Source organism: Chiloscyllium plagiosum, unplaced genomic scaffold, assembly GCF_037043375.1.
Source record: "Chiloscyllium plagiosum isolate Xiang-an unplaced genomic scaffold, Cpla_swu_hap1 HiC_scaffold_9, whole genome shotgun sequence".
In the NCBI taxonomy this organism is placed as follows: Eukaryota; Metazoa; Chordata; class Chondrichthyes; order Orectolobiformes; family Hemiscylliidae; genus Chiloscyllium; species Chiloscyllium plagiosum.
This window is the reverse complement of record NW_028270147.1, coordinates 46,617,398-47,112,627: the sequence shown is the minus strand read 5'-3', so window position 1 is coordinate 47,112,627 and position 495,230 is coordinate 46,617,398. Positions and strand designations below refer to the sequence as shown.

The 495,230-nt window shown below is 40.9% G+C and overlaps 5 protein-coding genes and 1 long non-coding RNA gene across 11 annotated transcripts in view; 3 read left to right on the top strand and 3 right to left on the bottom strand.

Moving 5' to 3' along the window:
- The first annotated feature begins 25,851 nt into the window (after positions 1-25,851).
- Positions 25,852-72,034, top strand: rnf11b (ring finger protein 11b). Its single transcript, XM_043699218.2, has 3 exons — positions 25,852-26,445; positions 64,638-64,807; positions 67,608-72,034. The coding sequence occupies exons 1-3, from the start codon at positions 26,326-26,328 to the stop codon at positions 67,777-67,779; spliced, it is 462 nt and encodes a 153-aa protein (XP_043555153.2). The 5' UTR covers positions 25,852-26,325; the 3' UTR covers positions 67,780-72,034.
- Positions 72,035-72,187: 153 nt separating this feature from the next.
- LOC148149141 (uncharacterized) lies at positions 72,188-206,321 on the top strand. 2 transcript variants are annotated; one of them, XR_015758151.1, is made up of 4 exons: positions 72,188-72,214; positions 139,381-139,506; positions 201,300-201,482; positions 206,171-206,321. It is a non-coding gene; the product is annotated as an uncharacterized LOC148149141 (long non-coding RNA). The 2 variants fall into 2 exon arrangements; XR_015758150.1 differs by lacking the exon at positions 72,188-72,214 and having other exon boundaries at positions 138,748-139,506.
- ttc39a (tetratricopeptide repeat domain 39A) lies at positions 94,381-195,939 on the bottom strand. The gene is made up of 18 exons (XM_043699215.2): positions 195,654-195,939; positions 185,874-185,978; positions 161,502-161,633; positions 156,481-156,557; positions 150,762-150,829; positions 143,752-143,816; positions 141,328-141,427; positions 140,686-140,751; positions 138,215-138,323; positions 132,707-132,774; positions 132,549-132,608; positions 130,175-130,336; positions 127,784-127,875; positions 117,627-117,747; positions 114,866-114,977; positions 113,893-114,007; positions 112,580-112,696; positions 94,381-97,871 (listed from the first exon to the last, which is right to left on the bottom strand). Exons 1-18 carry the CDS (start codon positions 195,710-195,712, stop codon positions 97,754-97,756), a joined length of 1,746 nt encoding a protein of 581 aa, XP_043555150.2. The 5' UTR covers positions 195,713-195,939; the 3' UTR covers positions 94,381-97,753.
- Positions 206,322-217,197: 10,876 nt separating the features above from the next.
- eps15 (epidermal growth factor receptor pathway substrate 15) lies at positions 217,198-400,971 on the bottom strand. 4 transcript variants are annotated; one of them, XM_087990607.1, is made up of 25 exons: positions 400,861-400,971; positions 365,281-365,322; positions 363,025-363,114; positions 361,291-361,338; positions 361,043-361,138; positions 360,616-360,681; positions 360,030-360,155; positions 354,880-354,939; positions 348,573-348,773; positions 346,442-346,596; positions 339,257-339,407; positions 329,781-329,866; positions 291,967-292,039; positions 270,473-270,634; positions 269,147-269,344; positions 266,167-266,373; positions 265,104-265,193; positions 259,684-259,780; positions 250,280-250,324; positions 245,505-245,650; positions 244,008-244,077; positions 227,395-227,471; positions 223,310-223,472; positions 222,636-222,808; positions 217,198-218,034 (listed from the first exon to the last, which is right to left on the bottom strand). In XM_087990607.1, the coding sequence occupies exons 1-25, from the start codon at positions 400,954-400,956 to the stop codon at positions 217,888-217,890; spliced, it is 2,865 nt and encodes a 954-aa protein (XP_087846733.1). In that variant the 5' UTR covers positions 400,957-400,971; the 3' UTR covers positions 217,198-217,887. The 4 variants fall into 4 exon arrangements, with proteins under 4 accessions (XP_087846733.1, XP_087846735.1, XP_043555146.2 ...); XM_087990609.1 differs by having other exon boundaries at positions 222,636-222,733; XM_043699211.2 differs by lacking the exon at positions 400,861-400,971 and adding an exon at positions 399,442-399,475.
- A 1,329-nt stretch (positions 400,972-402,300) lies between these two features.
- LOC122554723 (calreticulin) lies at positions 402,301-465,857 on the bottom strand. Its single transcript, XM_087990272.1, has 9 exons — positions 465,767-465,857; positions 456,263-456,364; positions 454,324-454,527; positions 453,166-453,260; positions 438,138-438,347; positions 437,100-437,213; positions 406,574-406,717; positions 406,388-406,480; positions 402,301-402,552 (listed from the first exon to the last, which is right to left on the bottom strand). Exons 1-9 carry the CDS (start codon positions 465,855-465,857, stop codon positions 402,415-402,417), a joined length of 1,191 nt encoding a protein of 396 aa, XP_087846398.1. The 3' UTR covers positions 402,301-402,414.
- An 8,794-nt stretch (positions 465,858-474,651) lies between these two features.
- osbpl9 (oxysterol binding protein-like 9) overlaps positions 474,652-495,230 on the top strand; it is a 291,494-nt gene continuing 270,915 nt past the window's right edge. Inside the window, exon 1 of one of the 2 annotated variants that reach the window (XM_087990606.1) lies at positions 474,652-474,805. In XM_087990606.1, coding sequence (XP_087846732.1) covers positions 474,695-474,805 — 111 coding nt within the window. In that variant the 5' untranslated portion in view covers positions 474,652-474,694. The remainder of the gene's footprint in view (positions 474,806-495,230) is intronic. The other variant, XM_087990605.1, reaches the window with a different exon arrangement.

Below are 495,230 nucleotides of genomic sequence, written 5' to 3'. Positions count from 1 at the left end.
AAGTTCCTTGAGCAATGAGCTGTAGTCCTAGCTTCAGACACAGTGATGCACCAGGGATGGGAAGCGTTACCTAGACACTATGACATTGTAGCTATTACAGAGACTTAGTTACGAGAGGAACGAGACTGGCAGCTTAATGTTCCAGGATTTAGATGTTTCAGGTGATATAGAGAGGGATATAAAAGAAATAGAGGAGTTGTGCTACTGATTAGGGAAGATAAGAGTAATCCTCGGGTGAAAGTACTAAATTGAGACAGACTAATGACTAAGAATTTAAACAGGTGTTAGGAAGGCTAAAAGGAGACAAGAAATAGCCTTGACAAATAGGATTAAGGAAAATCCCAGGTTATGTATAATGGTGAGTCTAGAGAGAGATATGCTGATATTATAGGGCATGTCAATATAAAAAAGGGTGGGTGTTTTGAACAGCATTAAGATAGACAAACCCCTAGGACCTGATGGAATCTATCCCAGAATATCAAAGGAGGTGAGGGTGGGGCCTCATACAAAATCTTCATATCCCCTTTAGGTGAGGTCCCACAAGACTGGAGAATAGCCAGTGCTGTTCCTTTGTTTAAGAAGAGCAACAGAAATAATCCGGGAAATTATAGACCAGCGAGCCTAACGTCAGTGGCGGGGAAATTATTGGAGAAGATTCTTAGGGGCAAGGTTTATCCACACTGGTAATGACAGGCATCATGGCTTTGTGTAGGTAAGGTTGTGTCTCACAAACTTGATTTGAGTTTTCTGAGAAGGTGACAAAGATGATTGATGAGGACAGGGCGGTGAATATTGTCTACATGGACTTCCTTGACAAGGTTGACATAGAAAGCTGATATGGAAGGTGATGTGATATGGGATCTGTGGTAAGCTGGTAAGATGGATACAGACCTGGCTTGGTCAGAGAAGACAGAATATCAGCAGAAGGATGATTTTCTGACTGGAGATTTATGGCCAGTCATGTTCCAAAGGGATCAGCACTGGAATCCTTGTTGTGTGTAACATATGTAAATTGGTTGAAGGAGAATGTAGGTGGGCTGCCCAATAAGTTTGAGGTTGGTACAAGTTTGGGGAATCTATGGATCGTGAGGAGGATTGCCAAACCATAAAGTGGGATATAGATAGACTGGAGACTTGGTCAAAGAAATAGCAGATGAAATTTAATCCACAAATGTGAGGTGATGCACTTTGGAAAGTCTAATGCAGGAGAGAAGTATACAATAAATGACCTTAGCATTGACATAGAGAGAGATTTCGTCATACAGGTCCACAGTTCTGAAAATAGCAACATAAATGGATAAGTTGGTAATGGCATATAGCATGCTTGCCTTAATCAGGGGGAGCGTCGAGTATAAAAATTGGCAAGTCCTGTTGAAGCTGTATTGAACTTTAGTAAGTTTACATTTGGAATCTTGTGAACAGTTCAGATTGCCATTCTACCACTCTACATGACTGAGACTTACTATGTCTGCTTTGGTCAGTAGTCAAGGAGATGAGTAAGGCAGATAGAGAGTTGCAGGAGGTAGCAATTCAAGAGCCTGAGCCCCTGTCCTTGTCAAAAAGGTTCAAGATTCTTGTTCCTTGTATGCACAAGAGTGAGATCTTTAGGGAGGGAGGATGAGCAAACTGTCCATAGCCCCATGTTATAGGGAGCCAATTGAGTTGGGGAGAAAAGAGAAATATAGCCATAATCAGGAACAGTTCTGTTAGGGGAATAGACACTGTACTCGATATCCAAGATTGGGAGTCCCAAAGGCTGTATTGTGAACCTAGTGACAAGGCTAAGGACATCTCACCTGGACTGCAGAGGAACTGCAGAGAGGGGAAAGATCCAGTTGTCATGACCCATGAAAGTACCAATAATGTAGGTAAAATTAAGTAAGAGGTTCGACGGTCAGAACATGAGTAACAAGGTGCTAAATTAAAAGGCAGAATCACAAACGTAATCATCTCTGGATTACTACCTGAGCCAAGGGCTAATTGATATAGGATCAATTAGATTGATAAATGGCTCAAAGATTGGTGTGGGGGAAATGGGTTTGAATTCTTGTAAAACACTAAATAAAAAAAAAATAACTGAAGGTGGTGGAATAGAAACAAAATCCCCAAAATGGCTGGAAAATCTCAGCGAATCAGGCGGCATCTATGGAGAGAAAGCAGAGTTCTGAAGAAAGGCCACTGTATCCAAAACATTAACTCTGCTATCTCTCCAAGATGCTGCCTGATGTGCTGAGTTTTTCCAGCAAGATCTGATTTTGTTTTTGAATTCTTGTAAAATTGGCAGCAGTACTGGGCAAGAAAGAGTTTTTCCTTTTGAACAGGCTCCACTTGAATGATGCTGGGCCAGAGTCTTGGTGAATCACAGAACCAGGTATGTTGATAGGGCTTTAAACTAAATAGTGATGGAAGAGAAGATATCTCCTATTATATGTTCTCCCACTAACACTTGGTCCAGTTGGCCCACTTCATTTACAAGAACCAGGTCCAACAAAACATCTTTTCCTGAACTGGACAGATACCGCTGTAGGAAACTCTCCTGAACACAATTTAGGAATGCTTGCCACTAACCTTGGTTAGCAAGGTTAGATCACTTGGAATACAGGGCGAACTAACCATTTGGATACAGAACTGGTTCGAAGGTAAAAGAGGATGGTGGTGGAGGTTTGTTTTTCAGACTGGCTGCCTGACTAGCAGTGTGCCTCAAGAATCAGTGCTGGGTCTATTGCTTTTTGTCATTTATGTAAATAATTTGGATGTGAACATAGGACTTGTGATTAGAAAGTTTGCAGATGACACCAAAATTGGCAGTGTAGTGGACAGCAAAGAAGTTTGCCTCAGACTACAATGCGATTTTGATCAAATGAGTCACTGGACCGAGGAGTGGCAGATGGAGTTAAATTTAGATAAATGTAACATGCTCCATTTTGGTAAGGCTAATTAGGGCAGAACTTATACACTTAATAGTAAGGTCCTGGAGAGTGTTGCCGAACAAAGAGACCTTTGAGTGCAGTTCATAGTTCCTTGAAAGTGAAGTCATAGATAGTTAGGCTAGTGAAGAAGGTATTTGGTATGCTTGCCTTTATTGGTCGGTACATTGAGTATAGGAGTTGGGAGGTCATGTTATAGGTACACAGAAAATTGGTTAGGCTACTTTTGGAATACTGTGTACAATTCAGGGATCTCTGCTGTAGGAAAGATGTTGTGAAATTTGAAAGGGTTCAGAAAATACTTACAAGGATGTTGCCAGGGTTTGGGGGATTTGAACTACAGGGAGACGCTGAATAGGCTAGGGCTATTTCCCCTGACCTCTCAGCCTCAGCTGACCTTACAGAGGTTTACAAAATCATGAGGGGCATGGATAGGGTGAATAGCAAAGGTCTTTTCCCCAGCATAGGGGTGTCCAAAACTAGAGGGCATAGTTTTAAGGTGAGAGATGAAAGATTTGAAAGAGATCAAAGGGGCAATTTTTTCACACTGAGGGTGGTGCATCTATGGAACAAGGTGCCAGAGGAAGTGGTGGAGGCTGGTACAATTACAACATTTAAAAGGCATATGAATAGGAAGGATTTAGAGGGATATGGGCCAAATGCTGGCAAATAGGTCTTGGTTATTTTAGGATATCTGGTTGGCATGGACAAGTTGGATCAAAGAGTTTGTTTCTGTGCTGTACATCACTGGGATTCTATGTCTCTAAGTAAGGAGATTTTGCTAAAATAATGCAAGATACCAATCAGATCACAGCTGGAATATTGCAAATAGTTTTGGGCCTCTTATCTAAGTAAAGCATTGGAGACAGTTCAGAGAATATTCATTGGGTTGATACTGGGTATGGATGGACTGTCATATGAGGTTGCGTAGCTTGGCTCTGTACTCAGTGGAATTTATAAGAATGAGACATGACCTTACTGAAACATACCAGATTCTTAAGGAACTTGACAGGGTAGATGCAGAAAGGTTGCTTCCACTTGCAGTAGAATCTAGGACAAGAGGACAGAATTTTTAAGAACATTTCAGACCAAGATGAGAATTTTATTTTCTGAGATTGTGAGTCAGTGGTATTCTTTGCTGCAAAGGGCTGTCAAAGCTGGGCCATTCAGTATATTCAAGGCTGAGATGGACAGTGCAGTTGAGGATGATCAGATTTATCATGGTCTCACTGAATGGCAAAGTAGACTCCATGGGCAGAATGGCCTCCTTCTGCTCCAGTGTGTCATGTTCCTATGTAACTGGATTTGTCTATAAACACATATCATGTTAAAAAACTGATACAGGAATTACATGAAAAGTTTCTCTCTCCAATTTCTTCACCTCTCAATGGACAGACTTTGGCAAAAGGCATTGATAAACATTGGACATTAACACTAAAAATACTCAGTAATCTTTTTCTATTTAAGATCCTGTCTTCAGACCAGTGTGATGCGCTCTGTCAAATTGTCAATACAGTCAAAATTGTTTTCCATATTTTTGTGCTGTAGTGGTGAAGTATTGGAACATCTCAACAACCTTTTTGAGTTCAACGAGGGAAACAGACGTGTGATGAGGAGGAATGATTGACCTCTAAGCTCTTTGTGCAGCAGCAGCTTCTGCAAGCAGTAGCCAGTGAATTGTCATGCCAAGTTGTACACACAGAGTCTCTTAGCGGCTGAGCAAAGGTTGGTCATTGTGCTCCTTGGTTGAGGAACATAGTGCATCTATGATTGTCTTCACCGTCACTTTAGAATGATTATCTATAATATCAATATGGCACATAAGCATGTGCCAAAAGGCAGAATGACCCCACACACTCACAGACACAGTCTGTGATGTCACCTGGCTGCAAGAAGCCACAGCAGTCACCTGCACATAGACCAATGACGTCACCTTGTTCAGATATATCTGACCATGCGCTGCTGAGATCTCTACATTCTGGCGTCAGTATGAGTGCATGTGCACATGTCCTACTGATGTCTTCGCATGTGTGCATGGACTGCTGATTTCACCTCCGAGACTAGGGCCAGGTGGAAGTGGAATATGTATCTCTACACAGGGAGAGTACTTTTGTCAAACCAGGAAGCTATACCCAGGGACCAAGGCTGCTGCTGCCTGCCTTAAACTTTTACACAGTGGTGGCAAGGGAGAAACAGCAGTTTCTGGGAGGTGGGGTTCAATTAGATGCAGCAGCAGCTCCCCAGGCACAGCCCCACAGCTAAGGAAAGGATCTCTCCCCAGATTGCGAAGAGGAGTCCGCATTCAAAACAGCAACAGCAACAAGATACTGCTGATTATGGGAAACTCCACTCTGATAACTGCAAATTGTGTTTCCTTTGAATGTCTGCACAACACAATCCACATAAAACATTAAAATAAGACTTTTTTTTCCCTGGTAGTATAGGAGGCTCTTTTGTTCATTGTGCATTCCGGCAATACTGCAAATTAAAAATGTAATTGAAATGTGACCACTTAGAAGTTTCAGGATTCAAACTGGGAGAAAGTGAGGACTGCAGATGCTGGAGATCAGAGCTGAAAAATGTGTTGCTGGAAATGCGCAGCAGGTCAGGCAGCATCCAAGGAGCAGGAGAATCGATGTTTCGGGCCCGAAATGTCGATTCTCCTGCTCCTTGGATGCTGCCTGACCTGCTGCGCTTTTCCAGCAACACATTTTTCGGCTCAGGATTCAAACTGTCTACAGAACGATTTGGAGATGCCGGTGTTGGACTGGGGTGTACAAAGTTAAAAATCACACAACACCAGGTTATAGTCCAACAGGTTTAATTGGAAGCACACTAGCTTTCGGAGCGACGCTCCTTCATCAGGTGTCTAGAGAACAACAGGGATTTTAGCATCCCGTGTAAAGTGGCAGCAACAATGGAGTGATTATCTCTGTCCTCCTTAGGCCAAGATAACACTCCAACTAAAAGTACTTCTCGAAAGCTGCTGCTTTCAGTGGCTTAGATGTGAAGGTGTTGGACTGGGGTGGACCAAGTTAAAAATCCCACAACACCAGGTTTATTTGGAAGACTCGCTTTCGGAGTGCTCTCCTTCATCAGGTGAAGTGCTCCAAAAGCTAGTGCTTCCAAATAAACCTGTTGGACTATAACCTGGTGTTGTGTGATTTTTAACTTCAGTGATTTAAGAATAGCTTGGAGTGCTTCATGTGTGTGCAATCTGTACGCCACCTAGTGGTAGTATTTGCAGCATACATAGTCTTTTAACTTGTACATAAATATGTGCAGATTTTGTGACTTGTAGATTTGTGCTGTGGTGTGGTCTACCTCAACAGCAGTTGGTTGGCCTGCACAAGCATTCACATTTCTCTCTCTCTTTCAAAGGTTACAGGGAGAAAGCGGGAAAATGGGGTTGGAAAACGTATCTGCCATGATGAATGGAGGAGCAGACTCGAGTAGAGCCTAATTTATGCTCCTATGTGTTATGGTTTTAGGGGATTAGCTAATCCAGAGTTATCACTCTGGAACATCGGCTCATTCAGGGCATCCTTCTCCTGTAAGAACAGTTGACAACTTTGCCACAGCTACATTTTTATGTTAACAGAATTTGATTATTGGCAATTTCACTGTATTCTCATAGAAGAATCCCTACCATGTGGAAACAGGCCATTTGGCCAGACAAATCCACACCAACCCTCCAAAGAGTAACCCACACAGACCCATTCCCCTATCCTATTACTCTACATTTACCCTGACTAATGCACCTAGTTACACATTCACTTAACTTACTCATCTTTGGATTGTGGGAAGAAACAGGAGCACCCGGAGGAAACCCACGTAGACAGAATATGCAAATTCCCCACAGACAGTCGCCCAATGCTAGAATTGAACCCGGATCTCTGGGATAAACCGTGTTTCAATGAGCCAGTTACTTAAATTAATATGTTAGAACTTTGATAATCATGTAAATCTTTACATTTTATTAGTTAAGGAGAGAAACTGTCCAAGATCTCTACTGCTTCATTGATTTTGCTGCATTATTATCAATTTGCATTTCCAGCAATTTGCAGCCCAAAATTGATTGGAACTGAAGGGTAATTGAAAATTCAATTCACAACATCCTTCACAAAATGTCTCATTGTAACAAAAATTATTGGACAATATTTTACCCACAGTTTCTCTTTCTTACTTTATTATAAACCTATGATTTATTCTCAACTGGCAAGGAAACCCAGGATCTACCTGATAGAAACTGGACATTTGCTTATTGTTTGCCACAAAGCAATTGTAGTTTTGCAACTGGTCCAAAAACAGAAGAGGTCCTTGAGGTTATGTTAAAAATTCCCTTTGTGGGATCTCAACCAGGTCCACAATGAAGTGGCAGCCTCCACTTTCCTTTGAATATATGGATCTTCCCATCACAAATTAGCACAATAGAGCAAACCATTTATTTTGACATAAACTGGACTTTGGTTTACTAACCAAGGATTTTTTTTTTCATTTAGAAAGCAGCAATTCTTACTTCGAGTTACTATTTTGGCAAAGGCCATGTAATTAAACAGGATATTACAATGAACAGTTGAGATATTGTTCTTATTTCATCTGCATGAAAGGTTGCACTTCTGTATTAGTTTCAGTCAAAACTGAGCAATTGTTCATTATGGTCTTTAATGTATATGTGACGGTGCTGCAATGAAGTTTTTCACTGCAATAAATTTCAAATAATGAACAGGAAATGATGGCTATAATTGTGTTTGTGAAAATATTTATTTTTAGTGTGACTATCATGGGACATTTTTACATATGTGCAATCTAAGTTGGACATCAAAAATATTACTGTACAAGGTATTGTGGTGATTCAGTATATGAAAGCACTAATGTGTGAATTTAACTGAATTTGTGGCTGAACTTTATCTTTCAAGTCAGCGATCTCATGTTACGTGTAAAGTGGGGTCTCAAACATGCCCAGCAGTTTTGAACTTGCTCAGTTTCACTAGCAGCAGCTCTTGAATGAACACCCCATCGTGTTAGCTGTTCTATGCAGAATGACTGCCCACTCCCTGAAACTGGTGTTGCAGGGGACCAGGAGCTCAACAGTGCCATCGGGAATGCTAACCAGGGCCCTGGACCCTAGAGAAGGTAGACTGATTTTTTTGGAACTTGAAAACAATATTACTGGATGGAAACACCTCTGACCAAACCACTGTGGACACGGGTGGGCGGATGGGGCTGGGGGTGGGCGTGTTCTCCTTCTGCAGTCTTCTCTTTGAATGAAGAAATAATCTACCCCCACTCCATGAGTAATGAGTAAAAATGGAAAAATGTGTAAAAACCCAACAAACTTTCAAATTATGCTATTGATCTGAACTGGCGCTCCATATTAAATGATAAAAGATGAGTTCAGGTTTTTACAAGTTTTATTGTTTTTTTCCTCTCCACAAGCCACCACTTGAGGCTCCCTGCATTCATGTGATTGCTTTCCCATCAAGCAAGTTATCAATGCAGCTGACAGCCTGTTTTAAAGTGGCCACTAATGTTTACATTTGCTTCCTGCCTCCTTATGTTAAGAAACCAGAATTAATTTTAGTAAAATGCCCGCAGTAGTGAAACTGCATCAGAGAGCTGGTTCCACTATAATGTCCTTAATTTTACCAGTTGCCGTGCCGTGATTCCTCCTGGGAACCATTAAATTTCCTCCTTCTAGCACATATACACACACACAGCTATATTTTACACTCCTCATACTGGGCTTCAAAATGCAAGCAAGGGTTTGTAAATATCGCCCTGTGGCCCATCACTGTTTACCCATGCCTCTTGAAATATTTACAGGGGAAAATTGATGTGTAAGTTGTTTGACCTGCCCTGGGTCTATTGAGTCCTAAAATGGCCACTTAAAGACTTCATCCCATCCTGGTGCTATTTTACTCATAACAACAGGAGTCTGTGTTGAACAAGGGTCGAGGGTACCCTGTACCCATTTATGGTAGCTCTCCCACATGACATTATACTTCCCCATTTACCTTTCTCAAAATCTTTAAAACCCAGCCCAAAAACCCTGTCACAGAGAGCCTGCCAATCTGAACCTGATGAAAAACTCCAATTTACCTTGGTCTCTCCCTCCAACAATGATCTCCACTGGGTGTTGCCTTCAGTACCAGCTATGATCAATCTTGCCTGTTGCTACTGGGACGTCAGAGTTGCCAGTCATTTATTTGATCATCCTGGTCCTTAGGGCTAAAAATTCTGCGCTCAATCTATTAATTACAAATTGACCAGGACAACCATTATTCACTTGGGGAGCTCCTTGCTTGCTTTTAGCTGGTGTGGTGGGGACTAAAATCCAGCCATTCACAGAGTTGGAACAGGATTAATCTTTCATGCTCTTCCTTACTTCCTTGTGCTAGAGAGTAAACCTGCCAAACGCCCCATCAGTTCGAAGAAAGTTCATTTCAAAGAATTGTCGAAAATATCTCATTGAGATGTTCTAACTCCAGCTGAAACAACTTGAAAGCAGAAATGACATAATATATGTTGTGTCAAGGGTCAAGGATTGTACTTTGTCAAAAACACAAATATCACAAATTAGAATAATTGCAATATCATTTAGGTGCATATTGTTTGGATTTATGAATGTATTTAAAATTGTTAATCTGTTAACATGTTTGTCTACTGTTTTCAATGGCCAAGGATGTCACATATTCTTTGCACTCCAAATTAATAATTCTTCCCTCCTAATCTTCACCTAATAAGGGAGTTTTAGATGCCTCGGTATAATGACTTTGAATTGAATAATATTATATTAGCAAGTCATCAACCAAAACAGCCCAGTTGGGAGAGCATTAATATGAAGTTCTAAAGTCCCTAATTCAATTCTAGTTTTCAGCAATGGCTGTTATCCGTCTAGATATGATGGGCCAATAGGATTCTTTGGACACTGGAGGCATGTGTAGTGAATCAGCATCACTGTGAGTCAGCATCACTGAAGTCGACTGGTAGGTACATGCAGTGAGTCAGCATCATTATGAGTTGGCCTGTGAGATATGTGCCATGAGTTAGTATCATTGTGATGTGGACTAAGCAAAACAAAGGAAGATTCTGTGCTCTTGAAGCAATGTGAGTGTGCAGGGACAGCAGCTTGAAAAAGAGTGTGCGAAAACAGAGGCAGCAGCTTCATAAAGAACAAAAGGGTGTGGAGTTAGTAGATTCTCAAACAACATGAGAGAGCAGGGCATCAGCTTCATAAAGAGTACACCTGTGTGAGAAAAGCAGTGATGGTGGAAGATAAAAACTCTTGGCAGAGAGCTCCTTCAACTTATTTCTTTTAGAAAGAGCTAAAGTGTGACATCACAGGAAAACTAGTAGGTGATTGGTGGATATTTATTCCATATCTTTCATTTGATCAATTGGCTTAAATCGTGAGATGTATTATAACTGAAGAGTACAATTGAGAATCATAGAATCCCTACAGTGTGGAAACAGGTCCTTTGGCCCAATATGTCCACACTGGCCTTCTGAAAAGTAACCCACCCAGACCCATTCCCCTACCCTATTATCCTATTTTTACCCCTGACTAACGCACATAACCTACACATCCCTGAACACTATGGGCAATTTCACATGGTCAATTCACCTAACCTGCATATCTTTGGATTGTGGGAGGAAGCTGGAGCATCCAGATGAAACCAACATAGACACAGGCAGAATATGCAAACTCTACACAGATAATTGCCCAAGGCTAGAATCGTACCTGGGTCCCAGGCACTGAGAGGTAGCAGGGCTAACCACTGAGCCACTTGCCACCCAAATTTACCTTTAAGTTATTTAACATCCAAGTTGATTGAATAGATTAGTGATGGAGGTGATATTTTGCAGCTGTACTATTTGGGCATTGGCAGATGCTGGTGCAGTCCATGGTAGGTACACCCACAGCAGCGTTGGCTGTTTAAAGCATTTCAGCTTCGGAGTTGACAATCTGGAGTCTGCGCTGTGGACTCTGTAACATATCAGGAAGAGGTACCTGGACACTTTGTTTCAGGAGGCAGTTACGTCAAACTCAGCATGTGGTCAAGATCAAAGTCAGGAGAGTGTGACTGCGAGTGAAGCAGGTGTGGGGATCCAGAATTTAGACTTGGAGGTACTTCAGCCAGCATCCTTGTCCAATAGGTACGACATTCTTGTTGCCAGTGTGGACTGAGGGCATAGTCTGCAAAAACAATGAATAATCTCACCACAGCACCATCGTCCAGAACACCGTTCAAGTGGGGGTGTAAAGGGAAATGTGACCATAAAAGGGGATAGCATTTCTGGGGGAATAAATACTAGTCTCTGCAGTGAAGACACAGAGTCAGAGACATCTTCTGACTGAAGAGGAAGTCAGAATGGCAGGGGAAAGATCCAGTCATCATGGTCCACATAGGTACCAGTGACATTGTTAGTTCTAGGAAAGGAAGCTCTGTTGAGATAGTATGAGTAGCTCAAAATGAAATAACAAGGCAGTATCACAAAGGTAACAATCTCCAATTACTATCTGAGCACCATGTGCAAATTTGCCATCATAAATAAGGTTGGAAAGGATTATAGATTGTTATGGGTGAAATAGGTTCTGATTCATGGGGAAGTGGCACCAATACTGAGGAAAGAGAAAGATGTTCCATTGGGACAGGCTTCATTTGAACCATGCTGAGACCAGAGTCCTGGCAAATCATATAACTAGGGTTGTAGGTAGGACTTCAAATTAATTAATGGGGGTGGGAATAGTATGAGGATATCAACAGAAGGAAATTTTAAAAATTGAAAAAGGAACAAGAGAGCAGAGATACAACTTAGTGAAGTGAAAACAATAATCAAAGTCTGATGGAAGGAAAAGAATATATACGCAAAGGAGTGCAGCAGAAATTGGAACCAGAGAGAATAATAATGGTAAAAGGTCAAAGCTTAAGGCTCATTATCTAAATGCACATAGCATTTGTAACAAGATAGATGAGTTGACAGTACAAATATAAATAAAATGAATAGGACTCAATAGCTATTACAGACACATGATCACAATGGGACCAAGATTTACATTCAGAAAAATAGACAAGAAGGAAAAGAAGGTGGTGTAACTTTATGAATAAAGGAAAATATTGGTGCAGTGGTGAGTAGTGATGTAAGTAAGAGAAAAAGGTCACAGGTGGGAGTCATCCATCGGCCCCAAAGAGTTGCCTCACTTTAGGACAAAATTGGGAGACAATGAAGGTTTGTAAGAAAGGCACAACAATACAAGTCTCATGGATGATTGTAATCTGCATTTTGACTGAACAAATCAGATGGGTAAACGTGACTTAAAAGATGAATTTATAGACTGCATCAAGGAGTGCAGACCTATCCAAGAACAGGCTGTTAGATCTAGTAATATATCATGAAGTAGGGTTAATATAATATCTCATAAAGTATTCTCTAAAGTAACAATCACAATATAGTTGAATTTGAAATTGAGCCTGAGGGCAAGAAACTCCAATTTCAAGCCAGTGACTCCAATTTAAATAAGAGCAATTACAGAGATTTGGAGAAAGTGTTGTCGAAAGTGAGCTGTGAAAATGGAACATGACAGTGGATGAGCAATGGCAGACATTTAAACTGATATTTCAAAATGATCAGCAAAAATTTATTCTGGTCAAAAAGAAGGACTCGATGGGTGGCACGGTGGTTCAGTGGTTAGCACTGCTGCGTCACAGCGCCAGGGTCCCAGGCTCGATTCCAGCCTCGAGCAACTATCTGTGTGGAGTTTGCATATTCTCCCGTGTCTGCGTGGGTTTCCTCCAGGTGCTCCGGTTTCCTCCCACAGGCCAGGTGAATTGGCAATGCTAAATTGCCCATAGTGTTAGGTGCATTAGTCAGAGGGAAATGGGTCTGATGGGTTAATCTTCGGAGGGTCAGTGTGGACTGGTTGGGCCCGAATCTAATCTAATCTAAAAATAGCAAGCCACCTATGGTTAACAAAGGTTGTCAAGGAGAATATTCAATTAAATACTAAGTCATACAAAGTAGTGAAAATTTGTGGCAGGGCAGAGGATGGGAATTTTTTTTTTAGAATCCAGCAATGGATGACTAAAAATTTAATAAAGAAAGAGAAAATTGATTACGAATGTAAATTGACAAAAAATATTAAAACAGCAAGAGCTACATGGGTATACCAGAAGAGAGAGTAGTTAAAGTGGGTATGGAGGGAAAGGGGAAGTGGCAGATAATTCAACCCAATATTTGACTTGAAACATTAACTCTGCTTCTCTTTTCCACAGATGCTACCAGATCTAAGGGTTATTTCAGCATCTTTTGTTTTGATTTTAAATAATCAATATCATATTTCAAACATTTTACAGATTTCTCCCTCCAAATTTCTGCAAAGTCCTCCAGTCTTTCACCCTTCCCTCACGCTTGAAATTTCCATTCCTCGATTGCACCCCTACAGCTTTTCCGTATCATTATCTATGCCTCTTACTTTCCAGTACACAGCTTAGAATTTCTTCTCTCGACACCTCTAGTTCTCCTGCTTTTAAAATCCAGTTTCTGAACTAAATGTTTTGTCATTGCTTCTTTGATTTGTAATCATCTTATCTGGTAATTCCACTGTGAATTTTGACCATTTATCTCTATTGTGGCTGTAGTGCCATTGTTAGTTGTTGTTGTGGTGCATCATTTAAAGCTTCAGAATTTCTCACTCTCGATAGTCATAATTTCCATCGATGTAAGTTACATAAATAAGTCATAACGTTAGTGATTGTAATGAGGTCAGCCAGGTAGACCTCATAGAATATGAGTTCCCTGATCAGGGCAGTTAATCTAGTCCAATCAGTGAGCCCTGGCTGACAGATATAAGCAGGAGTGTCAGAGGTTCTGTCCACTCTGCGAGTTGACTCTGAGGAAGCTGGATCAGTGTCAATTACTTTGCACATTTAAACAAAGGATAACTTGGCAATGGGATACCAGCCTTTGTGGAGTTATTTCAGTGGTGGCAAGTTAAAAAAGTGCTCCGTAAGAAATTTGCATGTAACAGTCATCTTTGAGTTGGAGTAAGCATTCCCAGTATCATATTGATATTTAGGAAGCTTGACTCATTTGATTCTGCCATTGAAGACTGGGCCCAGTATGTGGAAAAAATGTTACCTTTTTCCGACAAATTACATTGGGACAGATGAAAAGCAATGAGTACAGCTTTTGATGGCTTGTGAACCCTACAGCTTTTTCAGTTATTAGAGCCTAACATTCCCTGAGTCGCCAGATACTAAAACCTTTCAAAAGTTTATGTTTTTAGTTAAGGAATATTACGACACCAAGCCAGCTCTAATTCTGAGACACTCTCAGTTTTACTCGATAGTTCGAGAACCAGGGGAATCCATGTTGGGATTTTTGACAAGGTTAAGATGATTGGCAGAGGCATGTGACTTTAGTTTAATGCTGAATGCAATACAGAGAGACGGTTTGGTATTCTAGGGCGACTCAAAGGACAAGATCATGCTGCTCACCTCTGCAGATGTAATTGAGTGGTGGCTCCCATTCTAAGTGCATTCAGTTAAAATCAAAACACCATCCGGGTGGTCAAGTAACAAATGCAGATGCCTTGAGCTGTTTCCCACCGGCAGATATGCCACTGGTGATGCCGCCACTGGAAGTATCCATTTTGGTTTTAAACTTTCTGGACACCCTTCTAGTCACCACTGACAATATCAGAGTGTAGACAGACATAACCACGTGGGTGGGACAGTGCCCCGAGTGCCAACAAGAACAAACATAACCACTAGCAAATCCACCACATTCATGGGAATGACCCGGCCTTGGTTACACATTGACTATGCCAAGTCATTTCATGGGCTCAATGTTCTTAGTCATTGTGATGCCCATTCAAAGTGGTTAGATGTGTTTAGGATTTATTCATCAAACATGGGAATGACGGTAGAAAAGCTGCAAGCATCGTTTGCAATATACGGGATCTTGGAAGTGTTGGTCACAGACAAAGGGTCATCATTTCCCAGCAGGGAATTCAAGTGCTTCCCAAAGTCAAATGGTTTGACATATGAGGACAGCTCCATATCATCCATCAGCCAATGGTCTGGTGGAGGAATAGTCCAAACTTTTGAAGACAGGCTTAAAGAAACAGCCTACAGCTTCACATGAACCAAACTGTCCTGGTTACCATTTGATTATTGGATCACCCCTCATGTAACTTCAGGGATAACTAGAAGGCCCATATCCCTCCAAACCCTTCCTATTCATATACCCATCCAAATGCTTCTTAAATGTTGCAATTGTACCAGCCTCCACCACATCCTCTGGCAGCTCATTCCATACATGTACCACCCTCTGCGTGAAAAAGTTGCTCCTTAGGTCTCTTTTATGTCTTTCCCCTCTCACCCTAAACCTATGCCTTCTAGTTCTGGACTCCCCGACCCCAGGGAAAAGACTTTGTCTATTTATCCTATCCATGCCCCTCATAATTTTGCAAACCTCTATAAGGTCACTCCTCAGCCTCCGACGCTCCAGGTAAAACAGCCCCAGCCTGTTCAGCCTCTCCCTATAGCTCAAATCCTCCAAGCCTGGCAACATCCTTGTAAATCTTTTCTGAACCTTTTCAAGTTTCACAACATCTTTCCGATAGGAAGGAGTCCAGAACTGCATGCAATTGGACCACATGAAAGCTGCAAATTTGCAAACAGGGCAGGAGCAAAACATATCCAATTCTTCAGAACAGCCAAAAGGCTATTGGAACCCATGAATTCACCCCCTCTGACTAGCATCAAAGAAACCTCGGGATCTGAGATGAACACGGCGGATATTGCAGTTTCAATGTCTTTTCAGCCTGAATAATTTCTTCCAAGATCCTCCAGGTGCAAGAGGCAGGCTAAGACCAGTACACGCCACCTGTTTCTGAGGCTGAGTCGGAGGAACCAGACCCAGGAGAGGCATTGAGGAAAAGATCAGGCCTACATCCCTAATCTTGGAGGCGAGGGTGGGAGGTTGGGATGTAGTTATTAGAATAAGGTGAGCCAAGTAGACTTCATAGAATATGAGTTCCCTGATTGGAGGATTGGTCCAATCAGGGAGTCCTGGCTGACAGATATATATGGGAGGTCAGACAGCCTGCTAACTCTGACAGCTGGCTCTGAGGAAACCGGCTCAATGGTAAGTACTATACATCTGTCAATTAAGGGTGACTTGGTGATGGGATACCGGCCTCTGTGAAGTTATTTCAATAAGCTTCTTGTGGCGTCCCCTATTCAGTGGGAATTGTGCATTTAAAGTTTCTTGCAGCATGGAAAATTTTGTCTGTTTCCCAGTTTTGCTGACATGATTCAGATTTTTTGGTTTTTCTTTGGAAACTCCTTCACTGGCACATTTTAGATTCCCATAAGCATCACACACCACTTTGCATCATGCATTATCAGACAGCAATGTATATTTCCTTATTGGAACTTCCTGGTTTTGTGCATTAGTGGAGAAGGAGGAAACAAATAGAAAAAAAAATTTAACAATGAAGCCAATCGACAAATACTACCAAACTGCATGTCTCTGTAAAAGTACAAAATTCTCAATTTATATTACAGATATTTTCAAGCTGCATATAACCATTTATACAACAGCTGAGGAGCCATCAAGGCCCACATATGCTAGGTCACTGAAGGCATCTTTAGGAGAGTTTGCAATGACGCCTAAGCAGAAGAATTAATGAACTATTCATTTCAATCATGAATCTGGATTTCCAAAGGAATCAGGCTGGTAAACCTTTGTTGCACACCCTCCATAGCCAGAACATCCTTCCTAGATAAAGAGACCAGAACTGCACACAATACTTCAGGATGTAGTCTCTAAAATTGCAGCAAGGCATCCCTGCTCCTGTACTCAAATCATACCATTTGCCTTTTTCACTGCCTGCTGCACCTTACTTTTAGTGACTCATGTACAATGACATTCAGGTCCCATTGCACCGTTGAAATTATTAGAAAAAGATTTAAGGGACAGAATTAATCTTCATTTGGAGAGACAAGGATTAATCAAGGATAATTAGCATGACTTTGTCAGGAGAGAGCATGTCTGCAGGTCTGAATATTTTGAAGAGGTGACCAGATGTGTGGATGAGAATAGTGCAGTGGATATGTTGTACATATACTTCTGCCACACCTTTGATGATCTATTTTATGGGTGACTGGTTGACAAGCTAAGAGCTCGGACAATTTTGTAAATTGGATCCAAAATTGGCTTAATCATAGGAGACAAAAGGTGATGGTTGCAGATTGTTTTTATGAAAGGAAGCTGTGTTCAGTGGCATACTACAGGGTTCAGTGTTGGCTCTCTTGCTATTTGTAATGTACACTATTGATCTTGGTGTGAATATAAGAGGTTTGATCAGTAAGTTCACAGTCAACATGAAACCTGGTGATGTATAAAAGAGTGAAGCAGAAAGCTTAGACCACAGGATAATAAAGGTAGACTGATCAGAGAGGCAGAACAATGACAAATTCTGAAAAGTGTGAGGTGATGCATTTTGAGGAACTAACAGGATAAGGGAATACATGATGAATCATAGGAAGTGCAGAGGATCAGAGGGATCTTGATATGTATGTGCACAGATCCTTGAAGACAACACGACAGGTCGGTAAGGTGGTTAAAAAGGCATGTAGAATATTTGCCTTGATTAGTAGAGGTGATGAGGGATGTAATGATGTAGCTGTGTAAGATGTTAGTCTACAGTTGGAATATTTTGTGCATGCTATAGGAAAGATGTGATTGTGTAGAGAGAGTGAAGAATAGATTCACCAGGATTTTGTCTGGGTTAGAGCATTTAAGCAATGAAGAGATATTAGATACACTGGAGTTGTTTTGCTTTGAACAGAGGGGACTCCCAATTGAAGCGTAACAGTTTATAGTTTCAACATTCTTATCTTATAGATGAGTCTTTTATGCGGAACCTTATTGAATGACTTCTGGAAATCCAAGTATACAACATCCACCTGTTCTCCTCCATCTGCTGCACTTGTTACATCCTCAAAGAATTCCAGTAAGTTTGTCAAACATGACCTTCCTTTCCTGTGTCTGCCTGATGGAACCCTTTCCATCCAGATGTCTCACTATTTCTTCTTTAATGATAGCCTCCAGTATTTTCCCAACTACAGATGTTAAGCTAACTGGCCTATAGTTATCTACCTTTTGCCTACACCCTTTTTTAAACAGCGACGTGACATTCGCTGTCTTTCAGTTCGCCAGGACCTGCCCAGAGTCCAGTGAATTTTTGTAAATAAACACTAATGCATCTATTATAACTTCTACCATTTCTTTCAGCACTCTGTGATGCATTCCATCAGGACCCGGGGACTTATCTCCTTTAGATCCTCAAGTTTGCTCAACAATACCCTTTAGTGATAACAGTTGAACTGAGTTCCTCACCTCCCATTGTATCCTTAACATCATTCTTTGGCACATCTTCCACTGTGAATACTGACACAAAATAGTTATCCAAGGCCTTGGCCGTTTCAGCATTACGCAATATTAATTCCCATTTCTCATCCTGCAAGAGACCCACATCCACTTAAGCCACCCTTTTCCATTTTATATATTTATAAAAACTTCTCCGAGCTGTATTTTTATATTCTGTGCTAGTTTGCATTCATAATTTATCTTTCCTTTCTTTATTGCTTGCTTTGTGGTTCTTTGTTGCTTTTTAACATTTTCACAATCTTCCTGTTTCTTGGCTACTTTGTAAGCCTGAGCTTTTAATTGGATGCCTTCTTTATTTCATTGATTATCCAAGGCTGGCTCTTCCTACCTTTGCTATCCTTGTTTTTGACCAGAATTTACTTACCTTGAGTACTGTGAAAATCTCTTTGAAACTTCTCCACTGTTCCTCAACTGTACCACCATATAAGTTGCGTTCCCAGTCTAATTTAATCAACTCCTTCCTCATCCCATTAAGATCTCCCTTGTTTAAGCATAACACTCTGGTTTAATTAGGGCATAGATATGAAGAAATATTTTCCCCTTAGTAACCAGAGGGTTAACCATAGAGTTTACCATAGATTTAAGGTAAAGGGCAGAAGCTTTAGAGGGGATTCAACGAAAACTTATTTTCACCCAGAGGGTGGTTCGTTTCTGGAACTCACTTCCTGAAAGATGGGATCCCATTACAATATTTAAGTATTTAAATGACCATTAGAAGTATCATAGCACACAAGTGCTGGAAAATGGGGCTGGAGAGCAGACAGGTGCTCAATGACTGACATAGACAACACACCATGCTGTAAAACTCCATGACTATCCGTTGGAAATATTTTCTTGGAAAGAAGACGAAGAAAATACTTGACAGAATTTTTTTAAATAACTTGGAGGCTAGAGGGAGTAAATAGGGAGAAACTGTTCCTGCTTATAAAAGGATCAAAAATGAGTGGGCATAGACAAAAGATTATTTGCAAAAGAAGCAAATGTGAGGCAATTTCTTTTCACACAGCAAATAGATGGGGCCGAGAACACAATGCCTGAAAGTGTGGTAGAGGTGAGTTCAATTAAGGTTCTCAAACTGGCATTAGATGATTACTTAAATGGAAACAGTGTTCAGGGTTATGGGGCAAGGGTAGGAAAATGATATTAAGTCATAATGCCAATTCAAAGAGAGCTGGTGTGGGCTGAATGGCTTCATTTTACACCTTAACAATTCGGTCATGATTTGGAGGTACCCTGTTGGACTAGGATGTACAAAGTTAAAAATCACACAACACCAGGTTATAGTCCAAAAGGTTTATTTGGAAGCACTAGCTTTTGGAGCACTGCTCCTTCATCACGTGGTTGTCCTTTTCAGTGACTCCTCACTATTGGTCCAGAGGAAGAAAATGTTGTCAATATATCTGGTGTATAGTATTGGTTGGAGGTGATGTGCAGAAAAGAGGTCTTGCTCAAACCTGTGCATAAAAATGTTGGCACATTGGGGTGCAAGTTTGGTCCCCATAGCTGTTCGGTGTGTCTGGATGAAAAACTGGTTAGCGAAGGGGAAAATGTTGTGAATGAATGAATGAAATAATTGAATTTATTGTCACGTACCAAGGCACAGTAAAAGGCTTTGTCTTGCAAGCAATACAGGCAGATCACATAGTTAAGTAGCATAGGTAGTAAATAATAGGTAAATAGTGACAAAAACAAAAACAGGTGAATGTTAAGAGTTTGTGAGTCCATTCAGTATTCTAACAACAGTAGCTTTGAAACTGTTACAAAACTGGCTGCTGTGTGTGTTCAGACTGCTGTACCTTCTCCCCGAAGGTAGAGGTTGTAGAAAAACATTGCCAGGTTGGGATGGATCTTTAAGAATGCTGGCGGCCTTTCCTTGACAGTGAGCCTTGTAGATGAATTCTATAGTTGAGAGGTTGGCCTCTGTGATTGTCCGGGCCAAGTTCACCATTCTTTCTAACCATTTCTGATCTTGAATGGTACAGTTGCCATACAGACAGAATGCTCTCGATGGCTCACCTATAAACATTGGCAATGGTATTCACCATCATGCCAACTTTCCTCAGCTGCCTGAGGAAGAAGAGATGTTATTGGGCCTTTGTAACCAGCCGAGGATAAAATGGATGAGTTGTAGGATGGTGCTCGGAGATTGGCAAGTTGTTCGTGTTGATTACTGAGGCTGTTGCCGTGGTGCCATCATTGTGGGGGATGCTGGTGTAGAGCCCATTGTGACAAGGAATGTTCCTGGGTTGACTGGTCTGTGGGTGCTAAGTTTCTGTAAGAAATCTTTAGTGTCGTGACAGAAGCTGGGGGGTCCCCTGTACAATAGGTTTCAAGAGCCCTTCAACATAGCTGGAGAGGTTCTCACACAGGGTAGATTGAGTGATTCAGTGATTGAGTGGGGTTCATTTTAAATATGCTGTCCCCGACCCCCACCACCAGCATTGCCTCTAGTGTAGGTAAATTAATATTCTCCAAGTTAACTTAAGTTCTGAAATCTAATTCCTCTCACCCATTGCTTATTGATTTTCACTAACACTGAAGTCAGCTATGGATGGACAATGCCTAATTTGCAAAGTTATTGCTCACTGGATGTCATGAATACTATAAATATGAGTCAGAAGACAAACTCCGACAGCCAAATAGATTGTATTAGGAGTCACGGGTGCTCAGATAATGTCACATTAAGTTAAAATATTCGATATGTATGCGAAATGTAATGGGTCAGGAGGGGAAAGATGTTCAACCTCTGCACAGAATCCCTCTCGATGAGTTCAGCTCAGATTCCGGAACTTCGGTAATGCTGGGGATTGGGGCTGTTCCAATTCGTGGCGAGCAGCAGTATCCTCTCCAACCACAGAATTTCCTCCTGCTTGCTGGCCAGTTTGATACTTCACTTGCTAAAAACTGAAGGCAGACTTTGGCTGAAAGTGACTGGGTTTTACTGTTTCCGTGATATCCAACTGTCCCACCCTCGTGTGCCAATCGAACTAAAATCGACTGGTGCACCCTTGCTGATTTTCACGCTTTGAGTACTGCAGACGAAACTCACGCCCCAAAGGAGTCGCTTAGATAAACTTTACCGGACTTTATAGGCTCGGCGGGATACCGCAGCATGTTCCTGCGTGTATTTCTCATGTCATGGTATGCGGTTCAAACTTAGACGGATCGAAACTGAGGGCAAGAGTTTGGCTCCGAACCCGAGGAAGCCGCGGCTGATCCGCAAAACCATCAATAATCAGTTCAGCGTTCAAAAGGAAATATTTCACGAAACATTCTGTTTGGATTTTTCACAGCTTTCTTGACAATATAAACGCCAAACAGCGGAAACAAAAACATTTACATAACTCCTAACCGTCAAATCAAAGTGCGACATCGTAACTGTTTTATGCTTCATAATTGGGAGATGTTTAAAAATTGTAATAAAGCAACATTGCCCAACATGTTCCGCACTCTCCATGTGCGACAGTTCGGTTAGGTGCATCTGACAAATGGATAGTGTTAATTTTTGAAAGCACGCAGCACTGAGCTGTATTATAAATGTGACAAGGGACTGGGTATGGCTGGCTGGACTGTTAGAAACATGGACTGTTATTTTGTCGTCTGTCGGTAATTGAGCAACAAAGAACCCAACAACTTGTGGAGAGCTTTCGTGGTGTAATGGAAGTATTACTTTTTGAGCTAGAAAGCCCGGGTTTATATCCTATTTTCACCAGAGATGTGTCGTAACATACCAGAGCAGGTTCGATTTAAAAATATGTTCACTAACTTTCTGAGGAAGGATCACTGGACCCGAAATATTATCTCTGATTTCTCTGCACAGATTCTGGCAGACCTGCTGAGCTTTTCCAGCAATTTCTATTTGTTCACAAACTCACTGTTGGATAGGAGTCACATATCTATGAGAGCAGGATTATTTTTACAGATTATAGTTTAGCTGTCGTGTACTTAATGATCTGGAAGTTGGCTTATTGAAACAAAAGTACTCAGCCGGTTGTTTCCTTCCGTGTCCTCTTAATGTTGATGCATTTAAATGTTCCGTGTCCTGTTAAATACTTTGACAACAGACTTCCCTTCAAAGGACAATGGCCCGATTTCTTTAAATTTTAGGGGGAGGGAGGAGTTTAGTGACACAGGATGTCACCTAAAGAGCTAGATTTTGTTGAGCGAATGGTTGGTGGTTTTTGGCAGGGCCGTTGGAGTGCAGGGGTGACGGACAGAGCTCTAATTTTGGTAAACTGTGACGGTTCAGCCTTCATTTTAATAAGGTTGTTGAATGAAGTGAACCAAAGAACCAATGGTACTGCGGGCGGAAAAGGAGATTGCAGAACGGCCTTGTATCCAGGCACTGTTTGGAAACGGGAGAAAGTGAGGGCTGCAAATGCTGGAGATCAGGTTCGAGAGGGTGGTGCTGGAAAAGCGCAGCAGGTCAGGCAGCATCCGAGAAGCAGGAGAATCGATGTTTCGGGCATAAGCCCTTCATCAGGAATCCTCCCTTCCTCCTTATGCCCGAAACGCCGACTCTTCTGCTCCTCGAATGCTGCCTGACCTGCTGTGCTTTTCCAGTACCATCCTCTCGGCACTGTTTGGAAATGGCCGGTAACAAGACACCAGTCAGAATACAGAAGCCATTACATCGATATTTGTCAATTCTTTGTCCTGGGTCTTGAGTCTCTTAACACGCCAATTCTGAGAAAATAGAACCATTTCACCCCTGAAGAAATGTTTCTTTTGAAATAAACTGCAAGTACAATGTCAGAACCAGAACAATTTAGTTACAGATTATCATCACCCTTCTAGAGTGCATTACAACTGTTTTGCTTTGGGGAGTGGTTGGATTGCAAAACCGTTTTGAAGTTTTTATTATGGCTCTGGCAATTAGTGTGTTGTTTTTGTTTTTGAAGATTTAAACCTCAAATCTGATTTCAAAATATAGTTAATCTGTTTTATCAAAATTTCCTAGCGTTTCTAATAGGGAGCGAACCTTTGGAAAGGAAGGAAATCCTATTGGGGAGAAAGTGAGGTCTGCAGATGCTGGAGATCAAAGTTGAAACTTTATTGCTGGAACAGCACAGCAGGTCAGGCAGCATCCAGGGAACAGGAGATTCGACGTTTCGGGCACAGGCCCTTCTTCAGGAATGAGCAGAGAGTGTTCAGCAGGAGAAGATAAAAGGTAGGGAGGAGGGACTTGGAGGAGGGGCGTTGGAAATGTGATAGGTGGAAAGAGGTCAAGGTGAGGGTGATAGGTCGGAGTAGGATGGAGGCGGAGAGGTCAAGAAGAAGACTGCAGGTCAGGAAGGCGGTGCCGGGCTGGAGGGATTCGGCTGAGACAAGGTGGGGGGAGGGGGGATGAAGAAACTGGTGAAGTCCAAGTTCATCCCCTGCGGTTGGAGGGTTCCCAGTCGGAAGATAAGACGCTCCTCCTCTGACCGTCGCGTTGTTGTGGTTTGGCGGTGGATGAGTCCAATGACCTGCATATCCTCGGTGGAGTGGGAGGGGGAGTTGAAATGCTGTGCTACAGGGTGGTTGGGTTGGTTCGTCCGGGTGGCCCAGAGGTGCTCTCTGAATCGCTCCGCAAGTAGGCGGCCTGTCTCCCCAATATAGAGGAGATCCAGGAAATCCTATTGGCCAACACTTTAAAATGAAAAGCTAAATGCATATGATCAAGATGGCTTGATGGTATTTGAATTTTAACAGATTTACGAAACTACTCCAAAGTATCCTCAACAGTCACTATCCCAAACGTGCTCAGGTTAACACTGACACTGAGCCATACAATATCGAACTACACAGAGTCACTTTCCTCCAACTGAACACTTCTTTCTGGTACTCTTTCCCCTTCAGTGGCCTTACATACATCATTCACACTAACATCATTCCTTCATAGTCAGTAAAATATCTTAATATTTATGATTAGTTATTATACTCAATAGGTAAGTAACTTGAGTTTAGGAGTTTGGATGTTATGTTACTGTTGTACATGACATTGGTGAGGCCACTTTCCCAATACTGTGCACAGTTCTGGTCATCCTATAGGAAGGATATTTTTAAACTTGAGATGGTACAGAAAAGACTTACAAGGATGTTGCTGGGACTGTAAGGTTTCAGTTATACAGTAGGGAGAGGCTGAATAGGATGGGCTCGGGCTCTTTTTCCCTGGAGTATCTGCGGCTGAGGGGTGACCTTGTGGAGGGGCGTGGATAGAGTGAATAGCTAAGATCTTTTCACTGGAGTGGGAAAGTCCAAAACCAGAGGGCATATTTTTAAGGTGAGAGGGGAAAGCCAAGATCTTTTCACTGGAGTGGGAAAGTCCAAAACCAGAGGGCATATTTTTAAGGTGAGAGGGGAAAGCTTTAAAAAAGGATCCTAGCGGTAACTTATTGCCGCAGAGGGTGTTGCATGTCTGGATCCAGTTGGTGCACGCGGGTACAAGACCACATTTAAAAGGCATCTAGACGGGTATATGAAGAGGAAAGGTTTAGAGGGATGTGGGCCAAATGCTGACAAGTGGGACTAGGTCAGATTGAGATGTCTGATCGGTGCAGACGAGATGGACCAAAGGGTCTGTTTCCCTGCTGTATGACTCTATGACTCTAGTGCATATGATCAAGATGGCTTTTCTACTTTGAGATCCAATTCTGGGATCAGGATTCGCAGTTCAGTTCTGTACATTCAGGTGCAGGACTTGTTTTTCATTTCGTTCACGGCTTGTTGAAGTAATATTGACAATGCTAGCATTCATATACCATCCTTAATTGCCTAATGTGAAATTGGTGCTTACAGCACTGCAGTCCATCTTAAGAGCTTTAAATACAATTGTATGGTTATTCATGGTCAGTTCAGATGGCAGTTAACAGTCAACCACAAAGCTTACAGCACTGCAGTCCATCTTAAGAGCTTTAAATACAATTGTATGGTTATTCATGGTCAGTTCAGATGGCAGTTAACAGTCAACCACAAAGCTGTGAAACAGAAGACAAATATGAGCCAGACGAGACAATGATGGCCGATTTCTTTCCGTAACATAAATCGGTTGAATTGTTATGATGGTACTTTAGTTAATTCACTGAACATACATTTCTAACTGCTGAGGTGGAATTTGAATTCCCATTTCTCGACTTCTTCTCACCCTAAAGAACCCTGCTAATGTTTTGTCTGGTTTTGCGGCATCTGACATGTTGCCTTCGCCAGGGTGTGGGAAATAAAATTGACAGAAAAGGAAGCTAGATCAGACACACCATCCATTTAAACGGGAGAAGAGGAGTGCATTGCGCTTTTCAAACCACGGAACCACGCATGGTTCAATGTAATGGGAAAATCGCTGAGTGCTCGTCCTGCACGCTGTGTGCATTTTTGTTTCCAGGGAGAGCAACAATCTGCGCCCATGGCAGGCCGCGCGCGCTGGTTGGTGACGTAATACGCCCGCGCTCACGCACACGGGCCCTGCTCGAGGCGCTGGGGGAAGAAGAGAAGGGTCAAAGCCGCGAAGGGGAAAGGTACAGCTGTGCGCCAGTTCTGGCCTGGAGGGAGGCAGGGCTGGCTGTCGGCTTAAACCGGTCTCTCCCTTCAGTCGGTGAATGATCAACAAAGAGCATATTTTGCCGTGTTAATGAAAAGTTGGGAGTGAGCCAGCAGTCTGTGTTTCTTCTTCCAGTCACCCCCACCCCCACACACCCTGAATTACAGGGTGGCTTGTTTTTGTTTTGCTTTCGGTGACAGGCAGAAATAAGAGGAACGGGCGGCCTAGTTTTCTGACAGGAAAGAAGATCTTCTGTTTTTGGTGGTAGAGAGGGAGGAAGCGACGTTTCCCATAAAGAAGCGAGCGTTGATTTTTTAAAACACACCCGTTTTCCGTCAGTTTTTAAGCTTTCTCCTCGCTTTCCCCACGCCGTATCTTGCAGTGATGGTAAATACGGTGTAATATTCAAGGAAAAATATGGGAAATTGTTTGAAATCTCCTACGTCAGATGATATTTCTTTGCTTCATGAGTCTTCTGACCGGGCGAGTTACGGAGACGGCACCGAAATAGACCAGGAGCCGCCGCCGCCATATCAGGTTCGTCTTTGTTTGGACAAGTTTTCTTTTTGTCTCCAGTCTGGTATCCTTCAACCGATTGATGCTGTATTTATCCACCTGCCTAAGAAAACCACACGCTACGATGTTGAAGTGTATAATGTTTTATATTTGGCCACTATTTTAGGATTTTTAGCTTTAATTGTGTCTAAAGAGCTCCTTTATTTACTACTTGCCTGTTTGAATTAAAAGCACACACCACTAATCCTCACTTAAACTAACACAATAAAAAATCCTAGGTATCTCGGACTGAAGAACCTTGAAAAGGTAAGGCTAGATAGTTGAACGGATGTTTTCACACAGCTAATTTAACCTTATTGACTTGTGTTGAGAGATTTTTAATTTCAACTATTCTAACAAAACATGTAGAATTTGAAGCCACTGGCTTATCGTTACCTAAAATTGAAAACATGCCACTAAGCTTTCTTATGGACACATGTCAATTCGTAAATGATATGAAGCATCGTTGATTAAGGTGCTTATTAAATGCACTTATTTATTTGTTCCAGGAGCCAACTTGTGCAATTTGTCTCACCATTGTTATATATTTCACTTCGTGTAGTAGACTTAATGTAGTCAAGAGGAAAAAACAAGCTTTGTGGAGTTAGTGCCTATTGTATTTATAGTGGATGGGAAAACTCCTGTTTTCTCTGCACAGTGGACGATTCTGCTTTGTCTTGTACAAATGAATCACTCATATGTGGCACGTTTGGCACTGACAGTGAATTTCAGTACTTCACATTTCAATAACATTTTTTTATAATAATGTGCAATATAGGCTGTTACTGGCTTCAAGCATTGGTTCAACATTTACCAAAAATGCCAACCATTTGGGTCCAAACACTCTGTACTGATAGAACAGTTTCTCATTTCTTGTCTGAGCTTCCCACATCCTATTGCTTTGTATATTGTCCAACATTCTTTTATGGAATAATGCTGATCTGTAGTGGTGTCCTCAATTAAAATTGTGGAAGTTTGTTGCATTTTGGCATTCTCTCATCCTAGATTTAATGGCTACTGAATTTGAGTGATTTGAGCCCTATATGTCTATTTACTTACAGAATTGACTTTCTTGAGGTTATAGGATAATTGCTTTATTCATGTTGAGCTAGAGGGCAACTTGATTATTAATTATTTGCTTTATTGTGTCAGTTTTGTTTATGTTGAAAATGGCTTGTGCTGGAGCAAGAAACCAGGGGAAATAATTTATTAAAAATGCTAATGAAAAGCCTGCTTAACTGTCTTATCTTGCTTTCAAACAGAAAATTCTAAAAATCTGACCAGATGCATAGTTCTGTCACTTGTGCATGATGTCATTATGACACAACTGGCACGTTCTACCCATGTCAGAAATTTTGTTGAGGACTTGCCTGTGATGCTGCTGACACTTTTGTAGGTTTAATTATTACTAACTATTAATAATATTGTTTGAAAATTGTGGCATGTTTTTAAAGCTAACTTATATTGATAAATTCTGAAGTTCTCATATCTACACTAATTCATCAACTTATTAACTTGTAACTCATACCGCAAATTTCTTTTGGCACCACTGAATTTCAGATACTACTTTTTAGGATCAAGTTTGCAATAGACTTATTCAAGTTCCTATTTGGTAATAATCCTATGGTAACAAAACACCAGTGATTTACAGGGCCAGGGTTGTTTTGGTCTTTTATTTTCCGCCATCCCCAGTCTTTCAATGTAAAGATACTTGACAGCAATTTTAACATATTTTATAGTGATTGTTAATAAAATAACTCCACAGTGAGAAGTGGATTTGGGGTTTTGAATGAAGATGTAGTTAGAGATTGGCTTTCTCGAGACCTTTAAAGGTGGGCATGAGAATGTCAATGTAGGATGTGGTCCAGAGGGTGCAAGGTGCAAGGAGATGGGTGGGATTTTTGTGATCAAGAATTTTTAAAATACATTAGTAACTAGATGACCTTTAAAGTCATTTAATGCTGGATAAAGAAGACCACAGTACAAGATAGGATGTGACTGAATAAGTGAAATTTAAATAATACAATTCAGTAAGTGTATTTAAACATTCGATCTTGAGCTAATAAACTATGGATAAAGATTGAAGCTGAAAATGTGTTGCTGGAAAAGCGCAGCAGGTCAGGCAGCATCCAGGGAACAGGAGAATCAACGTTTCGGGCATAAGCCCTTCTTCACGAAGGGCTTATGCCCGAAACGTTGATTCTCCTGTTCCCTGGATGCTGCCTGACCTGCTGCGCTTTTCCAGCAACACATTTTCAGCTCTGATCTCCAGCATCTGCAGACCTCACTTTCTCCTATGGATAAGGATTTCAATGTTAGAAGGATGAAAATTGGGCATGTTTGGGGAGGGGGAGCATGCTTTTACAGTAATTAAGGTATGGGTTTGGAATTTACTTAAACATTGAATAGGATAATTTGAATCCCAGTTTAACCTTTTGCATGCAGCCCTAGAATTGGGTACTTGTATTCCTGTGTAATGATTCCATCATACGTTATTACCAGATAAGTCAGATCCCTGTCAGGAACTGGGCTTGATAGGGTCATATTCTATCTTGATTTTACTGCAGAGGTCTCTTGCTGAACCATGAGCGCAAAGTGCTGGAGATTTTGCTTTAATATCAAAATGGAAGATTTCTACAAAGGTAATCCAGATAAAATAGAATAATCTAAACTCTCTACACAAATTCAGACATTTTAAATACAGCGAAAAGAAAATTGTTAGTCTCAAAACTCTCTTTTATTAGTTGAAAAGAAAAAGTTTTTGTCATGCCCAAAACTCCCCTGTTAAGTTCTCAAAGCACCACTTGTCTTGCTACTGTACCTAAAACACCAGTTTTACACTTTGGTAGGTTTAAGTGAATTGTTTTTCAAGCTAGAACTTTGACACCTTCTTCCTGGAACTCGCATACACTTAAGCTTTGCTGCACTTAGCTTAAATTACCACATCTGGATTTTATCTGGTTTGAAACCAACACTAACGCTTCACTCGAAGGACTTGATTCACTGTAGCCTTCTTTTAAGAGCACTGCACTTTACAGACATCCTCTTTCTAGGTCTTCCCAAGACTAAACCACTACCCAAAATTAAGTCAAACCAGAAGTTTCTCTTAGCCCAGGGTGTTTCCACCAAGATTAAAGATTCCAGACTAACAAAACTAAATAAAATGGCCCCATTATGTACTATGTTGAGTTATCAACAATCTAAGCTCATTCCTGATGAAAGGCTAGATTCTCCTGCTCCTCGGATGCTGCCTGACCGAATGTGCTTTTTCCAGCACCACACTCTCGGCTATCTACTCTACAATCAGGCTTCAAAAATTCTTTTTTAAAGGAAACTGCCATGGTCATAAAAATACTTAGAAATTGTTTATTAAATTCAGACTGCTAGAAAAACCAACCAATTACTAGCTCAATCCCAGAAATCCAAGCTTGCAGTAACTAGCATGAAAAATAATGCAGATATGTCTCTCAATCTGCATCACACTGAGAATTCACGAGAATTAAAATTTTCAATGGTATGAACCAAATCATTTGACTTTAATTACCTCTGTTAAGTCCTGGATTGTTTTGGCATATCTATGACTTGATGTCACTTAACAGTTTACTCGTCCATGAATAATTACGGTGGACCAGGAGAGCTAAATAATGTAAAACAAAGATAAAACCAAGAACTGCGAATGTTGAAGATCTGAATCAAAAATAAAAATTGCTGGTGAAACTCAGCAGGTCTGATAACATCTGTGGGAAGAAAGTAGTTAACATTTCTAATGCGGTGATTCTTCTTCAGAGCTGTCAGCAGGTAGGGAAATGTGGTGCTTGTGCTGAAGCTGAAATGGTAGAGGACCATGTGGGGAAGGGGAAAAGTGAATAGAAAAGTGGAGATGGAGCGTAATGAGTGAGAGAGAGAGAGAGAGAGAGATAGATATATAAAAGGTCTAGATACACATGGAGATTATTCATAGCATGTCAGGACAGAAGAAAAGCTGAACAAGTGATAATAAGAGCTAAGTAGGAGAAAATAAATGTGCTGTACAAAATGAAATCTGTATATTGTGATAATAGGCCTAGGAATGCATTAGAATGGGTGACTGTGCTAAAAGCAGCCCATGTCATAACAGGACCAGGTATGGGCAGATTTAAAAAAAAAGACATGGAAGGATGGAGTTGAGCTCTAAGGTTTATTGAGTCTGAGACTGTAGTTGAAAGTGAGATGTTCTTTGAATTCACATTGAGGCTTGCTTGAACAGTGCAGCAGGCCTGCAATAGAAATGTTGGCCAGGGAAGATGGTGGTGTGTTCCAGTGACAGGCAACTAGAAGCTTAGGGTCATTTTTGCAGATAGAAAATAGATGTCTGACATGCTTTTGTGTCCATGAGTCTGACCAACCTCATCTCATCTGGTTATCTCCCTGCTACAGCCTCCCAGCGTTTGGTGCTTCCCCCTGCCCTGCCCTGCCCTCAAAATCCACTGACAGTACTCATTGTTTCTGCCTATTCTTGCTCCAATCAACTTATTTCTTAGTGTGAGTTAGTTTGCGACCAGCAGCTGCCATGTCTTCAGTATGGAAGTGCAGTCCCTCACACATCCATCCCTATCAGGATGGTCTCAGGGCCCTCCACTTCTTCCTGGAAAGGAGGCCTGAACTCTCCCCATCCACCACAACCCTCTGCCTGGCTCAGCTCATCCTCGCATTGAACAACTTCAACTCTTCTGTCTCTATCTTCCAATCAAAGGTGTGCCCATAGGTGTCTGCATGGGCACTAGTTATGCCTTTTTTTTGGAGTGTGTGGATCATTCCTTGTTCCAGTCCTACTCTGGCCTCTATCCACAACTGTTTCTCCAATAGATTGGTAACATCTTTACTGCTTTCCTTTCATGTTCAGAACTTGAAAAATGTATTAATTTCCCTTCCAATTGCCACCTTGCTCTCACCTTCATCTGGTCCACCTCTGAATCCTCCCTTCCCTTCCCTTCCTTGACATCTTCCATTTCTGGGGATAGGCTGGCCACTAATATGCGCTACAAACAGTTACTTGCACTATCCATCATCATGCCTGCTTCCTCCTAGGATTCCATTCCATTCTCCCAGTTTTCCTAACTCTGTTGTAACTGTTTTGATAATGCTGCCTTTTTCAGGGGTGGCCTCAAATGTCTAGCTAAATTGTCAACTGAGATTCCATGCTGCCATGGTCGACAGGCCCCTTAGCCGTGTTTGATCCATCTTCCTCACTTCTGCCATCACCCATTTCTTTCCCTCCCACAACAATAATAGGGTCCTCCCTTACCACTCCACCAACCTCTGCATCAAAAGGATTGTTAGCCATCATTTCTGTTGCCTCCAACAGGGTGCCACGATCAAAAACACATTCCCCTCACTTCCCTTGTCAGCATTCAGCAGGCACTGTGCCCTCCAGGCATTCTGGTCCACTCCTCCTCCAGTGTTCCAGACCGTCTTAGCGCAGGCTTGAAGAACATCATCTTGGAGAGCCGGAGCTTCTGGGATTCAACATTAAGTTCAATAGCTTCACAGCCTGATTATATTGTTCCATTGTTTTTATATGCCCTGTGCCTGGTTCTGTAATGATATGGGTTGCTTTCAGCACAGTCACTCATTCTCATGTAGGCCTATTATCATGTAATGTATTCAGTAGGGGTCACCCATTTCGTCCTACTCTTAGCTGAGCAAATGATAATAAAAGCTTTTGTTCTGGCTTGGAGCTGTTTTTTTTTACCTAAGCCTTTCACAGCCCCCTTTACCCACCCACCTACCCCACTGTCCCTCCCTCTTCTTGTTCTTTCTGTCTCACTCTGGTGAGTGGCTTGAGGGGTGCTTACAAGTGTTAGTGTTCCCATGTATCTGCTGCCATTGTCGTCTTAGACAGTATAGGTTGTGGGTTTGAAAGGAGCTGTCTCGGGATCTTTTGGTGAAATTTTGCAGTGCTTCTTGTCGGTAGTGCACTTCTGCTCCTGAGTCAGTGGTGGAGAATGTGGATGTGGTGCCAATCAAGCACACTGATTTGTCATGGATAATGTCAAGCTTCTTGGGTGGTGTTGGAACTGCACATTAGGAGTATTCCATCACACACTTCACTTGTGCCTTGTAGAAGGTGGACATATTTTGGAGAGTCAGGAGATGAATTACTTGCTGCAGGATTCCTTGTCTCCGATCTGCTTTGTAGCCATTGTTTATGTGATGGGTCCAGTTGTTTCTGGTCAATGGTAATCCCTAGGATGTTGATAGTGGGGGATTCAGTCATATTGACATCATTGAATGTCAAGGGGCAATGATTAATAATCCAATAAGAGACATTGCCTAGCATTTGTGTGTAGTAAATGTTACTTGTCACCCCATTCTTGCCTATTGTCCAGATCTTGCTACATTTGGACATGTAGTGCTTTATTTCTGAGAAGTTGTGACTGGTGCTGCATGTTGCACAATCATCAGTGAAAATCACCATTTGTGACCAAATGATGATGGAAGGTTATTGAAGCAACTGAAGATGGTTGGGGCCTAGGACACTACCCTGAAAAATTACTGCAGGGATATCCTGGAGCTAAGATGCTGACCTTCAACGACAATCACAGCTGTCTTCCTATGTGGCAAGATGTGGATCTGGATATTCATAAGTTTTCTTCTATCAGTTTAATTCATTGTATATGGTAGGACTACAGAGTTTGGAACTGATCAATTAGTTGTGGAATCATAGCTCTGCATGCTGTTTCCGCTGTTTTGCATTTAAATGCTGTGTGCTGTAGTTTCACGGGATTTTTGTCTTTTAGTTTTGCCTTGTGTTGTCCTAGTTTGTGCTCTTGCACTGTTCTTGAACCAGCGTCCCTTCTTCCAGCTTGAAGGGAATGGTCAAGCAAGGGATGTACTGGCACATGAAATCATGTTGTGGTTTGATATAATTTTGTTAATGGCCTCCAGTACATCATGTATCCCTAGTTGTGATTTGCAAGACCTATTCTAATTTAACACAGTTGTAGCACCTCACAACAATGAGGGTTTGTATTTTGTCTCTACAAGGAGACAGTAACTCATAACTACTGTTTGTGTCCGATCGGTAAGGACTTGCATTACCTTGACATTTCTAGACACAGTTTTTGGTTTCTACTTGTCTTACTACCATCTGCTTTTTTTTGTCTCGCAGCATCACCCCTCATGTCATTTAATCTGCCTACAATTCAAATGCAGATCTTGTTTTTGGACTTGGCTCCATCCTTTCTCCTCTTCTGTTTTCTTCAGGCAAGGTTATCCCTTAAACTCCCTGTTCAACATAATGGTTTCTTGAAAGTTGCAACCTCTGATCAGAACTCTCTTGGTTCTAATTTTCTTTGGCTATTGAGTTTTGTACCTAGAGCTAAGCTGAGTGTACAAGCTTTATCAGAAATTAATCTCATCCAGTGAATGAGTTTTTCACTCTTAGTCAACTCCCAGAATTTAAAGTACATTTTTTCTGCAAAATATTATTTCCTTCAACTTGTTATAAACTGTTTAAATGGCGAATGATCTCCCATTGTAACTAACTTGTTGAGTTCTTTCCCTCTCTTGCTGTTCCTGACAACCTGGTCCCATGATCATTTTTTTTGAAACCTGGTTATTGTTTTATGTCAGTAAAGAAACCACCAGATCAGTCAGAATATTTTTCCCTCAAAGGCACATGGACCATTACATCAAAAAAGAAGGCAAACAAAAGGGCCTGTATTGCTTCAGAAGCAACAGATTTTCATTGAACACTGACTCCACTCCCTTCCTCAATGTGGGAACAAGTTAAGCCATTTGATAACCTGACATGATGTCGCTAAAATCTGCTTACAAATGTACAAGATTTTTAAAAAAATACTTTAATTGTGAGTTTTCTCTAAAATTTTATTATTTAATCAACTTAACATTTGTGTTTAGAAAGAGCTTGGAAATCCACATTGTTACTTTTTTTCTTTGCTAAACTGCTCCAAGTTAAATCAAAGTAAATTTGTTTGAAATCATGACAACAGAATCTTAGTACAAAATTTAAATGTATACAGTTTTTAATTTTCAGATTAGAATAAAACTATGCAGTACAAAAATTTAAGTTATTTGGCTTATCGTGCCTTTGGTTCTAGTTTTTCACTGCATTTACCTGGTCTACCTGTTCTTTCCCAATTTAATGTTCAAAAGGATATTGGGAAAAATATTTTACGATACAATATTGCTTCAAAGCAAATAGCAAAGGAACAAAAGAACAAGAGTTGGCCATTCAAACTGTTGGGCCTGCCCTACCATTTAATATGGTAATTGCTGATCAAACACTTCATTTCCCCATGCTATCTCCATAAAGTTTATGCCAGAATTTACTGCTTGTGCCTATTTGCCTTGTGAGAAGCTGAGGAAGCTCCTTCTTGAAATGCTGCAGTCAATGATACATCCGCAATGCCTTTAGGTAGGGAATGCCTGGATTTTTGACCCATTGATGTTTGATCCAAGTCAGGATGGTGAGTAGTTTGGAGAAGAACTTTCAGGTGGTGGTGTTTCCATTTTTCTGTTCCACTTCTCCAAATAGATGGAAGTGATTGTGGAATTGGTGCTGTTGAAGGATCTTTGGCAATTTCTGTAGTGGATATTGTAGATAGCATACACTGGTGCTAATGAACATTGGTGAGGGAAGATGGGGGATGCTTGTGGATATGGTGCCAATCATGCAAACTGGATGATTTGCTGCTGCTTGAGTATTGTTAGAACTGTACTCATCCAGGCAAGTGGCGAGGATTCCATCACACTGCTGCCTTTGTCCTTGGAGATTGTGGACATGCTTTGGGGAGTCAGGACGTGAGGTGTGCTGCAGAATTCCTAGCCTCTGACCTGCTCTTTAGCTACTCTATTTATATACTGAGTCTAGTTGAGTTTTTGTTTAAAGGTAACTATAGGATGTTGATTAATTGGAGGGTTCAGCAATGGCAAATCCATTAAATGTCAAAGAGCAGTGGTTAGATTGTCTCTTATTGGAGATTTACATTGCCTGGCAGTCTTGTGGCATGAGAGACAGTGAGGACTGCAGATGCTGGAGATCAGAATTGAAAAGTGTGGTGCTAGGAAAGCACAGCAGGTCAGGTACCATCCGAGGAGCAGGAGAGTCAACATTTCGGGCATAAGCCCTTCATCAGGAATGCTTCTTGCTGCTTATCAACCCAAACCTGGATATTGTCAAAGTCCTGTTGCATTTGAACATAGAGTACAATGATGCTGATCATTATGCCAATCATCAGCAAACATTCCCACTTCTCCTGTCAATCAGAAAAGGTAAGGTCAGTGACTGAACAAATGAAGGGCCAAGGAGGAACCACTACAGTGTTGTCCTGGAGCAGGGGTGACTTCCTGGAGCAACCACAACCATCTTATGTGCGAAATATGACTCTAATCAGCAAAGAGTTAGCCCCCGATTTCCACTGATTCCAGTTTCACTTAGATTCCTCGAAGTCAAGCTCAGTCAAATGCTGCCTTGATGTTAAGGGTTGTCACTCACCTCTGGAATTCAGCTGTTTTGTCCATGTTTGAACAAAGGCTTTAATGAGGTCAGGAGCTGAGTGGCTCTGGCAGAATCTAAATTGTGCATGAGTGAGCAGGTTGCTGACGAAACAACTGATGAATCTGTTGTCCTTCTCCACACCACTTGGAGGAAGCACTGTAGATGATAAGGATTCAGAAGGTTGCATGTTCTATACTTCCGGACTCTTGACTCATAATGCCACCTTGTCTGTTTCTTTCCTTCACTACCTCGTTAAGCTATGGGCTTTGTAACATTCTTGGCTGCCTTCTCTTTTCTGCTATATCTTTTCCTCATTGAATAAAATTTCTCTCCCACTATGGATATTGAAACCAGCCTGTCTGAATTCTTAAACTGTTGACAATCAGCAATTCTTTTACACTCAATGCCACAGTTATGTTTTCATCTGCTTTCAGATGTCCTTACTGAGACATCTGAATTATTGCACTGAATGCCTTTTTTTAAAAAAAAAACTTATCATTTAACTTTATTTGCACGCTCACTATTATTCTTTGGTTAATGGCACTAATGTAAAGTATTTTGTTGAAGCAGCTCAGTTGCTTTTTTTTAGAAACAGAATCATTTCCCTTGGTCTTGATACTTTGTGCTCTGGCTTCTGAAAGACATTTAGATTGTGCGATGCTCAGTTATTGCACTAAACAAAAGCCAATTTTTTTGGAATATTGTATCATTTTACTCCATCTTTCACCCTTTCCAGCTGCCCCCACCGACTACCATAATCCATCTTGTATGATCCCTCAAGTTGTATTTAACTGCCAGAGCAGAGATGTACTGAGGCAGTATAATAGAGTCATAGAGATGTACAGCATGGAAACAGACCCTTCGGTCCAACCTGTCCATGCCAACCAGATATCCCAACCCAATCTAGTCCCACCTGCCAGCACTCGGCCCATATCCCTCCAAACCCTTCCTATTCATATACCCATCCAAATGCCTCTTAAATGTTGCAATTTTACCAGCCTCCACCACATCCTCTGGCAGCTCATTCCGTACACGTACCACCCTCTGCATGAAAACGTTGCCCCTTAAGTCTCTTTTGTATCTTTTCCCCTCTCACCCTAAACCTATGCCCTCTTGTTCTGGACTTCCTGACCCCAAGGAAAAGACTTTGTCTATTTATCCTATCCATGCCCCTCATAATTTTGTAAACCTCGATAAGGTCACCCCTCAGCCTCCGCTCCAGGGAAAACAGCCCCAGCCTGTTCAGGCTCTCCCTGTAGCTCAGATCCTCCCACCCTGGCAACATCGTTGTAAATCTTTTCTGAACCCTTTCAAGTTTCACAACATCATCTTTCCGATCGGAAGGAGACCAGAAATGCACGCAATATTTCAACAATGGCCTAACCAATGTCCTGTACAGCCGCAACATGACCTCCCAATTCCTGTAATCAATACTCTGACCAATAAAGGAAAGCATACCAAATGCCTTCTTTACTATCCTATCTACCTGCGACTCCACTTTCAAGGAGCTATGAACCTGCACTCCAAGGTCTCTTACTTCAGCAACAACCTTACCATTAAGTGTATAAGTCCTGCTAAGATTTGCTTTCCCAAAATGCAGCACCTTGCATTTATCTGAATTAAACTCCATCTGCCACTTCTCAGCCCATTGGCCCATCTGGTCCAGATCCTGTTGTAATCTGAGGTAACCCTCTTTGCTGAAGAGGAGAAAGTGAGGACTGCAGATGCTGGAGATCAGAGCTGAAAATGTGTTGCTGGAAAAGCACAGCAGGTCAGGCAGCATCCAAGGAGACCTAAGGGGCTGCGCTTTTCCAGCAACACATTTTCGGCTCTGATCTCCAGCATCTGCAGTCCTCATTTTCTCCTCTAAGATTTTAACCTACTGCGAATCCTCTTACAAGGATGCCTTCCTTGAAGAAGCTCTCAGAAGGGCTTATGCCTGAAACGTCGATTCTCCTGTTCCTTGGATGCTGTCTGACCTGCTGCGCTTTTCCAGCAACACATTTTCAGCTCTAACCCTCTTTGCTGTCCACTACACCTCAAATTTTGGTGTCATCTGCAAACTTATTAACTGTACCTCTTATGCTCGCATCCAAATCATTTATGTAAATGACAAAAAGTAGAGGGCCCAGCACCGATTCTTGTGGCACTCCACTGGTCACAGGCCTCCAGTCTGAAAAACAACCCTCCACCACCACCCTCTGTCTTCAACCTTTGAGCCAGTTCTGTATCCAAATGGCTAGTTCTCCCTGTATTCCATGAGATCTAACCTTGCTAATCAGTCTTCCATAGAGAACCTTGTCGAATGCACATTACTGCTCTGCCCTCATCAATCTTCTTTGTTACTACTTCAAAAACTCAATCAAGTATGTTCTGGTCAGACCACATTGGGAACATTGTGAGCAGTTTTGGGCCTTGTATCTAAGGAAGGATGTGCTGACCTTGGAGACGGTCCAGAGGAAGTTTACAAGAGTAATCGTGAGGTTGAAGGGCTCGTCATACGAGGAGCGGTTGCGGACTCTGTACTTTATGGAATTTAGGAGGATGACTGGATCTGATTGAAACTTGCAGAATACTGAGGAGGCCTGGATTGAATGGATGTGGGGAACATGTTTGTGCTAGTAGAAGAGACTAGGACCTCAGAATGAAGCAACATCCTTTTAGAACTGAGATGAGGAGGAATTTCTTCAGCCAGGGGTGGTGGTTCTATGGAACGTTTTGCCACAGATGGTTATGGCAGCCGAGTGATTGAATGTAGTTTTAGACAGAGGCTATTGATGGGTAAGTGGATCAAAGATAACAAGAAGGTGGCAGGAGCTGAGAAACCTATCAGTCACGATTGAATGATAGAGCACACTCGATAGGCTGAATAGCCTATGCTCCTGTATCTGGTGTTATTAGGCTGGGGTTCTGGATTACTAACTAGACCCAGTAATGTTACCACTATGACACCTCTCTCTCTCCTGTTGCTTTGCAGTTTGTTTCAGTTTGGGAAGCCACTGATATTTTACAAAAATGTATTTTTGAGACCTTCTTTTGACAACTGTAACGGGGTGAATAAGTTATAAATTAGCTTGCTGATGCAAAGTGACACTCAATCTATGTTGCCTAATTCTGGTTTGATGTACTTAAAAGCTTCACAGTTTAAATTCTACTTTAAAACCATTTATGACTATGTTTTCAAATTCACTGCTCCTAAACTCCCTGAATCATCTATGTGCATCATAAAGATGCCTGAAAGCTGCCCCTGACTGGAAACATAGCTGGTCTGCTTTTCATTTGGAGGCTTAATAAGGTGGATCTTTACTGGGAAATATCAAACTCTAGAATCATTATTTAGACTGTACATACCTTTTGTTTAACGTCAAGTGTACCAATTGTGTTTGATATCTATTGAAGAATTGCTTCCCTTTTAAGATGACCTCCCTGCAGAAATGCAGCTTTATTATCCACGGATCTGCATTCTCAAATATTTGATGCTAATAAAGCCAAGAAAATTATCACAATACCTTTTCTTGTCATCGGTGAATCCATTGTATTCTAATATCCTCTCCTCCCTTGTTAGGTTATTTTTCTTGAGATTCTTACACACTTTATGAAACTGCAATATGCCAACTTCTGTGAACAGCCAAATTTATTAAGCAAGTACAAGCTTTGGAGTATCACTTAACAGTCTTCGCAAAGTTTGTAAAGCGTGTCAAAGAAACTCTCTGAATAAAGGAACCAGTTATAGAAGATCTTTTATAGAAGATCTCACATCGCAGACAGTAATGCCCACAAGACAACCCTCAGCTACTCCCCCACAGTCATGTGCCACTCAAGACATAATGCAGTGACCTGATTATTTCCAGAAATAATGTAATTTAGATAATTTTCATAATGGGAAGATCTGGTGTAAATCATTTTTAACTGCAGGTAGTAGTCAGAATTTTAACTGAAATGTTCTTATTCTGAATAGGGCATGATATTGTAAATTTACTCTGAATAATAGGAGATGGTAATGTAAAGTTTTTAAGTTGTACCTGCAAATAGAGGAACATATCATCTTAGCCTCGGGACATCCAATTTCTTGAAGGTCAGCGGAGCAAATAAACCCCTTAACATCCCTCCCTCCTTCCTCCTCCCTGTGTTAAAACCCTTGTGCCTCCAGTCTTGTTTTACCCTTAAGCCCCATTAGCAGACCCTTTTCCATTTATTTCCATTGTGATGGGCTGATTGTTCCCTGTCTGGCAACTGTGTACATGTCAATTACCTCCAGCTTTGTAATTCTTGCTGTTTGGCAGCTTTTAATAATTTTTTTCTAATTTTATTGTAAGCATTACAAATTCCCAAATGTATGGGCTTCTGCTCCTGTTGGCTCCATCATCTGCTATATTCCTTGACATGAAGGTACACCCTCTCTCTTGCCTTTTATCTCTTTCTGAACTATTACTGTTTGACCTTACTCTTCCCCTCCTTTTAATAGGATATTTTTCCAACAAGTTGTGATCTCTTCCATGGAGCCTGATTGCTTGCAGATTACTAAGATTATACTGTATTTTTGCACCTTTGGTTGTAATTTCTTTTAGGATCTGCAAATTTGTCATCCATACCTTGAGGTATGCACCTAAAAGATCTAGTTATCACATGTAATTTTTTTCTGTCTTTACCATTGACCTTTTCTGGACCTCTTACCTTGTTAAGCACCCACTTTTTAAAAAAAGTACAGTAAACCTTCTTTCCCTGCATAAAAATTTAAAGTTGTTTATTTGGAAGGGAGAACAAAAGAACAGCCTGGTTTAAAAATTGAAAACCGCAGAAACCTGCAAAAAAAAAGGGACTTGGGGATACTTGAAACTAGCAGGAGGTGACCAGGAAGGCTAATGGAATGTTGGTCCTTATTTTAAGGAGTTTGAAGTATGAATAGGGGAGTCTTGCTGCATCCGAACAAGATGATAGTGAGATCACATCTGGAGCACTGAGAGCAATTTTGGCCCCTTTATTTAAGAAGTGATATCATTTCACTGGAGGATGTGCAGAGAAGGTTCACGATGATGATTCCCAATATGATGAGCATAGGTTAAATAGATTAGGATTCTACTCACTGGATTTAAGAAGAAAGAGAAGTGATCCTGTGGAAGCAGAGTCTCTTGAGGGCTTGACAGGGTAAATGGTGAGAGGATATTTTCCCTCATGGGGCCAGAGGGCATAGTCTCAGAATAAAGAAGTCACCAATTTAAAATTGAGATGAAAGGAAATTTCTTCACTCAAGGCTGAATGTCTTTGGATCTCCTTCCTATAGAGAGCTGTGAGGGCAGAAGCCTTGTGTAAAGATAGATTTTTGATCTATTGGATCTGGCTGATTAGCAGTGATCCTATTGACTGGCAGTACAGGCTTAAGGGTCCAAACAACTACACCTGTTATTTCTTATGGTCTTACAGTTATATCTTTAAGAACCACTGAATCCTTTCTGAGACCTCTGTTTTAATGGAAACCTTTTTGCCAGCTTGCAGTGTACTCAAACAGTACGATATAATAGAACTAATTATAGTGCGTTCTTAAGCTGGAGACCGATTACTTAGTGTTGTTGGAATTTTAGGATTCTGCCACAAACTAATTAACATGGACTATAGCCTCTGACCATCTGCAGTGAATTCTTAAAATGTGTAACTCATGCTGCTGCAGACAATTTAAAGTTTGGCTGATTTGGCAAAAGTTTTATGAACCAGTTCAACTATTTTCACATGGTTCTTTTGTCATCACACCATCGCTTCAAGGGCTTTTGCTGCTGTATTCTTAACTGTTCAAATTTGCATGCATGCATCTGAGTTCACTGTCAGCAAATTCTCCTCCATTTTAGTGAGAGATTGTACAAATCCAATCCCTAACCACTCTTCCATTACCTTTTATCCCACAACTATTTTGTTAATTGTTCCGTAGATCATTGCTTAAATCTGGTCACCAAATTTACAAAACATGAAATTAATTTTTTTTCAATATTTATCTCTGCCTTTAAATCCAGAACCATTAGCTTATTGAAATCCCTTGCTAAACACAGACTTGTAAGTTCTGTATTATAATTTTAACTTCAAAGCCAAGATGAATTTGTTCATTTCAGGCTTTAAACCAAAATAGCAACAGAAGACAGACTCAGGAAGCTTGTATTATACTTAACAAAGCATGGCAATGATTCTGCAGGCATTCTACACTCTTACTTTCTGGTTCATCTTGGCGCATGGGAATAGTACTCTGTTCTTAGTCTCTCTACAATGCCTCTGGTCTCCTACTTCTGATTAGACAACTAAATAACTTTGGTTTCAAATTTGATACATGCCTTTGCCGGAAGTAGCTGAGCATTAACTCTTTACAAGCCACAACCCACAGCATTTTCAATTAGTAATTTGTTTTGCCGAGGTGAGGCCTGAAGCTAATTTGTTTAAGGGAAGCATGATCAATTTCTAATTGGCTCATAAGGGCGATGACTGATGTCACCTCTGCCTGTCTCCTGACTAGTTCCTTAAGTTGTCAGTTATCTGTGGGCCCACCCTCTTCAATAATTTCTGTTCTGGTCATTTGTTATAACTGCTTGCCAAGATAATAGTTTAACATGTTCTTTATCCATTTCTTTTTGGAAAGGGAAAGCTATGCTGTTAGGACCTGATTGATTTTGATTGATTATTCTTGAGGTTGTCTCAATTTTTGAATGCTTATCTCTCACCATTTGTAGGCAAGCAGGAGGCTGGAAGAACGCAGCAAGCCAGGTAGCATCAGAAGGTGAAAAAGTCAACGTTTCAGGTTGACTTCTGAATATTGTACAAACCTTGATCTTGTTACCTTATCCAAAACCTTTTCTGCCTGTATCCTAGACTGTACTAATTATCAGAGACAAGACACGAAGCTCAGCAGGTAATAGCAATCAGTGCTTTTGTAGTTTTCTTTTTTAAAACCTGATTAACTTTGCAGCTTTTTTCTGGTCCTGACTCTGAAGAAGGGTTATATATCCGAAACATTGACTTCTCCACCTCGTGATGCTACCTGGCTTGCTGCAATCTTCCAGCCTCCTGCTTGCCTACTTTGGATTCCAGCTTCTACAGTTTTTTTTACATCTATTACTGACCATTTGTTTGTTCTTGAAGGTTTTTTGCTTGTAGCGTTAGACTGCCTGGAAAGTCTTCTCATTACCTTCAAAGGCAAATGATATAGTGCATGTTGAAAAATAAAATTATTTGTAACCTCAAAACTATATAAAATCATAAAAGATCACCAAAGTGCTAGTCTAAACTACTTGTTACCCAGAGTAAATAGTCTAATTGTTTAATGTTGTACATTCACCCAATGCATCATCTTAATTGCTGAACAGGTTTAATTGGAAGCACACTAGCTTTTGGAGCGACGCTCCTTCATCAGGTGATAGTGGAGGGCTCGATCGTAACACAGAATTTATAGTAAAACTTTACAGTGTGATGTAACTGAAATTATACATTGAAAAATTGATTCTGTTAAGCCTTTCATCTGTTAGAATACAGTGATAGTTTCACTTCTTTCATGTGTAAATCACAAAACCTTTTTTTTAAAGTTGCATTCTCGGGTTAGCTGTTAACAATGGTGATAGCTAGACAATATGTTGAACACCTTCAACATATTGTCTAGCTATCACCATTGTTAATAGCTAACCGGAGAATGCAACTTTTTAAATAAAAAGGTTTTGTGATTTACACATGAAAGAAGTGAAACTATCACTGTATTCTAACAGATGAAAGGCTTAACAGAATCAATTTTTCAATGTTTAATTCAGTTACATCACACTGTAAAGTTTTGCTATAAATTATGTGTTACGATCGAGCCCTCCACTATCACCTGATGAAGGAGCGTCGCTCCGAAAGCTAGTGTGCTTCCAATTAAACCTGTTGGACTATAACCTGGTGTTGTGAGATTTTCAAGAATGCTTATGGCATGCTTGGAGCCTTCAGTTGAGGCATAGAATATAAAAATTGGCAAGTCATATTGCAACTGTATGGAACATTAATTAAACTACATTTGGAATATTGCCACACTGCTAGAAGGATTTGGAGACTTTTGAGAGGCTACGAATGTCCTTCAAGGAAGGAAATCTGCCAGTCCTCACTTGGTCTGATTGAAATAATTCCAGACCCACAACAATATAGTTGACTCTCAATTGCCCTCTGAAATGGCCTAGCAAGCCACTCAGTTGTATCAGTTGTTACAAAGTCTCCTAAATGAAACCGGACATGGACCTAGGTACTGGAAAAGACAAAGGCAGAAACCGACCTGTTGATCCTGCAAAGTCCTCCTTTCTTACATCTGGGAACTAATACCAAAATTGGGAAAGCTGTCTCTCCTTGTAGTCACGACACAGCTTGACATTGTCTGTAATGATTCTATGAGTATGACTGTGTCCTCGACACCATCGTCCACATCCCTGGGTATGTCCTGTCTCACTAGCAGGACAGATTCAGCAGAGGTAGTGGTGCAGTGGTATATGCTCAGGAGGGAGTTGTCTTGGGAATTGTCAATATTGACTCTGGATACCATAAAGTCTCATGGCTTCAGATTAAATATCGGCAAGGAAACCTCCTGTTAATTTCCATGTACCATCCTCCCTTGGCTGATGAATTGAGGGTTGCAATGGCACAAAATGTACTCTGGGTGGGGGATTTCAATTCCACCACCAAGACTGTCTTGGCAGCAGCACTACTGGTTGAGTCCTCAAGGCCATAGCTGCCAAACTGGATCTGCAGCAGGTGGTGAGGGAAAAACCTGCTTGACTGCATCCTTGCCAAACAGGTAGCTGCAGATACATCTGTCCCATGACGCTTGTACTAAGAGTAAGTGCACAGTTTTTGTGGAGATGAAGTCCCACCTTCACATCGAGAATTATCGTCATTAGCTTGTGTGGCACCATCACCATACTGAATGGGCCATCAACAGCAGCAAATTGTACTCCAGGACAACCTGCAGCCTCATGGCCTGAGATATCCCCCACTCAACCATTACTATCAAGCGAGAGGATCAACCCTGGCTTAATGGAGAGTATAGTCGGACATGCTAGAAGCAGCATCAGGCATACCTGAAGATGAGGTGGCAACCTGATGAAGCTACCAAACAGGACTACTTGTGTGCCAAACCAGTACCAACAGCAGGTGAGCCCACAATCAATGGATCAGATCAAAGTTCTGCAATCCTCTTACTCCAGTTGTAGGTAGTGATGGACTGTTAAACAACTCATTAACTCTCCACAAATATCTCCATCCTCAATGATGGAAGAGCCCAATACATCAGTGCAAAAGATGAGGCTGAAACATTTGCAGAAATTTTCATGCAGAAATGCAGAGTGGATGATCCATTACGGCCTATCCCAGTGATCCCCAGCATCACATACTGGTCTTCAGTACAGAATACTGCAAAGGCTTTGGGCCCTGACAGACTTTCAGCAATAATAGTGAAGATTTGTGCTCCTCTTCAAGCTCTTCCAGTGTAGTTACAACAATGGTATCGGATGTAGGAAATTGACTAAATATGACCTATACATGAAAAACAGGACGAATCCAACTCTGCCAGTTACTGCCCATCAGTATACTCTACATCATTAGTGAAGTGATGGAAGGTGTCATCAACAGTACTATCAAGGAACACCTGCTCAGTGACACATAGTTTGGGTTCCACCAGGGTACTCACCTCCTGACTTCATTACAGCCTTGGTTGAAACATGGACAAAAAGAGCTTAATTCCATAGGTGAGGTGAGAGTGACACCCTTGACATCAAGACTGCATTCAATCAAGTGTGGCATCAAGAAGCCCGAGCAAAACTGGCATGAATGGATATTGGGGCCAACTCTCCACTCGGAGTCATACCTGGCACATCAGAATATGGTCATGGTTGTTGGAGGTCAGTCATCTCAGCTTCAGGACATCTCAGCAGGAGTTCCTCAAAGTAGTGTTCGAGGCCCAGCCATCTTCAGCTGCTTCATCAATGACCTTCCCTCTATCATAAAGTAAGAAGTGGGGATGTTTAATGTGTAATGTTCAGCAACATTCGTGACTCCTCAGATACTGAAGCAACCCTGGGCTGACAGTAACAAGCAATGTTCATACCAATTAAAATGCCAGGCAATGATTATCTCCATGAAGAGGCCATGTATTTAATGCCCTTGACGATCAATGGTAGTACCACCACTGAATCCCCCATTATCAAAATTCAGGGGGGTTATCATGGATTGGAAACTCAGCTGGACCCACAATGTAAACACGGTGGCAACAAGAGCAGGTCGGAGGCTGGGAATACAATAGCAAATAACTCTTCTCCTTGTTCAGTTTTTTTTTCCTGAGGTTCTTACACACTTGATGCAACTGTAACACACCAATTGAAAACAAGCAACCAAATTTATTAAACACTGAACAGTACAAGCTTTGGAGAAATCCTGAACACTCCTCACCATGCTTGAGAGGCGTGTTCAGGGAAACTCTCTGAACAAGGAAAACAGTCTTTCCTTTGTACAAAATCTTTACACCACAGTTAGTAATGCTCACAAGCCAACCCCCAGTCATTCCCTCCCAGTCACATGCCAGTCAAGATACAATGCAGTGACCACCTCACCTCCAGAAACTCTGTAATGCAAATCGTCCCCTAATGGTGAGACCTGTTGCAAATCGATTTAATATATAACTGTAGAGGAGTAGTCAAATTCCAACTGTAATGTTCTTATTGATTTCTGAATAGGGGATGAAAAATGTAAATCATCCCTGAATGTCAAGGAAATGGCCATGTAAACCTCCCACATTCCACCTATAAGACAAAGACACATCACCTTGCCCCCCAAGGCATTCAATTTCTTGCAGGACAGTAGAGCAAATGAACTCTTGACTATCTCATCCTCACTCCCCAAAGCCTGTCCATCATCTACAAGTTACAAGTCAGGAGTGTGATGGAATATTCCTGAAGAAGGGCTTATGCCCGAAACGTCGATTCTCCTGTTCCTTGGATGCTGCCTGACCTGCGCTTTTCCAGCAACACATTTTCAGCTGTGATCTCCAGCATCTGCATTCCTCACTTATTCCTCCCCACTTGCCTGGATAGGTGCAGCCCCAACAACAAGGAGCTTGATACCATTTCAAGACAAAGCAGCCTGCTTGATTGGCACCCCATCAGCAAGCATTCATTCCCTCTACCATTAGTGCTCAGTAGCAGCAGTGTGTACTATCTACAATGTGCACTACAGAAATTGACCCAAGATTCTCAGCACCACAACCACTTCCATCTTGAAGGCCAAGGGCAGCTAATACGTGGAACTGTTGCTACCTGCACGTTCCCCTACAACCTCTTGACTTGGAATATATCCTTCACTGTTGCTGGGTCAAAATCCTGAAATTCCCTCCCTAAAGCCATTGTGGATCAACCTCCAGCATATGGACTGGAGCAGTTCAAGAAGGCAGCTCAGTACCACCACCACCTCAAACAACAAGGAGCAGGCAATAAATGCTGGCCAGCCAGCCATGCCCACAAATGAATTTAAAAGATGTTTACTAGGATGTGCCTAGTTTGGAGGGTATTAGCTGTGAAGAGATTGAAACAAGCCAAGTTTGTCCAAACTTGAATGTGGGAGACTGAGGGGTGACTTGAGAGAATGGATTGACAGAGTCTTTTTCCCAGGGTAGAAATGCCAGTTACTAGGGGATATAGGTTTAAGGTAAAAGGGGAAAGTTTAAAAGGAGATGTGAGCAGTATTGTTTTACTTAGAGGATGGTAAGTGACTAGAATGTGCTTCCAAAGAAATCTCACAGCACTGAAACCGACCCTTCAGCCCAACCTAACCAAGTTTTTCAAACTAAACTAATCACATTTGCCTGTGTTTGGTCCATATCCCTCTAAATCTTTCCTATTCTTGTACCAGTCCATACGTCTTTAAAATATTGTGACTATACCTGCAATTACAACTTCCTCTGGCAGTTCATTCCACATATGAACCTATGAAAAAGTTGCCCTTGAGGTCTGTCTTAAAATCTTTCTTCCCTTACCTTTAAAGATGTGTCCTCTAGTTTGGAACTCTCCTACCTTTGCCATTCACTTTACATATGCCCTGCATGATTTTATAATTGTCCATAAGGTTGCCCCATAACCTCCTATGCTCCAGTGAAAAATGTCCCAACCAATCTCTAGAACTGAAACTCTCCAGTCCTAGTAATATCCTTTGTGAATCTCTTATGTACCCTCTCCAGTTTAATAATACCCTTCTGATAGCAGGGTAACTAGAATTGTATACATTACTCCAGAAGATGCCCTGCCAATGTTTGTATAGCTGCAACACAACATCCAAACTCCTCTACTCAAAGGTCTGAGCAATGAAGTCAAGCTGCCTTTACCACCCTGTCTACCTGTGACACAATTTCCAAAGAATTATGTACCTGAACCCCTAGGTCTCAACTGTGTAAATCCTACCCTTGATCGTATTACTAAAATGTAACACCTGATTTATCTAAATTAAACTCCCAATTGCCATTCCTCAGTCCATTGGCCCAATTGATCAAGATTGCTTTGTAAACTTAGACGAGGTGGGAGATGCAATTCAAAAGCAAAGTTTAAACGGAATCCTAAAGACCAGACAGGCACGCAGGGACGAGAGGAGTATGGGTCATGTACAGGTAAAAGTTTTTTACTTTAGAAAGGTGTCATATGTTGTCATGGTAGGCTGAAGGGCCTGGTTCTGTGCTGTGTTTGTAACAAAGGTTACCTTTAGTCAGAAGTTTAAGTTCAATTGCATATATAATTGCTTTACTTCTAAAACTAGTTTCAAACAAACAGCAAATCTTTGACCGCAATTTTTCCGTAATATCCTTCTGCTTCTTGGTTGCTGACAGAGTTCATGATCTGAAATATGTTAACGTTTCACTCTCGAGGCAGGAAGCATGTTTCCGCTGATGGGTGAGTCCCGAACCAGAGGACACAGTTTAAAAATAAGGGATAGGCCACTTTGAACAGAGTTGAGGAGAAACATCTTCACCCAGAGAGTGGTAGGTATATGGAATGCTCTGAAGAAGGTTACCTCCGAGTACAACGGGATCTTGATCAAATGTGCCATTGGACCAAGGAGTGGCAGATGGAGTTTAATTTAGATAAATGTGAGGTGCTGTATTTTGGAAAAGCAAATCAGAGTAGGATTTATACATTTAGTGGTAGGGTCCTGGGGAGTGTTGCAGAACAGAGAGGCCTTGGAGTGCAGGTTCATAGCTCCTTGAAAGTGGAGTTGCAACTACGCTTTCCTTTATTGGTCAGACCATTGAGTACAGGAGTTGGGAGGTAATGTTGCAGCTGTACAGGACATTGGTTAGGCCACTTTTGGAATGTTGCGTGCAATTCTGGTCTCCTTCCTATTGGAAGGATGTTAAGAAACTTGAAAGGGTTAAAAAAAGATATACAAGGATGTTGCCAGGATTGGAGGATTTGATCTACAGGGAGACGCTGAATAGGCTGCAGCTGTTTTCCCTGGAGCGTCGGAGGCTGAGGGGTGACCTTAGAGGTTTATACAATCATGAGGGGCATGGATATGATAAATAGGCAAGGTATTTTCCCTGGGTTGTGGGAGTCAGACTAGAGGGCATAGGTTTAGGATGAGAGGTGAAAGATTTAAAAGGGACCTAAGGGGCAGCCTTTTCACACAAAGGGTGGTGCATGTATGGAATGAGCGGCCGGAGGAAGTGGTGTAGGTTGATACAATTGCAACATTTAAAAGGTGCTAGGAGAGTATATGAATAAGAAGGGTTTAGAGGGATTTGGGCCAAGTGCTGGCCAATGGGACTAGATTAATTTAAGATAGCTGGTCGGCTTGGATGAGTTGGACCGAAGGGTCTGTTTCCATGCTGTACACTTCCTCTATGACAGAAACAGAAAGTTTCTCATGATCTTGAAGTTTGCATGTTCTCAATCAAAATGTGGAAATGAGCTGAACAGGTACTCGTCGACCTTGTCCTGTATCTCTATAACATTATGTTCTATTCAATTTCATCTATTCAAAATTCTGTGGTGTATTTCTTTGTCAAGTAAGAACATAAAGCATGGGAGCAGAATTAAGCTATTCAGTCTATCATATCTGCTCTGCGATGGAGGTGATGGCTGATCTGATTACCCTCCACTTCACTTGCCTGCCTTTTTCCTATAATTGTTGATGCCCCTTCTGATTTTAAGAATGTCTATCTCACCCTTGAATATGTTTAACCCAGTCTTAACAGTCGTGTGATAGAGTTCCACAGATTCAATACATTCTAAGAAGAAATTCCTCCTCATCTATGTCGTAGTGAGATTAATCAGAGTCACATGATATTGAAGCACTAAAATCTAAATCTATTCCAGTTGAGTGGAATAATACGGCATTACGTTAAGCAATGAGCATTCTGTGATTTAGTTCAGTTAGAGATACACAACCATGAATGTTGATTTCCCTACTAGCTCTACGAACTTGGTTTAGATCATGATGGAATCTTTCAGTATTTCTTACAACTCTCGCATACTATCATTTTGTCTTTTACCAAAGATTTTTTTAAACCTTTTTGGCGATCAGGTGGACATATTGCTTATGTAATTTTAACGCAATTAACTCTCTAACTTTTAAATTTCTGTCCCCAAATGCTGGTAACCCTTTATTCCTTTTAATAGAACATGGCCTCTCCACCAATTGTTCCAATTGTGAAAATTCCAAAGATAGTAGCTCTGTTGTTTCATCTGTGCTTTCTTCGTAGGCTATTTGATAACCATATGATATCACTGGATTCTATACTTATGCTGATAAATGATTGATTCCAGTTATTTTCCAAGGAATGACTACTGTTCAGAAAAGGTTTAGTGTTTCTTTAAAATATTTTTATTGAAGAAAGGAAATTTTTTTTTCTTTTGAATATTACAACAAACACAAAGCCAATCGATTCAGACCAATGTTATAAAAACGAATCCACTAATTACATAAGATTTTCCTTTTTTAGCTTGGTTATTATTTATTTAACTACAATCATCATAATAACCATAACATAGCTCAGCGAAACAAAGCAATAACCCTCAATCATTGAGCGCATAAACTTATGCATATTCATACGTTTATAGTTTCTTCTCTCTGGATACCATTAATCGAATTGATATGGCTACATAAAGGCTCTTATTAGTATGGTGGACCAATCTGTACCCAAGTAATCCAAAAAGAGCCGCCATGTCTTACAGGAATTCTCAGTTTTATGTTGCACCATATATGTAAGAAAGTCCAAGGGGATGTACTCCATGACCAGCTTTCACCAGCCCGCCAGCCCTGGGGGATTTTCCGACACCCACCCCAATAGAATGTTCTTTCTTGCACAAAATGTGAGGATACTGAAAAGCCATTTTTTTTTGTATGCAAGTGAATTAACAAAGCCCAGAAGAAGAGCTGCCAGGTCCATTTCCATCTCTGTCACTACGGCCTTCTCTATTTCGCTTACCACAGTGCTCCAGCATGCCCACAGTCTGTGGCAGGACCAAAGGCAATGAGTGAGCATGCCCATGCTCATTTTACATTTAAGACACATTGGAGATGTTCCTGCTTTAAATTTAGCGAGGCGGTCTGGGGCCTAATGGACCCTGCAGAGAATCTTCAATTGCAAGGTACGGGTCCTGTTGCAAATCGAGTGCCTTGCATTTTCCCAGATATCCTCCCATATTTCAGAAGAGATCTCAACGTCCAGCTCCCTCTCCCATATCTTAGAGCCTTTTGGTCTTGTCTGAGGGATCCCCTCCCAATAGATAAGTGTTACTTACAGATAACGTACCCTGAGCACTCAACACTCTCTTCTCCATGTTGGACCTAATAAGAATTAGTTAGAAGTGTGGTCTGTTTTTGTATAAAGTTTCTAATTTGAAAGAAACGAAAGAGGTCCCTACTGTGCAATTCATTATTTCCAAGCCAACTGGTTAAAGGACATCAATATTTTTCAAATAAATAACCTAGGCAAGACATGCCCCTGGCTGCACGTAGTTTAAACCCTGAGTTCTTCATCCCTGGCTGAAAGCCTGGCATACCAACTGTGGGTATCAACAATGATGTTTTGGCAATTTTGCCCTAATCCTGATGCATTGCCCTCCATGCCTTGACAGTATTGATGTTTATTGGGCTATGGCAATATTCCTTGATCGTTCTCATTTTGCCTAAGAACAGCAGGCTAATAAGGGGGCACCTTGCCTGAGATGCTTTGATGTCCAACCAAAGCGACTGAGGGTCTCCCTGGGACCTAATCATTCACATAAGATAGCAACAAGCTTGATAGTTTTTGATTTCTGGGAGGCCCACTCCTCCCAGACTGGAAGGTAACTTTGCAATTTAGTCAATTCAATTAGGAGTTGCTTGCGATCGTAGATAAAAGAACTGACCCAGCCGTTCAGTCTTCTAAATATTTGCTTCGTAAAAAGTAGAGGAAGCATTTGCAAAGGATACAACAGGCTGCATAGAATGTTCATTTTAATGTGGGCAATCCGAAGTAACCAAGAGATCAGAAGCGCCTCCCACCTACGAAGGTCCTGATTGATTCTGTAGAATAAATGAGCAAAATTGGCTTTAAATAGCCGATCAAAACTGGGAGTAATAAATATACCGAAGTAGAGGGAGCCCTCCTGCGACCATCTAAAGGGAAATCTAGATCCGCCCTCAGGACCAGGCAGTCTCGGGAGACCACCCATGGGTATCGCCTCTATTTTGCAAAATTGATGTTATAACTCGAAGTCATAAATAAATTGATGCATTGTATCAGGTGTGGCAGTGAGACTGTTGGGCTTGATAAGAAGACAAGAATGTCATCTGCATACAATGTGATCTTACGTGACTTTATCCCCACTTCTGGAGCGGTTATATTGGGATCCCTATATATTGCCTCTGCCAGCAGTTCAATCACCAATGTGAAAAGCGGTGGTGACAAGGGACAACCCTGTCAACTGTCCCTACAAATATTAAAATTACTTGACTGTATACCATTGGTGAGGACCGTGGCAAGAGGATCACTACACAAAACCTCTACCTGCCTGATGAAGGTCTAGCCCAGGTCAAACCACTTTAAAGTATGAAAAAGATATGGCCATTCGACCCTGTCAAATGCCTTTTCCGCATCTAAGGAGCTCATCAATCCCTTTACCGGTCGATGTTGACATACGTGGATCATGACACTATCCATTGATCTACGACCTTTTATGAACCCTCTCTGGTCGTCCTCAATATGGAGGGCAGTACTGTTTTGAGCCTTAATGCCAGAGTCTTAAGGTTTTGAAGTCGATATTCAGGAGTGAAATGGGCCTCAAGGAAGCAAAGTCCTCTGGGACTTTCCCTTTTTTAAGAATGAGAGCGAGATGTTCATCTCTCTTGGAGATAGTAGGAGGAGGCCACGTCTATGTGAGTCATTAAACAAACTAAGCTTCGGCCCTGACAACATACTTATAAATTCCTTATAGAACTCAATGGGGAGCCCGTTGGGACTCGGTACGTTTCAGTTCTGGAACTGCCTCATAGCCTCCTGCACCTGTTGCTCTGACAACGCGGCATTGAGGAGATACTCATGTTCAGGAGTCGCTCCCAGAAGGTCCAAATTCTTAAAAAAAAACTCCGCCCACTCCCACAGCTTTCAGATTGGTATAGTTGAAAGTAAAATTTCTGAAATGCTGCATTAATCCTTTAAAGGCCGTAGGTTAAATTTCTCTGATCAAGGTAATGGTTGGGGGACACTCCTTTTCCTAGCAATGTACACTAGATACTTGCCTGGCTTATCCCCATGCTTTAAAAAAAACCCTTTGACTTCCAAATGCAAGCTCCCTCTTGGCTGTCCGTGTGAGCATAGAATTCAGCATAGACTGAAGCATTGTGATCCTCTGCAGTTTAACCAGCAAGGGCCTGTCAAAGTATGCCTTTTCAGCTACTTTCAGACACTTCTCAAGCAAGCATTGTTGCTCACTCATCTGCCACTTCTTACTGGCTGAATAGGAAATAACCAACCCCCTAGCATAGGTTTTAGCTGTTTCCCAAAGAATAGATGGGCTACTGGCCAAGCTTGAATTTAATATCTAAAAAAGCCTTGAACTCAGTTGAAAAGAATTCAGTAAACTTGCTCTCCTTAAGGATGCCAGTACCTCGAATCTACCACCATATCCTTAATCTTAGCCATTAAATACACTGGGGTGTGATCGGAAATAGCGATATTGCCAATTGTACATGATTCCACCAAGCCCAGATGTGCTGCAGGGGTGAGAAAAAGACCATTCCTGGTATGGCATTTATGTGGGTTCAAAAAGTATGTGAAGTCCCTGCCAGTAGGGTAAAGATGCCGCCAAACATCTATCAACCCCAATTCAGCGCACAAATCCCTTAACTGTTTTGATTGCAAAGAAGATATCGACAGGCCTTTTGGCAATCTGTCTACTGTAGGGTCTATTAGACAATTGAAAACCCCTCCTACGATAATATTTTGAGATGCAAGGTTAACCAGTCAAAAGTGCATCTGTCAAGCATTTAAGGTGTGGGCCGGGAACAGTAAGTATTTACGATCCTATATTCTTCCCCATGTATCAAAGCATTGAGGATTGCAAATCTCCCGTGTGTGTCTTTAATACACTCTAATAACTTAAATGGGAGATTCTTTCTAACTAAAATGCCCGCCCCTCTCCTCATATTGAAAGATGAAAAATAAATCCGGTCATACCCATTCTGTTGTAGCTTCAAATGCTCTGCATCATCCAAGTGTGTTTCTTGTAATAAGGCAACATCCACCCTCTCCCTTTTTAAGGCTGGAAAGTACCTTCTTCCTCTTGACAGATGAACGACTCCCCTTAATATTCCAGGTGCACCACTTAAGCACAACCTTCGCCATAACCCTCTATAACACCATTTAGACTCCAGGGAGGAAGAACCTGAACTACAGATCACCGAGCTTTATTGCAAAAGAATCCACAAATCCCAAAACCTACACAGACTAAAACAGCCAACGAATCTACAAAATTTACAAAAACTATGTATAGCAAAAACAGAGAAACAAAAAATTGCCAAAGGCTCTGATTCGAGGAATTTACTGGCCTCCAGTCTGAAAAACAACCCTCCACCACCACCCTCTGTCTTCTACCTTTGAGCCAGTTCTGTATCCAAATGGCTAGTTCTCCCTTTATTCCATGAGATTTAACCTTGCTAATCAGTCTCCCATGAAGAACTTTGTCAAACGCCTTACTGAAGTCTATATAGATCACATCTACTGCTCTGCCCTTATCAATCTTCTTTGTTACTTCAAAAAACTCAATCAGATTTGTGAGACATGATTTCCCATGCACAAAGCCATGTTGACTATCCCTAATTAGTCCTTGCCTTTCCAAATACATGTACATCCTGTCCCTCAGGATTCCCTCCAACAACTTACCCACCACTGAGGTCAGGCTCACCGGTCTATAGTTCCCTGGCTTGTCTTTACCACCCTTCTTAAACAGTGGCACCATGTTTGCCAACCTCCAGTCTTCCGGCACCTCACCTGTGACTATCGATGATACAAATACCTCAGCAAGAGGCCCAGCAACCACTTCTCTAGCTTCCCACAGAGTTCTCGGGTACCCCTGATCAGGTAATTGGGATTTATCTACTTTTAACCGCTTCAAGACATCCAGCACTTCCTCCTCTATAATCTGAACATTTTGCAAGATATCACCATCTATTTCCCTACAGTCTATATCTTCCATGTCCTTTTCCACAGTAAATACTGATGCAAAATATTCATTTAGTATCTCTCCCATTTTCTGTGGCTCCACACAAAGGCCACCTTGCTGATCTTTGAGGGGCCCTATTCTATCCCTAGTTACCCTTTTGTCCTTAATATATTTGTAAAAACCCTTTGGATTTTCCTTAATTCTATTTGCCAAAGCTATCTCATGTCCCCGTGTTGCCCTCCTGATTTCCCTCTTAAGTATACTCCTAGTTTCTTTATACTCTTCTAAGGATTCACTCGATCTATCCTGTCTATACCTGACATCTGCTTCCTTCTTTTTCTTAACCAAACCCTCATTTTCTTTAGTCATCCAGCATTCCCTATACCTACCAGCCTTCCTTTTCGCTCTGACAGGAATATACTTTCTCTGGATTCTTGTTATCTCATTTCTGAAGGCTTCCCATTTTCCAGCCGCCCCTTTACCTGCAAACATCTGCCTCCAATCAGCTTTCGAAAGTTCTTGCCTAATACTGTCAAAATTGGCCTTTCTCCAATTTAGAACTTCAACTTTTAGATCTGGCCTATCCTTTTCCATCACTATTTTAAAACGAATAGAATTATGGTCGCTGGCCCCAAAGTGCTTCCCCACTGACGCCTCAGTCACCTGCCCTTAGCAGGAAAAAAAAACACCAAGAGCAAGGTTAGTACTATGGACAAGTAAACAGCAAATAAATGTTGCCTGTCCTTTAACATAATTTAGAGATTAAAGATAAATACTCTATCCATCCTGAACATCATTTCACTCAACATACTCCCAGAAAGGAGACTCCACCAAGTCCTATTTCAAGAAGAACAAAAGCGAACAGCTCTCTCCTCCAAGCGTATTCAATCGTTTGACCTAAGTCAACGTGTTTACAAAGTGCTTCGCTTTCTCTGGCGAGCCAAACAAATGTACGGATCCGTTATGATTGATCCGAAGCACCGCTGAATATCTTAGAATACTGGGTTCCAAGCTTTCTCAATCTCCTCTTGGCGCCATTGTAGGACTTTCTTTTCTGAACCACTGCCACCAAGAAGTCTTGGAAAAACATGACCCTGGAGCCACCACATACCAAAGCCCTCTGGTCCCTTCCTAGCTCAAGAGTCTTCCAGAACCCTCTGCTTGTCTTGATTATAATGGAACCTTCCCAGGACAGGGCACGGGCGTTGATCCGCACCTGGCTTTCATGCCGTGATCCACTGGTTTACCTCTGTTGTTATCCTTCCCTTCTCAGCCTCCAAACCAAGGAATTCCAGGAACCACTTCTCAAAGAACTCCACCAGTCACTCATCTTCCGTCCCCTCCATATGCCAACAACACTCGGGTTCTTTTTTCTGCCCCTGTTTTCGAGATTGTCTACTAGATCCAACAGACCACAGACCTGTGTTTCCAGGCTGCTCTCTCACTCACACACTGATCATAAAGTTTGCTTTCAGAAAGAAAGTTATTATACTCGCACCCTTTACATTTAAATGCACCTATCTTGCTGAAGTTTTCATACAGTCACAGTTAAACAGCATGGAAACAGACCTTTAGATCCAAATCTTCAGCTCTGACCATATGAAATAGTCCCATTGACCAGCATTTGACTCATATCCCTCTAGTCCCTTCCATCCAGATGCTTTTTTAAATCTTGTAATTGTACTGACCTCCACCATTTCTAGTTGCATCACATTCCGTACATGCACAGCTCTCTGCACAAACAAGGTGTCCTTCAGGTCCGTGGTAATCCTCTACCTCTCACCTTAAACCTATGCTTTCTGGTTTTGGACTCCCTTACCTTGGGGAAAAAGACTGTGGCCATTCATCCTATCCATGCCCCTCATGATCTTCTAGACATCTGTGAGGCCACCCATCAGCTACCGTTGCTCCAGCAAAAATAGCCCCGCTCTGTTCAGCCTCTCCCTGTAGCTGAAACCCTCCAACCCTGGCAACATCCTTGTCAATCTTTTCTGAACCCTTTCAAGTTTCTCAACATCTTTCCGAAAGTAGGGAGACCAGAATTGCATGCAGTATTCCAATTGTTAGGTCACGAATGTTCTGTGCAGCTGCACAGGGTGACACCCCTACTATTATAAAACAAATTACTGCGGATGCTGGAATCTGAAACCAAAAGAGAAAATGCTGGAAAATCTCAGCAGGTCTGGCAGCATCTGTAAGAAGAGAAAAGAGCTGACGTTTCGAGTCTAACTGACCCTTTGTCAAAGCTTTGACAAAGGGTCAGTTAGACTTGAAATGTCAGCTCTTTTCTCGACCCCTAATATTATACTCTGACCAATGAAAGCAAGCATGACAAAAGCCGCCTTCACCACCCTTTCTACCTGCAACTCCACTTTCAAGGAAATATGCACCTACACCTCCAGGTGTTCCTGTTCGACAGTACTCCAAAGGGCCTTGCCATTAATTGTTTAAGTCCTGTTCTGGTTTGCCGTACCAAAATGTAACACCTCACATTTGTTGAAATCAACTCCATATGCCACTCATCAGCCTATCTCATCAAGGTCCCATTGTACTCTGAGATGATCTTCTTCACTGTCCATAATACCACCAATTTTGGTGTCATTTGCAAACCTACTAACCATCACTCCTTGAATGTCAAACTGCAAATCATTCTCTGCTGCCAATGTTAAATCCTGGTTAGATACATTTTCAGACAAATACTTTTATCTGTGAATTTTTAAAAAAAAAATCAACTTTTAACAGGCATGTTATGGAACAACTCTGTAGCAGAAAGAATTTGAACTTGAATCTCCTATTTTCTCGCCCAAGTTTTATTTCTATAAATTCCAAGACACTGATTACTACTTTCCCATATATGCATATCCAGTTCTTGCAAATTACCCCTCCATTAGCATACAGCCATTTCCTCTTTCCTGATTCTGTTTTTGTTTAAGCATTCTGTGAGATTCTACAAGATAACATGTGGCACATGGTTTTGTTCTATAAATAGATTGAATTGTAAAATTCACATTAACTGAGTTTTTTTTTCTTCTTTTCTTTTGCTGGATATAGGCATTAGTTTTTGTCATAATTGTTCTGGAACTGAATGGCTTTTTGAGCTATTTTAGAACAAAGTTAAGAATTCACCCCATTGCTGTAGATATGGAGTCACATAGACTAAAAAGACTAGAAGGTTTTTCACCAATCAGTTCCTGACATTGGATTCATATTTCAGATTTACTAATTGAATTTAAATTCTACAACTGGACCTGTTCCCAGAGCCTTGGCCACTGGATTGATAGTCCAGTGACATTGCTGTCATTGCCATTGTCTCTTTCTATCTTTGAAGTAAGCCAACTATGTTTTCACATTGAATTCCTCACTCTGGAGCTTTGTGCAAGTGAGAAACTAATCTACTTCAATTCACTTAAGATTTGATACAGCAAGTTAGAGTATGCTGTAACTTGAAAAGCAACCAGTCAATGGAACATGTCCAGTTTGCTCTTTTCACACCCAATTAATAGTTGACCTGTCAATCTAATTAGTTAATCGATAGCTGACAAACAGCCCCAGTTGACAGAGTCAAGAGTGTGGTGCTAGAAAAGCACAGCAAGTCCGGCAGCATCCGAGGAGCAGGAGAGTTGATGTTTTGGGCCAAGGCCTTTCATCAGGAATGAACCTCATTCCTGATGAAGGGTTTTTGCCCAAAATATCAACACTCCTGCTCCTCGGATGCTACCTGAGTTGCTGTTCTTTTCCAGCACCATACTCTTTCGACTCTGATGTCGAGCATCTGCAGTCCTCACTTTGACTGTCAACTGGGGCTAAATCAGGCATGAAGTAAGTTGTAATATAGGAGGAAGGTATTCATTCAGACATACCATCCAAAGGCTGAACAAGATTTTCAAAATCACAGAATTGCCAAGTTGGAAGTTGCTGATCACTGTCAAAGTAAGTGGAATGCCAAAGTGTCTTAGCAAACCATTTTTCTTCACGCAGTCCTCCATGCATCAGTTATGCAGTTCTTTTGAGCATCGTCCTTCTGTATTTTTCATGAATATGGATGACGATGCCTCTCTGAAATTTCTCATTGGAGAGGCAATATTGCCATTGACTTTAATTTTGTGCTGTCCATATCAAGGCGTTTTGTGACCGTCTTTGAGGACCTTTTCAAAATGAGTATTTCATCCACGTTTTAATGCAGGCCAATTGGTGTACATTCTTATGTTGAATATGGTGGAATTTGATTTTTATCATCCATTTCAGGTAAAACTAGTTTCTGATTACTAAAATATGCCCTTTCATGATTTGTATGAGATGCAGCACTGGCTTTGTATCCTGGAATGCCAATTTCCTACCTCCTGAAGACCATTTTCTTGGTCGTTAAACCATTCTCTCATTTTTCTTCTCTTTCCTCCTTCCCTCTCCACAAACAGGTCTGAGGAAGGGTAACTGGACCCAAAACATTGATTTCTCTTCTCAGATGCTGCCAGACCTTCTGAGCTTTTCCAGCAACTTCTGTTTTTTATTTCTGATTTACAACATCCGCAGTTATTTTGTTTTTGTTCAAATATATGGTGCTTGTTGATTAATAGGGAAATTATAAAGTTCCTGCATGTGCCTTTGAATTAATGAATAGTTGTAATTACCAATAAGTAGCGAAACGGAATTTGGATTAATCCCTGGGAAAAATGGGTTAACTTTATTGTACAAAGTATATGAAAATTTTATGTTTTTTGGGGCCAGAAGTCACAATTGGCTTCTTTATAAGTACACATGGTGATTCATTGTTTCCTTGTCAGTTTTTAAAATTATTTTTGTGTCACAAAACTTTATTTTTGGTGGGAATTATGTGTCTGGACACGTGTACTTTTTGAAAAGAAAAACATGGTTTAAGATTGAGAAACCAGTGGATTGACTGATATCCTTTGTTTATGCCACTTTTGGATAAGTATTTGATTTTTTTTTTAATCCAGAAGTTGAATGAGATCTAATTACATTGACAATTATTGCATATGATGAGTCTATATTTTTTTAAAACCGGAGGGCAAACTGCATTAACCTCCAAAACAGCATTTAGGCTCTTGAGAGAAGAGTAATCCAGCATTTTGAAACCAAGTCAAAGGATGTTCTGGGTGTTTACTAAAACTTGGTTTTTGAAAGTGAGCCTAATGAATGAAGGAAAGTTGGAGGAGATTCTATTACTAGATGCCAAAATGACTGAAGGATGAAGGGAATGAGGGATGCGTAAGAGGACAGTGTCAAATGAAACTTTTGACAGTGATAAGGCTGGCGAAGTTTCATGGATGGGATGAGTCCAGAAACAAATTGAACGGTGCAGTTTTTGAAATGAAATAGATTTAGGTTGGGTGAAAGGGAGATGGCATTGAGCAGTGGAGTGGAAGCCAGTTGAGACAACTGAAACATTAAGTGAGACAAGTTTGGTTTAGATTGAGATGCAGTCATCAGAATTGGATAACTGAAGTTTATGGAGGGTGGAAGGTGGGAAGCCATGTCTGATGAAAGTGTGGCTGAGAGCTTTGGCACCAGTTTAGGTGAGGCATTCGCTGAATAAGTGATGGTGAGGATACCGATTAGTAAGCACTGGATGTAGGTTTGCTCACTGAGTTGGAAGGTTTGTTTTTAGATGTTTCGTCACCATACTAGGTAATATCAGTGAGCCTCCAGATGATGCACTGGTGGTATGGCCTTATTTCTATTTGTGTTTAGGTTTCTTTGGGTCGGTGATGTCATTTCCTGTGGTGATGTCATTTCCGGTTCCTTTTCTTAGAGGGTGGTAGATGGGGTCTAACTCAATATGTTTGTTGATAGAGTTCCGGTTGGAATACCATGCTTCTAGGAATTCTTGTGCATATCTCTGTTTGACTTGTCCTAGGATGGATATGTTGTCCCAGTCGAAGTGGTGTCCTTCCTCCTCTGTATGTAAGGACACGAGTGAGAGTGGGTGATGTCTTTTTATGGCTAGTTGATCATGTATCAGGTCCAATACTTGGACAAACAGGCAGTAAAGTAGCCACCAGGATTCATGAACATCAACTAACCATCAAATGAGGAAACTGGTGAAATCCGAGTTCATCCCTTGTGGTTGGAGGGTTCCTAGCCGCAATTTCCCCCCCGACGTGGTCGACGATGCCCTCCACCGCATCTCTTCCACTTCCCGATCCTCCGCCCTTGAACCCCGCCCCTCCAACCGCCACCAGGACAGAACCCCACTGGTCCTCACCTACCACCCCACTAACCTCCATGTACAGCGCATCATCCGCCGCCATTTCCGCCACCTCCAAACGGACTCCACCACCAAGGATATATTTCCCTCCCCTCCCCTATCAGCATTCCGTAAAGACCACTCCCTCCGTGACTCCCTCGTCAGATCCACACCCCCCACAAACCCAACCTCCACTCCCGGCACCTTCCCCTGCAACCGCAGGAGGTGCAAGACTTGCGCCCACACCTCCCCCCTCACCTCCCTCCAAGGCCCCAAAGGAATCTTCCAAATCCGCCACAGATTCACCTGTACCTCCACACATATCATCTATTGCATCCTTTGCACCCGATGTGGCCTCCTCTATATTGGGGAGACGGGCCGCCTACTTGCGGAGCGTTTCAGGGAACACCTCTGGGACACCCGGACCAACCAACCCAACCCACCCTGTAGCTCAACATTTCAATTCCCCCTCCCACTCCACCAAGGATATGCAGGTCTTTGGACTCCTCCATCGTCAGACCACAGCGAAACGACGGTTGGAGGAAGAACGCCTCATCTTCCGGCTAGGAACCCTCCAACCACAAGGGATGAACACTGATTTCACCAGTTTCCTCATTTCCCCTCCCCCCAGCCTGTCTCAGTCAAATCCATCAAATTCAGCACCGCCTTCCTAACCTGCAATCTTCTTCCCGACCTCTCCGCCCCCACCCCAGTCTGACCTATCACCCTCACCTTGACCTCTTTCCACCTATCACATTTCCGACGCCCCTCCCCCAAGTCCCTCCTCCCTATCTTTTATCTTAGCCTGCTGGACCAACTTTCCTCATTCCTGAAGAAGGGCTAATGCCCGAAACGTCGATTCTCCTGTTCCCTAGATGCTGCCTGACCTGCTGCGCTTTTCCAGCAACACATTTCCATCTCTGTGGTAATATACTCTATTCAATGAATTTAATACAATGGCATAATTTCACCTTGATGTAAGTACTGCTACTTTCCGTATGCCCTTAAAAATGAGCACAAATGTCCATTTTCTCCATCACTGCTTTTAGACTAGGTTTTTATTTGTAGGCCACCTGTCTATGCAGACTACATAGCTTTTTAATCATGCTTGTTCAGAGACTAAAATACTGAGATTTGATTTCCTGACTTTTCTGAAAATCAGGACTGGTGCTGTGTGGATTGCTTTTTACAGCTTGGATGCCATGACTTATTTGTTTCAAGTTTTAATCTGTTTCAGCTGATGGTGCCCATCCCATCTGCTGAGCTTGATTCTTGTGGTTTGTGGTTGGAAAAAATTCATTTTTTTTCATTGAATCCTCCGGTCCATCGGATTCCCATCGATCCACTAAAGAACATCTCACTCAATCTCTAACCCTGCATTTCCCATGGCTAATGCAACTAACCTGCGCATCCCTGAACAGTGGGCAATTTAGCTTGGCTAATCAACCTCGCCTCCCACAGTCAAAAATGCGTAGGAAACTGGAGTACCCAGAAGAAACCCACGCAGCCATAAGAAGAACTTGCAAACTCCACATAGAGAGTTACCCGAGGGTGGAATCTAATGTAAGTCCCTGGTGCTGTGAGGCAGCAGTACTAACCACTGAGCACCCTTCCTTCCTAGTTTGAAGGATCCAGTCTCTTTCTGGGTACTCAGTTTTTTTCTTTCTTTGCTGAGCTAACGCTGATTTGTTATTTCAGGTTTCCAGCATCCAAAGCATGTTGCTTCTGACTTGTCTTCCTCTGCATTTTTCTCCATTTACAATTGAATAACTTTTATTCTGCCTGTTTTCCACAGTTTCTTGACTCCATTCGTCCTTCGTAACAACAATTTTGAGAAGGGGACAAAAGTTGCAGGTGATGTAATACCTGTAACTTTGTCTCCTATTGCCTCATTGTCCAAGGGCCCACCACTCCTAAATACAAACAAATCACTGTTTCACTATCTTAGAATAAATTAAAATCATCTACCCTCAATGCAGTCTCCTTTATAAACAGAATTGATAACTTGGTCAGGAAGTATGACTCCAAGCTCCAAGTTGTGCAATTTTAATTTGCATGTTGCACTGTCATTCACATTTCTGCCCTTGGCCTGCTGTAGAGTTCCTGTGAAGCTTAATTCCAGTTTGAAGAACACCATCTTCAGTTTAGACACTTAACCACTTCTGAACACAACACTGATTTCAATTTCAAATCATTCTTAATAAACAGTTCATTAAAACCCAATGTCAGACGTCTTAATATGAATGATTTTTAAAGTTGAACGGTTATTATTTCAGGCAAGTTTGCTATTTTGCTACATGATCTTTCTTTTAACTTTCTATTCTAAATTACAATACTATGAACCCAGAAGGCTGTTCAGCCCCTCAAGTTTGCTCCACCATTCATGGCTGATTTGACATGCCTCCTATCCAGTTTCCTTCATTTTTCCTGTAATCCTTGATTCTCTGACTGATCAAGAATCTATGTATCTCAGCCTTAAACATTCACAAGAACTAATTTCCAAAAATACTTGGAAAATCGCAACAGCTTGTGAATCTATGGTTTCATTGATTCATTGCTAAACTGCTATCTTGGGTAACTGACAATTTTACTGTTATTGGATAATGGAAATGTGTCTCTCATGCCAACTTTGCTTTTACTTGGCTCCTATTCTATTATGTAAAAAATATGCTACAATGATACTGGTAATATAAACATGATTTTATATACAGTATTTTGATTTGCTATTGTACCTTAAGCATTATTAATCACATTATTCCTATGTTTTATTTCTCCTCATTCTAACTATTCTTAGGAACAAGCTCAGGTTCCTGTCTACCATCCTACTCCAAGTCAAACCCGGCTGGCCACTCAACTTACTGAAGAAGAACAGATCAGAATAGCGCAAAGAATAGGTCTCATTCAACACCTACCCAAAGGGGTCTATGACCCAGGAAGAGATGGATCAGAAAAGAAAATTAGAGAGTGAGTTTTGAAGATCAGAAATAGGTCACTTAATCTCAGCCCAAAATCTTATCTCAACAATCCAGTAGAAGTGCACTACAGTTAACCTAGTATTTTGGAGCAAAACCATTTTTAAAGGGGCTTTAAATGATTACTAAAATTGATTGAACAAACCTTCCCTCTTTTTTTTGTTTCCCTGTCAGTAAATATTGGTAGTGTACTTGTTCTGTTTAACATTTACCAGAGATTTGATTCAGATTAGCCTGTTGATGTTGATTTTTTTTTTCAATCCTTGCAGGGTCAAATCTGCATTACCTTCTCCTGTTCTTTTTCTTAAGTCACCGTATAACATATTATGTCATAACATATAACATTATGTTATATAGGCTTACTTTTTCCACCAAGACTCCCACCCACCTCCCAAGGACCCCTTCTTCCACCTCCCACCTCCAACACCCCCCATCCATTTGGACACCCCATACCGGTCTGTCACCTGCACTCAATCTCTTTGGTTCCAAATGCTGCCATGGCATTGACCACCTCAACCTATCTGCTCCCCCCCCCACCCACTCCAACCTCTCTGCCTCGCAACGTGAAGCCCTCCGCTCCAACCCCAACCTCACCATCAAACCAGTGGGCAAGGGGGGAGTGCAGTGGTAGTGTGGCACACTGATACATCGCTGAAGCCAGGCGCCAACTCGAAGACACCCCCCTTGACCACGATCTCCCCTCCCATCACCAAACCATCATCTCCCACATCGTACACAACCTCATCACCTCAAGGGATCTCCCACCCACGGCTTCCAACCTCATAGTTCAGGAACCCCGCAGTGCCTGATTCTCCCTCCTACCCAAGATCCACGAACCTAACCACCCTGGCCAATGCATCGTCTCAGCCTGCAAACTCACCTCCATGTACCTTGATACTATCCTATCCCCCCCCCAGTCCAGGAGCTCCCCACATATGTTTGGGACACTATTCATGTCATAGAGTCATAGAGATGTACAGCAAAGTAAACAGACCATTCAGTTCAACTTGTCCATGCTGACCAGATATCCCAACCCAATCTAGTTCCACCTGCCAGTACCTGGCCCATATCCCTCCAAACCCTTCCTATTCATATACCCATCCAAATACCTTTTAAATGTTGCAAATTTAGCCTCCACCACTTCCTCTGGCAGCTCATTCCATACACGTATCATCCTCTGCATGAAAAAGTTGCCCCTTGGGTTGCTTTTATATCTTTCCCCTCTCACCCTAAACCTATGCCCTCTATTTCTGGATTCTCTTCACTCCAGTGAAAAGACTTTGTCTATTTATCCTATCCATGCCCCTCATTTTCCTCCACTCCTCCAAGACTTTGGTTTCCCTAGCCCCCAATGCCACCTCTTCACCATGGACATCCAGTCCCTGTACACCTCCATCCACCATGACGAGAGCTTCCAAGCCCTCCGTTTCTTCCTCTACCCACCAGTCCCCACCAGTACCCTTGTACTGGCATTCTCATTTGTTTGGCTGAACTGGTCCTCACCCTCAATTTCTCTTTTTGAATTCTCCCACTTCCTCCAGACGAAAGGGGTAGCCATGGGCACCTGTATGGACTCCTATGCCTGTCTCTTTGTCAGTTATGTGGAACAGTCCATCTTCCATAGTTACACTGGCACCAATCCCCACCCTTTATTTCTCTACTACATTGATGATTGTATCAGCGCTACCTCATGCTCCCCAGGGAAGGTTGAACAGTCCAACAACTTGACCAACACATGCCACCCCGACCTTAATTTCCCCTGGACCATCTCGGACACCTCCCTTCCCTTCCTGGACCCCTCCATCTCCATCAACGGTGATCAACTCAACACTGACATCTTCCACAAACCCACCCACTCCCATAGCTACCTGGACTACACCTCCTACTCTGTCTCCTGTAAAAATGCTATCCCTTATTCCCAATTCCTCCACCTCCGCTGCATCTGCTCCCAGGACCAGTTCCACCACATAACACAGCAGATGGCCTCCTCCTTTTAAAGACTGCAATTTCCCCTCCCACATGGTTGATGATGCCCTTCCACATCCATCAAGGTTTTACCTGCACTTCCACACGTCATTTATTGTATCCGTTGCTCCTGGTGTGGTCTCCTCTACATTGGGGAGATAGGACACCTACTCGCAAATGGCTTCAGAGAACATCTCCGGGACACCTGCACCAATCAACCCCACCGCCCTGTGGCAGAGCACTTCAACTCCCTCTCCCATTCACCAAGGACATTCAGGTCCTGGGCATCCTCCATCACCACTCCCTTACCACCCAGCGCCCAGAAGAACGGGCGTCTCCTCTTCTGCCTCTGGATCCTCCAAGCCCACGACATCAATGTGGATTTCACCAGTTTCCTCATTTACCCCCCCCCCCACTATCCCAGTTCCAACCTTCCAACTCGACACCACCTTCATGACCTGTCCTACCTGTCCATCTTCCTTCCCACCTATCTGACCCACCCTCCTCCCTAACCTTTCACCATAACCCCCACCTCCATCTACTTATCACACTGTTGGCCACCTTCCCCACCCCCCTCCCATTCATCTCACCCACCCCCTGCGGCGCTCAGCCTCATTCATGACAATTTTGCATGAATTGATTTATTATCTTCTGGCAGCCACAAAATGTTAAACATAATCTTCATCTTGAAATTATATTTCTTTTCTTGTATCTTAAATGTTCGCAAAGCGTTATTTTAAAGAGGATTGGCTAAAGTTATACAGTAATGGTTTTGTCTGCCAATAAACTAGTTTTTGTACTTTAAGCAGTGTATTTTGCCATTTCAGGTGTGTTATATGTATGATGGACTTCGTTTATGGTGATCCAATTAGGTTTCTTCCATGCATGCATATTTATCACCTGGACTGTATAGATGACTGGCTGATGCGATCCTTTACCTGCCCTTCATGTATGGAACCCGTGGATGCTGCATTGCTTTCTTCGTATGAGACCAATTGAGAAGACTTTGTCTTCTATATCTAGATACCGTGGATAAAACAAAAATCCTGATCTCTACCTTTTGAGCCAAAGAGTCAGAGATTTGGAAAACCCTGATTGTATGCGATCATGTACTAAGTACAACACTGACGATAACTCATGACTGCAGTGGTTTAAAAACTTGTATATAATACTTAAATGCTGTTATTAAAAAAAAAAGTAACTTACAAAGCCCTGACCACACGTGAACCTTAAAGATGGGCTAATACATGTGAAATAATCATTAATTTGTCACATAGCACAAAACCATGATTATGGTGCAGCATGCATTTCAAACGTTTTTTTGTAAGACATAACTCGCATGTTAAAGGAACAGTATCTTCTATTTGACATCTTACTACGGCCATTTATAATTGTTTTATTTTTAATGCATGGAGTATCATTTTCACACAGATCGATGGTTCCAAAAGTATCCCATGCAGCAGAACTCTCAGGAACAATGGGTGCTTACTTTCTTTTGGTATAATAATTATTTGGTTTGGGGGGGGGGAGTATAAAGAGCATTTCTAAACTCATTTTTGAGACATTCTTAAACTTTACATCTGAAGCCTAATATACTTAAGAACATACGTGTGTGTGTGTGTATGTATGTGGGGGAAAAAAAGCAAGCGAATGAGTATCTGCTTGTAGATTTTTATAAATAGTTAACATTTATGGTGTCTCAATTGCCAGATTCTTCAACACCCCTCTAGCCAGAAGAACCTCTGCAAAGACTGGCACATTAGTTGATTTTATTAAAGAATACAGCAGTACTATTGTCACTTAAGTGTTCCGCTACACCACAATTTATGATTTGCAGGCACATGACGGAAGAGATACTAAATTTCATAATTTGGCCTATTTTAAAGGATACTGTTTCTATACTGCAGTATGTTATGTTTAGTATTGTGTGTTTTGGTTTGTTTTTTCAACAATGATTTGGTGGGATACTAACATTTTTGGTCAGGGCTTTGGTCAAGGAAAACTCGAGGTGCCAGTACAGCAAATAACCTGTGAAGAAGATTGAAATGTTTATTTGCTGCCTTTGGTTTTGAAGGATCATTTGACTTCAGTTCAAATATGTAGTGGTACTTAAATGCATGCTGAAAGTTGACTTGATAATATCTCCCACCATCCATCAAGTAATGTCAATACTGATTAAAAGAGAAAATGCAAATGCTGAGCCTGTGGACTATTGTCCTGCGAGAAAAATGCCTTTGTGTGCAAAAACCGGGATAATACACTGCGAATGAATTGTGAACAAATCAGATTATTTGACAAAATTTTGATACAAAGATTGAACTCTATTGAAATTATAATTTTACAGTCTGAACAGGCACTTGATCCTGTATTTGTTTGGCAATTTGTCCATAAAACATTGAGATCACAATTCCAATGACAATGCTTTTGTATTAAGATAAATTGGCAGAACATACAGCACAATTTACCTACATTGGCTTGGTAATGAGTCTCCACCATCTCAACTGAAGTAATGGCACAATTAAAATCTATCTAATCTAGCTGACATTAGTTGCAAGGGAGAAAGAACAGTGAAGCTTTAGAATATTAGTGAATAAACATTAAATATATTTAATCAGAAATACCAGTTGCATTTGCAATTTTTAAAAAAATGAAATAGAATAATATACTTGTTTGAGGAAGTGTTCTTCATGAAAATGTACTTGTCAAGCACAGTGAGGGAAGGTGATGCTATGAGCCATCTTTATGATGTGCTAGTGATTTGAAGCGACTTTTTAAATGCAATTTGTTGCTGTCATAAAGTTTGCAGATACTTTTTCATGAAAATCGTGCCTCTTTTAATAAGTTGAAAAAAATCAAGTTGTGAAATCAAGAAAATACTTTGTCGGACCTGGAGTTTTCCTTTTTCTTAAAAAAAACTTTAACACTGGCACAAAGAAGTAGGAATTTAAGCTTTTTTGCACAATTATTTTCCATTACAAATGGAACTCATGGCCTTAGGTCTTTTGAAGTGATGTCTTGTTACAAGCCAGATTAGCGTGGTGCTCAAAAATTTGATTTGGGAGACATCTCTGATCATATATGCTTAAAAAACGTTAGATACTGCATTTGGGAAATGAGCAGGTCCACTGATGTGCAAAGGTTCTTGTAAAACCAGAGGTGAATGTTTTTAAAAATATTCACTCAAAGTTCTCTAATTTTTTTGAGCACTGATAGCTGACTTGCAGGTCTTCCAAACAAATGGAAACTGTGCTCACATAAATTGATAATTTAACGGGAGGTTTGTTTGTTCAAATCAGCTTAAAGGCTTTGGTTTGCAGAATAAGAGATTTTAAATTCATACATTTTCCCATGTAACTTGAGGGACACAAGTTGCAATAGCTGTCACTGTATAGTTAAGAGCTGTTGGTCTTGAATCAGTGAAAAGGAAGACCTGTATTTGTGCAATATTTTCAATTGAGATACCATAGTATTTACAGCTGTTACTTTTATGATCATTCCATAAACTTTTTAGTAACTGTACACTTACTGTAATTATGTTTAAATTTCAAAGTTTGTGTGCACATTGAAGTGCACAAATGTGGGAGTAATCAAAAAGCATTGTGTGAAGCTGACAAGTTTTGAGTGTTCCATTTTATTTACAAGTGGCATATTTACACAATTGATGCAACAATGGTGAATTGGATAGCCGTTTTAGTGGTGGTATATTTCTAGGCACTTTGTGTTAACAGCTCTCACACTGATTTTTGTTTTGATACTATTTTAAAAGACTCTGAATTTTCCAACCTTATAAGAATTGGCCTGCCCTCGTGAGTGTCTTGGCAGCATGGTTTTTAAATAAAGCAACCTTTTTCCCTTGTAAATGTTTCACTGTCCACTTCCATGTCAGCCTACTTGACAATTAATTGGTTGTGGACCTCACTACAATTCTTGCCGAAGCACCAAACAAGTAATTTGTTCATTGGCAACTTGGTCATGTTTCCACTCCCCAAAAACACATATTATTGACTTGCCCTTACCAATAAAATCTCCCATTCTGAACATTTTTTTTTCTCAACCTAATGTTAAGGAGGCATTAGGTTTGAGTATTGAGCTACCATGAGATTATGTTCTGCCTTCTTTGTTCTCCCTTCACCGCCAGCAAAATGACCATAACCATTTTATTCTAGTTTATTGACTTCCACATACTGCCATATGATTTTCAAATGGCTGCATAAAAGCACATATGTTTTTTGTACAGCTAAATACATTCATTAATCTATAATTTTTTTAGTTTGCTTAAGACCAAAGCTTACTGAAAATAAATGGAATTAAAAGACCATGTTTTCTTTTTGGTCTATTTTTGGACCATTGCCACCTTTTTAACTGCAGTTGCTTGATGAGCTCAGTTGAGGCTTTTAAATAAGTCGGGGGTGGAGAAAAAAATCTGCTTACATTGCAGCTTGAGGGAAGATTTTAATCTTCAATTGTGTTAATATTTTAGTTCCCCAATGTTTGTCAAGCGGATTATATTTGCCTTCTACTGTAATAACTGTAATGAGTAATGAGCTTAATCAAGACCACCTTTTAGACGTGTTAACGAAACGACTTCTCTCAGTTTGAGAATCTTTGCAAATGTGACTATAATTTCTTGGATATTAGACTTGATTTTGCTGAAATTTTCAATATTCAAAAGCAAAAATTAAATTTTCTGGCTATGTGTTATGAGATATTTCTATGCACATTGTAGGCCATTTTATTTCATTATCTACTCCAACTTGCTGAAAAATAGAACATTGGTTATACAACTTGTAAAGAATTTAACAATGTGTTAAATTTGTTCTTGTTTTATTTATTGGTAATCAATTGTCTTAATAAATATTCTGCTTTCTCAATGTTTAGGTTGTTGACATTTTGAAATACTGGTTTTTAAGTAATGGGAGCATTTTGTTTAAGTATCTTTTTGGTTATGTACCTACTTTTTTTTTTAAAGAAAAGTAAAGAACCTTTCAGTGCGTCTGTTCTGTGATGAGAATATTGATGAAGTGCTGCACAAGACATTCCACTTTTAGCAGTGGCTGTAACCATTGGATCTTGGAGGAGGGGAAAAAGCATACTTTTACTTCAGTTTAACTTTTTACTGTCTGATTGTGAATTAGTAATTCAAGTTCTATTTATATATAAAGCATTGCACATTCCAATAAGCAGCGATTCATGTATAATTATTTATGGGCTTGTTTAAGAAAGGAGGTATTAAAAGCTGCAATACTAAACATGATTTTTGTCATTTTTTTTAAAGTGCCTCTCAACTGCACTGTTATTTAGAAAAGCTCTTATTACTATTGATTATACTATTTATGGTTGTAACAATCTGCATCTAATTAGATTGGAGCACCTTTTCTGGAGACAAAAAGGAATAGCAAGCACCACTTTAACATGTTGTCACCTTGGAGCCAAGGTAAGTGTTTGTATTTGATTTTATTCACATTAATTCACAGAAACATAAATCAGTTGACCAAAGCTAGTATAAACTTAGCGAATAATTAAGCTGGTCAAAAGTTTGTTATTAATTGAGTTTCTGGATTTTGTTTGTTGGTGGCAGTCATGTCTGAGACCATGTATGGGAAGCTGTTCATGAAGTAGAATTCTACATCCTCCTTCAGGATGAGGATTTCTATCAATGCGTTGAGAGTAGGCTTAAGAACTGTTATCTGGGCACCATCGTAACCTTAAATATAAGAATGTTATAAGGTAGTGTTTAGTTTTGCAGATTGGTGGGGATCTTGCATGCATGACTCTTGAATTATCTTCTGACTTTGAGATGTTGTGATTTTCTCACTGGTCATTAGATGATTGTATGCATATACAAATCCATAGTGTATGTTGTCGATGAAACAGAAGATCATCTTTTACTCAAATGTAATTTGCAATATGCAAAGGTAGGTATTATATCAGTTGACCCTTGAAGTTATTGGAATGAAAGCCTACATTTTTTAGAAGTAATTTTGAAGTTAATATTGCAAATTATTTTCAGAACAGTTGTGTGTCTTTCATCCTTGTGTACCTTTTGATTTGAGTTGTTCCTTTTTTCCAATTCACAATAAGTAACTTGCTTATGTGTGTCTGAACTTTAGCTTTTCACCAAACTCACTGTAAATTGTGACAGCTTGGCTTTCTTGAGGTGGGAGGTTGAGAAAGAAGCCATCATTTCTTAACAAACCAATTTTGTCACAATGACTTTATGGTTTTTGTTAATCCAGAGCAATGATTTAAAAGCATGTTTCAGCTTTGCTGTTTTTCAACCACTGTGCTTTCACTGAAAGCTATTATTAAAATTTGTAACGGAGAGCTTGCAATCCAACAAGTCGTCGTGTCATAGAACCGATACAATATAAAATTACAGAACACCAGGTTATAGTCCAACAGGTTTATTTGGAAGTACTAGCTTTCTGAGCGATGCTCCTTCATCAAACCTTTGCTATGAACTCTGTGTCCTGCAACTCCACAACCACCTGATGAAGGAGCAGCGCTCCAAAAGCTAGTGGTTCCAAATAAACCAGTTGGACTATTACCTGGAATTGTGATTTTTAACTTTGTACACCCCCGTCCAACACCGGCACCTCCACAATATAAAAGTAACAGTTTTAACCTGAATTCTGTGCTGCCTGCCTGCAAGAGCAACTCAGCTAGTCCCCCGCCCTGCTTTTTTCCCTGAAACCCTGCAGCATCTTTCTCTCAAATGTTTATTCAATTTCCTTTTAAAAGCTATGATAGTGCATAGCAGTAGCAGGTTCAATCAACCTGTGCCAGATCTAACCATTCACTGCATAAATATTTTTTATTCTCCACTTTAAGAACCAATGAGAACAAGTGTACCCCCCCTGTTTTTATCTGTCATGATTTTGAACTCCTCATGTCCTCTTATCTTCAAGAATGAAACCGTCTTAGAGAAGACTAAGATTCCTGATGAAGGGCTTATGCCCGAAACGTCGATTCTCCTGCTCCTCTGATTCTGCTTGACCTGCTCTGCTTTTCCAGCACCCCACACTCCTCTGCTTCTAAGAAACCTTAAGTAAATTTCAAATCTTGGGGCTGAACAAAGGTTGAAACTGATCACTGATAAGATTGCAAACACAAGAGCATGAGCTTAAAGTAATTTGGCAAAAGAACCAAGAACAGCGCAAAAGTCTTTCATGCAGAGAATACTTAAGGCTGGGAATGTATTGCCTTGTGTATGAAGGCAAATTCATTGAAGCATTCTAATTGTCATCTACGAAAGAAGAATGTGAGGTTACAGAGCAAAGACAGGAATGACACTGGATGAATTGCTCATTTGGAAAACTGGTGTGGATATGATAGGTGGAGAATGGCCATTTTGACTGTTGCAGCAATACTGTGATTGAAATCCCAAATGTTTCAATAAAACCATGGTAGGAATTCTGCCCTTACCTTGTCTAACTTTTATGTAACTCCAGACTCTCAATACTGATAATTGTTTTCAAGTGTCTTGCAAGCTGCTTGTTTGTATTCAAGACAACAGCTCACTACTATCTTCCCTAGGACAGTTGAGGATGGGCAATGAAATGCCTACATCCCATAACTGACAATGAAATGACTGAGGGTGGGACCATTTTTTTAAATGAAAAGAAGCTAATAAAATAAGATTTATCTAGAGTTCTGATTATTGATCTGAAAGATTAATTCTGTTTCTCTCTTCACAAATGCTGCTTAATCAGAGTATTGCCAGTATTTTGTCTATCTATTTCAACTTGAGGCATTGTCAGTATATTGTCTGGTTGTAGATTCCAACCATCAACTGCCAAACCCCCCCTGGGTTTTGGGTGCAGATTGATGATAAGGATAGGAAGCACATTAGTGATGAGATTGAAAAATGAAGTGTTTGCAAAGTCCAAATAAACAAGTAAAATTGAAAGTATTAATTCTGAATCCCTTTGCAAATGATCTCAGTCCATTAACTATTGTTGGAAGGTGATATTAAAATCTATCTCTACCATTTCATAGCATAAAAGGAAAATGAACTGGCGCTGATTGGATTTTGGGCAGGAGACCATTTTGCTTCAGAAGCTGTCAGGCTGGGAAGTTGTTTTTGGTTTTGTTTTGCTCTCTCTAAATATACTCCAGTTAAAGGTAAAATTGCCATAAATCCAGAGGACCATAGAGCTGCTATCTCATTAGAGAGAGATGCCTGGTGGTGGCTTAACCTCAGAGCCACTCTGCTTCAGGTGAGGGGAGAGATTGAGTAGGTGGAACATGCATGATTACCTCAGCTGGTGTTGGAATTGAATCCACACTGTTGGTGTCATTCTGCATTAGAAACCAGCTGTCTGACTAACTGAGCTAACCAGCTCTCCTCCCCACACTCCCCCATCCAAACTGTTGCTATCATTGAATGAATGAAATACCATTTTCAAACACCTTTTTTAAAAAATAAAGATATTTTTACGTATTCTCATTCAATTTTTTTAAAAGCAGTTACTTTTTCCCTGCTAGTATTTGGATAATTCAAACAAATTACATTCTTGACAAAGCATCAGCAACATATTAGTCAGTTCTGATATAGTGCAATAGTTCTGTTCCAGTGCAACCCCGCATTATAAGAAAACCAGTGAAATAGCAGCACAATTTGAACTGAAGGGTTAGGAATTGCGTTGAATGCCAGTGCAGGTGTGGAAAGTTTGCATTCTACAAATGATGCTCTAAATTCTTCAATTGTGTTAAAGCCAATTTGTGTTGAAGAAACTGACATTTATAGCAGAACTAATTACACGTTGAGGGGAAAAAGTAAAGTCTTTAACTGATCAGGCTGATATAGTAAACTCCATTGACGCAGCCTGGTATTTCGGTTTTGAGTTTTTACACAGCGTCTAAAAGGTTCTGGTAATTATATATCAGTGTTTCTCTGTAGCCATGATGGACTTTTGCCTCAAATGTTTAAAAAAATAATAGCAATTCCAGGGATTACACTACCTCTGTAAGTATCTTGATGTTGATTTTTAGCTTTTGAGTAGAATCCCACTAGCTTCTCCAAGCCCAACAATAACTTGTAGCTTGCACCAACCACTGAGACGTAGCATTGATTGATACCTTCAAGGGTTTAGTGAAGTTTAAGAGGATCCAACATTGGTTCCTTGATCAAAATGGTTTTCAGTGGCTCAAAGCTTTTCTGCTATTGATTTCATAGGACCTTGTGCCTCATGTTCATAAAGTATTTGAAAAGGTCTGAAACGATTGTTAGGTGGCAAGTTAAAGCAATTCCAGCCCTTAGTATTGATCATGATATTCTTGACAATAAAGAATATGCTAATCATTGATTAAAGATTTTGTTAAGGAGGGAAAAGGCGTGCGAGTGTACATTTGCAAGGATCATAGACACTCAGAATTTCTATAGCCAGGTTATGGAAATATGCAGTAACAGGGTTGTCATAGTGGATGATTTTAACTTCCCCAATATGGACTGGGACTCTACTACAGCAAGAGGGCTTAGATGGTACAGAGCTTATGTGCATCCAAAAGGGTTTCTTGAAACCGTATGTGGATAGTCCAACCATAGGAGGGACTACTCTGGATCTTGTGTTGTCTAAAATCAGAGTCCACTGGCATGTTCCAGTAAGGAGGAAGGACAAGGATGGCATGTTAAGGAACCCTTGGATCACGAAGGTTGTGGATTTAGTCAAAAGGAAAAAAGCGTATGTAAGGTTTAGGAAGCTAGAATCAGACGTGGCCCATGAGGAATATAAAGAAAGTAGGAAAGAACTCAAGCAGGGAATTAGGAGACAAAGAAAAGGCCTCGGCAAATAGGGTTAGAAAGAATCCCAAGGCATTCTATGCATATATTAAAAACAAGAGGATAACTCGGAAGAAGGTAAGACCATTCAAGGATAAAGGAGGGAACTTGTGCTTGGAGGCAGTGGATTCAGGCGAGATCCTAAATGAATATTTTGCTACGGTATTCAACCAGAAGAAGGATATGTAGGATAGTGAGATTAGTGTGGTGCATGCTAATATGCTAGGGCATTTTTGGAATCAAGAAAGAAGTGGTATTGGGTCTCTTGAAGAGCATTAAGGTGGATAAGTCCCCAGCGCCTGATGGTGTCTATCCCTGATTGTTGAGAGAGTCAAGAGAGATTACTGGGGCCTTGACCAAGATCTTTGTATTCTCACTAGCCACTGGAGAGGTGTTGGAGGACTGGCATGTAACTAATATTGTTCCTCTGCCCATGAAGGGAAATAGGGATAATCCAGTAAACTACAGACTGGTGATTGGGAAACTATTGGAAAGAATTCTTGAGGATAGGATTCGCACACATTTGGAAATGCCTGGCCTACCTTGGGACAGTCAGCATTACTTTGTGTGGGGAGGGTCATGCTTTTGAACTTGACTGAATTTTTCGAGAAGTTGATCGATGAGGATAGTGCAGTAGACATTGTCAATGTGGATTTTAGTAAAGCTTTTGACAAGGTCCCTCATGGTAGGCTTATCCAGAAGATTCAAATGCATGGTGACTTGGCTGCTTGGATTCCAAATTGGTATGCCTATTGAAGGCAGAGGGTAGCAGTAGGAGGGTTTTTTTTTCTGGCTGGAGATCCGTGACTAGTGGTGTTCCACAGAGATCTGTATTGAGATCTCTGTTGTTTGTGTTATATGTAAATGATTTGGATGAAAATGTAGATGTGTGGGTTAGTAAATTTGCAGACAATACAAACATTGGAGTTGTGGAGAGTGTAGAAGATTGTTAAAGGATACAGCAGGATATTGATCAGTTGCAGAAATGGCAGAGTTTAATTTGGATAAGTGAGGTGCTGCACTTTGGGAGATCAAATATTAAGGAAAAGTAGATAGTTAATGGCAGGACTTTGAACAGCATGGATGTACAGAAGAATCTTGGGGTTCAAGTCCACAGCTTACTGAAAGCTGCCATACAAGTAGCTGGTGTGGTAAAGAAGTTGTATGGCATGCTTGCATGGAATTGGTCAGGGAATTGAGTCCACGAGTCAGGATGTCTTGTTGCAACTTTCATAAGGTTTTGGTTAGGCCACATGTAAAGTATTTTGTTCCATCCTGATCGTCACGTTACACGAAGGATGCAGAGGCTTTGGAGAGGGTGCAGAAGATATTTGCCAGGATGCTGCCTGGATTAAAGGCTATGGAGAGGCTAGAAGAAGTTTGGTTATTTTGTCTGGAGCAGTGGAGGCTGAGGGGAGACTTAATGGAAATCTGTAAAATTTGAAATGCGTAGATAGGTTTGACAGAATCTTTTTCCCCCAGAGTTGCAATGTCCAATAATAGGGGGTATGCATTTAAGGTTAGAGGGGGAAAGTTCAAAGGAGATGGTGAGGGACAAGTTTTTTTTAACACAGTGGTAAGAGTCTGGAATGCAATGCCAGGTGTGCTAGTGGAGGCAGATCACTTTTAAGGGATTTTTAGATAAGCACATGAATATGCAAGGAATGGAGAGATATGGACTGAGGGCAGGCAGAAGTTTAATTTGGTGTCCTGTTCAGCACAACATCATGGGCTGAAGGGCCCGTTCCTGTGCTGTACTGTTTTAAATATGTAAAAAGGAAATGGTTTTTAGTGACAATAAATATTAGTCTGAAAAAGTAATAACCGAGAACAGTGAAATACAAGAGCAATTGAACAACTGTTTTAGTTTTATCTTCTCAGAAGACTGGAAGCTTTCCATAGTCAGGAAGGCAAGATCCTATCCAGAGTTTGACACAGCCCAAGTGAGTATATAGTTTGGGGAATTTGGTGCAAAGGGGTACTTTTTACTGGCTTAGTTTGTAGGGTGTTTTTAACATAGAACAATACAGCACAGAACAGGCCCTTCGGCCCATGATGTTGTGCCAAACATTTGTCCTAGCTTAAGCACCCATCCATGTACCTATCCAATTGCCACTTAAAGTTCGCCAATGATTCTGACTTTGCCACTCCCACAGGCAGCGCATTCCATGCCCCCACCACTCTCTGGGTAAAGAACCTACCCCTGACATCTCCCCTATACCTTCCACCCTTCACCTTAAATTTATGTCCCCTTGTAACACTCTGTTGTACCCGGGGAAAAAGTTTCTGATTGTCTACTCTATCTATTCCCCTGATCATCTTATACACCTCTATCCAGTCACCCCTCCTCCTTCTCCGTTCCAATGAGAAAAGGCCTAGCATGCTCAACCTATCCTCGTACGACCTGTTCTCCATTCCAGGCAACATCCTGGTAAATCTTCTCTGCACCCTCTCCAAAGCTTCCACATCTTTCCTAAAGTGAGGCGACCAGAACTGCACACAGTACTCCAAATGTGGCCTAACCAAAGTCCTGTACAGATGTAACATCACTTCACGACTCTTGAATTCAATCCCTCTGCTAATGAACGCGAATACACCATAGGCCTTCTTACAAGCTCTATCCACCTGAGTGGCAACTTTCAAAGATCTATGAACATAGACCCCAAGATCCCTCTGTTCCTGCACCTTACTAAGAACCCTACTGTTAACCCTGTATTCCGCATTCTTATTTGTCCTTCCAAAATGGACAACCTCACACTTGGCAGGGTTGAACTCCATCTACCACTCCTCAGCCCAGCTCTGCATCATATCTAAGTCCCTTTGCAGCCGACAACAGCCCTCCTCACTATCCACAACTCCACCAATCTTCGTATCATCTGCAAATTTACTGACCCACCCTTCGACTCCCTCTTCCGAGTCATTAATAAAAATTACAAACAGCAGAGGACCCAGAACTGATCCCTGCGGAACTCCATTTGTAACTGGGCTCCAGGCTGAATATTTACCATCTACCACCACTCTCTGACTTCGACCGGTTAGCCAGTTTTCTATCCACTGGCCAAATTTCCCTCTATCCCATGCCTCCTGACTTTCCGCATAAGCCTACCATGGGAAACCTTATCAAATGCCTTACTAAAATCCATGTATACTACATCCACTGCTCTACCCTCATCCACATGCTTGGTCACCTCCTCAAAGAATTCGATAAGACTTGTAAGGCAAGACCTACCCTTCACAAATCCGTGCTGGCTGTCCCTAATCAAGCAGTGTCTTTCCAGATACTCATAAATCCTATCCCTCAGTACCCTTTCCATTACTTTGCCTACCACCGAAGTAAGACTAACTGGCCTGTAATTCCTGGGGTTATCCCTATTTCCTTTTTTGAACAGGGGCACAACATTCGCCACTCTCCAGTCCCCTGGTACCACTCCTGTTGACAGTGAAGACGAAAAGATCATTGCCAACGGCTCTGCAATTTCCTCTCTTGCTTCCCACATAATCCTAGGATATATCCGGTCAGGCCCGGGGGACTTGTCTATCCTCAAGTTATTCAAAATGTCCAACACATCTTCCTTCCTAACTAAGTATCTCCTCTAGCTTACCAGTCCATTTCACACTCTCCTCTTCAACAATACGGTCCCTCTCATTTGTAAATACTGAAGAAAAGTACTCATTCAAGACCTCACTTATCTCTTCCGACTCAATACACAGTCTCCCACTACTGTCCCTGATCGGACCTACCCTCGTTCTCGTCATTCTCATGTTTCTCACACACGCATAAAATGTCTTGGGGTTATCCTTGATCCAATCCGCCAAAGACTTTTCATGCCCTCTCTCAGCTCTCCTAATCCCTTTCTTCAGCTCCCTTCTGGCAATCCTGTATCCCTCCAATGCTCTGTCTGAACCTTGTTACCTCAACCTTATGTAAGCCCCCTTCTTCCTCTTTACAAGACATTCAACCTCCCTCGTCAACCAAGGTTCCCTCACACGACCATCTCTTTCCTGCCTGACAGGTACATACATATCAAGGACACGTCGTATCTGTTCCTTGAAAAAGTTCCACATTTCAACGACATCCTTCCCTGACAGCCTATGCTCCCAACTTATGCTCCTCAGATCCTGTCTTACAGCATTGTATTTACCCTTCCCCCAATTGTAAAACCTACCCTGTTGCACGCACCTATCTCTCTCCATAACCAAGGTGAAAGTCACAGGATTGTGGTCACCATCACCAAAATGTTCACCCACTAACAAGCCCATCACTTGTCCCGGTTCGTTACCAAGTACCAAATCCAATATGGCCTCCCCTCTAGTCGGGCAATCTACATACTGCGTTAGAAAAGCTTCCTGTACACACTGCACAAAACCGCCCCATCCAATCTACTTGATCTAAAGAGCTTCCAGTCAATGTTTGGGAAGTTGAAATCACCCATGACTACTACCCTGTGGCTTCTGCACCTTTCCAAAATCTGTTTCCCAATCTGTTTCTCCACATCTCTGCTGCTATTGGGGGGCCTATAGTAAACACCCAACAAGGTGACTGCACCTTTCCTATTTCTGACTTCAGCCCATACTACCTCCAAAGGCAGATCCCCCTCGAACTGCCTTTCAGCAGCCGTTATACCATTTCTAATTAGCAACGCCACCCCCCCTCCTTTTTTACTACCCTCCCTAATCCTACTGAAACATCTGTAACCAGGAACCTCCAACAACCATTCCAGTCCGTCTTCTATCCACGTTTCCGTGATGGCCACAACATCGTAGTCCCAGGTACCGATCCACGCCTTAAGTTCACCCACCTTATTTCTGATACTCCTTGCATTGAAGTATACACACTTGAGCCCATCTCTGTGTCTGCAAGTACTCCCTGTCAGTGCTACCTTCTCCACAGCCTCCCTACATTCTTGGACATCCTGACAAACAGCTAGCCTACTTGCTGGACTACAAGTCCGGATCCCATCCCCCTGCCAAATTAGTTTAAACCCCCCCCGAAGAGTGCTAGCAAACCTACCTCCCAGGATATTGGTGCCCTTCTGGTTCAGGTGCAACCCGTCCTGCTTGTACAGGTCCCACCTTCCCCAGAATGCAGTCCAATTGTCCAAATACCTGAAGCCCTCCCTCCTACACCATCCTTGCAGCCACGTGTTCAACTGCACTCTCTCCCTATTCCTTGCCTCACTGTCACGTGGCACCGGCAACAACCCAGAGATGACGACTCTGTCCGTCCTAGCTTTTAGCTTCCAGCCTAACTCCCTGAGCTCCTGAATGACCTCCCCACCCCTCTTCCTACCTATGTCGTTGGTGCCAACGTGCACCACGACTTCTGGCTGCACACCCTCCCCCTTAAGGATTCTGAAGACACGGTCCGAGACGTCTCGGACCCTGGCACCCGGGAGGCAACAAACCATCCGAGAGTCTCGCCCATGTCCACAGAACCGCCTGTCCGTCCCTCTAACCCCTATAACTAGCACTCTCCTCCTCTCCCCCTTTCCCTTCTGAGCCTCAGAGCCGGACCTCGTGCCAGAGACCCGGTCACTGCAGCTTACCCCTGCTTGTCCGTCCCCCCCAACAGTATCCAAAGCGGTATACTTATTGTTGAGGGGAACGACCACAGGGGATCCCTACACTGCCTGCTTCCTCCCCTTCCCACCTCTAACTGTTACCCAGCTACCTCTGTTCTCTGGCGTAACTATGTCCCTGTAGCTTCTATCTATCACCGTCTCAGCCTCGAATAATCCTCAGTTCATCCAACTCCAGTTCCAGTTCCCTAACTCGTTCTGTGAGGAGCAGGATCTGACTGCATTTCCTGCAGGTGAAGTCGGCAGGAGTATCGGTGGTCACCCCTACCTCAAACATCCTGCAGGAGGAACATTCCACTGCCTGCGCTGCCATTACTCTACACTTCGTCTCCAAAACAAGAACACTGAGCGGTTACCTGTGGACTTTAAAGTTAGGTTAGAGGAGGAGGATGGGAGGGAGGCCCTACTATGTAGGGCCTGGGGTCTCGAACACACCCACTCAAATATCAATCACTTACCTTCCCGACTAGCTCTGCGCTCCAACTTCACTTCCGCCCAGCTTGCGCCACTCTCTGCTGTGAAAAGACCGTTGGCGTCGAGGTAAGTTCTTAAATATCAATCACTTACCTTCCCAACTAGCTCTGCGCTCCAACTTCGCTTCCGCCCAGCTCGCGCTGCTCTCTGCTGTCAAACAAGATAACTTGAAACCCAGAACCAGGATCCTAGCTCAAGAGTCAAGTCACATGTCAACTGTGAGCTCATTGGTGATAACTATTAATTTAACTATCTCTGTAGGTTACTTTCAGATTGCAGGGTAAATATTTACAGGCTACCAAAAAAAGCCAAAATGAAACTTTTAAAAATCAAATTAACAACTAAGTTATTTAAATAGGGGTGCCAGTCCAAGTGATGTGTTGTGACTGCATGATGTGGGAGTTGGTGGACCCAATGTGAGCTTAGTGACCACATCTGTACTTGGTTGCTTGAGGAGCTCTGGTTCAGTTGCTGAGCTGGAATCTGAGCTTTGTACACTGAGATACATCAGAGATACCTCATGCGCCTCAAAGTCACAACCTCAAATTCATTCGTAGACAGGAGGGTGAGACTACAAATGAGCAGGTAAAGGGATCCAAAAGGTAGTGCTGAAGGAACATCAGCCCTTGAGTTTGTCTAACAGATTTGAGATTCTTGCTACCTGTGTGGATTATAGCAGGGGCTGTAGGGATGAGCAAACTGGGCATTGCACCTTGGAACAGAGATCTGCTCAAGAAAGGGAGTGAAGAGAAATGTAGTTGTAATCATGGGTGTTACGATCCGGTGTTCGCTGTGGCCAGGATCCAGAGTCCTGAAGGGTGTGTTGCCTGCCCGGTGCCTGGGTTCAGAATACATATGAGCTATAGAGGAACTTGGATGTGAGAGGAGAAAGATCCTATTGTCATGGTGCAAGTTGGTACCAATGATATATGTGGGAGGAGGAAAGCTGTTCTACTGAGGGTTTGAGAGCAGTTAGGGCTCAATTAAAAAGCAGAACCAAAAAGGTGATGGTCTGTGATCATGACCTGAGCCACAAGCTAATTGGCACAGGGTCAACAAGATTAAAGAGATAAACATGTATGGGAGACACTGGTTTGAATTTATAGGGCATTGGTACCAGTACTGAGGAAGAAGAGAGCTGTTCAGTGGGATGGGTTCCATCTAAACCCAGCGGGGACCAGAGACCTGGCAAACCGCATAACCAGGACTGTGAACAGGGTTTGAAACTAAGTGGGAGTGGTGTTCAGTTGCATGTAAAATGATAGGTAAAATTAAAGAGGGAATGTTCTGGAAACGTTTTAATAACCTCTCCTGAGCAATAATAGGACAGAGTATGGAAAGAGGTCAGGAATCTAACTTCAGACACCAGCAGATGATGACTATGAGAAGGAGGGTAGACCATGCGAGACTGAGGGTGTTTCAATTGAATGAAGGCAGTACACGAAACAAGGTAAATGTGTTTGTAGTGCAGATTTAAATTGGCAGGTATGATATTGTGGGTATCACAGAGACATGGTTGCAAGGGGGTCAGGGCTGGGAACTAAATATCCAAGGATGTGTATCTTATCAAAGGACAGATAGGTGGGCAGAGGGGTAGGTTTGCCTTGATAGTAAGAAATGAAATGAAATCAACAGCACAAAATGATAGCTGGAAGGCATAGCATTTGCGTGTGTAGAGTTGAGGAACTGCAAAAGAAAAAGAACTCTGGGAGTTGTATACAGACCTCCAAGAAGTAATCAGGATGTGAGGAAGAAAATAGAAAAGGCATGTAAAGCAGAACCAGAAAGGTGGTGGTTTCAGATCATGACCTGAGCCACAACCCACTTGGCACAGGGTCAGCAAGATTAAATAGGTAAATGTGTATGGGCGAAACTGGTTTTAATTCATGGGGCATTGGTGCCAGTACTGAGGAAGGAGGAACCTGTTCCAGTGGAATGGGCTCCATCTAAATCTTCATCTACAATAATCATGGAAACTTCAATATGCCAGTGGACTGGGAAGATGAAGTTGGTAGCTGATCTCAAGCCAAGGAGTTTGCGGAATGTCTACAAGATGGTTTGTTTGCAGTAGCTTGTCATAGACCCTGCTAGGGAACAGGGAATTCTGGATTTAGTAATGTGTAATGGAGTAGACCTAATTAGGGAGTTTAAGGTGAAGGAACCTCTTGGGGACAGTGACCCTATGATGGAATGCATCCTGCAGTTTGGGAGGGATAAGCTGGTATCAGATGTAAAAATAATACAGTTGAATAAAGGTAACTACAAAACACGAGGCAGGAGCTGGCCACAGTTGATTGGGGGGATCAGGGGGTGGATGGGAGCAAGGAAGTCAGTGAAGCAGCAAAGACAGGGATTTCTGGGGGGGGTTATTTGGGAGGCCCAGCAGAAATTCATCCCAGGGAAGAAGCATACAAAGAGAAGGAAGGATGAGGCAACCATGGCAAAAAGAGAATCGGAGACAGCACAAAATCAAAAGCGAAAACATACAATGTGGTGAAGGTTAGTGAGAAGCCAGAGGATTGGGAAGCCTCTTGAAAGCTAGCAGAGGATTTTTTTATTTTAGAAGTCATGGGGAGAAATTAAATATAGGAGTAAGCTATCTAGTAATATAAAACAACATTGCAAAATGTTTTTAGATATCTAAAAGTAAGAGAGGTAGTGTGGATGTTGGACCGCTGGGAAGAGAGGCTTGAGTAGTAGTACTGGGGAACAAAGAAATGGTGGAGGAACTGAAGAGGTACTTTGCATCAGTGTTGACAGTGGAAGACACTAGAACTTCAACGGGTCAGAGGTGAGTGTAGTGGCCATCTTTAAGAAGAAAGTGCTGGGAAGCTGAAAGGTGGATTTAAAAAAAAAAACACGGAGCGGATAGATACTCCTCAGGGTTCTAAAGGAGATAACTAGGCAAATTGTGGAGGTGCTGGTGGTGATCTTTCAGGTATCACTGGAGTCAGCGAGGGTTTCACAGAACTGAAAAATGGCTAATGTAATATCTCTGTTTAAGAAGGGAGGGAGGCAGAAGACTGAAAGCTATAGGTCAGTTAGCCTGACTAGAGTCATTGGTAAGACTTTTAGAGTCTATTATTGAGAATGAGACTTGGAAGTGCATGGTAAAATAGGGCTGAAAAATGTGTTGCTGGAAAAGCGCAGCAAGTCAGGCAGCATCCAAGGAGCAGGAGAATCGACATTTGGGGCATAAGCCCTTGTTCCTGAAGAAGGGCTTATGCCCGAAACGTCGATTCTCCTGCTCCTTGGATGCTGCCTGACCTGCGCTTTTCCAGCAACACATTTTTCAGCTCTGATCTCCATTATCTGCAGTCCTCACTTTCTCCATGGTAAAATAGGGCTGAGTGAGCACAACTTCATCAAAGGGAGGTGAAACCTGACAAATCTGTTAGTATTGTTTGAGGAGGTAACAAGCAAGTTAGACAAAGAAGAACCGGTGGATGTAATCTGTTTGGATTTCCAGAAGACCTTTGACAAGTTGCTGCACAGGGACCTGCTATATAAGTTAAGAGCCTGTGGTACTGGCATGATAGAGGATTGTCTGATTAGCAGAAAGAGAATAGAGATACAGAGGCCTTTTCAGGATGGCAACTGGTGACTAGTGTAATTCTACAAGGGTTCTCTTGGCACCATGACTATTTACATTATATTGATGATCTGGATGAAGGAACTGAGAGAATAGTTGCTAAGTTTGCAGCTGACGTGTGGATCGGTTGAAGGATAGGCAATGTTGAGGCAGTGTGGCTGCAGAAGTACTTGAATAGGCTAGGAGGGTGGGTAGAGAAGTAGCAGATGGAGTACAATGCAGTAAAATGTGGGGATATATATTTTGAGAGGCAGAATAGAGGCATAGACTATTTTCGAAGTGGGGAAAGGCTTTGAAAATCTGAAGTGCAAAAGGACTTGGGAGTCCTAGTTCAGGATTCTCTTAAGGTTAGCATGCTTGAAAGTTAGGCAGACAAATGCAATGTTGGCATTCGTTTCATGAGGGCTATAATACAAGAGCAGAGATGTACTGCTAAGTCAGCATAAGGCTCTGGTCAGACAGCGTTTGGAATATTGTGAGCAGTTTTGGGCCCCTCACCTGAGGAAGGACGTGCTGGCATTGGAGTGAGTCAAGAGATTTACAAGACTGATCCCGGGGATGAAAGGCTTGTCAAACGAAGAGAGGTTGTGGACTCTGGGTTTGTACTTGGAGATTAGAAGGATGAGAGCGGGGATCTGATTGAAACTTACAGACTTCTAAGAGGCCTGAATAGAGCGGATGTAGAGAATATGTTCTCACCAATTGGAGAGAGTAGGACCTGAGGACATACTTTCGGAGTGAAAGGATGATCCTTTAGAACTGAGATGAGAAGTCATTTCTTCAAAAAGAGAGTGTTCAGTAGAATTCATTGTCACAGAAAGCTGTGGAGGCCAAGTCCTTGAGTGTGTTTAAAACAGAGATAGATGAGTTCTTAATTGGTAAGAGGATCAAAGGTTATGGGGAGAAGGCAGGAGAATTGGGTTAAGAAACATCAGCCAAGATTGAATGGTGGAGCAGACTCAACGAACCAAATGGCCTAATTCTGCTCCTATGTCCTGTGGTCTTATCGTCTTAAGACACAAATAACTTCGTAGAAATGATAGGGCAGCAGGGTCTTTTGCAAAGGAGGAATTGAAATTCATACTTTTTCTTAAAAAAAAGTATGGACTTGTCAAAAATAAAATCATGTTTGACAAATGTACTAGAGGTTTTGCGAGCATAACTATTAGAATTGATAAAGAAGACCATATGGATGTGGTGTATTTGCATTTTCGGAAGTGTTTTGATGTCTCAAATTAGCATTTATTGTACATTTATTATGGATTTATGGTAATATAATGGCATGAACTGAAAATTAGGAAATGGAGAGTAGGAATAAATGATTGTTGTTTTCAGTGGAAGGTGGTGACTGGACTGCTGCAGGGATCAGTGCTTTGATAATGTTGCAAATAGTTGTGTTCCATGATTTAGATGAGAATTAAACCATATTTTCAAAGTGGCTGCCTATACAAAGCAATGAGAAATTGAATGGCAAGGTGGTAAGTATATGGCAGATAGTATCATGTGAATATGTCTGAAGTTATCCACTTCAATAGGAAATACAGAAAGAAAGAGTATTCAAATGGTAGTTAATTAGAAACTTAATGTATAAAAGGTTCAGTGCTCTTATACACAAAGAAGTTAGGAAGAAAAGTTGTAAATTGGCCGTCTTTGCAAGGATATTTGAGTACATAGGCAAAAACATGTGAAACCGTACTTGGGTGGTGGAACCAAAAGTGCACATAATATCCAAGAGAAGACCCGTTTCATCAGAGATTTTACCAAATGTTCAGCAGGCTGAATCCTGGTTTGGTAGATTTATCATACAGAGATTGGGTCAACTGAAATTTAGAAGAATGAGAGGGATCTAATTGAGAAGTCTAAAATTCCAAAAGGGCTGAACAGACTGTTGGATGATGCTACTTTCTGGTGAACCACTATGCACCTCCTCGCTAAAATTCCATTTTCCATGTAATAGCAGTTGCAACTAACTGATGCTTTGCATTGTTTTGAGATAATTGTGATACTTCAGTCAGGAGTGCTTTGGTTTGCCGAATTTCAATCAGATCTATTAAGTATTTACTTTCAATAATCCAAGTATCCCAAGCAGGTATCCAGCATGGCTGCCAATTTGATCACCTGCAAGAGTACTCATTTAGTTTTTTCTCAGGTCACTATAAAAGAAAAAAATCTTCAGTCACGATTGTGTCACTTTGACCTAACTTAGCCCTTCCATGACTACTAGAGAATCTACAAATACTGTTTCTGCCAAAACATTCCCTAGAAATACCTAAATGCTGTCTACAGATAAACTATGGATAGCCCTTACAGTTACCATTCCAGACATTCGAACACACTTCAGGTACAGCCAGTATAAAGGTAAAGGTGTATGCTTCCTGCCAGTACCATTTACTAAAATCTTGGAATCCAGTGATGGAGTCATTATGCAATTCCCAGCAAAACACTTTGGTGATTTATAAGTTTATGTATTATTTGAGGAATGAAGATTAACTTTTCCTTTTGACAAGAATTTGTTATAACTGTATCAAATTTGTGGGTAGCATGATGGCTCAGTAGTTAGCACTGCTGGCTCTGTGCCAGGAACTTGGGTTCGATTCCAGCCTCCGGCAATTGTGTAGAGTTTGCATATTCTCCCTGTGTCTGCGTAGGTTTCCTCCCACAGTCCAAAGATGTACAGGTTAGGTAGATTGGCCATGCTAAATTGCCCATAATGTCGAGGGATGTGTATGTTAGGTGAAGTATCTTGGGAAATGCAGGGTTACAGGGATATGATGGGTCTGGATGAGATGCTCTTTGGAGGGTCGATGTGGACTCAATGGGCCAAATGGTCTGCTTGTGCACTGTATGGATTCTACAATATGAAGTCTTGTTTACCACCTCGTACTCTCAGCAGTTATTGTACTTGACTTCTCAGCTGTAGTTAAATGCTACAGCTTGGTCTGTTGTATGGTGTCAGGGCTTAATTTCTTTGCAACAACTTTGTATATCCTAATCCAGTCCCATGAATTTATCCTGTAGCTTTCACAAACCTACGTAAACATGTCCCATTTTGTGACAACTGAAACACTTAGGCCTTTTAATATTATTTCCACCTTCAAATATCATTTTCTCAGCTGCCTGTTCTTCAGGTGCAGCTTTCTGGTTTTCTATGGAAGTCCTTACTCCTGAAGGAGTGAACTTTTAAATTCTTCCAAAAGAATTCTTTCATTAATGGTTTCACATGTAATCTCCACCTTTTTTGATTTTCACATCCAGTGGACAAATTATTTTTTCTATAAAAGTCTGCTTCTGGATATTCCAATATTTTTGCCTGTAAGCTTTGAGGACAATTCACTTGGGCGAGTGAGAAAAAAAAACATTCGATAGGGTGGTTGTGAAAAAGCTGTTCTCTTGGGAGAGAATTTAAAACCAGAGGTCATGATTTAAAAAGGGGGTCACTGATTTAAACAGGTTTTTTTTTTAGCGTTGAGTCTCTTAGGAATGCTCTACCTCAAAAAAGTGCCATAAGCAGAGTCCTTGACCATTTTTAAAGCTGAGGTAAATAATCCTTAACGAAGGATATTCTGGCCGACAGGATATTCCGAATAAGTATGTGGTATAATCAGATCAGCTATAATCTGATTGAATGGCAGAGCAGGGTGCAGGGCTGAGTGACCCATTTCTGCTCTTAATGCATATGTTCTATGTTCTATGTACCAAAACCTGGACAACATTTAGGCTTGGGCTTGTATGTAGGAAGTAACATTTATGTCACAGTGCCAGTAACCATGTCGTGATGTAATGAAACAAAAGCTTTTCTTTTGCCTTTTTAAATGATACTGCCACAATTTTTAGAATTTAAAAATGCGTATTGATATGCTACTTATTTGCTATCACTTGGTTCTATGTTTTAAGGTAGATTAGTTTGTCGAGGCACACTCGACAGCATTGTTTATCTCCATAAATATGTAAGGGGCTTGTACTGATGTTCTGGCAAAGAAACTTGGCTGCTGAGGCACCCTGTTGTCCTGAACCTGTTTCTCGAGGACTGCTCTTGCTATAGTAGTTCAAAGCCTGCCATTTGACAGATGGGATTTGTCACAAGAAACTTGTTGCTCATCCTTGTTTCACATTCCTTGATCCGAAGAATGCTGATAAATCTTGCTCAGTAAAGTCACTCTAGAGCGCACCAGGCTGGGAAGGTGCATATTTGGTGGATTGAGCAAGTTATTATGGAGCATGTTGAGGTACGGAACGAATGGTTCGTCTGACTGTGGATTTTTATCAGTTGGTGGATGTGTGGACTAATGTTTGCAAGGAATCAAAGGGAAGAGTGTTGAGACCGGCTCCTAGTTTTGATGTGTATATTGTTGTATTGAGTTGTCAACAAGATGTGTGTTTATGATGACCTTTTCCCGATAGGTGCACAGTACTCGGAATCACCCATTCTCAACGTGCTGGGTAGAAGAAAACTGCTCCCTGCCACATTTCCAAAGTCAGTTAGGGGTGGGCTACAAATGTTGACTTAACCACATCCTGCCCACATCCCACCAAAATAACTTTGAAAACTTTTTCATTCTCTTCACACTTCTTGTCATCTTTTAGTGTAATTTACTTCAGTGGAAACGTTTATCCAAAATCATTGCATTTGACAGAGTACTGGGTATTTGTTATACACAATTTGTCACAACTTACCAAACAGTGTTTTTAATCTGCACACTCTCTCATGGACTACTAAGTCGTTTAGAATACAAAGTCATTAGGGAGTGGGACTTGAGTACAAGAAATAATTTGCAATGCTACATAGCATCGGGCTTTGCAAGGGAAGTTAGGTGATCAGTAGGTTAGTAGGAGTGGAAGTACCGGAGTGGTTGACATTAACCAGTCTGTTCATGTAAATCATTCTTACTGTAATTGTATTCATATCCATTTTCTTTGGCTGAGGGAACAAAAAGAGGTCATAACAGTACAAAAGACTACTAATCCAAGATGGTGACAGAATAGGAGGGGCTGTGTCCTGGCTCATGCCTGGGCATCATCCGTTCCTGTCTGTTTTCTTTGTTTTTACTTTGACTTTTGGTGGGTTGGTCAGCACGGCAGCAAGCTCAGGCTGTGTGGGGAATGACAGCAGCTTCCTGGTGGTTGGAGGAGGCACCTCCTGACAATTGGAGGCAGCAGCAAGGATGTCTTGAGTTTGGGACTAGCGACCACAAAGCTCTTTCAGCATTCAGAGGCAGTGATGGAAACTCAACATATTGGAGGAGAGTAGCTGGAGCGAGACTATTAGTGCAATGGCCTGGCAGCAGAGCCAGGGACTCTTGATTTTGGTGAGGCTGTGGCAGCATGGTATGCCCAGGGCAGGGACTCCTGGTGGAGGGGTGAGTGCGCGTTCACCATTGGACTTAGTGTTCTCGAGGTGGGCCAATGGCAAAGAGAGGTGATGGCACAAGTGTTGCTGGTGAGTCAACTCAGGACTCGTGTAGGCATTGGAAAGAAGCTTGACTCTTTCAAGTTTTTTTGAAACGCTTAATTTGGTGCCAATTTGATTGGTTGGTTTATGGTGACAATTAAAGCTATTCACTATAAAGTGCAAGTGACAAATCAATCATTCAAATTCAGAAGACAATAAAATGTACGTGAGGCAGTGGGGGATGAAAAGAGCATCCATGATGGAGGTTGAACAGTGAAGGAGCTGCATCTCTGGGATTGGAGGGCCAAAGGCTATGCAGTTTGAAAATGTGTTAAAATAACAAGGTTTAGAAAGTTTATTTTCAAACTTTTTAAGGTGAAATTAAAGGGGTCATGTAACCTGTCTGAAGTCTGCCTAATGATTGGCCTGAGTGGCATGGCTACTAAAGATTAAAAGGAAGCCTTAGCAGCAACCTCTGTTTACAGTGGTTTTAGACTGCAAGTCTCTATCCCAGAAGATGTTGAGGATGTTTTACAAACAGTTTATGCTTTAAACTGTTACTTCCATGAAAAATAACTTTGTCTACAGAATAGTCTACAGAACCAAAAAAAACCACAAATTCGACTGGGACAACACATCTACCCTGGGACAGGCTAAACAAAGACATGCCTGAGAATTCCTAGAGGCCTGGCACTCCAACCACAACGCCATAAACAAACACACAGATCTCGATACCATCTACCAACCCCTCAGAAAATGAACAGGAAATGACATCACCACAAACCCCAGGAACCCTATCCAGGACAAACGTGCTCTCTGGTCTAGAAAGATAAATAGAAAGCAGGAGACAACAGCTTCGCTTCACTTGGAGGTCACCACTGATGATGTTACCTAGCCAGGTAATGAAACGTCTGGATATCGAGCCTACAGCTCAGCGAGCAAAGCTACACCCCAGAACCAGAATTTTTACCTGGTGCCAGGTTCTTGCAATTAATGTTGCCATGCAGGTGAGCTTTGAGAAGGAAAAGGTTTTGAAGGTATTCATGCAATTCTGATATAGGAAGGATACTAGAATCTGAGAGACGGAGAGCAGCATTGAGTAACTAGTCTCCATGGAGAAATGTGTTTGTCAACTGTGCTTTGCACACTCTAGAGTTTAAAGCAATCAATCTTCTCTCTACGAATTTGATAATGAATGTGAATTTAAGTGGATTGAAAAGAGCAATTTCTTCTGTCTGCTCAGGAGGGCAGAATGCAATGGAATTTGAAGATCGTGAGGATAATTGGAATTTACAGACCAGAAATATGCCTTTTGACCTAGTTTGATGCTGGTGCTTCTGTTCAACCCAAATCCCCTCCCACCCTATTTCATCTATCCCTATTAGCACCTTTGTCAGCACATTTTAAAATCATGATAAAGAGAGAGTGTTCTTAGTTATATTCAAGACTATGCTATTCATGTGGCTTCTTTATTTTCAAAGTTGATGGTGACCATGACATGCAGTTGTATGAACAACGGATAAGCTGTTTGCACACATGAGTGCATGTTTTACATTTTGAGGATGAGAAGTTGCAGTATGCAAAGAGAAAGGTATGAATTAGAATAGAAGTAGATTATTCAATCCCATTGAGCCATTTCTTTTGCCAGTGAGACTGTCAGTTGCTACCTTAAGTCGATTCAACTTCCATGGCACCTTCTGCTTGGCAGGCAAACACTGAACAATTTCAGATTCAAAATGAATAGTATCTAATGCTTTCATCTAACTTGATATGAAATTTGACAAAGAACCCTAAATATTGTATTTTTGCCTCATCTGATGTATTGTACTCTTATGTTTGTATGTCTTGTCCTTTGTTTCTGAATTCACCCTTGCTAGTTAAAAGGATGGATCAAAAATGGCTTCTTTCTACTAACTCTGATCTTATACGTCCTCAGCAAATCATTTTCTTCATCCTACCTGTGCCCTTTGTACCTGTGTGAACCATGATAACTGGGTCATCTCCTAGGCAAAGTTCTCTTCTCTTCGGTCCCAGATGTCCTAACCCTAGACAGTCAACACAGCTTTCGGGGTGCATGATCTTCTGGCAGCAAACATATCCATTTCTGTAACTACTTTGCTCCCCACAACTTGAATAGCCACATTGTTGTCCACCAGCTCCTACATGCTGCAACTCAAACATGTGGCCTCCCCTTACACCACTATTATAATGTGTTTAAATAACTTTGCAAGAGGACACTTTGGGATTTGAGGTAGGGTACTATTCATGATAGCATGTGACTGGCTGTAGAATTACCATTCCATAAAAAGCAAAGTTACCCATGTCCAGTTTTGGGATCGTGAGACCAGCATTGCATTTATGCTGTTCAGTGATAAACAGTGTAGATGCAGAGGGGCTTGTCGATTTTAATTTGTCCATATAAAAGGAGCTCCATAATGCCCACTTGCAGGGAGTGATCTCCCTCAGGCAAGATATGATGACAACTTTGCCCTAAGTCGACTTGTGGAAATGTTCGTGTTTTCATGGCTTCCAGACTCCCTTATTCTAGTGCTCTCTGGTCTAGAGAGATGATCCAAATTTGCTGCCTGTTTTCTTTACCAATGCCTATTCACCCATCATCATTGTTATTGCTAAGTTACATTGGATGCTGGTCCACCACCTGAGTTCTAAAAATGTGCCATTCCTTTGGATAATTTTGCCCTAATTAAAGGTGTTATAATATAAATATTTGTAGCAAAAACTGACAAATAATGACTTAAAAGAAAAATCAGGAAAAACATAGCTATACATCTAATTCTTAAACATTTTATCATTAAACAATATGAAAACAGTCTTCATTTACTTAGTTCTGAATCCAGCAGAACATCAGCATCAGAATTCAAATAAACATGTTACAGCAAAACACAATGATTATTTCTGAGATGAACTCAAATTTCAGACTTAAATGCTTTTGTGTTCTAAATTAGCTGTACAAATTAGAGGATAAGATTAAAAAAAATAAATATAATGAACTGCAAAAATATTACACAGAAGAACAGGAAAATGTGACCAATTGAAAATTGAGACAATAAATGGATTATTTCAATTGATATTGTTAACTGTTTTCTCATTGCAGCAATGCTTAGCTATTGTTACCTTTGACCAGATTACAAAAGCAAGCATTTATTTCATAAAATCTTAACATAAATCTTTGTAAATGATTTTCATTTACATTTTTGTAAATTAAAAGCCCCTTGAGGCTATGTATCATGCAGTTAATAGCAGTCATCATTTAACAGTGTAAAGCCAACTGGCCTTGTCTTTGAAATCAGGGTATTACCAATAATGCAACTAAAAATTTAAACAGTTGCCAATCCCATCCCACAAAGGTCCGACAGTTCTTAGGGACACTTCTGTAAGGAATGCAGCAAAAAACTTTAATTAGGCTTTCTTTGATTCTTAAATTTGTAAACATTCTTGTACAAATATTGGTAATGGGGCAACTGGAATTGTGTGTTATATGATGTTTTCTTTTTTTGTGTGGGATGTGGCCATTGCTGGTAAGGTCAGTATTTCCTGCGCATGCCTAATTGCCTTTGAACGGAGTGACTTGCTAGACCATTTCAGAGGACAATTTAAGAGTTACATCTGTCACATAAGCCAGACCAAATAGCAGTGTCAGATTTCCTTCCTTAATGGGAGTAATTTCTTCATAATAATTGGTGATAGTTGTCATTGTCATCATTTTACGTGAATTTACTGTGGTGGGATTTAAACCGCTTCCCCAGAGTTTTGGCCTGGTCCTCTAAAATACTAGACCCCACTGGCTAAGATCACCATTAAATTGCTACTTTCTCAATCTCACCCTTTGCTTCAGGTATAGTGACCCTCAGGTGAAACTCGCCACCAGTTGTTTCTCTTGGAGAGCAATGTTGAACTATGGTGATTACTACTACTACTAGTCCAGTAATATTGCACAATGCAACAAGTCTTCCTTCACTTATTATGTAATCGTTAAGAATATAACTCAACCAGTCTTTTCCACATCAGGGGTTTGTGGGATCAACAAACTCTCAATAAAGTGACAGTCTCATTCAGAGAACATGGAATATGGAGTACAAGAATTGAGGGAAGAAAAAGTTATCTGTTGTGACAGACATTTCTCACTTTGATAAATGCAAAATTGCATACTCCAATTGTATTAATTATCAACTGTTCCCTATAGATATGTTCCCATTTTGAAACGAGAATGAGCCTTAGAACTTTCTGTATGCACACCCAATTCTTCAGGATCACTTGCATTCGAGCAGCATAGGCTTATGAGAATTAGATATTGAAATGACAAGGCTGGATTGTATGTGATGCTTCATAGATTATTTAAGTCTGAGAACTTGGAGAAAAGGAGTAGCATGCATTTAAGTTGCACAGAAGTAGGATTAGGCTGGATATTAAACATCAGTTCTTTTCCCACAGACTGTTGTATCTTTGGTCAATTATGTCAGCTGGTACAGTGTGCACTGATGCTCATGTAACTAATGAGAGGTAACTGTCCAGTTCATGACTGGGGTAGAGTTCAATCATATAAAAATAGATTCACAATTTATGTAAGATTACTGGAATTTTCTAAAATTTTGTAATTTTCTACGTCTCATGGCATATAATCTATTGTAGATTTTGAAAATGAGAAAACGTAACTTATTCCTTAGATAATTGGTAACATAAATATTTACTTAACTGCAAAACTTCATATAAGTATTTTAAGACATGGAGAAAAGTAACATTTTACTGCAATGCCATCACTCATTCACAGTACTGCTATGAAAGCATTTGATGTAGAAATTTTTAGTGCTTTACTATCCCCTATTTTAATATCCCCTATTTGAAGAGCATGTAATTCTGAGTATGAAAATGATTGATAGGGACTTTGATAATCACTGCTGAACATCTTGATCATGCTTCCACCAAATGAACAGGAGTATTACCTTTCTGAATCCAATTTCCTCCAGTTAGTGGCCACATTGATACTAACTTGATTTACCTGCTGTAAGTGTTGGATGGTTTAGTATGTTTACATTGATCATGCAGAATAGAAGTAATTTGTGAATTCATTATAAATTGTGATAAAGTGAACTTATGACAAAAATATGAAAAACTAAATGCAAAACACTGCAGATGCTGGAAATCTGAACAGCACAATGTTGGAGAAACTCAACAGGTCTGGTATTTAAAAGTATCCTTTTAGCAAATTATTATTTTTAAGGAAAACTGAACCTATGTATGTATTTATGTTCACAACTTCAAATGCCTTAAGTACAATTTAAAGGGGATTAAGTTATAATAGGTAATTGTATTATAAACTAGACATGAACTACTTTTAACACTTACTTCTGTGGTGAAACAGGCTTCCTGTGTTGCAACCAATATCTTTGTGATTGATAATAATGGAACTGTTTTGCCCTGTTTTCCCAATTTAAGTACTAAATTAGTTTTAAATAAACTAAAGAAAGAAATGGATGCTGGAAATTTGAAAGGAAAACTAAGTGCTGAAGAAATTATCTCCCTACAGATCAAACAGTTAACATTTCAAGTGCAAACTTACTCTAGAACGGAATCTTTTTCCTCTTTGAATTGTATTAATGAGTAGCTTTGTTAAGAAGTTTTGTAGACTTTAGTGTTAATTGATACACAAATTTGGAGAGATGGAGTATTAAAATGTATCTGTGATTGTGGCTTCCATGGATCCATGTTTTGTGCAAATGTAATTCCAAAAATGAATTCTACATTTACATTTTTATACAGGTAAGTATTTATATGATTGTGATGTAGATCACCAAAACAATAATTACATGTCCTTGAGAGAAAGCGAGCGTAATGCCCAGTGGTGCACGTAACCCTGATTATAGTGACTCTGTACTATAGTAAGTTGCAACAGATTACCATTAGAAATACATAGCCGGTCTGGCAGCAACTGTGGAGAGAAGAGTAGAGTAAATGCTTCAAGTCAAATATGACTCTTCAGAACTGGAGTTTTTCCAGTACTTTGTTTTATTTCAGATTTCTGGAATCTGTTGTGTTTTGCTCCTATTTTAGATTTATCAGTGGATGTAGCTTTTATGTACAAAGAGGGAAACATTTTGCTTGTCCTTTGTACTTCTCCTGTATCAATAATTTTAGCAGTTTTAAGGTGTAGAAGGTAATGATTGCTTTCCATTGTGTGTACGAGATTTTGCTTTGAGAAGAGCAGCCTGAATTCGAAAATGCGTTCTTGACTCCATTGAATAATTCTTGTAGTTTTGCCTGGAAAAGAAAATTTCAGAACAATTCACTACAGCTTGTTCTGCTATAATGCAAATTCACTGTAACATTATAATTACATCACCAACATTTTAAGCACTGTTTCTAAAGCGTGATTTTTCTATGAATGTGGGGCTGCCCAAGAATGCAACCATTGCATTATAGAAGGACTATCTGTATTTGAAAATATTTATCCAGAGGTTAACAATTTAAAACAGTGTGGCAAATATGCAGAAATCATATTATGACTTGATACACTTTGGAAAGATAAAATGTTTCTTTACACTGCCTCCACTTTACTCACTTCTTTGGAACATCACTTCTCATTGCTCTATATTATGCTTTTAAACCATGAAAATAACCAAGATTCTGAGATTGGCAGTGTTAGCTGAATAGATCTGACTGCACTATCAACCAATTGGTGGTAACTGATCAAACTTATAACATTTCTGTTGCTTTCTCTACGGCAACTTCTCAACAAATCGAGGCAACTTGCAAACCAATCACCCTATTTTTCCTGTTTTAAAATGATTTTAGAAATTTGACATTCTTAGTTATCTTGATGAGTACAAGATGAAAAGCTTTGGCAGTATGTCTCTTTTTAGTAATAAATTGGATTACCTTTGTATGGTTCTACTATTCACCAGTAAGGTATAACACGATGAAATTCAACTCCTTCCAACAAACTAAGATCTTTTTAAATTGAAATGGTGGCAGATGAGTTAATTCCAACTTCAGAAAATTTCAACTGACTATAACCAGTTGACGATCTTTTTTTCTTGTGCAGATATCTATACATGTTTACTAATCACACCAAGTCCTTTGTAATATATATTACATAAGGTTATGCCTATAGGGCGAGAAGAGACTTGCATAAATTTTTATTCATTTCATGGAGAAATGTCTATCCTAAATTTATATTAACATGAATTCCCCTGTCATTTTCCATTGAATTTAAAGAACTTTGCATTGAAGCATATTTTAATACTCTCATGAGACACAGACTATGCTACCTCTCCAACATTTATTGCCCATTGCTACTTCATCTTAAGAAAGAGGCTGCTGAGCTGCTTTCTTGAATCACTACATTCCGTATGCTGTAGGTAGACAGACAATATTGTTAGTGAGAGAGTTCTTGGAATTTGAGCAAGTGACAGTGAAGGAATGGGGATATATTTTCAAATCAGAATTGAAAGTGGCTTAGAGGGGAACTTCCAGGTGGTATTGTTCCTAAATATCTACTGCCCTTGTCCTTCTAGATGGAAGTGGTATCGGTTTGGAAGGTGCTAACTACCTTCTCCCCAGCAACCCACCCATTTATCTGTCCACCCTGGAGGCTCCCTGCCTTCATTCCTGATGAAGGGCTTTTGCCTGAAATGTAGATTTTCCTGCTCCTCGGATGCTGCCTGACCTGCTGTGCTTTTCCAGCATCACTCTGATCTAAACTCTGGTTTCCAGCATCTGCATCCTCACTTTTGCCCACATGGGACTATGATGTTATTTATGGTCATTGCATAGACTTAGTTGAGAGAGGGATGGGACTGGCTGCTCAAAGTTGCAGGGTTTTGTTATTTTAGATAAGATAGAGAGGAAGATAAGAATTGGAGGAGTTGCATTATTAATCAGGGAGAATGTTACATCTGCACTTAGAGAGGATTTGCTGAAGGGCTCATCTACTGAGTCAATATAAGTGGAGCTCAAAAATAAGTTGGATGCAGAAATGTTGATAGGATTATACTATAGACCCCCCCCCCCCAATCAGCTACCAAGACATTTATAAACAAATATCGAGGTGATCATGGAAAGTTGCAATACAAACAGTGTTACCTTCCCCAGTATTGACCCTTACAGCAAGAAACCTTAGGGCGGAATTTAAGTGCATCCAAGGGGGTTTCTTGAAATAGTATGCCGATAGTCCAACAAGAGGAGGAACCAGACTGGACCTTGTAAGAGCTAATGAACTTTGGCCAGGTAACTGACCTTTCGGTGGGAGAGCATTTTGGAAACAGTGATCATAACCCCTTAAGTTTTAAGATGGCTATGAACAAGGATAAGTCAGGACCTTGTGGGAGGTTCTAAACTGGGGAAAACAAACCACCTCAGTATTTGGGAGGAGCTGTTATCAGGCAAGTCCACATTTGACATGTAGGAACTGTTTAAAATTAGCATGCTCCCATAAGGGTGAAAGACAAGGACGGCAAGTTATGGAACCTTGGATAATGAGGGAAGTTTTGAATTTGGTCAAAACTTAAAAAATAAGCATATGTAAAGTTTGGAAAGCTAAAATCAGATAGGGCTCGTGAAGAATAAAAGGAAAACAGGAAAGTACTCAAGCAGAGAATTAAGAGCAAAAAGGGCTCCTAAAATGACCTTGGCAAGTAGAGTTCAAGAGAATCCCAAGGCATTCTATAGATACATTTTAAGAACAAGAATGATAAATGGGAAAAAGGTAGGACCACTCAAGGATAAAGGAGAGAACTTGAGCTTGGAGGCAGAGAATGTGGGTGAGATCCTAAAGGAGTACTTTGCATTGGTATTCACCCAGGAAAAGGATAGGGAGGATTGAGAAATTAGTGTGGAGCATGCTAATGTGCTAAGACATTTTGAGATCAAGAAAGAAGTGGTGTTGCATCTCTTCAAGATCATTTAAGGTGGATAAGACCCCAGGGTTGATGGTATCTACCTCAGGTTACTGAGAGACGCAAGAGGGGAGATTGCTTGTGCCTTGACCAAGATCTATGTGCCCTCACAAGCCAATGGAGAGATTCTGGAGAACTGATGAGTAGCTAATGTTGCTCCCCTGTTCAAGAGGGGAAACAGGGAGAATCCAAGAAACTACAGACTGGTGAGTCTCTCATTAGTTGGGAAGCTATTGGAGAGAATTCTTAGAGATAGGATTCTCACACATTTGGCGAAGCATGGCCTAATTAGGGACAGTCAGCATGGCTTTGTGCAGGGCCGGTTATTTCTTACTAACTTGATTTAAGTTTTTGAAATAACAACAAAGGTGATTGAGGGTAGAGTAGTGGATATTGTCTATATGGATTTTAGTAAGGCTTTTGACAAAGTCCCTCATGATAGGCTCATCCAGAAGATTCAGAAGTATGGTGACTTGGCCATGTGGATTCAGAATTGGCTTGCCCATAGAAGGCAGAATAGTGGTGGAGGGGTACTTTGCAGGCTGGAGTTCCATGACCAGCTGTGTTCTGCAGAGATCTGTATTGGGACCTCATAAATGACTGAGATGAAAACGTAGATGGGTGTGTTGGTAAGTAAGTTTGCAGACAATACAAAGATCAGTGAAGTTGTGGATAGTGTAGAAGGTTGTCAAAGGATACAGCGGGATATAGATCAGTTGCAGATATGGGTGGAGCACTAACAAATGGAATTAATCCAGAAAAGTGAGAGGTGCTGCACTTTGGGAGATCAAACGATAAAGAAAAGTACATAGTTCATGGCAGGATTCTGAATAACATTGATGAAAGAAGGATCTTGAAAGTGGCCATGTAAGTAAACAGAATGGTAAAGGAGGTGTATGGCATGCTTTCCTTTATTGGTTGAAGAATTGAGTACAAGAGTCAGGATGTCATGTTACAGCTTTGTAGGACTTTAGTTAGGCCACACGTGGAGTATTGTGTTCAATTCAATTTTGAGGTATTTTAGCTGTTGGAGGTGACTTCCTCAAATTCCAGGAGCAGCAATTACTGTTTTATATGCTGTTGTATTGTTTTGGAACTTTGGGGGAAAAAAAAAGTCAAAACAACAGCAGTTTAAAAGGGTGAAGAGCAGACAAAGGAAGCACATGGTGAGGATAGTGCAGGAGAGAGAGAGAGAACGAACGAACAAACGAGAACCTGCACAGTTGCTGCCTTTGCTGTTTGAATTCATGTATTGCTGGACATCGGAGTGCATCTGGGAATATTAACAAAGTGAAATTCACAACTAATATTGAAGGATCTGTTGGGCGAAGTTCACAGCACAGAAGTTAATTGTTGTTTTAAGTCTGTCCAAGAGAAAGGCTGCAGTAGTGATTATAGTGGATTCTTTCTTGATTATATGTTTTTTGGAGATAAGTCTCTTGATTAAACTTAAAATATAAGCCATAGCTATTAATTTAACCTGGGGCAGTGTTTGTAGAGGAATAAGGTGGTGTTATTTTCTGGGTCTGTAGATTGTGAAGGAGCAAAAGTGGCCTTTGCAATGATATGTACTACTTGTCAGATGTGGGAGTTTAAAGAGAATTTAAGGGTTACTGCGGATTATATCTGCCATAAATGCTGTTGGATGCAAACCGTATCAGATTGAGTGGATCAGTTGGAGAGACAGATAGAAGCGATGAGGAATTTGCAACAGCAACCGTATGTGATGGATGGCAGTTATAGGAAGGCGGGGGGCGGGGGGGCCGGGGGGGGAGGGTTAACTCTAGGAAGGGTGAAAGAGGTCAGCACCTAGGGCAGGAGTCTTTTGTGGATATACCCATTTCAAACAGGTATGCTGTTTTGGAAAATGTAGGGGGTGATGGATTCTCAGGGGAACATAGCACGAACAGCCAAGTTTCTGGTATTGAGACTGGCTCTAATACAACTAGGGGTACGTCGGCTTCCAAGAGATCAATTGTGTTAGGGGATTCTGTAGTCAGAGGTACAGACAGACATTTCTGTGGCCAGCAGAGAAAAAGCAGGATGGTGTGTTGTTTCCCTGGTGCCAGGATCAAGGATGTCTGAGAGGGTGCAGAATGTTCTCCCAGGGGAGAGGGGCCAGCAGGAGGTCATTGTCCCCATTGGAACCAACGACATTGGAAGGGAAACGGTTGAGACTCTGAAGGGAGATTACAGAGAGTTAGGCAGAAATTTAAAAAGGAGGTCCTCAAAGGTAGTAATATCTGGATTACTCCCAGTGCTACGAGCTAGTGAGGGCAGGAATAGGAGGATAGAGCAGATGAATGCATGGCTGAGGAGCTGGTGTATGGGAGAAGGATTCACGTTTTTGGATCATTGGAATCTCTTTTGGGATAGAAGTGACCTGTACAAGAAGGACGGATTGTACCTAAATTGGAAGGGGACTAATATACTCGCAGGGAAACTTGCAAGAACTGCTTGGGAGGATTTATACTAGTAAGGTGTGGGGGGTGGGACCCAAGGAGATAGTGAGGAAAGAGACTGAGATGGGTACAGCTGAGAACAGAAGTGAGTGAAACAGTCAGGGCAGGCAGGGACAAGGTAGGACTAATAAATTAAACTGCATTTATTTCAATGCAAGGGGCCTAACAGGGAAGGCAGATGAACTCCGGTCATGGTTAAGAACATGGGACTGGGATATCATAGCAATTACGGAAACATGGCTCAGGGATGGGCAGGACTGGCAGCTTAATGTTCCAGGATACAAATGCTACAGGAAGGATAGAAAGGGAGGCAAGAGAGAAGCGGGCATGGCCTTTTTGATAAGGGATAGCATTACAGCTGTGCTGAGGGAGGATATTCCTGGAAATACATCCAGGGAAGTTATTTGGGTGGAACTGAGAAATAAGAAAGGGATGATCACCTTATTGGGATTGTATTATAGACCCCCCCCCCCAATAGTCAGAGGGAAATTGAGAAACAAACTTGTAAGGAGATCTCAGCTATCTGTAAGAATAATAGGATAGTTATGGTAGGGGATTTTAACTTTCCAAACATCAACTGGGACTGCCATAGTGTTAAAAGTTTAGATGGAGAGGAATTTCTTAAGTGTGTACAAGATAATTTTCTGATTCAATATGTGGATGTACCTACAATAGAAGGTGTAAAACTTGACCTACTCTTGGGAAATAAGGCAGAGCAGGTGACTGAGGTGTCAGTGGGGGAGCACTTTGGGGCCAGCGACCATAATTCTATTCGTTTTAAAATAGTGATGGAAAAGGATAGACCAGATCTAAAAGTTGAAGTTCTAAATTGGAGAAAGGCCAATTTTGACGGTATTAGGCAAGAACTTTCGAAAGCTGATTGGAGGCAGATGTTCACAGGTAAAGGAAAATGGGAAGCCTTCAGAAATGAGATAACAAGAATCCAGAGAAAGTATATTCCTGTCATGGTGAAAGGGAAGGCTGGTAGGTATAGGGAATGCTGGATGACTAAAGAAATTGAGGGTTTGGTTAAGAGAAAGAAGGGAGCATATGTCAGGTATAGACATGATAGATTGAGTGAATCCTTAGAATAGTATAAAAAAAACTAGGAGTATACTTAAGAGGGAACCCAGGAGGGCAAAACGGGGCCATGAGATAGCTTTGGCAAATAGAATTAAGGAGAATCCAAAGGGTTTTTACAAATATATTAAGGACAAAAGGGTAACTAGGGAGAGAATAGGGCCTCTCAAAGATCAGCAAGGCGGCCTTTGTGTGGAACCACAGAAAATGGGAGAGATACTAAATGAATATTTTGCATCAGTATTTACTGTGGAAAAGGATATGGAAGATATAGACTGTAGGGAAATAGATGGTGACATCTTGCAAAATGTCCAGATTACAGAGGAGGAAGTGCTGGATGTCTTGAAGCGGTTAAAAGTGGATAAATACCAGGACCTGATCAGGTGTACCCGAGAACTCTGTGGGAAGCTAGAGAAGTGATTGCTGGGCCTCTTGCTGAGATATTTGTATCATCGATAGTCACAGGTGAGGTGCCGGAAGACTGGTGGTTGGCAAACGTGGTGTCACCGTTTAAGAAGGGTGGTAAAGACAAGCCAGGGAACTATAGACCGGTGAGCCTGACCTCGGTGGTGGGCAAGTTGTTGGAGGGAATCCTGAGGGAAAGGATGTACATGTATTTGGAAAGGCAAGGACTGATTCGGGATAGTCAACATGGCTTTGTGCGTGGGAAATCATGTCTCACAAACTTGATTGAGTTTTTTGAAGAAGTAACAAAGAGATTTGATGCGGTAGATGTGATCTATATGGACTTCAGTAAGGCGGTTGACAAAGTTCCTCATGGGAGACTGATTAGCAAGGTTAGATCTCATGGAATACAGAGAGAACTAGCCATTTGGATACAGAACTGGCTGAAAGGTAAAAGATGGAGGGTGGTGGTGGAGGATTGCTTTTCAGACTGGAGGCCTGTGACCAGTGGAGTGCCACAAGGATTGGTACTGGGCCCTCTCCATTTTTTTTGTCATTTACATAAATGATTTGGATGTGAGCATAAGAGATGGACCAAGTATTGGACCAAGGGGTCTGTTTCCATGCTGTACATCTCTATGATTCTACATTACAGGAATGATGTAGAAGCTTTTGAGAGGTTAACCAGGATGCTGGCTGGATTAGAGGGAATGAGATATAAGTTAGTAAGTTTGCAGATGATACCAAAATTGGAGGTGTAGTGGACAGCGAAGAAGGTTACCTCAGATTACAACAGGATCTGGACCAGATGGGCCAATGGGCTGAGAAGTGGCAGATGCAGTTTAATTCCGATAAATGTGAGGTGCTGCATTTTGGGAAAGCAACTCTTAGCAGGACTTATACACTTAATGGTAAGGTCCAAGGGAGTGTTGCTGAACAAAGAGACCTTGGAGTGCAGGTTCATAGCTCCTTGAAAGTGGAGTTGCAGGTAGATAGGATAATGAAGAAGGCATTTGGATTGCTTTCCTTTATTGGTCAGGGTATTGAGTACAGGAGTTGGGAGGTCATGTTGCGGCTGTACAGGACATTGGTTAGGCCACTGTTGGAATATTGTGTGCAATTCCGGTCTCCTTCCTATCGGAAAGGCGATGTGAAACTTGAAAAGGTTCAGACAAAATTTACAAGGATGTTGCCAGGGTTGGAAGATCTGAGCTACAGGGAGAGGCTGAACAGGCTGGGGCTGTTTTCCCTGGCGTGTCAGAGACTGAGGGCTGTCCTTATAGAGGCTTACAAAATTGAGGGGCATGGATAGGATAAATAGGCAGTCTTTTCCCTGGGGTCGGGGAGTCCAGAACTAGAGGGCATAGGTTTAAGGTGAGAGGGGAAAGATATATGAGAGACATAAGAGGCAACTTTTTCACACAGAGGGTGGTACATGTATGGAATGAGCTGCCAGAGGATGTGGTGGAGGTTGGTACAATTGCAACATTTAAGAGGCATTTGGATGGGTATATGAATAGGAAGGGTTTGGAGGGAGATGGGCTGGGTGCTGGCAGGTGGGACTAGATTGGGTTGGGATATCTTGTCAGCATGGACGGTTTGGACCAAGGGGTCTGTTTCCATGCTGTACATCTCTATGATTCTACATTACAGGAATGATGTAGAAGCTTTTGAGAGGTTTACCAGGATGCTGGCTGGATTAGAGGGAATGAGATATAAGGACAGGCTGGAAAAGCTTGAGTTATTTTCTCTTGAGTGGCAAAGGCTGAGGAGAGACTTGATAGAAGTCAATAAAATTAAGAGATACGTAGATAGGGTTAACATTTGGAATATTTTTACCCAGAGTTCAAATGTCTGATGCTCAGGAGGAAAAGGAAGCACTTAAGGTTAGAGGGGCAGTTCAAAGGACATGTGGGGGGCAGGTTTTGTTTTATAACACAGCAGTAGGAGTGTAAATGCTCTGCTGGGGGGTGTGTGGGGGGTGCAGTGGTGATAGAGGATACAATAAAGCCATTTAAGGGACTTTTAACTAAACACTGTGGTGTGCTAATGAAGGCTGGATCAATTACCATACAGCAGCCTAGTTAGGCAGGCATTTGGGGTTGGGGTTGGGGGAGAAGAAGGTCAGTGATTTGCCATTCGAGCTTACAGATCTGCTGCCATTAGCTCAGTGTTGGACTTTGGCTGGTCTAGTTCAAGTTCCACGCTAACCATGCTTTGGTCACGGGCTAAGGGTACAGGGTAGGCAATTTAGGACCAAAGTGAGGAGAGATTTCTTCGGCCAGAGTGGCAAGTCTGTGAAATTCTCTGCCACGGAGCGGTTAGGGTCAAAAATATTGAATGCATTCAAGAAGGAGTTACATACAGTTCTTGGGGTTAAAGGAATCAAAGGATATGGGGAAAGACCAGGAACAGGGTACAGAGTTGGATGCTCAGCCATGATCATATTGGATGGCAGAGCAAGCTCAAAGGGCTGAATGGCGGGTAAGAAATTTAACAGCTTTCCAATTGAGCATCTGATTTTTTTCCCCTTACTCCAACCCAAGATACAAAACTAAACTTTCATAATGATGATTTCAAATGCAGCCAGCCTTTATTTGACTCATTCAATTTATAGCAATCCAGATGCTGTAGGGAGATCCACAATATTGTTGGGAGTTCCAGGATTCTGACCCATTGACAGCCATTTCATATACCCAAGCCAGAAGGGGGAATGGTGCTCAAGGGGTTTTGCTGATAGTCATGTTCCCACATTATCTGCTGCCCTTGTCTTTCTGGATAGCTGCAATGTATCTTGTAGATAGCAGCAATAGTGTGTATTGAATGTTGATCATTGAAGAAAAGAGTGGATGCTTGTGGATCTGGTGCCACTCAAACAGGTTGCTTTGTCCTGGATGACGTCAAGCTTCTTGAGTGCTTTTGGAGCTGCAAAAAGTGGAGAGTATTCCAACACACTCCCAATTTGGGCCATTTAGATGGTCAACAGGCTTTGGGAAGTCAGGAGATACAGTATTCCTTGCCTAACCTGCTCTTGTAGCCACTGTATTTATTTGGTGAGCCCAGTTCAGTTTCTGGTTAATGGTGGTCAAAAATCCTACAGCTCCCTTCCTCACAGCATTGGGCTGTAGTTATTCAAGAAGGTATCTAAAATTACCTTCAAGGCCATTTGAGATGGCAAATGGTGGACAGAGATGCCCAAACGCTATGAATGAGTAGAAAAGACAATGGCCCAATATATTACCAAATTGTTTCTTTTTTTTTGAAGTGAGTGAATTTTTTTTTTGTTCATGGCACGTGAACATCACTAGGCCAGCATATATTGCAGGGTCTAGATTAGAATGGTGTTGGAAAAGCACAACAGGTCAGGCAGCATCCGAGGAGCAGGAAAATCAACATTTCGGGCAAAAGCCCTTCATCAGGCAAAGAGGGCTTTTGGCCGAAACGTTGATTTTCCTGCTTCTTGGATGCTGCCTGATCTGCTTTGCTTTTCCAGCACCACTCTAATCTAGGCTCTGGTTTCCAGCATCTGCAGTCCTTGTTTTTACCCAGCATATATTGCACCAGAGAAGGCGATGGCAATAATCCATTTGCAATTATTTTGGTGCCAGGCAAATCTTTTGGGGATATCTGTAAAGTCTAAGCAGGTAGGGATGTGAAACAGTCTTCACTGCTGGTACCAAGTGTTCCCTTTACAGCAATATATATCAACATTTGCTTACTGCCTCCAGACCAGATATCGCTGAATTCCTGGGCTTACGATGCTTATCTGTTCCGTTAAAACTATACAGTAGCTTTTTACCAGTGAGTTTGTGAACACAAGTTCCGTTTAGTACATTATAGTATCTTCTGTATGTGGTCACACAAGTCAGCAGTGTTATTGTTCACACTGTTTACCCAAACTTGATATTTCTGGAGTCAAAACAGATCAAGTTCCTTGAACATACTTTTGACATTTGAGGTTCACTGCTTATAATCTGTATTATAACAATTTGTGGTCCCCTCTGCTGGGTGTAAGATTTAAACAACAACCATTAAGACCATAAGACATGTGAGCAAAAGTTAGGCCATTCATCCCATCCAGTCTGCTCCACCATTTAATCATGGCTGATAAATTTCTCTAGGAGTAAGTGAGGACTGCAGATCAGAGCTGAAAATGTGTTGCTGGAAAAGCACAGCAGGTCAGGCAGCATCCAAGGAACAGGAGAATCGACGTTTTGGACATGAGCCCTTCCTGATTCCTGAAGAAGGGCTCATGCCCAAAACGTCGATTCTCCTGTTCCTTGGATGCTGCCTGACCTGCTGTGCTTTTCCAGCAACACATTTTCAGCTCTGATAAGTTTCTCTACCCCATCCTCTCACTCTCTTCCCGTAACCCTTGATCCCTTTGACAATCAAGAATCTATCTATCTCTGTCTTAAATATGCTCAATGACCTGGCCTCCATTGATGGTGAATTCCATAGATTCACCAACTTCTGGCTGAAGAAAGGTTCTCCTTATCTCTGTTCTAAAAGGTCTTCCTTTTACTCTAAGGCTGTGCCCTTGAATTCTAGTCTCTCCTACCAATGGAAACATCTTCCCACCATCCACTCTGTCCAGGCCATTTAGTATTCTGTAAGTTTCAATTAGATCTGTCCTCATCCTTCTAAACTCCATCGAGCATAGACCCAGAATCCTCAAATATTCCTCATAAAGCTTTTCATTCCTGGGACCATTCTCGTGAATCTCCTCTGAACACACACCAGGGCTAGTACATCTTTCCTGAAATATGGGGCTCAAAACTGCACACAATACTCAGAAGTACATCCCTGCTTTTATATTCCAGTCCTATCAAAATAAATGCCATCAATGCATTTGCCACCTTAACTACTAATACAACCTGTAAGGTTATGTACGAGAATCCTGAACTAGAACTCCCAAGTCTCTTTGCACTTCAGACTTCTGAATTTTCTCCCCATTTAGAAAATGGCCCATGCCTCTACTCTTACCTCCAAAATACATGACCTCACATTTTCCCCACATTGTATTCTATCTGTCACTTCTTTGCCCACTCTCCTAACCTGTCCAAATCCTTCTGCAGCCTCCCTGCCACCTCAATGCTGCCTGTCCCTCTATCTATCTTTGTATAATCTGCAAACTTAGCCAGAATGCTCTCAGTTCTTTCATCTAGATTGTTAATGTATAAAGTGAAAAGTTGTGGTCCCAACACAGACTTGTGGAACACCACTTGTCACTGCCTACGACCCTGAAGGACCCTTTTTATCCCCACTCTCTGCTTCCTGCCAGACAGCCAAGCTTCTATGCATTCTAACACCATTGGCCCTTACTCAGTAGTCTCCTGTGTGGCACCTTGTCAAAGGCCTTCTTGAAGTGCAGGTAGATGACATCCATTGGCTCTCCTTGGTCTAACTTGTTATTCCCTCGAAGAATTCTAGCAGATTTGTCAGGCATGACCTACCCTTGATGTAACCATGCTGACTCTGCCCTATTTTACCATACACTTCCAAGTATTCAGAAATGTCATCCTTCACGATGGATTAGAGGATCCTACCCACGACCGAGGTTAGGGTTATGGGTCTATAATTTTCCACCTTCTGCTTTACACTCTTTTTAAAAAGGGTTGTTACATCAGTGATTTTCTAGTCCTCTGGGACCCTTCCGGATTCTAGTGATTCCTAAAAGATCACTATCTCTTCCGCTATCTCCCTTAACTCTGGGGTGTAGTCCATCTGGTCCAGGTGATTTATCCACCTTAAGGCCATTCAGTTTTTTATAGCACCACCTTCTTGGTGGTGGCCACCATACTCAGCTCTGCCCCCTCTTGAATTTTTGGGAAATTTCTCGTCTTCCACTGTGAAGACTGACATTAAGTCATTTAGCCATTGCTTTGTTCCCCAAATCTTCCAGCAGCCCAATGTCCATTTTTGCCTCTTTTGCCCTGTAGATCTCGAAAGAAACTCTTACAATCTTCCTTTATATTACTGGCGAGCCTACCCTCCTGTTTAATCTTTGGGTTCATTCCTCAAAGCAATATCATGACCAATTTCAGTCAACCTGCTTCAACAAAGCTGGGCAGTTAACTGCCAGTCATAATCTAACTGCTGCATTCTCTGTAGCTACTCTTCCACTCCTCCACTTTCAAAACCATCAGCGCCCTGATCAGTATAAAATGTTAGTACTTTTTCCTAAACGTCTCACCTTTTATGACACTATTTTCAACAATACTCAGAAAATATATATGAGCTGCCAGAGGAAGTGGTGGAGGCTGGTACAATTGCAACATTTAAGAGGCATTTGGATGGGTGTGTATATATACACCCATCCAAATGCCTCTTAAATGTTGCAATTGTACCAGCCTCCACCACTTCCTCTGGCAGCTCATTCCATACATATACCACCCTCTGTGTGAAAAGGTTGCACCTTAGGTCTCTCTTATATCTTTCCCCTCTCACCCTAAACCTATGCCCTCTAGTTCTGGACTCCCCAACCGCAGGGAAAAGACTTTGTCTATTTATCCTATCCATGCTTCTCATAATTTTGTAAAACTCTAAGGTCACCCCTCAGCCTCCGACACTCCAGGGAAAACAGCCCCAGCCTGTTAAGCCTTTCTCTACAGCTCAAATCCTCCAATCCTGGCAACATCCTTGTAAATCTTTTCTGAACCCTTTCAAGTTTTACAACATCGTTCCGATAGGAAGGAGACCAGAATTGCACGCAATATTTCAACAGTGGCCTAACCAATGTCCTGTACAGCTGTAACATGACCTCCCAACTCCTGTACTCAATACTCTGACCAATAAAGGAAAGCATACCAAACGCTGCCTTCACAATCCTATTGACCTGCGACTCCACTTTCAAGGAGCTATGAACCTGCACTCCAAGGTCTCTTTGTTCAGCAACACTCCCTAGGACCTTACCATTAAGTGTATACGTCCTGCTAAGAGTTGCTTTCCCAAAATGCAGCACCTCGCATTTATCTGAATTAAACTCCATCTGCCACTTCTCAGCCCATCTGGTCCAGATCTTGTTATAATCTGAGGTAACCGTCTTCTCTATCCACTACACCTCCAATTTTGGTGTCATCTGCAAACTTACTAACTGTACCTCTTATGCTCGCATCCAAATCATTTATGTAAATGACAAAAAGTAGAGAACCCAGCACCAATCCTTGTGGCACTCCACTGGTCACAGGCCTCCAGTCTGAAAAACAACCCTCCACCAACACCCTCTATCTTCTACCTTTGAGCCAGTTCTGTATCCAAATGGCTAGTTCTCCCTGTATTCCATGAGATCTAACCTTGCTAATCAATCTCCCAAGGGGAACCTTGTCGACCGCCTTACTGAAGTCCATATAGATCACATCTACTGCTCTGCCCTCATCAATCCTTTTTGTTACTTCCTCAAAAAACTCAATCAAGTTTGAGAGACATGATTTCCCATGCACAAAGCCATGTTGAATATCCCTAATCAGTCCTTGCCTTTCCAAATACATGTACATCCCGTCCACAATTTGCCCATCACCCATGTCAGGGCCACTGGTCTGTAGTTCCCTGGCTTGTCCTTACCGCCCTTCTTAAGCAGTGGCACCATGTTAGCCAACCTCCAGTCTTCCAGCACCTCGCCTGTGAGTATCGATGATACAAATATCTCAATAAGAGGCCGAGCAATCCCTTCTCTAGCTTCCCACAAAGTTCTCGAGTACACCTGATCAGGTTCTGGGGATTTATCCAGCTTTACCCGTTTCAAGACATCCAGCATTTCCTCCACTGTAATCTGGACATTTTGCCAGATGTCATCATCTATTTCCCGACAATCTGTATCTTCCATATCCTTTTCCACAGTAAATACTGATGCAAAATACTCATTTGTATCTCCCCCATTTTCTGCGGCTCCATACAAAGTCTGCCTTGCTCAGCTCCCTTTTAAATACAAACTCCGTTGTCACCAGTTGTAGAGTGGCATAGTGAAAGGTATCAACCCTTTCTAATTTGTTTGTAACAAATATTCATTTACTTTCCGTAGGCTGTACTACTTTACCCACTCAACATATTTTAGAAGTATGGCTGGCCTTTCGGCAATAATGTCTCAACAAAGGTCAAGAGATTTTTAATTCTTAAATTTTCTTACTTTGCACTTTCCAGAATTTTTATTGCCTCGTCATTTCTTCCTGTCTGCATGCAAATGAGACCACGTTCAAGTAATGCATTTGGAATCAAGTAATGATCATATTTGATCATCTGCTCTCTGAAACAAAAGGACAACAAAGATCAGTTAACTTAATTTTAAATAAGCAAACATATTTAAGATCAACTATAACTATAATCAACTAGCTAAACTCCATACAAATTCATCACCCTCAACAATCCTCTTTGTTACCTCATCAAAACATTCATTCATGTTAATCAGTTATAATCTTCTCTTAACAAATATGTTAAATATGGCTTTGATTATCCCATTTTAAGGGATCAAGTATTTTTCCTTTTTGTGTCTTTCAGCTGTAATGGAAATTGGACTTCTATACCAACACTTTACTGACAAAACTCTATCATCATTGTTGAAATCGAAAGGAATTTTGAGAGATAATTTAACTCACCTTTGAGTTTATGGATTGCTTGGAATTTTGCTTTCTCTATCTACACTATTTTGTCTGTCTTAATAGTGAATGAGTGTATGTAGTTTGGGGTTGCAAAAGGGGTATTTAAGTTGCATAGCAGTGGATTTTAATTCCTCTTTTTTTCTGCCATTTGTTCAAGTTAATTGATAAAATAAATAGCATTTTGGGATAAGTACATTTTGCGTTGGCTTGTTGAATTATTGGGACAACCTTCTCAGTTAAGTTGTGACACCATGCTTTCTGAATGAAAATTTATCATGTCCCTCAGAATTTCTTCCAACAGTTTTCCTGTGGCTAATGTTAGGCTCACTCGGCTAAAATTACTGTCTACTCTTTTCTAGAAAATGGCACAATGATAACTTTCCTCCCGTACGATGTTTGAGGCCAGAGAGGATTAGAAAACTGCTATTTCTTTTCCCTTAATGTCAGATACATTTCATTCAGGACTTTCAGTCAAATATGTCAAATGTGACTTTTAATTTCAGCTAATATTTCACATTCTTCCTCCGTTGCAATGTCTGAATGGTCATTTTCTTCTATTAAAACAAATACAAAAAATATCCATTAAGAATTATACCTCATTTGCTGAAGATACCTTCTTGCTCATTAAAAGGCCCAACTCGTCCATTTATCTATTTATAAAATATCTTAAGATTTTTCTTGTCAATACATTTCATACCTTCTCTTTGCTTTCCTAATTTTGTCTTATATTTCACCTCTTCACTTTATATACTAAGTTTTTTTTAAACTGTATTGTGTCTTAGGTTTCCCCAATGAATTTGGAGAAAATACGCAGACTCTAAATTAGACTGTCAGTTTTACTTACTTTGTGTGAATCCAATGGAAATATTGCTCTGCTTCTGAAAGTTTATCCAAGTGCTTCAGACAAAGACCTTTGAGTAGCTTCACCAAACACCGGTCATCTATGAGAAACTCCGTTACTGCAAATGAAAAGTTGTTTTTAAAACCTATTTAATCCTCTTACCTTTTGTGAAATACATGCAAATTGTTTCATTTTTATTCTGATAATTTATTAATATTAAATAAAGAGAATGTTATGTTGCATAGAAAGTAGTGCTTCACCCTTGTATCCTAAAGACACTGTTTATTTACATAGGACATTTAGCATCCTTACAATGCTCTTTAGTACTTCATAGCTGATGAAGTCCAGTTGCTGTTGAAGTGAGGAAAAATTTGGGATCCAGTTTGTGCATGAAAAGGCCTGCGAGTAATTCTGTACTGTATTTTTGAGGGTATGTTGCTTCAACTACCCCTGTATCTTCCAATCAGAAGATCTGGGCCAACATTCCTGAAGTCAGATCAGATGAGGGAAAGATTTTTTGTTTTGAGAGTTTATAACTATATGATAATTTTCTACTCACCTTTGTTGTTGTGATCTGGTTTATTTAAGAATTTAAATCTAGCTTTTAAAAATTCTTAAACTACCATGTGGGATTTGAACTTGCATTATTAGTCTAACCCTCTGGTTAGTCCAGTAGTATAACTATTATAGTAGTGGAAAATGAAATTCCACAACCTGAGCAGATTTCATATCACTCCCAAAGTTGAAAGCTGTGTGCCAGTCTCTGAAGAACAAAATTTTCTTTCACCATTGTGCATTATTAAAACCAATAGAATCTCAAGATGTCGAGAATATATATTTGCTCATGGAATATCTGAAATCTTCAGACTTAAAAGTCATAATGACAGTTCCCTCCTACTTTTCCATAATTATACAGGATTCTTACTGCTTTAATATAAGTTTAATTGGAGTTTCAGATTCTTCAGTTTGAACTTACCTGGGCCATTTTCAAGTGTTCTCTCGGCTTCATCAAGTGTCTCAAGCATACCTTCAGTCAGATCTTGATGTTTCCCAATCACTGTATAGCCATTCCAAATATACATCATTTCCTGAAATTATATTAACCAAATTACCTTTTGCATATTTTTACACACTAAATGCAGGTGATTCTTATAAAGTACTTTAACCAGAAATACATTTCTCGTGGTTATCAAATTAGTTGCTGATCATTTGCATCTGTCATAGGGGGAATGATAAAAGCTATTACTAAATAAGTTACAGCAAGGCACTTAACCTTGAATTTATCTATCAGGTGGAGTCAAGCTTGGTTTGTGAAAAAAAGTTTGACCGATCCATTGGATTTCTTTGAGGAAGTAATATGCTTTGAATAAAGGATATATTGTACTTGGATTTCCAGAAGGCATTTGATAAAGTGCCACAAAGATTATTGTGGAAAGTAAAAGCTGATGGTGATGAAGTTTATATATTATCATTGATCAAAGATCGACTGGTTAACTGAAAGCAGAGTGTAGACCGAAATGGGTCTTTGCAGGTTGGCAAAAATGTAACAAATGGTCCAACAAGTAATGATCCCAGCTGCTGAAACTACTGGACAAGTCAGATCACAATTAAATCTATCTTTGCAGATTTTATTTTTATTTAACTTTTGTTGATTTGTGGCCAGTTACTGAAACAATCACATAAGGCTGCAGAATAAAAACAAACATTTTGAAACCTTTTAAAACATATAGCACAACAAAATAATCATATTACCAAAAGAGAAAATGCTGGAAAATCTCAGCTTTGACAAAGGGTCAGTTAGTCTCGAAACGTCAGCTCTTTTCTCTCCTTACAGATGCTGCCAGACCTGCTGAGATTTTCCAGCATTTTCTCTTTTGGTTTCAGATTCCAGCATCCGCAGTAATTTGCTTTTAAATAATCCTATTTCTTGTCACTGTTACAGAGCTCATCCAGAGAAATTACCTATGTATCAGATTGTTCATTTAAACCGATTTTCCCCAGTTCTTCTTGTGAACTATGAATTCTGCTGACGTGAATACTTTAAAAAAAACTGACAGCTTAGATTTTCTCAGCTTTTAACAACCTGCGGATTTCCAACCAAACTGCATTTTCTCTGAACTATCCCATCTGCCTTTCTAGGACGTTATTTGTTTTCAACCCTCGTGAGGACCCTCTGAACTACCCAAAGCTTTCCAATCCCTAGATTTCCTAAGCAACTGCTATATGACAAGCCTTATAAGGTCCTTAGAAAGACGACCCAACCATGATTTTGTTTTTTTGATAAACTCTTCACAAAAGTAATCCAACCCCGTATGCCACAATTTTAAAATTCAAACTCTAAAAATGATCATTTTGATTTATAAATCAACCTATCTTATTGCAATATGAATGACTTGGATAAAGGTATGGTTGCCAAATGTGCTGATGACACACGTACGATATCAAATTGTGAAGTGGCACAAGGTTGCTGCAGAAGGATACCAATAGGTTAACTGAACATCATTCGCCAGATCTTTGTCCCCTCAATGCTGGAAAATGTGATATTTTGGCAAGGGAAAAAATGTAGAATTTTGATTTACAGAGGGACCTGGCTATTTTATATCATGAATCTCAAAAGGTTAGTGTGCAGGCATGTCAAGAAATTAGGAAAGCTATTAAAAATGTTATCATTTACTGCGAGGGGGATCGAATATAAAAGTGGGGACACTGATGGGATCACATTATTGGCCACATTATTTATGTAAATGTGTTGAAGTGGTTAAGAGAAGGTTTATCAGAGTAATACCTGGAATGAGTGGGATGTCTTACAAGGAAAGGTTGGACAAGCTAGCCTAATACCTGCTGGAGTAGTAGGAGATGAATTTGATGGAGATATATTTGATCCTGAGGGGGTCTTGAGCCAAGGTGGACGTGGAGAGGATGTTTCCTCTTATGGAACTAAGCATTCTTGTTTAAAAATGAGGGCTTTCCCATTTGAAAAAGGAGATTATTTTTTTCCTTTTTAACTTTATACTTTATTATATTGATCACTGTAGAGTACAAGCAACATGAACTGGATTGGAGAAAATTTACAAATAGGAGATTGAAATCCCTGAAACCGTATCCTAGTTTGGTTCCTATGATAAATGAATACTTTTTATCCTTGTGGGCGGCACGGTGGCACAGTGGTTAGCACTGCTGCCTCACTGCGCCTGAGACCCGGGTTCAATTCCCCCCTCAGGCGACTGACTGTGTGGAGTTTGCACGTTCTCCCCGTGTCTGCGTGGGTTTCCTCTGGGTGCTCCGGTTTCCTCCCACAGTCCAAAGATGTGCAGGGTCAGGTGAATTGGCCATGCTAAATTGCCTGTAGTGTTAGGTAAGGGGTAAATGTAGGGGTATGGGTGGGTTGCGCTTCAGCGGGTCAGTGTGGACTTGTTGGGCCGAAGGGCCTGTTTCCACACTGTAATGTAATCTAATCTAAAGTGAGGGAAAGAACAGGAAAGAAAGAGAACAATGGACCTCAGTGCAGCAACTCCAAGGCAATAAAGGATGTGCGACAAATGCTCTCCTTGTCCATGACACTAATACCCGATTAAATATTACAGAAACAAAAGGAGGGGAGGAAGGGAGAGAATCAATTACAACAGATTTACACAATAATGAGAGTAGTTTTGTTCACAAAATTAATAAGAGGTGAAGTAAACAATAAATAGGCAAATTTCCTGAAGCAAAGGTATATTGTTGTATAATGTACTCACCAAAGCAGGTACTGGGAGTTTTACGGGATTCTGTGAAAGGTACCGTCGAGCCTTTCTGATTGCAAATTTTTCAGTTGGCAGAGACTTGCCAGCGATTTTCTGTTTCATGCTTGGCACTTTTCTGATGACAAAAATCATGTCAGGTATTGATGTATTACAATATTCTCCAATATTTTCCAGCATAGAGTTTATGCACTTGTTGTGTGAATACTCTAAGTTCGAAAAACAGAATAGCACATGATACCACTCTAATATTCCATTACAGTAGTTCAATACAAGGATAAAAAGTATTCATTTATCATAGTAACCAAACTAGGATACGGTTTCAGGGATTTCAATCTCCTATAAGCAAACCTAGTTTTACCGCTGCTGTATGCTTTACTTTTCACCTTCCAAATCTAACTTGGCTGACCAGAAGAATAGTAAACCCATTGGGCACAAACACACATTCCATGGCCAGATCCTCTAAGCTTACAGAACTATTTTCTCTCTTTAACAAAGAGGTTTAGAATCTTTAAAGCACAGAATATGCAGCTACTGCTGGAAACGTGTGGCATGGTTTGGTACCTATATGCTATACTGTACTGGAAGGGGCTACCTATTCAGGTAACCTGTGATTCTGAAGAGTAACTTATATAGTTGGTGCAAGAGTTATGCACCTTTTACTTTATCCTTATGAATTGCTGTGATAATTGTGTATTTCATTTGATTGACACTACTTCAGAATCGAATATATTATGGAGTCATAGAGATGTACAGCATGGAAACAGACCCTTCGGTCCAACTTATCCATGCTGACCAGATATCCCAATCCAATCTGGTCCCACCTGTCAGCATGCAGCCCATATCCCTCCAAACCCTTCCTATTCATATGCCTATCCAGATGCCTTTTAAATGTTGCAATTGTATAAGCTTCCACCACTTCCTCCGGCAGCTCATTCTATACACGTATCACTGTCTGTGTGAAAAAGTTGCCCCTTAGGTCTCCCAAAATCTTTCCCCTCTCAGAAACCCCAAGCTCTGGAGATGGGCAAGTCAAAAGGAATGAGTGGTAATCTGTGATTTTCTCTACTCTGAAAAGTTGGCTCTTTGTTTTTCTAACATTATTAGGGAAATTCCTAATAACAGGTGTCTTCCAGGTTGGCTGCTCCCCCATTTCATTTAAATGATACACACACTGGAAAATATACCAAGGCTCAGCAGTAATACATGGGATGTGAATGCCATTGATATAGTCAACCTTAAACACAAATCCTAGCTGCCCAAGGACACTTTAAGAGTCAAGGCCAAATGAGATAAGGACGGCAGATTTTCTTCCCTAAAGGACATCCATGAACCAGATGTGTTTGTACCATAATCAACCAACAGTGTTTGTTTGCCATTTGGCTAGATTTTAATTCCAGATTGTACTGAACTCAAGTTTCACCATTTCCTATGATTGAATTTAAATCCATGTTTAGGGTGTAGGTTTGCTCACTGAGCTGTAGGTTTGATATCCAGACGTTTATTACCTGGCTAGGTAACATCATCAGTGGCGACCTCCAAGTGAAGCGAAGCTGTTGTCTCCTGCTTTCTATTTATATGTTTGTCCTGGATGGGATTCCTGGGGTTTGTGGTGATGTCATTTCCTGTTTGTTTTCTGAGGGGTTGATAGATGGTATTTAAATCTGTGTGTTTGTTTATGGCGTTGTGGTTGGAGTGCCAGGCCTCTAGGAATTCTCTGGCATGTCTTTGCTTCGCCTGTCCCAGGATAGATGTGTTGTCCCAGTTGAAATGGTGTTTTTTTTTCAATCTGTGTGTAGGGCTACGAGGGAGAGAGGGTCGTGTCTTTTTGTGGCTAGCTGGTGTTCGTGTATCCTGGTGGCTAACTTTCTTCCGGTTTGTCCTACGTAGTGTTTGTCGCAGTCCTTGCATGGAATTTTGTAGATGACGTTGGTTTTGTCCATGGGTTGTACGGGTCTTTTAAGTTTGTTAGTTTTTGTTTGAGAGTATTGGTGGGTTTGTGTGCTACTAGGATTCCGAGGGGTCTTAGTAGTCTGGCTGTCATTTCTGGAACTTCTTTGATGTATGGTAAGGTGGTTAGGGTTTCTGGCTGTGTTTGGTTTGCTTGTCTTGGTTTGTTCCTGAGGAATCTGCAGACTGTATTTTTTTGAGTATCCGTTCTTCTTGAATACGTTGTATAGGTGGTTCTCCTCTGTTTTCCGACATTCGTCTGTGCTGCAGTGTGTGGTGCCTCGTTGGAATAGTGTTCTGATACAGGTTCGTTTGTGTGTGTTGGGATGGTTGCTGGTGTAGTTAAGTATTTGTACTTAAGTACAAAGACATGTTTGAGAATTCCTAGAGGCCTGACACTCCAACCACAACACCATAAACAAACATATAGATCTAGACACCATCTGTCAACCCCTCAGCAAACAAACAGGAAATGACATCAGCACAAACATATAAATAGAAAGCAGGAGAGAACAGCTTTGTTTCACTTTGAGGTCGCCACTGATGATGCTACCTCGCCAGGTAATGGAACGTCTGGATATCAAACCTACACCCGAAACCTCAACCTGAGCTACAATCCTTCACAAACCTTGCTTAAATCCAAGTGTCTTGAACATTAGGCTGGCATCCTGGATTACTACTACACAACTGCCTCCCAGTCTGAGAAAAATATGGGCTTAAATTTATAAATTAGCTGAAATATTAGTTGATTAAAACAAGACTCTTTTAAGTTGAAGATTGGATAATTTATTTAACTTTTTGTTGGGCTCGTCTTGATATTCCTTTTACTTTGAGGAGAAAGTGAGGTCTGCAGATGCTGGAGATCAGAGCTGGAAATGTGTTGCTGGAAAAGCGCAGCAGGTCAGGCAGCATCCAGGGAACAGGAGAATCGACGTTTCGGGCATAAGCCCTTCTTCAGGAATGGGGAAAGTTTGTCCAGCAGGCTAAGATAAAAGGTAGGGAGGAGGGACTTGGGGGAGGGGCGTCGGAAATGTGATAGGTGGAAAGAGGTCAAGGTGAGGGTGATAGGTCAGACTGGGGTGGGGACGGAGAGGTCGGGAAGAAGATCTCAGGTTAGGAAGGCGGTGCTGAATTTGATGGATTTGACTGAGACGGTGGGGGGAGGGGAAATTAGGAAACTGGTGAAATCCGAGTTCATCCCTTGTGGTTGGAGGGTTCCTAGCCGGAAGATGAAGCGTTCTTCCTCCAACCGTCGTTTTGTTGTGGTCTGACGATGGAGGAGTCCAAAGACCTGCATATCCTTGGTGGAGTGGGAGGGGGAATTGAAATGTTGAGGGTGGTTGGGTTGGTTGGTCCGGGTGTCCCAGAGGTGTTCTCTGAAACGCTCCGCAAGTAGCCGGCCTGTCTCCCCAATATAGAGGAGGCCACATCGGGTGCAGAGGATGCAATAGATGATATGTGTGGAGGTGCAGGTGAATCTGTGGTAGATATGGAAGTTTCCTTTGGGGCCTTGGAGGGAGGTGAGGGGGAAGGTGCCGGGAGTGGAGGTTGGGTTGGTGGGGGGTGTGGATCTGACGAGGGAGTCACGGAGGGAGTGGTCTTTACGGAATGCTGATAGGGGAGGGGAGGGAAATATATCCTTGGTGGTGGGGTCCGTTTGGAGGTAGCGCAAATGACGGCGGATGATGTGCTGTACATGGAGATTGGTGGGGTGGTAGGTGAGGACCAGTGGGGTTCTGTCCTGGTGGCGGTTAGAGGGGCGGGGTTCAAGGGCGGAGGAGCAGGAAGTGGAAGAGATGCGGTGGAGGGCAAGGTCGACCACGTCGGGGGGGAAATTGCGGTCCTTGAAGAAGGAGACCATCTGGGTTGTGCGTTTTTGGAACTGGTCCTCCTGGGAGCAGATGCGGCGGAGTCGAAGGAATTGGGAGAATGGGATGGCGTTTTTACAGGGGGCAGGATGGGAGGAGGTGTAGTCCAGGTAGCTGTGGGAGTCGGTCGGTTTGTAGTAGATGTCCGTGTTGATTCGGTCGCCTGACATGGAAATAGAAAGGTCGAGGAAGGGGAGGGAGGAATCTGAGACTGTCCAGGTGAATTTGAGGTCGGGGTGGAAGGTGTTGGTGAAGTGGATGAACTGTTCAACTTCCTCGTGGGAGCACGAGGAAGTTGAACAGTTCATCCACTTCACCAACACCTTCCACCCCGACCTCAAATTCACCTGGACAGTCTCAGATTCCTCCCTCCCCTTCCTCGACCTTTCTATTTCCATCTCAGGCGACCGAATCAACACGGACATCTACTACAAACCGACCGACTCCCACAGCTACCTGGACTACACCTCCTCCCATCCTGCCCCCTGTAAAAACGCCATCCCATTCTCCCAATTCCTTCGACTCCGCCGCATCTGCTCCCAGGAGGACCAGTTCCAAAAACGCACAACCCAGATGGTCTCCTTCTTCAAGGACCTGGGAGCACGAGGCAGCGCTGATACAGTCATCGATGTAGCGGAGGAAAAGGTGGGGGGTGGGGCCAGTGTAGTTGCGGAAGATGGATTGTTCCACATATCCTACGAAGAGGCAGGCATAGCTGGGGCCCATGCGGGTGCCCATGGCTACTCCTTTCATTTGGAGGAAGTGGGAGGATTGGAAGGAGAAGTTGTTCAGGGTGAGGACCAGTTCAGTCAGTCGAAGGAGGGTGTCAGTGGAAGAGTACTGGTCGGTACGGCGGGAACTTTGCCCTATTATTGAAGGAATTATCCAAACTCCTTTGATGTGCTAAAGTCCAAAGGGCTGCCACTAGGGGGAAGCACTCTACTGGAGGACTGTTACTCCTCAGTTTATAGCATAATTCTATTGAAACATGCAGAATTGATTCTGTTATCTAATTCAACACACCACCGTGTACACCTTCCAGTATTTCTGTTGCAGTCCTGCTAGTGTTCCAGCAAATTTCAGAACATGCTCGAAGAACATCTCATTTTCTCCCTCAGTCCCTGCAGTCTCTAAGACTCAAATCGATTTCAATAACATTAGAGCCTGATTCAATCCTTCCTTTTTTTTAAATCCATCCCACACCCAGTGTTGTTACAATATGGATTGCTTTTAGCACAGTTACCCTTTGTAACATACTTCTAGGCACATTATCACATTATATGGGTTACATTCAGTACAGCTCACCCAACCTCTCCCTTTCCCATCTTCCCTCTCACAAATTCACCTTCAGCATAAATACTTTTTTCCTAGCTGCTAACAGTGCTTAAGAGGAGTCACTGGACTCAAAGTGTTAACTCTGCTTTCTTCTCACAGATGTTACCAGAGCTGCTGAGTTTCCCCTTCAATTTCTGTGTTTCTTATAATCTTTATGGATTTGCTTGCTAGAACCTGACTTTTGTTTGAAATCAACAGCATTTAAAACTGAAAGTTGGCTGGAAGTTTTAAAATAAGACACAGCTACAGAAGAATAGGAAAAACTGAGGTAAGGATCTTTGTAACACAATGGATCACATCTGGCATGGTGGTTCAATATTGGCAGTGGGCATACTGAAAGACTAAACCTGGACTAACCCTCTTAGGACAAAGTTAAAAATCACACAACACCAGGTTATAGTCCAACAGGTTTAATTGGAAGCACACTAGCTTTCGGAGCGACGCTCCTTCATCAGGTGATTGTGGAGGGCTTGATCGTAACACAGAATTTATAGCAAAAATTTGCAGTGTGATGTAACTGAAATTATACATTGAAGAATTGATTGTCTGTTAAGCCTTTCATCTGTTAGAATACAGTGATCGTTTCACTTCTTTCATGTGTAAATCACAAAACCCTTTTTTTTTTTTTACAGTTGCATTCTCGGGTTAACATGTCCTTTTAGGACATGCATCCTCACCACAAAACAGGCTAAAGCCTCAAGGACAGATTCTTTGCAACTGTTGAATGATTTGAACCTTGCTGAGTCAGTTGAGAAAATACAGTGCGATCAACAGAAATTAGACTAGATTAGATTAGATTATTTACAGTGTGGAAACAGACCCTTCGGCCCAACAAGTCCACACCGACCCGCTGAAACGCAACCCACCCATTTCCCTACATTTACCCCTTTACCTAACACTACGGGCAATTTAGCATAGCCAATTCACCTGACCTGCACATCTTTGGACTGTCGGAGGAAACCCACGCAGACACGGGGAGAATGTGCGGGGAGATTCTTGATGTTCAGATGGAAAATTGTGATTCTCTAACCAAGTGGTGAACAGAGATGAGAATCTTGCTAGTGAGCAGCCTAATTGCATCCATTGTACGCCATTATTATATAATCTTGACTCATTGATATTAGCTTCCTATTCTCCCATACACTGGATAGAAACTAATTGGCAAAAATTTCCAAAATGAAAGTCAGAATAGTTACTGGCAACTCCAGCTCACTCTTGTTCCCCTGTGTCTCCTTCTTGGATAGCAGTCCCAATATCTGAGGCCACACTCTATGGGCCTTGTCTGCTCACAATTCCTGTCCATAGATATTGGCATCATCATACCCTCATGGCACATCATTGATCCGTTTATAATACAGCCTGACATTTCAATGCTGCACTTTGGAGCAAACTAACACCTTTCATTGAAATATCGCCACTAGGACATGGGGACAGGCAAGCAACTCATCGATTGGATGAAGGAATATCTCAGCAATCGTCAATTGTGCTCTTGATACTCACTTTGTGCTTACTTTGATGCTCAGAGGATATAAACCTTGCTGTGCCTATTTGCACTTTGCTTCTCTCTTGCCTTGCACAGAACAAAAGCTAAGTAGCTTGTCATAGTCATCAGCAATCATTAGTCAAAGGCTTTCTGTAAGGCACTGTGCTCTGTCAATTTCATACCACTGTCATGTGCCAGAAGCTTATACAGCAAGCACATTACATATGACTCAACTAAATGGCCATTTCTCAAAGTCTAGTCTTCAGTCAAAGGAGACACCCTTCAGCCAGGGCTTCCTGGGAATGTAAGTCAAGGGCAGCCACTTGTTTAAGGATTTGAACACGGTCATGGGTTCAGCATCATTAAATCCAAAGAGTTGCAGCAAGTCAGTCAGTCAGTCAGGGAGCTGCACAGAAATCAGACAAGGGCCAAAACACTCACCAGTTGGTACTGCCCTTCCAAATTGGTTAAGGGGGTGGCCATTGTCCGTTTTGGGGTTCTGTCCAATGGGGATTATAAGGGGTCACTGCTGTGGCAAGCTAGAATCTCAATTTAGGGATTGAAGGCTGCATGCTGGAATGTAAAGGATGTAATAGTTGTGAAGGGGGACAACTTAACATAGTTGTTACTTAATTCAACAAGGGGCAGTGGAGATAATAGAGCATGGAGAGAAATAGGATAACATGGAAAGTTGGTGGGAGGCATGTAATCAGCAGTTAGTATTGCCCAGGATTCAATGGGGAAGGTTGGAGGGCAGATGAACAGTTAAAATAAATGGATTAGTTGGGGATGCAGAGTAGATTTGGGAGTGACCTAGCCTGCAACTCATTCCAGCACGACTGCTGTTTCAGTCCATCATGATGTAAATAACAAGTGCACAATGGGTATGGGAGAGCTCTTTACTATTGCTACCACAGGTACATTTTCCTATTGTATGTGCACCAACTGGCTTGAGTAACAGACACCTGAATCAGGGCAATGACACGTAAAGTCACTCCAGAAGCATCCCACTGACCTCCTTGTTCGGTACCTCCATGTTACAATACATGGGGGATACTGTTTTAATGCAATTACGTGTTTGCTGCGATTGCTGAATGATCCCATTACCATCCTGTTTATTGCTTAGTTTCTGATGTCGTTCATTGAAACTATCCCCAATATGGATCTAGGCACAGCAGCTGTTGTGGTCCCCGTGGCCACTGCAATAAAAGCTGCAACACAAATGGATGAGGAAGATATGCATCCACAAGGACCTACAGCTGATGTGAAGCCACTGCTACTAAGGAGCTTGTAGTCATAGATGCCATCATGACATGGCAAAGATGCAGGCAAACCACAGTCACTCATCTTCCATACAATGCCGCACAGTTGAAAGAGGGGCAATGGCACTGTACCCTGTCCAGGATGCAGGTCAAAAGCCCAGGTCATGCTATCTCACATTTCTGCAATGAACCATCTCCTTCCCCTGGGCCATCAAGGGACATGGGATGGCTCCTCAACTTCAGGTTTCCATGCAGATCACGTTAATGTGGCTTAATAGTGGCACTGTCCAGGCTAAGGACATGACATGAACCTCTGTTCCAAAAAACTAGGGGGCATATCGACACTGAGATAAACAACTGGGATCTGAGACAGCTGGACCACTGCAACAAGAACATTCTTTAAACGACATAACGTCTTCAGCATCCTACAGTGTCAGCCAAAGGAACACAGACAGGACTCCATTGAACAACATTTACAATGTATCAGAATTGCAGAAGTCATTTTTATACTGACTGCAAATATGCTGTTACTGAGGTCTGCATCCCCTGTGTAATCCAAACTGCAAGTGTAGTTTAAAGCTGCTTGCCTTGGGATTTGGACAGGCAACCCCAAGTGTGTTTGGGATTTGAGGGTCAAGACTTGCTAAGGGGGTTCTACACAGAAGCAGATTCACCCACCACACCTTGAAGTCCCTCAGGCTCAAAAGTGGCAGGTATAGTGGAGTTGGGGTTGCCTGTCCAAATCCCAAGGTATAGTGGAGGTGGAATGCCTAGTCACTTCTGGAGTATCCTTAAGAGAGACTTCTTGGGGGCCTGCATGTGGTTTGTCCTCCGAGTGGGTACATACTGGCTCTGGCCTGTCTCCTTGCGGAGAAGGGGAAACCTCGGAGGCCAAGGTCCCCTCATCCTACTGTTGCCTCACCATTTATTGTTGAGCAATGAGATTCAGACTTCTGGACTCAACTCTCCACAGCAGCCACCTACCTGTCCATGTAAGCAGTCAGATACTTGTAGCAAGATGCAAATACAAAGTTGGTGGAGTTATTGAACTTTTGAGTCATTTTGTTTAGTACCTCTAACAAACCTAACATTGCTCCTGTATTTACTTGTGCATTTGTATGAAGTTGTTAATTGCTGACACCATGAGGTCCTCTCTTGCCTGAAGCCAGGTAGATTCCTGGTCTCTGACAGTCGCCTGAGTGCCAGTGGCCTGGGACACTTCTTCCTCAACCATCTGTGGAGATGTGGCAATAATGTGCTCAATGGCAGGTACTCCCACCAAGGAGTCGTCAGTATCTGAGCTAGTGGAGGGTGCAGGAGCTAGGCTTGCCAGTGCATCCTCTGAGCGATCTGCAGCTTTTTCCTCAGAGGTACAGGAGCAGTGTCTTGTAGGGTCATTTCTCTGTGGGACAGAGACTGTGCACATTCTGTGGGAATGGCAAAAGTTCATTATAAAAAGAAAATATCCTTCTGGAACTGACGTTTTCAAATAAATATTAATGGATTTCAATTCCCCTGAACAGACACTGGTGTTGTCTGTTTCCCAAATTTATTTGTTAATTAGGAACACTGTATAACAATTCAGAAAGTTCCTAAAGATGTACAGACATGTTGAATATGATTACCTACAATTACATCTAGAAATCATTTGAATCAGTGTATATATGCTGCAGGTAGTTTGCAGAAAGCCTAGGCTGGGCAAGTCCAAAACTAGAGGGTATAGTTTTATGGTGAGAGGGATAGATTTAAAAAGAACCGGAGGGGGTAACATTTTCATGCAGATGGTAGTACATGTATGGAATGAACTTCCAGAGGAAGTGAAAACATTTAAAAGGCATCTGGATGGGTACATGAATTGGAAGAGTTTCGAGGGATATGGGCCAAATGCTGGCAAATGGGACTGATTGGTCAAATTGGGATGTCTGGTCGGCATGGATGAGTTGGGTTGAAGGGTCTGTTTCTGTGCTGTATGACTCTATAAACCATTCAGCAGATGGAGCAGCTCATTGTAACATGCAAGACTATAGTATTTCTGTTCTGCTATAGGTTCCCTTTCCTTTCCAACATGGTTGCTTTTTTAAAAAGTATATGCACTGAAACACGAAATTCAATCCGAAGCTTGATTGATCTAACATCTGGTAATACAGATCAAGAAACTAAAAGCATAAAATGTCAATATTTTGATTCTTGAAAAATATACTTTTATTAAATTTCAAATAAATGAAGACAAGAATATTAACTCATTAAACAACTGACCTGAATAGTTCAATTTCATCATCCCCAAAAGGTTTGTAGTCCTCATCCCCAAGCATACTGAGATAGGCTGCTTTCATGTACATATATGTTGACTGTTAAAGGGGGAAGGAAAATATTACAGTAACTTACCATTTACTCAATTTTTTCTTCACATAACTATGACATATTATTTCTAGTAAGAGGAATTACCAACTTTATCAGAATTATCAGAGAACATAAACAAATAGATAATTCATAACATTAATAATACAGATTGAAAGTAGTTTCCAACACAATAAACATTTTCCAGTCAAAACAGGGAGAATTTCATCCCATCTGTCCAAAAATTACGTTCAAATCTAACTATAGGAAACAAAAACATATTTTCACTGTAATCTCACCTTGTCTTTGAAATCATTAAATGCCAAATAAGGACATACAGATTGAACTGATGTTGCAGGTTCTGATCATCTTTAGATCAAGGCATTGACCATCCTGGTGGGTTTTTTTTTAAAAAGCCTGTAATTACTGGGTTCTCTTTTGATAGATTCTATTTACCATGTTGGTAACTTGGAAGCTACAAATTTTTTTTAATCTTCCCTGTCTCTTTCTTCTGTTGTTCAGTTACTAAACGCGAGAATTACATTTGCTTCTGGTTCATTTTCAAAGGGAAGGCAGCTTATTTAAAACTATTCTTCCCACCCCTAACACCAACCAAACTACGAGTGCATCATTTTTAGCTGAAGATCAGAGACTTCTGGCTAGCTGTTGAGGGCGATATTAATCTGAAGAATGCCGCAGACATATTCAATACTCCAAGGAACAGGTGACCCAGTTTGCATGAAGTACTCAGACCAATTTTCAGGAATCTAGACCCAAACATCTTTTATCTCTACTTTAGTCTTGTTGTCAGGATTATAATGCTCCACAATTGGGCATATTACCAATAAATTTCACTCAGAATACAAACAGATGATAGAAGACAAAACAGCGATCTGCTGATTAATATAGAACAAACATTTTTTCAAGTGTGAGTAAAAGATCTTAAAATGAACTAGCTGCACAGTTACATTGAGTTAATTCATTAAGCACTTATCTACAAGGATGGTTTAAGATCAGCAGATGCACTGGGGTTAACAGTATCTTTACTCCTCCCCCCTTTCCACTTCACATCAGGAGTCACTAAAAAGATTACATCAATAAATCCTTAGTTCAATGACAAAGAAACAAAATGTGCTCAGTACAAACCACAGAAAATATGGCTGGAGGCCATCTGACTTTGTTTTTTATTTCTAGCAGATATTTTTGTTACTTCCCAATAGATGCCAACACAGTGGGTTCAATTCCTGCACTAGCTGAGGTCACCATCAAGAGTTTTCCTTCTCAACCTTCCCCCTTGCTTGAGGCACAATAAGCCTCAGGTTAAACGACGATCACTCATCCCTCTTGAGCAGAGCAGTCCTAGGATGTGGGAGTAGGTAAAAACAATGACTGCAAATGCTGGAAACCAGATTTTGGATTAATGGTGCTGGAAGAGCACAGCAGATCAGGCAGCATCCTCGGAGCAGCAAAATCGACGTTTCGGGCAAAAGCCCTTCATCAGGAATAAAGCTAGAGAGCCTGAAGCGTGGAGTCAGGCTCTCTACCTTTATTCCTGATGCAGGGCTTTTGCCCGAAACGTCGATTTTGCTGCTCCGAGGATGTGGGAGGACTATGGAGACTTTACCTTTTTTTGTACTTACATAATTCATTGTAATTAGGTATTTAGTTTTTATTATCATTGTGTATGTAGAATACATACAAACAATTGCAATAACTAAGGACATCTTTATTCTATGAAGCATACATGCAGTTACCAGAATTGCACAATTTTTAAAAATACACAATTCAGGAAATGTGACCTTGTCTGGCAAAGTACTTCTACATTTATCTCATGATTCAGTAAATATCAGCAAACTGCATTAAATAGTACTCCCATATATCTCTAGCATCACACCTCAACTCCACTGCTATTCTTAATGATGCCAAAGTGGCCAATCCAGCATCACTACTGCCAGTTTTGCACATATTTTGAGAGCTCAAGGACATTGGGATTTCCACTGACTGCCTGAGTGGATTAAATTGAAAATAATATTCTTACAATTGCTTTATTGAAAGGTTTCCTATATGCAATATGCTATCCAACTAGGTAATGCTTTAAAAAAAGGTTTTTGTTATTGAACAATCATAGGAGTCAAAGAATCTTTACTTTAGTTGAACAATGTTTGAAGCCATATCGCAGACAAGAGAAAAATATGCTGCAAACCTTATTCCAGCATTTCTTAATGGAGGTGAGACCTAAGAAACAGCTGGTAAAGGGAGAAGATTATCTGTTTTTCTCAGACCAAGTATCACAAGCAGAATTACTCTCACCTTAGACCACGAGTTCTCTTTACACAATAGATCTGCATAGAAATATGCCATTTTCCACTGACGTTTGAAAGTAAAACACCACATTAGCTCCCAGTAGCACATATGATGAAACTGTTTCCAGTGTTGCTGGGCCTCACAGCACTCCTCAAAGCGTAAAATAGCCTAGAGTATTGTTGAACAGAAGTGTATATGAAATTATCAAAATAAAGGTTCACTTGAAGGTCAGCATGGAATTCTTACATTTTTTGATCAAAAATTCATAGTTGCTCTTTCAAGAATATAGATATTAAGTACTTGTATTTTTTTTTAAATTATTAAGCAAATTCAAATCCTTGAAACCAAGCTATAAGCTCTTCATTTGTTGAGTTTAAAGTGATTAGTCCACACTTGGTCTGTAGAGGGGACCTCCTCAGCAATGTAAAGCATCGTGTCTCTCTGCAATTGCATAAAGGGGTTGTACAGAAGCCCCAATAGTGGAGCTCATTAGCAAATGTAGATAAAAATATTTTTCTTACAGTCATTGAATCTGGAATGCACGACCCAAGAATGTGGTCAAGGCAAATTTGAGTAGGTCTCTAAAATGAAATTGAGTAATTATCCAAAGTGGAAAGATTTGCAGGGATATGGAGTAGTGGGGGGTCAGTGAGTTGATCTTGTAAATAATTAGCAGAAATATGATGAGCTGAATAGCCTGCTTGTATGTTGTAACCATTCTACAATTCTATTTAAAGATACTATTTTAACATCCCTCCCTTACCCACTAGACTTATTGGGATAAGGCAGTTAAACTGGCTGGGGTGGGGTGAGAATAGAATGCAAGATGTCCATCACACATGTTTGTTTCCTTGTTATTTTAATTTATTTATTTTCATTAGGTCCCACAGCCAGAGGAACATGGCCTAATAAATGAAAATTACCCCCCAAAATTATGCTTTCAAAAAAAAAAAGATATTTCCTGAAATAATTCCAGACGCCTTTATCCTGCCACCAAGTCATCTTTTCTTTGCATGTGGAGAGTCCCTGACACTGATGCAGCTCCCTTAGAGCCAAATCTCAGAGCAAACAGGAGGTCTGACACTCCTATTTTGTCAGCCAGGGATCTCTGATTAACAGCCCCAGTTAGGGAACTTAGAAAATTCTATTAAGTCCACCAGGCTGACCTTATTACAATTACGACAATTCCCTTTATTCTTTCATGTGTACATCACTTGGTGGGCCAGTATTTATTACCCACCCCTAGTTGACATTGAGATGATGATGGGATGCTGCCTTCTTGAACCATGGCAGACAACATGCTGTAGGTTTACCCACAATTCCATTAGGGAGGGAGTTCCAGGATTTTGACCCAATGACACTAAAAAAAAGTTCAATTTCTGGTCATGGGCAAGCCCAGGTAAGCGATGGATTCAGCAATGGTAACGCCATCACTGATGGTAATGTCAACAATGATGGTTAAATTCTCTCTTGTTGTAAACAGTCATGCCTGGCACGTGTGTGTGTGTGTGTGTGTGTGGGGGGGGGGGGGGGGGGGGGGGGAATGGGGGGTAAGTAACATTTGTCACTTTTCAGCTCAAGCCTTTATATTGTTCAGGTCTTGCTGCAGTTGGACATCGACTGCTTCAGTATTTGAGTCATGAATAGTGCTGAACATCGTGTAATCATCAGTGAGCATCCCCACCTTACAACAGAGGAAAGGTCTTTGATGAAACAGTTGAAGATGGTTGAGCTTAGGACACTACTCTGAGGAAAAGTGCTCTTGTGGCACAGTGGTCATGTCTGAGCCAGGAGACCCACATTCATTTTCCACCTGCTCCAGAGATGTGTAATAACATTTCTGAACAGTGAATAGGTTGATTAAATAATATCTACCTAACAACATCTGCAAATATATTCTGGTGCCGAAATGATTGATCCCCAACAATCATAACCACATTCCTTTGAGGAAGGTATGACTCCAATTAGCAGTGGTTTCCACACCCCCACCCCCCCCACCCCCAATTAAAAAATGCCAGAATTACACTTGTGGTGCTGTGGACAGAATACTAATGAAAAGGTTGCAAACTTGAAATTTATCCCAGTTTTTATGATAACACAGTTGAATTTTACAAATTGGTCAGATAAAGATTATTGCACTAAAATTGTACTGTTGAGACCATTACAATTCAATTTATCAAAAAGCAGTATTCTCTATGATCAAAGACAGACTAATGACAGTTACGCTTCTCTGGAACAATTAGGAGTAAAATCTGTTGATTGTTTCAGTGTTATGGAAATGAAACAGTTCTGTAGCACACAGACAAACTGTGTTCTGCCAGATTATCATCCATGTAATCAAAATGAAATACTGCTCATTTCATGCCCAAACTCTACTTACTGCATCTATGTTTCCTCTGATTTCTTCAATTCTTCCTGCAAAAAACAAGAAGATGGCACCCTGCAGGAACAGGGAGATATAACTTTAAATAGTAACAAATAGATTTTGATAGGATTACAATGTTTTAAAATGAAACATTTATATCTCCCACAGAATACCTTTGGATACCGTTTGAGAAAGGGTAGTAGTAATCGCTCTGCATCATCAACATCACCTTCGCCTGTCCCTGTTCAGAATTGCAAATTCAAGTCAGGATTTTAATATTGCAGAAGCTGTAACAATGGCAATATTTGTTAAAATGCACCAATTTTTAAAATTTGATATCTCAGCAGCACTAAAACACCACAGGTTAAACATGTCATTGTTTCAGTTGTTAGTTTTTTTAATTTTGAGACCTCCCATTCTCTCCTACTATCTATCCACAATTCTTTAACTTTATTTTAACCATTAAGGGTTCCTGTGGAGGTCTAACTACTAAAATTGAAAATGCAACAAATTTGTCCTCAGAAAATATTATGCATAAGGTAAAACATTTTTGCACAACTTACTAATTAATATTTTGTAAAAACAGTAGAATTCATTACATATCCACAATGTGAAAACTGGGCTGTATAGCTGCATAGAATTCACTCCCTTAGGTGTCTACAGCCAGTGCGAGACAAGTAGAAGCTGAAATAGCATGTAGGCTGAGCCCTGACTGCTAGAGTGCTAGCATGGGCTATGCTGTGTGTGCACTAGAAGCATGCATTTTGGGTTAACTGTAATGCTAACCAGAATTTAAAAAAGTGTGGTGCTGGAAAAGCAAAGCGATCAGGCAGCATCTGAGGAGCAGGAGAATCAATGTTTTGGGCATAAGCCCTAATATCAGGAAGGGCTTATACATGAAATGTTGATTCTCCTGTTCCTTGGACCTGCTGTGCTTTTTGGCTCTGACTCTCCAACATCTGCAGTCCTCACTTTCTCCTGTAATGCTAATCAGTCTTACTGGCAGAATATGCATCAAATGAGCCAATGTGGACCACATAGGTTGTTAACCCATTCTTAACGACTCTGTTTGGCTGCATTATGGATGCATCTTCCTTGGCCTTCAAGTTTTGGAGTGAGACTTGACCCAGAACTGCTTTCGGAGGACGAGATTCTACCACTGTATCAAAAGACCTAGTCAAACTTATGCATACTTAAACATGCCAAACTTAAAATTTACCCAAGATAAAAGATGAATTTATCTCTTAACATTTATTTAACCCACTGCCCTCACTTAGGGAAATTAAGACAATGATCATAAGCACCAACCAATTACCCGTTATTCTATAATTTCAATTTGTGGTTGCTTCTGCATTGGAGAAACAGTGACTTGGTGATCACTTTGCAACACCTACATTCTTTCTGCAAAAATGAACCTAAGCTTCCAACTGCCTGCCACGTCAACACACCGTGCTCCCAAGTTAACATGTCTGTTGCAGGTCTGCTGATTCCTGATGCAGGGCTTATGCCCGAAACGTCGATTCTCCTGCTCTTCAGATGCTGCCTGACCTGCTGTGATTTTCCAGCATCACACATTCGACGCTGTTAAAGGACTGCTTCAGTGCTCCAGCAAGTACATCTTATTTTCTACTTGGGGACCCTGCAACCTCTATGACTCAACACCAAGTTCAATAATTTTAGAGCCAGATTCCCTCCTTTCATTATTGTTTTATTTTACCCATTCCACGCCCAGTGCTGTTATGACATGAGGTGCTTTTTGTACAGACACCCATTCCCACATACTCCTAGGCCCATTATCATATTATATGGGTTGCTTTCAGTACAGCTTACCCATTTTCTCACCTACTCTTCGCTCTTATCATCACATTCAGCTTTCCTTCTGTCCTGGCCTGCTAACCATAATCTCCTTGTTTATCCACCCCATACATCTCATCTGGGCGCCATCTCCATCTATTCAACTCTCTCATCCACCTCCATCCTCATCTTCAGCACAAACACCACATTTTCCTGGCTGCTAACAATTCTGATGAAGAGTCACTGGATGTAAAATGTTTGCTCTGCTTTCTTCCCACAGATGCTGCCAGACTTGCTCAATTTCTCCAGCAATAGCTGTTTTTGCTCCATATTGTAGTTTTCACTAGGTCCCCACCTCCTGCCCTATTTATTGCAGCTGCCACTCAGGCCAATATTCCACTCATCTTCTAATCATCAGTTCTGTGAAACAGTCGCTCGACCCAAAACATTAACTTGGATTTCTCTCCACAGATGTTGCCAGACATGCTGAGCTTTTCTAACAATTTCTGTTTTTTGTTTCTGATTTCCAGCATCTGCAGTTCTTTCGATTTTTATTTTCTAATGTGATACTATTTTATACTTCTGGAGCAGGTGGTACTTGAAATCGAACATCCTCGCTCAGAGGTGGGACACTACCTCTACACCACAAGTGGCCTCGCGTCCATATTTCATAAAACCCTTTTTCACATATCTTGTAGGTGCCTTTCATTATCTCTGCCACTTCATAGACTGCCACCTCAGTGGCTGCAGCATATCTGACACTTCCAGCCAAGGACACTGCAGACACCGAATAAGGTACCCCAAGTTACTCTAGTGTGAGGGGTGATGGATGTTTGTCAGATAGTGCTTCCCCAGAGTGCTCCATGAACTCTCAACCTGTCATGGCTGCACAGTCCTTTAGAATCTAAAAGCATAAGGGAAAGTTGGTGAGGGAAGGGGGATATGAATGGAAAGCATGATTTCCATGGTCACAGGATCTACATTTTCGCCTCATGATTCCAATAAAGAATCAGCTGCCTCAAGACTTGTTAGCTAGCTGAAATGGCTATTAGTTACTCACACTGCTTGGCTGCCTTTTGAACATGTATTCAGCCCAAGTGTTTTGTGCTGGGTTACACATTAACTGAAAAATATTACTCAGAGTCAGAGTCATATGGCATGAACCAGTCCCATTTGTCTGTGTTTGACCCAAATCCTTCTAAACCTTTCCAATTTCTGTACCTGTTCGAAGATCTTTTAAATGTTGCAACTGTACCTGCCTCTATCAGTTCATCTGGCAGCTCATTCCATACAAGTGAGGAGGGACCATGAAGCTTGCCTGTTACCTGTCTAAATGGGGCCAGACATTGTCTAATTGCATCTTGTACCATCAAGTCCAGAAGCAGGAGATATCATGTGGTTTTTTTTTCCCTAATCTATTTATATAAGCATCTTTAACTGAAAAAAAAAGTCCAGGGGCTTCACATCATTTTTTTCCAAAGTGGACATTAAGCCAATCAGGACAAATTAGGAAAAATTGGTCAATGAGATGAGCTTTAAGAACACTTGCAAAGGAGGGAACGTTCAGACAATAGGATTCAAAATAGTAAAGGATCTGCCGAATGAAATGCTCAGGTTTGAAGTTTGAAGGAGAAATAGGACTGAAGAAGAGTCCAAGGATATGGTTGAAATAGACCATGAAAAAGAATTAAAGACAAGGACAATGACTTAAAATTTACAGGAGAAAGGATACCATTCTCAAATAGTCATCATCAACATTAACTTCATTAGACAATGAGAATAAGATGGGCCACGCCATACATTTCAAAGTTCTGGGAAGGTCAGAACCAAAGAAGGATAGGATATTAGACCATTAAGGAGATGAAAGTAGCTGGGTTTCGAGGAAGTTAAACAATGTCTAAGTTTCAGTGACTAAGGGACTAAGATATTGTCAAAGATGGACAACACTGCACAGGTGGAAATAAGTTTCCTTTGTACACTGTGAACTAATTCACAACCAAATAAAAAAAAAGCCTCCAAAAATTATGGATCCTACTGATATTTTGCAATTTCTATTCTCTAATAGTTCTAGCATAGTCAGAAAATATATTTGAAGCAAAAGCATTATGAAAGAGACCACTGTGTTTGTGTTCATTTCATTATTTTGTTAGGATCATTGGAAACTCATTCCTCTGAGACTGAAGTTACATTTGATATAATTTCAAGATAACTCCAATCTTTCCTTTGAAAGCACAGGGATCAGATTATGAATGACCAAATGTAGTATCTCCGCTGTCAATATCCCCACTGTATGATTCACAGTAACTTTATCCCACAGTATTTTCAAGTTGGAGTATCAGAATTCTGTATGAAACATTTGGGGAAGCAGTCTCATTTTCTTTCTCCATAAACTGCTGCACTTCAGTCCGAAAAAGTCCAAATGAATTGAGAAAAATTGCAGCCAGGTAGTTGCAGCTCAGTGGTAGATTGCTTGCGTGAAGGTTGTTTAACTCCTGCTTCAGGGCATTGCAACACTAAAGACTGACATTACAACCCTAAGGAAGTACTTCACTGTCAAAAGGTATTGTGTCTCAGAGAAGATATTAAACTGATATTTTGTAGGTCTTCTCAGATGGATGTAAAAGATCCATTTTAAAAGATGTAAAATGAAAAACAAAAGAGTAGAGGGAACAGCAGCACATTTGTTCATCAATAATTACAGAAACAGCTCAGTGGTGATTATCATATTGCTATTTGAAGGTTGTGTGCAAATTGGTTGTATCCAACACTTCAAACATACCCAACTGTCTATGAAGTACTTCATAACCTGCAATGGCCATGAAAATATTACACAAACACAAATTTTTCACGTCTCTTATTTGCAAGGGTGGAGAAGTTAACTGATTTCGCATCAACATTGTACTTTATCAATTCCTTTGGACACTTAATCAAGTGGTGATCACTGCCCACCATCACCCATCGTAAAAGTATAACAGTTGTAAGGCCACCCTTCTGCCAACTGAAGCCCTTAAATGGGCAATTAATGCCTAGTTAATGGCCTCATGCTCCCACCACTGATATTGAATGGTGGAACAGGCAATGGTGACTTGCATTTGTGTCCAGGCTCCTGAGTTTGTGTGCATGCACGTGTGGTGGTGGTGGTGGTGGGGGAGGGGGCACCCTGGTTATAGGCAAAAGTGAGGACTGCAGATGCTGGAGATCAGAGTCGAGATTAGAGTGGTGCTGGAAAAGCACAGCAGATTAGGCAGCATCCAGGGAGCAGGAAAATCGATGTTTCGGGCAAAAGCCTTTCATCAGGAAAATCGACATTTCAGGCAAAATGATGAAGGGCTTTTGCCTGAAACATCGATTTTCCTGCTCCTCGGATGCTGCCTGACCTGCTGTGCTTTTCCAGCACCACTCTAATCTAGCACCCTGGTTATAAGCCACTTAGTCCCTGATGAGAGTCTTTGTATCAAGAAGTGACAGAACAGCTGTCAAAAGCAATACCCCTCCCCCCTCTACCAATATTCTCCTTCCTTGGAGACCTCCCCAACCACCACTACTATTCATTTGTGCTCAAATCCTTCCTGGATCTAAGGCCTTAGATGGGTGTAGTAGGAAGCAGTCTCCCCAGTTGCCGTGCTGATTACATAAGAGCTGCCAGCATTGAATTAAATGGCAGCTCTCAACAGGTACGACTTCAGCCCCATGGGAGGATTTTGATCCTAGGACAGGGCTTGCTTGCCCAGGCAACACAGGAATTTCATCAGCTTTCCAGATAACAGCCAACAACTCCATCACCTCCACAAGGTTCCATTCCATCATTAATAAAATTGAAAACTTGTATTAATTTTTGAAAACCAGCCCAAGACTGAGGAGTGTATACAGGTTTCAACAGTACTCACCTAATACAAAACTCATAAATGTGTGATAACAAAGCAGCAACATGGTACACAGGAGAGCACGGAAGTTTTCTGTGGATGCTCCTTCCTGTAATTGTTCTAGACCATATTCCTAAAGACAAAGATTCATATCAAAAGAAGAGATTGCATTTTCAGCACATGATTATGTTTTTAGAATGTCAAAAAAATTCTTAATAGTATTTCCTGATAAAAATATTTCTTATACATTTTGCAGAATTTAATACTTATCATGTAATATCCTTGAACTGAACAGGTATGCAACAACAACTATACTTGAAATGCAATTCATTGATTGTAAACCATTTTGAGATGTCCGGGTGTCATTATAGGTAGCATTAAAATGTTACGCCTATTCTTGCTTGTTCAACAAACAAACAAACATTAATTGTCAAATACAAATATCAAATACGGATAATCTGAAAATTGAGTAGCCCTAAAATTGACTTTTGAAAGGAATTTGACTGATACAAGGAGATGTGCTCTATTTGCAGCTTAAATCTCATGGTCTCTTTTACTCAAAAAGCATCTTTAGCAAGTTTAACAATCAAATATTACAAGAAAAACCCTCCAATGAACACTGGTTGAAGTTAATTTGCAAACTGATACCCTTTCAATTTTCTCATAATACATGTTACAATGAATCTTTAGAATTAACAGGATAGAACTGTAGAACAATAGTTAGAAGATTAGATCAGAAGACATCAGAAAAAAAAAAAATCAATGAAGCAGCTGACTACAAATAAACTGAAGGGACTCCATTTATGTGCCTTCTATTGAAGTTATTTTGAGCTAAGCAAAGCCTAGGGTTGAATCTTACATTTGTTTGGCAATGTCCAAGTCACGTTGAGTTTTTTGGAGGGATTTTTGCTGCAAGGCCTATGACTTCTCTCACCATTTCTTCCCAAACACCGCTCATCAATTATTTATCACATCCCAAAGCAAGTGCCACATCTAATTTCCATCCAATCTTAACACACTATTCCTGAAACAATTCATCATTTGGAGGATATCATGGAAGCCTTGCACCATCTTTAAAAACCCATTTTATACCCAGCCAATCACTGTCAATCTGGAGCTGCATTACATGGTTGTTGATATTTATCCTGGACATGAAAATTGGGAATATTGATACCTTGCTTTGTGTGCAGAGCCCTGGAATCCCTGCTGGATGAGTGGTGCTGACACAGGATATCCTTCTGCCTCAGGGATCAGCCGTGGAGGACACAACCAGACGATGCCATCACTAGGTCAATGTCCTTTTCCAATTCTCCAGGGTAAGTTTCACCATCTTCTCTTCAATGCCAACCAAGGGTCAAGCTCTACTACTCTCACTGTGTCTTGTAACATCTTTCCTACATGGTCTAATCCATTGCAACCCTCAACACCTCTAACCTGTGCTACCAACTCAATTGCTTGGACACTTGAATCTCTTATGTAATGTAACACACCTATGTGAATTCTATATATTGGTATGAAAACACTTAATTTTAAACTCATCCTTGTTTAATCAACACACAACAATTGTTATCTAGGGGTGTACAAGATTACTTGCACGAGTTGCTTTATGTTTCAGGGTAGTTAGGAGTTGTTTTGAGATTGTCTAAACAATTATTCTCTCTCAGATCACCTTTCTATTCAACTAATCCGAACTACTAAACAAAAGTTGACCAAGTATTTTCATGCTAATGATAGCTTACAGATTTCAGTTGTAAGTTATAAACAAACATTTCATTTTCTGGCACAAAGTATCAGAATTGGAAGACCAAATGGTGAGAATCAGCAAGTGTAAGGACACTAATGTGGTATTTTGAAATATGTGATCAAAAGGTTAATAAGTGAGATTCTAAAATGACAGACAAGTAGGGTTGATCACAAATAAAAAGTATTTGGTTCTTGAACTGAGTTGCTTATACCTGTCTCTAAAAATTTGTATCTTTTTAACTTTATATTTGAACTTCCATGTAAAGGGTCCAAATATTTCAGCGGTAGCTGGAAAAGGAACTCCAGTGGCAAGTGAAGTATTTTGTTATACTTCACTGCCGGTATTGTGTCATTACTCCTGCAATTCATAGCAACATATTAAAACTTGAATTAAGCATCAAAAAGTTTAACGATGATTGCCTAATCATAAACTCACAGTGGAATAGCAGCTTGACATCTATGAACATGTAGACATGGATTTTGAGTGCCAGTCTTATTAAATCTACAGATATATGTGCCATTGGCTTAGCCCAAAAACAAGTAGTGGATTTTTTTATTAAATCTACAGATATATGTGCCATTGGCTTAGCCCAAAAACAAGTAGTGGATTTTTTTTTAAGCACTCTGCCTAATGAACTACAATATTCAATCACTAGATCAGTTACGAGAAATCAATCAAGAAAAACAAGATTAACCTACAAGGTGAAAACAAAATTCTTCCCTGAGATTAACTTTTGAGTATTTATTCTTACCTTGTTTCCAGAAAATCCGACAAATTCTAAAAGTCGGAGAATCCTTGTTGGCAACAGGGATATAGTCTAAGAAAATGAAGGAAAGAAAAAGAAAAAAAAAATTAAAAATATTCAACCTTCACCAATACCCACATCCCATGTACGAACAGAAAAAAATGACATGTTCTGATTGTTTTAAGTCAAATAATTTCATGATTCAGATTTTGACAGAGTGACCATTGTTATCAGCTTAAAACACAGCAAAATCTATTATCTCAGCCAGATCTGATTAGGATTTAAGTACATCTATAAAGGGTATTAGGAAAAAACTCTGCAAATTTGTGGAATTGGTATTTTTACCACTACCACAAAATAATCACAAAAAGAAATTTAGGTTTTGTGGTAGACTGCCCATTCAACGCCAGTCCATTTTACACTTTTGAAGTAGACCAGTTTTGGCCATAGCCACCTCCAGCTGGTCTTTAATTTTACACAGTTGTTCCTCACAATCACATGATTAATAAAAGGTTGTCTTTGCTTTAATGGAGAATAACTCATGACATGCAATAATGGAGAAGAGAGCTAAAGTGACTGTATGACTTGTTTGAAGCAAAGAGATTGTAAAGTTTAAAAGTAAGTCATAAAACATATATTTTTACTCACCAGATTAAAAGCCCCAATTCCAAGTTGAACACCTCCTTCAAGATGGCTGTAATTCTCTCCTTTTGTGTAATTGGATGACTGCACAATGTTAAGAAGTTCCCTTTCAGTAATAAATAAAAAAGGATTAGAGCACAATAATTAACTACTTTCCACAGTTAAATACTTAAAATTTATATCTGACTTTTTTCAGATTTAATGTTGTAATTATATGCATTTAGGGTTTATCATTCGAGTCTCATCATCATTTATTTCATGGATCTGTTTTTGAGTTGATTATTTTGAGATGATGTCAGCCTTCATATTCTCTTCAAATCCCTCTCAACAGATGATGTTTTCTTGTTTAATAGAGACTGTTGCACCTAGTCCTACCGGTGTAAACTTTTAAAATCTCTCAAGCTATCTGATAATGTTTATTAAATCTATAACTGCAGTAATCAATGAAGAAATAAATAGAACTGCATATAATGGACAGCAATCAATTTCCCAAAAATGGAGGGGGATTAAGCATATTTTATAGTGGCTTGAGCTAATCAATTGAGCAATTTCATACTTTTTTTAGAAAATTGTTACGAAGCAAAGTTGAAATGCCAAAGTACCCTGTTTCCTAAACTGGTAAGATGGTAAATAGAAAGTTATGTGTAGGTTTGATTCTCCACAGAATTTTTTCCTTCCTGGACCATTGTGAGTTGCACTAGTTGAAGACTAAATAATTCCCCACAAGAAAAGGGAGAAAGGATACATCAGCATTGGGACACTGAACATGATCACGCAACTGAATCATTTATTATCATATGCATTCAACATAAACACAGAGAAGTGTGTACCATCATCATGAACAGGCACCATTCACATCAACTTAAAAAATAAAGAAAGAGAACTTACAGCAATATTATTAGAAGCAGCAAATCAGAATATTCAGTACACCCATCAGACTTAAAGGGATGCCTGGGCTTACTGGGCTGTCATCATCTCCAATACAAGTTGCTTAAATTTTTAAGTCTGCAGGACTCTACTAAAGGACTCTAACTATGGCTAATGACATAGGAACTGGAATAGTTCATTCAGGTGATCAAGCATACTCCAATGTTTAATGTCATTGCTGATCTGTACCTCAACTGCATTTTCTGCTATAGCTCTGTGTCCCTTATTCCCTAACAAAAATCTATTGACAGTCTTGAACTGAACGAAAGTAAGTACTGCAGATGCTGGAGATTAGAGCCAAGAGTGTGGTGCTGGAAAAGCACAGCAGGTCAGGCATCATCTGAGGAGCAGGAAAATCGACGTTTCGAGCCAAAGCTTTGGGGTTTTTGCCAGAAACATCAATTTTCCTGCTCCTTGGATGCTGCCTGATGTGCTGTGCTTTTCCAGCACCACACTCTTGGCCACACACTTGAACTGACCCCACCTTCACAGCCTTGAAGGAAAAACAATTCAGATTTCCACTACTCAGTCATAAAGTCTTTCCGACTACAATCTTAAATAGTTTGGATCCAAACTTTGAGATCTTAAAGAACAACAATAGAAAATGCTAAAGAAACACAATTTGGCTGGCTGCATCCGTGGAGAGAGAGAAACAAAGTTAACATATCGAGTCCAATATAATGCTTCTTTGGAATTGAGAAGGACAGAAAGCAATGTTATGCTGTAGTCAAAGGGAAGAGGGGGAGGAGTTGACAGTGAAACAGGTGGTGAGTGCCCAAAGCAAGGAGGAGAGTGCAAAATTGCTGCTAAGGATAGAGTTACATGAAAAATAGGTGAGAATGGCAGTTATGAATGGTTGAAAATAGGTCAGCTTTGCTGAGAGCAAACCCATGCAAACAAGAGGCAGGGACTAGGAAGGGGTGAGGAAGATATTTTGAGGAAGGTTCACTAAACCCTAAACATCAGCTACGATTTCTTTCCACAGGTGCTGCCATACCTGCTGAGCTTTTCCAGCATTTTGTTTTCGTTTGTGAGCAAGTTGTAGTGGCTGATGGCATACTGCTGGAGGTGGTGGAAATGGAAGCAGGATAATCCCATGATTGTGGAAGTTGATAGAATGAAACGTGAGGACAAGGGGAACCCTATTGTTATCCTGGGAGGAAGGGAGGGGCAGTGGTGATGACAGTAGTGCAGGGAATGGGTTGGATCTGGCCGAGGGCCCTGTTAAGGTCAGGAGGGGGAATACTTGGTTAAGAAAGAAGAGGACAGAGATGATGTTGGAGGCACCAGTTAGGAAAATGGCTTTGACTGGCGAGTTTATCCCTTATTCTTAATGCCTGTGCTCTTATATTTGATTCAAAATAACTACGCAAGTCAAAAGATGTGGAGTAATGTACAAAACATAATCTTATAGGTAAGCGTTCTATTAGTTACCTTACAAAGTGACAAAGCCTAAAGACCAGATGCAGTATAGCCACTATATCAACTTACATCCCAACTTACTTGTAAGTCTGGTAACTATTTCTTATTTTGATGCTGCCTTTGATAAAACTAATCATGTTCTCATCCTGTAATAAAAATGTTAAAGTGAATTTGAAGTAATCTACATGAATTGGACAATATTAAAAAATGCCAAAAAGATAATTCAATGTGCCAGAATTTATTCTTCAAATATACTAACTCTCCCCCGACAGCATCCAACTGCATTTGAACATTCCTAAATATCTATTACACCAGCAGGAAACTTATTCCAGATAGTTAGTGCATGACAATTGTTTGATATCTATTCAAAGTACCCTGCAGTAATTTTTGAAACTGGTTTATACTTACAGCCACAAACTAGATTGTCTAGCTTTATTTTGAAATAATACTGAACTTATCTTATCCAAGCCATTGATACTTAATAGAAATGATCAAGGTTTGTCAGCTATATTTTACCTAAGTTGTGGAGATAGCTTTTTCACTTTTTCTTGTAGTTGGTCTAATTTACAATTGTGCTTTGCTGTACTCTCTCTCCAATGTCCATACACCTCCTTTGAGATGTTAATTTTTTTTTAAAAGGGTGAGACAGGATGCAGACAGAAAACAGTTACAGGCACTTCTATAATAATTTATTTGGCAGCAATAAAAATAACAGAAATTGGGCTAACCACTACAGTTTTATTTGGCCTAAGTGATCTATTCCATAAACCAAGTACATAAAAAGACACTTGCCCAAAATGAGGTGTACTAATAAATTAGACAAAATTCGAGATATTTTCTGAATACAATTAATTCAGTCAATTTCAAGCAGCCCAATTTTTTTTTGGTTCAGCCCCACTGATAGGAAATCTTCACACTGCAATGCACAAATGCTTGCATAGCTAACACAAGTTAACTTCTCTTTTTCACAATGTTTTACAGTTCATGGTGCTAGGCAATTTCGTAGGAGTAATTATCACCAATGATCTATTCTGGTCCAACCAGGTTGACACTACAGCCAAGAAAGCCTCAGAAGGCTAAAAGTTTGCAAGTCTGTGACGACTCTTACCATTTTTTATAGATGTACCATAGAAAACATTCTATCCAAATGCATCATAGCTTGGTTTGGCCATTGCTGTGCCCAAAAAACTACAGAAAGTTGCGAATGCAGTCCAGTCCATCACGAAAACCAGCCTTCCTTCCCTTGAGTCTGTATAACTTACTGTTACCTCAGGAGAGCAGCCAACATAATCAAAGACACCTTCCACTCCTGTTATACTCTCTTCCCCACCCTCTTCCATCAGGCAAAGATACAAATGTTTAAAAACCCATACCAACAGATTTAAGAACAGCTTCTTTCCCACAGTTATCAAACTTATGAATAGACCACTCAATATGTTAGAGTTGATTCACTGTCAATGGGGGTGGTACCAGGGGACTGGAGAGTGGCGAATGTGGTGCCCCTGTTCAAAAAAGGGAATAGGGATAACCCCGGGAATTACAGGCCAGTTAGTCTTACTTTGGTGGTAGGTAAAGTAATGGAAAGGGTACTGAGGGATAGGATTTATGAGTATCTGGAAAGGCACTGCTTGATTAGGGACAGCCAGCATGGATTTGTGAAGGGTAGGTCTTGCCTTACAAGTCTGATTGAATTCTTTGAGGTGACCAAGCATGTGGATGAGTGTAGCGCAGTGGATGTAGTATACATGGATTTTAGTAAGGCATTTGATAAGGTTCCCCATGGTAGGCTTATGCGGAAAGTCAGGAGGCATGGGATAGAAGGAAATTTGGCCAATTGGATAGAAAACTAGCTAACCGGTCGAAGTCAGAGAGTGGTGGTAGATGGTAAATATTCAGCCTGGAGCCCAGTTACAAATGGAGTTCCGCAGGGATCAGTTCTGGGTCCTCTGCTGTTCGTAATTTTTATTAATGACTTGGATGATGGAGTCGAAGGGTGGGTCAGTAAATTTGCCGATGATACGAAGATTGGTGGAGTTGTGGATAGTGAGGAGGGCTCTTGTCGGCTGCAAAGGGACTTGGATATGATGCAGAGCTGGGCTGAGGAGTGGCAGATGGAGTTCAACCCTGCCAAGTGTGAGGTTGTCCATTTTGGAAAGACAAATAAGAATGCGGAATACAGGGTTAACGGTAGGGTTCTTAGTGAGGCGGAGGAACAGAGGGATCTTGGGGTCTATGTTCATAGGTCTTTGAAAGTTGCCACTCAGGTGGATAGAGCTTGTAAGAAGGCCTATGGTGTATTAGCGTTCATTAGCAGAGGGATTGAATTCAAGAGTTGTGAAGTGATGTTGCAACTGTACAGGACTTTGGTTAGGCCACATTTGGAGTACTGTGTGCAGTTCTGGTCGCCTCACTTTAGGAAAGATGTGGAAGCTTTGGAGAGGGTGCAGAGAAGATTTACCAGGATGTTGCCTGGAATGGAGAATAGGTCGTACGAGGATAAGTTGAGAGTGCTAGGCCTTTTCTCATTGGAACGGCGAAGGATGAGGGGTGACTTGGTAGAGGTTTATAAGATGATCAGAGGAATAGATAGAGTAGACAGTCAGAAACTTTTTCCCTGGGTACAACAGAGTGTTACAAGGGGACATAAATTTAAGGTGAAGGGTGGAAGGTATAGGGGAGATGTCAGGGGTGGGTTCTTTACCCAGAGAGTGGTGGGGGCATGGAATGCGCTGCCTGTGGGAATGGTAGAGTCAGAATCTTTGGTGACCTTTAAGCGGCAATTGGATAGGTACATGGATGGGTGCTTAAGCTAGGACAAATGTTCGGCACAACATCGTGGGCCGAAGGGCCTGTTCTGTGCTGTATTGTTCTATGTTCTATGATCGTTCTCTGCACCTTCTTCGTAGCTGTAACACTCTACATTCTGTTCTGTTACCCTGATGTACTTAGGTAAGTTATGATTTGTCTGGTTAGCATACAAAATAATACTTTTCATTGTATCACCATACATATGACAATAATAAATCAAATTAATAAGCTCATGGTTAATTTTATTTTTAACCTCAACTCCACATTCCTGTCTACCCCAATTATCTTTCAGCCTTTTATTTTTTATCAAGAATCTATCTATCTATCTATCCCTGCCTTAAGACTGTTCAGATTTTACTTGTACCACTTTGAGGAAGAGTTCCAAAGACACTGGTCACAGGCCTCCAGAAAAAACAACTCTCCACCAGCACTCTGTCTTCTACCTTTGATCCAGTACTGTATCCAAATAGCTTGTTCTTCTCTTATTCCATGTGATCTAACCTTGATGATGAATTGAATTTTTTGTCTTGTATGAGCATAAATAACTGTTCAGTTCTTTGAACCTGTTTATTAACCATTCAAGAATGATTTCCAACTTTTCCTACCATTCTGCAGAGTCTGGTGTTATTGACCTAAAGAAAAGCTTAATATCATCATTATGCCTAATTTCTCTTCTGTCAACAACTTATTGAAGCAAATTTAAAACAAAGCCACATCGAGAAATTAGGATAGGTGACAAAATGCTTGTTCAGAGAGGGATTTTAAGGAATGGCATAATGGAGGGAGGGAGGGGAAATGAAGCTTGGGGTAAGTTCCAGAAGTAATCATGTCTCTGACAAAAAAAACTTAACAATATGTTTGTTTAAATCTATATTTTCTTTTCTAAGAATGTTATCATTGGGAAAGACTTCAGGATGTATTAGAAAGGAGGTGATGCTGGACGTCTTAGAGTCACAGAGATGTACAGCATGGAAACAGACCCTTCGGTCCAACCCGTCCATGCTGACCAGATATCCCAACCCAATCTAGTCCCACCTGCCAGCACCCGGCCCATTTCCTCCAAACCCTCCCTATTCATATACCCATCCAAATGCCTCTTAAATGTTGCAATTTTACCAGCCTCTACTGTTTCTTCTGGCAGCTCATTCCATACATGCACTACCCACTGCGTGAAAGAGTTGCCCCGTAGGTCTCTTTTATATCTTTCCCCTCTCACCCTAAACCTATGCCCTCTAGTTCTGGACTCCCTGACTTCAGGGAAAAGACTTAGTCTATTTATCCTATCCATGCCCCTCATAATTTTGTAAACATCTATAAAGGTCACCCCTCAGCCTCTGACGCTCCAGGGAAAACAGCCCCAGCCTGTTCAGCCTCTCCCTGTAGCTCAAATCCTCCAACCCTGGCAACATCCTTGTAAATCTTTTCTGAACCCTTTCAATTTCATAACATCTTTCCGATAGGAAGGAGACCAGAATTGCCCGCAATATTCCAACAATGGCCTAACAAATGTCCTGTACAGCCGCAACATGACCTCCCAACTCCTGTACTCAATACTCTGATCAATAAAAGAAAGCTTACCAAACGCCTTCTTCACCATCCTATCTACCTGCGACTCCAATTTCAAGGAGCTATGAACTGCACTCCAAGGTCTCTTTGTTCAGCAACACTCCCTAGGACCTTACCATTAAGTGTACAAGTCCTGCTAAGATTTGCTTTCCCAAAATGCAGCTCCTCACATTTATCTGAATTAAACTCCATCTACCACTTCTCAGCCCATTGGCCCATCTGGTCAAGATCCTGTTGTAATCTGAGGTAACCTTTTTTGCTGTCCACTACACCTCCAATTTTGGTGTCATCTGCAAACTTACTAACTGTACCTCTTATGCTCGCATCCAAATCATTTATGTAAATGACAAAAAGTAAAGGACCCAGCACCGATCCTTGTGGCACTCCACTGATCACAGGCCTCCAGTCTGAAAACCAACCCTCCACTACCACCCTCTGTCTTCTACCTTTGAGCCGGTTCTGTATCCAAATGGCTAGTTCTCCCTGTATTCCATGAGATCTAACCTTGCTAATCAGTCTCCCATGGGGAACCTTGTCGAAAGCCTTACTGAAGTCCATACAGATCACATTTACTACTCTGACCTCATCAATCCTCTGTTACTTCTTCAAAAACCTCAATCAAGTTTATGAGACATGATTTCCCACGCACAAAGCCATGTTGAATATCCTAATCAATCCTTGCCTTTCCAAATACATGTACATCCTGTCTCTCAGGATTCCCTCCAAAGTCTTAAAACGCATAAAGGTGGATTATTAATGGGTATTCTAGAACTTTGTCGGAAGCTAGGGAAGTGATTGCTGGGCCCTTTGCTGAGATATTTGTATCATCAGTAGCCACAGATGAGGTGTCGAAGACTGGAGGGTGACTAATGTGGTGCCACTATTTAAGGAAGGTCGCAAGGAAAAGCCAGGGAATTATAGACCAGCGAGCCTGTCATTGGTGGTGGGCAAATTGTTGGAGGGGGTCCTGAGGCAAGGACTGATTATGGATAGTCAACATGGCTATGTGTGTGAGGAATAATGTCTCATGAACATGATTGAGCTTTTTGAAAAAGTAACAAAGAGGATTAATGAGAGCAGGGCGGTGGATATGATTTGTATGGACTTCAATACGGCATTTGACGAGCTTCCTCATGGTAGATTGGTTAGCAAGGTTAGATCACATGGAACACAGGGAGAACTAGCCACTTAGATACAGAACTGGCTCAAAAGGTAGGAGACAAAGGGTGGTGGTGGATGGTTGCTTTTCAGATTGGAAGCCTGTGACCAGCAGTGTGCCACAAGAATTGGTGCTGAGTCCACTGCTTTTTGACATTAATATAAATGATTTGGATGTGAATATTGCAGGTATGGCTAATAAGTTTGTGGATGACACGAAAATTAGTGGTGTAGTGGACAGCAAAGAAGGTTACCTCAGAGTACAAGATCTTGATCAGATGGGCCGGTGTGCGGAGGAGTGGCAGATGGAGTTTACCTTAGATAAATGTGAGGTGCTGCATTTTGGAAAAGCAAATCAGGGCAGTACTTATACACTTAATGGTAAGGTCCTGGGGAGTGTTGCTGAATAAAGAGACCTTGCAATGCAGGTTCATATTCTTTTAAAGTAGAGCCGCAGGTAGACAGGATAGCGAAGAAGGTGATATGCTTTCCTTTATTGGTCAGAGCACTGAGTACAGGTGTTGGGAGGTCATGTTGTGGCTGTACAGGACAGTGGTTAAGCCACTTATGGAATACGGTGTGCAATTCTGGTCTCCCTCCTACAAGGGGGGATGTTGTGAAACTTGACAGGGTTCAGAAAAGGATGCTGTCAGGTTTGGAGAATTTGAGCTATAGGGAGAGGCTGAACAGGATGGGGCTATTTTCCCTGGAGTGTTGGAGGCCAAGGGGTGATATTATAGAAGTTCATAAAATCATGAGGGGCATAAATATAGTAAATAGCCAAGATCTTTTCTCCAGAGTAGCTGAAGGGCAGAGGTTTAAGGTGAGAGAGGAAAGATTTAAAAGGAATCTAAGGGGCAATTTTTTCACACACAAGTTGTTGCATATATGGCATGAGCTGCCAGAGAAAAAGGTGTAGGCTGGTACAATTACAACATTTCAAAGGCATTTGGATGGGTATATGAATAGGAAGGATTTAGAGGGATATGGGCCAAGTGCAGGCCAACGGGACTAGATTGGGTTAGGATATCTGGTCAGCATAGATGGGTTGGACCGAAATATCAGTTTCTGTGCTGTACAATTCTATGACTGGGTTATTCTTAAGGATTTTTAAAATGGAATCTAAAGAGGAGGGGATTGATGATTCTCTGAGTTTAAATGTTTAGTTAGCTCATTCTGTGCTAACACCTCCACTTGTAGCAGATTTGATAATCACTGGGGACAGAAAAGGAATTTCAATTTTTCTGGAATTGTTGCAGCTTCTTCCTCTTCTTTTTGCATCACTACTGGAATAGTTGTTCAGCACGCAAGCTTACACAGCGTTCTGAAGCACACAAACCTGCTAGCCCAAATTATATTTCCTTACCCTTCATTTTGTATAATCAGTTGTGCTCTAAATTGAGAAATACTTTAAATGTCAGTTTAATTGTCGAGAATGGCTCAGTAAAGAAAACAAAATTGCTTTCAACTGAAAGTCATAACTTCAAAGTTAACCCGAGATGATTTGCTTGTCGCAGTTGCAATTTTTCATTCCCCTTTCCCAGACCAAATACTGTTACCTGTAAGAAAGTGAGAGCAGCCCTCTGTAACAAACACTCAGCGTAGCAGACCTCAGCATGCATCTCCTCTGTGTGCAGATCAAACATTGCAAATAAGCTATTGTTATCAAAATACTGCAATAAAACACCATCCTTAGCATATCTTAAAGAGTGCTCAATCCTTAATAACAGGCATATTAATATATTCAGACATTAGTCAAGGCTCATTTAATAAATTCTGATAAAACAAACCCAAATATTTAAGAATTGGCACTCACTGACTTGAAATTCTTTTAAAAGAGTTCAAAGCAAAAAAAAACTGACAGTAATGACTTCATGGGTAAGATGTTAAAGTTGAGTTTAGTTGATCTGAAACTTCACACTTCCCAGTGTGGATCAGTATAATAAAAGATGTAATTCATTATGAAATTCTGTGTGTATACATGAAAGGGAAATCATAGACACACCATTTGTTCCAGAGGAAAACACCTGCAACAAATTGTGTCACAGGCTGCACAAGTTTGAGCTCTAGGTTTCAGAACTTGTGCACCAGCTAAAATCACTATTTTGCATTTTTAGGGAAGTGATCACGAAGCAGACTAGAGGCATACAAACAGTGAGAGAATGAGGGACTGCCAGGCAGTCTAACAGAACCAAGTGCAAAAGCTCTTCCCACCCCCCCCCCCACCTGAGTCTTACCAATTAGTAACCCAGTTTGGATACTGGCGAGAGTGACGGTTCCTCAGGAAAGCACACGCATAAGTACACCCTTGTTGCTGACACCATGGACAGCTCACATACATACTTTATGTTTGGTGGTGGTTGGGGTAGTTGTGGGGTGTTAGTAGTAGAGGATTCCATAATCAGATTATCAGACAGGCACTGATGCAGCTGTCAACTTCACAACAAGATGATGTGTTACTTAGGTAAATACAAGGACTGCAGATGCTGGAAACCAGAGTTTAGATTAGAATGGTGCTGGAAAAGCACAGCAGATCAGGCAGCATCCGAGGAGCAGGAAAATCGACATTTCGGGCAAAAGCCCTTCATCAGGAATGTGTTACTTTCCTGGTGCCAAGTGAAGGATGTTAGAGTGGCTCCAAGGCATTCTTGAGGAGTATAGTAATCCACCAAGGATTGTGATACAAGGATTGTCAATAGAAATGATGACAAGGTCCTGAAATAAGATGTCTGAGAGTTAGGTAGGTGATTGAAAGGCAGAATGTCTAAAGCAGTAGTTTCATGATTCTTCCTAGTTGAATGTACGAGGGAGCACAGGATTTGGAAAATGGAGTGATTGATCATGTGGCTAGAAAGCTGGTGCAGGTGGAACAGCATCAATGTTCTGTGCAACAGAACCAGTTCTGGGGAGTACAAAGTTAAAAATCACAACACCAGGTTATAATCCAACAGGTTGATCTGGAAGCACTAGCTTTCAGAGCGCTGCTCCTTCATCAGGCTTTTTTCAGAATAGCGCTGTAAAAGCTAGTGCTTCCAAATAAACCTGTTGGACTATAAACTGGTGTTGTCTGATTTTTAACATCGTAATCCCAGTCCATCACCGGCACCTCCAAATCAGTTCTGGGGAAGGTGGGACTTGCATAGGCAGGTCTACAACTAAACAAGACCAGGGCAAATATCCTTGGTGGAGATTTGCTAGTGCTGTGGAGGAGGGTTGGACATCAAGACGTAGGAACACATCATAACTGATCTGATACTCAACGTGATGGCCTAGTGGCATTATCACTAGACTATTAATCCAGAGAGCACACTGCATCCACCTGGACACCCCGCGCTGGCCTATTACCTGCCCTCGACCTCTTCATTTCCAACTGCCGCCGGGACATTAACCGCCTCAACCTGTCGAACCCCCTCCCCCACTCCAACCTCTCACCCTCACAACGCGCAGCCCTCCAATCCCTCTGCTCCAATCCTGACCTCACCATCAAGCCAGCGGACAAAGGGGGCGCAGTGGTAGTCTGGCGCACTGACCTCTACATCGCTGAAGCCAAACGCCAACTCGAGGACACGTCTTCCTACCGCCCCCTTGACCATGACCCCACCCCCCATCACCAAACCATCATCTCCCAGACCATACAGAACCTCATCACCTCAGGAGATCTCCCACCCACAGCTTCCAACCTCATAGTCCGGGAACCCCGCACTGCCCGGTTCTACCTCCTTCCCAAGATCCACAAGCCTGACCACCCTGGCTGACCCATTGTCTCAGCATGCTCCTGCCCCACTGAACTCATCTCTACCTACCACGACACTGTCCTATCCCCCCTAGTCCAGGAACTCCCCACATACGTTCGAGACACCACCCACGCCCTCCACCTCCTCCAAGACTTCCGTTTCCCCGGCCCCCAACACCTCATCTTCACCATGGATATCCAATCCCTCTACACCTCCATCCGCCATGACCAGGGCCTCCAAGCCCTCCGTTTTTTCCTCTCCAGACGTTCCCAACAGTACCCCTCCACCGACACTCTCATTCGTTTGGCCGAACTGGTCCTCACCCTTAACAATTTCTCCTTTGAATCCTCCCACTTCCTCCAGACCAAAGGGGTAGCCATGGGCACACGTATGGGCCCCAGCTATGCCTGTCTCTTTGTTGGCTACGTAGAGCAGTTGATCTTCCGTAATTACACCGGCACCACTCCCCACCTCTTCCTCCGCTACATTGATGACTGCATTGGCGCCACCTCGTGCTCCCGCGAGGAGGTTGAGCAATTCATCAACTTCACCAACACATTCCACCCTGACCTTAAATTTACCTGGACCATCTCTGACACCTCCCTCCCCTTCCTGGACCTCTCCATCTCCATCAGTGACGACCGACTTGACACTGACATCTTCTACAAACCCACCGACTCCCACAGCTACCTGGATTACACCTCTTCCCACCCTACCTCTTGCAAAAATGCCATCCCGTATTCCCAATTCCTCCGCCTCCACCGTATCTGCTCCCAGGAGGAGCGGTTCCACCATAGAACACACCAGATGGCCTCCTTCTTTAGAGACCGCAATTTCCCTTCCCACGTGGTTAAAGATGCCCTCCAACGCATCTCATCCACATCCCGCACCTCCGCCCTCAGACCCAACCCCTCCAACCGCAACAAGGACAGAACGCCCCTGGTGCTCACCTTCCACCCTACCAACCTTCGCATAAACCAAATCATCCGCCGACATTTCCGCCACCTCCAAACAGACCCCACCACCAGGGATATATTTCCCTCCCCACCCCTCTCCGCCTTCCGCAAAGACCGTTCCCTCCGTGACTACCTGGTCAGGTCCACGCCCCCCTACGACCCACCCTCCCATCCTGGCACTTTCCCCTGCCACCGCAGGAACTGTAAAACCTGCGCCCACACCACCTCCCTCACCTCTATCCAAGGCCCCAAAGGAGCTTTCCACATCCATCAAAGTTTTACCTGCACATCCACTAATATCATCTATTCTATCCGTTGCTCCCGATGCGGTCTCCTCTACATTGGGGAGACTGGGCGCTTCCTAGCAGAGCGCTTTAGGGAACATCTCCGAGACACCCGCACCAATCTACCAAATCGCCCAGTGGCTCAACATTTCAACTCCCCCTCCCACTCTGCCGAGGATATGGAGGTGCTGGGCCTCCTCCACCGCCGCTCCCTCACCACCAGACGCCTGGAGGAAGAATGCCTCATCTTCCGCCTCGGAACACTTCAACCCCAGGGCATCAATGTGGATTTCAACAGTTTCCTCATTTCCCCTTCCCCCACCTCATCCTAGCTTCTAACCTCCAGAAACTCGATCCCCTGACCTGTCCGGACTTGTCCGACCTGCCCAGCTCCTTTTCCACCTATCCACTCCACCCTCTCCTCCCTGACCTATCACCTTCATCTCCTTCCCCACTGACCTATTGTACTCTATGCCACTCTCTCCCCACCCCCACCCTCCTCTAGCTTAGCTCTCCACGCTTCAGGCTCTCTGCCTTTATTCCTGATGGGCTTTTGCCCGAAACGTCGATTTTGCCTGTCCTCGGATGCTGCCTGAATTGCTGTGCTCTTCCAGCACCACTGATCCAGAATCTGGTTTCCAGCATCTGCAGTCATTGTTTTTACCTTATTAATCCAGAGACTCAGCTAATGATCTACTGATAACTAATGAAACTATTAGTGATTGTTGGAAAAACCTATCTGGCTCACTAATGGCCTTCAAGGAAGAAAATCTGCCATCCTCACTTGGTCCAACCTACATGTGACTCCAGATCTACAGTAATGTGGTTGATTCTCAAATGCCCTCTAAAATGGCCTAACAAGCCATTTGGTTCAAGGGCAGCTAGAGATGGGTAAATTATTGCAGTGTTCTATTGAACATTCCACTAGCAATTTTTTTTAACAACAATTTTTCTCCCTTATCCCCATAACCTATATCTATTAAAAATCTGTTGATCTCAGCTTGAATATACTTAACAACTGAGTTTTTACTGCAGAGGGCTGTCAAAAATTCCAGAGATACACTGTATCACAGTCCTCTTTCTTCCCTCTTACTTGGATGATAACTGTTTTGTGCCCTATGCACTCAGAACCCCAACCCCTCTGAGCTGCAGCTTTCTGTGCTACTCCCCCATTTAAATAATATTCAACTCTTCTATTCTTCCTGCCAAACTACGTAAACTCATATTTTCCCACATTATATTACACTTGTCAGGTTTTTTGCCCTTTACTTCTCCTAAATCCCTCAGACACTCCAGGTCATCCTTACTACTTGCTTTCCAATCTATTTAACAGACAATAACAATAGTACATTCACTTGTCATCCAAGTGAGCAAAATATATTGTAAATAATAGTGGTCTGAGCATTGATCGTTATGTCACTCCACTAGTTACACAATGTCATCCTGAGAATGTCTCCTTTATCTTAACTCTTGTATTAGTTAACCAAACCTCCACCATGTTAATGCACTACTCCCAAATCCATGGGCTCTAATCTTAAGAGGAAAGACTCAAACACAGCACGATTAGAACTGACATGAGAAAAGAATGAAGGGTGATCAACCAGCATTGTGGTGACACCAAGTAAAATGAGCTGAAAAATGTGTTGCTGGAAAAGCGCAGCAGGTCAGGCAGCATCCAAGGAGCAGGAGAATCGCCGTTTCGAGCATAAGGGCTTATGCCCGAAACGGCGATTCTCCTGCTCCTTGGATGCTGCCTGACCTGCTGCGCTTTTCCAGCAACACATTTTTCAGCTCTGATCTCCAGCATCTGCAGTCCTCACTTTCTCCAAGTAAAATGAGACAAGTCAAAAGAAAAGGTTCAATAGAACACTGCAATAATTTAGACATGAGTTATTTGCTGTTTAACAAGAGGAAACTTTACTTTCAAAAACCTTACAAAACCAAAATATTTAAATTCCTTGATAGCTTAGGAAGTCGAGTAGATATTGCACCATTTTAATAATAATTATACTTGGAATAAGGAAAATTTGGTGACCTGGAAGGATTTGGGTGTTCCAAGTTCAAGTCAGTAAAAGCAGCACCTTGAGTTGCTATAGCCATACAAAAACTGACAGCCTGCAGTATTCACCATTCAGACTCACTCATTAATAATGGGTGGGTTTTATGTCAGACAAGATCAGCAGATATGAGCAAGGGAAGATTTACAAAAATCTATCATGTATCATCAGTTATAAGTTTTTAAAAGTGGCATTAAAGGCATGTTTTCAGAACTAGTGGAGGGAAATTATAATACATTATACTAACCTTCAGTAAACTTTTCTGCAGCATGCCTATTCATTAAACTGTTGATTGAGTTTGTAACAGTCGTCTTTTTCCGAAACCTAAAAAAGAAAAACAAAGCCAGGTTATTACCCTATGGATATGACAAGGAAGGTGACAATGTTCTTTTCATACTCTGTTTATGCTGAAAATACAAGTTTGTGCTATGATAACATTTTCACCAAGCCCATAGAACTAAGCATCAAAAGCAAGCAAAAAAAGTATATGTTCAAGAGGGCAAAGCTTTAAATAGCAGCAGCTTTATTATAGAGGTGTTTGCTCTAAAAGAAGCAAGATTTGACAGCAAAGTTTCCTGCCCAAAATGGACAAGGATGCCACAATTACAGCAGGTGACAGGCCCTTAAAGTGACAGTCCACTATACTTTTACAATTACACAACAGTATATCTATACTCAATCTGACATATTGCAATTATTTGTTTGCTTAATTTATTGACCTTAGTTATTTCTGCCATACCACCTGAAGTTCGAGCGATGTGCTTGTTGAAGAACTTAACGTTGCATCTTGATCCTGATACATTAATTTTTTTTGAGTTATACTCTTGCAATTTAATAGGTGAACACTAAGAGTTTGAACTGTTATTTATGATATGCTGATAATAGATCTTTTAAAAATTAAAAATTAAAAATTAATTTCAGTGTGGACTATAGCTCAGACTGGAAAAAAAAGATACGACCGATGAATATATTTAACAATCAAAGAACACACTGAACGAAAAGGTTTCAGTCATTATTCTGGTACAACAGCTGTGCTGTCTGACATTTGAAAGGGTTAAAACAAATCTTCTTTCAGTGAAGTATTTTTAAATCAGATTGTGGACATAGCAGGTTTATGGGCTAAAAATTGAATTGCACCATTATTTGAGAACAGAGGTCACCATTCATAACCAGCCGACACCATTTCTGAGGTAACTAGAAAGGAAATCTGATGCTGCTACCTTATCTTCATGATTATTGGCTGAAACATTAGTCATGCTGACTGCCTTCACACTTGGCAGAGAGCCAAGTAGCGCTTGCTGATGGCATCAGGTGCTCTTAAAGGCAGTACATTCTTCTCAAAGAGAAGTTGCAATGAATTACTGGAAGTTTTCATTGCAATAGATTAGATTAGATTCCCTACAGTGTGGAAACAGGCTATTCGGCCCAACTATCCACACCAAACCTCCAAAGAGTAACCCATCCAGACCCATTCCCCTACATTTATCCCTAAGTAGTGCATCTAACACTATGGGCAATTTAGCATGGCCAATTCACCTGAACAGCTTTGGATTGTGGGAGGAAATGGGAGCACCTGAAGGAAACCCACACAGACACGGGGACAGAGTGCAAACTCCACACAGTCGCCCGAGGCTGGAATTGAACCCGGGGTCCCTAGTGCTAAGGCAGCAGTGCTAACCACTGAGCCAATACCATAGAAAGAAAATGGAAAAGCAAAGCAGAGATTTGAATCAGCTAAGTTATAAATTAACTAGCAGGAAAAATGGTGTTATATGGCTCTGCAGGGGCCAGGAGGCCCTCCAAAGATAACCCACAGAGGAGACTAGGAGCAGGTGGACGGGGAGGTCAATTTCTGTTCAGAACAGTGCCACAGGGCAACTAATCTCACTTGGGTAGTTGAGATTAAGAAATGTATTTTCATATGCTATTTCATATCCATCATTCCTTAAACCTCTTATGCAGATCGATGCACTACACCCTTAGCACATATTCTGCATCATATCTGGTAGTCAGGCCTAATATCTAATATATTCAGTGGAATTTTAATCATGGTCTTGATGGCAAGCAGGATGTGGGCACCACTTCCACTCTTTTTGTCAGTTCCCACATGATTCATCACAAACACAACTTTCTTCTCCATCTCTATTACCAATAATATAAAACTCAGTGAGCAGTGTAAAGCCCGTCTTAATAGTTTTCAAATTTAAATTTCACTTGTAAATATTTCAACTTACAATGATTTCACCTTATTCATGTGGTATATCATTTTCTGTTGAGATTAGTTTAGTCGGAAGCTAAACCCTTGATGTTTAGCACATATTGGCAAATACTAATGCTTATGTCTCAACTGTTCCAACCTTCTATGTACTGCAAAGGACATTCCCCCACATCTCACACTCAACAGGAATTGCTGAAATGGAGGTCAACACAAAGCCCTGTTAAGAACTCTGTCAACCAACACCGTGAGATTGACCCATATGTGGGGCATTTTAAGCTCCTCAATTTCTTACACTGACTGACTGTTCTCACTGCCCGGACCATATTCAATGCTAGATCCTTCCCTCTTCAATCATTCAATTATCATGTCCTGAACAGCTGGAAGCCCGTTCCATGCATCTATGTCCCCGATCCCACTGCACAACAGGCTCTCTTGCTCATCTTGAGCTATTCAAGCTGTCATGAGGTTCTCATGCACCAATTTTATTATGAAGGTAATATGAAATTGTAGGGTTTTTTAACGCTTATGCCCGAAACGTCGATTCTCCTGTTCCTTTTTTTGCTGCCTAACCTACTGCGCTTTTCCAGCAACACATTTTCAGCTCTGATCTCCAGCATCTGCAGTCCTCACTTTCTCCTCCTACTACAAATGAAAACCCGCCATGGGAGGGTGTTAGCCCTGATTTGCCACAAACAGAACACTAAGTTAATCTCTAAATAGGAAGCTAGAAACAGAAACCTGTGCTCTCACCTTAGTCGTCTGCTAGCCATATATTTAGTCTTGTAGGCTCCAAAAACCAGCCCAATCTCCCAATATTGCAATGACGCCTAGTATCATGGACAACATTAAGGATACTTTGGGAATAGTCAAACAACAGAAACAGGACCTTTGGTCCAATTCTTCCGCATCAACCGGACATCCCAATCTGACCTAGTCCCATTTACCAGCATTAGGCCTATATCCCTCGAGATCATCCTGTTCATATACTTACCTAGATGCCTTTTAAATGTTGTAATTTTACCCATCGTTACCAATTCCTCTGGCAGCTCATTTTGCATATGCACCACCCTCAGTGAAAACATTAGCCCTCTGGTCTATCCCTTATCTTAAACATATGCTCTGTAGTTTTGGACCATCCTAGGGAAAACATGTTGGCTATGCACCCTATTCATGCCACTCATCATTTTATAAAGATCATCCTCAGCCTCAGATGATCCAAGGAAAAACACCCCAGTCTATTCAGCCTCTCCTTGTTATTCAAACCCACCAGGCCTGCAACATGCTTGTAAGTCTTTTTTGCACCTTCTCAAATTTAACAATCCTTCCTTTAGAAGGGACAATGGCTATAAACCTGCCATAAGCCCTTTCCCAACTTCTAGTTCACCTTCACCCTGTTATCTGCCATTGATTTGCAAACTGCTAATAGGGAGACTATGAACATCTTGTTTTCCCTGTTTTCTCTCATCTCAACCTTTCCCTTATTGATTTCCTACACTTAGTTAACGAAGAAATGTTGCCTTCCCAGCCACAGCACATTATGGAAGAGGAACAGCAACACCTTTGCAATCAAAGTGGCCTTCTCATTTGACCGGATACTCATAGCCACCAGCTCAGATACTGCCAATGCAATAGCTTCGAAGGATACATTTGCAGCCAGGCCAGGGGAAGAGGATAAACTTTGCACTAGCTCGGTGTAGGATGAGGTCCAAGATGAATTCTGCAATAAGATACTTCAATTATGATATAAATTGGGTGGAAGTACAGGAGAATGCTGATAATGATGCAAATAAAGATGCTGAATGCATCACCTGGCCTGCCAGGCAGCCTCCAGTCCCACTAAGAAGCACACAGCAGTCCAGCTCCAAGTTGCCATAGGATACCATGCACAGCATTGCTCCTCCATAATCTCTGCTCTATCTCCTGTCCACCCAGATGCACTGCTATTGTAGTCCTCATATCAGTTGTGTAGGCAGGACACTTTCACCTCTACTGTTCCTACAAGGATGTCACAGCAGTCAGTCAAAAACAGGAACTCACTGTTACAACTCCAAACTATTTTATTGACTCTCATGCAATTTGAGTGCTTGGTTTATTAAACAATATTAGTGTTCGGACTCTCTTATTGCTTAACATGATAATCTTTGTTCAGTGATATGCAAATTTACTGAATGGATATATATGGTCCAGATTTGGTAAATAGCATAATTCCAGTGGAACATTGGAATGTGGAGTTAAAGTTTCTTGTTGTGGTCACAGTGTATGCTAGAGGGAGTGACCTTCTCAGGTTAGTTTATTCCAAGGCCTATGCTGGAAGTGGACAGTGGTGCAATGCATCCCTAGGAGAAAACTAGATTTCACTAGGCTGAAAATGATTAGAAAATACAATGGAGGTTGGAAGATGTAATTATGTACTCAATGTTATTATAACATGGATGGTTTATCATAAATTGTTGTTGAGGCACAGATAATAAAATATAATTTAAAAGAAAACCTGTCATATTTGACATAGGGTGGATAAAATGTGGCACTGGAAAACACTCAACTCTGACTCTCCAGTCCTCACATTCCCATATTTGACATAGAAGCACTATTAACACGATGCATCAAAGGCAAGGAAATAGGATTTGAGAGAATGGCTCCAGCTGAAGTGCAAATCCACCATGTAACCCTCATGTCAACTTCACCCAAAGATAATATAGCTTCCCTCTGCTCCTGAGACTATTGTTTCCACAGCTGGAGCCTTAGTCTGCACTGCTCTGTAATACAACTGGATTTTTTTTTTACTGTAATGCCATTTTACAACTTCTACAAAACACATTTTATCCACAAAGATTTATAAATATACATGTATAATTTTCATTAAAATGATTTAAAAGTTCTCCTTTGCTATATCTATCTTGACTATGAAACAAACTAATAAATGTGAATCCTCTATTTTGGTATTTGGAGTCAAAATAATCACAAGCATTCAATTAAATCAATTTTATTTTCTCCTACATTTTCATAAATAACAACTAATATTCCTAAAATTAAAAAGAAAGACAACTTGCTTTTGGCAGATTATCTGGGCATCTTTCATTGTGTTCCCTGCAACAGTAATATCTTCAGGTTCAAAGGTCATCATAGCTTGCATTTCCAATATTGTGGCATAAGTCAGAGAATGGTACATGCTGTCTTTGGCTCTGTAAAATATTAGAAAATGGTACAAGTAAATGGATACAGTCTACTCCAATTAGGCCAAAGTCATTTTTGCTACAAAACTAGAGAAAAACAAATGCAAAAGTTTGCATTAAGTAATGTACTTCTGATAAAACATTTTGTCACATAAAAATAATAGTTTGGCATAATTGAGAAATTCAATTTACAGAAGACTTTTTATTACTGAAAATAAAAACACTCAATATGGGATTCAAAAAGTTTCAATGCCTAAACACATCAATTTAGATATTTTCTTGCAGTATTGACAGCAACCCATAATTATAAAATTGATAGCATCAGATGTCTAATTCTCCAAAAACCTTGAATTAATTTCCTGTTTACTGGTTTCTGCATAAATGATGTACAAAAAAACTACGTAATGACATCACTCACAGCATAAGTCATCTTGCTTTTGAAGAAATGTCCACACATTGATAAAGAGCCATGTGAAGATTTCTGCTTTGTCATGCACTTGCCCATAAATGTCACCAGTTTATATTTTATCCTCATACTTGGATTATGGGAGGAAGCCGGAGCATCCAGAAGAAACCCACGCAGACACGGGGAGAATGTGCAAACTCCACACAGACAGTCCCCCAAAGTTGGAATTGAACCTGGCTTCCTGGAGCTGCGAGGCAGCAGTGCTAACCACTGAGCCACCGTGCCACCCCATATCTAATGACCATGAATCCATTGCAGATTGTTGGAAAACCCCATCTGGTTCACTAATGCCCTTCAGGGAGAGAAACCGCCATCCCAACCCGGTCTGGCCTACATGTGACTCCAGACTCACAGGAATGTGGTTGACTCATAACTGTGCTATGGGCAATTAGCGATGGGCAATAAATAGTGGCCTAGCCAGTGATGCCCTCATCCGGTGAATGAATAAAGAAAAAGTGCTCCCATTGATGGAAGGATCAAAAACAAAAATACATACATTTAAAGATAATTGCCAAAACAAAAGACACTGGTGATATAAAAGAACAACTTTTTCACACAGTAAGTTATTAGGAACTGGAATGCTCTGCCAGTGAGAGTGTGGTGGAGGCAGGCACAGGCAGGCAGGCTCAGGAGACCAAACAGCTACTCCCACTCCTTTTTCCTGTGTTTCTATTAAAGCCATTTTCTATGCTGAGATTCTATGAAAAGGAAGTACAATATTCAAAGCACAACACTGTACTCGTGGACAGTTGTCAATGTTTAATTCAAAATTTGTTGAAGTTTCTATTTATTTTTAACGATTATGAAGTCAGAAAAATGTTCATGACAGAATTTTAAGCAAGCTGGGAAACAATTAGCTGCAAGATCTTATTCACAAATCACCCACTGAAAGTACTTCTGACATGTCTGATTTCATTGAGGAGAAAGTGAGGTCTGCAGATGCTGGAGATCAGAGATTGAAATGTGTTGCTGGAAAAGCGCAGCAGGTCAGGCAGCATCTAGGGAACAGGAGAATCGACGTTTCGGGCATAAGCCCTTCTTCCTGAAGAAGGGCTAATGCCCGAAACGTCGATTCTCCTGTTCCTTGGATGCTGCCTGACCTGCTGCGCTTTTCCAGCAACACATTTCCATGTCTGATTTCATACCTGGTAAAGAAACAGGCTTTAACCTGTGAATTATAAAGAACACACGTTTGTACATCACCATTCATAAGCATGAGACATCACAAACATTTCAGACTGGTACAGTCAGTCCCATGTGAACAATGTGATGAACAACCAGCAAATGTCTCTTGTCTGAAGGGAGAATATTGATCATGACATGAGAATTCCTCACTCTCCTTCAAATGAGATCTTTTACATTGTTACGACCATGATAGGAGCAATCAAGTTCCACCATTAGTGTAAATGAGTGGATTCAATTATCAAAAATGGTCAATGGCTTCTTTTGAGTACTATTAAAACGCCAGTCTTCTTTAGTGAACACAAAATAATTAGTTTATGAATAAACATATTCTTAAAGCAAGCACCAACTGCTGATTAACATCTAAACGATAATCCAGAATTAAAACTATATTCACCTAATCCTTCTCACAGATGCAATCACACAACAAACGCAAGTCACTGCAGAGATAGTGGCTGAAAAGAAAACAACCCCATGGATCAAGCATCTGGCAACAAAGGAGAATAATGTGGTAACTTCTTATGGCTACAGAAAATTCCTGTTAACAAAGCTGAATTGGCAACAGCTAGAGATTGATTACAAATGTCCAGTTCTGATTCCAATCAAGTTGTTGACAAATGGTCATAGTGAACTACTTCAGCTTGACCAGGTGACATAAATGTTAACATTCGGAAATACAATTCCCAGAGACATCTAAGGGTGCAAAAGATTCTTCAGGAAACATTGCAACTTCTTCAATGACTTCTCTAGGCACAGAATTCTATCTGGAAGAAATTAAAGATTAGGCAGTATTTCAAAGCAACCATTAGTTAGCATAATCCCCCAGTCAGAAAGTCATACAGCATGGAAACAGACCCCCTCGATCCAACATGTTCATACTGACCTAGTTTCTTAAACTAAACTAGTCCCACTTGCCTGCATTTGGCCCATATCCCACTAAACCTTTCCTAATCATGTACCTGTTTAAATGCCTTTTAAGTGTAACTGTACTTGCATCTACCACTTCCTCTGGCAGTTCATTCTGCATATGAACCACACTCTTTGTGAAAGGTTGTTCCTCAGGCCCCTTTTAAACCTTTGTCTTCTCACCTTAAAAGTACATCCCCTAGTTTTGAACTTCCCTACTCTTGGGGAAAGACTTTTGTTATTTACCTTATCTATACCCCTCATGAGTTTATAAACTCCATAAGGTCACCCCTCAACATCCAACACTCCAGTGAAAAATATCCCAGCCTATTTAGCCTCTCCTTAAAAGTCAAACCCTCCAGTTTGGCAACATCCAGGTAAATCTTTTCTGAACCCTCTCCAATTCAATAATATTCTTCCTATTGCAGGATGACCAGAACTGTACACAGTACTCCAAAAGGTGGCCTCACCAATGTTCTTATTCCTATACTCAATGGTGAGAGCAATAGAGTCCTATAATTAAACAGCATCGAAACGGACTCTTCAGTCCAACTCGTCTGCACCAACCAGATACCCGAATACATGGATCTAATCCCATGTGTCAGCATTTTGCCTGTATCCTGCTAAACCTTCCTATACAACAGAAAAGATTGAGAGGGTTACAGAAATAGGGCAGAGGAGTCCTCTAGAAGCTCAGGTTTGTATTCCCCTTGTACTTACAGCAACTAGTCCCCCCTCATCTTGAAAACCATACTTATCTGCTTCTCTAAAGTCATTTGATTTCCAGAAAAAACAGATGGCTTCCAGCACACATTAACCTTTTGACTTCAGTAATTAACAGGTAGATCACAATTTGAGCTGAACACAATTCCTTTCAACCCAGATGTCCAAATAACTATAATTTTTAAATACAAGCCTGTATTCCCAAAAATATTCACTTACTCAAGGTCTCAAACTCCAAAAGTTAAGTTTCCATGAATGTTTTCACTTATTTCTATAAAGGAAGGATACATGTTTTTCAGAAGAGCAGTCATATTCTTATTCTCGACTGGAGCCAGCCATTCTCTGGATTACGTAGACGTTCTACCTATAACACTATCTCATTGCTATATCTCTTGCAGCTAATTGAAAACTGCAACAAACACATTCATCTTCAATCTCTGTGCAATGTAAACATATTCCTCAAATAATAGAGGACAAGGCCTACAACACAGTAAGAAATACAACGATCTTGCTCATATTTAAAAGTAATATCTCTTAGGTTGATACTGACTAGATTAGATCTGATTATTAATCTGACGATGCACTGAACTGTACATAACATACAGTAAAAATAGGCCATTCAGCTTGATGCTTGCTAGAATTTATATTCCATGTAAAGTCTCATTCCACTCCTCTATCTAATCCTATTAGCAATTGCATTATGCCCCTTTCTCCTTCATATACTTATCCATTTTGTTTATTAAATGCACGTCAATAATTTCTAGTATTTGGTGGCTGTTCAAATTCATTTGCCAGGCTATTTTCCAGACTTTTACCAGGCATAATTCAGGTTTCAGTCTTCCAGTCCAGAAGCTAAATGAATGGAAGCCATTTCTTCCAGTTATACAGTTACTGAAGCATTTTATATGAATTCATTCATGAGATTTATGATGAGGCCAGCATTTGTTGCACCTCTATAATGCTCAAAAGGATGCTGTGCAGCCATCTGCAGCTCTTGCAGTCTGTGCAAGGGTACATCAGAGAACTATTAATGAGGGAGCTCCAGGATTGGGATCCAATAACAACAAAATAACAATGATACAGTTCCACAACAAGATAGTGTAATTTGAAAGGGAACCTACAGGTGCAGCTGTTTGCCATGCTTGGCTGTGTTTATCATTCTAAATCATTGTTAAAGATCACACAACACCAGGTTATAAGTCTTTCCCCCTCACCCTAAACCTATGCCCTCTTGTTCTGAACTTCCTCATCCAGGGAAAAGACTTTGTCTATTGATCCTATCTACGTCCCTCATGATTTTATAAACATCTATCAGGTCACCCCTCAGCCTCCGACATTCCAAACCATCATCTCCCAGACTATACAGAACCTCATCACCCCAGGAGATCTCCCACACACAACTTCCAACCTCATAGTCCAGGAACCCCGCACTGCCCGGTTCTACCTCCTTCCCAAGATCCACAAGCCTGACCACCCTGGCTGACCCATTGTCTCAGCATGCTCCTGCCCCACTGAACTCATCTCTACCTACCTCGACACTGTCCTATCCCCCCTAGTCCAGGAACTCCCCATATATGTTCGAGACACCACCCACGTCCTCCACCTCCTCCAAGACTTCCGTTTCCCCAGCCCCCAATGCCTTATCTTCACCATGGATATCCAATCCCTCTACACCTCCATCCGTCACGACCAGGGCCTCCAAGCCCTCCGTTTTTTCCTCTCCCGACGTCCCCAACAGTACCCTTCCACTGATACTCTCATTTGTTTGGCCAAACTGCTCCTCACCCTTAACAATTTCTCCTTCAAATCCTCCCACTTCCTCCAGACCAAAGGGGTAGCCATGGGCACACGTATGGGCCCCAGCTATGCCTGTCTCTTCGTTGGCTACGTAGAACAGTCGATCTTCCGTAATTACACCGGCACCACTCCCCACAAATTCCTCCGCTACATTGATGACTGCATTGGTGCCACCTCGTGCTCCTGCGAGGAGGTTGAACAATTCATCAACTTCACCAACACATTCCACCCTGACCTTAAATTTACCTGGACCATCTCTGACACCTCCCTCCCCTTCCTGGACCTCTCCATCTCCATCAGTGACGACCGACTTGACACTGACATCTTCTACAAACCCACCGACTCCCACAGCTACCTGGATTACACCTCTTCCCACCCTACCTCTTGCAAAAATGCCATCCCGTATTCCCAATTCCTCCGCCTCCACCGTATCTGCTCCCAGGAGGAGCGGTTCCACCATAGAACACACCAGATGGCCTCCTTTTTTAGAGACCGCAATTTCCCTTCCCACGTGGTTAAAGATGCCCTCCAATGCATCTTGTCCACATCCCACACCTCCACCCTCAGACCCCACCCCTCCAACCGTAACAAAGACAGAACATCCCTGATGCTCACCTTCCACCCTACCAACCTTTGCATAAACCAAATCATCCACCGACATTTCCACCAACAGGGATATATTTCCCTCCCCACCCCTTTCCGCCTTCCGCAAAGACTGTTCCCTCCGTGACTACCTGGTCAGGTCCACGCCCCCCTACAACCCACCCTCCCGTCCTGGCACCTTCCCCTGCCACCGCAGGAATTGCAAAACCTGCGCCCACACCTCCTCTCTCACCTCCATCCAAGGCCCTAAAGGAGCCTTCCACATCCAAAGTTTTACCTGCATATCCACCAATATCATTTATTGTATCTGTTACTCCCGATGCGGTCTCCTCTACATTGGGGAGACTGGATGCCTCCTCGCAGAGTGCTTTAGGAAACATCTCAGAGACACCCGCACTGTGGCCCAACCGCACTGCCCTGTGGCCCAACATTGCAACTCCCCCTCCCAATCTGCTGAGGACATGGAGGTCCTGGGCCTCCTTCACCGCTGCTCCCTCACCACCAGACGCCTGGAGGAAGAATGCCTCATCTTCTGCCTCGGAACACTTGAACCCCAGGGCATCAATGTGGACTGCAACAGTTTCCTCATTTCCCCTTCCCCCACCTCACCCCAGTTCCAAACTTCCAGTTCAGCACTGTCCCCATGACTTGTCCTACCTGCTTATCTCCTTTTCCACCTACCCACTCCACCCTCTCCTCCCTGACCTATCACCTTCATCCCCTCCCCCACTCACCTATTGTACTCTATGCTACTTCCTCCCCACCCTCCTCTAGCTTATCTCTCCACCCTTCAGGCTCTCTGCCTTTATTCCTGATGAAGGGCTTTTGCCTGAAACGTCGATTTTACTGCTTCTCGGATGCTGCCTGAACTGCTGTTCTCTCCCAGCACCACTCATCCAGAATCTGGTTTCCAGCATCTGCAGTCATTGTTTTTACCAATCCAAGAAAAACAGCCTACTCAGTCTTTCCCTATAGCTCAAATCCTCCAATCCTGGCAACATCCTTGTAAACTTTTTCTGAACCCTTTCAAGTTTCACAAATTCTTTCCAATATGAAGGAGATCACAACTGCACACAATATTCCATTTGTGGTCTAACCAATGTCCTGTACAGTCACAACATGACCTCCCAAATCCCATACTTAATGCTCTGACCAATAAAGGAAAGCATACCAAATACCTTCATCACTATCCTATCTACCTGAGACTCCACTTTCAAGGAGCTATGAAGCTATACTCCAAGGTCTCTTTGTTCAACACTCCCCAGGACCTTGCCATTAAATGTATAAGTCCTACCCTGATTTGTCTTTCCAAAATACAGCACCCCACATTTATTAAAATTGAACTCCATCTGTCACTCCTCGATCCATTGGACCATCTGATCAAGATCTCGTTGTACTCTGAAATAATCTCCTTCATTGTCCACAACACCATCAATTTTGGTGTAATCTGCAAACTTATCTCCTATGTTCACATCCAAATCCCCTTTCCAAATCTCAAATACTCCTTTCTTTTCATTTCATATTTTAATGTACTTGCAATTTTTTAATATTTTGCTTGAGAAGAAATGGAACAATCCATAGCAGGTGTTCGACAAGGTACCTGACCAAAGGTTATTAGAGGTTGTGTATTGGAATGGACAGAGAATTAGCTGATGGGTAGGAAACAGCAAGTGGGGATAAGGGGTTATTTTTCAGGTTGGCAGGTCCCGTGACCAGTGGGGTTCCACAGGATCAGTGATGAGACCATAACCGTTTAATATATATTGTAAAGACTGGGAGGCAGTAAGTGTGTACTGTCGTCAAAATTGACCATATTAAAATAGGTGGAAAGGCAAGTTGTGAGGGGGATACAAACAGTTCACAGAGAGGTATCATTTGGCTAAAGTAAGTGGGCAAAAAGTTGGCAAATAGAGTAAAATGTGGGAAAATGTAAAGTTGCTCATTTTGTAAGGGAGAACAAAAGAACAGAGAATTACTTAAATGGACAGAAACTCCCAAAAGCTGCAACACAAAAAGGGACTTGACTTGGGAATACTTATGCATGAAACTCAAAGCTAGCACACAGGGTGCAGTAGGTAATCAGGAAGGCTAACGGAATGCTGGTCCTTAATTCAAGGGGGTTGGAATACAAGAATAGGGAAGCATTACTGCAACTGTATAAGGTGCTGGTGAGAACATCAGCTGCAGTAGAGTGAGCAGTTATTTAAAGGAAATCTATCATTTAATTTGAGGTAGTTCAGAGAAGGTTCACTAGGAGGATCCCTGGTGAGGAAAGATTATTTTATTAGCACAGATTAAACAGGTTGGGACTGTACTCATTGGAGTTCAGAAAAACGAGAGGTGATCTCATCAAAACATATAGGATTCTTAAGGGGCTTGACAGGATAAGTGTTGAGAGGATGCTTCCCATGGGACAGTCTGGAGGGCATTGTCTCATAATAAAGAGAAGCCAATTTCAGACGGAGATAAGGAGGAATTTCTTCGGAGGGCTGAATGCCTTGGGAACTCCTTGCCACCGGCTGCTGAGAGGAAAGATATTTAGGGCTGAGCTATAAATTCTTGATCAGTTGGTGAATCAGCGTTACAGGGAAAGGGCACAAAACTGATCAGCCATAATCCTATTGCATGGCTGAGCAGACTTGAGGTGCCAAATGGCCTACTCCTGTTCCTATTTCTTATGATCTATGTGGCACGTCTCTGATCCACCGGATGCTTCTGCAGTTTCAATATTGCACCTTGGCTACATTGGCAACTATCAATATAATGCTGCAACAAGGACACAGTGAGCTCAGGGTAATACACTCAGCTCATCAGCTGAGTGAGGCTGCATCTCCTGGCTCTTTGCTCGCTGTGATAACTGTCATTCACTCAAAGCCTACTGAATGCCAGTGCAACCCCTGCTTTCCATTGCCTTGCATTTTTGTGCTTTGACCTCTCAGACAGATACAGTCTTAAGTAACTGTTGCGCTGCCATGCTGTTTAACACCAAACACAAAGCCAGGAAGTTATAATAGTTATGAGCAAGCCTCATTCGAGACAAGGGAATAGCCATCACTCAGAGTTCCCAGCACAGCTAATAAAGGCAACCGCCAAAACCAGTCCAGGGCCTGCTCAGGCTAGTCAAAATCAGGATTCCCTCCTCAAAAGGCTGAGCAGCTGATAGACAGATAGCATCCCACGCTACCCTATTATAGGCTGTTTTCTTCCAGGAATGAACGACAGGCAAGTATTACTGGAGATGAAAATAGGTGACATTGTTGTTTCTTTTTGTGCAGGTTAGGTGGTGTCCCATGAGAGTAGGCATCGCTGACAGCATGCAGGGTTAGTGATGTCAAGGGCTGGTATCTGAGAGAGCAAGCAAGGGAATATGTTGTTGGCAAATTGTAAAATTGATAGAGGTTGGAGATGAGTACAAAAGCAGGGATAGAGTGGGCAGGAGGTATTAGATGATGGTTTTAGATGTAGGTTTGCTTGCTGAGCTGGAAGGTTCATTTCCAGACGTTTCATTACCCTACTAGGTAACAGCTTCAGGCGAAGCAATGCTGAAAATTCCTGCTTTCTATTTATATGTTTGGGCTTCTTTGGGTTGGTGATGTCATTTCCTGTAGTGAAGTCACTTCCTGTTTCTTTTCTCAGGGGATGGCAGATGGGGGTCTAACTCGATGTGTTTGTTGATGGCATTCCAATGGAACTCTATGATTGTAGCAATTCTCGTTCGTGTCTTTGTTTGGCTTCTCCTAGTATGGACGTGTTGTCCCAGTCAAAGTGGTCTCCTTCCTCGTCCGTATGTGAGGATACTAATGAGAGATGGTCATATCTTTTTGTGGCTAGTTGGTGTTCATGTATCCTGGTGGCTAGTTTTCTGCCTGTTTGTCACAATTCTTGCACGGTATTTTGTAAATGACATAAGTTTTGCTTGTTGTCTGTATAGAGTGTTTCAAGTTCATTAGCTGCTGTTTTAGTGTGTTGGTGGGTTTGTGGGTTCCTTGCAAAACTCTATACAGACAACAAGCAAAACTAATGTCATTTACAAAATATGATGCAGCCTCCACTGCTGGTCCTGGGATAGGAGAAGTCCACACCGGCATCAGCTCATCCAGCAGGAGCTTCAGAACACTGCCTGAAAAGTGGTGTGCCAATTTTCCCTTTATCTACTATGTCCAAGGCAAGTATTAGGAACTGTGTTGCGCAGCTCATATCTGACAGGGCGTGTCCAATTACGTAGTGGCCTTTTGAAGATGGCAGCAGCACCAGGAATCCAGGATCTCTCAGGATATCCTGGCAGACACAGGCAGTTCCAACTGCAGCAGCCAGAGGTTGTGGCCCATATTGGTACTGACAATATATGCAGGAAGAGAGATGAGGTAGGAAGTTGAAAAGCATGACCACCTGTAATCTTGGGGTTACTTCCTGTTCAGAGTTCAGGACCAGCATGTTCTTGAGAAAACGAGGGATAAGGATGGCAAAATTCAGGACTTCGGATGACAAGAGAAATCGAGAGCTTAATCAAAAAGAAAGGCAGGCAAGATTTAGGAAACTGAAGACAGACAGAGTCCTTGAAGGATACAAAGACAGCAGGAAAGAATTCAAAAAAGGAATTAGGACTGCTAAAAATGGCCAGGAAAGGTCTTTGGCAAACAGGATTAAGGATTAAGGGGAGGGCGGCACAATGGTTCAGTAATTAGTGTGGCTGCTTCTCAGCGCCAGGGACCTGAATTTGATTCCAGCCTTGGGTGACTGTCTTTGCAGGGTTTACAAGCTCTCGTGTCTGAGAGAACTTCCACCAGGTGCTCCAGTTTCCTCCCACAGTCCAAAGATATGCTGGTTAGATGGACTAGCCCTGCTAAATTGTCTGTAGTGTCCACGGATGTGCAGGTTAGGTGGATTAGCTGTGGTATATGCAGCAGTATAGGTCTAGTGTAGGGAGCTGGGTTTAGGGCAGATGCTCTTTGGAGGGTCAATGCAGACTCAATAGACTGCATGGCCTCTTCTTGCACACTAAGATTCTGTGATACTATGAAAATCCCAAAGCATTATATACATACATATACAAGGAACAAGAGGGGAGCTAGGGAAAGAATAGGTTCACTCAAGGCCAAAAGAGGGAAAATATGCATGGAGTCATAGAAAGTGAGTTAGGTCCTTGACAAATACTTTGCATTAGTATTCAGAAAGGAGGCCATTGTGGATTGAGAGTTTTGTTAATATTCTAGGGCATGTCAATATTAGAAAAGAAAAAAGGCATTGGGTGTTTTGAAGAGCACTAAAAAGTAGCTAAGTCCCAAGGTCCTGTTGAGAGTTATCCCAGAATGCTGAGAGAAGCAGGTGAGGAAATTACTGAAGCCTTTTAGGAAATCTTTATATCCTCTTTAGGCACAGGAGAGATCCCAGTGGATTGTAGAATAGTCACCACTGTTCCTTTGTTTAAGGAGGGAAACAGAGATAATCCACAAAATTACAGGATGGTGAGCCTTTTGTCAGTGGTAGAGAAATTAATCGGAGAAGATTCTAGCGGATAGGACTTACTCACATTTGAAAAAATGTAAGCTTATTAGCAACAGGCAGCATGGCTTTGTGCGGGAGATCATGTCTTACAAACTTGATCACATTTTTCTTTGAGAAAATGAAAAAGGTGACTGATGAGGGCAGGACAGTGGATGTTGGCTCTATGATCCCGCATAGAAGGCTGAGACAAAAAGGTGAATGGGAACTGTGGTGAGCTCATAGATGAATACAGAACTGGCTTGGTCAAAGTAGACAGAGTAATGGTGGAACAGTGTTTATCTGACTGGGAATCTGCGACCATTGATGTTCCACAGGGATAAGTGCTGGGATCCCTGTTGTTTGTAATTATATATATACACACATGTGATTTAGAGGAGAATAGATAGACAGGAGGATTGTGGAGGTCATGGCATGATATAGATAGGCTGAAGCCTTGGGCAGAGAAATGGTAAATGGAGTTTAATCCAGACAAATGTGAGGTAATGCATTTTGGAAGGTCTAACTTGGCAGTAAATGGCAGAACCCTTACCAGTATTAACTACAGACGGACTTAGGCATACAATCCACAGTTCTCTGAAAGTAGCAACACAAGTGGATCAGGTGGTCAAGGCGGCACATGCCTGATTGTTCCAATCAAAAAATAAGAAAATTGCCAAGTCATGTTGCAGCTGCACAGAACTTGAGTTAGGTCACGTTTGGAATATTGTGTGCAGTGCGGGTGGCCATACTATCAGAAGGATGTGGAGGCTTTGGAGCAGGTGCAGAAATAGTTGTTTGGTTTAGAGGGGACTAGCTATGAAGAGAGATCGGGCAAACTTGGCTTGTTTTCACTTCAATGTCAAAGAATCAGGGGTGACCTGATAGAAGTTTTCAAAATTATGAGAGACATGGATAGAACAGATAGATGGACCCTTTTTGCAGGGTAGAAAATGTCAATTACTACTGGGTATTGATTGCTTGATTTATTTATTTATTTATTGTTTTCACATGCACTGAGACACAGTGAAAGTGTTTTACATGCCATAACAGGTACATTGTACATATAAACTGTATCAGAGTAGCAGACAGAGTGCAGAATATGGTGCTGCAGCCACAGAAAAGGTGCAGAGAGAGAGAGAGAAAAAAACAGAATTAATATTGGAGAGGTCTGTTCAAAAGTTGTGTGATTTTTAACTTTGTCCGCCCCAGTCCAACATTGGCACCTCCACATAAAAAGTCTGATAACAAGTTGTTCTTGAATTTTTTTATACGTTTATTCAAAAAACTTTTGTATCTTCTGCCCAACTAGGGTGGGAGGGGTCTTTGATTATGTTGGTTGTTTTTCGGAGGCAATGGCAAGTATAGATTGAGTCAATGGATAGTCTAGGTTGTGTTCAGGACAGTAGTTTCTTGCAGGCAAAAGTGGGTATTGCAGATGCTGGAGATTAGAGTCAAGATTAGAATAGTGCTGGAAAAGCACAGCAGGTCAGGCAGCATCCATGGTGCAGGAAAATCAATGTTTTGGGCAAAAGCCCTTCTTCCAGTCTTGGAAAGAGCAGTTGGCTATACCACACTATGATGCTCTCTATGTTCAATCTATATAGATTGGGTTTACGTTTAAAAGGAGTTGTGATGGAAGTTTTTTAAAAAAATTACACAAAGGGTGTTAAATGCCTGAGATGCGCTGCCAGAAGTTGTCATGGATGCAGTACAATAGCAACATTTAAGAGGCATCCTGATAGATAGATGAATAGGCAGGGAATAGAGGGACATGGACCGCGTAGAGGCAAAAGGCTTTTAGCTTAGAAAGATGTCATGTGTTGTGCAGGCATGGTGGCCAAAGGACCCATTCCTGTCCTGTACTGTTCTTTGTTCAGGATTTGACACATGCATTAATACAATTTGGTGAAGACTTTCAGAGAGAACCGACAAGAATCCAATACCCTCAAATTCACATGTTTATTCAGATGTTGGGTTAAGCTCTGATGCAAGGTCACTAACTGGAAATACTATCCATCAATTTCTCTCCACTGAATGCTGACCTGTTGAGCATTTTCAGTATTTTCTGTTATGTTTCTGATTTCCAGCATTCTGCCTTTAACATTTACACGTGTTATAGGTACAAATTAGATTCATTGGTTACCAAGAATCTGAAAGAAGAAATAGCATGTGGTTGTGAGGTACTGTATTATAGGCTATCATTCACCAGCTCACTATATTTATTAATGCTACGTTCCCATTCATTCGTTCATTTTTAACTCTTTACAAACCTGCTATTTACTATACACCATTTCACTCATCCACAAAACTTTATTTTGTAATATATTTACTATTACAATATAGGTTACAGTTAAAACATCCCTTTCAACCCATTCACCTTTAACCCTTATCCGGTCTATTTCTACATCAATATCACAAACAGTACCATTCCTATCAAGTCTCCACAAAATGTTTTAATATTAAATCGGCCCTTAACAACTGTGTATCATACTTGAACAGATTACAGAACACCAAACTACTTCCCCAATACCTTTTTAAACAGGGCTACTATCCCCTTAACTGATAAAACAGCACTTCCATGAAATTGTATGAATGAAATGAAACTCACACTGGCAAATAGTAAACAAATTTGAGAAACCTAGCTGCATTAAAATCAGTTTAATATTCTTTTATGAAGAACAGGTATACATTTCTAACTTATTTAGAACATATAGGCCTAGTATTTTTACTAACATTTACTAACTTAAAAGGACTAACACCTCTTAATTATGTGACAGACCTCTTAATGAATCCTATTAGGAGTAATACTTCGCAAATGTTTAGGCCATGTCTTGTTTTAGCGAGTTTTGAGAAGATTTGTAGCTCAGGTTGAGGTCTGGATGTAGATTTGCTCACTGAGCTGAAAGGTTTCTTGTTTCCCCAAACCTTGTGTATTATAGATAAAACAATGTAACACCTTAGTGATGGAATTTTAATATATGTAAGAACTGTATTTTGGGATTCTATTACCACTGTCCTACAGTGGTTGCTGAATAAAGAGGTTGTTTTTGCCACTTAGCGATTTCGGTCGTTATTTGCAGCTTTCTGCCTTTAACATTTACTCTATTCTCGATAAAAGTTAGATTCCTTTATTGCCCAAGAATCTGAAAGAAGAAACAGCTTGCAGCAGACTTGTTTAAACATATCACCAGTGGTAATTTGGATGCAGCACATGCCAAATGCTCACAAGAATATTAAACAGAACCAAACAGATACCCACGAAGCCAAGCATTTACACACTGGGCCTTTTTGTTAAAGAATCTCTTTGAAAAGGCAAAAATATTAATTGCCCACATGCGTGTAAGTTGAAGGCCTTGGATTCTCAACTGCTCTCAGTCTGGAGGAGATATAGGACAGTCTTAATATATTTTAGATTGCCAGCCAATAAAACATAATTCAAATCTTACACTGCATGACAGGATACGGAAATTGACACTGCCTTTACTGACTTATTAAGAAACCTCACTAATTATTGCAATTCAGGATAATATATGTTGGTTCATCAAATAGGAACAGCCAAATATTGCATAAGCTAACACTTTACTTACCAAGGGCAGTCTTTATTTTAAAAATTAAAATGAACAAACAACCATAAAGCATGGTAACAACACATCGTACGGAACGGAGCAAATGAACATTTCTACTTTAAGATTACTATTTAAAACTATATAAAACAAAAAAAAAAGTTTTCACAATACCATTATTAAAAGTGTTCTTTTTCATTTTGTTCAAGTATCTTCCTTGCAAAACATCAACAATCTTAAGAAAGTTATTGCTTAAGCTATATGTTCTGCAATCATAAAACTCACATCATACAAGGCAATCATTTCAGGTATTGCTCTTATTTTTAATCAGAGTTCTCAACTGTAATCATAGCTATAAACTTACAGCATAGCATCATTTCAATGAACTCCTATCATGTACAAGTTTCTTTTTCACAATGGAATGCCAATTCTGTATTCTATGTGCCAATTTCAGCTTAACCAAAATGTTTATACCAAATCACCACTTTATTTTATTCATCTCCTTTCATGTAAAATCCAGAAAATCACTAATGCTGTTACACGCTCTCTTCTTCATTCCAATCTTTAAAAGATATATAATTACGGATTTAGTCCCTGAGAAAAAAAAATTGTCAAAATGCCTCGATAAAATGTGTCTTTTTTTCAAGCAACATTTGGATTTGGAAACCCCAATTTTGAAATGCCTCCATTACCATTGTTTTCTCTGTTCACTATTCTTCTTTATAAATTGTACTATTTCAAATTTCTCTACATCGCCTGCTGCCATTCCCCCAGGAGTCACTTGTATAATTCCTCAAAAGTCACTTTTTACAAAGTATTTTTTAAAATTCAAATCCTTAGGATATATGTAGCACTGTCAAGTCCAGCATTTATTGTATATCCCAAATGATTCTCAAGAGGATAGTTCAGAGCTACTACGTTGAACATATATATTTACATAGAAACTCAAATGTAATAAAGCCATCCCAAGGAGCATTATATACTGTGTCTATAATATATATTAAAAAAAATTGCACCAAGTCAAATTAGGAGGAGATATTAAATCAGATGACCAAAACTTTGGTCGATAAAATGGATTTTAAAAAGGAAAGGAAGTGTTACAACCTGGACAATTGATCATTTACATTAAAATTGGGAATGTGTAAGAGCCTAAATAAAGAAACACAGATTTCGTACATGGTTATATGGTGGAAGAGATCAGAGATAAAAAGGGGTGAGGACAATGACATTTGAAAACTATGAGAATTTTAAAATCAAGATGTTGCATGACAGGGTGCCAAATCAAAAGTCAGCAAACATAGGGATGACCAAGGACAAAGACTTGATGGGAGGTTCACAGGCAGGTGAGTCTTAAGTTAACTCAAAGTTTACAGAGATGACAACATGGGAAACCAGCCAGGAGCGTTTTGGAATTGTCAAATCTATAGGTATGAAAGACACAATTGAGGTTTTCGACAGAAAAGCTGAGACTGGTGAAATTGACTTATATCAGAGAGGTGGAAATAGACAGAATTGGCACTGAATGAGTTCAGAAACTCATTTGAGGGTCAAATGTGACACCAAAATGACATACAGAGCATGTTAATCTCAGACTGCTGCCAGGAAGTAGAACAGAATTAGAAGTTAAGAAATGGGGCATGGAAACTGAATTTATTTGCTTCAATCTTCCTAGTCCTTAACTTGAAGAAATTTCTGCTTATCCAGGTCTGATGTCAGATAAATAATCTTGTAATTTAACATCAATTAAGTCAAGAGAGGCAATGGTGCTACAGAGTTGGGTGTCCTCGATGGACACATGAAAATCTCATGCTGTGCTTACAGATCAATGAAGAAGAGCATGTGGATGAGAAATAAGAGATGCTTAAAGGGAAATGGTATGGAAACAAACAGGGAATATTGAAGGTTATTCTCTGACTATGATTAGGTAAATAGGAAGGAAGGCACAAAAGACCTTTCTTAACTAGCTGAAAATAACACAGACAACAGAGGAGGATAGTGTAGTCAACTGTGTCAAAAGCTTAGTTTCTGCTCAATGAGCGCATGCATTCGTTAATGGTACTGCTACTGTCAATGGGAGATGATTAGTTTGTTAGGAGTCAGTCAGCATGGATGATGCAGAACCCAGTTGTCTTTCCCTCCTATCTGTGCTCTTTTATTTATCACTATTAAAATGGCAAACACTGAATTTCTCATTGGGACCCCCTTTCCGATACAGTACTCAGAACTGCCTACTGTGAATGAGACAAAAATAATCCAAGTGGTTTCAAAGGTTAGTAGCTTGCATTGTGTATGCAAACTGATAATGCATGAAACAAAAAAAAAATCTGTTTCTTGAACTGCATCTGCTACCAACCTAACTCAAAGAAGTTATGGTTCCCTATAATTTACTGCAGTCTTATTTGTAGCTTATCATATTCTCCAAATGTCATTTTGACAGCAAATTTTAGTATTTTTTTGTGCCCAAGCCCAAATCTTTTACATAAACAGACAACAAAAAGTTTTGAACAGGTTTCCCATATAATCTCAGCTACTGATCTGTCAAACTAAAATGATTCATGTCTCCTCACTCTCTGCTGTCTGTCCATGAGCCAAGCTATGCACTTCCTTGATTACCATGCATGTTATTTTGGTTGCTTGAGCCCCTTCTGAAAATTGAATATAATGCTTCAACTTCTTTTCATCCCTGCTCTATTTTTTTCCCCCCAAGACATTCAATTAGTCCAGCAGTTTACAAACCAGAATTAAGCTGGAAAATAAAAGGAAGAGTTAAATTTTGGTGCGAGTAATTGAAATGGTCCGGGATGGATTTTTGTAATTCTCTTGCAGTTTGCCTAAAAACTATAATTTTAACACAGTTTAGCCTGAGTCAGAGATCTTGTGGCAGAATCATAGCATCCTTGCCTCTGAGCAAGGAATACGAGGTTAATGCCTCACTCCAAACATTGATGGAAAATGAAAGTGTCTTAATAGTGGATAACATCAGCAAGGAGCAGCATATATATGAGAAATAAAAGAAGGTCAAAGGAACATTGTGAAATCATGAAGTAAACTTATTGAAACAAACAGGCTGGCTATCAACTTGTAAATCCTTTCAACAAGTGCCAATGGCATGCAAAAACACAAGATGGTCCTGAATGTGAATAAAGAAATTGCAGTTTTACCATCACTATCCGTGGTTATAGCACGCATGTAAAAATATATACATGGTATTGCTACAGCAATTCAGACATCTTGTGGGACCAGCTGGCTCAGTTACATGCATGGCTGATGAGAATCCAATTGGTGTAAACAGCATGGGATTCTACACCCATTCCAGCGGAGGTTAATTCGGGACCGACTTAATAAAAATTGTTACTATCTCAAAGACAAGTCTCATCTTTGACTTCTTTACTCCCATATTCCCAACATAAAGGAACTATTACAGTCTTATGCTTTCCTGTTAGACTCCACATGCAACATCGCCATGCTTTCCACAACTGAAGTGTTGCCTTTACTTAATAAGACTACATTCCTTTCTCAATCTCTCCTCAATATTTTCTTTGCTGGTCTCTTTTCTGTGAAGGCTACATTATTAAATTTCCCTGTTCTGATTAATGCTCCTGATTGCAAAAACAAGACTTTATATTTGCATGTAATTTCTGATACTCTGGACATTCATACTCCTCAGTCTTCTTTATTTGCTTCAGTATGTTTCACCATAACTTCTCTTCTGTCTACTTTAAAAGGTACATTCGATAGTTCCTTCCTTTTAAGGATTTTTTCCACTATTATATTCATTCTCAACTATTATCCTATGTGGTTTAAAATCCACCTCTTCCATATTTGATGCAATGGAAATTTTAGCCCACAATATGGTTGTGTGGTCAGTGGGAGTGAAGGTAAAAGTTTTGAAATTCTCAATGGCAAACACAATCCACCCACTTTTGCTTTTAAGAGGTGGGTGACCAAACCACTCTCTGGAGGCGGATCAATCAGGAAAATTGTTTAAGGAGACTGTGTGCTTGCACCTCAACTCATTTTTTGTTTTTAATGCACAGATACCAGAGTCATGTAGAAGGAGGTGTGAATGGCCAGATCCACAAAGCAAGTGTCTTCATTATATACACCTATAAGCCAAGAAGTGCAGGACAATGATCCAAGGCCCAAAAAGCTTACCACATAATCAGACTTTCAGAAACAGCAAAGTACTCAACTGATGTCAGACTTTCCAAAATTTCCCCAACCCAGCAATATCTGATTCATTCCATCACCAGGCCCACATCCCCTCTGAACAATGTCTGTAACCACTTGGAATATCAGAGTTCTCCATGTAGTCAGTCTCCTTGCATGTCCCAGTATTCCCTGGATGCTTTCATGTGACAGACAAAGCCTGTCAAGCTGGTTGTCTATCAAGCAGTAAAACTGTTGAAAGAAACTTTGAAAGATATCCTGGTAGTAACTCCTTCCCATCACCCAAACTCTTTTACTGGAATGGAAAACGAGGCATGGTGCAATTCATGTTACAACACTAACAGCATATTTTAAGACAAAGCTTAAATTGATTCTGAATTCCCATGATATCAAGAATCACAATGCAGCATGAATATCAGGAATCATCTCCTGAAGGAGTTACAATGACAACTTTAAACTTCACTTCTCAACAGAAAAAAAGAATCAACATTTTTACCATTATTCAGGTATACTTATGTTTCAATATACATTCTCCAGGGTTTGTGAAGTTACTATAAAAATAACAGCTAAAGTAAAAGATAAATTATAATAAGAAATACATTAAAAGCAGACCATGTTAAAAATAATTCATCTTATTTACCCATTCATCCTATTGAGTCCATTCCACTATTCAATGAGATGTGGCTAATCTGACTGATTATTTTAGCTGTCCCTTTTTTTTTCATTCTCTTATCGTTAACAAAAAATATCCAGATCTCTCCTCCTCAAATGTTATCGTTTACATTATAACTCTTTGTACGAGAGCAACCTCAGTTAATATAAATAACAAAATGACAGGATTTACATCTTGACAAATTCACTGATCATAAATTTATTTCACCAATAACCTCAATTGTTCTTAGTACCTCAATTATGATTTCTGTCGGATGTATGCTATTTCTTTAACAGTTACTTCTTGAGGCGCAAGGATAACTCTTAATAGGCAGACAAGTCATGAAGTAAATTTATGGTCGGATATAGTCTAACAATGATCATCATTTTGGCCACAACCACCTGATGAAGGAGCAGGAGCTCCGAAGCTAGTATTTCCAAATAAACCTGTTGGACTATAACCTGATGTTGTGAGATTTTTAAACTTTGTACACCCAGTCCAACACTGGCACATCCAAATATTGACTTCAGCAAAACAATCAATCAATAGTAATTTAAGGTGCTTTCTTCAACATGATGCCGACTCAATATTACAAACGTATTTAAGTAGAAAGTGTAAGTATTTCAAAGTCTTAAGTCCAAGTTCTCAGAACATACCAGTGAGAAGCTGGCACAACCTTCAGTACACATCATTAATAATTACACAACTGCGTATTATTGTTAATATCATAGATGCACTTTCATATATTCTTTTTCTTTAAAATGCCCAAATGTTCCTCTCTAGTTTGTTTCAGAAGTTCTAACTAATTTTAAATTAAGTGGATAAATTGAAAGAACAGATAGAGATTTCAAGCAGGCTCCTGTAATTGTCACTGGAGTAAAAATTCAAATGCTTTTCAATTCACACAGCAATCTCACACCACAACAAATTCCAGCTATCCTATACACATTCAAGGTCTCCATTTTTCTGGGAGTTGGACAGAAACTTGAGAAATATCTTCTCAAATACTAAGTAAGTCTGACAAATGTTACAGAATATACTGTAAAGTACAATGATAGAAATCCAAGTTTTCTGAAAAAGATGGAGATTTTTGTCTCATCCTGGATATGACAGTACATTTATTTTCTTTTATTTTGTACACGCAATGCAAGTCTCTCTAGTATGACCATCATTTGTTGCCATCACCACCTGGAGAAGTGAATCTTGGTTATTATAGGAAATGTTCTATTTATGCAGCCAGGCAAAATGACTCAATGAGACTGGAATTAGAATCGGTAAATCATTTACTCACCCAGCCTCGTGGCAATTTCTTTATGGAAAAATAGAACACAATAACAATTACCTCCACCCTTAAGTGAGCCAAAGCAGCCTACAGAACAAATGCGATGAATGCAGTGAAACCTCAATCTCTAACAACTACTTTAATGTAATATGCATTCCAGGGTGCAGCAATAAACACGTTGGTTTACATGATTTCTAGCATGGACACAGGCCATTCAGCCTTTTTTGTCTATGTCAGCTCATAAAGAGCTATTTTCAAGCTCTTACATCATAGCCCCGTAAATTACAAGACTTCACTTGCATATTCAGTATTTTTAAAATTAGATAAGGGTTTCGGCCTCACTCTTTCTAGCAGTGAGCACAGATCATCCTCGATGAAAAATATTGCTCAACTTCTTTACGATAGTTACAAACAGGAAAATAGATTATTTTCTGAATGACTATAAATTGAGAGATGGGAATGTGCGAGACCCTTTACAACAGTCACTGAATGTAAGCATGCAGATGCAACAGGCAGTAAAGATGACTAATGGTATGTTAACCTTTATAGTGAGGATTCGAGCACAGGAACAAGAACGTCTTGCTGCAATTATACAGGGAGTGCAGTGAAGATTTGCCAGACTGATTCCTGGTTATTGTGGGACTGATTGAAGAAGAGGTTACATCAGTTAGGATTGTATTCCCTGGAGTTCAGAAGAATGCAGAGCGATTTCACAAAAACCTGCAAAATTCTAACATGATAGATGCAGCAAGGATGTTCCCAATGACAGAGGTTTCCACAGCCAGGGGTCAAAGTCTGAGGATATGGGGCAAACTGTGGAATGAGATGATGGGAAACTTCTTTACTGAGAAGGTGGTGAGCCTATGAAGGTCACTACCACAGAAAACAGTCGAGGCCAAAGTGTTGTATGATCGGAGTGGCTTGGTGGCTCAGTGGTTAGCACTGCTGCCTCGATCCCAGCTTTGGGTAACTGTCTGTGTGGAGTTTGCACATTCTCCCTGTGTCTGTGGAGGTTTCCTCCGGGTGTTCCGGTTTCCTCACACATTCCAAAGGTGTGCAGGTCAGATAAATTGGCCATGCTAAATTGTCCATAGCTGTTAGGTGCATTAGTCAGCGGGGGGGGGATGGGTTACTCTTCGGACGGTCAGTGTGGACTTGTTGGGCCGAAAGGCCTGTTTCCACGCTGTAGGGAATCTAATCAGATTTCAGGAAGGAGTTGGATATGGCACTTGGGGCTGGAGAGATCAAATATAATTTGGTGGTTTGGGGGGGGGGGGCGGGGTGGTGTGGTCAGGGTCGGGGTTGGGAAGAAGTAGGAACAGGTTGACTTGGATGATCAGGTACGATCATAATGAATGGCAAAGCAGGCTTAAAGGGCCATATTCCTGGTACTCCTGCTTCTATTTTCCATGTTTCTATGAGGTTGGTGTCATCTTAATATTGAGCCAAAATTAGTTCTCAAGAGGTTAAGATCATAACTAGATATCATGTGAAACTTGGGAAATGCCATTTTATTCTGTGGCAAGGGCTCGTATCCCATTTATCCTAACTTGGTCCATAGCCTACTGTGCCCTGGAATTTTAAAGGCTCGTCCAGATGCTTCTTAAATTTTGCAAGAATACTCACCTCCACCACTCTCTCAGGCAACATGTTCCAGATTTCTATTTCTGTTTTGTTCAATATTTTTTTCTTAGATCTCCTCTAAATTACATATTCCTCATCTTAAACTTACACCCTCTGGTCTTAGACATGTCTACCATGGGAAAGATATTCTCCTGATTACTCTGGCTATGCTTCTCATAATTTTGTATACCTTAATTAGATTCCCGCCCCCCCCCCTTCAGCCTCCTCTGCTTTAAGGAAAACAAACCCAGCTCACCTAGTTTATCCTCATCATGGAGACTTTTCATCTCAGATCATATCTTGTTAAGTGCACTCTCTCCAGGGCAATCAGGTCCTTCTGAGAATGTGCCCACCAGGTCTGCACAGCATTCCATCTGTGGCTTAACCAATGTTTTAGGAAGCTGTAAAAAATTTCCTTGCTCCTATATTCTACACTGCCTAACGAAGACAAGCATCCTGCATGCCGCCTTCACCACCCTGTCCGTCTATGTGTGCTGACATTTTCAGGGATCTAAAGGCGTATATATCCCCTTAGTTCCTCATTACTCCCCAGGGATCAGCCATTCATTGTCTAAACCCTTTCGTATTAGACCTCCCAAAATACATCACCTCAAACTTATCACTGTCCAATTTACCAAATGTTCGATGTCAGACTATAGTCTGAGACCATTTTCCTCACCACCAATTTTCATGTCATCTGCAAACTTACTATTGATACCTTTTCGACAGTTATGTACGTTAACGATTTGGATGTCAAACAGCAATGGTGCCAGCATCGATCCTCGTGCCACAGCGCTGTCACAGGCTTCCAAATTACAAAAACAACCCTCCACAGGCACTCTTTGCCTCCTATTTCCAAGCAAATCTTGAAGGCCATAGGTTCTTACCTTTTGAACCAGCCTTCTATTTGAAGCGGTGTCAAAGGCCTTACTAAAATCCATGTACACCACATCAACACACTACCCTCAATATGTTTAGTCACTTTTATAAAAACTCAATTAAATTTGTCAGTCAGGAATTCCTTCTAACAAATGCATGTGGAGTATCACTGGTCAAACCCTGCCTTTCCAAATGTTGATTAGCTCTGTCTTTCAGAATTTCTTTCAATGATTTCTCTACCACTGACATCCAAACTAACCAGTCCAAAATTACTTGGCCTATTCCCGCTGCTCTTCTTGAGCAAAAGGAACCATGTTAGCTATCCTCCAGTCATTTGGCACGTTACATGTGGTATTTAATTTCTCTGCCAGGACCCTTTATTGGTTGTTTCCCTATATTGGTATCTGATCCAGTAATCTCTCAATTTTAAAATGGTCATACTTGTTTCCAAATCATTCCATAGCCTCATCGCTGCTGCTATAAACCTCTCTAGTCTTACAACCCTTTAACATCCTCCAGTTCTGGATTGAGAGATATCTCTCAATTTAAATCATTACATCATCCACAGCTGTGTCTTCAGTTGCCAGGATCCCCCTCCCCATATCATCTCCTCAAGCTTCTCTCTTTTCCCCTATAAGACTCTCATTAATATCTACCTCCGTCAAGCGATTAGTCACATCCCAATGTGTTTTTATGGCTGGGTACCTAATCCTGTTTGATGGTACTTGTGAAATGCCTTTCAATATTATGTTATCCTACATAAATTTACACTGCTGTAGATGTTGTGTTGACCGAATCACAGACTGGTCAATGCACTTCTCAACTGATGCATGAGACATTGGGGAAATTGACTATTCAGGGGCTTTTTAATAAAGCAAATCAGGTAAATAATTTGAGCAAAGCTATAAATGCTCCTCACTTGGACTGAAGTTTGGTCAGAGCATCTTCAAATCTGTTGCTAAGGAATAGGTCCAGGGCTGCCACACATTCATCCAACGCCACCTTCAAGTCTGCTTTGGGTGACCTGCTCAAAAATAATTTCAAGAAATAATTAAAACCTGAACAAGACAATCTATATACAATAACATCTATTTGAGAACCCTAGAAATGAAAGTGCTGCCAGAACAACAGAAAATGCTGAAGCAGCTCAGAAGGTCTGAGACCATCTGTAGAGACAGAGTAACAAGACGTAGCATCTGGAATCCATTTACACTCCTGCAAAACCGCCCAACTACCTATCACATTTGACACCTGAACGTCAAAGCTTGGGATTGCATTACGACTTACAAAAACATCTGATTTCTGCTGCTACTTCATTAATGAGTTAATGAACGTTTACTCAATCCATTACATTGGAGTTATTCTAAAGAAAGGTAAGTCAGCTTTCTATTGTGTTGTTGAAAATTTCCCTAACAGCATCACTGAAGTAGGGATTAGATTCAAATTTTCCTCATATACTTGCAGCCTGCACTCAACTATTTGCAAAGCTGATGTGGAATTCATTGGCTGCATGGGAGCCAACATAGAAAAACCTCTCAAGTGACAGAGGGTGTTCAGATTCTCTTGTTTGATACAGGAAGTCCTTGTGGAGAAGGAGCTCCACCCACAGAATGTAAAGAGATCATGGAGGTAGAAAAGAAAAGATACCCGATCGAGGGGATAGTGTCAATGTGACAGTCAGAAGCCCTTCACCCTGGAGCATCATTTCAACAATCATAAGAAATGTAACGACTTTGACACAAATGTTCAAGGTAAGATCCATCTCAAAATCACATTTCTCAATAACTGCACCATCACTGGCTCAAGACAGTACACATCGAATTAAAGACTGCCACTCATGCACTTCACATCATTGAATTTTTCATAGGCATAATTTCTGATGGATCATACAGCTTTTAAAATATGCAAGGCATCACATACAAACACCCAGTCACCAATTTCTCTCTTCCAGGTAAAGATAAACTTAACAAATAGGAAATGCTGTGGCTAAAGGCAAAACAGGGAAAGTGGTGGAAGTGGGTACAATTACAACATATTAAAGGCACCTGGATAGATATATGAATAGGAAGGGTTGAGAGAGATATAGGTCTTATGCTGGTAAATAGGCCTAGGTTAGATTGGAATGTCTGGTTGGCATGGATGAGTTGGACCAAAGGGTCTGTACAACTGAAAAGTGGTAATGGTGGCTCAGTAGTTAGTACTACTGCCTTACAGAGGCAGGGACCCAGATTTGATTCCACCCTCAGGCGCTGTGTGGAGTTTGCACATTCGCTCCATCCGCACAGGTTTCCTCCAAGTGCTCTGGCCATACTAAATTGCTCAGTATCCAGAGATGTGTAGGTTAGCTGTGTCAGCTATGGTAAATGCAGGGTTACAAGGATAGCTGGGGGTGGGGTTTGGGTGGGATGGTCTTCGAAATATCTGTAGGGATTCTATAAACCTTCTTCACTAAATAGTTTTAAATCCTATTTACAAACCTAGTTACTTACATGATTTGCCATGTCACTGATCCCATTATGTTTCAAATGAATCCTGTCCAACAGAATAGTTCACTCTTTCCTCAATACAGATATCAGTGCCCATGGCTTCTCTTACACCAATCTCTGAGCAAGCCATGAGAGGATCCAGGACTTCAGAAAGTCCTGGGCAGGATGGCATAATTGGCATCAGAAGGAACGGAGGACACTACTCAAAGACACAGTCAGGGCTGCTAAGTTGTAGCAGGAGCATGTAGCACACTATCGGCTCAAGTTTAAAGGCCTCTACTACAAGGTGAGTATGGTAGGTGTATTGTACTTTAAATAAACTTTAAAGCAGTCACTGCTACCTATCCCCACACTACTGTTTAAACATGGATCACTAAAAATTGAACTATTTCATTTATATGGACTGCAGAAAATCCCTTTCCCTCTCCATAACCAATTTATTTTCTCAGGTCTCCTTGGGACCCCGGATGTTGAAATGTCATTTAAAACAGTCGTGGATTAAATTTGTTATTTGCCTCACAATACTGGACCTGACAACAAACAGCAGTGTGAAAATCAATTAATTTGGCAAATGAAATTAACTTTATTAAATATTTGTTTCTCATCATATTTAACATTGTTAAAAATCACAACCGAGAGTGTGGTGCTGGAAAAGCACAGCAGGTCAGCCAGCATCTGAGGAGCAGGGGAAAATCGACGTTTCGAGCATAAGCCCTTCCTGAAGAACAGCTTATGCCCGAAACATCGATTCTTCTGCTCCTCAGATGCTGGCTGACCTGCTGTGCTTTTCCAGCGACACACTCTCGACTGATCTCTAGCACCTGCAGTCCTCACTTACTCCTTAAAAATCACAATACCAGGTAATAGTCCAACAGGTTTATTTGGAAGCACTAGCTTTCAGAGAGCTGCTCCTTCATTAGGTAGCTACCTGATGAAGGAACAGCGCTCCAAAAGCTAGTGCTTCTAAATAAACCTGTTGGACTATAACCTGTTCTGTGTAATTTTTAACTGTCTACCCCAGTCTACCAGCTCCTCCACATAATTTTTAACACAGTATTTTAAATCTTAGAATCCAATGATTTTCAGGAATGCAATGAATGCATTCAATCTATCACTACTGTCTTGCGAGGATTTTGGTCTTGAAAGTTCCCAAACCTTATTCAGTTTGAGTCAAGGCATATATTTTAGGCTTGAAATTAAGTGGCAAATACTTTGCAGTACAGAATATATGTCTGCCATAGGCCAATCCATGGTAATGTGGTTGACAGTACAGAGCACAAAGGTGGGGAACAGAGAGTAAAGCATAGTGTAATTATGCAGATACCTACTGATTAAAAGTACATCCAGATTGAGAAAATGGGATAGGTGTGTCTGATTTTCAACTCAAACCACAGACGAGATTATTTCGTTTCACTGTTGAGTGTATTGTAAACATTGGTTATCAACACCAGGTTCAGATCAATTAAAACAAATGTGAAAGATAGCACATTCTGGCATGTTCTGAGATCCTGAAAACAACTTTATATTCAATGAAGTTCTTTTGAAATGCAGGCCCTGTTGTAATGTAGGAAATGTGGCAGTTTTAGAGGAAAACAGAGAAAATCTTTTTCACCCAGAGGGTGAAACTCGTATCCTCTCCCACTTCGTATTCTTTCACATCATACCTTCAATTTACACACCTGTACACATTCTAATACCCCCTTCATCAAGAACCTGCTGTTTAGGATTCTTTGTACATATCAGCAGTGATCTAATCAAGTGGCTGAAGAGGATTGAGGCAATATCATACTGCTATTCCTATGGAGAAAGGTTCAACGTGGGCCCTTTCACAGGGTGGCTTTCATCCAGATGCAGACCATTATAGTTTACTGGTTTAATTGTGATGTTCCCTATGGCAATTTGACATTAACACATTTAAGACTGGTGATAAAAATGCAGCCAAACTAATATTTTAACTGTTAACTAATTGGCACCTCAGCCCACACCATTCAAGTTGAACCTTTGTTGAAAATGCCAATCTCAGCCCAGCCCAGCAATGAATGATTTGCAATTTACAGTGTGTCCAAATGCAGTTGGAAACTGCTAACATGTGAACCTTCATCAAGCAAACGGTAATTATGGAACAGGGCTCCTAGAGGGTCAGAAGTACTTAAGTGGATGAGTGACATTGGTGAGGCCACTTTTGGAGTGCTGTGTACAGTTCTGGTCACTCTGCTAAATGAAGATTATTATTAAATTAGAGAGGGTGCAATATTTACAAGGATGTTAACGGGACTAGATGGTTTGAAGTAGAAGAAGGTGGATATGCTGGGACAAATTGCCCTGGAGAGTCGGAGGCTGAAGGGGTGACCTTACAGACAATTATAAATCCATGAGGGGCACAAATATGATGAACAACAAAGGCCTTTTCCCGGGCGTGGGGAAGTCCAGAACTAGAGGGCAGAGATTTAAGGCGAGAGGGGAAAAAGGGATCCAAGCAGCAGCTTGTTCATGCAGAGGGTGGTGCATATGTGGAATGAACTGGTACAATTACAGCATTTAAAAGACATTTGGACAGGAACATGAACAGGCATGGTTAGAGAGATATGTGCCAAATGCTGGCAAATGAGACTAACTTAGTTTGGGAAAACCTGGGTTGGCATGGACGAGTTGAACCTAAAGTTGTATGACACTATTAATACGCCATGGCAAAAAGGCTATGGACAAAATACAGATAAGTGGGATGAGCATAGTTTGATGTATATTGGTTGGCATATACTTAGAGATGTACCCTAAACCTATGCCCTCTAGTTCTGGACTCATCCACTCCAGGAAAAAGACCTTTACCCTATCCATGCACCTCATGGTTTTTAAACCTCTAAAAGGCCCTGCTGGGTCAAAGGGCCTGTTTCTACACTGTGCGACTCTATGATAATGAGAAGTAAACAATATCAGTTTAATAAAATGTAAAGATAATAATTTCTTTCAACGGTGTCTATTTTAGTATGGAATATATTTGTACCAAAGTATATAAATAGTAATATAGTGTGGTATTCTTAGAAGGAAAAGCTGTCTTGGGGAATCAGTGGGGAGGTCAAGCAGCATCAGAGGAGCAGGGTAGTCGACATTTCTGGTTGGAACCTTATATCAGGACTGGTATACCCCTCAGTTTGAACTGTCCTCCAGCCCAAAGCAGAGTCAATGTAGTTTTGTAAAAGGAAAGTCATGCTAACCAAGTTATTGGTGCTGCTTGAAATAGGAGCATTTGCTGTGAACAAGAGGGAACCATTGGATGTAGTATATTTAGATTTCCAGAATGCATTTAACATCCACAAAGGTTACTGCGGAAATTAAAACCTCATGGTGTAGTTAAGTAACATATTAGCATGGATGGAAAATTGGCTAGCTAACAGTACAAAGTAGGCATAAATGGATCTTTTCCTGGTTTGCAAGCTGTAACAAGGGGTGTTCTGTTCGAACCCGGATTGATTTTCTTTTGTTTAACCAATTTTGGTTTGGAGCTAGGAGTTGAAGGCGACCTTTGAGCAGCAATTTGTTTTATAAAAAAAAAGGAAAAACAAACAAGTGATACTTGTCCGTGAAGCCAGGCCTGGAAGCTAGTTGCAGGTTGATTCTTGTTCAAAGAAATCTGTTGACATTTCCCCCACCGATGTATTATGCTTAAATAAATGGAAGATGTTTTGATATGAGCTAGGACATCACAGGGAGTTATGGTTCCAATCAGCCTAACAAAGAAAATGCTGGGAAAAAAAAAAGAGAAACCAAACCTTGCACTAGCTTTGAACTGTATTTTTGTCAGAAGGATTGTGGCTGCCAAAGCCACAGAACAGAGATTTGATTGCTCCCTGGTTATCCACCATTTATCAACTTATTGAAAGTTTGGGGAATAGAATCTTCATTACAAGAATTCAGAACTACTGGAGGCTGTTTGCATTGACCAAAATTTTCAGAAATTAAGCAAGATAATATCACAGCAAATGGGATTCTATGGATCATGGAGACTGAAGTCAAGTGGCCAGTTACATCACTCATTTTTATTTTGACTTACCCCTTAACGGTTTCTGTTGGTTTGTCTTTGAGAGAGTGGGGACTAGAACCAAAGAAGATTGGGTCTAAATCATAAACATTAATTAGATTATCTTGTTTTATTTTACTCTGTTCAAACTACTGTGTTAATAATAAATTATTAACTCCTTTGTTTAAGCAAATAAACTTGGAGTCTGTTATCAATTATTCACAGAATCTAGTTAGAAATTGTTGGGGGCAATTTTGAGGATCTTTCAATTTTGTATTGTTGCAAATACAGACAGAGGCTGATTTGCTTGGATCTGTCTTTATTTTGTAACGTGCCACAAAAACTATTGCTAATGCCTGAACTTTTAATAATTTATATAAATAACTTGGATGAATGCAACACAGTAAAGTTGTTACACTTTTTGGTGTCATAAAGATAGGTAGAAAAATAAGTTGTGAAGAGGACATACAAAAGGTACAAAAGCGTACATAGTTAGGTAAAGTGAGTAGGCAAGATCTAACATGGAAAAATGTGAAATTGTTAATTTTGACAGAACGAAAAAGGAAGCATATTATTTAAATGGTGAAAAATTGCTGTACTCTGGGATGCAGAGGAACCTGAGTATCCAAGTGCACAGATCGCAAAAGGATAGCGTGTAGGTACATCAATTAGGAATGTTAACAATGTTGTCAATTGTGAGAAGAATTGGTTATAAAACAAGTGAGGTTATGCTTCAGTTATCCAAGGCACTGGTGAGACCAAATGTGGAGTTTTGTGCATAATATAGGTCTCCTTATTTAAGGAATATTGAAAATGCATTGGCAGCAATTTACTAGACCACTACCTGAAATAGGTGGGTTGTCTTAAGAAAAAAGGTTGATCAGGTTAGGCTTGATTAAGAGATGATTTGACTGAAACATTAAAAATCCTAGTGGAATCATCAGGGTTGAAGTGAAAAGAATTTTTCTCTCATCAGAGAACCTAGAACCAGACATCATTGTATAAAAATAAGCGATCATCCATTTAAAACAAAAATGAGAAAAATAAATTCTAAGAGTCAAGACTCTTTAGAATTCTTCCTCAAAACACAGTGGAAGCAGAGACTTTGAATATTTTTTAAAAGATATAAGCGAATAGATTCTTGATAAGCAAGGCTGTGCAAGGTTATGGATCATAGGCAGGAATGTGGATTTCAATGTTTAAGGCAGATCATCCACTGTTATATTAAATGGTGGAGCAAGTTCAAGTAGCCAAATGGCACAACCCAGCTCCAAACTCTCAGGTTTCATGTAACCATCTAAAATATTTGCATTTCATTATTCTGGCCTCTTGACCATCTGATTTTAATTGTGTCATGCCTTCAGCTGAGGAGGCCCTAAATTCTGGAAGTTTCACCCTAAACCTCTCCACACCCCTTCCCTCCATTAAGACACTCCCTTAACCCTAGTCTTTTAGACCATACTTTTGGTCACCTGCCCAAAGGTGTCTTACATGATGTCGTGCCTCTGAAGTGCCTTGCGAGACTACAATACTTTAAAAATGCTATACATAATCAAGTTTGCAAGTTGAGAAGACTTGTAGCTCAGGTTGAGGTTCTGGATGTAGGTTTGCTCACTGAGCTGAAAGGTTCATTTTCAAATGTTTTGTCGCCATACTAGGTAACATCTTCAGCGAGCCTCCCAACGAAGCACTGCTGATGATTCCTGCTTTCTATTTATATAGATGGGTTTCTTGGGTTGGTGACGCTATTTCCTGTGGTGATGTCATTTCCTGTTCTTTTTCTCAGGGGGTGGTAAATCAAGTCCAAGTCAATGTGTTTGTTGATAGAGTTCCAGTTGGAATGTCATGCTTCTAGGAATTCTCATGCATGTTTCTGTTTGGCTTGTGCTAGGATGGATGTGTTGTCCCAGTCGAAGTGGTGTCCTTCCTCATCTGTATTACGAGGAAGGACACCACTTCGACTGGGACAACACATCCATCCTAGGACAAGCCAAACATAGACATGCACGAGAATTCCTAGAAGCATGACGTTCCAACCGGAAGTCTATCAACAAACACACTGAGGTAGACCCCATCCACCACCCCCTGAGAAAAAGAACAGGAAATGACATCACCAACCCACAGAAACCCAAACATAAAAATAGAAAGCAGGAATCATCAGAAGTGCTTCGTCTGGAGGCTGACTGAAGATGTTACCTAGTATGGTGACAAAACAACTGAAAATGAACCTTCCAGCTCAGCGAGTAAACCTACATCCATAATCAAGTTCATAATGATAACACAGACATCTAAATTAAACAAAGTAAACGAAAACTCATTTTTCAATTGGATTCTAACAATAGGGTGATATCATATACCCCAAAGGGTGTGTTTTGAGTGGCATGTAAAAAGGCCAGGTGCCCAGCCCACCTTCACACCCTGCCCCAAGCCCACCTCCCCATTGTCAGCTGTAATCAGTTACACATTTAACATGTAACTAAGTGTTTATGGACCAACTAAATGTGTTTAAAGCTCAGTTGACCCCAATATTACCATGTCCACATCATAAAACAGTTGCGGTGTCTTTTGTTGTTTAGTTTTATTCCCACACCCGTCAGTTTGGGTTAGACCAGTCGAAAAGAAGGATAGATCAAGAATGGTCTTTATACTTGGGTTTCTTTATAACACTTTTTATTAAGACTGAACTCCACATATTAAGTTTAGGGATACACCAGCTCAAATCTTTACTGTTATATTATTGAAAAGTTATTCCCTGAACTCTTCTACATCATGCTCGTTAGTTTTCTCTGCATGATTTTCCACATATATATGTTTCTCACATTCACAGGGCCAGACTGCAGGCTTTTCCATCATCATGCGTTTTCCTTTTCTTAAACTCCACCTACACTGTGTTGTTTATCCCCCACAAGCAGAAGCTTGTGATATCATGACAACATTATTTCAGGGTCCAAAACCTCTTAGGAAACAGTATAGGCAGTCCGGGTTTTTTTAAAAAAAAATCAACAGGAATGAAGGAGTGCTTTTTTTCCTGGAAAGTGCTCGGTGCCTACTCCTAAAAAGATTGTTTATCGCTTCCTTCCAGCCCACACAACCTTTAAAACCCACTCTTCCATTTCGTTTATTCCCATCCCTTAGAGGCAAAACACCTCCTGTCCTATGCCTCGGAGTTCAGTGGGTCTGGTAATCATTGGACCTTTTCTGTGGGCTCGAGTACAGTTCCGGCAGTGCCAACCACAAAGCTCTGGTCCTGCCAAACTGTTGGACCTAGAGGGAGTGGGACTCCCTCAAATCCCATTCAGTACTGATTTAACCCACTCGTCCCCTCCTCCCCTGTAAGTTTTAGCTGACAAAAATTAAGAGATAACAAGTTTTTGGCACCTACTTGCACAATACTGTAATGGACCACTGGATCCAGCTTTAGGAAGTACATATGAGGCAATGTAAGAATAGGGAAATTTCTTTTGAATAGTAACATTTAATTAAGTATTGAAAATGAAAAGGAGTCAAAAAGGCATTTTGTTTTTCTACACAACTCTAACATGAAAAAGGCACCAAACATAAATTATGAACAGAAACTGGCAGTGAAGACAGTGGACAAACACTGGGAAACTGTTAAATGAAAGATGTTTAACCATAAACTAGACATTATCCCAAAAGAATGAGTGCAGAGCTGGGATTTCAGGAGTTAAAACATCCCAGTAAGACAGACATTTAACAAATCTCGAGAAAATATACGAGGGGAGAAAAAGATAGTTAAACCAAGGGAAGTATGCTTGACAGGTACGATAAAAAGAAATTGTAAGGGTTTTATAAAACATATGGCGGGGGTGGAAGAGAAGAGTTTAAGAAGAAAACGGGCCAATGAGAAATGGGATGGGAGCTCTCATGGCGGACGAAGGAATGTTATGACTTTACCCAATTTTTTTTAAAGAACTGTTTAAAAGTGGAAGCGGAGAGTAACTAATTTTAAAATTTAAATTGGAAAAGCATCATGCGCCGATGGGTTACATTACGGAATGTCTACCAAAGTTCCAGAGAAAATAGGAAAATTGGTTCTTTAGTGTGCACTATTTTGCTGTTTTGTGCAAATACACACGAATTATTTAATGAACGACGTTAAACAGATGAACCTTAACACCCAGCGACAGGAGTTGAGGCGCCACTGTTAGAACAATCCAAGAGTTTAATGAGCACTGACCTCACGTCGGCCTTACTCTTCTGTTTCCAACGCGATGTGAAGTTCATGAGTGCAGACATCAATTCAAAAGACGAATCCAAATTCTGCTAAGTTAACTTGAGTTCCTTTAAATCCTTGAATCGTTTACCTCTGTGTTCTGCTTTCGTTGACTGAAGTGAATGACGTGGGAAACGTTGTCTTCATTCCACAGATGTGCCACTCCCAGGCGATGCCTCGTCAATAATCAATCTCCGCCTGATGAACGAGTTCATTCATGAGCTGAAAACTTCCCAAAGTCTTGTTAAATGTAGAACGAGAAATTAAAAACAAAACAATACAGGTGAACGTTTCTAAAGTTGTTACAAAATTGCTCTAATTCATAATTTCTACCAACCGATACTTTTATTTTAAAGTAAAAACAGAAATTGCTGGAAAAACCATCAGGTCTGGCAACATCTGTAGAGAGAAAAAATATTAACATTTTCGGATCCAGTGACCCTTCTTTAGAACTGACTGTAAGGAGGAAAAGATAGGTATACATGAAGATGGTTGGGTGAGGGGGAGGAGTAAATGAGATACCCATACCCCTCAGCAATCTCCCTCCCCTCTGAGTCCATTGCCCTTCTCAAAACCACCTCCTGTCATGTATTTACTGTCCCTTCTTCTGACCCTCTCTGCTGAATGTGTCTGTATTATCCTTCTGAGGCTCCACGTCAATGAATTTTGGACATTTGACATTGAACTCTTCTTCCATTGCCTTTGCCTTTGCGCCCAAGAGTCCTCATCCTGTCCCACAGATCCCTTCACTCGCCTCAACACACTCCCTCCACCTGGACTCCTCCCTCTGTCCTTTTCCCTTCATTCAACCTGTTCATAAGGAACTGTCAATGTGGTACTGGTCATCTTAATTTGTCTTCGCCCACCCATTCCAACCTATCTCCCTCTGAACAGCCTAATTCCTTACGCTTAGATCCAAACCTGACTCTATAATTAAGCCTGCTGGCAAGGATGGTGGTAATATTGTCTGGTGGATTGACCTCTACATGGCAGATGCCAAACACCAGCTCTCAGAAACCTCATTTAATCTCCCTCTGGACCATAATCCCACCATGGAACATCAGACTAAGGTGTCCACAATGTTTAACTAATCTAATTTCATCTCATCATCTCCCCTACCCCCCATCACTGCCTCTAAGTCCATAGTCCTCCAACCAATGCAGCCTCCTCTGCCTCCTCCCCAAATCCACAAATAGTACGGGTGGGGAAGACCCATTTCTTCTGCCTGCTCCTGCCCCACAGAACCCCGACCTCAACTCAAGTTTTGTCTCCCCTTGTCCAGTCCCTTCCCACTTACATCTATGACTCTTCTGATACTTTACATCAGGATATCCAGATCACAGACTCCAGCCACCTTTACCATGGATATGCAATCCCTTTACACATCCATCCTCAATCAGGGCTCTCCGCTTCTTCCTGGAAGAAAGGTCTGAACTATCCCCATTTACCACTACCCTCCTCCTGTCCAAGTTCGTCCTCACTCTAAACAATGTCTCTTTTAACTTCTCTCACAGGTCAGAGGTCTATCCATGGATACCTGCATAAGCCCAGTTATGCCTGTCTCTGTCTTTGTTCCACTCCTATTCAGGCCCCCAATCATAACTCTTTCTCAGGTACATCGGTGGCATTGTTGGTGCTGCTTACCCCTCTTGTCTGGAATTGGAAAAGTTTATCTATTTCACTTTCAATTTCCATCCTGCTCTTACCTTCACCTGGTCCACTTCTGACTCCAGCCCTCACTTGCTCAACATCTGTTTCCATTTCTCACATAAGCTGGCAACTAATTTCCACTATGAACCCTCTGACTCCCAGTTACCGTGACTATACCTCCTCACACCCTGCTTCCTGTAAAGACTCTATTCCATTCTCCCAGTTCCTTTGCCTCATTACATCTGTTCCAATGAAGCCAATTTCGACAAGGGCGTCGCCACAAAGTCCATCTTCTTCCTTAAAAGAGGATTCTCCACCAACATCATTGACAGGGCCCTCAGCAGTGTCTGACCCATTTCCCACACCGGCCCTCACACCCTCTCTCCCCTCTCATGACAGCGATACGGACCTACTATCCTCACCTACTATCCCATCAGCATCCATGTCCAAAACATCATCAACCACCATTTTCACCACCTCCAGTGAGATGTCACCGTCAGACACATATGCCCCTCCTTGTCAGCCTTTTGCAGGGACAATTCCCTTCAGGACACCTTGAGCGAATCCTCCTCCAGTCTCAACATCTCTCCAAATCCCCACATCGCTTTCCCTTGCAACTATAGAACTTGTAACACCTGCTTGCTTACTTACTTCCTCCTCACTATTTAAGGCCCTATACACATCTTTCAAGTGAAGCAGCACTTTACCTGCACTTCTCTCAATATAGTTTAGATCAGTGTGGTGCTGGAAAAGCACAGCACGTCAGCAAGCATCTGAGCAGCAGGAAAATTGACTTTTCAGGCAAAAATCCTTCTCTCAATATAACCTACTGTATTTACTGCTCACAATGTGCTCTCCTCTACATTGGGGAGATGAATTCAGACCAGGCAACCCGCTTTGCTAAAGATATACATTTTGTCTGCAGGTAGAGGGTCGTGGACCTGACCAGGTAGTCATGGAGGCAACGGTCTTTGCGGAAGGTGGAAAGGGGTGGGGAGGGAAATATATCCCTGGTGTGGGGTCTGTTTGGAGGTGGCAGAAATGTCGGCAGATGATTTGGTTTATGCAAAGGTTGGTAGGGTGGAAGGTGAAATGTCGGCGGATGATTTGGTTTATGCAAAGGTTGGTAGGGTGGAAGGTGAGCACCAGGGGTGTTCTGTCCTTGTTACGGTTGGAGGCTTGCTGTCAGGCTTGCTGTAGTACTCCAATGAAACTCAGAGTAAGCTGGGAGAATGGCAGCTAATTTTCTGCTTGGGAACTCTGCAGCTTTCTGACTCCATATAGTCAGAGAGCCTGAAGGGTGGAGAGATAAGTGAGAGGAGGGTGGGGGTGGGGAGAAAGTAGCATAGAGTACAATAGGTGAGTGGGGGAAGGGATGAAGGTGATAGGTCAGGGGTGGGGGAGGCTGGAGTGGATAGGTGGAAAAGAAGATAGGCAGGTAGGACAAGTCATGGGGACAGTGCTGAACTGAAAGTTTGGAACTGGGGTGAGGTGGGGGAAGTGGAAATGAGGAAACTGTTGAAGTCCACATTGATACCCTGGGGTCAAGTGTTCCGAGGCGGAAGATGAGACATTCTTCCTCCAAGCGTCTGATGGTGAGGGAGCGACGGTGAAGTAGGCCCAGGACCTCCATGTCCTCGGCTGAGCGGGAGGGGGAGTTGAAATGTTGGGCCACAGGGCGGTGTGGTTGATTGGTGCGGGTGTCCCAGAGATGTTCCCTAAAGTGCTCTGCTAGGAGGCGTCCAGTCTCCCCAATGTAGAGGAGACCACATTGGGAGCAACGGATACAATAAATGATATTGGTGGATGTGCAGGTAAAACTTTGATGGATGTGGAAGGCTCCTTTGGGGCCTTGGATGGAGGTGAGGGAGGTGGTGTGGGCGCAGGTTTTGCAATTCCTGCGGTGGCAGGGGAAGGTACCAGGACGGGAGGGTGGGTTGTAGGGGGTCGTGGACCTGACCAGGTAGTCACGGTGGCAACGGTCTTTGCGGAAGGCGGAAAGGGATGGGAAGGGAAATATATCCCTGGTGGTGGGGTCTGTTTGGAGTTGACTGAAATGTCGGCGGATGATTTGGTTTATGCAAAGGTTGGTAGGGTGGAAGGTGAGCACTAGGGGTGTTCTGTCCTTGTTATGGTTGGAGGAGTGGGGTCTGAGGGCAGAGGTGCGGGATGTGGACGAGATGCATTGGAGGGCATCTTTAACCACGTGGGAAGGGAAATTGCGGTCTCTAAAGAAGGAGGCCATCTGGTGTGTTCTGTAGTGGAACTGGTCCTCCTGGGAGCAGATATGGAGGTGGCGGAGGAATTGGGAATATGGGATGGCATTTTTGCAGGAGGTAGGGTGGGAAGAGGTGTAATCCAGGTAGCTGTGGGAGTCGGTGGGTTTGTTAAAGATGTCAATGTCAAGTCGGTCGTCATTAATGGAGATGGAGAAGGGAAGGGAAGGGAGGTGTCAGAGATGGTCCAGGTAAATTTAAGGTCCGTTGCTCCTGGTGCAGTCTCCTCTACATTGGGGAGACTGGACGCCTCCTAGCAGAGCGCTTTAGGGAACATCTCTGGGACACCCACACCAATCAACCCCACCGCCCTGTGGCCCAACATTTCAACTCCCCCTTCCACTCAGCCGAGGACATGGAGGTCCTGGGCCTCCTTCACCGCCGCTCCCTCACCACCAGACACCTGGAGGAAGAATGCCTCTTCTTCCGCCTTGGAACACTTGATCCCCAGGGCATCAATGTGGACTTCACCAGTTTCGTCATTTCCCCTTTCCCCACCTCACCCCAGTTCCAAACTTCCAGTTCAGCACTGTCCCCATGACTTGTCCTACCTATCCACCTATCCACTTCACTCTCCCCCCACCCCGACCTATCACTTTCATCCCCTCCCCCACTCACCTATTGTACTCTATGCTACTTTCTCCCCGCCCCCACCCTCCTCTCACTTATCTCTCCACCCTTCAACCCTCTGCCTATATTCCTGATGAAGGGCTTTTGCTCGAAACGTCGATTTTACTGCTCCTCGGATGCTGCCTGAACTGCTGTGCTTTTCAGCACCACTCTAATCTAGACTCTGGTATCCAGCATCTGCAGTCATTGTTTTTACCTATCTGACTCAATATAGTGTTCGACAATTTTAGGGCTTGAACACCTTCTCCCATGTCCTTACCCCAACCCCAACACAACAGGCCTCGTCTTCACATCAGCCTGTACCACGAACAACCCATTGTCAGCCACAAATGGTCCCCATTGGAAGATCCTGAATCACCGAGACTGAACTTTACCTATTCATTTGCCTACCCAACTCTTCTCTTAGTGTTCCATCTTCAGCTATTGTTTGCTCCCTCCCATCCATAATCCCATCTTCAGCATATTTAGCAACCTTTTCCGAGCTTCAATCAGTTCTGAAGAGGGGTCACTGGACCCATACATTAACTCTGCTTTGTCTCCACAGGTGCTGCTAGACCAGCAATTTCTGTTTTAGTTTCTGATTTCCAGAAACTGCAATTCTTTGTTTTACTAAAAAAAAATTTAAGATCCATGTAAAAATGAGGAATTCAGGAGAAACTATTTTTCTAAGAGGGTATTACTTGCTACCGCAAGGATTATTGAGGGGAACAGTGGTGCCTTTAAGGGGGAGCTGAAGAAGATGACAGAGGAATGAAAGTAACACAAGATCTGGACCATATTCATTCATAGGGTTCAACAAAGTTACAGTGGGAGGAAGAGCATGCAGAGCATACATGTAGGCATGGACCATTCGGGGAATGGCCTGATTTTACACTGTAAATTCTATGTAATGTTTATCTTAGATTTAATACTGTCACTTGCATCTAGGTAGGTGAAAAGTGTATAATGTTGCCATGCAGCAGCACCATCTTAGATTACAGAATAAATGGTCATTAAATTGTTGTTACTTAAACTGAACCAGCTTCAAATATTCATTTTTTTTCCCTCTCTGTAGACCTCATCCTCTCTGCTCCTCCAGTCACCTCTGTCCGACACAATCCCTGGGGTCCTAACAAAGTGCTTCTTTTCTGCCATTACCAGCACCGTTGCTTCCATGTCCACCAGTTCTGAGCTGGAGACAGTCACACTTCGTGGATCCCGACTTCCTCAGATGCAGGATATCAACCTACTCAATCAGGTATCGTGCTTTCAGCTTATGTTTTTTTTCCTGTCTTGTTGACTCACGTGTATGTTATCTAAACCATTAAATCCTTCAAATAAAGCAGACAAATCTAGGACAGAGCATTCCACTTGATCGGTACCATTTCCACAAACATTCAATAATGTTCAGTAGCAGCAGTGTGTACCATGTACAAGATGCAGAAATTCACCAAGGCTTCTCAGACAGCACCTTCCAAATCCATGATCATTACCATCAATAAGAACAAAAAGACACCAAAAATATGGGAGCTCCACCACCTACAAGTTGCCCTCCAAGCCACACACCATCCAGACTTGGAAACATTTCGCTCTTTAATATTGTTGAGTCAAAATCCTGAATGGTACCTATACCAAATTGACTGCAGCAGTTCGAGAAAGTAGTTCACTACCAACTTTGAAAGGATAACTAGATTGGGCAATAAATTCTGGCTGAGCTAGTGAGGCCCACATTCTGAGAGTTAATTTAAAAAAAACACATTTTATATGCTTAGGCAAGCTGTACGAAAATACCAAAAATTGAAATTCATTGTGTTAATCCAGAAAAGGGCCAGGGTTAACCATAAATGATGTGTTGATGTATTGCATCGTAAATATTATGAACTTGAAATTAATCTTCAGTTTTGGGGCTGAACAGACATTACAACAATCAGTACACTTCAAGTCCTTGCTGTGAAAGACACTCTGAGGTCACAATTGATACTGTATAAATGTAAAATGATTTGGCGTATGTTAATCTAATCTTGTGGAAATCTGGTCATTTCTGGCTGGGTCATAACATTTAAACTGTTGGATAGTAAACAATATTTTTGGATGACTGAATAAATGGCATTTAATCAATCATACCTCACTTGCACTGTAACCAGAAACACTCCCCACCCCAATTACTGGCTCTCTGGCCCGTGGCACTGTTTCAGGGTGGATTTCCTGTTGCCTAGTAGTCTAACAAGTTCTGTAATTACAAATAAAAAAACTAGTTTGATATATCTAGAAAGATGGCAATCCATACACAATATTACGTAGACAATTAGAAATTCGAAGGAGGAGGACCATCCATAATGGTAAAGGATTAGAGAGCAGTATTAATTTTTTTGAAAAACTGCCTCTGAAGACCATGAAGTAAAATCAGTATTGGTAGAAATTAGGAACATTAAGAGTCAGAAAACAAAGGAGGGAATAGTTTATAGGCTTCCGGTCAGTCACTGCAGTATTGGACACAAGATAAATTAGGCATTATAGAAACTTGTTATAAAGACAATGTGAATTATTGTGCAGAATTTTAATTTTCATATAGATTGGGACACAGAGTTCTAGAAGTTAATTTATAAAATATTTTCATGACATTTTCATGGAGTGATATGCTGTGGAACTATCAAAATAAAGTTATCTCCAATCTAGTATTGTGCAATGAGGCAGGATTCATAGAATCATAGAACATATAGAACATAGAAGAATACAGCGCAGTACAGGCCCTTCGGCCCTTGATGTTGCGCCGATCCAAGCCCACCTAACCTACACTAGCCCACTATCCTCCATATGCCTATCCAATGCCTGCTTAAATGCCCATAGATTGATGAATAATATCATACTAACAGATCCTCTGAAATAAGATCATGATACCACTGAATTTCATACTAAATTTGAAAATAATGCACTCTAAATGCAAATGACAATTTTAAACACAAAGTCAATTATAGAAGAAGGTTAATTGGGTAAATAGACTGAAAACTATGACTATGAATAAGCAATAGAAAATATTGACATACACAATTCAAAACCTTCAATAAGAGTCATCCCATTGAGAACCAAAAACTCAACATGGAAATTCCACCCATAACTCACTCAACAAGCTAAAAATAGCATTAACTTTTCGTCTCCTTATCTGAGGAAATATATATTGGCATTGGGGGCAGTTCAAAGAACTGGGTTGATTTCAAGCATGGATGGATTTTCTTCTGAGGAAATGTTGAGTTTTGGAGGTTAGGTTTGTACTCATTGGAGTTTAGAGAAATAAGAGGTGACTTTATTGAAACATGCAAGATTCTTAACATGATGGATGCAGAGGTTGTTCCCCTTTGTGGAAAAATTCAGGACCGGGGCCATAATTGAAGTTTCCCATTCCTGGAACCATTCATAGTACCCTCTTCTGCACTTCTCCCATGCATTTACATCATTCCTGAAGTCCTGGCACCCAGAACTGTACACAATACTCCAGGTGAAGTCTAAGTAGTTTCTTATGTAAGTTCAGAATAACCTCTTTGTTCTTGTACAGTATGCCCCATTAATGAAACTAGTCTATACGCTTTACGAACTGCTCATTTTACCTGTTTTGCCAAAATAGGCTTAAGGCCTTAAGACTCTTAAGGGACAAATCCCTAGCACCTCATAGCCTACACCCCAGGGGATCTAAAAGAGATAGCTGCAGAGGTAGTGAATGCACTTAGCCATGATTTCCAAAAATCCTTAGAATTGGGAATGGTGCCATCAGATTAGAAGTTAACAATTACTACACTATTTTTCAAGAACAGAGGAACTACAGGACACTTAGAGGAATATCAATTCGAGTCATACAGTCATAGAGATGTACAGCACGGAAACAGACCCTTTAGTTCAACTATGCCAACAAGCTATCCTAACCTAATCTAGTCCCAGTTGTCAGCACTTGGCCCATATCCCTCTAAATCCTTCCTATTCATATACCTACCTAGATGCCTTTTAAATGTTTGGAATTGTATCAGCCTCCACCACTTCCTCTAGCAGCTGATTCCATACATGCACCACCCTTTGCATGAATAAGTTGCCCTAAGTGGCTTTTATAGGTTTAGAGTGAGAGGGGAAATCTATGCCCTCTAACTCTGGACTCTCCCACTCCAGAGAAAAGGCCTGATCTATTCACCTATCCATATGCCTCATGATTTTATAAACCTCTATAAGGTCACCCCTCGGCATTCGACACTCCAGGGAATACAGGCCCAGCATATTCAGCTTCTCCCTGTAGCTCAAATCCTGCAACCCTGGCAACATCCTTGTAAATCTTTTCTGAGCCCTTTCAAGATTCACAACATCCTTCCGATTGGAGGGAGACCAGAATTGGAGGCAATATTCCAAAAGTGGCCTAACCAATGTCCTGTACAGTTGCAAATGCTAAGACCTATTATTAAGTTTTAATGCACTTGGAAATGTTTATAGAACAGGTCAATATGGTTTTATGTAACCAGTAAAGGATGTAACCAGCAAGTTGGATAAGGGGAACTGGTAGTTGTATATGGATTTCCTTAAGTCAGTATGTTAAAATACAATACAAGAGGTTAATAGTCTCTGGGGTGATTGTAAGAGAGAAGTGGGGGTGTGGTGTCTAATGATGAGAGGCTGAGCAACTTGGAGTTATAGTTTTAGGGGAAATGGTAGTTTAGTGGTATTGTTATCCTTCTTAGTTGCTGGATCCAAATACTGCAACTCCCTCCTTTACATCACTGTGGGAGTACCTCCACCACAGATTGCAGCATTTAACAAGGTGGCTCACCACCATCTTTCTCAAGAGTAATTAGAGATTGGCAATAAATGCTGGCCTTGCCAGTGACAGTCACATCTCATGAATAAACACATAAATTAATGGAGAAGGAGAGGATGAATGGAGAAGATTGCAAGCCCGTGCAGAATCTTAAATAAGATCACCTCCCTTTCTTGTTAGCTGCAATATGCATAGGTCCAACCTTTCCTTAAACGACAAACATTTCATTCCAGCAATCAGCCAAATAAAGCTTTCCTGAATTGTTTCCAATGCAAGTATATCCCTCCTTAAATAAGAAATCCAAAGCTATATTCAGAGCTCCAGATGTAGTCTCACTGATGCCTCTATGGTTGTAGCAATATGATTGTATTTTACATCTCAATTCCTTTGCAATAAAGACAACATTACATTTGATTCCTAATGACCAATGCTAACTTTTGTGATTCGTGTACAAGACATCCAAATCTTTCTCTGTTGCAGCAGTCTGTAGTCTGTTGCTCTCTAGTTAAATGTACTAATGTTAGCAGGAAAGGATGCTGACTGTTCACACAGTAAATAACTTCAGACAATTATCCCACAATAGGGGATAATGCCTAATAATTTTTGTTTGGTTTGGGTAATCGACACCATTCTGTTGAAACACATGGGATGTGGGTAAAGATTAGAACAAAAACTCACACAAGATCTGGAATATTCATGTGGTTAGCAGCAAAGCATTTTCATTACCACTTCAATTTATTGAATGTTTAGACTGCCTCAATGTCTAGGAACACTTAACCATGGAACAGTCATTAACTCCAAGAATTCAAATAATGTGTGGTGTACACCATATAGTGAAAGCTGATGTAACTATATTTAATCACCTGAGCTATATTGGATGATTTTTTTGAGAAATGAACAGAGTTCACTTTCCTAGTTGACAGATTATCTCTCTTAGATCCAATATACTAAATTAATCAGAAAAAACAGGAATCCAATGTGGATAGGACAAAAAGTCATCTTCTTGTAATTATACTGCAACATTTGTGACCAAACAAATTCTTAAAATACTGCACTTAGTGCATCTTGTGATTCATGCTGTTGCCTTTATGCAATTCTGTTGTGGTTAACACATTTTGGATCTTTTCTACTGTTAATCTAGAATTTTTGCTTTTAAGTTTTAGGTTGCTGTCTTGAGAATTGAAGCTTCGCACTCTTGGAAGGTATGTTTCACAGCTTTTGGGAGGAGAAAACCAAGCAGCTGTGTTCGTTGAAGATGTTTACTCCACATGTTGTAAAGGCATTACTATGTGCATGAAGGATAAGGGCATGACGTTATCAGCAAATTGACTTAGCATGTGCCAAGGACCACCTTCAGGAAAATTGCAATGTTTCCATGCCCAGAGAAAGACCAAAGATGGTGCGATGGCAGAAGATCCCCCAAGCACCAATAATGTGAATGGTCAGTTCTGTGGACATCCATACCATCCCACATTAGACTTTTCAAATCAAAAGACAACCTGCAGAAAACAATAAAATTAATTACAGCTCAAACATATGCCAAAGACTAGGAGTCTGCTGTGAATCAAAAGGTAAAATCTAAACACTTGTGACTTTGAATAAATGGTCAGATTAACTGTAGAAATGTAGATGTAAATTTAAATGTAAAATTAACATGGAACACTGGGAACATTGAGAAATGTGAAAGTTCACTGGAATGAAGATAGCCACATGCAGAAATAATAAAATGCTAGTGAAAGTAGACCTGGAGTATGTATAGATTATGAATTATTTTGCAATGTTTCAACAGTAAGGGGATAGCCAGAGAATGAGAACTATCAAAATGCAAATGGGGTTGAAACTGAAGATAAGGAAAAGTTAACATTGAATACTTCTTTCAAGTAATTCTTCCCTCAACTTATAATGCTGAGACAAAAGGGCACAAAGCAAGTATATCCTCAAAGACTGAAGGCATTCACAGTCAAATAACAAAGGAGTCATGAACGCAGTTTTGTTCGGCAGTCATTACAAGGAAGGTGCAAGGCGCTATCAATCGGGAGGTAACTGTAAATGGGAAACAGGCTAACTTGGTAAACATTCTCAAAATTGGCAAAAGGTAATGATACATCATTGGTTACTTCAGTACCCTAAAAAATAATGTAATTTGCCATCAGGAATAAATGAGGATTTTCTACATAAGGGAATAAATAGCAGTTTAGATGCATTAAGCATATGTATGCTATAACATATTGCTCACAATAATCTAGATCTCTATGTTAAAGAAAACAGAGAGAGATTGAGTAATCATTTTGCTGAATACCTTTGCCATTTGCAAACATTTATCCTGAACTTCCAGTCATTTGTTTTTTTTTAAAATTCTCTCACTCTTGAATGATCTACTCTTGCTACTACGTCCTATGTGTCTATAACCTTTTTGCATTTTACCATCCACACCACAGACAGAGCTAAGCTATCCTATAACTTTGTTCTATTAATCCAGAGACCCAAATAACAGTCATTGACATTGCTTCAACCAGCACTTGCATAGGTGATAATCTGCCCACTGAACTCAGTCTGGGTTCCACAAGAGCCAGTCTGCTCCTGACCTCATTGCAGCCTTGGTCCAAACACAAATAAAAGAGCTGAACTCCAGAGGTGAGAGAATATCTGGTCTTAGTATGAAGACTGCATGAAAAAGCCAATGGGAATCAGGAACATTCCCCATTGATTGGAACTAAATTAGCAAAAAACGAAGGTAGTTCTATTGTTGCAAATCAGTCATCTCAGCTCCAGAACATCTCTACAGAAGCTCAAAGTCTTAAGTTCAACCATCTTCAGTTGCTTCGTTAATGGCCTTCCCAAGTTCTGAAGTGGGAATATTTGCTAATACTTGCACAATATTCAGCGCTATCTGCAACTTCTCAGATACTGAAGCAGTTAATGTTCAAATGCAGTAAAACCTGAACAATATCCAGGTTTGTTCTGAGAAATGTTTAGTAACATTCATCTCACACAAGTGCCAGGCAATGACTATTTTCAACAAGAGTCTAACCATTACCACTTGACATTCAACGATATTACCATCACTGAATCTTTCACTGTCAACATATAGGAGGTTACTACTGAACACAAACTGAACTGGACTATCCATATTAATGTTTTGGCTACATGAGAAGGTCAAGTTCTAGGAATCTTGCAGGTTCACCTTCTGACTGCCCAAAGTCTGTGCACTATTAAAAGGCGTATGTCAGGAGTACGATGGAATACTCATCAATTGCCTAGATATGCTCAGTTCTAACAAGACCCATGAAGCTCAATATTATCCAGCACAAAGTAGCCCTCTTGATTGGTACCATATCCAAAAACTTCCACACCTTCCACCACTGACACTCAGTAGCAGCACCATGCACTACTTACAAGATGCACTGCAGTAATTCACCAAGGCTCCTCAGATAGCACCTTCTGAACTCATGATTACCACATCTTTAAACACAAAGACTGCAGATACATGGGAAACTACCACCTGCAAATTTCTCTCCAAGCAATTCACCATCATGATTTGGAAATGTATCACTTTCTTCACTGTCATTGGGTCAAAATCCTGGATGCCCCCCCCTTAACAGCATTATGGGTGCACCTAGACAAAATATACTTAGCAGTTCAAGGAGGCAGTTCATCAACCTGTGATGAAGAAGGCTACCGACAATCTTCAATGATGGCAGAGACCACAACAAATGTGCAAGTGATAAGTTGAAAACATTTGCAAACAGTTTTAGTCAGAATTCCCTAGTGATCTTGGTTTCCTACCAAGTCCCCAACGTAACAGAAGCCAGAGTTCAGACAATTTGATCCACTCCAATCTGTACTTTTATCATTTAATCAATCCTGTAATCCACCTCATCACAGACCTCTCTTTGGTTCTTTTCCTGCAACCCTTACTTTTCAGCTCTAATATCTTGCAATTCGAAAGAACAGCTATTGACCAGAAAGTGTAAGGACTACACACAATTTATTTTGCATAATAAACCAGAAATTAAAGTTTGAATTATCAGTTTTGTTTTTACAACTTGAAAGAAGCTGAACTGTATGGAATGCTCTTGCTAAAACTTAATTTGATACTTTAGTACTGGCTCCAGCTGTTTTTAGGGGGGGGGGGGGGAAACAATAATGCCCAGCAATCTCATTTGCATTGATCTAAAATAGCAGTTTGATACAAAACAGAGGACAGAAAGCAGTTGGGATTCAGACCTTTAGCCTACCAGCAAGTGGAATTACTCTCTTTCTCTCACTGTGAGTAAAAGAAATAACACTCAAAGATTTGGGGGAAAAAAAATGAACTGCTAATTTAAGCCATGACTTGGACCAACTGAGCAGCTACTGAATTGAAAGTCACACTATTTAATGTGATATCATCTCCAAAATCAAAACAACTGAGAGACGGTCACATCATTTTACCCCATTTGTTTGGAGTCTGATCCATATTGAAACATACAGAATAGTGAAAGACCTGGACAGAGTGGATGGTGGGAAGATGTTTCCATTTGTAGGGGAGACCAGGACCCAAGGGCATAGCCTTAGAGTGAAGGGACGACCTTTTAGAACAGAGATAAGGAGCAATTTCTTCACCTAGAGAGTGGTGATTCTATGGAATCCATTTCTACAGAAAGCTGTGGAACAAGGTCATGGAATATATTTATGACAGAGATAGATAGGTTCTTGAGTATCAAGGAGATTAAGGGCTCTGGGGACAAAGTAGGAGAATGGGGTTGAAAAACTTAGCAGCCATGATTAAAGGGCGGAGCAGACTCAAGAGGCTGCATGGCCTAAATTCTGCTCTGATGTCATATAGACTTTGTGCCTTTTCATCTGTATATTCCATCCATGATATTCCTTTAAAAAAGCTGTTTGTCTTATCTGTCTTGTTTGTCCTATTTGTGAATAAACGTCTATGTGTGCTTGGATTTAAAGTTTGTGTAAGCTTGTAGGTTTGTAATTAATACTCTGTTCTGCTACAATGTTAGAGGATAGGTTCATTACAATAAACAAATTTTTCATTTATCTTAAAAAGGGATCACAGTTAGGCATTAACTGTGGAGATGAAATTGGTCATGTGTTAAACTTGTGACAATTCATGGATTGGTAGGGCTTGGATTCCAGTACACTACTCCCATCAGGATCTTAACAAAAGAAACTTGTTCTCTCTCCACCCATACTAATCTGCTACATGCTTTCAGCACTTCACATTTTTAATTTAAGAATTTCCAGCATCAGCAGTTTTGTGAAGAAAAAGACTCTACCTAGTTAACTTCATTGATGCCACCATGGAAGTACTGTAGTCATTTTTAGATGGGAAACTCTACAACCCAGGCTATCAAAAACCTTGACAAAATTAAATTTAAAATATTAAGCAAGCTCATAGATGCTCATGCAACAAATCAAAAAAAAATTCAAACAATAAATATGAATAGAGGTGGCAATAGCAGATAAAATTTAATATGGACAAATATAAAGCACTGCGCATATGAAGAAAAATGGGTATTACAGTTACTCCATCGTTAATTTGAAGTTGAAGAGGAATCCAAGTCATGAAAGACTCAATCCTTAACTTGTCCAATTAATCCAGCAGCATTAAATGATAGACAATTAAACATTTCAAAATATTTAAAGTCAACTAGGGATTGGCAATAAGTGCTTGCTTCGCCAGTCATGTCCCATCCAATTAGTGAATTAAAAAATCCATCCTTACTAACTGCACCACGCTCCGATAAGATCATAGCGCAAGTCGAATGTCTGGTTCTGATCCCCAGGTTAAAGCCATTGTTTAAACAGCGCAGACAATATTGGAGATAACCAGTTTCAATATTAAGAACAAAATACTGTGAACATTTGATATTTACAAGATTCAGAATATAATACCTTATAGGGGAAGACTATGTCTGGAATATTATTTAAAACTAAATTACAAAAACTTGTTTACATTCAAGTTCAAACTGGCAATTGACAAAATTGCAACTAAAGTCAGTGATTTCTTCAAAAGAAGAATATAAGTAGAATAATTGAATGGATGGAATAGTGTGAATGTCCCAAATTGTTAAAAAATAACTCCATGCCACAACTGTGAAGGTTACTGGGTATTTATGTATGGGATCAATTATAATGGAATGAATCAGCTCCTTCATCTGCATTTATCTTGTGATCCTGAGATAACAAGCTGCTACATTAACCTCATTTAAAACTGCTCTCGGCATGGATGCGACAAGTTACAAGAGGGATTTTATTTGGTGTATAATCAATTTTGACTAATTCTGAAAAATGCCTGAAGCAGGCCATTTTCTGACCCTGAAAGCAATTTGTTTTAAAGACAGTAAATAAACAATACATTGCAACCAATAATATAAATGGAAATGTTGTATTTTTCTGGTGAGGTTCAAAGGAGGTTGAGTGTGACATTATGATCACAAGATGTCAATATGGCCTGATAACACAGGCTATTGTAGAACAGAAAATTATGTTAATTTTGCTCCACGAGGTTTCATGGTAATTCCAAAGTGGTCTCACTTTCAGTCCTTTGCAAATCTATACTGCATTTCAGCCAAGACAGAATTCCAATTCATTGGATTATTTAAAACTGTGTTAGAAATATACAATTAACATAGGAATTCAAAATTCAATACTTTTCTATGTTATAATTCTTTTTGGTTCAAATATATTGCTTATCTTGATTACTATGGAACTGGTAAATTTTGACCATGATCTATTTTGAAATAGTTTCCTTTCTTTCTCTTCAGAGTCATACAGCACAGTAACAGACACTTCGGTCCAACTCAACCAGACATCCCAATCTGACATTTGCCAGCACTTGGCCCATATCCCTCTAAGCCCTTCCTATTCATATACCTATCCAGGTATCTTGTAAATGCTGTAATTGAACCTGCCTCCACCGCAGAAATGATCTGAAACAGAAATCTTCCCATGTAGAGAAGCCAGAATATAAACCTCCTGTTACAAATAAGGTTTAAATTTAGTCTTATTGGAATCCTATCTGTTATATTCAAGCATATATAGGTACAGTACTGCTTTCTATCTGCTCCTCAGAATTTGAATGACAGGAAGATTTTTCCACAAGCATACTAATAATTCAATGAGACCGTATTCTTGCCTTCATAGAGTGGATTGCCCGCACATAAATTAAAAGTCTGAATTCAGCATTATTTGTAGTTTTCATGTTCATATAAACTGAGACACTTCACAAAAAGAAGGGAACACTGAATTGCATTAAATAAGCCAAGTTATGTTACAAATTTCATTTTGTAGCAGTTAAGAAAATAACAGGTTAAGGCCATTCAACCCTTCAAAATCTATTTCATCATTCTATTATGATAAAGTTGATCTATACATCAACTCCATTTACCCCATTGTTACAAATCCTTGATAGCTTTTCCTAGCAACGTTTTATCAATCACAAAATTGAACATTTCAATTGATCTTTGCTACAAATCCAGATTTATATTTCCCCTTTTGTTTGAGGTTTTGTATCCTGTTTTAATTCCCAAATAGCCTAACTCTACTTTTGAGACTATGCCAATGTTGTAATTGCACCAAAGAAAATAGTGTCTCTGTCTCTACAGTACAAGATACCTTTATCCTTTTATACAACTCTGTTACCCACTAATCAACTTTCTAAACTCAAGGGGATGCAAACAAGTTTGTTCAACCTGTCCTAAAGGTCTTAAAACCCTGCTAACTTCTGATTAATCTGCACTGTATTTCTTCAATATTTTCAAAGGTTTTGTGCCCAAATTTGAATACAGTGCCATAGAAGCAGTCCTACCAAAGTTTGGTACAATTGGAACAGCCCTTCTATTCTTTTCAAATTCAACTGCCTTGAAATTAAAATCAATATCTCATTAGCTTTTTTGATTACTTCCTGTCCCTGTGATTAAGTATTTACATAATTTGTAATTACCACACATTTGTAAAGGCTATTTGGTTTGTAAAAACAATAATCCAAAAACCTGCAAAGTGGTTCCTGGAATTACAAGACTGTGCTGTTCATTCATTGCTGCCAAAAAGGCAGAAAGATGAGAGGAGGAATTTGTTCTCCTAGAGGTTTGTGAATCTGTGGAATTCTTTATAACTGAGAGCTGTTGAGGTTGGGTCATTAAGTACATTCAAAGCTTAGATAGACAAAATTTAAATCAGCGAGGGAATGAAAGGTTATGGAGAAAAGGCATCAAAGTAGAGTTGAGGATTAATGATAGAGTAGATTTAATGGGCTGAATGGCCTATTTCTCCTCGTATGTCTTAGGGTTTTACTTATGCTTTTAACCACAAATCACATTTAGAATTTGATTAATCCTTAGGCGATACAATGGATTCTTCTAATGGTGTGAGAATTGAAAACTCCCGATAAAAAAGAGTTGAGACTGGCTGAGGACAGAAAAGCTGAAAATTAGAGGCTAAAGCCAAAATGTTCTGAACATTTTTTGACAATGAATCATGTAATTATAGCACTTTTATAATATGCAGTGAATGCAAATACTTCTGGTGAGCTGAAATTTTAGCTTTATTTTGGCTAATATTCTATTTCTGCCAAAACCATGGACCAATGCATTTCTATCAATCCACCAAAATGACCATTGCATTGCAAAATTCAAACAATTAGTGCATGTAATAGAGGATGAAGCCCACACCAACAATAAAACGGACTTTGCTGGATGATACAAAGGTGAAGCTGTGCAAACAATGTTTCAACAGGATCCCATTTTAACCCACCCGACAGCCATGATTTAGAGGAGCCAATGTTGGACTGGGACGGACAAAGTTAAAAATCACACAAAACCAGGTTATAGTCCCACAGGTTTATTAGGATGCAGTAGCTTTCGGAGTGCTGTTCTTTCATCGGGTAGCTACAAAAGATTACAGTAATACAAATGATAGTGAATAAACCTAGATTGTTCAATGAATCATTGTATCACTATAATCTTTTGCTATAAATTCTATGTCTGATGGTCCTGCTTCACAACCACCTGATGAAGAAACAGCATTTCGAAAGCCAGTGCTTCCAAATATACTTGTTGGACTATAACGTGATGTTGTGTGATTTTTAACTTTCTCTAGAGCAAGTAGGATAAACAACAAAGGTTGGCCTTGCCAGCATGTCTGTAAACATATATATAAAAAAGAAAAACCTCTAGGAAATTAACATGACTTCCTAACTCCAGCAAAAGCAAAACAGCAAAAAAATCGCACAGGAATCTTTGACATCGTTAAAATTTGCACAATATAAATCAACATAAAAATGTATCCTACAAATATGAAAAGGTGCATTTTCAAGGTACTTGTAAAAAAGACTTACTTATACACTCTCAGGTTTCAGTCAAACTTTCCACATCCCATAGTGACAGAAAACTCAGACTCTGACCTTCACCCACACATCACTGTAATAACAATATCTCTACCCAAGACATATAGTTGCTTCTCAACCCACATCTCCCCAACTTAGTTCCACTCTTTTTACGGCCTCCACCTTCCCGCTCTTCCCGGTGACCGGCATTTTTCCACCTTTTCCACATAAATATTGTTGACATTTAACTGCCCTATCAAATGGCCTAGCGAGACATTATGAATCTGCAATGCCAGTAATGCCCACATCCAATGAAATAAACAAAAACTAAATATTTTATTTTAAAAACTAGACCCTAAAACCCATGTTTGCATTTATCAAAAGAAATCGGTTTATACAGATATGAGGTGAGCAGAAATGAAAGAAAAGTAGCTTAGTCTTAATATGGTCACAGTTGCTGGTGAAAAGCATTAACAACATTAAGTATATGAGAAAAATGAAAGAGGATCCACCATAACAGAAAATTCAAATTGGACTATCATAGTATGAAAATCTTGCAATGTTATATTTGCAACAAATCCCCCAAGAAAAATCAGTATTAGTTTATTTCAACTGCATTTGAATGAAAACATTCAAATAATGGAATAATAGTACAACAAAATATTACATTATTCTTCAAATTTCAAAAAGCAGGTTGATTAAACAAAACAGATGACAAAGTTTAATGATATTGTATTTGGAATGCAGATTCTAAAATAGACAGAGCCATATTTAGTTTTAAGTCTGATTTGTATTTTTATATCATGTGTAGGAAGTAAATTATATAGTTTCAGTTTAAGATTAGATTTGTTTTGTGTGTGGTGCTATAGTGCCTGAAGTTTGTTGATACATGTACTTTTTCATAAGGGTTTCCAGCCACAGAGTTTATGGCAAACAATGCAGTGCATAAGAAATACAGCTTAAAAAAAAAATCAAGATATCTATCATCAAGGTGTCTGAAGACATAGAGACACAAACAATATAATTTAGAAAAGCATTATATGCAGGTTTAGGCAGAGCAAAAACATGCTATTAGTTTAGTAGTCTTCAAAGGTTAAGGATGGTAAGTTCCAAGTGGTTTGGAAGAAAATTCCTGAAAGCTGAGGGTATCAAGACTGCATTTGTTTATCTAGTAGCCAGTAAGAAACTTTAGACAGCAATTACAGCCCTAACGACTTAAGAATGAATTTTAAAGTGGTGATAGGTTGACCCTTCATTCAGGTTTGAATATCTGTAAGGATGTTGTCAAGAGTAAAAGGGTTGATTCTGTATTTTTGATATTTACAGTAAGTCCATTTCAAATAGTTTAAACCAATTATGATTTTGTTTCTTTTGCGTCTTATAACTGGGATGCTCTTTCGTTAAAAGTATGCTTGGGTCCTTTTTGAATATGTTCAGTAAATGACCACCATGGTGTGTTCTTGTGAGGTATATTACATTGGTTCAAATTTTGAAATAGCTTTGACTGTTGTTAAGACTTTTCTGGAATAGAAAATGCCACATGAGATTATGTGAAATCTTTGATAAAAAAAAAGTTTACCACAACTTAAAAGGTTGGCATAAAAGTCAGATCTTATGAGGCTGTGATACCTAAAATGATTACCCAATATTTAGAATTAGCTAAGATTCAGTTAGGAATGCAAAAAGAACTTGAATTAAAAATGAGAGGAGAAAAAAAATCAAAGAAATGTGTAGGGGAAAGGGAGGAGAAAAAAATATAGAAAAATGGCATTAAAAATGCTTGTATTCCAAAGAGGGAACTCAGACAACATGACTTGTTTATAATAAAGGAAGAAAGAAGAAAGTGTCAGTTCTGCTATAAGCAGTAGTTCCATTCTCGTGCAATCCCGTGTTAAAAAAATCACGTAAAAGCAGCACCATTTAACCTAATGGGGCCGGAATCACATTATAACCAATATACACTTCAAAACTTTGTGCTTTAGAAAGTGTCCCCAATTCATCAACTGTGTTATAGTAAATTCATGTTAACAAAATACAGAAGGACCTGTAATAGCTCAGAGGATGATTCTGATTCTAGTGAGAAATTTAACTAGGAATGTGCATTCAGTGCGTAAATTTACAAAGAATGAAGTCAGAAGATGGTTTTTCAGAAAGGATATCTGTGAATTTAAAGTGGAAGACTATCACAGACTAGGAGTCAAACAAAAATCTAGAAATACAACATCTGTGGTGCCTGAGTTAATGTTTCCAGTTCATGGTCTTCATTAAAAGTGGAAAATGTCTGAGATGTAAAAGGTTTCCAATGAGTAGACAGGTGGGGGCTGAACACAATGCCAAGTTTTAATAAGGCAAAAAGATGGAGAGATTAAATTACAAAAATGATGATGCGAGGTGAAAGGTTATGGTAATGGAAAAAAAATCAAGAAACAAATAAGATCTGGATGTGATCAGGCCAGATGAGGATGGCAGATTTCCTTCCCTAAAGTGTAAAGGTGAAAGAGTTTCTTATGGCAGTTTCATAGCACCATCACTAAGATGATTCAGTGGGAGATAGAAAATAACAAATTAATTTATTCTGCTTAGACATCACTACAATGCAAATAAAAATGCAAGTTAGATTTTTGATGGGCTACAAATCACCAAGTCAGCACCAGAAGGATAAGTTGCTCTTATAATTAGGGTATGTGAAAACCAACAAGGTATTTTAACTGAGACTTCAGTGAAACAAAAAAAACCTGGGAAAACCAAGCTGTGATTTCTTAATCAACTGTGAATTCATATGGGTATACTGAATAGCACAGATGGTGCTGGCTAGGTCCAGCATACTACATTCCATTTTAATGGATTCCACAGAATATCTTAACATAAGCTTGCATTTTATTTGATGTTATTTACTCATCCAGGCAGTCAGCAATTTCACATGAACATGAAAGGAAAATCACTTAAATTTATAAACTGACAAGTTAAAAAAATAAAGCCAGTAAAAAGTTTAGCAGTGCATACGTTTAACTTACAGCAGCAGTTTCAGCATGTATTTTGAAATAGATGTTCTATACAGTTATATATTGTTAGCACTGGTGGTTACAGAAACAGTTAATATGCTACACTTGAAAAGTTTATGATTTTTGAAATCTACTTAGTCATTAAGGTGTAAATATGTACAGCTGTTCAATGGCTTCTGTATCCTATTGGACAATATTATTTGAACAGGAAGCAGAGATGGTACACTCCATTACCCAACAATGCAAAGGAGTATAATTATAAGTAAATTCATTGCATTTAATACAGATTTGCATCAGTATTTAGCATGTACATTGTTTTTATTTTTACATATACAGGATAAAGGTTATTTTATATTTTTGAATTAATAAGTTTCACCACACTGATCCAAGTCCAGTATAAGACTCTTTAGTAATGAACTAATAATTTCAGGGAAGAATTTCCATAATGACATAGTTACTTTAGGTAGTTTCTATATAAAATGTCATTAGTAAGAGTAGACTTGCGAGTCAATGGCAGCCAGTACGTTGAGAACCATAGAAGAGCTATTCATGCTTCTGATATTTCAGATTTACTGAGTGCTATGGCCAGTTCCAAATCCTCTTGTTCTTGCTGATTTAATCTCGCTAGTCGTTCCTTCTCTGCTCGTTCACTTTCTCTTTTAGCCCATTCTATCTGGTCTTCCTCACTGGGGTACTGAAACAGTCAAAAACAAAACGACAGAAAAATACAAACTATTTCTTATAAACAGCACACTGAAAACAGGAAAAAAAAGTGGTATATTTTACACAAACAATAGTGGCTCAGCTGATATTTTAAGGAAATGAAAGTCAGTTTACCTTTAGACGTACACATGTTGCAAATTTGTTGCTACAACTACAAACATTATTAGTTCATAACTTTTGAGATGCTTAACATTTAATCGGGAGAACACTAGCCTCACGTTAGCAATCGCCATTATTGACCAACAGTTTTAGTGTTCAAATAAAAACAAAATACTACGGATGTTGAAGATCTGAAATAAAACCACAAAGAGCTGGAGGAACTCAGCAGATCTGGCAGCATCTGTGAAGACAGAAACAGAGTTCAAAAGTTTACCTTGGAACTGAATTGGAGTCATGGGACACTAAATGTTAACTCTGTTTCTCTCTTCATAAATTCTGCCTGATCTGCTGAGTTTCTCCAGCACCATGTTTTATTTCACAGTACTGAATGGTTCCTGATTAAGTTTATGCAATTCCAATACTAGATTCAATTGCTTCTCATAGATTTGCTTTGGGGTGGATAGGCATACACATAACTGCATTAACAAGGAAGAAAACATAACTAGAGTCACTACAGAGCTCAAACATTTGACCACATTTACCAAAATATTAAGAGTACTTTGCTCTACAAACTGGTAATTACTTGAAACAAAACATATTCAGTTTATCTCCAAGTTCAAATTATGTTCCAGAAACTTAGACCTGGGCATAACCAGAAAAGATGAAGCAATTTTGGAGATGCAAAGAAGCTAGAATTAAAGGAGAACAGAGATCTCCTGAGAGACTGGAGAAGATTAGAGGGTGGGCAGGGTGAGGCCATGAAGGCATCAGAAAACAAATCAAATTACTTTAAAATCAAAATGAGCGAATGGTGGTCAGATGATGGTGGAAGAGGACCTGCTTCAATTTAAGACACTGGAACCAGGGCTTTGGATGATCAAGTTTATAGAAGGTAGAATCTGGATGATCAGCCAGGGGTACATTGGAATAATCAAGTCTCCAGGTAAGAAACGCACAAGAGAAGGTTACACCAACAGATAGGCCATGGTACAGAGATGCAAATAGGTTGTCCTAGTGATGGCATGAATGCGATTGGAAGCTCATCCCAGGATCAAGTGTGACATCATGACTGTGAACAGACTGGCTTAATCACAAACTGTAAACAAGGAGAGGAATGGAATCTGTAGCCAGGAAATGGAGTTTGGAACAGGGGCTAAAAACAACGGCTTCAGTCTTTTCAATATTTAACTGGAGCCATTTTTTATTCACCCAATTACCGATGACAGACAAGCAGTCTGATTATTTAGCAACAGTGGAGAAATCAAGGGAAGGTGTAAGGTGAAGTAGCACTGTATTTCATTCGAATACCTATGTAAACTGACACTGCCTTCAGAAGAAGTTGATAAAAAGCAACAGCTGGATGAGGAAGTGGAGTGTCGAGGATAACTCTTTGGGGAAACATTAGAGGTAAGTGGTGTGGGAACAAGAACAGAAACCATTGCAAGTGACTCTCTGGTTGTCATTGGGCAGTTAAGAGTAGAACCATGTGAGTGCATTTTGATTCAACTGTTGACAGTGGAGAGGTATTAAGGAGGATGGTGTGGTAACCCTGTCATAGGCTGCAGGCAGGTTGTGAAGGTTAACAAGGGAAGGCTTATATTTGTAACAATGATACAGAATATCATTTGTGACTGTTAAGAGGAGCTTCAGTACTGCAACAACAGAACCTGTTGTAGGGATTCAGACATGGGAAAGCAGGGAATGGATTTGAAAGGCCAACATGTTTAGGGACTTTAAAAAAGAAAAGGGAGATTGAAGGTGGCATAGTGGTTTAAAACATGGAACCATTAACAGTATCAGCCAACGTGGGGGCCAATAGGGGAAGTTGAGTGATCAGCAGTTTAATGGGAATAGGATGGAGGAAACAAAGGTGGTTCTCATAAACAAGAGCTCAGAGTTGACATCAAGGAGACAATAGAGGAACTGCAGAAAGCTGAGAGATGAGAGTCAAGGCAGAAGGAGCAGAAAATAAGTTTGGCCAAGTGGACAAATAAATATGGCAGAGGCACCATACAAGCGTGTCTCAGTCTTATTGATAAAGAGGCTTATGAGCTTCTCATGTAGAAACTGGGGGGGACAGGGGCTAAGGACAATGGTTGGTAGTACAGAAAATAAACCTGGTGTTATTTCTGTTTTCCAAGATGATTCCAAATAATGAGTATGTTGACCAGAATAGGATGGGATTCTGTAGCATTTCAAATGATTTGGCCAGATCATATTTTTGTTCCTCTCAAGTGTGCATCCTTTGGACCTAAGAAGCAGGGATGAGGGTTAAACCAGTTGAAACTCTCAGAGTGAGAGAACTATGGTTTGACTGGGGACTGGGGCAGAAAATGCAGCAGTATTGCTCTAGTAATGCAGATGCTTAGGCTAAATGTTTTGAGAACGTGTGTAAAATCCCACCTCTGCAGCTAGTGGAATTTAACTTCAAAGAATTAATCTGTAAACAAAGCTAGACTCATAACCTTGACAATCATTGATTTTTGTAAAAAGCCACTGGGTTCACTAATATCCTCCAGGGAAGGAAATTTGCCATCTTTACCAAGTGTAGACTATACATGAACTTCAGACCCAAAGCAACATGACTGACTCTCAACTCAAATATCCCAGCAAGCAAGTCAATTCCAGGGCAATTAGGGGTAGGTAACAACTTCCAGCTACATCCATACTCCATGGAAGAATTAAGAACTAGGATTAAAAAGGTCGAGATGAGTGTTTAAGCAAAACAGCAACTGTGGAAATGCTAATGGTGAGTAAATAGATGACTGGGAATTTGAATTAAATTGTTTTTCCCAGAAACAAGTAACAAAGGGGTAGGGTTAGAGTGGAAAAGGGGAGTGTGGGTAGTAAGTGATGCAAGGAAATGATCAGAGACGGTTTTATCTCAGATTGATACAGTGGGACGAGGGAGATCTTATGAGATGGCAAGGTCAAGAAGGTGATGGTGAATATTGTTTGCAGACTTATTGGGGATGGAGGGATTTCAGAATGAATAAAGATCATGATGAATTGAGATCAAAGTTGAAACCGCAGAGGATAGGGAGTAATTTGATGGTGAGGCCGTGAGAGGAAAGACTATAAGATGTGGAGTAGAATTATGCCATTTTGCCCACTGAGGCTGCTCCACCACTTGATCATTGCTGATATGTTTCTCAAACTCATTCTCCTGCTTTCTCCCCATAACCCTTGCTCCCCATACTAATCAGTAGTAAGCAATGAACATATCTCTGTGTGATAATATTTTTGTTATATTGGGGAGGGCAGTACAATGATTAAACCGACAGAAAATTAACAAGACAATCAGTGATGTTTAAACTAGTTGGCAGATCATGTTTGATGAATCTAAATGAATTTTTATGAAGTAACTAAGAAGGTTGATGAAGGGAATGCAGTGGATGTTGTTTAAAGGAATGTTAAGAAAGTGCCTTAAGAAACATGATATAAAATAGTTGGTTAACAAGTGTGAAACTTGTGGAATAAGAGTGTCAGTGTCAACTTCAATAAAAAAATTTGGCTGAAGGTTTGAAGTCATCAAGTTGTGAGAAATGGTTGTATTTCAGACATGAGGATGATGGACAATTATGTTCCTCTACAACTATAGTACTGTATCAAATCACAACATTTTAAGAAGGTTGAGGGGTCCTGTAGACAATGCAGAAGAGATTTGCTAGAACAGCTCCAAAATGGAAGGAATTCAGCTCCAAGGTTAGGTTAGAGAAGCTTAATCATTTTAAGTAAAGGAGGGTAAGAGGAGATCTGATGGAACTTTACAAGAAGACAGACAAGTTTAGATAAGGCAGTCAACAAAGGGCTGTTCTCATTTGCTGTTGGTACAAGAACTAAAGACCAACACATTTAAATACCTTGGGCAAGATGTAAGGATGTAACTTTTCTTTTAAAAACATCGGGACTAGTTAGACCGAGAACTTGCTGCCCATGAAGGTAGCACAAACGGAGACTATCAATGATTTCAAAGAAAACTGGATAGGCACTGGAGTGAAATAAACTTGCAGGGCTATAGGGTCAGAGTTTTGGAGTGGAACTGACTGGATTGCTTGACAGAAAGCTGACATGGACTCAATGGGGCATATGGCATCCTTCTGTGCCACAGTGACTCCAGGTTTCTTCAAATCAAGATATCTCCTTAGCTTTGGCAATGACAGAAATCTTGATTGTTGGCTTTGGTAAATGTCGCTGGCAGGTGTTTTGAAGGGAATACTTTCAAGAGTGACCTGCTGGTGACTAGCTCATCCAATTTCTACCTTCTGACAATACTGATAAGAGCAAACAAGCATTTTAGGAAACCCTGATTAAGAATAGGTATTCTGCCACTTCTTCATTTGGCACAAAATTCCCAGTCAGTAGGAGAGGCTCCACACTGCCAAAAATAGATAAATAAAATTCTTGAAAGACACTGATTTTTGTACCTTAAAATTATCAAACACACACACAAACAAAAACACACACACTTACAGCATTGAAGTTTGCAAAATTTGTGGTGTCTCCAACATCTTTACTTGGAGAGGTAGGAGCAAATGGGTCAAGATGATTCTCTTTATGGAATGAATCCCCTGAATTAAACGGATGGAAAGGATCATTTAACTTGGAGTTGGATGATTCTGATTTTACAAGGGAAAGTCTTTTACCTACATTTAAAATAAACACACAATAATAGTAAGTGCCTTTGCCATTAAAACTCTCAACATCCCTTGTCATGGAAGAGAGTTGAAATGGTTCATTTTTAAATCAATTAAAGTTTGATGAGGAGGTAAGTGAACTATCATTGTAAATTTGGAAAGAAAAATCCCTACAGTGAGCAAAGGATACATGCTTAACATTATCTAAAGTTGAAACTTTATTGCTGGAACAGCACAGCAGGTCAGGCAGCATCCAGGGAACAGGAGATTCGACGTTTCGGGCACAGGCCCTTCTTCATTCCTGAAGAAGGGCCTGTGCCCGAAACGTCGAATCTCCTGTTCCCTGGATGCTGCCTGACCTGCTCTGCTGTTCCAGCAATAAAGTTTCAACTTTGATCTCCAGCATCTGCAGACCTCACTTTCTCCTCTAACATTATCTAAACAATTACAAGAAATATAATTAACATTTGAAACAAAATTAGCACTTTTGATGTCCTCCTATTCACTTACCAGGTGGTGGAGGAGGGGGTCTTGTTGGAGTGCCAACCTTTGGTGGTAAAGCTGGAGGAACCTCATCAATGTTTATAGGTTCATCTGTGAATCCAGTTTTTCCAAATGCATCATTACTAGGGTCTATTCCTGTAGCAGAACTGAATGGATCTTGCTGGTCAGACTGAAGTTTTATGTTCAGAGGAAACAAAAAGGAAAATATTACCAGTGATATCAAACTTATGCTGAAAAAGATATTCAGTGGACTTAATGCAGCCACAAAGAACTCACACAAATGTCCAAAGAATTGAATCAGTACAACATGTTTTCATGTAGTAATATCAAAGATTGAACCGGTCTACTTTCCCGTATCATTGAGCCAACTTACCCAAATTATAAAAAATAACCTTTCAATTTCGCTCCATTATGATAAGGCCAATAGTTGATCTATGTGCCCACAAAACATTACATTTTTAGAGATCTTACTGTGTCCTTGTTTTTTTTTAAATATCTGTCTTCAAAACTGAAAGAGGTGTAACAGATAAGTCTTGTCAAATGTAGTGAATGTTAGAGATCTCCCAATGTAGTGAATGTTAGGGGTCTATTGATTACATTTTGTCAGTATTCACATCAGAAAAGGGCAATGTTTGTGAGAATACAGAGATACAGGCTACTAGAATAGATGTGATTACAGTTGACAAAGATGAGGTTTTAGCAATTTTGGAAGATCTGAAAATAGATAAGATTCCTGGGCTGGATGGGATTTATTCATGGATTCTCTGGGAAGCTAGGAAGGAGATTGCAGAGCCTTTGGCTTTGATCTTTATGTCATCATTGTCGACAGGGGTAGTGCCAGAAGACTGGAGGATAGCAAATGTTGTTCCCTCGTTTAAGGAGAAGGGTTGGGACAACCCTAGTAATTATAGGCCAGTGAGCCTTACTTCAGTTGTGGGTAATGTGTTGGAAAAGGTTATAAGAGGTAGGATTTATAATAATCTGGAAAGGAATAATTTGATTAGGGATAGTCAACACAGTTTTGTGAAGGATAGGTCGTGCCTCAATAACCTTACTGAGTTCTTTGAAAAGGTGACAAAACAGATGGATGAAGGTAAAGTGGTGGATGTGGTGTATGTGGAATTCAGTAAGGTGTTTGATAAGGTTCTACACGGAAGACTATTGGACAGAAGACGATTGGACAAAATAATGAGTGTCATGATTGAAGATGATTTAGCTGTTTAGATCAGAAATTAGCTAGCTGAAAGAAGACAGAGGGTGGTGGTTGATGGGAAATGTTCATCCTGGTGCTCAATTACCAGTGGTATGCCACAAGGATCTGTTTTGGGCCCACTGCTGTTTATCATTTTCATAAATGATCTGGACGTGGGCATAGAAGGATGAGTTAGTACATTTGCAGATGACACTAAGGTAGGCAGAGTTGTGAATAGTGCTGAAGGAAGTTGTGGATTACAGATGGATAGAGATAAGATACAGAGCTGGGCTGAGAGGTGACAAATGAAGTTTGATGCTGAAAAGTGTAAGGTAGTTCACTTCAGAAGTAACAGGAATGCAGAGTACTGGGCTAATGGTAAAATTCTTGGCAGTGTAGATGAACAGATAGATCTGTGTCCAGGTGCATAAATCCCTGAAAGTTGATAGGGCTGTTATGAAGGCGTATGGGTGTGTTGGCATTTATTGGTAGTGGGATTGAGTTTTGGAGCCACGAGGTCATGCTTCAGCTGTACAAGACACTGGTAAGGCCGCATCTGGAGTATTGCATACAGTTCTGGTCACCACATTATAGGAAGGATGTAGAAGCTTTGGAAAGGCCTCAGAGGAGATTTACTAGGATGTTGCCTGGTATGGAGGGAAGGTCTTATGAGGATTGGCTGAGGGAACTGAGGCTGTTTTCGTTGGAGAGAAGAACATTGAGAGGTGATTTAAATCGAGACGTGCAAAATAATTAGAGGGTTAAATAGGGTGGACAATGAGAGCTTTTCCTTGGATGGTGAAGGCTAACATGAGGGGACATAGCTTTAAATTAAGGGGTGATAGATTTAGGACTGATATCAGGGTTAGTTTCTTCACTCAGTAGTAGGGGCGTGAAACGGCCTGCCTGCAACAAGAATAGACTTGCCGACATTAAAGGCATTTGAATGGGCATTGGACATACATATGGATAATAATGTAACGGTGTAGGTTAGATGGGCATCAGATTAATTTCACAGGTTGATGCAACATTGAGGGCCGAAGGGCCTGTACTGCACTAGAATGTTCTATGTTTATATACATTAGGAAGAATAGCAAATTATATCTTTTTTATTCTTCGGAGAAACTTCAAAGTCTATGTGCTTCTTTTGTTGCATCTTTTTACTTCAATTCATTCTCTGAATATGAGCTACTTTGGAAATGTTGTCAGAGTTCGAACACAAGACGCACACAACAGGTTGTGCACAGTAAGTTCACACAAAAAGCAAAGTGCAAAAATGTTAGCTAATGGTTTCTTGACTGAAGGATAAATACTGAAATAGGACATGGAGTCTTTTGTATCCACCAGAAAGTGCAGAAGGTACCTTGGTATCATGTCTCACCTGAAAGATAACATCTGACACAACAGCATACCCTCAATACTAAAGAGAAGTGGGCAAAATCTCAGCAGATGGAAGATAGTGTGGAAAATGGGTGAACAGGCACTTTGCCAGGAAGAACAGAGAATAAATACATAAAGTCTGCAGACAACTGCAGCAGTGTGCGTGTCTGGGGTTCTTGTACGCTAGCCTTTTGTGATTCATATACAAATACAGCAGGGAGTCGGGATGGCAAACAGAATGTTGGTTTTTACTTCAAAGGGAATGGAGTACAAAAATAGGGAAGTCTAAGTAAAATGAGAAAAGGTACTAGTCATACCACACTTGGAATACTGTAAACAACAGCAAAGTGCTTGATGCTTAACTGCCCTCTGGGCAATTAGGGATGGGCAATAAATGCTGGTCCAGCCAGTGATGCCCTCATTCCATGAATGAATAAATACAATTAATCTAAGGAAAGATATACAGGCATTGGAGGCTGTCCAGAGAAGGATTACCAAGTTAATACCAGGTATTAAAGGAATGTCTTTGCGCAAGTCTAGCAGCAGACAGCATAATCTCAGGGTTTCGAATAGAGTGGTGCTGGAAAAGCAAAGCAGTTCAGGCAGCATCCGAGCAGTAAAATCGACGTTTCGGGCAAAAGCCCTTCATCAGGAATACAGGCAGAGTGCCTGAAGGGTGGAGAGATAAATGAGAGGAGGGTGGGGGTGGGGAGAAAGTCGCATATAGTACAATAGGTGCGTGGGGGAGAGGGTGAACGTGATAGGTCAGGGAGGAGGGTGGAGTGGATAGGTGGAAAGGAAGATAGGCAGGTAAGACAAGTCATGGGGACAGTGCTGAGCTGTAAGTTTGGAGCTGGGATGAGGTTGGGGAAGGGGAAATGAGGAAACTGGTGAAGTCCACATTGATGCCCTGGGGTTGAAGTGTTCCGAGGCAGAAGATGAGGCGTTCTTCCTCCAGGCGTCAGGTGGTGAGGGAGCAGCGGTGAAGGAGGCCCAGGACCTCCATGTCCTCAGCTGAGTGGGAGGGAGAGTTGAAATGTTGGGTCACAGGGCGTGTGGTTGATTGGTGCGGATGTCCCAGAGATGCTCCCTAAAGCGCTCTGCTAGGAGGCGTCCAGTCTCCCAATGTAGAGGAGACCGCATTGGGAGCAACGGATACAATAAATGATATTGGTGGATGTGCAGGTAAAACTTTGATGGATGTGGAAGGCTGCTTTGGGGCCTTGGATGGAGGTGAGGGAGGAGGTTCAGAAGAACAGAAAATACTGAAAACATTGAGCAGACCCTGCACCTTCTAGGGAAAAGAAACTCTTATCGCAACTCAAAATGTTAATTTTGTTTCTTTCTCCACAGATGCTGCCAGACATGCCTCAGTGTTTCCATAAGTTTATGTTTCAAGCCTATTTTTAAAGTACACTAATAAGAAAACATTTACAACGGAAGGAGATTGTGAAACAAAACATTAAAAATAACAAAATATTCTAAGGACACATTTTGCATAGATTTCTAAATTAATTACCTGTGATAATGTGTTAAAATCAGCAAACCCACTTCCAAATGAATCACTTCCAAACACTGAGACAAAAGGGTCTGCAACTAGAACAGAGACAGATAAAGTTATCAAGAAAAAAGTCACATCACAGAGAAAGCAATTTTCTTTATCCACATGTTGGCTTTATTAAAAATGCAATAGATAGGAACCAATAAGGTCTCAGAGGCTCTTGTGATTGTAAGTTATTTACTAAGATAAATTCGTAACGATTGATATTCACCCTTCATTGAAAAAGATAATTAAGGCTTAAAACTTCGAAACAAATTTGTCAAAAATCACCAAAGAACTGTGAATGCTGAAAATCAGAAACTGCTGGGAAAACTCAGCAGGTCTGGCAGCATCTCTAGAGAGAAAGCAGAGTTCACATGTCAGGTTCAGTGACAAAGAAAGGTTGTTGAAAAAAAGTGCATACGTTTTTAAGTTATGCTTCTATCAAGTGAACAGACACATGAATATTTTACAACATCTCTGCATATCAAGGTGCACACTCACATTTATTCTGTGAATGTGTCTATTGATATTTTTAAGTATTGATTCTTAATTTATGTCCTTATTTCTCAATATATTTTGCTATAGTCACAGAGGTGTACAGCACGGAAACAGACCCTTTGGTCCATCTCGTCCATGCTGACCAGCTATCCCAACCCAATCTAGTCCCACCTGCCAGCACCCAGCCCATATCCCACTAAACCCTTCCTATTTATATACCCATCCAGATGCCTTTTAAATGTTGCAATTGTACTAGCCTCCACCACATCCTCTGGCAGCTCATTCCATACCCGTGAAAAAGTTGCTCCCTTAATCTCTTTTATATCGTTCCCCGCTCACCCTAAACCTATGCCCTCTAGTTCTGGACTCCCCTAACAGTGAAAAGACTTTGTCTATTTATCCTATCCATGCCCCTCATGATTTTGTAAACCTCTATAAGGCTCTCAGCCTCTGACACTCCAGGGAAAACAAGCCCAGCCTATTCAACCTCTCCCTATAGTTCAAATCCTCCAACCCTGGCAACATCCTTCTAAATCTTTTCTGAACCCTTTCAAGTTTAACATCTTTCCGATAGGAAGGACATCAGAACTGCAAACAATATTTCAAAAATGGCCTAACCAATGTCCTGAACAGCTGCAACATGACCTCCCAACTCCTGTACTCAATTCTCTGACCAATAAAGGAAAGCATACCAAATGCCTTCTTCACTATCCTATATACCTGCAATTCCACTTTCAAGGAGCTATGAACCTGCATTCCAAGGTCTCTTTGTTCAGCAACCCTCTCTAGAACCTTACCATTAAGTGTATAAGTCCTGCTAAGATTTGCTTTCCCAAACTGCAGCACCTCACATTTATCGGAATTAAACTCCATCTGCCACTTCTCGCCCATTGGTCCATCTCATCAAGATCCTGTTGTAACCTAAGATAACCCTCTTCTCTGTCCACTACACCTCCAATTTTGGTGTCATCTGCAAACTTACTAACTGTACCTCTTATGCTCACATCCAAATCATTTATATAAATGATGAAAAGTAGTGAACCCAGCACCAATCCTTGTGACACTCCACTAGTCACAGGCCTCCAGTCTGAAAAACAACCCTTTACCACCACTCTCTGTCTTCCTCCTTTGAGCCAGTTCTGTATCCAAATGGCTAGTTCTCCCTGTATTCCGTGAGATCTAACCTTGCTAGCCAGCCTCCCATGGGGAACCTTGTTGAACGCCTTACTGAAGTCCATATAGATCATGTCTACCGCTCTGCCCTCATCAATTTTCTTTGTTACTTCTTCAAAAAACTCAATCAAGTTTGTGAGACATGATTTCCCATGCACAAAGCCATGTTGACTATCCCTAATCAGTCCTTGCCTTTCCAAATACATGTACATCCTGTCCCTCAGGATTCCCTCCAACAACTTACCTACCACCGACGTCAGGTTCACCGGTCTATAGTTCCCTGGCTTGTCCTTAACACCTTTCTTAAACAGTGGCACCACGTTAGCCAACCTCCAATCTTCCGGCACCTCACCTGTGACTATTGATGATACAAATATCTCAGCAAGAGACCCAGCAATCACTTCCCTAGCTTCCCACAGAGTTCTCGGGTACACCTGATCAGGTCCTAGGGACCTATCCACTTTTATGCATTTCAAGACATCCAGCACTTCCTCCTCTATAATATGGACATTTTACAAAGTGTCACCATCTATTTCCTTACATTCTATAGCTTCCATGTTCTTTTCCACAGTAAATCCTCATGCAAAATACATGTTTAGTATCTCCCCCATCTTCTGCAGCTCCTCACAAAGGCTGCCTTGCTGATCTTTATGGGGCCCTATTCTCTCCCTAGTTACCCTTTTAGAACATACAACACTACAGCGCAGAACAGGCCCTTCAGCCCTCGATGTTGCACCGACCTGTGAATTATTCTCAGCTCGTCCCCCTACACTATCCCAAAATCATCGATGTGCTTATCTAAGGATTGTTTAAATCTCCCTAATGCGGCTGAATTGACTACATTTGCATTCTCCTTAATTCTATTTGCCAAAGATATCTCATGTCTCCTTTTGGCATTCCACGCCCATACCATTCTCTGCGTAAAGAACTTTCCTCTGACATCTGTCTTAAATCTATCACCCCTCAATTTGTAGTTATGCCCTCTCGTACAAGCTGACGTCATCATCCCAGGAAAAAGTACTTCACTGTCTACCCTGTCTAATCCTCTGATCATCTTGTATTCTCTATCAAATCCCCCTTAGCCTTCTTCTTCTTTCCAATGAGAACAGACCCAAGTCTCTCAGCCTTTCCTCATAATAATACCTTCCCTCAAGACCAGGCAACATCCTGGTAAATCTCCTCTGCACCTTTTCCAATGTTTCCACATCCTTCCTGTAATGGGGCAACCTGAACTATACACAATATTCCAAGTGTGGCCACACTACCATTTTGTATAGTTGCAGCATGATATTGCAGTTCCAGAACTCAATCCCTCTACCACCGTATGCCTTCTTCACAGCACTATCCACCTGGGTGGCAACTTTCAGGGATCTATACACATGGACTCTAAGATCCCTCTGCACATCCACACTACAAATAATCTTTCCATTGACCCAGTACTCTGCCTTCCTGTTATTCTTCCCAAAGTGCATCACCTCACATTTAGCTGCCTTGAACTCCATTTGCCACCTCTCAACCCAATTGTGCAGTTTATCCAAGTCCCCCTGCAACCTGTAACATTCTTCCAAACTGTCCACTACTCCACCAACTTCAGTGACGTCTGCAAATTTACTAATCCATCCACCCATGCCTGCGTCTAAGTCATTTATAAAAATGACAAACAACAGTAGTCCCAAAACAGATCCTTGTGGCACACCACTAGTAACTGGACTCCAGACTGAATATTTTCCATCAACCACCACTCACTGCCTTCTTACAGAAAGCCAGTTTCTAATCCAAACTGCTAAATCACTCTCAATTCCATGCCTCTGCATTTTCTCCATTAGCCTACCATGTGGAACCCTTTCAAAGGCTTTACTGAAGTCCATGTATACCACGTCAATTGCCCTACCCTCATCTACATGCTTGATCATGTTCTCAAAAAACTCAATGAGGTTTGTGCAACCTGCCCTTGACGAAACCATGTTGACTATCTGAAATCAAATTGTTGCTTGTTAGGTGATTATAAATCTTATCTCTTATAATCCTTTCCAAAACCTTTCCTACAACAGAAGTAAGGCTCACTGGTTTAGACATTTTTGTTCTTAATGTTTTTGTAAAAACCCTTTGCATTCTCCTTAATTCTATTTGCCAAAGATATCTCATGGCCCCTTTTGGCCCTGCCTTATTTCCCAAGAGTAGGTCAAGTTTTGCACCTTCTCTAGTAGGTACACCCACATACTGAAACAGAACATTTTCTTGTACACACTTGAGAAATTCCTCTCCATCTAAACCCTTAACACTATTGCAGACCCGGTCTAAGTTAAAATCCCCTATCATAACCACCCTATTATTCTTAAAGGTAACTGAGATCTACTTACAAATTTGTTTCCCAATTTCCCTCTGATTATTCGGGGGTCTATAATACAATCCCAGTAAGGTGATCATCCCTTTCTTATTTCTCAGTTCCACCCAAATAACTTCCCTAGATATATTTCCGAGAATATCCTCCCTCAGTACAGCTGTAACGTTATCCCTTATCAAAAACATCACTCCCCCTCCTCTCTTGCCTCCCTTTCTATCTTTCCTGTAGCATTTGTATCCTGGAACATTAAGCTGCCAGTCCTGTCCATCCCTGAGCCATGTTTCCATAATTGCTATGATATCCCAGTCCCATGTTCCTAACCATGCCCCGAGTTCATGTGCCTTTCCCGTTAGGCTTCTTGCATTGAAATAAATGTAATTTAATTTATCAGTCCTACCTTGTTCTCTGCTTTGTCCCTGTCTGCCCTGACTAACTCGCTTCTGTTCTCAACTGAACCAGTCTCAGCTTGATCTCTTTCCTCACTATCTCCTGGGTCCACCCCCTCACCTTAATAGTTTAAATGCTCCCGAGCAATTCTAGCAAATCTCCTTGCCAGTGTATTAGTCGCCTTCCAATTTAGGTGCAATCCGTCCCTCTTGTACAGGTCACTTCTACCCCAAAAGAGGTTCCAATGACCCAAAAATGTGAATCCTTCTCCCATACATCAGCTCCTCAGCCATGCATTCATCTGCCCTATCCTCCTATTCCTGCCCTCACTAGCTCGTAGCACCGGGAGTAACCCAGATATTACTACTCTCGAGGATCTCCTTTTTAAATTCCTGCCAGACTCTCTGTAATCTCCCTTCAGAATCTCAACCTTTTCCCTTCCTATGTCGTTAGTTCCAATGTGGACAATGACTTCTTGCTGACCCCTCTCCCCCTTGAGAACATTCTGCACCCTCTCTAAGACATGCTTGATCCTGGCACCAGGGATGCAACATACCATTCTGATTTTTCGCTGCTGGCCACAGAAATGTCTGTCTGTACCTCGGACTAGAGAGTGCCCTAACACAAACAATCTCTTGGAACCCGACGTACCTTTCATTACATTAGAGCCAGTCTCAATACCAGAAACTTGGCTGTTCGTGCTACATTCCCCGGAGAATCCATCGCCCCCTACATTTTCCAAAACAGCATACTTGTTTGAAATGGGGACAGCCACAGAAGACCCCTGCACTACCTGCCTACCCCCTTACCTTTTCTCGAGTTAACCCATCTATGTGACTGTATCTGAGACTTGCCCCCCTTCCTATAACTGCCATCCATCACATCCCTTTGCTCTTGTAAATTCCTCATTGCCTCTAACTGTCTCTCTAACCATGATCCTGCTGAGCTCAAGCCAGCTCCACGTTTTCTGCAACAGTGACTATGCTTCAAAAGTACTGGCTGTAAACGGTTTTCAAACATTGGTCAAGTTGTCAAAGAAACTATGCAAATGCAAGGTCTTTATTTTACATGCAAATTTCATAGTCTTGTGCATTAGTTATGTGAGGTCCCCTACTTACGAATATGCAACTCATGAATGCTCATACATGGAAAGATGTGCCCAAAAAGTAGTATCACTTTCAATATCCAACATATGATCATTTCCTGTTCTTAGAAGGGGCTGCTTTATATTGTCCTGCATTGTGTTCCAATTTGCATGAAGTTCGACTGACAAATAAACTCAGGAACAGAACCTGTTTGCAACCTGGGGACTTCCTATACTTTGAAGTCGACTCCTAAATGATATTTTATTGGAACAGTAAACTTTTGATTGTACTTTGCTTTCATAAAGTATGCAATCACACATTCAGTTGTTAAGAGGGGTCCATGCTTGAAGCAGAAACACTGTAGTTTAAGGGGTTGAGGCACCTTGCCTTATTTGATGAGAAAACTCCGCAATTAGTTAGAACTGAGATTTGGGATGGTGGTGGAAGTGGGGTGTGATGGGAGGTAGCACAGAGCGAGCAAGAGGGTGAGCTAAAAAGGAGTGAAGAGAGAGGCTGTGCTGGTGAGAATCTAAAATGGAAGAGAGTCCCTGCATTTTAGAGACCATGTAAGGTGAAATTCCTGCCAGAGGATGTACAGGTTATGAACAGTTTTAACTTGGTTCAGTCACAATAAGCTGTGTACCATCAGGAGGAGAGATGACATCCAGAGTGCAACACAGCCCGAATGAGTATATAGTTCTGGGACAAAAACAGAAGTTGATGGAAAAGCTCCGCAGGTCTAGCAGCATCTGTGAAGAGAAATCAAAGTTAACGTTTCAGGTCCGGTGACCCTTCCTTAGATCTTTTCTGGTTTCTGATTTACAGCATTCGCAGTTCTTTCGGTTTTCATATTGTTTGGGAATTTGGAGGTAGTGTGGGAATACAATTGGTAAAGTCTCTCTTCTTTCTCTATTTTAAGAGTTTAAAAATTAATAGTCTAGATAAAATGTTAATAAAAAGGTAGCTGACTCAGCTGATTGAGTTATCACCTGAAGTCTGAATTGGGCTTTAACAGGTGTTAATTACTCGTGAAACTAAGTGTTTGTCATCACAGTTCTGAAGGCCTGTTGAAAGCGCATAATCAGTAAGCTTCGCATGTTCAGGAAGGAGAGATCACATCCAGAGTGAGACACTGCCCAAGTGAGGACTGTACACACCTCAGGGACTTTGGAGGCAGTGTGGGAATTTGGTACAGAAGGAAGAGATGCTTTTTGCTTGTTTTTACAAGATAAATTTAAGGAAAGTATCAAGGGCCCAGTAAAAGGAAGAATGACATCACAGGAAAACCACAAATTCACTGGTTGGTAAAAGCTGTTAGTTTGACTATTGTACATTACTTTAAGATTGAAGGTAAATGGGGTAAGTACGTACAGGCTACAGATTACAAATTATTATTACAAGACCAGTCGAAATTTGCTTTAAAAATTGAAGAAAGAACTGAGACTCTACAACTGTAGTGTTTCCCACCCGTCCTCCTCTAACCTAGTTAATAAGGTAAGATTCATTCTAAACTTCCTCTGTTGAATATAAGTTTGTTATTAATTTTATAGCAACTTGAACTAAGCTTTCTACTTTAGTACTGAGTGGGTGTTCAAATAAATTGGGTATGGATGCTAGGGCAGTTGCTTGCTCCTCCTGCAGAATGTGGCAGGTGGGAGACATGGCATACATCTCCGCTGGCTACATCTGCGGGGAGTGCACCCAACTTCAGCTCTTTGAAAACCGTGTTAGGGAACTGGAGCTGGAGCTGGATGAACTACGGATCATTCGGGAGGCTGAGGAGGTAATTGAGAGGAGTTACTGGGAGTTGGTCACTCCTAAGGCTCAGGACAAGGATAGATGGGTTACAGTTAGAGGGAGGAAAGGGGACAGACAGACAGTGCAGAGATCCTCTGTGGACATTCCCCTCAGCAATAAGTATACCGTTTTGGATACTGCTGGTGGGGATGACCTACCAGAGGAAAGCCACAGCAGTCATTTCTCTGGCACTGAGCCTGACACTGTGGCAAAGAAAGGAAGGGGGCAGAATAGAAAAGTACTCGTGGTAGGGGACTCGATAGTTAGGGGAATTAACAGAAGATTTAGTGGTCAGGATCGGGATTCCCGGAAGGTATGCTGCCTTCCTGGTGCCAGGGTCCGGGACGTCTCCGATCGGGTGTCTAAGGTTCCAAAAGGGGAGGGCGAACAGCCAGAAGTCGTGTTACATATTGGCACTAATGATATAGCCAGGAAAAGGATCGAGGATATAAAAAGTGATTTCAGGGAGTGAGGATGGAAGCTGCAAAGCAGGACAAACAGAGTAGTGTTCTCTAGTTTACGACCACAGCCACGAGATAGCGAGGCGAGGAACAGGGAGTGGGCACAGCTTAACACGTGGCTGAGCAGCTGGTGTAGGAGGGAGGGCTTCAGGTTTGTAGATAATTGGGATGCCTTCTGGGGAAGGTGGGACGGGTTGCATCTGAACTGGAAGGGGACCAATGTCCTGGATGGAAGGTTTGCTCGAGTAGTTCGAGAAGGTTTAAACTAGTGTGACAGGGGGTGGGAACCTGAACTGTATACTGGAGGTGAGAGTTGATGCAGATGATGCAATAGCAAGAGGTAGACCAGCTAGTGGGAGGGAACCAAGGGATCAGTTAAAGTGTGTTTGCTTTAACGCAAGGAGTATCAGGAATAAAAGTGATGAACTTAGAGCATGGATCAGTACCTGGTACTATGATGTTGTGGCCATAACAGAGACATGGGTTCCTCAGGGGCAGGAATGGTTGCTGGATGTTCCAGGGTTTAGAGCATTTAAAAAGAATGGGGGGGGGGGGAAGAAGAGGAGGGGGTGTAGCACTACTAATCAGAGAGGGTATCACAGATACAGAAGCTTCCATTGTCGAGGAAGATCTGCCTTCCGAGTCAGTATGGGTGGAAATTAGGAACAGCAAGGGAGCAGTCACCTCGTTAGGAGTTTACTACAGGCCCCCCAATAGCAGCAGGGAGATGGAAGAAAGCAGAGGTCGGCAGATTTTGGAAAAGTGTGGACGTAGTAGGGTTGTTGTAATGGTTTCCTAACTCAGTACATTGACGGGCCAATGAGGGGAGAGGCCATTCTCGACTTGGTGCTCGGAAACGAGCCGGGGCAGGTATCAGATCTTGTGGTGGGAGAGCATTTTGGTGATAGTGACCACAACTGCCTCACATTCTACATAGCTATGGAGAAGGAGAGAATTAGGCAAAATGGGAGGATATTTAATTGGGGAAGAGGAAACTATGATGCGATTAGACATGAGTTAGGAAGCATGGATTGGGAGCAATTGTTCTATGGTAAAGGCACTATGGACATGTGGAGACTGTTTAAGGAACAGTTGTTGCAAGTAATGAATAAATATGTCCCTCTGAGACAGGCAAGAAATGGTAAGATAAAGGAACCTTGGATGACAAGAGCGGTGGAGCTTCTCGTCAAAAGGAAAAAGGTAGCTTACATAAGGTGGCGGAAGCTGGGGTCAAGCTCAGCTCTAGAGGATTACAGGCAGGCGAGGAAGGAGCTCAAAAATGGTATGAGGAGAGGCAGGAGGGGGCACGAGAAAGGCTTGGCAGAACGGATTAGGGAGAACACAAATGCATTTTACACTTATGTGAGGAATAAGAGAATGGTCAAAGAAAGAGTAGGGCCGATCAGGGATAGCATAAGGAATTTGTGTGTGGAGTCTGAGGAGGTAGGGGAAGCCCTAAATGAGTTTTTTGCTTCTGTCTTTACGAAAGAAACCAACTTTGTAGTAAATGAAACCTTTGAAGAGCAGGTGTGCATGCTGGAATGGATAGAGATAGAGGAAGCTCATGTGCTGAAAATTTTGTCAAACATTAAGATTGACAAGTCGCCAGACCCGGACCAGATTTGTCCTCGGCTGCTTTGGGAAACGAGAAATGCAATTGCTTCGCCACTTGCGAAGATCTTTGCACCCTCGCTCTCCACTGGAGTCATACCTGAAGACTGGAGAGAGGCAAATGTAATTCCTCACTTCAAGAAAGGAAATAGGGAAATTCCCGGCAATTACAGACCAGTAAGTCTCACGTCTGTCGTCTGCAAGGTGTTAGAAAGGATTCTGTGTGATAGGATTTATGACCATCTGGAAAAGCATGGCTTTATTAAATGCAGTCAACACGGCTTTGTGAGGGGCAGGTCATGCCTCACAAACCTGATCGAGTTCTTTGAGGATGTGACTAGAAAAGTTGATGAGGGTTGAGCTGTGATGTAGTGTATATGGACTTCGGCAAGGCATTTGATAAGGTTCCCCATGGTAGGCTCATTCAGAAGGTCAGGAGGAATGGGATACAGGGGAACTTAACTGTCTGGATACAGAATTGGCTGCCCAACAGAAGACAGAGAGTGGTAGTAGAAGGAAAATATTCTGCCTGGAAGTCTGTGGTGAGTGGTGTTCCACAGGGCTCTGTCCTTGGGCCTCTACTGTTTGTAATTTTTATTAATGACTTGGATGAGGGGATTGAAGGATGGGTCAGCAAGTTTGCAGACAACACAACGATTGGAGGTGTCGTTGACAGTATAGAGGGCTGTTGTAGGCTGCAGTGGGACATTGACAGGATGCAGAAATGGGCTGAGAGGTGGCAGATGGAGTTCAACCTGCATAAATGCGAGGTGATGCATTTTGGAATGTTGAATTTGAAAACTAAGTACATGATTAAGGATAGGATTCTTGGCAGTGTGGAGGAACAGAGGGATCTTGGTGTGCAGGTACATAGATCCCTTAAAATGGCCACCCACGTGGACAGGGTTGTTAAGAAAGCATATGGTGTTTTGGCTTTCATTAACAGGGGGATTGAGTTTAAGAGAGTCGTGAGATCTTGTTGCAGCTCGAGAAAACTTTGGTTAGACCGCACTTGGAATACTACTTCCAGTTCTGGTCGCCCTATTATAGGAAAGATGTGGATGCTTTGGAGAGGGTTCAGAGGAGGTTTACCAGGATGCTGCCTGGACTGGAGGGCTTATCTTACACCCTCAGTCAACTGAGCTCGGACTTTTTTCATTGGAGAAAAGGAGGAGGAGAGGGGACCTAATTGAGGTATACAAGATAATGAAAGGCATAGATAGAGTCGATAGCCAGAGACTATTTCCCAGGGCAGAAATTACTAACACGAGGGGTCATAGTTTTAAGCTGGTTGGAGGAAAGTATAGAGGGGATGTCAGAGGCGGGTTCTTTACACAAAGAGTTGTGAGAGCATGGAATACGTTGCCAGCAGCAGTTGTGGAAGCAAGGTCATTGGGGACATTTATGGTCACAGAAATTTGAGGGTGCATACATGAGGATCAGTGGTTGGCACAACATTGTGGGCTGAAGGGCCTGTTCTGTGCTGTACTGTTTTATGTTCTAAATAAAAGAGACGTAGGACCAGGCAATGCATTGTACCTGCATAATGTGGAAACTGGAGGACCCCATTGTGGTTCATTGTGACCATATCTGTAGCAAGTGGTGGTTGCTTGAGGAACTCCAACTCAGAGGTAATGTGCTGGAGTCTGAGCTTCAAACATTGCGACACATCAGCACAGGGGAGAGAGTAACCTGAACGTTGTGCTTCAGGAGACAGTCACATCACTTCAATTAACTACCTCAAATTCAGTCAGTGGTCAGGGACTGGGGGATGTGACTATGAACAAGGCAGGTAAATGGATCCAGGAGGTAGTGCTGAAGGAGCCTCAGCCCTTGAGCTTGTTTAACAGGTTTAAATTCTTACGCCCTGCAGGATAGAGCAGGGATTTGGGGGTGGAGAATGGTGGTTGTGGTCCCAAAGGTCACATTGCCTGCGTACTGTCAAAGCTCAGAATCTCTCATCTTGGCTGCAGAGGAACTTGGAGTGGGAGGGGTATGGTCCTGAAAGGGAGAAGCTGGAATGAGATGTAACAGTATTACAATTAAGTAAAAGGTGACTGCAAAGACATGAGGGAGGACTTAGCCAGAATTGACTGGAAAGATAGCCTAGCAGGGAAGACAGTGAAGCAGCACAGGCAGAAGTTTCTGGGATTAATTCAGGAGGCAGAGCAGAAACCTATCCCAAGGAAGAAGAAATGTACTAAGGGGAGGACAAAACAGCTATGGCTGACAAGGCAAGTCAAGGACAGCATTAAAGCAAAATAAAAAAAAATACAATGTGGTGAAGATTATTGGGAAACCAGAGGATTAGCAAGCCTTTAAAACAAAGGCAGAGGATAACCAAAAAAACAAAAATGGAGGAGAAAATGAAATAGGAGACTAACCAGCTAGTAAAATAAAAGAGAATTGCAAGATTTTTTTTGACATATTAAAGGTTTCAGAGAGAGGCAGAGTGGATATTAGACTGCAGGAAAATAAGGCTGGAGAAGTGGTAATGAGAACAAAGAAATGGTGGAGGAACTGAAGAGGTACTTTGCATCAGTTTTCACAGTGGAAGACACCAGCAGCAAACCAGAACTTCAGGAGTCAAGGGGCAGAGGTGAGTTAGTTGCCATCATTCAGGACAAGGTGCTGGGGAAGCTGAAAGGTCTGAAGGGGCACAAATCACCGAGACCAGTTGGATTATACCCTATAGTTCTGAAGGAGATAACTGGAGATTGTACAGGCATTGGTGGTGATCTTTCAGGAATCACTGAAGTCAGGGAGGATCCTAGAGGACTGGAAAATGGCTAATTTGGCATTCCTGTTTAAAAAGGGATGGAGGCAGAAGGAAGGAAACTACTGGCTGGTTAGCCTAAATCTTGGTTGGAGCTAACATTTTAGAGTCCATTATTAAGAATGAGATTGCAAAGTTCTTGGAAGTGCATGATAAAAGAGCACTGAGTGAGCACAGCTTCAAGAGGAGGAGGTCATATCTGACAAATCTGTTCAAAGTTTTTCAGGTGGTAATGAGCAAGTTAGACAAAGAGAGCCAATGGATGTTATCTATTTGGATTTTCAGAAGACCTTGGATAAAGGGCTGCACAGGAGGCTGCTAAATAAGACAACATCCCATGATGTTAGGGGATGAACAGTTTGTCATATGAAGGGCACTTGAGGGCTCTGGACCTGTGCTCGAAGTAGTTTAGAAGGGTGAGGAGGATCTGATGAAAACTTAGAGAATATTGAGAGGCTTGGATAGTGTGGATGTGGAGAAGATGTTTCAACTGGTTGGAGAGAATAGAACTGGAGGGTTCAGCCTCAGAGTGAAGGGATGACCCTTTAGGATGGAGACAAGAAAGAATATTTCAGCCAGAAGGTGACTGCTCTGTGGAACTCATTTCTGCAGAAGGCCGTTAAGGCCAAGTCATAGAGTGTATTCAAGACAGAGATAGATGGGTTCTCAGTTAGTAAGGGGATCAAGGGTGACAGGGTGAAGGCAGGAGAATGGGGTTGAGAAACACATCAACTATGATTAAACAGCAAAGCAGACTGCTGGGCAAAAAAAGACCTTCTTCTGCTCCTATATCTTATGGTCTTACATGTCCCAACTTAGTCAGGAATACATGACATACAACATCGGAAACATGTTTTTATCTAAAGATCTGCCACTTTATTATGAAACTTCACACTGTGTTGCCAAGATCTGAAACATATAAAATGGTGTACAAGAAAAGATACTCTGGTTCATCTTGCCTGTCTTGTACAATTGCTAAAAGTCACACAACACCAGGTTATAGTCCAACAGGTTTAATTGGAAGCACACTAGCTTTCGGAGCATTGTACAATTGTTAATTGCTACTCACCAGAGCTACGCAATTTATTGTGGAAAAAAAGAAAACATGTCAAATATTTGGGATAACAATCTGGAAAATTTATTTCCAATCCCATTAGGTAACCAAAATCATACCAGGTCATCAATGACAATGATTTTGACCTTTGGTCCAGCCAATAACAAGTCGAGCTTTCAATTGAAGTAATTAAGTGAATCAGCACTTAGCACACAAGTAGGCAATCTTGCCACAAAAAAAGTATTATTATCTGACCCAATCCTGTCTTTGCTTAGAACCTAAGAACTGGATGCAGGAGTAGGCCATCTGGCCCTTCCAGCCCGCTCTGCCATTCAATACGATCACTGCTGATTTTTTTGTGGCCTCAGCTCCATTTACCTGCCCTCTCTCCATCACCCTTAATTCCTTTACTGTTCAAAAAAGTATCTATCTTAGCTTTAAAAACATGTACTGAGGAAGCCTCAACTACTTCATCGGGCAGGGTATTCCATAGATTCACAAACCTCTGGGTGAAGAAGTTCCTTCTCAATTCAGTCCTAAATCTGCTCCCTCTAATTTTGAGTCTATGTCCTCTTGTCCTAGTTTCTTCTGCCAATGAAAACATCCCCTCTACCTCTCTCACCTATTCCCTTCATAATTTAAAATGTTTCTTTAAGACCACCCCCCCATTCTTCTAAATTCCACTGAATATAAATTCCAGTCCACTCAGTCTCTGTTCTTAAGCCAACCCTCAATTCCAGGATCAACTGAGTGAACTTCCTCTCGTGCCAGCACATCCTTTCTCAACTAAGGAGACCAAAACTGTATACAGTACTCCAGGTGTGGCCTACCAGCACCCTATATGATTGCAACATAACCTCTCTGCTTTTAAATTCAATCCCTTTAGCAGTGAAGGACAAAATTCCATTTGCCTTCTTAATTACCTGTTGCACCTAAAGACCTAACTTCCATGATTCATGCACAAGGACACCCAGATCCCTCTGCACAGCAGCATGCTGCAACTTTTTACCATTCAAATAAGTCCTTTTTACTGTTATTCCTATCAAAATAGATGACTTCACATTTATTAATAGTATACTCCATCGGTCAGACCTTTGCCCACTCACATTATCTATATCTTGCTGCCAAGTTTCAGTCAGAGAGTCATAGAGATGTACAGCATGGAAGCAGATCCTTCGATCAAATCCGTCCATGCCGACCAGATATCCCAACCCAATCGAGTCCCACCTGCCAACACCCAGCCCATATCCCTCCAAACGCTTCATATTCTTTTTCCCATCCAAATGCCTCTTAAATGTTGCAATTGTACCAGCCTCCACCACTTCCTCTGGTAGCTCATTCCATACACGTACCACCCTCTGTGTGAAAAAGTTGCCCCTTAGGTCTCTTTTATATCTTTCCCTAAACCTATGCCCTCTAGTTCTGGACTCCCCGACTCCAGGGAAAAGACTTCGCTTATTTACCCTATCCATGCCCCTCAATTTTCGAAACCTCTATAAAAGTCACCCCTCAGCCTCCAACGCTCCAGGGAAAACTCCTCTGCATACTTTGCCCTATCACTCATCTTAGTGTTACCTTCAAACTTTGACACCCGACACATAGCCCCCAACTCCGAATCATCTTGTAAATTATGAATAATTGCAGTCCCAACGCTGATCCTGAGGCACACCACTAGTCACCAATCATCAACTAGAAAAATATTCATTTATTCATCAACTAGAAAAACATTCATTTATTCCCACTCTTTGCTTCCTTTAGTTAACCAATCCTATATCCATGCAAACACATTACCCATAATGCCATGCATCTTTTGTTTGGCATTTTGCCAAATGCCTTTTGAAAATCTAGATACACCACATCGACTGGGTCCCCGTTGTCAACAGTGCTTGCAATGTCTTCATAGAATTCCAGTAGATTAGTTAAGCATGACCTGCTTTTCACGAACCCATACTGCTTCTGCCCAATGGGACAATTTCTACCTCGATGTCTTGCTATTTCTTCCTTGACAGTAGATTCAAGCATTTCCCCGGCTATAGAAATTAAGCTAACTGGCCTATAATTCCCCATCTTTTGCCTAGCCCCTTTTTTAAACAGTGGTGTCACATTTGCTGTTTTCCAATCTGCTGGGACTGCAGATACATAGATATTTTTAGTGACCTTGCTCAGACATATTATGATTCAATAGGTGGGACTTGAACCTTGGCCTTCTCTGACCCGAGCACTGTGCCACAAAAGCTCTAATAAAAAAAGATCAATCAACTTAGGTGGACATGTTGACACACCTCTAAGGCAGGCGAGCCTTGAATCTAGACCTTCTGGTTGGGGAGTAGGGACATTACCACAACACCACAAAAGCCCTCAGCTTGTTTAACTCGTAAGCCTGCTCCCTGGCATTTCGAACCAATCTAGTTAAAATAATTGAACCACATTTACTCGATCAAGCTACCCATTCATTTTGTAAGACTGGAGTCATTTAATAAAGATTAAGATGTTGGAAAATATGAACAAGGACAAAATGGTATGTTTAGATGCGTGTTGGATTATTCTATGAATACATCTGTAAACTTGTTTTTTAAACTTCACCACACTGGTCATGAAACATTTTGAGCTGTTCTTGTTTGAGGATTCTTTCTGATGGGCTTGAGCAATTTTGGTCTCATTGACTGACTCACTACAATGATTAGTATTCTTGTCATAAAACGTTGATGTCGTCTTATTTCTTGAATTGAACATCATTTTTGCAGATAACTAATTAGCAACAACTAAGGAAGCAAACCACACATTGATTTAAAAAATAAAATCCCTGCGTATTCTAAACTAAAATAAAGAAGTGTGGATGCTGAGACGTGAAACAAAATAAAATGGTGGAGAAATTCAGCAGGCTTGGCAGCATCGGTCGAGGGAGAAACAAAATTAACATTTTAAGTCCAGTGACCCTTTATCAGAACTGAGTGTTTGAGTTTCTCCAGCATTTCATTTTTATTTCAAATGCATACTTTCTTTGGTTTACAATTTTGCCAATACATCCATGTGAAAGTACAATGAGAATACATATACAGAGATCACCTCCCCAATGGAATCAAACACTTTTTTCACTTGTTAAAAAAATACAAAATAGACATTTCAAGATTGCCAATTAGTTACAAGCAGATGGTATGTAACATGTTGGACAATACTTCATCAGGGAAAGAGAGAGAAATAGGCAGGATGAAATTGGAGAGATATTGAAGGACCAGAAAGAATAAACTCATGATGACAGCATCAAAATGGTATTAAAGAGGCTGCTTGTGAACAACGCAGAGATCTGTTATTGTGTGTGCACGAGTGTGTTTGTGAATTTATAACCATATTAATAGCTTAGAACCGATATTTGTATCTGCACTGTTAGGTTTAACTTTCTCACCTGTTTCACTCGTGGATGAGACTGTTCCACCACCAGGAGCAAATGGATCATTGGCTTTCAGAGTTTCAATCTAAAATCAAATATATGTAAATACGTTGGTTTGAAACAGACACATACTTGAATTCAGAAGTAAAATGCCAGTTCATGTGTCTGTGCAATGTTCTAGAAAAAAACTGGTTATTCTAACTGTTTTGGAATACAACTGGACTTGTGGTATCTGGTTTTGCTCTGCACTGACTTTTCTGATTGATCAGAATTTCATTAAAGTCAGAATGCAATCTCAAGTTCTCACGATAAAAGCAAAGCTGCTTTTGTCAACTTTAATCTGAAGTTCAAAACTATGACCAGAAAAATAAAAAAAACCCGAAATAACGTTTTGACTGTAGTTGAAGAATTAATCTCAACAATGAAATCCTAAAAATCATCAACTTGATTTTGCAAATCTTACATTTGTGACTTGGTGAGATTGATTGGTCAAAATAGATAGAAGTGGGTTCATGCCTGAAACTTACTGCAAGACAAGTTGCTATTTTCATTTTGGGCATCTAGAGAAGAAACCAATAATCAGAATCTAGTTCCCAGAAATCTGCTTCCATGGCAAAGTGCAGAACTCAAAGTGATATACCTTGGTACTGTCAATAAGTTATGTTCCCACCCTTTCAGTTGCAATAAATGTACAATAGAATATCAGAAAACAAGTAAAATAACTGCAAAATATGCAGAGGCAAAAGTGAAATGAATTCACTGATAACTTGTATTAATTGTTGAAAAACATTCTGAAAGTATGTCATATATGATCTTTCTGATGACCTTACATAAATGATCATTCTTTATCAATTGTCGGCAGCTTATTTGACCACATGAGCTGTTAAACGTGTATTCCTCTCAAGTTATGCGTAGACATTTGCCTTTACTAGCTTATTCATTGGATAATTATCAAGTGCAGAAACTTTAGCTAATTTTAGCACCAGGAATTTTAAGACCAATCAAAATACTGTGTCTCACACCAAAGATACACTCTATTAACTCAGCACATTAATAACTGAATTTTATTATGTATCAAAGAATCCATTCTGGGACAACAGTTCAGCATAATTCATTATGTTTTAGCATCATATACAGCTATGTGGAAATCCTTCCAGGACACAGCAGTACACCCACATGGTCATTAATAATCTACTACTTAGCATTAAGTAATTAATTTCTCAATCATTTGGAAATGATCTTAGTCCTCTTCCCATGGTACTTAACCACTAACAGGCATGATACACACGGGGGTAATCTCTTCTAAAACTTAACTCCTTCGGCACGGAGCAGCTTCGGCCCCACAATGACTTGGCTATGATTAGGAATTTTTTCGAAAAAGCCACAAGATGAAAACGGTGAACCTTTCACCGTTTTCCGATACATCACTATCTGCATAGAGTCATTTTTAGATACTTTATCTTTAGAAAAACAGTATGTGCCATTAAGTACATAACTGATTTCTGTACTTACTGATCCCACATTATTGTTGGCTACTGTAGTACTAAAAGGATCAGACTCAATAGATGTAAACGGATCATTTGAAGATTGTTGAAAGAAGTTACTAGAAGCATCTGCAAAAGGATCAGTGCCTTTAAAAGGGTCTCCTCCAAAAGGATCTGCAACAATATTGTACAAATGATTCAGAGAAAACCCAAACAAGAAATGTTAACAGATAAATGATTTTGAATACAAGACACACATAATCAAGACTATCTACTGAATAGCATAACTGAGAAAGCCTACCAGAAATAGGAGTAATTAGTACCCAAGTCAGACTGCAATTGAAATATTAAAGCAAACTGTAAATTGTTTCAAATGTAAAAAGTCAACTTTATACATTTCGAAATAATTCTACAACAGTTAATATCTTACATATAAATTTCATGTTGTAGTAAGTTATAAAAATTGAGGAAGATTGTAGGTTTTATCCGAATTCCATATTAAAAAGGAATATGACAACTAAGCTTATGCTCATGCTAAGAAGTGAGAATTTTGAAATCAGCCTTGGAACATGATCAGGATCATGAGCCAATGACAGTTTACAACTTTGTTTCAGTATATCTGCTCAAGGACATTAGACACATATAATGTGACTTAGCTGTTACTTCCCTCCTTTTGCCTTACACCACACACACAGAATTGGCCCCCACTAACAGCCACAAATGTACATGTTTAAGTCGTTATTCATTGGTACTCATGGGACACGATGTCATCATCCTCAGGGGAAATTACACTAAAGTTTTATCATTAAGTGTATAAACCCTGCTTTGATGTGCTTTTCCAAAATGCCAACCTCATATTTATCGAAATTAAGCTCCACCTGCCACTCCTCAGCCCATTGGCTCATCTGATCAAGATCCCATTGTACTCTGAGTAATCTTCACTGCCCACTACACCTCAAGTTTTGGTGCCATTTGCAAACTTACCAACTATACCTCCTATGTTCACATCCAAATCATTTATATAAATGACAAAAAGCATGGAACCAGCACCAATCCTTGTGGCATACCACTGGTCACAGGCCTCCAGTCTGAAAAGCAATCTAACACCATAGTCTGCCTTCTACCTTCAAGCCAGTTCTGTATCCAAATGGCTAGTTCTCCTATTTTCCATCAGATAAAACCTTGCTCACCAGTCTACCATGAGAAACCTTGTCAAACACCTTACTGAAGTCCATATAGATCATGTCCACTACTCTTCCCTCATCATTCCTCTTCCTTACATTTTCAAAAAACTCAGTCACGTTTGAGAGACATGATTTCCCATGCAAAAAGCCATGTTGACTATCCCTAATCAGTCCTTGCCTTTCCAATTACATGTACATCCTGTCCCTCAGGATTCCCTCCAACAACTTGCCCACTACCGATATCAGGCTCACTGGTCAATAGTTCCCTGGCTTGTCCTTACCAACTCAAATAGTGGTAACACGTTAGCGAAATTCCAGTCTTCCGGCATCTCATCTGTAACTATCGATGATACAAATATCTCAGCAAAGAGCCCAGCAATCACTTCTCTAGCTTCCCACAGAGTTCTAGACTACACCTGATCAGGTCCTGGGGATTTATCCACTTGTAAGACATCCAGTACCACCTCCTCAGTAATTTTTCATGCTGTCACCATCTATTACCCCACATTCTACATCTTCCACGTCCTTCTCCACAGTAAACTCTCATGCAAAACACTGGTTAAGTATCTCTCCCATCTCATGTGGTTCCACACACAGGCTACCTTGCTGATCTTTGAGGGGCCCTATTCTCTCCCTGGTTATAATTTTGTCCTTAGTATATTTATTCTCCTTAACCCTATTTGCCAAAGCGATCTCATGTCGTCTTTTTGCTCTCCTGATTTCCCTCTTCAGTATACGCCTACTGCTTTTATATGCCCAGGATTCACTCAATCTCTCTCATCTATACCTGACATATGCTTCCATCTTTTTCTCAACCAAAACCTCAATCTCTCTAGTCATCCAGCGTACCCGACACTACCAGCCTTGCTTTCACCCTAACAGGAATATACTGTCTCTGGACTCTCATGGTCTCGCTTTTGAAGGCTTCCCATTTTCAAGCCATCCCTTTACCTGCTAAAATCTGCCCCCAGTCAGCTTTTGAAAGCTCTTGCCCAATACTGTCAAAATTGGCCTTACTCCAATTTAGAATTTCAACTTTTAGATGTGGTCTATCCTTTTCCATCACGATTTCAAAATTAATAGAATTATGGTCACTGGCCCCAAAGTGCTCCCCCATTGACATCTCAGTCACCTGCCCTGCCTTATTTCCCAAGAGTAGGTCAAGTTTGAACCTGCTCTAGTAGGTACATCCATATACTGAACCAGAAAATATTCTTGTACACACTTAACAGATTCCTCTCCATCTAAATTCTTACCACTATGGCAGTCCCAGTCTATGTTTGGAAAGTTAAAATCCCCCACCAATAACCACTCTATTATTCTTTCAGGTAACTGAGATCTCCTTATAAATTTGTTTCTCAATTTCCTGCTGACTGTTGGGTGGTCTTTAGTACAGGCCCAATAAGGCGATCATCTCTTTCAGATTTCTCAGTTCCACTCAAATAACTTCCCTGGATGTATTTCTGGGAATATCCTCCTCAAGTACAGCTGTAATGCTATCCCTTAACAAAAACACCACTCCCTCTCCTCTCTCGTCCCCCTTTCTATCCTTCCTGTAGAAGCTGTATCCTCGAACATTAAGCTGCCAGTCCTGTCAATCCCTGAGCTACGTCTTGTAAGTGCTATGAAATCCCAATCCCATGTTCCTAACCACACCCTGAGTTTGTCTGCTTTCCTTGTTAGGCATCTTGCATTGAAATAAATGCAGTTTAATTTATCAGTCCTACCTTGTTCTCTACTTTGTCCCTGTCTCCCCTATTTGACTTGCTCCTTTTCCCAACTGTTCCAATCCCAGTGTCATCTCTTTCCGCACTATTTTCCTGAGCTTCCCCAACGTCTAACCCCGACCCCACCATACTAGTTTAAATCCTCCTGAGCAGCTCTAGCAAATCTCCTGCCAATAGAATAGTGTCCTTCCAAGTTAGGAGCAATCCATCCTTCTTGTACAGGTCACTTCTCTCCCAGACGAGATTCCAATGATCCAATAATGTGAACCCTTCTCCCCTGCACCAGCTTCTCAGCCACACATTCATCGGCTCCATCCTCCTATTCCTACCCTCAATAACTCATAGCACAGTGAGTAATCTAGATATTACTACCTTTGAGGACCTCCTTTTTCAATTCCTGCCTAACTTTCTATATTTTCCCTTCAGAATCTCATCCTTATCCCTTCCTATGTCATTAGTTCCAATGTGCATAACAACCTCCTGCTAGTTCCTCTCCCCTTTGAGAACATTTTGCACCCTCTCTGAAATATCCTGGATCCTGGGAGGAATTCTAATTTTTTGCTGCCAGCCACAGAAATGTCTGTCTGTGCCTCTGACTAGAGAGTCCCCTAGCACAATCCATTACTTGTAACCCATCGTACCCCTCAATCGAGCCTGTCTCGATACCAGAAACCTGGCTGTTTGTGCTACATTCTCCTGAGTCCATCACCTGATACACTTTCCAAAACATTATACTTCATGGAGATGAGGATAGTCACAGTAGACTCCTGCACTACCTGCCTACCCATCCTATCTTTCCTGGAGTTAACCCATCTACCCATCTGCGGGTTTTCTCCCTTCCTATAACGGCCATCCGCCACACCTCCAGCTCCTGTAAATTCCTTATCGCCTCTAACTGCCACTCCAACTGATCCACGTGATCTGATAGGATTCACAACCAAAGACACTTCCTGCAGACATAATCATCAGTAACACGAAAACTGCCCCTAAACTCCCAAATAAGAAAGAAAGAGCACATCACTTAAAAGGCCATCTTTGCTCCTTCACAATCATTGCCACATCTCCACTTTCTTGCTCTTCAGCTGAGATCAAAACATATGTCTCTCTAGAAGTGTTATAATACTACTTCACTGCTCAAGGCATTCACAGTTCCAGAACACAAACTCCCTGCAGCAGATGAAGTGTGCTAAAAGGATAATAAATGAAAGAAAACTGACTCACATACATCTGAATAAAAAGGTAACAGACCCGCTGCAGCATCAACACTTCAGAAACAAGCTTCCAATGTTAAGTGTAAAATGGGACAATACAAATAATGTCAGAGCAGGAAATTTTCACCTTGTTATCATCAACAATTTGTTTATAAAAAGGGTGAGGAGCAAGTTTCATTCTCGCACGTAGGATTAAGGAACGGAGATAAATTTGACAGCATTTACAATGTTATTATACAAAATCCTCCTGTCTGATATTTTACCTTACACCCCACAAACTGGAATGAAGATTTGCTACGCTAAAGAAAGTATTAACACGAGTTGTTGTTAATTGGGCCGGAGGAACAAAAAACAATAAAGCAACTTAGAATCAGAATTTTTATTGTTGGCATACCGCAGCAATTTCGTGCTGAAAAAATTTAAATGTTTGACAACTCAAAGTTGGACAAAAGACTTGGTAATGTCACTCGGTGGTAGGATTACCCCTCCCCCAGTACACCTGATTCGCCAAGCCTGTTTTTACAGCTGAAAGTTCCACTTTATGATGGATGTTTCCTCATTCCGAAGTACTATCATTGCCTCCAAGTGAAAGGTCCAGAGGTGAAATTAGGTATGTTCTAATGCAAATAGAGCTTGCTGAAACTACTTCAGATTAAGTACACCATGGAGTACGTTTCTTACCTGCAATATCAACTTTTCCAAATGGATCATCTTTAAAGGGATCGCCTTCAAAAATAATTGAATAAAAAACATATTACTGCAAAACTAACAGATTCATCAGTAAGGGATTAACATAAATTACGTTGAATTTAAAAAGTCAGTTTTGTTACATGACACACTTAGCCAAAGATTACGAATAATGGAGGGAGGAAAAGAGGTCTTTGTTTCAATTATGCGTATGGGAGACTGAATTATTGTGCATCCAAAACTGTATACTTTTCTTGAGTTTCTCACTGATTTTGACATATGCATTTAGCCTCAACTCCAAAAGATTGTCTAGCTGTGGTAAAAGGGACCCAAGGTGATTAGTCTGGAAAATGCTATGGTTATAGGGGTTTTACAATACATGGTCATTCAATTATACATGGTGCAAGCATTACCACTGTTCAAAGGCCTTTGCTCCGCTCATCAGTATATTATGCCAAATTCTCCTAATGCCTTTAATTAATTGGGATTATGATTAATACTTTATATTTTGCATTTAAAACATATCCTTTGATTTGACTTCGGGGGAGTTCTAAATTGTAGGTGAATCTGAAATCATGCAATTCACATAAAATATCACACATCTGTGAAAGGGATGCTTCATCCAGAAAAAAATTCTGTTTATTACATTAATAAATAATAGATAGTTCTGGGATAATGCATGTTTTAGCAGTGCAATTTGGATATACCATTGAAGAAGAGTTGGGAACAGTATTTTCGACAACGCTTACCTTCGTTGGCAATAGCATGATTTGAGTGGGGATCAGGTTGAGCACTTTGCTCTGTGCATGCACCAATGTGCGAGCCGAAATGTCTGCGCTGTTCCGCGCACAAGCCAGTGTTCTTACCACTACACACAGGCGCCAATGTCCATGCGTGCATGATGTAGGTGCTGGTCTTCATGCCGTTCTGCACACGCGCAAAGTCTATCTGCTGTTCTGTGCATGTGTGCGGTTAGTGCGAAAGTCTTTGCGCCATTCTGCGCATGCGCAATCTGAGCTCTGATCTTCATGCCGTTCTGCACATGCGCTGTTGGCAGCTGCAGACAAAGCAGCTTTCTGTAACAGCAGCTTTCTTACACTTTTTAAACATATTGTGTTAAATTTATTTTTGCTCTGTTAATAAGTAGGATTTCATAGAACATATAGAGCATTACAGCGCAGTACAAGCCCTTCGACCCTCAATGTTGCGCCGACCTGTCATACCAATCTGAACCCCATCTAATCTACACTATTCCATGTACGTCCATATGCTTGTCCAACGGCAACTTAAATGTACTTAAAGTTGGTGAAATTACTACCATTGCAGGCAAAGCATTCCATACCCTTGCTACTCTCTGAGTAAAGAAACTACCTCTGATGCCTGTTCTATAGCTATCACCCCTCAATTTAAAGCTATGCCCCCTCGTGCTCACCGTCACTATACTTGGAAAAAGGCTCTCCCTGTCCACCCTATCTAACCCTCTGATTATCTTATATGTCTCTATTAAGTCACCTCTCAACCTTCTTCTCTCTAACGAAAACAGCCTCAAGTCCCTCAGATTTTCCTCCTAAGACCTTCCCTCCATACCAAGCAACATCCTGGTAAATCTCCTCTGCACCCTTTCCAAAGCTTCCACATCCTTCTTATAATGCAGTGACCAGAGCTGTACACAATACTCCAAGTGCAGCCGCACCAGAGTTTTGTACAGCTGCAGCATAACCTCATGGTTCCGGAACTCGATCCCTCTATTAATAAAAATTAAAACACTGAATGCCTTCTTAACAACCCTGTCAACCTGGGTGGCAACTTTCAAAGATCTGTGTACTGGACACCAAGATCTCTTTACTCATCGACACTACCAAGGATCTTACCATTAGCCCAGTACTTTTACTCTGACCAAAGTGAATCACCTCACACTTGTCCGCATTAAACTCCATTTGCCACCTCTCGGCCCAGCTCTACAGCTTATCTATGTCTCTCTGTAACCTACAACATTCCTCGTCACTATCCACAACTCCACCGACCTTAGTGTCGCCTGCAAATTTACTAACCCACCCCTCTATGCCCTCATCCAGGTCGTTTATAAAAATGGCGAACAGCAGTGGACCCAACATTGACCCTTGCGGTACACGACTGGTAACTGGACTCCAGGATGAACATTTCCCATCAACCACCACCCTCTGTCTTCTTTCAGCAAGCCAATTACTGATCCAAACTGCTAAATCTCCCACAATCCCATTCTTCCGCATTTTGTACAATAGCCTACTGTGGGGAATCTTATCGAACACCTTGCTGAAATCCATATACACCACATCAATCGGTTTACTCTCATCTACCTGTTTGGTCACCTTCTCAAAGAACTCAATAAGGTTTGTGAGGCACAACCTACCCTTCACAAAATCGTGCTGACTATCCCTAATCAAATTTTTCTTTTCTAGATGATTATAAATCCTATCTCTGAGAACTTTTTCCAAAACTTTACCAACAACTGAAGTAAGGCTCACTGGTCTATAATTACCTGGGTTGTCTCTACTCCCCTTCTTGAACAGGGGAACCACATTTGCTATCCTCCAGTCTTCTGGCAATATTCCTGTAGACAATGATGATTTAAAGATCACTGCCAAAGGCTCAGCAATCTCCTCCCTGGCTTCCCAGAGGATCTTTGGATAAATACCATCCGGCCCAGGGGACTTATCTAATTTCACACTCTGCAGGATTTCTAATACCTCTTCCTTGTGACCCTTAATCCCACCTAGTCTAGTAGCCTGTATCTCAGTATTCTCCTCAATAACATTGTCATTTTCTGAGTGAATACTGTCGAAAAATATTCATTAAGTGCTTCCCCTGTCTCCTGAGTCCACACAAGCTTCCCACTATTATCCTTGATTGGCCCTAATCTTACTCTCGTCATTCGTTTATTCCTTGAACACCTATAGAAAGCCTTAAGGCTTATCCTGATCCTATCCACCAACAACTTCTCATGTCTCCTCCTGGCTCTTCTGAGCTCTCTCTTTAGGTCTTTCCTAGCTACCTTGTAACCCTCAAACACCCTAACTGAGCCTTCACACCTCAGCCTAACATAAGCCTTTTTCTTCCTCTTGACCAGCGATTCCACTTCCTTCGTAAACCACAGCTCCCGTGCTCTATAACTTCCTCCCTGCCTGACAGGTACATACTTATCTAGGACACACAGGAGCTTTTCCTTGAATAAGCTCCACATTCTTAATATGCCCATTCCCTGCAGTTTCCTTCCCCATCCTATGCTTCCTAAATCTTGCCTAGTCGCATCGTAATTGCCTTTCCCCCAGCTGTAACTCTTGCCCAGTGGTATACACCTATCCCTTTCTATCACTAAAGTAAACATAACAGAATCATGATCGCTATCACCAAAGTGCTCACCTACTTCCAAGTCTAACACCTGGTCGGGCTTATTACCCAGTACCAAATCTAATGTGGCTTCGCCCCTTGTTGGCCTGTTTACATACTGTGTCAGGAAGCCCTCCTGCAAACACTGGACAAAAACTGACCCATCTACAGTACTCGTACTATCGTGTTCCCAGTCAATATTTGGAAAGGTGTAGTCCCCCCATGACAACTACCCTGTCTCTCTCACTCCAATTGAGAATCATCTTTGCTATCCTTTCCTCTACATCTCTGGAACTATTCAGAGAACTATAGAAAACTCCCAACAGGGTGACCTCCCCTTTCCGGTTTCTAACCTCAGCCCATACTACCTGAGTTGACGAGTCCCCAAACATCCTTTCTGCAACTGTAATACTGTCCTTGACCAACAATGCCACACCCCCCCCTTCTTTTACCATCTTCTCTGTTCTTACTGAAACATCTAAATCCTGGAACCTGCAACAACCATTCCTGTCCCTGCTCTATCCATGTCTCCGAAATGGCCACAACATCGAAGTCCCAGGTACCCACCCATGCTGCAAGTTCACCCACCTTATTCTGGATGCTCCTGGCATTGAAGTAGACACACTTCAAACCAACTTCTTGCTTGCCGGGGCCATCATGCATCCCTGAAACTTGATTTCGGACCTCCCTACTCTCAACCTTTTTTATACTCAAACTACAATTTTGTTCCCATTCCCCTGCTGGATTAGTTTAAACCCACCCTAATAGCCTTAGCGAATTTCCCTCCCGGGATATTGGTACCCCTCTGGTTCAGATGAAGACCATCCTGCTTGTAGAGGTCCCACCTACCCTAGAAAAAGCCCCAATTATCCAAGAATCCAAAACCCTCCCTCCTGCACCATCCCTGCAGCCACGTGTTCAACTCCTCTCTCTCCCTATTCCTTGCCTCACTAGCACATGGCACGGACAACAAACCAGAGACAACAACTCTGTTTGTTCTAGTTCTAAGCTTCCATCCAAGCTCCCTGAATTTCTGCTTTAAATCTCCATCTCTCTTCCTACCTATGTCGTTGGTGCCCATGTGGACCACGACTTGGGGCTGCTACCCCCCCCCCCCCCCCACTTAAGCATCCCAAAAACACGATCAGAGACATCATGAACCCTGGCATCTGGGAGGCAACACACCAATCGTGAGTCTCTCTCGTCTCCACAGAACCTCCTATCTGTCCCCCTAGCTATGGAGTCCCCAATGACTACTTCTCTGCTCCTCTTCCCCCTTCCCTTCTGAGCAGCAGGGACAGACTCTGTCAGCAGGGACAAACCTTGCAAAAAACAGACTCTGTGCCAGAGCCCTTTGCCCCACTGCTTTCCCCTGGTAAGTCGTGTCCCCCCAACAGTATCCAAAACGGTATACTTATTGTCGAGGGGAATGGCCACAGTGGATCCTTGCACTGCCTGCCAGTTCCCTCTCCCTTTCAACCTTCATTCAGACTGCATTATACCTGTCATAGAGTCATAGAGATGTACAGCATGGAAACAGACCCTTCAGGCCAACCCGTCCATGCCGACCAGATATCCCAACCTAATCAAGTCCCACCTGCCAGCACCCGGCCCATATCCCTCCAAACCCTTCCTATTCATATACCTATCCAAATGCCTCTTAAATGTTGCAATTGTACCAGCCTCCACCACTTCCTCCGTTAGCTCTTTCCATACATGTACCACCCTCTGTGTGAAAAAATTGCCCCGTAGGTCTCTCTTATATGTTTTCCCTCTCACCCTAAACCAATGCCCTCTAGTTCTGGACTCCCCAATCCCAGGGAAAAGACTTTGTCTATTTATCCTATCCATGCCCCTCATAATTTTGTAAACCTCTATAAGGTCACCCCTCAGCCTCCGACGCTCCAGAGAAAACAGCTCCAGCCTGTTCAGCCTCTCCCTATAGCTCAAATCCTCCAACCCTAGCAACATCCTTGTAAATCTTTTCTGAACCCTTTCAAGTTTCACAACATCTTTCCGATAGGGAGGAGACCAGAACTGCATGTAATATTCCAACAGTGGCCTAACCAATGTCCTGTACAGCCACAGCATGACCTCCCAACTCCTGTACTCAATACTCTGACCAATAAAGGAAAGCACACCAAACGCCTTCTTCACTATCCTATCTACCTGCGACTCCACTTTCAAGAAGCTATGAACCGGCACTCCAAGGTCTCTTTGTTCAGCAACCTTTTGAGCAATCGTGAGTGACCTTTGTTGCTGGTCTGCCCCAAACCCAACATTTCCCATAGGCCCCATTATTTCTATTAAACAACTTTCTATTAAGTGAGGCTTTGCTGGAATGCAAGTAGGGCATTATAGGAGTTGAAACTTTATTGCTGGAACAGCACAGCAGGTCAGGCAGCATCCAGGGAACAGGAGATTCGACGTTTCGGGCACAGGCCCTTCTTCAGGAATGGCCTACCTTTACATCTATAAGCAGTATTTGAACCCTTTGTTAGGCTGTTCTATCTTTATTTGTTTATAATTTCTAAGCTCTCAATATCTTGCTGGTGCACATCAAAACTGTATTAGGATCACAGGAGGACTTCCAAAGCATTGCACTGCACTAATGTATTGCTGTTAAGAGACAAACTGTTAAAGCCTTTATTTTGCATTTACCAAGGCAGGCATAGGAATACCAAATTTCAAGAGAAACAATAATTAATATTACAGAACAAAGAGGGTGCTGATTTGTTGACAAGCTACGTTCTACGGGAAATGCACTTTTGATGGAATAACACCAATCCCCCTATCACTAGCATATTTCTCACAGGTGGATAATGCATTTGCAAGATTTGTAAGGGTTCTATCATGATTCTATGATTGAGTCTTCGTGTAAGAATTTTCCTACATGCCTTCATGGAGTCCACCCAATGCTGAAGCAGTATAACCAATTCTCTATCCTTGATGCACCAACTGAGAAACGCACTAATAGGTTCTCTACTATAATCTACCAGAAACCTACCTTAACTAGTCAATACATACATTGGGATTTCTAAGCTCTATCTCCTCAAGATTGGTATCATCAACACATTGTAAACAAGACTTCACTCACTGTGCAAGTTTGATACTACGTGGCACAATCTATACTTCCAGGATAATGGCTATCCCAATCAGAGAGTCATATATTATGCAAACTCACAAATGGGCCTAAGGCAGCTACTTTCAGTTCTGAAAAATGCCCAGTCTACCTCAAATAACCCTTAAGATGAAGATGTATCAAAAAATCTCGTTTCTTATCAGTATAAACTGTTAATCCCTCTGAAATTTAGTGTTCATGTCTGTCCAGATAAACATCAGACATAAGGCTTCTTTAGCATATTTCCTTTAGCAAGAGCCAGGTCCTGTATTATCAAGTCATAGAGATGTACAGCATGGAAACAGACCCTTCGGTCCAACCCGTCCATGCCGACCAGATATCCCAACCCAATCTAGTCCCATCTGCCAGCACCCGGCCCATATCCCTCCAAACCCTTCCTATTCATATACTAATCCAAATGTCTATTAAATGTTGCAATTGTACCAGCCTCCACCACATCCTCTGGCAGCTCATTTCATACACACATCACCCTCTGCGTGAAAAAGTTGCAGCTTAGATCAATTTTTCTCCTCTCACCCGAAACCTATGTCCTCTACTTCTGGACTCCCCGACCCCAGGGAAAAGACTTTGTCTATTTATCCTATTCATGCCCCTCATAATTTTGTAAACCTCTCTAAGGTCACTCCTCAGCCTCCGATACTCCAGGGAAAACTGCCCCAGCCTGTTCAGCCTCTCCCTGTTGCTCAGATCCTCCAACCCTAGTAACATCCTTGTAAATATTTTCTGAACCCTTTCAAGTTTCACAACATCTTTCCGATAGGAAGGAGACCAGAACTGCATGCAATATTCCAACAGTAGCCTCACCAACGCCCTGTACAGCCGCAACATGACCTCCCAACTCCTGTACTCAATACTCTGACCAATAAAGGAAAGCATACCAAACGCCTTCTTCACTATCCTATCTACCTGCGATTCCACTTTCAAGGAGCTTTAAACCTGCACTCCAAGGTCTCTTTGTTCAGCAACACTCCCTAGGACCTTACCATTAAGCATAGAAGTCCTGCTAAGATTTGCTTTCCCAAAATGCAGCATCTCGCATTTATCTGAATTAAACTCCATCTGCCACTTCTCAGCTCATTGGCCCATCTGGTCCAGATCCTGTTGTAATCTGAGGTAACCCTCTTCGCTGTCCACACCTCCAATTTTGGTGTATCTGCAAACTTACTAACTGTACCCCTTATGCTCGCATCCAAATCATTTATGTAAATGACAAAAAGTAGAGGGCCCAGCACCGATCCTTGTGGCACTCCTCTGGTCATAGGCCTCGAGTCTGGAAAACAACCCTCCACCACCACCCTCTGTGACTATGGGATTCTTGCATTCGAGGAGCAAAATAACTTGACTGATTGGTACCTGAGCCTCTGCACTCAGGCAATGCCCAAGTATATAACATATGCTCAGTAAGTCAAAAGTGGTCACTAGCAGCACTGAGTTCTTGTAGTGTACTGGCTATTACATTTGCCTAAGAAGCGAAAGGCCCCAGATTCAAAACTGGGCAGAAATGTCAACAGTTTAGGGGTCTTTTGGCACAGTGACATGATCCATAACCCTTGGATGCATTGAAGTTCCACTTGCTCCAGAGATGTCTCGCAACATTTGAATAGGTTGATCAAAAATATCTAGAATATGAGCTAGTTATATTTCAGAATATCTGAAAAATAAAACTCTGTCGTGGACCTCCAGGAAAAAGTAGAAAATTTCTTGAAGATTTCTGGCACACAATTATGTAGCTTTTTATGCAGGATGTCACATGTTTTTCTCAAATTATTTACAAGTTTTGCAAGAAAGTTTTACAGGAATGAAGATAACGACTTAAAGTACACAGATTCTCAACAGTGTATTGAGTTCAATGCTGGTAGCTTTCTCTGCTCCCCCCCATCTGAATTGAACAAATCATGGCATCAGTTTTTTTTCTCTCAAAGCATCAAATGACATGATTATCATTTAAAGTGAAATGAATGTGTTGCAATAGATTTTTGATTTTACCAACATTTTCCAAAGATATTAGCTCATGTATTTTATTGTGTATGCACAATAATCTATAATATGGCAATATAAAGACTACAGTTTTACTTTCAGGCCATGTGTCAACACATCAGGAGCAACATAGATTCATAACCAATTCCTAAAGTATTAAAGCCAAGTAGAATCTTAGAGTCACACGGCACAGAAACAGGCAGTCCAGCGTAACTCATCCAGGCCGAACAAGTTTTGTAAACTGAACTAATCCCATTTGCCTGTGTTTGGCCCATAGCCCACTAAACCTTTCCGATCCAGGCACTTTTCAAAGTTGAAATTGTACCTGCCACAGTAGTACTGCAAGTTTCATTGTTTAAACATCCAACGAGCTCAGTACAATAAAAATGGATAATTTGCAAAGTTGGTGTTGAGTCTTTTCAAGTTAAGATAAAGTGAACGGCCTCAGATGAAATCCAAAATATAACAATTGGAGAATCAGAGCTCTACACACATCTATTACTTCTTTCGTGGCAAAAAGTAACATACACCTAACAACATATATTGTTCACTGCAGAGCTACTGATCCAAGACCAATACTAAAAAGCACCAACTTGTATTTATATAAGGTCTTGTGACTTTTGGACATCTCAAAACACTTTACAATGAATGATTACTGTGTTTAACCATATGAATAAAAAGCAGAGTTGCTGTCTGTCTTAAACTGAATTAATTTTGGAGCGCATGCAGTCCAAAAATTTAGTTCTTACGTGTTTAATTACAATATTAAATTTGGACTACACTTATGAAAGCTGGAATAGTAGCATGAGAGACATAATCTGAAACTTAATTGTTACACATATGACTTTTTAAAAATTATATGAAGACAATGAGCTTCAAAATTTGAAATTAAAACCAAAATAATTGAACTTACTTCCAGTGAAAGGATCCGTCTGAAAGAAATCCAGATTTGAGTCTGGAATACTGTTGTTGTTCGTAGTTTTCGTAACTATTGGATCAAAAGGATCATCCTACAAGAAGCAAAAATAGATACACTCTACTTAGTTCTTCGAGGAAGTGACCAAGTTGATAGATGAAAGAAGGGCTGTTGATGACATATAAATGGACTTTAGTAAGGCGTTTGATAAGGTTCCCCATGGTAGACGAATGGAGAAAGTGAAGTCACAGAGTGTGCAGGGTGTTAAAGGTGGATAAAGAACTGGTTGAGCAACAGGAGACAGAGAGTAGCAGTTGAAGGGAGTTTCTCAAAATGGAGAAAAGTGACCAGTGGTATTCCACAGGGGTCAGTATTGGGACCACTGTTGTTTGTAATATACATAAATGATCTAGAAGAAGGCACTGTTGGTATGATCAGCAAGTTTGCAGATGACACAAAGATTGGTGGAGTAGCAGAAAGCATAAGGGGCTGTCAGAGAATACAGGAGGGTATAGATAGACTGGAGAGTTGGCAGAAAAGTAGCAGATGGATTTCAATCCAAACCAACGTGAGGTGATGCATATAGGCAAGTCTAATTCTAGAGCGAATTATACAATGAATGGAAGAGCCTTGGGATACATTGATGGGCAGAGAGATCTGGGAGTGCAGGTTCATTGTACCCTGAAGGTTGCTGCACAGGTGGATAGAGTGGTCAAGAAGGCATATAGTAAGCTTCCCTTCATTGGACGGGGTATTGAGTATAAGAGCTGGCAAGTCATGTTAAAATTGTACAAGACATTGGTTCGGCCGCATTTAGAACACTGTGTACAGTTCTGGTCGCCTCATTACCAAAAGGACGTGGATGCTTTGGAGAGCGTGCAAAGAAGGTTTATGAGGATGTTGCCTGGTATGCAGGGTGCTAGCTATGAAGAAAGGTTGAGTAGGTTAGGTTTATTTTCATTAGAAAAAAGGAGATTGAGAGGGGACCTGATTGAGGTTTACAAAATCATGAAGGGTACAAACAGGGTGGACAGAAACAAGCTTTTTCCCCAGGGTGAAGGATTCAATAACAAGAGGTCACACTTTCAAGGTGAGAGGTGGAAGGTTTAAGGGGGATACACGCAGCAAGTACTTCACACAGAGGGTGATGGGCGTTTGGAACGCGTTGCCAGCAGAGGTGGTAGAAGCAGGCACGGTAGAGGCAGGCATCATTTAAGATGCATCTGGACAGATGCATGATTAGGTGGGGAGCAGAGGGATACAGATGCTAAGGAATTGACCGACAGGTTTAGACAGTACATTTGGACTGGCTCAGGCTTGGAGGGCTGAAGGGCCTGATCCTGGGTTGTAAATTTTCTTTGTTCTTATGTACAAATTCATTAATTTTGGGTTGGAGTTTGCAGATTGCAACAATGTAATGTCACTCATTCTGATACTTGTTTCAGACTGATTTTAAACAGGGTTCCTTGGCTAGATAAATAGAATGAGAGAATGAGAGATAGATACCTAAGTGGAATAGTAATCCAGAACCCCCAAGCTAATGTTCTGGGGACAATGGTTTGAGTTGAAACTTTATTGCTGGAACAGCACAGCAGGTCAGGCAGCATCCAGGGAACAGGAGATTCGACGTTTCGGGCACAGGCCCTTCATTCCTGAAGAAGGGCCTGTGCCCGAAACGTCGAATCTCCTGTTCCCTGGATGCTGCCTGACCTGCTGTGCTGTTCCAGCAATAAAGTTTCAACTTTGATCTCCAGCATCTGCAGACCTCACTTTCTCCTTGGACAATGGTTTGAACCTTACCATGGTAGATGGTGAAATTTGACATCAGTTAAAAAGAAAATTTGAAATTAAAAAGCTAATGCAATGGTGACCATGTAACCCTCGTCAATTGGTGCAAAAAAACACCTGCATTAATCTCCTTTAGGAAACTGCCATTCTTACCAGGTCTAGCCTGTGTATGACCCCACACCCACAGAAATATTGTTAACCCGTAACAGCTCACTGAAAGTCATTCAGTTGTATCAGTCCTCTATAATGTCGAAAGAAAGGTGTGAAACCAAATGGACCGCCTGGCATCAACATAGGCACTGGAAACAATAACAGCAAACATAGCCCTATCACTTCTTCTTAGTCCTCTTTGTCAAACTTTTGCCAAAATTGGGAGAACTGTCCCACAGACGAATTGAGATACAGCCTGACATAGCCATTCTTTCAATGTCAGTGTCATACTTAGTAGGGGCATGGAACGCACTGCCTGCAACAGTAGTAGACTTACCAACTTTAAGGGCATTTGATAGGCATACAGATGAGAATGGAGCAGTTTAGGTTAGATGGGCTTCAGATTGGTTTGACAGGTCGGTGCAACATCGAGGGCCAAAGGGCCTGTACTGCACTATAATATTCTATGTTCTACTTACATTGTTGCAAACAGCATCATCATCATCCCAGGTATGTCCTATCCCACCCGCAGGACAAACCCAGCAGAGTTCTTGATACCACAGTATACAGTTGGGAAGAAATTACCCTGGGAGATGGTAACCTCATGAACTGTCATTTCCCCACTCTACCACTATGACCAAACTGGGAGATAATCCTTGTTCAATCAAAAGTCTGGAAGGGCAAACCAGAAGCAGAACCAGTCACACCTAAAAATGAGAGAGTCAATTTGGCGAAACCACAACACAGGACACCCTGCATGCCAAACAGCAAAATCAGCATGTCGTAGATTTTCCTGTTCCTTGGTTGCTGCCTGACCAGCTGTGCTTTTCCAGCACCACTCTAATGTAGACTCCGATTTCCAGCATCTGCAGTCTTCACTTTTGCCTATGTAAAAGACAGGGCTAAGCAATCCCACAACTATCAAGTTATATCCAGCTCTGCAGTCCAGTCACGAATGGTGGTGAACAACTGAACAAATAGGAGGGTAAGGTTCCACAAATATTTCTGTCCCCAACTGATAAGGTGTACATTCGTGCAAACGTTGGGGCTATCTTCAACCAGAGGTGCCAAATGAATAATTCACCTCGGGTCTCATCCAGACATCTCCAGAATCACAGGTGCCAATCTTCAAACAATTCTTTTCGCATTCTGTGATAATCAAGAAACAGCTGAAGATACTGCATACGAGAAAGGCTACGGAACTTGACAATATTCTTATTGAACATGTATTCTCCAGAACGAGTTGCTATCCTAGCCTCGCTATTGCAATACAGCTACAATGGCATCTATACAAATGTGCAAAATTGTCTATATTCACCCTGTGCACAGAAAAGCAGGGCAAATCCAATTAGCACCCTATCAGTCTGATCTTGATCAATAGTCAAGGAAGGAACTAGCAACAGTGCTATCAAACAACACTTACAAAGAAATAACCTGTTCACTGATGCTCAGTTTGGGTCCACCATGATCTTTTGGCTCCTCGTCTGATTACAGTCCTGATCCAAACACAGGATTATTAGCATGCCAAAGCAGCATGCAATAGATAAAGCTAAGCAATCTGACAATTAATGGATAAGACCTAGTTTTGCAGTCTGACCCAGTCATGACAGTGATGAATAATTAAACAATTAACACAAGGCAGTAGCTCCACAAATATACCCATCGTTAATGAAGGGCAACTCCAGCACATCAGTGCCAAAACACAAGGCTGAAACATGTGCATCCAGATTTGGGTCTGAAATACTGTCGTTATAAGCATTTTTCATAACTAGCTAGAAGTGGTGAGTAGATGATTCATCTTGGCTTCCTCCTGAAGGCCCCTGCTTCAAGAAATGGCTGAAGGAATACTAAATGCTGCAAAGGCTATGGGCCCAGACAGTATTCCAACATTAGTATTAAAAACATCTGCTCCAGTAGCAGCTATGCCCCCAGACAAGCTGTTCCAGTAAAGTCACAACACTGGCATTTACCCAACAATGTGGAAAAATGCCCAGCTATACCCTGTCCAAAAAAACAAGCCGGGGTCTATTAGTCTACCCTTAGTCTAAGTTACAGAAGAGTTCGCCAACAGTACTATCAAGTGGCACTTGCAAAAGCAATAACTAACTCACTGAAACTCTGCCTGGGTTTTGACAGGCAACTCAGCACCTGACCTCATTAGAGCCTTCATTCAAACATGGATAGAACAGCTGATTTCCAAAGGGGAGGTAAGAGTGACTGCCCTTGATATCAAAGCAGTATCTGACTATGGCATCAAAGAGCACGGGCAAAACAGGAGTCAATGGAAATAAGAGGAAACTCTCCACTAGTTGAAGACATACTAAGCACAAAGTAAAATTGTTATGGTTATTGGTGCCCAAGGCATCTGTGCAGGTGTTTTTCATGCAAGATTCCTCAGACCAACCATTTTTCGGTATTGCATTAATGACCCACCCATCACCATAAGTTCAGAAGTGGGATGTTTGTTTACGATGGCACAATATTCGGCATCTGTGTGCTCATTTATACAGTACAAGTCAAGATGGAACAATACCCACTTGCCTGGATGAGTGTAGCTGCAACAACACTGGAAATTTGTCATCATCAGGACAAAGTATCCCACTTGATTGGCATCCCATTCACCACCTTCAATATGGTCTCCATTTGTCACTGACACACATTGGCAGCAAAGTGCCAACTGCAAGCTGCAATGCAATAACTCACCAAGTTTCCTCCAAAAGGACCCTCCAAATCTGCAACCTCTATCACTTATATGGACTAGGACAGCAGATTCACAGGAACACCTCCAACTGCAAGTTTCCCTTCAAGCCAGACACTATCCTGACATGGAACTATCTGACTGTGCCTTCACTAACACTGGATCAAAAACCTGGAACTTGTTTTCTAATAGCACTGTCTCTGTGTGTTCCTGCAATCCAAGGGCAGAAGTTCAATAAGAAACTTGCCCTACCTTCTCTTGGGCAAGTAGAATGGGCAATAAATCCTGGTCCAGCTATCCCATGACTGAACAACTAAAACCCATATGCCCATGACAATTTCAGCTAAATACTTTACAGGTTAATACCAGTTGGAAAGATTCCTCGTAGGTATAAACAAAGATGTTTCAATAAATTTCCTGTCAATTTAATAACTTCGGCATTGCATTGTCACATAAGAACAACTAAGATGAGGTTTGAAGCTCAACACCAATTTCGTTAAATTTAAAAGGCTTTGTGAACATACTGTGTTAAAATAACCACAAGAGGCAGCAGTTAGCAGCAGTGGATTATTTCAAATTATTGAAAGGACCCAAGGGGTGAGAAAGAAAGCAGAAAGAAAATGTGGGAAAAAAAGCTGTCCAAAATGACATCATCTACTTAATGCAACAATCGAGTTGAAGAGATACAGTCAGCCCCAGTCTAGCAGCTGGGCCATTTCATTCTACTTAAGTTTAAACCACAGCACTGTTGCATGCAAAGACCAGCAATGGCCCAACCTACCTTTTCTGCAACACTTGGCTGCTGAATTTCAGCTTGTTCTGTCTTTGTTTCTGTAGCATTTGAGATGGACTCCTCAATGCTATTGGTGACCTAGATAAACAACATTTTGTTTTGACAAGATATTATTGTGATGTTTGCTGACAACTGTGCAGTGTTCAGTAACGTTTGTGACTTTTCAGTTACTTCAGCAACCATATCTACATGCAGCAAGAACTGGATAATGCTCAGACTCAGACTGAGTGGCAAGTAACATTTGCACCACACAAATGCTAGACAATAACCAGCCCCAACAAGAGAATTAAATCATTTCCTCTAGACTTTCATAGCAATATTACCATTGAATCACCCACTATCAACATCCCCAGTGTTACCATTGGCCAGAAAGTTAACTGAAGAAATAATGTGCCTTTCAGAGAAGAGGCTGAGCATTCCCATAGTAACTCACCTCCTGGCTCCTCAAAGTCTGTCCACCAACTACAAGGCACAAGTCCGGAGTGTCATGGAATAATTGCCCAGATGAGTGCAGTTCTAACAACACTAAAATAGCTCAACACCATTAAGGACAAAGCAATTCATTTGACTAAATGTTCTTTGCACTACCTTAAATGTTGCTCCCTTCACAACCAATGCACAGTATATGTCATTTACAAGATGACTGCAGAAACTCTCCAAGGGTCCTTCAGTAGCTCCTACCAAATTCTGATCATTATCCCCTAGGAAGGTGGACAGGAGTAGGAGAACACTATCGCCTGCAAATTACCCTCCAAGCAACACACACCATTCTGACCTAGAACTATATTACCACTCCTTCCCTGCTGCTGAGTCAAAACCATTCCTAACCATTTTAGTGTACACCATTGTTTCAATGTGACAGTTCACCACTACATTAAACTGCAATTAGGAATGAGCAACAAATGTTGGGATGAGCTAGTAATGCTCAAAAACTAGGAAAGAACAAAAAGTTAAATTTTGAAGATGTATATAACATTGAGCAAAGGCAAATATTGAATTTAAGATTTTAAAATCACAATATGTGAACTCAGTAGCATATGCAATGGCTTACCACTGCCTCGTTAATAACCGCTTCCTTCTCCAATGGGCTGTACTTTTCAATATTTTCCTTGTGGTCAGTGGGCTCACTTACACTGTTGCTGAAATCATACGGCTCAACACTACCATTGATAACAGCAGGTCGCACAGGACTACGCCAATTCATTTGATTGTTGAGGCTTTCCTCAGATTCTTGTAGTGCAGACAACTTAGATTTTGCCTTTGAATATAAAATTCAAGTAATCATGACAAGTGTCGGACAAGTATTTACCAGACAATCTGAAAGATTCAGCACACACCAATATAAAGCATCTTAAATGCAGCAGAACTAATGTGAATATGAATTATGTAACATTTTGTGTATGAAACAGGCATTTTGTTAGGAAATACCAATATTATTGAACTGTAATGGAAATTGTGTACAGCTAGAGTACATTTTTACAAGTTTTTTATTCTAGATTTTATTTCCAGATCTTTTACAATTCCAAACTGTTTTTGACTAATGATTTGGAGATGCCGGTATTGGACTGGGCTGTACAAAATTAAAAATCACACAACACCAGGTTATAGTCCAACAGGTTTAGTTGGAAGCACTAGCTTTTGGAGTGCTGCTCCTTCATCAGGTGGTTGCGACAACCACCCAATGAAGAAGCAGCACTCCGAAAGCTAGTGCTTCCAATTAAACCTGTTGGACTATAACCTAGTGTTGTGTGATTTTTAGTTTTTGACTAAGACTCACTTAGCAAATAAAAAGGTTACTGCATCCACGAAATAAAAATGCACATTACTCATTAGCAAGCAGTTTTGTGGGCGGCACGGTGGCACAATGGTTAGCACTGCTGCCTCACAGCGCCTGAGACCCAGGTTCAATTCCCGCCTCAGGCGACTGACTGTGTGGAGTTTGCACATTCTCCCCGTGTCTGCGTGGGTTTCCTCCGGGTGCTCCGGTTTCCTCCCACAGTCCAAAGATGTGCAGGTCAGGTGAATTGACCATGTTAAGTTGTCCATAGTGTTAGGTAATGGGTAAATGTAGGGGTATGGGTGGGTTGCGCTTCGGCGGGTCGGTGTGGACTTGTTGGGCCGAAGGGCCTGTTTCCACACTGTAATGTAATCTAAATCTAATCTAAAAAGCAGGTAATTATACACAAATCCAATGAATTGCAAATTCTTTCAATTTAGCTGTCCTGATTGTTGCACATTCTCAAGTCACCAGAAAATGAAACAAGTTTTTAATACAGGTAGTTTCAAAACTACAAAGCCAGACGTAGGAGTTTAAATTGCCCTGGATCAAAATTTGTAGCAAGAACATAAATGGTAATATAAACTCATGTCAGCTGCTCTTGTAGCACCATATACAACCACGTAGGATTCAGAAGAATGAGTTATCAGTTACTGAATATGAAATACAGGGCTAAAAATGTGTTGCTGGAAAAGCGCAGCATGTCAGGCAGCATCCAAGGAGCAAGAGAATCGACGTTTCGGGCATGAGCCCTTCTTCAGGAAGCGACGCTCATGGCCGAAACGTCGATTCTCCTGCTCCTTGAATGCTGCCTGAGTGGCTGCACTTTTCCAGCAACACATTTTCAGCTCTGATCTCCAGCATCTGCAGTCCTCACTTTCTCCATGAAATACAGGAGTTAAGTATAGTATTTAATTCGCCTCTTCAGTATAAATTGTGTCTGTTTTGGTAATTTAGTGTAATGAGCAGCGGCACAAAAATAAACTATGTAACTCACCCACAATGAATTGCCTCTATGAAGGGACACAACAGCACTCAAGGTGTCAATGTTGAGTTTATCCAAACAAAGAGATGACCACCCAGATTAGAACAGCATGCACCTATTCGGTACTATTTATCATAGGGGTATGGTCAACATCACAGATGACTTATGTCCACAACTTTTTCCAGCTAGTGACAGATTGGGTCTTGGGTCAGGTATGGCATGGTTACATACAAAGCCCTTAACGCCATCTAGAAAACTAATCAGACTGCAATCTGAGAAGTATTAAGTAATAATCAGTCAAATGTCTCGAAAATAGAAGGTGGACTGAACAATCCCAAAATCAACTGAATCAATCGGCCAGACTACACAAATCTTTTAAGAAAGTTAACAAATTCCATTCATGCTATTCAACCACACTGATTTAAAACTGACGTTCACAATACATTTGAACTTTAGTAGTCCTCAAAAAGATCATTTTCTGACTAGAAACACTTCAAAGCCATGTCCAGGTTACAAAGGGGAATATTTAAAACATTCTTTAGTCCAAATCCTACTATAAAGTGAGAGGCTTAACCTTTTCTTTTAATTGCTTGATCTGACAACAGCTTTAGAATAAGCTTAATTTTTTTTTAAATCAGCATTATGTAATTTATATAGTTATCATTCAAAATTGACATTCACTGTGCAACATTATCTAAATGACAACAAACCTTCCTGGTTTACTTAAACAAGCAAAGATTGTGGACAATAGCTATCATGCTAGAAATAACGTAGCAATCTTTACTCAAAATATAAACCCATTTCAATGAATGTACACCAAAAAATACCCTCATTATAGCCAAATACAGCAGTAAAGACAGAAAAGACCATCTATGATGCCAAAACTAAACAGGGCCTAAAGCCAATCACTGATATATCTAAAGATTAAAAATAAGGTGAAGCATTACCTAAATACTGGTCATGTTGAAAGAACTTGGAATTCAAAGCACTGCTCAGTTCGTTATCAAGTTCAAAAGTACTTCACAGCCAATGAATTACATTTTTAAACTATTGTCCTTGTTTTGTAGGAGATGTGACATTTATATTATGCATTTTTATAAATAAAGCAATAAAGAGTGAACTAAAATACGTTGTACAATATGAAATTCTCATTGGATACTACTTTTGATAGTATTTCTGATATTGCAGTAAATGATAAACATTTCAACCCTCCCTCTCAGATATAATAAAATAATCTGCTATGATGTTTACAAACAATGACCCATTTACCTGACTAATCTCATGGTGAGATGTCTGTAGAGATTGCTGCATGGGCTCCAATTGCATTTGGCTGGCCTCCATACGTTCTTGCAGTTCTGCTGTCTCCAAATGAAGTCGGTTCAGCTCCTCCTTTGCTTTGATGAGCTCTTCTTCACAAGATAATATATCGGTTTCCTGAGCTGAAATTTCAGTCTTTAGTGATGTGATCTGAAACCAAAGTGAACAATGTGAATGTACAACAGATACAAACACATTTGCTTTCTACTGAATTTTTAAAAAAGTACTGTTATGCTGTTTCTCTGTTGCCCTAAGAACGTGCTGCATTCTATTCTCCATAGGTTCAAACGTCACACTGTAATAGCATGCAGACCAACTTTTAACTTGGAATGACTGAATACGAGCTCTCCAGGACAGACATAGCAACCCTTGCAAGCAACAAGGAAAAGCAGGTTCTTCATTTGTTGCCAGCCAGCACTCTGATGAAAACTTGACTTCTGGTTAAAGAGCATAAATCTGTAAAAATTAAGATCTCTCCAAGATTCAACTTCGCAAGGTTGCAAGAAAATATTACTGCTGTGGGCCTTGCTGCCAGAAGTTGGTTTGGGATTCTAAAACTGAGGGAAACAATTTCAACATGTGGCTCAGCAAAATGGACAGAAGCAAACATGTAAGAAGCTGGGAGTAACTGCAGACTTGTTCCTGTAAAGAATGTAACATAATGCATAATGGGGTTACCACTTAAATAACTAAGGGATATCTGTTTAAGACCATTAGTTGGCTGCTAAGAAATGTTTAGATGATGTTGATATTAGTTTATTACTGTAAAAGTTTGATATCTTGTTGCAATATACCTATGATTGTAGATTTAAATTCATATGACCTTTCCACTTCTTGAGCTCTTTCCACCAATTAGATGATTAATCTGTACAGTATATCTTCTTATTCACTTAATAGCCTTAGCCAACAAAATCCTATCAATCTATCTCAGACTAGAAATTTTCAACTGATCTAACGTCCATTGTATTTTTGAAAAAACAGTAACCTTTATGAAGAAGATGTTTTCATTTGCTTTGCTATTACACAGTAAAGAACCTTTATTCCAGTCAGCAACTCCTTGGGACATGTGTAGCATTGAAATTTAAGCTACTCTGTCAGGAACGGAATTTTAATATGTCAAGTGTCTTCTGCAATTGCTTAGCAATAAGGAAATAAATGTGACATTTAAACAGGATATGACTTTAAGTACTGGAACCTTAGTTGAATGAATTCTATCAGCCATACCAATCCATTAACCAATCATGCATATCATTATAATCACAAGCAACCAGGACTTACCAACTCTGTCTCATCAGTGCACTTCTGTCTGATGTCATTAAGCTGCTCCTCCAATTGATGTTTTTGTTGATCTAAGCCATTGAGCACTTCTTGGACTTGTTGCCTCTGGTCTTGTAACTTTTGGAGGTTTGTACTTTCTTTATCAACTTCATCTTGGAGGTCCTGGAGACAAAATATTCATTGTTACGAAAACACTTTTTATTACAAAAATGCATTCGTGTTTGATGTGGATTATTATTACAATCGTCACAACAGAATTTTAATTTCACTACCTAGAACATTTTGATGAAAGCCTAAAGAATGATTCAAATTTGGGCTGGGTGTCCTCCTCTTTTGATGTATCACCCAATAATACAACAAGATGCTCCCTCAGATACTAAAGCAGATCATGTACAAATGCAACAAAATCTGGACAAGATCCAGGCTTGGGCTGACAAGTGATAAGTAACATTTGGAACATACAAATGCCACACTATGACCATCATCAATAAGAGAAAAACTAATCACCATCCATTAACATTCCATGGTGTTATCATGACTGACTCCCCCACTGTCAACATCCTGGGGGTTACCATTACTCAGAAACTCAACTGGACTTGCCACATAAACACTTTGGCTGCAGGAGCAAGTCAGAGGCTAGGAATACTCTGGCAAGTAACTCACCTCCTGACTCCCTAAAGCCTGGCCATCATTTACAAGGCAGCAGTGAGAAGTGTGATGGAATACTCCCAGCTTGCCTGGATGGGTGCAGCTCCAACAACACTCGAGAAGCTTGGTACTACTGAGGACAAAGCAGCCCACTTGACTGACACCACAAGCATCCAATCCCTCTACCACTGATGCTCAGTAGCATCAGTGTGTACTGTCTACAAGATGCACTGCAGAATTCACCAAAGATCATCATACAGCACTTTCCAAAACCCAAGAACACTGCCATCTAAGAAGGTCAACAGCAGCAGATATATGGGAACACCACCACTTTCAAGTTCCCCTCCAAGCCACTCACCATCTTGACTTGGAAATATCTCACTGTTCCTTCATTGTCGTGAGGTCAAAATCCTGGAATCCCCTCCATAATCGCATTGTGGGTCTACACACAGATAGACAGCAGTGGCTCAAAAAGGCAGCTCACCACCTTCTCAAGGGTAATTCGTCATGGGCAATAAATGCTGACCAAATAGCAATTAATCAACATCCCACTAATAAATTTAAAAAACATAACGTAATAAAGTGACCCCACAGTATTTCACAGGAGAACAGTAAACTAGGCATGTGAGGTGTGGTGTTTGTCTTTTCACTTGCTGCTTCAAAACGATGATTTGCTTGTGCTTTCAGTTTACTGTGTTGCATGTGCTGCACTCATCTCTATATTAAGATCAAAGGGTGATCACTTTACTGAATGACTATGCTCAGTCTACAAGAGTGATTCCCACTTATAGTTGCTTGCAATTTTTATTCTTTATCATGTTAATTGTTATTTATCCCAGCTTCAATCTTCCCTGAACTTTCAATATCATTCCAATGAAGCTTTTTTAGTCATTTTATTGCCTTCCAGACTTAACATTAAGTTCACCACTTTTAGATTCATAGATCACCTGCTTTTGAGTATAGCTTTTGCTTTTGGGAAATTAAAATCTTAACCATGGAAAATGGGATAAATGTAATTAAATGAAACTTGGAGCTTATTTTTTCATGAAAAGGTTAGGGCCAATGTCGACTTTAAAAGGCTAACAGGTACAAAGCTAAGATCATAACGCAGCATATGAGCTTATAGAATTAAAGAGCTGGGGAACATGTTTGCAATGCTTGCAATAAAGGGCAGAACACACAGTGTTTTTGTAGTTAGAGCTAAGTTTGTCTAAAAGCATTCAGTAAACAGAAAGATTGCAAAAACTTCAAATCAAAAAGAAATTTTAAATGGTAACTTGATGTCAGCACAGAGCAGCTATATCATGGAGATGGGTAGAGTGTAGGAAGGTTTTCTGGTTTCAATTAATCATGGTGTTTGTTGAGATGGTTAGCTACAGTTTGAATATGGTTTGCAACTCATTAAAAGAAAACAGCTCAAGTAAATGACAGTTAAAAAGATGTGCATTATTAGCAGAGAAAATACTTCCATGTGTGGAACCCAGGTGAAATTTAATCTCAATCTGAATTTTGAAAATGAATAGATGATTTTCTAAATCAGAAGCTACTGGAAAAATCTACTGTAATCCTCCGCAGAGCCTTGTGTCAAAAGAAAGCATCATGCAGATTAGTTTGAAAATATTAAGAAAGTGCCCAAAACAAGAGATGAGGCATTAACAGGGAAGCAATGGCAGGTGGAAGGTGTCGAAGTGGAGCAGAAAAAAATTATCCAGAGGACTGGGCCACACTCCTGGGGTTCCTACAGAAATAAACAACTTTAAAATTGATGTATAAGAAAATTCTTGGAAACTGAAAAGTAAACCTGAATGCAAAACATGCGTAGTTGTAAAACAAAAAGTTAATTCAATAGTGTTTAATTAATATAAAATGAAGTTTGTTTTGCTTCAAAAGAAAATAAAAATCTTGTAATGTAATATTATAGATTAAAATGAGATGTTGGAATTTCTCTTTAAATGTAAATGATCCCTATCTGGATCAGAACCAATGTGTCATTTTCTCTAAATCAACAGGTACTGGCATTGATTTTGCTGTAATCATTCATATTTCTCAACCCATCTATTGTTAGTTTACTCAGTCCATTTCTACTCTCCTGTGCCTTGCACTATGCTTTTTTTGTCACTTAGCCACACCCACAGCTTGGCTGTTCCAGTACAAGTACAATACTTGTCCAAAGATGCACATGTTAGGTGAATTAGTCATACTAAATTACCCAGTGTTCAGGGATGTGTCGGTTAAGTGCATTAGCCATGGGAAATGCAGGGTTTCAGGGATAGGGTAGGGGGATGCATTTTGGAGGGTCGTGTTGATTTGTTGGGCTGAGCTGCCTGTTTCCACATTGTGGCGATTCTATGGATTCAATGAATACTTGATAGCCTATCTGGCAGTTTGTAAAATTGCCCAGGTATGTCCTGATCACAAAAAGTAGGACAAATGCAATCATGCTATTATGCTCATCATCTTCCTCTCAAATCACTAAAAAGTACTGCCAAGAGCAATGCTCAAAATACACAGAGGAGAGGAGCAAATCTGACCCTGAATTTCCCAGACAACCCAGGAAAATTCACAACAGAAAAGCCATGATGAATAGAATGGAAGCATTGGGAGAGAAGTTGCACTTCCATGTTTGCTGCAACATGAGAGTGGAACAATCTGTGACTGAAGAGCAACTAGTTGTTAGATAACAAGTGCCAACAGTAAGAGTGATGCAAGAAGAGTAGAATGGTGGGTGAATGTTCTGGCAGCTGGTGGAGATGAAGTTTGGAGTGTTGTGAGCAGGATCATGAGCATTGGCCTGGAGTCAAGAGCCAGTTGATACAGTAAAGATTTTGCTCAATTCTTAAATGGAGATTGAAATTTGAGATGCAGTAAGAAAAAAGGTTACTAATTGCTTGGTTAGAATATTCCAGCACTGTGAGGTATGTTCAAGATGAAGACTTTTCGTACTTAGAAGTATGTGCCAGTTAATTTCACCATAAAACTTTCGTTAGCAACTTATCTTGTGGTCTTGCACCATAAGATAGAGGAGCAGAATTAGGCCATTTGACCCAGTGAGTCTGCTCCGCCATTCCATGATGGCTGATAGGTTTTTCAACCCCTTTCTCCTGCCATCTCCTGATAACCCTCGATTCTCTTACTGATCAGGAACCGGTCTTAGTAGGCTGGCCTTCACAGCCTTCTGTAGCAATTACTTCCAGCGTATTGGCCCTTTGGCTGAAAAAATATCTCCTCATCTCAATTCCAAAGGATCACCCCTTCAACTGTGAGGCTGTGCTCTCAGGTCTTAGAGTGTCCTACTTGTGTAAACATTTTCCCCACATCCACCCTAACCAAGCCTCTCAGTATTCTCTAAGTTACAATCAGATTGTCCATTATCCTTCTAAACTCCATTGAGCAGAGACCCTGAGTCCTCAACTGCTCTTCATATGATAAGCCATTCATCTCTAGTATCATTCATGTAAACCTCCTCCAGAACCCCTCCAAGGCCAGCATATCCTTTCTCAGGAATGGGGTCCAAAAGTGCTCACAATATTCCAAATGCAATCTGACCAGAGCCGTATACAGCCCCAGCAGTACATCCCCACTCATACATTCTATCCATTTTGAAATGAACGCTAACACTGCATTTAGCCTTCCTACCTGCCAAGTAACCTGCATGTTAACCTGAAGAGAATCTTAGACTAGGATTTTCAAGTGCCTTGATGCTTCAGATTTCCAAAGCCTTTTCCCATTTAGAAGATAGTCAAAGCTTCCCCAAGTGCATTATCTCACACTTTCTCACTTGGTATTCCATCTGCCACTTTTCTGCCCACTCTGCTAGCCTGTCCAAATTCTCCTGCATCTTTTGTTCCTCCTCTACCTACCTTGATAATGTATCAAGAAATCATTTTCCTTGAACATTGTGGCTTTAAGTTAAATGGGGTTGGTAATTGAGAATATTGTTGAATTTTTATAAATTCTGCTTTTGTGCAAATCCAAATACACACAGTGAACACAATTACTGAAAGTAATGTTATAAAGTGACTTCATTACCCAATAAATGGAGTGAACGAGAACATAAAAGTAGCCCCGAAAGCTAAAAAGCAGTCCCCAACAATCAAAACATAACATTCAAGAGAAACTCTTGGGTGAAAACAAGTGTACCCTGGTCACCATGGCTATCAAGTGGCATGCACACAGCAACAACCCATTCACTGATCCTAAGTTTAGGTTCCATCAGGTCTAACAGCTGCTGACAACATCACAGATCTGGTACAAATCTGGACAAAACAGCTGAATTTCCAGAGATGAGGAGAAAGCAACCCCTGCATCAAGGAGACCAAGCAGAACTGGAGGTGTCAATGGGAATTGGGAAGAGTGTCCACTGTTTAGAGTCACACCTAGCACAAAGGAAGATGGTTGTGGTTATTGTTGGCCAACCATCCCAGTTCCAGGCATCAATGCAACAGTTCCTCAGCATAGTGCTGTCGGCCCAACCGTTTCAATGGCTTTGCTCCTGCATAAAGTCAAAAGTGGGAATTTTCACTGATGAATGCACAATGTTCAGCACAAACAAACAGATATTTGGTAGTACAGACTTTGAATACTGTACAGAAGAGGGAGATCTTGTAGACTGATTTCTCTTCGAGAAAGAAACTCAGGAAATGAAATCATACCACACAATATATCCACAGGAGAAAAAAAACGTGCTGAATAGTAAAAGATTACTGAATGGGAAGTGGACTCTAGGGCTGACGCAGTGCATAAAAAAAAGTAACAGAAGTTCGCAAGTAGTTCAAAAATATGTACAAGCATTTAACATTCTATTTGTCTGCAGAAATGAAGTGTTACAAAGAGTTTCTAATGCAACATACATGCCATGTAAGTACCAAGCAAAGTCGATCTCCATTTTGTATGAATTTAACCATCTTCCTTTGATATTTAATGCCATTATCATGTGAATTCTCCGCCTGCTTTGACATTGCGCCGCGCCCCACCCGGCCCCAACAACCATCATACCAGCTCAAAGTTAGCTCTAGTTCTCTCAGATGCTCCTAACCAGTTGTGCAATTTCAGAATTTTGCTTTCATTTCACATTTTCAGAACCAATGCTAAATCACTTACTTTCCACAATCGGGGTGTTTCAGCTACTTGTTCCTAAAGAAACTGAAATTGTATTTAGTTTGGTCAATTATGTTATTGCAGTTTGGTCTTCCTTATTTCATCAGTATTGCAGTAAGACATCTGATTCTCTGCTCCATTTTCCCAAAGGCAGTCAGCATTCTTCTACATTGCACACATTTTGTTTTAACAGAAGAGGTAACAGCCAACCGTGGAAGACAAGGAGGTTACAAAAAAAACCTTAAAGGACAAAATTTACAAAAATGCAAAAACAAAAGCAAAGATCTTGACCAGAAAAGCAAAGATCAAAATGGATCAAAAATGTAGTAAGAAATATATTTTTTAAAAAAGGGAGAATGGCAAGAAACCTACAAGGAAAATTTTAAAAAAAGGAATGTTTCAGCAATTGTATCAGTAAAGAGGGAATGGCTGAAGACCAACACAAGGTCAAAAAAAAATTATGAAATGCATCTTAATAATTGTATCAGCAATTACAGTGGAGAAATGGGCTAGTATGTCAGACATCCTAAGGGTACTAACTTTGAATCAGGAAGTAAGATTCACCCAAATAAAATAATATAAAAATTGATTTGAGTGACAAATCCAAAAGCATTAAAATGTCTTCCATCCTTGTTTATAAAAAGGAAATCAGTGAAAACATTGCAGGTGTGGTGACCATAATTTTTCAACATGTTCTCAGTTTTAACTTTGTCGCTGTAACTTTAATTCATGGCGATACCACACCTTTGTTGGCGGCATGGTGGCACAGTGGTTAGCACTGCTGCCTCACAGCACCAGAGACCCAGGTTCAATTCCCGCCTCAGGCGACTGACTGTGTGGAGTTTGCACGTTCTCCCCGTGTCTGCGTGGGTTTCCTCCGGGTGCTCCGGTTTCCTCCCACAGTCCAAAGATGTGCAGGTCAGGGGAACTGGCCATGCTAAATTGCCCGTAGTGTTAGGTAAGGGGTAAATGTAGGGGTATGGGTGGGTTGCGGGTCGATGTGGACTTGTTGGGCCGAAGGGCCTGTTTCCACACTGTAAGTAATCTAATCTAATGTAATCTAATCTAATTTAACCCTGCAGTTCAGGTAAAATTGAATTCCATTTATTTTATCACGACATGATAATGGTGAAAAATTCTGTTCTCAAAGAAATGAGAGGAATTTGATCAACTCAAAGACTTCAGCTCCAAATCTTACAAATCAGCAATTCTTAATGAGATAGAATGAGAACACCTGAATTTTAGATTTAAAATACAAAGGCTTTTAGCTGCTATTATTTTAAAATAACTATAATTAAACAAACGTCTAAAGCAAATAAAAAACTGCAAACGTTTTCGTAATCCATTCCAGAGACTCAAAATTATGTGAAAACATTCCGCTAACATTGCATGAAACTCGTTATTTAATGTTGATCCATTTTAATGTAAATTATTTGCAGAGATACAACACTTCACACAACTTAGCGAGCAGGACTGAGATACTAATTCAGTTATCAAAATATTTACATTATTGCTATGGTTTAGTGCACTCAATGAAAAGTCCTTCAGTACAACCATCACTACAGAAGGATATTTTAAAATGTTTAGTCATCTACTTTACGTACATTTACAAAGAAAATCAAATTTCTCTCTCAAACAGATATTCCGATTTGAATTGAATTTATTAAAGGGCGGCACGGTGGCTCAGTGGTTAGCACTGCTGCCTCACAGCACCAGGGACCCAGGTTCAATTCCAGCCTTGGGTGCCTGTTTGTGTGGAGTTTTCACATTCTCCCTGTGTCTCCATGGATTTCCTCCAGGTGCTCTGGTTTCCTCCCACAGTCCAAAGATTTGCAGGTTCAGTGAATTGGCCTATAGTGTTAGGTTTTTAGTCAGAGGGAAATGGGTCTGGGTGGGTTTCTCTTCAGAGGGGCGGTATGGACTTGTTGAGCCGAAGGGCCTATTTCCACATTGCACGGAATCTAATCTAATCTAAAAGTAGGGCAATGCATGGACAATCAAATATATAACAGCTAATAAAGGTATGATGAATGTATATAAATTTTGACAGGGATTTTGTTTCTTAGACAATTCCTTGTGGAGCTGTAGGTTGCACACAGTTTGATGTGCAACCTACAGCTCAGGTTTTGTTTCCAAATTTTCAGGAAGTAACAAACACTGAATTTGGAATACTTGTTTTGCTACCTTCACCAAAGTAGGCATAGTAAAAATGCAGATATGACAGACTTCTGATAAGAGGCTTACCAATCTACACAAAGCTAAAGAAACAATCCCAACAACTTTGAAACTGGTACAACATATGCCTATATGTATAAATAGATTTCATTGAGTGGGCTGCAACACTCCATTTCAAAATTTCTCAAAACTGTCCATGTCAAAGTGAAGTCCACAGTAGAAAAAACAATTTTGAAGCTTCAATATTAACTTATAGTGTCAGTTACATAGCTGCTGACAATTGATATAATACTATTTGCTAACTGTAGACACTTATCTGCAGATATTTCTTCTACCCATTCATCACTTACGTACATGATCTGGCTCAATCCCTAAATTTATGACACACAGTTGCACTTTCATTGTTTAAGACAATACTCTTGCTTTGCCTAACAATAATTTTTCTCCCACCCAAATTAACATTTCACACCATATTAGGAATGTTGTCTCCAAGCAAAACATTACAGGAACTACAACTCTCATTATGTACTTGCATCACCAACCCTTCACTTAGTTGACAGGTCTGATCAGTTCATGCAATTAAGGAAACAAGAAAAAAAATCTGTCAAAAGCCAAAAAAAGTGCAACAATGGTGGTAATTCAACTGTATACAGGGGTCACGATTTGGAGATGCCGGTGTATAAAGTTAAAAATCATACAACACCAGGTTATAGTCCAACAGGTTTATTTGGATGCACACTAGCTTTCGAAGCGTCGCTACCACCTGATGAAGGAGGGACGCTCCGAAAGCTAGTGCGCTTCCAATTAAACCTGTTGCACTATAACCTGGTGTAGTGTGATTTTTAACTTTGTATACAGGGGAACCTCGATTATCCGAACACCAATTATTCGAAAATCGGATTATCCGAAAGAGATCTCGAGGTCCCGACAGAAACATTATATCAAAGATGTGTGTCCAACATTAATCGCATCTTTTGTTTACAATGACTAAAAGTGCTGCTGAGAACAGTCCTGGACTGATGGCAGCGCAGGCACCATCTTTAAATGACTGATCTCCGACCCCCTCTGTCTCTCCCCACACTTTCCCTAAAGTTCTACACAGGCATGTACTCTGAACCCCCCCCCCCCCCCCCCCCCGCCCGCAGATATTCTCTCTAACATTGTCCTGTACAGGGCAAAGTGGAACCTGTCAAAATGTTGCAGTAAAACGTGTGTGCGCGAACGTGCGTGCACACTATTTGGAGACTCACCCTCTAAAAGGTAGTAGCAGAAAAAGCAGCAGTCTTGCTGTCGATGTCCAATCCGGCTGCCCCGGTGAGAATGGATTGGGTGGGGTTGGGGGCAGACGGGGTCATACGGGGGGTGGGGGGGGGGGGTGGGCAGGGGGACGGTACTGGGGTGGAAGGGGAGGGGTGGGCAGGGGGTCAGTGTTGGAGGTGGGCAGGGGGCTGCGTGGGGGACCGGTGTTGGATGGGGTTGGAGGTGGGCAGTGTTGGATGGGGTTTGGGGGCTGGGTGGGAGACCGGTGTTGGATGGGGTTGGAGGTGGGCAGGGGGCGGTGTTGGGTGGAGTTTTGGGGGCCGGTGAGGGGAGTGTTGGAAGGAGTTTGGGGGGCAGTGTTGGAGGGGGTTTGGGGAGGGGGGGGGGGGAAGAACGGTGTTGGACGGGGTTTGGGGGCCGGGTGGGGAAGCAGTGTTGGGTGGGGTTTGGGGGCCGGGCAGGGGAGTGTTGGGAAGGGTTTGGGGACAGTGTTGGATGGGTTTGGGGACAGTGTTGGATGGGGTTGGGGGGCCAGGTCGGGGAGCAGCGTTGGATGGGGTTGGGCGCGGGCGGTGTTGGACGAGTTTGAGGGGGGCAGGCAGGGGGGCTGTTTTGGACAGGGTTGGGGGAGCGGGCGGAGGTGCAGTCTTGGACGAGGTTTGCGGGGCCGGGCGGGGGGCGGTATTGGCCGGAGTTGGGAGGGGCAGGGGTGGGGGGTTGCACACACTATGCTGCTGCTAGTCTCCTGAATGGGGAGCAGACTTAAAAGAAAACTCCAAGCCCCAGAGGAAAGGCGAGCCCCAGAGGAAAGGCAATGAATCGATTAACCGAATAATCCATTACCCGAACGAAATAGTGCCCCCCCCATCTTGTTGGGATAATCGAGGCTCCTCTGTATTTCTAGAAACAGCAGATGCTGCCAACATTGATTATCTTATCTTGCATGAACAAAAAGCAAAAACAATGCTGCATACAATTGAGAAATGCAACTTAAACTGCATTCAACATGTCTTGACATTTTGCTCAAAAATAATATTAGTGTCATCATTAAAGGTGATCCTAGGTTACTCTCCTTTAAAGAAATAAAGTGAATCTCTGATTTTACAAAAAGCTTCCACAGATAGCGAACGAGACATGATATAATAGACGTATATTAAATAATTACTGAAGTACATTAAAAGTAAGTTCTGAACAGCATGACTCATGCAAATATCAATAAACTCTGCTGTTTCCTCCCAAAATCTCCCATAAAAGATGTAATTGTAGTCAAATGAAAAATATGTACGCTGAAATTCAGTTTATGTACTAGTTTATGTGCTTTCATAATGCAGTCAAACAAATTGAGTATCAACTTGTAAATCCATCCAATTCATGCTCACGGTAAGCAGGAAAAAAAACGAGATCGTGACATCTCTGGTCAGCCAAGTGACAGCGAAAGGGATGATGATATGCAGGTAAAAACAGTTTCATCTATGAGTCATACAGCATGGAAACAGACCCTTTGGACCAGACATCCCAATCGCCAGCATTTGGCCCATATCCCTTCTTATTTCATATACCCATCCAGATGCCTTTTAAAATGTTGTAATCATAACCACCTCCAATGCTTTTGCTGGCAGCTCGTTCCAGACACGTAGCACCCTCTGCATGAAGATGTTATCTCTCTGGTTCACTTTAAATCATTCCCCTCGCACCTTAAACCTTTTCCCTCTATTTTTGGATTCCTCTACCATGGGGAAAACTTCTTGGCCACACACACTATTGATGCCCCTCTTTTTAGATTAGATTACATTTGTTTAGATTAGATTAGATTACAGTGTGGAAACAGGCCCTTCGGCCCAACAAGTCCACACCGACCCGCCGAAGCGCAACCCACCCATACCCCTACATTTACCCCTTACCTAACACTACAGGCAATTTAGCATGGCCAATTCACCTGACCTGCACATCTTTGGACTGTGGGAGGAAACCGGAGCACCCGGAAGAAATCCACGCAGACACGGGGAGAATGTACAAACTCCATACAGTCAGTCGCCTGAGGCGGAAATTGAACCCGGGTCTCTGGCGCTGTGAGGCAGCAGTGCTAACCACTGTGCTACCGTGCCACCCACGTGATTTTATGAACTGCTTTTAGGTCACCCTCAGTCTCCAATGCTCCAGAGGAAAAAAGTGCCAGACTATTCAACCTCTCCCTCTAGCTCAAAACCTCCAGTTCCAGCAACATCCTTTTTAAATCTTTTCTGCACCCACTCAAGTTTGAGAATATCCTTCCTACAGCCTCCTTTACCTATTCTGCCTGTTTCCAATCCAATGTGCTTGAAACCTTTACAAGCCCACCTTCCAATTCTGAATTCTGCATTTAGCCCATTAATGGCAACCTTTTCAAATTCACAACTCCCATCTCACAAAAGGTATCTACAAGCATTATAAAGATACCCAAAACTGCCCCTGTGTCAGTAAATTGTGATAGGGTTTGCTTTCAACTGAAGACAGCCCAATGTTACTCGTCAGAATTTACTAAGAAGTACCACGATACTCCAGTTCTGAAGGGTCATCAGAAAACATTAAATCTGATTCCTCTCCACAGATCCTGCCAGAACTGCAGACTTTTTCCAGCGTCTCTTATTTTTGTTCCGGTGAAATACTGTTGGTTATTAAGTACGTAATTAATGAAGGTGAAACTGTGGATATGAAAAATGACAAAGCTATTACATTGTTCCAGGAGGTCAGGTGCATGGTCAAAAACCATGACAAAATCTTGTATTGAAAGAAGTACAGAGCAGAGTCGCTAGATTGATCTGAACATTAACTATCTGACAGTTATTAGGAAATTTGTGAAATTTGTGTTTCCAGCCTGAAAAGGGACATGCAAGATACAAAGTCAAGAGTGTATTGCTGGGAAAGCACAGCAGGTCACACAGCATCCGAGGAGCAGGAGAATCGATGTTTCAGGCAGAAGCCTTTCATCAGGAATGAGGCTTAAGGGCTGGGGCTGAGAGATTAATGGGAGAGGAGTGGGGTGGGTAGCTGAGAAAGCGATAGGTGGATGAAGGTTTTAGATTAGATTAGATTACAGTGTGGAAACAGGCCCTTCGGCCCAACAAGTCCACACCGACCCGCCGAAGCGAAACCCACCCATACCCCTACATTTACCCCTTACCTAACACTATGGGCAATTTAGTATGGCCAATTCACCTGACCCTGCACATCTTTGGACTGTGGGAGGAAACCGGAGCACCCGGAGGAAACCCACGCAGACACGGGGAGAACGTGCAAACTCCACACAGTCATTCGCCTGAGGCGGGAATTGAACCCGGGTCTCTGGCGCTGTGAGGCAGCAGTGCTAACCACTGTGCCACCGTTCCGCCCAGGTTAGTCATTGGGGGTGGGGGGGGTGGTGGAGAACTGACGGACGGGTCCTAAGGGCGGTGCCGAGTTGGAGGCTCAGGACTGGGATTTTGTGTGTGTGTGTGTGTGTGTGTGTGTGTGTGTGTGTGTGTGTGTGTGTGCGTGCGGGGGGGGGTAGGAAGAGTGTAAGAGGAAGATTGTGGAGGAGGTTAAGAGTGTGGGTGGTGTCACACATGTAGGTGAGGAGTTCCTGGACTAATGGGGCCAGGATGGTGTCGAGGTAGGAAGACAGGTGGTCAGTGGGACAGGCGCAGGCAGAGACAATGGGTCGACTAGGGCAGTCAGGTTTGTGAATCTTCAGTAGGAGGTAGAAATCGGGTAGTGTGGGGTTCATGGACAATGAGGTTGGAGGATGTGGGTGGGAGATCCCAGAGGTGATGAGGTTATGGATGGTTTGGGAGATGGTTTGGTGGTGGGAGGTGAGGTTGTGATCAGGGGGGCAGTAGGAGGAGGTGTCTGCGAGTTGGCGCTTGGCGCCAGACTACTACTGCACTTCCCTTGTCTGTGGATTTGATGGCGAGGTTGGGGTTGGAGTGGAGGGAGTGCAGGTCAGCGTGTTGTGAGGGCAGGAGGTGGGAGTGGGTGAGGGAGGTGGACTGGTTGAAGCGATCGATATCATGGCAACAGTTTGAAATGAAGCGGCCAAGGATGGGTAAAAAGCCAGCATGGGGTGTCCAGGTGGATGAGGTGTGTAAGAGGTGGGAGAAGAGGTCCTCGATGGGTGGGCGGGTGTCCCAATTTAAAAAGTGGGCCCGAAGGTGGAGGCAGTGGAAGAAACGTTTGAGGTCGCAGCTGTGGTGGTGGTAGTGCCTGGAGTGGGGACTCCTGGCTGTGATAGGCCCAGAACAGTGACTCTTGGTGGTGTTGACAAGGTGGCAGCAGCAGTAGCAGAGCCGAGATCTCCTGGGGCATTGGTGTCGTCATTGCTGTTCCCGGGGTATGAACTCCTCGAGGCCTGGAGCACCGTGCAGAAGCCCTGGAGCAGTGCTTGAGACCCAATTTGAACAGAAATGAATTCTATTTCTTTTCATTCATTTTGTAACTCAAAATGGTGCTGGATTGTGGCAACAAAACAATTTTCATTCGATCTCTCTAGATATATCTGACAATAAAATCATTCATTCATTGAAGGGTAGATCTGTTAGTAATAATGACATTAGCAGTTTGAGACAAGAACTCCATATCAATGATGCCTTGTTGCTGTTCACCAATGTACAATTGTACAAAGTGTTACAATTCCCATGGAACTAATAACTTCAAAATCTATTTTGAATTCCTTGTGAATAATGCAAGAAAATTAGACAAGTTTTGACATCAAGACTTATATTGTAACAACACACTAAAAGCAACATTGATTAAACGTTACTTGGTAGACAACCAATAACATTAAACGATGGATTAACAACTCATCCTTAACTTCCAACATGACTGAAACCCAATATTACATTGATATGCTACTTTTCACTCACTGCTGAATTACAGAAACCAAGTTACATGGAGTTTCCAACAAACTTTGCAACTCAGTCAAATAGGAAATGAAAGTTCAGTGTCACTTCAAAGTATTCCCAAACTGACTTCCAAGTTCAAGACTGACTCTAATAATACCTTCCCCCAATCATGCCAGGGTAAATCCTACAGTGTCCTTAAATCTCTTCAAACCCTATCTCTTCAGCTAGAGAACATCTTCTAACAGCATCTGGCCGAACCACAGCAAGTTCATCTGCTATTTCATTCATGTCCAAGTTGAAAGCTGGTAATGATGTTTCAATAGGACTGGCCTTAGGCCCCAGGTTCCAATGATAGCCAAATCATATAGACTTATATCCATTTACAAGAGTAAGAGATCATATTTCCTGGACCAGAACTTTATTTTACCTGAAATCAAAGGATAAAACATACCCATCTCATAAAACCTGATAAAATTAAATGAAAAGATTGAATTTGCCGGTCTTTTTTTCACCTTTCAGGATGTAAACTTGTACTAAGTAATTGCCTTCATTTGCGAGCAGTACTATCACCTAGAGGTCAGAATATACTGGCTACAAGTCCCATGTGAAACATTATTGGAGGTGTCAGTTTTCTGACAGGATGTTAAGCTGAGGCTCCACCTGACCACTTGGAGGGAAACAAGCATAGAAAAATAGAAACCAGGAGCAGCAGGTCAGTCAGCCCATCAATCCTGCTCCATCAGTCAATATGATCATGGCCAATCCTCGACCCTAATGTCAAAGTTCCACTTTCTCTCCATTGGCATTGATGCCTTTCATGTCTACAAGGTCATCCATCTCTTTTTTTAGATTAGATTACTTACAGAGTGGAAACAGGCCCTTCGGCCCAACAAGTCCACACCGACCCGCCGAAGCATAACCCACCCATTCCCCTACATTTACCCTTTTCCTAACACTACGGGCAATTTAGCATGGCCAATTCACCTGAGGTACACATCTTTGGACTGTGGGAGGAAACCGGAGAACCCGGGCAGACACGGGGAGAATGTGCAAACTCCACACAGTCAGTCGCCTGAGTCGGGAATTGAACCCGGGTCTCTGGCGCTGTGAGGCAGCAGTGCTAACCACTGTGCCACCGTGCTGCCCACAAATATATGCATTGAATTGGCCTCTATAGCCTTCTGTGCTGGTAAGTTGCACAGACTGATCAACCTCTATGCGAAGAAATGTTTTATCTTAATCCTAAATGGCCTACTCCATATCCTGGATTGTAACCTCATGGTTCTGGGCTCTCTAACCAGGGGAAACATCCTCCTTGTATCTGTGATGTGGAGGACCAGTGTCAGACTGGGGTGGACAAAGTTAAAAATCACACACTCATGTGACTCGGCCAGCGCTGTCTGTCTCACATGCTGCAGACAAGGATGCCCTGAGGCATGGTACAAGCAGACACTACAACAACAGATAAATGGACACCACAGAACAATCACCAGACAGGTGTGTTCCCTCTCAGTCGGGGAACACTTCAGCAGTCAGGAACATGCGGCTTTGGATCTTCGGGTGACCATCCTCCAAGGTGGACTTCGGGATAGGCAACAATGTGAAGTGGTCATGCAGAGGCTCATAGCCAAGTTCATTACCCATGAGGATGGCCTCAACCGGGATCTTGGGTTCATGTCACACTACAGTTGATCCCCCACTACACTCTTCTCGCTCTTGTGCTCGCTCCCTCTTGGTCTCACTCTCACGTAGACCCTATCTATGCGCACACACACACACACTCCCCGCACACATACACTCCCTGCACTCTCACCCACGGCTCACACCTTCTCACAGGCTTATACTCCATCACACCCACATACACACTTTACCAAGTTTTCACACATGCAAACACACACTCCCTCATGCGCGCTCTCTCTCTCTCTCTCTCTCTCTCATGCATGCATGCACACACACGTCTATGGGGTGAACTTGTATTTGCAGATACATTCTATTCTGCTCAAAACAATGCACAATTTGCAGGCAGTCAATGCAGTCAATACATGTAATGTTTTATAAATTCCAGTTTGGAAATAGAACCAGTATGACTCAAGATTGGAATACAGACAGACTTTGACTTCACACTTTTTAATGCATTGCCTGAGCTGAGATTTCACCTTTTGTTATAAAACCTTCAGTTATCTCGAGAAGGTGACTTAAAAGAAGTTCTAGGATTTACATATTAATGAACCAAAACCTGCAACCCATACTAAAAGAAGATGAAAGACTTAACAATCCAAGTTTGTTCAGCATATCACTCTATGACATTGAAATCTTTTGTTATAAATTCTGCGTCTTATGATCTCATACTCCACATCCACCTGATAAAGGAGCAGTGCTCTGAAAGCTAGTGCTTCCAAATAAACTTGTTGGATGATAACCTGGTGCTGTGTGATTTGCGAACTTGGTCCTTTTATCTAGTATGCCCAGACCTGCTGAACACATATACAATTCTATCGGACCCCTCTTGTTCATGTAAGCTCTAATGACTACATGTCTAGTCAACTAGGACAAAGTGAGGACTGAAGATGCTGGAGGTCAGAGTTGAGTGTAGCGCACTGGAAAAGCAGAGCAGGCCATGTACAATCCGAGGAGCAGGAGAATCGACATTTTGGACATAATGTTGATTCTCCTGCTCCTCGGATTGTACATGGCCTGCTCTGCTTTTCCAGCGCCCCACTCTCAACACACAGATCTAGTCAAACCAATCAATCATTCTTCATATTACTGTTCTGCCATCCCAACTATCAGCCGAGTGAACCTTCACGGCACTGCCTCTATCGAAAGGATGTCTTCTTTCAGATAAAGAGACCAAACTGGACACACTACTCCAGGTATAGTCTTACCAAAGCCTGCATACCTGCAATAAACACAGTCCTAATTTTGAACTCAAATCCTCTAATAATGAAGAACATATCTTTCATCTTTGTAATTCCTCGCGCACTCCCCTCTGTATTTCCCAACATATCACCATTTAAATTAAACTCGGTTTTCTGTTGTTCTGCTGTATAACTTCACATTTATCTATATTACACTGCATCTGCAAAGTTGCACATAAGTTGTCTAGTTTGCCCTCAATCCTCCATCTAGTTTTGCTTCATTAACAAATTTGGGAAAAATGCATTTGGTTTCCTCATAAGCACAGGTCCTTGCACTACACCACTAGTCGCCACCTGTCACCTGGAAAAAGACTCATTAGCTCCCACCCACTGTTTCCAATCCGTCAATCAATTTACAATATATGCCAGTACGTTACCACTAATCCAGTGCACATTGATTTTGCCCACTGGCCTCTTGTGTAGGATGTTATTAAAAACTTCATTGAAATCTAAATTCACCACATCCACTGGTTCTCCTTTATCTACTATATTAGTTCCATCCTGAAAAATTCCAGTAGATTTGTTAAGTATGATTTGCCTTTACCCATGCCAACTTTGCCTGGTCCTGCTCATGCTTTCCACATGTTCTGTTATTATGACTTTTGACTGTAGTATTTTCACCCACTATTCATTTTAGGCTAACCGATCTGTAATTCTGATTTTTTTCTTCCTTTTTAAAATAATGGGGTTGCATTTGTTACCTTCCAACCAAAGGAACAGATACAAAGTCTACACAATTTTGAAATGACCATCAATGCCAGTGCCACTTCCTTTAGAACTCTAGGATGTAGATTATCAGGCCCTGGTGATTTGTCAGCCTTTAACCTCATTAATTTCTCTAGCACCTTTTTTTAAACAAAAATTTTCTTCACTCTCACGAGACCCCTGGTTCCCTAACACTTCTGGGAAATTATTTGTCTTCTTTTGTGAAGAGAGAAATAAAGTTTGTGTTTAATTCTTCTGCAATTTCTTGAACCCCTTTATAATGTTCCCCATTTCTGATTAAAAGGGATCTATATTTGTCTTCACAATCTTTTTCTTTTCACATGTCACTGGAGGATCTCATTATTTAAAGAGCAGTGGAGTTCATTCATTGTCTTTGTCAACATTGATCACTCAATTAACATTAAAATAAATGATCTGATTTCTCATTTATACCACTGCAATTCATGGAACCTTGCTGTGTGAAAATTGACTATCCTGTTCTCTATGTTGTAAAACATGGATACAGACCATGTGCAACCAAATAGCATCAGAATGGCACAGCTGTAATGGGCCAAAGGGCTTGTCCCTGCATTGTGCTGCTCTCTGTTCTATTGCTACACTTCTATAACTAACATACAGGTTGTGAAATAAGTTATGATGTTGTGAAGCAGTGAAAAAGCTACATGAATCCAAGTTTTATTTACTTTTTAAGCATACAGGCCAAACTTTCACAGTTCCTATCTAGACAAAAAAACCTGTTTTCCACTTCACCACATGAATGGGCAATGATTGCTACATCAGAAGGAGGCAGTTGTCAACAATACACTGGATCTCCCTCATATATACTTACTTCAGTGAAACTTTGAATTGTAATGGATGTGAGCCAAAATTCAGATGCATGATATTTCAAAAATCATTCACCTGGGGCTAAAAATAGGCACATAATTTACTAATCTATAATCTCAAGTCCTTTGATTTTTACTACAAATGATTTTAACCTTTCATCTGAACTGTTCATTTTGAAATTCATGGGCATTTCATCCATGTTGTTGATGTGATCTGTTTTTGCTGCTGTCTGATGGAGAATTGCTGGAAACTAACAATTTTGGCATTGAGATTTTTTTGCTCATCTGAGAAAATTTGTGGTTTTCTGCCACAACATTTGATATTTCATTTTATAAAGTGGATATACCCAACTAGCTGTTTCTCAGAAATGTTTAAGGTTCAGGGTTTCATTTAAATGCATTCACTTGTGGGATTTACGTAACACTGGCTGGCCAGCATTTATTGCCGCCCAAGTTACCCTTTAGATGGTGGTGATGAGCTCTCTTCCTGAATCGCTACAGTCACATGCTGTACGTTGGCCCACAATGCCCTTAAGGAGATAACGCCAAGATTTTGACCTAGCAACAGTGAAGGAATGGCGATATACTTCCAAGTCAGAATGGTGAGTGGCTTGGAGGGAAACGTGAAGATGGTGGTGTTTCCACATATCTGCTGCCCTTGTCCTTGTAGAACGAAGTGGTCGTGGGTTTGAAAGGTGCTGTCTGAGGACCATTTTCTGCAGTGCATCTTGGAGACAGTAGCAACAGTGTGTACTGAGCATCGGTGGTGAAAGGAGCGGGCTGCTTGGTCCTGGATGATGTCAAGCTTCTGGAGTACTGTTGGGGCTGCACTCATCCAGACAAGTGGAAGTATTCCATCATCCTGATCTGTGACTTGTAGATGGTAGACAGGCTTCGGTGAGTCAGGAGTGATTGTTACTCACTGCAGTATTCATGATCTCTGACCTGCTCTTTTAGCCACAGCATATGTGGTGAGTCCAGCTGAGTTTCTGGCCAATGGTAATGCCAAGGGTTTTGATAGCCAGGGATTCAAGTGATAGTAACACCACTGAATGTCAAGGAGAAAGTGGTTAAATTGTCTCTTATTAGAAATTGTCATTGCATATATGCACATTCTAACTCTGATAACAATAAAACCATTCCGACAACTTAAGGAATCATTCTGATACATGCTTCTCAAAGTAAGGATGATATTCTCTGTTCTTGTGGGGCATTTGATCTGAGATAGCTTCTTGAAGGTGGGTTTCTTCTATTTTCAAAATTTCCACCAACACAAAATTCCCTTGCTGTGGCACAGTTCTTTGAAGAGTTAGCTAATGTTATAATTTTTAGCTCGAAATCAACCTCATACTTCATTTACTTTGTTGCAAAACTCATTTCCACTCCTAATTGCCATGAATAGCATGCTCTGCATTAAACGTCTCTCACATTCTCGCAACAAAGTTCAAACTGCCCATTTGATCCTTTGCACCCAGTTTTAAGCTAATTAAAATATGCATTTATGGGGTGAACAAATGAATCTGACAACAAATGAAAGTAAAGCATAATGTGGCAGAAGAGATCAATTTGAATGCCATATACAGACAAAAACATGTATTTTGGGGCTGAAAAACTAGGTCATCTTATGCGCCAGGTAGACATTCATTCTGATCTGTTATAGTGTCTAAAACAAAATTCTAATATGCATTGACACCATTTTGACAACTGATTTATGAGAGCAGACAGAAGCTAAGTGATGAGAGTTAACAATTACCATCGTGTTTCCTGGTATTTGCATCATCTACGATAACTCCTGAAAAATATTGCCTTAGTAGCAGTGGCAAGGTGGAAATTTCTTATATGGTTTAACCTGGCAAGCCCTGCTCTTTTTTATTAAAACATACGCTGAGAAGTAATATATCAACATTAAAATCAAATTAGTTCTGCCTCGCTGGATAAAAATAATACAGTAATTAACAAAGGCAGTATGTGAAAGCTGGTGTGCAGCCAACCAAAAGTATAACATCAGATAAAGGAAAACACAGAGGGGGAAATGGTCAATTAAAAATTCTACTGGAAATACGATACTATGCTGCAAACCACAAAAGGTTAGCATATCATTAAAAAATGCTATTACAGGGAGAATTTATTTTGATCTAGATTCCACAATGCAGTAAAAATACCAATACATTTTTATGAATGAACCATGATGTCATACAGTTGTAATCAAGTCTGGTGCTGATAATTATAACATTCTTTTTGAAAAATTATTTCAGAGCAAAATACTGGAGCCAATTATCATTATGATTATCTGCTAAGGTTATATAACAAGTACCAACTGAAAAGCAGGTCAGTTTATTCTATATCATCATCTGTCCATCAAGCTAATTCTGCCATTACATAACAGCCAGGATTAATGCAACTTGAAATTTGACAAGACTGCCATGTAAGTTCTTTGCTGATCAATGTACAGCCACTGCTGCAATACCTGAGAAAATGGAGAAAGACCAGTCACTAAATCACAAGCAGTGATAGACAATAAACTAAATGTCAAATCAACGTATTGAAATTGCAGGCAAAAATATGCTTAACATCATGAGATACATAAGATATTTTAAATTCAGACTAATCGTCTACAACTGAAACTAAAAATGTCATTGTATTCAAAACAATTAGAAATCTTTGATGTGGTTAAAAACAATTGTAATTTTCAGTTATATTTTCACCATCGTTCAACATTTTTAAAATTATCTACCAGTACTACCAGATCATAAGCATATTTTTTCCAATAGTAATACAATTTTCTTAGCATGAAGAATAGCTACAGCCTGCCTTAAGCAAAATTCTGCATGATGTAACTGATTGACATTGTAACAATACTCTTTCACTGTTAGTAAAATTGGCAAAATCTCAGCTCTTGAAAAATAGCCAGAAAAATACAGCAAGGGCAAGATGACTTTGCAGATGCTGATCCTTTAACTTAAAAATAAACTGCTGCAATTAACACTCACCTGGACCTCACTCGTTCGTTGCTTGATGGCCTCCTCCTTTTCTTTGATTTCAACTTCCACACTGCTTTTCTCCCTGGAAGACCAGCAGACAAGGCAGGTATATTTCAGGACATCAGCGACAGCAGGAACAGTTAACCAGCTTCCAAACCCCGACTCGCCCTTCAAATGCATCTTCAGGCACCGAACTATTGCTCCAGAGTCTAGGTTTGAATTTCTGTATAGCTTATTTTAAACTACGAACCAAAAGCCAAATCTCAGTGAAGAATGAAAATGTCTGCTCTCAGAGGTGGGTTTTGTGAAATAGAGAGGCGAAAATCAATGAGACGTGTTCTCACCACAAATGTCACTGTTGCTACAGCGCTGTCAGCTAATCAAAATTAGAGTCGAGAGGAAGAGGAGGAGCTAAACATCATCCCTTCATTAAATAACATGCTAATTCAGTTCTCAACGGCTACATTTTGAAGTACCATTACTTATTCACACTTTTACTAATGCCAAACAACTTGTACATTGTACAGTAATAGGTTTTACAATAGACCTATGGTGAATGCAGAAAACACCTTCAGAAGCGAACAAAATGAATAACTCGCACATTTTAAAACTAAAAACTAACGATTCTGACGACATAAGATTGGCATTTCATTGAAAACCCTAAGGTGTACAATATTAAAGTATACAACATACATGAATTATTGGCACCAGCTCCTATGATCATGATGTGGGATTTTCACAAACGGGATGCTTGCACTATTTCATCCAGACATATGTCCCCAGCCGACGGTTATTTTTTGATCTGTTATTTCCACCTCACATCTTGTAAAAATTTCCTATCGCCACCAACCACCACCCCCCACCCCACGCCCCGCCCAAAACAATTCCATGCTCCCGTCATTGTAATTATCCTGATAGTTTTAAGACTCACCGGTCGTGGGGCGGCGAGCGGTGCCGAGGAGATTTTAAACAGTCTCTTACCACTCGCATCATCTTTGCGGTACATTCTGCTTCATCCTAACTTAGCACTCATCTTAACATGTCCAATGTGGGGGTTCAGAATCAAATGCAAATCGTGAACCCGAGAACTGCAAACCTTCATGATATAATCAGCAAAGGCTGATGTTCTCCTAAAGCTGCAAGTCTGCCCTCCCTCACCGTGTATATGCAAGCAAGGGCTTCAGATTCTCCAGAACCAGTTCAGGTACCAGGAAATAGCAGTCACGTGGAAAATTCCTCAACCCGAGAGACTATCCATATGGAGTTTAATCATTCATTTTATAAACTATTTGGGGGTAAGAGGGATAAGTAGAAGAAAATAATCCCTTTGATTTTTCCATGAAATGCCTGATGGGGCTTGTCGGCAAGTTTAAAGGGACAATTCCCCGGTGCGCATCACTGTTTAATTACAGTGCACAAACTGCTTGCTGAGGAAATTAAATACATAGTAGAAGGTTATCAAGTCTATGCAGCCGTGAATGACGGTGATTTGCACTAGCCAGAATCAGAAAAATGATGAAACAAAGAGGTTAAATGAAGAAGGTTATGAGTCAATAAGAAAAAAAAGAGCGTTATGTTATTTTGTTTTTATTCAAGTAAATGGAAGACTTTATTAAGTAAAGGAAATCAAACGGTAGTGCAAATATCAAGGTCTAATTTTTTAGGCACCAGTAAATCAATGCATTAGCATTCAATCACAAATGTTTAGAGGATCACAAACAAAATACATTTGTGGTTATCTCTGGTTTACAATTTGCCAGGACTTCAGAAGCTACTTTAGGTTTTAAACCCTAATGTGTGTTCAACCATTCCTATGAATTTCTTCACGTCATAAACATGATCGGATGGTCTAAACTTCAATTGATGTTTCATGCATTATTGACAACTGTAAACATCTTCCTGGAGGCCAAATCCATCAATCGTCAAATCAAAATAATGAGGGTATTTATTATAAGTGCATCACAGTTAAAATACAATTGATTAGTATTGTTACTCTGAAGCAACCAGGACTTAGAGTTGGCTTCAGATGAACCTTCAAATCAGTTAAAAACAGTGCATTTTAATTTATTTTTAAAAAGATAATTATTAAGATCAGCAGCTTAGATATTTTAGGTAAATCCTATATCACAATTGTTAGTAGGAAAAAAATACATTTACAGGAATCAATTCAACAACAAATTTATGTATCACATATAAACTTAATTAAATACCCCAAGGCACTTCACAGGAACATTCTAAAACTAAGAATAACACGAGGCCAGCCAAAGAGATATTAGGTCAGATGAAAAAAAAAGCTTTGTCGAAGAAACAGGTTTTAAGGAGTGTCTGAAAGGTAGAAAAGCAGAGAAATGTAAGGAGAAAATTTAGTTATTGAGGCAACTAAAGGTACAGTCAATGATAGAGCAATTACAATTGGGAATTCACGGGAAAAGCACTGACACCTTGCAGAGTTTTGAGGTTGGATGGGTTTACAAAGATAAGGAAGAGAAAGGCCAAAGGAGAAAATGAAAGCAAGGACGAGCATTCAATAAAACCATACAACATGGACAATATGTCAGGAAGAAAAGTAATTACTCTTGTTTCTTCAGCTGCAGAGCTAAGGGTCTTTATTTACTGTTCTCTCCCCAAGGAATTTACACCATTAACAATATGTCATTTCTTCTTTCATAAAAGGGCTCTGTAGCTAAACTTCAACATTTTATGGTGATTGCATTATTAATGGCTAACATTTTACAGAGACTCAATGACATTTTTAAAATAATTTCTCACCAGTTCTTTAATAAACATCAAAGCAATGACTTTCCTGGCAGATTCATAATTTGTACCACAGAAGAAATAGGGAAGAATTTCTTTTGGTCTAAATCAAACTAGTATTAGAGGAATCTTAGAAGAAACATTGGACTACAGTTCTTGCATTATTCTCTGCTTGCCTGAGGCAAATAATTAACCTAAATTTAAAAATGTTTGTCCAGCTGAATCATACCTGACACAAATAGCAACACTGGTTTTGATTTTAAAAATAATATTTTCCTATCCATTCCTGAAGGCACTTTTGGTGGGTTACAATTCCCTCTGAAGCATTATCCTGGAAGACATTTCTGTTCTGTAAACTTCAACAGTCTTACCAGAATTACCCATCACAGATGGCTATGTCCTCACCTGGCACAGCACAAACACATACTTAAATACATAACTCTTCAACAGGGGGGAAAGCATGATGACCAAAAACAGGATACCGAATTGATTTTTCACTCTCCAATTGCTGAGAGCTGAAATTATATCATCCTTGCAGCTATTTCAGCGGACATGGGGGAACGAACCAGGCTATGAGGGTAATGTTCAACTGAGAGAAAATTTATAAATTTAAAGAGAAAAACATAAATGTAACAATATGGAAAGAAAATCAGTGAATAATAGGACCAAGGATCAACAGTAATAATGCAGTGAATAAGGTCCAGTCAGAGAAAAATAATAGGTTCAATGGACAGCATTTCAAGATGGATAAACTAATGTCAAAAGTGAAGATAAATGGGCTTGATCTAAGACCCAGTACAGAGATCTGGTTCTTGGTGTCCAAGGTTGATCAATAAAAAAAATCCAAGTTACTTCAAAAACATGGACAAAATGGAAAAGAAGCAATAGCTCAGATAATAAAGCATGTCAAAATATTGCTTTTTCACTGAGGTCTTTAACTCAACAAGATGAAGAGAAATGAGTATGAGTGGAGATAAGATATAACAAGGGACAGAATACAATAGCAGGTTTATAGCCTATCTAATAATAGCTATACTGGAGGACAATGTATTCATCAAGAAATATGACAGCTTTTAACAAAGGTAATGCAACTGAACACCTTAATTATGATATAGATTGACAAAAGTCATTTGAAGGACAAGTTCAGGATAGTTTTCTGGAACAAAATGTTGGGAAAGCAAACAGGGAAGAAACTATTTCAGATCTTGTTTTGTGTGAGGAGACAGAGCTAGTTAGTAATGCCATGGTAATCAATTCTGTGGAGAAGTCTGGTCTTAATATGATGAACCACATCAAGTTTGGGAATGACGTATTTGAGACCATTGTTTTAGTATTGTGTACAGTTCTGAACTTCTCATTTTAGAAACAATGTAATGGCACTTGAGAAAGTACAAAGGAGACTTACAAGAATATTGCTAGGATTGGAAAATTTCAGCTTTGACCAAAGATTGGAAAGGGTGTCGTTATTAGCCTTAGAACAGAGGAGACCGACGGGAGATTTGATTGAGGCATACAAGACAATAAAGGGCCTGGATACAGTGGATCAAAATGATCTATTTCTCTTACCAGAGGGATCTGAAATGGGGGGGCACAGACTTAAAGTGATTGGTAGAAGCATTTTACAAGAAATGAGGAGACTTTTTTTTTAACCCAGGAAGTGGTAGAGGTCTGGAACTCATGGCCTGAAAGGGTAGGTAACAACATGAGCTTGGAGCAAAAGGAAGCAATTTGGCCCCACAAGTTCCAGAGCACGGTGGCCTCATAATGCCAGGGACCCAGGTTCAATTCCACCCTTGGGTTACTGTGAGGAGTTGCACATTCCCACTGCCTGCGTGGGTTTCCTCTGGGTGCTCCAGTTTCCTCCCACAGTCTAAAGATGTGCAGGTGGGTTGACCATACTAAATTACCGACAGCATCCAGAGATGTGCAGGCTAGGCAGATCAGCAATGGAGATGGGATTCTATGAATTGGCTCAGCCACTAATAAGATTAAATGATAACCTGAACTCTACATTCCCACCCACACCAATAATCCTTCACTGTTCTTGCTTATCAAGATCCCACCTACTTACTTTTGCCTTAAAAATATTCAAAGATTCTACTTCTGTTGCCTTTTGATGAGAGTTCCAAAGTCTCACAATCATACAGTCATAGATGTACAACAAGGACACAGACCCTTTGATCCAATTTGTCCATGCCGGCCAGATATCCTAAATGAATCAAGTGCCATTTGCCAGCATTTAGCCCATATTCATCTAAACCCTTCCTATTCATTTACCCATCCAGATGCCTTTCACATGTTGTAACTATACCAGCCTCCTCCACCTCATTTGGTAGCTCATTCCATATGTGAACTACATCTGCATGAAAAAGATGCCCTTTAGGTTCCTTTAAAATCTTTTCCCTCTCACCTTAAACCTATGCCCTCTGGTTTTGGGCTCCCCTTCCCTGAGGAAAAGACCTTGGCTCGTTATCGTCCACGCCCTTCATGAGTTTATAAATTTCTATAAGGTCACCCCTCAGCCTCTGATGCTCCAGGGAAATAGCTACAGCCTATTAAGCCTCTCCCTATAGCTCAAACTCTCTAACCCTAGCAACATCTTTGTAAGTCTTTTCTGAAACCTTTGAAGTTTCACAACATCCTTCTTATAACAGAATGACCAGAAGTGAACACAATATTCCAAAAGTGGCCTAACCAATGTCCTCTACAGTCGCATCATAACCTCCAATTCCTATATGTAATGCACTGACCAATAAAACCAAACATACTTAGTGCCTTCTTCTCTACCCTGTCTACCTTTGACTCTGCTTTCACGAAATTATGAACCTGCACCCCAAGGTTACTTTGCTTGGCAACACACCCCAGAACCTTTCCATTAAGTATATAAATCCTGCCATGAATAGCCCTACCAAAATGCAGCACCTCACATTTATCTAAATTACACTCCATCTGCCACTCCTTTGCCCATTTGCCCATCTGATCAAGGTCCTGTTGTCTGAGGTAACCTTCTTTGATGTCCACTATACCCCCAATTTTGGGGTTATCTGCAAACTTACTAACTATACCTCCTATGTTCACATCTAAATTATTTATATAAATGACAAGTAGCAGTGAACCCAGCACCGATTCTTGTGGCACACCACTGGTGACAGGCCTCCAATCCCAAACGCAACTCTCCATCACCCTCTGTCTCCTACCTTAAAGCCAATGTTGTATCTGAAGGGCTAGTTCTCGCTGGATCCTATGTGATCCAACCTTGCTAACCAGTCTACTATGCGGAACCTTGTCAAAGGCCTTACTGAAGTTCATATAGACAACATCTATCAGTTCTTCAATCCTCTGAGAGAAAAAGTTCTTATCTCAGTCTTAAATGGGCTATCCCCTACTTTGCCTGTGAGGTTTTTCTTCCGGAGAGGGGGTAATTGGCCAGGCTCCATCATGTCTGAAGTTTGAATGGTTTATTGGGACCTTATTGTTTACCCTAACTGATAGTGCTTCAGGCCAAAAGCTTGAAAGGTATTTTGAAACACTGGTATAATTAAGGGGGTGTGACCAGCTCTCTAGATGTGCAGTTCAATTCAGCTCAGGAGTGAGTTGAATAAAAGTCACAGGGGAAACTGGAAGTCTTCGCTCTATCCTTCTGCCCTTATGATTTTGAACTGTGAGTTGCCTGTGCCATTGTTTACTGTTTGTGCTAAGGGATGTGTGTATTGGGACTGCTGTAGGTAGTTTTGGAAGAGCATCATTAAGTTGGGTTTGGATAGGATAAGTTTTCCGGTGTTTTGTTTTCTGTTCTTTGTGTTTCATTCCGTAATGTTGTAAATAAATTTTGTTTGTTTAAAACTTGGTAGTCGACTCAGCTAATTTACACCGGAATACCCGCAATACACTGAGCTAAACAAATAGCAAAGTTATGGTCTGGGCTACCTGCTTAAAAATGTTTTGAGGGGTCTGACCTAGTCCATAACAACAGGGATCTCTATTCCAGATTCTTCCACAACAGAAAATATTCCATCCACATCTACCTGTCAAGCTCACACAACTGTATATAATTTATTCTTATAGCCTCTTACTCTTTATAAACTCCATCAGAAACAAGCCTAAGCTGACTAGAGTTTCTCCATAACACAAACCACCCATTCCATTCGATTCATAAACCTCTGAACTGATTTCAATGCATTTCCCTGCTTCTCTAAATAAAGAGACTAATTCTGTACTCAACACTCTAAACTGCGGATTCACCAGTGCCTGATATAATTGAATCATTAACCTCCTCTACTTTTGTGTTCAATTCACCATAAATAACATTCACATTTGCAATAATAATATTAAATTAGATTTTCTCACTTGCTGTACTTGCATACTCGTCATTCGCAATTCATTCTCCAAGACACCCAGATGTATCTGCATCCATTGCATATTACCAGGTGCAGTGGATCCCACTCTCTGGTTGGCTCCAGAAAGTGCAGTTTAAAGAATGCTTTCAGGATTGTTTCTATGAATTCCTCTTCTAACTACATTTGCCATTTGATCTATTCAGCCAATATGTAGATTAAAATTCCCCATGATTACCAGTGTATCTCTCTGACAATCTCCAATACTTTTTCCTTTATGGTCCATCCTGCAGCTGTTCAGGGGCCAGTCTACCACTCACAAAAGTGATTTCTTGTCTTTATTAATTCTCATCTTGACCTAAACCATCTGTACTTCCTAATTTCCCAAACTAAGGCCATCCCTCTTATTGTGCTAATACCATCTCTAATTAATAGAAATAGCTCTCCATCTCTTCACAGGTGTCTGTCCTTCCTAAATAGAGTGTAGTCTTCAATATCCTGGTCCCAGACCATGTCATCCTGTAGCCATGTATCTTTAACAGCTATCAGATCACACATATTTATTTCTGTTTGCCATTACCTGTTCATCTGTTTTGTTCCAAATGTTACATTGATTCACCTTCAGATCATTTAATTGAGTCCCACTAGTATTTTTGAAACCTCTAGCCTTATGTATTTATTTACTCTCAGTTATGTCCTCTTTATCCCTGTCTGTCTTTATTATTTCCCATATTAATACGTTTGTCTGTTGCCTTTAGCTCTTGGATTTGCCACATCTTCTAAAATTTGAACCTTTCCTTCCAATATTTAGTTGAAACCCCTCTCTATTTTAGTTATGCAGTTCATGATAAAACTGACCTCACCGATATAGATCAGGTGTAAATCATTCCGAAGGTACAGATCCTGCTTGTCCTAGTACTGGTGTCAGTGCCCAACAAATCAGAACAGATTTCTCCAATAATCTTGAGCCATCTAGTCTTATCTATCCTCAAATCACAATTTGCTTGTGATATTGACAGTAATCCAGAGGTTTTGTTTTTTGATTTGTTGCCCAGTTTCCCCATACTGACAGATGCAGGACCTCTTTCTTTATTCTACATGGTCGCTGATTGGACTGTGATGACTGGATCCTTCCTCTCCCATTAAAAGTTCCTCTTCACCTACCTCCAATTCTAACACCTGCCCTGGTTCGTTACCCAGAACCAAATCCAGTATGGCCTCATCTCTTGTTGGCCTGTCTACATATTGTGTCAGGAAACCCTCCTGCACACATTGGGCAAACACCGACCCATCTAATGAACTCGAGCTATAGCTTTCCCAGTCAATATCTGGAAAGTTAAAGGCCCTCATAACAACCACCCTATTACTTTCACTCTTCTCCTGAATCATCCTCGCAATCCTTTCCTCTACGTCTCTAAGACTATTAGGAGGCCTATAGAAAACTCCTAACAGGGTGACCTCACCTTTCCTATTCCTAACCTCAGCCCAAACTACCTCAGATGGCGAGTCTTCATCCATCGTCCTTTCCACCGCTGCAATACTATCTTTGACAAGCAATGCCACACCTCCCCCTCTTTTACCCCCACCTCTGACCCTACTAAAACATTTAAACCCTGGAACCTGCAACAGCCAATCCTATCCCTGTTCTACCCATGTCTCCGTAATAGCCACAACATCGAAATCCCAGGTACCAACCCACGCTGCAAGTTCACCTACCTTATTTCGTATACTTCTTGCATTGAAGTATACACACTTCAAGCCACTTTCCTGTTTACAGGCACCCTCCTTTGAGATTGATGCCATGTTCCTAACCTCCCTGCACTTCAGGTCCTGCACCCTAAAGCTACAGTCTAGGTTCCCATGCTCCTGCAGAGTTAGTTTAAACCCCCCAAGAGCACAAGCAAACCTCCCCCCAAGGATACTAGTGCCCCTCAGGTTCAGGTGCAGACATCCTGTTTATAGAGGTCCCACCTTCACCAGAAAGAACCCCAGTTATCCAGATACCGGAATCCCTCCCTCCTGCACCATCCCTGTAGCCACGCATTTAATTGTTCTCTCTCCCTATTCCTCGACTCTCTATCACGTGGCACGGGTAACAAACCAGAGACAGAGATAAAAACTCTGTTTGTTCTAACTCTGAGCTTCCAACCTAGCTCCCTGAAAGCCTGCGTAACATCCTCAGTCCTCTTCCGACCGATGTCGTTGGTGCCAATGTGGACCACAACTTCGGGCTGCTCCCCCTCCCACTTAAGGACCCGGAAAACACGATCAGAGACGTCACGTACCCTTGCACCTGGGATGCAACATACCAAACATGAGTCTCTCTCGCCCCCACAAAACTGTCTATCTGTGCCCCGAACTATCGAGTCCCCAATAACTATTGCTCTGCTCTTCTCCACCCTTCCCTTCTGAGCAACGGGGACAGGCTCCGTGCCAGAGGCCTGAACCCCATTGCTTACCCCTGGTAAGTTGTCACCCCCACAAGTATCCAAAACGGTATACTTGCTCTTGAGGGGAACTGCCGCAGGGGGTCCCTGCACTGACTGCTTCCTCCAAGTCCCCCTCACAGTCACCCATCTGTCTGCAATCTTTGGAGTTACTACTTCCCTAAAACTCCGATCTATGACCCCCTCTGCCTCCCGAACGATCCTAAGTTCATCCAACTCCAGCTCCAGTTCCCTAACATGGTCTTGGAGGAGCTGGAGATGGGTGCATTTCCTGCAAGTGTTATCAGCAGGGACGTCCATGGCATCCCTCACCTCAAACATGTTGCAAGAAGAACATTGCACTGCCTTCACTGCCATCCCTCTAAAAATAACCTTATAAAAAAAACTAGGTCTAAAGAATAGAACAAGCAAAATGCAGCACTTTCATACTTACCACAACGGGTCTTATTATTAGGTTAGAGGAGCGGGTGGGAGGCACTACCTCTGTAGTGCCTCGGGTTCCTCTCCTGCGCACTTTTATAGGGGAAAAAAAAACCTACCCAGGTAAGCTTGCGCTACACCAGCTTCCGGGCCTGCTCCGCGCTTTTTTTTTTTTAAAAACTTTCAAATTTAAACCGTTAAACAAACGTCACCGAGCCTTCAAGCAGCCACTGCCAAACAGCCCTTACCTGCTCCGCTGAGAGAGTGAGCAATGCCATAACAATGCCACTATCTGCCAAATCCCACTTGCCACCTAGTTAGCACTGTCAAGCTGTATATGTTTGCCTCACACTGTGAACCCAACGGACAACCCCATGTTCGTTGTCAGCACCTTGCTTGTTGTGACACTGAAGGATATGATACACCAGTGTTTGAGGCTAATGACTGACATGTCCAGCTTATGACCGACATCTATTAGCTTTAAAATGTAAATGCCACAAGATCCATTTGTGCAATAGGCAGAATGTCTGTTTGCCTTGATGGCTGCTTTCTGTTCTTACAGCATATTAACAGCTCAAAACAGTTAGCTTCACCTTTTGCTCAAACCTGAGATACTGCATGCTTCCTGATAATATTAAATAAGCTGGGCACTTTGCAGGCCCCAAACTGGAGACTTTATGCAATGTCCAAGAGCTTATCTGATAATTGCGAGGGCTGCCCATGACTGAGGCACAAAATGGCCGACAACTGCCCCTCTAGATCTGCAGAACATGGCGAACAGTAGTTTGAGAGCTTGGGAAATATTTTTCTTATGTAGTTGCCACAAGTGAAATAAGAACAGGACTGTATAATCAAGGTTACTGGCTGAGAGAGAAAGTCCAGCGATACATGAATTCAAACAGCAAAGGCATTAACTGTGCAGGTACATTGTGGTGTCAATTTCTTTCTCACTCTCTCTCCTGCACTGACCTCACCATGTGCTTCCTTTGTCTATTCTCCTCTGTTTTAAAAGTGTTGTTTTGACTTTTTTTCCCCAAAACAATGCAACAGCATATGAAACAGTAATTGCTGCCTCTGGAATTCGAGGAAATCACCTCCAGCAACTAAAATACCTCAAAAAAGGGGCAGCCGTTACAGCCAGAAATTTTTTCTGTCCTCCATCTTGCAAAAATACAACTTCCCTGACCGGGAATCGAACCCGGGTCGCGGCTGTGAAAGCACCAAATCTAACCACTCGATCACCAGCAATTCATGTAACCAAGTCCATGCCAAATATATTTTTCAGTATTTTCTGAACCTGACTAGGGAGATGGAGATGCAGATGAAACTGTGATTTTAGGTATCCCAGGGACCCTATAAATGTTGAAGAGGCTTGCAGTCTTGAAAGGACTTCCAGTTTTACTGAAGAGCATTAACACAACATGGAAGGCAGCAGTTACAAATTCTTAACCTAACTTGATTGACAAAGAATTGATTAACCACAGTCCACCTCAAGACGAGCAAGCTCCTGATGAGTTAGGTGTTTGAGGCTATATTGCTCGTCAACAAATGGACTAAAACTAGTACACCAGACAAATGATTAAGATAATAATCAATACTATTTTGTAATGCAGGATTAACCAAATGACAAAACCAATCTACGACAAGACAATTCACCTGAGAAAACAATGATGGAGAAAGATAGACTGGATCTAAAAGTTAAAGTTCTTTCTTTTGTCCAATGTGGACAAGATTGAGGATGCATAGGATGGGGAAGAAACTGCAGGGGATAGGCACAATTGAAATGGGGAGCTTATTCAAGGAACAGCTACTGCGGGTCTTTGATAAGTATGTACTAGTCAGGCAAGGAAGAAGTTGTCAAGCACGGAAGCCATGCTTTACTATGAAAGTTGAATCTCTTGTCAAGATGAAGGAGGCGGCTTATGTGACGGTGAGATGTGATGGCTCAATTAGGGCGCTTGAGAGTTACAAGTTAACCAGGAAAGACCTAAAAGGAGAGCTAAGAAAAGCCAGGAGGGGACAGGAGAAGTCATTGGCGGATAGGATCAAGGAAAACCCTAAAGCTTTCTATAGCTATAACAGGAATAAAAGAATGACTGGAGTAAGACTAGGGCCAATCAAGCATAGTAGTGGGAAGTTGTGCGTAGAGTCAGAGGAGTTAGGGGAAGTGCAAAATGAATACTTTTCGTCAGTATTCACATGAGAAAAAGACAATGTAGTTAAGAAGAATACTGAGACACAGGCTACTAGACTAGATGGGATTGAGGTGCATAAGGAGGGGGTGTTAGCAATTCTGTAAACTGTAAAAATAGATGTCCCTGGGCCTGATGGGATTTATCCTAGGATTCTCTGGGAAGCCAGGGAGGAGATTGCAGAGCTTTTGGTTTTGACCTTTATGTCATCATTGTCGACAGGAATAGTGCCAGAAGACTGGAGGATAGCAAATGTTGTTTCATTGTTCAAGAAGGGGAGTAGAGACAACCCTGGAAATTATAGAGCTGTGAGCCTTACTTTGGTTGTGGGTAAAGTGTGGAAAGGATTATAAGAGATAGGATTTATAATCATCTAGAAATGAATAAGTTGAATAGGAATAGTCAACACGGTTTTGTGAAGGGTAGGTCATGCCTCACAAACCTTATGGAGGTATTTGAGAAGTTGAAGAAACAGGTGGATGAGGGTAAAGCGGCTGATGTTGTGTATATGGATTTACTAAGACATTTGATAAGGTTCTCCACGATAGGCTATTGCACAAAATATGGAGGCATGGGATTGAGGGTGATTTAGCAGTTTGGATCAGAAATTGGCTCAGCTGAAAGAAGACAGAAGGTGGTGGTTGATGGGAAATATTCATCCTGGAGTTCAGTTACTAGTGGGGTACTGCAAGGATCTGTTTTGGGTCTACTATTGTTTGTCATTTATATAAATGACATGGATCAGGGCATACAAGGATGGGTTAGTAAATTTGCAGGTGACACTAAGGTCAGTAGAGTTGTGGATAGTGACGAAGGATATTGTCGGTTACAGAGAGACATAGATAATCTGCAGAACTGGGCTGATAAGTGTCAAATGGAGTTTAATGCAGAAAAGTGTGAGGTGATTCACTCTGGAAAGAGTAACAGGAATAAAGAGTACTGGGTTAATGGCAAGATTCTTGGTAGTGTAGATGAGCAAAGAGATCTCGCCACCCAGGCCACATTTGGAGTATTGCGTACAGTTCTGATCATCGCATTATAGGAAGGATGTGGAAGCTTTGGAAAGGATTCAGAGGAGATTTACTAGGATGTTGCCTGGTATGGAGGGAAGGTCTTACGAGGAAAGGCTGAGGGACTTGAGGCTGTTTTCATTAGAGAGAAGAAGGTTGAGAGGTGATTTAATTGAGACATATAAGATAATCAGAGGGTGAGATAGGTTGGACAGTGAGAGCCTTTTTCCTCTGATGGTGATGGCTAGCACAAGGTACATAGCTTTAAATTGAGGGGTGATATATAAAGGAGAGATGTCAGAGGTACTTTCTTTACTCAGAGAGTACTAAGGGTGTGGAACGCACTGCCTGCAACACTAGTAGACTTGGCAACTTTAAGGGCATTTAAATGGTCTTTGGATAGACATATGGAGGAGAATGGAATAATGTAGGTTAGATAGGCTTCAGATTGGTTCCACAGGTCGGCGCAACATCGAAGGGCCTGTACGGTGCTGTAATGTTCTAAATTGGAGGAAGGCCAAGTTTGATGGTATTATGCAAGAACGTTCAAAAGTTGATTTGGGGGAGTGGTGGGGTTGTGTGTTCACAGATAAAGGGATGTCTGGAAAATGGGATAATCAGAGACAGTATGTTCCTGTTGGGGTGAAGACAAGGCTATAGGTGTAGGGAATGCTGAATAACTAGAGAAATTGAGTGTTTGGTTAAAAATAAGAATGAAGCATATATCAGTTGACAGCAGAAATCTTATGATTCCATATTAAAGTATAAAGGCAGTCGAAATATACTTGAGACGGAAATCAGGAGGGTAAAAAGGGGACATGAGATAGCTTTGGCAAATAGGGTTAAAAAGAATCCAAAGGAATTTTACAAATATGTTAAGAACAAAAGGCTAACTGGGGAGAGTATAGGGCCCCTTAAGGATCAGCAAGGCCGTCTACGTGTGGAACCTCAGGAAATGGGAGAGATATTAAATGAGTATTTTGCATCAGTGTTTACTGTGGAGAAGGACATGGAAAATAAGAGAATGTGGGGAAATAAAAAATGACAAATTGAAAAATTTCCATATGACAGAGGAGATGGTGCTGGAAGTCTTAAAATAGGTAGATAAATCCCCAGGACCTGATCAAGTATACCCTAGAACCCTATGCGAAGCTAGCAAAGTGACTGCTGGGCCCCTTGCTGAGATATTTGGGTCATTGATAGCCACAGTTGAGGAGGTGGAAAACTACAGGTTGACTAACATAGTGCCATTATTTAAGAAAGGGGTGGAAAGGAAAAGCCAGGAAACTATAGATCGATGAGTCTGACATCAATGGTGGGTAAGTTTCATAGAATCATAGCACTGCTACGGTGCGGAAACAAGCCATTCAGACCCAACATGTTCACACGGCCCTCCAAAGAGTAACCCACTGAGACCCATTCCCCTATCCTATTATCCAAGGAGCAGGAGAATCGACATTTCGGGCATGAGCTCTTCTTCAGGAATTGCCCTGAAGAAGGGCTCATGCCCGAAACGTCGATTCTCCTGCTCCTTGGATGCTGCCTGACCTGCTGCGCTTTTCCAGCAACACATTTTAAGCTCTGATCTCCAGCATCTGCAGTCCTCACTTTCTCCCCTATCCTATTACTCTACATTTACCCCTGACTAATGCACCTAACCCTAATTCACCGAACCTACACATCTTTGAACAGTGGAAGGAAACTGGAGCACCCAGAGGAAACCCACACAAACACGAGAATGTGCAAACTTCTGAGGCTGGAATCAAACCAAGGTCCCTGGTGCTAACCACTGAGTTGTTGGAGGGAATCCTGAGGGACAGGATTTACATCTATTTGGAAAGGCAAGGACTGATTAGGGATTGTCAACCTGGCTTTGTGCATGGTAAATAGTGTCTGATGAACTTGACTGAGTTTCTTGAACATATAACAAAGAGGACTGATGACAGCAGAGCAGTGGACGTGATCTGTATGGGCCTCAGTCAGGCATTTGACATGGTTCCTCATGTCGACCAGAAAGCAAGGTTAGATTACATGGAATAGAAGGAGAACTAGCTATTTGGATACAGAACTGGCTGGATTGAAGGTCGAAGACAGAGGGTGGTGGTGGACGGTTGCTTTTCAGACTGGGGGCCTATAACTAGCGGTGTGCTGCAAGGATTGGTGCTGGGCCATTTATATAAATGATTATGATGTGGACATAGGAAGTCTAGTTAGTAAGTTTGCAGATGACATCAAAATTGGAGGTGTAGTGGACAGTGACAAAAGGTTACCTGAAAGTACAATCGGATCTTGGTCAGATGGGTGAATGGGCCGGTGAGTGGCAGATGGAGTTTAATTTAAATAAATGTAAGGTATTACATTTTGGAAAAGCAAATCAGAGCAGGATCTGTACAGTTAATGCTAAGGTCCTGAGGAGTGTTGCTGAACAAAGAAACCCCGAGAATACACATTCATAGTTCCTGTAAAGTGGAGATGCAGGTAGATAGGGTAGTGAAGAAGGCATTTGGTATGCTTGCCCTTATTGGTCAGCGAGGAGAAAGTGAGGTCTGCAGATGCTGGAGATCAAAGTTGAAACTTTATTGCTGGAACAGCACAGCAGGTCAGGCAGCATCCAGGGAACAGGAGATTCGACGTTTCGGGCACAGGCCCTTCTTCAGGGCCTGTGCCCGAAACGTCGAATCTCCTGTTCCCTGGATGCTGCCTGACCTGCTGTGCTGTTCCAGCAATAAAGTTTCAACTTATTGGTCAGCGCATTGAGTATGGGAGTGGGAATTCATGTTGTGGCTGTACAGGACAGTAGTTGGGCAACAACCTGAATAGTCCATGCAATTCTGGTCTCCTTCCCATAGGAAAGATATTGCTAAACTTGAACGGGCTCAGAAAAGATTTACAAGGATGTTGTCAGAGTTGGGGGGCTTGAGCTAGAAGGAAAGGCTGAATAGGCGATGACTATTTTCCCTGGACCTTTGGTGGCTGAGGGGTGACCTTATAAAGGTTTATAAAATCATGAGGGGCATGGATCGAGTAAATAGATAACATATCTTTCCCGGGGTGGGGGAGTCTAAAATAAGAAGGCATAGGTTTAGGGTGAGAGGAGGAAGATTTAAAAGGAATCAAAAGGACAACGTTTTCACACAGAGGGTGGTACATGTATGGAATGAGCTGCCAGAGGAAGTGGTAGGGGCTGGTACAATTACAACATTTAAAAGGCATCTGGATGGGTACATGAATAGGAAGGGTTTAGCGGGTTATGGGCCAAATGCTGGTCAATGGGACTAGATTATTTTAGGATGTCTGGTTGGCATGGATGAGTTGGACTGAAGAATCTGTTTCTGTGCTAAATATCTCCATGATTCTAAGTATTGTAATGACAATAAAATCCTATTTCATAGAATCTTCTGGATGAGCCTCATTCATTTGCCCCTGGGTTAAAATGATCCAGGTTAAATCTTCATTCCAAAATTGGGAATATACAAGTCAAAGTTTCTGAGGTGATCAATGCAAAGATAAGGCCAAGGTATTTGAAACTATCTTCAGGGAGAAGTAGATAATTCATCTCAGTCATGTCCTGAGTACCCATCGTTGCAGATGCCAGTCCTCAGATAATTCCATTCACTCCACATGATATCAAGAAATAGCTGAAGGAGTTAGTTACAGCACAGACTATGGACCCTGACCAGCTTCCTGCAGCAGTGCTTAGCACTCGGCTCCCGAATGAACCACACCCTTCAACAAGTTGTCCAATATAGCTACACCACAGACACCTATTCAATAATCTGAAAAACTACCCATGTATGGATGTCTACAAAACAGAAGTTTAATCCATGGATATCAGTCTTGATAATTAGCAAAGCAATGGAAGGTTTTTGATTAGATTCCCTACAGTGTGGAAACAGGCCCTTTGGCCCAACAAGTTCACACCGACCCTCCGAAGAGTAACCCACCCAGACCCATTTCCCGCTGACTAATGCACCTAACACTATGGGCAATTTAGCATGGCCAATTCAGCATGGTCAATTCACATCTTTGGACTGTGGGAGGAAACCGGAGTATCCGGAGGAAACCCACGCAGACACTGGGAGAATGTGGAAACTCCACACAGACAGTTGCTTGAGGCCGGATTTGAACCTGGGTCCCTGGTGCTGTGAGGCAGCAGTGCTAACCACTGAGCCACCATGCCACCCCGTGTTAACAATGCCATCAAGCAGCACTTAACATAGACAACAAACTCCTCATCAGTCTTAATTGGAGTTTTACCAAGAGCACTCAATTTCACCTCAAGTTATAAACATTAATCAAAAGAAAACAAAAGAATTAATGTCACACGTAACAATTAATGGACATGATCTTATAACCATTACCAAGACATGGTTACAAAGAGGTCAGAATTGAGAACTAAATATTCAAGGGGTAACATTTTAGGAAGGGAAGGTTGGAGGCATAACTTTGCTAATACAAGATGGATTAAGTACGATGTCAAAAACAAATTTGGATAGGATGTTGGAAGTAAGAAGTAACAAAGGGAAGATCACACTGATGAAAAACTCTATCGGCCCCTGAACAGTAGCTATTCTGTCGGACACAGAATAAATCATGAAATAATGAGGGCATTAAAAAAAAAGATAGTCCATTAATCAAGGGTGGCTTTAATTTTCATGTAGATTGAGAAAATCAAATTGTGAATTCCTTCTCAAGGCTATCTTTGCCAGGGTGCCTTAGGGTCAGTTTCCCAGAACAATATGTTGCGGACCAGAGATCAGATTATTTTGGAACTGGTAATTTGTAACATGGCCACTTGAATAAATGGTCTCCAAGTAAAAGATCCACTAGAAAAGAGTGATCATGACATTATAGATTTTAGTTTTCAAGTTAAGAGTGAGAAACTTGGGTCAGGAACAATGTTAACTTAAATAGGGGTAATTATATAGTGGTAAGGACTGAGTGAACTGGGAAAGGAGTTTAACTAAAAAGAGGGTTGAGAAACAATAGTTAACATTTAAAAAAAATGTTCATGACTCACAGAAAAGATATATTCCAGTAAGGAATAAGGACATGAGGATGGGGATAAACAGACTATTGTTAAGAAAGTTAAGGATAATATCAAATTGAAGACAAAGCGTGCACAAAATGTACCAAAGTTTAGTGGCAAAATAGAAAATTAGGAAAGCTTCAAAAGCCAGCAAAATATGGCAAAAACTAAATAAAGAGGGACAAATTAAACAATGATGGCAAGTAACATAAAAAGGACAGTAAGAGCTTCTTTAAAATCTTTAGAAGGAAGAGAGAGGCCGGGACTCGGCAAGATGGCGGCGATTCTTTCGAACTGCCGTGGATGGCTCTGCCTAACAGCCAAGGCAAATGGGTGTTTTTTTGTCATCCCTGGCTGACTTACTGAGATAATTGTTAATGTGAAACTTTGAGAACACATATTAGTTCATATTTTGGAGTGAGAAGGATGCCAAAGAGAAAGGGAGCGAGCAAACAGCAGCAGGGAAGACACTCTGAACCCCCGAGGGACTTAATGGAATTTGTGGGTGCGATGGCGAGACTTACCCTGAAGGTTGAGGCTGTGATCGAGGAAATCTGTGCCCAGATTCAACCCATCACGTCCATGCTGCAAAAGCATGAACGGGAGCTTTAGGGCCTCGGGGCACAGATGGAGGAGGTGGAAGGTCAAACCACAACCTCGGAAGCGGCAATTGAGTCCTTGGTTGGACGGATCTAGGCCCTGGAGCAGCAAGTGCGAGATCAGGTCGAACCATGACCTTGAAAATCGAGTTCGGAGGATGAATCTGCAAATTGTCGGGCAGCCAGTCAGCTTCTTTGAACACTGGCTGCCGCAATTCCTGGGCCTTCAAATCGAATCCAGATGGCTGCACATTTAAAGGGCCTATCGGGTGGGTCCCACCCAGTCCTAGTGCACCTCCACACATACAGGGACAAGCAAACAGTGGTAGAAGCCTCCAGATTTCTGGGGAAAGATCCACAGGCACTGGTTGTTGTGGTTCTGTTCGCCGAGCTGGAAGTTTTTGTTGCAAATGTTTCGTCCCCTGGCTAGGCGACATCATCAGTGCTTGGGAGCCTCCTGCGAAGCGCTTCTTTGATGTTTCCTCCGGTGTTTATAGTGGTCTGTTCCCAGACCACTATAAACACCGGAGGAAACATCAAAGAAGCGCTTCGCAGGAGGCTCCCAAGCACTGATGATGTCGCCTAGCCAGGGGACGAAACGTTTGCAACAAAAACTTCCAGCTCGGCGAACAGAACCACAACAATGAGCACCTGAGCTACAAATCTTCGCACAAACTTTGAACAGGCACTGGTGCACATGGGGTCAAAAATTATGTTCTTTCAAGATTTCTCAGAGACTATAATCCGAAAGAGGAAGTCCTTCAAGGAGTTTAAGAAGAGGCTGGGATCCAAGATGGCGGGGGATCCAAGATGGCGGGGGATCCAAGATGGCGGCGACCCAGTAAGACTGAGTCTATAGTGCTCCTCCCAAGACTTGGGCACAGTGGGTCACCTACCCCCTACCAAGCTCACCAAATAATTTATAAATCATTTATAATAGTTTAGTAACTGAATTAGTGGTTTAATATTACATTTAAGCTACATTTAAGCAACTTTATCCTAAGTTAAAATGACTAAAGGGAAGGGAGCCCGCAGCTCTCAGCAAGCAGCAACCCCTCCCCCACACTCTCCAGCTGCAGCAGAGGCGTCCACAGCCGCCCCGGGGGACTTACCAACAGTAGCAAGCCTTACAGAAATGATTTCCAAGCTTGACTCGAAGATCGATGCCTTTATCGTCGAATCCAGGAATCGTTGGGAGTCGCTGTCGGCCGCGCTGAAGAAGCACGACCGTGAAATTGAAGAAATTCAACGCCGAGTCGGAGGGGCGGAGCTAAAGGCCGCGACCTCGGAGACAACCGCTCAATCGGCCGTGGATCAGGTCCGGACTCTCGAGCAGCGAGTCCGGACCTTGGAAAATCATATTGACGACCTCGATAATCGAGGTCGTCGAAAAAATATTCGTTTGCTGGGCCTTCCCGAGCAGGAAGAGGAAGGCCAGCTTACAGCATTCCTGGAGCAGTGGCTGCCACAACTTTTAAATCTGCAAGCTGGATCAGGCCAGGTAAGGGTGGAATGGGCCTACCGGGTAGCAATACGCGGGCCCGGCTCGAACCAGCGCCCACGCCCGGTCCTGTTCCGGCTGCAGAGCTACAGGGAGAGGCAGATACTCCTAGAAGCCTCTAGAAATCTCGGAAAAGACCCCCAAGCTATGATCTACAAAGGATCCAAGATCATGCTATTTCAGGACTTTTCCCCGGCTCTGGTTCGAAAGAGGAAGGCATTCGACGAGGCGAAGAAGCGTTTAAGGGACTTAAATGTTCAGTACTCCTTACGCTACCCAGCGATGTTACGCTTTAACCATGAAGGTTCTGTATATAACTTTGGATCACCAGAAAAGGCTAAGGAATTCTTGGACTCTCTTAGATAAACTGTAGGACATAATGGATGTTGGTCTGCCTCCCCCCCCCCCGTTTTGGTTTATATCCCCTCCCTTTTTTTTTCTTACCTTATTGCTTAATATTATTATGGGGGGAGGGGAGAGGGATTTGATTTTCTCCCCCCCGCCCCCCCCTTGGAGTTGTTTTCTGTTATTATTTTATGTATATATGAGGGGTGTATGTATATGTGTGTGTATGTATATATATATATATATATATGTATGTGTATGTATATATATGTATATATAAGTTGGGGGATTTGGTTAATGTTGGTGGGGGGAGGTGGTTCCCTTATTCGATTTTACCTCTGTCTTTAGGAGCGGGGTTGTTTTTCCCTTCGTTATTTTGTATTATCATATTTAATTATTATTTGTTGAACTGGTAATTTTATAGTTATATGTTTATATATGGTATTAACATTACCAAATATACCCAGGTGTTGGTAGGGGTGGGGGTGGGGTGCTCACTGTTAACTCTAGCTTTGTATTATATTTGAATTTTCCTCACTTTATTGAGGAGTGCCTGGGTCAAGGGTGGGGCATTGGTTGGGAGAGGATATGAGGGATTTTTGGAGAGGAAGTGACGCCCCCTGGGAACAAGGGGGAAAGTCTCCACTTAGATACGTTTTATATTTTTTTTATTTAGAAATAGTTTTTTACTGTATTGTTGTGGGTGTATTAAAGAGGGTTTATTTTTGTAAATTTTACATGTTCCATGCTCGGGATGTTCTGGATAGGGTTCCCCCTCCCGAGGGGTCTCGGATTGGCCCAGAGGATTATGGTTGATCAATCGGTTAAGTGGTGCACCTGGAATGTCAAAGGGAGTAATTCGCCACTTAAAAGGAAGAAAATATTATCAAATCTTAAGAAGGAAAGAGTTGATATAGCTCTCCTACAGGAGACGCATCTGTCAGATAAAGAACACTTGAAATTACGACAGGGCGGATTTGATCAGGCCTTTTTTTCTTCTTTTAGCTCAAAAAGCAGGGGAGTTGTTATTCTTGTTCGGAAGAATTTCCCTTTCAAAATCCTAAAGCAGATAAAAGACGAATCTGGACGATATATCTTGATTAAAGCTCTCATAAATGGAGAGGAATATGGGATTTTAAATTTGTACTGCCCCCCGGCACACCCCTTTAAATTTATAACAGAAGCCTTCTCAAAATTGATGGCTTTTGATGCCCGTCATATAATTATAGGGGGAGAATTTAATTGTATTATGGATCCGGAAATCTTCCAAATTCGAGATTTTATACAGAAGAAGACTACGTTATTAGATAGTCTTTATAAATCCGATAGAGAATGTAGTGTCCTACGACCAGTGGGGGTATCTTCCGTCAGTAATATTTATCATTTGCTACATGATGAAGTATCGGGAGATATGGATAATCTGCTTAAAACATGGGATCAGGATCTGGGACTAGAAATCTCCACAGAAACGTGGAATGATATCTGGGAAAATGCTAGAAGAATTACTATTTGTAACAGAACCCAGGCTATCCAGCTGAAGATACTTCATAGGGCCCATATAGCACCGGTTCGATTGGCAAAATTTAAGGCAGGAGCATCTCCAATGTGTCCTAAATGCAAAATAGAGGTGGGCACTCTTGTACATTGCTTATGGACCTGTCATAAGATCCGTGGATATTGGACTAAAGTAGCAAGTACCCTGACAGAAATTTTAGGAACGGAAATAAAAGTGGACCCCGTATCTCTCCTCTTGGGCTTTTCGAACTTTCCCTCCCTGGACACGTACGGGAAGAGACTATTTTCTATTCTTTCTTTCTGTGCAAGGAAAAATATTCTGATGAACTGGGTGGCGGAGGGCCCCCCTGGACTTTCAAATTGGCACAGACTAATTATGGAATGTATTCCCCTTGACTTCCTTACAAATATGGTGCACCGAAAGACCGAATTATTTTATAAAATATGGCAGCCCTTTTTGAATTACATAAATACAGATATTTCGGCTATCCTAACAAGGGCTTTTATTTAATTGAGACTACGAACCTGGCTGGTCCGCGGCCCCTCGGGGGAGGAATCCCGCACGAATACGGGTTTTATCATATCTGATGTTAACACATCCCGAGCATGTAAGAGACTTAAATATACACCCTGGTTAGTTGTAGGTTAGATTAGTAGATAGTTGAGTTTTGTCTGTTTGTTTTTTTTTGTTGTTTTTTTTGGGTTTTTTTTTTGTTGTTGTTGTTTTGTTTTGTTTTGTTTTTTTTTGTTGTCAAATCTTGGCTATTGTATATTTGAGCTAATTGTATATCAATGTTTATATCTGAGAGTTTTGTTTATTTTTGTAAACTTGTAAAAATGTTAAATTTCTAATAAAAATATCTATATAAAAAAGAAGAAGAGGCTGAGGAACCTGGGCATCCAGTACTCCATGAGGTACCTGACAGTGCTCCATTTCAGCCACGAGGATTCGGTTTATACTTTGAACTCATTGGATAAAGCCAAGAACTTTGTGAACACTTTAAAATGGACCAACTGATCTGAAGAATATGGTTAATACTTGTCCTCTTTTCCTTCTTTCCCTGTGTATTCCCTTTTCCATTTTTTCCCTCTCTCCCTAGTAATTTTGTTTTGAAAAACATCTTGGAACAAGAGACCCGGGTTCAATTCCTGCCTCAGGCAACTGTCTGTGTGGAGTTTGCACATTCTCCCTGTGTCTGCGTGGGTTTCCTCCAGGTGCTCCGGTTTCCTCCCACAGTCCAAAAATATGCAGGTTAGGTGAATTGACCATACTAAATCGCCCGCAGTGAAGGGGTAAATGTAGGGGTGGGTCTGGGTGGTTTGCTCTTCGGAGGGTCGGTGTGGACTTGTTGGGCCGAAGGGCCTGTTTCCACACCGTAAGTAATATAATCTAATCAAAAAAAATGTTGGTCCTATTATTTTTGTTAAACTGGATTTTATCATGGGAAATGTTATGGGTGCCCTTTGTTGTTTTCCCCTTTTTTGTTCTTTTTCTCTTTTAGCTATAATTGGAGTTGACATGGAGACGAGGATGGGTGGAGTGCTTATCCTTTCTTTGTCGTCTTCTGTTGATTTAAGGATCATCACCTTGTTTACATTTTTTTTGTCAAAGGCTGGGGCACAGTCTGGACTTGAAGGAGCTGTGAAGGTGGGGATGGGTAGGATGAGTGCCCCCTACGGGCAGGGAGGAGAGTCTAGTATTCAAGGTTTGACAGTTGGTTTTCTTTGTTGTTTTTTGGTAGCAATAGTCATTTGTAGTTATGTTAGAGTAGTTATTGTATACATAATTTTACGACTCTATGAGTCTCCATTTAATGGTGCTCGGTGCAATGCAAGCAGGGTTCTCCATTCCAGGGGTTCAAGGATCTCTGAAAGGGGATATGGCTAAGTTTCTTGTTAAATTATGCATCTGGAACATCAGGGGAAGTCATTCACCTGTTAAAAGGAAGAAAATGCCTTATAGCCTTTAGAGAGAAAGGGTTGATATCACCCTGTTGCACGAAACCAATCTTTACGATGGGAATACCTGAAGTTACAACAGGGAGGCTTTAACTGGGTATTCTTTTCATCCTTTACTACTAAAAAGTAGGGGAATGCCTATACTTATCCATAAAAATCTTCTGTTCACATTATTAGAGCAGGTGAAAGATGAGCAAGGGCAGTTTGTGATACTTAAGGCCCTATTACATGGGGAGGAAGAGGACACCTTAAATGTCTACTGCCCCCTGGCGCATCCCCTCAAATCTTTAATTACTGCCATCACTAAGCTGAGTGCCTTTGGAACACGGCACATTATTACAGGGGGAAGGGGGATTTCAATTACCTTTTGGATCCAACAGTGGACAGGATGCCCAGTGGGCCCCCAACTATCTCTGCACATGCCAAGCAGGTGACTGATTTATGCGAGGAATTGGGGCTGGTGGACATTTGAAGATGTCTTCACCCTACTGGCAGGGACTTCACCTTTTTCTCAAATACACATAAATGTCACACGAGGATTGATCTTTTTCTGACTCCCTCGACCCTTTTTGATTTGACTATGGGTTGTAAAACTGGGAACATAGCTATTTCTGACCACGTGGCAGTACATTTGGAGGTTAAGGGCAAGAGTGAGGGACTAGGTTCATGGCACTGGCGTTTGGACCCTTTTCTCCTCAAGGATTCCAAATTTGTAGAATACTTTTTGAGGGAGTTTCAGGAGTTTTTGACTATCAACTCAGGCAGGGCTAGTAGTTTGGATCAGTGGTGCTGGAAGAGTACAGCAATTCAGGCAGCATCCGTAGTCTGTCTATGCTATGGGACACTGCTAAGTCCTTTGCTAGGGGATTACCTATTTCCTATTTAGCTAACCAGAAGTGACATAAGTGGAAACAGCAATGTCTACTTGAGACGCGGCTGAAAGCCACTCAGGCAGCACATTTTGCGAAGCCTTCGGTGACCAAGCTACAGCAGGTCACGGCCCTCCAAGCTGCCCTGAATTCAGTACTTATACAAACCTCAAAGAAAGAACTTGTGTTTGCTAAACAAAGGCTGTTTGAGTATGGAGATATGCCAGGGAAATATTTAGAGTATCTGACGAGGAAGAAGTGTGCTCCCCAATCCATTACTGCAATTACAGACAGTGCTGGGGTCCTTACATATGATGCCAAAAGGATTAATGAGGCTTTTCAGAGATTTTACTCTGAATTGTATCAGTCTGAAGGTTGCATGGGCTAAAATGAAAGTCTTTTTAAAGAGCCTAGACCTCCCGGGAGTAACACTGGAACAGGCCTCTCTCCTTAATGCCCCCTTGACAGTTCAGGGTGCAGCTCGGCAACTTCAAAGTGGGAAAGTGCCTCCCGGGTGAGTTTTATAGGGAGTGTGTAGAGATTCTGTCAGGGCAATGCTGGAAATGTACAATCATTCCTATATGCATGAGTGCTTACCACCATCTCTGAGAGAAGCTAATATTTCCCTCATTCTTAAGAAGGAGAAGGTTCCAGAGGATTGTGCTTCATACAGGCCCATCTCTCTATTAAATTCAGATTTTAAGATTCTGTCTAAGATTTTGGCACTGAGATCAGAGAAGGTGTTGCCCTATATTGTCAAAGAGGACCAGACAAGTTTTATAAGGGGCTGTAGGTCCTCTAATAATATTAGAAGGTTGCTGAATATGGTCCATGTTTGTCAGCAACAATCGATCCAGGGGTTCGTGATTTCCTTAGATGCAGAGAAAGCATTTGACTGGGTGGAATGGCTGTATCTCTTTTATGTCTTAGAGCGGTTTCGGCTGGGCGGGGTCTTTACGAGGTGGGTGGAGGTTTTATATCGCCACTCTCTGGCTGCGGTCATCACAACGGGGTGAAGTCTGGGAACTTTAGGATTGGCAGGGGTAGTTGTCAAGGCTGCCCTCTCTCATCATTGTTGTTTACATTGGTGATAGAGCCGTTGGCAGAGGCCATTCGTCAGAACATACACAGAACTGCTCCAGAAGTGGGATCATGGGTACACAAGATTATACTATATGCGGATGATGTCCTTCTATTTTTATTGGACCCGATGACCTCCATACCCCATCTGATACAATGTATCAATTCATTTGGGGCTTTTTCAGGATATAAAATCAACTTTGCAAAGTCAGAGGCTATGCCTTTGGTTGACCTTAAGGAAGTGCCAGAGGTTGAAGATGGCCCTAGGTTCCCCTTTAAGTGGTCACAGGCAGGTTTCCGATACCTAGGTATTTTTATTACCCCCATGTTTGATCAGCTAATTCGGACTAACTTTGTTCACCTGCTCGACAATATTAGGTTGGATCTCCAGAGATGGGACCCTCTTCCAATTTCGTGGTTGGGCCAAATAGCCCTTGTTAAGATGAATGTCCATTCTCGTTCGCTTTATCCCACGTGTATGTGCCCCATAATGTTTCCCAGATCAACGTTACAGAAACTTATGGGTCGGTTCAGTTCTTTCATTTGGCGTCGTGGGCAGCCCCTCATCAAACTTACTAAATTGCAGTTGTCTCAAGGATGGGGAGGAGTTGATTTCCCAGGCATCAGGAGATATCAACTGAGTTCCATGCTATCCTTTGTGTGCGTTTGGGCAGGTAATGATGCAGGCTCAATATGGCTGGATATCGAGGCCTGCCTCTTACTAACCTGCTGTTCATGGATAAGATGAGGACAGTTATGGACCACTGCCGGAACCCCATTGTTGCGGCAGTCAAAGCATGGAGTGCAATGCATCAGAGCGAGTGTTGTTAATCCATGACTTCATCACTCACCCCCACAATTGGTATGCTGGGGTTCTGACCAGGGATGATGGAGTCAGGGTTCAAGCTATGGGTAGCGAGAGGAGTTTCTGATTTGGGAGACTTGTTTGAGGGGGAGGTTATGATGTCTTTTGAGCAATTGAGTTGCAAATACGGGCTGCTCAGTAGAGATCTTTTCTGTTTTATTCAGGTTAGGAATTTCATCCAGAAGAAGACTACAGTTCTCACTAAGCCCTATAAGCCCGATACAGAAAGGCAGTTAAAAATTCTGCACAGGGTTCATTTGGCACCGGACCGTCTGGCAAGTTTAACAAAGGAGCATCTCTAATGTGCGACAAATGTAAAATAAGTGTAGGTATTCCGACCCATGCTTCTGGACATTCCACAGGCTCCATGTTTATGGCAGCGCAGTGGCAGGAGAGATAGGGAGGATATTGAGTACCAATGTTAAAGTAGACCCAACATCTCTCTTTCTAGGTCTACCGAATGTATCATCTTTGGATGGGTATGGGAAGAAACCATTCAATATTCTTTCTTCCTATGCACAGAAGAATATTCTGATGAATTGGGTGTCTGAGAACCTGTCGGGCTTGCTGGGATGGCGAAAATAAATTATGGAGTACATTCCTTTGGATGTTTTCACAAATATGGTGCACCACGCAATAGACCTTTTTTATAAGACATGGCAGCCCTTTTTGAGTTATTTGGACACAGATTTTCTGCTATCTGAACTAGGGCATTCGTTTAACCAGGATGGTTAGGTTTGCTGAGCCTGGGCCCTCGAAATGGGACTCCTGAGTTAATACAGGTATATATACAACATTCCCCCGTTTTTTTGTTTGGGAGCTTTGTGCCGAGCATTGTTATTTTGTGTTCTTGTGTGTGCTTTTGTTTTATTTTAGTCACTTATTTATTGGTGTTGTTTTGCACAGTGTTTGGTTTTGTTTTATTTTATAGGGTAGGTTAGTAGGCAGTAGTTGTATTGTAATTTGCGTTTTTTTTATTATACTGGTATTTGTTATATTTTTTATAACTTTATATTTTTGTAAAGTCAACAAAGTTTGTTTTTGCTGATCAATATATTTATTAAAAAAAAAAGGAAGAGAGAGGCCAAAAAGAAGGAAGAGAGAGGTCCTTTAGAGATGAGGCTGGGAAATAAGGCAGAAATGACAGACGAGTTCAATAAGTACTTTAGATCAGTTTTCATGGTAAAGGAAAATTACTAGTATTAATTGCAGACTGAATATTCAAAGGGCAAAAGGGGAAAATAAAATAAAAACAATAATTATGATGAAGAAAAAAATACTGGGAAACTAATGGAGTTCAAGTCTGGAAAGTTTCTTGAACCTGACAGATGCAAACCAGGATTTTGAAGGAGCTGATAATAATCTTCCAAGAAAAAGTCACAGAATTGGAAACTGCCAATGTAACACCCTCATTCAGAAGGGCAAAAAAACACAGTTAACAATAGGCCAGTTAGCTTAACATCTGTCACAGAGTCCAGTAAAACGATGTGAAAGCATAGCATTTAGAAATACATCGGAAAATCAAGCAGAGTCAGCATTGCTTCATGAAGGGGAAATCATGCGTCACAAATTTATTACAGTTCTCTCAGGAGGTAACAAGCAGGATATATAAAGGCAAACTAGTAGACGTAAAACATGTGAATTTGCAAAAGCTATTCAATAAGATTCTGCACATAATGTAACTTAATAATTGTCCATGATGTTGGGGTAGTATATTCACATGGGTGGAGAATTGGCTAACCATTTAACTGTAGACAGAGATTTGAGATAAAGGGGGCATTTTCAGGTTGGCAACCCGCAACCAGTGGACTGACATAGGAATCTATGCTGCGGTCACAATTATTTAAAATATATATTAATGACTTGGATAATGGAAATAGAGTTAGAGATTCATAGAGATGCAGAGCACAGAAACAGAACCTTTGCCCCACCTCATTTATGCTGACCAGATTGCCTCAATTAATTTAGTCCCTTTTTCTGCTATTTGGCCCTTATGGCTCTTAAATCCATCCTATTCATATACCCATCCAGATGCCTTTCAAATGTTGTAATTGTGTCAACCTTCACCACTTCATCTGACAGTTCATTCCATGCACACACCATCCTCTGCATGAAAAAAATTGCCCCTTAGATCCCTTTTAAACCTTTCCCCTCTCACCTTACATTGGGTGGCTCAGTGGTTAGCACTGCTGCCTCACAGCACCAGGGTCCCAGGTTCGATTCCAGCCTTGGGCAACTGTCTGTGTAGAGTTTGCATACTCTCCCTGTGTCTGAGTGGGTTTCCTCCGGGTGCTTCCGTTCCCTCCCACATTCCAAAGATGTGCAGGTCAGGTGAATTGGCCATGCTAAATTGTGTTAGGTGCATGAGTCAGAGGGAAATGGGTCTGGGTGGGTTACTCTTCAGAGGGTCGGCATGGACTTGTTGGCCCAAAGGGCCTGTTTCCACATTGTGGGGAATCTAATCTAATCTAATCTAATCTATGCTCTCTAGTTTTGGATTCACCTATTCTGGGGAAAACACCTTGACTATTTACCTTATCCATGCCACTCATGATTTTATAAACGTCTTCAGGTCACCCCTCAGCCTTTGATAGTCCAGGGAAATTAGCCTCCAGTCTATTCAGCCTTTCCTACAACTCAAACCCTCCAACCCTGGCAATGTCCTTGTAATTCTTCTCTGAACCCTTACAAATTTAACAACATCTTTGCGAAAGCGAGGAGACCAGAGGTGATGGCAATATTCCAAAAGTGGCCTCACCAATGTCCTATACAGGTGCAAAATAACCTCCCAAATTCTACACTCAATGCACTACCAAATTCCTTCTTCACTACCCCATCTACCTGCAACTCTACTTTCAAGGAACTATGAATCTGCACTCCAAGGTCTCTTTATTCATCAATGCTCCCAGAACCTTATCTTGAAAAAGCATTCGATTGCAATACAGAGGTAATTGCATGCACTGAAGAGAAATTTTTAAAAATCTTACATTCCTGTTAGAAAAAAACATGACTTTTGTGGAAAAAGCAATGACTCCTCATTACCCAATACCTCAGAGTTTTAAAAATGTTCTATCAGAAGAAAATAGACTGTTGTGAAAACAACAGCATTAACATAGAGACTTGGTGGAGGAAAGAGTTCCACAATTCTTGGGAACTCAAGATTGGTCATTCATTTTTTTTTACCTCTGAGAGGACCTATTCAGTTCACTGGCTGCCAACTTTTGACTGGTTAGATGTGGTTATGGACGCCAAAGGAAAGCTTAGAATGAATAGGATTGAGACACAGACATTTGAGTGGTGTAAGGTGACAATGGTAAGGACCTCCAATTTTGGTGTAATCTGCAAACATACAAACCATACCTCCTACATTCACATCCAAATCATTTATATAAATGACAAAAAGCAGTGGACCCAGCACCATTCCTTGTGGCACACCACTGGTCACAGGCCTCCAGCCCCAAAAAAACCCTCCACTATCACGCTCTGTCTACTACCTGTGAGCCAGTATTGTATTCAAGTGACTAGTTCTCCCTCTAGTCCATGAATATACTATCGCTGAGTCTGTGATTGGCAGAAAAAATAGCTGGGAAGGCAAGTTGCGAAAATGACACAAAGATTGTACAAAGGCATTTAGATAAGGTAAATGAATAGTCAAAAACTTGGCAGACAGAATATACTATAGGAAAATGTGAAATTAGGTCAGAAAGAATAAAGAGCTGAATATTACTTAAATGAGGGAAAGTCTGAAGGAGCACAAAGGGAACCAAAGGTCGCATGAATCACAAAAGCTAGCACCCAAGTTCAGCAAGTAATAAGCAAGGCAAATGAAATGTTGGCCTTTATTTGAAGAGAATGGAGTATGAAAATAAGGAGGTTTTGCTAAATATGTCAGATCAACGAAATTGGTTAGTCCATGCCTGGAATACCATGAACAGTTTTCAACCATTTTTCTAAGGAAAGGTATATTGGAATTGGAGACAGTCTGGAGAAGATTCGCTAGGTTGATTCTGGGAATGGAGAGATTTTAGGTGTAAAGGTCAAGTAAATTGGCCTTGTACTCAGCGGAGTTCAAAAGAATGAAATGAGACCTTATTGAAACATAAAAGATTATTGGAGGCCTTGACCAGGTAAATGCAAAGAGATTATTTCTCCTCATGAGAGTGAGTCGGACCAGATGGCTTGATCACAGTACAATGGCTTGCTCATTTAATGCAGAGATAAGAAGAAATTTCTTCTCCGATGGTAGTAAACCTGTGGAATTCTATACCACATAGGGTTGAAGATGCTGGGTCATTAATGATATTCAAAGTTAAGTTGGACAGATTTTTAATCAGTAAAAGAATCAAGGGGTTATGGGGTTAAGTCAGGAAAGTGGACTTCAGGATTATCAAATCAACCATGATTTCATTGAATAGCAGAGCAGACTCAATGGACTGAATGGCCTACTTCTGCTCCTATGTCTTATTATCTTTGGAAACATGGACAAAAAAAGTGAATTCCAGAGGAGAGATGAGACTGTCCTTGGCATAAAGTTAGCATTTGACTTAGTATGGCTTCAAGGTCCACTAGCAAAAGTGAAATCAAATGGAAATCTGGAAAAACATCTCCAATAATTTGAGTCAAACCTGGTACATAGAAAAATGGTTATGGTTTTTGAAGACCAATCATCTCAGCCACAGACATCACTGCAGGAAATTTTTAGGGTGCAAGACCTAATTATCTTCAGCTGTTACATCAATTAACTTCCTTCCAATCTAAGATGAGTAGTTTGGATGTTCATTGATGTCCCAGTGTGTCTAGTACCATATGCAACTGCACGAACAGTGAAGCAGTCTGTGACCAAGTATGGCGAGACATAAACAACACTCAGCTGCTACATTTGGTTAAAAAAAATGATGACTCCATACGAGGCATGCTATAGACATGAAAGGTTATAGAAAATTCTTTGTGGATTCTTTAAAAACTTGCAATATTGGAGGAAGTGGGGAGGGGATCCCAGATGGCAACGATTTAGGAACATCACAGCACAAGCGGGATGAACTTTTAACCCACCCTACCTGGACCAGTGCAATATCCTGGCACTCTGGAAAGCTCCTGGAGTTCCAGGAAACTATTAAAAAATCAACCTGCCTTGGTTTTCACCGTCTAGGGATGCTGAAGAAGGGCCTGTGGCCCAGCCTGCAGGATCGTTGGACTCAATTTCTTACCAGGCCCTGGTGAAGGAGCTCATGAAATCTTGCAAGGTGTTGGGTAAGCAGATGGAGGGGAAGCTGGCCCCAATCTCTATCATGCTGCAGAAGCAATTTCAGCAGCTGGGAATCCTGGATAAAAGGATAGATGAGGTAGAACACTGAGTCATTATGGTGGAAGCTGATACCAGTTCCTCCAAGAATATGATCCAAGCCCTAGAGACGAAGGTCCATAATTTGCTTGACCAAGTTGATGACCTTGAGAACAGGGGCAAGAGAAAAATATTTGGATCATTGGTCTGCGGAAGGTGAGCGGTCTGCGGAATTTATAGAGGACAAGTTGCCGAAATTCCTTAACTTGGAGGCTGGCACGAGAGGCTTGAAGATCAAGAGGGCGCACCAAGTCATGGCGTGGAGGTCAGGTCTGGATCAATGTCCTCTTGATATGGTTTCATCATTATAAAGATAAGGAGACAATCGTGGAAGCTTCCAGAATTCAGGGGAAGGATCCAAAGGCTCTATTATACGAGGGGTCTTCCAGGACCTCTCAGCGGCGGTGATCCAGAAATCCTCTGACGGCGTCAAGAGAAGACTGAGGGAGCTTGGGATTCAGTATTCTCAGGGGGTATCCGGTGGTGCTTCCGATCACCTTACATGGGCCTGTACATCTTTTTGACGCGTCAGAGAAGGCAAGAGACTTTGTGGATAAATTAACCTAACCTGAATAATTTAATACGTACAAAGTAGTGTTGTTTGGGTATGTCTTTGTTTTTTCTTTAAAAATAAGAAAAGTCCAGTTGGGGCCTTCTTTTCCTATGTTTGTTATTGGTAATAATCTGGTCTAAACTATGTTTGGTGGCTATTGAGATGCATACTTTCAATTTCTAAGTTATACCAAAGGATGGGTGGAGTACTTACTCTTTTTTTTCCAAAATTTCTTTATTCACATCGCTATCCATGGTGTATTTTCTTTCTTTTCTGCTTGTGTTTGCAGTCCAGCTCTAGCTAGGAGGAGGGAAAATGGTTGGGATGGCTATATGCCTACTTACAGGCAGTTTATGCCCAGTTCAGGTATTTAAATGCCTGGGCTGCAATACTGGCAGCGGGATGGGAAGTTGGGTTTTGGAATGCATAGTTGCCCTCTTTGGGCAGGAGGTGAGTTCCCCTACTCAGCGCCATTGGCTGTAGGTTTGTTTTTTGGTTTTTGTTGTATATAATCCTTAATAGCTTTGTAGGTTTGTTAACTGTAGTAGTTTTAGTTTATGTAGTTTTTATGTTCGATGGATCTTGCGACACTAAGGCTCTGCGATTTGTGGTTCAAGTTCCTCTTCTCTGGAATCTAAATGTTACTGCAGAAGGTTATGGCTAATTACTTGATTAAATGGTGTAGCTGGAACATCAAGAGGAGTCACTCAACAATTAAGAGGAAGAAGGTACTTTGGGGTCTTAGAGAGGAAAAGGTGAATATTGCTTTGTTACAGGAGACACACTTGGATGATGGGGAGCATTTGAAACTACAACAGAATGGCTATGATTGGGTTTACTTTTCATCTTTTAATACAAGAAGTAGAGGAGTGGCTATATTGGTTGGAAGGAATCTCCCATTTAAGTTACTAGAGTGTGCTAAAGACACACACGGGAGGTTTGTAATTCTCAAAGCCCTGATAAATGGGGAAGAATATGGTGTTTTAAATGTTTATTGCCCTCTGGCTCATCCCCTGAAATTTCTGGTAGATGTGTTCTCGAAATTGATCAGTCTCGAGTCCCGGCATATCATTACACGGAAGATTTTAACTGTCTCATGGATCCCACAGTGGACAGGTTGCCCAAAGGCCCCCCAATACCCTCTGTACAAACTAAATAATTAGTGGATCTGTGTGTGGAGTTAGGGTTGGTGGATGTCTGGAGGCGCCTCCAGCCTACAGCCAGGAATTTTATGTCTTTTTTCCAATCCACACAGATGTGACACCAGGATTGATATTTTTTCTGACCCCCATTGCAACTCTGGACTTGGTGGCATCTTGTACGATTGGTAATATTATCATCTCTGATCACGGTCCAGTACACCTGTTGGTTAAGATTAATGACATTACTGTGGGCCCGAAGCACTGGTGAATGGATCCCTTAGTAAGTTTGTGGATTTTGGATTTTGAGACAGCAGACAGCAAAGAAGAAGCTTATGTTTGCAAAGCAAAGGTTATATGAGCATGGTGACAGGCCAGGGAAACAATTAGTGTATCTCACCAGGAAAAAGAGCGTCCCTCAAGCCACTATGTCGATTAGGGAAGGGTCTAGGAACCTAAAATGTGATTCCAAAAAGATTAATGTGGCATTCCAGAGATTTTACATTATGTTATACCAATCTGAGGGTTGTGAGGAGGGGCGGGCCAAGGTGGAGTCCTTTTCCAAGGATCTGGAGTTCCTGGGCGTGACCCCAAACAAGAGTCTTTTCTCAATGCCTCTTTACCAGAGCAAGAGGTGCAGAAGGCTGTGAAGCAGCTTCAGAATGGAAAGGCACCCGGTCCTGATGGACTTCCCAGCGAATTCTATAAGGAATTTATCAACCTATTGTCAGGCCCGATGCTCAACATGTTCCATGAGTTATACAGTAATGATCGCCTCCCGCCATCTCGGAGAGTGGTGAATATTTTGCTTATTCTTGAAAAAGGGAAGGTCCCAGAGGACTGTACTTCGTAGTGGCCCATTTCACTCTTAAATGTGCACTTCAAATCCTCTCTAAGAGTCTTGTGTTGAGGCTGGAGACTGTGTTACCTTTTATTGTTCAAGAGGACCAGACAGGCTTCATAAAGGGCCGCAGATCCTCCAATAATGTTAGGAGGCTGCTTAATGTAATTCAAGCATGTCAACAACAGTCAATACAGAGACTGATAATTTCTCTAGATGCAGTGAAGGCATTTGACTGAGTTGAGCGGCCGTACCTTTTTTATACTCTGGTGCAGTTTGGCTTGGACGAAGCCTTTATAAGATGGGTAAAGGTTCTCAACAGTGACCCTCTCATTGCGGTCATCACCAATGGAGTACGATCAAGCAATTTTAACATTTTTAGGGGCAGCCATTGCTTTTTACTTTGGTGACTGAACCATTGGCAGAGGCCATTTGTCGGGATCCTAACATATAGGCTCCAGAAGTGGGGTCAAAATTGCATAAGATTTCATTGTATGTGGACAAGGTCCTCATTTTTTTTTGTCAAATCCATCAGTTTAGGTACCTCGCCTAATAAATGCATCACCACATTTGGCATCTTTTGGGGTATAAGATTAATTTTGCAAAATCAGAGGCTATGCCTATGGGTGGTCTTCTGAAGGTGCTTGGTCTTGAGGGCAAAAATCGATTCCCATTTAAGTGGTCACAGCGGGATTGTGTGTATTTGGGCATATTCATCACTCCAGTTCTTCATCGGTTATTCAAAGCTAGTTTCATTAATTAATCGACTAAATCAAACAAAACCTTCAAAGATGGGAGGCATTTCCGGTCTCATGGTTAGGTTGGATTATGCTTATTAAGATGAATATTCTCCCCCGTTTGCTATACCCTATACAGATACTCCCCTGATTTTCGATAAGCAAACGTTCAGGAAACTGAATGGCTGGTTCAGCTTTTTTATTTGGCATTGTAAGTAGCCCCTTAATAAATTAGCTAAACTGCAAGTGCCTCACAGATTGGGGGGAGTGGATCTCCCAGACATTAATATTATCAACTAAGCTCGCTTTTATCTTACGTGAGTGAGTGCGCTTGTGGGGACCCTCTTTCAATGTGGTTAGATACTGAAACCTCTCAGGCAGGGTGCCCCCTTACTAGCTTGGTGTTTTTGGACAAAATGAGGACTATTAAGGAATATTGGCATAACCCAGTAGTTATCAAAGCATGTTAAAGCATGGAAGGCAATTCAGCAGAGGAAAGGCAATATTGGCAAAACATCTTCTCTTAAACCTATAGTATGCCGGGTTTTCAATCGGGGATGATAGATTCAGGATTTAAACATTGGGCAGCTAGGGATGTGTCTTGCATGGGTGATTTATTTGAGGGAGACACTTTGATGTCCTTTGATCAGTTAGCACGGAAATAACAGGGACCTCTTTCGCTTTTTTCAAGCTAGAGATTTTATTCAAAAAAAGACCACACTTTTGACTGATCCCTACAAATCCGACATCGAGAGGAGGGTGCTCGGTGCTAAGAGTACATTTTTTGTCAGCACTTTATGTCATCAAGTGGGGGGTGTCCCCTCAGATGAGTTAGATTGACTCTGCAGGGTGTGGGAGAGTCCTGATCTCTCCTTTTCTTGGCCTGCCCAGTGTGTTTCCTGTAGATGCGCAATAAAAAGCTTTGCAACATCCTCACTTTCTGCGCAAGGAAGAATGTCTTGTTAGGTTGGGTATCCGAAAATCCCCCTGGCCTGTCGGGATGGCGGAAGATTGTTATGGAGCATATCCCCTTGGATTTTCTCACAAGTATGGTACACCACAAGACTCAGAATCACTATAAGACATGGCAGCCCTTTTAGGAATACCTGGACACAGATTTGTCTGCCACAATTATAAGGGCTTTTATATAACCATAATGATTGTGCTTTACGAGTCCAATATCCATTGTTGGTTATTATTCATTTAGTTAAGTATATATTTATACATTTGTACATGAGGGCAGTTTGGGATATTTTTACATTTTTCTTTAGTGTTCTTTCTTTGTATTGTTTTGTATTTGTTGTAATATTTTAAAATGTATTCTTCAATAAAAATATATTTGAAAAAACATGCAATATATAGTATCTAGCACATCCATAGAAAATGTTTTATGAGAAACTTCAACAGTAGTTTCCTTTTTTCAGCAACACTAAACATTTGCAGGGATCAGAAAATACAATCGTTGAATACTAACAGAGGGGTTGGAGAAGCCGTCAGTGCAAAGTTATACTTAGATGTTTCTGAACAGAAGATGTGAAAAATATGTGCTGGTAGCTAAAACAACCTGTACTGCTCTCATCTTTCCCTGGTGACCGATTAAGCAATTCTACTCTGACAGCCATGTAAACAGAGTGTTGTTTCCATTTTTACAGCTGTTGTGAATTAGGATCAAGGAAATGCTAAGCACAAGTACAGAAATGACAGGAGATAAGCTACTTTTAAAAATGTATAATTGCTTCAATTTTGTTTCTAAAAAACGTTTCACAAGACTTTTGCATTATTCACATAAAACCCACTTTAAAATATCCTCCAGCAAAAACAAACAGGCAGCAGATCCTTCTCAACAGTGTAATAATTTCTCAACAGTGTAATAATTTTTGCAGATTTTGAGAAGAAAGAAGGCAAAGAGTGAATCTGGTATAAGGTGGGCCTATAAAGATAAGCTGCACTGATCCAGCACCTCGAAGCTTTGCATACACAATAACAAGATTTTTTTGTTTATTCGTTCATGGGATATGAGAGTTGCTAGAAAGGCCTACATCTATTTCTCATCCTTAATTGCCCTTACGATGGTGGTGGTGAACCAGTCTAAAAAATAAATTAACAATATTGTAAATAATTATAATATTAAGTCTAAGTTAACCAATGGAACATTTGACATCTCTTATGAGTTATTCTGCAGTACAGCAAATAATTACAATGTTAAACTATCACATGATTTGACAAAGCCTTGACAATTGATAATTTTGTGAAATGCAAAATTATATATTTTCAGTGACAATGCTGTGCTTACCTGTGAAGATCAGCAATTTCGTTGTGTATAGAATCAAGTTCTTTGATGGCTGAAAAGTCAGTTCGAGTGTTCAGGGCTGATCCATTCTGTGGTAAGCAAAAGTTAGATTATTTTAGCCTCCTACAATAATAAATGTGCAGGTTTGAAAGCAGCTTTAAATTCACAACTTGACATTATTCCCTTGTTTAACTAATATTTTATAGTTTAAATTGAGCATGTAAAATCAATTTTCTAAAGCTTAATGCTGGACCTGAAGCAGATCAATCTGCCCCTCCAGCATATCAAGCAACACAAAGTAACCAAAACTGGCTCAATCATAGCATTAGGTATCAAATCCAAAGGCATGACTTAGCGAGTTGCATACACAATTTAAATGTAAGCACCAGATCAAAGTATTTATTTGCCTATGAAGCAGTACAACATCATGATGTAAGCAAAGACAAATGGAACAACAGTAGGTGTCCTATTCTTGACCCTAATGCTAACTGGAAACACAGGGAAAAAATAGGCAAAACATATACCTGTACAACAGTTTATTAATGCTGGACACTCTGCCATTTTTCCTGACACCCTAAACGCATTATCTTAATCTTGCTAGTTAATTTGTTAATTCAGAACAATAACGGATGATTTAGTTGCAAAGAAGGAAAGTTTAGTTTAGTATTAAACTCCTATGGAAGATTGTGAAACTAAAATTCTTTTCTTGATTGACTACATAAACTTCTGCAAAATTATGCTTCATAAAAATCTTAGGTGAATTTAAAAAAGCAATCTGAAAAAGAAAAAAAAATCAGCTATTATGAACAAAAGAAGGTGAACAGATGATAGATTAAACAGTAAATAATAATGCTAACCTTGCACTTTTAACGAAGAAGTGTTACGTTAGGCTTCCAACGTTATTCACATATTACGGACATCAAAACAATGCAGCAAGGATGGCTGGCACAGTGAGAAAGGCATAGAGCCTGTAGCAAAGCAGAGGCCAGTAGAATGCAAGAAAGAAAGGTTTAGCAAGAATTAGTAAAGCTACAAAACAGAATTGGAGTAATTGTGGAAAATCAAACTTCCAAGAAACACATTTTTAGTGAATATTTGCTTTGGATCAAGCAGCATCACGTCAAAATGGAAATCAGAATTTCCAGGACACAATTATTGAAAAGAATTAGAAGCATACTCAGAAAATGCATTCCTACTTGCAATCATGTTGTTACACTAAGATACAGTAATTCAAGAGTGATGTAAAGGAGTTTAAAAAGAGCCCCAGAGACAAAAGAAGCATTCGACTGTTAGCAACATATTTCTCTCCTTCAGAGATTCTAACAAAAACTTCAATTTGATTGTAGAATATTCCTGCCATCCACAGTTTATTTTTCTCCTTACTAAAGTCCTATTTTACTAACAATAAAGAATAATTGGTGAATAATGATGTACCACCAGTCAAACTAACAAATTATTAGTTATCGCACTCCTAATTTATTAGTTAGCAAATAGCAATAATTCCTAACAAACTCAAGCAAAGTCAAAAATTTGCAAAAGAAAGATGGGAAGAAGAGAACAGATGGAAAACAAAACAAATTGCCCCACAATCAACAGTCAGGACGTCAACAGAAATCATTGTTAAACACAACAAGGAATACTCAAATTTACACAGTACATAGATGGCGAAAACACAGAAAGTTGCAACTAATTAACGGAATGAGAAATTTAACCTTAAAAATAGAAGAATTTTAAAAATGAAAAGAAGTGCAAACAGTAATTAAACTGAAATGACCAGAAAAGCATAAAAAGACCCAAGGAAGATCAGCACAGGGTAATGGAGTAAAGTAAAAATGAAACATAATCCCTTTACTGTAAAAAGAAGTGGTGAGAGCATAAGCATAGGAATTGAACTATTTTGGCCAAGTTTGGCCAAGTTTAGGACAACCTTTGGAAAAAGGATCTGATATTTGTCCTGGGTATCTTAATACTTAATACAGATTGGAATGTCCTCAGTACTTAGCTGCAAATGAAATGCACCATTTCCATTAAAACCACAAAAAAGTGCAGTTGCAGTAAATCAGAAACAAAAACAGGAATTGCTGGAAAAGCTCCACAAATCTGGCAGCATTTCTGGAGAGAAGTCAGTGTTAACGTTTCGGACCGAGTGACCATTCCTCAGAACTGCGGGAAGCCCAGTTCTGAAGAAGGGCAACTCAACTTGAAATGTGAACTCTGATTTTTTTGCACAGACACTGCCAGACTTACTCAGTTTTTCCAGCAATTCATGTTTTTGTCCCATCATTTCCATCATTATTTCAAACACTTCTTTAATTGAGTTCAATTTTTTTAAAAATCTACCATTATTTGCTACTCCAAAGTGGAGCATTCGCTACATCAGAGTATTTCATATCTCTGTTACCACCTGTTGCTTTTTGAAGGTTTCGTACCCCAGCATTACTTGTTCCTGTCTTTCTCTCTTGCTTTCTTTTGAATTCTATTTAAAATACTCCTTTGCCTCTCAGTATTCCGTTCCGAAGAGGGTTGTTGCTAGTATGTTAACCTATCTTGTCTTTCTGATAGATGCTGATTTATTTGACACTTCCCAAATTATTTTGGTGTTTGTCATAATAGAATCAATTGTCCCCAAGGAAACATTACATTGTACGATTCACATTGATACGAAACAAATTTTAAAAATTCATAGAATCCCAACAGTGTGGAATGAAGCCATTCAGCTATTGAGTCTACACCAACCCTCCAAAGAGCAGCTTACACTATTCGCATAATCCCACATTTGCATCGGCTAATCCACATTGCCCTGTAGTGTCCAGTGATGTGCAGGCTACGTATCATGGTCAATTCACTTAACCTGAACATGACTGTTCTGACTGGGGGGGGGAAGCTGGAGCATGTGGCAGAAACCATATAGACATGTGGAGAATGTGCAAACTCCACACGGACACGCAAGGCTGGAATTGAACATGGGTCCCTGGTGTTGTAATGCAACATTACTATCCACTGAGCCACCGCACCACCTCATATAAGGAGTTTGCTTTGTTTACAGAGGACCAAATCAAAAGCAGGATGGCTGGGACTACTGTGAGTTATTTATACTGCCAGTACAGTCTCGAAAATCTGCAAATACTCACATCAGTTTAGAACCACATTTGAATATTTTTGAGTGATTTTTGACATCTCTGTTATTGCTAGAATCAGTTATACAGCAAACACCATGTCACAATATGATTTTTGAGTCACAGGTGATAGGATAGTGAAGAAGGTGTTTGGTATGCATGGTTTTATTGGTCAGTGCAGTGAGTATAAGCGTTGGGAGGTCATATTGTGGCTGTACAGGGCATTGGTTAGGTCACTTTTGGATTACTGCGTGCAATTCTGATCTCACTGCTCTATGAAGGATGTTGTGAAACTTGAAAGGGTTCAGAAAAGATTTACAAAGATGTTGCCAGTGTTGGCGGGTTTGTGCTATCAGGAGAGGCTGAACAGGCAGGTACTATTTTCCCTGGAGCATTGGAGGCTGAGGGTGACCTTGTAGGGGATTATAAAATGATGACAGGCACGGATAGGGTAAACAGAGTAGGGAGAGTACAAAACTAGAGGCCATAGATTTCAGGTGAGAGGGGAAAGATTTAAAAGGGACCTAAAGGGCAATGTTTTCACGCAAAGGGTGGTGCACATTTGGAATGACCTGGCAGAGGAAGTGGTGGAGGCTAGTACAATTACAACATTTAAAACGCATCTGGATGGCATATGCATCAGAGAGATTTGGGCCAAACGCTGGCAAATAGGACTAGATTAATTTAGGATACATGGACGAGTTGGACCCAAGAGTCTGTTTCTGTGCTGTACGTCTCTGTGACTCTATGACACTATGACACAATAATACATATCTGAAAATTTCTTCTATTTTCTCAAGAAGGTTTTTCTAAAGAAATGTGTATTTCTTTTTTGGGTATTGAGTTCCCATCAAGAGAAGCAGATGATTTAATGATCCACGCTGAAAAGCACAGAGACTTGTAGTGGACCTGAGCAGGATTCAGGATTACCAGCAGTAAGCTTAAAAGTAGCAATGAGAACAGAGAGTTCCCAGAAGCAGACAAACAAGTAGCAAAGCTGTTTCGACAAAATGAACTGTGTTATGACAGGACAGCAGGCAGGTAACTTTTTCTCGCTTGTCTCTTGTAACTGGATATTGAATTAAGACTGTAAGCAGAATTTAAAAACCTTTATGCAGATAACTGATAGAATTTCAAATCTAAATTCCTTCACTTGAAGGCATTCTGGTTGTTTGTCTGACACAAAGGGAAGAATAACATTTTTCTAGTCTATATTTCAGTCGGAGTAAGGGTAGAAATAAAAGCAACAGTCCACATTCACTTTGTTAAGATTTGACTGGGGAACTCAGGCCATGATTAGCCTATTCTGCACTATGTGGACGTACTGGATAACCATGTATAAAGGAGTGTCTCTAACTGCAGCAACTCAAGTTCTGGGTTTTGGAGATCGAGTTGCAGCTGGGGGTACTACGGTGTATTATGAGGCTGAGGCTGAGACTGAGCACTTCGTGGACAGCATGGAGGATTGGAAAGAGAAGTTGTTCAGGGTGAGGACCAGTTCAGTCAGTCGAAGGAGGGTGTCTGTGGAAGGGTACTGGTCGGTACGGCGGGAAAGAAAGAAGCGGAGGGCTTTGAGTCCTTCGTGATGGGGGATGGAGGTGTACAGGGACTGGATGTCCATGGTGAAAATAAGGCGTTGGGGACCGGGGAAGCGAAAATCATGGAGCAGGTGGAGGGCGTGGGTGGTGTCCCGAACGTAGGTGGGGAGTTCTTGGACTAAGGGGGACAGGACGGTGTCAAGGTATGCGGAGATGAGTTCGGTGGGGCAGGAGCAGGCGGAGACAATGGGTCGGCCGGGGCAGTCAGGTTTGTGGATTTTGGGCAGGAGGTAGAAGCGGGAGGTGCGGGGTTGTGGGACTATGAGGTTGGAGGCAGTGGATGGGAGATCCCCCGAGGGATGAGGTTATGGACGGTCTGGGAGATGATGGTTTGGTGGTGGGGGGTGGGGTCATGGTCAAGGGGGCAGTAGGAGGAGGTATCTGCGAGCTGGCGTTTGGCCTCAGCGGTGTAGAGGTCGGTGCGCCAAACTACTACCGCGCCTCCCTTGTCTGCTGGTTTGATAGGTTGGGGTTGCAACGGAGTGAGTGGAGGGCTGCGCGTACCGAGGGTGAGAGGTTGGAGTGGGTACCCAACCTCCACTCCCGGCACCTTCCCCTGCAACCGCAGGAGGTGCAAGACTTGCGCCCACACCTCCCCCCTCACCTCCCTCCAAGGCCCCAAAGGAAACTTCCATATCCGCCACAGATTCACCTGTACCTCCACACATATCATCTATTGCATCCTTTGCACCCGATGTGGCCTCCTCTATATTGGGGAGACGGGCCGCCTACTTGCGGAGCGTTTCAGGGAACACCTCTGGGACACCCGGACCAACCAACCCAACCACCCTGTAGCTCAACATTTCAATTCCCCCTCCCACTCCACCAAGGATATGCAGGTCTTTGGACTCCTCCATCGTCAGACCACAGCGAAACGACGGTTGGAGGAAGAACGCCTCATCTTCCGGCTAGGAACCGTCCAACCACAAGGGATGAACTCGGATTTCACCAGTTTCCTCATTTCCCCTCCCCCCAGCCTGTCTCAGTCAAATCCATCAAATTCAGCACCGCCTTCCTAACCTGCAATCTTCTTCCCGACCTCTCCGCCCCCACCCCAGTCTGACCTATCACCCTCACCTTGACCTCTTTCCACCTATCACATTTCCGACGCCCCTCCCCCAAGTCCCTCCTCCCTATCTTTTATCTTAGCCTGCTGGACCAACTTTCCTCATTCCTGAAGAAGGGCTAATGCCCGAAACGTCGATTCTCCTGTTCCCTAGATGCTGCCTGACCTGCTGCGCTTTTCCAGCAACACATTTCCATCTCTGATCTCCAGCATCTGCAGACCTCACTTTCTCCTTTGTTAAGGGAAGGTCATGTTTAACAAAATTGATATAGAGTTTTTTTTTGAAGAGTGCTGATGATGGTAATGCATGTGAGGTTATCTATCTGAATTTAATAAAAACATAGAAAATAGGAGAAGATGGGGGCCATTCATTCCTGCGAGCCTGTTCCACTCTTCAATATGACCATGGCTGATCTTCTCAGTACCCTGTTCCTGTTATCTCACCACACTCTTTGATCCCTTAATACCCAAGAAATATTTTCAACTCCTTCTTGCGAAGCTACATTGTTTTGGCATCAACTGCTTTTTGTAACAGAGAATTCCACAGGCTCACCACTCTCTGGGTGAACAAATTTCTCCTAATCTCAGTCCTACGTGACCTCGTCTCCTTTGACTGTGACCGATGGTTCTGAGCTCCCAGGTCATCTGGAACACCCTTCCTGCATTTACCCCCTCTAGTCCGGTTGGAATTTTATAGATTTATGTGCGACATTCCTCATTGTTCTAAACTCCAGTGAATATAGTCCTAATTGATCCAGCCCCTTTTCATATATTTGTCCTGTCACCCCGGGTATCAGTCTGGTAAACTTTGCACTCCCTACATAGACATAATATCTTCCTCAGATAAGAAGACCAAATTTCACACAATACCATGTATTTTACTTTTGCATACTAATCTTTTATGTGAATTCTTATCAAAAGTCATCTCAAAGTCCAAAAAAACCACATCCACTGATCCCTCCTTATCAACTCTACTAATTCCATCCTCAAAATATTTCTTCTAGATTTTGTTACGGAATAGGCCAGACCACTCAAAACATTCTGAAGCAGGCAGCTTTGCAATTTGTTTCACTAAGCGTACAGTGAAATGACCTGGAGTAAGTTAGCTAGGTAAACTACCAGGTTTTAAAACAGACAAAAAATTATTCACAAAATTATACAAAGAAAAGAATAAAGAAAACTACAGAACTCAGTCTATCCAAACCAGACTTAATTATGCTGTTCTGAATATACACAACAGTCCCAATAAGTAAACATCCTAAAACACAGTAAAAATGAAACAAATGCTTACAAGTTAAAGTTAGAAGAGCAGAAGGAGAGAGGGTCTAGCAGCCTGTTTCCACACAGCTGAAGTCCCAATTAGTTCTGGAATGAACTGCTCAGCTTGAGAGCTGACCACTCCCCTTCATTGTACAGGTCACTTCTAAAACATGACCACTTTGGCCTGAAGTCTTATCTGTTTACAAATAAACAAATTGCATCTCAAAATCCCTTTTCATCTCTGTACCAAACTAGCCACCTCGGAGCAGGGAGGGTTTTATGACCCCTCTGATAAAAACCAAGGACACAGTATCCTTGAGAAAAGAAACAGCTTTTTAGAAAAAAAGGACCAGCTTTGTGACAGTTTGTTAAGCATGATTTCCCTTTCATAAATCTATGCTATTTTTCGATTGCCACTGCTTTTCAAGAGCTCTGCTATTTAGTCTTTTTATAATGGACTTGTTTTCTCCATTACTGATGTCAAGCTAAATGGTCTAAGATTCAGTTTCACCTCTACCTCATTTTTTAAATCATGGGGTTACATTAGCTACCCTTCAACCCCTAGGAACTGTTCTAACATCAAGAGTATCTTGGCCATAAACGCATCCATGATTTCTATGGGTTCTTCCTTAAGTAGCCTGGGATGTAGATTATCAGACTCCGGGGATTTGTTTGCCTTTAATCCCATTAATTTCCCCAACACCATTTCTCTACAAATATTGAATTTCCTTCAGTCCTTCACTCTCACTAGACACTGCATTCCCAACATTTTTGAGGTCGTTCTTGTGTCCTTCTTTGTGATTATAGAACCAAAATATTTATTCAATTAGTTGCTCATCTTTTCGTTCTCCATTATAATGTCCCCCATTTCTGACTATGGCCAGAAAACATTCATCTTCACTAATGTTTTTCACTTCAAATATGAATAAAAGCTTTTACAATCAGTTGTATGTTCCCTGCAAGCATGTTCTCATACTCTATAGAGCAGGAAGGTTATGTTGGAACGATATGATACTCTGGCTAGGCCACAATCGAACTACTCCATGCCATTCTGATCACCATGTTATAGAAAGAATGTGATCGTACTGGAAAGAGTGCAGAAGAGATTTACCAGGATGCTGCTTGGGCTGGAGAGTCATTTGTTTTCATTCAAACGCAGAATGTAGGCGTTATTAGCCAAGTGAGCATTTATTGCTCATTCCCAAATGACAACAAGACAATTAAGAATCAATTAAATAGCTGTGGGTCTGGAGTCTGGATGGTGTAAGGATGACAGCTTTATTCCCTAAAGGACATTAGTGAACCAGATGGATTTTTTCACCGCCTGACAATCAACAATGGTTTCACCATCCTAATCAGACCATTATTCCAGATTTGAATTGAATTCAAAATCAATTGAATTCCATCATGCAGGTTTGAACTGTGATCCCAGAACATTACCTGTGTCACTGGATTAATAGTTTGATGATAACACCATGAGGTCATCACTTCCCCGAAGTCGAAACAATGAGGAAAGACATGATAGGTTGGGGTCGCTTTTTTTGGGAGCAGTGAGGTTTAAAGGGGACCTGATATGGTTGTGGGGGTCAAGGATAGAGTGGATAGGACAGTATTGCTTCCATTAATAGAGGGGTCAATAACCAGGGACACAAATGTAAGGTAAAACATAGAATGGCAAGAGTTGAGAATTCTTTTCACCCAAAGGATGGCAGGAGTCTGGAACTCAATACCAGAAAGAGTGGTTAAGTCAGAAACCCTTGTAACCTTTAAGCAATATTTAAATTTTCACTTGTATTGCCATAATCTCTATGGCTCTGGGCTAAAATGGGGTTAATACAGTCAAATCTTTAACAAAAGCAGAAACTGCTGGAAAAACTCAGCAAGTCTAGCAGCATTTGTGGGGAGACAGCAGAGTTCATATTTTTGGGTCCAGTGACTCTCCTTCAGAACTTAGTGAAATCTTTGTTGACCGGCATGAACATGATAGGCCAAACAGCTTCCTTCCGTGACGCAAACTTCTATGTGTCTCAAGCCTTGCATCAGATGGCAGGAAGGAAATGGTGAGAGCAGGAGTTACAAGAATGTGTAAAATCATCATATGACAAGAAGGGAGAAGTTCAGTGAAAGTAGCAGTTGTTATTCCCTAATATATTGACAAACCCGTACAACATGATATCACAAATTCTCCTAAGTCAACAGAAATTAACAAGATTTAAGTTTATATTAATAAGGATTCATTAATAATTTAACTTGAATTATTATGACACACCCAAATCTGAATCATTACTCAGGTCAGTGCTGTTAGTTTTATTTCTTGTGTAAATCAAGCCAAGGGCCAGTGTTGGAACAAATAGTTTAGATGACATCATCCTCACAAGAACTGTTCAAAGCTGATCATATCACTGCAGTGCCAAAACCATGATTGAAAACAAAAATTACCTTTTGTGCATTATCAGAAGGAGGCATCATCTCTGCTGTGAGAACCTGAGGTGGATCAATACCTTTAGTTAACTTCTGGTTTATTAAATGTAGTGCCAAGGCAAACTGCTCCTTTGTAAGCTTTCCACAATCATTTGTGTCACAGAGTGCCCTGTGAAGGCAGAAAATTAAGACAGATCAACAGCTCTGTATCAAGTATGATGAATTAACTGAATTTAGATTTGGATCATCTTACTTTTAAATCCCAAGGTTAAAACTGCAATAATGTTTAGTCACATTATTTTGTATATTTACTCTAAACTGGAAGCAATAAAATAAACCTGCACAGTCTTCAAAATATTACTTTCCAATATATTTATTAACCTCTTCAAGCACCACATTACTTACAGTGACATCACATCACTAACCATGGAAAAATTGGATCAAATTCACTTGATCTGTGGAGAAATACGCAGCAGTACAACTACTGATTCTGTCCTTCCAAATTCAGTTGTGTTTTGGGAAAGATAATATTATGATTTGAATATTAAACACTGTGGGTTCCTCACTGGTGGAATTAAGTGGAGATGATGAATTAACCAGTTTAAAGAAGAAGATTCAAAGCAATTTGGCTTTATGTAATTTTTCCTCAGGGGAAAGGCAATGATTCCTTTATTGATCCAGCCTATTAGCTGGAAACATCACAGTTCCTCATCAAAGATGTTTATCCATATGATGGAGTACAGTTCCAACTGATCTAGTAATATTTCCCCAACTGCCGAAGTCATGATTTCAGATGTCCAATGTGTCGAAGCTCATGCTTACAAGTTTCCAAACCAAACTACTGAGAATCTTGTGACCAAAACTCTTCATTGGAGAATTCTAATATTCATCCGGATGGAATGACATTTTCAGTTAAGAAACAGGCTTTAAGGCTGAGCAGGAAGAATGTCAAAGATCTGTGATGGATCTAACCTCCAGGCTCTCACAGTAGGTTAGCTTGATCATCAACAACATATGCAGACCTGAATGACTCTGATATCAGATTACCTAGCCTTCCAGAGACGATTCATTTTGACACAATTTCCAGTTAGATGTATCGCCATAATGGGAGTTTGACCTTTAATCACCAGAATACAAACAACAGTGGTCATGAGCTCATGAAATAGCCAGAAAACAGCACGAAAAGGAAAAGAGAGGTTTTTAACAGGTGCAAAATAGAGTCATAGAGATGTACAGCATGGAAACAGACCCTTCGGTCCAACTCGTCCATGCCGACTAGATATCCCAACCCAATCTAGTCCTACCTACCAGCACCCGGCCCATATCCCTCAAAGCCCTTCCTATTCATATACCCATCCAAATGCCTCTTAAATGTTGCAATTGTACCAGCCTCCACCACATCCTCTGGCAACTCATTTAATACACATACCACCCTCTGCGTGAAAAAGTTGCCTCTTAGGTGTCTTTTATATCTTTCCCCTCTCACGCTAAACCTATGCCCTCTAGTTCTGGACTCCCCCACCCCAGGAATAAAGACTTTGCCTATTTACCCTATCCATCCCCCTCATAATTTTGTAAACCTTCAGAAGGTCACCCCTCAGCCTCCGACACTCCAGGGAAAACAGCCCCAGCCTCTCCCTATAGCTCAAATCCTCCAAACCTGGCAACATCCTTGTAAATCTTTTCTGATCCCTTTCAAGTTTCACAACATCTTTCTGATAGGAAGGAGACCAGAATTGCACGCAATATTCCAACAGTGACCTAACTAATGTCCTGTACAGCCACAACATGACCTCCCAACTCCTGTGCTCAATACTCTGACCAATAAAGGAAAGCATACCAAATGCTTTCTTCACTATCCTATCTGCCTGCGACTCCACTTTCAAGGAGCTATGAACGTGCACTCCAAGGTCTCTTTGTTCAGCAACACTCCCTAGGACCTTACCATTAAGTGTATAAGTCCTGCTAAGATTTGCTTTCCCAAAATGCAGCACCTCACATTTATCTGAATTAAACTCCATCTGCCACTTCTCAACCCACTGGCCCATCTGGTCAAGATCCTGTTGTAATCTGAGGTAACCCTCTTTGCTGTCCACTACACCTCCAATTTTGGTGTCATCTGCAAACTTACTAACTGTACCTCTTATGCTCGCATCCAAATCATTTATGTAAATGCCAAAACGTAGAGGACCCAGCACCGATCCTTGTGGCACTCCCCTGGTCACAGGCCTCCAGTCTGAAAAGTAACCCTCCACCACCACCCTCTTTCTTCTACCTTTGAGCCAGTTGTGTGTCCAAATGGCTAGTTCTCCCTGTATTCCATGAGATCTAACCTTGCTAATCAATCAAACCTTGTTGAATGCCTTACTGAAGTCCATCTAGATCACATCTACCACTCTGCCCTCATCAATCCTCTTTATTATTTCCTCAAAAAACTCAATCAAGTTTGTGAGACATGATTCCCATGCACAAAGCCATGTTGACTATCCCGAATCAGTCCTTGCCTTTCCAAATACATGTACATCCTGTCCCTCAGGATTCCCTCCAACAACTTGTTCACCACTGAGGTCAGGCTCACCGGTCTATAGTTCCCTGGATTGTCCTTACCACTCTTCTTAAACAGTGGCACCACGTTAGCAAACCTCCAGTCTTCCGGCACCTCACCTGTGACTATCAATGATACAAATATCTCAGCAAGAGGCCCAGCAATCACTTCTCTAGCTTTCCACAGAGTTCTAGGGTACACCTGATCAGGTCCTGGGGATCTATCCACCTTTAAATGTTTCAAAACATCCAGCACTTCCTCCTCTGTAATCTGGACATATTGCAAGATGTCACCATCTATTTCCCTACAGACTATATCTTCCATATCCTTTTCCACAGTAAATACTGATGCAAAATATTCATTTAGTATCTCCCCCATTTTGTGTGGCTCCACACAAAGGCCACCTTGCTGATCTTTGAGAGGCCCTACTCTCTCCCTAGTTACACTTTTGTCCTTAATATATTTGTAAAGACTCTTTGGATTCTCCTTAATTCTATTTGCCAAAGCTATCTCATGTCCCCGTTTTGTCCTCCTGATTTCCCTCTTAAGTATATTCCTACTTCCTTTATACTCTTCTAAGGATTCACTCGATCTATCCTGTTTATAACTTACATATGCTTCCTTCTTTTTCTTAACCAAACCCTCACTTTCTTTAGTCATCCAGCATTCCCTATACCTACCAGCCTTTCCTTTCACCCTGACAGGAATATACTGTCTCTGGATTCTCATTATCTCATTTCTGAAGGCTTCTCATTTTCCATCCATCCCTTTACCTGCGAACATCTGTCCCCACTCAGCCTTTGAAAGTTCTTGCCTAATACTGTCAAAATTGGCCTTTCTCCAATTTAGAACTTCAACTTTTAGATGTGGTCTATCCTTTTCCATCATTATTTTAAATCTAATAGAATGATGGTCACTGGCCCCAAAGTGCTCCCCCACTGACCCCTCTGTCACCTGCCCTGCTTTATTTCCCAAGAGTAGGTCAAGTTTTGCACCTTCTCTAGTAGGTAGATCCACATACTGAATCCGAAAATTGTCTTGTACACACTTAAGAAATTCCTCTCCATCTAAACCTTTAACACTATGGCAGTCCCAGTCGATGTTTGGAATGTTAAAATCCCCTACCATAACTATCCTATTATTCTTACAGACAGCTGAGATCTCCTTACAAGTTTGTTTCTCAATTTCCCTCTGGCTATTAGGAGGTCTATAATACAATCCCAGTAAGGTGATCACCCCTTTCTTATTTCTCAGTTCCACCCAAATAACTTCCCTGGATGCATTTCCAGGAATATCTTCCTTCAGTACAGCTGTAAAGCTATCCCTTATCAAAAATGCCACCCCCACTCCCCCTCCTCTCTTGCCTCCCTTTCTATCCTTCCTGTAGCATTTGTATCCTGGAACATGAAGCTGCCAGTCCTGCCCATCCCTGAGCCACGTTTCTGTAATTGCTATGACATCCCAGTCCCATGTTCCTAACCATGTCCTGAGTTCATCTGCCTTCCCTGTTAGGCCCTTGCATTGAAATAAATGCAGTTTAATTTATTAGTCCTACCTTGTCCCTGTCTGCCCTGACTGCTTGACTCGCTTCTGTTGTCAACTGTACCAGTCTCAGATTGATCTCTGTCCTCACTACCTTCCCTGGGTCTCACCCACCCCCTCACCCCCCACCTTACTAGTTTAAATCCTCCCGAGCAGCTCTAACAAATCTCCCTGCCAGTATATTAGTCCCCTTCCAATTTAAGTGCAATCCGTCCTTCTTGTACAGATCACTTGTACACCAAAAGAAATTCCAATGATCCAATATCTAGAATGCACTGCTTTGGAAGGCAATAGAGGCAGGAAACTTCACAACCTTTATGTAGATGAGCACTTGAAATGTTATAACATTTGAGGCCATGGGTCATGTGCTAGACAGTGGGATTCATGTAGATAGATCGGTACTTGAATAGCCAAAGAGCTCCTTCTGGCTGTATGACACTCTACCAGTGACAAAAGAATATTCTTACCAGTAAATGAATTATGTTGCTACCAAATTTCTGACTCTAAAATGGACACAAACCATATCCCATTAGACAGTGTATCACCTGCTGGCTCAGTGCTTCAGTAGAAACCAGTATTTCTTGCAAACACTTTCTTTTTATTGTATCAAACTCACCCATTCTATATAATTTTACAACTCATACATGGATTGAAGAATACCATAATTTTCATTATTTCACTAAAGAATTTCCATTAAATGTAGGACTCTGCATCAAGAAGGAAAACTTTCGGATTGAATTCTTAGCTGCAAAGTTGAATTCTGAATTTTCTGCTATTGCTTACCACAGAGTTTGATTCCCTTGAAAAAAAACTGAAGGATTAGAGGGGTCAGGAGGAAAACTTTGGGTTGTGGAATTCCATGCCCAGTTTGGTTAAGGTGGAAATTCTCAACTCATTTTGAAGGAATTTGTATCTACAGCAGAAGAGCTGTAACCTGCAAAGCTATGGACCAAAAACTGCAAAGTGAGATTAGAATGGGTGCTATTTTATCCAGCTAGCACAGACAATATGGACTGAATGGCTTCTGTCCGAAAACTGTGTGAAACAGTGGAAGAAGTCACAGACTGATTAACAGACAACATTTATCAACAAAAATATAACATCGATGGCCAAAGCTATCTTTATATCAGCTGATGGGGCTGTTAGTTCTGTATGGAGGTAAGGTTTTGCTGGTATCTGCAACTATTCAATGAATGAAGACGACCATTCCCCAATGGATGCAAACATCCAAACGACTGCCAATCCAGAACATTTAGTCAGCCATTGATCAGAACTGTCTGGAACAGCCTGGAATCAAAAACTACACTTGCACATTCAGAGATATGAATACAAAGAAAGATGGGTGTAGTTTTTGAAAGTCAATTATTTCAACCATGGAACATCACTACAAGGTTGTGTCCTAGGTCCAACCATTTTAGCTGCTTCATCAACGCCCTCCCTCCATTATAAAGATCAGAAGGAAGAATGCTCACTGATGACTACACAATGTTTAGCACCACTCACAACTCCTCAGATAACTGATGCAGTCCATGTCTAAATGCAGCAGGACTTCGACAATATTCAGGCTCGGATATAAGTGGCAAGTAACATATTGTGAGATATATATCCTTAAACAATGGTTTTGTAGTACTTTTTACTCTTATAAGATGAACTAAATTAAATATCCCTGCCAACTTATTACTGTTTCTTTACACCTTTCAATTTTTAGCAGCCGCATGCTGCAAACTGTGTTTAAACCTGTTTCTGTATCAAAGGCTACCCCTGAATAAGTGCTAATACTGTAACCTACTCAGAACAATGCCAGTCCCACCATCGTGTCTCTATAACTCATACACAACTATGGAAAATTATAATATTTATTACCTTAGTAACCACTTCTCTGGATCTGAATAGGCTACAGAACATCAAGTAGTTTCCTCTACAAGCATGTCCCCACAGAGTGTGGCTTTTTATCTCTTTGAAATTTCCTTATACACTAATTATTTCTATAACACTGTATTACCTATTTCTAACATATATTTAGGACTATCATCTTGTACTAATGTATGGATTTATACTTTTTAAATACATATTAAATAAGGCTTTTACCCCAACTTATTATCAAAACAGCACTTCTGCAAAACTGCATGAATGAATGTATAGGAAATGTCAAAAACCGGCAATAATAGATGAAATCTCATGACCCTGTTGCATGAGATCAGTTTATTATCCTCTATACCTTTATTTAGTAAAGTTTATTTTCTCACTTAGTTAGGTTGTATAGGTTCAGATTTTTACTAACATTACTAACTTTAAAGGCAAAAGCAGTAACATCTCTTAGTTATGCCAGCTCAGACCAGAGAGACATTCTAATCCCATCAAGAGTAACAGCCAGCATTTAGCACATGGTTAAACTACCTCCTGCTTCCCCAGGAGAAATATCACACAAAATTATATACAAAAGATGCAACTATGTGGTGCCATAGTGCTAAAATTTAATGTATGCAAAAACAGAGTATAAAGAGGCTACTGTATAATTGTACTTTGGATTCCATCACTGCCTCGAACTGTGCCACTGCAGATGGTCAATAAAGAGACTATTTTCACCATTTACCAATCTCAGTTGCTTTTGAACACAATGCCACACATGCATATCACATACTTACTAGGCAATGAAAATCTCCAACAACAGTTATAAATGCAAATTTATTGGTATGGTGGTCATCAGTTTAATGGAATGTAGTTGTGATGTGGGACCAGAAGGTGTGTCTCATGGAGAAGCTCAGGGAGAGCATGAGGGTACTATTCTCCTATCACAGCTAAGTCAGATTATGTTTTCACCTTATGTCCATGACAACAACAACATAATTCAAGAAACATCTTGACAACAGGGTCAGTAATCAGCAAAACTGAGATTATGAGTTGAAATCAGCAATCAGGAATGAGTGATTTTTTTTCAACCTCTTTAGTTTAAGGAGGCGGCTTAATCCTTCAGGCTAACGGCAGCACTGAAGAACAACTAAAGTACCTTCTTAAAAATGATTTGAATCTGTAGAAAATCATGAGAATATTTAGGGTTAGTTCTAATGGATGAAAGTGATTATTATTGTTTTTGTTAATACACACTGAACACTTACCAGATATGAGCCAGTGTTGTTGGGGTCAGACCTGTGGTAAGAAAGATATCTTTAACCTCTACCCCAGAGACAAATCCATCTTGATCTTTGTCAGTTTTCATGAAAATCTCATCATATTTTGCTTTGTCAGCTGGTGTTACAACCCATTTGACAGCCTGGAAAATACAGAAAACATTGCTTAGATTAACAATTGTACCATCATTTTCAAAGTTCAGAATGAGAAGAGCAGTTTTCTACAAAAGCTAAATACAGATAATGCCAGAAATCAAAAGTAAAAATGAAAATGCCAGATATACACAGGAAGTCCAGAAGCATCTATTTAAAAAAACACAAAATTGATGATGACCTTTCACTCAAGTAGGGAAAAAACAAGAGGGTACTATGTACTATTCTCCTACATAGGATATCACAGCTGAGACAGATTATGTTTTCACCTTGACATCTTGACAACAGAGTTGGTAATCATCCAAGATAAAATTATGAGTTGAAATAAGTTTGTTTTTAAACCAAGAATCAAGGCAGGAAAAAGTGAAGGCATATCTCCAGGCAGCTCCCAATTTATGGCTGTCTGAGTCATGAACACATGTACTTACAAATAGCTATTTTGTATTGTACTGTATTGTGTTCCAACTTGATGCAAATCAATCTATGAATATACTTGTTAACAGAACCTGTTTGCAGCTTGAGGGTTGCCTTTATAGCATGTGTAAACATATTAGATTCACTATGAATTATGAAGACGAAGTGATATATGATAAACATCATATCTGAGCGCAGATCATTCTAATTAAAATAATCACCTTTCCAGACAAAGATGACACATCATTCCACACATCACACCATTCCTGAAAATGGATCACTAGATTGCTAATTGTTTCAATTGAAGTATATACAGATGGAGGGCATTGATTGGATAGTTACTTCACAAGTGGCACATGAGTGGAGTCAGGAGATACATACCTGCAATAATTTACTCTGAATAAATCTATTCTTTGAATTCTTCCTTAATTAACTGGCTATCATGAAAATCAGAGTATTAAAAATATTTTCTTGATTAGTGTTTTATTCCAACCCTTTATTTTGTTCACAGAATGTGAGCATCGTTGGATTAGCCAGCATTTGTGCCAAGCCCCAGTTGACAGAGGGCAGATAAGTGGGAATTATATTGTTGTAGGTCTGGAGTCATATGTAAGTCAGTCCAGGTCAGTTCAGCCGTTACCTTCCCTAAAGGACATTTATGAACCAAACAGGTTTTTCCGACAATCAACAATGGTTATCATTAGATTCTTAATTCCAATTCCTACCAAATTGGGCGGCATGGTGGCACAGTGGTTAGCACTGCTGCCTCACAGCGCTGGAGACCCGGGTTCAATTCCCACCTCCGCAACTGTCTGTGTGGAGTTTGCACATTCTCCCCGTGTCTGCGTGGGTTTCCTCCGGGTGGTCCGGCTTCCTCCCATAGTCCAAAAATGTGCAGGTTAGGTGAATTGGCCATGCTAAATTGCCCCTAGTGTTAGGTGAAGAGGTAAATGTAGAGGGGTGGGTTGCTCTTCAAAGGGTCGGTGTGGACTTGTTGGGCCGAAGGGCCTGTTTCCACACTGTAAGTAATCTAATCTAAAAAAAAATTGAAAATTCACCTTCTGCCATGGCAGGATTTGAACCCACATCCCAAGATGATTATTTGGGTCTCAAGATTAACTGTCTAGCAATAATACTACAAAGCCATTGCCTTCCCATAAATTGCAGGGGGTTTTCTCACTCACAGGGGGAGAAAAGGGAAATCATGTGACAACACTGTTTTAAATAAATGTAAAGGCTAACATGGATTACATTAACAAACTACCAGAAGCTTGACAGTGAATTAAAAGAGAAATTGTACTCTTTCTCATTTTGAAGTAGTATCAGTCATTAAACGTTAAAGTAGAACAGATACAAATTTTGGAAATTCTCTATATCAGCCCATTTAAAGCACAGTTTTAAATAAAAGATTAGGTCAAAAATATGCCCAGTTACAATTTTAACTTGATTTAACTTTGGTTTAGGAGTGATGTGTCAGTATCTCTGTATAGTTAATAGCAAATCAACAAAGAAAAATGGTGTTCAAGAGAAACACCATTATTATTTGCAGTACCTGGACTGGTAGTGTTTTAGAAGATAGAATTCCCACAGGGGGCAAGGACTGTCGACTTTCCTTCGCAGTAGGTGGAGATGGAATGAGTGGCACTGAAGATGGAACACTTGCTTTTTTCCTCTTTGAAGGTGGTACTAAGGCAGGCGGCAAGGAAAATGGCACAGGTTCTTTCTCAAGAGCACGGTAAACCAAGTACATTGCCTTATGAGAGAAAAATTATACTGAGTCTTGACATTAAAAACAATTTTGTAACAGTTTATAAAAATATTAAATGAAGCTGAAACGAATGAAGAAACCTAGCTATGAACATAATCAGGACCACAGCCACATTTATGCAACATTGCCAAACTAGTGCATCAGGAGAAGGGACGGCTAAAAGAATTCTATAATGAAACCTGTGAACTATGACCCAAATTAATAACTTCTGAGAAATGGTTGCACTTCTATCAGGTGCCTAAAATATTCATTAGAAAACATGCATTTTACAGATTACACGGTGGCTAATATTGTACCACTTTTTAAGAAAGGTGGGAGAGAGAAAGCAGGAAATTATAGACCAGTTAGTCTGACCTCAGTGGTGGGAAAGATGCTGGAGTCTATTATAAAGGATGAAATTACGACACATCTGGATAATAGTAACAGGATAGGTCAGAGTCAGCATGGATTTATGAAGGGGCAATCATGCTTGACTAATCTTCTGGAATTTTTTGAGGATGTAACTCTGAAGATGGACGAGGGAGATCCAGGAGATGTAGTGTACCTGGACTTTCAGAAAGCTTTTGATAAAGTCCCACACAAGAGGTTAGTGAGCAAAATTAGGGCGCATGGTATTGGGGGCAAAGTACTAACTTGGATTGAAAGTTGGTTGGCTGACAGGAAACAAAGAGTAGTGATAAAGGGCTCTATTTCAGAATGGCAGGCAGTGACCAGTGGGGTACCGCAGGGATCAGTGCTGGGACCACAGCTTTTTACAATATTAATGATATAGAAGATGGTATTAGTAATAACATTAGCAAATTTGCTGATGATACTAAGCTGGGTGGCAGGGTGAAATGTGAGGAGGATGTTAGGAGATTACAGGGTGACCTGGACAAGTTAGGTGAGTGGTCAGATGCATGGCAGATGCAGTTTAATGTGGATAAATGTATGGTTATCCACTTTAGTGGCAAGAAGAGGAAGGAAGATTACTACCTAAATGGAATCAATTTAGGTAAAGGGGCAGTACAAAGAGATCTGGGTGTTCTTATACATCAGTCAATGAAGGTAAACATGCAGGTACAGCAGGTAGTGAAGAAGGCTAATAGCATGCTGGCCTTCATAACAAGAGGGATTCAGTATAGAAGCAAAGAGGTTCTTCTGCAGATGTACAAGGCCCTGGTGAGACCACACCTGGAGTACTGTGTGCATTCTGGTCTCCAAATTTGAGGAAAGACATTCTGGCTATTGAGGGAGTGCAACGTAGGTTCACGAGGTCAATTCCTGGAATGGCAGAACTACCTTACGCTGAAAGACTGGAGCGACTGGGCTGGTATACCCTTGAGTTTAGAAGACTGAGAGGGGATCTGATTGAGACATATAAGATTATTAAAGGATGGACACTCTGGAGGCAGGAAACATGTTTCCGCTGATGGGTGAGTGCCGAACCAGAGGACACAGCTTAAAAATATGGGGTAGACCACTTAGGACAGAGATGAGGAGAAACTTCTTCACCCAGAAAGTGGTGGGTGTGTGGAATGCTCTGCCCCAGAGGGCAGTGGAGGCCCAGTCTCTGGGTTCATTTAAGAAAGAGTTGGATAGAGCTCTCAAGGATAGTGGAATCAAGGTTAAGGAGATAAGGCAGGAACAGGATACTGATTAAGGATGATCAGCCATGATCATATTGAATGGTGGTGCAGGCTCGAAGGGCAGAATGGCCTACTCCTGCACCTATTGTCTATTGTCTACAACATGACTATTAAATAATCATAGCCCACACTTACTTCATTGTAGGAAGGATATTTGTGACTACCATCATTGGTGATTTCTGTATTGTGAATCTTGCCTGCTCTCCCACACTTACGTAAGAGAAGAACTAGTATGAGATTTGGGTATTTGCATTAAACAACCAAAACGTTTCAAGGAACATTCCTCTCAATAAATTTCAAATTTCTATGTGTTCCCAACAGCAACTGCATGAGAGTTTGAGTTTCTTCTGCACATTCTTGCTGTCAACATATTAATATAATAAAATCACAGTGCAGCTGTGATGTCCAATTGCTAGGATATACTTGGGAACATCAATAAAAAGATGGCAGTTTTTTCTATCACATATCTAGATACAGATGGCATATATTATTTTAAGATACATATATGATGCTCAGAAACAACAAAATAAATTATTTTAAAGATTACTTTTGAGATTTCGATGTGCTGCTAGGCCAATAGTTATTGCCCTTCCCTAGTTGCCTTTGAGAAGGTGCTGAGCTGCCTTCTTGGACCACTGCAAACCATTTGATGTACGTACACCCACAATGCTATCATAGAGGGAGTTCCAGGAATTTGTCACAGTAACACTGAAGGAAGAAAGTGGGGACTGCAGATGCTGGAGATCAGAGTTGAGTGTGTAGTGCTGGAAAAGCGCAGCAGGTCAGGAAGCATCCGAGCAGCAGAAGAAGCAACATTTCCCTGATGATGGGCTTATGCCCGAAACATTGGTTCACCTGCTCCTCGGATGCTGCCTGACCTGCTGTGCTCTTCCAGCACCATGCTCTCAACAATAACACTGAAGCAATGACAATATATCTCCAGTGATAGCTGCACTACAATAATTAGATGGAAAATTACCTACAGGGCTTTAAATAACATCAAAGTGTAAGAAAACTATCTCAAGATCAGAGTTTCATAATTATTCCATACACTGTGCTCAGTGCACTGTGGCTCAGTGATTAGCACTGCTGCCTCACAGCACTAGGATCCCAGGTTCGATTCCAGCCTTTGGCGACTGTGTGGAGTTTGCACTTTCTCCCTGTGTCTGCGTGGATTTCCTCTGGGTGCTCTGGTTTCCTCCCACAGTCCAAAGATGTACAGGTCATGTGAATTGGCAATGATGGATACAACGCTCATGACATACTCAGTATAATGTTTTGAAGTTGAAGGCATGTACTGTGGGAGGAAACCAGAGCACCCAGAGGAAATCCACGCAGACACAGGGAGAAAGTGCAAACTCCAAACTTTCCCACCCAGCCCCAACCCCTCCCATTTATCTCTCAGCCTCCCGGCCCACAAGCCTCATTCCTGATGAAGAGCTTATGCCCAAAATGTCAATTCTCCTGCTCCTCAGATGCTGCCTGACATGCTGTGCTTTACTAGCATCACACTCTCGACTCCGTCTTCCAATCTCACCTGCTTTTAACCCTAATCAGACAGGAGTCTTTCATTTTTGTCCCTTCCAATCCTTGCTCCAAACCTATTCAAATTCTAACTTTTCCCAATTTTGATGAAAGCTCACAAACCTGAAACATTAATGCTGTTCCTCTCTCCAGAGATGTAGGCATAGCCTGCTTAGTAATTCCTCCATTATCAGTTTTCTTTCAGATTTCCAGCACTATTTCCCTTTTTTAATTTCAGGTTTTCAGCATCCGCAGTATTCTATTTCTTGATACTTCAGTCTTGTCTCCTTGGAACTACAGAAAATTCTTCTTCATCCAGAATTTGGACCCAAGAACAAAAGCAAAATACTGTGGATGCCGGAAATCTGAAAGAACAATAAAAGCTGGAGAAACTCAATGTCCTGCAGAATTGGTGGAGAAAAACAGCTTTACCATTTCAGGCTGAGTGAGTTGCAGTTGTAGAAAATAAATTGGTAGCATAAGAAGTAACACCAAATAGTTGACTAAAGCATATCATACAAGTGGATAATTAAAGCTATTTTTAGTTGTCAATTCAAAAGGCTGGAAGTCTCCAGATTCTACTTTTAAGTGTCGTTGTAGGAAAAGCAAAATAGGTACACAAGGCAGAGTAGTAGAAACTGCATCAAAGCTTCCAAGTAAATTTAAACAAATTTTCTCCAAATTCAGAATGCTATTTTCTTGCAACGTCACTAATTTCTCAAAAAACAAGAAGGGATTCTTGGAATTATGCCTCTTATATATAATCTAGCACAGGATTTATTAAGTAACTACTACACCGCACAAAAAAATACTGTGAATTCAACCTCAGAAAATAAGCAATGCCTTACTAATTACAACATTGTTGATTCAGTTTTAACTTCATAATAAATATTTCTTGATTTCAACTTCCACATAAACAAAGATATCATTTTGAAAATGCAGGAATGCATTTCAAATTTGGTTAGCTTCAACTGGCAGGGAAAAAAATGTAAGGGAATAGTTGGCACTGTTTAACTATCCAGGTAATGCAAGCTTAATTTATAACATGGGGAGCTCATAAAATAACCCATGGCCAAATATAAGTGCATAAATGTCCAAGTCAAAAATCTATGAAATTTTATGTGAAAAATCATATTCCCTTCTCCCTACAGATTCCAAATTTTATGTTGATTTTTACTTCCAAAACCTAGCCCCGGAAGTGCATGATATCTATTATGTCAGGATGGCACAGATAGCGAGCAGTGCACATGCTAATGTCACATCTGTAATTCACGTGTATGTATGGTTCCAATGTTCATTAAGAAATTAGACGTTCCCTCAAATTCAAGGGCAAGTTTTTTTCTTTAAACTTATCCGTTTCCTGAATAGAAAGGCATTTATTTTGAATGATGGTGGAGATTAATTATAATGAATCATGAATAGCATAAGATGAAAATGGGACCTTGGGCACATTAGAGGTGATGCCATAAATAGAAGCGTGGAAGCCATTGGCACAAGTGATGATTAACTGCATTAAGACAGCAGAAATGGAACTACATAGGGACAGTATTACGGAGGCAGATCAGAGGTGAGGTGACAGTAGAGAAGCACAATATGATCAAACAAGTCAAGAGTCAACTAAGGATAATACCTTATTCACACAGGCCCCTAATGAAGGCTACTACATTATCTTTGATTTCTAATAATTGCAAACTCCAGCGCAAAGCTAACAGAAAAACCTATAAGTATGCTCGGTCACCACTGATCATGAAATTGGTCAATGTGGTTTCAGTTAATACCACTGAACTAATTAAGTTTTATGGTCATAATTTCTGAAACCTAAACACCAAAGATATGCTTCTGCATTTAATACAACTTAATATGTACATGTTTTTAAATTTAATTCTAAACCCAGCATGAAATTATCCTCTCCTGTAACATTCATGAACTAACACCTAGTAGCAGTGCATTTAAATCGTGTGGTTCACTCAAAAGGTTTGCCATTTTCTATTTCACAATAAACTAGTACTTTAAAGAACCTTAAAGCACAAAAGAAGCAGATCATAAATTCTAGCCATTAAACACAAATGCTGGAATAAAATTCAAATAAATAACACATCTCAGGAACAGGAATCAATATTCAGTGGGAGCCACTCTCCCTGGTTGATATTAGAATGCCCAACTTCCCACATGATTTTTATGCTCAAAAAATGCAGCAGATAGCTGAGACATAAACACCACAAAGGCCTAGGTTCAATTCCACTTTTACTTCTTTGGCTGCTATATAGTCACTGAATTATAGTCACAGAATACCCACAGTGTGAAAGCAGGCTATTCGGCCTATCAAGTCCACACCAAACTTCTGGACAGCATCCCACCCTTTCCCCATAATCCTGAATTTCCCATGGCCAACCCAGGTCGGTTGCACATCTCTGGACACTATGCACAATTTAGCATGGCTAATCCACCTAACCTGCACATCTTTCGACTGTACAAGAAAACCGGAGCACCTGGAGGAAACCCATGCAGACACAGGGAGAATGTGCAAACTCCACATGGTCAACCAAGGCTGGAATTGAGTCTGGGTCCTTGGCATTGCAAGACAGCAGTACTAACCACTGAGCCCCCATGCTCTCAGCTGAGATGGAGTTACGGGTGTCGGTTTGGTCATACAATCCCAGATCATTCAAGTTTCTATCCCCTTGCCTCGATCTCTGTGCTGTGGAAGTGTAGGCACAGTTGGCTTTAATACTTCTTGTAGTCAAATACCTTTGATTTAACTCCATTTGAAGACAGCCCAAAGAATATTGACTAATTCAGTTCAGCTATCAAAGGCTATTCTAAAGCTCAATACTGCCCTGTCACACAAATCATATTGTGAATGCATTTCTATGAAAATAAAATCATCAGGTAGCCTGCAGTCCCAAAATAGATAACTGTGTAATATATCTGTAACTTACAACAGCAAATTCATCCCGATCTAATAATCCATCATGATCAGTATCACTGAGGTCCCAGACCTAAAAGATAATGAGAAAAAAAGAAAGTTAATAATTAGACTCATTCAATTCTAAACATGCTTTCTAAATCAAAACATTCAGGGTCAGAATTTTCTTATAGCAATGAACACATCGTGTTACAGAGTCATACAATACAAAAAGAAACCCTCGGTCCGCCAGTCCATTCCAAACATATTCCCGACTAAACTAGTCCCACCTGTCTGCTCCTGGCCCATATCCCTCCAAACCTTTCCTATTCATGTATCTATCCAAATGTTTTTTAAACGTTGTAATTGCACCCATATCCACTACGTCCTCATAAATTTCATTCCACATGCAAACCATCCTCTGTAAAAAGATTTGCCTCATGTCTTTTTCAAATCTCTCTCCACCCATCTTAAAAATATGCCCCCTAGTCTTGAAATTCCCCATATCAGAAAAAAGACAACCATTATCAACTCTATCTATCTCATTATTTTATAAACTTCCATCAGGTCTTCTCTCAATCTTCTACACTCCAGTGAAAAATGTCTCAGCCTGTCCAGCCTTTCTTTATAACTCAAACCTTCCATACCCCACAACATCCTGGTAAATCTCTTCTGAACCCTCTCCAGCTTGATAATATCCTTCCTACAACTGTGACCAGAACTGGACACAGTATTCCAAAAGAGGCTTCACTAAGGTCCTGTACAACCTCAACATAACGTCCCAAATCCTATACTCAAAGGACTGAGCAATGAAGGCAAGCATGCCAAACACCTTTTTAACCACCCTATCTCTATGTGAAACAAACCTCAAAGAATTATGGACCTGTACCCTGAGGTCCCTCTATTCTACAACATTAACCAAGGCCCTACCATTAAGCCCTACCCTTGTTTATTATACCAAAATGTAATACTGCATATTTATTCAGATTAAACTAACTCCACCTGCCATTTTTCAGCCCATTCGACCCACTTGATCAAGATCCCTTTGTAATTTTAAATAACATTCTTGCCGTGTCAGCAATATTTTCAAACTGCTTTGGCAAAAGGTAATTTAAGAGAACGCAGAAATGAATTAGGAAGCCAAAATATATGGATAACACCACCTTAAGACTATACTGGAACTACTGTTAAACATCATGACACAGATATTTTACATTATCTAATCAGAGATGTTATTACACATGTCTTGAGCAGAGGGGACTTAAACCTAGATCCCCTGGCTCAAAGTTAGGGACACTACCACTGTCACAAAACAACTCTGCGGAGTTTTCAAATGCCATCAGTAGCATTTTGTCCATTAATCTAATTGAAGACATATTCCTTTCTGTGCATGACACTTCAATCAACTTGGTTATTAAAGGATATATTAGTATAGTATTAACTTACTCAAATAATAACATCAGCAACCTTCATCCGAAAGAGGATTTTTGTTTTAGAAAAGCAAGATTGTAGCTGTATAATGTAAGATGTATGATTTACATACATTTCAATATAATTTACTTTGGATCTTTGAACATTGAGCTAGTGACATATGGGTTTTCTGTGTCTGAAGGCGCTTTATGATTAACTTGCAGCCAGTGTTTTCTTTTAAAACACACAATTAGAGTCACAATTCCTGAAGAATAACATGGTTTTGTTTACACTGGGAGAGTATACGAGCAAATGAAGCAAACAATGTAGTGCATTAGGTTTTCAGATATAAGATTCTAGATTTTTGTTTACTTATAAGAAACACCCATATCTTGAGGGAAAAAAAGTTTCAGTTTGGGGAAGTTTAGTTGTCGAAAAGTGTGGTACTGGAAAAGCACAGCAGGTCAGGCAGCATCTGAAGAGCAGGAGAGTGGACCTTTTAGGCATAAGCCATTCATCAGACATTCCTGATAAATGACTTATGCCCGAAACGTCGACTCTCCTGTTCTCAAATGCTGCCTGATCTCCCATGGTTTTCCAACGCCACACTTTTCAACTCATCTCCAGCATCTGCAGTCCTCACTTTCTCCTAGGCAGTTTATATGCAATTTTACATTCAAACTTGGGTAATTAGAATGCTATCCCATAGTATAAATCCTGGGCAAACATGATAAGCAACTGTCAAGCTCTGCAATAAAGCAGATCAAAGGATTATTTGTAAACAACACAGAATCTGAACCAGTAAATAGCACTAAAATGATTAATTCGGTATTAAATCAGATACCTAAAGGAAAATAACAAGAAAGAAAGAAAGTGGGATTTAGTAAGAGAGAAAAAAACAACAAAGAAAAATGAAGTACACTGTTTCTTTTTTTAACAGCTCGAACAATAATTAAAGCCCAAAGAGATTAGACTCCACGCTCATAAAAATTCCTATCTCTACTTGTTAATGTCTAAGTGGTGATTTGCCATCTTGAACCACTGCAGTTCAAATTGTGCCATGAGGGAGGGAGTTCCAAGATTCTGACCCAGCAACACCGATGGAATGGAGATATATTTGCATTCAGGATGACGAGCAGCTTTCAGGGGAACTTATGGTACACTTTGAAAGTGCTGCCTAAGGAGCCTTGGTGAATTTCTGTAGTGTACCTTGAAGATGATACAACATGCAGGATATAGACTGCAGCGGTTCAAGAAAGCAGCTCATCACCACCTTCTCAAGGGCAACCAGGAACTGATAATAAATTCCAGCCAGCCAACAATGCGCACAACCCACGAATGAATTTTTTAAAATGAATGTTATTGAGCGTCAGTTTTGGGTGCACTGAATATTTATAGATATGATGCCAATCAAGAACTTTCCTGGATGGTATCATGCTTCATGAGCACTGCTGGAGCTGCATTCATCTAGACAAGTGAGGAGAACTACATCACACTCCTGACTTGTGCCTTGAGGATGGAGGACAGACTTTCAGGAGTCAGTAGGCACATTAGCCAATGCAGGATTCCTAGTATTTGACCTGCTCTTATACCCACTATATTAACATTTCTCATCTAATTTAGTTTCTGGTCAATGGATATCCCCAGGGTGTGGATAGTGAGAAATTCAGCAAAGATAATGCGATTCAATGTCAAGAGTCAATGGGTAGATTCTCCCTTGTTTGAGATCATCAATGCCTGGTACGTGCATGGTTCAAATGTTACTTGACATTTTTTAAATGCAATACTGGATTTTGTCCAGAACTTAATGCATTTGGACATGGACTGCTTCAGTTTCTGAAGACCTGAAAATTATGTGATCGTCAGCAAACACCTCTAATTCTCATCTTAGGATGACAGAAAGTTATTAATGAAGCCTGTTTGACTAAGGATACTTCCCTGAGGAACTCATGCAGAAATGTCTTGGAGAAGAAATGAAAGACTCAGTGAGAATGTGCGAGATTAAACACGAGAGGGCAAATGAAGGGTGAAATAAAACTAAATAAAATAATAGCCTTTGAACTACAGATAATAGGAAGACTGTAGGATTTTAAATAGAAAAAAAAGCATCAACGTGTAAAAAGGCTGAGAGGGACTGCATACATATACAATCACAAAAGCACTAAGAACTTTTTCCCACCATTAAGAAGCTGCTGAGGCCAGTCTTCAACTAATAAATGAATTTTCTAATTACGTAAAGAAGGAGAGTCTGCGCCCCTGAAATAGAGGGTACCTGAACGTCAGAATACCACAAGACACATAGGATTCCCAAAGATTACATGGGGCCTGCAAGTAGCTGCACAGTTCCCTGGAAAAATGGTTAGTACAAGTTAACAGATCTTCAGTGGAAGCCCAGGATACATGACTGGGTTAGTTCTTTGCTTAAAAATACTCAAATCAGGGGTTGGGCTTACACATTCTGATTATAATGATGTGGAGGAGCCACTGTTGGACTGGGGTGGACAAAGTTAAAAATCACACAATACCAGGTTATAGTCCAACAGGTTTATTTGGAAGCACTAACTTTCAGAGCGCTGCTCCTTCTTCAGGTGGTTGTGAAGCAGGACCATAAGACACAGAACTTATAGCAAAAGATTAGAGTGTCATCCAAGTAAACTGATATATTTAACTAACCTAGATTGTTGTTAAGTCTAGGTCTAGGTTTGTTAAATATATCAGTATACTTGCATGACACTGTAATCTTTTGGTATAAATTCTGTGACTTATGGTCCTGCTTCACAACCCACCTGATAAAGGAGCAGCACTCCAAAAGCTAGTGCTTCCAAATAAACCTGCTGGACTATAATCTGGCATTCTGATTATATGTCAATAGACAATAGACAATAGGCTATGACAGCTAATCAGAAAGTCAGGCATTTAAACTACAATGTAATACCAGTAGGAAAATATGTTACTGTATATACTCAAGTAATAGTCAATCTCATGTAAAAGTCAACCCCCTATTTTTGGCCAAATAACCAGGAATTTTCCATTAATCTTGTGTAAAAGTCAACCCTAGTTCTTCACAGATAACAGATCAACGTTTATGAGTCAGTGTGCTGGCTGTCACTTTTTGCTCTAGCTTTCCAGTCTGCCGGTTGCTCCGCTCCACTCTCAGTAAGCTGGCTGTTGTGTTCCACTTCGGATTTTCGGATTTATCATAATTTGTTCTTTTATATTCATTTAGAGATCATTTGGGCTTCTGCTAATGACACAGTATGAATTTTGATGGGCATGAATTTCAGCCCCTCGAAAGTAGTATCCATGTAATAGTTGACCCCATAAATTTAACCTTAAAAAGTAGTCATAAAAATTTGACTATTATTCAAGTACATACAGAAACTTTTAATGCCTATAGGGAGCACACAGATTCATACAGTCATACAGCACAAAAACAGACCTTTCAGTCCAACTCGTCCATACTGACCAAGTTTCCAAACTTATGTTTAGCTTTGAATAAGTTTATCCCCAACATTCATTAGCAATTAAAACACAGAACCACAGAATCCCTACTATGTGGAAAAAGGCCATTCAGCCCACTGAGTCCAGATCATCCTTCAAAAGAGCAGCAGAGTGGGACTAACTGACTAACTAATCACTCTTAAAAGCAGTAATATCAATTTGTTGGACTTTGTTTGTTGGTCTCCTTCTGTGTTTACTGTTCTACAGAAACAGTACACAAACTTAATTCTGCTAAGACTATTCTACGGCATATAAACATAAAATTGTTCTTACCCTTCCTAGGACATCCACAGGTAGCTTAGAGTTCAGAAGCACAGGTTTCACTTTATCACCAGATAGGAAACCATTCACAGGATTAAGACTGTCAAAAATTATATCATACTTCGCCTTTTCTTCCAACTGCAATTCACATATTAACATAGATGTAAGTTCTTGACTATAAATAGGAACTCCTAGTCTTGAAGATGTTAATTTACATTCATATTTTTAACCAAAATAGTATTATGATTAAAGTTATTTAAAAGAAAACAACTTGATTTAGAAATTTGGTATTTCAATTCCTGTACATACATGTAACGCATTGAATTGTTTACATACAAAACTCTAATGGTTGGAAATGTTCAATTTTATTGACTGCTTTGTAATTTTCTTGGTATCATAAATGAAACATTGATGAATTTAAAAAGAACTAAATAGTTAAATCCTCAATTAAGTCATACACACTCATTGCATGCAGCATTTATGTTAGGAAACACCACTTAATAAAATTTGTCAAGCCAAATCTCATTTTCTGTGACAGAATTTTAAATGATAGTCAAAAACCTCAAAAGGTTAAAACTGAATATTTAAAATGCTGTACCTTCACAGCCCAGGGAATATCAATAGGTGTTGAACCACCAGCCAGCAACGGACTGTTTCTATCACTCTAAAACAAAAATGACAGATCCATTTATAAAAATTGCAGTAATCTCAGTAGAACACAAAGTGGGGGGTACAGCAGAGATGAGAGAGAGAGATAGAGAAAGAGAGAGAGAAGAGAGAGAGTGAGAGAGAGATTGGCCTAGAGTACAAAAGAAAAAGGTGGGCAACAAGAACAATAGCAAGACAAAGAAGAACATTTTTATTCCATTAGTCACAGATATCAAAATATACTTGATGCATTAACTATTATCTTTTGAATGAAATGAAAATGTGTAAATTTCAAACTAAATTCTTGAACTGAAACCAAAAAGTCAAATGACTGCTACCATTTCAGGTTACAAAGAATAGGAAATTAATTTACTTACAAATTTTGGTGCTGGCGCAGCAAGTTGTAAACTGTTCAGCGAGACCTCAAGCCCATTTTGTGCACAGGCTACAAGTCTTAAAGCAACAAAAAATTCCTTAAGGAAATAAAAGCAGTAATTAGGTAAATAGTTTTATCATATAAGCAAACCAGATATGTTGTAATAATTCAAAAGATAACAGCTATCATATAATATTGCGCAAATCTAGCAAAAGTGGCATTTCTGAATTAAACAAGTATAAAAGTCACCTGTTTGTTTAAAAATCCCTTTGCATCTGCATCAGCTAAATCCCATATCTGCAAAAAATTGAATTTGGTAAACTTAAAACATTGCACATCTTGCTAAAATCTTCAAAATGTTACTATGGTCTACTGATTAGTATTCACAAAATACAACAACCACGATACCAGGGCTTAATAAGTCACCACATACATTGGGTGGTGGGAGTGTTTTGGGACCGGGGTAGGGAAGAAAGAGAAGGGAGGAAGGGGAGGAGGTGGGGGGAAAGATTTGCCACCAAACACTCCCAAAATGGCTAGGGAAAATCAACCACTGGGATAACTAACAGGACAAAGTCACCTCTACACACAGAAATAAAACAACACATGATAAAGTCGTGCCAGCAATAACAGGTTAGTATCATACAATCCCTACAGTGTGGAAACAGGCCATTCAGCCAACAGGCCAACAAGTCCACACTGACCATCTGAAGAATAACTTACCCAGACCCATTCCCTCTAACCTACAATCACCCCTGATTAATGTACCTAACCCACACATGACTGAACATTATGGGCAATTTAGCACAGCCAATTCACCTGACCTGCACATCTTTGGACTGTGGAAGGAAACCTGAGCACCCGGAGGAAACCCACGCAGACACTGGGAGAATGTGCAAACTCCACTGACAGTCTTCCGAGGCTGGAATCGAACCCAGGCCCCTGGTACTGTGAAGCAGCAATACTAACCACTGAGCCACTATGCTGTCCTAGCCCTCTAGTAGGAGAGTGCTAGTCTCCCGCCTGAGATTGGAGACAAAGTGAACAATTAGAGAAGTAAGTGGTGGCATGAAGGAGCTGGGTTTATGGTGGGAAGAAGGTGGCTATAAGAAGGGTGGTCTTGAAAACAAGAGTACAAAGTGAGTGAGGACAGACAAATGGTAGAAAAGGATGGGGTGGGGAGTGGAAGGAGGATGCAAGGCAGAGGAGGAACTGGAGAGGGATGCTGCATTAGTCTGAGAGAAAGAAGCTACAGAGTGGGAGAGAAGGAGGCACTGCCTTTGACTTTAGCATTTTCATCAGTAATCGTATAAAACTATAATCAGAATAAAGAAGTAAAAGGGTTGGATATGTTCAAGTTGGTCAAGTCATATATAGCAGAGAATTATAAAGGACAATTATGGTACAAAGGCAATTTAAGGAAGTATTCAAGTTTCAGAAAATATCAACGCAGTACACCCAAGAGAAAGGCAAACCCAGACTGATATTATTGTGAAATGTGAAGCATCAAAATGTAAACTGGAGAAAGAACAAACATGGGAAATTTTGGAAACAGAACTCTGATAATCCTGATGAAGGGCTTTTGCCCAAAACGTCGATTTTACTGCTCCTCGGATGCTGCCTGAACTGCTGTGCTCTTCCAGCACCACTAACCTAGAATCTGATAATTCAGTCAGGGCAACCGAAACAGTAATGAGAACAGATAATTTCACAGATTCCTCAAAAGAAGCTTTACAAGATTGACTGAAATATAGTGGGTAGGAGAAAATCAAATAAGAACTAAATATGGCAGTGAGAAATGGGTAACAATAGAAAAATGTGAAGAGTAAAATGGAAAAGATTTTTAAAAGGATGTTACAGTAAAATATTTACTAAAATGAAGAATTTACTAGTTTCAGTCGTATATGATATAAAGAAAATGAAATATCAATTATTTCAATTCATCACAGGAACCAGAAACAAAAACAAAAAATAAAGCAGTACCTTTCCAAGCACGAGATCAGAGAGCCCAGACCTTTTTAAAAATGAGGCAGCTTCTGCTGCTCCAACTCTCCCACCATTCACTGTATCAATCTGTAAACGTGAAAGACAGAAAAACTGAAAATCCTAAGCATGGAAATGATCTGTATTCCATAAGCATGTTTAAAAGATCATTTTTTCTTGGGAATATCGATGAATTAACCGCCTTATGATTCTCAATATGGAAAATGCCTGAACTTAGAAAAAGCACCAAAAGTGAGACAAAAGCCCTAATCTCCAAGTCAATAAACTAAAGGAAAAGAAGCACTGAAAGATAATATTCTTAAACACCAGTCATACCCAGCCACTCTCATTTACTTGTCAGTAGAGTCACAATGATAGCCAAGACCTTAGTGCAAGTCACCAGTTGACTCTTTCAAGTATGGTACTGGGAGGGAGAAAATAAAAATTGCTGTGGAACAAAATAGAAAAGGTCTTTTGATCATAACAAAATACATACGGGCTAAGTTACCTACAAATATTAACAAAGGAAAATATGCCACCATTGGTAGCCCAACAGTTTGTTAAGAGGCAACACCATTCTTTGCCAGGTGTTCTAAAATAAATGCCAACTAAAACATACTGCTCAACTTAACTTAAAAGGAAAAATTTAAGATAATAAACACAAATGAAGAATTTAAGATTAGGCAAACAGCCCTGCACACAAATAAATCTTAACTTCTTTTTCCATAAGGCCTCCTTTATCCAGGAGATCTATAAAGATTTATGTTGAAGTTCTTGTCTGTGCAATTTTACATTAACAGTGGGAACCGCTAATTAATCTCCAAACTGAAGGAAATTCAAATGAGATTTTAAAACAGAAAATTAAGGTTAAATTTAAAGCAGCAACTAGTAATAGGGACAAAAAGTTTTAAGAAGTGTTGATTAGTATACAATGGTTACCATAAAATAAAGGCAAATAGCTTCAAATTATGGCTTCATCAAAAATAATCCAAGCATTTTTCTCATCAAAAAAAATTGAAATTACTTTATACTATGTCTGGTACTCAGAAACACTATTCTAAATAGTGATTACCTCAGAACGGACCAAGAACTTAACCTAGCTCTTATCTGCCTGTATGACTCAGCAATCATGCCAAACTGGGTGAATCTGTTGGATCTGCAATCAGCCAAAAAAACCAAAAAGATATGAAGTCGCTATTCAAATACAGAATATTCACAAGTACGCAGTCCAATGTACCATCCAAGAGGCTAACTTAGAATGAAAATTAAGGAAAGTAATTTAAATTTGACAGCAATTACAAAAATAAATTTTTCTTATAAATTTACAAAAGTTCACTGGATGATTTCTAGTATGGTCTATCTGCTCGCCAAGAGGAACAATGATCATCAAAGAACAACACTTGATCCAACTTAAAATTAAGAACCTGGTCCTCAGTGTGACAAATAGTTCCCAGAGATGAATTTGTTGCCAAAATGATAATGTTGCTTTAACTCAGTGAGGTGGATCATTCATCACAATGAAGAGTAGAGGTTTCTCCATGGATTCGATAAAAGGATCACCTGATATATGAATTAGCTGATCACATATAGGTAGAAGTGCTATATTGATAAATAGGTCAGAAGGGAGCCATGTGACTGACGACATTTGTGTCAACCCTCTCCTTGAGTAGGCCTAAACTAATCTCAATGTCCAGTGATAGTGTTCCCAGTTTCTTCTGTCTCTTTTCATAATTTACTCCCAATCACGAGCATCACTGATGCTGTGTAATAAAACTGACTTCAATAGTCTTTATGCACAAGAGATGGTGAAAAGTAGCTCGATTCTCCATGAATGATTGTTACCTACTGACCCCCGCTAACACATGCATGTGTGTGGACATGTGGCAAGGACAAGGTCACACTTGGCTAGTGTTTAGTTGCCTCATGTTGTTATTTGGGCAAGGTATTACAACTGTGAAAATATACCACTACTTGAACCTGTGCCTTCAAGGAGAAAAGGTAAACATCAAAAAGTCAGAAGTAAACAATTTAAGGAGAATGTGTTTTATAAGCAAACAATGTTGTAATAAGTTTGAAACTCAATTCTAAAATCACCGTTTAATTGACCTTCAGGGTAAAAAGGATTTTTGTTTTAAATATTAATCGTAATAATTGTAACATAATTTGTTAGAGTGGTCATTGCAGTTAAACATATTCAAATATTTACATGGGGCAGCGTCACACGGATTTAATAGTAAGCAAGTAAAGTGAAGTTACCTGACGATAATACTTTTCATATAAAGGATTTCCACTTGAAAGCTGCATAAGAATAAAAAGCAATACGTTTACTGATGGTATTACAAAAGATAAAAAGTGTAATATGCAATGTTTTCAAAAATATTGGATCTGGTTCTGAATGAATTGATATAGTCATTTTTTTTATTTCTGTTTGTTCATGGATGTGACCTTTGCTGGCAAGGCCACTATTTATTGCCCATCCTGAGGTGGTGGTGGTGAACAGCCTTCTTCAGCCATCACATTCCTGATGCACAGGACTCAAATACAGTGCTGTTAGTAAAGGAGTTCCTGGATTTGCCTCAAAGACAGTGAAGGAATGACAACCCAGTTTCAAGTAAGGATAGGGTGTAGCTTGGAGCTGAATTTTCAGGTGAAGATGTTCCCAAGTACCTGCTGCCCTTGTCCTTCCAGGTGCAAGAGATCACGGGTTTGAAAGGTGCTGTCAAAGCAGGCTTGGTACCTTACTCAAGTGAATCTTGTAGATGATATGGATTGCTGCTAATATATATCATCAGCAGTGAAGGATTGAACACTGAATATGTTGAAAGTGGAGGAGTGGTACAAATCAAAGCAGATGCTTTGTTCTAGATGGTGTTGAGATTCTCCTTTCCCTCAAGTACATGAGTGAATCCATTAATGCTTTTGACAATTGACAATAGTTACATGGTTACCAACCATCTAGTTTATAACTTTAGATGTTATTAAAATAAAATGTTGCTATTTGCCATGGTGAGATTCAAAGCCATGTCCCCAGAACATTATCTAGGGTGCTGCATGACTAATCATTATTAGCACTTCACCCCCACCTTCCCCAAAAGATTACTACTAAATGTTAACATTCTTGGATGTTGAAAAGTTTGATCTTCCATTATTATTGGAGAATAGGGGAACCGTTGAACTTACCAAGAATCACAATACATTTAAGAACAATTTAAAACCAAAAGACAGAAGAAAAATCAACAATTTACCCTTACTTTTAAATCTCCACTTCCATGTCCTTCAACACTGGAAATAGCAACACATGCTGAATGTGTGTCGTCTGGCCAGGTTCCGTATCAACTCATATCTATGGTGAACAGGCAACTATGGACACGTGCAGACATTTTAAGCAGAAGTCCCTGAATTTCTGATGCACAAATACCAGAGGCAACATATGACAGCCTCATCATTACAATCAAGATAGCTTACATCAGCACAGACCAGGAATCGTACACTCTAGCAGAAACTGTTCTAAAATTCACAAGAGCTGCAACATCATGTGCCAATTGGCAGAAGTCACTTAAGATTAGTGAAATTAGTATATGGCTCAAAGACTGGTGTGAAGATCCTGAGTTCCAATTCATGGGGCATTGATATCAGCACTGGGTTACATATAATTGAAACTGTCTACACCTGAACCTTGCTAAGCTCACTGTTGCATTAAACAGAACAATGGGGTGAGGGATCAAAATTTAGCAGAAGCAGCAAATCAGTGGTACAGTCAAGGCAGGAGAGCAAAATAGTAATATGGGAAAATAAGGTCAGAACATAGCAGAAAGCAACAAAACAAACTTTAAAATACACTGGCAGCCAAGACTAGATGTTACAAAGACAATGGGAAGACAAAACAGAGCAATTGAGAAGGTGTTGCAGAGATTTTTGGGGATATTTCAGAATTCAGAAAAATGCAAATAATTATGCCAAGATGACTGACAGGTTCACCAAAGTCCTTAGGGAAGGAAATATGCTGTCCTTAGCTGTTCCAACCTACTTGCCACTCCAGGCCCAGAAAAATATGCTTAACTCTTAATTGCCCTCTGAAATGGCCTAACAGGTTACTGCGTTGTATCAAGCCAGTAAAAAAATCTCAAAATAGAAATAAAATGAAATATACCACTCAGAATCAACCGAGGTACCAGAAATATCAATGGCAAAGTTTATTAACTATGTAAACTCCTCCTTATACATGTAGGGGCTGGGATCAACATAAGTAGGAGGTGCCCTACAGTCTAACCAAGCAACTGAGGAATCATAGCCCATCACCATTATCAACCCTGTCCCATCGACAGGACAGACTCACCAGGAGGTAAGAGTACCATAGTATAGTATAACAGAGTACTGCATATTTGGGAGGGAACTGTCCTGGTAGTCCTCACCAGTGAATCTGCACTCCAACAGATCTCATGGCATTCGGTCAAACATGGACAAGAAATCCTCCAGCACATGGCCCACACTAACCTTATCAACAAGCCACACTATCAACGCTGTTTCAAGGAAAAGTGCAGGAATACATTTCAGGAAGAGCATCGGGTACACCGAAAGATGTCAACTTGGTGAACACACAAACCAGGAATACTTGCATGCCAAATGGTATGTAGTAAGTGATAAACAGACAGAAAAAATTCGATGTCCAACTGATCAGATCTAAACTCTGCAATCCTGGAACATTCATCATAAGTGTGGGTGGACAAATGAACAATACAAGGAGGAATCTTCAATGATAGTAGAGCCCAGCACAAATTGCAAAAGATAAGTCTGAAGCATTTGCAAGAATCTTCAGCCAGAAGTGCTGAGTGGATGATTCATCTCAGCCTTCCCAAAGGTCCACAGCATCATAGATGCCACCCAACAGTCAATTTGTTTCACTTCAGATGATGTTAAGTAATGACTGGAGCCAATGGATCCTGAAAAACTATGTGTCATAGGATCATACATTCCATACAGGCCCTTCAGCCCGACTCATCCATGCCAACCAGGTTTCCTAAACTGAACCAAACCATTCCAGTACAGCTACAGATACCTGGATAATATTCCATATTGTAATGTATGTCCTGCACACAAGAAACAGAAGTCCAATCCTGTCAATTATCAATTCTCAGTCATTAGTAAAGTGTGCATTTGGCCCATTTCCCTCTAAACCTTTCCTATCTATGTATCTGTCCAAATGTCTTATCAATGTTGAAATGGTCCCCATGTCTACCACTTCCTCTGGCAGCTTGTTCCATATATGCATCACACTTGGCATGACAAAAGGCTCTTTTAAATCTTTGCCCTTTCAGCTTAAACCTATGCCCTCCAGATTTGGATGTCCCTACCCTGGGAAAAATAATTTGATTGTTCACCTTGTCTATGCCCCTCATGATTTTATAAACCAGTACAAGGTCACCCCTCAGCCTCCCACTTCAGGGAAAAAGTCTCAGCCGATCCAGCTTCTCCTTCTAACTCAAACATTCCAGTCTCGGTAACATCCTTCTCGATTGTTTTTGCACCCTTTCCAGTTTAATAACATCCTTTCTAGGGCAACCAGAATTATATGCAATATTCAAAACATGGCCTTACCAAAGTCTTGTTCAGCTGTAACATGACATCCCAACCCTGGACTCGGTGCTCTGACCAATGAAGGCAAGCATGCCAAATTTACCACTCTGTCTACCTGTGATACCACTTCCAAGGAAATGCACCTGCACACTCTCAGGTCTCTCTGTTGAAAAACACTGTCCAAATCCCTACCATTAACTGTATAAGTCCTGCCCTAGTTTGCCTTACCAAAATTCAATATCACATATTTGTCTGCCGTGGGCAGCATGGTGGCACAGTGGTTAGCACTGCTGCCTCACAGCGCCAGAGACCCGGGTTCAATTCCCGCCTCAGGCGACTGACTGTGTGGAGTTTGCACATTCTCCCTGTGTCTGCGTGGGTTTCCTCCGGGTGCTCCGGTTTCTTCCCACAGTCCAAAGATGTGCAGGTCAGATGAAGTGGCCATGCTAAATTGCCCGTAGTGTTAGGTAAGGGGTAAATGTAGGGGTATAGGTGGGTTATGTTTCGGCGGGTCGGTGTGGACTTGTTGGGCCGAAGGGCCTGTTTCCACACTGTAATGTAATCTAATCTAATCTAATCTAAACTCCATCTATCATTCCTTAGCCGGCAGATCCCATTGTACTATTTGATAACCTTCTTCTCTGTCCAGTATACCACCAATTTTGGTGTTATCTGCAAACTTACTAACAATGGCTCCTACATTCTCATTAAAACCATGTATATAAATGACTAACAGTCCTGACCACATCCCAGCAATAGTACTGAAGATGAAGGCTCCAGAACTCCGGTGCTCCTAGCCAAGCTGTTCCTGTCCAGCTACAGACACCTGGATAAATATTCCATATTGTAATGTATGTCCTGCACACAAGAAACAGAAGTCCAATCCTGTCAATTATCAATTCTCAGTCATTAGTAAAGTGATGCACAGGGCATCAATAGTGCACTTGCTCAGCAATAACCTGCTCAGTGACGCCCAGTTTGTGTTTCGCCAGGGCCACTCAGCTCCTGACCTCATTACAGTCTTGGTCCAAACACAGACAAAGAGACTAGCTCCAGAGATGAGGTGAGAGGGACTGCCCTGGACATCAAAGCTGAATTTGATGAAGTGTGACGTCAAGCAGGAGTTCCTCAGGATAGTGTCCTAGATCCAATCATCGCCAGCTGCTTTATCAATGACATTTCTTCCATCACAAGATCAGAAATGGTTCTGATCACTGATGACTGTACTATGTTTAGGACCATTTGCAACTCCTCAGATACTGAAACAACCCATGTCCAAATATAGCAAGACTTTGTTAATATCAAGACTTGAGCCAACAGGGAGAACATAACTTTGATTCTCCACAAGTGCCAAACAATGACCATCTCCACTGGAGTGAATCTAACCACAGTCTCCTGATATTCAACAGAACTACCATCACCGAATCCCCCATTATCAACATCCTGGGGTTATTGTTGACAAGAAACTGAACAGATCTGGCCAGATAAAAACTTTGGCTACAAGAGTTGGTCAGAGGTTAGGAATCCTGTAGTAAGGTACTTTTCTCTGAACTTGCCCAAGTTTGTCCACTATTTACAAGGTACAAATCAGAAATGGGGAAATGGAATGGAGTGCTCCCCACTTGCCAGGATGAATGTAGTTTCAGCATCACTAAAGCAGCCTATTTTTATAATGCCAGATTGATAATTAATTACTCCCTCTAATCACCAATGTACAACAACATGCACCATCAGATTCTTGATGAAGGGCTCCTGCCGGAAACGTCGATTTTCCTGCTCCTCTGATGCTTTCCTACCTGCTGTGTGCTTCCAGCACCACTCTAATCTTGACTCTAATCTCCAACATCTGCAGTCCTCACTTTCACTAACATGCACCATCTACAAGATGCAGAGCACACATTTACCAAGGCTCCTGGGACAGCACTTTACAAATCCATAACTACTACCATTAAAAGGACAAGGACCACAACACACCCACAAGTTTTCCCCCAGGTCACTCACCATCCTGACTTGGAAATACATTGCTATTCCTTCATTTTTGCTATGTCAAAACACTGGAAGTCCCTTCTTAACAGCATTGTTAGTGCACCTAAACCAAACAGACATCAGTGGCTCAAGAAGGCAGGCCACCGTCACCTTCTCAAAGGCAAGTGAGGAGGTGCAGTAAATGCTACTCTCGCCAGTGAAGAATTTATCTCTTGTATGATTATTTTAAAAAAAACTAGATTCTGGAAAGGTTTCATCAAATTGAAAGGTACCAAATATAACACTTCCATTTAAAGCAGGAGACAGAAATAAGAAGTCACAGGCTAGTTGGGTTTGGTTAAGAAAAAGAAGGAAGCATATGTAAGGTATAGACAGGAGAGATCGAATGAATCCTTAGAAGAGTATAAAAGCAGTAGGAGTATACTTATCAGAGAAATCAGGACGGTGTCGGCGTTCTCATTTATTTGTTGCCCCTGTCCTTCTAGGCAGGAGTGGTCATGGGTTTGGAAGGTGCTAGCTATAGAGCTTTGATGAATATTTTTAAAGAAGCTTTCCATCTTGATACTACTTATAAGTTTACCCTCAAAGTTTATCCCAGATGGCAAGTGATAAGAGAGATGCTCCCTTTTGGCTGGCTTAACAAAGACATGAGAATGCATTAGCAGCCATCTGGCCTTATTTTATAGTTATTTGAAGACGAAGAGACAACAGGAAGAATCTTTTTTTAAAAAATTAATAAAATTTTTGCTTCACAGGCTAGTCAGCATTTATTGCCTATTGCCTAATTGCCCTTGATGGTGAGCTGCTTTCTTAAACAACTGATGTCAAGAAGTTTGATATGCTTTCCTTTATTGGTCAGACCATTGAATATAGGAGTTGGGAGGTCACGTTGCAGCTGTACAGGACATTGGTTAGGCCACTGTTGGAATACTGTGTGCAATTCCGGTTTCCCTCCTATCAGAATGATGTTGTGAAACTTGAAAGGGTTCAGAAAAGATTTACAAGCATGTTGTCAGGGTTGACAGGTTTGAGCTATAGGGAGAGGCTGAATAAGTTGTTTTCTCTGGATCATCAGAGGCTGAGGGGTGACCTTATAGAAGTTTGTTAAATCATGAGGGGCATGGATAGGATAAACAGGCAAGGCTTTTTTCTCTGGGGCGCTGGAGTCCAGGACTAGAGAGGATCGGTTTAGGGTGAGAGGGGAAAGATATAAAAGAGACCTATGTGATAACGTTTTCACGCAGAGGGTGGTGCGTGTATGGAATGAGCTGCCAGAGGAAGTGGTGGAGGCTGATCCAAATGCCTCTTAAATGTTGCAATTGTATGGGTATATGAATAGGAAGAGTTTGGAGGGATATGGGCCAGATGCTGGCAGGTGGGACGAGATCGGGTTGGGATATCTGGTTGGCATGGACGGGTTGGACTGAAGGGTCTGTTTCCAAGCTGTACATCTCTATGACTCTATGACTCGATAATCCTCGCTGAGATTGTGGGAATGTAACATATATATTCCTGCTTAACAATCAGTGCTGGATGCTTATGGTTTTCTAATAGTTCATGACCTTTTTATTTCTTATAGAAAGAACAATGGAGAAAATGCCAGAATTAAATCAAATAGTAGGAATTTTTTTTGTTTCAAACACTCCGAATGGCCTCTTATTCTGACTGAATTGATGTAGAATGGATCAGGGCAATACCACGGGTTAAGCTTGGTCCTTTCACCTTCAGCTCTTGCACATGGATAAAAGACTGTAGACCAATGTGAAGTGGGTTTGTACAGTGACAGTCCTGTCTGCTGGTGGGCATGGCCCATGGTATAAAACAGTCCTGCCAATTCAGCACAAAATATCTCGGAAGTAGGCCAAAGATCCAACTAGTGTCATAGAGTGGGCTGGAGCTGAGACAGCAGTGGGGTAGACCTGAGGGACATTATATCTGGCTGCAGCATGCTTGACCAGAAGAAACCAAATATGTTGCACATAGATACAGACAGGCTGAACGAGTAGACAAAATTGTAACGGTCAGAGTAACAATGTAGGAAAATGTGAAGAAGTTCCCTTTGGCAGGTAGAATAAAAAAACTGTATCACTTCATTTGACAATGACTGCAGAATTCTGACAGTGGTCTCGTGCATAAGTCACTTAAAATCATACAGTACAGTGGCAAGCACTGCTGCCTGACAGCGCAAGGGACCTGGGTTTGATTCCCACCTCAGGCAACTCTCTGTGTGGAGTTTGCACATTCTCCCCTAGTCTGCATGGGTTGCCTCCTGGTGCTTCGGTTTCCTCCTACAATCCAAAGATGTGCAAGTCAGTGAATTGGTCATGTTAAATTGCCCATTGTGTGAGGTGCATTAGCCAGAGGGAAATGGGTCTGGGTGGGTTACTCTTTGGAGGGTTGGTGTGGACTTGTTGAGCCAAAGGGCCTGATTCCATACTGTAGGGAATCTAATCTAATCATTTTGAGGTTTCCCACCTCACCACACAGTGCATTCTAATTTCCCACCATACTCTGGGTGAGAATATTTTTCCTTAAATCCCCTCTAAACTTCCTGCCTTTCACCCTAAAATTGTGACCATTTTATTGACTGTCCAACTAATAGGGACAGCTGCTTTCTATTCACTCTGTCCATGATCCTCATAAGCTTACACACTTCAATCAGGTCCTCTCTCAGCATTCTTTATTCTAAAGAAAACAACTTGAGCTTATCCAGCATCTCTTCATAGCGAAACTGCTCGATCCTGGGCAACATTCTGGTGAATCTCCATTGCATCCCCTCCAGAGCAATCACATCTTTCCTATAGTGCGATGAAGAGAAATGCACGCAGCACTCCAGCTGTGGCCTAACCAAAACTCCGAGTTGTGAAGAAATGTCACTGGACCTGAAACGTTAACTCTGATTTCTCTGCAGAGATGTTGCCAGACCTGCTGAAGTTGTCCAATTTTTGTTTTAGTTTCTGATTTCCAGCATCCATAATTTTTTCCATTTATTTTGTTCAGTGGCCGAATCACTGAAGCATTTGTAACAAAGCTCCAACATAGCCACTCTCCTTTTATACTCTATGCCACAATTGATAAAGGCAAGTGTCTCATATGTCTTCTTAACTACTCTATTAACCTGTCCTGCCAGTAGCCTTCAAGGATTTGTGGATAAGCACCCCAAGATCTTTCTGTTCCTCTGACCTGCCTAGCATCCTGCCATTCACTGAGTACTCCCTTGTCTCACTATGTCTTCTAAAGTAAACATCACACTTATCAAGGTTAAATTCCATCTACCACCAATCTGTCTAAACAATCCATTTATATCTGTCTTAAGGCTGTAACTGAGATGGTTAGTGGGATGCTATTCTTTATTGCAAGAAGGAGAAAAATTGAGAACTACAGATGCTGGAGATCAGAGTTGAGAGTGTGATGCTGGAAAAGCACAGCAGGTCAAACAGCATCTGAGGAGCAGGAGAATCGGTGTTTCGGGCATAAGCATCAGGAATGAGGCTTATGGGCCGGGGAGCTGAGAGCTAAATGGGAGGGGAGTGTGATTGCGGGGAAGGTAGCTGAAAATGCAATAGGTAGATGAAGGTAGGGAGAAGGTGATTGGATCAGAGAGGAGGGTGGAGCGGATAGTAGGAAAGACTGTGCACAGGTCAAGAGGGCGGTGTTGAGTTGGAGACTTGGAACTGGGATAAGGTGGGGGGGACGGGAAAATGAACAAACTGGTGAAATCCACATTTATCGCGTGTGGTTGCAGAGTCCCAAGGCGGAAGATGAGGCATTCAGATGTCCAAGCCTCCAACTCAACACCGCCCTTTTGATGTCCACAATCTTTCCCACCTATCCGCTCGACCCTCCTCTCTGATCCATCATCTTCTCCCCTATCTTCATCTACCTACTGCATTCTCAGCTACCATCCCCCCTCCCATTTATCTCTCAGACCCCAGGCCCACAAGCCTCCTTCCTGATGAAGGGCTTATGGCCGAAACATCGATTCTCCTGCTCCTTGGATGCTGCCTGATCTGCTGTGCTTTTCCAGCAACACATTTTCGACTTTATTGCAAGAAGATTTGAACATAGAAGTAAGGATGCTTTGCTTCAGTTAAACAGGACATTGGTGAGGCCACATGTCAAATTTTATGTGCAGTTTTAGTCTCCTTATTTAAAGAAGGATGTAAATGCATTGGAAACAGTTCAAAGGAGGTTTACGAGATTGATATCCAAAAATGAGCAAGTTGTCTTATAAGGAAATATTGGACAGACTAGGCTTTATAACCCTAGAGTTTAGAAGAGCAGGCAGTGACTTGATTGAAGATCCTGAATAATCTTGACAAAATGAACATGGAAAAGATGTTTCCTCTGGTGGCTGAGTACAGAGCTAGGGGACATTATTTAAAAATTAATGTGCATCCTTTTGGGATAGAGTCAAGAATTTTTATCACTCATCAGGGTTGTGAGACTTTAGACTCTCTGACTCAGATAGCTGTGGAGGTGAGAGCAATAAATTTTTAAGACAGGAAGTTGATTGATTATCTTGCCGAAGGAGAATCTAAGATTATTAGTGGGGGAGGGTAGATGCAAAATTGAAAGACAAAGAGATCAACCATGAACTTTTTGCTCCTAATTCCGAGTTTCCTAAGTGCTCCACGCGATGAAAAATTCAATTTGAAATTTTTAAAGTTGTCTTCAATATTTTCATAGTTTCAACCTTTGGAACTGAAATCACTTACACACTTTTTTAGGCTGCAGAAAACGGCAAAGAAACTGATAAATTTATACAAAAGAAAACTAATATAGATGCTGGAAATTGGAAAGAAAAACAGAAAATGATGGAAATATTTATTAAGCCTGACAGAAACTGTGGGGAAAGATTTGAGTTAAATACCTGAAACATTGACTCTGTTCTTTTCTCCACAGATGCTATCAGACCTGCTGAGCACTTCAGGACATTCTCCGTCTGTTCAGTATATACATCATTTAATGACTTTAATATGTTGTATGTTGCAGCCAAGAAGACTTGCAAAAGCAGGCCAACATATTTAAAACAGCTGGCACAGTACCAACTTGCTAAGAACAAGTCAGATCTCTGTGTGACTGTGACAGAGGCTTTGCTGTTTATTCTCACAAAATATTCCATATTTATACTGTAGAAACACCAAACACTGTCATCCAGTTTCCCCCCTCAGTTGAAACAAAACGGTCAGAGACACAGTATAGCGTTACCTCCTCCACCTTTATTCCGGGCCATGGAGGGAGAGAGAATTATCACCCATGTGCACAAAGACGTGAGTTCTCAGTCTTCTCTCTCAAACAGCAGTTTCTTTATGAACTATATCGTCATTTTACAGTGAGAAGCATCCAAATAAGACAACATATATATTAAGTGAATGACGGTTACAATCAGCAAGTGTCAATACTAAAGATTAAGCCATCTGTTGTTACACAATGAATGTTCTTAAGCTTAATTGGCTTCACATAATGAATACTTTTCAGCTTGTTAAACCGAGCTTACACACTGAATGCTTCCAATATTGTTAAATGGCTCTACAAAATGAACGCTTTTCCACCTTGTTAACCCATTATCCTTGCCTCCAGCATCCCATTTGTAACTGTAGTTCTTATCTGATCTGAGTCATGCTCAGCTGTACCTCTTGTTTCACAAAACACAGAACTTAACTCTTTCTCTACCTGCTTATACCCTATACACATTCTCAACGGGAGCATGAAAGCCTAAAGAGGAAGTTTACAAGTTGAAGATACACAATTGGTACTGTTTCAGGAAATTGGTGGTTAAAGTTTATGGATGACACGGTAGCACAGTGGTTAGCACTGCTGCCTCACAGCACCAGAGACCTGGGTTCAATTCCTGCCTCAGGCAACAGTCTGTGTGGAGTTTGCACATTCTCCCAGTGTCTGCGTGGGTTTCCTCCGGGTGCTCTAGTTTCCTCCCACAGTCCAAAGATGTGCAGGTTAGATGAACTGGCCATGCTAAATTGCCCGTAGTGTTAGGCGAAGGGGTAAATGTAGGTGAAGGGGTAAATGTAGGGAAATGGGTCTGGGTGGGTTGCGCTTCGGCAGGTCGGTGTGGACTTATTGGGCTGAAGGGCCTGTTTCCACACTAAGTAATCTAATCTAATCTCATCTAAATTGCCCGTTGTGTTAGGTGAAGGGGTAAATGTAGAGGAATGGGTCTGGGTGGGTTGCTCTTCGGAGGATCGGTGTGGACTTGTTGGGCCTGTTTCCACACTGTAAGTAATCAAAATCTAAAATAAAACAATAATAGGTCTTGTAGTTAATAGGTACTAAATTTGTTGAAGTCATAATGAACAAAGACACAAATTGCTAGAGAAACTAAGCTGTGAAGGGAAAGCAGAGTTAATGTTTTGAGGCCAGTAACCCTTCTTCAGAAAATCAAAAATAATTTCATTTGGCTTTTCAACAATCAAACTGCTTACTGAATACTTCCTCAAAAGTCATTTAGCCATATCCTGACTGCCCAGTTCACAATAACATTCTAATCCCTCTAGTTGCAGTGCAGGAACTGTCCCATTCTTCCAATAGTGACACTTCCTTCTCCAAACTTTTTCATTTACATCCTCATTCCTTTCGACATTTGTTTGTGCATTTTTCCCCATTTCTGATATCAATCTTGGCTCAGACATCACATTCTCACCTTTGAATCAGATTGTTTTAAGTTCAAGTCTTAGTTCATATCTTTGCACATATACTAATAATGGCTGGCACTTCAGGGGAGTATTGAGAGAAAGTTGAAATGTGCGAAGTGCTGCCTTTCAGATGAATATTTTTCTCTCAGGTGGAGATTACACCAGAGTCCAAATCAAACTAACATCAAAACTGATAATCTGTCATTTATTTCACCTTTATGCAAGGGGCATGCTTTGTGTAAATTGGCTGCCATGTTACCATGGCTATGCTTCAAAAGCACTTATTAATCGGCAAAACTTTTGAAGATGTCCATAGTTTGTGAAAACATCAATATTAATACAGGTTATTTATTTTCAAATATAATTAACCATGTGCTCTTCCCAGTCTATTCTGTATAGCCTGAGTAATAATCTTCTTTCTCCCATTCCCGAGTTCCTGCTGGGTCACTCCCTCCCTAAACCTCCCTCACAATCCTGGGCAATTTTCTTCCTCAGTCAACCAAAAATGCTGTTTTAATCATCTTCTCCCTTCGTCCTCAAAATGTCAGTTTCATTGTGCAACCTTCATTCCTGTTTAACTCCTTTTCCCTCAAATGTCATCAATTAACTTAAATAACAGTAACTTTATAATTTTCTCTTCCACTGTTATCAGTTCTCACTTGCCAAGCATTGGACCTTCTTTCTTTCACTGATTGTGAATTATGCCCCAACACCAACTTTGTCCTCTCCTCTCATATTCTCCTCTTACTGCTTCCTTGTCTGAGCCTTGTTCTTCCCATAACCATCTATTCTCACATGATCAGTGGCTAACTCCCCAGAAAACTCCCCAGTCCACAGTTTCACTGGTGGCAATTGATTAACAATACTTGTCTTCATAGAAGTTCACAACTGCAATGAAAAGAGACACCAGCAATGTTCGTATCCTCCTAACTGTGGAATAAAACCTATCTGTAATTTGATACACCGGTTGACGAGGTGCTTCACAGAGTTCCGAAAGCTCACACTGACTTGCTGTTAACAAATAAAGGCATGTTAACCAGGTTCCCAAAACATAGCAAGTATTAAACGATGATTGAAACAGTTATAGGAGGGTTTAGATGATAAATTTGGTGGGGTTAGAAAATTTGTGTAAGTTTTGCATTAAAATAAGCCTACATCATTCTGCACAACCAGCTTGAAAATTAGTTCTTCCTCTACCTAAACATATAACATGGAGATACGACAGGGCAGCTATCTGAAAAAGCTTCAAAGTATATAAGAAAGCTTGGAATTTAATGGATATATTTAATATTAATCTGCTGTTCATATGTTTTTGGGGGATTGTTGAAAGTGCAATTAGATTGATTTGCAATGCAGGGTGTAAAAAGACAACAATAAAAACATACTCCAGCAAGGTAACCTTCAGATGCAGTCTACTATCTTGAAAGGGTGCAACTGGTATCCTTAAATGTAAATTCAAGTTAAAGGTAAAGTTGTCATCGGCTTACCAGAGCATAGGGCACTCTTTCATGAGAGAGACAGAGAGAAGAGGAGAGAAAGAGAAAGAGAAAGAGAAAGAGAAAGAGAAAGAGAACGAGAACGAGAACGAGAACGAGAACGAGAACGAGAACGAGAACGAGCAAGAGAGACAACTGGTAATATTTTTACCTGACGGTCATTATGCGTCAGGCAAGGGCAGAGGTTGGGAAAGAGAATCCTTCATTGTAGCCTCAGTTGGTGCACAAATTTAACTCGCAATGTTGGCATTATTCTGCATCACAAATCAGCCATCCAGCCAACTGAACTAACCCCAGTTCCCCTGATCTACACAAACAGTTCCTGGCTAGAAACTTGAAAAGCAATGGTTTTTCATCTTTTAAGCTAGGATTCACCCCTAATGTATGCATGCTGAAACAGGACACAGATCCATAAGTGATCAACTTCACAGAGCCCAAAAACTGCTATTTTCTAACCTCTAGCCCAAACAGTCCTTGGAAAAACTAAGTGTGCAAGTGAAAAACAAATTAACTAAGTGATTAGCTCTATAGCTAACTACATAAGTTAAAGGTCGTATTAAAGTAAAAATACATAATTCTGTGAAGATTATGAGAGAAGGCTAGTTAGAAATATAAAAGCAGGCAGGAAGAGTTCCTAGGAGCATTTGAAATTGAAAAAGGGTAACTAAGGCATTTCTGAAAGGCATTTAACATGGTGCCACAGCAAAGGTTATTAGCAAAGGGTTAAAGGAAGAGTTAAAGGTGTAGGAAGTAATGTATTATCATGGATGGAGGATTTGTTGGCTACCAAGAAAGAGACAGTGGGGAACAAATGGGTGATTTTATGGTTTGCAAACTGTAAGCAGTGGAGTACCACAGGGATCAGTGCAGTGCAAATCACAGTCTATGGATAAAAGGATTGAATTTATCGCAACTAAATTTGCTGATGACACAAAAATAGGTTGGAAAGTAAACTGTGAGAACATAAAGTCTACAAAGAGATTTAGATAAGTTAAGTGAGTGGGCAAAAAAATTGATACATGGAGTATAATCTAAGAAAATGTCAACTTGAGTACTTTGGCAGTAAACAAGGAAAATAGTATACCATTCAAATGGAGAAAGATGATAAAACCATGGTAAAGAGATCTGGATTGCCTTTGCACATGAATCACAGAATTTAGTTTCAATGTATGTTAAGTAGTTAGGAACGCAAATGAAATGTTGTCATTTGTTGCAAGGGAGACAGAATATAAATGAAAACAAGTTTTTCTACAATTGCAAAGAATTAAACCACACCTTGGGCACTGTGTATAGATTTGGTATTCATACGTAAGATTGAATGTAACAATATTCAAAGCAGTCCAAAGAAGGTTCTCTTGATTAGTTGCTGAGATGAGGTTGTTATCCTATGAGAAAAGTTGCAAAGGTTGAATCTATATCCAATGGAGTTAAGAAGAATGAGAACTCTTGTAAGGTTAATCTGGATGGATTCTTAATTGACAAGGCAGTCAAAAGGTACAGAAGGTAAACAGGAAAATGAAAGTGAGGCCACAAACAAATCAGTCAGATTTTGTCAAATGGTGGAGCAGGCTCAAGGGACTAAATGGTCTATTCCTGCTCATAAGTTGTATATTTGCATATACATTTGCAGGTTAATAACAAGATTGAAAGGATAGGAACTTCCAGAAAAATGACCAACCATTAATGATGAAATGGTGGAAAATGTCCAAGTCACAATAATGTTATTTGGAGAACTTGGGAGTGAATTTGGAAAATACTTCTATTCTTTTTTTGGTAACAAAGGTTGCAGGGGAAGATGGTGCTGAAGTAATCCTCATGATCCAACAACAGTACATCTATTAAATTGTACACCGTGCAATCATACCAGTGATGTAGTTATGGATTTTAATTTATTTATAAAATGCAAATGCCTGCTGCCAAGTGACAACCTCCTCATTAGTTCAGTTTAAGTTGATTATTCCACAACTTAGTTTGTGGACAGGTTACTCCTTGGTAATGTGCAGCATTATTTGTGTTTCTCCACAAGTGTCTACGGGGTTTGTACTGAAACCCACTGGTGGCATTTGACTGCGCAGACGCCTTGATTTGGCCCGAACCTGTTTAACAAGGGCCATCTCAAAGCCTGCTAGTCAATAGATGGGGTTTACCACAATAAACTCTTTATAGTGACATCACTTGTTCCCATTCCTTGATCCAAAGGATGTCTGCTGGTGGATCTTATTCAGGAAAGTTGCACTATATGGAGGACCAAGATGGAAGACGACTTCTTGTATTTCTCATTCCTTAATCCAAAGAATGTCAGAAAGTGGATCTTGCTCAAGAAGCTTGTTCTATTCGGACACCAAGTCGATGCATTGAACATGTCATTATTGAGCAGTGAGTGAGGTGCATGGGTTTTTGTCAGGCCTCAGATATGTGACAGAGTGATGTTCACAAGCTTAAATTTAGATGATAATCAGGCCTGCTTTAATTAGCTTTGAAGGAGGTGCTTCATTAACAGAGCAGTTTTGACAAGAGCTGAATTCATCAACAAGCTGCTTTCTTGCTGACCTATGGCAGACCTTCTACCATTGATAAAGTATACAAAGCTGGCTACAATAAAGACATTTCCCGAAAGAGCTCCTTGAACAATATAAATGATGACAGTAAGACTCATTCTAAATCACCCACACTCATAGGCACAACAATATTAATTTCAACATAACACACATCCCAATAGAACAAGAATTAACAATCCAGTTGCAAACAATTGCTTTATTATATGGAACCATGAATAAAAAGTCATATCCAGAAGAACAGAAGGGAAACAGTTTAATAACTGAACTCATTACAAAGAAAATTGCATTTAAACAGTTCCTTTAACACAGCAAAATGTACAAAGGGCACTTTGTTGTCAAACAAAATTCATCATTTTACCATATTGCAACACTGGAACTAATAATTGCCAGAGACTAAAAATACCAGACACCAGACCAGCTGCACAGTGTGTCGGGGGGGAAGACATCACAACACCGGAGATGCCATCATCACAGGTCTCTCATCCATAACCTCACATAAAAAGTGCACCAGAAACAACTTTACTTGTATGTGTAATGGCTTAGTTTCCAGTGAAAATACTGTTGACAACAACAAACCAAACTATCGTATATTCCTGGCTACGCACAGTCTCCTGTATTTTGCAAAATTATTTTTAATCCATTACTCTTTAAATGTTTTTCCTATCTTAAACTTAGTGAAATACCAGACAGTAGACAAACAAGCCAAAAACTAGATTGTCCAGTATAAAACTAGATTGTCATCCCATCACCTAAACATTAGGATACGTGACCAAAGCTGCTCAACGAGCTATAATTTAACAAGCACCTTAAAAAAGGGAACAGAGGTGGAGAAACCTAGGGAGGAAATAGCCCAGAGCATAGGGACTAGGCAGCTGAGGCATAACAAAGAAAATAATAACAAGGTTAGCAGGATTACAAAATAAAAACAAGCTTTGTTTCAATGACAGTAACAAAGTTGAGTGAGAATATTAGGCTTTCATTAGTGAAGCATTCTTACTCAACTTTGGTGTATCTTGATTGTTTCTTTAAAACTCAAATGTTATTTCTGCACATTCTATCACAAACTTGAAAATAACATTACATTTAAAGTCTGAAATCTTTTGTAGGCTACTTGAAAGCAATAAAAAAAATCATTAAGACAAAATTATGTTACCAGAAAATACTTTAAACTCGTTCATTGTTAAGATATTTCTATTCTTCTCCTTCAGCAGAAGGACAAAGGAAAGAAAAAATAAGCGACAAATAATACTTTCCTCAAAGAATTAACCTTGACTCAATTGTAGCACTTCCAAGTCAAAAGATCATAATTCAAGTGTCCCCCTCCTGCGACCCTCTACAGTTGCAGCAAATAATCTCTCAGTGAAGTTCCAGCCTGACAGTGGAATTAGTTGTCATTTGATTATACAATTCACAAATTAGCTAGCACTTTCTTTACAACAGTAACTTCAACTGCATTTCAATATTTGTACTGTATTTTCAGATCTCCTCACATTGTGTAAGGTAAAATATACAAATTCTTCATTAAGGTCTTTGTTAAAACCACAAGTTATTTATGAAAAAATACTTCATGAAATACCACACCAATATAATACTTGTGAGAATATTTGATGAGGTTTAGGATCCCTACAGTGTGAAAACAGGCCCTTCGGCCCAACTAATCCACACGACCCTCCAAAGAGTAATCCACCGAGACCCATTTCCCTCATTAATGCACCTAACACTATGGGCAATTTAGCGTGGACAATCCGCGTGACCTGCACATCTTTGGACTATGGGAGGAAACTCTTTGGACTATGGGAGGAAACCGGAGCACCCGGAGGAAACCCACCTAGACACGGGGAGAATGTGCAAACTCCACACAGACAGTCACCTGAGGCTGGAATCGAACCTGGGACCCTGGTGCTGTGAGGCAGCAGTGCTCACCACTGAGCCACTGTGCCGCCCCATATGTGCCCACATTGTCAGTACAAAACTAGCTGGGTGGCGCTTTTTAGCGGTAGAAATAGGGTTTACACTCAGCCCAAACAATCAGGTGAACATCTCTAGTTTGCTAGCTTCACACAAATTTGGGCAGAATTAATCCCGTTTCTACTAAGTGCAGACAGCTGCAGTAAGGAAGCACCAAACTCAGATCTTGTCATGTTGCAATAAAAAGCGAACTTAAACAAAAAAAGGGTCTACTTCAAAAAATAAGTGGAGTTGTTTCTTAATTATATGTAATTGTATTCATGTATTTAGTGTTAACAGGGCACTTGTTTGAACCTGCTACAGGCAGACACAAAATTAAACTAATGATTGGGTTATGAAGTGTATGATTGCAATGTGTAACACTTAAACATAGAAGTGCGTAAGAATTAATTTCAGTTCCATCTTTCACCAACTGGCTTTCTGGAATGGATCACAACCAGTTTGCTTTCTTAGTTCTTAACACCAGTGTATGCTGGTATCATAAAGGCATCATTAACAACTTACGAGTTGTTAGAATTGCTGCAACACATTATTCAAACTTAAGCTATCAAACAATTTGTCAACATAATGGATTTCAGATACAGACTGCATCAAGCTACTCTTCTAATCTCTATCAACTCATCATGGGGACCATCAAATAGCAGCAATAGACAAGAGATGGAAAATGAAAACAGGTTATTTTCTTCTGGGAACATAGAACATAGAACATTACAGCGCAGTACAGGCCCTTCGGCCCTCAATGTTGCACCGACCTGTGAAACCAATCTGAAACCCATCTAACCTACACTATTCCATTTTCATCCATATGTTTATCCAATGACCATTTAAATACCCTTAAAGTTGACAGGTCTACTACTGTTGTAGGTAGTGCATTCCAGGCCCCTATTACTCTCCGGGTAAAGAAACTACCTCTGACATCTGTCCTATATCTATCATCCCTCAACTTAAAGCTATGTCCCCTAGTGCTAGCCATCAACATCTGAGGAAAAAAGCTCTCACTGTCCACCCTATCTAACCCTCTGATTATATGTCTCAATTAAGTCACCTCTCAACCTCCTTCTCTCTGATGAAAACTGCCTCAAATCCCTCGGCCTTTCCTTATAAGACCTTCCTTCCATACCAGCCAACATCCTAGCAAATCTCCTCTGAACCCTTTCCAAAGCTTCCGCATCCTTCCTATAATGCGGTGACCAGAACTGTAGCAATACTCCAAGAGGGGCCGCACCAGAATTATGTACAGCTGCAACATGACTTCATGGCTCTGAAACTCAATCCCTGTACAAATAAAAGCTAACACACCGGGTGCCTTCTTAACAACACTATCAACTTGGGTGGCAATTTTCAGGGATCTATGTACATGGACACCGAGATCTCACTGCTCATCCACACGACCAAGAATCTTACCATTAGCCCAGTACTCTTTATTCCTGTTGGTCCTTCCAAAGTGAATCACCTCACACTTTTCCGCATTAAACTCCATTTGCCATCTCTCAGCCCAGCTCTGCAGCTTATCTATGTCCCTGTGTAACCTGCAACATCCTTCCACACTATCCACAACTCTACCGACCTGAGTGCCATCTGCAAATTTACTAACCCTCATCCAGGTCATTTATAAAAATGACAAACAGCAGTGGCCCCAGAACAGATCCTTGTGGTATCATGTCTGCTACTGATGTTCAGTAGCAGCAGTGTGCACCACATACAAGATGTGGAGCAGACATCCATCAAAGCTCCTTAGAGAGCATTTTCCAAACTTACAACCAGTTCCATAGAGAAGGACAAGGGCAGCAGATACACGGGAACACCACCACCTGTGTTCTAGTCCACTCACCATCCTGACTAGGAAACATATCGTCATTTCTTCAGTGTCGGAAGCAAATAAAAAAGAATTAAATATGTTTGACCTATTTAGGGCATTCTGTCTGTGGTGATTCAGTGGTTAGACTTTCAATTCAGAGTCAAAAGGTTCTGGATTCAAGCCCCACAAGAGATAAACTTAAAATCCAGGTAGGCATTCCAGGATGTCCATATCACTACATGAGTCAAAAACAATATATCCATGCCACAATTCATCTTATTCTCTGGTTACTTGCTCAGGCTAAACTCAATGACAGCCAAAGCTTAGTGTACAGCTTAAACTGTAGCTGAATCTTGCACGTTATCAAGATCCACCTGCTTCATTTCCATTACACAACCAATAAGGTTTCTTTTTTTGAGCTGTGCTCAGATGATGCGTAATACTCAGCCATCAGGAAACAATCATTTATGGACAAATGTTACATACAACGCAAAACATATTTCACCCTCTTAATAATTTCTTCATACTTTAGCCAACCTATCTACGTTGTTCTTGATCTAAATCAATTTCAGATTCCAGTTTTTTCGAAGCAAAATACTGTGAAAGTTTCAGATATGACAATAGCCCATCAACCTGCAACATTGACCACTGTTTTTTCATGCTGCCTGACCTGTTTTTTTTTCAACTTTATCATTACCTGTACCTGTACTATGAATTTGGCTGTTAAATCATAAACAGGATCTTGTGAGTACTGCAAACATGTCTGACACAGTTCTCAGATTACTAAAACTACCAAAAAAATGTAATTAACAACCATTCTTCAATTGTCAGGTATTTTATCTTGAAGCCAAGTCAACTGCAAAGAAATCCAACTCCCACCCACTCCCATTCTCCACTTACAAACAGAGATACTCGGTTAATTGCTAAAACAATTAATCAATTTACTTACAAAACAATGTCAGAGAATTATTATAAGAGCTGGAACCAGACATTCAGGCCATTGCAGGGCAGAAATGAAAATTTTCCAATATAAACTAACACCAAACTTCAGGCTAAAAAAATTATCCAGCAAGACAATATTTTCAGGAATAGGCTCCTTGGACTAAGGATTTGAAAGGCCCAATCAGCTTCTGCAACAAAATTATCACATTCAATCATTTCACTGAATATACACTAACATTATGTTATAACATATAATGTCGTACATGTCAATTTTAAACAAATGTTATGACAACGTTCCTTTTCTTCTTGTATTTAGCTTTAATATCCTTGTGCTAGATTGGCATCTCTGAAAGCTTATCACCACATACAATGGATTTGTCTTGAAGCTTAGTCACAACTCTTTATCTCCACTACAACTATCAAGCACAGGATAACAAAATTTTAATGAATTGTTCACAAGCCACCACATTATAAAATAAAAGCCAACTAAAGAAACCAGCATGTTGCATGAGCACATGTACCTTCCTCTCCCTTTTCTTACGTGATCAGAGTCAACTCCTGCAATATGGAGATAGTGAGAACTGCAGCTGCTGGAGATCAGAGTGGATAAAGAGTGGAGCTGGAAAAAGCACAACATGTCAAGCAGCATCAGAGGAGGGGAGTCAACATTTCAGTCCTGAGGAAAGGTTCCAACCTGAAACGTTGTCTCTTCTCCTCCTCTAATGCTGCTTGACCTGGTGTGCTTTTTCCATCTACACTCTTTATCAACCCCTGTAATGAACAATGTACCTTAAAGAAACTCTAGCAACCATCACAGTGAAGTGCAATCCAATCCTTACCCAAAATCCTCACAGTTTCAGTTTGGGACTACTAAAGATCAGAGGCAGGATATCTTGGTCAATGTACTCCTTCGTAACGCAGAGTTGTTGAAAATAGTCTTTGTACACCAACCAATATCTTGACTGAGAATAGCTAACTGAGCTCAAATGAATGTGTGAATCTGGACATTCTCATTCAAAATAGTCTTACATCTTCTTCATCAGCAGTTCCTCGTGGTCAAGAGACATAAACATAGTGTAACATCAGTCTGAGCTGTGACAACATGATTGAACAGCTTGCCAACACTCGACAAGCAGAGCTTTCATAGATCAACTGTTTACACTTTTCACAGGTGCAGGGCCAGCCTAAGGAGTTATGTTTACTTACACAAATATTTATCCCTCAGTCAACATCAGAAATACCGATTATCTGGTAGTTGAGGATCTGACCAAGACGACAGATGAGGGCAAAGCAATAGATATCTACATGGACTTTACCAAGGCCTGAGACAAGAGTCCACACGGTAGACTGGTTAATAAAGTTAGATCACATAGCATTCAGGGAGAGTTTGCCAACGAGATAAAAAAAATTGGCTTGACAGGAGGAGACAGAGGATGGTGGTGGTAGAGTGTTGTTTTTCAGACTGGAGGCCTGTGACCAGTGGTGTTCTACAGGAATCACTACCGAGTGCACTATTCTTTGTCATTTAAATAAATAATAATAGTATCCGAAGTAGTGGCGAGTAAGTTTGTGGATGACACAAAAGTTGATGGCATGGTAGACCATGAATAAGGTTATGTAAGAATACAAAAGGATCTTGACCAATTGGGCCAATGGGACAAGGAGTGGCAGATGGAGTTCAATTTAGATAATTGCAAGGTAGTGCATTTTGATGAACAAGGGCAGGACTGACACAGTTAATGGGAGGGCACTGGGAGTGTTGTCGAACACAAAGACCGAGAGGTGCAGGTTCACAGTTCCTTGAAAGTGGTATCACAGGTAGACAGGGTGGTTAAGAAGGCATTTGGTATACTTGTCTTCATTGCTCTGACCATTAACTATAGGAGTTGGGACATCATGGTGTGGTTTACAGGATGTTGGTGAGGCCACTTTTGCAGTACTGTGTACAGTTCTGTTCGCCCTGCTATAGGAAGAATATTATTAAATTAGCAAGGGTGCAGAAACGATTTACAAGAATGTTTCTGGGACTGGCCAGTTGGAATTATAAGGAGATGTTGCATGGGCGAGACTGTTCTCTATGGAGCAGCGAGGTGTGACCTTATCGAGATTTATAAAATCATGAGGGGCAAAGATAAGGTGAATAGCAAAGGTCTTTTCCCTAGATGGGGAGTTCAAAAATCAAGGGCATAATTTTAAGGTGAGAGGAAAAAGATTTAAAAGGTACTAGAAGGGCAATTTCTTCACACACAGGAGGTTTGTATATGGAATGAACTACCAGATGAAATTGTTGATGCAGAAACAGTTACAACATTTAAAATTCATTTGGACAGGTTCATGAATAGGAGAGGTAGATATAGGGCAGGTGCAGGCAAATAGCACTAGTTTAGTTTGGGAAACCTGGTCAGACGAGTTGGACCGAAGGGAATTTCCATGCTATATGACTCTATGCCATATCAATTGTTACATTACTACAACAACAACTATACTTTAGAGCACTTCATGAGCTGCAAAGTCCTTTAGGATGGTATGTAGCTGTCAAACATGCTATATAAATGCAAATTTTTATTTTTGCTGTCTCAAGATTGTAGCATGTCCGTCTGCAGGAGGAAAGAAGGTGTGGAAAATTATGTATTGTGCAAACACAAATTGAACCAAGATCAATTCAATCTCTAGTTCAAGCATCTTATCCTTCTTCAAATATAGTGTAAGGTGTGCACTTGATTCACCGAATACGATCTGACATAATAGTGACAAATACTGCAGCTCCAGACCTATTCATAGAAAAGGGTCTCAATCAGAAATAAACTATAGTCAATTCTATTTTCACTCTTTAAATAAAAGAGTAAATATCTTCCCTCAATTCCTTTAAAAATGGGAAATTCCTCACCACTTTTCGGGAAACACTGCGGTGCTGCAAAGTTTAACATAGTGAAAACACACTAGAGTAATTCCGTACAGGATTACACATGCTGACAGGATAATTCCTGGTAGTTTCAACAGTTTACACAATAGCACAATGACTGGAATTGAACTTCTACTGAAAAATTCACAATCAGTTAAGTCAAATCCTAAACTTTCAAAGATGTGTTTTCGTGGTAAAATTAAGTTATCCCCTGATTTGAATGGTGCAACAGAAATGGTTAGAAAAGTAAGAATTTCCTGCCAATGCAAGTTAATCATTAAATTTTCAACTGACAGAAGAAGTAGACTGCAGCTATTAAGTTTTTTTTATTCTTTCATGGGACGTGGGCATCACTGGCTGGTCAGCTTTTACTTCTAATCCATAGTTGCTGTTGAAAAGGTGATAGTGAGCTACCTTCTTGAAACACTGTGGCCCATTTGGTGCGGGTACACCCCACAATGTTGTTGAGGAGGGAGCTCCAGCATTGTGACCCAATGACACTGAAGGAACTGCAATGCATTTCCAGTTCAGGATGATGACGTCTTTACAAGTGGTGTTGCTCCCATCTATCTGCTGCCCTCCTCCTTCTAGATTGTCCTGGTCACATGTTTGGAAGGAGCCTTAGTGAATTTCTGTAATGCATCTTGAAGGTGTACACATCACTACACCTGATTGTCAGTAGAAGAGGGATGAATGCTTATGGAGACGGTGCCAATCAGGTGGGCTACTTTGTCCTGGATGGTGTCAAGTTCTTGAGTAATTGTTGAAGCTGCACTTCGTTGGGTCTTTTAAATAATGGATGGAAATGTGTTGCTGGAAAAGCGCAGCAGGTCAGGCAGCATCTAGGGAACAGGAGAATCGACGTTTCGGGCATTAGCCCTTCTCCAGCAACACATTTCCATCTCTGATCTCCAGCATCTGCAGACCTCACTTTCTCCTCTTTTAAATAATGGACAGGCAATGGGAAGTCACAGATCTTCATAGCCTCAGATCTCTACATGTATCGGCTGTATTTACATGATGAGCTAAGTTCTGTTTCTGGTCAGCGATAACTGCTAGGATATTGATGATGGGACATTCAGTGATCGGAATCCCACTGAATGCCAAGGAGACGTGGTTAGATTGTTTTTTTAAAAAAGGCCAACAGTCATTGCCTGGCACTTTTGTGGCACGAATGTTACTTGCCACTCATCAAGCCAAGCATGGCTAATGTCCAGATTTTGCTGCATTCAGACATGGACTGTTTCAGTTTCTGAGGAGTCACAAATGGTGTTGAACAATGTGCATTCCTCACTTCTGACATTATGATGGAGGGAATGTCATTGATGAAGCAGCTGAAGATGGCTGGGTCTAGGACACTATCCCAAGGAACTCCTTCCGTTATAAAATGATCGACCTCGAACAATCATAACTGCCTTCCTTTGTGCCAGATATTCCAACCAGCAGACAGCTTTCCCCACTTCAGTCCCTTTGAGTCTTGTTTTGCTTGGGTTTCTTGATGCCACACTTGGTCATACGTGGCTGTGATGTTAAGGGCAGTCACTGTCACCGTCACCTCACCTCTTTTGTCCAGATTTGAACCAAGGCTGTAAAGAGATCAGTGGCTGAATCGCCCTAGCAGAACACAAACTGAGCTTCATGGAGAGGATTATTGCTAATTAAGTGCTGCTTGATAGCTGTTGATGATAGGTCACATAATTTTACTGATGGCAGGAGACAAAATGGGCAGTAATTGGTCAAGTTGGATTTGTCCTGTTTTTGTATTCTGGATACACCTGGGCAATTTTCACATTAATTGGGTATCCTCTCAATGCGAAGATGGGACTTAAACTCTGCAAGGACAGTGTGGTGTCCCTCTTACAGATACTGTCTTGGACAGAGGCATCTGAGACAGGGGGAATTGGTGAGGGGATGAGGTCAAGTATGTTTTCAGCTCTTGTTGGTTCCCTCAGCACCTGCTGCAGACCTAATCTACCAGCTATGACCTTTAGGATTCAACCAGCTCAGTTAATAATGGTGCAGTCATATTACTCTTGGTGGTAGACTTTGAAGTTACCTATCCAAAGTGCACTCAGTGCCCTTGGGACCCTCAGAGATTCCGGAATTCAACATGGAAAAGTATCAAATCAATAGCCAAGAGGAAGTGGTACATGGTAATTAGCAGGAGACTTCCTTGCCATCATTTGACCTGATGCCATGAGACTTTGTGGGGTTCAGAGTTAATGTTAAGGACCCCATGAGCAACACCCTTCCAATATTTTGTCACTATGTTGCCAGTGGGACAGACCATACCAAAGGATGGCGATGGTGTTGTCTCGGATGGTGTGTATGGTATGACCCTGTGAGTATGGCTACGTCAACCTGCAGCTTGACTGACTGTTTGTGAATCAGCTTTCCTAATTTTAGATTCAAACTGGAGTCCCCAGAACATGACTTGGGTCTCTGGATTACTAGTCCAGCAGGAATACCATTGTACCATCACCACCCCTCAACTTCATTTCTTAAAAAGACATATGAAATGTGCACTATGACAGAAATGAAAAATGTGAAACGAGTAGGGATGTACATTTGAAAGATTTACAATTGCTGTAATTCCTACAGCAGTGTCGTCCAGGATTTTAAAAATCGACAGCAGAAACATTTTAGCCACACAAACAAATTTTAGTGGAAAGTATGGGAAAACTACTTCATATGCACACATACCTAAACATCTGCCATCATTCAGTTTGGAGCTGGAGTTTGGAATTTTGGCATGAATTCATCAGATGCAGCACATCTTGGGGCAATTACTAGGCTTTGAATTGCAGTCACAAGCGATACTCTAGCATCATATTACTTGCTGAGAACACAAGATGAGATGTGTGAGACACGTCCCTCTCTGTTCAAAACGTTCCTTCCCTTTACTATTAAGTCCTGATTGGAATCACTTCTCATTGTATAAGCATGTTTTCTTCTACTGGACTGCAATGATTAATTTACACTGGTTAATCCAACTATGATGACAAAATCTATCATGAAATCAGCATCCATTCCCTCACCTATGTACTACCTATAGAAAATACTGCAACGATCCAACAAGGCTACTTTAATATCTACCAGCCCTCAGACCTCTACCACCAAGGAGAAAAACAACAAGTTCAAAGAGCTGCCACTATCTCCAAATTTCCCTCACACCAATCTGGTTTGAAGATACAGAAGTATAATATGCAGATACTTTCTGCTGAAAGGTCATTGACTTGAAATGTTGACTTTGTATTTCTCTCTCTCTCTCTCTTTAAAGATGCTGCCTGAGCCTCTGAGTGCTACCAGCAACTTAACATAGAACATAGAACAATACAGCACAGAACAGGCCCTTGGGCCCACGATGTTGTGCCGAACATTTGTCCTAGCTTAAGCACCCATCCATGTACCTATCCAATTGCCGCTTAAAGGTCACCAAAGATTCTGACTCTACCACTCCCACAGGCAGCGCATTCCATGCCCCCACCACTCTCTGGGTAAAGAACCCACCCCTGACATCTCCTCTATACCTTCCACCCTTCACCTTAAAATTATTTCCCCTTGTAACACTCTATTGTACCCGGGGAAAAAGTTTCTGACTGTCTACTCTATCTATTCCTCTGATCAACTTCTGACATTAAAATAATTCCTGTTCCTTTATCAAAGCTGAATTAAAATGCCAGAATTCCCTAACTATCCACCGTGAAAATAAAGGAACCACACAGGATTAAGCACCTCATGCCCATTTTCTCAGGCAACAAGGAATGGGCACTAAATGTGGCATTACCAATAGACAATATGACAATAGACAATAGGTGCAGGAGTAGGCCATTCTGCCCTTCGAGCCTGCACCGCCATTCAATATGATCATGGCTGATCATTCCTAATCAGTATTCTCTTCCTGCCTTATCTCCATAACCCTTGATTCCACTAACTTTGAGAGCTCTATCCAACTCTTTCTTAAATGAATCCAGAGACTGGGCCTCCAACAGGATCACCAACATCCTCAGAACAAATAAGACAACTCAGGCTCAATTAACTGCCTGATCCAATGCAGAGCATTAGCACCTACTTTGGGAGAAAACATATATGAGGAGAGATAATACATACGTTTTTCAATCATTCCAATATGCAATTCTAGAAACTTTACTCTGGAAGTCATGAGAACATGGAACTCGCCACAACAAGGAATAACCGAAATGAACAGCCTAGCTTCACAAGACTCGAAGAATAACTAACATTGAGTCAACCTTAGTTAATCATACCAATGTGTATTTACGTGAATGCATTTAATGTTCCCAACAAATGCATCTTTCTCTAGCAACTTTCACATTTCCCATCTCATCCTCTCACAGCTCATTTTGTCCACAAAATTCACTTCTTGCTCTCTCAAACTTATAATTGTTAAGTTGCTGACATTCAACTTCTTTCATATTGTCATCCCATCTCCCCCCTCAGTCGAAGCAAAACATTCAGATACACAGTAGTTTTGCCTCGTTCATCTTTATTCTGGGCCCTGGAGGGAGAGAGAACCATCACCCGTGTGCACAGAGACATGAGTTTACGGTCTTCTTTGCAACAGCAGTTTCTCAATGAACTATATAGTCATTTTACATGGAGGAGCATCCAGATAAGACAACGTACATATTAATTGGGTGACCGTTACAATCAGTGAATGTCAATAGTAAAGATTAAGCCATCTGCAGTTATACAATGAATATTCTTAATCTTGTTAAGTGGATTCATTCAATGGATACTTTTCCCCTTGTTAACTGACATTACATACGGAATGCCTCCAGCACCCCATTGTTAACTCTAAATTCTTATCTGATCTGAGTCATGCTCAGCTGAACCTCTTGTTTCACAAAACTCAAATTAATTCTTTCCCTGCCTGCTTATACCATATACACATTCTCATTAGAATCAGAGTTACAACAGCATTGAAATATCCACTTTCATAAATATTATTTCTTTTCTCGTATTTTCCCCATTCCCAACAAATCTGGCATCAACACAGCTCTCAAAAACTTGCCTTTGAACTCCATCAGAACTACAGGCCTGTCGACAACCTCTTATTCCTCTCCAAGGTCTTTGAAAGTATTTTCATTCCAGATTCATATACCTACCATATCCATGCCCTTTCCTAAATACATTTGAACTTATGACCTCTCTAATCAGGTTTGCAAAGCTGTGACAACACTATAAACAAAGCCTGAGAGATTGTGGCCACAGTATACTATCTATCATCATCCTTCTTTTTGATTTGTCTGCAGACTTTGACAGTGTTAACAGCATCACTCTCCTCCAATGTCTCCATCCACTGCCCAGCTTAAAAGAACAATTCTTTGTCACATAATTAATTAACTAGCCCTAATAAGAAAATCTCCTGCAACATTTCAGAGGCTATGAATCTTGTAGCTCCACTAACAGTCAAGAAGCTTGACACGATCCAGGACAAAGTGGCCCACTTGATTGGAATCATAACTAGAAATATTCACTCTCTCCACCACCAATATTCCCTCGCAGCGTCCTCTACAAGATGTACTGCTGTAATTCACCAAAGGTCCTAAGTCAGCACCTTCCAAACTACCATCTAGAAAGACAGCAGATAGATTGGAATATCATCACCAGCAATTTTCCCACCAAACCACTCAGCACCCAGACTTGGAAATATATTGTCATTGTTTCAGTGTTGCTGGATTAAAAAGCCTGGAACTCTCTGCATAATGGCAATGAATATCTATTTACAGTAAATGGATTGCAACAGTTGAAGAAGGCAGCTCACAAGTACCTGCTCAAGGGGAACTAGAGTTGGCCAATATATGCTGGCCCAGTCAATGATGGCCGTATCTTATAAAGGTAAGACAAACCATATTTTTCAACTTTCACACCATTATCTTCCAAGGATCTATTGTGATGCTAGGTGTGAGATATATATATTTGAAAATCATTTATTCTAGAGTTTGGATTTTGAGTAAATGGCATGTGAGTTTTGATCTGTGTATATGTGGAGATTTAATTGGGCTTTCTGGAGCAACAATTTATTTAAACCAGTATGATGGAGGGAGGGAGAGAGCCTTCATTGCTCAGTCTTTTGATTCCAGGAGTTGGGATGTCATGTTGAGGTTGTACAGGACATTGGTGAGGCTTCTTCTGGAGTACTGTTCTGGTAGTCCAGTTATAGGAAGGATATTATTAAACTGGAGAGAGTTCAGAAGAGATTTAACAGGATGTTGTCAGGTATGGAAGGTTTGAGTTAAAAAGAAAGGCTGGTTGGTCTGGGACTTCGTTCACTGAAGCGTAGGAGGTTGAGAGGTGACCTAATAGAAGTTAATAAGATAATTAGAGGTATAGATAGAATTAATGGTAGTTGTCTTTTCCCAGAGATATGGGATTTCAAGACAAGGAGGCATATTTTTAAAGTAGGAGGAAAAGGATTTATAAAAAAAAGAGCAAATTTTTTTACACTGTAAGTGGTGGTTGTGGATACAATCACAACATTTTAAAGACATTTGGATAGGTACATGAAAACAAAAGGTTTGGAGGGATATGGGCTAGGAGCAGACAGGAAGAACTAGTTTAATTTTGGATTATATTCGTCTTAGACTGGTTGTACAGAAAAGTCTGTTTCTGTGCTGTATCACGATGACTAGAAAGATGGAACTGGCTCATACAGCTGAATAGCCTACTCCTATGTTCTCATGTAATGGAACACAACTAATTGATTTTTCGCATCAGCCTCAAAGTCGGACACTCTCTCACTTAAGCCAGCTGGTTGTGGGTTCAGCAATCTAAGCAAACTCAGTGCTGTGTGGATGCTGCAATGTGAGACACATGTGTTGCAGATGACACATCAAACCAATGACTTGTCCAAACTCTTTGGTGGGCATAAAAGATCCTAGTGCACTATCACAAAGAGCAAAGAAAATATCTCTCTGTGGTTCAATATATAATGTGGAAGTGCCGGTGTTAGGCTGGGTTGGACAAGATCAAAAAATCACACGACACTAGGGTATAGTCCCAACAGGTTTATTTGAAAACACTAACTTTCAGAGCATTGCTTCTTCATCAGATGTCATGAGAGAGGGGTATCAGACACAGAATTTCTAAGAAGATCAAAGGGTCATACAATGATGCGAATGTCTTGAACAAACCTAAAATGCCTGACTCCCTCACGATAAAACTTTAATGAGTTAGTAAGAATATGCAGGTTTTGATTGATTAAAATGCAAATCCCAGAATTTCTTTCAAGTCACTGCCCAGAGATAACTAGAGGTTATCAGTGTATACAAATAGTGACATCTCAGGTCAAACAATGCATTTTACGTGTTAGGCCTTGTTTAGAATCTGTCTGTATTTTAACCTGGCATCAGATTGGTTTTATTCCCAAACCAGGGATTTATAAAATGCAACAGTGACTGTGTCACCAAATTGTGTGCTTTTTGAACAACACACTCACATATACTCTTTGTCAAGCGCACGCACATACACATATAAACCTATAGGGTGAATCTGCATTTGCAGATACATTCTATTTTGTTCGAAAAGCACACAATTTGTAGACAGAGTCAGTCAGTGGAGCATCCTACTCATGAGGTAGGGACACAACCACTGCACCACATGAGCCCTTATCATTGTAAGCGGGTAGATATTTTCCAATCAATCGTTCAGAAATGCTATTACAGACTTCTGAAGTAAGTGGGACTTCAATCTGAGCTTTCTCTCACAAGGGAAGGACACAAGATCTTTAGGGATTCAAAGTGGGTAGATATTTTCTAATCAAATTGCCTCAGGTGTATTTAGTTAGCATAATGCAATATTTAATTACTATAGCTGCAGCTCAAAGAACCAGGGTAGTCTGAAAACAATGATACCCTACCTAGCAGAAGACACAAGGATCACAGCATATTCTAACATAATGAAACATTTGCATATGCATCAAATAGACTCAAAAGGCAAAAATATAAGTGGCACTTATAATGAAAGTACCAGAAGATACAGGCAAACAGACAAAAAAAAACAAGAGATGTACACAGAGCAAACATAACACTGATTGGTTGATCAAACTGAAGCTATAACAAACTGCATAAATGTTAATTTTCACAAAATACTCTGATGTAATTTTCAACAATATAAGCTCACCACCCAAAACTTCTTTGTTCTACATGCAGGATTCAGGAGCTGTTTTGGCCTCCCAGAATCAGTATACTAAGACGTATCAAGGTTACAAGTGTTTTAAACATGCAGAAGAAAACAGAAGTAATTTATGTTTGTTTTAGGACTACTGTTTTTCTTGTTATACATTCATTAAACTAGACATGTCTGGGGCACAAATTCAAAAGCACATTACAAAAGTGAGGACAGTAAATTAAAAGGATATAGTGAAGCTGGTGGAATAGACAAACACATAACAGATTAAATTTAATGTACAGAAATGTGAAGTGTTATGTCAAGAAATGTGAAGTATTACATTTTAGGAGGAAAAAAGCAGCAATATAAAATACAGGATTTAATTCTAAAGGGAGTGGAAGAGCAAAAGCAGCCTGGTGGTTTGCACAAATCATTGAAGGTCGCAAGGCAAGTTGAGGAAGCAGTTGTCAAGGCATAGAAGATCCTTTAGAAAACACTGGTTCAATCTCAACTGGAGTAATGTCCAGATCTGGGCACACATTTTAGGAAGAATGTGAAGGCACCAAAGAAGGTTCAAGAAAAAAAAAATCACATGAATGGTTCCTGAGATGAGAGACTTCAGTGACAAAAATAAATTCTTGGGATTCACTTGTTTTGCTCTTCTTAAAGAGATCTGACACCAGTACTCTAAACCATGAAAATTTGAGCAGATCAGGAGAAATGTTCCATTGGCAGATGGATTGAGAACCAGAGGACACAATCTGGATTGCAAAGAACCAAAGGCAGTATGAGGAAAGATAATGTTGACACAACAAGTGTTAGGGATCTGTCATGCATTTAATGTCAGATTTACATCTTTCCATCTGCAAAAAGATGATAGGTATACAGGCTCAGAACTCTGGTGAGGACAAATGACATCATCAGCAGCATTTGTTTTGATGGTGGAACAAGCCAGTTCTGGAAAGGCAAAAAATTGCTGCAAATGCCACAAATGAAACAAAAGGAGGAAGTTTTCATTTGTTTTTTGGCTGTAGAGCCTGAGTAAATTAGATTAGATTCGTTACAGTGTGGAAACAGGCCCTTCAGCCCAACCAGTCCACACCGTCCCTCTGAAGATAAACCCACCCAAAACCATTCCCCTACATTTACCCCTGACTAACACACCTAACACTGTGGGCAATTTAGCATGGCCATCCACCTAACCTGCACATCTTTGGATTGTGGGAGGAAACCGGAGTACCCGGAGGAAACCCATGCAGACAACTGAGAGAAAGTGCAAGCTCCACAGATAGGCAGGAATCAAACCCAGGACCCTGGTGCTGTGAGGCAGCAGTGCTAACCACTGAGCCATCGTGCCGTAGAATACAGAAACATGGACTTGCCCAACATCTGTAGTTCCCTCCTAACAATATAGACTAAATCCAAATAAAAGGCTGGAACCTCTACATCGACCTATAGGATACCACTCCAGTGCTTTTGATCCTCCTGAACCAGACACACAAAGAACTGGGTACAGTACTAATGATCCATGGCCTACACCTAGTTAATGGACATCAGGGCAGGATTCTACTTTATGACGTTTTTAAAACAACTTGCTCACCATTAAGTATGCTTTAGAGTGTCTACACCTGATTAATGTGCCCCGGGGCATGTCAACATACTGATGGGCCTGTAATATAACATCTCTGGGGGCCATGGTGCCTCAGGGATAGCCCTAGGCTAACCTGCAGGTTATAAAGTACCTAATTGTTACATGTCTCCTAAAGACTATGATGGGAACAGATTCAGTCACGGCTTTCAACAAGATCTTGAATAACTAAATGCAGTTTAAAAATTTGCAAGCCCACGGGAAAAGCAAAAGCAATGTGGCTAATTGTGTTGCTCTTGAAAAGAGCTGGCACATACACGATAAGCCAAATGGCCTCATGTTCTCCAACCATTCGACTTTAAGATTATTCAAGTATTCTGCTCACTATAAGACATGTTTGAGCAAGATTAAAGCATTAAGATATGCCGTTGGAGACATTTGTTTACAAGTTACATCAGTCTATGTTCCGGGTGCAGTTTAAATGCTGCATAGATCCGCCCTCCCAATGACAATAAAGTGACCGCCTCGTCTACCCCATCCAGTGGTCTCCTGGCCACTTGAGTTTACCCTCAAATAAAAGAGGCTCAGCAAAACCCCCAACCGAAATCGCACTTTCCCACAAACTACGCCCACAAACTGCTCCCTTTATCCTGTGCCTCGCAGGCCCCACTCCAATACGACATTTACAGAATAACAATTCCATTCCTCCAAATCCCGGAAGCCCTAATTCTTCGGCCCCCACTTATTTTCTTTTTACTCTCTACTGCAAATCGTTTCAAACGAACAGCCTCGGTGTTTTAAATGAGAAGGTCCGGCTTTTACCTGAGTGAGTGTAAAATGACCCGCCATGCTGTTTCCTACACTTTAGCCCATCATGCACTGAAAAAAAGTTCGTGAACTTTAGGACCACAAACAAAACCTGGCACTGGAATTCGTGGAGGAATAAATTTTCTCTCCAAATTTATATCGGTGTGCGATTGCATGAATACACACCTCTATCCGCGTCCCACAACCCTTCTTAAACCCACATCAGTAACTGAACAGCAAGTGAGATATATTACTGTTCTGGTAATCATTTATCTCTGAAATCCTTCTGAAATAACTCCACAGAGGCCAGGTTCCCATCACTAAGTCATTCTTTATTTACGTGTACATAGTACTTGACACTGGCCGGACATTCTCAGAATGGGCAGAATCTCTGACATTCCTGTTTTTTTTATTTTATTGAACAGTATAAAATACTGTTAACAATAAACAGAAAGCAGCATAGAGTCATAGAGATGTACAGCACAGAAACAGACCCTTCAGTCCAACTCCACGAGATATCCCAACCTAATCTAGTCCCACCTGCCAGCACCTGGCTCATATCCTTCCAAACCCTTCCTATTCATATGCCTTTTAAATGTTGCAATTGTACCAGCCTCCATGACTTCCTCTGGCAGCTCGTTCCATACATGTACCACCTTCTGGATGAAAATGTTGCCCCTTAGGTCCCTTTTATATCTTTTCTCTCTCATCCTAAACCTATGCCTTCGAGTTCTGGACTCCCCGACCCCAGAGAAAAGATTTTGTCTATTTATTCTATCCTTGCCCCTCATGATTTTATAAACCTCTATAAGGTCACCCCTCAGCCTCTGATGCTCCAGGGAAAACAACCCTAGCCTATTCAACCTCTCCCAATAGCTCAAATCCTCCAACCCTGGCAACATCGTTGTAAATCGTTTCTGAACCCTTTCAAGTTTCACAACATCTTTCCAATAGGAAGGAGACCAGAATTGCATGCAATATTCCAACAGTGGCCTAACCAATGTCCTGTAGAGCCGCAACATGACCTCCTAACTCCTGTACTCAAGACTCTGACCAACAAAGGAAAGAAAGTTAGCACATCCCTATAATAGTTCTGAACATATCTATTTTCACTTCCATCTTCTAGAATTGAAGAGGCTACAATTGAACCCAGGTCCCTAACACTGTGAGGCAGCAGTCCTAACCATTGAGCCACTGTGCCACCCCATCAGTTCACAAACAAACCACTATATACAGGGGAAAGGGCAGCAAAGCTAAACCCCAAACCCCACTGTTCAACCAGTTTTCAGGGAGATGAGAACTAACCTCAAATCCCGCTTCCATTCATCACAAACACAGACAAGACAGTACAACGAAATGAGAAACAGTGTATCAAACACAGACCCAATATAACTATAAAAAAGACAGGTGACACCTGATTGGACCGTCACTGACCGGCCTTCCTGCAGGACAATCATCAGCCTTCCGATCTCCAGCCGCCCTGCGTACTGACCGACCCTCCCCAGGTCCGCTTTCCTCCAGACTGATCATCGACCACCCAGCTCCGTCACCCTGCGTACTGACCGGACTAACCCGGGCGGCTTTCCTACGAACTAGCCATTGGCCTTCTGGTCTCCAGCCGCCTTGTATACTGACTGATCCTCCCCAGCCCACTTTCCTCTGGGACGGTCCTTGGCCACTGGATCCAGGTCACCCCGCATACTAACCAAACCACCCCGACCTGTTTTCCGAAAATGGGGCTGTTGGCCTTCCAGCATCCAGCCACCCTGCATACTGACTGACCCTTTCTCCTGGCCAGCCATTGGCTGTCCGGCTCCTAGCCTCACTATATACTGAATGGTCCTCCCCTGGTCCACCTTCCTATGGGCTGCCATTGGCTGCCTGGCTCAGCCTCCCCAAGTACTGACCAGCCGGCCCTATACCGGCTTTCCTGCAAGGATACTCTCAGTTGCCTGGCCTACCCACCCCACGAATCCCTCCAGCCCGGCACCGCCTTCCTGACCTGCAGTCTTCTTCTTGACCTCTCCGCCTCCATCCTACTCCGACCTATCACCCTCACCTTGACCTCTTTCCACCTATCACATTTCCAACGCCCCTCCTCCAAGTCCCTCCTCCCTACCTTTTATCTTCTCCTGCTGAACACTCTCTGCTCATTCCTGAAGAAGGGCCTGTGCCCGAAACGTCGAATCTCCTGTTCCCTGGATGCTGCCTGACCTGCTGTGCTGTTCCAGCAATAAAGTTTCAACACCCCAGTCCAACCCTGGCATCTCCAAATTATACCGACAGAAAGCTTGTCCTTAACAAGATCCTGCATAAGACCAAAGCCACAACTACATGCTACTTACACCCACTAACCATTTTATCCAACCATTTTATCCATTCTCGCAGACAACATGATCACAGTATCAATCACTCAAAGCCAGGTATTTTACCAATAATCATCTTCCAAAGAAAACTCTTTCCCCAAAGCATAATATGTAAAGACAGTCCTGCCAGGCTAATTATATCCTGACAAGGCTTCATCTCCAATGCTCAGAATTCTGTAATCTTTAATTTTTTTTCCTACCCACCTCAGTGGTGGTGCCTGCTTTTGGTGCAACTGAGGTAGTGCTCCTCTATTGGGCCAACAGCACTCAGGGGTGGCCGGCTGTCAGACCAGAAATGAACTATTTCAGCCAATGAACTTCTGAAAATCTGTTCAATGACCACAAATTAACATTAAATTACATCAAAATCAAAACTGATCTTTGACATTTCATGTTGATGAAATTGTAGACCTTAGATTTACTTTTGTTGCAAATTCCACAATCTCTACAAGTAAATATTACTGCATCATCCTATATATACCAAAAAAAAGATACCATTCATTTTTAAGACACATTGTTTATGAAGGTACAGTGCAATTGTTGGTGGTAACCTTTTGGAACACAATGAACATTCTAAATGCAGATAAGTTGTCTCATTGAACCTTCAACATGATTTAAATCTTTACAATTCATATTTATGTGTATCCATCTCCATGTCTCCTTCTTTTTCCTCTTTTCCTTCTTCCTCCATTTCAGCCTTTTCTTCTTTCTGTGCCTTCATTTCTTTTTCCTGAAGTTGTTTCATTTTCTTCTCAGCAATCTATTATAAAGAACTAAATCTGTTACCTTGTGAAACATCTTTCATTAAAGTCATTTGGTCGAACAAATCTTGAATATTGCTGAAAAAGGGACATTTTGTTGAGGCTTTTATCTGGCTCTCATCAGAGGACTACCAGAACCTCTAAGGGAAGTGCTAATTGGCTAGCAAGTGGACTCTGATTGGTAGTCACTGTAACATTTCAAAGTTTGCAGATGATTGGGAGGGTAGACTGTGATGAGGATGCAGAGATTCTTCAGCATGTTCTGTACAGGTTGGGTGAGTGGGCAAATGCAGTATAATTTGGATAAATGTGAGGTTATTCACTTTTGGAAGCAAAAAACAAGAAGGCAAATCACTTTCTGAATGTCTGTAAATTAGGAGAGGGGAGTGTGCAGTGGGACCTGGGTGTCCTTGTGCACCAGTCACTGAATGTAAGCATGCAGGTGCAGCAGGCAGTAAAGAAGGCAACTGGAATGTTGGCCTTCATTGTGAGAGATTTCGAGTACAGGAGCAGGGATGTGTTGTTGCAGTTATATAGGGCCTTGGTGAGGCCACACCTAGATTATTATGTGCAGTTTTGGCCTCTTTTTCTTAGGAAGATGCTCTTCCTCTTGAGGGAGTGTAGCAAAGGTTTATGAGGCTGATTCCAGGGATGGCGGAACTGACGCATGAGGAGAGATTGACAATGTTAGGATTGTTTTTGCTGGAGTTCAGATAAGAGTCGGGGGGGCTTTGTAGGATCTCATAGAGACTTACAAAATTCTAACAGGACCAGACAGGATAGATGCAGGGCGGATGTTCCTGATGGTGGCTGTGTCCAGAACCAGGGATAACAGTCTGAGGATTCAGGATAGACCATTTAGGACGGAGATGAGACATTTCTTCACCCAAAAAGTGGTGAGCCTGTTGGAATTTGTTACCACAGGAAGTAGTTGATGCCAAAACATTGAATGTATTCAAGAAGCAGCCAAATATAGCATTTGGGGTGAATGGGATCAAAGGTTTAGGGGGAGGAAGCAGAATTACGCTATTGAGTTGGATGATCAGCCATGAATGCGATGAATGGTGGAGCAGACTCAAAGGGCCAAATGGCCTCCTCATGCTCCTATCTACTATGTTTCTGTGCACCAGTTAATGATGATTGACAGTTAACTGTTGAGCTTTATTTAAACTCAGATTGTAGCAGATTGACTGTCTAAGGGGTGACCTTACAGAGGTTTATAAAATCATGAGGAGCATGGATAGCATCAATAGATTGGAGTCTTTTCCCTATGGTGGGGGAGTCCAGAACTAGAGCGACTACGTTTAGGGTGAGAGGGGAAAGATTTAAAAGGGACCTAAGGGGCAACTTTTTCCCTCAGAGGATGGTGCATGTCTGGAATGAGCTGCCAGAGGAAGTTGTGGAGGCTGGTAAAGTTACAGCATTTAAAAGGCATCTGGATGGGTATATGAATAGGAAGGGTTTACAGGGATTTGGACCAAGTGCTAGCAAAATGGGACTAGATTAATTTAGGATATTGGTTGGCATGGACGAGTTGGACCCATGCTGTACATCTCTATGATTCTATGACTAATTCATCAAGGTATTGCCCGAAGAAATGAACCAATGAATGGCTGCTAATTATTTTGCTATGTAAAACAGATGTAGTACATGTACATATTCTTTCTTTCTGCAAAGAACATGACCCTATATATTAATACAGCATCCAAACTTGAAGAAGAGTAGGCTACTCAGTCTTCTGAACCTGTTCTGTAATTCAATAAGACTGTGGCTGATCCGATTTTAACCTCAATTCTACATGCTTACTTCTGCTTAAAAAAGGGAAAGATTCTACATCCACTGCCTTTTGAGCAAGCAAATTCCAAAGACTCCCAAACCTCAGAGAAAAAAAATGTTTTGAATGGGTATTTTTAAAGTATGACTTCTTGCTCTAGATTCTCCAACAAAAGAAAATATCCTGTTAACATCCACCCGGTCAAGTTCCCTCAGGATCTTATATATTTCAATTAAGTCTCCTTTGACATTTCTAAACTCCAGAGGAAACAGGCCTCATGTGTCTTGCCTTTGCTCACAAGGCAATCTGCTCATTCCAGCTATCAGTCCAATAAGCATTCTCTGAACTGCTTCCAATGCTTGACCTCCTTCTGTAAGTATGATGTCCAGTACTGTACATAGTACTCTTGTTGTGATCTCACCAATGCCCTATATAACCGCAACATAACCTCCCTACTCTTGTATTCAATTCCCCTCACAAAAAGCCATAATATTCTATTAGTTTTCCTGATTACTTTGCTGAACTTGCATACTAACATTCCATGATTCATGTATCAAGACACCCAGATATCTCTGAATCTCAGAGCTCTGCAACCTCTCCCATTTATATAATATAGTTCATTTTTATTCTTTCTGCAAAAATGGACAATTTCACACTTTCCCATGTGGCATTCCATTTGCCAGAACTTTGCCAATTTGCTTAACCTATCTATGTCTTTTTGAAGGCTCCTTATACCATTTTCACAATTCACTTTCCTACCTACCTTTTTGTCATCCGCACTGTAGCTACTATACCTTCAAAAGCTTCATCTAAATCATTTATATAAATTATAAATGGTTGAAACTCAGCACCAGCCCACGTAGCGCACCACTCATTGTGTCCTGCTAGCCTGACAAAGGCCCACTTATTCATACTTTCTTCTTCCTGTTAGCCAGCCAATATTCTATCCATGTCAGCAAATCACTCCCTACAGCATGAACATTTTATTTTCCCCAATAGCTCTTGATGTGCCACCTTATCAAATACCGCTTGGAAATCCAGATATAATACGTTCACTTGTTCTCCTCTATCTACAGCAAAAGTTATTTCTTCATTAAATAAAAATGATTTCTCTTTGACAAAACCACATCAGGTCTGCCTGATTATCTTGAACCTATTCAAATTCCCTGTTATAACATCTTTAATAATAGCTTCTAACATTTTCCCTCTAAAAATGTTAATCCAACTGGCCTGTAGTTTCATGCTTTCTGCCTCAGTCCCTTTTTGAATAAAGGAGTTGCATTAGCTATTTTTCCAGTCTAAAGAGTTTTGGAAAATTAAAACCAATGCATAAAGTATTTCACTGGTTCCTTCTTTTAGGATTCTAGGATAAAATCTGTCAGGACCTGGAGACTCAACAACTTGAAGTTCCAATAACCTACTTAGTACTACTTCCCTTATAATATAATTTTCAAGGGTTCCTCTCCCTTTCACTCCCTGAGTTGCATCTACTCCAGGATACAACGTGTATCCTCTCTAGCAAAGACTGGCACATAAATAACTATGTTCTGGCTGTTCTTCCAATTTAATAAGATCATGGCTGATCTGACTGTGGTCTTGACTCCACATTCCCACTGACTCCAAAACTGAAGGCACCAAAATTAGGGCAGCATGGTGGATCGGTGGCTAACACTGCTACCTCACAGCACCAGGGATCCGGGTTCAATTCTGATCTTGGATGATTCTGTGTGGAGTTTGCACATTTTTCCTCTGTCTGTATGGATTTCTGCTAGTTGCTCTAGTTTCCTTTCATTGTCCAAAGATGTGGAAGTTAGGTGAATTGGTCATGCAAAACAGTCTCATAGTGTCCAGGGATGTGCAAGCTAAGTGGGTTAGCCATTGTAAATGTGGGGTTTGGGGGACTGGCTAGGGGTCTGCGTGGGATCCTTTTCAGAGGGTCGGTGTGACTTAATGGGCCAAATCACCTATTTCTACAGTGTAGGAATTCTGTAAATGCATTATTATTTTTGATTATGTCAGGCACTGGTAAAGTATTTTTAGAAATAAAATTAATTGTTTACCTTAGTTATTCCCCATGTTTGGTTACCATATTCCTCAGCATATTTTGCATCATTTGTAATAAGGAAGTTGTCAAAGATTGTTCCAGATTTCACCTATGTCAGATAAAAGGTTAGAGAATGTATAAACTACAATTTCCTTGGTTTAGTTCAATCAAATATCAACACCTTGAATATTAGCAGACATACCTGCCATAGATCAAGACCAAGAATACCGATGTTGTCGTATTGGCATATGTTGGAATCTGGTTTGTATTCAGGATTATCAATTTCTGGATGGACCCAATTTCCTTTGAAGTTAGGGTTGTTAATCTGATGAGCTTTCCATTCACCCTGAGCACAGGATTTTAAAAAAATTATTTTACTGTTCATTTAGTCATTAAGACATTTAAAGCAGATACAAGTAGAAACTAAACAATATTTTTCCAATTAATGTATTGTTCCAATTAAGTCATAAAAAAACTATGAGGACTTGTGGACCCAGGAACTTTGATGAGGACAGCTGTGGAGTGAATGCAAATGGTAAAAAGACAAATATCAGGTTTCTCATACAAAAGATAAAATGACATTAGATGCAGTTAAATCATTCTGCACTTGAAACATATATCTCTAATGGATTTACAGGAAATAACAAACTGCTTGAATTGGCAAATAAATAGGTCTGCCTGCAGAGCAAAGAAGAAAGAGACAATTGAAATATTGGCAAATGATTTTGGACTGGTGGAAATGTGGGAGTGACGTGTAAACCAATGGTGAGTCATGAGTTGATCAGGATTCAATTATAGTTACAGCAGTTTGAACATGAGAAAGAGAGCAAGCAGCTCAAAATAGGGTAGAAAGGAATTCTGGAATCAGAAAGAATAGGAAAGGAAATAGAACTAATAAGACCTGAGCTTGAAGAAAGAGAAAGAGAGTTGTAGAGAGAAGAGAAAGAGACTGTAGTTAGAAAACTGGAACAAGAATTGCAGAGGGAAAAAGAGAAACAAGATTGGGAATCTCAGCTTAAAATTGCGCAGTTAGAAAAAGAGACTTCCTACGCTAACAAAGATTCTAATGGAGAAAACCCAAGACACAATGTATAGTCCAGTATGGAAAAGTTTAAGTTTGTATAGGGTGCACAAAAAATTTGAAAAAAAAAATTATGAAGGCACTCTTTATGTCATTTGAATAAATAGCAAAAGAAATGAAATGGACAAAGGAAAAGTGGACATTGCTATGTGAAGTGTGTTGTCAGGTATAGTGCATTACTGACAGAGGAGGATTTTAAAGATTATGATAAATTTTTTAAAAAAAGCTATCCTGGCTGTGTGTGAGTTGGTTCCTGAAACTTCCAGGCAAATGTTCAGAAATTTAAAGAAGCAGGTTTAGCAAACCTACATTGACCTTCAAGGGGTAAAGCAAAGGATTTTAACAGGTGGATATGGATAAAAGGAAAACATACCACATATAGAAGTCTCAAGAGAAATTATTCTCTTGGAAGAATTTTAAAACTTACTTTCTTTTGTAATAAGAAGCTATGTTGAAGACCAGAAGGGTTGCAACTGCTGAACATGCAGCAAATTCCTATTGATCATGAGTTGGTCCATCAAAATATTTTTTTTTTCATCATGCCCATGCACTCAAGAAGATAGAGGTGTGGGATAGCAAAAGGGAGGCAACTAGTTAGGGTAAAGAAAGCAGAGCTCTGAATGTCTAAATCCTCTCCTCAGTCCAGGGAGGAAGGCACTGAAAGTGGAGGTGAAAATTAAAGACTTAAGTATGTTGTAAGTTAATTACCACAAGCTACCTTTAATTCAGTTACTTATTAATTCATCTCACAGACAATCACGTACTGAAATAATTACTTAAACTTTACTACATGGAGCATCGAAAATAAGACCCTTCAAGGAAGCAAGTTAAGCTTCACATCTCAACCTACCCAATTAATGGTGAAATTTAGCTATTATTCCAATCAACAGCATCTGTCTCTGGATGTCCAGGGTTCGATTCTTCTGCAGTGTTGTTCTTCAATGTTCTGCTACTAAAGACTGATGAAATTTAATTCTTATAAAAATTTCTATCTTGTGACATTTCTGATGAGATGTTATTGATGATCCTTTAGATCTGTTCATCCCCAACACGGATTACACTGATGTCCTCAAGTATGAAATTTGCCTTCTTATTTGGAGTAGCTTCCCGGTTCCATATTACATTCGCTTTTAACTATCTGTTCAAAACATAACTTTCCTGCAATTAGCCCCTTTATCTTAGGACATTCCTTTTTCAGGCAATCTTAATTGCCTATTTGTAACAACACAGCAAGTAATCAAGTGGTTTCTCTCTCTCCCAAAAAACAACTTGTTAATGTTGCTTTGACTCCTTCTTCCTAGGGATAGTAAATTAATATGTTGCTCTTCATTCCTTTATAATATTTTCTCCTTATTCCTTTCATCTCAGGAAATAATTTATTGCTGATCCTTTCAATTTCTAAACAGTTATTGAAATTTTGCAGTTTATAGTATCACTGTCCCTCATCTTTATTCATTATGTTAAATATGATGTACAAACACTAGAGTAATTAACCATTTTTCACCACATCAGTTCATATCCAAGTTCAGTTGCTACACCAAGAACTTGTTTAAACACAATTTAAACAAAGTGAATTATTTCATTACGGGGTACAGATGCATGTAAACCAATAATCAATAAATTGAATTACAGAATACTGATCAGTAAACAATCACAAAAAAATAGAGTAATAAGCACACCAATAAAGACAATAACTATTACTTTGAAATAACACTATGCTATAACCATTGAAGTTTTAAGATGATCATATACCACTGTTTCCTGTTTCTTTTATTAACTTGTTAAACATGCCTGCAAGTTATTCTAAGATTTTATGGATAGTATCATTAGTTGTCAACCTTGCTTGACCACCAAGTTTAGTAACATCATTCATTACACCGTATATACTTTTAACTTGAGAAGTTTATTGATTTAATTGATCATTTACAGCACTGATGTCTCGGCTATTAACTGTTAAAACTTCTGCACCATAAATGCCTGCAGCATCTCCTATCAAACTTTGGCACTTCCTACATCTCCATGCAAGTTTGTAACCTTCTTATTCAACAACGCCTGAACCAATTCCTTATAAATGTTAGGTAAAGGGTTTGGACATCACAATGGCAATGGAATGCCTGAGAGTTTCAGAGTTACTGGTACCCCTTCATGATCAACATTTTCATACAATACTTAATTTGCCTGTGCTTTGCACAACTATCCAACTTCTGGGCCCATTTTGTTTCATTAGTGGAAATGGACTCGACCACCATGTTATCATTACACTAAAAGTTAATGCATGAATGTATAAGCAGAGACTGCAGAAACTAGATTTTAATTATTCATAGAATAATAGTCACCATATTAACCTGGACTCAAACTGTAATTGTTCCTACTGATGGACCAGTTAAATACGTAGACGTCTGCATTCCTGACCACTGAGATGGTGACCATATTAGTTTCATGGTCTCCATGGCACCACAGGAGGCTTATTGTTACATTGTAGAAAGCGTGCCCACTTTCACTGTACGTTGGATTCCTGCTGCTGACTCCATACCTCATGTGCAAAAGCTATCAATACAATTCCAATAATCAGTTTCATAGCTTATCCAAAGTTCAAAAGCAAAATATCAAGGTAATTTCTTCTCCTATGTAAGGTTTATCAGTTTACACAAAGAATTTCTGAACTCCCCAGCAAGGTAGTCCACTACATCTCTTCTAACCAAATGCTCGTTTGGTCTGTTTCTGTTTCATTGAGGTGAAATCTTGATTTCACGTTCTGAGTTTTTCTTATTACATTTAGTTTCCTTTAATGTTACCAACTGCTGACACTGGGGTTTACATAGTTGAGATGACAGTAATTGTTATTTGGGTGTAACTGATTGTTGCTGTTGAGATGGTGGAGTGGGGTGTACAGTGCCATTCATCCCAAGGATGTCAGGAGATGTTGGTTTTGTAACAGTTGGAATTCTGAGGTTAACTGATGTAGCTGGTCCCACATAGTGACTCCATCTGCAACTTTCTGCTGTTGAGGTAAATTTAAGCGTTAAGGAGCACATGGTGTTGACGATATATATTATTTTCAGCCTCAAATGCCTGTAAGTGATTCACAGGGTACCATCCCTTTTTACCAATAGCCAATATTTTTTTGTATATCAATGGGCTTGCTTTGTTAATTATTGAATAGGAGTCAAATATTTTAGTGACAAGAATGTGCCACGTTGGAAGCCTTACAGCATTATTTTCATTCCCAATGCATATTCCATAGGTCAGACTTTGGCATTAAAGTATGACTTTCTTTTTTCCTGTTTCTTCTCCATTTGTACCTCTTCTGCTAGACTAGTGGCCTGTAAGTCCTGTATTAAGGCTTTCTTCTTGTAAGAGCTTGAACTTCTATTTTAGTTTGATTTACTTTTACTGCACTCAGTCTCAGTCACTACTGGAGATTGCCAAGGCTTGCTCTCTCAGCCCCCTCACTTTGCTAACTCATCTGCATGGATGTTTCCTTCTGGAGATGATCTGTGATGGGCTTTAATTTTAATGGTCCCAAATTCTTTATCACTTGCCTGTTCTAAGACATACTTCAGTATCAGTGCTGAAGATAATGGTTTCCCATCTGCTGTCACTAAGCTACTCGCTTCCCTGAGCAGAACAAAATCAGTCAGGCTACCACAAACAAACATGCTATCAGAGTAAAGGCTTGATAGGGTCAGGAATTCTTCAAAATGACTCACTATAGAGACTGAACGCTGCTAATTCTGCTGCTTGTGTATTCATACGACTCAGTAATTTTAAAAAGACAGCATCACGTGTTTCTCCTGTTGGAGTTTCCACATAAATGCTACATTCTGTCTTCCTGTTGCCATCTTCCACCATGGAGGAGCCCATAGCAATTTTAAATTGAATATTCATATCCTCTTTGGAACAAGTGGTCCTTTCGGGTCATTTGTTTCAACTGCAGCATAAGTATGTGGTTCATGCTGATGTAGCAAATTGTCTGTTAAAAGGTGTTTGTTTTTCAACTGTAATATGCAAGCCTTATAACATATGTGTCCATCAAACTGTTCTGTTCTAACATTGCCATAAGGTGTCCATCCAGTAATAACTGGGTAGGCATATGTTCTGTTAGAATGGTAAGCTGGAAAAGCGCAGCAGGTCAGGCAGCATCCAAGGAGCAGGAGAATCGATGTTTCGGGCATAAGCCCTTCTTCTGAAGAAGGGCTTATGCCCGAAACGTCGATTCTCCTGCTCCTTGGATGCTGCCTGACCTGCTGCGCTTTTCCAGCAACACATTTTTCAGCTCTGATTTCCAGCATCTGCAGTCCTTACTTTCTTCCTGTTAGAATGGTAAGAGGAGTAAGGTCAATTATGTATACAAAATGTTGCAGACACCAGAAAACAGCAAGCAAATGTTTTTAACAAAATGAGAAGCCTTGTTCTTCTGGAGTTAAAAGCCTGAAGGCAATAAGAGACAGGACCTAAATACTGATGTCTGCTTTGTAACAGTACAACTGCTCATACAGTGTTGGCGGCTGCTACTTCTAATGCAAAGCATAGCTCTGGTTCTGGAACCTGTAGTCCTGGAGCTTGAACTAAAGCTTGCTTCAAATCACTGACTGTTGTGTGTATTGCTCCATCCATTCCCACAGATCGTTATTTTTCAACAGATCTAACAATGGAGCTGCTTTAGTAGCAAAGCTGTCAATGCGATTTCTACAGTAACTCATTAATCTTAAGAATAATTTTAGGGCGCTCACATCATTTGGTAAAGGCAGATTACAAATAGCATCAATCTTTTTCCTGCTGTCTTCGGTTTACTAGATGCCATCACTGTTCCCAAATAAGAGACTTTCTCCTTCATGATCTGTGCTTTCTTAGGGTTAACTTTCAATCCTAGATTTTTGAGGAGAGTTAAAAGCCTGTGTAGCAGAATCAGGTGTTTGTTATTGGTCTCCATTTGTAGCAACAAATCATCTCCATAGTGAAAAAATGCTCTCATCCCTTTGTTAATCTTTGATGGAAAATGGAATCCTTGTGACAAACAGGTCCAAAGGTACTATTGTCCATGAAAGATATACACATGTTTATACTGACATTCTCATTTTAAAAGAATGGAACAAAATCATTACTAATATCCAGGACAGTGAAATACTTTGCCTGAAGTGTCTGTTTCATCATAGGCTCAGGACTGATGGCTACAGTGGGTGCTTTGCAAGGAATGGTTTTGGTCAACAGTAGTCAATTGTCAGTTTCCAGGAGCTATCTGGCTTCTTAACTGGCCAAATAGGGAGTTGTTAGTAGAGGCCACCAGGCACGAAATACCTGCTTAAGCAGACTATTGACTATTTTGCTTACCTCCCCTTCTGCTTGTTTTGAAAAACAATATTCTCTCTATGATTTGGGGTCTGGGCTGTATATCACTACCTCTCCTGACATCAGTTAAAAATCACACAACACCAAGTTATAGTCCAACAGGTTTAATTGGAAGCACACTAGCTTTCCGAGCCACGCTCCTTCATCGGGTGATTGTCCGTCGCTCCGAAAGCTAGTGTGCTTCCAATTAAACCTGTTGGACTATAACCTGGTGTTGTGTGATTGTTAACTTTGTACACCCCAGTCCAACACTGGCATTTCCAAATCATCTCCTGCCATAGGTCTACAATTATGTTTGTGGATAGCAAATGCTTTCTGACACTGTACAATAAAACTTTGAACAGCTTGATCATCAGTCAGCTCAAAGGGGTCAACCTGGATTTCTCCCAATGTACATATTCAGTGGTTGTACTCACCAGTAGCAACCTCAAGGGGTCTCTGTCCTCCTAACCAGGACATCTGCCAGATGCACCAGTTTGTTGGACCAAAGGCCAAATCACATTTCCTCATTAAATCTAAACCCAAAATATATTCAACTCCCCAGTCTAATTCTACTAGGATGACCTAGTATATTACCAATTTGAATACATCGGTGGGTAGGTTTCAATGCCCTCTTGTGTGTGGCCTGTAAAACCACTTGACAAAATTGTTTTTGCACTGTGCTCATTTAACCACAGTACAGGACCCTCCCGCATTCGATAGGAATTCAACAAGGTCATCTACCTCGTCCTCAGTGAGAGGTCTTCCCACACTATCTGATTTGGCACCACATGCCCACTCCCCTGCTCCATGATCAGATGAATGTGTGTACAGGTGGCACGGTGGCTCAGTGGTTAGCACTGCTGCTTCACAGCACTAGGGACCTGGGTTTGATTCCAACTTTGGGCGACTGTCTGTGTGGAGTTTGCATATTCTCCCCACATCTGTCTGGGCTTCTGGGTGCTCTAGTTTCCTCCCACAATCCAAAGGTGTGCAGATTAGGTGAAATTGGCCATGCCAAATTGCCCATAGTGCTCAGGGATGTGTAGATTAGGTGCATTAGTCAGGGGTAAATATAGGGTAATAGGGTAGGGGAATGGGTCTGGGTGGGTTACTCTTTGGAGGGTCAGTGTGGACTTGTTGGGCCGAATGGCCTGTTTCCACACTGTAGGGATTCTATAAATGGTTCTTCCAGTGACCTGTTTATCTGAAAACTGCAGGAAGGGACAAATTTTAGCAAAATATCCTCTTCCCTCACAACTAAAACACAATGGCAGTGCTTTGCTCCTTCCACTAGAGAGAAGAAAAGATGAGTTACCTCTGCCTTGACTGAAACTGTGTCCTTCATTCCTCCAGACAGGTGAATGCCTCTGAGGCCCTTGTGTTTTATAAAGTCATAAAGGTGTACAGCATGGAAACAGACCCTTCGGTCCAACTCGTCCATGCCAACCAGATATCCCAGCCCAATCTAGTCCCACCTGCCAGCACCCGGCCCATATCCCTCCAAACCCTTCCTATTCATATACACATCCAAATGCCTCTTGAATGTTGCAATTGTACCAGCCTCTACCACATCCTCTGGCAGCTCATTCCATACATGTACCACCGTCTGCATGAAAAAGTTGCCCCTTTGGTTTCTTTTATATCTTTCCCCTCTCACCCCAAACCTATGCCCTCAAGTTCTGGACTCCCCGACCCCAGGGAAAAGACTTTGTCTATTTATCCTATCCATGCCCCTCATAATTTTGTAAACCTCTATAAGGTCAACCCTCAGCCTTTGACGCTCCAGGGAAAACAGCCCCAGCCTGTTCAGCTTCTCCCTATAGCTCAAATCCTCCAACCCTGGCAACATCCTTGTAAATCTTTTCTGAACCCTTTCAAGTTTCACAATATCTTTCCGATAGTAAGGAGACCAGAATTGCACGCAATGTTCCAACAGTGGCCTAACAAATGTCCTGTACAGATGCAATATGGCCTCCCAACTCCTGTACTCAATACTCAATAAAAGAAAGCATACCAAACGCCTTCTTCACTATCCTATCTACTTGCAACTCCACTTTCAAGGATCTTTAAACCTGCACTCCAAGGTCTCTTTGTTCAGCAAGACTCCCTCGGACCTTACAATTAAGTGTATAAGTCCTGCTAAGATTTGCTTTCCTAAAATGCAGCACCTCGCATTTATCTGAATTAAACTCCATCTGCCACTTCTCAGCCCATTGGCCCAGATCTTGTTGTAATCTGAGGTAACCCTCTTCGCTGTCTACTATACCTCCAATTTTGGTGTCATCTGCAAACTTACTAACTGTACCTCTTATGCTCGTATCCAAATCACTTATGTAAATAACAAAAAGTAGAGGACCCAGCACCAATCCTTGTGGCACTCCACTGGGAGGTCACAGGCCTCCAGTCTGAAAGACAACTCTCTATCACCACCCTCTGTCTTCTACCTTTGAGCCAGTTCTGTATCCAAATGGCTAGTTCTCCCTGTATTCCATGAGATCTAACCTTGCTAATCAGTCTCCCATGGGGAATCTTGTCGAACGCCTTACTGAAGTCTATATAGATCACATCTACTGCTCTGCCCTCATCAATCTTCTTTGTTACTTGTTACAAGTTTGTGAGACATAATTTCCCACGCACAAAGCCATGTTGACTATCCCTAATCAGTCCTTGCCTTTCCAAATACATGTACATCCTGTCCCTCAGGATTCCTTCCAATAACTTGCCCAACACTGAGGTCAGGCTCACTGGTCTATAGTTCCCTGGCTTGCCTTTACCGCCCTTCTTAAACAGTGGCACCACGTTTGCCAACCTTCAGTCTTCAGGCATCTCACCTGTGACTATCGATGATACAAATATCTCAGCAAGAGGCCCAGCAATCACTTCTCTAGCTTCCCACAGAGTTCTAGGTCCTGGGGATTTATCCACCTTTAACCGTTTCAAGACATCCAGCACTTCCTCCTCTGTAATCTGGATATTTTGCAAGATGTCACCATTTATTTCCCTACGGTCTATATCTTCCATATCCTTTTCCACTGTAAATACTGATGCAAAATATTGATTTAGTATCTCCTCCATTTTCTGTGGCTCCACACAAAGGCTGCCTTGCTGATCTTTGAGGGGCCCTATTCTCTCCCTCGTTACCCTTTTGACCTTAATATAGTTGTAAAAACCCTTTGGATTCTCCTTAATTCTATTTGCCAAAGCTATCTTATGTCCCCTTTTGGCCCTCCTGATTTCCCTCTGAAGTATACTCCTACTTGTATACTCCTCCTTAAGTATACTTCTCAGGATTCACTCGATCTATCCTGTCTATAACTTACATATGCTTCCTTCTTTTTCTTAACCAAACCCTCAATTTCTTTAGTCATCCAGCATTCCCTATACCTACTAGCCTTCCCTTTCTCCCTGACAAGAATATACTTTCTCTGGACTCTCGTTATCTCATTTCTGAAGGCTTCCTATTTTCTAGCTGTCCCTTTACCTGCGAACATCTGCCTCCAATCAGCTTTCGAAAGTTCTTGCCTAATAATGTCAAAATTGGCCTTTCTCCAATTTAGAACTTCAACTTTTAGATCTGGTCTATCCTTTTCCATCATTATTTTAAAACGAATAGAATTATGGTCGCTGGCCCCAAAGTGCTCCCCCACTGACAACTCAGTCACCTGCCCTGCCTTATTTCCCAAGAGCAGGTCAAGTTTTGCACCTTCACTAGTAGCTACATCCACATACTGAATCAGAAAATTGTCTTGTATGCACTTAAGAAATTCCTCTCCATCTAAACCTTTTACAGTATGGCAGTCCCAGTCGATGTTTGGAATGTTAAAATCCCCTACCGTAACTACCCTATTATTCTTACACATTTTAGCACAGTTCATTTTTCCTGATTTTTTTTTAATAGATATTTTTATTAGAAATTTAACATTTTTACAAGTTTACAAAAATAAACAAAACTCTCAGATATAAACATTGATATACAATTAGCTCAAATATACAATAGCCAAAATTTAACAAAAAAAAACAAAAAAAAAACAAAACAACAAAAAAAACCCGAAAAGAGAAAAAAAGGAAAAAAAAACAAACAAAACTCAATTATCTACTAATCTAACCTACAACTAACCAGAGTGTATATTTAAGTCTCTTACATGCTCGGGATGTGTTAGCATCAGATATAATAAAACCCGTATTCGTGCGGGATTCCTCCCCTGAGGGGCCGCGGACCAGCCAGGTTTGTAATCTCAATTAAATAAAAGCCCTTGTTAGGATAGCCGAAATATCTGTATTTATGTAATTCAAAAAGGGCTGCCATATTTTATTAAATAATTTGGTCTTTCGGTGCACCATATTTGTAAGGAAGTCAAGGGGAATACATTCCATAATTAGTCTGTGCCAATTTGAAAATCCAGGGGGGCCCTCAGCCGCCCAGTTCACCAAAATATTTTTCCTTGCACAGAAAGAAAGAATAGAAAATAGTCTCTTCCCGTACATGTCCAGGGAGGGAAAGTTCGAAAAGCCCAAGAGGAGAGATACAGGGTCCACTTTAATTTCCGTTCCTAAAATTTCTGTCAGGGTACTTGCTACTTTAGTCCAATATCTACGGATCTTATGACAGGTCCATAAGCAATGTACAAGAGTGCCCACCTCTATTTTGCATTTAGGACACATTGGAGATGCTCCTGCCTTAAATTTTGCCAATCGAACCGGTGCTATATGGGCCCAATGAAGTATCTTCAGCTGGATAGCCTGGGTTCTGTTACAAATAGTAATTCTTCTAGCATTTTCCCAAATATCATTCCACGTTTCTGTGGAGATTTCTAGTCCCAGATCCTGATCCCATGTTTTAAGCAGATTATCCATATCTCCCGATACTTTATCATGTAGTAAATGATAAATAGTACTGACGGAAGATACCCCCACTGGTCGTAGGACACTACATTCTCTATCGGATTTATAAAGACTATCTAATAACGTAGTCTTCTTCTGTATATAATCTCGAATTTGGAAGTATCGAAAGAGGTCTCCATTGGGTAATCCGAATTTCTGACGCAGCTGTTCGAAAGACATCAGGACCCCATCTTTAAATAGATCCCCTAGACATGAGATACCCCTGGATCTCCAGAGTTTAAAAGTGGCATCTGTTAATCCCGGTTGGAATCCCCATGTTTCCTGATTGTTTATGTATCCAAGCTTTTGTGAAAGTGTTATCCTCATACTTTCATAGGTTTACCTAGATACCTCCGTGAAATGGCCTATTAAGGTTTGCACTCAAATACAGCGTTGTCCGTCATCAAGATTGTTAATTGCTGGGTCCCAAAAATTGATTTAAATTGGACCCATAAACAGGAGGCAAATGCCATTAGGTGATCCCCTTTCTTTTGTCTAAATTTATTCAGTCTGTCCATGGGCTCCCTTCTACTATATCCTTTTTGCTGTCAGCCCTGTCTTCCCCATAACTGCTAGATAGACCCTCTCCATCCACCGCAACACTACATGGATTGGAAAGGACATCTCATTTGAATTGCTTAAGCACACAAGGAACATCCCCCATTTCATCAAGTCCATGTAACCCTCTCTGATGTTGAGTGGCAGCAAACAGCTCATGAGTATCAACAGCAGGTGCAAAGATATCTGTAGCATAATTTCATAATTGTGCTACAGAACAAGGGGTATCACACTGTTTGTTCCCGTTCTGAAATCCGGTTTGGACTGTTTGAAAGAGATTCATTGGGTTTACCGAAGCAGGCTGCTTAAGTGCTTCAGCCTTTCCTACCATCTCAAAGGGACTTGCAGGAGTCTGTGAGAAATGCTTCATTTTGACTTCCTGTCCTGGAGGTTGAGATGCCTCTGGGAATCGACATAAACCAACATTGGGCAGGGCTTGTGTCTCAGATCATACAACTAGTGCAGGTGGAAACAGAGAACCTTTGTCTGAGAATGACGGAAGGCAGAAGGGTCAGGATTATATGACTATTCCCGAACCTGATTTAAATATTATACAGCTTCCTCCTCAACTGATCCCTAATCAGGATCACCTCTTTCATTCCTTGATTTCTGTATGTTCTAACGGCACAGTGAAACTCTTTATGGCTGGACAGCTATGACTTCAAAGCATCAATTTCTTGTTGGCATTTAGAATGAACAATAGTCTGCATTTCTATCTCAAGCTGTGTCTGATGTAATATTTTAAAGGCTGCCTGGAGATTTTTACATTTGCTTTCAAGTTCCTGAAACTTAATCTTTGACTCCTGAACCTGCCTTTTTCACATTTCTGTTCAGTGCCTCAAAATGATTTTGATCATGTGAGGTAAATTATCTTCTCCTGATTGGCCATCTCTAGGGGCTTAACCTTTCCCTTTAGTTCTGGGTTTTCTATTGGAAAACTGCCCTTCCCTGACTGGCAGATACAGCTTGAGCTAAAAGTGCAGAATATCATTCATTCTAAATGCCAACAAGAAAGTGATGCCTTGAAGTCACAGCTTTTCAGCCATAAAGAGTTTCAGTGTGCCTTCAGAACATAAGGAATCAAGGAATCAAGGAATGAAAGAGGTGATCCCGATTAGGGATCAGTTGCGGACGAAGCCATATAGTATTCAAATCAAGTTCGGGAATAATCATATAATCCTAACCCTGGTGCCCTCCGTCATTCTCAAATAAAGGTTCTCTGTATCCACCTGTACCAGTTGTATTGTCTGAGACATAAGCCCTGCCCAGTATTGGTTCTGTTTTAGCTCTGCATCTTCTAACTTCGACTCACTTATCTCACCATTTTTGTTTAACACATGCTTCACGTACCAAGTCTCCACATAAAGACAACAATTTCCCATCAGTCTGTCCTCTTTGGGTGCACACTTCCCCAAGGACTTTGTTTTGTAAATATTTTTATTAAGAATAAAAGATCTTAAGTTTTTTACAAAATTACAAAATCACTACAAAATAGTGTGACAACTTTATAATATAATGACATAACAGCAAACAAACTACTAATCTACTCCACAAATCACTGAAATGAGAGAAGAAAAAAATCTACAAAGACTGCAATTCAATAAATAACTAAAGGAAAAAGAAATAAATAAATAAGCAAAATAAAATTAAATCAAGTTATATCAAGATAACTTAAATTATATTCAATTAAGTTGCGACACTCAGCGTAATCCCACTGAAGCTCTTCACCAATGGGAGCATTAATAACCAAATCCGTATTTATTCAGGATTCTTCCCCCCCAAGGACCTCTGGACAACCAGACCTAGCTCTCATGTCTACACAAAGGCCCTGACCAATATAGCTGACAAGTCTGCATCAATATAATTCAGAAAGAACCATGTTCTATAAAACAGTTCCATTTTCTGGTGCACCATACTCATAAGAAAGTCCAGGGGGATGTGCTCCATAACTAATCTATGCCAGCCCGAAAGTCCCAGGGGATTCTCTGACACCCAACTCATTAAAATGTTCTTCCTTGTACAAAATGAAAGAATATTAAACAATTTCTTCCCATGCACGTCCAAAGAAGGGAGAATTGGAAGACCCAAGAGGAGGGACACCGGATCCAACTTAACCTCAGTTCCCAAAACCTCTTCCAAAATGCTCGCTAGAGCATCCCAATACCTGCGAAGCTTGTGGCATGACCACAAGCAATGAGTAAGAGTGTCAACATCCATTTTACATTTGGGGTAGATTGGGGAAACTTCTAACTTGAATTTCACAAGCCGTTACAGTGCCAAATGAGCCTTGTGGAGCCAAAAGAGAAAATGCTGGAAAATCTCAGCAGGTCTGGCAGCATCTGTAAGGAGAGAAAAGAGCTGATGTTTTCAAGTCTAACTGACCCTTTGTCAAAGTTGTGGAGCCCTATGGAGTATTTTTAGTTGAATAGCCTGGGTCTTGTTACAAATCAAAATCTTCTTAATGTTCTCCCAAATATCCTCACACATCTCTGACGAGATTTCCAACCTCAGTTCTTGAGTCCAATTCTGCATAGCCGCTCAATGTCCTTTGAAACATTACTTCCTAAAAAGTGATAGAGAGTGCTGACCGAGAGACCGTCCGTAGACCGGAGCACTGACCTTTCCATATCCGACTTATAGGGACTAACCATCGATGTAAGTCTTTGTTTGTATAAAGTCCCTAACCTGAAAGAAATGAAAGAGGTCGGTCCTGGGTAGCTCAAATTTCTGACTCAGCTGCTCGAAAGACATCATGACTTTCTCATCAAATGAATCTCCCAAACAGGAGATTCCTCTAGACTCCCAATAGTTACAGCCGGGGCCAGAATCCCAACATTCCGACTACGGGTGTGAAAGGGGAAGTTTTTTGTAAGTTGTCCTCACCTTGCCACATCATTCGCCATGCTTTAACTGTGTTAAGAACAACTGGATTTCTGTAACAGTCCTCATCCTGTTGATAAACAACAAATTGATGAGGGGGCATTTGCCTGGGTTCGACTTCTGAGCAACTTAGGGTCACTTCTTATTGAAGGCCCACCCAGGGATGTCAATTTGTATTACTCGCCACAAGCTACCTTTAAGCTATCAGTACCTGTAAGAAACCTCACAGACAATCAAATACTGAAACAATTACTTAAACTTTCCTGCATTTAGTCCAAAATAAGATCCTTCAAGTAAGCAAGTTAATCCTTACCTACTGCCCAATTAATGGTAGATTTAGCTATAATTCAACCAACAGTGTCTGTCTCTACATATCTAGAGTTCAATCCTTGGCAGTGTTGTTCTTCAAAGTTCAGCTACTGAAGAATTCTGAATAGCAATTTCTGTTTTGTGAAGTTTCTGTTGTGACATTATTGATGATCTTTTAGTTCGATTCATCCACAACATTCATTATATGATTCAAGCCTATACTTGTCTTCTTATTAGGAGAAGCTTCCCTGTTCCTTATTACATTTGGTTTTAAATGTCTATACAAAACACAACTTTCTTGCAAATAACTCCCCCCCCCCCCCCCCCCCCCCCCGCTTACCTCAGAGCATTCCTTCTGCAGACAATCTTAATTGCACATTTGTAATGAGGCAGCAGGTTATCAAGCAGTGGTACCTCCTGTCTCTCAGAGAGCTTGTTTGTGTTCTTTGACTCTTTCTTCCCAGAGATAGTTAAGTAGTCTATTGCTTTTAATTCCTTTATAACAATTTCTCCTTTCATCTCAGGAAACAATTTATTTCGGAAATACTTACTGCTGATTCTTTCAATCCTTGAATAACTATTGAAGTTTTGAAGGTTACAGAATCACAAGTGTTTCCATTATAATTCACTGGAAGAGCATGCTAGAAATGAAGACCCACTATTCCTAGAATTATCACGAAAGTTAAAGATTTTCTACTTAACTTTCAGACCCAGGTTGATAGAAAGCATGGACAGAGTATCTGAACTTAACAAGAATTAATATTTAATATAAGTAATTAGATGTCAGTATATAAAGTGGAACGGTGGGTTGGTAAGTTTGTCGATGACACAAAGGTTGGTGGAGTGGTGGATCATGTGGAGGGTTGTTATAGGTTGCAATGAGACATTGACAGGATGCAGAGTTCTGCTGAGAAATGGCAGATGGAGTTCCACCTGAAAAAGTATGAAGTAATTCATTTTGGAAGGTCAAATTTGAATACAGAATACAGGGTTAAAGGCAGGTTTCTTGGCAGTGTAGAGGAACAGAGGGATCATGGAGTCCACATCCATTGGTCCCTCAAAATTGCCACCCAAGTTGATTTGGTTGTTAAGAAGACATATGGTGTGTTGGCTTTCATTAGCAGAGTATTGAGTTTAAGAGCCATGAGGTTATGCTGCAGCTCTATAAAGCCCTGGTTAGACCACACTTGGAATATTGTGTTCAGTTCTGGTCGCCTCATCATCAGAAAGATACGGAAGCTTTAGAGAGGGTGCAGAGGAGATTTACCAGGATGCTGCCTGGACTGGAGGGCATGTCTTATGAAGAAAGGTTGAGGGCGCTAGGGCTTTTTTCATTGGAGTGACTTGATAAAGGTGTACAAGTTGATGAGAGGCATTGGTAGAGTGGATAGCCAGTGACTTTTTCCCAGGGAGGAAGTGGCTATCACAAGGGGGCATTTTAAGGTGATTGAAGAAAAGTTTAGGGGGAATGTCAGGGTAGGTTCGTTACACAGAGAGTGGTGAGTGCGTGGAATGCACTGCCAGCAGTGGTAGTAAAGTCAGATACATTCGTGACATTGAAGTGACTCTTGGGTGGGCACATGGATGGTAGTAAAATGAAGGATACATAGGCTAGTTTGATTTTAGAGTAGGTTAAAAGGCCAGCACAACATCGAGGGCCAAAGGGCCTGTACTGTGCTGTACTGTTCTATGTTCTATGTTCTATAACACCACGAATGAAACCTCTAATGCCCATATCAATTCCCCTTTACACACAGACAGATAGACAAACAAATGGGGTAAAAATAGGTACTGGCAGAGGGGACAAATTGAAAAGACAGTTCAGTAGTCTTTGTTCTCAGGTTCTGTTGAGATGATCTTTACAATTCTACTGTGGGCCAGCACATAGTTTCTGTTACCTTTCTCTGGATGCTTCCACTGGTTGGTAAGAGGCACAAAGTGACCGGTTTGTTTAGAAAATGTCTCTGACTTATTAGTTAAAAGTCACAGGTTACAACAACCTTTGAAGGAACGATAAACTGGTTTTATTCACATTTACAGTGAATTTTGTTTGCAGAGAACAGAAAGACTACTCCTAAGTAGGGGGAGAACTGCACACTTCTCTCTTTTATAAGTAGTTCCCAGCTTCAACTATCCAGTTACTTGAGAACTAATCACACAGTAATTGGCAGGCTAAAAGTTGTGTTGTCAATAAGTGGTCACTAATCCATGGATCAATCAACTTCTTGTTGCCAAAAAAGCTGCACCCATACACCCCTTGGCTCCAAGTACTCTGCCACTCAAACAGCAACTACTGCTTGTTCAAACAATTTTTCAATAAAACTTGGCATAGGTGCAAGGTTACATTTTTGAAAACATGCAGCTATTCTTTCAAACAATAGTCTTAAAACAACTTTCTTGTTTCAGTGCATAGTTTTTAAAATACTCAGAAATAAAAAGACCCAGTCCTTGAGAAATAATGTGAGAAATCCATGAGACTCATTGGGGTTTTTTAGGATGAGTTCAGAAAAGAATAGAATAGAATCCCTACAGTGTGGAAACAGGCTATTTGACCCAACAAGTCCACACTGACCCTCGGAAGAGTATTCCACTCAATCCCATTCCCCTACCCTCTTACATTTCACCTGACTAATGCACCTAACTTACACATCCCTGAACACTTTCAGAAATTAAGCATGTCTAATCCAGCTAACCAGCATATCTTTTTTCTGTGGGAGGAAACTGGAGCACCCAGAGGAAACCCATGCAGACACAGGACGAATGTGCAAACTCTACACAGACAGTCGCTGAGGCTGGAATTGAATCAAGATTCCTGGCACTGTGTGGCAGCAGTGCTAACCACTGAGCCACCGTACTTACATGGTCAATACCATCGGTCAAATTGTAGCTATCAATACTAAGTGAAATCAGAAGTAAGCTCTGCTTTGAGTGCAGGAAAGGTGAATAAGGTAGCTGAGAGATATAAAAGGTTTTTGTCAAAAAGATAACTCCATTCTCTTCAATTATGCAGCTAAACCTATAACTATATTAAGAGACACACGAGCTGCATAAGCTCTTTTGCTGGAGAAGGTCACAGTTATCCCTCAACAGAGTACAACGCATTCCAAAGTGTTAATGGACAAGATAAGTGGATTATACATCCCAGATGGTTATACAAAGTGCATTTGGAAGGCTTTTAAAATTGGTTCACAGGATGTGGGCATTGCTGGATAGGCCAGCGTTTATTGCCCATACCTAATTGAGCAGTTAAGAGTCATCCACATTGCATGGGGTCTGGAATTACATGTGGTGCACCTGGAATGTCATGGGAGCCATTCACCAATCAAAAGGAAAAAGATATTATCAAGTCTCAAAAAAGAAAAGGTTGATGTAGCCCTTCTACAGGAGGCACATCTACTTGATAAGGAGCATTCAAATCTGCAACAGGGTGGGTTTGGCCAGATGTTCTTTTCACCTTTCAGCTCAAAAAGTAGGGGAATAGCCATTCTTATTCAGAAGAATCTTCCCTTCTAAATGCTCAGCCAGATAAAAGATGAGTCAGGACGGTATGTATTAATTAAAGCCCTAATATATGGAGAGGAATACGGGATTTTGAATCATTATTGCCCCCCGGCACACCCTTTTGAATTTGTAATGGAAGCGTTCTCCAAGTTGATGGCTCTCGGAGTGCGCCTATAATTATAGGGGGTGATTTTAGTTGTATCATTGACCCAGAGACGGACAGGATATCTTGGAGCTTTGCAGGCATATATATCTTTGAGATCTAGGGAGTTGGTGGATCTGAATAGGGAGTTGGGGCTGGTAGATGTGTGGAGGTGTCTTCATCCTGAGGGGAGAGACTTTACTCTCTATTCTAATTTACACAAGAGCCATACTAGAATCAATACGTTTTTTGTTCCCTCAACCCTTGTCTTGTAAAATAGGTAATATAACTATTTCTGACCATGCCACAGTATATATGGAGGTTAAGACTAGTGATGATGAGATAGGTTCCAGACATTGGCGTAGGGACCCTTTTCTATTGAAGGATAGCAAGTTTATAAAATATTTTTCGCAGGAATTTAAAACCTTCTGGGATATCAACTCAGGCATGGCCAGTAACCCTTCGACAATGTGGGAGACTGCAAAGGCATACACGCAGGCCTGGTCATCTCATTTTCTGCAACCCGGAAAAGACAAAAGGGAGAACAACAGTGTCTGCTCGAGGCTTGCCTATAGGCAGCTGAGACAGCGTATGCTGATAGGCCCTCCATTACTAAACTACAGTGGATCACAGCCCTTCGGGCAACTTTGAATACTGCACTTACTCATACAGCAAAGAAGGAGATATTATTTGCGAAGCAGAGACTATTTGAATATGGTGACAAGCCTGGCAAGTACCTAGCATACCTTGCCAGAAAGAAAAAGGCTCCCCAAACCATTATGTCCATTAGAGAGAGTGCTGGTACCCTGACTTGTAATTGTAAAAAGACCAATGCAGCCTTCAGAAAGTTCTATTTCGAATTGTGTAAGTCGCAGGACTGTGAGGATACAACGAGGAAGATGGAATCTTTTTTTAAAAATCTGGCCCTCCTGGGCCTAACCTCGGAGCAGGTGTCTTTCTTTTTTTTTTAGATATTTTTATTAGAAATTTAACATTTTTACAAGTTTACAAAAATAAACAAAACTCTCAGATATAAACATTGATATACAATTAGCTCAAATATACAATAGCCAAAATTTGACAAAAAAAAACAAAACAACAAAAAAAAAACCGAAAAGAAAAAAAAACAAACAAACAAAACTCAACTATCTACAAATCTAACCTACAACTAACCAGGGTGTATATTTAAGTCTCTTACATGCTCGGGATGTGTTAGCATCAGATATGATAAAACCCGTATTCGTGCGGGATTCCTCCCCCGAGGGGCCGCGGACCAGCCAGGTTTGTAATCTCAATTAAATAAAAGCCCTTGTTAGGATAGCCAAAATATCTGTATTTATGTAATTCAAAAAGGGCTACCATATTTTATAAAATAATTCGGTCTTTCGGTGCACCATATTTGTAAGGAAGTCAAGGGGAATACATTCCATAATTAGTCTGTGCCAATTTGAAAGTCCAGGGGGGCCCTCCGCCACCCAGTTCATCAAAATATTTTTCCTTGCACAGAAAGAAAGAATAGAAAATAGTCTCTTCCCGTACGTGTCCAGGGAGGGAAAGTTCGAAAAGCCCAAGAGGAGAGATACGGGGTCCACTTTTATTTCCGTTCCTAAAATTTCTGTCAGGGTACTTGCTACTTTAGTCCAATATCTACGGATCTTATGACAGGTCCATAAGCAATGTACAAGAGTGCCCACCTCTATTTTGCATTTAGGACACATTGGAGATGCTCCTGCCTTAAATTTTGCCAATCGAACCGGTGCTATATGGGCCCTATGAAGTATCTTCAGCTGGATAGCCTGGGTTCTGTTACAAATAATAATTCTTCTAGCATTTTCCCAGATATCATTCCACGTTTCTGTGGAGATTTCTAGTCCCAGATCCTGATCCCATGTTTTAAGCAGATTATCCATATCTCCCGATACTTCATCATGTAGTAAATGATAAATAGTACTGACGGAAGATACCCCCACTGGTCGTAGGACACTACATTCTCTATCGGATTTATAAAGACTATCTAATAACGTAGTTTTCTTCTGTATATAATCTCGAATTTGGAAGTATCGAAAGAGGTCTCCATTGGGTAATCCGAATTTCTGACGCAGCTGTCCGAAAGACATCAGGACCCCATCTTTAAATAAATCCCCGAGACATGAGATACCCCTGGATCTCCAGAGTTTAAAAGTGGCATCTGTTAACCCCGGTTGGAATCCCCATGCTCCCACTATCGGTGCATAGGGGGATGTTTTATGTGAATTACCCTCAATTTGCCGCATTATATTCCAAGCCTTGATTGTATTCAGTATTATAGGGTTTTTACAGTGATCTGTAATGATTTTCCTCTTGTCTGAGAATAAAAGGTTAATAAGTGGGTATTTTACTTGAGAAGCCTCGATGTCCAACCAGATTGATTGTGGATCAGACAAGACCCAATCAGCTATGTAACTTAATAGGGAACTTAACTGATATTTCCTAAAATCTGGGAAGTCCAATCCACCCCTTGCCTGTGGAAGCTGTAGCTTCTTCAGCTTAATGAGGGGCCGCCTATGATTCCAGATAAAGGAACTCAGCCAGCCGTATAATTTACATAAAGCCGTCCTCGGCAGCATCACCGGAAGCATTCTCATAGGATATAGGAGACGGGGCAGGATATTCATTTTGATTAATGCTATTCTACCCAACCAGGAAATTGGCAGGTCTCCCCATCGCTGGAGGTCCTGCCTTATCCTTTCCAATAAATACACAAAATTAGCCTTATACAACTGACCAAATACTGGAGTAATAAAAATGCCTAAATATAAGAAACCCTCCAGGGACCAGCGAAAGGGAAAAAGGGAACCGTCCGCTAAGCGGGGTATCACAGCAAGGCCACCCATTGGCATAGCCTCCGATTTTGAAAAATTAATTTTATAGCCTGAGAATGCACTAAATGTATTAATACTTGGATTAAGCGAGGTATGGACATCAAAGGGTTACTGAGGAATAGAAGAACATCATCTGCATAAAGGGTAATTTTATGTTTACCTGTACCAATCCTTGGGGCCACTATATTAGGATCAGCTCGTATAGCTTCTGCTAGTGGTTCAATTATTAGCGTGAATAACAATGGCGAGAGGGGACATCCCTGACGGCAGCCCCTACCCACACTGAAGCTATCCGAGCCTAATCCATTGGTAACCACAACTGCTTTGGGATCACTATACAATGTTGAGATCCATTTGGTAAACACCTGTCCAACACCAAACCTCTCCAATGTGTAAAACAAATATGACCATTCGACCCTATCAAATGCCTTTTCCACGTCTAATGAAACCACTACTCCTGGTATCTTTCCCTGATGACAAGCTTGAATCATATTCAGAGCCCTTCTAACATTATTGGATGATCTACGGCCCTTAATAAACCCCGTCTGATCCTCCTTTATAATATGTGGCAGTATCCTTTCTAATCTCAGTGCTAACGTTTTAGAGAGGATTTTAAAATCTACATTTAGCAAGGATATTGGTCTGTATGATGTACAATCTTCTGGGTCCTTTCCTTTTTTAAGGATAAGAGAGATATTTGCCTCTTTCAGCGAAGGCGGGAGACAGCCCTGACTATATGCATAGTTATACATGTCCATAAGTGGACCAACCAGTATTTCTGTAAATTCTTTATAGAATTCAGCTTGAAAGCCATCTGGGCCCGGTGCCTTACCATTTTGAAGGTGCCTAATTGCATCAACTATTTCTTGGGGTGTAAGAGGAGCATTTAGGACCGATACTTGTTCCGGAGTTAGGTCTGGAAAAGTCAAATTTTTTAAAAATGACTGCATCCTCTTCGTCCTATCTTCACAATCCTGTGATTTATATAACTCAGAATAGAATTCTCTAAAGGTCGCATTAATCTTTTTATGATCATGAGTCAAAATACCCGTACTTTCCTTGATAGACATAATAGTCTGAGGGGCCTTTTTTTTCTTTGCAAGAAATGCTAAGTATCTACCCGGTTTGTCGCCATATTCATATAACCTTTGCTTTGCAAATAATATTTCCCTCTTAGCCGTTTGAGTAAGTGTAGTATTTAGAGCTGTCCTAAGAGCTGTAATCCTTTGCAATTTAATAATAGAAGGTCTATCAGTGTATGCTGTTTCAGCCGCTTTTAAGCGGGCTTCAAGCAGACGCTGTTGTTCTCCCTTTAATTTCTTCTGGGTCGCTGAGTAGGAGATGATCAAGCCTCGCGTGTAAGCTTTGATGGTCTCCCACATCATTGACGGGTTGCTAGCTGTACCTGAATTAATTTCTAAAAAAGTTTTAAATTCTTGAGAGAAGTACTTTACAAATTTACTATCTTTCATTAAGAAGGGGTCCATACGCCAATGCCGAGGGGATGTCCCACTGTTCCTCTCCTTAGTTTCCATATATACAGCAGCGTGGTCAGAAATTGCTATATTACCTATTTTACAGGATGATATGGAATTTAAAAAAATCGAGGGGGCAAAAAACATATCAATTCTGGTATGACATTTATGTGGATTAGAGTAGAAAGAAAAATCTCTACCTTGTGGATGAAGACATCTCCATACATCTACTAATCCTAATTCTTTGTTCAGATCCATCAATTGTCTAGATCTGGGAGATACTCCTGCAGTACTCTTGGGAATCCTGTCTATTTCCGGATCCATAATACAATTAAAGTCTCCCCCTATAATTATATGACGGGCATCAAAAGCCATCAATTTTGAAAAGGCTTCCGTTATAAATTTAAAGGGGTGTGCCGGGTGGCAGTACAAATTTAAAATCCCATATTCCTCTCCATTTATGAGGGCTTTAATCAAGATATATCGTCCAGATTCGTCTTTTATCTGCTTTAGGATTTTGAAAGGGAAATTCTTCCGAACAAGAATAACAACTCCCCTGCTTTTTGAGCTAAAAGAAGAAAAAAAGGCCTGATCAAATCCGCCCTGTCGTAATTTCAAGTGTTCTTTATCCGACAGGTGTGTCTCCTGTAGGAGAGCAATATCAACTCTTTCCTTCTTAAGATTTGATAATATTTTTTTCCTTTTAAGTGCCGAATTACTCCCCTTGACATTCCAGGTGCACCACTTAACCGACTGATCAACCATAATCCTCTGGGCCAATCCGAGACCCCTCGGGAGGGGGAACCCTATCCAGAACATCCCGAGCATGGAACATGTAAAATTTACAAAAATAAAGCCTCTTTAATACACCCACAACAATACAGTAAAAAACTATTTCTAAATAAAAAAAATATAAAACGTATCTAAGTGGAGACTTTCCCCCTTGTTCCCAGGGGGCGTCACTTCCTCTCCAAAAATCCCTCATATCCTCTCCCAACCAATGCCCCAACCTTGACCCAGGCACTCCTCAATAAAATGAGGAAAATTCAAATATAATACAAAGCTAGAGTTAACAGTGAGCACCCCACCCCCACCCCTACCAACACCTGGGTATATTTGGTAATGTTAATACCATATATAAACATATAACTATAAAATTACCAGTTCAACAAATAATAATTAAATATGATAATACAAAATAACGAAGGGAAAAACAACCCCGCTCCTAAAGACAGAGGTAAAATCGAATAAGGGAACCACCTCCCCCCACCAACATTAACCAAATCCCCCAGCTTATATATATATACATATATATACATACACATACACACATATATACATATATATATACATACATACACACACACACATATACATACATCCCTCATATATACATAAAATAATAACAGAAAACAACTCCAAGGGGGGGGGAGAAAATCAAATCCCTCTCCCCACCCCCCATGATAATATTAAGCAGTAAGGTAAGAAAAAAAAAGGGAGGGGATATAAACCAAAGCGGGGTGGGGGGAAAGGCAGACCAACATCCATTATGTCCTACAGTTTATCTAAGAGAGTCCAAGAATTCCTTAGCCTTTTCTGGTGATCCAAAGTTATATACAGATCCTTAATGGTTAAAGCGTAACATCGCTGGGTAGCGTAAGGAGTACTGAATATTTAAGTCCCTTAAACGCTTCTTCGCCTCGTCGAATGCCTTCCTCTTTCGAACCAGAGCCGGGGAAAAGTCCTGAAATAGCATGATCTTGGATCCTTTGTAGATCATAGCTCGGGGGTCTTTTCCGAGATTTCTAGAGGCTTCTAGGAGTATCTGCCTCTCCCTGTAGCTCTGCAGCCGGAACAGGACCGGGCGTGGGCGCTGGTTCGAGCCGGGCCCGCGTATTGCTACCCGGTAGGCCCATTCCACCCTTACCTGGCCTGATCCAGCTTGCAGATTTAAAAGTTGCGGCAGCCACTGCTCCAGGAATGCTGTAAGCTGCCCTTCCTCTTCCTGTTCGGGAAGGGCCAGCAAACGAATATTTTTTCGACGACCTCGATTATCGAGGTCGTCAATATGATTTTCCAAGGTCCGGACTCGCTGCTCGAGACTCCGGACCTGATCCACGGCCGATTGAGCGGTTGTCTCCGAGGTCGCGGCCTTTAGCTCCGCCCCTCCGACTCGGCGTTGAATTTCTTCAATTTCACGGTCGTGCTTCTGCAGCGCGGCCGAGAGCGACTCCCAACGATTTCTGGATTCAACGATAAAGGCATCGATCTTCGAGTCAAGCTTGGAAAGCATTTCTGCAAGACTTGCTACTGTAGGTAAGTCCCCTGGGGCGGCTGTGGACGCCTCTGCTGCAGCTGGAGAGTGTGGGGGAGGGGTTCCTGCTTGCTGAGAGCTGCGGGCTCCCTTCCCTTTAGTCATTTTAACTTAGGATTAAGTTGCTTAAATGTAATATTACACAACTAATTGAGTGACTAAACTATTATAAATGATTTATAAATGATTTGGTGAGCTTGGTAGGGGGTAGGTGACCCACTGTGCCCAAGTCTTGGGAGGAGCACTATAGACTCAGTCTTACTGGGTCGCCGCCATCTTGGATCCCCCCGGTGTCTTTCTTAAATGCTCCCCTGGCAACCCAGGAAGTACAGGAGGCAGTAAGGCAACTCCAGAGTGGCAAAGCGCCGAACCAGACGGATTCCAGGCTGAGTTCTATCAAGAATTTATAGAGGAACTGGCCGGGCCATTTATAAATATGAACAATTATTCACATAGTCAAGGCTGCCTCCCACCTTCTCTGAGAGAAGCAAATATTTCTCTCATTCTTAAGAAGGGAAAGGCCCCAGATGACCGCTCTTTGTACAGACCTATATCCTTGTTGAATGTGGATTTTAAAATTCCAGCATTAAGACTGGAGAGGGTTTTACCATTCATTATAAAAGAGGACCAGACGGGGTTTATAAAGGATCACAGATCAACTAATAATGTTAGAAGAATCTTAAACGTGGTACAAGCCTACCAGCAGGGAGCGATACTGGGATTAGTTGTCTCCCTAGATGCAGAGAAGGCATTCGATCGGGTTGAATGGCCATATCTTTTTTACATGCTGGAACAGTTTGGTGTTGGAGATGTCTTTACTAAATGGGTTACAGTATTATATAATGATCCCAAAGCAGATGTGATTACCAACGGTTTAAGTTCAGATAGCTTTAGCATTGGCAGAAGCTGTCGTCAGGGATGTCCTCTCTCACCACTATTATTTACGCTAGTGATCGAGCTGCTGGCAGAAGCTTTACAAACTGACCCTAATATAATGGCTCCAGAGGTTGGATCGGGCAAACACAAAATTATTGCAGGTGTTGCGCTCCTTTTCTTAAATGATCCTTTCACATCTGTGCCCCGGTTAATTCAAGTGGTTAACTTATTTGGTATATTCTCAGGTTAGAAAATCAATTTTATGAAATCGGAAGCCATGCCGCTGAGAGGTCTTGCCAGTATATCCAATTTTCCGGATGGATCCTGTTTCCCCTTTTGGTGGTCACTGGGGGTTTTCTGTACTTAGGTATTTTTATTACTTTGGCATTTGGCCAGCTATATTAAGCCAATTATACGCACTTATTAGAGATAATAAGATAGGATCTTCAATGCTGGGAAAATCTCCCAATATCCTGGCTAGGTCGAATAGCCTTAGTTAAGATGAATATTCTATCTCACCTTTTATACCCTGTGAGAATGCTCCCCTTGATGCTGCCGAGACAGGTGCTGCGGAAGCTTTATGGTTGGCTCAGTTCCTTTATCTGGAGTCATAGACGGCCCTTTATTAAATTAGAAAAGCTGCAGCTTCCGCAAGTAAGGGGTGGGCTGGACTTTCCAGGTTTCAGGAGGTATCAATTGAGCTCTCTATTATCTTATATAGCTGATTGGGTCTCTTGTGACCCACAATCAATCTGGTTAGATATTGAGGCCTCCCAAGCAAAATGTCCCCTCATCAATCTACTATTTATGGACAAGATGAGAGTTATTACGGATTATTGTAAAAACCCTATTGTATTAAATACAATCAAAGCCTGGAGGATAATGCGACGGGATGAGGGTAACTTGCAAAAAACCTCCCCTTATACCCCTTTAGTGGGAACATTGGGATTCCAGCCAGGGTTGACTGATGCTATATTCAAAATCTGGGAGTCCAGAGGTATCTCCTGTTTGGGAGATCTGTTCAATGGGGAGGTCATGATGTCCTTCGAACAGCTGCGTCAGAAGTTTGGGCTGCCTAGCAAGGATTTTATTTGGTATTTTCAAATGCGAGATTTTATACAAAAGAAGACCACATTGATAATTAATCCTTATAAATCGGATAGGAGAGTGCTTCGGCTAATGGGTCTGCCCTCAGTCAGTACTCTCTACCACTTACTATGTAATAAGGTGTCGAAGGACATGGAACAGTTATATAAAACGTGGAGTCAAGAATTGGGGATGAAAATCTCCTTAGAAATATGGGAGGATGTCTGGGAAAATGCTAGGAAGATCTCTATCTGTAACAGAACTCAGGCTATTCAATTGAAGATACTTCACAGGGCTCACATGGCACCAGAGCGACTTGCAAAGTTCAAGGCAGGAGCATCTCCAATGTTTCTTAAATGCAAAATAGAAGTTGGTACTCTCACGCATTGTCTGTGGACATGCCATAAGGTCCGTAGGTACTGACATAGAGTAGCGAATGCCTTGACAAAGACTTTGGAATGTGAGATTGGGTTGGACCCAATGTCTTTACTTTTGGGCTCCCCACATTTCCCCTCTTTGGATGTGTACAGGAGGAAATTATTCACTATCCTTTCCTTTTGTGCGAGGAAAAATATTTTAGTGAATTGGGTATCCAAAGGTCCCCCAGGACTTTCAAATTGACATAGGATAGTCATGGAATACATCCCCCTTGACTTCATTATGAATATGGTGCATCAAAAAACAGAAATATTTTATAGATCATGGCAGCCCTTTTTGAACTACATTGACACAGATATTTCGGCCATATTATTCAGGTAATGGTTCTGGCTGGTTCGGGAACCCCCGGGAGGTGGATTCCTGTATAAATACAGGTTTTGTTATGACTTGATATAAATCTATTTTGAATATGTATTTAGTTATTTATTTACTTATTTGTTTTCTTTTCTCCTGCACGGTGGTACAGTGGTTCGCACTGCTGCCTCACAGCGCCAGAGACCCAGGTTCAATTCCCGCCTCAGGCGACTTGACTGTGTGGAGTTTGCACATTCTCCCCGTGTCTGCGTGGGTTTCCTCCGGGTGCTCCGTTTTCCTCCCACAGTCCAAAGATGTGCAGGTCAGGTGAATTGGCCATGCTAAATTGTCCGTAGTGTTAGGTAAGGGGTAAATGTAGGGGTATGGGTGGTTTGCGCTTTGGCGGGTTGGTGTGAACTGTTGGGCCAAAGGGCCTGTTTCCACACTGTAAAGTAATCTAATCTAATCTAATCTAATCTGTTTATTGTTAGTAATGTATGATATCCTATTTTATGTTTTGGTTGTTTGTAGAATAGATTAGTAATTAGTTTTTTTAATTCTATATTGGCGTTGTTATTACATTGTAAAGTGGAATACACTAGTTTGTACTATTTTTGTAATTTCATAAAAAAATCACAAAAATCTTCTTTTTCAATAAAAATATCTATAAAAAAAGTCCAAACAAGTTTGTAAAGAACCATTCACTCGAATGCTAGTAGATTGTGGAAGGTCATTAGTGAAAACTAAAATGAGACATTGGTATATCTTTATTCTTATGTATCTGACATTTTGATTTCCAGAAACTATTCTTTTAAGGACAATTACAGCTAAGCAGTTGTATTAACTTAGCTTTTTCACTCGTGGAGTACCAATTGAAACAAAATTAGAACAAGGTTCTAACTTTGTCTAATTTTTTTTCAGGACATAATAAGCAAGTTGGGTACAACATAGTTGAAGTCTACTGCCTATCAAATGCAACCACAGGGAGCTCTGGAGAAAGCCATCAAATTCTCAAAACAATGAATAAAGCATACTGTTACAAATGCCAACAGGATTTGATAAAGAATTAAATCTGTTACTATTTGCAACCAGAAAATCCCTAATAAATCCATTAGATTTAGTCTTTTGAAAATGATTAATAGTCATGAGATAAAAATTTATTAAAAAGATGTTTTAAAGGCATAGACAAATTTTTGATATTGTATTACATACCCATGGATCTTCAGCAATTCACAGGAGTATGCAAAATTGTACAGGAGCATTTTAAAACCTCAGGAAAAGATAAAAGAATGGGCAGACAAACATGATACAACTAGAACCCTTCAACGAAAGACTTAATGTGAGTGCCATAACCTTTAAAAGATGAATTTCTGAAAGTGAGATTCAGTGGTCGATGCAAGGTAGTTTGGAGTATTAGCCATGTGACTTATCTGATAGGTTCTCCAGATTGCAGGTAAAAGAATCAATTATGTCATGTGAACATGTTAAAGCAATATCATTGTGAGAGGAAGACCATAAGAAATAGCTTTAAATATTGTTTCTAAGGTTGTTATGGTTTTGAACTGTCTCTTTGTTTTGGGTAAAATGAAGGAATGAAGGGTTCATGTCACTTGTTCTGAATTCTGTCCAACAATAAGCCTGGTAGGTTGATTGTTAAAGGTTACAGCATCTGATTGCTTTATTTGGAAGAAGGTACAAGATATTCACTCCTGTAAATAATGACCAGAGGAGCTGTGCTGACAGTGAATACTGTCAGTCATCAAGACTTAGGGAGATGTTAAAGACATAAAATATTGTGTCTGGTTATGCTTTATACTGTCTACTTAAATTCCAAAATAAAATGAAGTTGGAAGTTAGGAAGATAGCTAATTCACATTTTTACCTGCTATAGAAGGCCCATGCAACTCACATTGCCATGAAGATAGGTTTTGAGCTGGGAAAAGTGCATAGAACATGATTGTAGGATGAGGTTACAAGCTTCTCAAAAAAATCACAAACACACAGACAGGATCAGCCTGAAAAAAATCCAAGAGAGAAAGAGAGAGAGCAAAGAAATAGATAAAGAAAGCAATCTTTTGTTCACTATACTAAATGTGAATGCCAGCTCATAATTTGATTGAAGAGATTATGTACATGAGGGTTTAAATGAAGCTAGAAGATTCATTAAGTTTTAGCTTGAGGAAAGGATCTCCAATTCATCCGTCTCCATAAAAATCGGTTTGAGAAGTGAAAGACATCTGACTGGAAAAGGGAAATAAAGCACTTCGAATCAATTTGGATTGGTTGGAAAGTTAACTGTCAGGAGGATTTTTGGTCATCATAAAAGTTGAAAGGGATTCTTTTTCCCTTGTTTCTGGAGTACAAGTTGCCAACAGAAAATGGTATAGTCAATTCTGCTATTAGTTTATGAAGCAAAGTTTTCAAAACTTGAAATTCAATCAAGTGAACATTTCAGTCATTAGTTGCAAGTTTGAATTTCTTTTCAAAGTATTGTCTTTACTGGGGATCTTAACACCACAGGACATTGATTGTCTACAATAGTTTAACACTAATTCCTTCCTGTTTATTGTTTCATTTGGTAAAAGAACATACATCTTAAACTGAAAAATAAGTTGTCATAAAATATAATAATTTGAAGTATAGAATAACATGAAAGAAATGTACATGAAAAATAAGTAAATACAATGTTTTTGAAGTTCACCTTGTATTCTGGATTCTGAATCATAGGAGGCTCCCATTCACCATCCATCTCATCATCCCAGTCGGTTGGTTTCTTGGCATCAGGATCTGGAATGGATTCTGGCTTGTCCCAGTCCTCAATTTGTTTGGGGGTGGTTGGAGGGAGAAGGCAATTGGAAAGAAGGCAAAAAAAATGTATCTTTACTTGGTGAAAGTGTTCCCAGAGTCCAACACATGGCCACTAATTGTGAAGCAAAGGCAGTTGGGATGCAAAAGAGGTGAGAATTAGAGGAGCAGAAATCTGAGAGAATTGTTAAGCTGGAAGATCACAGAAGGCAATTGGGAGATTTGAAAACAAGAATGAATATTTTTAAAGTAAGGCATTGCAGGCAGCACGGTGACTCAGTGGCCAGCACTGCTGCCTCATACTGCCAGGGACACAGATTCAAATCCACCCTTGGGCGATTGTCTGTGTAGAGTTTGCACATTCTCCCTGTGTCTGTATGGATTTCCTCTGGGTGCTCTGGTTTCCTCCAACAGTCCAAAGATGTGCAGATTAGGTGAACTGGCCATGCCAAATTGCCCATAGTGTCCAGGATGTGTAGATTAGTCAGGGGAAATATAAAAGTAATAGAGTAGGGGAATGGGTCTGGGTGGGATACTTTTCTGAGGGTCGGTGTGGACTTGTTGGGCCAAATGGCCTGTTACCACACTGTAGGGATTCTTTGATATGATAATATATAGGTATGAATGTGGTGCTGAGAAATTATGGAGGCACTCTTTGAAAGGACCAAAGAAATGTATTACAAAAGGTTAGTTTCAGAAAATGGACTGGCTTGAAGATTTCTTTAAGGTGTACCGTGCTTATTTTCATACATAGTCCAGCATTTCTAAGCTGTGCCGAGAGACATGTTAGCACAATTATCAGTTATAGCATTCAAAGGGCTGAGTGACTTACTCATTAGAATGCTATTAAATTGCATGCACATTTATGATCAAATTTACCACTAAGATAGTTTTAAATTATTTAAATTATTCAGAATTAGTGATGCCAACTTACTTTTGGTTTCACATCATCTGGGTCATTAATCTTCTCTCTATCATCCCAGTCTTCAGGTTTCTTAGCATTTGGATCCTTAATTGTTTTAGGAGGCAGTAGGTCCCAATCCTCTTCCAAACTCCCAAATTCAACTTTTTCATTATCAATCTTCACTTCATAGGTGTTGTTGAAATGAACTATTAAGGTGTAGAGATGAGTGTATTCATCGTCCTGTGAGCAAAATGTTATTTCAGTTCAAACAAAGACATGACTTCTTCAATGCTCAAATTCCACTCCTTCAAATGTAAAAATCAGTTTCTTTCACTTATAAAGATTACCAGCTGTAAATTCTGTTTGATGTCCAACAAGTACAATACTTGCAGCTGATCTTTTGCCAATGGCTCTCCTCATGGTTTGAATCATTTCACCAAATAGTACCCTCCTGCTATACAGGGCTAAATACTGTATCCCAATGCCTAGTATAAAGATAGCTGCTTTTGGTCATGAAAATAATCTGTCAATCGGTCTACAAGTCCTTTCACTGCTTCATACTTGCCAAAGCAAATGCAAACGTAATTTGAATGCACACAGGTTTCTGTTAAATTGTAAAAATGCAAGTAAAACTTGACTGGAGAAATCAGTTGTTACTTTATTGACATACTCAAATGAAATGATTAATAATGTAATTCTTTTGTATCTGAAAATGACCTAATAGAATCAAATTACCTTTAATTAGTCAAGTGTCAATTTCAAGCAGAACTCCACCTCCACCCTGTCTCTCAAGCGGACCCATTTTATCAGAATGGACATTCCATTTCTTCAAAGTAGCTATTGTTATTCCCAAGAAAGACTGCAAGTTTAGAATCTTCGACTTCATTGAATGGAAAATGTGCAGGGACATGGCCAAAATTTATTTTACACAGAACCTTTTAACCACAGAGTCCAGTTCAGCCTGTTGATTTGGATTAGATTCTAACTCCGATGTGGAACACAGTATGCTAATAACTGGCTCCTATTTATGACATGAAAACTATACCAATTCTAGTTGCAAGGAAATGTATTTACAAGAAAAAGATCCACACATACTATAGAAGCAAATTATTTACCAAATACATGAATAGCAAAAATATTAAAACTAGAGAAGTTAAGCTAAATTGATTCAAATCAATAAAACCTCTTAGCCCCTATTGCTCTTCTTGGTTTAATTTCCTGTTCAATAGTCGTGAGCAATTTGATTCAATATGTATATGGTGTATACAACTGGTGCGTCAATTGGTGGAACTACAAGGAACAACATGAAGTGGTTCAGTTAGAGAAGACCATAAGGTCATAAAACAAAGGAGCAGAAATTAGGCCATTCAGCTCATCAAATCTGCTCCGCCATTTAATCATGGCTGATAAGTTTCTCAACCCCATTCTCCTGCTTCATCTCCGTAACCCTTGATCTCCTTTATATTCAAGAACCTATCTACTTCTGTCTTTAATAAATTCAACGATCTGGCCTTCACAGCCTTCTGTGGCAATGAATTGCATAGATTCATCATTCTCTGGCTAACTCTGTTCCTAAAGGTCTTCCCTTTATTCTAAAGCTATGCTCTCAGGTCCTAGTCTCCCCTATCAATGGAAACACCTTCCCAAAATCAATTGTATCCAGGCCATTCAGTATTCTGTATTTTTCAATTAGATCCCCCCTCATCCATCTCAACTCCATCAAGTATAGACCCAGAGTCCTCAAATATTCCTCATATATTAAGCTTTCCATTCTTGGAACCATTCTCGTGAACCTCCTCTGAACACACTCCAGGGCCAGTACATCCTTCCTGAAGTATGGGGCCCAAAATTGTGCATAATACTCGAAGTGTGGTCTGTCCAGAGCCTTATAGAGCCTCAGAAGTACATCCTGCTTTTATATTCAACTCTTCTCAAAATAAATGCCATAATTGCATTTGCCTTCCTAACTACTGACTTAATCTGCAAGTTTATCTTGAGGGAATCCTGGGCTAGAACTCTCAAGTCTCTTTGCACTTCAGACTTTTGAATTTTCTCCCCATTTAGGAAATAGTCCATGCCTCTATTGTTCCCACCAAAGTGCATGACCTCACACTTTCCCAACTGTCACTTCTTTGCCCACTCTCCTAACATGTCTAAATTCTTCTGCACCCTCCCCACCTCCTCAGTGTTACCTGTCCCTCTATGCATCTTGTATTGTCTGCATTTGCATTTGCCTTCCTAACTACTGACTTAATCTGCAAGTTTATCTTGAGGGAATCCTGGGCTAGAACTCTCAAGTCTCTTTGCACTTCAGACTTTTGAATTTTCTCCCCATTTAGGAAATAGTCCATGCCTCTATTGTTCCCACCAAAGTGCATGACCTCACACTTTCCCAACTGTCACTTCTTTGCCCACTCTCCTAACATGTCTAAATTCTTCTGCACCCTCCCCACCTCCTCAGTGTTACCTGTCCCTCTATGCATCTTGTATTGTCTGCAAATATAGCCAGAATGCCCTCAGTTCCTTAATCTAGATTGTTAATGTATGAAGTGAAACATTGTGGTCCCAAAACTAAGCCTTGGGCGGCACGGTGGCACAGTGTTTAGCACTGTTGCCTCACAGCGCCAGAGACCCGGGTTCAATTCCCGCCTCAGGCAACTGACTGTGTGGAGTTTGCACGTTCTCCCTGTGTCTGCGTGGGTTTCCTCCGGGTGCTCCGGTTTCCTCCCACAGTCCAAAGATGTGCAGGTCAGGTGAATTGGCCATGCTAAATTTCCCGTAGTGTTAGGTAAGGGGTAAATGTAGGGGTATGAGTGGGTTGCGCTTTGGCGGGTCGGTGTGGACTTGTTGGGCCGAAGGGCCTGTTTCCACACTGTAAGTAATCTAACCACTTGTCACTAGCTGCCACCCTGAGAAGGACCTTTTATCCACACTCTCTGCATTCTGCCAGACAGCCAAGTTTCTATCCATGCTAGTACCTTGCCTCTGACACCACGGGTGGTGGAAATGTGTTGCTGGAAAAGCGCTGTGCTGTGCAGCAACATGTCCACCTTTTGACTGATTGTTGCTGACCAAGATGACTGACTGCCTGGCTTCGTATTTGCACTTAAAGGCAAGGCAAGACAGAGGCTGATCTTCTGAACAAAGCAGCAATATGCAAATGGGAAGGCAGAGATGCTGTTAGCATCCAAATAGTCACAAACTAAGTGAGCACTAGATGTCTGAGGAGCACCCTGCTCAAATCCATGAGTCTGCTGCCATGAGTCAGGAACCTGAAGAAGGGCTAATGCCCAAAACGTCGATTCTCCTGTTCCCTAGATGCTGCCTGACCTGCTGCGCTTTTCCAGCAACACATTTCCATCTCTGATCTCCAGCATCTGCAGACCTCACTTTCTCCTCTGACACCATGGGCCTTTATCTTACTCAGTAGCCTTCTGTGTGGCACCTTGTCAAAGGCACCTTCACCTTGGATTGTGATGTTGCCGCCAAGCCTCTTTGTATGCAAGAGTAGGCAGCAGACTCATGGATTTGAGCAGGGTGCTCCTCAGACATCTAGTGCTCACTTAGTTTGTGACTATTTGGATGCTAACAGCATCTCTGCCTTCCCATTTGCATATTGCTGCTTTGTTCAGAAGATCAGCCTCTGTCTTGCCTTGCCTTTAAGTGCAAATACGAAGCCACGCAGTCAGTCATCTTGGTCAGCAACAATCAGTCAAAAGGTGGACATGTTGCTGCACAGCACAATGCTTTGTCACTAAGGATTCTCTCCTAATGGGAATGGAGGGAGAGAGACAAATTTCGGACTCCCATCACCAAGCTTGGCTTTCTCTGGCCTTCTTGGGGGCTAGATTCTCCTGAAATGAAACTAAAGGAGCGGTTGAGTGAAACAAAAGTGGTTCGCACAGCTGTTAGTGTAGCCACTAGATATGCGCCAGCCTCATCACATTGAGTGGATATCTGCAATTCCAGCTAACTTCTTGCTTTTGCAGGCTCCATCTTAGCTAGTGGTGACCACCTTCGTCCTTTGTCCACGGAGGATGGCATCAGACAAGCTCCAACCACACCACATTAAAATGGTTCATCTCAAACTCATTTAGAATAAAGTTCTTCATTTCACTTGTGGCTCATCTCCAACTCAACTAGAATAAAGCTCTTCTTGCACTTGTGCACTTGGAATGCACCATCACCTTGCACTATGATGTTCAGAGACAGTTAGTGAGATCTCCCAAGTGAATAAGTAAGATTTTTTTTGATATTCATTTGTGAAATATGGGCATTGCTGGCTGCCCAGTCCTTATTGCTTGTCCTCAGTTGCCCTTGAGAAGGTAGTGGGGCACTGTCCTCTTGAACCGCTGCAGTCCACCTGCTATGGGTTGACCACAATACCATTCAGGAGGGAATTCCAGGATGTTGATCCTGCGACGCTGATGGAACGGTGATATTTTTCCAAGTCAGGATGATGAGTGGCTTGGAGGGGAACTTGAAAGTGGTGATGTTCCCAAGTATCTGCTGCCCTTTTCCTTCTAGACGGAAGTCGTTGTGGATTTGGAAGGTGCTGTCTGAGGACCTTTGGTGAATTTCTGCAGTGGCTCTTGTAGACAGTACACACTGTTACAACTGAGCACCAATGGTGGAGGGAGTGGGTACTTGTGGATATGGTGCCATTTAATCAAATGGGCTGCTTAGTTCTGGATGAAGTGTTTCTTCTTGAGTGTTGTTGAGGCTGCATTCATTCAGGCAAGTAGCGGGTTTTCAATCACATTCCAGATTTGTGTCTTGTACATGGTGAACAGGCTTTGGGAGTCAAGAGGTGAGTTACTCACCGCAGTAATCCTCGCCTCTGACCTGCTCTTGAAGCCCCTGTGTTTATGTGGTTAGTCCAGTTGAGTTTCTGGTCAATGATCACCCCCAGGATGTTAATAGTAGAGGATTCAGTAAATGAAAAACCATTGAATGTCAAGAGGCAGTGGTTAGACTGTCTCTTATTGGTGATGGTCATGGCCTAGCATTTATGTGGCACAAATGTTCCTTGCCACTTTGAGCCCAAACCTGGATATTGTCCAGATCTTGTTGCATTCGAACATGGACTGATTCAGGATCTGACGAGTTATGAGTGGTGTCAAACATTGTGCAATCATTAGTGACCATCCCCCTTTCTGACCTTATGTTAAATGTAAGGTCATTGACGAAGCAGCTGAAGGTGCGTTGCATCTAGGACACTACCCTGAGGAACTCCTGCAGAGGTGCCCTGGAGCTGAGATGACTGACCTCCAACAACCACGACCATCTTCCTATGTGCCAGGTATGACTCCAGAGAGTTTGCCCCCCTGAAACTCATTGATTCCCATTATGCTTAGGCTCCTTGATCCACAGTTGGTCGAATGCAACTTTGATGTCAAGAGCTGTTGCTCTCACTTCACCTTTGGAATTCAGCGTTTTTGTCCATTTTTGAATCAAAGCTGTAATGAGGTTAGCAGCTGAGTGGCTGTACTGGAACCCAAACTGAGCACCATTGAGCAGGTTATTGCTGAGCAGGATGCTGCTTGATTCCAATCCCTTCCACCACTTTACTGATGAGAGTAGACTTGACAGTAATTGGGGCAGGTTGGATTTGTCCTGCTTTTTATGTACAGGACATAGTTGGTAACTTTCCACATTGAGGAGAAAGTGAGGACTGCAGATGCTGGAGATCAGAATAAAAATGTGTGGCGCTGGAAAAGTACAGCAGGTCAGGCAGTATCTGAGGACCAGGAGAGTTGATGTTTCGGACATAAGCCCTTCATCAGGGATGTGATGAAGGGCTTATGCCCGAAAAGTTGACTCTCCTGCCCCTCGGATGATGCCTGACTTGCTGTGCTTTTCCAGTGCCACACTTTTTAACAACTTTCCACATTGTCAGGCAGATGCCAGTGTTATAACTGTACTAGAACAACTTGGCTAGGGAAGTGGCAAGTTCGAGAGCACAAGTATTCAGTGCTATTGTGGAATTTTGTCAGGGGTCGTATTCTTTGCAGTATCTAGTGTCTAAAACGGTTTCTTGCTATCACATGGAGTGGATTGAATTGGCTAAAGACTCGTATCTGTAATGCTGAGGACCACTGGAAGAGGCATAGGTGGATCATCCACAAGGCATTCTGGCTGAAGATTTCTGCGAATGCTTCAGCCTAATGTTTTGCACTTAAGTGCTGAGCTCTTCCATCATTGGATGAGGAGGCTCCACAAATATCCCCATCTTCAATGAGTTGTTTAATTGTCCACCATCAGTCAATATTCAATATGGATCACTTTGCTCTGTCTATCACTTATGGCTTATGCTACTGGCATGCAAGTAGCTCTGCTTGGTGGTTTCACCAAGTTGACACCTCACCTTCAGGTATGCCTGATGCTGCTCTTGGCACATCTTTCTGCATTCTCTATTCAACCAGGGTTGATCCCCTGGCTTGATGATAATTGTTGAATTGGGGATATGTGAGGCCTTGAGGTTACAGATTATGCTGGAGTACAATTCTGCTGCTGTTGATGGCCCATAATGTCTTATAGATGCCCAGTCTTGAGTTGCTAGAAGTGTTCAGTCTGTCCCATTTAACACAGTGATAGTGTCACGCAATTTGATGGAGGTTATTGTCAATGTGAAGACAGCACTTAGTCTCTATAAGGACTGTGCGATGATTGCTTTTACTGATACAGTTGTGAACAGATTATCTGCAGCAGGCAGATTGGTAAGGATGAGGTCAAGTATGTTTTTCCTTCATGTCGGTTCTCTCACCACCTGCGACACACACAGTCTAGCATCTACATTCTTAAAGACCTGACAAGCTCAATCAGTAATACTGCTGCCAATCCAATATTGTTCGTGGACATTGAAATGCCTCACCCAGAGCACATTTTGTGCTCTTGCCATCCTCAGTGCTTCCTCTAAGTTGTTCAACAAGGAGGAGCACTGAATTACCAGCTGAAGGAGGACAGAATGTGGTAGTCAGCATGAGGCTTCCTTGCCCATATTTAACATGAAGACACAAGACTTCCTGAGGTCCGGAGTCAATGTTGAGAATTTCCAGAGCAACTCCCTCCCAGCCACACACCACTTTGCCATGTCCTCTGCTGGGTCTGTCCTGCTGGTGGGATAGGACAAATCCAGGGATGGTGATGGTGATGTCTGGGACATTGTCAGTAAGGTATGATTCCATGAGTATGATAATGTCAGGCTGTGCTGATTAGTCTGTGAGACAGCTCACCCAAGTTTGGCACTAACCCTGGATGTGCGTAAGGAGGACTTTGCAGGGTTGACGAGGCTGTTTCTGCCATTGTCTTTCCTGGTCCTAGGTTGATGCCAGGTGATCCATCCGGTTTCATTTCTTTGAGACTTTGTAGCAAATGGTACAAGCAAGTGGCTTGGTAACCCATTTCATAGGGTAATTGAGTCAATCACATTGCTGTGGCAATGTGGGACTAGAGTCACAGGTAGGCCAGATCAGATTTCCTTCCCTGAATGACATTAGTGAACCAGATGGATTTTTCCAACAATCAACAATGATTTCATGCTCACCAATAGATTCTAATTCCAGACTTTTTTTTATTGAATTCAAGTTCCACCAACTGCTGTGGTGGGTTCCAACCTGGGTCCCCACTACATCAGCTGAGTTTCTGGATTAATAGTATAGCGTTAATACCAAAGGCCATCGCCTTCCTGAAAATATGCAGAAAGCACGCAGATTAATAGGTAGTGAGGAGAGGGGAAGGCGTCTGAGAGGGAATAAGGGGAAACACTGCAATCCTTAGCAGGAGGTAGCTGCACAGGCAGATCTAGAGTGATGTGAGGTAATAGAGAGAAGGAACACCTAAGGTCATTAAACTTCTTCCTGCGTTGCTGGGCGTTTCACCAGGTGGTGGGTATCACACTTACTCAGGCAACAACATCAGAATGAGTGGCAGAATCTGGTACTGTGATCTCCTCTAATGATCCTGAGGTAAGAAGATGTCCCTCCTATTCACCACCTCATTCACCCAGGCCTCAAGGTCCCCATTGGTGAAGTGGAGTGCCAACATTTTTCTCTCAGTCACATCCTTTGAAACGGTGTAGCAACACGTTGCGAATGGCAATTGGGATTACATCAGGGATGCTGGCTTCAGCAGCATCAAAACACTTATAGTCAGTGAAAGATGAATTAACATATCCCAGTTGCACTGAACAAGTTCACATAGAGATCCTGACTGGGTCGCTATGGTCAATGCTGCTGTAAGATGCTAAAGGTGCTTTTTTGGCTGAATATCTATTTTTCTTATTCAGCATAATGTTGCAGTTCTCATTGATCTCCATCATCATCCTGTAGTCCTGGAGCTTCTTCCATTTTGTCTGGACAGTGCCAGTTCAATTCCCCAGACATGAATTACATATAAACTTGATGTGGAGGGACCATCCTATGACCCTCAGTGGCCCAAGTGGTAGAAGGTGTTGCATCACACTTACACTGGACAGCATGAATGCACTCTGACTTTCACATTTGGACAACATTTACATCCTTGCCCCTCTCTCATCTGCACAGCATTCCATGGAAGGTGAGCAGCTATGGCTTCCCTATGTTTTTATTGCATCATGATGGCATTATAGCTAGAAGTTCCACAGTAAAGGTCAGTTCCAAATGAGTTTGAGATTGATGCTGGTCCTGGGCTTCCAGTTGTGTGTGTTGGTCATCAATTTGTGTGGATGCTCTTAGTTCAGGACCAAAGAGACCACAGCAACTTCTGCTTCTAGATCCACTCAGGACAGCTAAGATGAGCATATTGTTTGCAATATGGGAAACAAAGCAGCCCCTGTGTCATGAGACCATTCAGCGATCACAGCATACCCAAACAACGTTTGAATCAGTATCCTCAGAACATTTGGACATGGAGGCCCCAAAAAGGAGACCAGTGAGATGCCTCTATAAAGACATGTGGACATTGTTGTCCTTGTTCAAATGTCTGTTCCTCAAGTCTTTTGGTGCATGTACAATAATGAGGGCCTATCCCCCACATCCCAATCCAAGACATTGCTTTCACCTCACACCAATTAATGGGATTAATTAGTGGTTTGGATGATGTGGTGAACAGTGCTAAGGCCAGGACTTTTAGTCAATACACTAATTCAAAACATAAAATCTGTATACAGCATTTTGTGAAAATAGATGACTTTAATCTGTACTGTCTCACTGTCTGTTTAGTGCTCTTGCCCTTTGAAGGCAATGCACAAAAGTGGAGCCCCACCCTCACAGAATGAAACACTTACAGTTGCTACTCTGGGTGTGATGACAGTTATTTTCATCTCCATGGTGCACTTGTTATTTACACCTCGGTGAAAGGAAACAATAGGCATACTTCACAGGCTCGCAGACTCAGCCTCTCAGTCTAGGTGAGCACACAAATTGTCATACTCCCGTTTTCCTATCCCTCTCTGCCAATCTCATTGGCTTTGATCTTCCCCACATTCCCATCCAGCCCATTTATTTAACTACTAGTCTTCCTTCTTTACCCTCGAAACCTGAGGCATATAGTTCGGTCATGCCAAACATCATGATGCATTGTCCCCATCAAACTCAGGGTTGCGGTGACCATCAAAGATCTCCTCCTGGCTCCCCTTCACACAATATACCACACCCTCCCATCTCTATGGTCTCCCACCCAGTTATGTTAGGTTTCCACCTATGTTAGTTTTCACAATTATTATCCCAGCATGTGCTTTCCATCCCCAAAGATGACTTCCCAGCTTCTTCATTGCCACAGTGCTCCCAATAATATCCTTTGACTTTCATTGGATAGACCCCAGTACTGATTGTGGCACACCCACCTGACAAGCTTAAGAAGACAGAAAGTGTAGTGCTGGAAAAGCACAGTCAGTCAGGCAGCATGCGAGGAACAAGAGAGTCGATGTTTCGAGCATAAGCTCTTCATCAGGAATGTGAGTGGGGGGGTCCCAAAGCAGCTGAGAGATAAATGGGAGGAAGGTGGGGCAGGGGGAAGGTAGCTAGGAATGCGTTAAATGGATGCAGATGGGGCGTGATGGTGATATGTCAGAGTGGAGAGTGGAGCAGATAAGTGGGAAGGAAGGTGGACAGGTAGGACAGTTCAAGAGGACAGTGCCGAGTTGAAGCCCACTGCATGGGTGCTAGCTACACCTGCCTCGTCGTCAGTTACATGGAACAGTCCATCTTCCGCAGTTACTCCCGCACCATTCCTGCCTTTTCCTTTGGGACATCGATGACTCTATCGGTGCCACCTTGTGCTCCCACAAGGTGGTTGAACAGTTCATCAACTTCGCAACATCTTCCACCCTGACCTCAACTTCACCTGGACCATCTCGGACACCTCCCTCCCCTTCCTGGACCACTCCATCTTCATTTCCGGTGACTGACGCAACACAGATCTGCTTCAAACGCACAAATGGCCACAACTACCTGGACTAAACCTCCTCCCACCCACCCCCTGTAAAAATGTTATCCCTTACTCCCAATTCCTCCGCCTCCATTGCATCTGCTCCCAGGAGGACAAATTCCACTCCAGAACATCCCAAATGGCTCCTACTTCATGGACTACAATTTCCCCTGCCACAAGGGCAACAATGTCCACCAGCACATCTCTTCCACTTCCCGCACCTCTGCCCTTGAACCCCACCCCTCCAACCGCAACAAGGACAGAACCCCCCGGTCTTCACCTTTCACCCCACCAACCTCCGAATACAACGAATCATCCACCACCTACAGTCAGACCACACCATCAGAAATATATTTCCCTCCCACCCCAATCTGCTTTCTGCAGAGACCATTCTCTCCGCGATTCCTTGTTAGGTCCACTCACCCCATCAACCCACCCACCACTCCTGGCACCTTACGTTGCCACGACCAGAGGTATAAAACCTGTGCTGACACCTCCCCCTCAGCTCCATTCAAGGTCCCAAAGGATCCTTTCACATCTGGCAGAGATTTTCCTACACCTCCAAACACCTCATCTACTGTGTCCACTGCTCTCGATGTTGTCTCCTCTACATTGGGGAGACAGGAAACCAACTTGTGGAACGTTTCAGAGAACATCTCTGGGACACATGCATTAAACAACCCCACCACCCTGTGTCCAATCACTTCAACTCCCCCTCCCACTCGAATAAGGACATTCTAGTCCTGGGCCTTCTCCACCATCAAATACCAGCCACCCGACAACTCATCTTCTGCTTTGGAATTCACCAACCACATGGGATCACCAGTTTCCTCAATGCCCTCCGCCCACCTCATCCCAGATCCAACCCTTCAACTCAGCACTGCCCTCTTGAACTGTCCTAACTGTCCATTTTCATTCACACCTATCCACTCCACCCTCCACTCCAAACTATCACTATCATTCCCCCACCTACGTCCACCTATTGCATTCCTAGCTACTTTCCCCACAACCCTACCTCTCTCCCATTTATCTCTTAGTCCTCTTGGGCCTACCTCCTATATTCCTCATGAAGAGTTTATGCTCGAAATGTCAACTCTCCTGCTCCTCAAATGCTGCCTGAGCAGCTGAGCTTTTCCAGCGCAACACTTTCTGTCTCATTAAGTTTGTCAAGTGGGTGTGCCACAATCAGTTCCGGGGCCTATCCAATGAAAGTCCTCATTTTCTCCCAACTTAATGAGACAGCCCTGATTGATGAATGAGCAGTCTCCTGTCTGATATCTGTGCAGCTTCCTGACTGACTGACTGCTAATCTACAGATTGGTGGAACTGGCCCTACTGGACTGATCATTGCCCACTCCCCAGATTGTAGAAGTACAGACTCCTGGATACACTAAGTAGCTGACTGACCATGTCCAAGATCCTGGACTATAATCAGATTCAACCTGTGAGTTACTGTGCTGGTGCCTCCTGATAGAAGTCCCTTTTCTTGTTTGGAGTGACCACAAACTCCTGCCCTTAGTCTTTGAGATATGACTGTCTGGTTGAAGCGCATACAGTGTGTTTGCCATGTAAACTGCTAGTACGTAGTGTTGATATAACACTGATCTAGCCATGTGCCACATAGTAAACTGTTCAGCCCCTTGACTGATCATTGCTGACAATCATGACAAGCTGCCTGGCTTTGTCTACACTAAACAGCAAAGCAAGTCAGAAGTTCCTGCAAGATTTTAAGTTCTGAATAAAGTGGCAAAGTGCAAAAAGGCAAAGCAAAGATGCCATGATCCAACTAGGTACAAAATGATTGAGTATGAACAGTGCAAATCAGGAGCCCTGAGATGCACCTTAATTTATTCTTGTGATGGGTATTTGCCGCTGGCAGCAGCACTACAATGAAAATTGCTTAGGTACTCCAAGGTAGCATTTGAAGTGGCAACCTGTATTATAAGTGGATCAGAGATATGTCATGATGATGCAGTGTGGTCTATCATTGGCTAATGCCAAACTCATTGGATGAGGGTGTAGGCAGTCACTGCCCATGGAGCATAACCTGAGATGTTGGTCGCTGCTGTCCCTGGAGGCCCAGGAGAGCAAGCAGCAGGCTGGACCTACCAGGTACTCATTCTATTTTTCATGTTGGGAATTGTTGTTATCTCATTTCTAGCCAGCATGTTGGAGAGTACAAACTGCACATTGATGAGGTGAGATTTGTTACTAATAGCATGCAAATGCATGTTAGAAAGGTTCTTGCAGCTCCCAATTGAGACTCTCATCTCACAATTCAAAACTTGGATGCACATCTAGACATTTTTTGAGATCAAGAATCTATTTTCTTCTGAGTTCACCATTTTTTCCCAACTAACCTACCATTACCCTTATCATTCAGAGGCTGGGAAGATTCTGCTCAGTGTTTCAATTTGAAAATATTTAGCTACAATGCATGCCAGGTTCAACGTACTTAACTTTCTTGATTTTCTTCATTAGAAACACATAACCATCTGACAAAGACCTGGAAAATGGTAGGACAGAAATGTTCTTGCAGCTATAATCCTTGACACTTTATCAATAACATGTTACTGTGCCAAGCTTCTCTGCTATTTTTAACAGAATATGGTGATCATGAACAAAACATTTTGTATGCAAACAAATATTCTGACTCCACTTTCATTTGAGGTATGACATTTAAAATTGTTATTTACATGTTCAGCAAAAATGAAGAATGCAAATAAAGTTTCACTCTTGGCATACTTTCATCCTACAATAGGATGGATTCTCAGTGTTTATTTTTTATAAGTAGTTAAACATTCTAAATTGATTAATAGTACATCAATCCAACACTTGACATGCATCACTAACTGTGTAAAATATATTAGGAATGAAATTTGTCATGGTAGTAGCAAATAATACTCATTTTTACATTCCACTTTTTTTTCAGTGGATTCAATGAAAAGGAATGTGACAAGTTGATAAATGGGTTGACAATTCATTATCATACAGCTAGTTGTTTTGAAAGGTGGATTTTTCCAAACCATCGTTGGAACTTTTTGAGGATGAACCAGTTGGGTAGACAAAGAAGAATCAGTAAATGCAGTATACCTGGATTTCCAAAAGGCATACAATAAGGTGTCTTAAATAGATAAGATAAAACACATGGAACGGGGGGCAAGGTATTAACATGGAATGGAGATTCATTAAGACGGGGAAAAGAGTGCGTATAGACAGAGTGTTTTGACATGGTCAAACTCTGACTAGTAGAGTGCTATGAGGATTAATTTGGGGACCTCAGATATTGTGGCTCAGTGATTGGCACTGCTGCCTCACAGTGCCAGGGACCTGAGTTCGAATTTAGCCTCAGGTACTTGTCTGTGTGGAGTTTGCACATTCTCCCCATGTCTGTGTGGGTTTCCTCTGGGTGTTCCAGTTTCCTCCCACAATCCAAAGATGTGCAGGTTAGGTGAATGGGCCATGCTAAAATTGCCCATAATGTTCAGGGATGTGTAGGTTAGGTGCATTAATTAGGGGTAAATGTAATGGGGTAGGGAATAGGTCTGGGTGGGTTACGTTTCAGAGGGTCAGTGTGGACCTTTAGGATTAAAGGGCCTGTTTCCACATTGTAGGGATTCCACAACAATCTATATTGATGACTTGAAGAGATGAGTCATGTATCTATGGTTACTGATGGAACCAAAGGGATATGGAAACGTAAATTTTGGGAAGGATATGTAGAACTGCAAACAAATCCTAGAGGCAAAGACAACACATAGGTTAAGTGAGTAGACAACAGGATGGCAGGTGGAATATAGTGCGGGCAGCTGTGAAGCTGTTATGTTTGGTCAGAAAAGCAGAATAATTTTGATAAGTGTGAAATATTAAAATGGTGTTGTTCAGAGAGACTTAGTGAATTCATAAACAGAGTGCAGAAAGTTAACATACAGGTAGAGCATGTAATTAAGAAAGCAAATGGCATGCTGGACTTCATTGCAAGGAGTTTGGAGTACACGAATAATGAAGACTCGCTCCAGTTGTATAATTTGTGAGCTCACATCTGGAGTACTATGCCGTTTTGTTCTTTATATTTAAGGAAGAGCATACCTGCTTTACAGGTGTACATTGAAGATTTTGCTAAATGCATTCCTAGAATAAAGGATGAGAGGCTAAATAAATGGGGTCTATATTCTCTGGAGTTTAAAAATATGGGAGACAATCTTATGAAAACATGAAAAAAATTTGGAAGTGTTAACAGTGTAGATGCTGAGAGATTGTCTCTGCTAGTCAGGAACTGAAAGCAAAAGCATACAGTCATAGCATATGGAGTCAATCATTAGGGGCATGGATACGTTCAAATGATTTCACTTAAAGGCTTGTGAATCTGTGGAACTCTCTACCTGAGAGGGTTATGGATCTACTATCACTGAATACATTAAAGGCTGAGATAGATGTGTGAGTCAAGAGATATGAAAAGCAGGCAAAAAAGTGGAGTTGAAACACAAAAGCAGTCACAATCTGTGAACGATGTGCAAATGTGACAGGCTGTACGCTTTACCCTGGTTTTCATTTCTTGTATTCCTGCGCTCTTGGAGTTGTTCAACTTATCTATTAGAGATTAAAAGTATGTTGTCAAGTTCAAATTTGATGTTTTTTGAAACAAAATTACCTTGCATCTAATATCTTTTTTAATCAAGTGGTTTTCTCCTTTGTAGCTGAAGATCACGTGAACTTTTTTTGTTTCTGGTCCACAAATATCGGGACCTGAGGAATATGAAGACATTAAAATTTACTACTGAACTCTGAAGGAAATTACAACCTGTTGAAGGCATGGTTATCTATTTCACTACTTTAAATATTATTATTGTCTTTAATGAAGGTGTAAAAAGTATTCACTGAAAAACTTTGCTCTATTACCAACTTTCAACTGACTGAGCGTCCATCCTGAATTCCCAAGATACATGGACCATGGTGCTGCTGTCTAATTCCATATGATATTTATGGTTTTATTTTGTTCCAAGAAATTTGCTTGGTATTTTTCTTATAATAATTTTAATTGCACTTGATTAAGTTACATTGAAAAGTTTTCACAAATGCAATTACTTAATGAGCATCAGTGATAATTATCAAACTTACATGTCACCTTAATAATTAGATGGAGTCAAATATGAACTCTGTGATTGTATTAGACTCTAACTGGTTTACTTCATATAGTTAAGCACTGTCAAATAGAATTGGAGCCTGATATATATACATCTTTATACGTTTTCATACAGACACACAATGTAAACAATGATCTGCTTGAAACACAACCACCATAGTTTCAGTCTGTTCCTAGACATCACAAAAGTGAATTTCCAAGTTAATACTGAATGCAGTCAAACTCTCAGTCAATTACGTGGTGTTCTCATTCTGGCACATGGTAGTGATTGGCAGAAAATTTCAACACAATTATTGTTGGGATTTCAGAATATGGCACTATAGGAAATTTCAGTACCAAGTGTGGAGATGCCATATAATAGTAAAAAAAGGCACCAAACCTCGACAAATGAAATTGTCCCAGATTTGCTAATGTTAGATTAATACTAAAGTGAAGGTCATGAAAATATCATCCTCGCTAGTTTTACAACCTGTTCTTAAAACAAAAGAACCTCTCTACCTATCCCTTTCCATTGACCTTCCTTAAAAAGGGAATGTTCTGATGAAGTGTATATAATCAATTTTCATAATAGCACTCATTTTTGATAGGGTTAAGATAGATTCAGTGACATCGTAAATGGTGCCATTTTGAAGACTTGGTATGAGTTGATCCATGGTCACTACTTACCAAACATTATATAATAAGGAGAATTTCCAGACATATCTTCTTGGTTGAGATTAGCAGGAAAAAGCTTAATGTATCCCCCACCACAGTCAATATTTTGCTCATGTTTAACAGTGAATTGTATGACTAATGTTTGTCCTTCATTGTTGAATTCTTCAAATCTAATTGATCTTGCATAAAACTTGGCATCCTGACTCGTCTGGATTCCTGTAAGACAAAGTAAAGTATGTACTTTGAGATAGTTTGAAGAGCAGATCAAAAAATTGATACAAGGATGTATAAGTAAAATAGTCACTCCAAGACATCTATTGTACTTGACATTCTCTCTGAAAAAATATTTTTTATTTATTGGTGTTACCATTCTAAAACTGAATAATACAAATTTTACTGCTTCCCAGGTGTCTGGGCCAGGAACATTTCAGAAAAGCTGGAAATGTTTTCAGAAAAAACAGGAGATCAATCTATGTGATCCATGTTGGATCCAAAGGTATTATATTTTGCAATACAAATTTAGAAATGGGTTCTGGAACAAAATTCTCCAGTTTATATTCCCCACCATGTGCTTACTTGAGAAAGGATATAATTGCATTGGAACAAACACACAGAAGGTTAACTACACTAATTCCAGAGATGAAAAGCTTTTCTGTTGAGGAGACATTGAGTAGGTTAGGTCTATACTCACTTGAGTTCAGGAGAATGAAAAGAGATTTAACTGAGGTATATAAGATGCTAAAGGGTTTTGACAAAGTAGACATAGAATGAATGTTTCCCCTTGTGGGGTAATCTAGGATGAGAGGTCACAGTTTTAGGACAAGGGGTAGCAGATTTTATACAGAGATGAGGAGGAATTACTTGTCTTAAAAGATCATGAATCTATAGAATTCACTGCTTTATAGTGCTGTGGACACCGGGACACTGAATACTGAGGAACCTCAATTATCTGAAGGACATGGGTGGGCAGTATTTTGTTCGGTTAATTGAATTCTGGATAATCGAATGCCAACTAACATAGTTTAGTTGAGCATCGGGACCTTGCAATCTTGCCAGATAATCCGATATTTGGATAATTAAGTGCCGGATAACTGAGGTTCCTTTGTAAATTTAAGGAGGAGTTAGACAGATGTTTGCTTAGAAGTAGATTAAAGGGTTATGAGGATGACCAGGAAAGTAAAGTTGAGGTTGAGATAAGATCAGCCGTGATTATATTAAATGGCAGAGCACATTCAAAGGGCTGAACTGCTATTATGCTCTGAGTTCTTATGTCCCAGAAGAGGGAAGAATGGAAGACTAAGAACTCACCTCGTGGCTAAAGAAATGATACCAGGAAAATAATTTCCATTTTGTGTTATACTGACATCTGTTCTGGGGAACAAGGAGACACTACATCCATATTGGAAGTAAGCGAATGAAATGAAAAATAATACTAAATAGGGGAGAGAAGAAGTATTTAAACTAGGAAAGAAAAAAACAGGGTAAATATAAACAAATCGAACATGAAAGTAGATAATGTGGAAGTAGATTAAATTGACATTAAAACAAAAATTAATAATAAATAAAATGAATAAAGGAAGTGCAAGAGGAAGAAAGGAAAAATTCAGACTTACCAGTCATATAATCACAAAGTAAGCTTGATTCAAGTATAATGGGAAAAGTGCAAACTTAAATATAAACAAAAACAAGTAGTTTATAATATTTTTAGGAAGAGAATACAAGATTAAACAAAAAAACAATATTTACAGTATATGGGAAGGAGAGCTACAGACAGATTAATCTGGGTGGAGAGCAAAGATTTCATGAAGTATTATTGCATAAGTAAATATGAACTAGAAAACAAACCTCTTTGTGGGGAGAGAGAGGAAAATGGTAGAGGAAACCTGGAGATTTAAATCAGGAAGCTGAATTAATGTAATTTGTTTCTGCTTATTCTATTTTCACTGTTTACCTTTGTCCTTCTCAGAATCACCATAGAATTTTCCTGCATGGAGTATGAATTTACCATAGTCAGACCTGTGTTTTGATTCTATCCATCTTTCTTCCCAAGCATCTATATAAAAAAAAGAAATGAATCACAAAGCTTAAAAGTTGTACGCTTGATTGAGATAAAATGTTTGAAACTGTATCAGAGTTGCAACAAGTTAAAGTGAAACACTAATACACTAAAACATCATCCATAATGTTGACCTGTAAGGCACTGAATGGGCAAATGTGTAAAACACTTTGTGAAACAAAAGACACGGGTTACAGGGCAACAATATTCCATTTGTAAGGAATAAGCTGCTTTGATGAGATATCATGCCTACAACTCTCTCAAGATAGGTTACATGACCTAGTTCTTTCAAAAGTGAGATAACGAGAGTTCAGAGACAGTGTGTTCCTGTTAGGAGTGAAGGGTAAGGGCAAGGGCAAGGAGAAGAGAATACTGGTTAACTAGAGATATTGAGGCTCTGGTCAAGAAAAAGAAGGAAGCATAATACCATAAGACCATAAGACATAGGAGCGGAAGTAAGGCCATTCAGCCCATCGAGTCCACTCCGCCATTCAATCATGGCTGATAAGCATTTCAACTCAACTTACCCGCATTCTCCCCGTAGCCCTTAATTCCTTGTGACATCAAGAATTTATCAATTTCTGCCTATGTCAGGTATAAACTGCTGAGATCAAATGAATCCCTTGAGGACTATAGGAGTAGTACGGGCATACTTAAAAAGGAAATCAGGAGAGCAAAAAGATGAAATGAGATATCTTTGACCGATTAAATTATGGAGAATCCAAAGAGATTCTACAAGTACATTAAGGGCAAAAGAGCAACAAGTGAGAGATCAATAGGGCTTCTTATGTGTGGAACTACAGGAGGTGTTGAGATGAATATTTCATGTCAGTATTTACTGTAGGAAAGACATGGAAGCTAGAGAACCTGGGGAAATAAATAGTGATGTCTTGAAAATGGTCCACATTACAGAAGAAGGGGTGCTAGAGGTCTTAAAACACATAAAGATTGATAAATCCCCAGGATCTGATCAAGTTTTATGAAGATGTGGGTGTACTGTATCTTTAAGAGAGTTAGAAGATGACAGAACTACGTGACAGCACCAAGTGTTCTCAGTAAGGTAAGAATGTAACACTTGGTTGAAAGTAGATTAGCTGGGTTGCCTGGAAACAACAGAACAGATTCAAATTAGGCCAATCAGTTTAAATTATACCCCCAAAATGCCAAATTCCAATCAAGTTTGAATTTAGTATATTGACAATCTTAAAAGCCAATGACACAATCCAATGCTTTGGAGGGTTTTAAGACTGGGGAAAATTGAACAGTTGGGAGGAGAACTGCCAAGCCACAAGCCTGTAAAGACTACCGAGAAATGGGTCTCTTAAAGGTACCTTTATTGATCAATAACCTGTGAAGCAAAATTACCAAGAAGAAGAAAAGAAGACAGGAATACAGAAAATAACCTAAAGCTTCCTGGTTTTGAGATAAGAACTTTTGTAAATCTGAATCAGGATTTTTTTCAGACCAGTATTATAGAGGGGTAAGTAAAATATAGGAAGGGGTTGTAAATAGTCATTAGTTAATTATTCTCTGTTATAATTTAAGAGATAAAGTTGTTAATTTTTGCTTTAAATAGTTTATGGCCTCTCGAATTTTCACAGATTACTGCATGGGATAAATCTTTTCTGTTTTGCTGGTTTAAATTAAGCTGGAGGGTTTACCCCGTATCGTAACACAAGTGTATCCTAGAACATCATGGAAAGCTAGGGAGGAATTTGCGGTGCCCCTAGTCAAGATATTTATACAACTACAGCCATGGGTGAGATGCCGGAAGACTGGAGGGTGGCTAATGTTTTGCCTTTATTTAAGAAAGGCTGCAATGAAAAACCTGAGAATTATAGATCAGTAAGTCTGACATCGCTGGTGGGTAAGTTGTTGAAGGGAATTCTGAAAGACAGAACTTACGTGCATTTGGAGAGGCAAGGGCTGATTAGAAATAGTCAGTATGGTTTTGTAATCGTATCTCACAAATTTTAATTTTTTAAGGACATGATAAACAAAGATAGAGCAGTCGTGTTGTCTACATGGATTTTAGCAAGGCTTTTGACAAGGCTTCACATATTAGACATGTTAATAAAGTTAAATCACGTGGAATCCAGGGAGAGCTAACTGATTGGATAGAAAATTGGCTTGACAGTGGGAACATAAAGTCATGACAGAGGGGTTTTTGGACTGGATGCCTGTGAGCAGCAGTGTTCTGCAGGTATCAGCTGGGTCCACTGTTCTTGGTCATTTACATAAACAATTTGGATGAGAATATAGTAAATTTGTGGATGACACCAAAATTGATGTTATAGTGGACAGTGAAGAACTGAAAATGTGATGCTGGAACAGCGCAGCAGGTCAGGCAGCATCCAGGGAACAGGAGAATCGACGTTTTGGGCATAAGCCCTTCTTCAGGAAATGCTTATGCCCGAAACGTCGATTCTCCTGTTCCCTGGATGCTGCCTGACCTGCTGCGCTGTTCCAGCAACACATTTTCAGCTCTGATCTCCAGCATCTGCAGACCTCACTTTCTCCTCCTGGACAGTGAAGAAGGTTATCCAAGAGTACAATGGGATCTTGATCAGCGGGACGACTGGGCAGAGGAGTGGCAGATGGAGTTTAATTTAAATAGATGCAAAGTCAAACATGGGCAGGATTTACACAGTTAATAGTAGAGTCCTGGGTAATGTTGTTGAGCAGAGAGAGCTAGGGGTTCAGGCCTTGAAAGTGGTGTCACAGATAGACAGGGTAGTTAAGAAGTTGTTCGGCACAAGTGCCTTCATTAGTCAGAGCACTGAATATAGGCTGCTGTGCAGGACATGTGAGGCCACGTTTGGAGTGTTGTGTGTAGTTCTGGTCACTCTGCTATAGGAAGCATATTATTAATTGGAAAGGGTACAGAAAAGGTTTTAACAGATGGCACTGGAACTGGACAGTTTGAGCTCTAAGGAGATCCTGGATATGCTGGATTTTTTTTCTCTGAAACATAGGCAGTTGAGGGGTGACCTTACAGAGATTTATAAAATCATGAGGGGCATAGATAAGGTATTTTTCTCAGGGTAGGGGAATTCAAAACTTGAGGGCATAAGCGTAAGGTGAGAGGGGAAAATAAGATCCGCCAGGGACTCAATTCGAATCCAGTCTTGGGCAACTGTTTGTGTGAAGTTTGCACATTCTCGCTGTATTTGCGTGGGTCTCCTCCAGGTGCTCTGGTTTCCTCCTATAAGCCAAAGATGTGCAGGTTAGGTGAATCGGCCATGCTATATTGCCTATAGTATTCAGGGATGTGTAGGTTAGGTGCATGAGTCGAGGTAAATGTAGAGTAATAGGGTAGGGAAATGAGTGGGTTACTCATCGAAGGGTTCGTCTGGGCTTGTTGGGCCTAATGGCCTGTTTCAACACTATGATTCTATGAAAAGTCACCTGAGGAGCAACTTTTCACACAGAGGATGGTGCACATATGGAATGAACTGCCAGAGAAAGTAGTGGATGCAGGAACAATTACAACATATAAAAGACATTTGGACAGGTACATGATAGCAAAGGTTCAGAGGGATATGGGCCAAGCAAATGGGATTAGTTCAGTTTAGGTGGCTCAGTAGTGCTATGAACCCAGGTTCAATTCCAGCTTTGGGTGACTGTTGGTTGTTTGCACGTTGTCTATGTGGGTACTCTGTTTTTCTCCAACATTCAAAAGATGTGCAGGTTAGGTGGATTAGTTATGTTAAAAAAAAATTGTCCAGGGATTTGTAGGCAAGATAGTTTAGCCAAGAGAATTGCGGGGAGGGGAGGGGGATCTGGCTGGGATGCTTTTTGGAAAGTCGGTGCGGACTCAGTTGGTCAAATGGCCTTCTTCCAAACTGGAGAGATTCTATGACATTCAGTTGGGCTAAAGGGTCACTTTCTCAGCTCTATAACTTTCTCGATGAAAAAAATTCTAAATTGTATGTCAGCAAGATTTTTCACATTCAAGATTATCCAGGAAATTTGTCTTAAAAGTGTAATGATATACTTTCTTAGTCAGACAAATTTAATACAGGAGAGCCAATGGATGTGATCTGTTTGGATTTCCAGAAGACCTTTGACTAGGTGCCACACAGGAGGCTGCTGAATAAGATAAGAGCCCATGGTTTTGGAGGCATGGTACTGGCATGGATAGAGAACTTGCTGACTGGCAGAAGGCAGAGAATGGGCATGGATGGGTCTTGTCAGGATGATAGCCAGTGACTAGTGAGTTCCATAGGGCTCAGTGTTGGGACAACAACTATTCATGTTATGCATTAACAATCTGGACAAAGCAACTGAAGGCACTGTTCCTAAGTTTGCAGATAACACAAAGATAGGCTGAGGGAAAGGTAATGTTGCAGATGGCTTGGACAGGCTGGGAGAATAGGCAAAGTGGCAATTGGAAAGTCGAGTGGGAATATGTGAGGTTATTCACTTTGACAGGAAGACAAGAATTGTTGACTATTTTTTAAATGGGAAAAGGCTTTGGAAATCTGAAGCACAAAGGCACTTAGGAGTCCTAGTTCAGCCCTATTTCTCTTAAAGTTAATATGCAGGTGTAGTTGGCTGTTAGGAATGCAAAATGTATTGCTAACATTAATTTCAAGAGGGTTTGAATGCAAGAGCAGGGATATACTATTGATGCTGTATAAGATTCTGGTCAGACCACATTTGATATATCATGCACAGTTTTTGGCCCCGTATCTTTGGAAGGATGTGCTGGCATTGGAAGGGGTCCAGAGGGGGCTAACAAGAATGATCCCTGGGATGAAGGGCTTGACATATGAAGTGTAGTTGAGGACTTTGGGTCTGCACTCAGTGGAGTTTAGAAGGAATGGGGGAACTCATCGAAACTTACAGAATACTGAGAGGCCTGGATATAGTGGACACAAAGAAGATGCTTTCACGACAGGAGAGAATAAGACCCGAGAGCACAGCCTTAAAATTAAGGGACAACCCTTCAGAATTGAGGTGAGGCAGAATTTCTTCAGCCAAAGGGTTGTGAATCCATGGAACCCATTGGCAAGAAGGTTGTAGAGGGCAAGTCATTGAGTGCATTTAAGACAGCGATTGATAGGTTCCTGATTAGTGAGAAGATCAAAGGTTATGAGGAGAAGGCAGAAGAATGGGTTTGAGAAACATATCAGCCATGATTGAATGGTGGTGTGGACATTTGGGCTGAATGGCCTAATACTGCTCCTTTATCTTATGGACTTATTGTCCAACAGTAACATTTGATTTTAATTTCCAATAAATCTGATGTTGTTCTCTTTGAATTACTTATTGATAACTGCAAATATTATCCTTTTAAATTATGGCATTGTTGCTCAGTGACAAGTGAAATATGGAAGAAATTGTACAATGAGACAGCAAAGGGTGGTGCTGGTGGGGAAGTTTTTTGGTAGAGATATTCAACTAAACTCACTAGCTTGCTTTTACTCCTTCAAGTACCTATCAAGGTGTTGAGGTGCATAAAGCATGGAATGCTTCATTATGTGTGAAATTACAAATTGAACTAAATACTGCAATTGCTAAACGGGTCTGGAGCTAAATGTTCCTGGCTGAACTCAAACAGCAATACTGAGCAAATTACTGCAATTACCAGTTGATTATTAACCTTACTTTACATCACTTTACTGGTGATCGAGAGTACCCTGCTAAGATGACACTTGGCTGCATTGGACTTATCCTTCGATTTGTGGACAGGATATCTTTGGGCAATTTCCCATTGTGGAGTAATAATATTAACTACAAGTCTGCAGAACACCTTGTTTTTTTTTTTTGGATGTTTCCCGATGTTAGGGTGAGCACTACGCTGGGTTGATTTGTAATATCAGGTGCCCATGTCAATGTTAGAGAAGTCACATGACACCAGGCTATTGTACAACAGATTTATCTGAAATGACAAGCTTTCTCAGCCCTGGTCCTTCGTCAGGTGAGGTGGCGAAGGAGCAGCATTTCGAAACCATGGGATTTCAAATAAACCTGTTGTACTATAAACTGGTGTTGTGTGATTTCTGACCGCGTCTACCCCAGTCCAACACCAGCACTTTCACATCATAGATCAGTGTTGGATGGGTCTTCTATCACTATTATTAAATGCATCTTGCAGAAACTTAATTCAACTTGTGAATTTGCTCGGTCATTTCAGAGAACTGCTATTACATTATGTGGGTTTAGAATAATACATGCAGTTAAGTTTGGCATATTTCCTTACAGAATAGCAGCAGTGAATTGGAAGGGTTTTTACTTCAACCTAGCAGTTTGAGGTCGATCATTACCAATATTAGCTACCAAAATATATCATTTTATATTTGTCTGCATTTCTCAGTTAATTTACCAGTTTGCATTTACATCAGAGTCATCGAATCATAGAGATGTACAGCACAGAAACAGACCCTTCAGTCCAACTTGCCCATGCTCACCAGATATCCCAACCCAATCTAGTCCCACCTGCCAACACCAGGCCCATATCCCTCCAAACCCTTCCTATTCATATACCTATTCAAATACCCTTCCTATTCAGATGCCTATTGAATGTTGCAATTGTACTAGCCTCCACCACTTCCTGTGGCAGCCCATTCTGCATATGTACCACCCTCTGTGTGAAAAAGTTGCCCCTTAGGTCTCTTTTATATCTTTCCCCTCTCACCCTAAACCTATGCCCTCTAGTTCTGGACTCACCCACCCCAGGCCTGCAAACTTTGAAATGATACCCTATTTATCAAAGTCAGGTTGTTAGAACAAAGAACAAGAAAATTTACAGCCCAGGAACAGGCACTTCAGCCCTTCAAGCCTGAGCCAATCCAAAGTACTGTCTAAACCTGTCAATCATTTCCTCAGCATTTGTAACCCTCTGCTCCCCACCTACTCATGCATCTGTCCAGAATCTACCGTGCCTGCCTCTACCACTTCTGCTGGCAGCACGTTCCAAGGTGTTCTGTGTGAAGTACTTGCCGCGTGTATCCCCCTTAAACTTCCCACCTCTCACCTTGAAAGCATGACCTCTGGTTACTGAATCCTTCACCCTGGGAAAAAGCTTGTGTCTATCCACCCTGTCTATACCCTTCATGATTTTGTAAAACTCAATCAGGTCCCCCCTCAATCTCCTTTTTTCTAGTGAAAATAAACCTAACCTACTCAACCTTTCTTCATAGCTAGCACCTTCCAAACCAGGCAACATCCTCGTAAACCTTCTCTGCACCCTCTCCAAAGTGTCCACATCCTTTGGTAATGAGGCGACCAGAACTGCACACAATATTCTAAAGGCGGCCGAACCAATGTCTTGTACAATTTTAACATGACTTACCAGCTCTTATACTCAATACCCCGTCCAATGAAGGCAAGCATGCTATGTGCCTTCCTACCATTCTATCCACCTGTGCAGCAACCTTCAGGGTACAACGGACCTGCACTCCCAGATCTCTCCGCCCATCAACTTTTCCCAAGACTCTTCCATTCATTGTATAATTTGCTCTAGAATTAGACTTGCCTAAATGCATCACCTCACATTTGTCTGGATTGAAAGCCATCTGCCACTTTTCCACCCAACTCTCCAGTATGTCTATATCCTCCTGTATTCTCTGACAGCCCCTTATGCTTTCTGCTACTCCACTAATCTATTTGTCATCTGCAAACATGCTGATCATACCAACAGTGCCCTCTTCTAGATCATTTATGTATATTACAAACAACAGTGGCCCCAGCACTGATCCCTGTGGAACAACACTGGTCACTTTTCTCCATTTCGGGAAACTCCCTTCAACTACTACTCTCTGTTTCCTGTTGCTCAACCAGTTCTTTATCCACCTAGCTAGAACACCCTGCACACCATGTGACTTCACTTTCTCCATTAGTCTACCATGGGGAACCTTATCAAACGCCTTACTAAAGTCCATGTATATGACATCAACAGCCCTTCCTTCATCTAACAACTTGGTCACTTCCTTGAAGAACTCTATTAAGTTGGTAAGCCATGATCTCCCCCGCACAAAACCATGTTGCCTATCACTGAGAAGCTCATTCTTTTCTAAATATAAATAGATCCTATCTCTTTGTACCCTCTCCAGCAACTTCCCCACCACCAATGTCAGGCTCATTAGTCTGTAGTTACCCAGAATATCCCTACAACATAAGCTACCCTCCAGTCCTCCGGCACCTCACCTGTATTTAAAGATGCCACAAAGATAACTGTCAGGGCCCCAGCTATTTCTTCTCTTGCCTCCCTCAGCAACCTGGGATAGATCCCATCTGGTCCTGGGGATTTGTCCACCTTAATAACCTCTAGCCTACCCAGCACATCTTCCCTACTTATGCCAACGTGATCCAGATTAATCAAACTTCTATCTCTAATCACGATTCATCATGTTCCTCTCCTCAGTGAACACCAATGCAAAGTAATCATTCAGAATCTCACCCATTCTCTCAGGTTCGGCACACAGCCTTCCTTCATTATCTTTTAGTGGACCAATCCTTTCTCTCGTTATCCGTTTGCTTCTTATATAAGAATAAAATGCTTTGGGATTTTTCATAATTCTGCTTGCTAAAGCTATTTCATGACCCCTTTTAGCCCGCTTGATTCCTTGTTTAAGACTTGTCCTACTCTTCCGATATTCCTCCAGGGCCCGTTCTGTTCTTTGCTGCCTGGACCCTATGTATGCTTCCCTTTTCCTCTTGGCTAGTCCTACAATTTCTCCTGTCATCCACAGTTCACAAATCTTGCCCTTCCTATCCTTTGCTTTCAATGGGACATGCCTATCCTGCACTGCTAACCTATCTTTGAAAGCCTCCCACATCTCAAATGTGGACTTCCCTTCAAATAGCTGTGTCCAATTCACATTTCCCAGCTCCTGCCTAATTTTGATATAATTGGCTTTGGCCCAGTTTAGTACTTTTCACTGAGGACCAGTCTCTTCTTTATCTACGAGTATTCTAAAACTTGTAGAATTACTGTTACTGTAAACCAAAAAAAATCCTAATACCAATGTCACTGTACTCAATGCCAGTCTGAAAAACAACTGTTCGCCTTACCGCTCTGCTCTCTACGGACTGGCCAATTTTCTAACTATGTCCCTTTAATTCCATGGTCTTTACGATTATTTGGTACCTTTCTCAAACTCTGTCTGAAAGTGAATTCATACATCGCTGTCAAGAAGATTCCACATATAGAATGACATCCAGTTATTTCCAAGTCCTCCTGATGAGTCCTGTTTTGGGGGCCAGCGGAGAATGACAGGGAGAGGAAAAACTAATTAAGGTTTTGTCACAAGTTTGCGAACGGCCAGGGAATAACTGAGTCAGTAGCTGGGGGTTGACACTTAGTATGAACCTCGCCAGTGAACCAAGCTGTGTATCCCTCCCTCCCGGTGCCTTTCGGCTCTTGCCTGAAACGCATAGACTGCTGCTTACCGCCATCCGCAAACTCTTCCTTCAGATAGATCATCGGCTCTGCCAGCGACTGGGCGGCTAAAGCTGCCAGCAGCAGGGTTGCTACCCTCATGCCGCTCAAGTTTATTAGATAGTTTGTTGTGTTATTTGTTCCAGTCGTTATTCGAAGTCGGTTAACGGTTTAAGCAGACGTTCTCTCACTGATAACCACAGAAACTTGCCGTTTGCCCAGAAAAGAAAATCACTTAATTAATTGCCCAGAGGCTAAATGAACATAAGCCATTTTGTGGACAATGTTATCTGACGGCGAGACGGCCAAGAGCCAATGAGGAGGAAGATGGGCTCTGTGAAGTAATTGCCAGGTTCATAGAGACCCCGAGGAGAGGATATGACCTTATTTCAAAAATGAAATAATAGTTCCCATCCTTTGAATAAGTAAAAATAAAGACATTCATATACGTATGCAAAAAAGTGTGATAGTAAATTATAAAAGCACAAGGAAATACATTGCACTACCCCCAGAATTGTTCTTTGTTCACTTGCGGGAATGGGCGTCACTGGCTGACCAGAATTTATTGTCTGTCCCTAGTTGCTCCTGAGAGGACAGTGGAGAGTTGAATCACTAGGATGCAAAATCAGACCATCATTGATACAAACGGAGAACCTTAGTATCCCTAGATCAAACCTGTGTCGCGCTCTCTGAGGCAGTAAGAGAACTGCTGTGATCAACCATGGCACGACAGGTCAAGATTGGGTAACAGCTCCTGATGACTTCATTGAGACCACTGCGTAAATGCTGAAAGGGAATTGGCTGTGATATTCTATGCAGCAAGATAACCTGCCAGTGTTTTTCCTGTATTAGTTACAAGTTACTCCCTCGATTAACAATCGTTAAATTTTTGACAGATCATATAAAAAGCCTAATCTGGGAAATTTGAACAATTCAAATCTTGTTTTTTTTGTGGCATCGATGAGCAATTGCAGTGTCTGGGAAAACCTACATTCAGAAGGGTATGTGTACAGAAAGAAGTCTAGCTCGGTGGCAATACAATAACTAGGTGACAATATTTCACTGTTCAGCTATCTTTAGTGCTTCCACCTCATTCTAATGTTTTATTGCCTCAAGGGTCCACAATTTATACACCTTCCACTTTGCATCTTCAAGTTGCCTCTCCAGATATACCATCCGAAAGCACAGAATTAGTTATTAATATTTATCATGACATTATCTACCATGCCACCAGCCCTCCTGACTTCTTCATTGATGCCAACTTATCAGAGTGCTTATTTTGATGAGAAGAAATTTCTCCCAATTGAGTATGGGAAGACTGAAGCCCTGTTTATGATCCTTCATCAAAATGTTGGTCCTAGTTACTCACTCCATCCCTTTCTCCAACAATGGTTTAAAATTAAACCAATTTATTTGGAACCAAGGAGCATCACCACCTGTAGGTTCCCTGTCGAACCACACACCCTCTGGACTTGGCCCAACATTGCCGCTCCACACTGCCGCTGGGTCAAAATCTGCTACTTTCTCCTGAACAGCTCTGTGGGTGCACATACACCCCAAGGACTGCAGCTGCAATAAAGCAACTAACCTCCATCTTCTCCAGGGCAATTAGGTATGGGTAATAAATGCTGGTCTAACCAATGACACCCACATCACGTGAATACACAGAACAAAACTTGATGTCACTGCATCATTGCTAACACCTTGTGCATCCATCTCAATAGCACTGTACCTATTTCAGCTCAGCTAGGTCAAAATGCTCATTTTTGCATTTGTTACCCTGAGACTATCTCTTAACTTGCAGCAAGTCTTGGCCATCTATGACCACTATGCTGTCTATTCATATTGGATCCTACCAACTAGAAACCACAATTCTGGAGTGTGATGGAATTCTCCCATTTGACTGGAGCTCTTACAAGGCTCATGAAGCTCAACAGCATTGATGAAAAGCAGCCCACTTGATTGGCCCCACCACCACCTCCAACATTTACTGTTTTCACCAGTAATGCACAATGACAGCAGTTTTTATGAATGTCAAGTCACAAATAGTCACAGAGGACCATAGGGGTACCCTCTCAGAGAGAGAGAGAGAAAACTGGTAGTGTTTAAATTGAAGGTCACCATGCCTCAGGTGAGGGACAAGGTTGCAAAGGAGAATCTTCATGCTAACCTCAGCCAGTGCAGGAATTGAACCCATTCTATTGGCGGGACTTAGCCTTGCAAAGCTGCAAACCATCAACCGAATGCAGAGCAACAACTTACTCTCCTTCAACAGCACCTTGCAAACCTGTGACCTGTAACATTGAAAAGAACAAGAAAACAGATGTGTAAGAACACTACCACCTGCAAGTTCCCCACAAGCGTACATAATATTGATTTAGAAAAATACCACTCTTCCTTCACTGTCACTGGGTCAAAATCCTGGAAATCTTTCCCTGAAAGTACAGTGGGGAAACTTAAACAAAGTTGCAGTGTGTCACCACCATCTTCTCAAGGGCAATTCAGGATGGAAAGTAAGTGTTGGTCAAGTCAACAATGCCCTCATGTTGTGAAGGAACAATAGATAAACCAGTGTGAACTCTTTCCATATAAGGGACATGAGATTGTGCAGCTGTACCAGGAGTGTATGTCTGTTCCAAAGGTTTTGCTGATTTTCAGCAGGAGAATGGCTTTTCCAATGTTGCTCTGTACTGGATGGCAATGAGATCAAAATGGTTGGAATATTGAGGAATGGAGTTGAGGGCATTTAAGCCAAAGACAGAAAGTGGAATATGTCGGTGACAGCATGGGCCTTGCCTAGTGGAAGGGAGACCTGTGCTATAACTTCAAATGAACAAATGCAAAAACCTGAGAATCAAAGCCACAGAATGCCATAATCTGGAATTACATCCTGAGATACAAACATTCTTCCTAATTGGAATTGCCAGACAATTAAAGGCTGGTATCTCCTGTACTTGGAACCGACATATAGAATGCTGTGATTTCTGTCTGAAGTGCTTTCTTGTGAGTTCAACAATTCAAGAAAGATAGTTAGATTATGTGTGGGAAGTATGAAAGGGAGCCTGGGAGTAGGGCTGCAGAGACAAAGGGACATTGGAGGAGAAGCAGGTGCATTGGGGTGAACATCAGCAACCCTCTGCCTTATGGACATGTCTTTGATTCAACCTTGAGAGCCTTTGGCTGAATACCCCTAATTCTGCTGATAATAGCCTGTACCATTTTGTTTCCAGGAAGACCACTACTAGCAGGCCAACTTGCAGCTGAATTAACCCCAGTGGTCAGGGGCTGGAGCCCTTAAGTGTTTGCTGATTAGTCACTCATTTGGAGGCAGGTTATGATGATGAAGCAGGGCCTTTTTGCCCACAACTTCAGACCTGAAGATTTTGCCCAGAGTCTCAGTTGAAATTTTCAAAATATTGTCCAAAGTGTACTAACTGCCTCCCTGCCTATGTTGAGCTCCCCTCCATGTTGGCTCCCTGAGTAGTGATTGTTTAAATGTTTTGGGCAAAGATTGTGTTGGCAGCACTGAAAAAACTAGACATCACTGGTGTCACTGAATTGGATTTCCTGCACTCTGCCTATCTACTCTCTGAAAAGTCTATCTCATGTGTTTTATGCAGTACTGTTGCCGTCAGATGCCTGCAGAGAAGTTGGTTTTCTCTTGATGTGCAAGGAAATTTTCAATACCTAAAATATTTACTCTGATGATCAATTAGGTTCTGTATAACATTATAGCTTTCATTGAACCAATCACAGGGTTTCCTGGCAGAAAAATCAAGAATATCTTTGGAGATTCCAACTTTGGTGGACTTTAAGGTTGACCAGAGACTAAGGGTACATTGTAGTTCCTGGACAGTTAGGTTGAGAGGTAGCCAGTGAAGTACTGACCGACAAGACCATTCTTGCTGAGAATTTTGAGGACTCTAATGTTAAATTTCTTGCGACATTATTTTTCTTTTATCATTGCTGGAGACCAGGATAGATGGAAATGGTGGATTAAATCAAGCAGTTGTCAATCCATCAATCATCAGTGACTGTCAGAGCACAAATGATGTGGATATCTCTGTGGTCCCTTACTCAAATAATCGTGAAATTGATTGGGTATCAATGGATGTTGCCATGAGGTCTTATATTTGACTTTCTCAGAGAGATATTATATTAGCTATAACATGATCATGTTCTATACTTCGAGCAGGGGACCATTCTATCGGAATTTGCTTTCCTTACTCCAATGTCAAGGTACTTGAGTTCCCCAGCTATGATGGCAGTGGGAGTTGCAAATCAGTCACTGTTAGGTTGTCTAAGTGAGACCAAACATTCCAAGTTTAATTTGACAAGTGTAAGATCCCTATACATGATACTTTTTTCATGGGGAGATGTTTGTATGTTGACCACTATGCAGATTAAGTGGAGCTGCATTTTGGTCCAATGATATGGAGGTTCCATGATGATTGGAGTCCAAGCTGTACTGTGAAATATTAGCATGGTCTGTGTATAATCATATGTAGGTTTGAACTTAGTTGCAGGGACAGAGCAAATTAACACCCTTCCAATTCCATCCACCCATACATTGTTCCTGATCCCCACAACCTGATTCTTCCTTGCAATATTAAGTTGCTAGTCAGTATTAAATTATCAAAGACAGGTAATGCAAAAAAAATTTAATATTTTTCTTTCCCTGAAAGGGTCAATAAAGTTATCTCTGATCTACAGTGTTTCTAGCTAGGATCTAAAGACAGATTTTTAAAAAGATAAAAATAACATGGGGTATTGAATTTGCTTCATTTTGATTGTGATGCAAACACTAAGTGCTTTTTCGCTCCATTATGAAAAGTTGAAGATGTTTGGTGATATACATGTGCATTCTGATTATTAATTGCATTTTTTTCTGAACTCTTGACAAATGTGTGCCTCAAAACTTTCTCCATTGCTTCAATAGCTATTAGTTCTTTTCAAAGTAAAAGTGTCCTTTTTATCTCATGTTTTCCAAGAACTGATGAAGTCTTTGTAAAGTGTTTTCGTCTACTACTGCTGACTGTTCAACGATTTTGATTACCATTAAATTTAATCCTGGTAGCTGTGTTTTTTTTTTGGATCTTTGGTTTTGATACTATCTTTCCCATCATCCTTGAAGGAAAGCCTTGTTTTATGTAAATTTTTCAGACATTCTCCATCTGGCGCTTTTATTCCTAACTTAATTTTTAATTGTAAGGGAAGACTGGGAACTAGTTCACTCCATTCTTAAGAAATGTGATCTGTTAATCTTCTAACTAGCATTAATCTACATTTGTCTGTTTTTTCTCTTCTGTCCTTGATCTGAGGGGTGGGCTGTGGACTTCCATTGGATTGGTCTGAGCCTATGAATAAAGTTCTGTAGTACTTTGCTATTACCTTCTTCAGGATGCTTAACTCACAGATCATCCTGCTGTAACCATCTGCCATCAGATGTATTTGAAAGATTAACAGAAAGTCAACTGGTTGCAAACACATCTTTCATGGCTGATGGGTCCTGATGTGGGACTCAAACTTGGAGCTTCTGACTTAGTGGTACAGACAATACCACCATGCCATATCTTTGAGGAGAAAGTGAGGTCTGCAGATGCTGGAGATCAGAGATGGAAATGTGTTGCGGGGCTAATGCCCGAAACGTCGATTCTCCTGTTCCCTAGATGCTGCCTGGCCTGCTGCGCTTTTCCAGCAACACATTTCCACCATGCCATATCTTCCCATTAAATAACATCAATATTTTCTAAATGACTGAAAAATGCTGTTACCTTTCAAATTGTGCACTGTCTAAACAATTCCAACCTAATACCAGGTCATTAGTAAAATTTTAACATTGCATTGCCAATAATAATCTTCTTGGTCACTTTGCATCCATTTTGGTCACTCCACCACCAACAGAGCATGTTGCATATATTGCCCTCCACTTACACATAAGGGATGCAGATTGAAGGAAGAGCCTCAAAGGTAGCAGATATGAAATTTATAAACAAGTGAGAAACATTCAGGGGTATACTTAACACAATAGTATAAACAAAATAAAGAATGTTACAATGTAATGAATAACGTTTTCTCTTAGTCAATATATTGAAATGCTTTAAAGTTTAACCTAATTACCTTTTTCTGCCTCCCAATTCCAAAGGGTTGTTTTGCAGATGGAAAAAAGAAACAGTTTTAAGTAAATTTTTATTAACTACTGGATAGGTAAGCAACTAAAGATATCACAATGGGTGACAGGAAGAAAAGGAGACTTGAGAAAAAGGACAAAATGAAGAAATCAAATGAGAATTAAATAGCTTATGTGGAACACAGATGGAGTTAATTAAGTAAACTGAAATTATAAAGAGTAATAAAGAGAGGCTGGGACCTTTTTCACTGGACCGTAGGAGATTCAGAGGCAACCTTATAGAGATTTATGAGGGATATGGATCGGGTTAATTGAAGGTGTCTTTTCCGTTGGAAGGGGAATTTCAATACTAGTGGGCACATTTTTAAGGCGAGATGAGAGAGATTTATTTCTTTACACAGGGGGTGGTTCACATATGGAATGAACTTCCTGTAAATAGGAGAAGTTTGCAGGGGTATAGGCCAGGAGCAGGCAAGTACGGTTAGTTTAGTTTGGGATTATGTTCGATATGGACTGAAGGATTGGTAAGGAAAACGTAAATTTGCATACCAGATCAAAGGGTTGCTCTCATTAGAAAGAGATGACAGGTGGTGGGTTAACCTGATGATCATCCACAACTGAGGTGAGAGGAGAGATTGAGGAGAGTCCTTCACAGTAACCACAGCCAATGTGTTTTGGGGCTAAAATGTTTTAATCAATGCATCATACTATGTATTACTTCCTCCTAGCTTTGCCTAAATAGACTGTTATTAAAAAGTGCTGATCCTTCACATGTAAACCTGAAGTCATTCTAAAACACTGAAACTACCACTTCAGGAGCTCCCACCTTTGCCTCATCATGAGTATTCCACATTATCAATTGGTTGAGATCATGGCAAGGCCTCTACTGGAGCTATCGACCCTATATAATGTCATGTCTGACTGGCATGGATGACTACTTGAAGTTTTCCTTCTTACTGTTCAAGCATTCCAGTGCTGTTTTAATTCCCCACAATTCATTGTTAGCGTTTGAAGTTTTCTGGGTTTTTTACCTCTGCCTTCAGAACCTTCTACCTTTCCAGCTTTGTTTTCTTAAAGACTATCAAGTTCTTGACATGCCTTCAGAGTCCTGCTTTTACTCAATTGTACCTTTCAAGTCTCCCAACACCCATCTTGCATTTAGAATCTTTTTCGCTGTGTCCCTTGAACTCTTTCAACATCAAATCCTGGCTCTGAAGTCCCTCCTCCATTTCCACCATGCTTTACAGTAATACTGCTTTTTCTCATTGAGATATTGGTTTGGAATATCTCAGACTGTGGGTGTTTGTACATACACTGTCTGAGGCTGCCTCCTGATCACTAAGGCTATTTAAATCCTTAAGTATATAACATTTACTTATGTAATTTATAGGCAATCAAATACACATCCTAGTATAATGTCTAAAACCTCTCTCTTGCTCATTCTAGATCGGTGTCTTCTGGATGTCAAAATCATGTGATTAGTGACACTATTATGGTGTCATGATTTTACTATTTCTTACAGTTCAACAAGAAGGCTTACTTCTCCAGTTTGAATTAGAAATGTGTGTGTGCTTTCAGAATAGATACATCACCTGCTGCTAAAATCAGGTTGGGGACTCAGGTGAAGGGGTGGGTAGCATTTGTTTTAATTTTCCTTAAACCCCATTGAGACCAAATGCACAGTCAAGTTTTTGAAAAGGTTGGTTGCTGCAAATTATACCGAACAAATTGAAGCATCGTGACAAAAACATGTATCTTTGCAAGAAAGGAATTGAAGGCTGGTAGACACAAGGGCAGCCGACTGCACATGATTTACAGTTTAGAATCCAAGTCTATTGGAAGAAATTGCGTTTTTATCTAACCTCACTGCATTTTCCGCATTTATTTTCTCATCCTTCACTTGATTACGGCTGGCATAGTGGAATTTCAAAACAAATGACTGGCAAATGCATCTTAAATTTCATTAATTTATTATTGGGCAACTTATCACTGATGCAGATGGAGCACTTATTTTTACAAATTTATTCTGCAACTTGAAAACAGTCAATTGTTGCGCACGATTTATCTACAATTTCTTTTGTTAACTCTACTGACGATCTATAACATTTGTCAAACTGCAGTCATGGGGCAAAATTCCAGAAATTGCTGGAAGATGAGGTGAACACCATCTTTTTGCGCATACAGCGACAAAATATTTCAGTTGATGTGGCAGTTTAGACTTTGAAATTACAGCAACAGTACGAGTCCTGATGGCTGAGGAACTAATATTTGTTTTGTGTTTACACTGAAGGACTGATGTTGATAAGCCAGCCAGTCCAACCCTCCCAAGGGAGACGGAAGTTTTGTTGAAAAAAAACTGCGATGTTGAAAACCTGAAACAAAACTCGAAAACATTGGAAACACTAAACAGGATTGGCAGAATCTGTTTTTTTTTCACATCAACCACCTCAGTTCTGAATAATCGACCTGAACGATGTAATAAGTTCCGATTTTCACCTCTGTATAAACGGATGAGTTGAAATTTCGCTAAAACCGTTGTGTCCTCTCCCCCAAAGTTTTGTGGGGCTTGTCAACAAGGGCTTAAAATGCAAGGGATGGAATTAATCTTTTAAACGAGCTGCAACAATTTTTTAAAAAGCCACCATTACTGTTTGTGACTATACCGTACAACTGATAAAGGTGTAAACTTGATCGGATTTAAAAAAAGCCGTGCCATGAGAAATTCAAGTCTCCGCCCCCCCAGCACAGCTCTTTTTCCAATGAGCAACCAGCGCTGACGTAGAGCTGGGTTTGTTTTCATTCCCTGAAAATGGCGTCCATCATGGAAGGGCCGCTCAGTAAGTGGACCAACGTCATGAAAGGATGGCAGTACCGCTGGTTTGTGTTGGACTACAACGCCGGTTTACTCTCTTACTACACGGTGAGTGGAACTGAAACTACCATAACGTCCTCGACGAGTCGAAGCTACGAGCTATTGTATGTTCAGTCGGGCTGGGTTTTAAGTCTTCTCCCCTCCCCCCGCCCTGGGTGACAGACAAACTTGATAGCGACTGGGAAAGGCCCCACCCCTCGTGGGACGCTCTGGAGAATGTGTGACAGCGAGATTGACCAATGAGACATAGGATTCAGTGACATCGGCTTGACAATCGAATGGTGTTGTCCAATCAGTGTATGGCAGAAGGCTGGACATTAGGTTGAAGGGTCAGGTGTTAGGTTAGATTGGTTGGTGCGGTGATAACGGCGGTTCAGGATCAGGTAGTGGCTTTGTCAGATAGTGGAAGGCTTCTCCTTTGAGTGTGCAATATATTGTGGTATACATTATTCGGTAAATCATAGAGTCGAACGGACAGTTGGGTCTCTGATTCATTTCAACTGCTGAGACTCAATTGCACAAGTGATATTTGGTAAAGGTAAACGGCTTCTGTGTCTCTCATACGCAGTCTCTATCCTACAACGTTTGCCAAACCTCGTTTTCTTTGTTTAGAAACGTATGGCAACTTGATCGAGGCTCTGGACACTGTCTTCCAAAACAAAAACAAGATTGAGAATTCTTTTGTGTGTAACACATGGTCTGTTGATAGTAATTCACCAGTATTTATTTTCGTAATAACTTAGAAATTATCCATTGCGAATCAGATTGAGGAAAATAGGCACAACAAATGCTGCAACATCCCCACGTTCTGAAAGGTTAAACAAAGGAAGGTGCTGCAGATCAGTACATTGCTTTTGTTCATGGAAAACATTAAAACATTATCAGCGTCAAGAATCACTGTCATATTATCATATGCCTTATTTAAAATTACTATTGTATGCCTCAATTGTTTATTAGAAATGGCAGGATCACTTTGTTTCTCAACTTTTGTGCTATTGATCTGGTTGAAGGCGAGCACAAATCTTTCCTGAATTTTTTTTTGTTACTCTTCACTGTTATGTAATTCTGTGTTGTGGACAATATTCGTCATCTTTGTACCAGTGATCTGTAAGAAATGTCTAAGATTTGAAAATTATAGGATGTATGAAATTTGAAGATTTCACAGTAATATGATGCAGCAAATGCCATTTTAGGTGAATAAATGAGAATAATGGGACAGCATCTAATGGGTGACAGTCTCTAAAAGTACTATCAATTACCCAAGTCCACACTTATATCCTCTTAAAGAAATGGGTATACCTTGAACGTGACATCTACTGAGTCAGAAAAATGCTTAAGTTGGAGAATGTTCCCAAATTTTGTAAGGCTGGTTTTTCAAGAGAGTTGTATCAAATGTTAGTAGTGACATATATACTTATGTGGAGAGATATGAATGAACACCGGTTGGGTGTCTTGAAATTGGAGCAGTGTGAATGTAAGAGCAAATACTGAGTAGTTGCCAGAGTCAACCCAACTTGCATCTGTGATGGTGACTCTGATTAACTGAGCACAGGTCTCTGAAGTAGATGGTGAATGCTGTAATGCTCATGTGTATTATCTTGGAGATGGACATTCTTATCCCTTGTATAGCAATAATTACAGTATCTCAAACTATATTTCACATACTGGGGAGGTAACAACTTAGTTGTATTGTTGCGGGACTGTTAATCCAGAGACTCAGGTAATGTCCTGGGCACTCAGGTTTGAATCCTGCCATGGTAGATGGTGGGATTTGAATTCAGTAAAAATTTGGAATTAAGCGACTGATGATGAACATTAATCCATTGTCAATTGTTGTAAAAATACATCTGGTTCACTGATATCATTTAGGGAACTATCATCCTTACCTGGACCCACAGCAATATGGTTAATTCTTGACACCCCTTTGGGAAATTAAGAATGGCCAATAGATGTTAATTGAATTTTAAAAAAAACTTTGCCTGCTTAAAAATATTCCTGCAAGAAAACATGCATTTGCATTAAAATGGACTTAGATATAGTCATAGTCATAGAGAAGCAAAATCAAATAATTATTACATAAAGTGTACATGCTTTTCCAAATCTTTGATCAAAATTGAGTTAGTCATCAAATATAATTATTGAATCCTGGCAGACCAAACATATCCCTCAGAAAAATTCTGATATTGGAAGAAGAACATTTACTGAATCAACATTTTGAAATCACACCCTAGCATTGAAACTTAGCTTTTCCACCCTATTCTGTGAACAATAATGACCCGATTAAGATAGCTCATGATCAAAAATGAAAGATTAGATTACCTACAGTATGGAAACAGGCCCTTCGGCCCAAAAAGTCCATACCGACCCTCTGAAGAGCCAGACCCATTCCCCGACATTTACCCTGAACACGATGGGCAATTTAGCACGGCCAGTTCACCTGACCTGCACATGTTTTGGATTGTGGGAGGAAACCCATGCAGACACGAGGAGAATGTGCAAACTGCACACGGTCGGTCGCCTGAGGTGGGAATCGAATCCGGGTCCCTGGTGCTGAGGGGCAGCAGTGCTAACCACTGAGCCACCATGCCACCCCAAAGGTCAAAATGGATTTATTGCAACTTAGAGAGTCTGGAATGTGTGGAAAAACTTGAGGTTATATTTATTTCACTTTTCTGATCCCTGACATGAATTTTGAGCAGTTGTATATCTGTGTGTGTATGTTTCAATGTTCTGTAATTGAGTAGATGCCATAAATGATATATCAGTGAAGATTGACTGTAATGTGTGTGATGTGCCAAGGAGGGCATTGAAGATCAGACTACAAACTGTGTTGGCATGAGAGAAGCTATAATGACTATTGTAACAGGTAGAAATGGATTCACACGGATGTTGTGGAAAAGATGCAGTGGAGAAAGCAGAATGGCAATAACGTAGAAAACAACAGTCATAGAGATGTACAGCGTGGAAACAGATCCTTCATTCCAACTCGTCCATGTTGACCAGATATCCTAAATTAATCTAGTCGCATTTGGCCCATATTCCTCTAAACCCTTCCTATTCATATACCCATCCAGATGCCTTTCAAATGATGTAATTGTTGAGTCTCTTCCAGCTTCCCTGGCAGTTTATTCCATACATGCACTACCCTTTGGATGGAAAAGTTGCTCCTTCGGTCCCTTTTAAATCTTTTCCCCCTCTCACCTTAAACCTATGCCCTCTAGTTTTGGTTCCCATACCCTACTGAAAAGACCATGACTTTTCACCCTATCCGTGCTCCTCATGATTTTATAAACCTCTATGATGTCACTTGTCAGCCTTGAATGCTACAGGGAAAATATCCCCAGCCTATTCATCCTTTTGCTGGAATCCTGGCAAAATACTTGTAAATCTTTCCTGAACCCTTTCAATGTTTCACAACATCCTTCTTGTAGTAGGGAGACCAGAATTGAATGCAGTATTCCAACAGTGGCCTAACCAATGTCCTGTACAGCTGCAGCATGACCTCCCAACTCCTGTACTCAATGCTCTGACCAATAAAGACGAACATACCAAATGCCTTCTTTACTATCCTGTCTACCTGCGACTCCACTTTCAAGGAGCTATGAATCTGCACTGTAAGGTCTATTTGTTCAAAACACTCCGTTGGACCTTACCATTAAGTGTATAATTCCTGCCCTGATTTATCCCAACAAAATGTAGCATCTCATTTACCGAGATTAAACTCCCGTCTACCAATCCTTGGGCCATTAGCCCACCTGATCATGTTCCTGTTGTACTCTGAGGTGACTTTCTGCACTGTGCACTGCATCACCAATTTTGGAATCATTTGCAAATTTACTAACCATACCTCTTACATTTAACATCCAAATCATTTGTATAAATGACAAAAAGCAGTGGACTGTGCACCAGTCCCTGCGGCACATCTGTAGCCTTCAATGTGAAAAGCAACCCTCCACCACCATCTTATGTCTCCTACCTTCTATCCAAATTTGCATCCAATTGGCTAGTTCTTCCTATATTCTTTGTGATATAACCGCCTCAACCAGTCTACCATATGGAATCTTGTTGAACACCGACAGAAGTTCATGTAGACAATGTCCACCACTCTGCCTTCATCAACTATCTTCATCATTTCTACAAAAAACGCAATCTAATTAGTGAGAAACGATTTCCCATGTGCAAAGCCACATTGACTCGCCCTATTCATTCCTTGCCTTTCTAAATTCATGTAAATCTCGTCCCTCAGAATCTCCTCCAACAACTTGCCCACCACCGATGTCAGGCTCACTGGTCTATAGTTCCCTGGCTTTTCCTTACCACCTTCCTTAAATCGTGGCACCACGTTAGCCAGCCTCCAGTCTTCTGGCACCTCATCTATGGCTATTGATGATAAAAATATCTCAGAAAGGGGTCCAGCAATCACTTACCAGCTTTCTACAGTGTTCTAGGATGCATCTGTTCAAGATCTGGGGATTCAGTCACCTTTACGTATGTTAAGACGTCGACTACCTCTGTAATGTTGGCACTTTTGAAGATAGCTCTATTTATTTCCTCACATTCTCCAGCTTCCATATCCTTCTCCACAGTAAACACGGATTCAAAATACTCATTAATATCTCACCCAACTCCCGTCGTTCCACACATAGATGGTCTTGTCCCGTTTCCACCTCAGACGAAGCGAAACGCTGAGAGACACAGTATAGTTTTAGCTCCTTCATCTTTCTTCCATACCCTGGAGGGAGAGAGAACAGCAATTTCTTAATGAATTACTAGTCATTTGCAGGGAGGAGCATCCAGATAAGGCACGTACATATTGATGGGGTGACTGTTACAATCAGCGAGTGTCAATAGTAAAGATTAAGCCATTTGCTGTTATGCATTGAATAACTGGCTTCACATTATGAATACTTTTCACCTTGGTGAAAGTGAAGAGTTGAGATACAGGAGATTAGACTCGAGAGTATGGTGCTAGAAAAGCACAGCAGGTCAGGCAGCATTTAAGGAGCAGGAAAAACGACGTTTCGGGTAAAAGCCTGATGAAGGGCTTTTACCTGAAGCATTGATTTTCCTGCTCCTCTGATCCTGCCTGACCTGTGTTTTTCCAGCACCATACTCTCGATACTTTTCACCTTGTTAACTGACTTGACATACTGAATGCTTCTTCTTGTTAAATGGCTTTACATAATGAATGCGTTTCCACCTTGTTAACCCACTACCCTTGCCTCCAGAACCTCCACTGTTTACTGCAAGTTCTTATCTGGTCTGAGTCATGCTTACTTGAACTTTTTGTTTCGCAAAACTCAAAACTTTCCCTACCTGTTCATACCCTATACACATTCTCATTCCCTTTATCATTTCATGATAACCACCTAGATGGTACTACCAGATTTCATATAACTCTGACAGCCAGTATTTAAGCAAGTTATTGAAACACAGCATGTAATGATTTATAACGACAAAAATCACTAGTCCGTTACAGAAAATAGAATTTGTAGAATCCTCCCATGTGGAAAAAAAATTTAGCAATAAAGTTCTTAAATCCACAGTCCTTAGTGACCACTCCAACGCCTCCAAGTTGAGTGGAAATGAGCCAGTTCTCCAAAATGTCCTTTAGTAAAGTCCAAGTGGGAAAGAAAATTCAGTCTGTCCTTCTGCATCACTCCATGGAGAAATCTGAATTCTCAGGTAACGACAGTTAAATGCTTAACAAAACTGACGAGACTTCCATCTTTGCAAAGATGCTTTAGCTGGAGGATACCAGCACATCTGAGTATGCAGTGCAGCAGCTGCAGGCGAGGTGAATGCTGCTTCAACTCCCACTCTGCTGTTAAATGTAACAAAGCCAACTGGCTGTTGTGATGTTAGCTTGATCAGTGAACCATTATATCCCTTAAATGATCAAAAGAGAAGGTAAATCTCACATAGTTTAATGTCTGTAGGAAGGCCACTGACAAAAAGTGTACAGATCTCCTCTTCACTGTTGTTAGCTTCTTCACCTTTTGTGCTCATGACTGGGGAGCTGATTAAATCCATTGGATCAGGTTGTGGAGGGGTGGGCAGTGGCCCAAAAGCATGCTTTACCTGTGAATGGAGAAACTCTAGAGAAGATGTTAGCTGCTGAAAGTATCTCTGCATTTCCTCTCTCCATTCTTTCCTTGCCACGGTGGTTATCAGTATGAAGACAGTCAAACATTTCACTACACTAAGTTGTGTCTGCCTATTTCAACATTCTTTGATTTCTTGAAGTCTGTTACTTTGTTTGATATTTATTGTACTGCCTGAACAGTTCAGTCAATTATAAACAATAATCAATGGTCCTAAAATCAAACCCTCGGGGGACACCATACAGGTTTTTCAAAAATTTTTTTCCTTTAACAAATTGACACTTTTCCTGATAGCTTTCGCATTAGCTAAGTATTTCTAAAATCTAGAACAGGGAGAGATTTCCTGTGCTTTAGCAATTGAAGAGGCAGTTTCAGTTCAGATTTAAATCTCAAATATTCGTGGGAAACAAATGCAGAATATTTTAAAATATGTTCTCCAAATGAAACTTTCCAAATAGCCAGAATTACTGTGGCAACTTTGGTAGAGATCAACATTCTTTGAAGTTGTAATATGAAGGGGGCCAATGAAGTCTTAACAATAATTAACAGAACTGAAACTGCTCCACCTTAAGTTCTAATATTCTCTTAAAATCTTAACAAAACATCAAACTTAAAATGCACGCTTCTTTTTGTGAGCACTGCATAAAAACACAGCAGCAAAGTTATTTTAATACAATGCTCTCATCTGGCTAAAGCATGACCACAGATCCAACTGCTTTTTTAAAACTGGCATTGTAGAATTTCAAGCAAATCAGGGGCTCAAGGCACTCAATCCAATTTTTTTTAAGGTTACAAGTTCGATAATTTTGAAAAGGACATAATGTTGTACAATTCCAGTGTAAAACAAAATCTGCCCCATTACGTAGCCCACAAAACACATTGAATTGAGATTCTAATTCAAACAAGGCAAAATAGTTACTTAAAAGGACTTTGTGAACCAGTGTTTTAACAAACCAAAATTTTTAAACATCAGTATGGCACAATTTACATTGAAACTTTTCTTTTTCAACCCAAGTATTAGTACAACCATAATTTACGCATTTCTCATTTTAATTTTTTCCATCCTCTCACTGAAATTACACTTATAAAAAGAGAAAGCCCTCACAGCGGGCCACATGGTGCCGCAGTCCAAGCCACTCTCTTCCCCAGAACAAAACCTCGCAGAGCCTCAAATTTTGCCACGAGGGGACTTTAACCCCTTTCTCACTTTAACTCCCACTTAAACACTGAGAACCCGAATCCTGAAACCGTGCGGATGACTTGAAACCCACCCAGGGAACTCAAACCTCAGTACAGCGTGGAGAGTCATAGGGTTTCCCATTGACTGAAAACCATTTGGTATATTATGGCAATGCCAGTTCAAGCTTTAACAAGCTGCCTATTATATTTCCTTGATTTTTCAAGTGCCCTTGGAGGGCTTTGAATGTTCCCTTAAATTAGATATGCATTTTTGTTTATCAGCAGTAATTCTAATTATTCATAATTTTCATACATTCTGTCATGATAGAATATTTTTGAATGATGCTAATTATGTAAAAACAAATGTTTGATGGAATTCTACTCATTCTCCAGTGGTCTTCTGGTTATAATCTCTTTGGTATAATGTACCAATGTCAATGTTCCAGTTTTGGCCTAACCAGCATCTTGTATGAATTGTTTATCACCTTTTCCTTTTCTATTTAATGCACGTATCTGAGTGTAAACTGTGAACTGTTGGTATGCGTGCTTGACATTTTTAAATATTAAAAAAAAACCTGTTCATTAGATGCTGTGTGCGGTTTGCTTCATGTGGGTGTGTCTTCAACATCTGTGTCTTATCTTGGCAATATTATCTGCATTTCCTGCTTGATTTCAAGTGCTGACTGGTAAGGGGAGTATAAACCTGAATGTATATTTATAAGCCTAAAAATGGAGGTTGACTGACTCCTAAACTGAGTTTCCCTAAATGTGCATTTTTCAACAGAATGATGGGAGGTTGATTTATACACTGAGTATAGGATAAATTTGCATTTTAGCATCCAGGAACAGGGGTTGTCTCAACACTTTAGATGCTGTGATCTACAAATACTTCTATTTAAGCAGAATTTAAATAAAACAATTTTTAAAGATTTTTGTTTATGTTCTTTTGGGTGGGGTGATAGTTGCGTATTTTCTCTGACAGTCAAGTAATGTATGCAATTCCTTGGAATAAAGCAATTTATAGGGTTCATGCATTATTATTTTTTAAACATAGCCACGACTGTTGGTGTTTGGAAAGTTATATAATTGGCAACAGGATGTGGGTGAGGGTGGCCAGCAAAATTATGATTTGCTGTAGAGTTAGAAATTGGTATTGTTAACTGCACAAAAGGGGTTTTCTTTCGAGTTTAGTTAAACCCTTCAGAATTCCTTGCCACCTTTCGACTACTTTCTTGACACAGGCTTGTTTGACTTCTGCTCTGAGGAATTCATTTGTCCAAGTAGGCTGGTCCAAAATTTTAATTGAAGTGTACAATTCTGAATGAAATCCATCTTCAGGTTCTATTTTCACAAATTAATCATTAGTCAGACATTTTCTGTTCATCACCATTTCCCGGTTTTTCTTTCCAGTATTCCTACTGGCACAAATTTAAGCCAACTTTATAAAAGTAAAATTCAGAGCAGTATAAAGCATATCCCAGTTAGCTTTTTATAGAAAACCTTGGTCCAGACCAACATTGACTGTTTGAGTTTTATGGTAATGCCTCTGGAAAAGGTTTGATCCTAATTCTAGGAGATTGATACTGAATTTAAAAGTCCTTTGGTCATGCAATATATTTTGACTTTTTTCATTTTTAAAAAAGTGAAGATGGCGAATGGAGGAATGTTAAAAATTCACAAAGAGATGTGACTTTAAATTAGTTTTGCTTAATGGAACCAAGAGAATGAGTTAAGAAGACTCATTGGTCCCAAAATGTTCATTCTGCTTTCTCTCCACAGACCTTTTGAGTTTTCTAGTCTGATTTCCAGCATCCACAGTTTTTTGTTTTCTTTTTGTTTAAGGGAGGGTGGTCCCTGGAAAGGCCAAGATTTGTTGCCAACGATTTGCATAAGCATGGAATTAGATTGGGTGTAGGACATTTGTGTTGTGAGTGCAAAAATTCAAAGGTGGTTAGGTGTTAGAAACGTTAGAAATAGTAGGTCAGGCAGCATTTGTGGAGTGAGGAAATAAGTATATTTTCAGTTCAGTGACCTTTCGTAAGGATGAAGAAGAATCTGATATGATTGAATGTATTTTTGCAATGGTTGATATAAAGAACATTAGTCAAATATTGGGCAATGTGCCTTGTCATTGCAGACTGGTTGAACTTCATTTTTGTTTGACCATGTGAGGAATTTCTTAGATTTAAATTTCCCTGAATTGGGCTAGGATTACTAAGTTTTTAGGCCAGTCATTAAATTACATGGCTGGTGAGGAAGGGTTTGTGGTGGGGTTGTGATGCTAAATCAGATTATGATTGATTGCCTTAGATAAACCTAATGAACTGAATGATTTGATCCTTGTCTGTCCTTTTTTTCTGTTTCAAAAGAAATATGAAACTGAAACTTTTCTTACATCTCTGAATGCAATGAGTGAAAATACACTATATAGTTTGACGTAAGATTGTATTTAGTTGGTGTAATGTACATTTTTATTTACTTCTATGTTGCTTCTTCAGTTTTCTATCCTGATTTGACTTCCATTCAAATTTGTTTTTTTTTCTAACCTTATTTTTAACCTCTGTGTATACTTTTGTACTATTTGATCCTTTCCTTTCCTCATTATTTACATTTTTTTTCACTTTTCTGTCAAAGCGTTCTAATAAGATTATAATAAAACAGTTGTGAAACTACAAAATGACTTGGGCATAAATATGCTCAATGCTGCGTATTTTCTCTGACAGTCAAGTAATGTATGCAATTCCTTGGAATAAAGCAATTTATAGGGTTCATGCATTATTATTTTTTAAACATAGCCACGACTGTTGGATAAGAGCTCAAACCAATACCTTGGAAAGGCAAACTGATGAAGTAAGGAAACGTTGGAAAGTGTGCTCTGATTATGGTGCACTATCTGCCCTTGCTATTTGCAGCATTTGGCATGGTTCATCCAACCATCCTTCACTGCGTTTTCTAGCAATAGGGAGATAGTGAGGAAAGAGGAAATCTGAGACTGATACAGTTGAGAACAGAAGTGAGTCAGACTGTTAGGGCAGGCAGGGACAAGGTAGGACTAATAAATTAATAAATAAATAGGGGCCTAACTGGGAAGGCAGATGAATTCAGGGCATGGTTAGAAACATGGGACAGGGATATCATAGCAATTACAGAAACATGGCTCAAGGATGCGCAGGACTGGCAGCTTAATGTTCCAGGATACAAATGCTACAGGAAGGATAGAAAGGGAGGCAAGAGAGGAGGGGAAGTGGCATTTTTGATAAGGGATAACATTACAGCTGTGCTGAGGGAGGATAGTCCCGGAAATACATCCAGGGAAGTTATTTGGGTGGAACTGAGAAATAAGAAAGGGGTGATCACCTTACTGGGATTGTATTATAGACCTCCTAATAGCCAGAGGGAAATTGAGAAACAAACTTGTAAGGAGATCTCCGCTATCTGTAAGAATAATAGGATAGTTATGGTAGGAGATTTTAACTTTCCAAACATCGACTGGGACTGCCATAGTGTTAAAGGTTTAGATGGAGAGGAATTTCTTAAGTGTGAACAAGACAATTTTCTGATTCAGTATGTGGATGTACCTACGAGAGAAGGTGCAAAACTTGACCTACTCTTGGGAAATAAGGCAGGGCAGGTGACTGAGGTGTCAGTGGGGGAGCACTTTGGAGCCAGCGACTATAATTCTATTCGTTTTCGAAAGCTGATTGGAGGCAGATGTTCGCAGGTAAAGGGACGGCTAGAAAATGGGAAGCCTTCAGAAATGAGATAACAAGAATCCAGAGAAAGTATATTCCTGTCAGGGTGAAAAGGAAGGCTGGTAGGTATAGCTGGTAGGCTGGTGACTAAAGAAATTGAGGGTTTGGTTAAGAAAAAGAAGGAAGCATATGTAAGTTATAGACAGGATAGATCGAGTGAATCCTGAGAGTATAAAGGAAGGAGGAGTATACTTTAAGAAGGAAATCAGGAGGGCAAAAAGGGAATATGAGATAGCTTTGGCAAATACAATTAAGGAGAATCCAAAGGGTTTTTACAAATGTATTAAGGACAAAAGGGTAACTAGGGAGAGAATAGGGCCCCTCCAAGATCAGCAAGGTGGCCTTTGTGTGGAGTCACAGAAAATGGGGGAGATACTAAATAAATATTTTGCATCAGTATTTACTGGGGAAAAGGATATGGAAGATATAGACTGTAGGGAAATAGATGGTGACATCTTGCAAAGTGTCCAGATTACAGAGGAGGAAGTACTGGATGTCTTGAAACGGTTAAAGGTCCCCAGGACCTGATCGGGTGTACCCGAGAATTCTGTGGCAAGCTGGATTCTTGCTGAGATATTTGTTTCATCGATAGTCACACGTGAGGTGCCACTATTTCAGAAAGGTGGTAAGGGCAATCCAGGGAACTAAAGACCAGTGAGCCTGACGTCTGTGGCGAGCAAGTTGTTGGAGGGAGCCCTGAGGGACAGGATGTACATGTATTTGGAAAGGCAAGGACTGATTAGGGATAGTCAACATGGCTTTGAGCGTGGGAAATCATGTCTCACAAACTTGATTGAGTTTTTTGAAGAAGTAACAAAGAGGATTGATGAGGGCAGAGCAGTAGATGTGATCTTTCTGGACTTCAGTAAGGTGTTTGACAAGGTTAACCATGGGAGACTGATTAGCAAGGTTAGATCTCATGGAATACAGGGAGAACTAGCCATCTGGATACAGAACTGGCTCAAAGGTAGAAGACAGAGGGTGGTGGTGGAGGGTTATTTTTCAGACTGGAGGCCTGTGACCAGTGGAGTGCCACAAGGATTGGTGCTGGTTCCTCTACTTTTCATCATTTACATAAATGATTTTGAATGCGAGCATAAGAGGTACAGTTAATAAGTTTGTAGATGACACCAAAATTGGAGGTGTAGTGGACAGCGAAGAGGGTTACCTCCGATTACAACAGGATCTTGACCAGATGGGCCAATGGGCTGAGAAGTGGCAGATGGAGTTTAATTCAGATAAATGCGAGGTGCTGCATTTTGGGAAAGCAAATCTTAGCAGGACTTCTACGCTTAATGGTAAGGTCCTGGGGAGTGTTGCTGAACAAAGAGACCTTGGTGTGCAGGTTCATAGCTCCTTGAAAGTGGAGTTGCAGGTAAATAGGATAGTGAAGAAGGCGTTTGGTATGCTTTCCTTTATTGGTCAGAGTATTGAGTACAGGAGTTGGGAGGTCATGTTGCGGCTGTACAGGACATTGGTTAGGCCACTGTTGGAATATTGCGTGCAATTCTGGTCCCCTTCCTACCGGAAAGATGTTGTGAAACATTGAAAGGGTTCAGAAAAGATTTACAAGGATGTTGCCAGGGTTGGAGGATTTGAGCTATAGGGAGATGCTAAACAGGCGAGGGCTGTTTTCCCTGGACCGTCAGAGGCTGAGGGGTGACCTTTTATAGAGGTTTACAAAATGATGAGGGGCATGGATAGGATAAATAGACAAAGTCTTTTCCCTGGGGTGGGGGAGTCCAGAACTAGAGGGCATAGGCTGAGGGTGAGAGGGGAAAGATATAAAAGAGACCTAAAGGGCAACCTTTTCACAGAGGGTGGTTACTGTATGGAATGAGCTGCCAGAGGAAGTGGTGGAGGCTGGTACAATTGCAACATTTAAGAGGCATTTGGATGGGTTTGGAGGGATATGGGCCTGGTGCTGGCAGGTGGGAGTAGATTGGGTTGGGATATCTGGTTGGCTGGACGGGTTGGACCGAAAGGTCTGTTTCCATGCTGTACATCTCTGACTGTATAACAGTTGCCTTGCTTTTCTACTATTTCCTTCCTGAAGGCCATCAAAAGTTTTGAGCAGCCTTTTCTTGAGGCATAAAGTAAAATAAGCAAGCATATTATTCTGAACCAAATAAAACTTTGTTTCGGCACCAGCTGGTCTTTCATGTGAATATTTTATGAATACTTGTTCGGCTCGTTGCTGTGTCAGTTACTCATGGTCCCTCTGGAGCCTTTGAAGGATGAGAAGGGAGACAGTATAAGGAGTGTGGTGGCTTAAAAGGAAATCATCTGTACTGTACTATGACGTTTCTTGAATGCTTGTCTAGGCTTTGTCATACTCCCTGAATGAGTGCGCTAAGTTAGCGTATTGGAAATATAGTCACAGAATTAAGCACTTAAATTAGGAGTCTTGAATGGAATTTTACTTTAATGCTGATGCTTAATGCACATTGGAACAAAGCCAGTGGCAAATAGTTGTAACGTAAAATATTTTAAAAATACCACCTTTATGCTCAGGTGCCTTTTCTTCTGTCATATTCGATTAAACTAAGTTGAAACTAGTATTTTAGTGGGAATGTAAGGAATTCTCATAACTACGATGGAAATTGAGAAGAGTATCTGCTGTGATTCTGTTGGCAAATGTTGTCAAGGGGTGATAGTGCTAATATGTGTTATAACTAAGCGCATCCACAGGAAGGCAAAGAAAATGAAGCTACACAGGAGTCTGAGGAATGAAGGGTTTGGAAAGGAATGGGTTGTTATGCTAGAGAAGGTTAACATGGGCAAGGTGTATAAATAGTTGAGGCATTGTGTGATGGAGAAGAGTGTGAAGAAGGACAAGACTGGTAATGAATACACATCATTGAGGATAAGAGTGAAGAATCAGCAAGACCAGTGTTGGAGAGAATGCAGTTGGTATAAGATATGAGCAGAGTTTTGGGTGAGCTGACATTCATGTAGAATATATATCTGATCAGAAGCTCATTGGAATAGTTAATGGTATTGTGATTGTGGTGATGAGAAGAACGTCTCTTGGGTATGAACAGGTTGGGAAAGAGTTATGTTCTGAGTTTTGTGAAACAGGCAGTTCAGCTGAGCATGACTCAGATCAGATAAGAACGTGCAGTTAACAATGGGATGCTGGAGGCAAGGGTCATGGGTTAACAAGGTGGAAAAGCATTCATTATGTCGAGCCATTTAACAATATTGGAAGCATTCAATATGTTGGGTCAGTTTAACAAGGTGAAAAGTATTCATTATGTGAAGCCAGTTAAGGTTAAGAATATTCATTGTCTAACAGCAGATGACTTAATTTCTACTATTGACACTTGCTGATTGTAACAGCCACCCAATCAATATGTATGTTGCCCTATCTGGATGTTTGTCCCTGTGAAGTGACTATATAATTCACCATGCCGGTTAGCACTGCTGCCTCACAGCGCCGGAGACCCGGGTTCATTTCCCCCGTCAGGCGACTGACTGTGTGGAGTTTGCACGTTCTCCCCGTGTCTGCGTGGGTTTCCTCCGGGTGCTCCGGTTTCCTCCCACAGTCCAAAGATGTGCAGGTCAGGTGAATGCTAAATTGCCCGTAGTGTTCGGTAACGGGTAAATGTAGGGGTATGGGTGGGTTGCTTCGGCGGGTCGGTGTGGACTTGTTGGGCCGAAGGGTCTGTTTCCACACTGTAATGTAATGTAATCTAATCTAATCTAAACTGCTGTTCGAGAGAGAAGACCGAGAACTCATGTCTTTGTACACATGGGCAATCATTCTCTCTCCCTTCAGGGCCTGGAATAAAGATGAAGGTAAACTGTATGGTGTCTCTGAGTGTTCCGCTTCAACTGAGGGGGGAAACGGGATGACAATGAAAGCTCTTCAATGAGAAACTTTTAACCAGTTTCTCACTACAGAGGTGCAGTCTGACCTGTGCATTTTCACCATTTTGCATTTTTTATTTCTGGTATTTATAATGTTAAGTTGTGAAGATTCAACAACACTTGTTAAATCTTGATTGCCAAATAGGGATATTGCTAACAGATTAGGTAATTTGTGATTCTGAGCAGGTTAGTATTATTTTGCTACTCTATAGTAAATCTAGGGATAAATATATTGTTTATTAGCTACCTGTTGAAAGCAGCAGAGCTAAAAAATGTTAACTTTCTTGTCTCGAAAAGCTGCAGTTGTTCCCTTTCAACAGGACAAAGCACAATATAAATATTTCTGTAATTAAACTTGAATTTCTGCTGCAGTTTACTTAAACAAGAGCTAGCTGAAATTAAATATAATCATCTGAATTATATCGGAAAGTGTATTCACCTGAGGTTTTCATCACAACATTCAGTGAAATTTCTCCAAAGTTTATTGTACTTTGGCACCAAGATGATTTTGGGAAGCTAAACTGAAAACAGTTCTGAAAATTAGGATTGTCAAAAAGTGCGTATCAGTTTGTGGGGCAATTACAACAGCAATGGGAAAAGTTGGATACATACCAATGGGGACAATCTCTGCATGAACTGTGTTGGGTCCTGTGTTCTTGTGAGCAGAAGACCTAGGGAAGTGGAGAGGCTTTTAAATAGTGGCAGTAAGGGACTGCATTTGGGAAGATGGGGTAAATAAAAGATAGAGACCAGGAAAAAATAGAAAAGTATTAATACTGGAAATTACAAACAGCCAACAACAGGAAGGAATTCAGGGTATAAATCAAAGAGCAAAGCAATAGATAAGACTAGAAGTTAGAAAAATAATAATATTTCAGTATCTCTTGCACATGAATCAAAATCGATGAACTGGGAGTGCAAATTGAAATATGTATATACTGTGTGGAAGACTTGGCTATAGCATGACATGAATTGGGAACTGAATCTTGAAGCATACAGACATTTAGGAAGGACATAGAACTATGAAACAGTGGTGAGAGGATCTGTTAGTTAGCAAGGACATTAGCTGAAATAGCATTGACATTTTTCTGGAATTAAGTCTCTGTGCTGGATGGTTAGGAAATAGCTTAACACTTTATTTTGATTTTTGTGTTCAGATCTTTGTTCTATAAACATACAAAACTATTAAACAAATTTATATAATTTATGTGCTGTTTTTTAAAAACATCTTTAGGCTCATATGGATATATTTCAGTGATTAACTACCACGTTAACCAACTGCAAAAATTAAACCAATGTTCCATCAAGACCAATTTCATTCTGGGATCTGCTTTTTATTATGACTGTAACTTGCATACAGAACAATTGATATTAATGCTCCATCACTAAAAGCTCCAGCTTAATATCATTTGATGATTCTCTAATATTTTTGAGTAAGGGAATTAGAGTGCTCATTACAAGAGCAACAGAAATCTTTTTCCTAAAGAGTTGGGAAAGTTGAAGCATGTTTTCAAAAGGAAAAGATATAAACTGGCAATAAGGAATGAAGAGACTGCTTAGGGTAGGAGTAAGTTTGGAGCATTATTGTGAACTGAATGAAGTGAAGTGATTTGGACCAGGAAGTCTGGCCATGTTGAGAACAGCTGATATGGTCATTCTTGCAGGTATAAAACCCTTTGTCAATGTTATGGACCAGATCACACCCCTCAAAATATTTTAAGAAGGTAGCATAGACCCTAAACCTTTTTTGTTATTTTTAAAGGGAAATGTGAAGTATGTGTTCGAGATACAGTGCGACTGGTCAAACTACTTGACGTTAAGCAAGACAAAATTTATCTAAGCACTGTCATTAACATACAGTCAAAGAACGAGGAATTTAGAATACTTAACAGAATAATAGATACAGTAACTATTACTATAGCAGAACAGCCAATTAGTAATATCCCACAAACACATCTGTTGTTAAAAAGGAGAATTCAGACACCGATTCTTGCATGCAGTTCTTTAATCCAGGAGGAAAAAAACATCAAGAGAAAATTCAGAATGAGAGTAGCAGCTAGGAGACATTCACTGATGCTTCCAACTCTGTTGAGACCCCAATAGCTTCTGATGCTATTGAAAAGTCAAAACCCAGAAATCCTAATCTGTGAGAGCTGGCTACACCCATTCAGGCTGTTTCTTAAAAAATACTGAAGGCCTCCCAAGCTATTTACTCAGTCTTAACTGTCCAGTCTTAACTGTCCAATCTCTCTCTTCAAAGGAACCTGGACAAAATAACCTCTAAAAACTACAGCATCGTCACACTCTCTGTAATAAAGGAGCGACACATAGTCTCTTACTCAGGAATATTAGACTTGGTGGAGAAAGTGATTCAGAAAGACCATAGGAATGAAAAGAGATTTGAATATTATGAAATAAATATTTGGCTGAGGACCAGTAGGATGAATAAGATTAAAGGAACTGATGTTTTACTATAAAATTATGTCTGGCATCTCTTAATGATTTTCATAATAAAAGAAATTTGATTAGAGATGCTAACAATGGAATGGAGTAGACATCATCATTTGGGAAGTATAGCAGGAATGATAAAATATCACATCTGGGTGGAGAAGAATGAAACTGTATATACTGTTTGAAAGTAATGGATGCTGACAGAGTGATGTTTGTGTTTTTTTTTTGATAACATAAACAGCCCCATCTTTGCATCCCTTAATTGCTCCTTCACAGCAGGACAGTTTCCATAGATTTGATTTCCCAAAACATTGTTGAACATAACAATTTTCCATGGCAGCTGTTCCAGTCTCTCTTTTTTCACCAATATGAGTTCCTTGAAAAGTTTGGTAGCACATCATTATTGTTGAAAAGCTTAAAATAAAGAGATCAAGATTCTTTGCCCTAATATCACTTCTGCGCTCAAGTTCTTCTATCAGAATGAAAAGCAAGTTGGAGTACAAAGTATATTTGTCCATCTAGCAATGGCAGTATGTTCTTGTGTTGAATCTTATTTTTTTGAGAAATCTGTGCTAACGTGTGCATATCTAGGCCTCTGCCCTATTTTCTGCTCAAAATGGCATAGAAGGGCAGGTTATCAAATCATAAATAACTCCTCTATTTCACTTAGCAAATCAGTCATAGGCCACTGCCAGTGTGTTCAGGTTAAAAGAGATAAAGATCATTAGCAACTTAATTTAATAAAGTTCTGGAAATCCAGAGTGGATTTGGAGTTACTGAGTGCACTTTCCATTTTTGTATGAGGTCAAAATGAGCTAAGTTTGGTCTTGAATCGTTTATAGAAGATAATACATTCTGGTGAAGGGTTATCAAACTGAAATGTCACACTGTCTCTATGCAGTAATGCTGTTAGACCATTTTGAGTATTTCTGGCATTTTATGCTTTTACTTATAGACTTACGGCATTAGCATTATTTTGTTTTGTGTTAATGGTAAACTATGATTGTTCATATCTTTCTGCATTCCTTTTGATAGTTGAATTAAAGTTACTTAACTCAATGTGGAGTCTGTTTGGTTGCCACAGTTGTGGTAATGTTTTGAGGTTTCATTTCCATGTATTTCAGAAAAAAGTTCTGGATGCCATTAAAGTGCTATTGTTATTTGCATGCATATTTTAAACTATAACAAGAGTATAGATGCTTGCGCAACACATTTTTGCACAAGACTGTGCTTATCGCTGGAAAGTATAAGCAGTAGTACAAGTGATAATGCTGATTGAAATCTGCTGAACAGCTGAGGTGTATGAGTAAGCTGTCTTACTCAGCTGAGTTTGAAACTGTCCCAAAACTTCCAAACATTAGTTTTCTCAGTGTTGAGTAGGACCCATGAACAGATTTTCATTTGACGGTTTTATCGACAGAATCTAAATGTTTATGTAGTATTGTGTGAAAAGAGTAAAACAAGATCATCTATTCATGGTGGCGGAAGCATTGAAACACCAAGGCACAATCTCAGTTGGAAGAAGTTGGTGATTGGGAGAAAGAGAAAATAGTCTTGTTAAATTCTTTAAAAGTATTTACCATTTAAAGGATAGAGGTATTGCTGATAAGTCCAGCATTATTATCCATCATTTACTGCCTTCTCGAAGTTGATAACATGATGAACGACCTTCTTCAATGATTGCAGATGTTGTGGTGGATCTATTGTTAGTTAATTTGAAGTGTTTGGAATTTTGGCCCAACAATGAGGAAATGCCTAAATGGTAGAGATGATAAATCTAGGAGGTGCTGTTGAAACACTTCCTTTTTTTTCCTCTCCTCCTCTCTTTCTCTTCATCCTTGTCTTTCTCTTTCTCACTTTCTCTATTTCTCACTTTCTCTGTCATGTGCTCTCTCTCTCTCTCAAAACAGTAAAAAAACCTCTTTGTACAAGTATTTAAAAAGGACGAGACGTTCATGTGTTCTCTTTTGAAGATGAGGCAGGACAATTAATAATGGGGAACAAAAATTGAGTGACTTTGAACAAGCATTTTGTTTCTGTCTGGGTATGAGAAGGCGCAGAATCTCTCCCAAAAATAGAAACAAAAGAGAGGGGCACAAGGCTCTCACTTCAAGAACAGGTACTTGGAAAACTCATGCTAAAGGCTGTCAAGCTGCATTGCATCCTAGGCTCTTGAAGTAGTAGCATAGATAGTGATTGTGTTGCTGGCAAAGTTTCAAAACTCAGCAGATTCTGAAAGGTTCGAGTGATTTGGAAAACTGCAAATGTCCCATTTAGAATCATAGAGATATGCAGCACGGAAACAGACTGTTCACTTCAACGTGTCCATGCCGACCAGATGTCCTAAATAAATGTAGTGCCATTTGCCAGCATTTGGCCCACATGCGTCTAAACCCTTAACATTTATACAGCCATTCAGATGCCTTTTAAATGTTCTCATTGTATACGTCTCCACCACTTCCACTGCCAGCTCATTTCATACACTCCTCTCTGTGAGGAAAAGTTTTCCCCTTTGGTCCCTTTTAAACCTTTCCCTTCTCACCTTAAATCTAATGTCCTCCAGATCTTTTACCCTGGGGAGAGGATCCTGTAGTTTTGCCCTACCCATGCCCCTCATGATTCTATAACCCTTGATAAGATCAGCTGTCAGCCTCCAATGTTCCAGGGAAAATAGCCCCAGTCTATTCAGCCTCTCCCTATAGCTCAAATCCTCTAAACTTGGCAAAATTGTTGTGAATCTTTTCTGAACCCTTTCAAGTTTCCCAACATCCTCTCTGTAGTAGGGATACCAGAATTGCACACAGTATTCCAATAGTGGCCTATCCAAAGATCTGTATATTCCCCAAGACCTTTTCGTTCAGTGTATAAGTCATGCCCTGATTTGCCTTTCCAAAATGCAGCACCTCACATTTATCTAAATTTAATTCTGTCTGCCATTTCTTGGCCATCTGAAGTCCATACAGATCACATCCACCACTCTGCCCTCATCAATGCTCTTTATTACTTCTTCAAAAAACTTAATCAAATGTGTGAGACATGATTTCCCACGCACAAAGCCATACTGACCTGTCCCTAATCAGTCCTTGTCTTTCCAAATATGTGTACATCGTGTCC

Bases quoted from the DNA above. Each gene is read 5' to 3' on its own strand.
- rnf11b (XM_043699218.2), top strand. From the start codon at position 26,326: ATGGGAAATTGTTTGAAATCTCCTACGTCAGATGATATTTCTTTGCTT. The intron at 26,446-64,637 runs GTTCGTCTTTGT...AACTATTCTTAG, and splicing joins AGCCGCCGCCGCCATATCAG to GAACAAGCTCAGGTTCCTGT. The intron at 64,808-67,607 runs GTGAGTTTTGAA...TTGCCATTTCAG, and splicing joins TCAGAAAAGAAAATTAGAGA to GTGTGTTATATGTATGATGG.
- ttc39a (XM_043699215.2), bottom strand. From the start codon at position 195,712: ATGTCTGCACTCATGAACTTCACATCGCGTTGGAAACAGAAGAGTAAG. The intron at 127,876-130,174 runs GTGAGAGTAATT...CCCCTTTAACAG, and splicing joins AAGAGAACTCGTGGTCTAAG to TCAACATATATGTACATGAA. The intron at 114,978-117,626 runs GTGAGTACATTA...ATATAATTTCAG, and splicing joins AACTCCCAGTACCTGCTTTG to GAAATGATGTATATTTGGAA.
- eps15 (XM_087990607.1), bottom strand. From the start codon at position 400,956: ATGATCAGTCTGGAGGAAAGCGGACCTGGGGAGGGTCGGTCAGTACGC. The intron at 361,339-363,024 runs GTACTGCTTTAT...AATTTTTTGCAG, and splicing joins CTGATCTCGTGCTTGGAAAG to ATATGGGATTTAGCTGATGC. The intron at 360,682-361,042 runs GTAAGTAAATTA...TTTTTGTTTTAG, and splicing joins CTGCGCCAGCACCAAAATTT to AGTGATAGAAACAGTCCGTT.
- LOC122554723 (XM_087990272.1), bottom strand. From the start codon at position 465,857: ATGAGGGTAGCAACCCTGCTGCTGGCAGCTTTAGCCGCCCAGTCGCTG. The intron at 454,528-456,262 runs GTAAACAGTGAA...TTTGTCTTACAG, and splicing joins TGATTCTGAGAAGGACAAAG to GAATCCAGACGAGTCAGGAT. The intron at 402,553-406,387 runs GTAAACAATTAA...TCTTTATAATAG, and splicing joins AAACATGGGGAATAACTAAG to ATTGCTGAGAAGAAAATGAA.